The 483970-nt window shown below is 45.1% G+C and overlaps 5 protein-coding genes and 5 long non-coding RNA genes across 19 annotated transcripts; 5 read left to right on the forward strand and 5 right to left on the reverse strand.

Annotated features, from left to right (window-relative positions):
• Window positions 1-9728: 9728 nt before the first annotated feature.
• PGM5 (phosphoglucomutase 5) lies at window positions 9729-178162 on the forward strand. 2 transcript variants are annotated; one of them, XM_081213736.1, is made up of 11 exons: window positions 9729-9761; window positions 96895-97057; window positions 98710-98856; window positions 99895-100020; window positions 101467-101657; window positions 104255-104409; window positions 145533-145648; window positions 157341-157476; window positions 160738-160921; window positions 161725-161859; window positions 174234-178162. In XM_081213736.1, the coding sequence occupies exons 1-11, from the start codon at window positions 9744-9746 to the stop codon at window positions 174321-174323; spliced, it is 1461 nt and encodes a 486-aa protein (XP_081069862.1). In that variant the 5' UTR covers window positions 9729-9743; the 3' UTR covers window positions 174324-178162. The 2 variants fall into 2 exon arrangements, with proteins under 2 accessions (XP_081069862.1, XP_081069861.1); XM_081213735.1 differs by lacking the exon at window positions 9729-9761 and adding an exon at window positions 78491-78766.
• LOC308597892 lies at window positions 121815-125399 on the forward strand. Its single transcript, XR_014013259.1, has 2 exons — window positions 121815-124774; window positions 124810-125399. It is a non-coding gene; the product is annotated as an uncharacterized lncRNA (long non-coding RNA).
• On the reverse strand, window positions 174217-382923 carry LOC308597894. Its single transcript, XR_014013261.1, has 2 exons — window positions 381979-382923; window positions 174217-176266 (listed from the first exon to the last, which is right to left on the reverse strand). It is a non-coding gene; the product is annotated as an uncharacterized lncRNA (long non-coding RNA).
• On the reverse strand, window positions 180401-185127 carry TMEM252 (transmembrane protein 252). The gene is made up of 2 exons (XM_081213939.1): window positions 184018-185127; window positions 180401-181651 (listed from the first exon to the last, which is right to left on the reverse strand). The coding sequence occupies exons 1-2, from the start codon at window positions 184293-184295 to the stop codon at window positions 181381-181383; spliced, it is 549 nt and encodes a 182-aa protein (XP_081070065.1). The 5' UTR covers window positions 184296-185127; the 3' UTR covers window positions 180401-181380.
• LOC308597824 lies at window positions 213185-228400 on the reverse strand. 3 transcript variants are annotated; one of them, XR_014013155.1, is made up of 3 exons: window positions 227971-228390; window positions 227543-227675; window positions 213185-213898 (listed from the first exon to the last, which is right to left on the reverse strand). It is a non-coding gene; the product is annotated as an uncharacterized lncRNA (long non-coding RNA). The 3 variants fall into 3 exon arrangements; XR_014013156.1 differs by lacking the exon at window positions 213185-213898 and adding an exon at window positions 220329-221413 and having other exon boundaries at window positions 227971-228388; XR_014013157.1 differs by lacking the exon at window positions 213185-213898 and adding an exon at window positions 223399-224585 and having other exon boundaries at window positions 224814-227675; window positions 227971-228400.
• On the reverse strand, window positions 215671-217008 carry LOC308597889. Its single transcript, XR_014013256.1, has 2 exons — window positions 216975-217008; window positions 215671-216000 (listed from the first exon to the last, which is right to left on the reverse strand). It is a non-coding gene; the product is annotated as an uncharacterized lncRNA (long non-coding RNA).
• PIP5K1B (phosphatidylinositol-4-phosphate 5-kinase type 1 beta) lies at window positions 228502-320900 on the forward strand (the record flags this gene model as incomplete). Of its 5 annotated transcripts, none has more annotated exons than XM_081213742.1 (15): window positions 228502-228799; window positions 254212-254293; window positions 255689-255772; window positions 271930-272060; window positions 277955-278072; window positions 278658-278810; window positions 283134-283433; window positions 293773-293984; window positions 295640-295723; window positions 295826-295874; window positions 296895-296979; window positions 304441-304596; window positions 305681-305825; window positions 312006-312123; window positions 318500-320326. In XM_081213742.1, the coding sequence occupies exons 3-15, from the start codon at window positions 255689-255691 to the stop codon at window positions 318581-318583; spliced, it is 1719 nt and encodes a 572-aa protein (XP_081069868.1). In that variant the 5' UTR covers window positions 228502-228799; window positions 254212-254293. The 5 variants fall into 5 exon arrangements, with proteins under 5 accessions (XP_081069868.1, XP_081069865.1, XP_081069867.1 ...); XM_081213739.1 differs by lacking the exon at window positions 318500-320326 and adding an exon at window positions 320348-320900 and having other exon boundaries at window positions 228503-228799; XM_081213740.1 differs by lacking the exon at window positions 318500-320326 and adding an exon at window positions 320348-320900 and having other exon boundaries at window positions 228504-228799; window positions 255689-255762.
• On the forward strand, window positions 338890-347957 carry FXN (frataxin). The gene is made up of 5 exons (XM_081213949.1): window positions 338890-339175; window positions 340082-340179; window positions 341886-342006; window positions 347445-347542; window positions 347779-347957. Exons 1-5 carry the CDS (start codon window positions 339029-339031, stop codon window positions 347789-347791), a joined length of 477 nt encoding a protein of 158 aa, XP_081070075.1. The 5' UTR covers window positions 338890-339028; the 3' UTR covers window positions 347792-347957.
• TJP2 (tight junction protein 2) lies at window positions 353282-467963 on the forward strand. 3 transcript variants are annotated; one of them, XM_081213571.1, is made up of 24 exons: window positions 353282-353388; window positions 394205-394325; window positions 436882-436935; window positions 439443-439567; window positions 440981-441083; window positions 441561-442137; window positions 442874-442977; window positions 443148-443301; window positions 444064-444175; window positions 444260-444393; window positions 446672-446738; window positions 451367-451517; window positions 453746-453854; window positions 454243-454453; window positions 454990-455177; window positions 456478-456573; window positions 456674-456753; window positions 456908-457118; window positions 457832-457932; window positions 458516-458738; window positions 459116-459228; window positions 459547-459882; window positions 460514-460593; window positions 467123-467963. In XM_081213571.1, exons 3-24 carry the CDS (start codon window positions 436891-436893, stop codon window positions 467286-467288), a joined length of 3486 nt encoding a protein of 1161 aa, XP_081069697.1. In that variant the 5' UTR covers window positions 353282-353388; window positions 394205-394325; window positions 436882-436890; the 3' UTR covers window positions 467289-467963. The 3 variants fall into 3 exon arrangements, with proteins under 3 accessions (XP_081069697.1, XP_081069696.1, XP_081069695.1); XM_081213570.1 differs by lacking the exon at window positions 353282-353388 and adding an exon at window positions 389050-389069; XM_081213569.1 differs by lacking the exons at window positions 353282-353388; window positions 394205-394325 and adding an exon at window positions 409360-409446.
• On the reverse strand, window positions 421045-433144 carry LOC308597903. Its single transcript, XR_014013271.1, has 3 exons — window positions 432751-433144; window positions 431060-431279; window positions 421045-421432 (listed from the first exon to the last, which is right to left on the reverse strand). It is a non-coding gene; the product is annotated as an uncharacterized lncRNA (long non-coding RNA).
• Window positions 467964-483970: the final 16007 nt, after the last annotated feature.

Raw genomic sequence — 483970 nt, forward strand, 5'->3', positions numbered from 1 at the left:
GAGGTTAGTATGAGGCTTGGGATTGCGACCGTGGAGGGGCGAGGGAGGTATGGCGGTGGGGGCAGATGTTATAGGCGAAGGGGATCGAGATATGGATATGCTCGTACCCCTTCCAATCTGCGCCCCATCCCGAGAGACGAGGGTAGGGTGAGCAAGGATTACTCACCTCCTTCACTGGTGTTGTGCAATGCCAGGTCTATAGGCAACAAAACTGCTACCCTGCGAGATTTCTTTATCTCGCAGGGAGTTGACCTGGCTTGTGTGACGGAGACCTGGGTGCGCGAAGGGGTAACTGTTACCTTACGAGAGATGGCGCCCCCGGGTTTCTCCGTCCTCCACCAGTCACGGACTGTGGGCCGGGGGGGAGGGGTGGCAGTATTAATCCGGGAAGATTGTTCTTTCAGGGCTCTACCATCGCCATCGATCCCCGGCATTGAATGTGTTGGCCTAGTGTGGGGCTCCGAGGAGAGCTTGGCTGTCTGGCTGGTGTACCGGCCACCTAGCGCACCAGCAGCCACCCTGTCAGGCCTGCTGGAGGCGGTGGCCGGCTGGGCCTTGGAGTTCCCTAACCTATTGGTATTGGGAAACTTCAACTTCCACGCTGATGCCACTCCCTCCTCACAGGCTCTGGACCTGGTGTCTTCCATGGCGACACTAGGGCTCTCCCAGTTTGTTTCGGGCCCCACACATCAAGCAGGCCACACGCTGGATTTGATCTTTGGCGCCGGTATAGATGTGATCATGTCTCCTTCGATGAAGGTGCCATGGTCTGATCACTACGCTCTGAAAGCCAGGATTGACTTTCCACCCCCACCCTGCTTAGGTGGCGAGCCGATTTGGGCTCGCCCGCGGAGGCTGATGGACCCGGATAGATTCCGTCAAGCCTTGCGGGACCTTGCTCCCCCTGGCGACTCATTGACTGAGCTTGTTGAGGGCTGGAATACCCAGCTCCTGGCAGCCATCGATGAGATCGCACCTAAGCGCCCTCTGCGACCCCGCAGAAACCGGGCTCCCTGGTTTACCGAGGAGCTTCGGAAAATGAAGCGGGACCTCAGACGGCTAGAGCGAGTATGGCGGGGTGCCCGTGACGGAGCCTCAAGAACATCTTATAGGGTTTTTATGAAAACCTATGAGATGGCAGTGAAGGCTGCTAAGAAGTCTTACTTCTCGGCCTCCATTGCATCCGCTAGCTCTCGCCCGGCGCAATTATTTAGTATAATCCGGTCTTTAACGTCCCTTGAAGGACAGCCAAATTTAAATAACAATCTGACACACAGCTGTGAGGCATTTGCGAGCTTTTTTGCGGAGAAGGTCCTGTTGCTCCGCCATGACCTCCCTGCCAATTTGGATACAATAAAGGAACTGGAGGCCCCTCGACTGTCCTCGGGTCCAGTATTGGACCACTTTGACCGGATATCTCCAGCCGATGTGGACAGATTCCTCCAAGCTGGAAAGCCCACCACCTGTCCTCTTGACCCGTGCCCGTCATGGCTGATTAGAGCGTGTCCAGACGAGGTGCGGGGCCCCCTGGGGGATATCATCAATTTGTCCCTTGGCACCGGGATATTCCCAGGGGAACTGAAGGAGGCGGTGGTGCGTCCGCTCTTAAAGAAAACATCATTAGATCCCTCAGATCTATCCAATTATCGCCCGGTCTCGAATCTTCCATTCCTGGGTAAGGTGATTGAGAGAGCGGTTGCTGAACAGCTTGGTAGGTTTCTGGATGAAACATCTGCTCTGGACCCATTCCAGTCTGGCTTCCGCGCTGGTCATGGGACCGAGACGGCTCTGGTCGCCCTAACAGATGATCTCCGCAGGCAGCTGGATCGAGGCGGGTCGGGGCTGCTGATTCTTCTAGATCTGTCAGCAGCCTTTGACATGGTCGATCACGAACTCCTGGACCACCGCCTTGCCGACGTGGGGATCCAGGGCACAGTCCTTCAATGGCTGCGCTCGTTTCTCTCTGGTCGGGGACAGAGGGTGGCGCTTGGGGGGGAATTGTCATCGCGCCACTCCTTGGTGTGTGGAGTGCCTCAGGGTGCAATTCTCTCCCCGATGCTTTTTAACATCTTTATGCGCCCCCTCGCCCAGCTTGTCCGGAGTTTTGGGCTGGGTTGCCATCAGTATGCTGATGACACCCAACTCTATCTGTTGATGGATGGCCATCCTGACTCGGCCCCAGACACACTGACCAGATGTCTGGAAGCTGTGGCTGGATGGTTACGTGGGAGCCGGTTGAAGTTAAATCCTTCGAAGACAGAGGTCCTCTGGCTGGGGCGGGACGATATGGGATCGAGGGGGCAACTCCCATCTCTTGCAGGGGTGCAATTAGTGCCAGCACCGGCCGTTAAGAGTTTGGGTGTAATCTTCGATACCTCCCTCTCTATGGAGTCGCAGATTACAGCTATAACAAAGGCGGCATTTTTTCATCTCCGCCAAGCTAAGCAGTTGGCCCCTTATCTCTCTCGTCCTGACCTAGCCACTGTGATCCATGCGACGGTCACCTCCAGACTGGATTATTGTAACTCGCTCTACGTGGGGCTGCCCTTGAGACTGACCCAGAAACTCCAGCGGGTGCAGAATGCCGCGGCGAGACTCCTTATGGGGTCTTCGCTGCGAGAGCACATTCATCCGGTATTATACCAGCTGCACTGGCTCCCGGTGGAGTACAGGATCAGGTTTAAGGTGCTGGTTTTAACCTTTAAAGCCCTATACGGCCTAGGACCCTCGTACCTACGGGACCGCCTCTCCTGGTATGCCCCACAGAGAAACCTACGGTCTGCAAATAATAACATCCTCAAGGTCCCAGGCCTCAGAGAGGTTAGGCTGGCCTCAACTAGAGCCAGGGCCTTCTCAGCTGCAGCTCCAAACTGGTGGAATGCTCTGTCAAAAGAGACTAGGGCCCTGCGGGACCTGACATCTTTCCGCAGGGCCTGCAAGACAGAGTTGTTCCGCCAGGCCTTTGGTCAGGGCGCAGCCTGACTCCCTCCTCTGGCAACCTGCACATAATTCTGCTTAATTGGTTGCCATCAATTTGATTTAACTAATTTTTATAATGAAATATTTTTAGATTGTGTGATTATTTGACTGATTATTTGATTGTTGTTAGCCGCCCTGAGCCCGGCTTTGGCTGGGGAGGGCGGGATATAAATAAAATTTATTATTATTATTATTATTATTATTATTATTATTATTAAGAAAGAAGATTCCACCTAAACATTAGGAAGAACTTCCTGACAGTAAGAGCTGTTCGACAGTGGAATTTGCTGCCAAGGAGTGTGGTGGAGTCTCCTGCTTTGGAGGTCTTTAAGCAGAGGCTTGACAACCATATGTCAGGAGTGCTCTGATGGTGTTTCCTGCTTGGCAGGGGGTTGGACTCGTTGGCCCTTGTTGTCTCTTCCAACTCTATGATTCTATGTATTTTTTAAGGTGACCCATTCTCTAAGCCAGCATAGGCACGCGGCTTCAAAGTACAGTCTTAGATTTGGGACCGAGAAACCTCCTCTGTCTTTTCTGAATGTTAACAATTTAAATCTAATTCTTGGTCTTTTGCCTTGCCATATGAATTTAGATAACATCCTTTGCCAATTTTTAAATATTGCACTTCCTCTAATTACTGGGATATTTTGTAATAGAAATAGGAGTTTCGGTAATATACACATCTTGATAGCAGCCATTCTGCCTGACCAGGAGAGTTTAATCCTGTTCCAAATATCTAATTCCTTTTGGATTTCCTTCCAAGTATTAGTGTAATTATCAGCCATTAGGTTTATATTTTTCATCGTCAACCACACTCCTAAGTATTTTATTTTTTTTACCTCTTTAATTCCTGATTGTCGTTCCAGTTGCCTCTTTTGGTCTTCTCCCATATTCTTGACCATCATTTTAGTTTTGTTTTTGTTTAACTTGAAGCCCGCCACTTTTCCAAATTCCTCTAGAAGTACCAGAACTTTATCCATGCTCTGTATAGGGTCCTCCACTGATATTACCAGGTCGTCTGCATAAGCTTTCAGTTTAAATTCTTTTACTCCAATTCTTATTCCTCTTATCTCCGATGTGTCCCGTATCTTATTTGCAATTACTTCTAGCACCATTATAAAGAGAAGCGGTGACAAGGGACAACCTTGTCTCGTTCCCTTTGAAATTTCGAATGCATCAGATAAATTGTTATTGATAATCAACTTTGCTCTCTGGTTTGAATAAATTGCCTTGATTCCTTCGATAAAAGCCCCTTCTATTCCTGCGGCCTCCATACACTTTAAAAGAAATCTCCAAGATACATTGTCGAATGCTTTCTCTGCATCGATGAAAATTAATGCTGCAGGGATTTCGTTCTTTTTTTCCAAGTATTCGACAATGTTTATTATATGCCTAACATTGTCTTTTAGATGTCTATTAGGAAGGAATCCAGCTTGGTCCGAATGTATTGCATTTTCTAGATATCTCTTAAATCTATTTGCCATAATTTCAGCAAAAATTTTGTAATCGTTATTGAGAAGTGATATCGGTCTGTAGTTTTTAATGTATAATTTATCTGAGTCCGCCTTAGGTATCAGTGTTATGTGGGCATCTTTCCAGGAGTCTGGTATCTTCCCTCTTTGTAGAACATTATTCATCACCTCACACAACACCGGGGCCAAATATTCCTCGAGAGTTTTATAGTATTTGGCCGGTAATCCATCTGGGCCCGGTGCTTTCCCTACTTTCATTCTCTTTATTGCTTCTCGGACTTCGTCTACTGTTATGCACTTATTCAGCTGAGTTTTCTCATCCTCCGTTATGGGTGTTATTCTGCTATTTTCTAAGTACTTTCCTATTTCTATTATGTCTTCTTCTTTCTGATATAGTTTTTCAAAAAAATTTAAAAAGTTTTTCTTTATTTCATTTGGGTCCTCTACAAACCTTTCTTCTATTTTTATCTTATTTATCACATTTTGCTTTTTGCTTTTTCGTAGTTGCCAGGCCAGAAATTTCCCTGTTTTATTTGCCGATTCGAAGAATTTTTGCCTCATTGATTTGATTCTCCATTCAACTTCTTGGTTAATTAGCATTGAGTATTGTGATTGTAACAATTTGGATGTTTGTTTGGTCTGCTCATCATTTGGATTTATTATTAATTATTTCTCACAATCTCTTAGCTGGGTCGGGATTTCATCTTTCTTTTGTTCTCTTATTTTTTCCCTATAACTGTTTTGCTGGATTAAGAATCCTCTTAACACCGCCTTACTGGCGTCCCATACTATATCAATGTCCGTTTCTTTATTAAGATTTAAATCAAGGAAGTCTTTCAAGGTTTTTTTGGCTTTCTCAATTACTTCCTCATTTCCGAATAGGTATTCGTTCATTCTCCATCTGTACCTACTCTGGACTCCACACTTAATTTCCACAAACATTGAGTTGTGGTCGGACAGGGTTCTAGGATGTATTTCACATTTTTCAACTCTTGTTACTAACTCTCTTGACACCAGATCTGATCTATTCTACCCCAGCTCTAGTGCGGCTCCGAAAAGTATGTAAATTGTTTTATCAATGGGTTTCTGTGTCTCCAGATGTCTGTCAAGTCTAGGTTTTCTTCAATATTTTTGAATGTTTTTGGTAGTTTCCCTTGATTTGACTTTTTCTTTTTTGCACTTCTGTCTAACTCTGGTATTGGAACTCCATTTAAGTCCCCTAGCAGGATCAATTTATGAGGCTCTAAGTCCAATAATACTTGTTCTAATTTTTTAAAGAAATCTGCCTTGTTCGTATTTGGGGCATAAATGTTTACAACATTTATTTTTTCTCCCTGGTGATTAATCTGTATCCCTACAATTCTGCCTTCCTCATCTTTGCATATTAGTTTGGGGTCCACTTTCTCTTTTGCATATGTCACCACTCCTCTTTTAAATACAATATAAATTTCTACCATCCTTCCTTAAACGTCTTCTCCTCCTGGTTTCTGAGTCTCCCAGTTAGCATTGCCATTTCGGCATAGTCCATCATTTTCATCTACCACTCTTCTTGTTTTGGAACTTTGTCTTCCTTCCATTTCTGGGCCAGTAGTACTCTCGTTGCTGTCTTTGCAATACATGAAAAGTCTTTTCTGCTCCCTTGGAATTTCTGTACCTGAAATGCCTAACAAGAAAGCCTCTGGTTTTTAACAAATGTTATTTTAAACATCTTTTTCAACTCGTCATATATCATTTCCCAGAATGTTTTTGTTACCTTGCATGTCCACCACATATGGTAGAACGTGCTTTCTTTTTCTTTGCATTTCCAACAAATATTGGAAGCAGTTCTGTACATCTTTGCTAACTTCACTGGTGTTAAATACCATCTATATCTCATTTTCATATAGTTTTCTTTTAGCAAACAGCAAGCTGTAAATTTTAGGTCTTCCTTCCATAATTTCCCCCACGCCTCTAATTGAATGTTGTGCCCTCTATCTTGTGCCCATTTTTATCATTACTGATTTGACGTCTTCATCTTTTGTATGCCATTCTAGCAACAATTTATACATTTTAAGATAATTTTTCATCATTTTCCAATCATTTTTTCAAACCTTGAGAATTCTGTACTAAATCCTCTTTTCTTATCTACTTTGAACACATCATTTATTTGGTGATATTGTAACCAATCTGTGACTAACATGCTTTTTAATCTCAGTTGTTCTCTCTCAATAAGCAAATCTCTAAGTTACCCATTCTACTTTTGCATTCACCTTTTTAAGGGATATCGCTTCTATTGGTGAAAGCCACCATGGGGTTTTCCGTTCCAACAGGTTTTTATACTTTTCCCATACATTAAATATTGCATTTCTTATTACATGATGTAAAAAACCTTTATGTACTTTGGTCTTCTCATACCATAAGATTGTATGAGTTAAGATTAAAAAAGGATGTGTACAAAAAATGGAAAAGGGGGGAAACCACCAAAGAGGAATTCAAACAAATAGCCAGCACGTGTAGACACAAAGTCAGAAAAGCTAAAGCACAGAATGAACTCAGGCTTGCTAGAGAGGTTAAAAGCAACAAAAAAGGCTTTTATGGGTATGTTCGTAGCAAAAGGAAGAACAAAGAAACAGTGGGGTCACTCAGAGGAGAAGATGGTGAAATGCAAACAGGGGACACAGAAAAGGCTGAACTCCTCAATGCCTTATTTGCCTCAGTCTTCTCCGATAAAGAAAACAATGCCCGACCTGAAGAATTTGGAGCAAATGATTCAGCAAAGGAAACGCAGCCCAGAATAACTAAGAAGATAGTACAAGAATACTTGGCTAGTTGAGATGTATTCAAGTCTCCAGGGCCAGATGAACTGCATCCAAGAGTATTAAAAGAACTGGCAGATGTGATCTCAGAACCACTGGAAGTCATCTTTGAGAATTCCTGGAGAACAGGCGAAGTCCCGCCAGACTGGAGGAGGGCAAATGTTGTCCCTATTTTCAAAAAGGGGAAAAGAGAGGACCCAAATAATTACCGCCCAGTCAGTCTGACATCAATACCAGGGAAGATTCTGGAGCAGATCATTAAGCAGTCTGTGAGCACCTAGAAAGGAATGCTGTGATCACCAATAGTCAGCATGGATTTCTGAAAAATAAGTCATGTCAGACTAACCTGATCTCGTTTTTTGACAGAATTACAAGCCTGGTAGATGAAGGGAACACAGTGGATGTAGCCTACCTTGATTTCAGCAAGGCATTTGACAAGGTGCCCCATGATATTCTTGTAAAGAAGCTGGTAAAATGCGGTCTTGACTATGCTACCACTCAGTGGATTTGTAACTGGCTGACTGACCGAACCCAAAGGGTGCTCATCAATGGTTCCTCTTCATCCTGGAGAAGAGTGACTAGTGGGGTGCCACAGGGTTCTGTCTTGGGCCCGGTCTTATTCAACATCTTTATCAACGACTTGGATGAGGGACTCAAGAGCATCCTGATCAAATTTGCAGATGACACCAAACTGGGAGGGGTGGCTAACACCCCAGAGGACAGGATCACACTTCAAAACGACCTTGACAGATTAGAGAACTGGGCCAAAACAAACAAGATGAACTTTAACAGGGAGAAATGTAAAGTATTGCACTTGGGCAAAAAAAATGAGAGGCACAAATACAAGATGGGTGACACCTGGCTTGAAAGCAGTACATGTGAAAAGGATCTAGGAGTCTTGGTTGACCACAAACTTGACATGAGCCAACAGTGTGACGCGGCAGCTTAAAAAGCGAATGCAATTCTGGGCCTCATCAATAGGAGTATAGCATCTAGATCAAGGGAAGTAATAGTGCCACTGTATTCTGCTCTGGTCAGACCTCACCTGGAGTACTGTGTCCAGTTCTGGGCACCACAGTTCAAGAAGGACACTGACAAACTGGAACGTGTCCAGAGGAGGGCAACCAAAATGGTCAAAGGCCTGGAAATGATGCCTTATGAGGAATGGCTAAGGGAGCTGGGCATGTTTAGCCTGGAGAAGAGGAGGTTAAGGGGTGATATGATAGCCATGTTCAAATATATAAAAGGATGTCACATAGAGGAGGGAGAAAGGTTGTTTTCTGCTGCTCCAGAGAAGCGGACACGGAGCAATGGATCCAAACTACAAGAAAGAAGATTCCACCTAAACATTAGGAAGAACTTCCTGACAGTAAGAGCTTGTGGTCTCTTCCAACTCTATGATTCTATGATTCTATGAAAGTAGAACGCGCGAGTTGTGACCTCCGCAATTACTTTTAAATCTCAAAAGGTGCATTGAAAGAACAGCGAAGTGGTTTTCCACAGAAATGTTTCTCTGCGCCGCGTCCCCCAGGCGCGCTCCCGGAGCCAGAGGGCAGAGCCCGGAAAGGGAGCGGGCGGCCAGGGAAAGTCCCTCCCGCCTGTTGGTGCGAGCCAGACACCGAAACAGGTCCTCGGCCTTTTTGAAGCAGCCTCAGGCCGAAGAGGCTTTGCTCCTGCCACGTCTCCAGGCTGCAACGCGCTTACTGTTGCGTCACCATCATTATGACGTCATACACGCTGTGCACAAGAGACGAATACTGTCACCTTGAGAGACGAGGGAGGGAGGGAGCGGAGCAGAAATGATAGGGAACCAACGGGTGAGAAAATATTCCGTAATGGGGGACGCATCCTACACGTCACAAAAATTCTAGAGGGATTTCACCTCTAAAGAAGATTCCACCTAAACATTAGGAAGAACTTCCTGACAGTAAGAGCTGTTCGACAGTGGAATTTGCTGCCAAGGAGTGTGGTGGAGTCTCCTACTTTGGAGGTCTTTAAGCAGAGGCTTGACAACCATATGTCAGGAGTGCTCTGATGGTGTTTTCTGCTTGGCAGGGGGTTGGACTCGATGGCCCTTGTGGTCTCTTCCAACTCTATGATTCTATGATTCTATGAAAGTAGAACGCGCGAGTTGTGACCTCCGCAATTACTTTTAAATCTCAAAAGGTGCATTGAAAGAACAGCGAAGTGGTTTTCCACAGAAATGTTTCTCTGCGCCGCGTCCCCCAGGCGCGCTCCCGGAGCCAGAGGGCAGAGCCCGGAAAGGGAGCGGGCGGCCAGGGAAAGTCCCTCCCGCCTGTTGGTGCGAGCCAGACACCGAAACAGGTCCTCGGCCTTTTTGAAGCAGCCTCAGGCCGAAGAGGCTTTGCTCCTGCCACGTCTCCAGGCTGCAACGCGCTTACTGTTGCGTCACCATCATTATGACGTCATACACGCTGTGCACAAGAGACGAATACTGTCACCTTGAGAGACGAGGGAGGGAGGGAGCGGAGCAGAAATGATAGGGAACCAACGGGTGAGAAAATATTCCGTAATGGGGGACGCATCCTACACGTCACAAAAATTCTAGAGGGATTTCACCTCTAAAGAAGATTCCACCTAAACATTAGGAAGAACTTCCTGACAGTAAGAGCTGTTCGACAGTGGAATTTGCTGCCAAGGAGTGTGGTGGAGTCTCCTACTTTGGAGGTCTTTAAGCAGAGGCTTGACAACCATATGTCAGGAGTGCTCTGATGGTGTTTCCTGCTTGGCAGGGGGTTGGACTCGATGGCCCTTGTGGTCTCTTCCAACTCTATGATTCTATGATTCTATGATTTTGTGGGGAAGGGCAATAACGCTGAACGGGAGACGTGGGGGCGGCTGGGGGGCTCCGTCGGGGGTGCGCCTCCCGTGGCAGAGCTGCTTTCACAATGTCTGCCCCTGAGGCGAGCCCTCGTGAGAATTTGGCCGACGTCGGACGGGGCTCCTGGGCTGCTCTCGCGGGGAAGCGGCGCCCGCAGACACTCGAGGCTCTTCCGCGGCCTCCTTTCCTGTCCGGCCCCAATCCTAAGCACGCTTGCCGGGGAGTAAGCCGCCTCTGGCACAGGACGAGCGGCCCAGCCTTGGCTGCTCGGGGGTGGGGGGGTCCCTAGGGGTCGGAAACCGTGGGCTGCGCTTCTAGTGCGCTTCGGAGTCAGCCTGCCTCGGACTGGACGGCCGGGCTTTAAAGGGCAGCTTCTGATTCGGAAGCGAAAACGGGCGTGTTCTTCAAGATTGTGATGTTACTAAGACGACAATTCTCTGTTGATATTTGTATTAAACACGTACTATGCTAATATATGGAAATATATACTTTGATACTTGTATGCAATATATGTATGCTGATGGCATTGTGTTAATTTTATAGGAAAACTATATTATATTTGAATGGAATCAGACAGTTCTTTTTAAAACTTTTTTTTTTAAAAAAAATATCCCTTGAACGTGCTCAAAAGAACTCCCTGTTTATATTTACTTTCGTTTAATAAGCTTGCAGAACATAATTTCGGAACTAAAAATAAATGGCAGCATAAAAAGTATCGTTTTCACACCAGTAAGCAAGAAACACAAAGTGTGGCGAAGCTCATGTTCTACAACTTGATACAGATTGATATGGATCTGCAATCAAAGTACTTTACTTTCATCAAGTTAAATAGGCACCCAGTAGAAAACTGGGCACCATATTTGGCAGGATTTTTATATGGCGCTTGGGGGACTACCAAATTAACTTTCCTTGAAGCTGTTTCCTAAATTGTAAATAGTAATTGTAGTTCCTTTTTAATTCCTGTTAAAGAACAACTACTCTAGTACTTCGTGCTAGAATTTACTATTTGATGCTTACAGTATTTGATTTCTCTGACCCTCTAATATTCGCATGTTATCGCGGAAAATATGTTTGCACCCTTTCTCCATCTACTTCCTTTTGGAGTGCGGGCTAAATTCACCTAAAGGAATACAGAGTACGTGAGCGACCGACAGTAGTCTTGTTTGGTACTAAATGTGCATTTATATTAATGTGCTGTATTTGGTCTGCTTGGACATCTGTTGGAATACTGTTGGCAGGAGAAGTAGGAAGGATAGTAAAGAATACTTTTCTAACCCACGATTTTTATAAATTGCTGTTCTTTCCTTGTTGATTTTTTTTGGGGGGGCACTACTATAAACACAGCATGGCTGTTTCCCCAGCATTTCCCCTAATTGTCGTCTTCTTTCTGCTACACCTGAGATGTTGCCTGGTTATCCCCCCCCCCCCACGCAGATAATAATTTCCGTTTATCCGTTTATATAATCTTTTTGTGTGGTGGTGCCCATCTTGGCTTGCTCTCTAGAGAGCTGCAAAATACTTTATCGCAGTAATTCCCACTTAGCTAAGCACTGCAGACTCTCTCTTTTTCAAAAGCCAAGCCATGGATCTCCTACTTTTGAAAATGTTGATATCTCTATGATAGTTTTTGTTATGTGAATGGAGCCACGGACCCCCTGGGTGGGTTATGCGCACCCCCTGAGGTCCACAGACCACCAGTTGGGAACCACTGCTTTATTGTTTTGCTCTAAGCAGTAGTCTTTCGCTCATTTCCCCACCCTCACGTATTTTGGTAGCAAGTTTTGTGTTTGTTTGTATTTTGTATTTAAGACTGGAAAACAAATTCAGATTTTGATTTGAGATTACAAATCTTGGTACTCCTGAATACTTTCTGAACCCTGACTCGTGCAAGTATAAGTAGTTGTTTTTAAACTGCTGTACTGGGCTCTAAATAGTTTCAGGGGTCACCTCAGTCAAAGATGATTGACTGAGGCAGTCAGTCTTAGGCAGGACCTTAGGCAGCCTTCTGCCCGCGTTGCTGATCCAGCTGCACGTCCAGTTGCACATCCACTTTCAAAGTCCGTTCTAGTCCAGTGCTCTGCCGATAGGAATAGGGACACACATCTTCAACCCTGATGGTGACCAGTTTGCTCATGACAGCTGGACCTGCTTTCCGTGTTGTCTTCACATTTGGGAGGAGAGATGGCAACCTGCAGGTGTTGCACCCATGTCGCCCTTGTCGGTGAGACGTGATCCGTTGCCCCACTTGCCTATTGCTGTATATATCCTGTTTTATGTTCAGAACCTCACTAATGAAAGAAAAACCGCGTGTGCTTTGATTTCCAACTCGCGTTCCCCACCATTGCTCACTCAAGTGGCAGCCAATGGGCAGCAGGATCCCTCCCTCCCTCCCTCCCTCCCTCCCTCCCTCCCTCTTCCAGGGTAAGGAAAGTCCCCGCGGGTCTCCCTGCGCAGAGCCAGCGAGCCAGAGGCGGCTTGGCGCCGGTTTCTCCTCGGGGCCGGCTGCGCGGACTCGCGATGAGTCTCCGTGGTGAGGAGGCAGCTTTCGAGCCGCTCCGCTGCCCGGGCTCCGATGGGGAGGAAGAGCTCGCCGTCTCGACGGCCGGCCGTTGCTCCGCGGGCAGGAGGCGCCCTACTCCTACATCGCGCTGATCGCCAGGGCCATCGCGCAGAGTCCGCGGCAGAAGCTGTCTCTGAGCGGGATCTGCGCCTTCATCCGCGGCTGCTTCCCCGCCTGGCAGAGCTCCATCCGCCACAACCTGTCGCCCCACGACTGCTTCGTCCAGGTGCCCCGCGAGCCCGGCCAGCGACTGGAGCCTGCACCCGGCCGCGCAGGGCATGTTCCGCCGCAGGAGGCGCTTCAGGCGGCCCCCGCTGCCTTCCCCGGCCGCCCCCGGCGCCGGGACCCCGCTCCTCCTCCCGCCGCCGCCGCCCGGCTCCGCGCGGCCCCCGGGGGCGGAGGGGGGCCTTGGGCTCCTTCAGCATCGAGAGCATCCTGAGGGGCCCCTCGCCGAACCCGCCTGCGCTGCGCTCCTCGCGATCCCCACCCGAGGAAGGGCAGCCGCGCGCCCGGATCGCCGCTGAAGGATGCGAGCAGTGTTAGCTCGGATTGCTCAGGCGCCTCTGTTCCTGCCCAGACTCACTTTCTGGTGCTGCTCCTCCTCCAGGAGGTTTTCTGCCGACATCCCCATCTCAACTGGTCTGGGATTTAGGGAGGGTTACTCTTGGACATGAAGTGTTCACAGCGCCGAAGATCTGAAGAAAGGCAGTCTAGTACTTCCTGATGTTTTAAAATAACTCAACAAAAAGACTTTACTGTAGTATGTTTGTAGAATGGCTATGATGTGATAAACCTGTCTTTAAAGTGCCACCAGGTCACTGTTGATTACCTCTCCGGTTTATTCTGCTTTATTAGATGTTCAGTGACCACATTGTTGTACAGAGGGGCTAAAAATCACAACAAAAGCAAACATTTGGTATGAAAAGTTACAGGATTTCAACAGAAAGTTCATATATGCATTGACTGGAAATTAAGCAGCATAACTGCCTGAAAACCTTTATAGGTGCAAAAAGTTTTGAAAGCAGGGTCGTATATGACCATCCCAATAACGTGAGCACAAAGCATCATGAATTGCACAATAAGAAAGGCAACTGACGAGTCCCTAACAGTGCTAGTTTGATGTTCTGAGAAATCTACTATCATCACTTGCCTGTGCAAAATTAATCAAAAGTAGAAACAAAATTCAGAATCACCCCATATCAGTTTACCAAAGATTTTAAAATGCCAAATGGATGTTAGACATATCTAAATAGAAAGTCCAGCTAAATATTTATTACATGTGACCTCGGTTATTGGAATTTGCTGTAGTGCATTGTTGAAGTGATGTCTTGTTTGGGACTCAGATAAAATGATATGTAAAATCTCTCACTGCCTCCATTTCTTCCCCTTCTATTTGCCAGGAGGTGATGGGCCCAGTGGCCATGATCTTCGTTTTTTTGATGTTGAGCTTCAGACCATATTTTGCGCTCTCCTCTTTCACCCTCAATAAAAGGTTCTTTAATTCCTCCTCACTTTCTGCCATCAATGAAGCAGAAGTAGATGTCTTTCTGGAACTCTCTAGCTTTCTCCATAATCCAGCGCATGTTTGCAATTTGGTCTCTGGTTCCTCTGCCTCTTCTAAATCCAGCTTGCACTTCTGGGAGTTCTCGGTCCACATACTGCTTGAACCTTCCTTGTAGAATTTTAAGCATAACCTTGCTAGCTTGTGAAATGAGTGCAATTGTTGGAGCATTCTTTGGCACTGCCCTTCTTTGGGATTGGGATATAGACTGATCTTCTCCAATCCTCTGGCCACTGCTGAGTTTTCCAAACTAGCTGGCACATTGAGTGTAGCACCTTAACAGCATCATCTTTTAAAATTTTAAATAGTTCAGCTGGAATACCCTCACTTCCACTGGCCTTGTTATTTGCAGTGCTTTCTAAGGCCCATTTGACTTCACTCTCCAGGATGTCTGGCTCAAGGTCAGCAACCACACTACCTGGGGTGTACGAGCCATCCATATCTTTCTGGTATAATTCCTCTGTGTATTCTTGCCACCTCTTCTTGATGTCTTCTGCTTCTGTTAGGTCCTTACCACTTTTGTCCTTTATTATGGTAATCTTTGTACGAAATGTTCCTTTCATATCTCCTATTTTCTTGAACAGATCTCTGGTTCTTTCCATTCTGTTGTTTTCCTCTACTTCTTTGCATTGCTCGTTTAAGAAGGCCTTCTTGTCTCTCCTTGCTATTTTTTGGAAATCTGCATTCAATTTCCTGTATCTTTCACTATCTCCCTCGCATTTTGCTTGCCTTCTCTCTCCCGCTATTTGTCAGGCCTCATTGGACAGCCACTTTGCTTTCTTGCATTTCCTTTTCATTGGGATGGTTTTCGTTGCTGCCTCCTGTATAATGTTGCGAGCCTCCATCCATAGTTCTTCAGGCACTCTGTCCACCAAATCTAAAACCTGTTCCTCACTTCCACTGTGTATTCATAAGGGATTTGACTTAGATTGTATCTTACCGGCCCAGTGGTTTTTCCTACTTTCTTCAGTTTAAGCTTGAATTTTGCTATAAGAAGCTGATGATCTGAGCCACAGTCAGCTCCAGGTCTTGTTTTTGCTGACTGTATAGAGCTTCTCCATCTTTGCCTGCAGAGAATATAATCAATCTGATTCCGATGCTGCCCATCTGGTGATGTCCATATGTAGAGTCGTCTCTTGTGTTGTTGGAAAAGTGTTTTTGTGATGAGCAACTTGTTCTCTTGACAGAACTCTATTAGCCTTTGCCCTGCTTCGTTTTGATCTCCAAGGCCAAACTTGCCAGTTGTTCCTTTTATCTCTTGATTCCCTACTTTAGCATTCCAATCCCCTATAATGAGAAGAACATCCTTATTTGCCCACAGTTATTAACTGCAACAGTCAAATCCATTTTCTCATTCATCAAGTCCATCTTCTCATGCATCTGTTCCAGCAGGGCACTTGTCTTGCATAAGGCAAGCACCCATTCTTCTTTCCAACTCATCTTTAGTCAAGGTCAGAAAAGCCTGTTGCCACGGTCTTAATCTCACATCTGTTGAGCCCTCAAATGTACTGCAGCAACAATTTGACAAGCTCCCTCTAGAGGAGACAATTTCTATTTGTATCCATTTCTTTTAGGCAAGTCCAACAAAGGAAAATTACTTTCGTTTTTCAGATATTTTTCAGATATTTTGTTTCTTTAAAATGCAAAAGGCAACATTGAAATAAGCTTGTTTCTCTTCTTTAGCTATCTGTCAAAATATTCCATTGACAGTCAATGAACCTCTCCAACAATTTCTATCTCTGACACCCCGTTCCCAGGTTAGAGACGGTGGAAACTTATCCTTCTTCACTCCCTCTCCTGCTAGGGTCGAACAAAGTCCCCCCCCCCCTTTTCTCCTACTTCCAAGGGGGTTTCAGTAATTCTAAATGAAGGAAATTTAGACTTTTTTGACAGCTTTCCAGGCTTTAGCTTACAAAGTTTTTGCTTTAGTCTATATACAAAAAGCGGAAGGCAGACTTCCTGTTTTGAATCTTCCCGCTTCGTTACCAAATTAAGAAATTTCTTGATCCAATTTTCTGTTTCTACTCACGGGTACTTGTTTTAAATCCAATTGTCCATAGGAAAAAGTCAGCGCTCTCCGGCAATGGATGTGCGGCTTCACTCCGTGAAAGTAGCAGTCCGTTCGCAGCACCGCGCTTCTCTCCCCACTTCGCTCCGGAGCCCCTAAATGGGATTCCCTGCGAGTAGGGGGGCGCTCCTGGTGCCCTGCTGAACCCCACGTTCCCAGGCTTCCTCTGCCTGGGATTTCTAGCGGGTCCCCACCTTCGCCACGGCGGGAAGACCCAGTTTCCACGGAGCCCGTTCCTCTGAATGGAGGAACTCCGCCATTCACCGATGGCGCTGACCCGGAAGTCCAAATATTGAAACATTTAAGACCCATAGCCCATCACTACCCTGGAGAAGAAGACTCAGATATAAGAAGAGAAAATAAACTACCTCCAGAAGGAAAACATGGACATGAGAAACAAGCTAGCCGACCTTGAGAACTGCAGCAAATGCTACAACATCTGATTCCACAACTTCCCTGAACAAGAGGAGGAGAAAAGCCCAGCAAGCTTCATCATAAACTAGCTAAAAAAACCTGTTCCCAGACCTGGAGCTCAAAGTAGATTATGTGGAGAGGGCACACAGGGCTGTAAGACCTATGCCATAAACTAGCACCCCCAACCACAATATAGTATGCTTCAGATGCTGCAGGAAAAAAGACGAAATCTGGAACAACCTCAAGAAGCTAACCACCATTGACATGGGAACACTCCCATCATGACCCTACAAGATCTCTCCCAAGAAATCTTGAACCAAAGAAAAAAAATCTACAGCCTCATATCTCACTTCTTCGGAAAGCAAGACTCAAGTACCAATGGTACTTTAATAATCATAATACCCCACCCACCTGGCTGGGTTTCCCCAGCCACCCTGGGCAACTCCTAACATAAGACTAAAAACAGAATAAAACTTCAAACATTAAAAACTTCTCTAAACAGGACTGCCTCCAGACATCTTCTAAAAGTCAGATATTTGTTTATTTCCTTGATGGGAGGGCATTCCACAGTGCAGGCGCCACTACTGAGAGGGCCCTCTGCCTGTTTCCCTGTAACCTCACTTCTTACAATGAGGGAACCACCAGAAAGCCCTTGGCTTCTCCTTCCACCTAATCAAAAACACCAAAACAATGCAATTCATGGCCACCAACAAACCCAAAACCCTACAACTGCTAAAAGGCCTCAACCTTGACCCCCACCCAAATGGCAATCACGAACCTGACAAGAGAAGATCACAATGGAAAAATGGAAGACAGCTGGGAAAAAGTTGGAAGGAAAAAAGAACCAACCAAACATCACAACACTCCACAATGACATACACACAAGCTTTCCAAACCAAAAGAAACCTCTGACAAAGACACCAAGACCCATTGACCTCACACACTGAATGCCAAACGTGGCAACCAGACACTTACCCAAATTGACAGACTGGTAAAATTCCCCTTCCCTCTCCACCCCTACCACGCACACCCATCAACCCCCATCCCCATCCTGTCCCCACCACCACTCCAAAACTCACTCTCAATCTCTCTAAACTTCCCCCACCCCAACCATACACCTCAAACAAAAACCTTCTCACTCCCCCACTCCAGCCCACAGACCTACCCACCACAACCTTACCCCAAGTATCTCCCCCACACAGCCCAGCAACCCTACTAGACCCCAGCAACCCTACAAAGCCAACACCTACCACCACCCCATACTGAAACAATGCAGCCCCGCTTAATCATACCATAGAAGCACAACACAATACTAACCAGAACAGTACTCCCCAGCCCATCAAAATAAGTCACTAACAGGCTAAAATCAAATACATTAACAACCTAAAGGTGGTGCCAGAACGTGCCAATGGGTGCATCACTAACCCTGCACCCAAATGAACCCACAATGTTGCTACTACTATTCTCATCAGGGTTTTTTTTTTATAAACAAGAATAATGTTATACAAATAAATATATCAAGTTTTCTCATGTCATTTGTATATCACAAAAAGAGCATAATAGATGTGGAAAAATATCTACAACATATGTTTCATTATTAGTGGTATTGACAACATTGTTTAGAAACCTATTGCTGGTGCAAGACAATCCAAGTGCCACAAAGGAGCTTGACACCATCTCACTGATCTCCCCCCCACTCATTGTAAGGGATGGGGAGGGGGGACGGCCTGTTCTTAAACAAGGCCCTCCATATCAGCTGAGACACAAGACCAATCATTTGGAAGCCATATGGTCCAAACCCCAAACAAATCATTATACAACCACATGTGTGCTATTTCCTGTAATCTTTATGTACTCTTTGTGTGAGGGGGTGGGTAGTCTGACACATACACACCTCAAACTTGCAGATGTCAAATTTAGCCAGGATTAATTTAGTGAAAATTCATTTATTTATTCATGCAAAAAAGCAGAAGATAATGGAGGAGGATGCGGTTGCACCCCAAATAATACAAATGGAGAGTCCCGAGGCTCTACAGGAGTATGAGCCGTTGTCATTGAAGATTGAAGTTGGAGTGGGCCAGGGGGTGTCTGGAGTTGAGGAGGTTCCCAACGTTGGAGAGACCTTGGAATATGCTTTTAAATACTTTTTGGACTATATTGAGGATTGTGGGGAGTGGGACTGTGGGGAATGGGCGGGTTTGATGAAGGGAGATGAAGACAATTTTGGCTTGGAATCCCCCAGAGGCCTACCCCTCAATGAGAAAGGAAAGAAACTAAGAAAGAGACCAACAAAAGACAAGGAAAAGGGCAAGTATAAACAAGAAGAAGACGAACTGCAGAAGGGACATGGAAGAGACTTAAGGGCCTCGGACATAAGGATTCCAGGTTGATGGACTAGATGGAATGGACAGTAAGGACTGACACGATCCGAGACCAGGAAGAAGGGACATTGGATGAAGATTGGAAGATCTATAAAGAAAATTTCCTATTTGGGGAATTGGTTAAAAATTAATGAATATTAGGGGAAATGCTGGAATGAAACTATATCACTTTAGCAGAAATGATATCAGGAGTAATGTATATTTGATAACTAAGATTCAAGCTTTAAGGTGTTTTAGGGTAAGATAAGGTTAAATTAATTAAGGTAATGTGAATAATAGAATATGGGGAAAGATGGAAAGGATTGGTTGAGTTAATTATTAGATTAAATTAGGTTAGGATAAATTTTTTAACAAAAATTGAGAAAGATGGAAAGAATTTGCTGAAATAACTAATTACACTAGAATACAAAAAGGGAGGTGTGAGTAAGTCAATGAAACAAGCAAATGGAAGTTTTAGATATGTAATCTGGGATCTGTGTTGTTTTCTTTTTTCTTTTTATCTTTTTGTTGTATTCTTGTAATTGTTTTTGTGTTTTTTTCTTTCTTTTTTGTCTATTATAGTGTTGTTTTTTAATGTTTTTTCTTCTTATAATTCTGAAAACTACTAATAAATATTATTATTTTTTAAAAAATAAATGTTTCAATATTTGCCTCTTCTCTCTGTGCCTTTGTTCTGCTCCTGCTTCTTTTGAGTGCACTAGAGACAGCTGATTTCCCAGGAGCAGGCTGATTGGTTCAAGGACTTTTCTTGGACTGTGGTAGCTGCATCAACAAGGGTGACAAGCTGAAAGATAAACAAACAAACAAACAAAAGGACAAAAGGACAAATAAGGAAACATAAAAAAAACAAGAGTAAAGCCAAAAGGAGAGAAGGGTGGTGGAGGATTACACACACACACACACACACACACACACACGTATATCTAGAAGAGGGGTGAAGGAAAAGGGAGATGTATGTGGAGAGAGAGAGAAAATAAAAATGAAGATAAAAAAATATAAGAATAAGTCTAGGACTTTAACGATAAAAGTAAAAAAACAAAGTAGTCAAGTTAAAATTCAAGGGTAAAATTTAAAATAAAAAAATTAAAGTGGTTAAAAACAACAAAATGAAAAAGTGAAAAATGAAGTTGAAAAATGAAGAGTGTAAGATGCGATAGCATAGGAATGTTTTCTTTTATGGGTGGTGCACATCAGTTAATGGTGAGATATAATCTAAAGTAGGGTAAAAGGAACGAGATTTTAAATGTAAAAGAAAAATGGGGGAAAATGGAAAATATGTATAGGTATGTACACACACACAAAGTAAAAATAAAGGATGTATGTGTAAGGAATAAAATCAAAAAGGTAGAAAAAAATAAAGTTTATAAATAATAGAAATAATGGTGGCTGGCTTGTGGCTTTTCCCTGGCCCATAGTCCCGGCTCTTTTGGCTGAGTGGCCACCTCAGCCTTATTCTCCCTGGCCTGGTGGGTGGGTTGCAGCCAGTAACTGTACACGTGGAGACTATTTATTTACTGATTTATTTTTGTGGGCGCTTAGCTGGTTGGCACGTGCCTCTCCTTGGCCTGGGGATTCTGGCACTCCTGGTGGGTTAGGAGCTGCAGCCTCCCCAGTTCAGCTGGTGGTGTGCAGTGGGTAAAATTTAAAAAGAAAAGGGATATTTAAAAGAGGGGGGGAATAAAAGCAAAGCTTTTAAGCTTGGCCAACGATCAGGATGCTGGATCCGGAGCTCTGGTGCCTGGATCCCGAAGTGGGGGAGCTGGGGGGCAAGACCTCTCTGGTTTTGCCTCCCCCCCCCCAACGTGTGCACTGAGGCTGGTGCCGGTCAGGAGAGGTTCCCCTCCAAAGTGACTAGAATGGACAAACCTGGTGGTGGTTAAAGTGTCCTGGGAGTCCTGCAGGGCTCAAGGGCTGAGGCGATGGCCATCTCCTCAGGGGGAAGCCTATTGGGAGAGAGCGTCATTTCAGGCTTCCTCCTGGGCACCACCATCTCCCTCCCTCGCACGTGTCCTCGGGTGCCTCAACCTTGACCTCCCCCCACCTTTCTCAATTCCCCTTCCCCTCCTACACGTCTCCTTACTTTTCTTCCTTCTCCTGGGGGTTTTGTGGGCAGCCCTGCTTTGGGGGAGCCCGGGATCTACCAGATAGTGGGGGAGGCTCCCCTCAGTCTGCCATCTTAAGTGGAAGTCTGTATTTAATTGCTATAAGAGGAAGGTGCAAAACTGGGCCTTCTCAATGACGGCACCTAAGCTGGGAAACTCTCCTTCTTAGGTTTTTGCTTATGTTCCTAGCATAAAAAAATCTGCCCATCCATGCCTAATAGCCTACTGCATAGATTGCACTTTGGTGCTGATTGCTGGTTTTTACTTTAGCAGGCTGTTTTCATTCACTTCAGTCTTTATGTGTTTGATTATGTGTTTTGATAGTACTTTTTGTTGGAATTGTATGTTTTATTGCTGTTAACTATCTTGGGTGCCTCAGTGTGGATAGTCAACTGAAATAATAAATAAAACAATTAAAATAATCAACCACCTATTATGTGTATTTGTTATTTCTTTAGACCAGTGGTTTTCAACCAGTGTGCCATGGCACCCTGAGGTGCTTTGAATGATGGTCAGGGGTGCTGCGGACAACACAGCCTCTGTCCTTCTTTCCTTCTCTCCCTCCTCTGATGCCCTATCACATCTCGGCCTCCAAAGCTGTTCATTGCAGCAGCAGCCCTGACTACAACCTCCCCAGGTGCTGGGTGCCAGGAGCTGAGGCGGCCTCAGAGCAAGCAAGCAAGCGAGGGAGCCCAGCCAGCCAGTCCGCCAGCCCTTGCCGTTAGGAATGGACAGACTAGTGGGAGTCTGGGCAGGTGGGCAAGCAACTGCATTGGCCTTTCTTGTGCTTGCTGTATGCAAGGCCTGCCTGGGAGCTAAGTGCCTGGTGCTGACGGGGAGCCTTTCCCGCACACAGGCCCAGCACCAGCAGCAGCTGCTGCTGCCACTGCCGCCTCCCAAGGTGAGTAAGGTGCTGGCCTCACATTCATCTTTGGCCAGTCTCTGTTGGGCCACTAAGGCTGGGGAGATCCCCTTGGCAGGCCCCTGTGGGGCAGTGTGAGGAGGCACCTCTCTTTGGAGCAGGGGAGGGGTAGGAGACCGGGGGGGGGGCAGCAGCAGTGAGAGGCTGCCAGCTCTGCAGGCAAGGGGGACATAACTGGGCTCCTGGGCCCCACAGGGGTGCTGCAGAAAGAATGTAGTTGGTCAAGGGAGGTGTGAACTCAAAAAGGTTGAAAACCTCTGCTTTTGGGGATTTACCCCTCATCCAGCAAAGCTGCAGAGATTGCATTTTGAACTGGAATATCTGTGTAGGATGAAGGGAGAGATGCACTCACGTACTCAGGTTGTTTGAGAGATTTCCCTTTGATCCATATAAGGGGGAAATGAACATGAGAAATCACTTTAATGGAGAAGATACACACACACAAAAAGATACCTTAATGATTCAATTGGTCAATTGCTTACCATTGAATGGAATTATTATAAAAGGTCCAGCAAAAGATCATTGACGTTGCACACACTAGTCCTGGTCCTGCCTTAGTTTGATCACAGAACTCCAGATGGCACTATTCAACCACTTTCAAAAACCTGAACAGAATATGTTTTTTAAAAACTTCTTTAATAAGGTACCTCAAGGATTAGCGTGCTCTGGTTTTCTGATGGCACAAGAACAGGGTGGCCCTAGATTAGGCAGAGGGAGGTGGTCACCTCAGCTGGCCAATACTGGGGGTGGGTGGGGAAATGCTGGAGGACAGAGCTGGGTGTCCCACGCAGTCTGCTGTGCGCCCCCGAAGCAAGCTTGGCAGCTGTGTACCAGCTCCATCTGGTACGTAGGCTGAGACCCTATCTGCCCGCGGACTGCCTCGCCAGAGTGGTGCATGCTCTGGTTATCTCCCGCTTGGACTACTGCAATGCGCTCTACGTGGGGCTACCTTTGAAGGTGACCCGGAAACTACAACTAATCCAGAATGCAGCAGCCAGACTGGTGACTGGGAACGGCCGCCGAGACCATATAACACCGGTCTTGAAAGACCTACATTGGCTCCCAGTACGTTTCCGAGCACAATTCAAAGTGTTGGTGCTGACCTTTAAAGCCCTAAACGGCCTCGGTCCAGAATACCTGAAGGAGCGTCTCCACCTCCATCGTTCTACCCGGACACTGAGGTCCAGCACCGAGGGCCTTCTGGCGGTTCCCTCACTGCGAGAAGCCAAGTTACAGGGAACCAGGCAGAGGGCCTTCTCAGTAGTGGCACCCTCCCTGTGGAACGCCCTCCCACCAGATGTCAAAGAGAACAACAACTACCAGACTTTTAGAAGACATCTGAAGGCAGCCCTGTTTAGGGAAGCTTTTAATGTTTGATGTATCATAGTATTTTAATATTCTTTTGGAAGCCGCCCAGAGTGGCTGGGGAAGCCCAGCCAGATGGGCGGGGTATAAATAAAAAATTATTATTATTATTATTATTATTATTATTATTATTATTATTATTATTATTACTCTCAGATGTGGTGGAGGATGCTGTCCCTATGCCATTGTTGAAGTAAGCTTGAAATGCCATTCCAGCCAGCATGGAATCGGGAGCCAGGCTCCATCCTGTCCTTTTAACTAATGCATCAAAAAGTATTGGGCTGGCCCTGCATGAGCGACATTTAATGTTACAACTGTCTGATTCACTAGTGCAAGTGGCCAGCAAACAATATTTATAAGAGAAGATACAATGCCAAGATTGCAAGTTTGAGCCTCACCTGAATCATTTACTTTAAATTATTGTGGGCTTTGTTTGAAATGAAGTCATACTGGTTGCTGCATGCAGACAGACCAAAGTGGGCTACGCTGTCTTCAGAGAAGCAGGCCACTCCCTAGGTCATTGCTTTTTTTCATGCCATTGCTTTTGAAGATACTCCAGGCAGTGTGTGATACTCTGTAATAGGAGCTGATTTAATGCTAAGGCTGTGAGTTTAATGTTCTGGATAATTTCCTTTAAATCTCATGAGTATGGAGCAGATGAGGTGTATTTAGGAAACCTCGCCTGATTTTACTCTCTTGGTAGCTGAGGAGTTTACTATGAAAAAAGCCTCTCAATAGACGATAAAAGTTAATTAAGAGAAAAAGAGAGCTACAAAGCCAGGTGTAGTACCTGCAGGTAGTAAAGCAGGAACTTCAGTTCACCTTTACCAGATAGACATTAATTGCCATGAGGGCAAGGAAAGGCGACCACCTCAAGCAGCAGGATCCACAGGGGCAGCAAATCTGGTCTCCAAGGAGCACATTGCCTGCTGACGCCACTGTTGTTACAGTGTCAGCGATAGCTGCGGCCTGCTCCTTAGAGGCTCAACTGCCGCCTCCTCAGCAGCCCCCCCCCCATGCCACCTCTGCTTGGTGAATAGGAGGCACTGCTGGTCGTCTCCCACATTTGTTCCCAATGTAGATTCCCCCCCTCCCCTTTTCCTGAGCTCTCCACTCACTCCTTCTTCCCTGGCCGGGAGGGTCCACCATTTTGTGGTTGTGTCAGATGCGAAAATATCTTGGACCCTGTTAGGAGTTGAGGAATCCTGTGGAGTCTCTGTTATGGACCAGAGTCATCTTAGCTGGAAAGTACTGGTAAGTGTAATGTGAAGCAAGGGAGACCATACTCAGAGAGGAATATGACAGCAGATGAGCCCTGTTTAAGTTGTGTGGTAAAAGCAATAGAAAAGTCATGTTGTGATATAATCTGTTCAGATAACATCCCAGTAAACACTATTTTTTCCTGCAGAGAGAAAGTAAACTAAGAATCTAATTAAGATGGCTCTATGACCTTGTTTAAAATAAATGCCCTTCTTTGCTAAAATAATGATCCTTCTGACGAAAGAAATTGAATTTTTTAACTCTGGGTTGGAGCCTATGCTTTTGTATGCCTGAATTACTGTTACCCAAATCTCTTGCTAGGAGATTTGTGCAATTTGTAATGTTGTGTTTGTTGTGACGTGGGGTTTGTGATTTCAGCTCTCTTGACATACAGTGGTGCCCCGCAAGACGAAATTAATTCGTTCCGCAAGTTTTGTCGTCTAGCGAATTTTTCGTCTTGCGAATCACGAAATCCCATAGGAATGCATTGAAAATCAATTAATGTGTTCCTATGGTCAAAAAAAGTCCAAACAAAGCCAAATTTGGTACAACAACAGTTTATTAACTGCTCTTTAAAGTCACACATACTGTAAAGAGCAGTTCAAAAATTGAAGGGAAAATAAATTAACTTTATAAACATGACAGAAAAACATTTAAAAATCAACAAAGTGTACAGTACATTTTCTAAGACTCTGGGGGACCACTCGAAGAAGGCTCCTCTTCCACTCTTTGCTTCTTGCTCAAGAACCTGTCCATAGTCTGCTGCTTCATCCGCCTTTTCAGCAGCTCCCTGAAAGGCGACATGACCCTCGTATCATAAAAGTTCCCAACGTCATGTGCCACGTGCTTCTCAGGGTGGTGTTGCTCTGCAAAAGTCTGCACCTCCTTCCACTTCAGGCAAATGTCCCTCAGTTTTTCGGAGGACAGCCGTTCCTCAGTTGCTTCCTCCTCTTCCAGTGAGGCCTGCTCCTGCGCAGCCTCTGCCTGCAGTTCGACCAGCTCCACAGTGGTCAGCTCGTTGTCGTGCTCCTCCACCAGCTCGCAGACGTCCTCCTCCGTGACCTCCAGGCCCATGGTCCTCCCCAAGGCAACAATGTCCTGCACCACTGTTGACTCTGGTGCATCAGAGTCACTTGGTGCCACACAGTCCGGCCACAGGCTGCGCCAAGCGCAATTCAAATTTCTCTGGCTGATCCCTTTCCATGCCATGGTGACCATCTTCAAGCAGGTGACGATGTCGAAGTGGTCCTTCCAGAATTCCCGCAGGGTGATGGTGGTGCAGTCAGTCACCTCGAAGCATCGCCTGAAAAGCTCCTTGGTGTAGAGTTTTTTGAAATTGGCGATGACCTGCTGATCCATTGGCTGGAGCAGTGGCGTGGTGTTAGGCGGCAGGAACATGATGTTGATGAAGCTGAACTCCTCCAACAACAATAATAATAATAATAATAATAATTTATTATTTGTACCCCGCCCATCTGGCTGGGTTTCCCCAGCCACTCTGGGCGGCTTCCACAGAAACCAAAAAACACTAAAATATCATACATTAAAAGCTTCCCTGAATAGGGCCGCCTTAAGATGTCTTCTGAATGTCAGGTAGTTGTCCATCACCTTGACATCCGATGGGAGGGCATTCCACAGGGCGGGCGCCACCACCGAAAAGGCTCTCTGCCTGGTTCCCTGTAGCTTCGCTTCTTGCAATGAGGGAACCGCCAAAAGGCCCTCGGCGCTGGACCTCAGTGTCCGGGCAGAACGATGGGGGTGGAGACGCTCCTTCAGGTATACTGGGCCGAAGCCGTTTAGGGCTTTAAAGGTCAACACCAACACTTTGAATTGTGCTCGGAAACGTACTGGGAGCCAATGTAGGTCTTTCAAGACCGGTGTTATGTGGTCTCGGCGGCCGCCCCCAGTCACCAGTCTAGCTGCCGCATTCTGGATTAGCTGTAGTTTCCGAGTCACCTTCAAAGGTAGCCCCACGTAGAGCGCATTGCAGTAGTCCAAGCGGGAGATAACTAGAGCATGCACCACTCTGGCCAGACAGTCAGCGGGCAGGTAGGGTCTCAACCTGCGTACCAGGTGGAGTTGGTAGACAGCTGCCCTGGATACAGAATTGACCTGTGCCTCCATGGACAGCTGTGAGTCCAAAATGACTCCCAGGCTACGCACCTGGTCCTTCAGGGGCACAGTTACCCTATTCAGGACCAGGGAGTCCTCCACACCAGCCCGCCCCCTGTCCCCCAAAAACAGTACTTCTGTCTTGTCAGGATTCAACTTCAATCCATTAGCCGCCATCCATCCTCCAACCGCCTCCAGGCACTCACACAGGACCTTCACCGCCTTCACTGGTTCTGATTTGAAAGAAAGGTAGAGCTGGGTATCATCTGCATATTGATGGACACCCAGTCCAAACCCCCTGATGATCTCTCCCAGCGGCTTCATATAGATGTTAAAAAGCATGGGGGAGAGGACGGAACCCTGAGGCACCCCACAAGTGAGGGCCCAAGGGTCTGAACACTCATCCCCCACCACCACTTTCTGAACACGGCCCAGGAGAAAGGAGCGAAACCACTGTATAACAGTGCCCCCAGCTCCCAACCCCTCTAGACGGTCCAGAAGGATGTTATGGTCGATTGTATCAAAGGCCGCTGAGAGATCCAGCAGAACTAGGAAACAACTCTCACCTTTGTCCCTAGCTCGCCGGAGATCATCAACCAGTGCGACCAAGGCAGTTTCAGTCCCATGATGAGGCCTGAACCCTGATTGGAAGGGATCCAAATGGTCCGCATCCTCCAGGCGTGCCTGGAGTTGTTCAGCAACCACACGCTCAATCACCTTGCCCAAGAATGGAAGATTTGAGACTGGGCGATAGTTGGCCATACTAGCCGGGTCTAAAGATGGTTTTTTAAGAAGCGGTTTAATAACCGCCTCTTTCAGCGGATCTGGGAATGTTCCCTCACAGAGGGAAGCATTCACCACCCCGCAGAGCCCATCGCCCAGCCCTTCCCGGCTTGCTTTTATTAGCCAGGATGGGCAAGGATCAAGGAGACAGGTGGTTGGTTTCACGCGTCCAAGCAGCCTGTCCACATCCTCGGGGGTAACGGATTGAAATTGATTCCATGCAACTTGACCAGACAGGGCTCTAGCACTCTCCCGCCCCAGCCCTGCTCCCACGGTGGTGTCTAGCTCCTTCCGAATATGAGTGATTTTATCTGCAAAAAACTTTGCAAAATCGTTGCAGGAGATCTTGGGGTCTTTACAAGGCCCCGATGGTAAAGGTGGTTCCGTTAAATTGCGGACCACCTGAAAGAGTCTCCTGCTACTATTTTCTGCAGATGCAATAGAGGCGGTGAAGAAAGTCTTCTTCGCCGTCGCTATCGCCACTTGGTAGGCTCGACGTTGAGCTCTAACCTGTGTCCGGTCAGATTCGGAGTGAGTTTTCTGCCACCGACGCTCTAGCCGTCTCAGCGATTGTTTCATCGCCCTCAGCTCCGAAGAAAACCACGGGGCTGTCCGGGCTCCATGCAATCGGAGAGGGCGCTTCGGAGCCAGACAGTCGATAGCCCTGGTTAACTCCGCATTCCAGCGGGCCACCAGGGAATCAGCTGAAAGGCCATCAACATGGGATAAAGCATCCCCTACCACTCTCTGGAAACCATTTGGATCCATTAAGTGGCGGGGGCGGACCATCCGAATTGGTCCCACCTCCCTGCAGAGGGGAAGGGTCGCGGAGAAGTCCAGTTGCACCAGGAAGTGATCTGACCATGGCACTTCTTTGGTTTCATTTTTACTTAGTGTCAGATCACCCACGTCGCTAGAGGTGAATACCAGGTCTAAGGCATGTCCATGACTATGAGTTGGGCCCAACTTATTCAGGGACAGCCCCATGGAGGCCATGCTTTCCACGAAGTCCCGAGCGGCCCCTTGTAAGGTCGTGTCGGCGTGGATGTTAAAATCCCCTAGGACAACCAAACTAGGTGTCTCCAGGAGAACATCCGCCACGACCTGAAGCAGCTCGGACAGGGAATCCTTGGTGCAGCGGGGAGGTCGGTACACCAAAAGGAATCCTGTACTGCCCCTATTGCCCAAATCCAGAACATGCACTCAGAAAACTGGGTCTTCCCAGTAGGACGCCTGATGCAAACTAATGACAACAAGTCCACCTCAAGGCCTTTAGGATGGGCAGGAGCATTGTCCATCAGAAGCAAAGCCTTCAGCGGCAGGTCGTTGTCCAGCAGGTACTGCTTGACAGCAGGGCCAAAAGCAAGATTGACCCAGTCCACAAACAGCACACGTGTGACCCAAGCCTTGCTGTTGGATCGCCACATGACACTCAGCCGCTCCTTGTCGATCTTGTGTCTCTTGAAGGCCTGTGGGTTCTCTGAGTGGTACACCAGCAGGGGCTTGATCTTCAGGTCGCCGCTTGCGTTGGCACAGAAGAGCAGGGTCAGACGGTCCTTCATGGGCTTGTGGCCAGGCAACTTGGACTCCTCCTGAGTGATGAAAGTCCTTTTGGGCATCCTCTTCCAAAACAGCCCGGTCTCGTCGCAGTTGAAGACCTGCTGTGGAACGTAGCCCTCCGTCTTCACAACCTCCAGGAACTCCGCTGCAAAGTCTTCAGCCGCAGGAACATCAGAACTGGCAGCTTCTCCATGCCTGACCACGCTGTGGATGCCAGATCTTGTCTTGAACCGTTCAAACCAACCTCTGCTAGCCTTGAAGACTTCTGGCTCGGCTGAGGTTCCTGGCTGTTCCCGGATGAGCGTGCAAGGCCTTGGCCTTCTCACAAATGACGGCCTCAGACACTGTGTCCCCTGCACGCTGCTTCTCTTCTATCCAGATGAGCAGCAACTTCTCGACCTCCTCCAGAACAGCTGGGCGGTTCTTCACGATCCTGGTGACTCCCTTGGCTGCATCAGTCGCCAGGATCTTCTCCCTCATCTTCAGGATGGTCCCGATGGTTGATGGATTCCTCCCGTACTCCCTGACGATGTCCGTCACACGCATTCCGCCGTCGTGCTTCCAGATGATCTCCTTCTTCATTTCCAGCGTCACCTTCTCCTTCTTCTTCTCGCCGGCCACCGCAGCAGTCTTCTTGGGTCCCATGGCAGCACAGCTCTTACCTTCGTAAACTCAGAAAAAGAAAAAGAAATCAGTGATGTGCTTCAAATCCAAAAAATTCAAAAGCACCCAGCCACCCACCACACAGAAATTAAAACCCAGAACCAAGTCCTTGAATCCCAAGCACCCCAACCCAAAATCCAAAACCCCCCAAAAAAGTTTTAAAAGTTTAACTTATCAAATGGATGCAAGAGAAGTTCTGGAAAAGCTTCAACAATCAATCACCGAAGTCTTCAGAAACCTTAAATGGCTGCAAAATAAGTTTTGGAAAAGCTTCAAAAATCACCAATGTCTTCAAAAACCTCAACTGCTCCCACAGACACCCACCCACCCACAACACAGAAATTGCAAACCCCTCCCCAACTTCTCCCCCAGCCCCTCCCCAACTGCTGCAAACCCCTCCCCAACTGTTCCCCCACCCAGACAAAAAAAAAATTCAAAAAATAACAACATGGCCCACAAGCCCCCAGATTCCTGCAGAAACCTCCCCAACTGTTCCCCCAGCCAGCCAGCACTCAGAAATTCAAACTCAGAAAAAAAAATTTGAAAAAAACAACCTTGCCCAGTGGTCACAGAAAATCATAAAAATTCCCAAAAAAGGCCCACAAGCTCCCAGATTCCTGCAGAAACCTCCCCAACTGTTCCCCCAGCCAGCCAGCACTCAGAAATTCAAACTCAGAAAAATTTTCAAAAAAAACAACCTTGCCCAGTGGTCACAGAAAATCATAAAAATTCCAAAAAAAACCCACAAGCCCCCAGATTCCTGCAGAAACCTCCCCAACTGTTCCCCCAGCCAGCCAGCACTCAGAAATTCAAACTCAGAAAAAAAATTGAAAAAAAACAACCTTGCCCAGTGGTCACAGAAAATCATAAAAATTCCAAAAAAGGCCCACAAGCTCCCAGATTCCTGCAGAAACCTCTCCAACTGTTCCCCCAGCCAGCCAGCACTCAGAAATTCAAACTCAGAAAAATTTTCAAAAAAAAACAACCTTGCCCAGTGGTCACAGAAAATCATAAAAATTCCCAAAAAAGGCCCACAAGCTCCCAGATTCCTGCAGAAACCTCTCCAACTGTTCCCCCAGCCAGCCAGCACTCAGAAATTCAAACTCAGAAAAATTTTCAAAAAAAAACCAACCTTGCCCAGTGGTCACAGAAAATCATAAAAATTCCCAAAAAAGGCCCACAAGCTCCCAGATTATCGCAACCCCCCCCCCACAACACCAAGTCCTTGAATCCCAAACACCCCAACCCAAAATCCAAAACCCCCCAAAAAAGTTTTAAAAGTTTAACTTACCAAATGGATGCAAGAGAAGTTCTGGAAAAGTTTTGGAAAAGCTTCAAAAGTGAGCAAAGTCTGAGAAAAGGCTACCAAACCACGTGCTAACAGCTGCTCCTCGAAGTCAAGTCGCAACTGCAGCTGTTCAAGCTAAGCACCCTTGGTTTTAACGGTTTTTAGACAAAGGAAACAAAGTCGCGAGACGTTTTCGTCTTGCGAAGCAAGCCCATAGGGGAATTCGTCTTGCGAGGCAAATCGAAAACGGAAAAACCTTTCGTCTAGCGAGTTTTTTGTCTTGCGAGGCATTCGTCTTGCGAGGTACCACTGTAATATGCTGGAGACAGTTCTCTAGTAACACTTCTTTATTAAAGCAAACAAGACTGAAGACTGAGGAGGGGAAAGCTACATTTATAGGGACAGGGGACTAGCTAGAAAGGATACATTTTGGAGGGAACAATATCAGGCAATCACAGTCCTGCCTTTTGGAGGAAACCAATAAGACAGAGGATCCAAATACAGCAGCTTAAATGAACCAATAGTAGCTGTACCCTTTGAAACCAAAAGGCAGTTACTTTACCCTAATGCAAATACAGACAATAATAATACAGATATAAAATCCTTTGACTCAATACACAACACCCCTCCCCCCCTAGTGAGCACAGCAGACGTAATCTCTCAGGTACTGTGGGGTCCTACAACTTCTACTTGATCTCCTGACAACAGGTGTTGCCGGTTCTGGATTGGGTGTTACCTGTGGTAGAGGGGCTGCTATAGGGGTTTCGTCAGGAACAGATGGAGTCCCAGACATCTCAGGGTCCCCTACCTGTACCTCGTCATCATGAGGACTAGCAGTTTATTAGCTGAAGCCCCTGGTGACTGCACCTCTGGGCCATTTTCACTCTGGTCTTGCCGCTCTGCGTCGTTAGCCAGGGATGAATTATCTGATTCCTCCCTGCTGAGCGCCCAGCGCCTCAGCTGATCTATATGTCTCTTCCAAACTTGCCCATTTTCCAAGGTCACATAATAGGACACAGGTCCACTAGCCCGGGTGACCACACCAGCCACCCACCGCGAACCTCGTGAATAGTTCCTCACCCAGAACAGATCTTCAGGGGCGAGATACCTTGTTGTGTCAGTCTCAGCCTGGGGGGTTGCTCTTGAATTACGGTTTGGCATTTTATCCGGGTGAACATAATCCAGCACCGTTACCAGTCTTCTACCCAAGAGCAGCTCAGCTGGCGACTTGCCCGTCGCCGTACACGGCGTCGCATGCTGCAAAAATAACATTCGCGCGATGCGAGCTGACCAGTTACCCTCCATTAAGCGCGCAATGGATTCTTTGGCTGTTCTTACCATGCACTCAGCCTGCCCATTGGAGGATGGGTGAAAGGGCGTGGATGTGACCCCTCTTATGAAGTTATCAGCCAAGAATGCCCTGAATTCTGGGGATACAAAAGCTGCCCCATTATCTGATACAATGGTCTCAGGTAACCCGTGGGTTGCAAACAGCTGCCTCAACACCTTGATTACGGCAGCTGATGCCATGCTAGGGACCATCGCCACTTCTAACCATTTGGAATATGCATCGACGATAACCAAAAAGACCTTCCCCTGGAATGGCCCAGCAAAATCTAAGTGCAGCCGGCTCCAGGGAGATCTGGACTGCTCCCACCAGTGGACTGGTGCTCTGGCCGCTTCTGGCCGCACCTCTTGGCATGCCTTGCATGTTCGTACCCATTGTTCTATGTTCTGGTCCATTCCAGGCCACCACACATAACATCGGGCTAGCAACTTCATCCTGACCATTCCCGGGTGTCCCATGTGAAGCGTCTCAAGAACCCTGTTTCTCAGTGGTGCTGGAATGATCACCCTATCTCCCCACACCCCTTATGCATGGACAACTCATGCTGCCTTGTCGCATAAGGCCTGAATTTGTCTTCATGCGGACCACCTGCCCCCCCCCCCACCCAAGTGAGCACACGGGAGAGAACAGCATCTTTCCTCGTTTTCTCAGCTATATCAGTAGCCGTTACAGGAGCCCCCGGAAGTGTTTCCAGCATCATTATGTGCTCCGCTGGAGCGGGATCCTCATTGCTCCCGCCAGGGAGGGGCAATCGACTCAGCGCATCAGCGTGGCACAACCGTTTCCCCGGCACATGGGTCAAGGTGTACTGGAACCCGTTCAGGAATATAGACCAACGCAACATTCTGGGGGAGAGAATTTGTGGCGTTTGTTTATTCGGGTTGAACAACCCGAACAGTGGTTTGTGGTCCGTTTCAATGGAGAAATGGCGACCGTACACATAATCATGGAACCTTTTGATTCCTGCCACAATTGCAAGCGCCTCTTTGTCAATTTGAGCATAGTTGCGCTCTGTGGGCGACAACGTACGGGAATAGAAAGAGATGGGCTTTTCCCTATGACTCACCACCGCCCCCAGGCCGTATTGAGAGGCATCACATGCCAGGACCAGCGGCTTTGACTCATCATAATGAGCAAGGACGCTCCTGCTACTCAGCATTCCTCGCAAGGAGTCAAAAGCCTTCTGCTGCCCCTGCCCCCATCGCCACACATTCTTTTTCTGCAACAGTCTATGTAATGGTTCAGCTACCGAAGCTTTCTGGGGTAAGAACGAATGATAAAAGTCAATAAGTCCCAGGAATGACTGCAACTCCGTCTTGTTCTGTGGTTGTGGTGCCTCGATGATGGCCTTAATCTTAGCATCTGTGGGGTGGATGCCTGATGCATCTATTTTAAACCCCAAGAAATCCACAGCTGGCACCCCAAAACTGCATTTTTCCTTTTTCAGTTGCAACCCCACCTCCTTGAACTTGAGCAACACTGCACGGACGCGCGCAACCAGTTCCTGTGGGTCTTTTCCAGCAATCAAAACGTCATCAAAAAATGGCAAGACCCCCGGCAGACCTCTTAACAGGCGTTCCATGAGCCCTTGAAAAATCCCTGGGGCCACACAAACTCCAAATTGTAATCTGTTAACTCTGAACGCCCCTTTATGTGTGACAATAGTTTGTGCTTCCGCTGATTGTGGGGTTACTGGCAGCTGTTGGTAAGCTTGTGCCAGGTCAATTTTGGCGAACACCTTGCCCCCAGCCAGTTTAGCCAACAGATGTGATACGACTGGAATGGGGTATGAGTTTCCCCTGAGTGCCTTATTGATAGTACATTTGTAATCTGCACAGATCCTGACTTACCCATTTGCTTTAAGGGGCGTGACGATTGGAGTCTCCCACTTAGCAGAGTCCACGGGTGAGAGAACTCCCTGCTTGACCAATTTATCCAGCTCTGCTTCGATCTTGGGTTGCAGTGCAAATGGCACTCGCCTTGGTTTGAGTCGGATTGGGGCCACCCCAGGGTCCAACTCGAAGTCAACAGGGGGCCCTTTATAATAACCCAGTTTTCCATTAAAGAGACCAGCAAATTCTTTGCATAATGCCTCGCTCATCTCAGGGCAGGTTTGGATTGAATTAAGCCCTGATATACTCAGTCCCAGGGCGGGGAACCAGTCAGTGCCCAGGAGACTGGGGCGACTGCCCTTCGCAATCACCAGTTTGAGTACAGCCTGTTTGTCCCGGAACTGAACTCTCACGGCACACATTCCCATAACATGGATGCGGCCCGCTGAGTATGACTGCAAGGTTGCCGAGAAGGGCTCCAGAGGGGGCAACTTACCCCTGGGGAAGAATGTCCTTGCGGTCTGGTCCGACACGATAGTGAATCCAGATCCGGAGTCCACCTCCATGTCGCACTGCTGACCCTCAATCTTCACCTTGACGTGTGCCTTGCCTTGCGCTGGGAACTGCACGACCCTCCCGTTGATCTCCGTTACGTAGTGGCAGTCCTTTAGAAAATGGGTTGCTGTGGGTGGTCTGCGATGCTCCAGTCTAGGTGCTCCTGTCGCTCCCAATGCCGCCGATCTACAGACCCTGGCGATGTGACCTGTCTTCCCGCACGTCCGGCACATAGCATCCCGGAAACAACAACTCTTCCGCTCATGGTTTCCGCCACAACCTGGACACCTGCCTCGGTGATCTTTGTGCACTGTGCAGGCCTGACGCACTGACTCGACCCCACGGACTGGGCTCTGGCTCGGAGTAGCCTCTAGCTCGTCCATGGCATGCGCAACTTCTATCTGTGGCTTAGGGGCCTTGCGACTGGCATCAAGCTCCTCTCTTTCATAATTCTCCGTGGCGGTGGCCTTCTTCAAGGCTGAAGCAAGGGTAACCTCTTCTTTAGCCACAATGCGTCTTCTGGCTTTCTTGCTGCTCAGACCACCGATAAACCGATCCAGGAGAGTCTCTTCCAGATTTTGGAAGTTGCAGTGCTGAGCGAGCTTCCGCAGTTCAGGTAGAAATGCAGATACAGACTCCCCAGCTCGCTGCTGCCTCTTATGAAACTCCATCCGCCGGGCCATCTTGGTCTCAGTAGGCGCCAAGTGGCTTGTTAGGCAGGCGAGAATATCTTTGAGAGATGTCTCACTTAGCTTCGCTGGAGCAAGCAATGCCTTGGCCAGCTTGAAGGTCTCAGGCCCACAGTAGCTCAGGAATGTGGCCCTTCTTTTGCTGGCATTGGTGATCCCTTGAGCCACTGTGAAGAACTCGAAGCGTTCGACGTAGGCTTCTCACGTGTGGGGCTCTGATGGCTGGAAGGGCTCCAATACCCTTGGACTCTCCATTGTCCCGTGGCAGGGTCGACTTCTCAGCTGGCCAGTAAGTCTTGTTCTTAGCTGCAATCCGGACTCTGAGGCAGGGCTACGGTTAACCGCTCCTCAGCATTCCGGATCCCACCTTCGTCGCCTGTTGTTGTGACGTGGGGTTTGTGATTTCAGCTCTCTTGACATAATATGCTGGAGACAGTTCTCTAGTAACACTTCTTTATTAAAGCAAACAAGACTGAAGACTGAGGAGGGGAAATCTACATTTATAGGGACAGGGGACTAGCTAGAAAGGATACATTTTGGAGGGAACAATATCAGGCAATCACAGTCCTGCCTTTTGGAGGAAACCAATAAGACAGCGGATCCAAATACAGCAGCTTAAATGAACCAATAGTACCTGTACCCTTTGAAACCAAAAGGCAGTTATTTTACCCTAATGCAAATACAGACAATAATAATACAGATATAAAATCCTTTGACTCAATACACAACAGTGTTGTTGTTCATTTGTCAACTCCTCTTACATATGTTACAAGTGTGAGTTTCTCTGTGAAAGTGATTACCACCTTATGCTTTTAATATCCTGAAATATGTTACCTGTCCCTGCTAAAAAGCAAGCAGTGTCTGGCTTTTGTCCTGGGATGGTGTGTTTTTTTTCTTTACTGGGTATAAGTGGCACTGTTTCAACCGTAGGTGTCATGTCCAAGATGCCGAACTTGCAGGAAAGGTGGTATACAAATGCAACGACTAACTAACAGATTAAGGAGGCCTGGGATCAGATGGGGGGGGGATAAAGGGAGATTCAGTACCCTCCTTCTGCATGCACCTTGGAATATTACACACTGCTCCCTTCTTTATACAGTGGTACTGTTAAGTTGTGGGTGAACATATCAGACGACACAGCGATTCTTCAAACAGCTCTTGTTTATTCACAGGCTAGAACAGAACTGAACTGAAGGGTTCAGTCAGCCTGCTTATATAGAGCTCCACTAGAAAACAACAGTAACAATTTTCTGTAACTATCCAATCACTGAAAGTCACTTTTGATTCCTTATTTGCATATGTGGACCTGAACTATCTACAGTACCCCCCTGCTGGCCCAGGGTGAGAACTTCCGTACATAACACCCCTCCCCACCGAGATAAGGCGTTAGTTACAGTCGTAATGGTTTCCTTATATATATGCCTGCCGGAAGGAGAAAACGAGGTGCAAAGAGCCAGAAGATCATTATTGGGACTCACAATTCCTCTAAAACAAAGAATCGGCATAGAGCCAACGCCATCTTCCCTGGCTCAGAAACAGAGCGGGTTAAGGAAGCCAAGAAAACGGAGCAAATTGAACAAACAGTGAGTAACAACGTTGGGGGAACCTTACCCCCCCTTAAGGAGGATGACAATGACCCAACCCCCCTCCTCCCAGAAAAAGCTAATCCATCTGTCAGAGCTGCCTCCAGGTCCCAGCTCACAGAGGACCACGCTAGCCGGTAGTGCTGTACAAAAGTCTTTATTGAGTTACAGTTTCCATTTTAAGCCGCAGCGTGCAGCTCTACGTCTTAGAAGCTAGACCGGCGAAGCTCCGTCTGAGTCTCCGCCTCCTGTACACCAACTTAATACTCTAGCCTTACTCCACCTCTTCCGTCTTTCCCTCCTCCTCTGGGTCCCTCTACCCCCCGTGGTCTCTTCCTTCCTGGACTCTTCTGACGCCGACCCCCCGGACTCTTCTCCCTCTTTGCGGCGGGCTTTAGGACCTGGCTCCCTATCCGGACTGCTTACTGTGCTGCCTTCCTGTGCATTTGAACTTGGCGCGCGCGCGCAGCCTTCGACCTTCCTCTTGACCATTTCATCGCTCCCCGATGGAGGTGTGGCCAATCCTAACTCCTGCCTTCCCGCTTGCGGCGAGCCGCCAGCTCCCGATGCCTGCGACCCCTCCCCCCTACTGTGCTCTGGTGTGGAAGCTGGTCCCGATTTCCAACTGCTGCTCTCTGAGTCTCCTCTGGTCCCTTCTTCCTGGGGTGTCCCCCTAGGTGCCCCCCTTGCTCTGACTACTGGCGCCCCTTTCTGTGAGTCTTCCGATTCACTGGAAAGACTCTGAGATCTCGGGCTGCTGTCATCGCTCATATTTCCTTCGGATTCCTCCCCCTCGCTCTCTGTTTCCTCCCTTTCCTGTGCCTCTGCTCCTGAACCCCTGACATCCATCCCCCCCTCGAAGCCCCCCCTTCCCCCCTCCCCTCCTCCAGGCGTGGGTGTTGGGTGCTCCGTTGTTACGGGGGCAAGTGCTGGATCCAGTTCGTTTCCCGTGGCGTCCATCCAACTGGACAAGTCCGGCTCTTCCTCCCTGCACTCGTCGATGTCGATCTCCTCTGCTTCCATCTCCGTGCCGCCGTGCTCGAACCCAAGGTCCTCCCCGAACACGTCCATGTCCGTCTCTTCATCGGTCCCTCCTGGGGGCGTTGCTCGCCCGGGACCCTCCAGCCACTTCCTGCGCCACTGCTCCTCTGGTCGATCATCCCACCAATACGAGGGTTCTGAGGCAGATTCCGAGGGTGACCCCTCCGGGGAGCGTGTGCCCAGTGTCGGCTCCTCGTCCGAGTCAAACCCCCGGAACGTGCTGGCGGAAAGCGTGGGTGTGAAAAGCCAGTCGTCGAAAAACTCGGCTGGCATGGGTCTGTGTGGGAAAAGGGCATGAAACTCATCTTTGAGCAGAGGTTCTTCCAAAGCGTAGCCCGGCACCCAGCTGTTGGCACTGGCTGGGGTGCCCTCTCTAGCGAGAAGGTATTCTACTCCCTCTTCCCCCCATCTCGAGTCTAAAATCTCTGTAACCTCGTTGATGGGCTCCCCCTCTGGCGACCCCCCCCCGCGTGGTCCTTTCCCTGAGCGGGCTCGGTGCCGTCCCTGGCTCCTGAAACCTGTGAGGGGCCTTGTAGGGAGTGAGCACTGATCTATGAAATACCGGATGCATCCTGGAACCCTCCGGAAGTCTCAGCCGGAAAGCCACCGGATTGACCTGTGCCTCGACTTGGTAGGGCCCCAGCTGCTTATGTCCGAGCTTCTTTTTCGCTAAGGATCTGGCCGGCACTGCCTGGGCTGCCAACCAAACCCAGTCTCCCACCTGTATTTCTTCCCCAACCCTCCTGTGTCTGTCAGCCTGCAGTTTGTATGCGTGCTTAGCTAGCTCTAACTGCCTTCGAAGCTGATCGTGGACCTCCTGCAACTCTGACGCGAAGGCGTCCGCTGCCTGTGGCTCCCCCTCCCCCACGTTCTCTAATCCCGGGAAGGTTCTGGGATGCCTCCCATTGTTGGCGAAGAACGGCGTCACCCCCGTGGACACGTGCTTCGTGTTGTTGTAGGCGAACTCGGCGAGTGGCAGGTAGTCCACCCACGTTGCAGGCTGCTGATTTGCGTAACATCTCAGGTACTGCTGCATGATGGCATTGACCCGCTCCGCTTGTCCGTTGGTCTGCGGGTGTCTCGCCGACGCTAGGTTGATCTTGACGTTCAGGATGCCCATCAGCTTCTGCCAGAAATTCGAGATGAACTGTCGCCCCCGGTCGGACAGTATAGACCGTGGCAGACCGTGAACCTTGAACACGTGATCTATGAACAGTTTGGCGGTCTGTTCCGCTGTGGCCACCTTCGCACACGGAATGAAATGTGCCATTTTGGTTAACAAGTCTACCACCACTAGCACTGCTGTCTTGCCCCTCGAGCTGGGCAGATCCGTGACAAAGTCCAGGGCCACCCTCTCCCACGGTTCGAACGGAGTTTGCAGCGGTTCCAGCAGTCCCGCCGGCGGTTTGTGCACTGGCTTGGCCTTCTGGCAGGTGTCGCACCTCGCGACGTAATCCGCAACTTCCCCCCGTATCTTGGGCCACCAGAAGTCTCTGGCTACTAAGTCTATCGTCTTCTCTGTGCCAAAGTGCCCGGCTGTGGGTGCGTCGTGCAACTGCTGCAGTACCTTGGCGCGGAGTGCGTCTCCCGGCACGTAGAGGGCCCCTTTGCGGATGAGCAACCCGTCGCGTATCTGGAACTCGTCGCCCCTCGCCGTGCCCTTGTGCACCTCCTCCATCTTCGCTCGTGCGAAGGAGTCTTCCTGCAGCGCTCGACGTACGGCATCCAGGTCTACGGTCGCCGAAGCGCACGCCCACGCTTCTGGTGCGAAAATGTGCTTGGCCGCCGCTGGCGTCGCCTCCTTGAGGTATTGCGGCTTCCTGGACAGTGCATCCGCCATGACGTTGTCATCACCAGGTACGTACTCTATCCTGAAGTTGAAGTCCGCAAAGAACTCCGCCCAACGTATGTGCCTCTGGTTCAGGAACCTCGCCGTGTGCCAGTACTCCAGATTCTTATGGTCCGTGCGGACCTGCACTGTGTGTTTGGCTCCGATCAGGAAGTGCCTCCACGCCTTGAATGCTGCATGAATGGCAAGCAACTCCCTGTCCCAGATGGTGTAGTTCTGCTCCGACTTGCTGAGCTTCCTGGAGTAGAAAGCGCACGGTCTCCAATCCCCATTTGGGTCTCGCTGCAAGAGGACCGCCCCCACGGCTCTGTCTGAGGCGTCTGTTTCAACCCTCATTGGTTTGCCGGGATTTACATGCAGTAGCTGCTCTTCGGATGAGAAGAGACGCTTGAGTTTCTGAAAGGACTGCTCCGCCTGCTCCGTCCAGATGAATTTCTTCTTCTTGGAGCTTAGCGTGTCGGTAATGGCCGCCGTTTGCATCGCAAACCCCTTGATGAACTTGTGATAGAAGTTAGCAAAGCCGACAAACCGCTGGACCTCCTTCCGGCTGCGTGGGCTCTTCCAGTCCAACACTGCGCGAACCTTGGTGCTGTCCATGGCGAGCCCCTTGTCCGACAACTTGTAGCCCAGGAAATCCACCTCCGTCGTGTCGAACTGGCACTTCTCCAGCTTGGCGTACAGTCTGTGCTCCTGCAGCCTTTGCAGAACCTCCTTGACGTCTCTGTCGTGAACCTCCTGCGATTCTGAAAATATCAGGATGTCGTCCAGGAAGCAGACACACTTCTTGTAAAGGAGCCCCGCTAACACGTGATGCATGAAAGCCTGAAAACAGTGGGAGCAATTTTGTAATCCAAAAGGCATAACTCTGTATTCGTAGGTGCCCAGGGGCATGAACATGGCCGTCTTCCACTCGTCGCCCTCCCGTATGCGAATAAGGTTGTACGCCCCTCGCAGATCCAACTTGGTGAACACGCGTCCTTTGCGCACCGTCGCGAGGAGGTCGTCGATTTTGGGCATGGGGAACGCCGTGGGCTTGGTTTTCGAGTTCAAAATCCGATAGTCCACCACCAGCCTTTTTTGGGGCGTGTCCTTCTTCCTCACAAAGAATACGGGACTGCCCCCCACTGCCTTGGACTCCCGGATGAACCCGCGTTCCAAATTATGATCTATGAACTCCCTGAGTTCCTGTAGCTCATCTTCAGACATGGAATACAGTTTCCCCGTTGGCAGCGTCGCCCCTGGCAGGAGGTCAATCTTGCAGTCATAGGGCCTGTGGGGCGGTAGCTTGTCTGCCTCCTTCTCGCAGAAAACCTCCAAAAATTCTGCGTACTTGTGGGGCACTGCTTGCAGCGTGCCTAAGTGCAGCTGTGTGTCCTCTTCCTCCCCCTCCGGTCTGGGCATGATGCAGTGTTCTGCACAGTAAGAGGAGCCAAAAGTTAGTTGCCGCTGGTACCAAGCCAACGTTGGACTGTGCCTGTCCAGCCAACTCATGCCCAATACTACAGGCGTGTCCGACAGCTGGGTGACATTAAAGCTGATGATTTCCCTGTGATTTCCAATTTACATCACCATGGGTGGCGTTTGCTTCACCACCTGCCCCCCTAGCAATTCCCTGCCATCCACCGTGACAACCTTCAGGGGCAGCGTGGCTGGCAGTAGCGCTATATTGTGCTGTTCGATGAAATCCTGTCCTATAAAGTCCGCGTTGCTGCCAGAGTCAATGGTAATTGGCACTTCCATTGTAAGTCCATTGGGTAGCTGGAGCGATGCGGTGAGCTGCACTACTGGTTTGGGCGGGAGGGGGTCTGTGGGTTGCAAAATCTCTGGGGACTGCTTCACTGACTCGTCTGGCTGGGCCCCAGCGCCTCTGTTTCCAGCCAGACTCCGTCGTTTCCCTGCTGTGGTTCTCTATGCTGAGTTGCTTCAGTAACCGTCGCGGAAGCTGCAGTGTGCTTGTGGAGCCTCTGGGGACACTCTTTCGCCATGTGCTGAGGACTGTCACAGAGGTAGCACTTCCTGTTCCCTCTAGGAGGCTTCGCTTTGACTGCTCCCGGTGCTAGGGCTCTGGTTGCTGACTGAGCCCTGGCCCCTCCAACCTCCATAGGTTCCCCTCCTCCTCCTGGCGGAGGCGTGGATTGCGCACGCGCTGCATCCCTGGGAAAGAAGGGAGGCGCTCTGGCCGACTCACGTCCTCCACGCCCTTCGTCCCTGCTCCATGGACGCTCTTATCTCTCCACAGATTGCGCAGCCACGCTTTAGCGTCTCCATGCAAGTGGGATAGAATAAACCCCACCTTCTCTTGCTCATCTCTAAAGTCTTTGTCCAGCAGTTGCAGCGCAAACTGCACATCTGCTCGGAAGTTGGGGTACTGCTGTAAATTCCCATCGAAATGCCTCCTCTTCTCCCCAGCCCAATTCCCTCCAATTTGGGTCCCGGTTGCCCCTGCTTTGTGAGCACTTCCAACCTGATTTGGAGATCCTTGTAGGCGGCAGCCGCTTCCTCCTCCCTCTTCCTGGATGCGAGTATCTCGGCGTTTAGATTTGACACTGCATTTTGCAGGGAGGCTATCTGCTGTTCAGTATTCATCTTGTCCGCTTTCGTGAGCTCGCGAAGCACCAACCTTCACCCCTCGCTGCCTCCACTCACGCTGCGAGGCTTTTGGTGCAACTTGTTGATGAGACGGAGCTTACTGTCAGAGCTGCCTCCAGGTCCCAGCTCACAGAGGACCACGCTAGCCGGTAGTGCTGTACAAAAGTCTTTATTGAGTTACAGTTTCCATTTTAAGCCGCAGCGTGCAGCTCTACGTCTTAGAGGCTAGACCGGCGAAGCTCCGTCTGAGTCTCCGCCTCCTGTACACCAACTTAATACTCTAGCCTTACTCCACCTCTTCCGTCTTTCCCTCCTCCTCTGGGTCCCTCTACCCCCCGTGGTCTCTTCCTTCCTGGACTCTTCTGACGCCGACCCCCCGGACTCTGCTCCCTCTTTGCGGCGGGCTTTAGGACCTGGCTCCCTATCCGGACTGCTTACTGTGCCGCCTTCCTGTGCATTTGAACTTGGCGCGCGCGCGCAGCCTTCGACCTTCCTCTTGACCGTTTCCTCGCTCCCCGATGGAGGTGTGGCCAATCCTAACTCCTGCCTTCCCGCTTGCGGCGAGCCGCCAGCTCCCGATACCTGGGACCCCTCCCCCCTACTGTGCTCTGGTGTGGAAGCTGGTCCCGATTTCCAACTGCTGCTCTCTGAGTCTCCTCTGGTCCCTTCTTCCTGGGGTGTCCCCCTAGGTGCCCCCCTTGCTCTGACCACTGGCGCCCCTTTCTGTGAATCTTCCAATTCACTGGAAAGACTCGGAGATCTCGGGCCGCTGTCATCGCTCATATTTCCTTCGGATTCCTCCCCCTCGCTCTCTGTTTCCTCCCTTTCCTGTGCCTCTGCTCCTGAACCCGACACCATCCGAGAGGGCAAGAGCAGGAGCAGGAGGGATTCCTCCCACTCCCAACGCTGACCCACCCATGCCTCTAGAACAAGATATCAGAGGAGCCTGCTTTCAACCGATTCCGGATACGCACCCCTACCAAGAGATTTGCATGCTGTCTGCAGAAACTATGGTTCTGGTTCTCCAAAGACTGAATGAAATCCTCACCAAAATAGTTAACATTGAGAAACAATTGGATACTAGTTCCTCCCCTTTAAATGCCCAAGGGCTTAAAAGGATGATAAGAAATGGCTTTGTTAACAACTCACCAACTCAATCTATGGATGAAGTGAGGTCCTGTCAAGTCTTGCAAACGAACCAGATGATGCTTGAGATTCACCAATACACTCACAGGTGGATGAACCGCAGACAAATTACTATGTCCTTGTCTCAGCTCCTGACATTACCGAAATGTAGATCTAGAAAATTTCCACTTCCTGCCTACCGTGAGAAACACCACGCGCCTATTTATGACCTTTAGGTCATCAGCTCTCCCATCTCGACTCATGGAGATAAAGGATACTCTATGGTGGTTCCATTCTCTCCGCCCAGTGAGGGTATTTACGGACGAAACAAGGAGGCAATTGGTCCCTTGCATAGAGTCAAAGCTAATGCGGATAAGGGAAACCAAGCTCAACACTAGAAACACTAATTGCCCGAAGGAAGAAAAGAACTCTGTAAGCCTAGAATTACAAGACCTGAAGAAGAGGCTAATGAATATAAAGACTGAGATTTCTACCCAAAATATAAGAACAGTAGAGCCTAGAGCACAATATTTAAAGACGTCCAACAGCTCTTTATCCCATAGAAAGACATCAGTGCAACTCCCTGTTCCTGAATTAGATGAGGAATTTGGCGCCTCCGACATTTCTATGGCAACAACATCTAAAGAACTCTATGTTGCTGACAATCTGGAGATATCCAACACCAAATCTACATCTGGACCTTTGCCTAATGTTCCAAAAACTTATCAGAATGATCAACCTTCTCTGCTGTACTCCTGGCGAGACAGGATGGACAGATCTTCCGAAGCTGGCTCTTTGTTGGCCAGTGATCCACATTTTATAGCACATGCCTCATTAATACTCCCACAGCCACAGATAGAACCAACAATCCTCCAATCAACCCAGGAGGGAGAGGGGGATTGACAGTTAACGAAACACCATGGGACTGTCCTCCCCGCTTGGGGTGCGGTTGGTTGGGTTTTATCTTCTAGGGATACTTACCTTATCAAACCTCCACCTCTTCCCATACCATTTTGGCCCAGGAGTCCTGGCCCAAGGATGACTTGTTATTGAGGGGATGTTACCCCTCTATTGGGGAGGCTAGTATGGGGTCTGGGATTTCCAGGGCTAGGGAGGAATGGCGGTGGGGCTAGATATCTCTATTGGCGAAGGGTTTCGAGATGCAGTGATCCTTGAACCCCTTCCAATCTACGCCCCATCCCAAGGGATGAGGGTAGGGCGAGCAGGGATTACCCACCTCCGTCATTGGTGCTGTGCAATGCCAGGTCCATAGGCAACACAATCTTTATTTATTGCATTAGCCGTGTGGCCATAGCATAATATACATTGAGATAACAACATAAAATAGGGGTGGGGAGGTAAAGGTAGATATCGTCCTGGGCGATTACTTTAACAAACAAACAAAAAAAAAACTGTTGAGGCTGGAGGAGGACCGTTAAAGGGTCCTTCAGCTCCTCAGATATGTCCTAGTTCGATTGTCCTTGTACAATAAGGCTACTTGGGACTTCGTTCGGTTGTGCGGCGTATCAACTGCAGCTGTGGTGTTAAAGAAGACGTTGGTGCCGCTTTCCTCTTCATCACACTAAGCAGGAAGTTTGCTGTCATCTCGGTAATCCAACAATCAGAATCCTGCAGAAAGAGGGACACTATCCAAGGCTGGATTGGGAGATGAAGCTTATTCACTAGGGGGGTTAAAAACCGAGATCTTTCATCTGTCCAGTTGGGACAGAAGAGCATTACATGGTCCATAGTCTCCAGGGCTGTGTCATTACAAGAGCATGTTCTATTTGCAATGGGAACTCTGGAATAACGACCCGACAGAACTGCTGTAGGAAAACAGTTGAGACGGGCACAGGTAAAGGCCCTACGCTTAGCCTCCGAAGAAATTGTGAAGCAGTATAGAGGGATCCCTTCAGGGGGTGGAATAGCTAGGGCTAGGCCTGAACACGGTCCTCTTGCATAGGAAGCTGTGTTAGAAAAATCAAGTTGCTGTAGTTTCTTTTTAATTAGCGGTAGGGCCGCCGGGCTGATACACTCTAAGTTAAGGACAGTTTTACAGTTCAAATTGAGAAGAGAGCGGAATTTGGGGTTAATTGTAGTTTTCCAAGGAGAATTGTGAATATCTCTTAGGATCAGATTGGAAAAACCACCTCTAATTCGAGCATCCGATGTTAGTAGGTGGAAGCTGTAGGAAATGGCTCGGCTCCATGCTCGTTTAACAATTGAGGACTGGGCGAACTCGAGTCGTAGGGCTGCACCTGAGACACATCTCGGGACGCCGGAAAGAGATCTCAGAAACATATTGTCAGGGGTTCAGGGACAGAGGCACAGGTGAGGGGGGAGACGGAGAGCGATGGGGAAGAATCCCAGGACTGTGAGGAAGAGGAGGACAATGACTTGAGGTCTTCCATGAGTCTCTCAAGTGAATCGGAGGATTCCCAGAAGGGGGCGCCCCTAGTCAGGCCAAGGGGGGTCACAGGGGGGACCTGCCAGGAGCAGGGAAGCAGCAGGGAAACCCCGAGTGGGAGTGGGAGATCGGGGCCGGCTTCCCAGCAGGAACGAAGTGAAGAGAGTGGAGTTCCCAGTGTGACACACGGAGCGGAGCAGGCAGGAGACAGGGGAAGGAGATCGGGGCAGGACGTCCTGCCGGAAGAGGCGGAGAGTAGTACAGGGAGTAGTGTAAGTGTCAAGAGGAAGGTCAGGGGTAGCGAACGCGCGCCAAGTTCAAATGTGGAGGCGCGCGGAAATGGAGAAAGCCCGGAGGAGGAGCCTGGCCCCAAAGCACGAAGGAGGGGGGAACAGGCATCTGGGGAATCCACTTCAGGAGAGAGCAGGAGGGAAGGAACCCAGGGGGGCAGAAAGACCCTGCGGAAAAGGAAAGACAGGAAGAGGTGGTCTAGCACAAGCCTCTTAAGCTGGTGTAGGGGCGGGACCGATTCAGAGGGGACTTAAAACGTCTAGGCTAAGAGACGCGGGGCTGCGCGCCTCGGTTGTGGAAGCAATAATGAACTGCAATAAACATCCTTGTATATAAGAAGAACCTGGCGTTGGTCTTTTGTGAGCTGAGACCTGAGGCAGCCCTGACAGTAAGTCCCCTCCCAAAGATACGCAAAATTTTTTTTTGCAAAGCTCACGAAGTTTGGCAGCCATGAGTATGGAGCAGCAGATAGCTGAGCTACGCAACGCAGTCTCCCAGCTTACCACTGAGGTAGCGATCTCCCAGAAGAGGGGGGAAGAGGCGGAAAAGCGGTGCCAAGATCTGCAAGCCAGGTGGGATCATGCATGCCAGGTGGGGTTCCCGGGGGCCAAAGCTGCTGGAGTAGCACTGGGCAGAAGAGGAGGCAACTTGGTAGCCCACTTCGATGGGAACCTGAAGCAGTACCCCAGTTTTAGAGCAGACGTAGAATATGCGTTGCATTTGCTTCGCGACTTTAAAGATGAGGAGGAAAAAGTGGGTTTCATTGTGTCCCACTTGCATGGGGAAGCGAGGGCTTGGCTGCGCAATCTGTGGCGCGAGGATTGCCCTGCTCGAAGGGACTCTGATGAATTTATCAAATGCATGGACTACATCCAGTCTAGCGTGGATGTGGATGTGGCACGCCAGCAGATGCATGGTTTAAGGCAAGGCAAGGCTTCAGTACGTCAGTACCATGCTCGCTTTTTCGCCTTGCTGAATGTGCTGCGATGGGAGAAAGATTCTCTGACAGTCAGAGACTTGTTTTGGGAGGGGCTCTCTGGCCCTGTGAAAGACGAACTGGCAAGGGGGGACAGACCTAAAACCCTGGCAGACGTGGTGCAGCGGGCGCTTGCCATTGGAGTACGCCATGAAGAACGCCCTTGGCGCAATGAGGGGGGTAGCCAGCTTCACGCACCGTCTAGAGTGCCTCCTTTCTTTCCCAGAGATCCAGGAAGTACGCGTCCCTCCCCTCAGCTGCAGGCAGGGGAGGAGCCGATGGAACTGGGGACTGCAAAGGCTCAGTCAGCAGCCGGAGCCCCAGCGTCCGGAGCAGTCAAGACAAAGCCTCCTAGAGGGAACAGGAAGTGTTACATCTGTGACAGTGGGACGCACATGGCCAAAGAGTGTCCCCAGAGGCTCCGGCAGCACACTGCAGCCTTAGCAACAGTAACTGCAGCAGCACAACATGAACAGCAGTTTCAGGGAAACGACAATGCCTGGCTGGAAGCAGAAATGCTGGGGCACAGCCAGGCGAGTCAGTAGGGCAGTCCCCAGTGCTTTTGCAGCCTACAGACCCCCTGCCACCTAAGCCAGTGGTGCAGCTCACTGCAACTCTCCAGCTACCTAATGGACGCACCCTAGAAGTCCCCATTACAATTGACAGTGGGAGCAACGCAGACTTCGTGGGGGTGCACTTCGTCAAGCAGCATCGCATAGAGCTCCTACCAGCCACGCTGCCTTTGAACGTCGTCACGGTGGATGGCAGGAAGTTGCTGGGTGGGCAGGTGGTGCAACAGACGCCACCCATGGTGATGCAGATTGGCAATCACCGAGAAATCATCAGTTTCAACGTCACCCGCCTGTCAGACACGCCTATAGTGTTAGGCATGAGTTGGCTGGATAGGCACAGCCCGACCATGGCATGGTACCAGCGGCAGCTCACCTTCGGCTCGTCCTATTGCGCACAGCATTGCATCCAGACCGGTCAGGAGGAGGAGGGCCAAGAGGAGGGGCAGCAGCTACGTCTCAGCATGGCGCAAGCAGTACCCCTCAAGTACAAGGAGTTTTTGGAGGTTTTCTGCGAAAAGGAGGCAGACCAGTTGCCACCTCACCGGCCCTACGATTGCGCTATTGACCTCTTGCCAGGGACAACGCTGCCGCCTGTGAAGCTGTATTCCATGTCCGAGGAGGAGCTGCGGGAGCTCAGGGAGTTCATAGATCACAACCTGCAGCGGGGATTCATCCGAGAATCAAAGGCTGTAGGGGGCAGTCCTGTGTTTTTTGTGAAGAAGGACACGCCCCAAAAAAGGCTGATCGTAGACTTCAGATTCATAAACTCGAAGACAAAGCCCGCGGCCTTTCCCATGCCCAAGATTGACGACCTGCTCGCCACGGTGCGGAAAGGGAAGATCTTCACCAAGTTGGATCTCCGCGGAGCTTACAATCTCATACGCGTGCGAGAGGGTGATGAGTGGAAGACGGCCATGTTCACACCGTTGGGCACCTACGAATACAGAGTTATGCCGTTTGGTCTCCAAAATGGCTCCCACTTTTTCCAAGCTTTTATGCATCACGTGCTAGCGGGACTCCTCTACAAGAAGTGCGTATGTTTCCTCGACGACATTCTTATCTTCTCGGAATCGCCGGAGGCTCACGAGAGCGACGTTAAGGAAGTCCTGCAGCGGCTACGGGAGCACAGGCTCTACGCCAAGCTGGAGAAGTGCCAATTCGACGTGACGGAGGTGGATTTTCTGGGCTATAGGCTGTCCGACAGGGGACTAGCCATGGACAGCGCCAAGGTCCGTGCGGTGTTGGACTGGAAGAGCCCGCGAACGTGGAAGGAGGTCCAGAGGTTCGTCGGTTTCGCCAACTTTTACCGCAAGTTCATCAGGGGTTTCGCCAGGGAGACGGCAGCTATCACGGACACTCTCAGCTCCAAGAAGAAGAAGTTCACCTGGACGGACCAGGCGGAGCAGTCCTTCAGGAGACTTAAGAGTCTCTTTGCGTCCGAGGAACAGCTGTTACACGTGAATCCCGGCAGGCCCATGAGGGTGGAGACTGACGCATCTGACAGAGCAGTGGGGGCCGTCCTCTTGCAGGAAGACCCGCAGGGGTACTGGAGGCCCTGTGCTTTCTACTCCCGGAAGCTCAGCAAGTCGGAACAGAACTACACCATCTGGGACAGGGAGTTGCTGGCCATCCATGCAGCTTTCAAGGCATGGAGGCACTTTCTCATCGGAGCCAAGCACACCGTGCAGGTCTGCACGGACCACAAGAACCTAGAGCACTGGCGCACGGCGAAGCTGCAGAGCCAGAGGCACATACGCTGGGCGGAGTTCTTTGCGGATTTCGATTTCAGAATCGAGTACATCCCAGGCGACAACAATGTCATAGCAGATGCGCTCTCCAGGAAACCGCAGTATCTCGAGGAAGCGGCACCGGCGGCAGCCAAGCACATTTTTGCACCACAGGCGTGGGCGTGCGCTTCAGCCGTCGTGGACCTGGAGGCGGTGCGGCGCGCGTTGCAGGCGGATCCGTTCGCACAGTCCAAAATGGAAGAGGTGCGGAGAGGCACGGCGAAGGATGACGAGTTCCAGATACGCGACGGCCTGCTGACCCGTAAAGGTGCTCTCTACGTTCCGGGAGACGATCTCCGCGCGAAGGTTCTGCAGCAGTTGCACGACGCACCCAGCGCTGGCCACTTCGGCAAGGAAAAGACGACGGAATTAGTGGCCAGAGACTTTTGGTGGCCCCAGATGCGAGGGGAGGTCGCGGAGTACGTCGCCAGGTGTGACACATGCCAAAGGTCCAAACCAGTGCACCAGAAGCCAGCGGGACTGCTGGAACCGTTGGAGACGCCACTGCAACCGTGGGAGAGGGTGGCGCTGGACTTTGTCACTGATCTGCCCAGTTCGCGAGGCAAGACGGCGGTGCTTGTGGTTGTAGACCTGTTCACCAAGATGGCGCATTTCATTCCTTGCACGAAGGTGGCGACAGCGGAGCAGACCGCCAAACTGTTCATCGACCACGTGTTCAAGGTGCATGGCTTGCCACGGTCCATTCTGTCCGACAGGGGGTGCCAGTTTGTGTCCAGCTTTTGGCAGAAGCTCCTAGGGATTCTGCACGTCAAAATTAACCTGTCGTTGGCGAGACATCCGCAGACCAACGGCCAAGCGGAGAGGGTCAACGCGATCATGCAGCAGTACCTGAGATGTTACGCCAATCAGCGACCCGCGGCTTGGGTGGATTACCTGCCGATGGCTGAGTTTGCCTACAACAACACGAAGCACGCGTCGACGGGGGTGACGCCGTTCTTCGCTAACAATGGACGGCATCCCAGAACCTTCCCGGGGCTCGTAACGACGGGGGAGGGGGCGCCACAGGAAGCCGACCATTTCGCAGCAGAATTGCAAGACGTCCACGACGAGTTACGGAGACATTTGGAGCTAGCCAAACAGGCCTATAAGGTGCAGGCAGACAGACACAGGAGGGAGGGGGAAGACATCCAGGTGGGAGACTGGGTATGGTTAGCGGCCCAAGCAATGCCGGCCAAGTCGTTAGCTAAGAAGAAGCTAGGACACAGGCAACTAGGGCCGTACCAAGTTGAGGCCAGGATCAATCCTGTAGCGTTTCGACTGGCCCTCCCCGAAGGTTCCAGAATGCACCCGGTCTTTCATAGGTCGGTGCTCACCCCTTACAGGGCCCCACACAGATTTCAGGAGTCAGGGACGGCACCAGAACCGAGCAGAGAGTCGCCCAAGAGGGGGAGGTCACCTAGGGACGAACCAATCAACGAGGTCACAGAGATTCTGGACTCGAGATGGGGGGAAGAGGGAGTAGAATATTTTCTCGCCAGGGAGGGCGCCCCGGCCAGCGCCAACAGTTGGGTGCTGGACTACGCTTTGGACGAACCCCTCCTCAAGGACGAGTTCCATGCCCTTTTCCCACACAGGCCCATGCCAGCACAGTTTTTCGACGATTGGCTTTTTACGCCCACACTTTCCGCCAGCACGTTCCAAGGGTTCTCCTCCGCAGAGGAGACGACGCCAGAGTCGAGCCCTCCAAGGGGATCGTGTTCGGGGGTGGACACCGACACTCCTTACTGGTGGGACGACCAACCAGAAGAGGACTGGCGCACGAGGTGGCGGATGGGTCCTTGGCAAGCAGACCCCACCCAGGCAACAGGGGGAGGGGAGGACGTGAACATGTTGGGAGAGGACCATGGGTTCGAGCACACAAACAATGAACTGGAAGCAGAGGAGATCGACGTCGACGACCTGTGTCCGGCAGCGACCTCCGCAACGACGGAGCCCCCAGAACCTGCGCCCGAGCAGCGGGAGGGGGGAAGGGGGGGCTTCAAGAGGGGGATGGATGTCAGGGGTTCAGGGACAGAGGCACAGGTGAGGGGGGAGACGGAGAGCGATGGGGAAGAATCCCAGGACTGTGAGGAAGAGGACAATGACTTGAGGTCTTCCATGAGTCTCTCAAGTGAATCGGAGGATTCCCAGAAGGGGGCGCCCCTAGTCAGGCCAAGGGGGGTCACAGGGGGGACCTGCCAGGAGCAGGGAAGCAGCAGGGAAACCCCGAGTGGGAGTGGGAGATCGGGGCCAGCTTCCCAGCAGGAACGAAGTGAAGAGAGTGGAGTTCCCAGTGTGACACACGGAGCGGAGCAGGCAGGAGACAGGGGAAGGAGATCGGGGCAGGACGTCCTGCCGGAAGAGGCGGAGAGTAGTACAGGGAGTAGTGTAAGTGTCAAGAGGAAGGTCAGGGGTAGCGAACGCGCGCCAAGTTCAAATGTGGAGGCGCGCGGAAATGGAGAAAGCCCGGAGGAGGAGCCTGGCCCCAAAGCACGAAGGAGGGGGGAACAGGCATCTGGGGAATCCGCTTCAGGAGAGAGCAGGAGGGAAGGAACCCAGGGGGGCAGAAAGACCCTGCGGAAAAGGAAAGACAGGAAGAGGTGGTCTAGCACAAGCCTCTTAAGCTGGTGTAGGGGCGGGACCGATTCAGAGGGGACTTAAAACGTCTAGGCTAAGAGACGCGGGGCTGCGCGCCTCGGTTGTGGAAGCAATAATGAACTGCAATAAACATCCTTGTATATAAGAAGAACCTGGCGTTGGTCTTTTGTGAGCTGAGACCTGAGGCAGCCCTGACACATATGAAGTGGGCGATCCAAGTTACCTGATATTGCTGTAGTCCATACTTCGCATCCATATAATAATTTTGGGACAACTTTGGCATTAAATATTTGAATTGCTGCTGGAAGGTGTTTGCCGCCCTTCTGGTGGTAAAATTGGACAATGGCGTTAGAGGTCGTGGTTGCAGCAAGAAAAGCAGATTGTAGATGGGTGGTCCAGGAGAGATTATAAGTGAATATTACGCCTAGATATTTAAAGGCTTTTACCTTTTCTAAGTAGCCACCTGTGATCTTAAGCGGCTCCAATTTGAGTTTGCGGGAACGAGTGAAGTGGAGGACTTTCGATTTTTTATAATTAATATTAAGAGCTTCCGCCTTACAATAGGCGATAAATGCGTTAACTGCGTTTGCTAGATCCGCAGCTGTTCTGGATAAGATGACAGCATCATCAGCATAGAAAAGGGAAACAACGGGGTGGCCTGCTAAGTGAGGAGGGTACTTCGATGCTAGCTTCAAAGTGGAAATTGCATCGTGAAGATAGAGATTAAACAATAAAGGGGCCAAGAGACAACCTTGTCGGACGCCCTTGGCCATTGGAAATGGAGTAGTGAGGCAGCCGTTTGGACCACTTTGGACGCGAGCTGTGGTGTTTGAATAAAGGGAAATAATTAGGGAGAGGAGGTGCAAATCAATTCCCAGATGGGCAAGTTTGGACCATAATCTCTGCCTAGGAATGGAATCAAAGGCGGCCTCCAGGTCCATGAAAGCGGCAAATAGGTGGCCTTGCCTTGGAGCAGTGTATTTACTGGCAAGGTGATAGAGAGTTAGACAGTGGTCCATGGTTGACGCTGACTTTCGGAAACCAAACTGTTCCAGCGGTAAAATGTTCCTCTCCTGGACCCATGAGAGAAGTTCCTCCAATAAAACAGTGGCAAATATTTTCCCCGGGATGGATAATAAACTGATGGGGCGATAGTTCCTAGGGATGTTTGGCTGGCCGCCTTTGAAGATCAGAACTATTATAGCTTCTCTCCAGGAGTCGGGGATGTCTAGGGCGGAGGAGATAGCGGTGAATACAGGAGTCAGGTGTTCGCTCCACCAAAGAGGATCAGTCAGGAAAAGGTCTAACGGGACCATGTCTGGGCCTGGGGCCTTATTCCTTCGCAAAACCGCCACCATGCATGACTTTTTTGTCTCGCAGGGGATTGACCTGGCTTGCGTGACCGGAGACCTGGGTACAAGAAGGCAAAGTAGTCTCCCTACATGAGATAACACCCCCAGGTTTCTCTGTCCTCCATCAATCACGGACTGTGGGTCAGGGGGGAGGAGTAGCATTGTTAATCCGGGAGGATTGCTCTTTCAGAGCTCTGCCATCACCGGTGATCTCCGGCATTGAATGTGTTGGTCTCGTGTGGGGCACCAAGGAGAGCTTGGCTGTCTGGCTGGTGTACCGACCACCCAGCACACCAGCAGCCACCCTGTCAGACCTGCTGGAGGTGGTGGCAGGCTGGGCCTTGGAGTTCCCAAACTTACTGGTTTTGGGAGACTTCAACGTCCATGCCGATGCTGCTCCCTCCTCACAGGCTCTGGACCTAGTGACTTCCATGGCAACACTAGGGCTCTCCCAGTTTGTTTTGGGCCCCACCCATCAAGCAGGCCACACGCTGGATCTGATCTTTGGGGCTGGCATAGATGCGATCATGCTCCCCCCTGTGGAAGTGCCATGGTCTGATCACTACGCTCTGAAAGCCAAGATTGACTTCCCGCTCCTCCCCTGCTCGGGTGGCGAGCCTATTTGGGCTCGTCCGCAAAAACTGATGGATCCTGATAGATTCCGACAAGCCTTGCGGGACCCAGCTCCTCCTGGCGACTCATTAGGTGACCTTGTTGAGGACTGGAATAACCGGCTCTTGGCAGCCATTGATGAGATCGCGCCTAAGCGCCCTCTGCGACCCCGTCGAAACCGGGCCCCTTGGTTTACTGAGGAGCTCCGAAAAATGAAGCGGGATCTCAGACGGATAGAGCGAGTATGGCAACGGACTCGTGACGGAGCCTCAAGAACATCTTATAGAACACTTATGAAAGCCTATGAGATGGCTATGAAAGCTGCTAAGAAATCTTACTTTGCAGCTTCCATTGCATCCACTAGCTCTCGCCCGGCACAACTTTTTAGAATAATTAGGTCAATAACATCCTTAGGAGGACAACCAAATTTAAGCACAAATTCGACCCGCAGCTGTGAGGCATTCGCGAGCTTTTTTGCGGAGAAAGTCCTGTTGCTCCGCTGTGACCTCCCTGCTAATTTAGATACAGTGACTGAACTGGAGGCCCCTCGACTGACTTCAGGTCCAGTGTTGGACCATTTCGATCGGATACTTCCTACTGATGTGGATAGATTCCTCCAAGTTGGTTGGCCCACCACCTGCCTCCTTGATCTGTGCCCATCTTGGCTGATTAGGGAGTGTCCAGATGTTGCGCGGACCCCCCTGGTTGAAATTATCAATTTGTCCCTTCACATGTGGACATTCCCAGGGGAACTGAAGGAAGCAGTAGTGTGTCCACTCTTAAAGAAAACTTCATTAGATCCCTTAGACCTATCCAATTACTACCCAGTTTCAAATCTTCCATATCTGGGTAAGGTAATTGAGAGAGCGGTTGCTGAACAGCTTGGTAGGTTTCTGGAGAAAACATCGGCTTTAGATCCATTTCAGTCCGGTTTCCGTCCTGGTTTTGGGACCAAGACGGCTCTGGTTGCCCTAACAGATGATCTCCGTAGACAACTGGATCGAGGCAGGTCAGGACTGCTGATCCTTTTAGTTTTGTCAGCAGCCTTTGACATGGTCGAGCATGATCTTCTGGACCACCGCCTCGCAGATGTGGGGATACAGGGCATAGCCTGTAACTGGCTGTGCTCTTTTATCTCTGGTCGGGGACAGAGGGTGTCACTAGGGAGGGAAATGTCGTCGCGCCATTCCTTGGTGTGTGGAGTGCCGCAGGGCGCAATCCTCTCCCCGATGCTTTTTAACATCTTTATGCACCCCCTTGCCCAGATTATCCGGAGCTTTGGGCTGGGCTGTCACCAATATGCTGATGACACTCAGCTCTGTCTGCTGATGGATGGCCACACCGACTCGGCCCCGAACACACTGACTAGATGCTTGGAAGCTGTGGCTGGGAGCCAATTGAAACTAAATCCTTCGAAGACAGAGGTCCTATGGCTGGGTCAGGATGGCATGGGGATGAGGGACCATCTCCCTTCTCTTGCAGGGGCCCAATTAGTGCCATTGCCTTCCGTTAAGAGTTTGGGTGTAATCCTTGACTCCTCCCTTTCCATGGAGGCGCAAGTTACAGCAACATAGAATCATAGAATCATAGAATCATAGAGTTGGAAGAGACCACAAGGGCCATCGAGTCCAACCCCCTGCCAAGCAGGAAACACCATCAGAGCACTCCTGACATATGGTTGTCAAGCCTCTGCTTAAAGACCTCCAAAGAAGGAGACTCCACCACACTCCTTGGCAGCAAATTCCACTGTCGAACAGCTCTTACTGTCAGGAAGTTCTTCCTAATGTTTAGGTGGAATCTTCTTTCTTGCAGGTTTTTTTTTTAAAAATATTTATAATTTTATTGATTTCCAGCTCATTATACATTTTAACCATTATACAACAAATCATATCCATTTTAGACTTCCTTCAACGTCACTGACAATCATTCGTAGTTGTCCCTTTAGTACACATTTCATCTTCTTTTTCATATTGCCGATTATTCCTCCCTTCCTCATAGTCTCTACTAAACAATATTTATTAGTTCTTTACAAAGCCTCTTTGAATCCCACTAGCGTTATTTTTACACCGTAGTTATTTTCCAGATAACACACAAATTTCTCCCAGTCCTTTATAAATTTTTGATCTTTAGTATATCTAATTTTCCCTGTTAATTTGTCCAATTCAGCATATTCTGTCAACTTTGCTCTCCACTCTTCTACCGTTGGAACTTCCTCCTGCTTCCACTTCTGAGCTAACACAATTCTGGCAGCTGTCACCGCATACTGGAAAAGTCTACAGTCCTTTCTTCTGACATCCTTCCCTACAATACCTAATAAAAATGCTTCTGGTTTTTTCACGAAAGTATACTTCAACATCTTTTTCATCTCGTTATAAATCTCTTCCCAAAAGCTTTTAACTTTCTTACACTCCCACCACTGATGGAAGAATGTCCCTTCTTTATGTTTACATTTCCAGCATTTGTTGTCCACCTTATACATCTTTGCCAATTTAGTGGGTGACAGGTACCATCTGTAGAGCATTTTCATCATATTTTCCGTCAATAACGTGCAAGCCGTAAATTTTATATTCTCTTTCCACAACCTTTCCCAATCCTCTAATTGAACATTATATCCAAAGTCCCTTTCCCATTGTACCATCACCGATTTCACCTCCTCATCCTTTGTGTACCACTCCAACAGTATTTTGTACATTTTTGACAGATTTTTATATTCATTATTTATTATCTCTTTTTGGAAGATTGATTCTTTTTCTACATAATTCCTTTCCTTCAACTCTTTTTTAAACATTTCATTTATCTGAAAGTAGTGTAACCAATCATATGTTAATGCCTTAACTTGGTCATAAGGTTTTATTTTCCACTTCCCTCCTTCGTTAATAACCATTTCTCCATAGTTTCCCCACTTCCCTCTCATATTAATTGTCTTAACACACATCATTTCTAACGGGGATAACCAATGCAGGATTTTTGGTTCTAATATGTTTTTATATCTATCCCAGACCTCTATTAGTGCACCTCTAAAGATATGATTTGTAAATCCCTTGTGTACCCTCTTTTTGTCACTCCATAGGTACGCATGCCACCCGAATTTGTTGTTAAACCCTTCGAGATCTAGTAATTCCTTATTTTCCAACTTTACCCATTCTTTTAACCAGCACAAGCATGCTGCCTCGTAATAGAGTTTCATGTCTGGTAGGGCGAAGCCACCTCTTTCTTTTGTGTCTGTTAATAACTTAAATTTAATTCTAGGCTTCTTCCCTTCCCAGACATATCTTGAGATCGCCTTTTGCCACTCTTTGAAAATTTTTGTACCTTTAATTATGGGTATAGTTTGGAATAAAAATAACAACTTAGGAAGCACCATCATTTTTACCATCGATATTCTTCCCCAGAATGATAATTTCATTCTGGCCCAAGTCTCCAAATCTCTTTTTACGCCTTTCCATACAGGGATATAGTTGTATTGATATAAATCTATGTTCTTATCGGAAAGCCAGATTCCTAAATATTTAATCTTTTTTACTACCTCAATCTCCGTTCTTTGTTGTAATAGTTCAATCTTATCTCGATCCATATTTTTAACTATCATTTTGGTCTTTTTCTTATTCAATCTGAATCCTGCTATCTTTCCGAATTGTTCCATCTCGTCTAAAATCTCCTTGATACTTTCTGTAGGTTCTTCCACAGTCAGAACCACATCATCTGCGAAGGCCTTAATTTTATATTCATTTACCCCTAATGTCACCCCTTTAATTTGCTTATTTTGTCTAATTGCATTTAGTAGAACTTCCAAGACCACTATAAATAGTAATGGCGAGAGTGGACAACCCTGCCTTGTACCTTTACATATTTTTATTTCTTCCGTGATGATGTTATTTACTATCAATCTTGCTTTCTGATCTGTATAAATTGCTTCAATACCATTAAAGAATTCTTGACCCACCTCCATGACCTCCAAATTTTTCAACATAAATTCCCAAATTACATTATCGAAAGCTTTCTCCGCGTCCACGAATATTAAACTTGCTGGTTTGTCACATCTATCGGACAGATATTCGATAACATTAACTATATTTCGTATATTATTTCTTATTTGTCTGCCCGGTAGGAAGCCCTCTTGGTCTTTATGTATGATCTTTATTAGTATCTTTTTTAATCTCTTAGCTAAAATTCCTGCGAAGATCTTATAGTCTATATTTAGTAGCGAGATAGGTCTATAGTTCTTAACTTGTGTAAGATCCGAATCTTGTTTTGGTATTATTGTAATAAAAGCCTCTTTCCATGTTCCTGGAATGTACTTTTCTTTTAAGATGTTATTCATTACTTTAATCAAAGGGGCCATCAGTGTATCTCTCATTTCTTTATAATAACTAGAGGTAAACCCATCCGGCCCCGGTGCTTTCCCTCTTTTTAACTCTTTTATAGCTTCTTCTACCTCTTCCTTACATATTGGGGCGTTCAGCTGTTCTTTTTGATCTATCGGAATCTTCCTCACCATTTTTTCTTTCAAATATCTTTCTACTTTCTTCTTGTTATTCCTTTCTTTATTCCTATATAATTGCTTGTAAAAATCCACAAATGCTCTCCTGATTTCCTTCGGTTCTGTTATTTCTTCTCCGTTTACCTCAATTTTGCTAATTGTATTTTGTTCTTTTCTTTTCTTAACCTGCCAAGCAAGCCATTTTCCTGATTTATTAGCAAACTCAAAAAATTTTTGTCTTAATCTTTTAATGTTCCATTCAACCTCTTTATTTATTGACATCGCAAATTGGGTTTGGAGAATCTTTATTTCCTGCCTTATCTTCTCATTATTGGGTTTTTTAATCAACTTTTGTTCGTAATTCATAATCTGTCTTAGGATCTCTTTTGTCATTTTCTCTTTATTATTTCTTTTCCATACGTTCTGTTGGATAAAGAGGCCCCTCATCACTGCCTTACTTGCGTCCCACACCACACTCATTTTTGTCCCTTTATCCATATTATTCATGAAGAATTCACTTAGATTTTTTTTGTGATTTTTCCACGAACTTTTGGTCATCCCATAAATTATCATTCAATCTCCACCTAAAAGTTCGCTCTTCAGAACCTTTTAACTCCATTTCTATTGAGTTGTGATCTGAAATCACCTTCGCCTGTATTTCAATTTTTTGAATTCTTGGGGTTAACTCGTTCGAAACCCATATTTGATCTATTCTTGAAAACGATTGATTCGGTTCTGAATGATAGGTGAACTGCTTCTCCAATGGGTGCCTGAGCCTCCAGATGTCTACCAAATTACAATTCTTCATCATCGTAAAAAAAGTTTTAGGTAACTTCCCTTCTTTATTCTTCGTTTTCCTTAATCTGTCCATTTCTGTTGAGACCACACCGTTCATATCTTCCATTATTATAATTTTCTGGTCCATATACTCAAATAACTTCTCTTCCAGCAATCTGAAGAGTTCTGTCTTATTCCCATTTGGTGCGTAGATCCCAACAATTATCAATTTTTCCCCTTGCCAATTAATTTGAACCGCAATAATTCTCCCTTCTTCATCCTTAAATAGTTGGTGAGATTCAATTTTATTTTTGATATATAAGACAACACCTCTTTTTTTCTCTTTGTCCGAAGATATGAATTCATTCCCTAGCCTTTTGTTGATCAGAATTTTTCTATGTTTTTTTGCCACGTGCGTTTCTTGTAGGCATATGATGTCCAAATTTTTCTTTTTTAAGATGTGTTCGATTCCGTTCCATTTCTTCTTATCATTCATTCCATTAATATTCCAACTCCATATTTTTAACGTCATTCTTCTTACCACTATTTAAATTTAAATTTGCTTTATAGTCTTTCTGTCTCTTCTCCTTCTCCTTCTTCTTCCTCTTCTTCTGATTCTCTCCTGGTCTGTTCTTCTTCTCCTCCTGATTCAGAATCCTCCCTCAATCTTGATCCTCCTTCTGCTCCTTTGGCCTCTTCTTCTCCTTGTTGTAGTTCTTTGTATCTTCTTGTAAATTTTCCTATTTCCTCAGGACTTATTAATCTTCTCTTTACTCCTTTGTAGAAGAAAGAGACTCCTTCGGGGAATTCCCATCTGAAATCAATCTTATTTTTCTTAAGCAATTGCACCAGTGGTTTGTAAGCTTCTCTTCGTTTCAACAACCTTATTGGAATATCTTTGAATATGATTATGTAGTTCCCGTCAATGTGTAATCTCTTCTCTCTGTTCCTTTGCAAAATCAAATTCCTCATTTCTCTATCTCATTTCTCTATCTCATTTCTCTATTAAGAGAGCCAGTGTGGTGTAGTGGTTAAGAGCGGTAGTCATGTAATCTGGGTAACCGGGTTCGCGTCTCCGCTCCTCCACATGCAGCTGCTGGGTGACCTTGGGCCAGTCACACTTCTTTGAAGTCTCTCAGCCCCACTCACCTCACAGAGTGTTTGTTGTGGGGGAGGAAGGGAAAGGAGATTGTTAGCCGCTTTGAGACTCCTGAAGGGGAGTGAAAGGCGGGATATCAAATCCAAACTCTTCTTCTTCTTCTTCTATCTTTGAACGTTACTAAACAGTCACCCGGGAATTTCTTTAACTTATTTGTTTTAATTTTCATTCTGAATGCATTTTGTATTGTCTTTGCGACTTCTTCCTCCGACAATTCCATCCACTGCGCAATTTCCTTTGTCAATCTTTCTTTTATATTTTCGTTTTGTATTTCCGGTACATGCCTCAATCTCAAATTCACTTCTCTCTGTTTTAGTTCATTCATTGCAATAGAGTCTTTTAATTCTTCCTGTGTTTTATTTAAATCTGCAATCTCATTTTTCATCTTCTCTTCTTCCCGCTTCATCTCTTTCATTTCCTGTTTTGACTTCTTTAATCCCTCATCCACTCTCCTTGAAACCTCTTTGATCTGTCCTTTCAGTTCACTGTCTCCTCAATCTTTTTATCCATCTTCCCAATTTTGTTATCTACCTGTTCTAATTTTGTCTCTAAATTTTTCTCGCTTTGTTTTATTTCTGCAAACATCTTCAATATTTCTGTTCTAAATTCTGTTTCTTGCCTTGAAGCTCTCCTATCTGTTGGAGTCCCCCCCTCTGCTCCTTTTTTCTGTGTGTGCGACATTTTCTTAAATATCAAAGTATCAGATATTTGCACTACTTATTTGCTATACAGTTACAACCACAATTGCAGTTAATTATTATTAGAATAACCACCAAAAACAGGGGATACAGAGGATACAACCTGAAAGAAAAAGTTTACAAATCTCAGCTTCTTTGGCCCTTCACCCCCAAAGTCGTATCGTTAGTTGTTTCCTATCCCCCCCTAAAGATTAAGGGAAGTAGTAGTTTGTCGCCTCTGTCTGTGTCCTTCTGTGTTCTTTTTGCCCCTATTCGGGCTAATCCTTCCAGAGCGTTGGTTAAATAATACACTGATGATTTGCCAATCCAAAATCTGATTTATAGAATCAAATAAAGTTCAAATAAAGTTCAAATATAGTCCGGGAGGTGATATCAGAAAAAAAGTCAGCTTTGGTTTCTAATATGCTCCAAATTTAGGTTCCAAAATAACTATAATTGTCTATGTTTATTTTATTTATACCTTACATGTATGTTTTAATGCTGGACAGTTCAAAGAGTTCAGTCCATTGAGAGAAGAAGTTTCTCAGAAGCAGTTATTACTCAGTTAGTTTCGCAAAGCTTAGACAGCCTCCACCGAAAATTTCAACATTGAGATGTAGTATTTAACTCAGACCACTGGGGAGGATCAAAACCTACCGAACTTAGGAAGAGAGTTCTTAAATAATTGTGTCCACTACTCTCCTTCAACTGTTCACCTTGATTTTTAATAGTCTTTAATAGTCTTATTCAAAAAAAAGAAAAGGAAACCTCCTAAAACCTACCCCCCAAAAAAGTCCATATACTCTTGTCTTCTCAGTCTTGATGTCTTTTGGAGTCCCTTAATATGGCGTCGGAGTCGGAGATTCTTCTTAGCCCCGAGTTAATATGGCGCCAGAGCTTCCTCTTAACGTAGTGATTTAATTACAGATACAATAACAGGTAGTCCTCTCTGTATTCTGTTGTCTCAAATACAGTATCAGCTGGGGTCTCTGTTCTATCCCGAAACTCCTCTGGTCCCCCTTCTCCTCTTTCTTTGAAAAAGAAACTTAGTTCCAAAAGTTACTGGGGAGACGGAAACAGTAACCGCTAGTGGCAACTTACTTTCGCTTTAGACTCTGCATACAGCGCTGCGTCTTTCTTTTATGCTGCCAGACAACCGCTGAGCTCGGATTCTTCTCTTTTTATTCGGAAACTTCCTTGTTGTTTTAACTCACCAGGTCTTACAAGTTAGGTGTTACGAATCCGAATTTCTTTGTATCGAGAGCGGAGCTCTATTCCCTGCAGGCTCAGGGCTTCGCTAATTAGCCGCTGCAATGGCTGCCCGATTGCCCGCTGCGCGTTCCGTCGCGCTCTTCACCTCTTTTTTAGAGGCTACCTGGCGACCGGACGAACAGCTTTCTGGCACCGCCGGGAACCTAGACCTCCAGACACCCTCCAGAGGATCAGTGGGGGGGGGGTTCGCCCTAAACCCCCCTTTTTTCGGCCAAAAAAGCTAGGGCTTTCTCACCGGAAAAAACCCTCGCCTGCAACATGTCTGCGCTCCACCGGAAATCCTTCTTTCTTGTAGTTTGGATCCATTGCTCCGTGTCCGCTTCTCTGGAGCAGCAGAAAACAACCTTTCTCCCTCCTCTATGTGACATCCTTTTATATATTTGAACATGGCTATCATATCACCCCTTAACCTCCTCTTCTCCAGGCTAAACATGCCCAGCTCCCTTAGCCGTTCCTCATAAGGCATCGTTTCCAGGCCTTTGACCATTTTGGTTGCCCTCCTCTGGACACGTTCCAGTTTGTCAGTGTCCTTCTTGAATTGTGGTGCCCAGAACTGGACACAGTACTCCGGGTGAGGTCTGACCAGAGCAGAGTACAGTGGCACTATTACTTCCCTTGATCTAGATGCTATACTCCTATTGATGCAGCCCAGAATTGCATTGGCTTTTTTAGCTGCCGCGTCACACTGTTGGCTCATGTCAAGTTTATGGTCAACCAAGAACTCCTAGATCCTTTTCACATGTACTGCTCTCAAGCCAGGTGTCACCCATCTTGTATTTGTGCCTCTCATTTTTTTTGCCCAAGTGCAATACTTTACATTTCTCCCTGTTTAAATTCATCTTGTTTGTTTTGGCCCAGTTCTCTAATCTGTCAAGGTCGTTTTGAAGTGTGATCCTGTCCTCTGGGGTGTTAGCCACCCCTCCCAGTTTGGTGTCATCTGCAAATTTGATCAGGATGCCCTTGAGTCCATCATCCAAGTCGTTGATAAAGATGTTGAATAAGACCGGGCCCAAGACAGAACCCTGTGGCACCCCACTAGTCACTCTTCTCCAGGATGAAGAGGAACCATTAATGAGCACCCTTTGGGTTCGGTCAGTCAGCCAGTTACAAATCCACTGAGTGGTAGCATAGTCAAGACCGCATTTTACCAGCTTCTTTACAAGAATATCATGGGGCACCTTGTCAAATGCCTTGCTGAAATCAAGGTAGGCTACATCCACTGCGTTCCCTTCATCTACCAGGCTTGTAATTCTGTCAAAAAACGAGATCAGGTTAGTCTGACATGACTTATTTTTCAGAAATCCATGCTGACTATTGGTGATCACAGCATTCCTTTCTAGGTGCTCACAGACTGTTTGCTTAATGATCTGCTCCAGAATCTTCCCTGGTATTGATGTCAGACTGACTGGGGGGTAATTATTTGGGTCCTCTCTTTTCCCCTTTTTGAAAATAGGGACAACATTTGCCCTCCTCCAGTCTGCTGGGACTTCGCCTGTTCTCCAGGAATTCTCAAAGATGACTGCCAGTGGTTCTGAGATCACATCTGCCAGTTCTTTTAATACTCTTGGATGCAGTTCATCTGGCCCTGGAGACTTGAATACATGTAAACTAGCCAAGTATTCTTGTACTATCTCCTTAGTTATTCTGGGCTGTGTTTCCTTTGCTGGATCATTTGCTCCAAATTCTTCAGGTCGGGCATTGTTTTCTTTTTCGGAGAAGACTGAGGCAAAGAAGGCATTGAGGAGTTCAGCCCTTTCTGTGTCCCCTGTTTGCATTTCACCATCTTCTCCTCTGAGTGACCCCACTGTTTCTTTGTTCTTCCTGTTGCTACAAACATACCCATAAAAGCCTTTTTTGTTGCTTTTAACCTCTCTAGCAAGCCTGAGTTCATTCTGTGCTTTAGCTTTTCTGACTTTGTGTCTACATGTGCTGGCTATTTGTTTGAATTCCTCTTTGGTGGTTTCCCCCCTTTTCCATTTTTTGTACACATCCTTTTTAAATCTTAACTCAGGTAAAAGTTCTTTAGATAGCCACCCTGGCTTCTTTAGGCACCTTCCATGTTTCCGTCTCATTGGTATTGCCTGACGTTGTGCTTTTACTATCTCCCTCTTAACAAACTCCCAGCCATCATGAACTCCCTTTCCTTTTAGTATTACTGTCCATGGGATCTCACCCAGCACTTCCCTAAGTTTTATGAAGTCGGCTTTCTTAAAGTCAAGAAATTGAGTCCTAGTATGCTTGGCTGCTCCTTTCCGCTGTATAGTAAACTTCAGAAGAGCATGATCACTCGCGCCTAATGATCCTTCCACCCCACTAACCAGGTCATCAACATTGGTTAGGACCAGATCTAAAATGGCTGTTCCTCTTGTTGCTTCTCCCACTTTCTGGACAATGAAGTTGTCTGCAAGGCCAGTGAGGAATCTGTTTGACCTTATGCTCTTGGCTGAGTTTGACGTCTGTCAGGGGTTCAGGAGCAGAGGCAAGAGCAAGGGAGGAAACAGAGAGCGAAGGGGAGGAGGCAGAAGAAAAGATGAGTGATGATGACGACCCGAGATCTCCGAGCCTTTCCAGTGAATCAGAGGGGACTCAGAGGAGAGCAGTTGGAAATCGGGACCAGCATCACCGCCAGAGAGCAGGGAAGAGGAAGGGAGCCAGGGAGCAAGCGCTGGCAGCTCACAACAGGAGGGAGGGCATGAGTCAGGAGTGGCCACACCTCCATCGGGGAGCGAAGAAACGGTCAGACGGAAAGTGGAAGGTTGGGCGCGCGCGCCAAGTTCAAATGCACAGGAAAGTGACGCAGTAGGCAGCCCTGAAAGAGAGCCAGGTCCTAAAGCCCGGCGCAAGGAGACAGGGGGGTCCGGGGGGTCGGCGTCAGAAGAATCCAGGAAGGAAGAGACCCCGGGGGGCAGAGGGACCCAGAGGAGAACAGTCAGGCGGAAAAGGTGGAGCAGGGCTAGGATATTAAGTTGGTGCACAAGGGGCGGAGACTCAGACGGAGCTTCGCCAATCTAGCCACTAGACGTAGAGTTGCACGCAGCAGCTTGAGAATGGAAACTGTAATTCAATAAAGACTTTTACTTAATGATCGCTGGCTAGCGTGATCCTCTGTGAGCTAGGATCTTGAAGCAGCTCTGACAGTAAGCTCCGTCTCATAATTGTGGGCATCTACAGCCTCGAGGAGAGGAGAGAAGCAGGTGCCTACTAGCGAGCTCACGAACGGCAGCCGACATGACGGCTGAGCAGCAGATAGCGGAACTCAGAGAAGCAGTGTCACAACTGAATGCCGAGGCTCTCGCATCCAGGAAGAGAGAGGAGGAGGCAGCTGCTGCCTGCAGGGATCTCCAGGTCAGGTTGGACATGCTTACGAAGCAAGGGCAACTGACACCCAGACAGGAGGGAATTGGGTTGGCGAGACGAACAGGCGGTCTGGTCTCTCACTTCGATGGGAACCTGCAACAGTACCCCAACTTTAGAGCAGACGTAATGTGCGCACTGCAACTGCTGAATAAAGACTTTAGAGATGAGCAAGAGAAAGTGGGATTCATCATGTCCCATTTGCATGGGGATGCTAAAGCATGGCTGCGCAATTTGTGGAGGGATAATGATCCGGCGCTCCAAAATGCGGATGCCTTTATTAAAGTGATGGATGGATGTTTTTTATCAAGCATTGACGTGGATCTTGCTCGGCAGCAGATACATGGACTGAAGCAAGGGAGGGCCAGCGTAAGGCAGTACCATGCCCGCTTTTTCGCTTTGGTCAGTGCCCTGGAATGGGACAGAGATTTGGCCCCTGTAAGAGACCTGTTTTGGGAGGGATTGCACGGCTCTGTTAAAGATGAAATTGCGAGGGGGGAGAGACCCCGGACCACGCAGGAGATCGTTCAGAGGGCGCTGGCGGTGGGGGTGCGGCTGGAAGAACGTCCGTGGAGCAGGGACGAAGGGCGTGGAGGGCGTGAACCAGCCAGGGGCTCATCCTTCCTTCCCAGAGAAGCAGCGCGTGCGCAATCCACGCCTCCGTCTGGAGGAGGGACAGAACCTATAGAGGTTGGAAGTGCAAGGGCTCAGTCAGCAGCCAGAGCCCTAGCGCCGACAACAGTGACGGCGAAGCCTCCTAGAGGGAACAGGAAGTGTTACATCTGCGAGGAGCCAGGGCATATGGCGAAAGAGTGTCCCTGGAGGCTCCGCATTTTGGAGCCTCAGCAATGGTAACTGCAGCAACGCAGCACGGAGAACCACAGCAGGGAAACGACGCAGTCTGGCTGGAGGAAGAGGCACTGGGGCCCAGCCAGACGTGTCAGTGAAGCAGTCCCCAGAGATTTTACAGCCCGTGAACCCCCTCCCGCCCAAACCAGTAGTGAGGCTCACCGCATCGCTCCAGCTGCCCAATGGAATCACCATGGACGTGCCAATCACCATTGACTCAGGAAGCAATGCGGACTTTATAGGACAAGACTTTGTCGACCGGCACGCTATACAGTTGCTGCCGGCCACGCTGCCCCTGCAGGTTGTCACGGTGGATGGCAGGGAGCTGCTCGGGGGGCAAGTGGTGAAGCAGACGCCACCAATGGTGATGCGACTTGGGAATCACAGGGAAATCATCAGCTTCAACGTCACTCAACTATCGGACACGCCCATTGTATTGGGCATGAGTTGGCTGGACAAGCACAGCCCAACGCTGGCGTGGTACCAGAGGCAGCTGACCTTCGGCTCTTCCTTTTGTGCTGAACACTGCATCGTGCCCCGGCAGGAAGGAGAGGAAGAGGAGACACAGCTGCTGCTAGGCACGCTGCAAGCGATTCCCCACAAGTACGCAGAATTTTTGGAGGTTTTCTGTGAGAAGGAGGCAGACAGGCTACCCCCTCACAGACCATATGACTGCAAAATTGACCTGCTGCCGGGGGCGGCGCTGCCTAAAGGGAAGCTGTATTCCATGTCTGAGGACGAACTGCAAGAACTCAAGGAGTTCATAGATCATAATTTGGAGCGCGGTTTCATCCGGGAGTCCAAGGCAGCGGGGGGCAGTCCTGTATTCTTTGTTAAGAAGCGGGACACGCCCCAAAAAAGACTTGTCGTGGACTATCGCATCTTAAACAGTGTGACCAAGCCATCAGACTTCCCCATGCCCCGGATCGACGACCTCCTCGCTAAGGTACGGAAGGGCAGCGTGTTCACCAAGTTAGACCTGCGAGGGGCGTACAACCTCATTCGCATGCGGGAAGGAGATGAGTGGAAGACAGCCATGTTCACGCCACTGGGCACCTACGAATATAGAGTTATGCCTTTTGGATTGCAAAATGGCTCCCACGTTTTTCAAGCATTCATGCATCACGTGCTGGCGGGACTTCTCTACAAGACGTGCGTCTGTTTCTTAGATGACATCCTGATCTTTTCGGAATCGCAGCAGGAGCATGACAGACACGTCAAGGAAGTGCTGAGCAGGCTAAAGCAGCATAGGCTCTACGCCAAGCTGGAGAAGTGCCAATTCGACGTGACTGAGGTGGATTTTCTGGGCTACAAGTTGTCTGACAAGGGGCTCGCCATGGACAGCGCCAAGGTGCGAGCGGTGTTGGATTGGAAAAGCCCACGCAACCGGAAGGAGGTCCAACGGTTTGTCGGCTTTGCGAACTTCTATCGCAAGTTTATCAAAGGCTTCGCTATGCAGACAGCGGCCATCACGGACACGCTTAGCTCCAAGAAAAAGAGGTTCATCTGGACAGAGCAGGCGGAGCAGTCCTTTCAGGCACTCAAGCGTCTCTTCGCGTCGGAAGAGCAGCTGCTGCATGTCGATCCCAGCAGGCCGATGAGGGTCGAGACAGACGCCTCGGACAGAGCCGTGGGGGCAGTCCTGCTGCAGAAAGACCCGCAGGGGGTTTGGCGGCCGGGAGCGTTTTACTCCAGGAAGCTCAGCAAGTCCGAGCAGAACTACACCATCTGGGACAGGGAGTTGCTGGCCATTCATGCAGCGTTCAAAGCCTGGAGGCACTTCCTGATCGGCGCCAAGCACACGGTGCAGGTTTGCACGGACCACAAGAATCTGGAGCACTGGCGCACGGCACAGTTCCTGAACCAGAGGCAGATACGTTGGGCTGAGTTCTTTGCGAACTTCGACTTCCGAATAGAGTATGTCCCGGGGGACACCAACATCATGGCGGACGCTCTCTCCCGTAAGCCACAGTATCTGGAGGACGCAACGCCAGCGGCCGCCATGCACATCTTCGCACCAACAGTGTGGGCGTGCGCCGCGGCAACCGTGGACCTGGAGGCGGTGCGATGGGCGTTGCAGGATGACTCCTTCGCGCAAGCAAAGATGGCAGAGGTGCAAAGGGGCACGGCAGCGACCGACGGGTTCCAGCTGAGAGATGGATTGCTCATCCGTAAAGGGGCCATCTACGTGCCGGGAGACGAACTTCGCGCCAAGGTGCTGCAGCAGCTGCACGACGCGCCCACTGCCGGGCACTTTGGCAAGGAGAAGACGGTGGAATTAGTCGCCAGGGATTTCTGGTGGCCCGGAATGAGAGGGGAGGTCGCGGACTACGTGGCGAGGTGTGACACCTGCCAGAGGGCCAAGCCAGTGCACAGACCGCCGGCCGGACTGTTGGAACCGCTGCAAACTCCGGGCGAACCATGGGAGAGAGTGGCCCTGGACTTTGTCACGGATCTGCCCAGCTCGAGGGGCAAGACGGCAGTGCTGGTGGTGGTGGACTTGTTTTCCAAGATGGCACATTTCATTCCGTGCGCTAAGGTGGCCACGGCGGAGCAAACCGCCAAACTGTTCATAGACCACGTGTTCAAGGTTCACGGTCTGCCACGGTCTATTCTGTCCGACCGGGGGCGGCAGTTCATCTCGAATTTCTGGCAGAAGCTGATGGGCTTCCTGAACGTCAAGATCAACCTGGCATCGGCGAGACACCCGCAGACCAACGGGCAAGCGGAGCGGGTCAATGCCATCATGCAGCAGTACCTGAGATGTTATGCGAATCAACAGCCTGCGACGTGGGTGGATTACCTGCCGCTCGCCGAGTTCGCCTACAACAACACAAAGCACGTGTCCACGGGGGTCACGCCGTTCTTCGCCAACAACGGGAGGCACCCCAGAACCTTCCCGGGACTGGAAAGAATGGGGGAGGGGGAGCCGCAGACAGCAGATGCGTTCGCGTCAGAGTTGCAGGAAGTCCACGATCAGCTGCGGCGGCACCTGGAGCTGGCCAAACACGCATACAAGGTACAAGCGGACAAACACAGAAGGGTTGGCGAAGAGATCCATGTGGGAGACTGGGTCTGGTTAGCAGCCCACGCAGTGCCGGCCAGGTCGTTGGCCAAGAAGAAACTAGGGCATAAGCAACTGGGGCCCTACCAAGTCGAAGAGCAGGTCAACCCGGTAGCTTTCAGGCTGGCGCTTCCGGAGGGTTCCAGAATGCATCCGGTGTTCCACAGATCGGTGCTCACTCCCTACAAGGCACCGCACAGGTTTCAGGAACCCAGAACGGCACCGAGTCCACTCAGAGAAAGAACCGGGCACGCGGGAGTGGCACAGGAGGAGCGCATCAATGAAGTCACGGAGATTTTGGACTCCAGATGGGGGGAAGAGGGGGTAGAATACTTTCTCGCCAAGGAGGGCACCCCGGCCAGTGCGAACAGCTGGGTGCCGGGCTACGCCTTGGACGAACCTCTGCTCAAAGACGAGTTTCATGCCCTCTTCCCACATAGGCCAATGCCAGAAGACTTTTTTGACGACTGGCTTTTCACGCCCACGCTTTCTGCCAGCACGTTCCAGGGGTTCGACTCGGACGAGGACCCGATACGAGACGCCCGTTCCCCGGAGGGGTCACCCTCGGGATCTGCCTCAGAACCCTCGTATTGGTGGGACGACAGACCAGAGGAGCAGTGGCGCAGGAAGTGGCTGGAAGGTCCAGGACGAGCAACGCCGCCAGGAGGAAGTGAGGGAGAGACGGACATGGACGTTTTCGGGGACGACCCTGGTTTCGAGCACGGCGGCACAGAGATGGAAGCGGAGGTGACCGTCGTCGACGAGGGCAGGGAGGAAGAACCGGGAGACTTCAGATGGAGGCCCGCCACGGGAAGCGAACGGTATCCGACGTTCGTCCCTTTGACACAGCAGCACCCAGCTCCCGCACCGAAAGGAGGGGAGGGGGGAACGGGGGGCTTCGAGGGGGGGATGGATGTCAGGGGTTCAGGAGCAGAGGCAAGAGCAAGGGAGGAAACAGAGAGCGAAGGGGAGGAGGCAGAAGAAAAGATGAGTGATGACGACGACCCGAGATCTCCGAGCCTTTCCAGTGAATCAGAAGATTCACAGAAAGGAGCACCAGTGGCCAGGGCAAGGGGGGAGTCTAGGGGGGCACCCCAGGAAGATAGAGCCAGAGGGGACTCAGAGGAGAGCAGTTGGAAATCGGGACCAGCGTCACCGCCAGAGAGCAGGGAAGAGGAAGGGAGCCAGGGAGCAAGCGCTGGCAGCTCACAACAGGAGGGAGGGCATGAGTCAGGAGTGGCCACACCTCCATCGGGGAGCGAAGAAACGGTCAGACGGAAAGTGGAAGGTTGGGCGCGCACGCCAAGTTCAAATGCACAGGAAAGTGACGCAGTAGGCAGCCCTGAAAGAGAGCCAGGTCCTAAAGCCCGGCGCAAGGAGACAGGGGGGTCCGGGGGGTCGGCGTCAGAAGAATCCAGGAAGGAAGAGACCCCGGGGGGCAGAGGGACCCAGAGGAGAACAGTCAGGCGGAAAAGGTGGAGCAGGGCTAGGATATTAAGTTGGTGCACAAGGGGCGGAGACTCAGACGGAGCTTCGCCGATCTAGCCACTAGACGTAGAGTTGCACGCAGCAGCTTGAGAATGGAAACTGTAATTCAATAAAGACTTTTACTTAATGATCGCTGGCTAGCGTGATCCTCTGTGAGCTAGGATCTTGAAGCAGCTCTGACAATGTCCAACAAATATCCGGGTAATTGAAGTCCCCCATTACTACTATCTCCCTTCCTTTTGCATGCTTGGCCATCTGTTCCAGGAAGGCATCATCTATGTCCTCCGTTTGGCTTGGGGATCTATAGTAAACTCCCACAATGAGGTCTCTGTTATTCTTCTCTCCCTTAATTTTGACCCAAATGCTCTCACTTTGGCTTTGAGGTTCTAAATCTTGGATCTCTTCACAGGTATACACATCCCTGACATATAACGCCACTCCTCCTCCTTTCTTGTCTGGTCTGTTTCTCTGAAATAAATTGTATCCCCCCATTATTACATTCCAATCGTGGGACTTATCCCACCAGGTTTCAGTGATGCCTATTATGTCATATTTAGAGATCTCATTGTGGGAGTTTACTATAGATCCCCAAGCCAAACGGAGGACATAGATGATGCCTTCCTGGAACAGATGGCCAAGCATGCAAAAGGAAGGGAGATAGCAGTAATGGGGGACTTCAATTACCCGGATATTTGTTGGATGTCAAACTCAGCCAAGAGCATAAGGTCAAACAGATTCCTCACTGGCCTTGCAGACAACTTCATTGTCCAGAAAGTGGGAGAAGCAACAAGAGGAACAGCCATTTTAGATCTGGTCCTAACCAATGTTGATGACCTGGTTAGTGGGGTAGAAGTGGAAGGATCATTAGGCGCGAGTGATCATGCTCTTCTGAAGTTTACTATACAGCGGAAAGGAGCAGCCAAGCATACTAGGACTCAATTTCTTGACTTTAAGAAAGCCGACTTCATAAAACTTAGGGAAGTGCTGGGTGAGATCCCATGGACAGTAATACTAAAAGGAAAGGGAGTTCATGATGGCTGGGAGTTTGTTAAGAGGGAGATAGTAAAAGCACAACGTCAGGCAATACCAATGAGACGGAAACATGGAAGGTGCTTAAAGAAGCCAGGGTGGCTATCTAAAGAACTTTTAACTGAATTAAGATTAAAAAAGGATGTGTACACAAAATGGAAAAGCCAGCACATGTAGACACAAAGTCAGAAAAGCTAAAGCACAGAATGAACTCAGGCTGGCTAGAGAGGTTAAAAGCAACAAAAAAGGCTTTTATGGGTATGTCTGTAGCAAAAGGAAGAACAAAGAAACAGTGGGGTCACTCAGAGGAGAAGATGGTGAAATGCAAACAGGGGACACAGAAAGGGCTGAACTCCTCAATGCCTTCTTTGCCTCAGTCTTCTCCGATAAAGAAAACAATGCCCGACCTGAAGAATTTGGAGCAAATGATTCAGCAAAGGAAATACAGCCCAGAATAACTAAGGAGATAGTACAAGAATACTTGGCTAGTTTAAATGTATTCAAGTCTCCAGGGCCAGATGAACTGCATCCAAGAGTATTAAAAGAACTGGCAGATGTGATCTCAGAACCACTGGCAGTCATCTTTGAGAATTCCTGGAGAACAGGCGAAGTCCCGGCAGACTGGAGGAGGGCAAATGTTGTCCCTATTTTCAAAAAGGGGAAAAGAGAAGACCCAAATAATTACCGCCCAGTCAATCTGACATCAATACCAGGGAAGATTCTGGAGCAGATCATTAAGCAAACAGTCTGTGAGCACCTAGAAAGGAATGCTGTGATCACCAATAGTCAGCATGGATTTCTGAAAAATAAGTCATGTCAGACTAACCTGATCTCGTTTTTTGACAGAATTACAAGCCTGGTAGATGAAGGGAACGCAGTGGATGTAGCCTACCTTGATTTCAGCAAGGCATTTGACAAGGTGCCCCATGATATTCTTGTAAAGAAGCTGGTAAAATGTGGTCTTGACTATGCTACCACTCAGTGGATTTGTAACTGGCTGACTGACCGAACCCAAAGGGTGCTCATCAATGGTTCCTCTTCATCCTGGAGAAGAGTGACTAGTGGGGTGCCACAGGGTTCTGTCTTGGGCCCGGTCTTATTCAACATCTTTATCAACGACTTGGATGATGGACTCAAGGGCATCCTGATCAAATTTGCAGATGACACCAAACTGGGAGGGGTGGCTAACACCCCAGAGGACAGGATCACACTTCAAAACGACCTTGACAGATTAGAGAACTGGGCCAAAACAAACAAGATGAATTTTAACAGGGAGAAATGTAAAGTATTGCACTTGGGCAAAAAAAATGAGAGGCACAAATACAAGATGGGTGACACCTGGCTTGAGAGCAGTACATGTGAAAAGGATCTAGGAGTCTTGGTTGACCATAAACTTGACATGAGCCAACAGTGTGACGCGGCAGCTAAAAAAGCCAATGCAATTCTGGGCTGCATCAATAGGAGTATAGCATCTAGATCAAGGGAAGTAATAGTGCCACTGTATTCTGCTCTGGTCAGACCTCACCTGGAGTACTGTGTCCAGTTCTGGGCACCACAATTCAAGAAGGACACTGACAAACTGGAACGTGTCCAGAGGAGGGCAACCAAAATGGTCAAAGGCCTGGAAACGATGCCTTATGAGGAACGGCTAAGGGAGCTGGGCATGTTTAGCCTGGAGAAGAGGAGGTTAAGGGGTGATATGATAGCCATGTTCAAATATATAAAAGGATGTCACATAGAGGAGGGAGAAAGGTTGTTTTCTGCTGCTCCAGAGAAGCGGACACGGAGCAATGGATCCAAACTACAAGAAAGAAGATTCCACCTAAACATTAGGAAGAACTTCCTGACAGTAAGAGCTGTTTGACAGTGGAATTTGCTGCCAAGGAGTGTGGTGGAGTCTCCTTTTTTGGAGGTCTTTAAGCAGAGGCTTGACAACCATATGTCAGGAGTGCTCTGATGGTGTTTCCTGCTTGGCAGGGGGTTGGACTCGATGGCCCTTGTGGTCTCTTCCAACTCTATGATTCTATGATTCTATGATTCTATGTTAAGGTTAGCAACAACCCGCTCCTTTAAGAAAATATGGGCAGGGGGAGGGAGAAAAAGTGTAAATTTCCTTTTCTCGCACCAAAAACCTTCCTACACCCACTGGGAGTGCCAAACAGCTCAAAAAGGTACATTTTGTTATGGGTCCCCCACTTGTAAAGGTAAAGGGGACCCCTGACCATTAGGTCCAGTTGTGGCCGACTCTGGGGTTACAGCGCTCATCTCGCTCTATAGGCCGAGGGAGCCGGCGTACAGCTTCCGGATCATGTGGCCAGCATGACCAAGCTGCTTCTGGCAAACCAGAACAGTGCACGGAAATGCCGTTTACCTTCCTGCTGGAGTGGTACCTACTTATCTACTTGCACTTCGACGTGCTTTTGAACTGCTAGGTTGGCAGGAGCTGGGACTGAGCAACGGGAGCTCACCGCATCGCGGGGATTCGAACCGCCGACCTTCTGATTGGCAAGCCCTAGGCTCTGTGGTTTAACCCACAGCGCCACCTGCGTCCCTCCCCCACTTGTACAAATATAATAAAAGTTAAAGAAACTCCCAAGGGTGCTAATGTGCCATTAGCAAAAACCAAGCAGTCTGGTGGCTCCTCAAGGCCCAGTGTCAGTGGGTTACATTTCTCTCTTCACAGTAATTGCCACTTCACACTGCTGACATTTTTATGGTCTTTATTTACAAGTATTTACAGAAGTCATCACGAGCTAATCACCATTAGTCTGACTCTGTTGAATCAGATACCACCAATGACCTCTTCCTCCTTTTCCAGCACCTAAAGTGTGGGAACTTTATGACTCTCCTCTCCCTTTGCCTCTTCTCCTTGTGTCTGGTGGGAGCTGCCGTAAATCTCCCTCCTCCCTCCAATTCAGAGCTTAACTCTTGCGGTGCTTGTGAGGCTGCTGGTTCACTTCCCCCTCTTTCCTGATCCCCTGCGTTTACAGAGTCTAACATTTCCCTGCTGGGCTCTCCTATCCCCTCCTCTGCTGACACACATTCCTCTGCTGCTTCTGGTTCTAACCCAAAAGCTCTCTTCTGTTAAGTTGTGGGCGAAAATATCAGACGACACAGCGATTCTTCAACAGCTCTTGTTTATTCAGAGGCCAGAATAGAACTGAACTGAAGAGCTCAGTCAGCCTGCTTATATAGACCTCCAGAACAACGTAACTGTTGCAACTTTCTAAAACTATCCAATCACTGAACGTCACTTTTGATCCTTCATTTGCATACAAACTATCCAATCACTGAACGTCACTTTCGATCCTTCATTTGCATAACTATCTACAGTATCCCCCTGCTGGCCCAGGGTGAGAACTTCAGTACATAGCATCTTCCATGTCAGGGGATTCTAAACGTACTGATTCTGCCCTGGCACCTAGTCTATACGTTCTTGATGCATGGTCCAGGTGGACCAACCCAGTGCTCCACTTGAACTGACAAAACTCTGGAACTATTTCCTGCAAAGTATGGGGAAGGATGAATTTATCTTTGTGAGGAAGGATCTCTGTCATTAAAATGAATGTATTGCCAAGAATGCTATTTTTATTCCAATCAATACCAGTGGTCAGAGGAGCAGAACACTTTAAGCATTGGCAAAAGGACATTTCTAAATTTATCTGGCAGGGGGGAAAGCCCAGAATTAAATATAAACTACTAGACGCCTCCTTCTTGGGAGAAAAGCAAAGACAAACCTAGACAGCATCTTAAAAAGCAGAGATATCACCTTGCCAACAAAGGTCTGTATAGTAAAAGCTATGGTTTTCCCAGTAGTGATGTATGGAAGTGAGAGCTGGACCATAAAGAAGCCTGATTGCCGAAGAATTGATGTTTTTGAATTCTGGTGCTGGAGGAGACTCTTGAGAGTCCCATGGACTGCAAGAAGTTCAAACCTATCCATTCTTAAGGAAATCAGCCCTGAGTGCTTACTGGAAGGACAGATTGTGAAGTTGAGGCTCCAATACTTTGGCCACCTCATGAGAAGACTCCCTGGAAAAGACCCTGATGTTGCGAAAGATGGAGGGCACAAGGAGAAGGGGACGACAGAGGATGAGATGGTTGGACAGTGTTCTCGAAGCTACCAGCATGAGTTTGACCAAACTGCGGGAGGCAGTGGAAGACAGGAGTGCCTGGCATGCTCCGGTCCATGGGGTCATGAAGAAGAAGAAGAAGAGTTTGGATTTGATATCCCGCCTTTCACTCCCTTTAAGGAGTCTCAAAGCGGCTAACACTCTCCTTTCCCTTCCTCCCCCACAACAAACACTCTGTGAGGCAAGTGGGGCTGAGAGACTTCAAAGAAGTGTGACTGGCCCAAGGTCACCCAGCAGTTGCATGTGGAGGAGCAGAGACGCGAACATGATGATATAAGGTACTTATTAACGGATTGGCTACAATATCACCAATTAAGTGACATATTTAGGAGTGACAAAGGAGTGGGCTTTGGGAAAGAATTCTCAAGGTTTGAAAAAGAATTATTGGAGAACAATGAGAAGTTATTATCAAAAATGTATAAGCTACTGTTAGAATGGAACACTAAGGATGAAGAAGTTAAAGCTGTAATGATACACTGGGCAAAAGATGTGGTAATAATATACAATTTAGCTTATGGGAGAAGTTGTGGAAAGAGGACGTAAAATTTACGGCTTGTTGTACACTGAAAGAAAACTATATGAAAATGATGTACCGTTGGTACAGTGGTGCCTCGCAAGATGAAATTAATCCGTTCCGCGAGTCTCTTCGTCTTGCGGTTTTTTTGTCTTGCGAAGCATGGCTATTAGCGGCTATTAGCGGCTATTAACAGCTTAGCGGCTTTAAGAAAAAGGAAACAAACTCGCAAGAACTCGCAAGACGTTTCGTCTTGTGAAGCAAGCCCATAGGGAAATTCGTCTTGTGGAACGACTCAAAAAACGGAAAACTCTTTCGTCTAGCGAGTTTTTCGTCTTGCGAGGTACCACTGTATTTGACTCCAGTAAGGCTAGCAAAAATGTATAAAAACACTTCCAACATGCTGGAAGTGTAAACATAAAGAAGGTACTTTCTACCACATGTGCTGGACATGTAAAACAGTAAAAGACTTCTGGGAGATGATATATAATGAATTGAAAAAAATGTTTAAGATAACTTTTATCAAAAAACCAGAAGGCTTTTTACTAGGGTTAACAGGAGACGAAATACCAAAATATTTAAAAAGACTATTTATTTATTTATTTATTTATTTATGTATGCAACAACAGCCACAAGAATGCTACTCACCCAGAAGTGGGAGGAAGAGAAAGCCCCAACCAAAGAAGGAGTGGATAACCAAGATGATGGACTACGTCAAAATGGCAAAGATGACCGGGAAGATGATAAAAAATTAGTCAAGAGTGGGAAAAATAATAGAATATCTTAAAGACCATTGTAGATACTTGAAAACGTTAGCAGGATTGTTATAACACTTATAATGTAATATGATTTAAGGTAAAAAAGCGATAAAATGGATTAGAAAAACGTAATTAGATGTGATAGAAATAGGGGGAAATTGGAAACCAGGGGTGGGGGGAGGTCCGAGGGATTTAAGTAATCCCAGAAGTGTACAAATTAAAAATGATGTGAATGTATAAGAATATTGTTTTAAAAATGAAAATAAAATATTTTTTTAAAAAGGAACTTGACAATACATCCTTTGACCCAAGCGATATAAATAAAAGTGGCGGGCGTGTGAGTGAAGGCTTCCAAGGCGGGGCTTCTAGCCTGGAGCTCTCTTGTCGCCCTTCCCTGACAGGGCGGGATCCCCGCCAACCAACGGGCTTCACGCCGCCTCCAGTTCCCTCTCTTTCCGCCTTCTGATTGGCCGAGCTGCTGCTGCCCCTCCGGCGCCCTTGTTCCGAAGCGGCCAGTTGCTTCGCTGGGCGCCCGGCGGAGCGGCGTCTCCCGGAGCGCCTCTTTCCCGCGAGGAGGGCTGTGCCGGCGGCGCTCCGCCCGTGAGGCGCCAGGGCGCCATGGAGGGCAGCCCCATCCCGGTGCTGACGGTGCCCACGGCGCCCTTCGAGGACCAGAAGCCGACGGGGGGCGGCGGCCTGCGGAGACCCACGGCCGTCTTCGAGAGCCAGCGCAACTACCTGCCCAACTTCGTGCAGAGCGTGCTGTCCTCCGTCGACCTCCGCGACCGCCAGGGCTGCACCATGGTGGTGGGCAGCGACGGCAGGTACTTCAGCCGGACGGCCGTCGAGCTGGTGGTGCAGATGGCGGCGGCCAACGGGGTAAGGGCGGCGCAGCCTCGGCGCGGGGTCCCGAGTCAGTGGGCGGCACCGTCAGGAAAGGAAGGAAGCCTGTCCGGAGCGAGGGGCGCTTTGGGCGGGGCGCGCTGGCTTCCTGGCCGAGGTGCCCCACTCCTGCTCCCGCGTTGCTCTCCCCGCTCGCCGTCACGTACGGGGAGCGAACTCGGGGCGGCCTGCCGAGGCAGAGACTTTCTCCCCCGGGAGCGGCTGCAGGTTCCCCCAACTTGCCTACCTTCTCCGATGTCTAATGGCACCTCCCCATCTATGCCCTCGAGTCTGTTTAGGAGTAAGAGGCAGGTGGACAGACGTGGGATTGGCAAATGTGTGGAGTGCTTTTACAAAAGATTCTCAGCATTTTCGACATTTAAGAGGCACAGGAAGGTTCAGTATCCCAGGAGGAGATGTACCCTCATTTATTAATGCCCGACTTGAGATTTTGTCTCATCTCATCGTCTTTTGGAATAGCATATTTGTGTTTGAGGCAGTCAGGTCTGTCTGACCCTGTGCCTGCTTCCAGAGAACAATGTTACTGTAAGTGGAGTTACTGTAAGAAGGTGAATATAGCTCTGGTTTGTTCCACTCAGATGGTGTCTGATATGTTTAACTTAGGTTGCTGTAGTTTGGCTGCTTTTTTATGCTAGAGAGAAATATTTAAATATATATATTTAATAGCATATATATTTGCCACTGGGGATAAAAGCTGGATTTGGTGGTACACATTTTCGGAGTGGGAAACTTAAGAGAATATCATCTAAAGAGCTCTGGGCCTTCTGGTTTTTTGTTTTGTTTTGTTATGACCATGTGTTGCATGGTTTTTGTTTGGCACAAGCTAGCTCAGGAGCTTTACAATGCCTGTGCAGTTAACAAAAATAGAGCTTGATGTTGATGTGTTCCTGTGAGAGAATGTAACATTCCTACAGCTGGAGATGGCTCTAGGCACTCTGGTACTCACAAAAGCATGAAAAAGTATTAAAATTTACCCCTTTGCCTGGATGTTGTTTTGGATGGTTGATTACCTCATGTCGCTTCTATGCCAAAGTCTCCACTTTTCCAATGACTTCAGCTTTGTGAGCTGGTTGTTCACTTTCAAAAATTCCCTTTCATCTGTGCTTCTATTAGAAAGTAGCCCAGACTTTCTAACAGCACACATAACATTGACCAAACCAGACACAGACACTGGGTCCTGATGGGTGACCATCAAGAGGGGGGCAAGGAGGTGCAACCTTGCTTCTTCTACTCCATCTTTCTGCAGCTTTTGATACCATTGATCCTGGACCCAACAGATTATTTGTTTCTCTGCCCCTGCCCCTTCTGTTACATAAACTTTCCTTTTACAGATAGGTAGCCGTGTTGGTCTGCCATAGTCAAAATAAAAAAATTCCTTCCAGTAGCACCTTAAAGACCAACTAAGTTCTTGGTATGAGCTTTCGTGTTACAGTCTATTACAGTCATTAAGAGTCGTCAACAGACTCATCTCAGCTATCTGCCAATCTCCCATTCCCACCACCCTTCTGAGTAATACCCCTCCCCACCTTCTCACTATATAGAAGGATCTGGCAACTTCTGTTTCAGTGTATCTGAAGAAGTGTGCATGCACACGAAAGCTCATACCAAGAACTAACTTAGTTGGTCTTTAAGGTGCTACTGGAAGGAATTTTTATATAAACTTTCCTTGTTCTTTACAATATCAGACCTTTGATGTTTTCTTTGTCATTCAACTTCTGAGCACCAGATGCAAGTTTACCAAGGCGTCGTTGGGAACAGAATCTCTGCAGAGCCTACAAGGACCTTCATAGCTTTGCATGGTAGTAAAACTGCACTGCAAATGGATCAAATTTTGTGGTTTTCAGATCTGTAATAATACTGGATACCAGTACCTCACATTTGGAAGTTACCATCTTATTAACCTTATAGTGCCTTAACTTGACAATCATTCCATCTCTGATTTATTTCAGCATTTTTTCTAAACTATTTTGCCCATAACCAGCATATGTTTGTAACTAGAACACAGGGAAAAACTGAAAGCTCAGTGGTGAAGCACATTGCAGGTTCAGTCTCAGATAGGGCTGGGAAATGCTTCCATCTGAAATCCTGGAGAGCCTCTGCCTGTCAGTGTGTAGACCGAGGGTGGGGGATCCTTGATCCCACTGGCCTCTCCTAAGGCCCCACTCCTTCTCCTCAGCCCTCTTTTCCTCTTCTGCTGAGTTATAACCTCCAATGCGCTGAGTAGGGCAAGGGCTTAAATCTCCCCTTCCCACAATCTCTCTCCATGATCAGAGTTTGCGGCTCAATAGCAGGGAAAATGGCATGCAGCTGAGTCCCACTGCTGAGCTGATCATGGAGGAAGAAACAGAACAATCAAGACATAATGCTAAGCATGCAGTTGAGTGCGGTGCCTGGGAAAGCGGCAGTGACTGTACTCTCTTTCATTTTGTACTGTACCAGGCCCCCAGAGCAGCCATTTATGTTTTGCCATTCCCCATGGCAGCCATTTTATGACTGGTGCCCACAGTACTCTCAAAATTCAAAATATGCCTACTGATTCAAAAAGGTTGGTGTGCCCTGCTCTACAGCAGTAGAAGTAGCCTTTGTAGTCAGTCACGGCCCATTTGTTTTGGGCCAAAGAGAAACAGGAACCAGATCATTGCCCTTGCTTCTCCAGATACTTTGCTTTTTTACTGCTGCTTAGAAGCGCATCATAGGCACATTGGCCAACAACACGATTTTGCTGTTTGTATTTGCTTATTAAAAGATAACTCACCTGCACTTTTGCACTGTTGGGTGTTATATGGAATGTTGCTTATGTTGTGGGACAATTGAGAAACAGGTTTTGATGTGAATGGTAGCCATTCTCTGTGCCTTTCTGTTGTTGTTTTATGCCTTTAAAAGTTTTTTAATATACCATGTTTGTACCACAAGAACTATGTGTGTGTATGAGCAACAATTGAAAAAGCTAAGGGAAAGCTTTTGGCAATCTGTAAAAAAAAAAGAATACTTATATTTTCTCCACCCTTTTAGTACAGTTTGGCAGAATGAAGACAATACTATAATAATCTAGAGGCAAGTGGCTTGATTTCAAAAGCAGCTTCAGGGACAGAAAACAGGTCATAAAAGGATAAAAAACTACTCCAAAACAATTCACAGTATACTTTTATTTTTTAAAAAAATCATATGTAGGTTCTTCAAAAAAGACACACAGAAAAACACACAGAGATGCCTGAAAGTTTTCTGAGTTTGGGCTTGGAACTAGTTCTCAGTTTACAAACATATCCACTCCAATCCCCCCCAAGCCCCTCCTCTGCCTTTAAATTCCTCTTATCAGGCAGTACAGCTAAATGATGATGGCAGTACAACCAGTGGTAATGCCCCTCCAGCTGCAAGAAGGAAGGTAGGAAATAGGATCTCTCCCTTCCCTTTCTGGCCAACTGCTAGATCAGCCGGGGAAGGGGGCTGCTGCCATTAACTGGGAGAAGAAATGTTTCTCAAGGACCCTTGGGACTGTCTCTCCCCCGGAGCATGCCAGAAAGGAAGGAGAGGATGTAGATCTTCCTTCCTTCTTCCTTCTTTTACTGTGGATTGAGTGCCAACAGGGGAGATATGGGGGGGGGCTAGGTGAGAAAGAGAGGACAGGAAACTTCTGAACTTAAATTGGTTTGGGAAATAAAGCAAGCTTTTCCTGACTTCTGCGGAAATAACTTGGACAGCGGTCCAAGCAGTTCAGTTTGATTTGGACGGGGGGAGTTCATCTATCTCTAAAAAGAATAAAAAGTAGTTATTAGCACATTAAAAACTGGGAGAGCTCAGTTGGTAGCGCATGAGACTCTTAATTTCAGGGTCGTGGGTCCAAGTCCCATGTTGGGCAAATGATTCCTACATTGTGGGGCGTTGGCTCCATGGTCCTTGTGGCCCCTTCCAATTCTACAATTCTATGATTCTGTTAAGGCCGTGATTTAGAGGAGAATGACATAACGACAATGAAGAATTACAAGAACTTTACTATCCACATTAAACAATCGTATGAATGAGCCCTAGGTCTTTTTTTCTTGAGTGCTGAAGTCAAAGGGATCATCCTTTGATTTGTGTTTGAGCAGCACCCCAAAACAAAAAGAGGGAGGAAGGAACAGAAAGATGGCTTCTCTGCTTAACCTAACTTTGATGTTCTTCCATTTATTGATCACCTATACTTCCTCTTATCTTCCCTCCTTCTTTTCAGATAGTAAAAAAAGAAGAATCCTAAACTTTCCCAAGGAATTGTTGACCACAAACATGTTTCTTTCATCATTCTCATCATTTGTATCTTTACAGCAATCCTGTCAGGTTGTTTGGCTGAAATACTGTGAATGAGTTTGAGGCTGAGTGTATGTATGTACCGTATTTTTCGCCCTATAGGACACACTTTTCCCCCTACAAAAATGAAGGGGAAATGTGTGTGCGTCCTATGGGGTGAATGCAGGCTTTCGCTGAAGCCTGGAGAGCGAGAGGGGTCGGTGCGCACCGACCCCTCTCGCTCTCCAGGCTTCAGGAAGCTATCCGCAAGCCTTGCGAGCCCGGCAGGAGTTCCCGCCGGGCTCGCAAGGCTTGCGGGCGGCAGCCTGCAGCCCGAAGCCCGGGGCACGCTCCGGAGTGCACCCCGGGCTTCGGGCAGATATTGGGCAGCCCCACAAGCCCGGGGGACAGCGGGGAGGCGGAGCGCCGCCATCCCGCTATTCCCCGACCTGGTTTGGAGGCTGGCGGTGGGGAGAGGCAAGCTTCTCCCCACCGCCAGCCCCACAAGCTCGAGGGACAATGGGGCAAGCCGCTGCCCCACGGAGGCTAGGGAGGCTGTCCCTGAAGGTAGAAGAGGGAGACGGAGCGCTCCGTCTCCCTCTTCTAGCTTCAGGATGGCTGCGGGGGGGGGAGGAATAAATTCCCCCCCCTTGATTTCCCCCCCAAAAAACTAGGTGCGCCCTATGGGGCGAAAAATACAGTATGTAAGTTTCTTTGGTTCCGGTCTGACACCAACTACATTACACTGACTCCATCTTAATTGTGGCAAAATGATCAATCACTCCCCTCTTGGGAATAAATTCCACCTCCTGGTTTAGTCACAGTTTCTGAATATGTCAGCACTGACCATAGTTAATATTAGTGAGGATTACAACATTAAACTTTATAAAATTCAACTGGCTGCCAAACATCATAGCTTTTTCGTCTGTGACATTGCTAAAATCAGATCCTTTCAAAACTATTCCTTCTGCTAAATTTTTAATCCAAATTCTGTTTCCTACCTTGCTTATTGCAATCACGAGTGTTTCTTACTCCTTAGTTCCTTCTTTTGAATTCCTCTTTCATCATAGGCTTTTATCTTTAAAAATTTCATGGTCTTGTTCCTGCTTATCTCTTTTCTCTAATTTCTTCTCTGCTTTTGCAACTTTGCATCTTGCGTTTGAATAATCAGGAACTAACATATTTAGTTAGTTAGGAACTAACACTAAATATTTGTGATCACTTGTACATGCTCCTGTCCCAAGAGGAGAGGTTTTGTCCCTGACTTCATGCTGAATATAGTGGTACCTCGGGTTACATACGCTTCAGGTTACATACGCTTCAGGTTGCAGACTCCGCTAACCCAGAAATAGGGCTTCAGGTTAAGAACTTTGCTTCAGGATGAGAACAGAAATCGTGCTCCGGTAGCGCAGCGGCAGCGGGAGGCCTCATTAGCTAAAGTGGTGCTTCAGGTTAAGAACAGACCCCCAGAACGAATTAAGTCCTTAACCCGAGGTACCACTGTATTTGAAATGCAGTATTGTGGGATGTGAAACACAAGAGCATCCCTAGAGTGGACATAAAAGGGGATGTCTGGACCAGCCAGTTGGAACTTCCTGTTTCTCCTAGGCTGGGACAGACTTCCTCTGCATGTGGCTAGAGGTGGGTGTGACCTCACCTGCCCAGGTAACAAAATAGCAGGACTGGTCAGCCATCTCTCTCTCTCTCTCTCTCTCTCTCTCTCTCTCTCTCTCTCTGACTACATTCATTGAAGAAGCAATATCTTCTTAGCTTAAGATGCTCTCTTGGCTTCCAGCCAAGAGAGGACAAAGGAGCTGTCTCCTTATGGGATAGTTTCCAGGTGCATATTACTTTTGTAACTTAAGTCTGCCTTCTGGGATCCATTTGTGAACAGAATGTGTGAGTAAACTCTTTTTATACTTTTATAGAAGACTCTGTCGTGTCTTATCTTTTTATGAGGGACTAAAGGGGAAATTACCAACGAAACTTATTTTAGAGGCTTTAGCAAGCCTGAGCAAACGCATCCGCTGCACAAGCTTATAAAGGGGAATGTTACTCTGCTAAATTGTAGAACTTGTTAACACAAGTTGGAAATGATATAATCAAACAATATATCCTCTCCTGCATCCCTGAACATTCCCATAAGCATGAAGTTGGGGACAAATGGAAAGACTTGAACATTCAGCTTAGAGTTGGTGAGGAGCAGCAGAAACACACAAGCTTACTTGCTCTCTGTTCCTGCTTGGGGGGGGGGGTCTTTGATGCTCCAACTACCTGGAAGGCACAGGGACATCCCTCTGCCACCCCCTCTAGCTCATAGCCAGAGAGGAGAGGCAGAGTTAAACAATCCCCTTTATAATTTTATGCAGCGATCAGCTTGTCGCTGACTCGTCTGAGTTCTACTAATAAAGATGCCTTCCTGGTTAAAAATCCCTTTGAATCCCTCTTAAAGAATACTGATTCATGTTAATATAAAACTATTTTACTCTCAGATTCATTCAGGTTTACAGAGCTGTACCTGAAGGCAAGCTTAGGTTACATAACAAGCAAATAAACTATACCAGAGGGAAGTTGGTGTGAGGTGACTGCAACTGAGCAGTTAACTTTCAAAACTACCAGCAACCGTTAAACTGGTTGTCACAGCAACCAGTTAGAACATGGAGGCCGTTAGTCCTCTGTTGGAATGTTGCACTTGGCTGTAGCTTTAAATCCCACATACCTCTTCTCAAGCAGTACAGTGGTACCTCGGGTTACATATACTTCAGGTTACATACGCTTCAGGTTACAGACTCCGTTAACCCAGAAATATTACCTCAGGTTAAGAATCTTGCTTCAGGATAAGAACAGAAATCGTGCAGCAGTGGCAGCAGGAGGCCCCATTAGCTAAAGTGGTGCTTTAGGTTAAGAACAGTTTCAGGTTAAGAACAGGCCTCCGGAACGAATTAAGTTCTTAACCTGAGGTACTTTAATCAACCAACCAGAGTCCCAGCTTTGCATGTAGCTTCTGGAAAGTTTCTTTTGGCAGGGGCTTTGTCAGGATGTCAGCAGTCATCTCTTTGGTGCTGCAATAAAATAGTTCCACAAGTCCACTCTGAATCATTTCATGAATGTAGTGGTACTTCACACCAGTGTGCTTTGTTCTTGCGTGGAACTTCTCACTCAGAGGTAGCTTCATGCAACTTTGATTATCCTCTAGCAGCTTAACAGGTACCTTGCTCACCAACCCAAAGTCCTTAATGAGTTGATCCAGCCAGGCAACCTCTCTGCATGCTTCTGTAGCTGCAACATACTCTGCTTCTGTGGAAGATAATGCTACACAGTTCTGTTTATAACTACCCCATGAAACAAGTCCATCCCTGAACATAACCATATATCCACCTGCGGATTTATAAGCATTGCCGCCAGCCCAATCTGCATCAGTATACCCAATCAAACTAGAATTGCTGACAGCTGGTAACCTTAACTTAGAATATATAGTACCCTTTAGATACTGCACCACCCTTTTAACTCCTGCCCAATCATACTCAGTGGGAGCATTTACTTTTCTATTAAGTATCCCCACAGTATTGGCTATGTCAGGTAACTAAATGCAAAAGTTTACCACTCATTGACTGATACTCATTGTTGTCTGGCAACGGGTTTGAATTCTGCTGATTCTTTAAGAAGTCGGTGGCCATGGGTGTAGCAACTGTGTTTGCATCTTGCATCTGCATGCTTTCAGTGAGTTCATGGATCTTTTGCCTTTGGTTGAGAAGAAATGAGCTGTCTTTTTCTCTTTCAACTTGAATCCCGAGGTAGTACTGAACCTCTCCCAGTTCCTTGACCTCCACTTCTTTGCTAAGATATTTTACAATTTGTGCATAGTCTCTTTCATTTGCTGTAGCAATAATCAAGTCATCAATAAATGTTAAAACATATGAGAATTGTCTATTACTTGACTTACTGTACAAGCACTTGTCAGCATGGCCTTCCTTGTAACCAAGCTGTGTTAGCATTCTATGCAATTTTTGGTTCCAGGCTCGAGCAGCCTGTTTGAGTCCATAAAGTCCCTTTTGCAGCTTACACACGAAATGTGCCTGATGTGGTTTTACAAAACCTTTGGGTTGATGCATATAAATGTCTTCCAAAATCTGTCCGTGGAGAAAAGCAGTAGCAATGTCAATGTGTTTCACCTGCATTTGCTTGGAGGCTGCGATACTCAGAAGCATCCTCACGCTGCTGTATCTCACGGTAGGTGCAAAAACCTCATCATAGCCTTCACTATATTGTTGTGAAAATCCTTGTGCTACAAGACTGGCTTTGTAGCATTGCACTTCTCCTTCTGCCCCCTTCTTAACCTTGAATACCCATTTACCACTAATGGCCTTCTTGCTCAGTAAGAGTCCAAGTCTTGTTCTGATGCAGTGCATCCATATCCCTCCTGTGCGGCCTTCTTCCAGAGACTGGCTTGTGCAGCTAGCATCTCCTCTACTCTATTCCCATGTGGAAGGTTCCTGTGGAATCGGCGACCCTGCGAAGTAGGACAGTCTTATTGGTGGGACACCTTTGTTGGTTCTCAATGAGTGTCTGACCTCTGATACTACGACCGCATCAGCTTCCTCATCCCCCTCCAACATTGACATATCTCCATCTGAATCTTCCTCTTCATCTCTGGTTCTGCCAGGAATCTGGTCCTCTGTTTCTTCTAGTGTGTTGCCTTTAGGAGGGGCTATGACACTGGAAGGCAGCTCAGGACTTTGTCGGGATATAGAAGGAAAGTACACAAGTTCTTTAATCTTTTCTGAGTCCTCAGAAAAATCCAGAACACTAGTTTTAGTATCAGCTTTGCTGTGTTCATCAAAATATACTGCATGGTGCGCATTTGTCTTACCAGTTTGTAAATCCATAATTCTGTATCCCTTGCCTCCAGAGGTGTACTCCACAAGGATACCTGCTTGTGCTCTGGAGTCAAGCTTTTGTCTGTGTTTTTTGGGGACGTAGTAGTAACAGACTCTCAAACACACGTATGTGCGACAGATTGGGAACTCTCCCATGCCAAAGTTCGAAAGGTGTGCACTTTGCCCTCTTTGTTGGCAATCTGTTCTGGAGATACACTGCTGTATTCACTGCATCTGCCCACAGCTTGTGTGACAGGGATGCATCCTTTAACATGCATCTGGTCATTTCCACGATGGATCTAAACTTTCTCTCAGCTATGAAATTCTGTTGTGGTGTGTAGGCAATTGTGGTTACATGTTCAATTCCCTCCTTCGCCACAAGAGTCTGCATTTCACGTGAGCAGTACTCACCTCCATTGTCAGTCATTAGCATAGCTGGAGCTCTCTTGAACTTGTTTTTAACCATGGCTATGTATTTCTGGAACATTTCCAGTGTGTCACTCTTTTCTTTGATGAAATACACTACGCAATAATTAGAGAAATCATCAAGAAAAATCAGTATGTATCTGTCCCCGTCCCCTCCCCCCAGTAAGGGAACACTCATTTGTCCACATAAGTTACTGTAGACTATATCAAGCACTTTAGTGCTTCTCTGCTCTGTGCAACGTGGAAATGAAGGTTTTACAGCTTTCTCAGTAATACAACCTATGTATCGATGTTGGAATTGTGTTGCTAGCTGTTACCTGCAGTCCTTTTGCAAGTTTATCCTTCTGTAAGTCTAGAATAAGGGACGCGGGTGGCGCTGTGGATTAAACCACAGAGCCTAGGGCTTGCCAATCAGAAGGTCGGCGGTTCGAATCCCCACAACAGGGTGAGCTCCCGTTGCTCAGTCCCTGCTCCTGCCAACCTAGCAGTTCGAAAGCACGTCAAAGTGCAAGAAGATAAATAGGTACCGCTCTGGCGGGAAGGTAAACGGCATTTCCGTGTGCTGCTCTGGTTCGCCAGAAGCGGCTTAGTCATGCTGGCCACATGACCCGGAAGCTGTCTGCGGACAAACGCTGGCTCCCTCGGCTGATAAAGCGAGATGAGCGCCGCAACCCCAGAGTCGGTCACGACTGGACCTAATGGTCAGGGGTCCCTTTACCTTTTTAAGTCTAGAATGACGTTAGTGTCTCTGTGTCCGAGCCTTCTATGCTACAACTGCAGGTTCGCCTCATCCTTCTGGCTTGAACCTTTGCGGATCTCTCTGAAAGATCAGCCTCATATACACCATTTATTAGTTTAGCTTGAACAAACACTTTACCATTCTTTGTAACCTTGCATTTCCAAACGTTATCTGGAAACCCTTTTTGGACACACTAATCAGATTGCAGCTGAGCTGTAGAGCATACAGGACTCTTTCCACTGTAGTATGTAAAATTTGATTGTCTATATTAAATTTCAAATTCACAGAACCAGCCCCTCTCGCCTGGACAATATTTCCATCTGCAATCTCAATTTCTGATCCTACCGCATCATTTATCTCATGCAAGGTGGCACCATGATCCAGGATCCACTTACTGCTTTTATTTTTGTTTTGGGTACTCTACAGTTCTTAGCAATGTGGTCTTCCTTCTTGCAATTGAAGCAAACTACTATTTTCTGTGTGTCTTTGGGCCTTGCAAACTGCCTAGACGTGTAATTGCTGTCTTTACTCCTAACATTTCTTTCTGGAGACTCAGCTCTCCCTCTGCACCCTTCCTCAAATAAGTGGTCAGGACCCTTCTTTGTGGTCCATTATACTAACAAATGCATCAAATCTTGATCCTAGGGATGATAACAGAAATGATGTCTTCATTTCCTCATCAAATGGTTTAGGAGTAAGCTGAATCTTTTGAATAATTTCAGTAAACTGTTCATATGCTGTGTGAATTCATCTTTAGAATTCATTCTGAGTCTAATACTCACGTATTAACATTTTGTAGGAGCTCTTCATGGTGTCTCCAAACATGCGCTCTATATCACTTAAAATTTGAGATGTACTATCTTCAAAATTTATCATTGAGAGGTGTTCATCGCGAAGCCCATTCAAATGATGAATCTGGCTTTACTGTTTTTTTCTTCCCAAGCTCATATCTTGATTAAATCACCCTCATCTGTGGTTGTAGGCCAGGGTCTTTTTATAGCATCCAGGACTCCTTTTGTATCTAGGTGTGCTATTAAGCGTTGCTTACAGTTCACAAAATTATGTTCATTTAGCACAGGCAGGCCTCGGCCTAGATCACTATCAACATCTACACTAGCCATCTCAAAAACATAAAACAGATCTTCACTGCCTTAGGTAACTGTAACCTCTGAGGGAAGGGAGGGGGTTGCTTAATCCCCACTGGATAACCAGTAAGTAAAAAAATATTATGCAACTCTGGGCCCATAACCCATGGTGGGAAGGTTTACTTTAGCAGAGTTAAACAATCCCCATTATAAGTTTATGCAGCGACCAGCTTGTTACTGACTCATCTGAGTTCTACTAATAAAGATGCCTTCCTGGTTAAAAATCCCTTTGAATCCCTCTTAAAGAATGCACACACAAATCTGATTCATGTTAATATAAAACTAGTTTACTCTCAGATTCATGTAGGTTTACAGAGCTGTACCTGAAGGCAGGCTTAGGTTACATAACATGCTAATAAACTATACCAGAGGGAAGTTGGTCCTGAGGTGACTGCAACTGAGCAGTTATCTTTCAAAACTACCAGCAACCAACAAACTGGTTGTCACAGCAACCAGTTAGAACATGGAGGCCATTAGTCCTCTGTCGGAATGTTGCACTTGACTGTAGCTTTAAATCCCACAATATCTTGATATATCACAATGTCTGAAATAAGGGTGAACTATGTAGAGGTGAATGGGGTCAACTGTTACCTAGGCAGAGAGAGGTGGAGAGGAAGAAGCTGCCAAACCTCGTGTTGATTCGTGGACAGGGTGGAGTGGAGATGGAAAGCAGAAGAGAGGCGCTGGAGGGGGAACCTGCACCCCAACATCCAGATTCTCAACACAAGGCGACACAGACAAACGCATGCGCATATACACAGAAGGGTAACAGGAATTGGGAGAAGCATTGACTGGCTTCATGGATTTTCCTACCGCAGTTCTGAGGGTGCAGGAGGAGGAATGCCTCCCTGGCCAGCAGCATCCTAGTGCATTTGCTTCCCACTTGGTTGTTTCCTCTCAGCCCCTCATGATGTGGTTTGACCTGGAGCCTCGTGGTTTGAGAGGGTGGGAGTGGAAGGGGGGTGTCAAGCTGCCATCTTCAGTCCAGGTAAGGAGGAGAGGCAGCAGCAGGGGTGGGGGAGCAGCTCTGAGGTGAAGATGCACATCCGCTGAGGCTGCTGCTTCCTTCCTCCTTGGGAAATTGGGTGCCCTCCCTCAGTGCGAGGGGAAGGGATTGTGGCGCTGGGGAAGAAGGCGAGTGAGCAAAACAAAGAGATGGTGGTGCGCTGCTTGTCCTCCCCTTTTCCAAGCTTGGGTATGTGCAGTTTGGAAGAGGGAAGTCCCCTTCCCTCTGCAGATTTTAATTCCAGCAGCAGTGACTCTCCCCTTCCTGCCAAGAAAAGTCTCAGTTCAGCTGAGCCACCCCTGGGAAGCTGTCAGTCCCCAATCCTTTTGTTAAAATTTCCCTCAAATTCTATTCAGATTCACCTGACAATGTGTTGACAGGTCAAAACAGGTCATAATGTGGATTCAAAACCAGTTTTGGACGATATATTGATGTATTTCCCAGCCCTAGTGGCTGGTTGAAACTGCTGAGGATGGGGGACAGAAGGATATCATGGAGAGCCTGGGACTGGGGAACAGAGAAGGATGACAGTCCTTCTCTCCTGCCCCCGCCTGGATTCAGCTCCTGCAGTTGGAATAGCAGGACCCCCATTCCCCCTCTTTCCTCCCAGGGAAAGGAGTGCAGCACTGGGATCTGGGGGAGTGAGTGTCAGCAACCCCTAGGAGCAGAGGAAGCAGAGTCAGAATCGGAGGGCATAGCCTGTTCACCCAGGACCTTGTGATGCTCCCATTGTAGGGAACATCCTCCTCCTCCTCCTCCTCATCACTTTTAATTTGTATACCGCCTTTCTATCTTACAATACTCAAGGCAGTTTACAAGCTGAAGAAACAAAGAATGTAACCTTATAACAATCTAATGCAACACAAATATGTGATAATAAAACAGACACATCCTGCCCAAATTCAGTGCCTTGCCCCATCTTTAAAAGCATATGGGGGTGCATGCCAACCTATTGGAACAACTCAGTTGCTCCATGCAGTTCTGAACTCCTTACCCTGTTCTTGGACTTCTTAAACAGGGCAACTGCTTCTAGCCTGGCTGGCCCCACCTTTTCTGTCATCAAACCAGAACTTACTAGCTGCCGGGACTTATACCTGTTGCTGAGCCTGCCTCCCTTTTTTGCCTTCAGTAATCTCCCCCAACAAATGGTTTACATTTAAGACTTTCTTTTTTAATCCTCTTCCACTGAGTTTACACATAACCTCAGATAAATGAATAGTTCAAGGGACTCTGAAGTTATTTCTATATTAAGCAAAAATAATGGGTAAATAAAGCTTTGAAATTATAGCTTTCTTAGTTGGTTTCTGCTTAACACCAATTTTTTGTTGTTGTAAGAATGGGTTGAACAGCCACAATTCACACTATGTTTGGCAAAGACTCTCCTCCTGGAAGAGAGGGGAGTGGTTGTGGGCGGGAGCCGAGCTCCGCCTCTAGCAGGGGGCGTTGCCCCCTGCCTCCCACTCACCTGGCTGGCGCCCACGCCCATCGGCAGGCACCCAACCAGGTGTCTCCGAGGGGGCGTGTACAGCAGCCTAAATGCTGTGGTGCCAGCCCCTCCTCGGCCTCACTCTTCGTCGTCCTGTCGCGAGTCAGGATCGTCGTCTCGTCCATCTGCCCAGCAGTGACGACCACATGGATCTAACTTCGAATAGGACCTTTAGCAGAGAAGTTTTGCCTTACCTTTTCTGTTTTCTGCTGCTTTTCCCTTTACTATCGTTTTATTTATGAGGGATAGGCTTCATTTATTAGAGCTGATTTCGTTATTTGAGTGTTTGCGTTCCCCGGGGTTGCGGCTCCCATTAGTTGCTGGGCTTTACCAGCCTATCCTACCATCACCCCCCATCTCTGCCTTAGTTTTTTCGAAACTTCCCCGCAGCTTCCCACTCCCAGCTGCACCGCTGCTACACTCTGCGTTTTGAAGCAGCCCGACCTTTTGAGCGCCACTGTGTGTGCGGGCGGAGTGTGTGTGTTAATTTACCCACTCTGCGTGTCCCCTTACACATCCTACTTTCCTTATACTTAATTTGAACCTAAATTCTCGATTGGGTGTTTCTCCCTGCCTCCCCATCCGGCGTCTGTTCTAACTATTTTGGACTCCTTAACGCTCCTCCGACAAAAAATCGGACACTGTGTGTGTGTGTGTGTCTTCACCATCGCTGCGCTGCTTGGGGGAGGAATCTGGGAACTTCCTGTGTGTCTGCGGGTGTTCACGGCATAGCTGCGCTTTTTGAGGGAGAATTTGGGTGCAAATTTTTACTCTATTTATTGTTTAGCGGGTTGCCTTTACTTAATAGGGGTGTCTGAGCGATTGCAGAGGCCTCTCTTTAAAAGCTGCTTCCCCCAGCACTTCTCCTTGGTTCACCACTGTGTATATGCTGAGAGCGTATGCCTGAAAGATCGACTGTTTGACTTTAAGTCTGCTGCTGGGTGTGTTCTGAGTCTGTGTGGGGGTTCTCTGAGTGCATATTGCCCACGTGGTCAGCGTGTGTCTCTGGCAGTTTTTTCCCTTCCCCAGTTTAGCGTTCTGGCCGCGTTTGTCTCTTTAAACTGCGGTTTCTCTGCTAAGGGGCTCTCATTAAGCGGCTGATTTTAGAACTGTTTGCGCATTGGTTTGGGGGTGCCCGTGGTGTCTGCGGGATCACTACTGCCTGGTTTGGCAAGTGCAACCTACCAGGCCAAAGTGTTCTGAAGTGCACTGTACTCTGGCCTTTATTTTTAACACAGAAATCTGACGCGGTGAAAGCTGCAGGTCCCAGCGATCAGTCATCTCTTTAATCAAGCTGAAATGCCACCGTGAAAGGCAGTTGCTGTCTGTTCTCTCTCATGCCAACTGAAGAGCTAAGCATACAGTTTCAGATTCTTGCATCTTCATGGAGACTCCCAGATTTCCATTCATTGCTACCTGTATACCTCCATGTACAGTGGTACCTCGGGTTACATACGCTTCAGATTACACACTCCGCTAACCCAGAAATATTGCTTCAGGTTAAGAACTTTGCTTCAGCATAAGAACAGAAATCGGGCTCTGGCAGCGCGGCAGCAGCAGGAGGCCCCATTAGCTTCATGTTAAGAACAGTTTCAGGTTCAGAATGGACCTCCGGAACGAATTAAGTACTTAACCCAAGGTACCACTGTAGTTGAAAAGTTAATGGGGCCTAACCTGGACTCTTGGATTGCCAATCTAGCCATACAGAGTTTGGCTGTGCAGTTTTTTGTGCATACCACATGGGATAAGTTCTTTCTCATTAACTTTAGTGTTGTTATGTCATTGACCAGGATAGCTGACAGCAGATTTCTCTTAATAATGTCAGGCTCTTAGCTGAATATCTGTACTTTAGAGCGCTACATAAACTAATAAATGGCTGTACTAAGAAAGGATGTAAATTAGTGTTGCAATTTAATTTACTGGTACATTTTTGTAATGATAGTTTGATTTTAGTAGCATTTCTTCTTAAAAAAACTATTTGAGATTGGAAGACCACTCGATGACACAAAATTTCAGGCCAGTTCTAGTCTTACTGCAAAATTAGTAGCTTTGGGTGGCCCAGATAAGCACTACAATGTGGACGCAAACCTCATACATATCAACTCTTTTTGCACATCTTCCTTACTGAATCAGAGTTGCTGGCATCTGTTTGTCTCAAAAGACGATGGAATGAAGTCAAAGCACAGGAGAATCACAGTGCCTGCTGTGGCTGCAGACGCTAGTAACTTGTGACTGCTGTCCCCTGCGTTCTTTTTGCTGTATTAGCAGCACTGAAGTGACCTCCCTGGAGTGCAAGCCTGGGCAGTGTTATGGAGGTCCTGGACTGGCCAGACAACAAGACCCCTCTCTCAGCCTCACTGATAGGGTTCAAAGGAAAGCTTAGCTGCAGGAGTTGTTGGACCTGTCTTGGGGACTCGGATTTGTGTAGGGTTGACTCCTGAGCCTTTTCTGCTCCCAAAGATGTCTTGCAAGGCAGCAGGTACATATTCTTCCTCAGGGTTTACTCGCATAGCCTTTCTCATGAATAAGTATAGCTGCAAGTCAGCAGAGGTTGGAGCCTCTATTTGTCTTGTTCCTCAATCCGACAAAGCCTGTCTTCACGTGGAGGGGAAGTTCCTAACTCACCAGAGGGTTTGAGACCCAGTCGAAGTCATTACCCGCGTTGTGGCTGCTGTCATGGCATGCTTTAAACCATATTATGGTGTTATGGCTGAGTAGGGATTTGGACTCTGGCTTCCTGTTAGATATGAAAAATGGTCCATCAAGACTTTGAGTCTTCTGGATCCTTAATAAAATGACCTTGGACAAGTTGGTGAATTAGGAAAGCTTTATTATGCTTGCAAGCGGGTGACCTGGTTACACAAAGTGTCAGAGGAGGCACACAGAATCAGGAAATTATACAAGTATTTAAAGTCTCGAAGTTCATTCTCCCCCTCCCTTACAGAAAAGGCGTGGAAAGTCCCCAGCGTATCTTGTTTGTTTAATTAGCATAATAACATCCCATTTCCCTTACTAATCATTGTACAAATACGGTCACAAGCCCCCCTAGATAACTTTATTAACATATCAGCAGAACATTTTTATTGCAGACCACAAGCTACCCTGATTTCTATGCTCCTATCCACTGTTCAAGCCACTTCCTTACTTGATGAAGATAAGTGTTTAACCAACAGGCAATAGCACAGTATGTTTGTTTAACCAACAGGCATAGATTTGTGCATAGATACGTGTTCATGTTCCAACCGTGTAGCAAAATCATGTGTACTTGCAAAGTTCTTGTAAAGTTCACTTTGTGGTTAGGCATCTGTTCTTTTGAAGTAAATAAAGCATCAATAATTGCTAATGCTAAGGTAAAGAATTGCTTTTAGGTTAGAAGCATCTTATTAAAAAATGGCCAAGCTATAGTTTACTGAAATGAGTACACTCAAATAAATGTTTGAATAAGTTGAATAAAAACATCTTATTCTAAAAGCAATGAAGAGGCAACAATTATCTCTGACACTTCCCAGATCTGCTTATGCCACCCTGGCTCTTGCATCACATCATTCTAGACAATGCTAGGTTGCAATAACTCTTTTCTAGTTACCATATCTTTTAATCTTATAATTTAGGACATGATTCTCAATCTGCACATTTTCTGATTTCAATTTTGTAAAAATGTTCATACAATTATATCTACTATATAATAATATAATATATCTACAAAAGTTATAATCTGCAGAATTATCTCCTCACTGAAGTTATGTCTCACCCCAACATTATATTCTTTTAGATTCCAGGGTTTTAAAAAATACATTTTTTGTTGCAGAAATCATTTTTATGATTATGTTAATTAAGTAACATGAGAATCATTTTAATATTGCTGTTCATTAAGTCTTATGACAGAGGTCAATGACAAAGCGCATAGAAGCCCATTACGCCCCTTTTCCTGCCACTTGTTGCTCGTATTACTTTATTTTTGTTAGCTGCCCTGTGACCATTTTTGGTGAAGGGTAATACAGAAATCTTTTAATTAATAAATAATTTAAATAAAATAATTTGTATACTGAATTTATAGATGGCACTGTTTCTTCATTATGTTTGTTTGGTATCATTGAGCATCACTCAGTAACTCAACCCCATGCCAACAAAATGTGATCTTGTTCTTTTTATCTGGCTTGTCTAGATTGGAAGATTGGTTATTGGTCAGAATGGCATCTTATCCACCCCTGCTGTTTCTTGCGTTATCAGAAAGATCAAAGCAGCCGGTGGGATTATTCTGACTGCTAGTCACTGCCCTGGAGGACCTGGAGGAGAATTTGGAGTTAAGTTTAATGTTGCCAATGGAGGTATGTAATTTTAAGATTTATGTTATCAATTGTTTTTAAGAAAGCAGATTGAAAATAGACTTTTATACTTGTCTAAAAATTCAAAAATACTGTTTCTATATTTTTCTAAGATTTTAATAGATTCAGTTATTTTAGTGGGTTGTATCCTAGAGAAACCAACAGGTGCTCAGTGATCAAATGTCCTGGAGGCTTTGCCAACTTCTTGAAAAGGATCTAGGAGTCTTGGTTGACCACAAACTTGACATGAGCCAACAATGTGACGCGGCAGCTAAAAAAGCCAATGCAATTCTGGGCTGCATCAATAGGAGTATAGCATCTAGATCATGGGAAGTAATAGTGCCACTGTATTCTGCTCTGGTCAGACCTCACCTGGAGTACTGTGTCCAGTTCTGGGCACCACAGTTCAAGAAGGACACTGACAAATTGGAACGTGTCCAGAGGAGGGCAACCAAAATGGTCAAAGGCCTGGAAACGATGCCTTATGAGGAACGGCTAAGGGAGCTGGGCATGTTTAGCCTGGAGAAGAGGAGGTTAAGGGGTGATATGATAGCCATGTTCAAATATATAAAAGGATGTCACATAGAGGAGGGAGAAAGGTTGTTTTCTGCTGCTCCAGAGAAGCGGACATGGAGCAATGGATCCAAACTACAAGAAAGAAGATTCCACCTAAACATTAGGAAGAACTTCCTGACAGTAAGAGCTGTTCGACAGTGGAATTTGCTGCCAAGGAGTGTGGTGGAGTCTCTTTCTTTGGAGGTCTTTAAGCAGAGGCTTGACAACCATATGTCAGGAGTGCTCTGATGGTGTTTCCTGCTTGGCAGGGGGTTGGACTCGATGGCCCTTGTGGTCTCTTCCAACTCTATGATTCTATGATTCTTTTTAGATATTTTATACATGCCATTATTATTGTCTTTTGCACAATCTGGTGTCGTTTGAAACCTACTAGTATGAAGTCTCATTTTTATATACACGGAAGTCCTTTGGATGGTCACCCTACTTGGTCATGTAGGGTGTTGTGCAAGCCCATAGAAAATTGTATTACATTTATTTATCAAACATATACCCTTCTTTTTCTGGCAGTTCAGTTTCATGTAGTCCTGAATATGAGTGCATATTCTCATTTGCATCAATAGAAACATCCATTTCGTTCCGTAGGGCTCAAATCGATTTTGCTATGCCAGCAGATATATGCATGCGTGTCAGTTTAGTGTATGAGAGGCTTTGTGTGCATGTGGCTTTATCTCACTGAATTGGGTATTAGTTTTGGGGTCAAAGCTTCTTTGAATGCACTTGTATTTTCTTCTTTTTAGTTCCATGTAGTAGACTAGGAAAATTAACAATTATTCACCAAATTCAAAGGGCTTAATTACATTTCTTAGGAGATCAAAGGCCAGAGACTTAGGCTGTTGACCCATTAGAATTCAAGACAATGATAAAAGGAAGCATTCTGTAGGCTACAAACATCTACAATATAACTTTCATGTACTGCTGATATGTGTGACACTATTTTAAGCTTGCATTGTTTCTCAATTTAACACTATACCAAATCAGTACTCTGATCCTGAGCATATTTTACTCCAGCAGTTTTTCTGAGTGTGTTCAAACTACCTATACTGTACTGACTTTATAAATGTATGCATTTATAATTGCAGGACCAGCTCCTGATGTTGTTTCTGACAAAATCTACCAGATCAGCAAAACCCTTGAGGAATATGCCATTTGTTCGGACCTGAGAATTGACTTATCTCGGCTAGGAAGACAAGAATTTGATTTGGAGAACAAATTCAAGCCTTTCCGTGGTATTGTATTCTTTGTCATAGCTTTGGTCTCCATGTTGTCATGTAAATATAATGTCTCCCAGCTGCTCAGCTCTTACAATGAAGTTAGATTGTCCATTCCAATCTTTAGGAGGGCTTTTCCCCTATGATCATTTGAGGGTTTCAGGAAATATTTGATACACCTTATTATGCCATTTTGGAGTCAATGTTTCACAGGCTATGATTGACATCCAGCGCAGCCCTGTAACTCACTGAATTTACTTTAATTGTATTCTTATTTCATGTTAGCTTCTAGAACTTTATTTCACCGGGCATATTCATTTTCAGCTTCTACTTGCTGAGCTTTAAACTTTAGCTTTACATTCTGATTCCTTCATTACATTCTACTCAGTTTTGATTATGGTAGGTTTTTGTTTTTATTACTTTAGGTTTCTAAATCAGTTGTTTGTTTGCTTTTAAAACAACTGCTATTTTTATTTGTTGTTGCTGTTATTATTTTGTTCTATTTTAAATAGAGGGCAACATTTTTGAAAAGGGAGCATGGACATTTCTAACAGATATAAATACGATCCAGCCAGAATTAAGCACCAAATCCAATTTAATATGATGGGAAAGACATGAACATGTGCTTAACTTCACTATGGAAATCAACAGGACAGCAGTAATAAATGTTGGCTGGCTTGTGATACTTATAAATGAATGATTTTTTGCTGGAACGTGGGTGTCACTTCATCTCTAATTTCATCCTAGACAATACGACTGCCCAATTTACCCTTGCCTGTGGTCCTGTCTCTTGGGTATCCTCCTTGATTATGGCACCTTGCTTAGCCTTCACTTCGCAAATAGGATTTTTGCTTACTCCTAGAATATCTAGAATATTGACAATAGGAGGCATCTGACATCACCCCACAATAACAGGAGTATTTTTGTGGGCACTCAGCTGCTGTATTTGCTTGAGGCATTGAGGGATTAGGCCCCAAAGTTTCTGTGCCATCTATTTTCAGTTGCTGAAAGACAGCATACACTAACTAGATATTTCTTGGACCTTTATTTGCACAGTTGAAATAATAGATTCAGTGGAAGTCTACCTCAATCTTTTACGGACTGTCTTTGACTTCAGTGCCATCAGAGGGTTGCTAACAGGGCCAAATCAACTTAAGATCAGAATTGATGCCATGAATGGAGGTAAGGAGGCCCATTTTTATACATGTAAAATGCTAATATAATGAAAATAAAATGTTGTTTCAAGCATGATTCTATGAGCATGATAGCTAGGTAGTTGCTATGCAGTAATAATTTATACAGCAATCCTAAACAATGCTCACTAGAATAAACACATTAAACACATTGAGTGGTATTCAACTAATGTTTACTCTGATTAGATCTATTGAAATTAATGGGCCTAACTCATGTTCTTTCATTCCAGTGGGTCTACTCTGAGTAAAACTGAATTGAATACCACCCATTGGGACTTACTTCTGAGAAAACAAACAGGATTGCATTGTTAATGTTACAAGTACAGTGTTCAAAATGTTTCGAATATATTATCCAAGTAATCTTTACAACAGGGGTTGTCAACCTGGTCCCTCCTGCCCACTAGTGGGCGTTTCAGGATTCTAGGTGGGCAGTAGAAAGTTCTACAGCACAAACTGAATCCTCCTTCCCTCGAGCGCTGGTGGGTGGTAAGGAAATTTTTTAAGATGCATTAGTGGGAGGCAGATATAAAAAGGTTGACTACCCCTTCTTTACAACATAGCTCAGTATTCTTATCCCCGTGGTTGGGGTGAAGATGGAGACTGAGAAATCTCCTATGTCAGAGACAAGTCTGAGTGAAAGGAACTTTATGTAAAGATAGGATATTTCTTCAGATGAAAATTTAAGATTGAATTGAGTTGGCCCTGATAAAGAACAGTCATAGGAAGGGACAGGTCATATTGTATTAATAAACTCCATGGCTTTGCCCTGGGTATAAAAATGGAATGAGACAATGTCTTTTTTGTCTCGTTCCACAAAACTCTAATGTTATGGAATAAGGGCAGTTCTTAAAACAGAGAGTTTCTGGGAACCCCAGGTTCATGTGTGAAATACCACCTTCAATAACTGCAGATTCAGACACTCTGGTGATGTTTTCTTACTTACTATGCCAGCTATGGAAGGTAAATAATTGCTGGCCTGGTTATCCAGTGCCAAAGCTTTCTCATATGACTGTAATGTACAGGCACTTTTAAACACGTACTTTTCCACAAACACTCTATTAAGACTGTATCATGTGACTTTCTGCTCAATTTGCTTTGGCGTTTGTTTATCTGAATAGAGATAAATGGCTTCTTATGAAAAAGGGATTTGAATGCTATCAAAAGGGTTATTTAGTAGAATTGTTAGACAAGTTGAGCACAACTGGATTCCTGTGCTTTGTGATATTCCAGTGCTCCCTTTCAGATTGAGAATATTTCTCATTCAACAGAAAACTGTCCTCTTTTTTCTGAAGCCTCTGTCATAACTTGTAGTGAAGTTTATGATGTCCTGTTTAATATAAATTCATCCCATTTCTGTTTGGTGAAAATGGTGGGTGTTCTATCTGGACATTAATTAAAAGATGGTCCCTAAATTGGAAAACAATTCTTTTTGTAGTGATGGGTCCCTATGTTCGGAGAATCCTGTGTGATGAATTAGGAGCTCCTGCTAATTCTGCAGTTGACTGTGTTCCTTTGGAGGATTTTGGTGGCCAGTATCCTGACCCGAACCTGACATACGCTACTTCTTTGTTGGAGGCAATGAAAGGAGGAGATTATGGCTTTGGAGCTGCTTTTGATGCTGATGGAGTAGGTATTTGTGTAAGATCAGATTTGGTAGTTTAAGAGTTGTCTTTATTTGTTCAACTTTGACATTCACAGAGGGACTTTCAAATAAATGCCTATTTAAATGTGAGAGAAACTGAAGGTCTAGCTACCAGCAATGCCCTTGAAAATTCCTCTGCTGTTCATGAGCAGCTCAGTTTTTCAAAGATTACTCAGTGTTGAATCAATTCAACTTTAATTGCTTACACAAAGGTCACAAGTGAAAACTATCAACCAGCTCTCATGCTGCTGGAAATGAAAAATAATATTTCATATTGGCCTGAATATAACCTGCACGTTTCCTCCCAAATTCTGACCGTGAAAAGTTAAAGTGTGGCTTATATTCACGCCCTTACGCTACCAGCAAAGCAGCATGACTCCCCCACCCAGAAGCAGCCGAGGTATTGCCCCCCCCATGAATTTTAAAGTTGTGTCTTGTTTGCGGGTGCGGCTTATATTTGGGCCAATATGGTACATAGATGTTAAATTCAGTAAGGCTTACAGTTTTGAACATGTACTGCAACCACAAAGTCTTTTTTTTAATGGAGGAACTAAATAAATGCAAGCTTGTACAAATATTACTTTAAAAGAGAAAGATACTTTGGAGGCGAAGAGTATTTCGAAATGCTACTTTGGGGGCACACTTTCATCTCCTCTTTGAAGTGCGCAGTTCTATTCACTCTAGGTTGCATCTCCATTTCAGGGGACAGAGTAGTGAAACTGGAATGGCTTCTTCAATCCAATTATTGCTCCCACTCTCCTCATCTAGCTTCTGATCCTTTCCCTTCTGGGTTGATCTGCCTGGAAAGACTTCCTGCTTGGTGGATGGAAGATTCCCAGGGCATGATCTGATAGGCAAGAAGTGCTGGGAGTTCTCCCCTTTCACTACATGGTTCAAGCAGGTATAAAGGAAACAGTTGATAGCCCCACTCTTGAGTAGCAAGTTTGAGTAAGGGTCTAATTTCAAAATCTATCTCACAGATAAAGACCGTTTACTGTTTCCAAGCAGTGGTAGTTGCAGCCCAGCGCAGCTCCTGGGGAGCTGAGGGTGGTGGTGGTGGTGATAAAAAGACTTGCCTGTGCAGCAGGTTGACATCTCGGTTGGCCTCAGCCAGCCACAGGGGCTGACGGAATTGCCTTCAAAATTCAAACAGACCAATCCAGGCCCTGGTGGGTGGGGCAGTGCTTTGACGACAGACCTGGCAGAGCCAGGCTTTGGTCACTTACGCCACTGGGGCATAAAAGCCGGCTGCATTGCAAGCAGGCAGGGCAGTCTGGAATGGACACCCCACCTGCCCACCTTGTATGTTGTGGCTCTGCCTGGAGCTAAGAGGGCAGCACACATGTCTGGCCTTGCTGTAGAATTACTCGGTTGCCATCTTTGGGGCCAGGGAGGAATTTGCCTGCAGACAAATTGGGCCTGTCTGGAGGATTTCCCTTCCTCATAGCAACTGTCACAACATTGGTGGAAAAAGGCGTCGGTTTTGATCCTTACTCAAAAGCTAGGAGGTGGGTTGGTGCCCGACCCCCAGATTCAGGATTAAAATTCAGGGTACCCCAGTAAAGAAGTCCAGGGGTAGAGTTCTGTCTGAAAGCCCAGACGGGGCTAGTGGGCAGTAGAAGATTTCAAATCTTGACATCCATATGTCAGGAGTGCTCTGATGGTGTTTCCTGCTTGCCAGGGGGTTGGACTCGATGGCCCTTGTGGTCTCTTCCAACTCTAGGATTCTATGATTCTATGAAATGGTGACCTGGCAGGATTTGATTTGTGTCAAGGGGGGAGGCTTAACTCCAGGATTGACCCTGACAGAGTTATCAGCCAGCAGTTGTGTTGGCTGATTCAGGATACATATCCAATGCCTATGCCAAAACCAACTTACACCTGTAATCAATAATGTGGTTGCCTTTTGATCCCAAGCTGGTGTCAGCCATTTTCTGCTTCTACACTTCCAAACCCCTCCCCTCAGTGACTCCTGGCCCACTGTGCTTGGGTCTGCAAAATGTTGCTAGTGAAATATATTTCTTTCCTGATTTTCTAGTGTAGAATGGTAGTGCCCTTTTATCTTAATCAGACTCCATGTGAGCCAATAAATAGACCATGATCCCTCCAGAAAAGATTTGTTTAGGGTGAGAAAGAGACAGTATAATGTTATGAAATATAAAATTTATTATAAATCATGTTTCCCCTGATTTAAAATGTTCCCCAAATGTATTCAAACAAGTTAGAATTTCCCCTGAGTTTTGGAAACAACAACAACAACTTATTATTTATACTCTACCTATCTGGCTTCGTTTCCCCAGCCACTCTGGGCAGCTCCCAACCAAATATTAAAAACACAATACAGCCTAATCAAGCCTAATCAATAGAAATATTATTTTTTAATGGGAAGCATATACGTACATGTATCTCAGTGCTATGAGACTGGAGCCAAGGGAGAGTTATGAGCCACCCTTTTGCTGGATTGTGTGTGAGGGAATGTAGAAAGACCCCCAGCTTGAAGATGACCAATTTTACAGTTGTGGATGAACCTCTCTACTTATTTTTTCTGCCCTACCCCTAATACGCTTTCTTTCTCTTCCAGGACCGCTATATGATCCTAGGTCAAAATGGTTTTTTTGTGAATCCTTCAGACTCATTGGCCATCATTGCTGCCAATCTCTCCTGCATTCCCTATTTCCGCCAGATGCCCGTGCATGGGTTTGGTAGGAGTATGCCTACTAGCACAGCACTCGACAGGTAAGGCAATAAGATTCACTAGTGTGACTGATTCCTCAGAGACTTCAGCATCGTTCACCAGAATGCCAGTAACACCAAAAGCAGCTAATTAGTGATACAGCTTTCAGTATAGACAGCAAAATATTCAAATAGGATCCCAAACAAGGATTGATGTACCCCCTTATTAAAAACCTGAAATTGTTGGTTCATTTTAAGAAGTATTGTGATTTGGATTTTTTTATTTTATTTGGCAAATATATGTAAAAGGAAGAATATATATATTTTTTTTAAAATATGATCTGCTGTGACTGTTTTCTGCCTGTAGTTTTATGGGCAGGACAAGTTAATCTTGATCAAAACAGTTGGCCAGCATCTCTCAGGTGAACTGGGCTAAGTATCTGAAAATCGTTACAACCTTCCTTTTTGCAGCTCCTTTTACCCAGAACAAGTCTATTTGCTGAAAATTGTTTTTGATTCATATGAATCTATAGACATGTACACTAACCTCAGCAATGTAGTGGGAATGATGTACAGATCAGCTCTATTGCAATATTTCAGCTATTTACTTCTTCTGAACAGTAGTCTAATCAACAGTTCCCTCATGGTATTCAGAGGGCCTCATTTTTTAATGAAAACTCAAAGCAAAAGCCTAGGTCTTGTCCTTCTGTCCACAGAAGGTTTTTTGATATTAACAGAAGGGGAGGGGAGGCAATTTTTGCAAATTTCCTCTAGTACTCTTGCCCCTCCTAAAATATAATTGAGAGGATCGGCGAACCCTCCAGAATAGGGTTACCAGACGTCCCCGGTTCCCAGGGACAGTCCCCAGATTTGCAAATATGTCCCCAGACAAATTCCGTCCCTGGAAAGTCCCCGGATTTTATTAAATGTCCCCGGGAAACATGGCAGCAGCAGTGGCAGTCTCAGCAGCCTGGAGCCAGACTTCATTGAAAAAAATCTGGTAACCATAGGCTAACTGGAAGCAGAAGAGAAGTTTAAGTGGGGAGGGAAGGAAAAACACTGAAGGGACAAGAAGCACGCGTGAGGGGAAGGAGGTGGCTAACTGGATTCAGGAGAGGGGAATTTAAGGGGGGGGAGGAAAGGAAGGCAAAAGTTCTTTCTCCCCCAATCCAGCCCCCCTCTCCCTCCCACCTGCATGTTTTCTGGCTGCCTGCGCATCCCTGGCAGAGAGGAGGAGGAGGCGGCGGCGGCTGTCAGCTGCACTCCTAGCCACCGGAAGCTGAGGCGGGTGGGCTGGAGCCTGCGTGCAGTGCAGCTAGGAAGGAATTAGCAGGAAGGACACAATCCATTCCCCTCCACTTGCCAAAGAGCTGGGGATTTCCCTGCTCTTTGTTGCACTTGTCTGCCGCCAGTCCCCTTGCTCAGCGCGTCTGCTTACTACGAGGTGATGCTGCCATGGCCGGCGCTGAGCAACAGAAGGGGAAAGGATCATGTCTGCCTGCTAATTCCTTCCTAGCGGCGTCACCTTGCAGCAAGCAGATGCGCTGAGCAAGGGGACTAGTGGCAGACAAACGCAACAAAGAACAGGGAAATCTATTGTGTTTAGCATGTGTGCCTGGTGTGCATCTTGTTTTGTTGGCGCTCAGTTGCGGGTACATGTTGTGTGCCTGTGCTTCGCTGAAGGAAAGGGGAGAATTCTGTTCGTGCTTATTGCCCATGGTTCCACGGTGGCTTTTCAGCCGATTCCCCACACCTCACTTTCAACGCATCCTGCTATGTGAGTTTGCACCAGGGCTTCTAGAGAGGAGCAGCGCGCTGCGCTTGGCATCCCGATGCTCATGCTCATCCCTCCCCTTTATGCCCCTTTCCTCTTTGGGCCACGCCAGCCGCGCTCGGATTCTTTTGAATGCGTGTTTCTTCCACTGGATTTAATATATTGCATGGTGGGTTGTTGTTTTTTTAATCAACCAAGCTCAGTTTTAAAGCAAACTTTGATCTGTGGTGTTGCCTTTTTTCTTATTTTTTAAAATATCTTTTCTCTCCCCCCCAAAAAAAAATTTAATTCATTTTATTTATTTATTTATTTGAAAAGTAAATTTTACAATTTTTATGTAAAAAAATCTGGTAACTCTACTCCAGAACAGTGTGAAAGGTGGTGCAGGGGGAACTGGTGACAATCACCTCTTTCTTTGAGCAGAGGCCTCTGCTAGATCAAACCCTCTCCTATGAGCAGGATGACTCCTTCCATTCATGGAAGGGCACAGTTGGATGCAACCCTAGGCAAACAAAATGTTCCTATGATCAAAACTCTAGGCTTTACTTGGTTTTTATGGTAAATTGCAAATAGTGTCTATAAAGAAAAAAGTCAATTCCAGATTAATTTGGCAGAATAAACTGACACAGGGAATTTCCCAGTGTGGATTGTGACTTCTGTTACTTGGAAATCAGATCACCATCTGAAGATAAATGCATATTGATGTAGAACATGAAATAACTAGTTGACTCAGTAGGCTGTTTCTCTTAATCCGGACTGTAAAGAAAAATAAATGATAAGAATTTTAAGTGCCATTATTCTAATTCAGCAGTGATGGCTGTATTCAACTATGTTTTTCCAACTTGTTTATAAATATTCTGACTTAATTAAAACTGCACATTGATTTTGTAAATGTTGGTTTCTGAAAATGTTATGTAGCTAAGACAGATTTATTTATTTATATTTTTAATTAAGATAATACAGCAACAGTTTTCGTTAGGCTATAAAAAGAAGGGAGATCTGTGCAATGCCCTGCTTATCTACCATATTTTTCGCCCTATAGGACGCAATTTTTCCCCTCCAAAAATGAAGGGGAAATCTGTGTCCGTCCTATGGGGCGGATGCAGGCTTTCGCTGAAGCTTGGAGAGCGAGAGGGGTCGGTGCGGATAGCAGCCTGCTGCCGGGAGCGTGAGGCGCGCTGAAGCAGAGCGCCCCGCGCTACAGGCAGATATCCACAGCCTAGGGAGCCCCCCCAAAAAAACTAGGTGCGTCCTATGGGCCGGTGCGTCCTATAGGGCGAAAAATGTGGTATATCCAGATGTCAGTGCTGGTCTTTCCCGATGTATACGATGGGTTGTAAAATATTCCATTACATCTGGTGGCTGTTCTCAAATAATCTAGCTTCTCACTAGAGTAAAGCACCAGTCACAGTGACTGAACAAGCATGTGAGGAACCATCTTGCTCTGTTCATATTTGAAAGAAAAGATAAGACATTCTCCCACCTTGTCTATTTTATCCGAAGAAGCTTTGCTACAAATTCTGAAAATTTCATTCCTCACATGGAAATGTTGCTGCCAGTACTTTGGTTTAACAGGAGGGCAACCTGTAAGCACTGCAGCAGCACATTTCAACACCTCCAGTGAATATTGTCTAGTGACAAACCCCCAGTGTTTGCAGCATGCCAAAGTTAGCAAAGCATTGCAGTCCTGGTTTGAAGTACTGTAAGTATTTTCTGTTCAAGTGTTCATTGAAGTGATGTGAAAAATACTTGGTTAAGGAAAATCTCGTGTATAAACGATTTCTATATTTCACATTATCCATGAATTTGTGTATTACAAGGTGTCAAGAAAAAGGCCCTCCCCTTCATCTAATTTGAGGAGTGTTTCTTTTTTAAACATTGCCTTCCACACATACTGGAAGAGCTAAATTGTCTTTGTAGATTATGCACTGGCATGCTTACAGCTTCCTCACTTACTAAGCTTCCATTGGTGTACGTATTGTGGACATTCAGCTAGTATGCTACTTATGTTTACATTTGATGTGTTTCTCGAGGCAAGTCCAGCTCCTTTCCTTTCTGCTGCCTTTGATGCTGGATATTGGGTGACTTGATGTGTCATGTAACATTTACATGTTTAACAGGATAAGGCAACTGTACTTTTGGCAGCTTGTCTACAATCTCATTATCACAGCTTGTAATGATGAGTACATTCCTTTATGCCATGGTCACAACAGTCCATATTTCTGACATGTACAGGATTTTCTTTTCTTCTTCTTCTTCTTCTTCATAATAATAATAATAATAATAATGCATGCATGTATTTATTTATTTATTTATTTATTTATACATACATACATACATACCTACCCCGCCCATCTGGCTGGGTTTCTTTAGGATATTAGTTTTCTGCCAAGCATACTAATGACTGTACTGTTTCAGCCAAGAACTCTCCATAGATAGCAGCTGCAAATGAATAACCTGTCAAAACTGTGGGATAATATTTGGAGGTTGGAGCTGCTCTTAGATACAGGAGCTGGTGCTTCTTTGTAGATTCCTTCTTAATGTTGATTTTTGTGTTAATTCAAAGCAGCTAAAAAAATTCCTGTATAGAGTCCTTGGTGTCCCTGAATTTTCTCAGAGTTTCTTAAAGTCAAGCAGACTAAATTTTTCTTGAGCCCTTCTTTTTTTTATTGCTATAAAGGTATTTGAAGTCTGAAAAGGACTAAATTTCATCGATCCTTTCCCCAGATAAATGAAAGACTAGATAGTGCTGAGTGTGTGGGCAGTCCTGTTTTTAGTTAATATTTACAGATGGAAGTAGAATAGCAGTTAAACTTATTTCTGCTGTGGCCTTGCATACTGAGAAGTAATTTGGTACTGCCTAATGTCCAGTACAGTCATACCTCGTGTTGCGTTTGCTTCATGATATGTTTTTTCAGGTTGTGTCCCGCAGTGACCTGGAAGTACCGGAAAGGGTTACTTCTGGGTTTCGCCGCTTGCGCATGCACAGATGCGCAAAATGACGTCACATGCATTTGCAGGAGCGGCAAATTGTGATCCGCGCGTGCGCAGACACAGGTTGCGTTCTTTTCTGGTTGCGAACAGGCCTCTGGAATGGATCCCATTCGCAACCAGAGGTACCACTGCAAAGCTACTGTAATTACTAGAGATAATCATAGACATGGGTTATGGAATATAAGTTTTCACAGGAGTTAAAACTAGTAACAAAGCAACATGAATTGCAATTTTAAAACTCCTGGTTATGTGAAGTATGCTGTTTTGTGTGAAGGATGCTGTTTTCTTATGGATAACTTCTTTCTTTAAAATATCTACAGTTGCTTTTTAAATAGTCGCAGAAGAACAGAAGTGTACAGAATAATGTGAGAAGCTGCTTTGCAGACAGAAACTTCAAGGGCAGCTGTAAATAGGGAGGTCATCATGCCTGCTTCGGTGCCAGAATTGAAGGGATAGGTCTGTTGGAAGGGAACTTCATAATTTTGAGGTTATTGCTGTGAAGATCCTGACTCTTGCGTATGCCAGCCTAACTGATTTTAAGATTGTGCCCTTGAGAAGGATATTGATGGCAGTAGATCTAGGCATGATGATAGGAGTGAAGGTGCTGCCTCAGAACACCCATACAAATCCCTTTGATCTTGAAAGCATTCACTGATGAATGCTAAATTGCATACCCAGCCGCAGAGTCCCCTGCCCACAGATGGAAGTAGAATAGCAGTTAAACTTATTTCTGCTCTGGCCTTGCATACTGAGAAGTAATTTGGTAATTAAGTTATCATAATGAGGTGGAAAATGGCCACACCTTTATTGATTTCAGGTGTAGGTAAGCCTTAAGTGTAGGTGCAGCATTAGTGTTAGAACAGTTGTGGATAGGAATCTATCCATTGGCAAAATAAGGAGATGTTTTCAGACCCACCCACACAATTGGACTAAACATCTCTCTCTCTCCTCCTTTTGCACTATATGGTGACCTCCTTTTCTAGTTCATGCTTCTAGTTAATGCACAAACTCTCCCTTGCAAAATGGTTTCCAAGACCAGGAAGGGAAACTTCAGCCTTCTTGTTTTTGTACACTCTTGTGCTGATTGCCGCTGGTTTTCAACATGCATAATCAAAGAGTGATAGAGGAGAGCACACAACTCTACCTGTTGTTTAAAACAGGAGCCTTTTCTTATAAGCCACAGCTCTATGGCATAGTCAGTCTCTGGCGTCAAAATGACTAGGTCCTGAATCCCCTTGCTACTAGTTACGATGGTGGTAGAGTTGTACAGTACAGACCATCTTCGAACTTCCCTCTGTTGCTGGGGAGCAACAAGAGGAGAGAGCTGTTGCACTCATGTCCTGCCTGTGGGCTTTACATAGGCATCCGGTTGGCCACCTGATGTGGGAACAAGATGCTGGATTTGATGGGTCTTTGGTTCTTGCTGTGTTATATTCAAGCTCTTGAAAAGAACCACTGGCCCGGGGGGCGGCGGCTCATAGCTTCCAGCTTGAAGCAGCAGGTTGAGACACTTGGTCTGGCCACCTCACTGGTTGCAGTAATCCTTGTGTGACACCTGCCCAGAGGTCCCAAAGTGCTATCTCTTGCATTGCCTGGCTTTTTGACCTCACATTGTTAGCATTCTTTTATTTTTTTCCTTTCTCTTTGCTCAAGATATAGGAAGTAGCTTTATCTTGCATCTGACCAAGGGGACACTGGCTCAAGGAAGCTTATGCCACCAATATATTTATTAATGGTTTAAATATGACACAACTCTTAATATTTATGTAACACGTGTCAGGAAAATAAATAGCTCCTGCAGACATACTTTAGTCAGTCTTTTAAAAAGTCTCTGTACAGGGTGTTATCTCTGTTCTGCAGAACAGAAGGGGCCTGTCAACATTTTATTGTCTTGGAATAAGCCCACTATAGTTCATGAGCTTTCTTTACTTTGATTGAATGTAAAATATGTTGGAAACGATGGGATTTATGAGCCATAGTCACCACCTTATTGCTGTTCATGGCATTGATAGGTTAAAAATAATCTGTTTTCAGTTAAGTTGAGAAAAATGAGTATGTGGAATTCATACTCAGCTGACCCAGATGAAACAGGATGACCTTTTAAAAAAACTATTGCTGAGCAACTTATGTAGCACATCTCCCTCTTCCTTGTTTTCCACAGGAACACTGCAAAGTCAGGCACCAGAACTATTGTCAATATGCAGTGCATGCGTGTTTAGTTCCACACAATAGGAAGTAGGAACTTTGAGCCAAGAGCTTTTGTTTTTGGAAAGCTGCTGCTAAGTCACACATCTTTGTTGGAAATGCTTGAATTTTCTAGTTTTTCCCACAATAGCACACACTGTTCCTGCCTGTGTCCTTGATTTGTAGAAAACATGTGAATGATGTTTCAAAAGCTGACAACTGCTGACACATGGAAAAGTATTTTTTTGAAGGATTTTAGTAGTTAGAGCATTTCATGGGGAAAAGTTGCACACCATACTGAAAATTAGATAATACCCATGTATCCAAAGTGGAGAATCCCCATGTATGTTTCCTGAGCTCCTGAGAAGGAAGGGCAGTATATAAATGTGATAGATAATAAATACAATCATAGGACTTGCACATGGTAGTAGTGCAGATGTGATCCTCCACGTGCAAAAGTAAAGATGGCCTGTTGGTCTTGTCACAAGAAATCTTCATCATTTCTATCATGTAACATAGGAGAATGGCTGGAATCACTTGAAGGGGGAAAGTCTAAGCCTCCCAAGAACATTGTTCTAAAATTGAGCAGGTTGTGTGTGCAGAGAAGCAGTAGCTCTCTGTTTCTTGTCTGGATATTGCTATTTAAAGGACTGCGGCTGCCCAGCACAGAAGACCATCTGCTGCGAGTGTTGCAGAATTAGCCCCCTGCTTTGCAGGAATGCTTCTTCCACTGGGCCTTGGGCAGGGCCCTGGCAGACTGACTGACTGACGGCAGCCTTGGAAGTTGAGGCAGCCAGATGACCTTGGTTGGAGGACTGCTGGATTGGGTGGCTGTTATTCCCCATCTGTTTAGAATGTTTTCAACTTCTTTTAATGGTCTTAATTATTTTTAACTGTTTTTAACTGACAACTTATTTGTGGTCAAAGTCAGGTCTCTTTGTTGGATGTGCCTGAGAGGAGAGGAGTGAGAGAGAGCAGGGGGCCCCAATCACAGTGGTTCAAGGTAGGGGGAGGTATGGCATGGGGGGGGCAGGCCGAGTAAGGGGCACACAACACAGGCAGTTGGTGACTGTGCCGTGTGCCAGCCCCTCCTCCATCCTGGGGAATTGCAGTTGTCCTATCGGCCAGCCCTTGGGTCTGTGGCTCCTGTTGCTGAATGCCAGGTCCTTGGCTCATTCAGGGAGACCACTTGCGCTTCTGGACCCTTGCCCCTCTTGGCCTATAAAAACCAGCAGGGAGGGGACAGCTGGCTGGGCCAGGGAGATGGTTAATGCCTCTTTACGAGAGGGGGTGGTCCCTGCCTGCTTGAAGGAAGCAGTGGTAAAGCCACTTCTCAAGAGACCTTTCAGTGGCTTTTGATACCCTCAACCATGGTATCCAAATCAGGGGTGGGTGACACCGCTTTGCGGTGGTTGCACTCCTACTTGGATGGTCATTCCCAGAGGGTGTTGCTTGGGGAGTATTTTTCAGCCCCGTGGAAGCTTCGATGTGGGGCTCAATTCTCTCCCCTGTCCTGTTTAACATCTACATGAAACTGCTAAGTGGAGGTTTGGAGAACGTTTGTCAGCAATATGCTGATGACACACAGCTCTACTTCTCCTTTACATCCTCAGGTGAGACAGTGGAAGTGCTGGGCCATTGTCTTGTCTTGATAATGGACTGGATGAGAGCCAACAAAGTGAAGCTCATTTCAGATAAGACGAAGGCACTGTTAGTGGGTGGTTCCCTAGACCGGACAGCTGGGAGGTTGCCTGCTCTTGATGGGGTTACACTTCCTCTGAAGGAGCAGGCTCGTAGCTTGGGGTTGGCTGGTGGCCCAGCTATGCCCCTATCTGAACAGGGATAGCCTAATTACTGTCGTCCATGCCCTGGTAACCTCAAGGTTAAATTACTGCAACATTATATGTTGGGCTGCCTCTGAAGATGGTTCAGAAACTTCAGTTAGTTCAGAACTCAGCAGCGCACTGGGACAAGACCATTTGAACGTATTGCACCAATCCTGGTCCGACTGCACTGGCTGCCAATTAGTTTCTGGGCCCAATTCAAAGTGCTGGTTTTGAGGTATAAAGCCTTAAACAGCTCAGGGCCGCAATACTTCAAGGACTGCCTGTCTCCATATGAACCTACCTGGACCCTGAGATCATCCTCTGAGGCCCTTCTTCATGTGTCTCCTCCTTGAGAGGTCCAGAGGGTGGCAACACGAGAACGGGCTTTCTCTGTAGTCGCTCCCCATTTGTGGAAGGCTCTCCCCAGGGACGTTTGCCAGGCACCTTCATTATACACCTTTAGGTCCCAGGCAAAAACGTTCCTCTTTAACCAGGCCTTTGGCTGATTGACATCCAGTGCCCTTTTAATGAGCAATGTGTTGCAGAAGAGGGCATTATTGGGTTGTTCTTTTTTAATTTTTATTAGGTATTTAGTGTTTTCATATAGCAATTTTATCTTGTGAATAAATAAATAAATAAATAAATGATAAGGAGTCCAGCTATAGGTTTTGGCACTTTTAAGCCTCAAAACTATTAAGATCTGAGGGTGGAGTTTCATGTACAGCCAAAGAAGACCCACCCCATAGAATAACAGCTTCTTCTGACGCAGCTTTCTGAAAGCCTCGTCTTAGCTTAACTTTGATGCACAACACAAATGTGCATGCTCACATGGTTCTGCACTGCTGTCATGATTTGTTCTGAAGAGCTTGCAGTTCCTGTGGCATTTATACTCTTTCATGCAATGCCAAACTCTATGTAATTTCCTCTTTGCAAATCTTCTGTACGCAGGAATAGGAATTATCCCCATCAAATAAGGCATAACACACCTGCTCCCGTTTGCATAGTTTTATGGTTAATAGTGTTTTTGTAATGAAGCTCATAGAAAGCATTTAAAAATCACGTAGTTGAAAATTCTGTTGAATCAGACTCAGAAAACTCTCAGTAGATAACTCACAGGTAAAATTTTCTTCTGGAACTCATTTCTCCACAGCAGCAAAGTCTTTTCTCAACACTACCAAAATGAAAGTTTCCAAGTTATCGTTATTTACACAGGCCCATCTAACTTGGCACTGGTTTTTTTCTTAATTCCTGTAGTATGAATGTTTCTGTCTAGATATGATAAAGCACTGTACTGAAACAATTTAATCTTCATGATTTATTTATTTTTGAAAAGAGACAGGAGGAACCTATCTATGCACAGGAAAGCATAGGATTGGGCTCAAATAGTTGGCCTTTGAGTCTGGGGACATTTGGCCTGATTATCGTTCTCTAGTATTCTGCAGACTATCAGTAATTCATTCACAGCACATGGGGAGCATTTCCAAGCCAAATTTGTGTGTAATAAGCTTGCCATGGAGCTCTAAAGTAATCTGCCTGGGGTGAGGCTTTGAACATTGCCATTAAAGGAGATAAAAAGAACGAAACATACCAAAAAGGTCCAAAGGGACACAAATGTAACTGGGCATATGAGAGGAGGTGTTTCCATAGATGAGGCGTCTTTTAGGCAACAGGGACATGTCCCGTGGCCTTGTCCGGTGGGAAATGCTAGTCATAATGGAGCAGAGGAGGCAGGGCTGTCTTTAGCATATGTGACGCTGGGGTGCAAAGATCCACCCAGCGCCCCCAAATTTAGGGCAGCCTGGAGGGAGGGAAGCTTTCAGCGTGGTGGGCAGCGGGTTCCCCAGGCAGGAAAGTAGCGTGCGCGGCTGGCAGAGGTGACCCCCCTGGCGCCAGGGGAGGGGTTACAGCATGGCCCTTCGTCGGCCTAAAGCGTCCGTCTGTTGGACGAGTGGGCAAAGGAGCCACCCCTTCCCACAGGCGGGCTCTGCAGGGCAGGGAGGGGAGAGGCTGAGATGTTTTTATAGAGGAAGAGGTGGGAGAAGAGTTCCTAGGAAAAGAAACGCTCGAGGTGAGGCAGGCATTCCTTGGTTTATGAAGAGCGCCCTCTGCTACGGGGCAGCCCCCCTCCACTACTCCCATGGGGCCACCCCTAGAGGCCGCTGCAGCCCAACCTGCGTGCCAGGGCAGGGCAGGGGCGCTACGTACCCAGCAGCAGCAGGCGGTGCATCTGCTTGTATCCCCTTTTCTGCTCCTTGAGCGCCCGGTTGATGCTTCCACACTCGCCTTGCCTCCTTCTCCGCCTCCCACTCTCCCAAGGTCTCTGAAGCGCCAGCGGCTGCTGCTTCGCCGCCGAGCCTGACTTGGGCTTGCCCTGAGGTGCTGCCACAGCTGTGAGGGGTGGCAACGACTGCCGCCCCTTGTCCTTCTCCGCAGGAGCCGCCCCATTGCCTGCTCTGTTCTGCAGGAGCAGCAGCAGCCTGTCTAGCTGCTCCCACAAGGTCTGAGGGACAGTGGACCGGCCCCCTGCTGAAAAAGTTAAGAACTTAGGCGGCTTCAGCAACGGGCGCCTGGCACCCCCAGAATTTGGCGCCCGGGTGCCCCGCACCCCTTGCACACCCAGGTAAAGACAGCCCTGAGAGGAGGAAACAGGAAATTGATGTTAATTGAGATGCAGCATGTTTGGTTGATTCCCTTGGAGCCTGGCTGGTAGCTGAAGAACTGAAGAGAAAGGAAAACCTGGGTTCCTTTGAAAACCTGGGGCCCCTTCTCTTTCTTTGAGGCCTGACTGGAAACTGTGGTCCCCAAATCCCACACTCTCTGCTGAGGCCTGTTGCAATCTGCCTGTGCCATGTGTGCCATGGTCTATATGTCAACCAGTTCAGGGCAGTTCTGATTCTGACTGCCTGATAGATATGACTTTGCCTCATTACAGATTCACAGAGGAAACCCCCTGGCAATGCTTTCTACCCTTGCACAGTTGTGAATTTGAAGGAAGTGTTCATTCATGTATTAAACCCATGATGGACAGAGTCGTGGGGAGGATGCATGCAAGCACGAGGGAAAGAGTGAGATATGTGACAAGGCCCCTTGTGGTCCTATGCAGCCTGCTGTCAGGTGGGGCTTGTTCAAAGCTGCTCTCATTTGCTGGAAATGGAGGCTCTGCCACCCTCACTAAGGAAGGGAGAAAAGGACAGCTGAAAGCTCCTGGATGGCACAAACCTTCAGACATTGCTGAACAAAAACTCCTATCAGCCCCAGGCAGCTTAGCCAGCTTAGGATGTTGTGAGCCTTGTAAACAAGCAATCTCTGTTGACTACCCCTGTTTTAGGGTTTTCAAGGAAAGCATCAGCACTTCAAATTAGACATGGAAGATAATGGGCACCCAGGGAAGTTTTTTAAAAAAGACTGGTGAGATACCATCTGATAGCAGCTATCTGAAACTATCCCGTTCATTGAGTTCATTGTCTGAGGCCCTGTTCGAAGTGCCTCTGCCTTCAGTGGTTGGACTAAGGATAAAGTCTTCACTGATGTGCACTTCAGTTATAAAGTTATAAAGGGACATGCGTGGCACTGTGGTCTAAACCACTCAGCTTCTTGGGCTTGCCGATTGCAAGGTCGGCAGTTGGAATCCTCACGTCGTTGCTCTATCCCAGCTCCTGCCAGCCTAGCAGTTTGAAAGCATACCAGTGCAAGTAGATAAATAGATACCACTGCGGCCACATGACCTGGAAAAGCTGTCTGCAGACAAATGCCAGCTCCCTGGCCTGAAAGCTGAGATGAGCACTGCACCCCATAGTCGCCTTTCACTGGACTTAACCGTTCAGGGGTCCTTTACCTTTACTCCAGTTATGGAATATCCTTCTCGGAGATGCTCAGTTAGTACAAATACCCTCATTTATTTCAGGTGATGAGTTAAAATGATTTTATTTTTTCAAGAATAATTATTTTACTCTCTCAAACTTTGCACAATATGAGGGAGGCATGGCTTCCTAATGGATGGAACATTGCTTTATCTGAACGTCTGGTCAGACATATAGTCTGGGGAAAGCTAAATCGGACAGATTGGACATGGCCCGGTCTACATTTTTTTATTATATAAATAGAGAGAGTCATATAAGTACTCTTTACATGACTCCCTCCTCATTGTGGTTAGGCTATATAAACTATATAAACTCATCGCAAAATCTTGGCTGTATGTAAGTAACCGCATCTTTGTAATTTGTTCTTTATACTGGATATGTTCCGTGTATAGTTCTGTTGTTGTTTGTATGGTTATGTGTTAGTTTATGCATATGTTTATGATTAATCCAATGCCATTTATCTAGAAAAAGAGGTGCCGGAACTCACCATGAAACCTCCTTTGCTCTCTTATAATGGCAATGGTGCCCACCTGAGAGGTGCTAGAATTGAGTTCCAACAAGTTCTGAGTGAAAAAAGCCCTGGTTAAATTAATGCAATTAAAATAATAATAAAAAAACCATTTCCACAACTTCTAACAGCTGCAGGGGGACAGGAAGTGGGTGTTGACTGGGAGATAGATTGTAAGGGCTGCAGCCAGGCCACAGAGGATTCCCCTCAGAATTTGGGTGAGTGCCTGGAAACTGAGCTGTAGAGGAAGAGAGAGGAAAGACAATTATTGCTTAACTCTTTCCCCCCCCCCCATCTGAGGCCTGAGTGGGAGCCTTACCCAACAATCCTGTGCTCCCTATGAATTCTGTGGTCCTCCTACAAATTATTTTAAATCACCAAACTGCCATTTGGTGATATTGGTTTCCTTAAATTGAGATGTTCGAAAGAAATGTTCTAAACTGGTGGTTGTACTGAAGATGGTCCCTGAGAACCTTTTATTTCCTTAGTAAACAATTGTGCTAAAATCCAGAGGGGCACATGCCAAATTTCCCATACATATTGCAAAATCAAAAAGCAGTTTATTTGGGAAAGATTGAGGGCACAAGGAGAAGGGGACGACAGAGGATGAGATGGTTGGACAGTGTTCCCAAAGCTACCAACATAGAATCATAGAATCATAGAATCATAGAGTTGGAAGAGACCACAAGGGCCATCGAGTCCAACCCCCTGCCAAGCAGGAAACACCATCAGAGCACTCCTGACATATGGTTGACCAAACTGCGGGAGGCAGTGGAAGACAGGAATGCCTGGAGTGCTCTGGTCCAGGGGGGTCACAAAGAGGCGGACATGGCTAAATGACTAAACAACAACAACAAATCTATTTATTATTTGAAATAATTATCTTTTTCCATATCCTTTTCAGCTCAAGACATCTAGGTCTCGGTGTTAGATACACACACAGACACACTCTTTGTTTTGGGGTGTTTTTTTGGCGGGATGGGATTCTACTAATATGTTTAATACACAGGAACTTCCTGACCTAAAGGAGATACTATATGAAAGCTCTTTTGGCACAGGAGTAATTTCCCACAACTTTAGGGGCTCCATTGAAATAAAGTGAGTTTTATTATTCCAGGAACTAATTTAATAGAATACCATGGTTCCTCTGCCTAGCTGCTTTTATTTCATAGCCTGGAGAGAGGCGTGAGGTGGGCAGACAACCACCCCTTACCACATGATTGGGACAACCCCATGTTTTGGTATGCAGAGCTGTTGCATCCAGTTTGGTTCTTTATCTTTCTTCCGATCCAAACACTCTCACCACAGTTAATTCCGTCTCTCAGCCAACCAAGTCAACCAAGATGGTGGTGGGTGGTGATGATGATTTTATTTAGATTTATTATCCTTCTTTCTCCCTAACATTTTATATCAAGAGCGAACCAACAGGGACAAAGAGGGGGCCAACTAACTTGGTTGCCTAGAGCTTAGCTTGTCTTCCAGGTGCCACAAGAAAGCTGCAGAGAAAGTGCAGGACAGTGCACACCCCGGGAATGATCTCTTTCAGTTTCTGCCTTCTGGAAGAAGGTACAGGGTTATAAAGACTAGGACTAGCTGCCTGAGAAACAGTTTCTATTCCAATGCGATTTTGGTTTTAAACACAGTGTAAGGCAGTCTCCAAAGGAGTGTATTGTATTTAATTATGGGGTATCAGAGTTTTTAGGGAGCTAACCAGGTTGGGATAGCTGGGATAGCAGGCTTGTTGGGTTTTTAATGTCTGATGTAGATTTTTTTCAATTTCGTTGTTCTGTATAGGACAATGACAATAAAGATTATCGTATCGTATGGAAGGCACTTCTGAGTAAACCTGAATCGAATTGTGCTGCAAGTCAGGATTAATGAATGAAGTGATTTACCGTATTTTTCGCTCTATAACACGCACTCGACCATAACACGCACGTAGCTTTTAGAGGAGGAAAATCTGTAGGCATGCCACCCGTAGGCATTCCCTCCATAACACGCACAGACATTTCCCCTTACTTTTTAGGAGGAAAAAAGTGAGTGTTATGGTGCAAAAAATACGGTATATTGTGTCATCAGTGAACCTGGAATTTTACCAACAATAAGCCAATAAATCTGGAATCCAAAAATAGTCATTTGCATCAAGGGAAGGCACCAGATCAAGGATGTACTTCAGAAGACAGTGAGATGCACCAGCTGCTGCATTGTATACAGTGCTACCTCGGGTTAAGTACTTAATTTGTTCCGGAGGTCCGTACTTAACCTGAAACTGTTCTTAACCTGAAGCACCACTTTAGCTAATGGGGCCTCCTGCTGCTGCCACGCCGCCGGAGCACGATTTCTGTTCTAATCCTGAAGCAAAGTTCTTAACCTGAAGCACTATTTCTGGGTTAGCAGAGTCTGTAACCTGAAGCGTATGTAACCTGAAGTGTATGCAACCCACTTTTCCTTATGATTTTCTTCTGTTACTCCTGGTTTGCAGTCTTGTTCAAAATGTTCTTAGAAGCCCTTGGTCAGTTTGGTCCATGCTGTCAATTACTTTCTGATATCCTTTTGAGCTTAGCTGTTCTTCTTGGTCTTAGAGGTCATCCTGAATTTTTCAGTCAAAATCCAGTTTTCCATAAGACTGATGCCAAGTGGAGCTCTTTTGGAAATGTAGGCAGTGGATATGTGAACAAGGTCAAGCTGAGTTCCCACAAGTTGGCCTGTGGGGTCGCTTGCTTGCGCACACTATTCAAGACTGTTTACTCTGGAATTTCCTGTCATTTGGCAAGGGGGCTGGATTAGATTGCCTCTTTTGCTTCATTCCCGTTGTACGCTTGCTCAGCTCAGTGCTTCCAGTTATCGGTCCTGTTTGCGAAGGCCTAAGATCCCAGTCCTTTTTCAGTTCATAAATTTGAGACGATGGAAGTAACAGCTGTAACACTTGACCATTTATGGGGGATTGGCAGTTGTTTGGTTCTCCTCTGAGTGTATAAACTTTATACCTTTTAAGGGAACACAGTACATTCAGAGTGAAGATATCCAGAAGCCCAAACTTGCCACTGTTACAGTGTTAATAGGGTCAAATGAGAAGTACAGGCATGAGAATCCAGCACTTAGAACAGAGAGGGAAAATAAACCTGAAAGTTCTTATCTTAATTCAGAAATTCTAGGTATGATCAGAGGGATTGCAGAGTGAAATGCTGCTTGAACTATTGCTCACAAATTCCTGGTGGTTTAAGACACTATAGAGAGAGGATGCTTGGGGCAGAGAGAAGGAAGTGTTCATGATTGCTTCCCTTGAAGGATTCTACTAGAAGTAATAGACTTAAGACTGCAGTCCTGTGCATAGACATTGGCTATGAATCTCCATTTAATTCCAGGCTTATTCCCATAAGACATGCCTGATGTCTTTTGGTCATCCACACAGCATAGTTCTGTGCTGCTACCATAGACATTTGCGGTGACTTTATGAAGATGAAGAAAGTATGAAGAAGCTTACACACTCTTGAGTCTTCCATGTTGCATGGGCTGCGTACCACCTCCCCGCTTTATCTGACTCCCAGATAGACAGGACAACAGGACTTTGGATCTAACCAGGCCACAACTTTCTTGATTACAGATGTAAAGGTTTCGGCATAGGCATTGGGGATAACTGTTGACAACCAGCCTGCCTGCTGGATGTATACCTTTATTGGGGTCAAGAAATACTGGAGCGAAGAATGGAAGTATTGGAATAAAAAAGCTTTTCTTTTTAAGTATATTTTCATTTTAGTTTCTCTGAACTTAAAAGATGCAGCAGATTTTTATACAATATTTTAACTTCTTCTGCTTTAAGAGGAGTTAGTATTATTGTGTAGTTGTTGGTGTCAGTTTTTTAAAACACACATACCATGCAGCCTACATTGGAATTTCACATATACAGTGAAACTGTTCTTAACCTGAAGCACCACTTTAGCTAATGGGGCCTCCCGCTGCCACTGCGCCACTGGAGCATGATTTCTGTTCTCATCCTGAAGTAAAGTTCTTAACCTGAGGTACTATTTCTGGGTTAGTGGAGTCTGTAACCTGAAGTGTATGTAGCCTGAAGCGTCTGTAACCCGAGGTACCACTGTATTTGCTATTTAAATAAGAATACACATTTGAACTTCCTTCAAAGGAGAGCCAAATAATCCTATACTGCAATACTAATTTTTTTTAATAGGCACAGACTTCTTTCTGAATAAGCATGCATAAAATTGCCCTGCAAATACAGGGGGCTTCTCCTATCCTACTGGAATGTTTTACTTCTTTAAGCAGCTGAGTTTCAGTAGTGATTCATGAGAGGTGGTTGGGTGGCAGCTCCCTCCTCCTGGCATGGGTGCTGTCACTCGCTGGCACTGGCACTCCTTAGGTGTGCTCCCCTGACTTTGCCATTGCCCTCTCCCAGCAAGTGTTGGAGCTGCCAGTACAAGGAGGGCAAAGCTCCTGCTTCATGCCTCTCCTTGAGCCCGGTTGCTGCTGAGTTGAGCCCCACTATCACAAACTGCTTTTGAAATGCCACCCAGTTTCAGAAGCAGTTTGCCATGCACTGATGTGGGAGATGTTGTTCAAGGAAAATATCAATACTAAAATTTCCTTGGGCTCATATAACAAGTTTTGCTACTGTTTAATAACACCATAAGTGGACCACAAGCTTTTTTTGATGATCCCTGGAACCTCATGCAGTTGCCTCATTTCCCCATTCTATCAAAGTTCCTTACTTCCTGCTCCTTCCCCACCCCACCCCTGCTGGGGCTTTTTAAAGTAGTTTCCTCTTTTTGTGTGGTTTCAAGAGTAATTGGAAAGGCAGTATTCTATGTGAAAAAAAATCATTTGATATTGTGCGGGAGAGGAGAGAAAAATCTGGTTGTATGGATTGAAGAAATGATGTTTTTCTGCCAGCTGTCTGAGAAAAAGTTGGTAGATTTCTGGTGTGCATGTGTACATGTAGATAGCTGTACCGCATGTAAGTATAGCACACTAAAATTAGAAAGGAATTACTTTCACTTGCTTTCCAGCTGTATTCTGTTACACAAATAAAAATCCTCTGCATACTTATTTGCAGTGCTTTCCCCCCTTAAAAACTGTTTAGGGGTACAGTACTCTCAATTTCCTACTCATACTGAAATACTGGCCCTCAATGAGGCCAAACTTAGATTCACAAAATATTTAGGGGTATGTGTACCCCTGAGCCCCCCTGAAAAGGCACTGCTTATTTGAGAGTAACTTCATCAAACCCAGTGGGATTACTTCTAAGTAGATGGCATAGCACTGGGAATCCCAATCTTTAGTAGCAATGGTGAACATTTGTTTGGAGGTTCTAGCAGGGGAGCCCAGCTATCGTCTACCCTTGACCAAAGAACGGTGCTCTCCTTTTATCTGGGATGGTCGTCCTCTTCCATTGAGTGCACAGCTTCGGGAGGGGCGCACATGGAGTGATGAGGGAGGAAGGGGACACCCGCCTGGCCAGCCAGATCAGCCGAATCAACCCTGGCGATCAATGGGGTGACAGATGTCGCAGCCAGATCGCCCTCACATCCAGCAATGGTGAAAGTTGAAGCACGGTGGTCTTCATTCTGGATTAGTTGATCTGGAACACTTTTGTGTGACCATCATTGGCTCCAGCTCTACTAAATGCTGCCATGCAGCCCCAACTGCCCACCCCTATTTACATTAAATAGAAATTATTTCCAAGTTTTAGTCTTTATGCCTGCTGGCTTTTTAGGGCTACTCTGTGTATGGGCTCCTGCAGCCTAGAAATATATGTCATTATCATGCAAGCAAAGCTACAGACAGGAACTCACTGCATTTCTCTGTAACGCTGACAGTAAAGATAAGTGTTCTTGGTAGATTACACAGTACATTCCAAGCATCTTATAAGAGTGAATCAAACACTTTGTTCCATTCAGCAAGAAGAGGTTGGAACATAATCTGCTGCAAACTGTTGTGTGTGAATCTTTGTGTATATATAAGCAGTATAAACTTTTGAAGTAGCATTGAAGCAGAGGGAGAAAGCAAGTTTAATGTCCCCCTCATATAAATAATCTACTAAAACAAGTTAGTGGTTTTGTGCTTACAAAAAATGGCAATGTTTAATGTTGGAAATTTTTGTAGACATGATTTATAGGACCCTGGTGTCTTTAGAGAGTATTTATTCAGATTTGTTTCTCGTGTACCAGGAAAAGACATGTGGTAGGCGAATGCACCAGCTAGCCCAGCTTTGCAGAAAGAAACAGTATGACTTAAATCATGCTTAACTTCCTCTCACTTGGTGCAATGGAAGAGACAGTGATAGCAAGTACAATGTGGTATCATAGAATCATAGAGTTGGAAGGGACCCAACCCCCTGCAATGCAGGAATTTCAACTAAAGCATCCAGGACAGATGGCCATCCAAACTCCGCTTCAAAACCCCCAGTGAAGGGTTGAACATTCCACTACTGAACAGCGCTTGCCGTCAGAAGTTGGAATCTTATTTCTTGTAACTTGAAACCATTGATTCAGGTCCTAGGCTCCAGAGCAGAAGAAAACCAGTTTGCTTCATCTTCCATGTGACAGCCCTTCAGATATTTGAAGATGGCTATCAATTCTCCTCTCATTATTCTCTTTTCCAGATTAAACATGTCCAGTTCCTTCCGCCGTTCCTCATAAAGCTTGGTTTCCAGACCCTTAGTTGCCTCCTCTGCACACATTTCAGCTTATCAACACCCTTCTTAAATCATGGCACCCAGAACAAGACATTGTATTTCAGATGTGGTCTGACCAGGACAGAATAGAGTGGTACTATTACTTCCCATGTAATGGCTGTTTGCTAAAACACAATAAACCAAACCAAACTAAACTTCCCTTGATCTTGACACTATACTTCTGCTGATGCAGCCTAGATTAGCATTAGGTTTTTTTAAAGGTTTTTTTTATTGGGTTTTATAAACAATAACGTTACAGAAATAAGGATACCAAGTTCTCTCATGTCATTAATGAACATATCAGAGTGCTCTGTAAATGATAGTTAAAGCCTTTATATATCAACCTTTTGTGCTCTTCCACACCCGCCCAATATTCCTGACCCTTCTTTTGGATTCTTTTAGCTTCTTTTAAATTCTTATAGACTTTTATATTCACCTTCTGTTTTAATACCTTTTAGCTTTACTTTACAAAACATGTTTCAGATTTTAAATAACTGTATTGCACCCTTTTATGCTGGTCTATGACTGTAATAAAGATTTGTATTGTCTTGTTCTGCTAGTCTCAGTTCCATTTCCCTCAGGTTTTGTTGTTGGGTTGTTGTCATCTTGGGGGAGTGTTGTGGTCTCAGTGCTGTTCACCATCTCCCTGGTTGGTGCTGTCTCGATCTCCCTGATGATCCTGGTTTGAGATCTGCTTGGTGTCCTCTTGGAGTGGTGTGTGTTATAATTAGGAGTTGTGGTGGTGGTGGTTCCTGGGTGTTGTTGGGTTGCTGAGCTGAACAGGCGTTGTTGACTGGTGGATTTTACAGAGCGTCTGGATTAGGCAGCCATTTTTTCGCATCTGGACTGTGTTTTCAGGGCTTCTCTGGAGTTTCTGTGGTTCCTCAGCAGTGTTGGCAAAGCAGGGGGCAGACAAACAGACAGTCAAGTAGACCAACAGACAAACAGTTGACATCAAAGGGTTAAGGGGCAGAGATGCAAGAGACAGAGGGAGTGGGGCCAGAGGGAGGAGGGGGGTTATTGTGGATATCCCTGTGCATACACACCTACACACTCATGCGCACAATGGGGGGGGAGTGGGGTCCAGTTAAGGGTGGGAGAGGGGATTAGGGATTCGTAGTAGAGAGTCACAAATTAAGACTGGCAAGGTTGTGTTTAGGAACAGAACAAAACAAAACAAAGGCAAAAGGGAAAGCGGAAGAGGAAGAAAAAGGAGAAGGAGAGAGAGAAAAAACAAAAAAGGGAGGGTAAATTAATAATAATAATAATAATAATAATAATAATAATAATAATAATAATAATAATAAATTTTATTTATATCCCGCCCTCCCCAGCCGAAGTCGGGCTCAGGGCGGCTAACAACAATCAAATAATCAGTCAAATAATCACACAATCTAAAAATATTTCATTATAAAAATTAATTAAATCAAATTGATGGCAACCAATTCTTTTGCCAGAGGAGGGAGTCAGGCTGCGCCCTGACCAAAAGCCTGGCGGAACAACTCTGTCTTGCAGGCCCTGCGGAAAGATGTCAGGTCCCGCAGGGCCCTAGTCTCTTGTGACAGAGCATTCCACCAGTTTGGAGCCGCAGCCGAAAAGGCCCTGGCTCTAGTTGAGGCCAGCCTAACCTCTCTGAGACCTGGGACCTTGAGGATGTTATTATTTGCAGACCGTAGGTTTCTCTGTGGGGCATACCAGGAGAGGCGGTCCCGTAGGTACGAGGGTCCTAGGCCGTATAGGGCTTTAAAGGTTAAAACCAGCACCTTAAACCTGATCCTGTACTCCACCGGGAGCCAGTGCAGCTGGTATAATACCGGATGAATGTGCTCTCGCAGCGAAGACCCCATAAGGAGTCTCGCCGCGGCATTCTGCACCCGCTGGAGTTTCTGGGTCAGTCTCAAGGGCAGCCCCACGTAGAGCGAGTTACAATAATCCAGTCTGGAGGTGACCGTCGCATGGATCACAGTGGCTAGGTCAGGACGAGAGAGATAAGGGGCCAACTGCTTAGCTTGGCGGAGATGAAAAAATGCCGCCTTTGTTATAGCTGTAATCTGCGACTCCATAGAGAGGGAGGTATCGAAGATTACACCCAAACTCTTAACGGCCGGTGCTGGCACTAATTGCACCCCCGCAAGAGATGGGAGTTGCCCCCTCAATCCCATATCGCTCCGTCCCAGCCAGAGGACCTCTGTCTTCGAAGGATTTAACTTCAACCGGCTCCCACGTAACCATCCAGCCACAGCTTCCAGACATCTGGTCAGTGTGTCTGGGGCCGAGTCAGGATGGCCATCCATCAACAGATAGAGTTGGGTGTCATCAGCATACTGATGGCAACCCAGCCCAAAACTCCGGACAAGCTGGGCGAGGGGGCGCATAAAGATGTTAAAAAGCATCGGGGAGAGAATTGCACCCTGAGGCACTCCACACACCAAGGAGTGGCGCGATGACAATTCCCCCCCAAGCGCCACCCTCTGTCCCCGACCAGAGAGAAACGAGCGCAGCCATTGAAGGACTGTGCCCTGGATCCCCACGTCGGCAAGGCGGTGGTCCAGGAGTTCGTGATCGACCATGTCAAAGGCTGCTGACAGATCTAGAAGAATCAGCAGCCCCGACCCGCCTCGATCCAGCTGCCTGCGGAGATCATCTGTTAGGGCGACCAGAGTAAAATATAATTAGAGTAAAATATAAAGGCGAGAGAAAGGAGAGAGAAAGAAAGAGGGATAGAAAAAGGGAAAGAATAGTATTAGTAATGATAAAAAAAATTTGCAGTGGTGGTCCAAGTTATAGTATGAGGTAGGTGGCCACAAAGTGTGTGTGTGGGGGGGGTACTATTGAAAGTGATTGGGGAGATATATGTGCGTAGGTCTGTGATTTTTATTATTGCTATTATTATTTGTTGGGAGAAGGAGAGGAAAGAGAGGAGGGAGGGGATGGATGGGGTAGGACATTTAAGAGGAAAAAAAGAAAGAAAAGGGAAAAAGGGAAAAGAAAGGAAAAAGGAAAATAAAAATATGAAGATGTTGAGGCGGTGGTGCCTGAAAATAGTATGTGTGTGTGTGTGTAGCTATCTATCTCAAATGTTCAAAGTAAAAAGTAAAATAAAATAAAAAATATGTAGAAAACCCCTCTGAGAGGGGGGAAATTGTGTGTGTGTGTGTGTGTGTGTGTGTGTGTGTGTGTGTCCTCTTTAAAGAGAAAAAGGCAAAGAAGGGGGGAGGGAGAGAAAAAGAAAAAAGAAAAAAGGGTGAGGAATGGGAAAATAGCAATAGCAATGACAATAATAAGGAGAAAACGTTTTGTTTTAAAAGAGGATGGTGATAGTAATAGGATGGCAGGGGGGAAGGACTCCCCCAACAAACAAACAAACAAACAAACAAACAAAAAAGGACTCAGATTTTTATGTCATTCTTTTCCCCCCTATTTAATTAAAAAAATGAGAGATAAAAAAGTGAATAGTAAAAGATAAAGATAAAGAAAAGAAAAATAAAGAAAAGAAAAAAGAACAGAAAGTCAGGGGTGAAGCGGCAATCCTAGGAAGTGGCCTTGTGTTGGTTCAGGGCTCTCTTCTGGGCGCCACCATTTTAATTCTTAACAGAAAAACGTGAGGTAAAAAAATTGGGGGGAAGGAAAAAATGTGTTATTAAGAAATATTTTTAAAAATTAAGGAAAGGGAATTAAGATTAAAAATAAAAATAACAATGATGGCTATGGCGGCAGTGGCCCTCCTCAAAAAGAGAGAGAGGGAGGAGGTTTTGAATAAAACCCAAAATTCGGGGGGGGGGGCGCTGCACTCTCTCTTCTTCCAGGTGTCCTCCTTGTGCAGCCTCCCTCTGGGCCCTGGCCTGCTCTTGGCGCACCAGCCACTGGGCAGCGGGGCTCGGGTCTGGTGGTTCATTGCCAATATCAAACATACAGAAGAACTAGATCAGTTTTGAGTGAACCAGGGACATGTTCTGGAACAATGCTGTTGATGCTTGTTTATTTCACTCCAAGCCCAAGATATTCTGAATCCTGTACCATCACCTCCATAGCTGTCTACAAATCACTTAGCCAGTCATGTGGTGCCTTCCAGCCCTATGTGCCCCAAGAGTAAAATGTGTGCCAGTGAAGTAAAAAGGTAAAGGTACCCCTGCCCGTACGGGCCAGTCGTGTCCGACTCTAGGGTTGTGTGCTCATCTTGCTCAAGAGGCCGGAGGCCAGCGCTGTCCGGAGACGCTTCCGGGTCACGTGGCCAGCGTGACGAAGCTGCTCTGGCGAGCCAGCACCAGCGCAGCGCACGGAAACGCTGTTTACCTTCCCGCTACATTTATCTACTTGCACTTAGGGGTGCTTTCAAACTGCTAGGTGGGCAGGAGCTGGGACCGAAAGACGGGAGCTCACCCCGCCGCGGGGATTTGAACCGCCGACCATGCGATCAGCAAGTCCTAGGCACTGCGGTTTTACCCACAGCGCCACCCACGTTTCTGGCTCTCCTCTCCCATGTCAACATAAGTAGAAAAAGGATTTTGAGACTTACAATTCTTGGCTAACTCTTGAGAACTTCCTGAATCACAGGGTGTGTAACACTTTATGCAAAACTCAGACAATTGTGTGTAATGGGAAGAAAATTAAAAGAAAATAAACTCAACTTATTTCAATGGGAGACTTGATTAACTCTTTGCCAATGAAATCAGTGGGGAAGTTTAATAATAATAATAATAATAATAATAATAATAATAATAATAATAATAATAATAATAATTTATTTGTACCCCGCCCATCTGGCTGGATTTCCCCAGCCACTCTGGGCAACTTCCAACAAAGATGAAAAATACACTAAAATGTCACATATTAAAAACTTCCCTGAACAGGGCTGCCTTAAGATGTCTTCTGAATGTCAGGTAGTTGTTTATCGCTTTGACATCTAATGGGAGGGTGTTCCACAGGGCGGGCGCCACTACCGAGAAGGCCCTCTGCCTGGTTCCCTGTAACTTGGCCTCTCGCAGTGAGGGAACCGCCAGAAGGCCCTCGGAGCTGGACCTCAGTGTCCGGGCAGAACGATGGGGGTGGAGACGCTCCTTCAGATATACTGGACCGAGGCCGTTTAGGTCAGCACCAACACTTTGAATTGTGCTCGGAAACGTCCTGGGCTTGGACTGGATCATTCCTGGGATATATTTGGATGTTGCAATGAAAATGTGTACCGTCTTTTTCGCACCATAGGGCGCACCGAACCATAGGGCGCACCCAGTTTTTAGGGGGGGAATTCAAAAAAAAAAATCTCTCCCCCCCGCAGCCCCCCTGCCGGAGGGGTTGCGTGCAGCTATGGAACAAGCCAAGGCAGCGAGCGGGATGGATCCCACTCACTGTTTTGGCTTCCCCTTTAGCCCCGTGCAGCCTCTCCTTGGCGGAGGGGTTGCGCGCAGCTATGGATCAAGCCAAGGCAGCGAGCGGGATGGATTCCGCTCGCTGTTTTGGCTTCCCCTTTAGCCCTGTGCAGCCTCTCCTTGGCGGAGGGGTTGCACAGGGCTTTCCTGGCTTTACTGGGAGGTGGGGGGATTCCCCCACCTCCCGCAAAACCGGCAGAAGCCGAGCGCTCTTTAAAAGGGCTGCACGGCTTCTCCTGGCTTTCCTGGGAGGTGGGGGGATTCCCTCACCTCTCGCAAAAGCCCGCAGAAGCCGCGCAATCCCTTTAAAGAGATCGCGGCTTCTCCTGGCTTTTCTGGGAGGTGGGAGAAGGGACTGATGCCGCCAGTCAGTCCCTTCTCCCTCCTGTCGAAAAGCCCGCAAGAGTGCACGGAGCTTGTGTGCGGCTCTTGGGGGCTTTTCCCGCCTGCCTCCCCCCTGCATTCGTTCCATAGGACGCACACACATTTTCCCTTGCTTTTTAGGAGTCCTATGGTGCGAAAAATACGGTAACTGCTTTTTCTCGGAGCACATTTCGACTTCTTTTAAATGATCTTCCTAACTTGAGTGGATGTAGTTACAAAACCTAATCTCACCTTTAGATTCCGCCTTTGCCTGGAAATCTCTATGGAGATTTTCCCTTTACATTCAGTTTCATAAACTTTGGAATTTAACATCTAAACGGAACCAAAATAAAAGTTTGGATCATTGCCACAAGCAGTTCAGCACAGGAAGATCAAGGAGAAGCCAGTGACCATATTGGGATGATTGCCTAAGGCTTCATAATCCATGGCTTATGAAGCTGTAGATAACCACTTGGGCCAGGCACGCCTCCTCACGTCTTTCGTCCTCTCCTCCTCTTGTGTTCTGACTTCACTGCAAATATTCTAGTTTACGTTCAGCCAGAGTTCCCTGACTCCTTCTTATTTTTGTTATTATTATGCTTTATTTACCATAGTTACATCCATACATCAAAGTCTGTAAATCAAGCTCATCAAAATAAAAAATACCAATAAAGAAATATATATCTTCATATATATTTCATTGTGGGAGTTTACTATAGATCCCCAAGCCAAACGGAGGACATAGATGATGCCTTCCTGGAACAGATGGCCAAGCATGCAAAAGGAAGGGAGATAGTAGTAATGGGGGACTTCAATTACCCGGATATTTGTTGGATGTCAAACTCAGCCAAGAGCATAAGGTCAAACAGATTCCTCACTGGCCTTGCAGACAACTTCATTGTCCAGAAAGTGGGAGAAGCAACAAGAGGAACAGCCATTTTAGATCTGGTCCTAACCAATGTTGATGACCTGGTTAGTGGGGTAGAAGTGGAAGGATCATTAGGCGCGAGTGATCATGCTCTTCTGAAGTTTACTATACAGCGGAAAGGAGCAGCCAAGCATACTAGGACTCAATTTCTTGACTTTAAGAAAGCCGACTTCATAAAACTTAGGGAAGTGCTGGGTGAGATCCCATGGACAGTAATACTAAAAGGAAAGGGAGTTCATGATGGCTGGGAGTTTGTTAAGAGGGAGATAGTAAAAGCACAACTTCAGGCAATACCAATGAGACGGAAACATGGAAGGTGCCTAAAGAAGCCAGGGTGGCTATCTAAAGAACTTTTAACTGAGTTAAGATTAAAAAAGGATGTGTACAAAAAATGGAAAAGGGGGGAAACCACCAAAGAGGAATTCAAACAAATAGCCAGCACCTGTAGACACAAAGTCAGAAAAGCTAAAGCACAGAATGAACTCAGGCTGGCTAGAGAGGTTAAAAGCAACAAAAAAGGCTTTTATGGGTATGTTCGTAGCAAAAGGAAGAACAAAGAAACAGTGGGGTCACTCAGAGGAGAAGATTGTGAAATGCAAACAAGGGACACAGAAAGGGCTGAACTCCTCAATGCCTTCTTTGCCTCAGTCTTCTCCGATAAAGAAAACAATGCCCGACCTGAAGAATTTGGAGCAAATGATTCAGCAGAGGAAACACAGCCCAGAATAACTAAGGAGATAGTACAAGAATACTTGGCTAGTTTAGATGTATTCAAGTCTCCAGGGCCAGATGAACTGCATCCAAGAGTATTAAAAGAACTGGCAGATGTGATCTCATAACCACTGGCAGTCATCTTTGAGAATTCCTGGAGAACAGGCGAAGTCCCGGCAGACTGGAGGAGGGCAAATGTTGTCCCTATTTTCAAAAAGGGGAAAAGAGAGGACCCAAATAATTACCTCCCAGTCAGTCTGACATCAATACCAGGGAAGATTCTGGAGCAGATCCTTAAGCAAACAGTCTGTGAGCACCTAGAAAGGAATGCTGTGATCACCAATAGTCAGCATGGATTTCTGAAAAATAAGTCATGTCAGACTAACCTGATCTCGTTTTTTGACAGAATTACAAGCCTGGTAGATGAAGGGAATGCAGTGGATGTAGCCTACCTTGATTTCAGCAAGGCATTTGACAAGGTGCCCCATGATATTCTTGTAAAGAAGCTGGTAAAATGCGGTCTTGACTATGCTACCACTCAGTGGATTTGTAACTGGCTGACTGACCAACCCAAAGGGTTCTCATCAATGGTTCCTCTTCATCCTGGAGAAGAGTGACTAGTGGGGTGCCACAGGGTTCTGTCTTGGGCCCGGTCTTATTCAACATCTTTATCAACGACTTGGATGATGGACTCAAGGGCATCCTGATCAAATTTGCAGATGACACCAAACTGGGAGGGGTGGCTAACACCCCAGAGGACAGGATCACACTTCAAAACGACCTTGACAGATTAGAGAACTGGGCCAAAACAAACAAGATGAATTTAAACAGGGAGAAATGTAAAGTATTGCACTTGGGCAAAAAAAAATGAGAGGCACAAATACAAGATGGGTGACACCTGGCTTGAGAGCAGTACATGTGAAAAGAATCTAGGAGTCTTGGTTGGATTGAGGGGAGGGAAAAGTGATTTAAAGGAGAACATAATGTAGACAATGGAGAATTCATGAAGGTACACAAAACTATCCACATTGGAGAACAGTATGAATGAGTCGATAGAGAGGCAACGTTGACCACAACTTGACATGAGCCAACAGTGTGACGTGGCAGCTAAAAAAGCCAATGCAATTCTGGGCTTCATCAATAGGAGTATAGCATCTAGATCAAGGGAAGTAATAGTGCCACTGTATTCTGCTCTGGTCAGACCTCACCTGGAGTACTGTGTCCAGTTCTGGGCACCATAGTTCAAGAAGGACACTGACAAACTGGAACGTGTCCAGAGGAGGGCAACCAAAATGGTCAAAGGCCTGGAAACGATGCCTTATGAGGAACGGCTAAGGGAGCTGGGCATGTTTAGCCTGGAGAAGAGGAGGTTAAGGGGTGATATGATAGCCATGTTCAAATATATAAAAGGATGTCACATAGAGGAGGGAGAAAGGTTGTTTTCTGCTGCTCCAGAGAAGCGGACACGGAGCAATGGATCCAAACTACAAGAAAGAAGATTCCACCTAAACATTAGGAAGAACTTCCTGACAGTAAGAGCTGTTTGACAGTGGAATTTGCTGCCAAGGAGTGTGGTGGAGTCTCCTCCATTGGAGGTCTTTAAGCAGAGGCTTGACAACTATATGTCAGGAGTGCTCTGATGGTGTTTCCTGCTTGGCAGGGGGTTGGACTCGATGGCCCTTGTGGTCTCTTCCAACTCTAGGATTCTATGATTCTATATATTTGACTTCCCATCCTTCTCAACATCTTTTTGCTCTGACAAACCTAAATTTATCAGCAAAATCATAATAAAATATTTGTGTGTGTGTGTGTGTGTGTGTGTGTGTGTGTAAACCCATTTAACCTTTATTTACAGAGCTTATTCAAAAGCTGCTACCGAGTTCAGATTGCAACACTTACCGTATTTTTTAAGTAACTCTTTAGAGGTTTCCAGTTATCGATTAACTCCTGTTTTTGCTTATCTTTAATCTTTCCAAGAGACTATCTAGTTTAGCGTATTCTACCAATTTTAGTAACCATTTTGATCTGATGGGGATTTTGTCACTCTTCCAATGTTTTGCTATAAGTACTCTCGTGGCGTTGGTGGCATACAGAATGATTTTCCTCATCTTCCTGGCTATATCTGGTCCTTTAATACCCAATAAAAATGATTCTGTTTTTTTGGGGGGAAGGATGCATTTAACATTATTTGAAGCTGAGTACGTATGTAAGGTTTTGATCTTTTTACAAACCGACCACATATGTAGCGTGGTTCTACCTGATTCTCCGCATCTCCAACTTGTGTTAGGGACACTTTTGTACATTTTGGAGAGTTTAGAAGGGGTTAAATATCAGCAGTATAACATCATTTGAAGGTTTTCCCTTAACGTATAGCATGCCATAAAGTTCCAATTTACTTTCCATAGGTGTTCCTATTGGCTCATCTCTATGTTGTAACCAAAGTCTTGGGCCCATGTGATCATTGCAGACTTAACTTCCTCCTCCTTGACTTCCCAATCAAGGAGGAGTCGGTATGTTTTTTTGGGGGGGGGTTTAAAAGTTTTTTTATTCAAAATTAAAACAAGACATATTATCCAAAAACATATCATCCTTGTCCCCCCCCATTTTTCCTCCCTCCCCCACCCCCACACAAAACCCACCCACCCCCGACTTCCCTCAGTTCCAGTCTTTGGACTGCTGTTTCCTGCATGTTACAAAGTTGTATAGATCCTCAAACTATTTAGCTGAATATTATCAATAAACAGTTTGTGAATGTTTATTCAAAACCTGCCAAGGAGTCCAGTTCACTTTGTTGCATCTTTAGATACTTTGTAAAGGGTTTGCATTCATCTTTAAAGTCACAGTTATCCTTGTCCCGTAGCTTATACAGTGGTACCTCGCAAGACGAATGCCTCACAAGACAAAAAACTCGCTAGACGAAAGGTTTTTCCGTTTTCGATTTGCCTCGCAAGACGAAATTTCCCTATGGGCTTGCTTCGCAAGACGAAAACGTCTCGCGGCTTTGTTTCCTTTGTCTAAAAACAAAGACATGTTTTGTTTATAAAGTTAATTTATTTTCCCTTCAATTTTTGAACTGCTCTTTACAGTATGTGTGACTTTAAAGAGCAGTTAATAAACTGTTGTTGTACCAAATTTGGCTTTGTTTCGACTTTTTTTGACCATAGGAACGCATTAATTGATTTTCAATGCATTCCTATGGGATTTCGTGCTTCGCAAGACGAAAAATTCGCTAGACGACAAAAATTGCGGAACGAATTAATTTCGTCTTGCGGGGCACCACTGTGTGTCAGTTTTGCCAGTTCTGCATAGTCCATCAATTTTTCTTGCCATGATTCTTTAGTTGGGGTTTCTTCAGTCTTCCATCCTTGTGCTACCAGAACTCTCGCGGCCATTGTCACATACGTGAAGATGTTTTTCAGCTTTTTTGGCAGGTCTTTTCCTACAATCCTCAACAAAAATACCTCAGGTTTTTAAACAAATTTTAAATGGAACATTTTCTTCAATTCATTGTATATCATTTCCCATTTTTTAAAATAATAATAATAATAATAATAATAATAATAATAATAATAATAATAATAATAATAATTTATTATTTATACCCCGCCCATCTGGCTGGGCCTCCCCAGCCACTCTGGGCGGCTTCCATAAAAGCCAAAAATACAATAAAATATCACACGTGTCAGAGCTGCTTCCAGGTCCCAGCTCACAGAGGACCACGCTAGCCGGTAGTATTGTACAACAGTCTTTATTGAGTTACAGTTTCCATTTTAAGCCACAGCGTGCAGCTCTACGTCTTAGAAGCTAGACCGGCGAAGCTCCGTCTGAGTCTCCGCCTCCTGTACACCAACTTAATACTCTAGCCTTAACCCACCTCTTCCGTCTTGCCTTTCTCCTCTGGGTCCCTCTACCCCCCGTGGTCTCTTCCTTCCTGGACTCTTCTGACGCCGACCCCCCCGACTCTGCTCCCTCTTTGCGGCGGGCTTTAGGACCTGGCTCCCTATCCGGACTGCTTACTGTGCCGCCTTCCTGTGCATTTGAACTTGGCGCGCGCGCGCAGCCTTCAACCTTCCTCTTGACCGTTTCCTCGCTCCCCGATGGAGGTGTGGCCAATCCTAACTCCTGCCTTCCCGCTTGCGGCGAGCCGCCAGCTCCCGATACTTGGGACCCCTCCCCCCTACTGTGCTCTGGTGTGGAAGCTGGTCCCGATTTCCAACTGCTGCTCTCTGAGTCTCCTCTGGTCCCTTCTTCCTGGGATGTCCCCTTAGGTGCCCCCCTTGCTCTGACCACTGGCGCCCCTTTCTGTGAATCTTCCGATTCACTGGAAAGACTCGGAGATCTCGGGCCGCTGTCATCGCTCATATTTCCTTCGGATTCCTCCCCCTCGCTCTCTGTTTCCTCCCTTTCCTGTGCCTCTGCTCCTGAACCCCTGACAACACGTTAAAAACTTCCCTGAACAGGGCTGCCTTAAGATGTCTTCTGAATGTCAGGTAGTTGTTTATTGCTTTGACATCTGCTGGAAGGGCGTTCCACAGGGCAGGCGCCACTACCGAGAAGGCCCTCTGCCTGGTTCCCTGTAGCTTTGCTTCTCGCAATGAGGGAAGCGCCCGAAGGCCCTCAGAACTGGACCTCAGTGTCCGGGCAGAATGATGGGGGTGGAGACGCTCCTTCAGGTATACTGGACCGAGGCCGTTTAGGGCTTTAAAGGTTAGCACCAACACTTTGAATTGTGCTCGGAATTGTGCTCCTATTTAGCTTAAATTCTGCCACTTCCCCAAATTTCTGAATTTTTTCTATTACTTTAGGGAGTGAAGTTTTAGGTTCTTCCACTCTTATCACTAGGTCATCTACATATGCTTTTAACTTGAATTCACTTTTCCCAGTTTTTTTACACCTGTGATCTCTTTATCTGCTCTTATGTACTTCCAGGGCCAGGATAAACAATAATGGTGATAATGGGCATCCTTGTCTCATTGCTTTTTGGATCTTACAATCATCCGTTAACACCAGATTTATAATTAGTTTGGCTTTTTCTTCTGAATAGATTGCTGTTATTCCTTTTAAAAACTTAGAACCACTTCTGATTTGTTCTAACGGCTTTGTCACAAACTTCCAAGAAACATTATCAAAGGCTTTTTCAGCATCTATAAACATCATTGCCGCTTTCTTTTCATTTTTAGCCTCCAAATATTCTATTATATTCAAAATATTCCTTATATTCTCCTTCATTTGTCTTCCTGGTAAAAACCTGGCTTGATCTTGATGTATATATTCATTTAATGTTTTTTTAATCTATTAGCTAGAATATTTGCAAACAATTTGTAATCGTTATTTAACAAGGAGATACGCCTATAATTTTTAATTTGCAGCAAATCTGTGTCTTGTTTTGGAATTACTGTTATATAGGCCTGTTTCCATGTTTCTGGGATTTCGCCTGTGTTCAATATTTCATTCATAACATCTTTCAGTGGGTTCGCTAATTGTTCATTTAATTTCTTGTAATATTTTTCTGTAAAACCATCCGGGCCTGGAGACTTGCCATTTTTAGAGCTTTTTATTGCCTCAAGTAATTCTTGCATTGTTATCTGGAAATTAAGAATGTTCCTGTGCTGGTCCCGGGGGGTAGGTTACCGTTATCGTAGTCAAGGATCAGTCCTGGGTCACTAGCCTGGAAACAGTTCACAAGGAGCGAGGCGAGGTCCGAAGCAGGAAGCCGGGCGGGGACAGGAACACTGGAAGGTTAGAAGCAGGAAGCCGGGCGGGGAACAGGAACACTGGAAGGTCAGGTCCGGGTAGGAGCAGGTACTCAACGACGACGTTGCTCCTGCAACCTGGGACCGGGCTAACTGGCCTTTATCCTCTCTGAGGCCAGGGGCGGTCCCGGCCCCCAGGAGACCCGCCTCCCCTGGCCTTAAGGCGAGCACTCCTCCTGGGAGAAACCAGCTCCCTTCGCCTCTCTGCCCTGAGCCTCTGCAGTTCAGGAGAGGCTGAAGGGTTAATGGACCCAGGAGGAGACTCACCTGTAGGCACTGAGTCCTCAATCACCTCCGGAGCCAGAGTGGAATCACCTGGTGCCTGCTCCTGAGGATCCGGCACAGGTGCAGGCGCTTCAGACTCAAGGCCCTGCCCCAGTTCAGCCGGCCCTGGAGGCGGGGATTCCTGTGCAGGCTGGGATTCCTCTGGTTCATCCTCTGAATCGGAATCCCAGGCCATCACACCACCCCCCCCAGGCCCCCCCTCAATCGAGGGCCTGGACCCGGCTTGCTTGGGTACGCCGCATGGAAATCTCGGAGGCAGGCAGGCGCGTGGACGTTGGCTGCTGGTTCCCAGGAACGGTCCTCCGGTCCATACCCCTTCCAGTCTATGAGATACTGCAGCTTTCCCTTGCGGTATCGGGAGTCCAGAATGCGTTCCATCTCGTACTCAGGCTCCCCCTGAACTAAAACTGGCTGCGGTCGGGGACGGTTCGGGTGGAACTCGTCGGGTGGGGCCACTGGACTCAGCAGGGACCTGTGGAATACCGGGTGAACCTTCAGGGTTGCAGGCAACTGGAGACGGAATGCCACAGGCGAGACCTGGTCCACGATAGGAAACGGGCCGGTGAAACGGGCGTCCAGCTTCCGGGAAGGTCGAGAGGGGTGGAGGTGGTGAGTGGAGAGCCAAACCAGGTCACCGACATGGAGTTCCGGCCCCACCTGGCGGTGGCGGTCAGCCTGGGCCTTGTACCCCTCCTTGGCCCGGCGCAGTTGCTCCATCAATAGCTGTTGCTGGGACTGGAGCTCCTGAAGCCACTCCGTCACCGCAGGGACCGCGGATGCCAGCAGCACATCCAGAAACAGCCGTGGATGATACCCGTAACTGGCCTGGAATGGGGTCTGCTGGGTGGACGCATTCACCGAAATGTTGTAGGCGAACTCCACCAATGCTAGGTGGTCAACCCAGTCATCCTGCTGGTAGCTGCAGTAACACCGAAGGTACTGCTCCAGCACTGCGTTCGCCCGTTCCGTCTGGCCAGCGGTCTGTGGGTGGTAGGCTGATGAGAGACAGACCTCTGTCCCGAGGGTCTGGTGCAACGCTCGCCAGAATCGGGATGTGAACTGAAAGCCCCGGTCGGACACCACACGCTCAGGTAGGCCATGCAGGCGGAAGACATGCTGAAGGTACAGCTGAGCGGTTTCCTTAGCTGTGGGTACAGATGGGCAGGGGGCACAGTGTACCATCTTAGTGAAATGGTCGGAGAAAACTAGAAGGCAGGTACAGCCACGAGACGGGGGTAGGTCCACTACAAAGTCCAGCGAAACCGTGTGCCAAGGACGTGGTGGGACCGGCAATGGCTGAAGTAGGCCGGGGGGTCGCCCGGTAGGGCCCTTGGCCCGCCGGCAGACATCACAACCAGCCACGTAGCGAGCCACGTCAGCCTTTAGGCGGGACCACCAAAACTCCCGGCTTACCAGATGGGTGGTCCGATACCGCCCAAAGTGCCCCGCTGCTGGGGCATCATGGGTCATCCGGAGAACCTCAGCCCGCAGTGGCCCTGGCGGGATGTACAGGCGACCGTGGTGCAGCAGAAGGCCCTGATGCAAGGCCAGCCCCGGATACTGAGGGCTGGACCCTTCGGCCAGTTCCCAGAGTTGTTCCTGGGCCCAAGCGTCGACCCGCTGCTGTTCCCGCACCCGAGCCTGCAGTGGCTCAGCCTCCTGGGTGGCCAGGAATGCAGCCGGTGGTAGGATCGTGGTGGGTACTGCTTGCTGTACCGTGTCTGTGTTGTCTTCAGGTTTCCGGGACAGGGCATCCGCCTTCTAGTTTTGTGAGCTGGGGATGTAGCGGATCCGGAACTGGAACCGGGAAAAGAACAACGCCCACCGGATCTGCCTTTGGTTCAGCTTGCGGGTGGTCTGGAGGTACTCCAGGTTCTGGTGGTCGGTTCTCACCTCCACTGGGTGTCGTGCCCCCTCAAGATGGTGGCGCCAGACCTCAAAGGCCACCTTGATGGCCAGTAGTTCCCGCTCCCATACAGTATAGTTACGCTCCGCTGGAAGGAGCTGGCGGGAATAGAAGGCGCAGGGTAAAAGTGGCGCATCAGGTCCATACTGCTGAGATAAGACGGCACTGAGAGCCGTACTGGAGGCGTCGGTCTCTACCACAAAGGGTCGAGAGGGGTCAGGATGTTGCAAGATTGGCGCTCTCTGGAAACAGGCCTTCAACCCCTGAAATGCCTCCTCTGCCTCCTTGTCCCAGGAAAACGGCGTCTTGGGGCGCAGTAGCCGGGTCAATGGAGTTGTGCGATGAGCATAATCTGCAATGAAGGTCCGGTAATAGTTGGCGAACCCCAGGAAACGCTGTAGGTCCTTGCGGTTCCGAGGTGCCGCCCATTCCCGAACCACTGCCACCTTCCCAGCATCCATCTGCACCCCATCTGGAGAGTCGGTGACCAAGGAAGTCCACTGACCGCTGATGGAACTCGCACTTGCTGAGCTTCGCATACAGGCGGTGCTCCCGCAAGCGCTGCAGCACGGTCCGGACATGACCCTCGTGGCGAGCCGGGTCACGGGAGAAAACCAAAATGTCATCCAAGTACACTTGTCTAGCAAGTCCTGGAACACGTGGTTGATGTACCGTTGGAACACAGCGGGCACATTGCACAATCCGAAGGACATAACCAGGTATTCGAACTGCCCGTACCGGGTCCCGAATGCTGTCTTCCACTCATCCCCGGCTCGGATCCGAATTAAATTGTAGGCCCCATGGAGGTCAAGCTTGGTGAACACCTGCGCCCCTTGCACCCGCTCCAGCAACTCCGAAATAAGGGGCAAGGGGTACCGGTCTGGGATGGTAATTTTGTTCAGGGCCCGGTAATCATGGCAAAGGCGAAGCTCCCCACATTTCTTCTTAACGAAGAGCACTGGCGCAGCGGTGGGCGAGGTAGAAGGCCTAATGAACCCACGCTCCAGGTTCTTGCGCAGGAAGTCCTGCAAAGCTTCGCGCTCTGGCTCTGTTAGAGAGTATAAGCGACTCACCGGCAGGGGCGCTCCAAGCTGGAGGTCTATGCCGCAGTCGAAAGACCGATGCGGCGGCAGCTGGTCTGCCCCCCGTTCCTCGAACACGTCTTGGTAGTCCCTGTACTCGGCGGGGAGTGGGGATGCAGCTTCCTCAGTGGGTGCGGCGGCTAGCATCTCGGACTGAGCATGGGAACATGGGTCTGGGAAGTGCACAGTCCGTTTGACCCAGTCAATCTGAAAGTTGTGAGCCTCCAGCCAGTCCATCCCGAGCACCAGGGGGAACCGGGGCATGGAGGCAATGTCCAAAGTTCGCATCTCCCGGTGCTGCTGGAGACACAGGACCAAGGGCTGGGTCTCCTGAGTAACAGCACCTGAACGCAGGAGCCGTCCGTCAATTGCCTCCACCTGTACCGGTTCTGGCTTTTTCTGAAGTGGCACCTGATGATGGGCAGCGAAAGCAGCGTCCATATAGGAGCGGGTTGCCCCCGAATCTACCAGAGCATGGGTAAGAATCCAGGGCACACCTGGAGGGTATAGACGTACCGCAACCATAAGGTGTTGCAATTCCATCAGCGCGGGCCCATTCTGCGCTGTTTGGGACCCCCGGTAGCCAGGGCCATCAGCTACTGGGGTTGGCGGTTTCCCTGTGGCTGGCGTTTCTCAGGACAGGACCGGGCGTAGTGTCCACTTCCGCCACAGTACAGACATAGATTCCCCTCCCGACGCCGCATCTTCTCCACGGGGGAGAGGCGTGGCCGCACTGCCCCGAGCTGCATAGGCTCCTCCGATGACTCGGCTGTGGCCGTGGAGCTGCTGGTAGAAACTGGCGCCGAGAACTGGAAGTGCCGGCGGCCCCGGGCCTGACGACGGTCCTCCAGCCGATCGTCTATCTGTAGACTCCATTGAATGAGGGCGTCCAGCGAGGTGGGGTGTTCCATTGTGGCCAGCTGGTCCAGTATCTCGTCCGAAAGCCCCTTGAGAGCCCTCTTGGTCCCGAAGAGCAGAGTCATTCCAGGTCAAGTCCTGTGCCAGCAGCCGAAATTCCGTGGTGTATGCGGCCACAGTGGACTTGCCCTGTTTCAACTGCCTAATTGCCCGGTTGGCTTGACTCCCCTTCTGGGGGTTGCCGAACGCGGCCTCCAAAAGATTGCAAAACCCCATATAGTCTGTCAGCAAGGGGGAGTCTTGCCTGAGCAGCGGCAACGCCCACTTGGCCGCCTGGTCCTTTAACAAACTAATCAAAAAGTACACCTTGGTGCAGTCGTCAGGGAAGTTCTGGGCTCGCCCCTGAATATACAACTTGGCCTGGGCAAGGAAAGCTGGCCGGGGCCCCATCAAATTTATCTGGCAGGGCCACTGGGTACTTGCCAGGAGCCGGGGCGTCGGCCCCAGGAGCCGGTAGGGCGTCCAACCGCTGCTAAAGTGCCGTAACCGCATTGCTGAGCTGCTGCACGGTGTGAGTCAAGGCCTGGTTCTCCTGGGCTATTGCCAACAGCGTAGCTGCTTGGTCGGCCATGGCTTCTGGCTCTTCCCGAACGCACCCCAACAAAGAGGGAGTGCGGGTGTGGCGGGAGCAAACTGTGCTGGTCCCGGGGGGTAGGTTACCGTTATCGTAGTCAAAGATCAGTCCTGGGTCACTAGCCTGGAAACAGTTCACAAGGAGCGAGGCGAGGTCCGAAGCAGGAAGCCGGGCGGGGACAGGAACACTGGAAGGTTAGAAGCAGGAAGCCGGGCGGGGAACAGGAACACTGGAAGGTCAGGTCTGGGTCCGGGTAGGAGCAGGTACTCAACGACAACGTTGCTCCTGCAACCTGGGACCGGGCTGACTGGCCTTTATCTTCTCTGAGGCCAGGGGCGGTCCCGGCCCCCAGGAGACCCGCCTCCCCTGGCCTTAAGACCAGCACTCCTCCTGGGAGAAACCAGCTCCCTTCGCCTCTCTGCCCTGAGCCTCTGCAGTTCAGGAGAGGCTGAAGGGTTAATGGACCCAGGAGGAGACTCACCTGTAGGCACTGAGTCCTCAATCACCTCCGGAGCCAGAGTGGAATCACCTGGTGCCTGCTCCTGAGGATCCGGCACAGGTGCAGGCGCTTCAGACTCAAGGCCCTGCCCCAGTTCAGCCAGCCCTGGAGGCGGGGACTCCTGTGCAGGCTGGGATTCCTCTGGTTCAGCCTCTGAATCGGAATCCCAGGCCATCACAGTTCCTTTGTTCTTTTAAATATGTCATATTGCTACTTCTGATGTACTCTTCTATCTTAAATGTTTTTTTCTTTCCCTTGTCTATACAGCTTAGAAAAATATTTAACAAACCCTTCTCTTATTTCTTTCAGCTTGTCTGTAATTCTGCCATTTATGTTAATTTTATTTATGGAGTTCCTTTGAACACTTTTTTCAACTGCCAGGCTATCAACTTCCCCAATTTATTTGTGTGCTCAAAATATTTTTGTTTTACTCCTTTTATTTTCCAGCTAATTTCCTCGTTTATAATAATTGAATATTGGGTTTGTAATGTTTTGATTGCCTGTTTTACTGCCTCTTTATTTGTCTTATTTACCTTACCTTACCTTTCCCGCCCCGACCTGGCCACAGTGATCCATGCGACAGTCATCTCCAGGCTTGACTACTGTAACTCGCTCTACGCGGGGCTGCCCTTGAAGCTGTCCCAGAAACTCCAGCGGGTACAGAATGCTGCAGCGAGGCTCCTCACAGCGTCTCTGCCATGGGAGCATATTCATCCAGTGCTTTTCAAGCTGCACTGGCTCCCGGTGGAGTACAGGGTCAGATTTAAGGTGCTGCTTTTGACCTTTAAAGCCCTTCACGGCCTAGGACCCTCGTACCTACGGGACCGCCTCGCCTGGTATGCCCCACGGAGAGCCTCAAGGTCCATAAATAACAACACCCTAGTGGTCCCAGGCCCTAAGGAAGTTAGATTGGCTTCAACCAGAGCCAGGGCCTTTTCAGCACTGGCCCCAACTTGGTGGAACGCTCTGTCTCATGAGACCAGGGCCCTGCAGGATCTGATCTCTTTCCGCAGGGCCTGTAAGACAGAGTTGTTCCGCCTGGCCTTTGGATTGGAGCCAATTTGATTCCCTCCGCCCCCTTTTTCTTTTTTCTTTTCCTTCTCCTGCAATGAGGCTCCATTTTAATATTTTAATGTTCCATTATTTTAATGTTGTATTTTATTTTTGTTTTTAAGTTGTAATCACTCATCTTGTTTTTATTATTGCTTGTAAGCCGCTCTGAGCCCGACCTTGGCTGGGGAGGGCGGAGTATAAATAAAAAATTATTATTATTATTATTATTAGTATTATTTAGCAGCTGTTTCTCCTTTTTCATAATTTCCTCTAATATTTCTTTTTTATTTTTTCTCTCTCAGTTTCCTTTTAAATGAGTTTTGTTGTATAAAGAGTCCTTTCATTACAGCCTTGCTTGCATCCCAGACCATCTGTAACTTTGTTTGCCCTTGACTGTTTATTTCAAAATAATCCGTCAAGGTCTTTTTTGCTTTTCCGACAAATTTTTGAGTCAGTATGTTTTGGATAGGGTTTTAGTTTTAGAATTTACTAGATCTGATTCAAATCTGGAAGTCTCCGTCAAAAATCCTCTTTTTTATCACATTTGAAGGTTTCAAATAATTGATAGTATTGGAACCAGTCCGAGCCTTGATCTCTTAACTCTTCGAAATTTATTAATTTAAACTGGTTCTCTTCCTCTATTAATAATGATTTATAGACAGGCCAATTTCTGTTTGTGTTTTTTTCTTTTAACGGCAAGAGCTTCACTTGGGGAGATCATGTCACCTTTGGCTCGAGAAGGTCCTTATATTTTTCCCAAACGATGTAGAGGGAATTCCTGATGACGTGATTCAAAAAATTCTTATGAACTTTAACCTTTCCGTAGCCCAGGTATGCATGCCAGCCAAACCTGTTTTTGTGCCCCTCCAGGTCCAACAGTTCTGGATTTTTGAGTGTGCACCACTCCTTTAACCAAGTGAGACAGGCGGCTTCATAGTACATTCTTAGGTCTGGCAGAGTTCCCTGATTCGGACACAGCAGGGAATACTCACTTAATACAAGCAAGGATCTTTGTGCTAAATTCAGCATGTCACTGGAGGACTGAGGAGCACCCACAGTGCTGAACCATGGCTTCGTAAACCACAGTTGGACAGATTTGCCTGTATCCCACATAGTCACCATTTTCTGTAGCAATAGCTTTGAAGTAGGACTTGTCTTCCTAATCGTAACATATACTGTACCTCCGTGTTCAAATGTTCAGTGTTTTATCTCCTCCATATGTCTTTTTTATGTAACTTGATTTTAAATTTCTCATGTCATATTATTCCTTCATTCTGTAGCTTCAATATTTTTACATGGTGTCCTTTAGAAGTGCCAAATAGTAATCATTTGCTTTTATGTCAGTGGATTTAGCCTGCTATCTGTAGTGCAAACACAACTCTATCCCATTCAGTAGACTCTTTGGATAAAGAGTGCTCAATTCTCAATAATGCCATTCTTAACTTAGAATTTTAGTTTCTGATAATGGAAACATAAAATGGCCAAAGTAAATGGAATAATTTATAATAATAGATTTAAAGCTACACATTAGGTTCTGCAGATGAGTTTAAATACCTTTGATGTCAGTAGCTGAAAATAAAATATGTGATTCTAAAATCTGAATGTTGTGATTTTGTATGACCATTTATGGCTGCCATATAACTAGAATGTAGTTGTTGATTTGAGTATTATAAATCATGCACAAATTGTGTCAAAATTAAGTCCCACTGAGTACAATGGATATTACTTCCATGTAAGTTCACATACATCAGATTTCAACCTTAGTCTGGGATTTGCTAACAAAACTATAATCCATAATAGGGCATGGTATGTGGGAGTAGATCAAACACCTCACCTTGATAGAATAAGTTGGCATCTATGCATGCAAACCACTGGACCATCATGATGATGTGGTGTTATCTGATGTCTTTTTAGGGTGGCAAAATCAATGAAAGTCCCCGTGTATGAAACACCAGCAGGCTGGAGGTTCTTCTCAAATTTGATGGATTCTGGTCGATGCTCGCTTTGTGGAGAAGAAAGCTTTGGCACTGGTGAGACAACATATGTTCTGTGAAGCAAACTATATCAAATGCAATTCCATTATGGTTTATTGAGGATTGTACATTTTAATCTAAACCTGCATTGTGACAACCAAACCAAATGCTTCTTAGCAACCACCTGTGGTGGTCCTTTAGGGTCTCATTTAAACTTTGTAGTTTCCTGCCTGTATTGGAAAAAAATACATAGTAAATGGGCTTCTTCATCTTGGTGGCTAAAAATTGTGAAGGCTTGCATTAGTCCATAATCTGAAAAAAAATCCATTCTATTGCGTAATTGATCAGGAATCTGTCAAATACCCTTGAAAAACTCAAGCTTTTAGATATTTTTCAGAAGTACAAACTGAAAGAGATAGCCCATATAAATTCACTGATATTCTTCTCGCTAACTGTTATGGGTAACCAGCTTGCCATTCCCATCCTATAACACCAAAAATGCCTGAAATCTAACCTTGGTCTTTCAATCATTTATTTTTTAATGCTTTGTTTACCAGCATTAACATGCAATGATATATATATATATATATATATATATATATATATATATATATATATATACACGTATGAATTTAAAAGCACCCATTTCCTCCCTTATTAAGCATGCCCACACTTCAGTAAAATCAGTGTGTATGTTTTGTTGTTTGTTTCCAGAAAATATTTTTTAGTTCAGATGAGACCTGTTCATAAGGCTGCTGCATTAATAAGACTGCTGGGTTGAAGCCTTTACATATATTCTTATGATAGTATTTGGCTTTGCATTAGTCACAGTAGCAAGATGAAAGTCAAAGTCTCAAACTGATGGTATTGTAGTGTATAATATGCCTAACATGTTTTAACTATGTTTCTGCTTGGAATCCTTGGGTGATAGCCAAGTAAAGAGTCGACCCACTAAAATCTTAACTCAATTGATTTCATTGGGTTGACTCAGAGTATGACTAATGTTTAATATCACCCTGTGTCTCAGGGTTGGCCCCTGCTGATTCTGCATTCTCAGTTCTGTATTTGAGAGGATTTCCCCATATTGAATGGGCTGCTTCGTAGTCAAGCCAATAAGAAAGAAGGGCTTTCCATCTGTCTGTGTGTTTACATCTCAGGGAGTTTGGGGGACCTCCGGGGTGGCCCCATCGGCAATGGCGGACTCCCTCTGAACTGGAGGGACTAGCTCTGCGTGAAACGGGTGCTATTTTAGAAGCCGCATAGCCGTTGCCGGAGAGCGCTGCCTTTTTCCTGGGACAATTTGGCTTCTAAAATAAGCACCCGTGAGTACTTAAACTTTGAACAATCGGACTTTAAATAAGGACTTGCGAGCAGAAAGGAATTAGACTCAAAAATTTATTTTAATTTGGTACTGAAATGGGAAGGTCTAAACAGGAAGTCAGCCTTCCGTTTCTTTGTAGACAGAATAAAGCAAAGAAAACGTAAACTAGAGCTCAGAAAATCGCTTCTAAAGGATTGGATTTCATCATTTAAAATTGTTGAGGAACAAGATGAAATTGCAGAGTTTTGAAAAACTAAAAAACAAAGTGCGTGATTGGCTTCATTATTATCAGATAATGGAAGCATACAATTTGGATAAGAAAATCGGCTTCCAGGTGGAAAAATCAAAATTAGAAACAGAATTGTTAGAACCCAAAACTAAGACTTTGTCAAAGATGTATAACTTGCTGTTGAAATGGAATACTCAGGATGAAACGGTGAAATCTGCGATGATTAAATGGGCACAAGACGTTGGACATAACATAATGATGGCTGACTGGGAACAGTTATGGACCACAGGTATGAAGTTTATGGCATGCAATGCCTTAAGAGAGAATATTATGAAAATGAAATACAGGTGGTACATAACCCCAGTCAAGCTTGCAAAAATCTACCATTTGCACGATAACAAATGTTGGAAATGTAAAGAAACTGAAGGTACATTCTTTCACCTTTGGTGGACGTGCCCAAGGATTAAGGCTTTCTGGGAGATGATATATAATGAATTGAAAAAGGTATTTAAATATACCTTCTTGAAGAAACCAGAGGCCTTTCTCCTGGGCATAGTCGGCCAATCGGTGTTAAAGAAGGACAGAACTTTCTTTATGTATGCTACAACAGCAGCAAGAATACTTATTGCAAAGTATTGGAAGACACAAGACTTACCCACTCTGGAAGAATGGCAGATGAAAATGATGGACTACATGGAATTGGCGGAAATGACTGGCAGAATCTGAGACCAGGGAGAAGAGTCGGTGGAAGAAGATTGGAAGCAATTTAAAGACTATTTACAGAAATATTGCAAAATTAATGAATGTTAGAATGATGTTTGATTGAAGTTAAGTGGTTTCTAGCTGTAATGGTATAAAAGAATATGGAAAAATTGGATTTTTAATAGGTAAAAATTTAATGCTACAATATATTAAGATTAAAGATCAGGATAATAAGGAGGGAAAGGAATTGCTGAACTAATAAATTGAACTGGAATACAAAAAAGGGAGGTATGAGGAGGTCCGGGAAACAAGTAAATGAAAGATAAGTGACGAAAAGATGGAATTATTTTTAACTGTTTTTTATTTTTCATTTTTCATTGTGTAATACTGTGAAAACTTTAATAAATATTTACTAAAAATAAATAAATAAATAAAAATTTGTTGAAGCCCCCTTCGGCAGCAGGAGAAGAAGGGGGATCTTTTTTGGACTGTTTAAACCTGCAGAAGTGAGTTTAAAGTAAAGTAACTTTCCACCGTCCTGATCCTGGAGCGGGGTGTCAGGACTGACGTTTGAAGCTCATTGACCAGAGACAAATGTTTTTGACAGATAGTTAAAGGAAGAGAAACATAGTGATTCCACTGATTCCTTTCGCACTTTAAAGGAACAAATATTGACAAAATATCTCAAAAAGGATACTTTGTTGCAAGAACAAATAGAAGTTCTCCCCCTAGAGGGAGACCGTGAAACTGTAACTAATTCCAGGGAGCTTGCAGCTGTCTCAGATTACAATCGTGGGAATGGACTTGTGACCTTGTAGGACAATGTATTCAGAGGTTCTGTTGTGTGCTCTCTGTAAAACAAGTGCCCTACTGGAACAGTTAAGTGAGAAGATGGATTTGATGACTAATGCGGCCAGAATTTTTGAACAGGCAGTGGGAAACTACAGTGGTGCCTCGCAAGACGAAATTAATCCGTTCCGCGAGCCTCTTCGTCTAGCGGTTTTTTCGTCTTGCGAAGCAACCCGTTTAGCGGATTAGCGCTATTAGCGGTTTAGCGGCTATTAAAGGCTTAGCGGCTATTAAAGGCTTAGCGGCTATTAAAGGCTTAGCGGCTATTAAAGGCTTAGCGGATTAGCGCCTAAAAGGCTCTTAGCGGCTTAGAAAAAGGGGGGGAAGCAGGGGAAAAAATCGGAACACTTGCAAGACGTTTTCGTCTTGCAAAGCAAGCCCATAGGGAAAATCGTCTTGCGAAGCAGCTCAAAAACGGAAAACCCTTTCGTCTAGCGGGTTTTCCGTCTTGCGAGGCATTCGTCTTGCGGGGCACCACTGTATGTGGAGCCCACCCAGGAATTAGATCAGGAGTGTGTCCTGACAGAGCAGATGAGAGAAGAGGATGTTGCTGAATCTTGGGCGCCAGAGATGGAGGGAGCTGCGGCCTTGCAGGAACATGAACTTTTGGATTTGACAAATGAACTTGGAAAAAGCCAGATTTGGAAAGATAAAGTTTGGTTTGGTTTGGAAATGGGGGGTTGGATAGACCCCCGTATGCAGGGATGTTTGGACTTTCCGAGTCTGGCAATGAGCCGTGAGATGTTTGGAGCTGTGGGGGCTCTCAATTTTGGAGGGATTCTGAAACATGTTTTTAAATATCACATGGAGTTGAGTCTGGACTATGGAAAAGGGGCTGATTTGTTGAAAAGGGTCAAAAACATCACCAAGCTGGAGTTCCCACGAGTGAAAGGAGAATATGAAGAAGAGCTGCGGAAGGGGCATGGAAGAGATTTAAGGGCCTCGGATATAAGGTTACCAGGTTAATGCGCTAGATCGATGGGACAAAAAGGACTGACAAAACCCAGGAACAGGAGGAAAGGACGCTGGATGAAGATTGGATTGTTTTTATTTCTCTTCTTATTACCGGGATTGTTTTATAAAATTGATGAAATGTTAGAAAAATATTGGAACGAGATTACTTGGCTCTAGCAAAAATGTTTAAAGAATTAGGTAAGAATACTATGGTTGTGAGAAGTCGGTAAAAATAAGATTTAAGTTTTTAAGGTTTTTTATAAGATAAGATGAAAATAGATTAAGGTAATGTAATGACAGAATACTATGAAACATGGAAAGGATTTGCTGCGATAATTATTAACCAAGATACAAAAAAGGGAGGAGGAGGAGGTCAAAGAAAGAAGGTAATGAGAGTTGAGGATTTGAGAATGATGGATTTATTTTTGTCTGCTTGCAGTGTATTTTTGTTTTTTGAATTTGTATTGTTTGATGTGGTTTGTTTTTTCTTTGTTTTTTCTTTTTCTGCTTTGTTTTTTCTCTGTAATTCAAAAATTTTCAATAAATATCATTTAAAAAAAAAATACATCTCAGGGAGGTTGTAAGGTTTGTTCTCTCTCATCACACCAGAGAAAGTAAACCTCAACTACCACAGGAAACGTGGTAAGCACATCAAAGTGCTAGTAGATAAATACTCCGGCGGGAAGGTAAACGGCGTTTCCGTGTGCTGCTCTGGTTCGCCAGAAGCGGCTTAGTAATGCTAGCCACATGACCTGGAAGCTGTCTACAGACAAACGCTGACTCCCTCGGCCTATAGAGCGAGATGAGCGCACAACCCCAGAGTCGTCTGCGACTGGACCTAACGGTCAGGGGTCCTTTACCTTTACCACAGGAAACACAAGCTGTGTAGAAGCTTTTCTTATTGCAATAGGAGAGGACAGTTTTTGTTATTTTTAAGTAGCTGTCAATAGTTATTTAGTTAGTAAAATTTTATATTAGCACTTAATTAAAAATATATAAGTAGTTTACATATAAGTATGTGTACTGAACTGTAAACATATCCTTGCCAACAAAGGTCCGTATAGTAAAAGCTATGGTTTTCCCAGTAGTGATGTATGGAAGTGAGAGCTGGACCATTAAGAAGGCTGATCGCTGAAGAATTGAAGCTTTTGAATTATGGTGCTGGAGGAGACTCTTGAGAGTCCCATGGACTGCAAGAAGATCAAACCTATCCATTCTTAAGGAAATCAGCCCTGAGTGCTCACTGGAAGGACAGATCCTGAAACTGAGGCTCCAATACTTTGGCCACCTCATGAGAAGAGAAGACTCCCTGGAAAAGACCCTGATGTTGGGAAAGATGGAGGGCACAAGGAGAGGGGGACGATAGAGGACGAGATGGTTGGATAGTGTTCTCGATGCTACCAGCATGAGTTTGACCAAATTGCGGGAGGCAGTGGAGGACAGAAGTGCCTGGCATGCTCTGGTCCATGGGGTCACGAAGAGTCAGGCACGACTAAACAACAACAGCATGATTAAATGTCCTGTAAAGCTGTACCCAAACAACAATGTCAGCTTGTTTTCCTTAGTAATAATATGTAAACTGTAAACTTTCAGAAATGTAAAGCCTAGATTTATAATAAAAAGGAGACTTCAGCCTGGTAAATGAAAGTACCCTTTCTGCTGTAAAAGGACAACTGGGGGTTTTTTGGGTGGGGAGGATGTGCCCCTTGGCTGTGTTCTCAGGCTTGCTTTCTGGCAGCAGATCCTGGAGGTCAACCCATGCTATTGGAACTTATTCCTTTTTTGTAGCAGCAGAAGGGAGTTTGTCAGATGAATTTAGTAAGTCGTGGGCATTACGAGCAATGACTTGGGCTTTGAAAAAGAAGGTGCAGCAACAGCCATCGCTGCCCAAAGTTTCATCAGCAAACTGTTAATCACTGTTAAGAAAGCTGTGCACATGATTTATATGTTTGAGCTAATCCTCCTTGGCAGCAACAGGAATATTTTTTTACTTCATCTCCAAGCTTATGCAAACAGCAGACAGGTCCTTGTGCAGTAAATTGAATATGAAGAAGTCCTAAATAAGGAGAGAGAAATGGAGCCATGCTTCTTATAAACTAGTGATATATTTTGGATAACCCAGCAACTCATAATTGAGGATTTGCCCAGGCATGTGAGAGGAGGGATGCCGAGCCTGGGGGCCAAGAGGAAGGCATGAGAAGGAGTCTGGTTGAAAAGGGAGGTATCTATGGCAGGCTAACACAGTACTCTAGATCAGGGACACACTTAGGTATTCTCAAGAGCTACTAAATAGGGGCCAGGGCATCAGACATTGCCACACAAATTGCAATCCCCCCAAAACAGAAAGTTGCTGCCATTTTGATACTGAAGAGGCATTATTCATCTGGCAGTGGAAGGAGTCAAAGAGTTGTAAACACCTCTGAATGGCACAGAGAAAGCTGCTTCAACTGTGAAAGAAAGGGGAGGACAGGAGAATTTTGGTGAGAAATCCAGCGCTTTGCCTCTGATACATTCAACATAAGACATTGGTAAGATATACAACAGAGAAATAGAGATGATACAGGATGATGCAGAAAGTGATGAAAGACAGAACAGTAAACAGTATATGGAGAAACGTGACTCAAAGAAGTAGGAGGCCCAGGGTTCACTCTGATTGTTTAGAAATACACAATCGCTTTGAGGTCCTCTCCCCTAGCATGGAAGACGAAGAGCAGACTCCATTTGAGGATCTCTCCCTCATTACAGTCGATCAGGTATATGAAGACGAGCAGCAAAGTCAGACCTCAGGGAATGTGCAGGCGACCTTGGAACGGACAGCTCACGGAAGAACCCCGACCAAACCCAAGAGGAGGCGTGTAGTGGTGATAGGGGATTCCCTACTGAGGGGAACAGAAGCAGTGATCTGTGGGCCTGACAAGATGTCTCGGGAAGTGTGCTGTCTCCCCGGGGCTAAGATCCAAGATGTAACTGAACGACTGCAAGGAATCATAAAACCCACTGACAAATACCCCTTCCTCTTGGTTCATGTGGGAACCAATGACACTGCAAGCAATAGCCTCCAGAAGATCAAAAGAGACTACGAGGCTCTCGGCAGGAAATTGAAGCAACTAAATGCACAAATTGTCATCTCGTCTGTCCTCCCAGTTGAACGATGTGGCCCAGGGAGAGAGGGGAAAATAGTGGAAGTGAACAGCTGGCTTCGCAAATGGTGTAAACAGGAACGGTTTGGATTCTTAGATCACGGACTGCAGTTTCTTGAAGATGGACTTCTGGCAAGCGATGGGCTGCACCTCACAACGGTTGGGAGAAATGTTTTTGCCAAAAATCTCAGAAACCTCATCAGGAGGGCTTTAAACTGACTAATGGGGGGGAGGGAGACAGTGCTCCTGAAGGTAGGAGTCTATCAATTAATGAAGATGATCATCCAAATGTCATAGACCAAATGGAGCAAACAGCACGCGGACCTAGTGGTGGGAGGAAAAAATCCTTAAATAAGAGACACAGGGGAATGATTAATGGACTTCAATGTCTGTACACTAATGCGCAAAGCATGGGAAATAAACAAGATGAGCTTGAGCTCTTGGTACAGCAAACTAAATATGACATAATAGGCATCGCTGAAACCTGGTGGGATAAGTCCCACGATTGGAATGTAATAATGGGGGGATACAATTTATTTCAGAGAAACAGACCAGACAAGAAAGGAGGAGGAGTGGCGTTATATGTCAGGGATGTGTATACCTGTGAAGAGATCCAAGATTTAGAACCTCAAAGCCAAAGTGAGAGCATTTGGGTCAAAATTAAGGGAGAGAAGAATAACAGAGACCTCATTGTGGGAGTTTACTATAGATCCCCAAGCCAAACGGAGGACATAGATGATGCCTTCCTGGAACAGATGGCCAAGCATGCAAAAGGGACGGAGATAGTAGTAATGGGGGACTTCAATTACCCGGATATTTGTTGGACGTCAAACTCAGCCAAGAGCATAAGGTCAAACAGATTCCTCACTGGCCTTGCAGACAACTTCATTGTCCAGAAAGTGGGAGAAGCAACAAGAGGAACAGCCATTTTAGATCTGGTCCTAACCAATGTTGATGACCTGGTTAGTGGGGTAGATGTGGAAGGATCATTAGGCGCGAGTGATCATGCTCTTCTGAAGTTTACTATACAGCGGAAAGGAGCAGCCAAGCATACTAGGACTCAATTTCTTGACTTTAAGAAAGCCGACTTCATAAAACTTAGGGAAGTGCTGGGTGAGATGCCATGGACAGTAAGACTAAAAGGAAAGGGAGTTCATGATGGCTGGGAGTTTGTTAAGAGGGAGATAGTAAAAGCACAATGTAAGGCAATACCAATGAGACGGAAACATGGAAGGTGCCTAAAGAAGCCAGGGTGGCTATCTAAAGAACTTTTAACTGAATTAAGATTAAAAAAGGATGTGTACAAAAAATGGAAAAGGGGGGAAACCACCAAAGAGGAATTCAAACAAATAGCCAGCACGTGTAGACACAAAGTCAGAAAAGCTAAAGCACAGAATGAACTCAGGCTTGCTAGAGAGGTTAAAAGCAACAAAAAAGGCTTTTATGGGTATGTTCGTAGCAAAAGGAAGAACAAAGAAACAGTGGGGTCACTCAGAGGAGAAGATGGTGAAATGCAAACAGGGGACACAGAAAGGGCTGAACTCCTCAATGCCTTCTTTGCCTCAGTCTTCTCCGATAAAGAAAACAATGCCCGACCTGAAGAATTTGGAGCAAATGATTCAGCAAAGCAAACACAGCCCAGAATAACTAAGGAGATAGTACAAGAATATTTGGCTAGTCTAGATGTATTCAAGTCTCCAGGGCCAGATGAACTGCATCCAAGAGTATTAAAAAAACTGGCAGATGTGATCTCAGAACCACTGGCAGTCATCTTTGAGAATTCCTGGAGAACAGGCGAAGTCCCGGCAGACTGGAGGAGGGCAAATGTTGTCCCTATTTTCAAAAAGGGGAAAAGAGAGGACCCAAATAATTGCCGCCCAGTCAGTCTGACATCAATAGCAGGGAAGATTCTGGAGCAGATCATTAAGCAAACAGTCTGTGAGCACCTAGAAAGGAATGCTGTGATCACCAATAGTCAGCATGGATTTCTGAAAAATAAGTCATGTCAGACTAACCTGATCTCGTTTTTTGACAGAATTACAAGCCTGGTAGATGAAGGGAACACAGTGGATGTAGCCTACCTTGATTTCAGCAAGGCATTTGACAAGGTGCCCCATGATATTCTTGTAAAGAAGCTGGTAAAATGCGGTCTTGACTATGCTACCACTCAGTGGATTTGTAACTGGCTGACTGACCGAACCCAAAGGGTGCTCATCAATGGTTCCTCTTCATCCTGGAGAAGAGTGACTAGTGGGGTGCCACAGGGTTCTGTCTTGGGCCCGGTCTTATTCAACATCTTTATCAACGACTTGGATGATGGACTCAAGGGCATCCTGATCAAATTTGCAGATGACACCAAACTGGGAGGGGTGGCTAACACCCCAGAGGACAGGATCACACTTCAAAACGACCTTGACAGATTAGAGAACTGGGCAAAAACAAACAAGATGAATTTTAACAGGGAGAAATGTAAAGTATTGCACTTGGGCAAAAAAAATGAGAGGCACAAATACAAGATGGGTGACACCTGGCTTGAGAGCAGTACATGTGAAAAGGATCTAGGAGTCTTGGTTGACCACAAACTTGACATGAGCCAACAGTGTGACGCGGCAGCTAAAAAAGCCAATGCAATTCTGGGCTGCATCAATAGGAGTATAGCATCTAGATCAAGGGAAGTAATAGTGCCACTGTATTCTGCTCTGGTCAGACCACACCTGGAGTACTGTGTCCAGTTCTGGGCACCACAATTCAAGAAGGACACTGACAAACTGGAACGTGTCCAGAGGAGGGCAACCAAAATGGTCAAAGGCCTGGAAACGATGCCTTATGAGGAACGGCTAAGGGAGCTGGGCATGTTTAGCCTGGAGAAGAGGAGGTTAAGGGGTGATATGATAGCCATGTTCAAATATATAAAAGGATGTCACATAGAGGAGGGAGAAAGGTTGTTTTCTGCTGCTCCAGAGAAGCGGACACGGAGCAATGGATCCAAACTACAAGAAAGAAGATTCCACCTAAACATTAGGAAGAACTTCCTGACAGTAAGAGCTGTTCGACAGTGGAATTTGCTGCCAAGGAGTGTGGTGGAGTCTCCTACTTTGGAGGTCTTTAAGCAGAGGCTTGACAACCATATGTCAGGAGTGCTCTGATGGTGTTTCCTGCTTGGCAGGGGGTTGGACTCGATGGCCCTTGTGTTCTCTTCCAACTCTATGATTCTATGATTCTATGAAATTATGAGCATGAAAGCAGCAGCAGAAAGCTCAGGAATAAATGACATTGCACAGAAGTACAGAAAAAAGAATTATCAGTTCAAGAACTTAGTGTTTGCGTTCTGATTTTTCATAACAAATGCAAATTCTCTGCATTGTTCCTTCATTTCCAATTGTGTGAGATCTTTGCATATTATATGTTAATTTTTCATGCACTCTTGTGTTTTGAGGAATTTGACTACCGTGAACAGAATTTTCCTCCATCTGGGTGGATTACAAATACATCAAAGCTTTTTCTGAAACAAGACCTCTGTTACCTAACAGTAATTCTTAATTCCAGTAATTAAGAACAGTAATTCTTACCTAACAGTAACAGTAATTCTTACCTAACAGATGGGTAGCCGTGTTGGTCTGCCATAGTCAAAATAAAAAAATTCCTTCCTGTAGCACCTTAAAGACCAACTAAGTTAGTTCTTGGTATAAGCTTTCGTGTGCATGCACACTTCTTCAGATACACAGTATACAGGAAGGAATTTTTTTATCTTACCTAACAGTAATTCTTAATTCCACAGTCAGGCAATACTGTACATTTATTAGGATCAACCAAAATGTCACAAAATAGTGAGCAAGTTTTCTAGAACACAGTGATAAACATATCTATTAATTTGTAACCTCTGTTTGATGTTTCTGAATCCATCCTAAAAGGTTGTTGCCTTCTTATCAAACATCTTTGGATCAAGTTGGGTTGGTTTTTTTTAAAAAAAAAATGACCTGAACAATAGGAACACAACTGGAAAATAACAGAGGCTGTACAGATGTGCCATTTTGATTTAACTTCTTGGCCTAAGGTATTATACTTAACAATAGGTAAAGGGTAAAGGGACCCCTGACCATTAGGTCCAGTCGTGACCGACTCTGGGGTTGCGGCGCTCATCTCGCTTTACTGGCAGAGGGAGCATGACTAAGCCGCTTCTGGTGAACCAGAGCAGCACACGGAAACACTGTTTACCTTCCCGCCGGAGCGGTACCTATTTATCTACTTGCACTTTGACATGCTTTCGAACTGCTAGGTGGGCAGGAGCAGGGACCGAGCAAGGGGAGCTCACCCCATCACGGGGATTCGAACCGCGACCTTCTGATCGGCAAGTCCTAGGCTCTGTGGTTTAACCCACAGCGCCACCTGGCCCTTTTTACTTAACAATAGTATAGATCTTTTCCAGGGAACAGAGCCAAGACTCTAATCCCCCTTATAAAGTGAATTAACAGCTACTATACACCAGAACCTTTGTTTTCCATCTTCAGCATTATATTTTAACATGCAGTGTATTTTTTTGTATTTTTCTCTTAGGATCTGACCACATTCGAGAGAAGGACGGACTTTGGGCTGTCCTAATTTGGCTGTCAATCATAGCAGCTCGAAAACAGAGTGTGGAAGAGATTGTCCGAGAGCACTGGGCAAAATTTGGCCGCCACTACTACTGTAGGTAAGAATGGCTGATGTATAGAAGAGTCAGTTGCATAATGCAATGAATTTTGTGTGTGTGTTTGTAGAGAGAGAGTACAATGCCTGTAGGACCGTATACTCTTAACAAATTATAAATTATAAAAGTAATCATTCATATGTAGAGGTGATTATTGTCAAACCACAACCCACAACTTAAATCTACTACAGATATATGCAGTGCTGATTTGTGTTTTGGTAAGGAGAACGTGGGGCCATTGTAAAACTCCTGCAGGCAGTCATGGATTCGGCATGAATTCTTTTGTAGATTACAGTGGTACCCCGCAAGACGAATGCATCGCAAGACGGAAAACCCGCAAGACGAAAGGGTTTTCTGTTTTGGAGGCGCTTCGCAAGACGAATTTCCCTATGGGCTTGCATCGCAAGACGAAAGCCCATAGGGAAATGCTGGCGGTCGGGAGCAAAGACTTTCGCCCACAGCCGGCCTTCAGAAGAGGATCTCTTCTGAAGGCCAGCGGGGGGCAAAAGTCTTTGCTCCCCCCCGCCTGCCTTCCCCCCCGCCTGCCCCGGGCGATCTTAAAATGCTGGCGGGCGGGAGCGAAGCGTTCGCTGCCGACCCCCAGCATTTTAAAATCTCCCCGGGACAGCAGAGAAGCCGGAAGCATTTTAAAATCTCCCCGTGTCCCGGGGAGATTTTAAAATGCTGGGGGGCTGCCGACCCCCAGCATTTTAAAATCTCCCCGGGACAGCAGAGACTTCTCTGTCCCGGGGAGATTTTAAAATGCTGGGGGTCGGGAGCGAAGCGTTCGCTGCCGACCCCCAGCATTTTAAAACGCTGTTCCGAAGCGGGGGGCGGGAACAGCTGCCCCAGCCGCCCCACTTCGGAATGCTGTTCCGAAGCGGGGAGGGGGGGCGGGAACAGCTGCCCCAGCCGCCCCACTTCGGAACGCTGTTCCGAAGCGGGGAGGGGGGCGGGAACAGCTGCCCCAGCCGCCCCACTTCGGAACGCTGTTCCGAAGCGGGGCTGGGGGCGGGAACACCTTCTGAAGGCGGGCAGGGGGCGAAAGTCTTTGTCCCCCCTGCCTGCCTTCCCAGGGGCTTTTAAATCGCCCCGGACAGCGGAGAAGTCCTCCGCTGTCCGGGGCGATTTTAAAATGCCGCCCGCCAGCATTTTAAGATCGCCTGGACAGCGGAGAAGTCCTCCGCTGTCCCGGGGTTTTTTAAAATGCTGGGGGTGGGAAGAAAAGCCCTTGTCCCCCCCCCCCCAGCCTTCAGAAGAGGTCCGGGGACAGACTGTCCCCGGACCTGGTCTGAAGGCGGTTTCCCTAGGAACGCATTAATTGATTTTCAATGCATTCCTATGGGAAACCGTGCATCGCAAGACGAAAAACTCGCAAGACGAAGAAACTTGCGGAACGAATTAATTTCGTCTTGCGAGGCACCACTGTACAGCCAAGGCATGGAGTTTGGTTTAGAATCTTTTTTGGAAATGGATAGAGTAACAATGCCTTCAAAAAAAAGCAAGGCCAAACAAACTTTTAATGTGAATGGTATGTTTATAAAACTAGAAATTTTATTAATAAGTCATCTTGTGCCTTTGGGAAAGCAATGTTTAAGAAATGCTTCCATAATTCTAATTATAGGAGCTGTGGCAGAACAAGAGAGTTACCGTATTTTTCGCCCTATAGGACACACTTATTCCCCTCCAAAAATGAAGGGGAAATATGTGTGCGTCCTACCCCTCTCGCTCTCCAGGCTTCAGGAGAGCCCCACCGCCAGCCCCACAAGCTCGGGGGACAGCGGGGAGGCGCAGCGCGCCCAGGCTTAGCTTTGCGCAGCTCTCCGCAAGCCGTGGGAGCCCGACCTGGGCTCCCACGGCTTGCGGAGAGCTGCATGTTCTGGGGTCGGGGGAAGCTCGGGCTTCCCCCACCCCAGCCCTGCGCCTGGGGGGGGAATAAATTCCCCCCCTTTATTTCCCCCCCCAAAAAATTAGATGCGTCCTATGGGCCGGTGCGTCCTATAGGGCAAAAAATATGGTACATGCAGTCCTTAGCAAAAATTGTAGAACTCTTTAGGCACTTATTGTGTAAAGAGATTGTGGCCAGCACCAGAACCACCATCAGCTCCTGATAATATTTTGCCCTCTGAGGTCGCTTAGGTATCCCTCTAATGCACCCCCCATAACTCTAATAAGCTGAAAACTTGCTGTCCCCAGCCATACAAGGAAGTTAAAATTGTCTCCATTTCAGATATACTTTTCCAGCCAATGAGATTATGCCAGAAATTAACATGTAAAGCAAGGAATAAAGCCATTTGTCCAAACTGTACTTGGTTAATGTGGATGAAAGCATGGTGCTTTCATCCTCCCTGTGGAAATTTATGGAAAGTGTGACGGCACACTGAGTGGGTGGACCCAGCTGTGAAACTATGATGGATAAACTCAAAGCTCCGGAGCCAGAGGTCTGTCTTTAGCCTCTTGGTCAGAGGCTTGGAGGCTCTAGTGCTGGGCAGAGTTTGGGAGGTGGCAAAGAGCCTCCTTAAGGTTTGTGTGTCCAGAAGTGACCTTATGCTTTAGCAACTTTCTCTATGCATTTTCATAGATTTGTAGCACATTGGTTTCATTTTTCCTGTCAACTTATTCTCCATTAAACCTTACAAGTAGGACCTGCAACAAAATGTTGCAGTGTGTAGTTCTCCTGGTCAGGATGCCAGCCAGACACACCCTATCTGAGTCCCCTCTTTCCCCCTCCATGCAACCCCTGTTTTTCATTTCCCCCTTTCCACAGTGAGGGCTTATCCACACTTCTGTTTGCCCTGCCACTTCCCCCATGGAAACTTGTGCATTAGTGCTGAATCAAAACCAATGGCAGTGGGATTTTCTGCAGAGGGCCTTTTGTTCTGATTTAGCGCTAAATTTCCAGGGGAAAGGCAAAACTGTTTGGATCCTGCCTAGAAAGCACGGGACAAGCGGGAAACCGCTCAGATGCAGACTCCCTAGGTGCGGGGCAAGCACAAATCAGCATTTCATGCCAACTGAGCATGCTCAGTCTTCAGGTTTTGGCTCCCAGCTCCTCTCCCCTTTTTTCTTTAACAATTCAGCACTTCTACAAACCTTCCTCTTGTGCATGAATGCTGCTATTTTCTCTACAATCACACTTGAAGAGTGAGTTTGCTGTTAGTATTAAGCATTTGGTGTAGACTGACCCTTGCCATGGAGACACGGGTTTTTAATATGTTGCCATGCCACATGTTTTTGCTATTCTTTTAATTCCTTCAATTCAAGATTTGATTATGAAGCTCTGGATCCCAGGACAGCATATTTCATAATGAGAGACCTGGAGGCTTTGATCACTGACAAATCTTTCAGTAGTCAACAATTTGCTGTTGGAAGCAATGTCTACAGTGTGCAAAAAGCAACCAGCTTTGAATATGTGGATCCCGTTGATGGGACTGTGACCAAAAGACAGGTATGAAAGGCAAATAAAGTTATGGGGTATGAAGGGAAGACCGCCCCCAAATTGGATGAAGGTGCATTTCACCACAAGCAGAGCTCTTTCTCAAGAAGCTGTCTGCACCCAGTTTTCATGAATCACTTCCCCAGCTCCATGCATTATAGCACATCCTATTCAACAGTTTTCTGACTCTCAGAGGAGTATATTCAGGGGGAGAGAGTCTGCTGTAATGGGGAGGGGACAAAGAAAACAACTTCCACCAGCCCAGACAGTCTTAACTCTGGATCCAACCAAGTAATTTGTACATGTAAATAAAAATGCTATTAACTGAAGCTGTAGCTAGCACATGGATAGTTTTCAATTGCATAAGTAGCAAATTAGTGCAGTATATTCTGACTTAGTATAGAATTATGTTAAATGAGTAAATATAGGAAAGTTTAAGTATTCTTACCCCTCCCCTATAACTTAAGCTAATTAATATAAAAAGAATAGACAAATTACAATAAAGCAAAATAACTGTACAGCTGGGAATATGCATACTGAAATTTATCATTCCAGAACACTACAAAATATATGCATGTGTTTCACTCTTGTTCTTTTTTTCATTCTGCTGTGATATATTAATTTAGATAAAGCAGTTATATTCCATGTTTTGTTGAACTTATTAGAGTGGAGTTGTTCTCTTTTTCTAGTTAGCCACTGTACAAATCTTGGCAGCTATAAGATTAATGAATATTCCTTTGAAGCAGCTGTTAGTTGACAGAATGTTCTCAAAAATTCTGTTTGCACCATCTATAAACTGTATTTACTTTTAATAGGGGCTAAGGATAATTTTCTCGGATGCATCCAGACTCATCTTCAGATTAAGTGCTTCTAGTCATGTGCGAGCCACTCTCAGGATCTATGCAGAAAGCTATGAAAAGGACCCCAACAAACACGACAAAGAACCACAGGTAAGTGCAGTTGGAGATTTCTTTTCCTAAAAATTTCATGCCTTGTAGGTGAGAGGAGGCCCCGAAGGAAATCAGATGGGTTGGACTTTCCACTGTATTGCCTGTGACATCTGCATACAGTTTGCATTGGATGTGAAGAGGACCAGCGATGTGGATGAGCTGTTCCTGGTGATCAGATAGCACGACCACACCTGAAATGTGGAAGTTCTCAAATTCCATTTGTAGATGCAAATAGGAGCATTGTTGCTGCTTAAAGCATACCCATATACTGACAGTTCCATGTGGCAGGCCATTTCTGTGAAACCATTCCTTTATGCACTTGCCAAAATGAAATCCCAGTTTTGTGATTTATGTTGGCATTGTGAAAATTACCAAGATTGAGGACACTGCTTCACACAGACAACAAAGGGGCATAGGAAGTAGCCTAATAACAGGTCAGACCACAAATACCAGATTGGCTACTCTGAACATAGCTGTCAACGTTTCCCTTTTTTAAAGGGAAATTCCCTTATTCCGAATAGGATTCCTCGCACGAAAAGGGGGAAGTTGACAGCTATGACTCTGAATGGCAGTGGGTCTTTGCTGCCCAGGTGTGCTGAGGACTAGCCATGTGGCTGGCACGCTCAGGTTGCCCAAGCTCAGGTGTCCGCCTCATACCCAGCCCAGCACCTTGTCTTGCGGAGGAGCCTGCGGCACTGGTGGGCAGGCTGGCCGAGCTGCGCTGAGGCTGCAGGGGGTGGGCAGGCAAGCTGCCTCCTGGCACCTTTTGCCCTGTGCCTGGACTCACCATGGCAGCTGCATCCAGAAGTGTCAGGGAGGATTCTGAGGAGCAATGGACAGAAGAGGAAGACAGGGAGATGACGCAGGAGGCAGAACAGGGGGCGGAAGCAGTTGGGGAGAGTAGGGGCTCAGGGATGCTGGAGAGCCCTTCAACCACCCAGAGGCTCGGGAAGGAAGCTCAGGAAGGGAGGGGGCTTTCAATTCAGCACAGACAAGGAGGGAAATGAAACATAAGGATCAAAGACGTCTCAAGCGATTCCCACGCCTACTTTGTCGGCACGGGAATCGTAGGAAGCCACTCCCCGAATCTGACTCAACAGGTTCAGACGCGTAATTTTGAACTGTAGCTGTTCTTGTATATGTGTAATAAAGACTGTAAATATCACTCTGATTGTGCTGGAGTGTTCCTGCGAAAGGGAAACACCAGCTTTACAAGAAGCCCGCTTTCTATTCCTCCTCTGCTTCTCTACCACTGACCACAATGTGGATCCCTTGGGAAACTACATGGCAAGACCGCCTGGCTGGCCCGGCCCAAGGGGACTCACTGCAGCCTCCTTCTTGACAGCATCTGCCCCCATGTCCCTCCAATGGAAGAAGCTACCAGGCTGACTCATCCAATCCCCCAGCCGGGCCCTGAAATGTGGCAGAACAAAGTGGGAGAGCAGGCGCACATGCCAAGAAAACAGGCCCCACAGCGCTGGCTTACCTTTCTCTCTCGCAGTGTACAAACGCCAGGCCTGCCTGCGTAGAGGATCTGAGGAAGGTGGGAACCACACTCCGGCTCACCCCGCTAAGGGGTCGGGGGAACTTTCCCCTTGTGTTGCTTTCACTGAGGGAGAGAGGGGTTTTCTAATTATCCCCCTCTGCCTTGCTTTGGGTGCTCACTAGAAACCCTCCCAGGAGCAAGGTAAATGGTAACAGCTCTTTCCCATCCCTGCACACTTTAAGTAGTAACTCAGTGGGCTACACAGCCCACTTAACTGCAGAGTAAGTCCAAGACCTACTTCTGAGTAAATTAGGATCAGCACCATGCACTACCATATTTACTCGAGTCTAACGTGCCATCAAATCTAATGAAAACCCTAATTTTCGAAACATAATTTGGCAAGGGGGAAAAAAAGGTGCACAACCCAAGTTGGTTAGAGCAGTTTGCTGATAATGCCAAGGTCACAGGTCCAATCCTTGCAGCTGCATATTCCTGCATTGCAGGGGGTTGGGCTTCATGATTCCAACTCTACAATTTTATGAAATATGGCATATTTTCCTCCACAACTATATTCTGTTCTTGCCATATGGAAAGCCTTCATGTGGTTGCATTTTAAGTACCAGGCATCCTGCTGTTGGAATGTATTAACTGGACTTGAGAACTGCCTACACGAAGGAGGCTAATCTCTTCACATGAGCAATCAAGTGAAGAAAGGGCAAGATAGAAAGCAATATCACAGACCGCATATGGAACTTATAATGTTCAAATCATGCAGAAAAATTAACATTCCCAAATACTTGGATTTTAAGTTGAGCTTTCAAATAAAGTTTTGTGTTTATTTCCCCCCACCTTTTCTACAGTTACTTGAAGTTATACATAGCTTGATGCTTATATGGATGATGTCAGGCTTCAAGGAATCACTTTCCTTTCCTGTGGCAGTAGATAAGCAGAACAAAGGAAAAGGAGTCTTCTTACCAGTTAGAAACTATTATTAGAAACTATTATTAGAAATAATCACAGCGAGAGAACAAAAAACACATCTCCTAGTAATGGCAGTGCTCCCAATTAAGTTCACTCCCCTCTCCGTCCCTACTAATATACATCACTCCTACGTCTTGTAATCTGAGTTTGGAGCCTCTGCACTTTCTGTTCTGTCACTTTCTGAGCTCTTCGGGACTTTGGGGAAGGGGGGTGGATACTATCCAGAGACTGTGAATCTGTTAACTCTCTCTCTTCTAGTGTTTCTTCTGCTAGCTGTTCCCCATTCAGTATTTCCCAACCTCTGCCTTCTGAACTATGTCCCCCTGCAAACCACTATTCCAAATCTATATTCTCTTCCTGTTCCTGAGAAGATTCAGGATCAGGAGGAGGGGGAGGCTCCCACCATTCTTCCTCAGTGCAGCCTTCTTCAGCACGATCCCTGACAGATGATCGCTTCGCTAGACTGGTATATAAATTGTGGTTTCTGGGTCATCATTACCAGTTAAGGCCATTGCCTGTTTTAGTCTGTGGGAGCAGAAACAGAAAAGTCACATGGCATCTAAAAGTCTAACAGTTTTATTTTGTTATAAACTATAATGGGCCAAAATTCACCAAATTGGAAGCATAGTTTTTATATATGCCATGATAATAAAGATGACTAAAGATTTTTTTTTCTTAACTAAGTTAATAATAATAATAATAATAATTTATTATTTATACCCCGCCCATCTGGCTGGGCCTCCCCAGCCACTCTGGGCGGCTTCCATAAAAACCAAAAATACAGTAAAATGTCATATGTTAAAAACTTCCCTGAACAGGGCTGCCTTAAGATGTCTCCTGAATGTCAGGTAGTTGTTTATCGCTTTGACATCTGCTGGAAGGGCATTCCACAGGGCGGGCGCCACTACCGAGAAGGCCCTCTGCCTGGTTCCCTGTAGCTTTCAAAGTTCAACCAAAAGGCCTAGTGATGCAAAAAAAATTTATGCATATAATAAATGAAAAGGAGACCCACTCAAAAGAGGACAATGCCCAGCTAGTAAATGGAAAGCAAGGTGAATAGTGTGCACTACGTAGCTTTGGCTTGCTAATACAAGCATTTATGCATGTTCAATATGTGCGCAATTGTGCATAAGCACATTGCGCCAAACCTGGAAGTGACCCAAAAAGGGGCAGGGTGGAGGCGGGGGCAATACGGTGTGTGTGCAGGCATTTTCAATGGTGTTTCAAATACGTGATTTCAGTTAAATGTGCAGTGGCTTGGAAAGTAACCCCCACATAAATGGGGGTTGCCTGTAGTCAGGGTTGTTTGATTGATATTCTCTGAGTGGGAGCTAATGACTTGAAAGATCTCTTCCTGCCTAAATGCAGAACCTTACATTTGTCCCTACTGAAATTCGTTTTGTTAACTTGGGCCCAGTTCTCCAATCTGTTGAGGTTATTTTGAATTCTGATTCTGTCTTCTGCAGCAATAGCTACCCCTCCCAGTTTGGTGTCATCTGCAAATTTGATGAGCAGCCCCTCAATTTCTTCATCCAAGTCATTTATAATGTTGAACAGCAACAGTCCCAGGACAATACCCTGCAACACCCCACTTGTCACTTTTTGCCAGGATGATGAGGAACCATTAATGAGTACACTTTGGGTTTATTTAAATAAATTATCCTTTAAATCTATTTAAATAAATTATCCTTACTTATCCTTATAATCAACATGGTTGAGATCAGGTTGTACATCACTGGCTAATTGGAGCTAATTTCTTCTGCTTCTTTCCCTATTTCCTGAATAGAAACTAAGAAAGTTTGTACTGGTATGCTGTAAAAGATTTTAGGCCTACAGACAAAAACCTTTACTATTACAAACATTTGCTTTTTGCCTATACAACTTAAGTCATGAAAAATTACATCTATGTGCACTTTACACAAGTTGATGTTAATTAGCGTCTTCATTTGTGACATGTTTCCATGGTAGAAAGGAAGGAACTACAAATATGTCAAGATTTATGTGCTGATGAGAAGCTTAGCTGCTTCTCCTTTCTATTACTCTTTGCTAGCATGCAAATCTAAATTAAAATTCAACATTTTTAAAATAACTTTCTGTCAAGCCAATTTGTCTGCAGAATTACTTAGCTAATGCATCCCAGTGATTCGCCACAATAATATTACAGTTGGGAAACATGAATACCAAAGTCCAAGCAAGTTCTGTATTCCTTGTAAGGAAGAAATGTGAAGCAGCTTTGAGAGTCCTCTTGTATTTATAAACAAAATCTGCTCTGTTCTAAAGAGGAGGGAGCATTTCAGCAGAGTGCAGCCAACATCTGCAAGATCATACTTGCTTTACAGTTTTGTCAACTGGTGAGAAACTTTACAAGAATACCCTTCTCAGGCGATGAGAGGGCAGTGTAGCACCTGAAATTTGGGTTTATCCTTATCTGCAGAATAGCTATCATGATTTACACCTTTGCTCTTAATGTAGATACTAAGAAATCGATCAGATGCTTTAAAAAACTATAAAAATGCTAGTTATCATAGAATGCTGATTACTGAAAGAAACTGTGTTAAAAGAAAGCAGGTTAATTATCTGCTGCACATAGGACCTTTTCTTTCAAATTGCTGCCTCCCACACTTTCCCCTCCCTCCATCCAGATTTTATCACAAACCCTTTTTGGAATATATCTGATACGAGAAAATCTGGATTGGGGGGAGGGGAAAGTGATTTAAAGGAGAACATAATGTAGACAATGGAGAATTCATGACGGTACACAAAACTATCCACATTGGAGAACAGTATGAATGAGTCCATAGAGAGGCAAGGGAGGCGGCAGCATTAAAAAGAGAGAGGAGCCCGGAGCGTGAAGCAGGTCGAAAGTTGATTCTTTTTGCTCACTAAGCCAGTGCTTTATATAAAAACAATAAACCAACATGAAAATTTGTATTTAAGTATGTTTTCTATCACAAAATAAACATTTAAATACATATTTTATCTCAATATGCACATTGCTAAACATATTTGCATTATGGTATCCTTTTTTTTCTATTGAGAACTGCATCACAAAATTCAGAGAAGTAAAATCCAAAGGATCTTTATATTCTAATACACAGATTAGGTCAGTTTCACCCTGAAATTCAGAGAACTCTAATTTCTTAAGCATCCCCAGCGGAAGGGAGCTCTTCTTTAAGTGTCTGCTGTGAACTGGAAAATCGTCCTTTGCACCAGGACACTGGAGTCACAATGTTATTCTCTAAAATTTACAGTGCCTGGAACCTTTAGATATCAAACTGCAGTTTGTTTTCTACAAACATAAATCACCATATGTCTATGGTTTATGATATATATCACCATATAACACCACTGCGGCTTGATATCTAAAGGCTAAGTGTTCCAGACACTGTAAATTTTAGAGAATAACATTGTGACTCCTGGTGTATAACTATGGGCATGGCTATAGATTGTTAATGGACCAAAGTGGAAAATTTAAGGTTAGATTGTGTTAAGATAATTTATAGAACAAAAATTGAGAAAGATGGAAAGGATTTGCTGAAATAGTTAATTGAACTAGAATACAAAAAAGGGAGGTGTGAGGAGGTCGATGAAACAAGTAAATGAAAGGTAAAGATATGGAAATATTGGATGTGTTTTTAATTGTTTTTGCTTTTGTTTTTGCTGTACTTTCAGAAATTGCCAATTCACAATGGAGCCCTTTCCTCTTTTTCACTTGGCCACCCTAGTTGCTAGCAGACCGTATGAATGAACAGTGATGGTGGTTCAGTGCAGCTGAGGCCCATTCTCCCACATGCACCTTCTGCTCTGGCAAAAGGAGGACAGCAGAATGGAACCCAGCACCAAAAGAATTTAAGTCATCATTCTCCCAATTCACAAACTGTGGCTCCCAGCCAAATTGTTGGGCTCCCAGCCCCCGCCATCCCTAGCCTGCATTCCTAGATGATGGAAGTTGTAGTCCAGCAACACTGGAGGGTCACAGATTAGTTATCCTGATCTAGAGGGACTACATATGCAAGTAATATAACTGACTACACATAATTGCTGCTGCACCACCCTGACCTTGACTCTGCTTGGTGCAGGTTTTGCTAAAACAGTAAATTGTCATAACTTTAAACATGTTGGTAGTGCTGCTAAGTAGAATTGTTTTCAGTGTGGACACCATTTAACTCAAATGGAAATGCATCATGGGAAGAGACAGGACTAACTACTGCTTTTCACTCCAGACATACCTGAGGAGACCTGTAGTGCATTTGTGATAACTTTGCAGCCTGTAAAACACACACACAAATCTGGACATATTTCCTGTCTAACAAACCTCTGGCAACAGAGTCAATTCTTTTTCAAATGATGTATTTTCCAAAGTACTGTGAGATGAACAAGAAAACAATAGGAAATGTTCTGCCAATGTGAAACACTGAAATATTTGAGACATTTTGACCCATCTAATTAAGACTAGGGAAAGAACTCTTGTTTAAGAGGCTGGGCCAGTTAAAGGACATTTCCATGTTAATTGATGAAAGCAGGATTAACAGGAGATAGAAAGTGAAAAATGAGACAGTGAGATAGTTTTGATTTTATGGTGTCCTGTTTTATCTCTATCTTACTTAGGTTAACAACTATGCTTGTTTCTTCTTTCAAGACCTATATCCAACAGAGACTCATTCTAAGGTCTACACACTACAAGAGTTTCCAGCTCTGTTAAATGGCCCTTCTCCTGTGCCTTTAATGTAGCACCTTGCATGTAGAAATTCAAGCAGCACGTTTTCCCATAGCCCTATATCTCTATGCCACTTTACAAATTCCTATGTAATTACTCTGTTTAAATGCACAGCACCACCCCCAGTTTATGTTTTTCAAAAAATAAAAAGGTAGTCTTATCAAAAAACATGCTGTCTACATTTTGTGAACATTACGTAGAATGCCTTCAAGTCTCCTATTTGAAAGGTCTGATCTGTTAGGTTTTTCTAAATTCTAGAGCTATTGCTTTACATTAAATGTCTAGAGACCTCAGTTTCCCTAAATATTTAACTCTGCCAAGAATTTCAGAGACTATAGAACACTTTCCTGTAAATTTAAATTATGTACAAAGACTATTATGAAGCTTCTACAGAGTAGCACTCTTAACTGTATTCAGATACAGTTAATAAAGCTGAAATATACAGTCTCTGTGGCATTTGGTAGAAACAGCCAGATACTGCGTTGCATTCAGAATTCTGGATTAATTTGCTTTAATTCTAAAGTGTAGCTTCCTTACATCGCCCTTTTTCCCATTACCTCTTACTTGCTTAAGCAGCAGTTTAAAAAGAAAGACAAATTATACTAGTTTATCAATGACAGTGGGAACACTGATCCTTTCTAGCACATTATGGAATTATTAGTTTTAATGGTTTCATCAATAAAGTGTGCACAAGTTCACTTCCATCAAAAGAGGGGAAATAATCATTCTCTGAGATAAATGAAACCTGGTCAAAATGCAAAGGTAATTGTGTTATCTGTGTAGCAAGCAAATCTCAAAAATAGTTGTGAAACTCACTAAAGATAAAATTCAGTCTATGTTGGAAATAGACAGAATTAGTGTAGCTTAAATTAAAACCATGAATGGATGTGTAATGATTTCAATAGCCTTGGGTTTTGTTTTTGAATTTTCTGGCCATTGCAAGTGGAGCATGCACTGATAATTTTGTTCTCCATGGATCTAGTGAATCCCCTTTTATAGCCATCTAAGCTGTTGGCCATCACAACAACTCTGCAATCCAGTTTCATCAATTATTTATTTTTGTGTTCATTTTTATTTTAAAAAATAAACACAAATGCTCTGTCTTTCTTTACTTGTCCAAGGAGACTCCCAATATTGTTAAAAGACTAAAACATCATCATCATCATCATTATTATTACTATTATTATTATTATTATAAAAAAGCTTTGTTCAGACTGTGATGTACAGGTCTGAAGGTCCTGAGTTGCTGGAAGGTAATAAAGGATTTTAAAAATAGGAATAAAACATTAAAACTTCAGCTAACAAAACAAAAACTAAGCTGCAAAGAATAGCAAAATACAAAACAGTCTAGAAAGCAAAATCTATGAAAACAACACCAGAAATCAAAACAATGAATAAAATTGACACATCACAGTGACATAAAAGCATCTTCCCCTGCTATTAAAACTAGTTATAGGATGAAGGCGATTCTAAGAAGAAAGACTTTTCCCATCTGCCAGGATTTTGTAAGGGAGGAGGCATAAGGGAGTTACTACAGGATGAAATGTGCTCTGTAGGAATTAATGGAGTTGATTTACCAACCTAAGCGAGGCAAAGACCCACCTGCACACAACCATCATTCACACACCCATGGTCAGAGTTAGGTCCTGTGGAGTGTAACCCTATCTGACACAGAATTAATCTTTGTTCCTGTATCAATAGCTCTGACTCTAGCTTCTGCTAGATTGGATCTGACTTCTTGTTTAAAGGTTTACCAACCATATGTGGCCGATTAAGAACTGTGATATATATTGGGGGAGCAGCCAAAACGTCGAGCTTTTCTAAAGAGATCAACACACCCCACCCCCACCCCCGTTTGTTGAGCTTCTTTGGGGAAATGCTGGGGAAATATACCCCCCAAAAGAGGACATGGGGGGCAGGTTTCTCCTTGGGGGGGGTAGAACCTCAGTTAATTGAGTAGTTTCGTTGCTTTTCAATAATTTTTGTGTTACTTTGAAAATAAGTCTCTTGCTCATTTTTCAGCAAATCTGTAGTCCTAGGCTATAGTCCAGCACAAGCATCATTAACACCACTGAACTCTGTTCATGACTGTATCTCATTCTGCGCTAGATTTTGGTCGTGATTCTATATGTAAGTTTGAAAGGTCTCTTTATAATGGATTGAAAGCTACAAGTCTGGAGCCTGCTAAATAGTGGAGACTGAGCCCCTCCATGTCCCACGGTCATTTACTAGCCACAATTGAGGTATGAACAGGACCTTGGACTTGAATGCACTGTCATAATTTCATTATATGTCTTTATCAAGCCAAACCATGACTATGCTAAATTTAGTTGTGTCACACTGGGCCTGATTTGATCTTGATGTAAAGGAGAACAGAATAATAAAGTGATTAGCAGGTATCTTTGAATCTCTAGCTGAACTATTTTTAGCTGTATATTATTGTACTTTGACTTTTTCAGTATTAATTTACAAACTGTAAAATATATTCATGGTCTAAATAGATGCACCGTCCAGTAAAACCAACAGAGCATGTGTTGATAAAAGTTGTTTCCCCAGAAACACTTTGTTTGGATATGTTGCTACCTTACTAAAGATTTGGACTTTGTTTAGTCAGTTATTTAATTACCCACAATTACCGTATTGGCCCAAATATAAGCCACACTTTTTTTCCAAATTCCATCCGTGAAAAGTTAAAGTGAGGCTTATATTCGCGACCTTACAAAAATCCAGTATGTAGCCAGGAGCATGGGGCAAACAGTGCTAGGAGCGTGGCAGACCAATATGGTAATCAGGTAGTGGGTTTGGGTTTTATATTAAAAACATTTTTTACAAAAGGTTGGAAGAACTGTGGCAGTTTGTGTCATCTTTGATGAAAAGCAAGAGGGGAGAAAGAAAGGCGACCACTTCTGCAGTCCCTTCTCTCCCACACTGGAAGCAAGATGGCGTCTTCCTCAGTACTTGTGTGTGTGTATCTAAAAACAACGTATGATATTCTCTTTAGAACCGTTTTTTTTTAATATAAGCACATTTCTACAAATGTAATAAACTAGAATGTATACAATTAATAGACTAAGAGGATTTTCTTTAATAAAATGTCAGTGCTATAAAAACATACTAGCTTTCCCACAGCATTCCTTATGGTGCCTGGATAGACATCCTGAAGCCTGTAAGTTTGCTGCCTGAATGGGCTGCCCAAGGCATTCATTTGCAAGGGTTCTACTTGCAGCTGAGCACCCCAATTTTAAAGTGCTACCCGCCCTGGAATGGGGTGTCTTTACATTCCATATGCAACAATATTTACACAGCAAGCAATCTCTCCCTATGATTTCCCTCCCAAGGAGTACATAGTTAAGACGGCATTCCTGATCCTTTGGGTCCAAATGCCCACCAGATATCCACCCCTTCTTGGGATTTTATGGGGCCCCTGATATAGTTGAGAGAGCTGCATAGGCGTTTGTTAGTCCCAAGTGTTTTTAGTTCTCACATTACAAAGACCACAGTGCCTAAGGAAGCAAATACAAAGCGTTGTATTTTTTTGGAGCTCAGCGTCTATCAAGATTATGAGTATAGCATCTAGATCAAGGGAAGCAATAGTGCCACTGTATTCTGCTCTGGTCAGACCTCACCTGGAGTACTGTGTCCAGTTCTGGGCACTACAGTACAAGAAGGACACTGACAAACTGGAACGTGTCCAGATGAGGGCAACCAAAATGGTCAAAGGCCTGGAAACGATGCCTTATGAGGAACGGCTAAGGGAGCTGGGCATGTTTAGCCTGGAGAAGAGGAGGTTAAGGGGTGATATGATAGCCATGTTCAAATATATAAAAGGATGTCACATAGAGGAGGGAGAAAGGTTGTTTTCTGCTGCTCCAGAGAAGCGGACACGGAGCAATGGATCGAAACTACAAGAAAGAAGATTCCACCTAAACATTAGGAAGAACTTCCTGACAGTAAGAGCTGTTTGACAGTGGAATTTGCTGCCAAGGAGTGTGGTGGAGTCTCCTGCTTTGGAGGTTTTTAAGCAGAGGCTTGACAACCATATGTCACGAGAGCTCTGATGGTGTTTCCTGCTTGACAGGGGGTTGGACTCGATGGCCCTTGTGGTCTCTTCCAACTCTATGATTCTATGATTCTATGAAAGGATCTCTAGTAGGGAACGATAAAACTTGGTTTGAAAGGTTTCCATAAGGAGCCATAAGTCAGTGCCATATGAAATTGATACTTGAAACACTTTAGCCATGTATTTCTTTTGAAGTTCATTTCAGTTATGAGTCCTTTCATTTATGAACAAACCACCCTGAAGCAATTGCCACATAAAACACCATAAATTAAAATATAAACTTACTGTAGCACTTCCACTTTTCATGATATTCTTCACAGTTGTGTGTAGGCCGGTGTGTAAGCTGCCCGCTTCTGATTTTTGACAAAATGGAGTGTCTCTGGCCAATATTATACATAGAATCATAGAATCATAGAGTTGGAAGAGACCACAAGGGCCAAGTACGCAAGTACTGGCTAGATTGCTAGGCAAACAGTGCCCTCATGTGGTTTAAAGTAATGCATACATTAACGACAAACTCAAGAGAAGGAAATGCATTTGCTTTTCACCAACAATCCTATGCGGATATAGGATTGAATCCTAGGTAACTTGCAAGTGTGATGGAGTAAATGGACTCTTTATCTGGTAGGGGAAATTTGTAATATTTGGCATTACAAATGCACGTCTGCCCTTGTGGAGCTGTGTGTTACTGTAATTTTATGTAAACACACTTTGTATGTCCATGAACTTCCTGCTCTTTTATGCTGTAATCCAAACTGATAGGCCCATGTTGTATGCACAGCCCGGCTGGCTGACTTGGGAACTGCAAGCACTTGCTGTGCCAGCCTGCAGCTAGAGTAGCAATCAGCCCAAATCAGACCTGATGCTGTCACAGGATGGTAGGGAGGCTGGCTCTGCATCTGCAGGTCCCAGGCTAGCTCAGTCCACCCAGAGCACCCTAGTGGAACAGAAAAATCCTCCGGTGGCGAGCAACAGTGTGGGTGGAAGCCCAACTCACACACACCATTGCATTGCAATGAGGATTTGGATTGCAGTGTTAGCATATGAGCCACCACTGATTTAAAAATATATTAACAGAAAGGCTTTTTAAAAGTGTAAATTCATTATTATGTCTTCCTTTTTTTCTTTAGGCTGTACTGAGTCCTCTCATAGCAATTGCGCTGAAAATATCCCAGATTCATGAGAGGACAGGTCGTAAGGGTCCTACCGTCATCACCTGAACCAAGGAAAGATCGCTAACCCCGGGCCAAAATTGAGAGGGGAAGGGAGAAAGAAGACTTGTCAAATCATATTCATTTTTTTGCCTTATATTATTCGAAGGGTTTGAGGGAGGTGGGAGGGAGCAAAATTCAGTGCTGATCACTAAGACAGCAGTGCATTTGCTTCTGTGCTATGGCTTCAGCATCTTATTGTACACATAAATAACCAAAGAGAAAAGTTCATTTTATATTAAGACTCAGTTATTGCAAAATGCCAGTGTGGCAGAAAAATCTCGTGCTCTGCATTTGCAAAGCAGGAGCAGGCTGCACACTCTGCAATCTAGCCTTTTGAGAATCCTCAGCTTTAATTCAAAAAGAAAGTACTCATGGTAAGTATGGAAATGTTCTGTCATGCTTTGAAAAGGCTCAGAAGCAAAAGGAGTTGTTTTCCAAACACAGTTTGGGAAGGGGCAGTTCACTATTTTGAACTAGAAACAAGGCTGTCGGTCACTGCAGTGACTGGAAGACTCAGCTGCTGAGAGGTGACTTTCAGTGCCCAAGATGCACCACACAAAGCAGTGTGTCAATGAATGTGTGAAAGCAGTGCCATATATGCAGGAGCTGCACATGGGGGTGTTCTAATCCTTACATGTGTAGCCCAACCCTCTGCATGTATCCTTAGGGCTGTGTAAGTATGACAGAATTACAAGCCTGGTAGATGAAGGGAACGCAGTGGATGTAGCCTACCTTGATTTCAGCAAGGCATTTGACAAGGTGCCCCATGATATTCTTGTAAAGAAGCTGGTAAAATGTGGTCTTGACTATGCTACCACTCAGTGGATTTGTAACTGGCTGACTGACCGAACCCAAAGGGTGCTCATCAATGGTTCCTCTTCATCCTGGAGAAGAGTGATTAGTGGGGTGCCACAGGGTTCTGTCTTGGGCCCGGTCTTATTCATCATCTTTATCAACGACTTGGATGATGGACTCAAGGGCATCCTGATCAAATTTGCAGATGACACCAAACTGGGAGGGGTGGCTAACACCCCAGAGGACAGGATCACACTTCAAATCGACCTTGACAGATTAGAGAACTGGGCCAAAACAAACAAGATGAACTTTAACAGGGAGAAATGTAAAGTATTGCACTTGGGCAAAAAAAAAATGAGAGGCACAAATACAAGATGGGTGACACCTGGCTTGAGAGCAGTACATGTGAAAAGGATCTAGGAGTCTTGGTTGACCATAAACTTGACATGAGCCAACAGTGTGACGCGGCAGCTAAAAAAGCCAATGCAATTCTGGGCTGCATCAATAGGAGTATAGCATCTAGATCAAGGGAAGTAATAGTGCCACTGTATTCTGCTCTGGTCAGACCTCACCTGGAGTACTGTGTCCAGTTCTGGGCACCACAGTTCAAGAAGGACACTGACAAACTGGAACGTGTCCAGAGGAGGGCAACCAAAATGGTCAAAGGCCTGGAAACGATGCCTTATGAGGAACGGCTAAGGGAGCTGGGCATGTTTAGCCTGGAGAAGAGGAGGTTAAGGGGTGATATGATAGCCATGTTCAAATATATAAAAGGATGTCACAAAGAGGAGGGAGAAAGGTTTTCTGCTGCTCCAGAGAAGCGGACACGGAGCAATGGATCCAAACTACAAGAAAGAAGATTCCACCTAAACATTAGGAAGAACTTCCTGACAGTAAGAGCTGTTCGACAGTGGAATTTGCTGCCAAGGAGTGTGGTGGAGTCTCCTACTTTGGAGGTCTTTAAGCAGAGGCTTGACAACCATATGTCAGGAGTGCTCTGATGGTGTTTCCTGCTTGGCAGGGCGTTGGACTCGATGGCCCTTGTGCTCTATTCCAACTCTATGATTCTATGATTCTATAGTATTGCAGCTTTAAGCAGATACAATGGTACCTTTGGTTATGTACTTAATTCATTCCGGAGGTCTGTTCTTAACCTGAAACTGTTCTTAACCTGAAGACCACTTTAGCTAATGGGGCCTCCCGTTGCTGCCGCCGCCACACGATTTCTGTTCTCATCCTGAAGCAAAGTTCTTAACCCAAGGTATTATTTCTGGGTTAGCGGAGTCTGTAACCTGAAGCGTCTGTAACCTGAAGCGTATGTAACCCGAGGTACCACTGTACTTTATTTCCCTGATTTATCATGAATAACAAGCACTGTTTTATACACTATTTGAAACCTGGCATCTACTATACTCATACACAGTTTGTGCAATTGAGACTTTTGAATTTAAAATGTGAAGGAAGAAAATAGACATCCATCCAACTCTTTCATGAATGAAAGTTCCCCTTTCCCACCCAGCCCCCTTCCCAACCTCCCTTCTTTCAAAGGATATACCAACTATGTTACGGTTACTAAACAATCCTGAAGGAGGCCTCCTTCTTTAGTATTTAGCCACTGCAGCTGTCTTGGCAGAGACCCTTGTCTGTCATTAGATTTTACACATTTTGAAAAGACTGCTGGCACGCTCCCTCCCCACCCCCTTTTAAATAAATGAGCTATTATAAATTGGATTCAAAATATTCGGATACTGTCTCCCAAGATGAATTTGTGTTCCACTTCTTTGCGTTTGAGTAATTGGCAGAGTTTGACTTTACTACGCTGGAAGAGTCATGGGATCCCTTTAAAAAGCCATGCTGCACATTCAAAAGACTGTCTCTGCCTGGAGTGTTCAGTTATCACATGCTGATTTAACAGAGTTCTGGGACTAAATTGGCATTACAGTGGTACCTCTGCTTACAAACTTAATTCGTTCCGGAGGTCCATTCTTAACCTGAAACCATTCTTAGCCTGAGGTACCACTTTAGCTAATTGGGCCTCTCACCACCACCACACCGGTGGCGCACGATTTCTGTTCTCATGCTGAGGCAAAGTTCTTAACCCGAGGTACTACTTCTGGGTTAGCTGAGTCTGTAACCCAAAGTGTTTGTTACCTGAGGTACCATTGTACTCTCTGGTTATAGAAGTGCATAATAGCTGAACACTCAGAGACTTTTCCAACATACTGTTTTGAACTTGCGAAAACTAACTTTTTAAAGGGGTCATATGCCCTCAGATATTGGAAATATGGTGGGGTTAATCCTCTCAGATTAGGGGAAGAACAATTCTGGGCAGATAAGATACATTAGCGAAATGTTGAAGTCCTGGTACAACATCCTCATGTTTCATGCTTATGTGATTCCCTTAAATGCCAGCACAAAATGAAATGAAGGAAGTGATGCATAGTTCTAAGCAGGGCTTTTTCAGCAAGAACTCTCCGGAACTTAGTTCAGGCACTTCTCTAATTCACTTAGCTGTCTGAAAGCGGACCACATGCTTTATCAGAGGGTCATAGCATGACATATCATGGAACAGATGCAGCAGAGGAAAGAATGTTTGGGCACACCAAATGGTTCTTGTGGCCACGGAAGAACATGAAGGCTCCAGCCTTGGCACACGACACTGAAATGATAAGAACTCCTTTGTGACTTCTTTGAATGCTTTTCATTGCTTGTCATTTGTTGAGATGACTTTGTGATATTTTAGTAGCCTAGTAACATTAATTGCAATTGCCAAATGTTCCTTTTTAGTGCAATCTGAGTGATCTTGTGCTTTCAGAAAGGGATTTGGTTTATTCTGATATTTGTCAAAACTTACTATGACATTGAATAAAGTGAAATACCATATTTTTGCCTTGCATGAAATTGCTGATAATAAGACACAGCTTGGCCTAATGCAGCACAGGGGTTTTTAGCTGTGCCTAAGTAAATGAAGCACTGATTGTTTTCTCACTTCTAAAAGCACAGTGTTTTATTGCAGTCTTATTAAACATCTTTTTTTGTAAATCTAAAAATGTGTTATGGTTCCTGTCTATATAGTACCTGTACATCCATAGCTCATCATTCTGTAGCAAGTTGTTTATTTGCTGTGCTGTAACAATGGCCCTCTATATATCGACTCAGACACACACACCCATCTCCCAAGTGCCGCAGGAGCAGAGGGGATAGTGAGCCAGACAGGAACTTCAGAGCCATCACCATGCCTAGCTTAGTTGCTTAGGAGGAAAGTGAAGCACATGGAGACACTTGCTTGGATCAGGGCCTGGCTAAAAGACAAGAAAGGTGGAGTAGAGCCTCCAGCTCCTATATAAGCTCCCAGTCTGAGCAGCTTCACTGCTAAAGCCATAGCTTCTACTGGACCCATCAGGCCTGGGCAATGGACAACAGGTCTGCTCAATATCACATTTTAGCTGCTTCCTAGTGTGAGAATGAATTTAAATGTTCATATGGTGTAAGAGGTTTGGGGGATTTGCTCATGGATTTCTGGAGCATTGTGTTTACTAAGTTGCTTTCACTCTTAATTTACAGTGCTGTCATAAGGATAACCTGACTGCTCACTGCTATAGGAACTTATGAGATGAATCTAGGAACATGGCAAACTGCCTTCTATTGAAGCAGATTCTTGTCCTTCTAGCCCAGCATTATTACACTGAGTCTGTGTAAACACTGCTAACTTAAAGCCCCATAGTAAGTGGCAAAGGGGCACTTTAAAAAAATAGCCCTGTGCTTAAGAGCACACAGATGCAGAGCTCCTGCGCTGGCGACTTGGGGCTCATGCATCCAAACCATTTGCTGTCCCACTGAGCCAGGGACCTTTTGTATTACACCCTGCAGGCTCATCCAACTTCCTTTTCATCACGCCTTCCAGGCACGGGTTTGCTCTTATAAGCGGAACCGCTATTTGCTGCTTGTTCCAATTCAGCGGTAAAACGTAGGTTTTCCCGGGGAAAGTGGCAGGACCAAAATATACCAACACTCCAACACAGAGCTTTAAAGGCCGGACTTGTGCCTAGAAAAGCGGCACAAAAGGAAGCCTGGATGAGTCCTAGGTTTGCATTTCCATGTACATCAGGGTTTTTTTAAGGTTATTATTGCACAGTCTATCAGCTGCTAGCCATAGACTATTTTTGTCAAGTTTTTACAGTCTTACAAACCTATTTATTAATTTGTACTCCTTGAACTAGGGACCTAGTAGTTGGAACTCAAGGGAAAGCCTCCAAAGTAAGAATTCTACCTGCATTATTCTGCTTGGGAATTTTTTGAAACATTGACAAGCTATTGGTTCCCTGGACATTTTGCCTTGATGCATGTAGTTTTGGAAGAGGGTTGGAAGGGCTGGAACTCTTGCATAGTGGTAAGATGAAAGAAGATGCAGGAAGATGCAGGAATGCCTATGAAGACATTCCACTAAAGGGCTTTTTCAGAATTTCTTTATTCTGCTAAACTTCCTTTCGTCATGAAGTAGAATTATAAATAATCGTACCATATAAGGTTTCGACTTACTGAGCATGCTCAGAAGGAATGTGGTTGGTAACTGGAGGTGAAATCTAATCCTGCAATAAAATTCTAGCAGACCATGAGGAAGCTCCTTTGTCTAAAATGGTATCTAGTATGCATGCTTCCCACTGTAGTAACTTTAGAGCAATCACAGGGTTAAGTGCCTTATAAGGAAATGGTGTAAGAGGAACTGTGTACGTACAGTGTGTATCTGAAGAAGTGTGCATGCACACGAAAGCTTATACCAAGAACTAACTTAGTTGGTCTTTAAGGTGCTACAGGAAGGATTTTTTATTTTATTTTGTGTACGTACAGTGGTGCCTCGCAAGACGAAATTTATCCGTTCCGCAAGTCTCTTCGTCTAGCGGTTTTTTCGTCTTGCAAAGCAACCCTATTAGCGGATTAGCACTATTAGCGGTTTAGCGGCTATTAAAGGCTTAGCGGCTAAAAGGCTATTATCGGCTTAGAAAAAGGGGGGAGGGGGAAAATCGCAAGACTTTTTCGTTTTGCGAAGCAAGCCCATAGGGAAATTCGTCTTGCGAAGCGCATCGAAAAACGGAAAACCCTTTCGTCTAGCGGGTTTTTCGTCTTGTGAGGCATTCGTCTTGCGGGGCACCACTGTACTTTGGATAGTAAATTTAAACTTCCGTGCAGAAATAAATATTTTGGACTACTTTTTCAATCATTGTCTCGTGGTTTTTGGCTGTCCATGAGACAGAGCAAATTATTGTTTGCAACAATCAAACAAATGCCACTTTTCTTTGAAGAGTTTTCAAGTACAAAATTTATTGTAAGAAAAACAAAAATGCAATGCAATATTAAACATTATGTAAACCAGTTACCTCAGTAACAGTACATCATGGTAAAATAACAAAAGCTAACTGTGGATTATTGATCATCCTCCAAAGTTAGCAATGATTATTTTCTATTAAGTTGATGTCAAAACTCCACAGGAGATACAAAAAAAAAAGAAATGTGATTTAAAATACTGCATATGGACCTAGGGTGCATGAATGCAATTTCTCTCACAGTGCAAATGTCCATGGCCTTCATTCTCCAACTGGCCATTTAAATCCATGTGCTGTCAACTCTGTTTAGGGAGCCCCTCTGCCGCCTCCCCCATTTCTGAGAGGCAGTTGCACTGGATAAACGGGTGTAGGAAAATTGCATAATTGGAAACTGCTGGTTGACTTCTTCATACAAATGCCCTTTCCCCAAAGCAGCAGCAGAGCTTCTCTCTCTCTCTCTCTCTCTCTCTCTCTCTCTCTCTCTCTCTCTGTGTGTGTGTGTGTGAGAGAGAGAGAGAGAGAGTGTATGCCTCATTCAACAGTGCTTTGCCTGGGGGTTTCTTTTGTCATTCCTTTGAGAAGGCCCCTCCCTCTGACGGGCACTTCCTCCTGCTACTGTTGTTGATCTTTACAGGATAGGAAATGACAGCAAGGCCTGACCCTAGCATAGGCAGAATAAAGCTACAACAATGTAAACAAACATACCCAGTTATTGCAGCTAGCCAGCAATACTGGACTGGACTCAGCAACATTCTTCAAAACTTTAGCAACTTTACCCAGGCTTTCTGTCAGTTACTGCAGTTACTGTCTTCACCCCATTGCATAGAACAGTGCTTGCCTCTCTTCACTTCGACTACACTTTGCTTCCTGTGCATTAACCCCAGCCACTCTCCCAAAATAGCAGGCATGGCTTATCTCGGCCTCACGTCCTCTGGCAGGCTGTTCCCTCAGCAGCTGGCCTGTGACACGGATGTGCAGCAAGGCTCTTCACGCGTGGTCAAGTTATGTTCTGCAGCCTGCCCCACGGAGACTTCATACGAAGGCGGCCGCTGTTCCTGAGGGCTGGCTTCCTCCAGGAATTCCAGGCTGCTCTCTGTGTAAAGAGGTGGAGGTATGTTGTACATGTCCTTGACTTGCTCCTGGGGGCAGATGGGCAGTGCAAAAGTCTGCTTTTCGGGATCAGTGCTATCTTCGTATGATGGTGGGTAGAAGTCAGGCCTGCACAAAAAACAGCCGAGACAAAAAACCACACACTGCTTAAAATGGTTCTGTCTTGAAATCCTGACAGTCTCTATTCACTGTTTATAAAAAGAATAGTCTGCAACCACCTGCGGCCCATATTTGCTCACCACATTCTCTGTTCTACTCAAAATCTAGACAGGTAGGACCCCTCACCACCATTTTCAAGAACCTCAGTCAGGCACCAAAAGGATCTAAAGTAAGTGAAGAGGAGTGGGGGCTGAGGAGGAAGGAATTGGGTGGGAAGTTTTGTGTTGTAGGCCTTCAGAGCTCTGATATGTTAGCAGTTGTGGGGGGGACCACCTCCCAAACCCCTAGATTCAATAAAGGGTTAGAATCTGAGCAAACTGATAAATTCCTGAATATACCCAACTCCCTTCCTCCAGAGGCCAGCCTGGAAATGGCTCTCTGGGGCTGGATTGTTGAAGAAACAACAGTGATGATGGCTTTCAAGGGAAGATCCTTGAATCTTTGAAACCGGGATTGCCAGGGTTACAGGCAGCACAGGAATACGTGCCTTTTGCAGGCAGCTTTTGAAACCCAGGGTGACAGGTCTAATGATTTCTGGAAATAAGAAGCAGACAGTGGGGAGAACTCCATGCATGTTGGCTGGGAGAAGCTGCACTGAGAGACCAGAGAGCCAGGCTGGCCTCTGGTCTGGACTCAAGCTTGAAATGTAATGTTCTGCACCCCCTCCGTTGACGACTTTAGGCAGTAAATATGTGCCTTAATTTTAAGAAGGAAACAAAAACCCTGGTTAAGTGGCAATACACATGGAATCTCGTGAACTGCAAAGATTGGGGTGTCCAGTAATAATATATTCTTATGACAATGTGATAAAACTCGACCAAGGAATGGTGATCCTTACATTTGCTCAGTTGATATGTCCCTTTCTTCTGCCCCTCTTTGTGAACAGAAAATGCACATTCTGCCCAAGCTTATTTCTGCAGGGTGATTTATTTTGCAGTGCAGGGTGCAAGCTCTTTTGAAGTGTTCAATCTTCATGGTTATCTAGACCATGGCATGTGCCACGTCCTTTTTATAGAGCTTCTGCTTTGCCTATTGTTTATGGTCCCGTTACCACAACAGAACAGGAAGTGACATTTGTATCCATGACCCACTAACAAACTCTGCCAGGCTGGAGGCCAACTTAATTAAGTGCATCGGTCTTCACTCTAGGAATGGCAGAGACTCTTACCCAGAAATCTCAAAAGCAGCTTGAGCAGATAAAAGTGAGCAACTTTAGCTTTGTTGAACACCACTAAAACAAAGAGCTCAACTCCATGCAGTGAAGCATGTTTCTGATCTAGAGAGACTAAGCGAGCACATGCTACCCTTTCCCCAAGGAGCACAATGTGTTGCTCATAACAATCTCTAGCTAGCTAAACCACCCAGCCACAGCCATCCAGTAATTTTGGTCTGTGCAGAGAACAGGATTTGGTCTTCCTACATACCAGCACTCCTTTGCATAACAGAGCACTATATGTGGTGGCAAATATTCCAGACACTATAGCCCATGGAGTCACTTCATATTGCCATCTATATACACTTATATAGGAAGATATAGGAAGGAAAGACTTGTAGATATACAATTAATAAAATACTGCGCTAGCAGACTCAGGGTTCAAAGTAATGAGAAGGAAATGAATTTGGTGCATATGGCAGTAATAGCAGAGACAGAAGGAAAGCTGCAGAACATACTTAAGAATTCAGTTTTGCAGCCTAAAAATAAATGACAATAAAATAAAGATTTTTAAATGGCAAGTAGAAAACTACTTGTTGCAGTGTGTGTATGTGTGTGTTTTGAGTAAATGCAAAAGAATTAAGTAACCAGGAATCCAGATAACAGAGGACGGTAGATACAAGCTAAAAACTAAAAGCAGAACATACATAGCAAAATTGACATTTTTAAAGAAGAAATGCCTGATGGCAGGAGGTGTAAGCTTACCTCTCAAACACAATTTTTATATAAAAACATATGAAACATATATATGACATGTGAAAAATAGAAGAATGGAAACTAGTCTGGAAACATTTGAAATGTGACATTGGAAAAGCATGTGTAAGGTGGGTTAGATAGAAAGGGAAGCCAAAGAAGAAATATTGGTGGGTCGGGACAAGAACCAGTGCAAATGATGAAGACACAATCATGTAGGATGGGCTACATAATAAGAAACAGTGAACTACTCAATGATATAATTGAACATAACACGGAAAGAAGAAGGTCAAGGACCAGATAAGTTTAACAAAGCAAACTGAAGAGGAGTATGCCATAGGCAGTGTATTTCATGAGAAGTGGAAAGGAATCAAAGGCCAATCGTTGGAATGCAATACATGGAACATACCTGTCTATGGTACTAATCTGAGTCTCTTGAAGTCTGGGACTTCCATGCATAAGGCTGTGGAATAAGCCCTTGTGCTTACTGGCTTCATGATAAGTGCTCCAGAAAATCCCAGAGATGAGAAAAAAGAAACCCAAGGGTAATAGGAAGTAGGCAATAGGCAAACTATTGCACTTGCAAGCAGAGGCACTTGTTGAGAAGCAATAGGCTCCTAGGGAGATGAAGGCAAAGCCCAGCAAGAGCACAAGCAAGCGGAGAAATGAGAAGATGTTCTTGGACATCTTTGCAGATTGCCTCAGTTTCAAGTGTTGGGTAGGTCTGCTCCAGCGCTCCTTCAGAGTTTTATAGGCTCAGGGACCCAACTGGCCTTTGGACAAGGAAAAGAAGCAGGTAGTATTATGATACTCATTAACCATTTGCAGCTGCCGTAATATCTCAAGAGATTAATTTATAATCAAAACACTGCTCAGGAACTGACAATAAATGCTTCCTGTACTCTTCTGCTGCCAGCATAAACTCACAAACCTTTCCTGCCTAGGATGCTAATGGCCAGTGACTGGAACAGAAATGGAAGACTCCTTGGGCCAAACCAAACAATTTGTTAGTGTCCTATCTGTGCCTTAAGTGCAGGAAACTTTTAACACATATTACCAGCAAAGGGTGCGTATAATCCTGCTAGTATTCATTCCACAGTTGTAATTTGCTAGCAGTTTGGTCACATTTTAGCTAAAGGAAGACACTGAGCTCCTCTAAACAACTCTACTTATGGAGCATTCATCCTGATCTTTGTATGCAGAGCTTACACAGAGGTCATACTATACCCGGTCTTTATTGAGCATTTGTTTTGATTTGTTTTCAGGGAGGTTATACAACAATGAGCAGCTCTCTTCATTTGCTCGTTCATTCATCCCATATTTTTCAATGCATTGCCACATCACTTTCCAAAGTGTCCCAAAGTCCATTTCATTTCTAAAGTGGATTTGTTGCACAAGGGCAACCGAACATGGCCGTAGCCAGGCTTGATGTTGAAGGGGAGGGGTAGAACCGAGCTGTTAGTTAAATATTTTTATTTATTTATTTTATTTTAGGGGGCAGCTGTCCCCTGCCCCCCTCCCCGGCTATGCCTATGCAACTGAGCACTTAAATCCCCTTTGATTATACAAACCAAAATTCACAGTACAGTACTTGCTTGAAACACTCCTGCAAAATAGTGGCAGTCTGGAGGCACCCACAGCTGAATTCAAAGCCTGTAGCCTCTTGATGATTTCCCAGTAGAGCTTGCTCCTAAGGCAGTTGATAAAAATGTTGGAAGTGGGATCTTGTTCCTGTGGCCATTATTGCACACGCTACCTGGGAAGCACACAGGAAGGAATGCACAAAGGCATCAAGGCCACTGAGTGAAAAGATACCACCCAACAAACAGTCACACCATAAAACTCATTATAAATCAACCTCGTTCCAGTTCTACTTGTGCCAACTTCACTGTTGTCATTTGTGATGCAGGGTCTGCCCCTATGAACTTGACAAGGAGAATGGAATGTACCAGTTGCCCAACAACAGCAGTAAATATATTCAGGAGAGCTGAACCTTCAGTGACGCGAGTGGATGAAAGTCCTCAAATCTGTAGAGTCAGAATTGAAGCCACGGTTCCTTTGCAGCATGAACGTCAATAAAAACAAAACATGACACAGCAACTAAACAGTAATAACCTAATTTGTTAAATAGCTGCAGCTATTATATTGTTATGAGTTTGCAGGTGCCAGACTCCCCTAAATTCCTGGGTCCAGTAAGTGCTAGAATTTAATCAAGCCTCCTGAACCCCTGGATCCAGCAAATGTTAAAATATAAGCCCAGCCAGTTTCCTGATGAGGTAATTGAATCTCCCTGAGACCTTTGGGTATAGGCGGTATAATAATAATAATAATAATAATAATAATAATAATAATAATAATAATAATAATAGCCTGGGAGATGAGCCATTGGGAAGGCAAAGGAAACTCAGGAGAGGAGCTCTGGGCCAGACGGCAAATGGGTGGGGCAGTATTAAAGCCCATATGCTGCCTGCAAAACATGGAGCTCAGGTTGAGGATGGGTTGCAGGAGAAATGGAGCACTAGAAATGACCCTAGGAAGGAGGAGATGTGGAACCCTCTGGAAAACCCTTGCACAGTACAGGATTTTGAAGAGCTACTCAGTTTTGCTAGCATTCTCACACACTGCCTCAGCCCCTGCCTTGACCCAAGACTCTCCCATTACCCTTGAGGCCCAGGAGCAGAGATGGTAGTGGGAAACCCAGACCCAGCTGCCAGTAGGCTTCACCCTCAGGGGTCCACTCAAGAGAAAAGCCAGAGAGGAACCAGGCATACATTGTAACCTGACAAAGGAGGGCCAAGTTGTTGAGACATAAATCCCTTGGCCTCTTCTGTAAGGAGTGGGAGATATTGTAATAGCTTTTTCTGTGTTGGTCAGGATTACTTGGCTCTGGTTTCTAGTCTATTTCCTGCTGTTGGCTTCTCCCTCAGCTTGGCTTTGGTGCCCCGCCAGCATCAATATGCTTCCGCTGTGGGTCCTGTTTCCATGCCAGCTAGATATTGCTCCTGCTCAAGTTCCTGCTTGCTTGGTCACCAGGTTTGAGGAATAGATCAGAATAGACCAGACCCAGCCTGGTTGCTGGGATCCCACTGCAGTGTCACTCCCCCCTTGGCACTGTAAAATAAGCTCAGCTGGGGTGGAAAGTCTTGAGGGGAGGATTCTGGAAAGAATCAATGGATGTGGAAGGGCTAAGTAACCCTCTCTGAAAATGGCCATGCAGAAGCAGCTCACCAGGTGGGCAGAGCTACCATGAAAGTTTTCCAGGAGGTGTGTCACTGTTGCTTTCAGGAAGTGGGGGGTGGGTGGCAGGCAGGTCAATGTGTTGCAAATGCACTCGCAGAGCCAATCTGGGACTCCTGCCGTGTGTTTGCACTGCACTGACGTCCTTGCTGCTTTGCTCCTCTTGCTCTGGTAAGCAACAGTGACCCACCGGCCAGGAAGTTGATGTATCAACCTCCACTCCATCCGGTGAGTCCCTGCTGCATCCCTGCACTGCAATTAACTGGCAACTGTATATAGTTCTGACCTCAAGTTGCTTTGGTGTTCAACCCCCACCAGTCAGTTGGGCCTTTAATCTTCATTTTTGTAGTAATGACATTCTGCATTGCTGGGGGGGGGGGGAAAGCGCTAGACTGAAAATGACGCTTCATGGTATATCTTTGCTGTTTAGGTCAGCCTGGCCATCTCCTTCTAACATGATAGCTAAACAATAATGAAAGGTTGTTAGGGTTCTGATTGAAAAGAATCCAACTGTCTTATTTTGTATGAAATAAAAAAAGAAATTACCTTGAGATTTGTACTGGGAACTTCTTTTATCAGAAGAGCATATATTTTTTTCTAGCTTGCTGATAAGAGTGAACTCACTGAGCTTGTGACTCATTCTTATATGTAACTTGTAAATGGTCATAAAATAATGTCCCTGATTACTTTGAGAAAGTCCACACTGAAGTTTATTGAGTGGAGCAAATCGTAGTAAAACTTGTTGCACACACACTCTATATTCTATACCCTCTTCTCAGCATTGTAAGAAGGTCAACCACGCAGGCAGCACCCATATTCAGCTTCTTTGGGAATTAAGCCACTGGAGACTTTGGTGTTTTGTGATAATGTGGTTTATATACTTGTAGTATAGGCTGAGCATAAGCAGAGATACAGCTTGATTCCAACAGATTTTCCAAAGTTCATTGCTTCCCCAACAGGTTTCTAGGGCCCCCAAATGCTGTTAGCATCCAGAGACTAAACCTCTCTCTCTCTCTTTGACTTGGTGTCACAGAGAGCCTGGTTACATCACGTCCAGCCAGAGAAGAGGGGAGAAAAACATGCCCTCTTTTGCCACCATGCCCCTCCAGATGCACCTCCAGCTATTCAGTTTATGGTAACATATTGCCCCAAGCTTACATAACAAAGGGATTCCCAGCAGACTACAGTGTATTTACTTAACCAAAGACTTGAACATTTTATAAGTCATTTTCCTTGAGCAGTGATTTCAGCCTCTCATCTATAGAAATAGCTGGTATGGAAGGGACCTTGAAATCACCCAGCTCAACTCTTAAACCCATTAGTACAACACCTATTTCATGTTTATTGTGATACAGTAGGTTGTACTGTATAGTACATGGGTAGGCAAACTAAGGCCCAGGGGCCGGATCCGGCCCAATCGCCTTCTAAATCCAGCCCACGGACAGTCCGGGAATCAGCGTGTTTTTACATGAGTAGAATGTGTGCTTTTATTTAAAATGCATCTCTGGGTTATTTGTGGGGCATAGGAATTCGTTCATTTTTTTACCCAACATATAGTCCGGCCGTCCACAAGGCTGAGGGACAGTGGACCGGCCCAAAGGTTTGCTGACCCCTGGTATAGTACTTCTACAGTCACATTTACGGGCAGCAATGAAGAGCCGTACACTTAAACTCAGCCACCTTACCTACTGAAGAATGGTGCCCCTACTTATTTAAATTGCCTGTCTCTTGTAGAACAGTAGGTGCACAAAGGGAAGGATAATTATATAAGAACATAAGAAGCTGCTCATTGTATTGTCTGCACTGACTGGCAGCAGCTCTGCAGAGTTTCAGGCAAGAGGCTCTCCCCGCCCTAACTTCTGCATGCACAGCAGGTGCTCTTTCAAGGAGCTGCAGCCTTTCCCTTAGTGCTAAGGTTTGTCCCTACTAGCCCTTGGCATAGAATGCATCCTCCAAAATGTGACTCAAGGCATTGACAACCCCATTTTAAAAGGAAACATAACTTCTTGTAGTTGCAAATTCTTGTGTGGCTTCAAGACCTTGAACATCCCCAGCATTCTTGGAAATGCTGGAGCTGGCTGCTAGACCATGGCGTCCGCCTGTTAAGCAACACAATTTAGCCCAGAGTGGATTGAACTCTTCCAAATCATGCACAGCCCATCACACATTTATATATTTTAGCAGGGTAACAGATTCCTTTGTAAGTGACAACAAACTGTGGTCCTGATTCTATCAAGTTCAGGGCAAGGGCACTTCGTGCAAAGATAGCATCAGTTTCTGGCAGCATTTGCATGAGAGCCACATGCAGGGAACAAATTGTGGGGTGCAGTCCTCACCTTCCTGTACTGCTTGGATCACTCATCTTTTATCTTCTGGGATGCTGCTGCAGCTCATGTCTTAGGCTTCTGCTGGGTGCAGCACTGTTTGGAGAAAGACCTCTTCCTTCCACTCTTGGTTACAGGCCTCTGCCTCAGGGCCCTCCATTGGGAGGGTGCCCAGGTGTCCTGCTTTACAATCCTTTAAGGTAGGGGTGGGGAACCTTCAGCCAGTCTTGGCCCACAAGGCCTTTAAAAAAGAAAATCATGCCAACCTGCCAATCTTGTTGGGAACTTGTACACATAGACAAAGCTCACTGCAGGACTATTTTAAACCGCTTTCATATTTTCAAAATAAAAAAATTCCTTTCAGTAGCACCTTAGAAACCAACTAAGTTTGTTATTGGTATGAGCTTTCATGTGCATGCACACTTCTTCATATTTTCAGTGACTTACCTTAACCCTCCCCAGCCTCTCACATCATGAACATTTGCTGATAGAGACCTGCGGGTGAATGCCAGCATTGTAGAGCCCATAGCCTCTGTTGAATGATGGTATTACTCAAATAAAGATTACTGTTAAGATTATCTGCACAGCCTTTTGACCTCCTCACACAAGCCCTGTTGAAATCATTAGGGTGTTGAGTACACACTGCACTCACTGACACTTAAGAAATGTTGTTGCACTTATTGACTTCTTTTATTTGCCAGCAATAAGATCGTGCAGAAATGACACCTAAATGGACAGATCAGAGATTAGATATAAGACTGGTCTGATGATGCTTGTTTAATATTGAGCTATATCACTGTTTTGTGGGAGGTAATCAATATTGCATAGCAACCTGTTGACTTTTATGGCAGTGTGATTTTCTGGGATAAGGTATAATTCATAATAGAGTGTTAGGGGAGGGGTAGTCATGCTCCTTCTGGGGTTGTTTGTCCACCTTCGGTGCCTACCCTGCATTCAGCTCTCACCTGTGACTCCTGGAAGCTGTCAGCACACAACAGTGGTCATATCCCAGGAAATGGCTTTGATTGGCCTGTTAAACCATGTAAGGGTAGCCAATGGGTCTCAAATCCTCCATGAGTTAGAAATGTCCCCTGCTTGTGAAGACAGGCTCCAGCAGATTGAGTGGGCAAGACCAAGAGTGGGTCCAATGGTCAAGAAGGCACATGCTGTAGAGGGAAAGGAGGGGTAGATGGGGCTCATCCACCTGAGAAGGTGGCCCATCTAGGAGAAGGAAAACCCTGGTCCTAAACTACTGCTGCCTTGTGGCTATACTCATCTGTGAGAAAGACTTTGGGAGTAAACTTTTCTTTGGGAGAAAAATCTGTACCTACTGCCTTGCAGGACATCTTCAGGAGAAGAAAAGGCTAAATAAAGAGTAAATCCTAGAATCATAGAGTTGGAAGAGACCACAAGGGCCATCGAGTCCAACCCCATGCCAAGCAGGAAACACCATCAGAGCACTCCTGACATCTGGTTGTCAAGCCTCTGCTTAAAGACCTCCAAAGTAGGAGACTCCACCACACTCCTTGGCAGCAAATTCCACTGTCGAACAGCTCTTACTGTCAGGAAGTTCTTCCTAATGTTTAGGTGGAATCTTCTTTCTTGTAGTTTGGATCCATTGCTCCGTGTCCGCTTCTCTGGAGCAGCAGAAAACAACCTTTCTCCCTCCTCTATGTGACATCCTTTTATATATTTGAACATGGCTATCATATCACCCCTTAACCTCCTCTTCTCCAGGCTAAACATGCCTAGCTCCCTTAGCCGTTCCTCATAAGGCATCGTTTCCAGGCCTTTGACCATTCTGGTTGCCCTCCTCTGGACACGTTCCAGTTTGTCAGTGTCCTTCTTGAATTGTGGTGCCCAGAACTGCACGCAGTACTCCAGGTGAGGTCTGACCAGAGCAGAATACAGTGGCACTATTACTTCCCTTGATCTAGATGCTATACTCCTATTGATGCAGCCCAGAATTGCATTGGCTTTTTTAGCTGCCGCGTCACACTGTTGGCTCATGTCAAGTTTGTGGTCAACCAAGACTCCTAGATCCTTTTCACATGTACTGCTCTCAAGCCAGGTGTCCCCCATCTTGTATTTGTGCCTCTCATTTTTTTTGCCCAAGTGCAATACTTTACATTTCTCCCTGTTAAAATTCATCTTGTTTGTTTTTGTTTTTGTTTTTTCCTACACAAATCCAGAGTGAAGTCCCTAAGATGGTTGCATGGTGTCTTATACACCTCCTTTTGGCAACTCCTGCAGCTAAGCTGGTGCCTGATGTCTTGCTCTGCTTTCCTTTAGACCCCATCAGTGAGGCTGAGAGGGAGGTCTTCTTGACTGTGTAGCCCAGGCTTGCATCTCAGGGAGGTCACTTTGGTGCTGCTAATGCAGCAAAAACAATGCAGGAGGCAGCAGTTAGGAGTTACAAGTCTCTGCAGCTACAGCAGGATTCTCCAGTGGTTTGTCTTTGCCCACAGAGACACAAGCCACTGTCTTTCAGGGCAGATGGATGCCAACAAGTTTCCACCATGGAATTCAAGCGTAGCATGTCTCTCCATTATATGGCTCACAACAAGTTTGCTGAGCAAATTAGGCCATTGGTCTTGAGCTTGTGGCAAGCAAATCCAAACAGTGGTTCTCTCACTATGAACCTCCACATTTTGTTGGACTACAGCTCCATTATCCCTGATCAGGAAGCTTGTGGGAGCTGGTGGAAGTTGGAGTTCAAGAGCATCTGCAGAGCCACAGGATTCCAGTCCCTGTACTATCGATTGGACACTGAAGCCCCATCAGAAAAGAGCTGTTTAAAGACAAGACAAAACAGAGAACAATGTGTGGCTTAGAGAAACCCGTAATGAAGTAAGAGAAAAAGAGGCTGGACCAGAGCAGAAATGAGCTTCTATGTGAAGCTTATTAAAAAGTTGCCTGGCAGAGACTGGGTACCTTTAACAACCACACAACCCGATCAGCTACGCAGAGATGGCTAAATTGACATACAAATTGCGGGACAAGGACAACTCTGACTTTAAGGAAGAATGGGAGCTTTTTATAACTTATCTAAAAAGACAACAAAATGAATTGGACTCCTTGGCAGGTTTTGAATAAACATACACAAATTTATTAGTTGATTAACATGGTAAGGATAACATAATGTAAGGATAAGTATAATTTTATAACATGCAGAGAATAATATGTGCTGAGAAATCAGAGAGAGGAGCTCTCGGCGGGGGAGGGAAGGTTTGAAGGGGTGTGTGGAAAAAGGGGGGAAATAATGAATATGATATGTTTTGATAATCTGTTATGTTGAAATTTTTAATAAAAAATTTAAAAAACAACCACAACTACACAACCAGCAGCATTTCAACAGTGTAGCGTGTGGGGCTAAGATGGCAGCCATTCCAGTCCCAACACTCCCCCAACCCTAAAGCTCCTTGCATGATGCTTGTGAGCCACTTTGAGCTCTAGCCAGCAAAGGCAGGATCCAAATGCATTTAAACAACTATAGTTATTTTCTCCATCACTTGATCACACTAAAAGTTGTGCCTATTTAATTTCTGTCTGTGACGCAGCTGTTAAAGGTACAGTGTTTCTGAAGGGGAAAATTGGATAATAAGCGAATAAAAAAGGAGGTCTTGCTTCTATTGGCTTTCTAATGCAAAAGTGAAACCTATACTGGCAGGAATGCTCATTAGTGAACAACAGTCAGATATGTGAGCGGATATTATCATAAGCAGCTTTAAAAGAGCTCAAAGGCTATTTGAAGACTCATCTGTGAAAGGCCAGCAGCTGTTAGCCAATAAGTAAGGACAAGAGAAAAGGGATGGTCTGTGATGTAGCACCACCTAGTGCTTGAAATGCTGGTACTTTCCTGCACTTCATATTCCTCTGATCACACTTTTCCATTGTCCCAACCAGGTATATATGCAGCTGTTTCTTAAGGCATCTAATGAAGCAGACTGCAGTCCACTAAAACATGTGCCACAACAAATGCATTCATCTTTCAGGTGCCACAAAACTCTGCTGTTTTTACTGCAAGAGACTACTAACATTGGGAATCACTTGTGCTGAGGACATGGACTTTTCCAGACTCTGGGCCTGCTTATAGCTTGTCATCTTTATTATTTTTTATTATAATTATACTGTCTCTTCCCACCCATCTTTCTTTCTCTCTCCTTTCTTGCTTCCCTTTTCTCTTTCTCCTCTTGTAAGTCTGATGTTCCCCTTCTTTCTCTCTCAAAATGATGGCAGTGGAACCAATAGTATGACCCATCTGACAACCTAATGGTGGTGGGGGGGGTGTCACAACCTGAATACTGCCAACAACAGAAGTTTACCTTTAGTGTTCAAAAAAGTTCACTGGTGTGAAATCCAGTGGCCCTGGGGGGGGGGGTCAAATGTTGTTGATCCAGCCAAATTTGTCAAAGGAAAATTGAAGTAATAGAAGGACATCTGGTGGTTGAAAAAGAGAGCGCAAAATGTCTCATGCAATTAAAAAACAGACTGGAACTGGAAGTCAACAGCAACAATTAAGAAGAAACTCAGGCTTTGAAGAAATGGATTTGAGGGACCTTATTATTAGTTTGAAATTGGATGTTGGAGCATTGAGAAAAGAGTTGGAAGAAAAAATTAATACAATTGACGGGAAATTAGAAAAATTAGAAAACACAATGGAAAAAATGAAAAAGAAAATGAAGAAATAAAGGAAAAATTAACAGAAGTGTTAGAAGGAATGAAGGAGACAGATAAGAAAGTGCAAGAAATTCGGAATAAAAATCAACAAATGGAAGAGATGGTGAAGAAAATTAGCAAAGAACAAAGGGAACAAAGAAAAGAAATGGACAAATCGAAAACGGAGATGGAGGAACAAAAAGCAATCCAGGAAGCTACTGGGGATGCGCTAGCAATGATACAGATGCAGATTAAAGAGAAAACCTTGAGATTCAGAAATGTTCCAGAAGTGGAAAGGGAGGATATTTGGAAGAAGATGACTGAAAATTTAGCAAGGTGGCTACATTTACAGGAAAAAGACATAATAGAACGGACAGAGAAAATCTTCAGAGTGAACTCAAGAAAAGCAAAAATCATCTGCAGACTGCATCATTGTATTCACATCGAATTGGATGAAAGATAAGATCCTTCAAGCAAAGAGTAAGAACAAATTAATCATCGATGGAAAGGAAATAATCATTTTACGGGAGGTCCCACCCAGGTTGATAAAAAAGAGACAGCAATTCCAATTTCTAACAAAAGCACTAAAGGCCAAATCAATATCCTTCAGATGGGAATACCCAGTGGGGATTTCCTTCAGTTTCAAAGGAAAAAGAAGACGATTTGAGACTTTTGAGGAAGCAGATATGTTTTGGAGGAAGTATCGAGGAGAATTAGGAGGAGGGAAAAGCGAAGGAAGAAATGAGGAAGGAAGAAAGGGAGAGCTATCAGATGAGGAGGAGGAAGAAGAAAGAGCTCAGCAAAGGGTGGAAGGATAAAGAACTACGCCAGTGGTAAATAATCAGACCAATAACTATTACAAAACCTTTCTCCTTTGCCACTGCAGATAATTTTAACTCTACTAACTCTATAATTTTTTAACTAATAAAGAATGAAATTTAAATTGTTATCTTGGAATGTAAATGGTTTAAACAATAGGAAGAAGAGGCAGAAAGTTGAACGTATCTTAGAGAGGCAGAAGTGGGACCTTGTTTGTTTACAAGAAACCCACATCAATACTAAGCATAAAAGATTATTGGTAAAACCAAAGTTAGGGGAAGAATTCATCGCATCTGATGTAAGAAAAAAGAGGGGGGTTGTAATGTATGTTAAAAGCAAATATGAACCAGAATTGTTATATGAAGAGAAAGAGGGGAGGATTGTAATAGTCAAAATATCACTAGAGGGGGAGCCAATTGTAGTAGCGGGAATCTATGGATCAAATGAAAGAAAATCAGAATTCTATGTTCAAGTAAGATCATTATTAATGGAATATATAGATATGAGAATTATTGTGTTAGGGGATTTAAATGGAGTAATGGAACCAGAATTGGATAGATCGCAGAAGAGAGGGGGGCGGGGAATGAAGGGAAGCTGCCAAAAAGCTTCGTGGAAATGGTAAGGATTTTTGATTTAATGGATATATGGAGATATAAATATCCTGTCGAAAAGGAGTTCACATATTTCTCAGAACCTAAAAATTCATATAGTCGAATCGATAGTATATGGATTACTAAGGATATGACAATTAAAGCAGAGAATGCCGAAATATTACCAAAAACATTTACAGATCATAATCCACTATCATTAACTCTTAAAGGAAAAGAGGAGAAAGGGGACAAAAGGTGGAGAATGAATGTGTTCCTATTAAAAAACCAAAAAGTAATACAAGGAGCCAGAAATAAAAAAATTCCTTCCAGTAGCACCTTAAAGACCAACTAAGTTAGTTCTTGGAAGGAGCCATGGAAGGAGCCCGAAAGTTGATGAAGGAATATTTTGAAAACAACTGGAGGAAAGGGATAGATGTAAAAACAGTGTGGGATGCTGGGAAGGCAGTTGTTAGGGGATATTTCATACAACAAAACTCAATAGCATATAAGAATAAAGAAAAAAATTAAATGGAGCTTTTAGAAGAAATTAAAAGGAAGGAAAAATTGGCCTATGCAAGCAAAAATAAAGAGAGATTAAATCAAGAAATTAAATTACTGAGAGTAGAATACAATAAAATTATAGAACAGGAGGTAGAACAACAAATCAAATTTTGGAAATATAAAAATTTTGAATGGGCAAATAAACCAGGCAAGATCCTTGCCTGGCAATTAAAGAAACAAAGAAATGAAAAATTAATAAATAAGATAAAAGTAGAAGAGAGGACAATAAGGGATATGACAGAAATTAAAAAAGAATTCGAAAAATATTATAAAAAATTATATCAAAAAGAAGAAGTGCCAACAGAAGAAACAGAGGAATATATAAAGGAAAATAAATTAATAGAGATAGCAGAAGAAGACCATAAATTCTTAAATGAACCAATATCAACCGAAGAAATTAAGGAATCAATTCAAAAATTAAAAATAGGGAAATCCCCAGGTCCAGATGGCATACCAGCAGAATACTATAAAGAAATGTTAAATGAATTAATTGACCCACTAAAAGAAGTAATAGAGGAAGCGGTAGAGAAGGGGAATATTCCAGACTCTTGGACTCAAGCATATATAGCGCTCCTGCCAAAACAAGGCACGGACTTGGAATCTGTCTCAAATTATAGACCCATTTCGTTGTTGAATTCAGATTATAAAATTTATGCAGGATTATTGGCTAACAGGTTGAAAAAAACTATAGGATATAAAAATTATAGGGTATAAAAATCAGGCTGGATTTGTGGAAGGAAGACAAATAAAGGATAATATTAGAAATATAATAGACATAATGGAATATCTACAAGTAAGAAGAGATAAACAATCAGCCCTGATTTCAATCGATGCTGAGAAGGCTTTCGATAAAGTCTCATGGGAATTTATGAAAAAACTATTAAAAGAATTGTGTCTAGGCGAAAAATTCCAAAAAGGTATAAATGCAATATATAACCAACAGAAAGCAAAAATTATTATTAATGGAGAATTTGGAGAAGAAATCAATATCTTTAAAGGTACAAGACAAGGATGCCCCCTATCCCCAATGTTATTTATAATAGTATTAGAGGTTCTATTAAAGAAAATAAGGCAGGACAGCCAAATAAGAGGAATAGTAGTTGGTGAAAAAAGATACCAGTTAAGAGCCTTTGCAGATGACGTTATGATCACAACAGAAAATCCCCTACAATGCACACCTAGAATATTGGAATGTATAAATGAATATGGCAGATTAGCAGGATTCAAATTAAACTATGGGAAAACCAAAATACTAGTGAAAAATATGGAAGAAAAAGATAAAGTGAAATTACAAGAAATTACAGGATTGGAAATTAAAAAGAAAATAGGGTATCTTGGAATAAATTTAACACCAAACACTATAGATTTAAGTAAAGAGAATTATGGGAAAACATGGAATGAAATAAAAAATGATTTCCAAATATGGGGGAAATTAAATATTTCCTTACTAGGGAAAATATCGGTAATAAAGATGAACATATTACCAAGGATGATGTTTTTATTTCAAAGTATCCCAATACTAGGAGGAGATAAATGTTTTAATAATTGGAAAAGAGATTTGGCTAAATTCGTGTGGTCAGGGAAAAACCCAAGAATAAAACACAAAATAATGATAGATAAGAAGGAGAGAGGAGGATTTGGCCTCCCTGACATGGAGTTATATCATGATGTGGTGGGTCTGACCTGGCTAAAAGAATGGATCAAATTAGATGACTCGGATGTATTGGATTTAGAGGGAGTAGAGACGAGATTTGGATGGCATGCCTAATAGATGAAAAAGTCAAAGTGCATAAAGGCTTCCTAGGGCATATAGTTAGAAAGTCTATATATAAAATATGGGAGAAATATAAAAGACTCCTATGACCGAAAACTCCTTGGTGGGCATCGCCAGCAGAAATTGTCACAGTGAAAAAATTAAATATGAAAGAAAACTGGGCTACCTATAAAATGGTATTAAAGGAAGAAAATGGAGAATTGGAATTAAATGATTATACAGAAATTAAAGCTCATATTAGTGATTGGTTTCAATATATTCAAATTAAGTACAGATTAGCGAAAGACAAAAAGTTAGGATTTGAAAAAGAAATATCAAAATTCAATAAATACTTAATACAAGAAAAATCAAAAAATATATCTAAATTGTATAATTTGATCTTAGAGTGGGAAACAAAGGATGAATTGGTTAAAGCATCAATGATCAAATGGGCGCAAGATATTGGGGAAAATATTATGTTTGAACAATTGTGCAAGGAAGATATGAAATTCACTATGTGTTATATATTGAAAGAAAATTATCTCAAAATGCAACACAGATGGTGCCTTGCAAGACGAAAAACGTGCAAGACGAAAGAGTTTTCCGTTTTTTGAGTCGTTCCGCAAGACGAATTTCCCTATGGGCTTGCTTCGCAAGACGAAACGTCTTGCGAGTTCTTGCGAGTTTGTTTCCTTTTTCTTAAAGCCGCTAAGCCGTTAATAGCCGCTAAGCTGCTAAGCCGCTAATAGCCGTGCTTCGCAAGATGAAAAAACCGCAAGACGAAGAGACTCGCGGAACGGATTAATTTCGTCTTGCGAGGCACCACTGTATTTAACACCTGAAATAATAGCAAAAATGAATAAAAATTGTAGCGATGTCTGCTGGCGATGCAACACTGGAAAAGGTACTATGGTACTATATATGGTGGAATTGTTTAAACATCAAACAATTTTGGGAAACAGTATATAACGAAATGAAAAAAATGTTCAGATATTCATTTAGGAAAACACCAGAAGGTTTTTTATTGGGAATAGTACCAGGAAGCCTAAAGGAAGAAGACAAGACCTTATATTTATACGCAACAATAGCCGCAAGGCTATTGATTGCGAAAAATTGGAAAAGTGGTACTGTACCAACAAAGATAGAGTGGCTTGCCAAATTATTGGAGTACTGCAATATATCCAAAACAATGGGAGAAATTGGAAGGATCTCAAAAAAGAAGGCAGACAGGGACTGGAAGGTGTTTAAAAGATACTTGCAAAACTATATCGAAAAATCAGAACTCCTATTAGAATAAACAAGTTTCATTTCAAATATTGGAATACTAAATAAGATGGATAATAATGTCTAATAGAAAAAGAAATATGAAATTAGGTTAAAGGTGTGTGAAAGAAAGTAATAGAAGTAGAAAGAAATTGCAATTGAGTAGATTGGAAGTCTAACACAAAGGATGAGGGGTGGTGGATGGTGATGGGAATTATCTGTGGGATTGAGTGTAGGTATGTTGTAGGTATGTTGTATGTATGTAGGTATGTTGTATGAAATGTATGTTTGTATGTTTGTATGTGTATTAATGTTGAATTATTTTAACAATAAAAATTTATAAAAACAAACAAACAAATGGAGTAAGACCAAGACAGGGAACCTGACCAGTCAGATGTTGTCTGACTGCAGCTCCTGCCAACCTAGCAGTTCAACACCAGTGTAAGTTCACACCAGTTAAGTTGATAAATAGGTACTGCTGCGGTGGGAAGGTAAATGGCGTTCCGTGCGCTCTGGTTTCCGTCACGGTGTTCCATTGCACCAGAAGCGGTTTAGTCATGCTAGTCACATGAGCTGGAAAGTTGTCTGTGGACAAACGCTGGCTCCCTCAGTCTGAAAGCAGAGATAAGCGCTGCACCTCATAGTTGATTTTGACTGAACTTAACCATCCAGGGATCCTTTACCTTTACCTTAACCTTACAGCTCCTATCATCCTTGATAACTGGCTGGGACTGACAAGAACATCTAACAACATCTGGAAGGCCACAAGTTCCCCAATCCTGGATTAATGGAAATATGAAAACAAACAAGGCTGATATATCTCCATCCATTAAGGCTCTTTATCTGTTAGTACTAATGGGAAAGAAATAGGAAGAAGACAGTTCCAGTCAAACCTCTAGACTATCTGTTTCTCACGCTGTACTTTGCAAACACATTTCCCCCACTGAGTGAACAGGCCACATTCTCATGTTACAAACCAGGAAGAGAATTATCCCTAATGAGGATCAGGTGAAGGAAACTGGTTAACTAATAATGTATAGCAGTTGCCAGATGGCACTGGCCAAAGCGAAACAGCAGCATTAAAAATGCTTTGGAGAGCAGTTCTTTTTAGGAAGCCCAATATGGAATAAATCCAACACGATGTTCTACTCCATGGGGTTTGACGTTTGGAATTGTGCAATTGGTGACATACTCCAAGTTAACTGTGTGTGAGGCTCCCATTAAACCTTTGCCTTTTCTTTTGACACACACTCTTGTTTAATCAAACACGGAAGTTATAGGTGCTAGGTTTTGAGCATGCCTAGAAATAAATTAGCTAATCTAGAGGCTCCTGCTCCTAATCGAGGTTGTGGAAAGACAAAGGAGGCTTCTTTAGTATTGCTTCATACACCCTGATGAGCTTGGAAATAGGTCCGTCGTTACCTGGGGGTGCAAGGGTGCACTGGGCACCAAATTCGGGGGGGTGCCCACCACTGAAGGCGCCTAACAGCTGTTGACTTAAGTGGGGCGGCAGCTGGAGCAGCACGTGCCGCCAGGGTTGGGAGAACCCGCATGCTGCCGCACTTCCCCCAGCCAGTGCCCCCATCTCCAGGCACGGCGGGCTCAGCAAGGCTACAGCGGCAGACTCCACGCCAGCCTCTTCTGCTCACCAGCTGCGGGCTGTGGGTGGGCAGGCTGGTCTCCCACCTGTCCGAGGGACCAGCACCTTTTCTCACAGCCGGCGAGGGAATGAATGGACAGGAGGGTGCGAGGGAGGGAGGGAGGGAAGGAAGGAAGGTGTCCTCTTGGAGTGGGGCTACTATAGTCAGGGAAGGGGCACCGCCGGGGGAGACAAGGCAATACCCAAGCGTGCTCCAAACCCCTCTGGAAGGATATGGAGGGGGTAGCATATCATACCACCCGTGCCCTGTTTCCAGCTGGGGCAGCAACTTCTGCCACAGCCCTGCGGGAGCCCCAGAAACCACAGAAGGAGACCACAGAAGAGACGATATTACTTCTTTTTAAAAAAAGCAAACAAACTTTTTTAAAAAATAGCTTTTTTATCTTTCTCCCCCAAAAAAGTGTCCGCTGCTTCTTTGAAAAAAATCTAGTAACCTTACTCTAGATACCAGTTACTGGGGCACCCAATCCGGGAGAGAGTGGTTGTGGTTGTGATCATGCCCTGCTTGTCCTCTTCCCATAGGCATCAGATTGACTGCTGTGGAAACTGGCTGCTGGACCAGTTGAACCTTTGATATAATCAAGGAAGGCTTGTCATAGGCTCTTAGCATTTTTAACTTTCCTGTCATTCACAGAAAGGGTTGCAGAACTTTAAAACAGCAATAATATATTCACAGTAAATAAACAGAGCAGGTAAAAATATAAAGGTAAAGTTACCAACAACCGTGGACTAATTATCTCCAAGTGCATGGGCAAATAGATGGGTTTCAGCCAGCCATCAAAATCTCAAAAGTGTCAGCACTCAGAGTACTCCTAGGGAGAACTTTCTATAATGTGGCCCCACTACAGAGAAGGCCCTGTCCTGTCTTACCACCTGATATATTTCCCATATGGGACTTCCGGGTTAGCGCCATCAGCAATGGCGGAGTTCCTCTGACCGAGAGGAACCCACTCTGCGAAAATCGGGTCTTGCCGCCGCAGCGAAGGCGGAGACCCCTCAAAAATCCCAGGCGGAGGAAGCCTGGGAACGTGGGATTAGGCTGACACCAAGAGCGCCTCCCCTACTCGCAGGGAAACCCTTTTTCGGGGATCCGAAGCGAAGTGGGGTGAGTGGCACGGTGTTTTGAATCGACCGCTACTTTTACGGAGTGAAGCCGCACAGCCATTGCCGGAGAGCGCTGACTTTTTCCTGTGGACAATTGTACTCTAAACAAGTACCCGTGAGTAGAACGGAAAATTGGACTACGAAACATTTTAATTTGGCACCGAAGCGGGAAGGTTCTAAACAGGAAGTCCGCCTTCCGCTTTTTTAAATAGATTGAAGCAAAAATTTTGCAAGCTAAAGTCTGGAAAGTCGTATATAAAGGACCAAATTTCCTTCAGTTAAAACCACCAAAACCCCTCTTGGAAGCAGGAGAAGGGGGGGGGAATCTTAGATTGTTTAAGCCTGCAGGAGAGAGAGTAAAGAAAGATAAATTTCCACCGTCTCAAACCTGGGAACGGGGTGTCAGAGACAGAAATTTTTGGGAAGTTAATTGACTGTGAATGGAACGTCTTTTGACAGATAGTTAAAAAAAAGAAACATATTGATCCCAATGTTGCCTTTTGCATCCAAAAGAAACAAAATATTTGAAAAATGAAAGTAATTTTCTTTTGTTGGACCTGCTTTCAAAAGATGGATACAAATTGAAATTGTCTCCTCTAGAGGGAGCTTGTTAAACTGTTGCTGGAGTGGATCTGGGGAATTTCACAGCTGTGGAGATTAAGGATCGTGAGACCAGACTCTGACCTTGGATAAGAATGTGTTTAGAAGAAGTTTTGGTGCTTGCTTTTTGCAAGACAAGCACTTTGTTGGAGCAGCTGCATGAGAAGATGGATTTGATGACTGTTGCAGTCAATAATTTTGGACAAACAGTGAATACTCATATAGAAACCATTCAGGAACCAACCCAGGAATCTGTTTTGACAGGGCAAGTGCAGAAGATAATGGAGGAGGTTGTTGTTGTCAAGTAATACAAATGGAGAGACCCGAGGCCCTGCAGGAGCATAAGCTGCTGTTTTTGAAGACTGAACCTGGAGAAAGTCAGATTTGGAGAGAGGGAGCATTGTTTGGCTTGGAGCTGGGAAGTTGGTTGGATCCCCCTAGGCAGGGACGTTTTGGCTTTTGGGATTTGGTTTTGGGCCGGGGGGGAGGGTCTGGAGTTGTGGGGGCTCTTAACTTTGGAGGGACTTTGAAACATGCTTTTAAATACTTTCTGGATTACAGTGCTGACTGTGGAGAATGGGCTGACCTGTCGAGGGGGGATGGAGATATTGTTGGGTTGGAGTCTCCCCGAGACCTACTCCTCAATGAGAAAGGAAAGAAATTAAGAAAAAAAATCAACAAAAGACAAAGTAAAGTGCAGGTATAAACAAGAAGAAGATCTGCAGAAGGGACATGGAAAAGACTTAAGAGCCTCGGATATAAGGTCACCAGGTTGATGGACTAGATGGAATGGATAGAAAGGACTGACATAACCCGAGACCAGGAAGTAGAGACGTTGGATGAAGATTGGAAGAAAGTTTTTAAAAATTTATTTTGAGAATTAGTGTAAAATTAATGAGGGTTAGGAAAAACGTTGGAATGAAACTATTTGGCTTTAGTAGAAATGATATAAGGAGTTATGTACAAATAAGTATTAAGTTTTAAGTTTTAAGGCTTTTTATGGTAAGATAAGGTTAAAATAAATTAAGGTAAATTTAATGACAGAATATAGTGAAAGATGGAAAGGATTTGCTGAGTTAATTAATAGGTTAGACTGTTATACAACAAAAATTGAGAAAGATGGAAAGAATTTGCTGAAACAATTAATTAAACTAGAATACAAAAAGGGAGGTGTGAGGAGGCCAATGAAACAAGTAAATGAAAGATAATGATATGGAATATTGGATGTGTGTTTTAATGTTATTGTACTTTTTTGCTATATTGTTGTATTGTTTTTTATGTTTTTTTCTTTTTATATATTATGTCCTGTTAAATTTTTTGTTGTTTTCTTTTCTTCTTTTTTTGTAATTTTCAAACTTCTAATAAATATCATTAAAAAAAAGATATATTTCCCATATGCCGGGCTGATGATAATACGTTCTTAAGGTCTAGAGATGTACGTGTGGGAGGAGGCCAGCTAATCTGGTCCAAGGCTATAAAGGGCTTTAAAGATCAACACCAGGTCTTTGAAGGGAGCCCAGAAAGGGCCTGAATGCCAGTGCAGATAAGAATGCATCAGTGTAATATGATTGAAACATCCAATCCAATCTTGCAACCCTATTTTGAACTAACTGAAGTTTCTGAGCCATTTTGGAATCCATTTTGCAGCCCCATGTCCAATACATTTCAATAATCCAAACAGGACACTACCAGGGCCTGGAGAATTGAAGAAAGACTATATCGGTTAGTAAAGCATATCCAGAGAGCACAAACTGTTTCATGAACTTCAGGAACTTCTTGTTAAAGATTACAACATGGTTAACCTCTTAACCTAGCAATGCGTGCCTTTTTTCTAAGAAGGCAGGTCAGTCAAGGAGGAGATGCAGTGTGTTTGGCATACGGACAGGAGCTGGTGCAATACAAGGGAGACTTTACTGGGAAAGAGGAGCATGTGGTTTTTACGGAGATCCAGCTATGATCACCCAGTCTCTGGACTGCAAAGTCCACCCACAGCTCTCAGGCACTGATGAATCTCCTTTCTTGTAACTTGAAGCCTCTGAAAAGAGGAGGCTGAGAGGCAATATGATAGCTATCTTCAAATATCTTAAGGGCTGTCACAGGGAAGATGGTGCAAGCTGGTTTTCTCCTGCTCTGGAGTCTAGGACCTGAACCAGTGGTTTCAAGTTACAAGAAATAAGATTCCGACTAAAAATCAGGAAGAATTTTCTGACAGTAAGAGCTGCTCAACAGTGGAACAGTCTCCCTCGGGAGGTTGTGGACTCTCCTTCCTTGGAGGTTTTTAAGCAGAGGTTGGATGGCCTGCGTTGCAGGGGGTTAGACTAGATGACCCTTGGGGTCCTTTCCAACTCTACAATTCTATTTATTACATACAACTGAAGAGAGGTCACATGGAGAGTTAGCAACCAAGTGTCCAAGTGATTGCAATCCTTTGTCACAACCAAGTTGTCATGTGGTAAATGAAAATCAAAGTGATCAACTCTCCCTGTTTTACCATGACGGTGTTAACTTTTCTGAAGGCAATGGTAGTATTATGGCATTCTTGCAAGTGCACAAGTTTCAAAATGGGATGGGCTTGATGTTGAACCTGTGTGGAAAGCTGGAGAATTGAACCTGGAAGAAACTTGCCCTCCAGTCACAAAGTTTGAAAATCTGCTAAAAACTTTCTGATTGACCAGTGGGGAGATTCTGTGACTTTTCAGGTGTTGCCAGACACCAGCTCCCATCAGTCCAAGCCAGCACAGTAAGTGGTCGGGGGTGAGGAGAACTGTAGGGCCGCAGCTTCCTCATCCCCATGACAGACCTTTGAATGGAGTGACCATGACTGTAGGAGGCCTGAGTGACTAACCGCATCTAGAATTATAGTGTGCATAAAGCAGTAGCGGGGACCCACTGCACAATAAATGTGTACAGCAGAAATAGTCAACCTTTTTATACCTACTGCCCACTAATGCATCTTTCTTGATGGTAAAATTTCCTTACCGCCCACCAGAGCTCGATGGAAGGAGGATTCAGCTTGTGCCATAGAACCCCCTACCACCCACCTAGAATCCTGAAACGCCCACTAGTGGGCGGTAGGGACCAGGCTGACTACACCTGGTGTATAGTGTTAAGGGAAATGCACTCTGCATATGCTCAGTCATCCTTCTTGATGGTTACTCAATAGTATACACTCAAAGAGAGTCCTGATGTTTACCAGCTCAAAGTAAGCCCAGTCTCCAGCCACGGACATTAACGTTAGAGAAATTCATGCCCACTGTTGATACATGGATAGGCTGAAGATCACAAAACAAATTTCCTGGCAGATTCTATTACATTTGTACTTTCTCTGCTTTCTGAGTTGAGAAATATACTTCCTCCTTGAGCAATGTGGCAAGCAGGAGGAAGCATCTAAAGCCTGTTTCAAGCTATTGCTGAACAGATGCCCAAAACATGCCTCCTGTAGTTTTAAAAGTTTTTATGCCAAATAAAGAGCCACAGACAGGAGGAATGCCAATGTACAATATTAGCTAGAAAAGGTTTGAGGCTTCTCAGAAATGCCTGGTAAGATGTGGAGCTGGAGAGATGCTAGGGAATTTTAAAGCAGACTTCATTGCCACTTCACTTTTACTTGAGTTAGGTCCAGAGGTCAGAATGCCGTCCCTTCTTCTTTCCTGTAAAGGTTTAGCAACAGCACCATCTAATGGCAGTTGTGAGGTATGAAAATACACTGCTCTGCATTCACTCCAGACCTTTTAGGCCAGCTAACTCTGAGATGTGCAAAGGGAGAACCGCGAGTGTATCTGAGAAATAAACTCATTCCAAAGCATTGGTTAAAAGTTCTGAATGGGCCCGTGTTACACAGGCTGCAAGGTCCTGTGCGCTCATAAGGCTCCAGTAGGGATATGGGGCTTTCTTGTCTGTTGCAAAGATATAGCTATTGGGCAGGGGGGGGGGGGACTAGCTGGATTTTTTGCCCCAGGTGACGCCTCTAGAGGGGCACCACTGAGGCTCATTGCATGTGTGTCTGTGTGTGGGTATGCAAATGCATGTGGGGGTGCCAAACTGGGTCTTTGACGTGGGTGAAATAAACCATAGTTTATGGTCTTAACTCTGGAATTCCCTCTTCTGGGAGGCTCACAGAGACCCTTCCCTTTATGCTTTCTGAACTTTAGTGAAGCTGAGCTGGGCCTTCTGCTGGGATATTTTGTACTCTGCAAACTAGTAGTATAACTTTATCTGGTTCTCGATGACGTTGTGATGGCTGCTGTTTTTTATTTATTTATTGCATGCAGCTTTGGAAGCATCTGCTGAAAACAGGCCTAAACAGTTTAAAAATAAAGTGCTGACATGGTAACTTTGGGGCCATTATAGAAATATTTTGCGGATTCATATCTTGCACTGTGGATACTGCATTGACTTTTTCTTATGAGCTGCCTTGGATGAGTTGTGCTCAGAAAGGCAGCCTATAAATATTTTCACTTTAAATAACATTATGTTTCCCACCCAGGTTGTTCCATATCAAGTGATGAACTTTTTTACCTCATGTTTTTACCTCATGTTAATAGTTTGTTGAATGATCAAAACTAAGTTTAAATTTAACATTTTAATTTTTCATCTGTTTGATTTGTGTTTTAGTTCATGAAATGAAGTGCCAACAAGAATTTTTGTTATTTCTGTCATGCAACAGCAAGCTATCACTCTTCTTTGGAACACATTTTTAAAAGAAAAGCCTGACAATCTTCTCAGATACCTTTTAATTGTATAATTTTCTCAATAAATACCTGAAGTAACTGATATTATAGTTTGAAATCTTGTTTATTCTGTTATATTTTACTCCAATAAAACCCATTTATCTTAAATAGAACCCATATAAGGCAGACACAAAGGTCCGTATGGTTTTCCCAGTAGTGATGTATGGAAGTGAGAGCTGGACCATCAAGAAGGCTGATCACCGAAGAATTGATGCTTTTGAATTCTGGTGCTGGAGGAGACTCTTGAGAGTCCCGTGGACTGCAAGAAGATCAAACCGATCCATTCTGAAGGAAATCAGCCCTGAGCGCTCACTGGAAGGACAGATCGTGAAGCTGAGGCTCCAATACTTTGGCCACCTCATGAGAAGAGAAGACTCCCTGGAAAAGAGTCTGATGTTGGGAAAGATGGAGGGCACAAGGAGAAGGGGACGACAGAGGACGAGATGGTTGGATAGTGTTCTCGAAGCTACCAGCATGAGTTTGACCAATCTGCGGGAGGCAGTGGAGGACAGGAGTGCCTGGCGTGCTCTGGTCCAGGGGGTCACGAAGAGGCGGACACGACTAGACGACTAAACAACAAGGCGGACATGTATCTCTAATGAGATCCCAAGATGATATTTGCAGATAGCTCTTAGAAATATTAAATAATAAATACAATTGTTTTGGAATTTTTAAATAATTTTAATAATCACTTTTTAAAATTTTCAATTTTGTCACTTACAATTAAAATTTAAAGTATGTCCATCCTGTGAAATATCAAAGCCCATGAAGTTCTGAAGAGATTGGTGTTTTAGCTTTGACGTACAGTGGTACATCGGGTTAAGTACTAAATTCTTTCCGGAGGTCCGTTCTTAACCTGAAACTGTTCTTAATTGGGCCTCCTGCTGCCGCCGCGCCACGATTTCTGTTCTCATCCTGAAGCAAAGTTCTTAACCTGAGGTAGTATTTCTGGGTTAGCGGAGTCTGTAACCTGAAGCGTCTGTAACCCAAGGTATCACTGTATCTCAATTCTGGGCTGAGCTTTTAAGGTTTTTGTGTAGCCAGGCAAAGCCAAAATTGTCAATTTTTTGAAATTTCAAACCCTCATAACTCACAAACAGGATGAGATAAAAAATTAAAATTTTAGATTTAAACTGAGTTTTGATCATTTCATAGAATCATAGAATCATAGAATCATAGAATCATAGAATCATAGAATCATAGAGTTGGAAGAGACCACAAGGGCCATCGAGTCCAACCCCCTGCCAAGCAGGAAACACCATCAGAGCACTCCTGACATGGTTGTCAAGCCTCTGCTTAAAGACCTCCAAAGAAGGAGACTCCACCACACTCTTGGCAGCAAATTCCACTGTCGAACAGCTCTTACTGTCAGGAAGTTCTTCCTAATGTTTAGGTGGAATCTTCTTTCTTGTAGTTTGGATGCCCCCCTTCACTTGTTTTTTTCTCCTAGCTTTCATCATTCGAGAGTTGCTCAGTTCTCACACTCCTCTCATGAGAGTCAGAAGGGTGTCTGGAACGCCCAACCTAAGGATTTGTTCTCTTCTTGGTTCCATAATGGCAAACTTAAAGGTTGGAGAATATTGTTAAAGCATTTCTTTCAGCTATGTGGGCAAAGGCTTTCCCTGCTATACTCAGCAGGGAAATTCTGTGATGGTTGTTGTTGTTGTTATACCTCGCCCAGCTGGCTGGGTTTCCCCAGACACTCTGGGCGGCTTACAGCATATATAAAAACATAATAAAACATTAAACATTTAAAATCTCCCAATACAGTGCTGCCTTCAGATGTCTTCTGAAAGTTGTGTAGTTCTTTGTTACAGCTTGGTGGTCACATTTGTTCTCGTAGAGGATCACAATGCTGGAGTCATGCATGTTGTCTTGTTCTTGTTCCTAACACTGCAAGAGGAGGTGCTGAAACTCTCCAATGGTTTGACTTCACCCCCAAAGGCACCATCCTCCATTGTTTCCCGGGATAGATGGATACTGTCAACAAACTTTTAAGCTTCAGAGTCCAGGCTCTTTCTCCCTACTCCCAGGAAAGTGAGTTTGCATCCAAATGTACTCATTACTAGCACAAATAAAAGTAGTGCCTACTTGATTGCACTTCTGCATGTCTCTGTAGCACCCCAGCTTTCCTCTTACAGCCTCATATCCTGCCCATGATTGGCCCTCACTATTGTTTCATGGGGTCACGAAGGGTTGGACACAACTAAACGACTAAACAACAACAATTGTTTACCCAGAATAGGCTTTCATGCTTTCAGGCCCTTCTGGATTGGTGCCGTCCAGCCTCTGGGCTGTGCACACAGATCCCTGTTCTGAATTGGTTCACACATGTATCTACTACCAGTGGACTCATCTTTTTTCTGTCACCATTTATAACACCTTTGACCTGTTTATGGTTGTATGGTTATTCACGGTTATTCAGCACAGAGTGGTTGAGATTCCAGGTTCAATGTAGGGTTGCCATATTTTGAAGAGCAAAAAAGAGGACACCTTTGCTGACTTCTACTTTTAACTATGGATTGCTCTGACGGCTCTCATTTTACATACCCAGGGAAAAAGAAGACGTGACTTGGAAAAAGAGGACACATGGCAACCCTATCAAGGTCAGCCTGACCACGATGACAATTTATGAGGCAGATCTGTGAATAATCTTCAATTGTGCCCCCAGACCTACAAATCACAGCCAACCTGTTTAGCCTTGTACCACTTTCATACAGCTGCTTTGGAAAGCAGAACACCTCTTAATTAGAGCCATGAAATTAATTGCTCAATGTCTATGCAGGCAATTGAGCATGCCAAACCCCTATAAATTTGTAAAAGGGCATTATTATTTTTTAAGCTTTAACTGAATAAAGGCAGATACAGTATTTTTCTGCCTATAAGACACCCCCATGTATAAGATCCCCCCCCAAAAAAATTTGAGGGACTCAGTTTTAAGAAAATGAGGGGAGATGGCTCAAAGTTGGCTCAAAGCTTTCACGCAGCTGTGGGCAGGAAACACCCCCCAGATCGCTCCCCTCTGGGGAAGCCGCATTCCCGACTGGCTGGCAGCGTGCTGCTTCTCCCCCCACCCCATGCCACTATCCGTGTATTGGACAACCTGTTTTTTGAAATGATTTTTGAGTCAAAAAACCTTGTCCAATACACGGAAAAATATGGTATATTGAATTTCACGTCAGATACAGAAGGCAAATATTGGATTGGCCAGACATTGGGCTACAGGCTATGTTAATCAAGAAGGGAACAGCTAAGAAATAGTAAGGAAAGCTTTTGTTGGATCGATCCCATTGCTTCTATTTGGGAAGAGCCCACTGATACATTTCCTGGTACATTAGAGTGGTTCAGACTTTGGGGTTTGGGTTCATTTTCACTAGGGATGTCCCAGACCCCAAGATTCACCATGTTTCTGTGCATTTAAAAAAGTGCTGATTAGTTTCTGAATCACTCTTTGCACTCTGTGCTTTTATCTGTGCTTCATGTTCCAAGAAGCTCTGTTCAAAACAAATCTGTTTCCCATTTGTTGCAATATATTAAAAAATATACTATGTTGATATAAAAAGGCTTTTCCCTTTATTGACATATTGATATAAAAAGGCTGTTTTTCCCTTTGGGCCAAAGTGGATGGAATTTACAGGCTTCTCCATTGTGGATTAACTCTGCTAAATTACAGATAAATGGGTCCAGGGGGTCTTTGTGATGGAATTAAAAGGGTTTAATTCCTTCCATATTCCATATTAGGACAATACTTTATTAGGCCTACTAAAACTCAGATTTGTTTTATACTTTTGAAGGGAGGAAGCAAATGGTTTGCCTCTTGCTCTTCCTTACCTTAAAATAATTATGCAGTGTCTGAGTGTTTGTTTGCATATTTAAAAAAAAAACTTTGCAGCTTCTCACCAGCCTTTCCTTTTAGGCCTCTAATAAGGCTGTGTAGAATGCAGTCTGAAAAACGATGAGATTCATTTTTATTTTTGCAGAGTATGCAGAGCAACATTGAATTTTTAAAAAACTTAAATGAAGCTTTAAACTTTTTTGGAAGAAAGGAAAACCCTTCTGCTGCTGTGCATCAACAAAAACCAACCAAACCAAAATAAAAACCAGTGTTCTGCAGACAATATTTTGGACAGCCTCACTTCTGGAAAACCCCCTGGTCCTGGAGAAATATAGAGACAGGAATAGCAGCTATGAATGGCTGCTTCCTAGGTCATGTTGCCATCCTTGGATGTTTCCTGTGTTCCCATTTTGGCTCCATTAAACCATCTCAGCCACACACTTTTTGACTTTTATTGAGGCAGCAAATTATATGTCTTTGGACTAAATCCAAGACCTAGGAAGCAGCCATTCATAGCTGGCATGCCCACACACATAATGCTCCTTATTCCACAAAGATCTACCTGTTCCATCCAAAATAGAAAGTGAGCCTATGCCAGTCACTTCCCCTTTCTTCTTGCATAAACTTCTCTCTGTGGGAGAAAAAGTGCTTCTTGAGATTCAGAGACTTTTAATCTTGTTCTTTCCTGTTGTCTGCCTGCTAACTGGGGGGCCTTTATGGGCAGACATTGTACTTGCGTTGTGTATGTGATTTCTCATTCCAGTTTGCTGTGGAGAGATTATAATACCCTATTAGCAAGGTTTGGTCATGCTTGGAGAAGTGATGCTAATTACAAAATCTACCAATTCCCTTTGTATTGGTAAGCATCAGGAATTGCTTGGCAGTCTTCCAAAGGCTTCAGGTTCTGCAACTGTATCTGCGGCTTACTGCCGAGTGCTGCCCACAAAGCCACTTGGGTGGCAGGCCTGTGTTTCATGCAGCTCAAGGAATCCCTTAGGGCAGCAAACACATGCAGCTGCCTTATTAGCTACAGCCTTGAGAAAACTCCTCACCCCTTATGTTTAATAGGGGAAACATGCTAATATGACATCATTAGGGATGGATGGATAGATGGATTTGTCCATTTCACTTTCTCCCAGTTTCTCCTTTTTCCATTTTCCAAATTTAAATTCCATTGTCCATATTTCAACATCAGTTTGCAAATGTTCTTTAAAATTCCTCACAGAAAAATTGTCAAGGGTTTAGTGTGCATTTCTCTTAATACACACGTTTTGGTACATCATTTCACTTAATGTACACATTTTGCATGCAGGTTCCTCTCATGTTTTGTGCCATATTTTCAGCAATATATGCATTTTGCGCATACTTCCCCTAATTGCCCACATTTTGACACATTATTTGGCTGAAGAACTGTACTGAAATATTAGAACCTGCTTTTTAGGAACATAAATAATACCTTTATTGCTTAAGTACTCTGTAATTATTGCCCAAGAGACACAAGCATTAAAGTACAATCGCCTTAGCACTGTTGCCTCAGACTAAGCACTAGCATGACCAAGTATATCCCAGTGTTCTTAAGAACTCATTTCAAAGTGGCATCTCTTTATTATCACTCTGGATGCAAATTAGATTCCAAGAAATAGGCCACATTAATTACAACCGTAATAGCGATTGTAGGACAATTGCACTCCCAGGCGAGAGTTTTTTGGGTTGTTGTTTTTGGCTTCTTATTCCATTTACTACTTTTTGGTGCAGCATGACCTTGCGGTATCTTACCTTGTTATCTACCAACCACCATTCATAAATGTCATTTTTTGCTGCTTGCGAGCAAATAGCTCTGTTTAAGGAAAGAAAAACAGTTTAAGTTAACAGGCACAATTTACTGTGATCCTGCTGGACTGAAAGGCACCTGGGCAGAGTGCAGGATGGACAAAGGCCTGCAGGGCATACCTGTGAAGCCAGGAGGAAGGGGTGTGTCTGCACCATGGAGGTTGGCTTGTTTTCTCTTCAATTTTCCAACAGCACAGTGTATGAATGAGCCAAGGGATCTTTCCCCTGCATATGCTAGTCATCTTGGAGCTTCTTATACTCCATGGAGATAAACTCTGTGTAGAGTTTCATTGATATTAAAATATGCCAGGGATGGTATAAGGGTTTTTCTGGCCCAACAGCCACTCTTGGCTGGTTAAGAAGGGAAGCCTTTCTGCACATCTTGCATTTTCATATGACTAAGTTTTCTCCTCAAATATTTTATGAACGAACCTGAAAATGTGAATGTGACAAATGTATTTGCAAACATGTGTTTCATACTGCAACACTCACTGGAGAGCTAAAATTGGCTGTTGAGTGTAGACTTTATGGCAAACCTGGGTTTGCCTTGCATGTGTGGAACCCATAAGTCACTCACAAAGAACACATGTTGAGCAAGGAACTACGCAGCATAATAGATAGCACTCCATTATTTCATAAGCTTATTAGATATAACAGTATGAATGGCTACAGGATGTTCAGGTGTGAACTCATGAACTTGCAACGTAATTTTATTTCTAATCATATGTCTAAACCTGCATTGTACTTGGACAAGCCAGTAATTACATGTGATTTAATGGAGTGTGTGTTTCTTTGTTTCTCTGTATTCTACATAATCATGCAACTAAGTTTGTTTTTCTTCTGTTTTCTTGCCATTCCTGTCTAGCAGCGGTGATAGATTGGGATCTATTGTTAGATTTCTGGATGATTTGCATAGACTGACATAAGTTTCTGACTTCCAACTGCTTAACAATAGCAACAACAAATTGACTTTTCTCATGAAAATTAGGCTTCTGAAATAAAGGAAGCTAAGAGAGGCTGAATTTCTGTGCAAAAGTACTTTGATTTCATGTTCAGGTACTGAAAACAAATTTCAAGGCTCAGAATATGCTCAGAGGCACCCTGTTTTGTTTTTCTACTCTAACTGGATGTCTTCTGTGCAAGATCCTCTGGCTAGTGGATCTTGAGGTTCTACTAAAACAAAGTAGATCTAGTAAAACAAAGGCAGTTGTTTTTTCACCCCTGCTGTACAGTTTTAGAAGCCTGCTGAAGTCTTGAGAATTTCCTTGGTTCCAGATTCTAGACAAGGTTTCCAGAAGCTTGCTGGAATAGTACAGTTCCTCTCCCTGCCAAAGGAGAACAAGGTCTATGATTATCTGAAGTCTCACTTAAGTTCCCATATCATCACTTGAATCTCAAAATCACGTGAAGCAGTTCATGTCTACTGAAGTCAATGACAATTCTGTATACGTGAACTGTGTGAAGTGAAGCCCTTAATGAGAGGGCAGGATTAACCCCTCCAGCCCTCTAATTTCTTTCTTGCTTTTCTTCATGCGCTTCTTGTATCAGTGGACCTATCTTGACTGGTGTCAGCTTTTCTTCCTTGCTTATCTTTTGCTATTTTTAAAATGTCACTCACAGTGATATCAAATAAAATGTATTTAATAGGAGAAATATAATCAGGGCTTTCCCCCTACAGTTCAGGTACCTCTCAGGTGGGTACCATTGTGGGCTGGCTTCCTGATGATGACCGTGCTGCTTGTTTACCCAAACCACAGCCTCTGCACAGCCAGCGACAGCCAAGAAGCGATGCAAGTGCAGCAGCAGCAGCAGCAGCGGGGTGATGGGGGCACTCCAGCCAGGGCCGCCTTAAGCATATCCGGCACCATGGTGCAAAGCTCCCTCCGCCCCTGCCCCCCCCTTCCCAGAGTTGTCCACCTTTCTTAGGGAGGACGGCACTGCCAGCAGGACTGGAGGAGGCGGGCAGCAGCTGGGGGGTGGCTTCTCTGGCGGGGAAGAGGCAGAGGCTGGTTAGTGTGATACCTAGGTCTGCATTTCATTCACTGGAACAATAAAAATCTCCATACAAGCAAAACGACAAACAAAAACGTTCCTCTCTTGCCAGGCCTGTGGCCTTTAACTTTTGGAAGTGGGTGGGGTGTTTCTGATGAAATTCCCACCCACCCCGCCCCTGCTTTGGTTTATTTTAATTTTTATTAAATTTGAATACTGCCCTTCACCTGTTGATCTCTGGGCGGGGCAGTGGTGGGTGCTGGGTGGGTGGGTGCAAGCAGCATCAAAACAGCCCCTCCCATGACATGAGCTTGGGACGAGGCTCGGGAGGGAGGGTGATGCCTTGGCAGCGGTGATCAACCAAAATTCTTCCCAGGTCAACCAGTCAATCATGGACATGTCTGCTGTATAGTATGTATGGAATGACCTTCCCTCCATCAGCTCTCTAGCAACTTCAGTAGGTAAACCATAAGAACAACTGTTGACCCCAGTGCCTCTTGGGCAAGCAATGCCCTCAGTTATCTTTTGTCAGCAGCTAAATTCAGATCGTCTTTTCCTTGCCACTGATTGATGTGTCTGAGATTAGGGTTTTAGATTACCGGGTCTGAGGCCTTGAGTCCCAGGTACATCAACCCACTATCAATATTGCTTCTAATAATGTGGATTCTATTGTATTTGTTTTATTTTTTAAAAAACAAGACTATTACTCAGACACAATTCTCCATTGCAGACTGACATTTGCGACGAAAATTCAATGAGGCAGCAATTGTCTATTTTATATGAAAAGCCTGCAATGTGACTCTGAGGAGCAAATTTAGTCATTATGTTCAGTTACTATGTGAGCATGGCAAATGAGATCCCTCTTGAGCTAGCAATTACATTTTGACTAAGGTTATGAAACTGAAATGAAATTAAAAAGATCCACAGGGCCTAAAAGAACTTCTAATCTGCACTATTAAAAATATTACTTTGATGACTGCGTTTTTAATAATACCATTTTGGCATGAGAGCATTTGTACTAATCCTTTCTCCCTAGAAATTGAGCTTAGACTAATTAGAAAAAAAGAAGACACTAAATTTGCTACTGCAAAATATAATAACAGGGTCATACTTTGATCGTGTTTTTAATCAATGTGAGACTGGGTTTCTGGAAGGAAACCATTACACAAAAGGGATGTACAACAAGTAAGCAAAAGAATAATACCACTCATCAGGAAACAGGTTGTGATTTTTGTTGGTAAAGTTGCACTCGCATACCTAGGTATTAGATTCATGTTCTGCTACAAAGACAATGATGCTGTACAGATGGACTGGTAATGCCACATCTGGAGTAAAGTGTCCAGTTTGGGGTGCCACATTTTAAGAAGGACATTGACAAAACAGAGTGTGCTCAGAGAACTGCAACTAGGATGGTGAACGGTCAGGAATCCCAGTTCTATAAAAAATAATTGAAAGAGCTGAGTATGTTGAATAAATATTATAATATAAAAAATTAGAAATTACTTGAAAGAAACTAAGGATTAAACTAAGTTATAATTAAATAAATTAATTAAATAAACGGGATTTAGAATGTTAAGAAAAGTGAATAAGATGGACTATAATTGGAAATTGTTTTAGTTTAATAATGATATTGGAAAGCTGTTACTTTTAATTACAAGGAAACTCAGAAGGGAGGGATTTGAGGAAGTCAACCAAGATATTTAAAAGGTTGGATTTGTGAAGAATTAAGTTTGTTGTTATTGTTTATCTGTTTATTGTTCCCTTTTTTCTTCTTTCTTTTCTTCTTTTTTCTGTTTTAGTGTAACATTTTGCTTTGTGGTTTGTGTTATCATTGTGGAAAATCTAATAAAAATTATTTAAAAGAAAGAAAGAAAGAAAGAAAGAAAGAAAGAAAGAAAGAGCTGAGTATGTTTTGCATAAAGACAAGATTAAGGGGAGATATGATAGTGGTCTTCAGATGGAAAATACCTGTTCTCTGTCTGTGGTCCATTCTTGTCCTAACTGGGCCTAGTTGGGCAGATGGGAAGCGAAGGCTGTCCTGATCTGAAATTGGGAGAGGAAATGTGAAGGGGGCAGGGGGCAGAGACCGAGGGGGCAAGGTGGGTTAAAACATGGACTCTTAGCCTTCTCATAAACAGAAATGTTCTTTAAAAATTGATGGCAGAAAATATATAACATAAGATTCATTTAACACCCTGTGCGTTTTCCAAGAAATGTTAGAATTAACTTGGGCTATGACATTGATTTCAATATAAAAAGATTCCTTCCAGTAACACCTTAGAGACCAACTAAGTTTGTTATTGGTAATGAGCTTTCATGTGCATGCACACTTCTTCAGAGACACACATTGATTTCAATGGCAGATTCATGTCATACTTGCTAAAGAAACTGGGGAAACAAATGTATTACCTGGTCTGACTCCATATATCTCTGCATAGATATCAGCCTGTTTAAATTAGCCGAATTTTAGCCGAATTTTAAATTTTGTTGGGGGGACCCATATTTCAAGATCCGAAGGGGAATTCTGATCATCTTCTTGCTGCTGCGTTAATGTCCCAATCAGTCCCAATCAGTCCAAACAAAGTTCATAGTTCTATCCCATCTTATCTTGCTGTTTCCACATCACATCTTGTTCATATATTTTCTCTTTTTTCTTTATGATCTCTTCTGATAGTCTCCTTAAGCCGATAAACTCCAATAGTAATAATAGTCCTGTGTGAATTTTCCGTTCTTCCAATCCTTAAATCGAGATGGTTTCCATATATCGCCTCCTTCATAGATAACATCACTCTTTCCATCATAGTCTCGTAAAACTGTCGCTCTTAAGTCCCACTGAGGAGTTTAACCCACAATATATAAACAGCTCTATTTCTCTCTTTCTCCTCCCAGACTCAAGACCTCCGACAGAACTTCCCAATATGGCGACGGCATTTTTAACTGCATCATTCCCAAGCTCTTACACATTCCACGCTCTTCTTAAAACGTGCTTTGGTTCGAAAGTTTATCTCCACACAGCCTTAAATCCACAGCTTAAGTCCTTAAAACGACATTTCTGACTCATGAGGGAAGGGGATTCTTGTTTAATCACATAGGGAAAGAAGGAAGAGTTTTCCCCCCCTCCCCCATCAGTCATTTGCCGTACCTTGTCTTGGCGTATCTTCTCATGTTTTATTCTTATCTTGTTTTGTCAGAGATCTCTTCTGTTAGCAGTCTTTACTCCTTCTTTCTTGAAATATGTGCATTCCTTTCATCCAAATTGTTTCCTTTGAAGTTCTGCATCTAGTGGCGCGAATCAGGGACGGCGTCCAGGAGTGCCGAAATCCCACAGGAGGGCTTTGTGCCTAGTGCCCCCACCCCCACAAATTCGGGGGTGGTATAGGGCACAGCAGGCAAGGGCTATCCCCCCCACAATCCTGGGGGGGTTAAGGAGGCTAATTACCCCCATCATAGCCTCCAAATTACCTTGTGTGGGTCGGAGAGATGTTATTGTCAGCCATCTTCCAATGCGCCCCCTAGTGGCAATGTTTTATTACAGCTGTCATTACTGTTGAGTCAGTATGTGGAGGGAAAAGGCACATGAAGATGGCCAGCAAGAACCTCAGAGAGTATTTTTACAGTGGTGCCTCGCAAGACGGAATTAATTCGTTCCGCGAGTTTTTTCATCTAGCGAATTTTTCGTCTTGCGAAGCACGAAATCCAATAGGAATGCATTGAAATTCAATTAATGCGTTCCTATGGTCAAAAAAAAGTCCAAACAAAGCCAAATTTGGTACAACAAGAGTTTATTAAGTGCTCTTTAAAGTCACACATACTGTAAAGAGCATTTCAAAAATTGAAGGAACAATAAATTAAGTTTCTAAACATGACAGAAAAACATTTAAAAATCAACAAAGTGTACAGGACATTTTCTAAGACTCTGGGGGACAACTCGAAGAAGGTTCCTCTTCCACTCTTTGCTTCTTGCTGAAGAACCCCCTCCACAACTGTTCCCCCAGCCACCCACCACACAGAAATTCAAATCCAGAATTTTTTTTAAAAAAAACAGCAGAGTGGCCCAATGGTCACAGAAAATCAGAAAAATTCAGAAAAAACCACACAAGCTTCCAGATTCTTGCAAACCCCTCCTCAACTGTTCCCCCAGCCACCCACCACAAAGAAATTCAAACCCAGAATTTTTTTTTAAAAAAAACAGCAGAGTGGCCCAATGGTCACAAAAAATCATAAAAATGCAGGGGGGGAAACACACACAAGCTTCCAGATTCTTGCAAACCCCTCCCCAACACCAAGTCCTTGAATTCCAAACACCCCAACCCAAAATCCAAAACCCCCCCAAAAAAGTTTTAAAAGTTTAACTTACCAAATGGCTGCAAAAGAAGTTTTGGAAAAGCTTCAAAAATCACCAAAGTCTTCAAAAACCTCAAAAAAGGCTACCACACCGCGTGCTATGAGTTGCTCCTCGAAGTCAAGTCGCAACTGCACCTCTTCAAGCAATGCACCCTGTATTACTGTAACAGTTTTAAGAAAAAGGAAACAAACTTGCAAGACGTTTTCGTCTTGTGAAGCAAGCCCATAGGGAAATTTGTCTTGCGAAGCAGCTCAAAAAACACAAAACCCTTTCGTCTAGCGAATTTTTCATCTTGCGAGGCATTCATCTTGCGGGGCACCACTGTATCTACTTATTTAATAAGGTTTAGACATTGCTTAATTAGGGATCCAAAGTTCTTTACATACATAAATTTGTATATGATGACAAATTCACAGCAAAATGCTGATGAATATTAATGTGGACTTTTTAAAAAAATTCACAAACCAATATAGAAATGTGGAGAACTAAACTCAAGAGTGGAAAAATGAGAAACTGAGCAAAACTGAAATTGGCATGTTCAGCCACCCCTGGTTAGGAGTGCAGCCTTATTCTTTATTTTGGGGTAGTCGTTTTGGTGCAGGTAGCCAATGGTAGCTTTGTGCTAGGCGAAGGTCTTCAGGAAGGATGCTTGATTTTCAATCATTATCCCTCCCCACAAAATTTTTTACTGAGAATTGAAGAAAATTCTGGCACAGTGTGGGATGTTATAACACAGAGGGCTGTAATTTGGCATTTTATCCATTAAACACATGGTTAAATTGGCATGCCTTGTTTTTGTCATCTTTTAATTATTACTTTAAGATTTATTCAGAATGCTTTTTTTCATGAACAAGTATTGTTAATTTCATTTGTAACTAATCCTTTGTGCTTTGCAGCATTGTAATCAGCTTTTATAGGATTAGTAGGTCCTACAACAAAGTGTTGCAATGTACCTTCCTCACACCCTAAGAAGAGTATTCCTACTCTGGATTCCTGCAAGTCCACCAGCCATCCTTGCCCTTTTCCTCCTCCAGGATCAACTGTAAAAGGGATCAAATAGGCCAGTGCACTCTCCTGCCTCTCCGGTTTTCATTTTTTTGTTTCCAACTAATACCATATTGGCCCGAATATAAGCCACACTTTCCCCCAAATTCGGACTTTGAAAAGTTGAAGTGCATCTTATATTTGGAACCGAGCGTTGTGCACCCGCCTCCCGGCATGACCGCCCTGAACGGGGGACGGGGGCGGCTGCTGCTTGGTGTTCCGCTTGGCAGCTTGGGGAGGGAGTGCCGGGAGGCAGGCCGCACCCGCAAATAAGCCTTGAAATTTAAAGGTGTGCGCTTGGCAGGGGGTTGGACTCGATGGCCCTTGTGGTCTCTTCCAACTCTATGATTCTATGATTCTATTCTATGATTTGCGGGTGTGTCTTATATTCGGACCAATATGGTACTCAGTATTGCATGGTTCCTGGAAGCAACTGGGCATGTTTAATTGCCATTGGGCTGGTTTTGACGGAAGTGACCCTTTTGCTTTGTACTTCTGCATAGCTCAGGATTCAACCGAGAATGCTGATACATACACACACCCCTTTTTATTTTTAAGCTGCCCTGTTTGGGCTCTGATCTTGTCAGCACTCAACCACCTAAGTCACCATGAGGAAATTATTTGAAGCTTTTTATTTTGTCCTGACATCTGATTCAGGGGTGCTGATACTGGAAAGAGGAGCCAACACTTCCCCTTCCCCACCCTACCTGAAAGTTGTTTGTCTCACCCATCTAAGCCACTGGAACTTATTTGCCCATAAGCACTTAACTGGTCTAAGACCTTATTGGAATGAAGCTTCCTTAAGTGGCATATGGGCGTCCAGACGGCAGGCGGGTGGAGGGCTGCGGGGGCACAAATAAGTAGATGCCTCAGTCTTAAGGGAGATGGTTGGGCTTGGTGGCTTTTATGCTTCTTCCAACTCTAGAATACTTCTAGAGTTAGAAACTATTTGGAATGGTCAGGAATTTTGACTACCAATCAGAAAGGGCAAAGGCTCCAGACAGTGTCCAGATAGATCTTTTAAAATACTCTTGCAGGCCACCATTTGCAACTGGAATCTAGTTCCCCTTGCTTCCATAGGACCTGTTTGTTTTATTTTATTGCTATGGCTAGTGGCTAATGCAAATAAAGTTTCTAGGTATAGGTCCTGCTCATCTGCAGGGAGACCCAGGTACATGTCATAGCTCCATGGGAACCACATGGCCATCATTTCATCTTGTGCAAGGGCCCTTCCCATGTAATCACCATCCCAAAGGGCATCAGGAGGGAAGGGAAAAGGTGACGTTCGCTGTTCTCTTCCCCTTGCTGCCCCTTGAAGTGGTACAGGGGGTTGCAAGGGGAATGGGAGGTCAGCGGAAAATGCTGCCTCACTTCTGCACTCCAGCTGGATCCCAGTTTCTTCCACGAGCAGAAGGAGCACCTCTGTTCATGGGGGGTTAGTTAGGATCCAAGCCATTATCTGAAATTAACAAATGTGCAGGTATTCAAATCAAAGATGAAGTCTTCAAGCAGAAATAATTCACCATCCTCACCTCTTCACACACGTGCACACGCACACACCTTTCTGCTGGGGAGAGCAGCCCAAGGTCACCCAGTGGGCCTAAAAACAGGAGGCCCTAAGGTCTTGGGGCCACATTCCCTTATACTGAGCCTCTCAGGGGCTACATGCCAGAAGTGGCTGGAGCCAGAGGCAAGCTGGTAGAGCAAAAAGTGGCACGTTTACTTTGTACCTTGCAAAAGTTTGTAATTAACACAGAAAGCAGAGCTTGCGAGTTAAAGTCCAGAGATGACGAGAATCTTCTTTATATTTATTCCTAGAATAAGCAAGAGTGTTAAAAGCAGTTTTTGTTATAGTCCGCATGACATTCTTTCTGAAGAAGTCCCATCAAAGTAAGTGGCTCTGCTCCAGAGAAAGTAGGCTACTGATTGCAGCTGTAGGTTTCCTGGCTAAATTTTCAAACAGCTTTTGTAGTCTAACGGAATGACAGACATATATGTTTTCAAGGCCTTGGGCATGTGCCTCAGCATCTTAAAATAAGGCTGTTGTTTTCTAAGGACGAATGTAACAAGATACATGCGTTGATTAGAAAACAGTGTAGAGAACTGGAGAGAAAGTAGGAGTTGACCTGTAAAGTTGTATGTTTTGCTTGTGTAGCGTTATATTTACACCTTGTAAAAATGCACAGCAGGAAAGTGGTCCATTGATTTATACCAAGCAGGGGTCAAACTGGGTAAAACAAGGACATCAGCTATTAAACCTAAGCCAGAAAGAACAATTTGTATTCAGTCTTGAACCTCCAGTGACATTTATCTTTAATTGTTTTGCCTCAGCTCTGTGACAGCAAGTACAAAGTCCAATTATGATAAGAAGCACAACCCTATTGAGTAGAGCTTATTATGCCTACTAGAGTCTGATCACTATTAGTAATTACTAAACAACACACACCCTTGTGAAAGCTGTTTTTGTGCAAGCTTCATGAGCTGTCTCAAGGAGTGGATAAGGTATTTAAATCCAAACACATACTTACGTTAGTAAGAACCTGCTGTTTCATTGCTTTTAATTATAGTAATAAATTTTATTTATACCCCGCCCTCCCCGGCCAGAGCCGGGCACCAGTAAAATTACAGTAAAAGCATAATTGGGGGGGGGGACCCAATTTAAAATACAGGTTAAAATGCAATTTAAAATGCAGCCTCATTTTAAAAATAGCCCATAGATCAAAACCATAAGGGGAGGGAAACATAAGCGTCAGACTGAGTCCAAACCAAAGGCCAGGTGGAACAGCTGTGTCTTGCAGGCCCTGCGGAAAGATGTCAAGTCCCACAGGGCCCTAGTCTCTTGTGACAGAGCATTCCACCAAGTCGGGGCCACTACTGAAAAGGTCCTGGCCCTAGTTGAGACCAATCTAACCACCTTGCGACTTGGGACCTCCAAAATGTTGTCATTTGTGGACCTTAAGGTCCTCTGTGGGGCATACCAGGAGAGGCAGTCCCGTAGGTATGAGGGTCCAAGGCCGCATAGGGCTTTAAAGGTCAAAACCAGCACCTTAAACCTGACCCTGTACTCCACCGGGAGCCAGTGCAGTTGGTAAAGCACTGGATGAATGTGATCCCGCGGCAAGGACCCCAAAGGAGCCTCACTGTGGCATTCTGGAATTTCTGGGTCAGCTTCAAGGCCAGCCCTGCATAGAGCAAGTTACAATAATTAAGCCTGGAGGTGACCATCACATGGATCACTGTGGCCAGATCAGGGCGAGAAAGGTAAGGTACCAACTGCTTAATATGGCAGAGATGGAAATTTGGATATTATTATTCCAGAAAACAAGAGCAGGAATTGGCAAGTGTGGCATAAGAATGCTCTGTTTATAGTTGGTGCTACAATAAAGTCATACTTGCTGCTCCTATTTCTTAATATACCACTCCAAAGCAAGAAATCACCAAAAGCATGGTCCATAGGTAAGTTTTATTGAGTGAATGTAGAATTTCCTGGTTGATTTTCCTCAAGAATGGACACACGAGTACCATAAGAAAATATAAAACTTTTCATTTGCATATACAATTCAATGTATCATATGCTTTCATTATATATCTTTAGGTGCCTTGGGCTGATTAACATTCCATGTCCTTTTAAATTATGTTTGTGATAGGAGGGTTATTGGTTTGGTAGACAATGTAGTGTGTGCATGCCCAGCGGATGACCTCCAAACCATCCTAAATATATTCACAGAAGCTTACGAAAAGCTTGGCTTGTTGCTCAACATCCAAAAAACCAAAGTGCTGCACCAAACAAGTACAAAATAACCCCTCTGCAGTGCCACAAATCCAACTCAATGGTGTTACGCTGGAAAATGTTGATCACTTCTCCTACCTAGGCAGTTATCTTTCTACAAGGGTCAACACTGATGCCAAAATCCAGCATCACCTGAGCTCTGTGAGTGCGGCTTTCTCCCGATTGAAGCACAGAGTGTTTGAGGACATTGGTAGGGAAACCAAAATCCTTGTTTACAAAACTATTGTACTACCAACCTTACTGTATGCTTGTGAAACATGGACCACTTACAAACGCCATCTCCAACTTCTTGAAAGATTCCATCAACGGTGTCTCTGAAAAATCTTACACATCACTTGGGAAGACAGAACTGGATCCAGACAGTATACTGGATGAAGCAAATATCACCAGTGTTGAAACAATGATTCTTCAACATCAACTTCGTTGGACTGGTCATGTTGCGCGGATGCCTGATGATTGTCTTCCTAAGTAACTACTCTATTCCGAACTTAAAAATGGAAAGTGTAATGCTGGTGGTCAACGAAAGAGGTTTAAAGACTGTCTCAAGGCAAATCTAAAAAATGTAGTATAAACACCGACAACTGGGAAACACTGGCCTGCGAGTGCTCCAGTTGGAGAACAGCTTTACCAAAGGTGTCATGGACTATGAAGACAGTCAAACTCAGAACGCAAGGGAGAAACATGCTAAGAGGAAGGCATGCTTGGCAAATCCACCGTGATCAACTCCCACCTGGGAACCAATGTCCCCACTGTGGAAGGACGTGTGGATCCAGAATTGGCCTCCACGGTCACTTACAGACTCATTGTTAAAACCATGTTTATGGAAGACAATCTTACATGGCTACTATTAATAAAAAAAATAATAAAAATTTCTTCCAGTAGCACCTTAAAGACCAACTAAGTTAGTTCTTGGTATGAGCTTTCGTGTGCATGCACACTTCTCCAGTGTATCTGAAGAAGTGTGCATGCACACGAAAGCTCATACCAAGAACTAACTTAGTTGGTCTTTAAGGTGCTACTGGAAGAAATTTTTTTATTTTGACTATGGCAGACCAACACGGCTACCTACCTGTAATTAATAAAAAACAATGTGCTAAATAAATAAATAAATAAATAAATAAATAATCAGGTGCTTTTGTTCCTTCCTAACTTATAAAACTAGTTAAAGGTAAATGACAGGGAACAAAGCATTCTCAGTCCAAAAGCTTCCAGGTTTAGGCCCTATCCAATGCCCATGTTTCCATTAGTGGCAACTTTAAAGGGGCTTGGTGTTGGTGGGGCAGGTGGAGCCCAACAATGGGCAAAGCAGGCAACCAACACAAGGGAGGCTCCTTTGGCTGGAGAAGCTTGACACAATGCCTGGAGCTCCTACCTGGTTTCTCTCGTCCATCTTTCCATTCATCTCCTGTTACCTTTTGCTTGAGTGCCTGGAGATTGCTGGCTGTAATGCAGGTGCTTACTCTACCAACTATTGGAGAAGCCCCAGCAAATATCCTACCTGTACAAAGGGGCTGCTCTTTCGTGGTGGGTAGGACCATGTTGCCCATTTTTTAGGTCTCTGTCCCTCCATTTTTCCATTTCAGATCTGATACTCCTTGTGTTGCTGGTTTCACCTCAAAACTTAACCTTTGCGGTATCCAATGGAGAACTCGGAGAAGGAAGGGAATGTGGCCCAGACCTAGGTGGCTTTCTGTGCAAGGGGAGGGATGTGATTGTATGTGTTGAAGTTAACGGCAGAAAGGAGTCCATCTCTAGCATGCACTTTCTTCTGCTGCCTCTCCCCCTGCCTCTCCCAGGTTCTTGGCTGCCTCCATCCCCATCCTGGTATCTCTTTTGACACTCCACAAATATAGCATCCTCAAGGGCAAAGGTCCATCCCAAAATACCTCAACAGCTACAGTCCAAAGATCACAACCAGTGTCTCTGCTGCCCCAAACTGCAGAAGGGGCAGACTTCTGCTCCCTAGGACAAAATGCGAGGATCTGTCACTGTCTTGAACTGAAGTCGCGTCTCTTGCTTGCCTGGATGAAGCAAGCTGTTTGTGGGGCTGGAAGGCTTGTTTGTGCACGAGCAAACAAGAAATTAGCAAATTTTAATGTAACTCTTTTCAAAGAGTTTTAAACAGTAACTCCACTGATGGGTCATTTGACTATCCACTGGCCCTCCCTCCATACCAAGGCATAGCTTGTATTTGCAGTTGCCGCCACCACAGGCCTCCCTAAAGGGGAGGCGGCATGTGGCCTTAGTAGTTTAGGAGCAGATCATGGACTGCCATGTGTGTTTTTACCCATTAACTCTTTATCACTTAGTCAACTTAGCCAAAGCTTCTTGGGGAAGGGGGAAGAGTATGTTTTCTATGGTTTGTTGCACTATGCCAGAAAATTGTGCAGCTGAACTATAGGCTGGAAAACAGCTGGCATACTGCTCTGTGAAAATACAGTTCCATTCCTCACAACATCATGGGAAAGCGAAAACCACCACAGGTAGGGAAAGTATGCAAAAGTAAAGATGAAAGCAAAGGAGTACTCTTCTGCCATGAGGCCTAAAGGGGGACAAAATTAACCCAGAGCAGGATTTGGAAATTATCCACCAGTGAGCAGCAAACAGTGCCCTGCCAGGCCTGGTTTTCCTTAGTCCTCATACCTTTTCCCTACAGTCAGGGCCAAACAAGACATTATGTAAACCACCAAACTGCATCTTTTGAGTGAAAGTTTTGGTTTGGTTTGCTTGACACAAATTGCCAAGTGTGGCATGAGGAGCAGTTTGGATCAGGATTCCAGTGTGGGGGACTTTAACTCTTTGTCCCCTGCTCAGTCTATATAAAGGACCCTCTTCCTGCAATTTAGATGCGGGGTGTGTGTGTGTGTGTGTGTGTGTGTGTGTGTGTTCTGAAGCTCCCACTGAAGCAAATGGATATTATTTTTCCAATGCAAACTGCAGGTTCAAGGTCTCTAACCTGGATTGAGCCCACAGCAAGGGTGAAGAGTTAAAACCCACCTACTCAATGCTGGTGTCCTGATCCAGATGTGCCCTCCAATCCCAGTGCTGACAGTGTGTACAAACTGCACTTACCGAAGAGATAAGTCATTTGGCCCTTAGTTGGGCAGCCCTTTGCATTTGTCCAGCTCTAGTCGCTTTAATACCACTCCTATATGATGCTTCATCTTCTTGTTTCTCAGCCCCATCTTTGTGAGCCATCAAAACTGATGGTATTTTATTGCTCCTTGCAATGCTGCGGAAAATATATCTCCCCTTCTTTTTGGTGTGTAAAAGATCCACAAGCAATTGATAATTGGAATTGTCCTTCAAGATCCATGTAGATTTTGCATTTCACTGTAATGTTTCTCACATATATGCACACATTAGAAGTGGCCATAAACTCCCCTCTAGAACTAGAGAAGTGAAACTATGGAAATGGAGAGTTACATAAAAATACTTAACTAACTGAGGTTCTGCCCTCCCCCCCCCCCAAATCCTGGCTATGCCCACAAACCCAAGTGCTGCAGATAAAAATATTTCACACAGAAGAACAGCCCATTTAACAAACAAACAAACAAACTTCAGGTCTGTTTTTGTGCAATTCCCTTTAAAAGGTCTACTTCTTTCAAAAATGTCAAGCTCCCCGCCCCAATACTATTCCCTGTGGTGCACTAAGCTTACACTTCCCAGCAGGACCCTGCACATGGAGCAAAAAACTATTCCTGCCACAGATCCATATTGGGATCTGCCAGAGCAGCAATGCTTCCTGCTTTCCAGCCCAGAGTTCAATACGTATAAATATGTATAATTGTTATACACCTCCATAACTTCAGTGAGCCCAGACGTCTGTCTTCTGAAAGTGGGAGCAGGGCTTCTTGAGATGGTGTGCCCATCTTCCACGATTGCTGTAGCAGCATTTTAAGGAGTTCAGTTCATCCAGTTGGGATAATGGCTGGGAAAAGATACAAGGAGAAACGCTGGGCTAGAAGTTCACACACAACTGGCTGTTTATGCAAAAAGCACACACAGGGGCATAGGAAGGCAGGTGTGGGGGTGCGCCCCACCCCGGTGTCATCCCTGAGGGGGGGACAAAACGGCACACCGTGGGGGCCTGGCATCCGCTCTGGGGGCTGGAGCAGCCCCTAGGTCCATGATTACAGAAGACTATGCCCCCCACCTCCCTGCCTGAACCCCAGTTCAGGGGCAGAGCTCTAGGTAGAACTTGGAAAAACGCTCTGCAACCTCACCTGCCCACTCTGCTCTAAGGCAGCTTCCGACGTGCCTCTGTGGAGCCTGAGCGCCCAATGGCCGCCTGTGGAGGATGGCTCCGTCTGTCTGTCTGGACAGCCCTGCGGTGCAGTGGGTAGAGCGCCCGAGAGAGCAGGGTTCGAATCCCCGCTCGGCCGGACCGGGCAGTCCTGGCCCAAGTCGCTCCTCTGGCCTCACCTGCCGCCGCCTCGGGCCTTTTCCAGGCGCCCCAGGACGGAAGTCCGCGGAAGTCCCTGGGCGAGCGCCGAGTCCCCGCGCGGGGCTTCAGGGATGTGCGGCCTGGAAGGAAGGCGAAACCTCCGCTGAAGGGAGCCAGCTAGAAGCGGAGCCCGCCGGCCTCTGGCGGCGCGACCAGGGGGGCTGCCGAGAGAGGGGAGGGGCGCCTGAAGGAGGGAAGGGGCCGAGGGGAGGCGGAGGAAGGCGGGCGGGCGGGCGGGCGGAGGGGCCCGAGCCGCGGCGCCCCTTCGCGGGAAGAGAGCGGGGCCCGGCGGAGGAAGGGAGGAGGGCGGGCGGGCGGGCGCCGAGGAGCCCCGCTCGGGACTTGGCCGCCGGAGGAGGCGGACGCGCCTGCCCGGCTGCTGCCGCCGCCCCTTTTCGAAGAGAACGGGCGAGCGAGAGGGAGCCGCGTTGCCGGGGACCAAGCGGCGCAGAGGCGCGACGGACGAGGCAGCCGTGCAGACGCGCCGAGAGAAGGAAGGAGGGAGGCCCCGGGCCGCCGCCGCCGCAAGTCCGTCCTGCCTCCCCTGCTGCTGCTTCTCGGCCGGCCGAACTGCGTCGCCTGCGGCACGGAGCGCGAAGCGGCGGAAGGTGGGTGCGCGGGCGGAGAGACCCCCGGGCGGGTCCCGGGCTTCCCTCCTCCCGGAGCCCCTCTCCCTCGGGGGGGGTGTCTCCCCACAGAAGGGGAGCCTGGGGCGGACCCGAGAGGGCTTGGCGCCCCGAGGAGCCTCCTCGGCGAGGGGGGAGTGGCGCTGCGTTGCGGCAGATGGCAGCGGGGGCCTCGTCCTCGGCTTCGCCTTCCTGCTTTTGAATCCGGATTGAACAGGTGGAGCGAGGCGACGCGGCTTCGGCTTCTCTCGGGCTCTTCGTTGGACGAGGAGAGCGAAGCCTTGCCGCCCCTCCGGCCTCCATGGGGGGGGGGCATGGCTGGAGGGGGTGCCTGGACCTCTGGGAGATTCTTCTCAGTTTCAGAATAAGGATGTGAAGCTTGTCCCCCCCCCTCCTGCTCCCATGGGACGGTCCTGCGGGGCCCAGGCTGATTCCCAGGGGAGGGAAGTTGTGGCGACGGGGGGGGGGGGTGTCATGTCAGACACGGAAACCGGTGCCCTGACCACACTTTCCCTCGCCACACTTTGTGCTCCAGCAGACCCCCCCCCCCCCGCGGAGTCTGCAGGTGCCCCTTACAGGCCGGGAGCACAGCAGGTGGTTTGGGTTCCCTGCCAGCATCAAGGCATTTAATAAGTACTCCCCCCCCCCCTTGCTGTGGAGAAGAGCTGCAAGCTAGGCCAGGCCATGGTTTTGGTTCTCCAGGGATGCTTCAGCCTGCAAAAAGCACAAAATCCACACACCCCCAGCAGAAGACTGGCTGTTCAGTGTATTTGCTCCCACTTCCCAGTAAAATTATGTATTACTTACATGTTAACCTTTTTGAATCCCCTATGCTCTGCTCATCAGGGTAACTTGTAAACAAGTTCCACTGCTTTCAAAGGAATGTTTAGGATAGGGAACTTAGGGTGTCAGAGGATTTGAATTAATGTGCAAATGTTCTATTGTAAGTTAAAGATCACCTTCCTCTTCATGTCATTGTTTGCACATGAAATGAAGAGCAAAGCCCAGCCTATACAGTATTTCTTAAGATACTATTTTGCAGTGCTGAACTGAATTTGTTCCTCTAAATATTAAAAATAAGGTGGGGAGGGGGGAATTTGTGATTTTTCAGATAAAATAGGTACCACATTCTATCACCAACAAATTTATGATGTTCCTATGTGGTCTTTTATGGATTGGGGGCAGGGATACCATTAGTTTCAGACCATGCTTTTGTATATGAAGCAGTTATATAGATATGTTTTTAAAATGCTTAATTTGCTGCATAGTGACCTTCAAAGAAGGTTTCTGGTCGATATATGAAGTTTGGCTTGCATTATTGCTATTTGCTTAAAATAGCATTGCTTCCTGGAACCAAAAGGTGTTGCAGTGCTTCAGTGCAGGGCATGGTTTTCTATTTCAGTATATGCAAAATACACTTTTGTGTATTTTGCTTATCTTTGTTTATTCTCTCACCCTCCCAAAAGTACCATTGCATTAGGTCACCTGAAGAAAATGTCACTATCAGCTAACTCATATTGCCTATTTAAAAAACGGGTGTGGGCCCTGTTCAAGAGAACTTAATACAAATCCCCAAATATTCACAAGATATATGAGAGAACTTTTACGCGTAAAAAGTTTAAGGGTTTTACTAGTAATCCTCAAACATGTGAAGTGATTCATTCAAAATGTATATACAAGTAGCTAGGTAACATGAAGTCACCCATGACTTCTACCAGTTTGACCCTCTGCTTCTTTCCTTTCATGTAGCCCTAATACTTGCAGGCCTGGGTTGGAGTGGGAGACTTTACCAGGCACCATAAGCACCTGCCTGCACCCACTCACTTGACAACAGTCATTTATGTTTGCCTGATAGACAGAAAGTCTTCCCCTCTCCCTTTCCAAGGGTTCTTTGTATGGCCTTAGTAACTGTCTCTCAATCTTGGTTTCCCATTCAGTAATAGGACTGCCAACTGTTCAGGAGGAAGAAGAAAAGGCATGCCTGACTTGCTTTTGTGCCTGTAACATTGCAGCGTGATCTGCAGAAATGAGCAGCTGAAGCTTTTCATAATGGAGAGAATTATCACTTACCAAGGGCTGCAGATCAAGCTATATAGGCAAAGAAATAACAATAAAACCCGTATCTGTAAAATAGGAATAGTAGCAACTTGACAGGGATGTTATATATGTATGCAGTCATTTTAGTTTTTGTTGTCTATGCTCTGGTAACGTCTAGGTTAGATTACTTCAATGTGGCATATGTGGAGCTACCTTTGAAGATGGTTTGGAAACTGCAGCTGGTACAAAAATTGCCCGCCAGATTGTTGACCAGAAACAAGGCAGTCTAAACATTAATACTAATTCTGGCGTGAGTGCACTGGCTTCCAGTGAATTTCAATGCTCAATTCAAGGCGTTGGTTTTGACCTTTAAAGCCTTATGCTGCTCAAGATCCCAATACCTCCAGGACCACCACTCTCCACATGAACCATGTGGTCATCCTCCTCCTTCAGGCAGTTGCTTAGGGCGTTGACCTGAGTAAACACCACCTTAGTTGTGGCTCTTCACTTATGGAGCACTCTTCCCAGGGAGGCATACCTGGCAACCTCATTATCTACCTTTAGGGGCCAGGCAAAAACATTTCTTTTCCACCAACCTTTAATCTTCTGTGGCCTGCCTAATTGTAAATCTGAATTTGTTTTTATATTTTACTCTGTCTTAGTTTTACTTTGGTTTTAATATTTGTTCTTTCTCTGTAAGTCACTTTTGGTTACAGTGGTACCTCGGGTTACAGACGCTTCAGGTTACAGACTCCGCTAACCCAGAAATAGTACCTTGGGTTAAGAACTTTGTTTCAGGATGAGAACAGAAATCACGCGGCGGCGGTGCGGCGGCAGTGGGAGGCCCCATTAGCTAAAGGTTAAGAACAGTTTCAGGTTAAGAACGGACCTCCAGAATGAAATGAGTTCTTAACCTGAGGTACCACTGTACTTTTTTTAAAGAAAAAGAAAAAAGTGACTTATTTTAAGATTTTTGCAAAATCAAGTCATGAAAAATAGAGGACTGTTATGAGGCATTTGCATCCGTTTGCTTTTGCAATGTGAACAAAGGTTAGGGTTTGCAGGAGTTTATTTGTTTTCTTTTACTTATACTTGAGGGTGCATGAAGGGTTTTGCATCTAGTATAAGTGGGCCTCTCATAAATTGGGAATTTTGTATCCTAAAATTATTTTCCTGATATCATTGGAGGTTTCCTGAAATCACAAGCATCATCAAATATAATTGATATGCTTCTTCTATGACAAGCCAGCATGGAGTTGTAGTCCAAAATATCTGAAGAGCAGCACCTTGGCTACCACTGTTCTGTGAGCTTCAGTTTGTAACCTGTAGAGAAATGGGCACCATTATTTATTGTGTGATACAAGCCTCGCTGTGGAAAACATTCATTATCATTCCATGACTCTGTAATACCTTTTACATCTTTCAAAATTAAGAATTACCATACACTCCTGCAACCTTTTAATTGGTTCATTTAGTCAACTAAACTTTAATTGCTGGGACTGTCAACAAGGAGGAAAAATGGTGAGACTTAAGACTCCTGAAGGGAGTCCCACTGCACAGGTTATGCTGATGTTTTTGTACCATCCTGGGCCAAAGAATTAAAATGGAAGCATAAAGATTCATTTTCCTTCTAACCTGTATCTAAAACTGGGAGAGAATTCACAATTATGAATTACCGGTAATTCACATTTGACAGAATCTGCCTGGCATACATAGTATTTCCTTTGGCATTTAAAAGGTCCCCCTGATAGTTTCTTCCCTTTCAACTTACACGTGTCTGTCCCTTTATGCTGCCTTTTATCTCCCCTCTCCCACATTAGCACACACAGAGGAAACTATGGAATTGGAGGTGTGTGTCTGAAAGGCCTGAGAGCAATTCATTCCAAATCTTGCTTTGAAACTTGAAAGGCAGCTGAGTAAATCTTTAGGTATACTCTGCTACAGAGTGGATCAGTATTTTACAAGGTTAGAAGGATTTTGGTATCATCCTACAATGCAGTGTCTACCAAAACTACAGATGATTTCTAAATTGCAGAGATTCCGGTAATTGGTGATAAAAGCCCCTGTATTTGCAAATCCAATAATGAAACGTATCGGGTAAAGAAAATGTTGAGCAGCTGTAGAAAGCCTCCATGTTTCTAGATGTTTCTGGCTGAATATACAAAAGAAATGCTCTTTCTTCTATTAGATATTTTTAATGTGTCATTTCTTGCTGTAGAGGATTGACAGATGATGTTTATCAGTTTATGTATTTATTTCAAATCCTTCTCTTGGCTGAACCTTATTTATCCAAAGATAAAGTGTAGAAGTCTGGCTTCACGCAACTCTGTCGGGCCCCTGAATTATGTCAGGTCCTTTTTCTGGACCCTGCTATAATATGGGTTAATTTCCAGAGGGGTAGTTTTGTGGGTGTGTTGGTGCGTGGGTGTGGGTGTTGCAGCAAAATCGTGCCTTAAGAAACTTTCTTGTAGCATAGGCTTTCATAGACTAGAATCCTGTTTACTAAAAGCATTTTGGGTTAAGCTGATGGTAGAAACAAGTTGTGTTGGGTAGCTTCTACAGTACAAGGGTGGCAATTGTGAGCAAACTATTTTGGCACCCTGATTATGTAAACAAGTCTTGGAGCTATTTTGTGCAGTCTAATGTAATTTGGAATTTACTTTCTCATCCTATCTGCATCTTCTTAGCACGTTCCTTGCCAGTTGCTGGTTCTGAAGAATCCATTTAGATCTAGGTACTGCAATACAGCAGCATGCAGAGCGACATGTAGCTTCACTTCCTGCCTTATTCATAAATGCACTCTGCACTTTGTATACCTATTACAGTGGTACCTCAGGTTACATACGCTTCAGGTTACAGACTCCGCTAACCCAGAAATATTGCTTCAGGTTAAGAACTTTGCTTCAGGATGAGAACAGACATCGTGCTCTGGCGGCGCGGCGGCAGCAGGAGGCCCCATTAGCTAAAGTGGTGCTTCAGGTTAAGAACAGTTTCAGGTTAAGAACGGACCTCCGGAACGAATTAAGTACTTAACCCAAGGTACCACTGTACACTTGTGTTTCAGGTCAAAGTGTTTAACTGACTGTGCTCTGAAGTGATGTCAGGAAAACAGTTAATGCAAGCCATTGGGGATCACAGGTTTTTTTTTTAATTTTCCAAGACTTGCTAACACTTCTTTCATATAACAGAGTTACATATAGCACATTGCCAGGTGCCTAGTATGGCACATAACTTTCAAGAGAGGCAGGAAACCACTAAGAGAGACTAGAAACCTAAATTGGCTGCTTTGAAGAGCTGGTTGGCTTTGTTAACCTTCTAAATGCAAATAAGCCAAATTAAAAAGTAAATCTACCAGCAACACTTTGATATTCCTGATCCACAGATAAGTCACACACAAAACTTCAGTTGCATGCAGTTATTTATGTGTAGGTAAGTTCTACATCTAGTAGCCCAGTTAGAAGATAGGTTTTATACCTGCATATAGGCTAGTGATTTATTTGGTAACAATTATGTGGATTATTTTAATGAATTCTGTGTTAGAGTGATCATTGTAGGCTCCAGAACGAGTTACATGTTTATTCCATTTCTCAGCTGTTGATTTAAAAGAGCCCAAAGATTTCTTCACATTGTTCTCTCCCACCACATAATCATAATATAAGAACACCATGTGTGAAGTCTTTGGAGTTTAAATTTACCCCCATGTAAACCATGTATTTTTTACAAAGCAAGCAAACAAAGCTTCAATAAATACTGTTTCTCCAAAAACAGTTCTATGAGACAAAATTAGTCCAATTCCATTTAACCATTTTATTAAAAATAACAACCAAAAAGCAATCATGAGGATACTTGCCTGTGAAACAAGAATATCTTTTAGTGAGACAGCAGCTTATCACATAGTCAGGTGTCTAGCATGGTATAGATCCAGGGGTGTTTTTCTAGAAAAAGGTGCTGGATCTCACCATGAACTTTTTTTAGAATGGCAATGGTGCCCACCCGAGAGGAGCCAGAGCTGAGCTCTGACTGAAAAAAGCCCTGTGTGTATCTCTCCTAGTGAAACAGAAGCTACTGTCCCTAAAAATAGAAGCACTATAAAATGCAACATTTTCTTAACGAGCAATTATGTATTATGCTTAAATATCACCTTGTACCAGAAACACGCCATCCACTATGCAGATCTTCACGCAGCTGCCTACCTCTCACAATTCATTAATAATAATAAATTTTATTTATATCCCACCCTCCCCAGCCGAAGCCGGGCTCAGGGCAGCTAACAACAATAAAACAGTACAAAAGTACAACACAAACAGCACTCTAAAATCATTCATTATAAAATTAATTCAAATCAAGCCACTGGCAACCATTGGGCCAGAGCTCCGCGAAGATTGCCGAGGGAGGGAGTCAGGCTGTCAACAGCCCAAGGCCACAATACAGCTGTTTGTGTGTTTGTGTCAGCCACTCAGGTTGCACATCTAAATCTTGAATCAGCACAACATGCTTGAATCAGCAAGGTCATATGAGACCTAGCCCATCTCTCCTTTAGGACCAGCCCAGCAGACTAACAAAATGTTACTTGTAACTCACAGTTCCCAGTTTAAATATCTCTAGTGCTTCCTTAAGGACCTGCTGCTAATCCTATCATAAAACTTGAGAGGTAGACCTGTTCTTGCTTGCAGACAAACACTAAGCTGAAATGACTCTGCAGCCGCAGGAGTGATCCATGGATCAGGTCTACCTCCCAAGTTTTATGAAGAGAATTGCAAGTATCCGTGTGTATTTTCACTGTGTTATTTGATTTACGTTTCTTTTGTTTATACTTGCCCTTCCTTGTCTGCTCTTTACATAATGCAAACAGAATCAATAGAAAGAAAATTAGAGGCCAGGGATGCAATGAGTCAAAAAGTGTCAGTTAATCCACTTTCGGAGTCTTGCAGAAGATTAACCCAGAGGGTTTTGCGGTTCTTGTGGGTACGTTATGGCTACTTTAAAACATGTGAAATTGTTACATATACATTCTTATTGTTTAATAATGATTTATTGCTAATCACTTTGAGATGAGTGATTCATAAGTGGAGTAAAATAAAAATGCTATGCAAAAATAATCCGTTATTTATTAAGGGTCGTCTAGTCCAACCCCCTGCAATGCTGAAAGAATGACTTGACTTGTAACACAGTGGGCATGACACTTGCGTGTAATTTACTTACATGATTGTGACTGTAGGTGCACAGCCCCCAAATAAATGAATGAAGGGGGGAGTGGCACCTGCTGTGGAAAGAGCCTTCCTTCCTGAGCTCTGGGGAGGCCGGCAAGGAAGGTGCTGCGTGGGGAAAGGTTCCGGGTTTGGGGTGCACTCCCAGAACTGAACCCTCACATAAGTGGTTGGGCCCACTGTATATCATAGGGGCTGAACTTGGAGCTTCTACAAATTTCTGTACTTTGTTACAGCAAAAGATTTTGGTTCTCTAGGCAGGCCAGTTAAAGCTGACATAAGAACTAGATAGTTGTAGCTTAAATCTGGGTGTCATTTTGCAGTGGATAGATAGATTTTAAATATAAAAAGTTCACATTTTAATTGTAAGACTTTCTAGGTAGCATTTGAGTTGTTTGGCGTTGTTTCTGTTAGGAAGTCTTGCTGTCTATAGAGTGAACTGTACCCATGGAATGAAACAAATCTTACTACAAACAATATCTAATTGTTTAATTGAAATAGTCAGTTGACTTCACACTAGGCAGTTCTCCCTTAAATTTGTAGTGTTGATATCTTCAGTGATGCTTTACTGTAGAAGCAGCTATTGCAGAGTCCTGCAGGAGTATAAATCTTCTACTACCAGTTTTAACAAGTTTGAATTGAGAGCTTTGCTAGTGACAGTTTTCATTAGATATTAAATACATGTGGGAATTGTATGCTGTGCTCTTTATGTTGCTGTTTTATAACTTGTTTCTGACAAAGCTATAACTAGTGTTTCTAGATCATGTTTGCAGATACCAGGACAGTGAATAATGGAAGTATTTTTACTGTTTGTAGTTTCATGAGAATACTGACGCAAAAGCAAGTCACCTTGTGATTTTTTTAAAATACTGGATTTTATTAAGAATAAGAAAGTTGTTTTGGTACACTTGAACAAAATGAATGCATCTGCTAAATATTGAATAGAGTTTCCTATTTTTTCAGATCCCCTTCCTTCTCAACCTCCCAACACCATTTCTAAAACTAAAATTTTATTTCTTCCTTTCCTCTTTAAATGGCAGGCATGTCCCATGCCATCTTTGGCCATTTTCTTAGCTTTACAAAAATTAGGCATTCAGGCCCATCAGCACCAATCCTAGCAGGCAAAACTTGCCCAACTGGTTTGACCCACTCTAGCAATCTTTCTTTACAACCAGGTTTACAGGATTGTAGGGGGAGGATCCTTGGGAGATAATGCACAGCACCCTCCCCATCTCATTGCAGTTTGTTGAACCTTGGCAGAAAAAAACCTTATCTGAAAAAGCCTTGTTGCCTTGCTGATTATGTGGTGTCCTCTTGCTGTAGCCAGGGAATTGAGAACTTGAAAATGTTCTAAGTGTGTATCACTTGTTTATCATTAAGCTAAACATAGCTTGTCAGTTCATATAAATTGCTTTCAGCAATGAGGGCAGGTGCGGTGTAAAACCTTGCTGTTCTCACCTTTTGTAAGACAGAAACTAGATGGTCCCTCTGAGCATTGCTGTTCGAAAATAATCATCACAGCTAATCTTTTGCTCAAGCAAGCTCTGAAAAGATTGTTCTTTTACAAAAAAGTTTCGTTTTCAGAAACTGCTTGATCTTGCATCAAAAGTATGTGTTGAATGAGATTTGTTCTCAAGTAAGTGTATGCAGAATTGCAGCTTAAATAGAGTTACTTAGTGTTACATAGGGACGCAGGTGGCGCTGTGGTCTAAACCACAGAGCCTAGGTCTTGCCGATCAGAAGGTCGGCGGTTTGAATCCCTGCAACAGGTACACCATTGTCCGGTCCCAGCTCCCACCAACCAAGCAGTTCGAAAGCACATCAAAGTGCAAGTAGAAAAATAGGTACTGCTCCAGCAGGAAGGTAAATGGCGTTTCCGTGCGCTGCTCTGGTTCGCCAGAAGCGGCTTTGTCATGCTGGCCACAGGACCCAGAAGCTGTCTGCGGACAAACGCCGGCTCTCTCAGCCTATAGAGCGAGATGAGCGCGCAACTGCAGAGTAAAATGCGACTGGACCTAATGGTCAGGAGTACCTTTACCTTTAATGTTACATTGGTCAACTTGTGAAAGATTAATAATGACAGAGACTGTCTTATGTGACAACTGCCTAAATGCTTTATATCATGTAGAAATTAAAATTCTTCCCCAGTTTCAATCATATTTGTTAGAAATAGTGAAACAAGCAAAAGATGATTATCATTTATCAGCAAATTAGGTATACTGTACAGTGAAGTGTATGTACATGGGTTATTAGTTAATTTATGTAAGTATCTTGCATGTTTTTAAATGAGCACAAATAAATGCAAAATAGCATGAGGCACAAGTTACCTTTAAATAGACTTCAAAGGTATCATTATTTCAACAGTTTTTCTCAAAGATTACTTTAGCACTAGCTGTAAAATATCTTAGCACATGCTTCTGAAAGTAGGTTGTCAGTGAACAGATATTAGAAAACGATTGTCCCTTATTAGACTAAACTCTTTATTGAATTATTTGTTATATGTTCCATTTTACAATTATGAAGATGGTGGCTTAGTTTGCATGTAGCACTAAACCATGGTTTATTTGAATGATGGTTTATATGATTGATTGTATGAAACCCTGCCCAACAGCTCAACTATGGTTTGTTTACTGCCAACAAACCACAGTCTGAAGACATGTTTGTGGTTTACGAACCTTGATCCTTGACCTGGTTTTAACAGTGACTTGGCACCCTTCCTTAACCATGTTGTCTTCAGCCAGCTGTTGAGCATATGAACACCCTTTAGTAGTTTTTAAAAACCACCCAACTGAATGTTCTCCATGACTTTGGGAAGACAAACTGCTCTTTGTCCTATGGTGAAAGCTTTAACGAAATTTCCAGGTGCTTACTTGGTTCTCTACTGCATTTGTAGAGTGTGAGCCAGAATGGTTCAGAATCAGAATGGTTCCTGTGGGCATATTCAGATGCAGATAGGAACCATTCTGATTGCAGCCGCTGCTTGCACTCACCGCTCAGCATATTCATGACGAAGCGGTACCATTAATGCATTTCACCATCATGTGAAAAACAAACAGAAGAAATGATATCTGAGCTGCTTCATGCTGTGCTAAGTTGTACCTGATTAAATAAGGGTGAATTTTTCCATTACTAGTCTAGGCAAATTCAGAAGGATCTAACCTGGATTAATAGCATACTTCCATTTTCAGGAGCAGAAGGCTAAATATCCAAAGGTGGTGTTAGCAGATGTTGGAGGTACCACTACTGCTGGAGGGTTTGCTTATTGTGTTTAATCTACCGTATTTTTCGCCCCATAGGACGCTCCGTCCCATAGGACGCACCTAGTTTTTTGGGGGGGAAATAAAGGGGAAAATTTTTTCCTTTATTTCCCCCCCAAAAGCAGGTCGGGGAAACAGAACCAGGTCGAGGAACAGCGGGATGGCGGCGCTGCGCCTCCCTGCTGTCCCCCGAGCTTGTGGGGCTGGCCGATGTCTGCCCCGCGTGAGGGGCGCTCTGCATCAGGGCGCCCCCCCTGCGGGGCTGGCAGGCTGCTATCCGCAGCGTGGGGAGCCTTGCTGGGAACTCCTGCAAGGCTCCCCACGCTGCGGATGTCTGCCTGGCGCGAGGGGCGCTCTGCTTCAGCCGCCCCTCGCGCCGGGCAGCAGGCTGCTATCCGCAGCGTGGGGAACCTTGCTGGGAAGTCCGGCAAGGCTCCCCACGCTGCGGATGTCTGCCTGGCGAGGGGGGCGCTCTGCTTCAGGGCGCCCCGCCCGCCGGGCGGCAGGCTGCTATCCGCAGCGTGGGGAACCTTGCCGGGAAGTCCGGCAAGGCTCCCCACGCTGCGGATGTCTGCCTGGCGAGGGGGCGCTCTGCTTCAGGGCGCCCCGCCCGCCGGGCGGCAGGCTGCTATCCGCAGCGTGGGGAGCCTTGCCGGGAACTCCGGCAAGGCTCCCCACGCTGCGGATGTCTGCCTGGCGAGGGGGGCGCTCTGCTTCAGGGCGCCCCGCCCGCCGAGCGGCAGGCTGCTATCCGCAGCCTAGACATCCCTGCCGGACCTCCCGTAGGGCTGCCTAGGCTGCGGATGTGTTCCTGAAGCCTGGAGAGCGAGAGGGGTCGGTGCGCACCGACCCCTCTCGCTCTCCAAGCTTCAGCAAAAGCCTGCATTCGCCCCATAGGACGCACCCAGATTTCCCCTTCATTTTTGGAGGGGAAAAAGTGCGTCCTATAGGGCGAAAAATACGGTAAGTTACCTATCCTGCAGGATGCAAGCATGCATCCACACTACATGTTTGCATTTGTGATTTTGTAATTACCCTCACATTGAAAGAAGAGCGGGGGAGAAGGGCAGGTTTTGGTTCACTTTTTAAAGATAAGCCAGTATCCCATTTGCCCCTCAGTTTCTCCCACGGTGTGCAGATAAATAGCTGAATGGACTTGATTCCTCCATAAAAAGGGGACATACAGTGAAAATATTGCTTAAGGATTCCTACTCAGCTCATGTTTCTGGGTATGAACTTCATTAACTTTGGTCCTGCTTTTACAGCCTTGACTAAGTATATTTAATTGGAAATATGTAATGCATTCAGTGACACTCATTTTCTAGTAAGACTGCTTAAGATAGAAGGTTTGCTCTCGTGCAAGATATTATAGACCACCTTAACATATTCAAAAGATAAGCATGAATAAACAGGTTTGTTCTGGTACTATTGGAGTTTCAGAGATAACTGAAGGGAGAAGGTAGAGGTAGCAGGGCAGCAGTTGAAGAAGGAGCAAAAAGGGTTTTCTTGTGTGTGTGTGTTTCTTTGTGGCTGATTAGCGGTTCTCCCTGTGCAAAGGTCAGAGGGGGCAGGGTTTCTGTTGAGGAAGGTGATTAGCTGTGGGAGGAGCTTATCAGAGGTAGCAGGGCAGTTTGATCCATCTTTTAGATTTGGGGCGCTAGTCTCAAACGTTTGTTGGGGGAGACCTAGGTTATTTGTCCTGTCTTCACGCTTTTTATGATGGAGGACCGCTGTAGCCACCCCAACGACGTTCTCAATATGGAGGGGGAGGGAACAGCTGCAGTCGCCTGCGGTTCCTGCGCAATGTTTGCCATCTTGCCAAAGGTTGCAGGCAGCTTTACCTGCAGCAATTGCATGTTGATTGCCCTCTTAAAAGACAAAGTCCAGCAACTGGAGGAACGTGTAGCTATGCTCCAAAGAATTAGAGATCTGGAACTCTTCTTGGAAGCAACAGAGCACACTGTCTCCACCAAGGAGGAGACAGGGGACTCCCCTGAGAAGGAGGCTAGTTCATCAACACAGGAGCCAGATATATGGAGAAACGTGACTCAAAGAAGTAGGAGGCCCAGGGTTCGTTCTGATTGTTTAGAAATACACAATCGCTTTGAGGTCCTCTCCCCTAGCATGGAAGACGAAGAGCAGACTCCATCTGAGGATCTCTCCCTCATTTCAGTCGATCAGGTATATGAAGACGAGCAGCAAAGTCAGTCCTCAGGGAATGTGCAGGCGACCTTGGAACGGACAGCTCATGGAAGAACCCCGACCAAACGTAAGAGGAGGCGTGTAGTGGTGTTAGGGGATTCCCTACTGAGGGGAACAGAAGCAGTGATCTGTGGGCCTGACAACATGTCTCGGGAAGTGTGCTGTCTCCCCGGGGCTAAGATCCAAGATGTAACTGAACGACTGCAAGGAATCATAAAACCCACTGACAAATACCCCTTCCTCTTGGTTCATGTGGGAACCAATGACACTGCAAGCAATAGCCTCCAGAAGATCAAAAGAGACTACGAGGCTCTGGGCAGGAAATTGAAGCAATTAAATGCACAAATTGTCATCTCATCTGTCCTCCCAGTTGAACGACGTGGCCCAGGGAGAGAGGGAAAAATAGTGGAAGTGAACAGCTGGCTTCGCAAATGGTGTAAACAGGAACGGTTTGGATTCTTAGATCACGGACTGCAGTTTCTTGAAGATGGACTTCTGGCAAGCGATGGGCTGCACCTCACAACGGTTGGGAGAAATGTTTTTGCCAAAAATCTCAGAAACCTCATCAGGAGGGCTTTAAACTGACTAATGTGGGGGAGGGAGACAGTGCTCCTGAAGGTAGGAGTCTATCAATTGATGAAGATGATCATCCAAATGTCATAGACCAAATGGAGCAAACAGCACGCAGACCTAGTGGTGGGTGGAAAAAATCCTTAAATAAGAGACATGGGGGAATGATTAATGGACTTCAATGTCTGTACACTAATGCGCAAAGCATGGGAAATAAACAAGATGAGCTTGAGCTCTTGGTACAGCAAACTAAATATGACATAATAGGCATCACTGAAACCTGGTGGGATAAGTCCCACGATTGGAATGTAATAATGGAGGGATACAATCTATTTCGGAGAAACAGACCAGACAAGAAAGGAGGAGGAGTGGCGTTATATGTCAGGGATGTGTATACCTGTGAAGAGATCCAAGATTTAGAACCTCAAAGCCAAATTGAGAGCATTTGGGTCAAAATTAAGGAAGAGAAGAATAACAGAGACCTCATTGTGGGAGTTTACTATAGATCCCCAAGCCAAACGGAGGACATAGATGATGCCTTCCTGGAACAGATGGCCAAGCATGCAAAAGGAAGGGAGATAGTAGTAATGGGGGACTTCAATTACCCGGATATTTGTTGGATGTCAAACTCAGCCAAGAGCATAAGGTCAAACAGATTCCTCACTGGCCTTGCAGACAACTTCATTGTCCAGAAAGTGGGAGAAGCAACAAGAGGAACAGCCATTTTAGATCTGGTCCTAACCAATGTTGATGACCTGGTTAGTGGGGTAGAAGTGGAAGGATCATTAGGCGCGAGTGATCATGCTCTTCTGAAGTTTACTATACAGCGGAAAGGAGCAGCCAAGCATACTAGGACTCAATTTCTTGACTTTAAGAAAACCGACTTCATAAAACCTAGGGAAGTGCTGGGTGAGATCCCATGGACAGTAATACTAAAAGGAAAGGGAGTTCATGATGGCTGGGAGTTTGTTAAGAGGGAGATAGTAAAAGCACAACGTCAGGCAATACCAATGAGACGGAAACATGGAAGGTGCCTAAAGAAGCCAGGGTGGCTATCTAAAGAACTTTTAACTGAGTTAAGATTAAAAAAGGATGTGTACAAAAAATGGAAAATGGGGGAAACCACCAAAGAGGAATTCAAACAAATAGCCAGCACGTGTAGACACAAAGTCAGAAAAGCTAAAGCACAGAATGAACTCAGGCTTGCTAGAGAGGTTAAAAGCAACAAAAAAGGCTTTTATGGGTATGTTCGTAGCAAAAGGAAGAACAAAGAAACAGTGGGGTCACTCAGAGGAGAAGATGGTGAAATGCAAACAGGGGACACAGAAAGGGCTGAACTCCTCAATGCCTTCTTTGCCTCAGTCTTCTCCGATAAAGAAAACAATGCCCGACCTGAAGAATTTGAAGCAAATGATTCAGCAAAGGAAACACAGCCCAGAATAACTAAGGAGATAGTACAAGAATACTTGGCTAGTTTAGATGTATTCAAGTCTCCAGGGCCAGATGAACTGCATCCAAGAGTATTAAAAGAACTGGCAGATGTGATCTCAGAACCACTGGCAGTCATCTTTGAGAATTCCTGGAGAACAGGCGAAGTCCCGGCAGACTGGAGGAGGGCAAATGTTGTCCCTATTTTCAAAAAGGGGAAAAGAGAGGACCCAAATAATTATCGCCCAGTCAGTCTGACATCAATACCAGGGAAGATTCTGGAGCAGATCATTAAGCAAACAGTCTGTGAGCACCTAGAAAGGAATGCTGTGATCACCAATAGTCAGCATGGATTTCTGAAAAATAAGTCATGTCAGACTAACCTGATCTCGTTTTTTGACAGAATTACAAGCCTGGTAGATGAAGGGAACGCAGTGGATGTAGCCTACCTTGATTTCAGCAAGGCATTTGACAAGGTGCCCCATGATATTCTTGTAAAGAAGCTGGTAAAATGCGGTCTTGACTATGCTACCACTCAGTGGATTTGTAACTGGCTGACTGACCGAACCCAAAGGGTGCTCATCAATGGTTCCTCTTCATCCTGGAGAAGAGTGACTAGTGGGGTGCCACAGGGTTCTGTCTTGGGCCCGGTCTTATTCAACATCTTTATCAACGACTTGGATGATGGACTCAAGGGCATCCTGATCAAATTTGCAGATGACACTAAACTGGGAGGGGTGGCTAACACCCCAGAGGACAGGAACACACTTCAAAACGACCTTGACAGATTAGAGAACTGGGCCAAAACAAACAAGATGAATTTTAACAGGGAGAAATGTAAAGTATTGCACTTGGGCAAAAAAAATGAGAGGCACAAATACAAGATGGGTGACACCTGGCTTGAGAGCAGTACATGTGAAAAGGATCTAGGAGTCTTGGTTGACCACAAACTTGACATGAGCCAACAGTGTGACGCGGCAGCTAAAAAAGCCAATGCAATTCTGGGCTGCATCAATAGGAGTATAGCATCTAGATCAAGGGAAGTAATAGTGCCACTGTATTCTGCTCTGGTCAGACCTCACCTGGAGTACTGTGTCCAGTTCTGGGCACCACAGTTCAAGAAGGACACTGACAAACTGGAACGTGTCCAGAAGAGGGCAACCAAAATGGTCAAAGGCCTTATGAGGAACGGTTAAGGGAGCTGGGCATGTTTAGCCTGGAGAAGAGGAGGTTAAGGGGTGATATGATAGCCATGTTCAAATATATAAAAGGATGTCACATAGAGGAGGGAGAAAGGTTGTTTTCTGCTGCTCCAGAGAAGCGGACACGGAGCAATGGATCCAAACTACAAGAAAGAAGATTCCACCTAAACATTAGGAAGAACTTCCTGACAGTAAGAGCTGTTCGACAGTGGAATTTGCTGCCAAGGAGTGTGGTGGAGTCTCCTACTTTGGAGGTCTTTAAGCAGAGGCTTGACAACCAGATGTCAGGAGTGCTCTGATGGTGTTTCCTGCTTGGCAGGGGGTTGGACTCGATGGCCCTTGTGGTCTCTTCCAACTCTATGATTCTATGAGAACCCATTGTAATTCTCAGATTTACACTTTACTACTATATTCTTGTCAAGAGTCTCAAATAACATTTTCAATGAATTTTGTTGAATTCCCAGAACAGAATAGAGTTGCTTGTTCCCTAGTTTAGCTGCTTAAAAGCTACAATCAGATTTTCAGGTTGCACTGTGCCAGTCGCCTACACTAACTAAAACCCCTGTTACAAGTCAAGAACATAACTAAGCCCTTAAAATGCAGGCATGGAGTGGCAAAGATGTAGTCTCTTCTGTTTCCATGTGCTTAACAAACAGGCTAGCCTTCTCTTGAAGAGTAGAATTAGGCTAGCTGTGTGGGCAGGTCTTTCTGTGACTGCAAGGAACATGCAGGGATGGAAGGTATGCTCAGCTCTTTCTGTGCTCCATTGGGTCACTTTGCGACATCATATGAAGCAAATTTGCATGATAGCTAAAACAGCAGAGTTTTATTCTTCTGTCACAGTTTAAAAGTACTGTGTGTTCTTTGTAGTATTCTGAAACATTACGTAGATTTACTTCTGCATCTTGTGCTTTTTAGTATCTTAATAATTAACAAAATACAATGGGTGATAGTGATGTCCTGCTTGTGCAGAGAAAATCCACCTGTGCAACTGCCCCTTCAACGCCCCCTGCACCCCAGTCCTACTGAGCAGATTTTGGGGGGTGTGGGGGACTGGGGGGAAAGGAGAGAAAGTAAAGGCTCTATTGCTCAGGTGGAGGCTGCCTTGTGTGAGCAGACACTCAGTCAGGCTATACTGAATCTCGCGCATAAAGACAAACCTCCTCGGTCTGTTAGATTCTAACGAAAATCTTAAGCCATGGAAACATTTTTGCTTTTATATGTGTTGTTGTCCCTCTCACTTTTTCTTCTTTTTTCCTGTATCACTTTTTTTCTTTTAACTGAAATCACCTTAATAAAATGCAATTTTTAAAAAAGCCATGGCAACATCTGGATGGCAGTGCTGTTTCATTGTCTTTGATTTGCTGGTACTTTCTTCTGGACGGGCCTCACACTGTGATTGTTTATAGACAAGAGATGTTCTGGTGATTAGTCTATTACTTTTAATCCCATGGCTAGAGAGGGTCCTGTCTAATTAGTCTTCCTCCCACACCCTTCTACAATCACAAATCTTATTATGCCTGGCTCTTTGTAGCAAAAGAACATTCCAAAGTTGGCTGCATCTTTGAAAATATTCAAACAGCTGTACTGATCATACCCATTGTGAAGCAGACATAACAGAAATACAAACATATTTTATTCTATTAGTCAAAAGGAACTTGGCCAGAGACAGGTCAGAATTGTAGGTGACACAATAGAGGCATTGTGACCCCCCCCCCCATGTTATCCCACTGTAGTCAATGAACATGCACACTGTGAGAAACCATAGCTATACAGAATAACTGCAAGGAGCGTTCCACTTATGGAACAGGATTTCATACTTCCACTGTTCTCTCTCCCCGCCCCCCGCAAGCAAAAAGAGCTGAGGGGGTGTCTCTGAAATGCTGTTCCAGTGGCAGGAGCGGGTTGGGGGTTGCAGCTGTTTGGATCCTGCCAATTCTTCTATCTCCAGCTCTTGAATGATGAGCTAAAACTGAAAGGTTATACAAAGATTAACTATTGCTTCTTTTTTGAGGCTGGTAAGGGTGGGACTTATGTTTCTTAAAATCCCCTTAAGTGCTCAGAACGTCTGTTTGTAACAAAGGATCAGGTCTTATTCAATTTAATGTTTTCTTCTTAATTTAGATTTATGGCGAATGCACAGCAGTTCTTAGCTTATGACTGTACCTTTGTATTTCTTTTTTTTTAATTTCGTGAACACAAATTCATGTATGTGAAGAAAAAAAAGCAATATTTGTATTCAATGTTTACATTTTGCATAATCTTGTAAAGCTGTATATGTACAGAATTAATTCAATATGTATTATTCCCTTCAGTATGTTTTATTTCCATTGGGAGAGGCAACATCCTTTTCAGAGGCTTCTGTATTCAGACAAGTTCTTACTTGGATATAAGAAACACCATTCATTTATCCAAAATAAATTGGCCACAGTGTTCTCTGGAAACTGATTGCTTATCGATCCTTTCTGAGAGGTATCAGTCCTCTGCAGATACATATATATTTGTTTCTGAAAATAAATTGATTTTACCTTGTGTAATCAAAATCTAATAAGTTTATTTTAATCTGTTTATGGTAATTGTGGTTGCTAGAAGCAAATTTCCAGGGCTGCACAGGCACACAATTTTTATGCAGCAAGGTTGAAGGCACAAAATATTCTTTCCCAGACACTCCTATGTTTATATTACATTTTCCCCAGCCCAGTACAGATCAAGCTTACCAAGGAGAAATATTTTCTACCATGGGTTTGCTTAGTTACCTTTTTAAACAATAGTTTGGTGTGACGTTTCTGTCATGTATATGTGCTAAAGAGTGAGGAATATATGGAGTAGTGAAGCTTCCCCCACATTAATCAATTGTTAAATTTGTCTGCTCACACATAGATTACTGGGAATGTGATCTCTAATAATTGGGGATCATGTAGTGAGCATAAATATATTGCAAATCCAACTCAGAGTAATGGCATTGTTTCCACTGTCGCTTTGAATTGGCTTTGTGTGGCATTGTCACTGTCATATTTTGTTCTATGTTGATGATACAAAGCCAGTTCAGAGGAAAGACAAGAAAATTGCCCTTGCTTGGAATTTGAACATAGCCAGCCTTGGGTTATATAGTCTTAACAACCTAGGCACTTGCAAGCATTATGTCAGGCAGGCCATTCTTGATTCTGCACTACTCTCTGATGACCACTTCAGATACAAATTAAACAAACAAACAAACAAAGTCAGAGGTGGCTTGCACCTTCCTTTTTTTCTTTTTTTTTAAAAAAAAAATTATTGAAATTTTACAGACAATAAAAGGTTACAAGATTAAAAATAAGAAATAAAAAGAATAACAATAATAAAAGAAAAAGAGATACAAAAAAACACATAAAAAGTAAGAAAAAATTAAAAAGAAATCAATATTTTCATGTCTTATATTTCATTTACTTGTTTCCTGACCTCCTCACCCCCCCCCCTTTTTTGTATTCCAGTTCACATACCGGTAGTTAATTCAGCAAATCCTTACCCTCTATCATTTATCTTTACTCAATATCTTAACCTATTAAAACTATATATTTTAAACCATTGTCAATCCGTATTCACATATTCTTGTTAATCTTTTTGCCAAAACCGCTTATTTTGAATCCAACATCCCTTTAACATTCATTAATTTTACAGTATTTCTGCAAGTAGTCTTTAAATTTTTTCCAGTCTTCTTCTACCACCTCTTCTCCGGCTTTCACCTTCCATTGCTACTTCTGGTTATGGATCACTGAAAATAATGCTATTTTTCCTTCAGAGCTATTTTTTTAATATGCAGATACCTAGCTGAATTAATTGACTAATGAAAACTATATGATTGATATTTCTTTTACTAGGTGACAGCCCTAAAACCCAGCAAAGCCATCATTTTCAAGTTACTTTCTTTTATGTACTTTTTTAGCAACTGAAATGCACGAAGAAGGATATAAAACTTAACAAGGTGCTGAAAATGTTGTGGATCTTTTGTATATAAATTTCTTCTAGTTAGCAAATGGAATGACGTGTATGTGCTTACAGTATTTGTAGTGATGTTTGCAGCTGTCCTTGTAAAAAAAAAACCAAAGCACAAATATCTTTTGTCCTTCCCTGTTTCATTAACTTAGATTCTGACCATATAAATCATAGTATATGATACTCTTGTGATGGGACAGACCTTTCCTTCTCCTTGTGGTTGCAATGCCTGTACCCAACCCAGCCTTTTAAACAAACAGCTTGATCTGCAGAAATAAGCAGGTGTGAGTTTTCATAACATGGAGCTAATATAATCATCTGCTCATTTTTGCAGGTCAGGCTGCTGTCAGCCTGCTCTTTGCCTCATTTCATTTTAAGGAGGGGGATGTTTTAACCCCCACAAAACATGGTAAGTGGTGCATTTGCAGAAAAAGCTCACAGCTGAGTTAAGTGACCTTTACTCCTAGTGTGTGCATAGGATTGCAGCCTCCATTACTGTGTTGTTTCCAGAAGCCTGGATGCTGTGGGTTCTGGATATGACAGGACTGGTGTTACAGAGGAGAGGATAATTAATTTCCCATTTGATGTGGATTGGCTGCTCCTTTGGGACAGGGCATTTTTGTTTTGTCTTACCTTTGTTTTGTAGCAAATGATCACTTTTGTCATGTGCTTCGAAGTTCTGTTTGCTTTTTAGTCAGGCTGCTTCTTCATCTTTCCAGAGCTGCAAAAGGGCCGCTGGAGTTCTCAGGCGGCTCTGAGGCTGCCAGCTGGCCATTCCTGCCCTCAGCCATTCTTGTGAATTTCACCATGTATCTGACCTTTCAGAACTCAGTTTGTGTTAGTGATTCTGAACTTGAAGCCTGGGGATACTCAGTTTTATCTTGCTATCCTTTACACTTGTCTGTGTAGCTTTGAGAATTATCTAGAGAGATTCAGTATGTGAGCTTTAAAAGATATTTGATATTTTTAGCACATTTGCCCATCATAGAAATTGAGACTAGCAGACCATTTCCTGGGGGGGGGGGATGATTTAGCTGTACAGTGGTGCCTCGCAAGTCGAGAATAATTCGTTCTGTGAGTCTTTTCGTCTTGCAGTGTTTTTCGTCTTGCGAAGCACGGTCCGTCGCAACTGCGCCTCTTCAAGCAGCTTTAAAAAAAAAGCGCAAGATGTTTTCGTCTTGCGAAGCAAGCCCATAGGGAAATTCGTCTAGCGAAGCAACGCAAAACCGAAAAACCCTTTCGTCTAGCGAGTTTTTCGTCTTGCGGGGCACCACTGTACTATGATTTTGAGTTTGTTAATAATAAGCTATAGTTTCCATGACTTTAGTATCATTAAAATTCACTTTAATTAATTCACATTTCTGCTATGCAGTTATTGCTATTACATAGACCAGATAATGCTATAAGGAAATACTTATTGAACACTGCTATTAAAGCTGTAGCAAGCTCTTCAGGGTACACAGTTGTGCTTGAGAAAATGTGATTTGCAGATTTTATGCTGCAGAGGCATTTTACTGGTTGTAATCAGTATTACGTTTGTCATAATTATAACTGGCATTCCTTTGCAGTTGATAGTATTCTCTGTTTTTCAGGTCCTCATGAGCTGGAGTATGCAAAACCGTGTTTGTTTGTTTTGATATTTGAGGAAATATGAGTTTCACCCCTCATGTGGTGTAGATTTATAAAGGCTAAGTGGGCCCCTGCTACTTGCATGTGTGAAACCAGGAACTGTGTGCTTTCTGGTTTACTAGTAGCCTGTTATACCAGAGGGGATCTGACTACAGATGGGTGCAGCATCTGAGCAATCAAAACTATTCCTGTAACTCCTGGAATGAATAGAATGCATCCAAAACTTCATGCTGGTACAGTCTTTTCTAGTAGCGCCCTGTTTTTTTGGAGAGAGCCTAACAGGAAAGAGTTTCAATTTAGACCTATATTAGATGTCTGCCATGTTTACTGAACATGAGGCTCTTATTCTGGGCCTCCATGTTTGGGGGGAAAACACATTTTCCCCGGCATTTCTTTAATCTCAGCTAGATAGGTGGTTTGGAGGCAGAGATCAAAAACTGTGACACTCCAGGAGTTTCCCTTTTGTTAGACTCAAAGGAGGGCTGCACCAAAGTGGCAAGAATTGGTGGGTGGGTGTGCATTTTAGTTGCAGAATCTCTTCTGTAACTCTGCAGGAATGTGACACACTCACTGGGCAGCAGAAATATTTAAAGAAACTGAGTTAGTAAAAAATGCCTACCAAGCAAATGTTGAACTTGAGGAGGACTGGCAGTCTTCCAGCCCTGTCGGAGAACATACTGATACTTTCCCAAGAATAACAGCATAGTGGGATGCCTAAACGAATTTGCATAAGAACACTTCTGCATCCGGATCCTGCTAAAACTTTGTCCAGGACTACAGAAGAGATGGAAAGTTTCAGACATGCAAGTAGGGGTGGCTGAATCTATCCATTTCTCTTTCTCTCTATTTCTCACTTTACCTGTTACTTTTCATTTTAAGTTCAGTTGTCCACATTTCCATATTAGTTTGTGAATTTCTTTTCTCATGAAAATTCATCAGCATTTCAGTTCAAATTTCTCCTAGCATACACAATTCCCCTTAATATAATGCATCATGGTATGCTATTTTGACTTGTATATGCATTTGTATGCATGCATTTTTGTACACTTTACTTGGCTAGAGAACTGCATTGCAAATTTCAAAAAGTGCGAATTTTGAAAGATGGCTGTGTTTTTTCAGTATTGTTTTGGAAAGTGTGAATTAGAGAACTTCATATTTAAATGCAAACTGAGCCAAATTTCTATCCCATCTCAACATTCAAGACAGTTAAATTAACAGAACCGTGTTCTTTATATGGTTGAGCTTCTTGCATGGTCAATTGTTCTTCAAGTCAGGAGTTCACCATATGTCTCCCTAACCTTGGCAATTTTACAGGGCAATGTTCATATGGATAAAAATGTTGTTGAATAAAATTTCCAGATATATTGAGCACAACCTAGCCTCTCTTTCACATTGAGCACGAATGTTTTGCTATTATTGGAGGAAAATTTTGAAGCTGCTGATTGTATCTCAGGATAGTGGTGGATTAGTGTGGTTTTTTTGTGTGTGTTTTGGTGGGTTTTATAAACAAGACACGGGTGGCACTGTGGGTTAAACCACAGAGCCTAGGACTTGCCGATCAGAAGGTCGGCGGTTCGAATCCCTGCGATGGGGTGAGCTCCCGTTGTTCGGTCCCTGCTCCTGCCAACCTAGCAGTTTGAAAGCACGTCAAAGTAGATAAATAGGTACCGCTCCGGCGGGAAGGTAAACAGCGTTTCTGTGCACTGCTCTGGTTCGCCAGAAGCGGCTTAGTCATGCTGGCCACGTGACCTGGAAGCTGTACACTGGCTCCCTCTGCCAATAAAGCGAGATGAGCGCCCCAACCCCAGAGTCAGTCACGACTGGACCTAATGGTCAGGGGTCCCTTTACCCTTTACCTATAAATAAGAATAATGTTATATAAATAAGCATGCCAGGTTTTCTCATGTCATTTGTATATCACAAAAATAGCATAATGTGAAAAAATATCTACAACATATGTTTCATTATTAGTGATCAATGTATAAGTTCTTGGTTCATGAATTGATTCAAACAATTAGGAAGAAGAAGAAGAAGAGGAGGGGTGAGGAAGAGGGGAAGGGGGAATGGTGAGTGGGGTTGGGTGGTTATGCTTCTATTCTACTTGGGGGGAGGGTGTTGTGTCGGTTCTCTAACTATTCACTTGTTGTATTTCCTTGGCGGTGAGAGGTTGGGGGTGGCCTAGGGTGTGGTTGGTTGTCTTTCGTTGGTTGTAGTGAGATTTGTTTTTGTGAGTGTGCATTTTTGAATCAGGCTAGCCAGATTGATTCATATGCTGTCGGCGGATTCTTGTTGTTGTTGTCTTGTTGGACTGTGTATGTTAAAGGGGAACCATACCAGGGTGAAGGCGTCTTCTTCTATTTGTCAGTTTCAGTTTATTGGTTAGTTTTTCTAATAAGGCTGTTTCCCATACTATTTGATACCTTTGGTCCATGCTTCCTCCTGACAGGTCTCTCCAGTGTCTGGCTATGATGTTTCTGGCTGCTGAGAGTAGGTGGGTTATGAGCTCTTTGTGGTGTGAGTGGGCATTATAATCTTGGAAGATGTTTAGTAGGGCCAGTTCTGGGGTGACTTCTAATACTTGCTTAATTATTTTGCATATTTCTTGTATGATTGTTGTCCAAAAGAGTTGGATTTTGAGGCATTCCCATCACATGTGGAGGTATGTGCCTGTGGAGGTGCATCCTCTCCAGCATTTTGGTGAGGTTCTTGGGCATATTAGCATTATTTTCCGTGGTGTTAGGTACCACCTGTGAGTTTCAGAGTGAGTTCTTTTCTCTGATATGGATTTAAAGGGAGGTTTGGACCACATTCTGGTCTACTAGGTGGGGTTAATCTCATAGCCTACGTCGTCCTCCCATTGTTTTTTTTATTACATTGAGGGGGTTTGTGGGATTTTGGAGCAGTATTTTGTATATTGTGGATACCATCCCTTTGCTGTGTCCTTTTGTTGTTAGGAGGAGGTTTTCAAAGGTTGTCAAGGGCCTAGTTGCTGCTGATTTTACTACTGGGTCGTTTAAGAGGGCATGTAATTGGTGGTGTGTTACCCAGGGCATTTGGGTGTCCCCTAGTTTGTCTTGTATTTCTTGTGTTGATATGGGTTTCTTCTTTTTGTAGAAGTCTGCTAGGCATTATAAGCCTTTGGCTTGCCAGGTTTTTATCTGGAGATTTTGAGCTGCGTGTTGGAATAATGGGTGGTGTGCCAGGGGGATTAGTGGGGATGGGGTTGGGGACAGTTTGCCTACTTCTTCTTTCCATGCTTTAAGCATGGTCTTTGTGAACATTGTGTTATACTTTTACACATCTTCTTCATCCCTCCCACCAAAACACCTCAGTGTAACAGTTGCCCAATAGACTGGAAAGCTTACTACAATTTTGTAACATTTTGGTTAGTCCTAATAAAGGTACTTCCAATTATGGAGTCTTTCTTTCAGACCAAAAGAACTACCTTCATTTTATTTGCTACTTGTTCAGCAGCCTCCTACTTAAACATAATAAATTCAGTTATTTGCATGAATTTGAATCATTCATGGGAAGCAGAAGTAAAAGGATTGGGCCCCTAGGGAAGAGTTCTAACCCTGTTTATAATCAGGTCCATTCAGATAGGTTGCCCCTTTCCCAGTCATCTCCTTTCTCCTTTCTTCAAGACAGGCACAGTATTTTATTTTGTGGATTTACCACCTTCTGAGAATGTTTTATAATTAGGAGGTCATTGAGACTTTGACATTGTATTTAGGACAAAGGCTGCATTTGAGCATAGAAATGAGGAACTTGTGACTGGCTCACTGCAACTAGGTGTGCACATGTAAGGTATAATATAATTTATATGGTTAATTGGGCAGCATATAAACTCTGTAAATGAATAAATAAGTAACTATGTTTTGCTTTAACAGGGTCTTGGAAAAACTGACAGCATCCATGAATGGGCTGGTTGTCTCTCTAAAGTCCAGATTATTTGCAACATAGCTGGGAAAGGTAGGTTCCTTGTAATAACAGTATTAATCTAACAGAGTTTATAAGACTGCTTCTTCTGGTGTAGGTGGTATATTCAGGCATAGGCTGGAGAAAGCAAAAGAGAGACTTGTGGTGCTGCGGTCCAAGGACAGTTTTGAAGTACCCTCCTGCTTTATTTTTGTAGTGATTCAGCTCAACATTGGTCTTTCGGGTGTCAAAAATGTTGAATCAATGCTCTAAAATCAGAAGCATATATTTCCTGGTAACTTCTATAGTAAGAAGATTGTTAAGAGGAACCCTTCTGGATCAGGCAAAAGACCCATCTAGTCCAGAAACCTGTTCTCACAGTGGCCAACCAAATGTCGATGGGAAGCCCAGAAGCAGGAGCTGAGTGCAAGAGCACTCCGCCCCCCAACACACGCACTTGTGAGTCTCAGCAGCTGGTATTCAGAGGAGGCTGCCGTCTGTGGTTAAGTTCTTCTACCACCACCCTCTGTTTACATTGAGGACTAAAACTAAAGCTATGACCATAAAAGACAAGCATTACTGGTCCAGTTTGACTGTCACATGAACCCAAGGTAGGCCTCTGTGAGGGGGTCTGTCCACCTTGCAGCATGATGTAATCATCAGGTGAATGAAACTTCAAGCTACAGCTGCAACTTGAATTCCTTTTTGAACTTGGCTGTGCCAAGGAAAGGTGGGCAGGTTAATCTCAAACTGTCTGGCAGTCTTTATTAGGCCCAAGCATTGGAGGTTCCCCACCACTGCATTAAACCATTGTTTAAAACAAACAAACACTGTTATATGCTGTTCAAAAGTCCCTGTGGCGTTCCTCTCCTGCTGCTGCTGCTGTGCTGCAGATGAAGCAAGCCATTGCCATGTCATCCAAACCTGGCCTTGTGGTTTGTTTCTCTCCAAAGAACCCATGAAGGATAACCACTGATTGTTCTTGGCTTACTGCTAGTGATTTACTTAGAGTAAAATAAACTACGAGTTCAAGTTTGGATGGCATGACAAGCCAGGCTGTGGCTTGCTTCATCTGCAGCAGGGCAGCAAGCTGGAGAGGAGCTCCATAGGAACTGTTGAAAAGCAGGCACATTAATTCATAGTTCATTTTAAAATACGGTTTAATTAGATGTGTGAACCAGGACACAGCTAATGAGTGGTCTGTCAGTCCAAGGCACCTTTTATTATTATCTTTTAGGTGCCGCAATGTCCTTTGTGTTCTTTTCTGCTTTTAATGGCATTTGATCTGTCTTTTAGGCTATATACTCCCTCTCTCTTTCTGACATTTTACTGACTTCTACTCCAGTGTTGATCTGATGCTGTTCTTATTTTATGTTTACTGCTTTATTATTTGACTATTATATACAACTTGTATTCAAATCCTTAGATATATTTTTTAAAACTTTTCAGATGCAGTCTATATCTGAAAATGGAGATCCTCCTTCCGGAAAACAAAATGAAACAAAACAAAACGAGGAGAAAACGTACAAAAAGGTTTTTGTTGCATGTAACTTTTTCGGAAATATTGTACACTGGTACAGAACACTAATGTTGACACTTCTAATCCCCCCCCATGAACTACACCAAAGCAGAAGATTTATTTCAAGAGTGGGGCAGTCTCAAAGATCTTTTAGGGCTAGTTCACATGTTGTCATCTTAATATGGAGTTAAATTTACAAAAGCTTCCCTCCCAGTCGTGGCTAGCAGCCACATTTATTAATTTAGGCAGACCCTTTCTATACCACTTAAAATATAAAAATATCTCTTAAGTGATGCAAACTAAAGCAACAAATGTTACAAAAATACACAGTAAAAATGTTAATTCAAATTACTATTAAACATATACTGATACCTGTTCCTTCCACTTCTGACACACCTCCCCACTCAAAACCTCTCTGACTCCAGACTCTCACCCAGGACTCCATCAAGCTATGGCAGCTGTCAGCAAGGGCCCAAACCAACTCACAGATCACCCCTCAAAATCTCACAACAAACAGGGTCCTGGAACCTGCTGACAATTACCCTAGTCTCTCCTTCTAGTCTTGCTTTTATGCTAGACACCAGTGAAGTTGATACAGGTTGCCCACAGCTGTGTCCCATTCAGCACTCAGCCAGCTGCACTGCACACATCTCATTCCTGGATGCAGCAGCCACACAAGCTGGGGAGAAGCCGCAACCTCACCTTGGCCTTCCTACCCTTCCCCATCAAGGAGGAAGCTTGTTGCCCACTCGCCTTCCTTTTTCTTGTTAGAGAAGATCACGGAAACCGCATCCCCGATCCTTTCCTTGTCCTCTCTGATGGCTGCTGTTGCTTGTTGTTACTTATCCAAAGTGCAGGCAGTAGCAGCCAATGAGAAGGCTTAGTAATCTTGGATTACTTGATTTATTTATTTTTTTAAATGCACTGATCGACTGCAAATGCACCTTTGGAGAAGCAACTTACATAAAGTTGTTATTTTGCATCCAGCCTGAGAGCCCCTCAGTTTAGCACACTGTCCTGTAGAAATAAACAAATCTAATATTTACTCTCTGGAATGTTTAATGTGACAGAGATGAGAACTTTTAAAGCTGGAAATTAAACTTGGCCTATTCTCTTAATGACATTTAAATTTTGCAGTTTAACATAAACAGAAGACTCTGAACTTGCATTTAGAAATAGCCTAAATTTTAAGGAATTGGAAAATCTCTCAAATTGTTCTGAAAAGTCCAGGAGAGACAAAATGTGGTTTCCAGAGCCCTTTATGGCTGCTAACAACCCAGTGATGGCCACAATCATGAAATCAGCCACAACAGACTCCACCATCAGGATGTTGTGACTCAGTAAGCAGCTTACATATGGAAGATCCAGTGACAAAATTTGGATGAAGGGTTTCCTGTGCTTTTCCTATCTGCATCTTGGTGGGTCCATGGGAATGGATACATCAAAAGATTCTCAATTAGTTTTAGCTGAGTAACTCCGTATTCAGACTTGCTTCCATATTGATGGTGCAGTGATGCTTATGGGAGGTGACAGAGAGAACCAAGAGAGGCCCATAAAATCCATGGAACAAGCAGAATTTGCTGCCAGAATACAAATTTTTTTGGTTCTTCATTCTGCACTATCTCTTAATAATAATTGTACCATTTGCAGAGATTTTGTTCTATTTTGAGAGTATGTTGAACAAGGGGAAAAGTCATATGGAAAGTTTTAGTTTCTGGTTTGACATCTAGTCATAGCTATCAACCTTCCCTTTTTTTGTGGGAAATTCCCTTATTCCAGCGCCGTTTCCCGCTGCTTCCCACTGCTATCCCAGATTGTTAGATATCCCGTAGACTGTCCCCGGGACAGGTGAGGCTGCTAATCCCCTATTTTCGAGGCTGCTGATCCATTATTTTCAAATCTGAAAGCTGGCAGCTATTCATCTAATTGTCCATAAGATAAAATGTAAACATGGAAATATGCCTGAGACTTAGTGGTATTTTCCATGTGCTGTTCTGGCAATAGTAATTTTCATAACCGCAGTTCTCTTTTGGTAATTCATGCAGTTCACTTATTTGGACAAGTAATAAAATCAGACACTCTGAAAGATTACCTGTATAAACAGAAATATCTGTTCTTAGAAATGAATCACAAGATGTTTTTGTGTAATTATATGCAATGGTTTACCTTCCAGAAACTTATTTATGTAACTGGCTAACATTGATTTGAGGGAGGTTTCTTATTAGGCTCTGGGTAGTGTCGTTAAACATTATCTTTAAGGGTAATACTTATGCTACTTACATAGAAGCGTTCACATGGACCCTAGTAGGACCTCAGTAGGGCTACATTTGAATGGGACTCGGGTGGTCCTGGGGTCTAAACCACCAAGCCTCTTGGGCTAGCCAGTCATAAGATGGTGGTTTGAATTTGCGCGGCGGGGTGAGCTCCCATTGCTCTGTCCCATTTCCTGCCAACCTAGCAGTTTGAAAGCACACCAGTGCAAGTAGATAAACAGGTACTGCTATGGCAAAAAGGTAAACCGTGTTTCCGTGCGTTCTGGCTTCCATCAGAAGCGGTTTAGTCACGCTGGCCATGACCCGGAAAAGCTGTCTGTGGAAAAACATCGGCTTTCTTGTCTGGAAAGTGGAGATGAGTGCCGCACCTATCCTAAATATCTTTGAAGAAGGTTAAGAAAAGCTTGGCCTATCACTCAACATCCAAAAAACCAAAGTGCTGCACCAACAAGCACAAAACAATCCCTCCGCGGTGCCACAAATCCAACTCAATGGTGTAATGTTGGGAGATGTTGATCACTTCTCCTACTTGGGCAGTTCTCTTTCCACAAGGGCTAACATTGATGCCAAAATCTAGCATCGTCTGAGCTCTGTGAGTGCGGCTTTCTCCCGATTGAAGTGCAGAGTGTTTGAGGACCAGGACATTTGCAGGGAAACCAAAATGCTTGTTTACAAAGCTATTTTACTGTATGCTTGTGAAATGTGGACCACTTATAAACACCATTTCCAGCTCCTCAAAAGATTACATCAATGGTGTCTCTGAAAGTTTTTACACATCACTTGGAAAAGCAGGTAAACTAATGCCAGTGTACTGGATGAAGCAAAGATCACCAGTGTTGAAGCAATGATTCTTCAACATCAACTTCGTTGGACTAGTGATGTGCGGATGCTGATTATCGTCTTCCAAAGCAACTACTCTATTCCAAACTTTAAAATGGAAAGTGTACTGCTGGTGGTCAACAAAAGAGGTTCAAAGACTCTCAAGGCCAATCTAAAAAAATGTAGTATAAACACTGGGAAACACTGGCCTGCGAGTGCTCCAATTGGAGAACAGTCTTTACCAAAGGTGAACCCTCACCATGATCAACTCCCACCTGGAAACCTATGTCCCCACTTTGGAAGGATGTGTGTGGATCATGTACTGGCATTTCTAGTACTGTATTACTTCTGTGAAAAAGCAAAAATGTGCTGATGCATTTTGGAGTAGCAGAATCTGAATCCTTTCTAGAATTGGTACACATATGGAAGTTCTTCTTATCATTGTTCCAAAGGTTGCACAATAGTTACTGATTACAGATAACAACTATAAATATTAAGGCTGTATTCTGCCTGTTTCCACTTCTTTCTGTTGCATATTTTAATAGCCAATGGTTTGCAGGTTGAGCATTCAAGCAGCTGCTGACTTTGTACAGATTATATCCCAGGTGTTTATGGATTATTATATTCCTAAAGGGAAATATTTATCAATGGAGGGGCAAAAAAGTTACCGTATTTTTCGCCCCATAGGACGCTCCGTCCCATAGGACGCACCTAGTTTTTTGGGGGGGGAAATAAAGGGGAAAATTTTTTCCTTTATTTCCCCCCCAAAAGCAGGTCGGGGAAACAGAACCAGGTCGAGGAACAGCGGGATGGCGGCGCTGCGCCTCCCTGCTGTCCCCCGAGCTTGTGGGGCTGGCCGATGTCTGCCCCGCGCGAGGGGCGCTCTGCATCAGGGCGCCCCCCCCCCCGCGGGGTGGCAAGCTGCTATCCGCGGCGTGAGGAGCCTTGCCGGGAACTCCTGCAAGGCTCCCCACGCTGCAGATGTCTGCCTGGCGCGGGGGGCGCTCTGCTTCAGGGCGCCCCTCGCGCCGGGCAGCAGGCTGCTATCCGCAGCGTGGGGAGCCTTGCCGGGAGCTCCTGCAAGGCTCCCAACGCTGCGGATGTCTGCTTGGCGTGGGGGGCGCTCTGCTTCAGGGCGCCCCTCGGCCGGGCAGCAGGCTGCTATCTGCAGTGTGGGGAGCCTTGTCGGGAACTCCTGCAAGGGTCCCCACGCTGCGGATGTCTGCCGGGCGCGGGGGGCGCTCTGCTTCAGGGCGCCCCTCGGCCGGGTAGCAGGCCGCTATCTGCAGCATGGGGAGCCTTGTCGGGAACTCCTGCAAGGCTCCCCACGCTGCGGATGTCTGCCTGGCGCGGGGGGCGCTCTGCTTCAGGGCACCCCGCCCGCCGGGCGGCAGGCTGCTATCCGCAACGTGGGGAGCCTTGCCGGGACCTCCGGCAAGGCTCCCCACGCTGCGGATGTCTGCCTGGCGCGGGGGGGCGCTCTGCTTCAGGGTGCCCCGCCCGCCGAGCGGCAGGCTGCTATCCGCAGCCTAGACATCCCTGCCGGACCTCCCATAGGGCTGCCTAGGCTGCGGATGTGTTCCTGAAGCCTGGAGAGCGAGAGGGGTCGGTGCGCACTGACCCCTCTCGCTCTCCAAGCTTCAGCAAAAGCCTGCATTCGCCCCATAGGACGCACCCAGATTTCCCCTTCATTTTTGGAGGGGAAAAAGTGCGTCCTATAGGGCGAAAAATACGGTATATATTTTTCTCAAGTTGGAAAAAGGCCCTACTTAAAGGTAAATTGAGTTGACTGTTGCTTTATAATAACATATAATAACATATTAATAGAGAACAAAGAGTTCAATGTAAAAGTTCCATGACTCAGATTTGCCTTCTCCATATGACTGGAACCTTAGAGTTAGAAAGTGATTCATTCGGAGTTCAAGGACTGCAGCACCAAAACCTGCTTCCTTTTAGATTTATAGTTGTATTTTAATATAACGGCACTGGAAGATTGATTTGAGCTGCAGTCTTTTACTTTCATTTTCTTCAGTTGGCTGGTGTAGGTGTGGGAGCCTTGTGCAAGTTGAAGATACAACCATTACATTTTAAAAAGGGAAGCTGTCTTCATTCTGAAACAACAATGTGGAAAGTAATCTTAGGAGATGGTCAGAAAGAAATGGAGGTATACTTCAGGCAGCCTTGATTGTTTCGTAGAAGTGCTAACAAAGTATGAAAGAGGACTTTATGCCTCATCCATTTGTGCTTCCTGTATAAAATCCGAAAGGGGGTCCCTGCATCTCCCCCATTTTGTGATGCTTGAGCTGTAGGTCATCTGAAATGTGTGCGTTTTACTGTGCTGGTGAGAAATTCATCCTTTGGACATTACACAAGAAGTATGATCAGAATCACTGGCATGCTGTCAGTTGGATTCTCTGTGTATTATAATTATTTATTAGATTTATATATTCTTTTTTAGATTTATATGTGGATTTTCTGTGTAATGCTGAGTTGTGGTTAAACTGGTCAAAATCTGAAAATATCTGTAAGATTACGTAATGCAGTCACCCCATTTTCCACCTACAGGAGAGGGAGGCCATTGGGAAGAAAACTAGGTATGGTATTGTTGATTCATAAATCTAAAAATGCATGAAATGTTAGTGGCATGTTAAATTGTTATAAAATTGTTATTAAAAAATTACAGGTTACTAACCATTACTTAGTTTTATTTCTAAATATTTATCCTGAGGTGCTTCTTCACAAGGTTTTTTCTCAAGAATAGCCATGCTTTGTTCACTCACTTTTTGTAGAGCATCTACATAATGTAGTCACCTTGTCATTGTCATCCTGTATTTTTCCCTCCATGTGTTCATGGGAGCTGGGCATGTTTAGCCTGGAGAAGAGGAGGTTAAGGGGTGATATGATAGCCATGTTCAAATATATAAAAGGATGTCATATAGAGGAGGGAGAAAGGTTGTTTTCTGCTGCTCCAGAGAAGCGGACACGGAGCAATGGAGCCAAACTACAAGAAAGAAGATTCCACCTAAACATTAGGAAGAACTTCCTGACAGTAAGAGCTGTTCGACAGTGGAATTTGCTGCCAAGGAGTGTGGTGGAGTCTCCTACTTTGGAGGTCTTTAAGCAGAGGCTTGACAACCAGATGTCAGGAGTGCTCTGATGGTGTTTCCTGCTTGGCAGGGGGTTGGACTCGATGGCCCTTGTGGTCTATTCCAACTCTAGGATTCTATGATTCTATTCTATGATTCTATGTTCCATCTTTTCTGGGATTGCCTTAGAACATAGCGAAACCTTTCTAATTGTGGAGTGGGCTTTAATAGTAGGAGAGGATATATTAATTGCAATTTCTCCCTCTAGGCACCCACATGTGTGGGTTAAACAGAGTTTCAAAATTCCATTCTTGGCAGCTAAATTAAAAGCATAGGAATTAGACTGTAAAACCTGGCTTTGACAAGTCTAGCTGTGAAATAAGTTGGCTCCCCTTTCTTACCCCGCTTAATAAAGAATCAGCAACAACTTGTAAAATAAATTTTAAAATAAGATTTACTTACTTTATAATTATGCATTGGTTCACAGCAACAGTAACACTAAAAACTATGCAGGCAGAATACAATCGTACCTCGGCTCCTGAACAATTGAAAATCGGAAGTGAGTGTTCCAGTTTTTGAACTTTTTTTGGAAGTGTTTCCGGTGTGCCTGTGCAATCGGAAACCATTTGGCAGCTGCCCCTTGGTTTCCAAACATTTCAGAAGTCGAAAGGACTTCTGGAATGGATTCCTTTAGACTTCTGAGGTACAACTGTACTTATATTTACAGTATAACCAGCTTCAGGCATGTGCCTAAAGCTGGAGCGAATGGAGGCATGCCAGCATCCAACGCTGGTCAAAGGAAAAGAGAGAGGAAGGGGTTAGTACAATATGCTCCTTCCTCTCCAGGATAGGAGGAGAAATGACATCACACTGAGCCCTCTCTACCAATTGTATTTCTATGATCTTAGTATTTGCCATTCAGCAATCTGGCTCTGTGGACTTAGCCCCTCCTCAAGCTAACTAGCAATAATATGCATTTGTTAGGTTTGGCTGCTAATTTCCCGCACTAATAAGATGGTAGTGGGTTGCAGATACTTTTCCTTGTAAGAGTTAAGGCAAATGGTACATAGATATGTAGGTAATCTTTTTTAATCTGTTGTGCATTTTCTCATACCCCATAGGATACATTTTTTCTACTATGGTGGTTGCTTGTTCCCATCAGGCGTTAACAATTGCAATGTGCTACTGGGGTCAATAAATAGTTCTGTATTTAAGAATAAAGAGAGTATTTTCTTACATGCCAACAATGCCTCTCAATAAAGAAGACAACAATGATTGCTCATGACCACAACAACTGGTCAAACTGATCCACTCTTATTAGAATACTGTTAACCTAAAGGTAGTCTAGCATCCCTTATTCAGATAGATAGATAGATAGATAGATAGACAGACAGACAGACAGACAGACAGACAGACAGAGTAACTTTAGCATCCATCTTTTCTGAAACTTTCTGTTTTTTATAGAATTGATTCCTTTAATCTACAAACTCTTTCTGCTAGCATCTGTTTCAGTAGGGGATTGTTCAGTTCACAAAAAGGATCAGTCTGAAACAAAGTCTACTCAAAGTTACATAATTTAGTTCTTATGCAGGACATTAATCTTTTATAAAAGACCTTTTCAAGGCAGAAATGGGAAATTTGTGAATGAGCCATTCAGTTCCTTTACCAATTAAAAGTTTCATTTTAGGAATGAGCTTTTGTGCCTTGTTCTTAGCAAACTGCATGTTAGGAACTGTTATGCAACTTGAAAAATCTGATATTAATTAGTTTAAAAAACACAATGTTACCCATCGGCATGCTGCTTCTCATTTGAAAAATAAGTTGAAACTAGAGAATCGCCTGGCTAGCACGCAACATTAAGTTATAGTTTAAAATAAACTATGATTTAAGGGCATGAGTGCCTTTCTCCGCCCTCACTCCAGGCTCTGCTCGGCAGAGGAAAAGAAAAAGTCATAATCTTGCTTGTTGTGCCATGTGAGCCAAGGCCTGTGGTTTCTTTCCTCCATGCACACAATGAGTGGTAAACCAAGAAGTAACTAGTTTGGTCCCCTGTGCGACAGAATCAGGAGCAAGGAAGAGCGGAGCTGTTGTGTACATTAAACCACATTTTTAACTTAAATAAGCTGCTGTGCCTGACTCAGAATATGTTTGCTGTCAAGATTCTTGAAGCCATAGGTGTTACGAGACTTAACTGATTTGCTACTCTGAAAAGTCTTTTGTATTATATTTTGATTGGTGGAGTACGCTGTGTGAATTTTCTCTCAGAATTCTCTTTCCTGGGTTTCATTCTATAAAGCTTAAATGGAATGTATGTGAGATAGATAGATAGATAGATAGATAGATAGATAGATAGATAGATAGATAGATAGATGATAGATAGATGGTAGATAGGTAGATTCTGTCTTCTTAGCCATTATATTTTGTCTTGTAATCTTGTGTTTCTAGAATTTAAAGTAACCTGAGCTGCCAGCCATTTGTTTGGCTTGATTCTCTGCAATTTCATAGAATCATAGAATCCTAGAGTTGGAATAGACCACAAGGGCCATCGAGTCCAACGCCCTGCCAAGCAGGAAACCCCATCAGAGCACTCCTGACATATGGTTGTCAAGCCTCTGCTTAAAGACCTCCAAAGTAGGAGACTCCACCACACTCCTTGGCAGCAAATTCCACTGTCAAACAGCTCTTACTGTCAGGAAGTTCTTCCTAATGTTTAGGTGGAATCTTCTTTCTTGTAGTTTGGCTCCATTGCTCCGTGTCCGCTTCTCTGGAGCAGCAGAAAACAACCTTTCTCCCTCCTCTAAGCCTCTAGCAATTTAAATTGCTAAATGGTTGGTTCTAATTTTCTTGGTTTTAAACAGTGCTTTTCTTCTAGAAAAAAGGTGCCAGTACTGCATACCCTTAAGTACCCCCAGAAAAAAAACACTGGTTCTAAGCACAGCAGGCCCAACCAGGTATCCACTATAGTGGCTTCATAATAAAATCCGATTTGCTTTATTTCACTCTGAATACCTGTGGATGGTAAAGAACATACAAGCATCAAAATGTGCGATATTTTCTTTTAAAAAAAAGTATAACAAAAATATAAATTCAGCTACCTATCTCTTTTAAATAACTATGTGATCAGCATGAGGATATATTCCTCATTAGGTTTGTAGGAATTTTTAACATCTACATATTAGAGGCCCACCTCTTTAAGAAAAAACCCACCCCAGAAAATAACCTAAAAATATATTATCAGTCATTATCGCTGAATTCCACTTCTGTTATGTTTGAAATACAAAGAGCCAGGGAAAATTAGCTCTTCAAGGTAAGCTTCCAATATTTAGTCCTCTCCTTGATTGAACAATAGTCCACGGACGGGCTACATAAGGCACACACGGGGTTTTTCTCGAGCTTCTGCTCTCTTGGCCCATTAATTATATTGCTAATGGAGACCCAGCACCACTCCTTGAGCAGAGCCAGTAACTTCTTTCGCCAGAAGTGGTACAGCAATCTTCCCTCAACACTAACCAGCAGGCCCATTAGTTGCAACTAGGCCTTGCCAGTCAGCTCTATGGGGGTGTGCACTGATGGTTCCTCTTATTGCAGGGGAGTCAGTGTGTTGCATCCAGATGTTGTTCAGCTGTAGTTTCCATCATCCCTGGCCATTGGTTGTGCTAGTTGGCACTGATGGGATTTGAAGTCCAACAACATCTGGAGGGTAGAAGAAGAAGAAGAAGCGTTTGGATTTGATATCCCGCTTTATCACTACCCAAAGGAGTCTCAAAGCGGCTAACATTCTCCTTTCCCTTCCTCCCCCACAACAAACACTCTGTGAGGTGAGTGGGGCTGAGAGGCTTCAGAGAAGTGTGACTGGCCCAAGGTCACCCGGCAGCTGCATGTGGAGGAGCGGAGACGCGAACCCAGTTCCCCAGATTACGAGACTACCGCTCTTAACCACTACACTGGGACGAATCCTCAAGCAACTCCATGACAGTTGTACAGCGGGGCATTTTGGACAGCATAAGACCATGCTACTGGTCACACGGGAATTTTGGTGGCCAAGGGTGAGAGACGATGTAAAGGAATATGTGCGAGGATGTGGCACATGTCAGAGGGCCAAAGGGGAAAGGGCGGCACCAGCGGGGTTGCTGGAACCATTGCCCACACCTGGGAAGCCGTGGGAGGTGGTGGGCGTGGACTTTATCACTGATTTGCCCAGATGTAAGGGTAAGACAGTGGTCATGGTGGTGGTTGATCTCTTGACCAACATGTGCCATTTTGTGCCCTGTTCGCACGCCGTAACGGCGGAAGAGATAGCTAGGCTGTTCGTAGAGCACGTGTTTAGGTTACATGGGGTACCTGCAAGGGTGGTCTCGGACCGGGGGGCTCAATTTACCTCACGATTTTGGCGCAAGCTCATGGGGCTGCTCCAGGTCGAAGTGAGCTTTACAACGGCAAGGCATCCTGAGACCAACGGGCAAGCGAAGAGGGCGAATGCTGTGTTACAACAGTATTTGATGTGTTATGTAAGTCAGAAGCAGAACGATTGGGTGGACAAACTAGCCCTGGCAGAGTTTGCTTACAACAACACGGAGAATGTATCCACAGGGATGACACCGTTCTTCGCCAATCATGGGCTTCATCCAAGGGCCTTCCCCGGGAGGGGGGAGGAGTTGTGGAGTGTTCCAGCGGCCGAACAGTTTGTGGAGGAAATGGAAGCGATCCACAGACAGCTGCAGTTAAATTTGGAGAGGGCTAAGGAGTTATACAAGAAGGAGGCCGACAAACATCGGCGATCAGGGGAGGTCATCAGGGTTGGGGACAAGGTGTGGTTGTCCACGCAAGGATTGCCTTGGAAAGGGGGGCTGTAAGAAACTCAAACCCAGGAAGGTGGGGCCCTTTGAGGTTATCCAGCAAATAAATCCGGTGGTGTTTAAGCTCAGGTTGCCAGAAAGCATGAGAATCCATCTGGTGTTCCATAGGTCACTGCTGTTCCCCTACAGGGAGGGGGGAAGGAGACCGGGTAATGGGGGAGTGGAAGGCTCACCACCCGAAATGGAGGAACGGGAGCAGTGCAACAAGGTCACGGAAATACTAGACTCTCGTTGGAGAGGGGGGGAATGTGGAATATTTGGTGGCTTGGGAAGGGGCCCCGGCATCGGAGAATACCTGGGTTCCGGAAGATAGTATGTCTAACAATGAACTGGTAGAGGAGTTCCACAATTTCTTCCCGGACAAACCAAAAGGCAAGGTGAGGTCCTTACAAGAGGTATTCAAAACAACAGAAGACGAAGAGGAATTCGAAGGTTTCCCAGCATTGGATGAGGAGGAGAAGGAAGACGAAGAAGTAGACTGGGGAACACCAGGACTTGGGGGTTGGAGGAGTGTGCTCGAAGCGACAGATGAGGAAGAGGGTAGTTTTGCGGAGTTCTCCCTGACCACCTCTGAGGAAAGAGAAGAGGATGTAGTCGGGTCTCCTGAGCGGGAGGGGGCCTTTGAGGAGGGGGTGGATGTCAGGGAGAGGCAAACGGGAAAAGATGAAAGGACAGAAACCAGCAGTTATAGAGAGCCTAAAGAGATTATCAGTAGCTTCTCGTCTGAGAGTGGGTCTGACGTAGAGGGGGAGGAGCCTGGAACAAGTCATTCTGGGCACAGAGGAAGTAAGGGGAGGAGTTTTCGCAGACTTGCATGCTGGGTGCGGAAAAGGAGGAAGAAAGATTAGAGGGAGCAACTGCGCACAAGGGGAAGGACGCTAATGGAAACGCTGGAGATGTACGTTTGAACTTAAACCTCTGGTGACAGGAGAGTACAAATACAAAGCTCGTTTAGTCGCTCAAGGATATTCTCAGAGGCCTGGAAAAGATTATGACGAAACTTTTTCCCCTACTGCTAAGGGGGACAGTGTAAGGCTGATTTTAACGCTTGGAGCAAAGAGAAAACTCCTGTTAAACCATTTTGACATTCAGACTGCATATTTACATGCACCAATATCAGAAGACCTGTATCTAGCCGAACCGCCTGGTTATGAGACAGGTTCCAATAGAGTGTTGAAGTTAAACAAAGCTTTATATGGTCTCAAACAGGCTGCAAGATCTTGGAACAGATGTTTCCATGAGGCCTTAGTGTCATTTGGTTTCAAGCAGAGTACAGCTGACAATTGTGTTTATGTACGTGGTACAGGCAGTGATCAAGAGTTTTGTCTGATTTATGTAGATGATGTATTGTATGCCTGCAAAACAGATAAACAAACTAAAAGGTTTGCCAAGCAATTGTCCAGTAAGTTCAAAGTGAAGGACTTAGGCCCGGTTAGGACATATCTAGGGTTGGAAGTGTGCTGGGCCCAAGATGGCAGCTGCCTAATTAGTCAGCAGAACAAAGTTAAACAACTACTGACTACATACAGGATGCAGGATTGCAAAGGGGCAGCGGTGCCTATGGATCCAGGTTTCATAAAAACACTTCATATAGATGAGAGTCCTGAATTTGAACATCCTGATGTATATCACTCTGTAATTGGAAGTTTATTGTATATAGCACAGTGGTCCAGACCTGATATTAGCTACGCAGTAGGCATATTAAGTAGATTGGTCTCAAAACCCACACTAAATGCCTGGAAAGGGGTAAAACAAGTTCTGAGGTATCTCAAACAGACAATTGGCTATATGTTACAATTAAATTCTTCCGAGGACGAAATGTTGAGTTGCTACTGTGATAGTGACTGGGGAAATTTGCCAGATAGAAAATCTGTCACAGGACTAGTCATAATGGTCGGTGGAGCTTTAATCAGCTGGCGGTCACGCAAGCAAGACGTTGTAAGTGTGTCATCAACGGAATCAGAGTATGCTGCATTGAGTGAATTGTGCAATGAGGTGATTTATTTCAAGCATTTGTTAACAGATTTAAACGTAAATTGTGGAGAACCAGTACAAGTTTACATTGATAATCAAGCTTGTATAACATTAAGTAAAACAGAGGGTTTCAAATCGCGTTCCAAACATATCTCTGTAAAATACCAAAATGTACGTTGCTGTGTACAAGACAATGTAATCACCTGTACTTATGTGTCAAGTGAAGAAAATGTAGCAGATGTGTTAACTAAACCATTGGCAAAGGTAAAGAACAAGCGAATGTGCAAGGGTTTAGGTTTGCTGGAAAAATGATCTCCTACATAGGTGTATTTGGAGTTAATTGTTCAGCAGAATCTGTGAGGGGGTGTTCAGTTTCTGTTAATTGGTTCTCGTGGGAAACTTGCAGATTCTAGCTTCACCAATTAACTCCAGCTGGTGTCAATTTACTCTTGGCAGAAAGCCCAGGTCTGCTTGACCTAGAAACTACTCACTCTGATTGGTTAACGAGCAGCACTCAACTCTGTTATCTAGGGATTGCTAGCACAGTTTGATGTGAGGTGTGTTAGGAGTTAGAAGTGCTGTGTATGGTTATGAGAGAGAGAAAGGAAGGAAGGATTTATTTTTGCTTTTATTTGTATGCAGAAACTCTGCTGGTTTTATTTTCTCCTTTTAATAAATCCTGTAAATAGTTATTCTGAGTCTAGCTGAGTAGTCATTACTGCCGCAACTAGCTTCTTCGCTGTGCAGGAAAACTCTGCTACGTTTGGGCTAAAGCCAGTAGGGCTATGCCTGACACTCCAAAGTTCCATGATGAACTTTGTCAAATAAATCAATTGTTTGGAACTGGCTGGGAGCCCGGAGTCTTATCTATGGCCAGCTGGACAGCACTAAGCCTCTGACATGTGCAGCCCATGATGTCTGAAAGTCTTTTTCTGCATACTTTGTGGGATGCCAAGTTTCAAATATGATTTGAATCTCTTTATTTTTTTAAAAAATATGATATTTATTGCAAATTTTTTAAAATTACAAAGAAAAAAGAAAGCAGAAAAAGAAAATAGAAAAAACAAAGAAAAGACAAACCACTTCAAACAATACAAATTCAAAAAACAAAAATACACCGCAAACAAACAAAAATAAATCCATCATTCTCAAATCCTCAACTCTCATTACCTTCTTTCTTTGACCTCCTCCTCCTCCCTTTTTTTGTATCCTGGTTAATAATTATGCAGCAAATCCTTTCCATATTTCATAGTATTCTGTCATTACATTAGCTTGATCTATTTTCATCTTATCTTATAGAAAACCTTAAAAACTTAAAACTTAAATCTTATTTTTACCGACTTCTCACAACCATAGTATTCTTACCTAATTCTTTAAACATTTTTGCTAGAGCCAAGTAATTTCGTTCCAACATTTTTCTAACATTCATTAATTTTATAAAACAATCCTGATAATAAAAGGAGAAATAAAAACAATCCAATCTTCATCCAGCGTCCCTTCCTCCTGGTCCCGGGTTTTGTCAGTCCTTTTTATCCCATTGTTCTAGCGCATTAACCTGGTAACCTTATATCCGAGGCCCTTAAATCTCTTCCATGTCCCTTCCGCAGCTCTTCTTCATATTCTCCTTTCACTCGTGGGAACTCCAGCTTGGTGATGTTTTTGACCCTTTTCAACAAATCAGCCCCTTTTCCATAGTCCAGACTCAACTCCATGTGGTATTTAAGAAGATGTTTCAGAATCCCTCCAAAATTGAGAGCCCCCACAGCTCCAAACATCTCACGGCCCATTGCCAGACTCGGAAAGTCCAAACATCCCTGCATAGGGGGGTCTATCCAACCCCCCATTTCCAAACCAATCCAAACTTTATCTTTCCAAATCTGGCTTTTTCCAAGTTCATTTGTCAAATCCAAAAGCTCTTGTTCCTGCGAGGCCGCAGCTCCCTCCATCTCTGGCGCCCAAGATTCAGCAACATCCTCTTCTCTCATCTGCTCTGTCAGGACACACTCCTGATCTAATTCCTGGGTGGGCTCCACATAGTTTCCCACTGCCTGTTCAAAAATTCTGGCCGCATTAGTCATCAAATCCATCTTCTCACTTAACTGTTCCAGTAGGGCACTTGTTTTACAGAGAGCACACAACAGAGCCTCTGAATACATTGTCGTACAAGGTCACAAGTCCATTCCCACGATTGTAATCTGAGACAGCTGCAAGCTCCCTGGAATTAGTTACAGTTTCACAGTCTCCCTCCAGGGGGAGAACTTCTATTTGTTCTTGCAACAAAGTATCCTTTTTGAGATATTTTGTCAATATTTGTTCCTTTAAAGTGCGAAAGGAAACAATGGAATCACTATGTTTCTCTTCCTTTAACTATCTGTCAAAAACGTTTGTCTCTGGTCAATGAGCTTCAAAACGTCAGTCCTGACACCCCGCTCCAGGATCAGGACGGTGGATAGTTACTTTACTTTAAACTCACTTCTGCAGGTTTAAACAGTCCAAAAAAGATCCCCCTTCTTCTACTGCTGCCGAAGGGGGGTTCAACAATAAATGATGAAAGCCAATCCTTCAGAAGCGATTTTCTGAGCTCTAGTTTACGTTGTCTTTGCTTTATTCTGTCTACAAAGAAACGGAAGGCTGACTTCCTGTTTAGACCTTCCCGTTTCAGTACCAAATTAAAATAAATTTTTAAGTCCAATTCCTTTCTGCTCGCAAGTCCTTATTTAAAGTCCGATTGTTCAAAGTTTAAGTACTCACGGGTGCTTATTTTAGAAGCCAAATTGTCCCAGGAAAAAGGCAGCGCTCTCCGGCAACGGCTGTGCGGCTTCGCTCCACGGAAATAGCAGTTGACTCACAGCACCGCGCCACTTCCCCCTCTTCACTTCGGAGCCCGTTAGTGGGTTTCTTTGCGGGTTGGGGGGGCGCTAAGGGTGCCCGCCGAGTCCCATGGTCACAGGCTTCATCCGCCTGTGATTTTTAGCAGGGTCCCTGCTTCGCCGTAGCGAAAAAGACCCGTTTCACACAGAGCTAGTCCCTCCAGTTCAGAGGGAGTCCGCCATTGCTGTTGGCACCACCCCGGAAGTCTGAATCTCTTTATAATGTACATATGTGTCATGAGAACCCATTTACAGCAAGCTGATATTTTAAAATTCTTTGTTTTTCCTTGCAGACTGCATCCTCAGCTATTAAAGGTGCCATACAACTGGGAATAGGATACACAGTGGGGAACCTCACATCCAAGCCAGACAGAGATGTACTTATGCAAGACTTCTATGTAGTGGAAAGTGTGTTTCTTCCCAGGTAAGCGTGGCTAATTTTCCACCTAAAAATTGTGTGCCTAATGCTTTATTCCATTTTTATCCTGCCTTTCTTCCACATTGTTCAGGGTAGTATACATGTCCCCCTCCCTTTTTTAAAAAAAATTAAACTTTTGAAACCACCATGTGAAATAGATTTGCCTGAGATAAACCAGCTGGCCCAGGATCACTTTTTAAGCTTCGTGGTTGTGCATGGATTTGAATCCTGGTAACATTAGTCTAAGTCTAGCATCAGCAACCGTGATGCTGGTTTTTTACATATTTATCACTTCTCAAGTATGGCTTAATTTAAAAGTATCCTTAAAAGTGGGATATAATTTTTCTTTAGTACAATGGAAAGAAGATTGCTTTGTGAACAGAAGAAAGGAAGAGCATGAATCCATATAAAATGAAAGATTCATTGAAAGTAATAACATTTCTTAGAAGATTTACCTAGAAAACTATTAAGCAGTTGGTGTTTAGTAGAACATAGTATTGTACTAACCTTTTTTTAAAAAAAATACATGTGGTGGTGTGACTGCAGTTTAGCTGTTCATTTTATCTATAGTTGGAATCTGTTTTGAGGAAGAAGATTAATATGTGAGCAGTCAGGGAGACTAGAAAGTCAACAAGACTGGCTGTCAGGCTATTCAACTACTTTACAATCTAGAACTATTGCACTGGAATGCAATTAGGACAATAGAATGGTGTTTGACTTGATGAAATAATTACACAAAAGCAAAACCTGCAGATAATTTTCTACCTACTAAACTTTGCCTTATCCCTGTGCAGCTGTCTTTAGTAACCATAACAGAACATTTTATTTCATAATAGTAATATTTGGAAATACTATGCTGAGAAATACAACAGATCCCACTATACTCTGGAACAATAGTGTATTCCTTGTACATGGTAGGGAATAAAAAAGGCATATGAGTTTATGTCCAGGACTCTTTTGTACACCATTTTCTTTGTCTTTCATGTTACTTCCATTATAATAACCTCAACCATGCAGATACAGTGGTACCTTGGGTTACATACGCTTCAGGTTACAGACTCCGCTAACCCAGAAATAGTACCTTGGGTTAAGAACTTTGCTTCAGGATGAGAACAGAAATCACACGGTGGCGGTGAGGCGGCAGTGGGAGGCTCCATTAGCTAAAGTGGTGCTTCAGGTTAAGAACAGTTTCAGGTTAAGAACGGACCTCTGGAACGAATTAAGTACTTAACCCGAGGTACCACTGTACTCAATTGATAGTCCCATTTGCTCAAGTTGTCCAAGAAGTTTCTGTTATAAAGGTACCTGTATTCTCCAAGAAATGCTCTTACTATAACGTCAGGCTCGGACATCTCATTCCCTGATGGTTTGATTACAGCAACAATTGTCATTTGTTCAATATGACTAACATCAAGTGTGCAGTCCAGAATTATTGAGTAATATTTGGCTGAGTTTGCATGTGCTAAAATTTTTACTAGAAGCTGTATAAGCTCATTTTAGATATCTTTTTTCTAGGTAGTAAACCATTGTTTCATGATCTTTAACTCTGCACAAATGTTAATTCATAATAGGATCAAAAAAGACAAACTTCAAAAAACTCAATTGCTAGCACTGTACAACTTTTCAGTTCTACCACGGAATGTCAAGTTTTGCAGTGCAAAAAATTCTGAGCAAAGCAATCAAACAATCCAAGATTTGTTGTCATTATTGTTCTTCTTGCCTAATTTTCTGTTGGTAAATATCTTCAATTGTTTTTCCTTTAGATAAGTACAATTTAAGTTATCCAGGTCTGATAGCTTTTTAAACGTCAGTATTTCTCTTGGGTGAATACAGAATTGCACCAATGTTCTTCCAGTCTTTTGAACCTGTTTCTTGTACAGTTGAGGCACTTTTTTTTTTTTTTTTTTTTTTTTTTTTTGCTGAACCACTTACAGCAAAAAGCAACAACCCACATCTTTTGAGGTTGAACCATGGACGACACACTTCTTCATCATTTGCTAGTCTCCTCTTGTAGAAAATCTTCTGATTTTAGTCTTTGGGGAAATCATGGGACAATGTATAAATTATCACTGCAATATTTAGCCAAGTTAGCAGGGTAACTAATTCAAGTTAGGCACAATACCATCATCTTCTGCAGACTCTGCAGTACTCTCACTTCTTGACATCCTCGTTTTCCTCTGCGTGTTTTTCCAGAAATATCTCCAATTTGTGAAACTTCTGTCTTAGTGGTAGTAGGAGCACCACATTCTGCTCCCTTAGTGCTGGTTTCAACAGGAGTATAGACATATTCATGTTTTTCAATTGCTTTCTTTGTACAAAGGTATTTCAGGAAGACTTCCTTGCTTTGCTTACGCCTTAGCTTTTTCTGCCTTTTGTTGCCAAATTGAGCTCCAGGTGGTCATTTTTTAATCATCCATAGCTCACTAGAAAAATGAATACATTTTCTAAATAAGATTAAGATATGACTGTAAAATTTTAAATTAAGTGCATTTTCACTTTGTGTGTGTATATAACTTCCAGTCAACTCTGTGGTCTATTTCATATATACATATATAATTCTAATGTATGAATTACTTCAAAAATGATAAAATTCATCAAAATATATAATGGAATTAAAATGTTACCAAACATTTATAAGATACGACAAAGATTAATTTTTATATCATTGTGCCCCTCAAAGGTCAGTACTGTACCCCTCTGAGGTCTGCCCCAGGCAGTGGCCTCATTGGCCCTGACAGACTGTTTTAGGAAAAGGTTCGTAATTTGAGAGTTCTCCTGAATCTGCTCTTGCCACTTGATGTGCAGGTGGCCTCAGTGGCAAGAGTGCTTTCCATCAGGTCAGCCTGCTGGCGCAATTACAGCCCTACCTGGACGCTGATAATTTGGACACAGTAATCTATGTTCTCAGGTTGGATTATTGCAACGCACAGTACAAGAAGCTGCCTTTCAAAATGGGTCGGAAGCTCCAGTTAGGGCAGAGTTGCAGCTGCCTGGCTGGTGACAGGTTCAAGACAAGTAGATCACAAAACACCAATTCTGTTCCAAATACACTAGCTGCCTTAAAGCTTCTGAGCCCAATTCAGAGTGCTGGTTTTGACCTTTAAAGCTCTTTTTGGTTCAGGACCCCAATATCTTCTGGAATGCCTCTCACACTATAAACCCTAGATCTTTGAATGAGGCCCTTCTCTAGGTTCCCCCTCTTGGGAGGCTCAGGGGGCTTTTGCCATTGGGGCTCTCTGTCTGTGGAATGCACTTCTCAGTAGGTTCCAATGTGCCCCTTCGCTGACATATTTCAACATCTGGTAAAGACTTCTCCCCCACACACACCTTTTAATGTGCCTTCAAAGCTTCCTGTGGCTGATATGTGGGCTGTTGTTTTCTCTGTTTTGTTTATAAATGCATTTCTTTGCGTTTTTAAGAGTATTGTAAGACACTTGGAGATCTTTTGATAACAAGAGACTAACAAATCTGAGTGATAACATTAAGCAAACTCTGAATTCCTTCATTTACTTTCAAAAGGAAATAATAATAATAATAATAATAATAATAATAATAATAATAATAATAATTTATTTATACGCCACCCATCTGGATGAAAAGTAGGTTCAAATGAAAATGGCATGAATGTATTTTGGATATATGCAGTACACTTGTTGACTGATAGTTACCATGGCACACAAATACGACGGAGTGCTTGCTTTGCATTAGGTTTTTGCCTTGAAGCTGCATTTGGGATATTATGCAAATAGTCTCTCATCTTCTTTGCAACCTTCCCTAGAAAAAAGGATGTTGTTGCCTTGCTTGCCTTGCCGTCCAGCAATAAAATGGTTGCAGTTTTTGAATTTTGAAATAAATGATGAGGACCAGTTATTTAGTTTTTGATTGCGCAACTATTAAAGACTTCCCAAGTAGATGACAATTATTATCTGTGATAATAATAATTATTATCTGTGAGTTTCTCCTCTTCCTCCAGCCCCTCTAAATTTCATCCATAATCACAAGGGTTTGGGAAGGGTTCCTTCATGACGGTGCTGCACTTCTGCAACTCTGCCCAAGCTGTGTGAGCTCCCCCAGGATGAGAAACTGGTCTTACACATCTGCATTAGATTTGATTCTTCTAATATCTGAAGGGGGGCTGCATTTGTCCTGATTTGCTTTGTTCACTTAATTGTGATATTATAACTTGTAATAGTAGGCTATGTATAAAGGTAAAGGGACCTCTGACCGTTAGGTCCACTCACGGGTGACTCTGGGGTTGCGGTGCTCATTTTGCTTTACTGGTTTGTAAAAGAGCACCATATTTCCAAGTTAGGAAATTGATTTTTTCCATTGACTCTGAAGAAGAATTTCACACCTGAAACACACAGGGCTCTTTCTCCACTCCTGCCCAGTTCACTGTTTCCTAGCACCATTTGAGAGTCTTTTTTCTCTCGCCACTCCTCACCTGTTGGCTACTACAGCATTTGATGCAGAATTGGGCAACCTCTGTAAAAACACAGCATAGCTCCACCCCTATACTCAAAGACAAATGTGGGCTGCTTTAATGATCTATCATATTCATATCAAAAAGTGCCACAAAAAAGAAGTCTAGTTCTTTTGAGCATGAAAAAAAATACTTTGCAATTTCTTTTTCTTTTCTTTTGGTGGTGGTGTTACAAAAGTCAGTCGAGTCCAAGCCAGAACAAGAACTGAACAGCATTCTGTTAGTTTGAGGCACAGTTGCTTTCCTTTAACTATTTTCAGGACACATTCATGGAATTCAGATGTGCATGGATATCTCCATTCTACTGGGCTAGAAATCATACTCCTACAGTGGTACACAGGCACTATCTTCTGCAGTAATTTAAAGTGATTTGGCATGGCTAGGGTAAATCCACTGGGTTTCCTTCATTTACTCCTGAAGCAATACACGATCACAAAAATTAACACCTTTTGTCAGATAAGAGCCTGAGTTATCGTGGAGGATATTTTTCAACAGTGCTTAATGCTCCATTAGCAAAAAATATTGGCATGCTGTGTTAAAGCCTTAAGCCCAGGGGTGGGGAGTCTACAGAGGCTGTTTTCCCAAGACTATGCCCCCCCCCCCCGGATGTCACAGGTGACATCAAGCGGACACGGAGCAATGGAGCCAAACTACAAGAAAGAAGATTCCACCTAAACATTAGGAAGAACTTCCTGACAGTAAGAGCTGTTCGACAGTGGAAATTGCTGCCAAGGAGTGTGGTGGAGTCTCCTACTTTGGAGGTCTTTAAGCAGAGGCTTGACAACCATATGTCAGGAGTGCTCTGATGGTGTTTCCTGCTTGGCAGGGGGTTGGACTCGATGGCCCTTGTGGTCTCTTCCAACTCTATGATTCTATGATTCTATGATCAAGTGTGAGGCAGGTGAAGACATGGCTTCCAAGGAACAATTGGAGCTCCCCGTTGTTCATTTGCAAGTTGGGCCCACTAACCACGCAGATTAGCTGATCTGCACTGACAGTGAGCCCCAATGGAATTGCTGCACTAACGGCTTTCCCATGGAGCTTGCTTTGTCTCTGTGTGGGCACAGTTTGAATTCAAACAACATCTGCTAACGGACTTCAAAGGAGCTTGCAATAACTGCCAGTCCCTAGTTACCGTGACCTGTGCCCCACCTGCCAACCTACAGTGGAGAAATGGCTTAGTCTCTTTTTAGAAGAGGAGAGAGGCATATTAAGCTAAAATTGTCTGAGAATGTATTGAAACTTCATATCCTGTTTAGGATATGACACCTGTTTAGTCATATTGGCTTGCTCCTGCCTGCTTCAGCTCTGCACTGTGCTTTTGGGGCAGCTTTTTTTTTAAAGGTTCATATTTATAGTAAGATTTCTGTTCTTAACGAATTTGTGTAATACCTTTAAATTTCTCTTTTCAATTCAGTGAAGGGAGCAATTTGACCCCTGCTCATCATTATCCTGACTTCAGATTTAAGACATATGCTCCTTTAGCCTTCCGCTACTTCAGAGAACTTTTTGGTATTAAACCTGATGACTACTTGGTAAGAATTTACATCCCTCCCCCTACAAAAATAGGAGTGGTATGGAATAGCTTTCTGTTTCTATAGAATGTGCTATGAAGAATTGTAGTTCTTGACCATGCATTTAATTCTTCAGCTTATAATTGGTTGCCCTAAAACCCGATGTGTTAATTGATAGCTCAGCAACTGCTTGAGTCATTATTTCTACTGGAATATTGTAATTGAAATTGAATACTCCTGTGGATTTTGCTGATTGAATTGTAGTTTAGAGACCTCCATCTGCTAATTGCCTTGTAATTGTCTAGCAAAGTATATAAATATTTGCTTCCATATGTTGTAACCTTGAACTAGAAAAGCTCAGAGCTCCATAGTTAAAATCCCTCAAGATTTTTGCAGTCTTGCACATACATTCAGTGACAGAAAAAACAGTCCGCAGCAGGCTTTTTATGTGTAGATCAGCTGTAGCAGATAAATAAGCTGTTATGCAGAGAAAGGATTTCCTGCAGCAAGGGGACAATGCATGTTGGGCAGCTTGCATTGCCATATTAAGATCCTGTCTGTTCCATTACCCATAGTTGCATTAAATTTCTCTTTTTCTGTGTTCAGTATTCTATTTGCAGTGAACCTCTAATAGAACTATCCAATCCTGGTGCCAGTGGATCCTTGTTCTTTGTCACTAGTGATGACGAGTTCATAATCAAAACAGTTCAACACAAAGAAGCAGAGTTCCTTCAGAAGCTGTTGCCTGGCTACTACATGGTAAATAAATTCAAATTCCAGGCTCTTCCTGTTTAGTTTCTTTTTGGGAGGTTGTGTGATGGCTGTGTGTGAATTTTAACTTGGCTTTTTAATAGCTTACTTAACACTTTACCATAATCATGATAAATTTTAAGTACTGCTTTCCCCCTTTGTATTTGTGCTCCTATTTGCTACATGCATGAGAACGTCTTTAAAATTCTGAGTTAATAAATGAACACTTTTAACCATAACTGTTGGTATGGCTTGCCATGATGCTGATAAATCACCTGTGCATTTGTGGTGTTGTACTTAACTAAACTTCTTCTTTGGCAATCACTTGTAGCCAGGTACGATTGTCTTCCATAAACACGGTTTTAACAATGAGCCCGTAAGTGACTGTGGAGGCCAATTCTGGATCCACACGTCCTTCCACAGTGGGGACATTGGTTTCCGGGTGGGAGTTGATCACAGTGTGGATTTGCCAAGCGTGCCTTCCTCTTCGCATGTTTCTCCCTTATGTTCTGAGTTTGAGTGTCTTCATAGTCCATGACACCTTTGGTAAAGGCTGTTCTCCAACTGGAGCACTCGCAGGCCAGTGTTTCCCAGTTGTCGGTGTTTGTACTACATTTTTTTTAGATTTGCCTTGAGACAGTCTTTAAACCTCTTTTGTTGACCACCAGCTTTACACTTTCCATTCTAAAGTTCGGAATAGAGTAGTTGCTTTGGAAGATGATAATCAGGCATCCGCACGACATGACCAGTCCAACGAAGTTGATGTTGAAGAATCATTGCTTCAACACTGGGGATCTTTGCTTCATCCAGTACACTGATATTAGTTCACCTGTCTTCCCAAGTGATGTGTAAGGTTTTTTGGAGACACCGTTGATGGAATCTTTCGAGGAGTTGAAGATGGCGTTTATAAGTAGTCCATGTTTCACAAGCATACCTTAAGGTTGGTAGTACAATAGCTTTGTAAACAAGCATTTTGGTTTCCTTGCAAATGTCCTGGTCTTCAAACACTCTGCACTTCAATTGGGAGAAAGCTGCACTCGCAGAGCTCAGGCGATTCTGGATTTCGGCATCAGGGTTGACCCTTGTGGAAAGAGAACTGCCTAGGTAGGAGAAGTGATCAACATTTTCCAGCGTTACACCATTGAGTTGGATTTGTGGCACTGCAGAGGGGTTATTTTGTACTTGTTGGTGCAACACTTTGGTTTTTTGGATGTTGAGCAACAAGCCAAGCTTTTCATAAGCTTCTGTGAATATATTTAGGATGGTTTGGAGGTCATCCGCTGGGCATGCACACACTACATTGTCTACCAAACCAATAACCCTCCTATCACAAACATATTTAAAAGGACATAGAATGTTAATCAGCCCAAGGCACCTAAAGATATATAATGAAGGCATATGATACATTGAATTGTATATGCAGAAAGAGGAGGAGCATCAAGAAGAATGGAAGAAATTTAAGGAATATTTAGCAAAATATTATAACATAAGTGGAATTACTTTCAAGTATTAAGTTTGGTTTAGGATTAAATTATGTTGAATTGTATAAGATTATGGATTAAAAATATTATGAAAAGAAAGGAAGTTAGTAATTTGAACTGGTTAATTTTATTAGAAAGTGGATATTGAAAAATTGCTAAAATGAGATTTGATGAAAATCAGTCAGGAAGGATTTGAGGAAGTCACTCAACAATGGAATGTAATCTGGATTTTTAACTGTAAGAAGTGTTGTATGTATGTTTGTTTTTATTTTTTGTATGTTTTGTTATTTGTTATTTTGTGTGGTGTTAAATCTGGAAAATTAATTTAAAAAATTGGGGGGGGGGGAGAGTTGTTTGGAAGCAATCCCGCTTAATGGGATCTTGAAGGGCCTGAGTGTTCATTTTGTGCCATGGTTTCCTTCCTTGAAGCCTGCATTGAGGTATAATCTTGATAGCCATCATGGAGTGTATTAGTCGGTGATCTGTCCAGCAGTCGTTGGCGCTCATCATAGCTCTGGTAAGGAGCACATCATGGCGATCTTTAGCACGGACAATAACATAGTCTAAAAGGTGCTAGTGGTTTGACCGAGGATGCCTCCATGAAGTTTTAAATTTATTTTTCTGTCAAAAGAGTGTGTTGGTAATAACAAGGTTGTGTGCTGCACATATCTTCAAAAGTAAGATTCCATTCTGATTGCTGTTGCCAATTCCTTCTTTCCCAATAGTCCCAGGCCACAGATCGAAATCTTACCCAGGAGGATAATTGTATCTTCCTTAGGCATCTCTGATAGGCGTCTCTGATCCAGCTGAGAGTAAAATTTTTCTTTAATGTGTTCATCAGCACCCAGTGTTGGTGCATAAGCACTTATAATAGTAGCCTGTTAGTTTTTGGTGAGCTTTATTCGAAGGGTTGAGAGTCACTCATTAATGCCGGTATGGACTTCTGACAGGAGCTTCACAAGGTTGTTTTTGATAGCGAAGCCTACCCCATGTATTCGATGTTCTTGTTCAAATAGACCTTTCCAGAAGAATGTGTAGCCTCCTTTTTCTTCCTTCAGTTGTCCCTCGCCTGCTCTTCGAGTCTGTTGAAGCGCTGCAATATTGATGTTAAAACTTCGCAGCTCTCTTGCAGTGATGGCAGTTCTGTGTTCAGGATGCCTGTTATCTGTGTTATCCGACAAAGTCCGTATATTCCATGTTCCAAAGTTCAATTGTCTTTTACGAACGCTAGGTGGTGACCCCACTGGGCGCGGTAATCCAGTCAGGGAAAAAGGGAGGCAGACTATGTTTAGGGCACCTTTTCTAGCCCCTCCCCCTTTTCGGGGTGAGCAGAGTGGATCCTAAAAAGGGCTGCTCAGTCCTGGATACAGCTGCTGAGCTGCTCAACTGCCTTGTTCCTTGAGTCAGAATGACTGAATCTGTATCCACCGCCCATGTGCCAGTTCATGACTAGGGGCTTCCAGATTTCACGATCTTGCCCCCGTTACAATTTGCTGGTCGCCATGGGACTTTTGGGGGTATGGGTTGGGTTTTTGGAAGACGCCTGTGCGTGAATTTGTTTTATATGTGTAGATCAGTGCACGCTGATCAACACACAGTCTTTGCAGTAGGGCTCTGTTCCAATGGCATGAGTAGTCATGACGAACCGGTAGATCCTATCTGCTGCAGCCTTCACCCGCCTTCACAGCTGTTGTAACATACCGCTTGTTATCACTCGCCTGTTCTGCCGTTGAGGACTTCTTGGATCATTCTTTGTCTTGCTCCTTCCCTTTGACATTACTGCCTTGGGTGACCCTGCTGGGAGTACGAGATTCCCAACGGCTTCACTCACAAGGGTCATAGGAACATGCAAGCCCACTCACTACAACAAGGTGATGATCCAGCGAGTGAGACTTAGTAAACTATGCATTTGTATACTAGCAGAGTCACTGTTACCACCTCTTACATCTAGTCATTATTTCAGAACTTGTCTGTTTAGGCCTTCGGACTGTCCAAAATTTGAGTAATAGGCTCTACTTTTGCCAAAAAAGAAAGTGTGGGGAGAATGTCTGCTCACCTGCGACTCCATTGCCGAATGGCCTGACCATGGTGGGTTCAGGGAAGTTGCCATCTTCCGATGTGGTCGGGGGAAGGGATGGCTGGCACTGTCCCCCTGTCCCCACAAGAGGCCCTCAGGTAAGGATGTTCAGTTCCCACTCAGCCAATCGGAAGCTGGATCTTGGGGTTGCGAGCAGACCACCCTTAGCTTTTTTAAGGGGGTGGCCAGATGTTGGCTGCCCCCTTGGCTGATCGCCGTGGGAAAAGGTGGGGAGAATGTGTTCCACATGGATTTAACCAGAGTTGAGAGATCAGAAGTGGGCCACATTATCCCATGCATCTTCACCAGAATTTCCTCTCTGGAAGCATAACATATCCAGTGACATTAACCTCTATTATTAATTAGGTTTCCCTTTAAATTAGAATTTCAAAATAGCTGGAAATTCCTTGCTAAGGGCTAGTGTTCTGGTTAACGTCAGTTTATGTGGTTAATGTTCACTACGATTTATGTCAGTACCTATGTAACAGATAACCATAGTTAAGGCAGATGGGGAAATTTCAAACCAAAGCATGGAATAATTTAGATTGCTTGTCACCACTGGTCCTCAGTGTAGAGAGCCTTCCAATTTAAGAGCTTAACTTTTTTTTTAGTTTAGTTTAAAATAAAACACTTCAAGCATTATTTCATTAAAAGTATATGTCTGGTTTGTTTAGGATAGACTTGACTTCCTAGTCTATATTAAGGTGCATGCAGAAATCTTATTTTAAATGTGCTTCTGATGTTCATTGGTGCTTCTTCATTTTGTTTTTTAAGAATCTCAACCAAAATCCAAGGACACTCCTACCAAAATTTTATGGACTGTATTGTGTTCAGTCGGGAGGTATTAATATCAGGATAATTGTGATGAACAATGTTCTGCCTCGATCACTGAAAATGCATTTCAACTATGACTTGAAAGGCTCCACGTACAAAAGGAGGGCATCCAGGAAAGAGCGAGAGAAGTCCAACCCCACCTTTAAAGACTTGGATTTTCTTCAAGACATGCATGAAGGATTATATTTTGACTCGGAGACTTATAGTGCACTCATGAAAACGCTACAGAGGGATTGTCGAGTAAGTAAGAACTTTTGATACCAATAGCTGTTGTCAGACCATGACTCCACTGTTTACACAGTGTGGGGTGAATGGGCTCTTGTCCATAAAAGAGTTCTTGTCCACAATAACTGCATTTCATCTTGAAGCTGCCAGCAGACTTCCTTGTTTGTGTTAACAAAATATAGTTTTGGCTTGAAGGGCCTAAAAGGGAACCGTTGAAAGGAAGTAGGTGGAAAGATGAAACAAGAGGTAGTAAATGTGATATTCTTTGTATGATTTTGGTGTCTCATGGTTGTGTTCTTGATTGCTGTCTTTTCCTTTCTAACCACACCTAACTGTGTTTCCTTTCATTGATCTTTCCTTCTTTTTTCCAGTCTGTTAGGAACTCTCCAGGTTCCCTGTTGGGCCCTTTGTTTTTATTCTTTCCTTTACCCTTTAGGTTCTCTTAGCCTGCAGTCCTATATACACTTATTCAGGGGTATCTCAATAGGACCTATTTCTGAGAAAACATGCATAGGATGGCACTTTATTCAGTCTTTCATTATGAATCATCGTTTTGCAGTCTTGCGTGCATTTCCCATACATGATTTCAACTAGACATGCTGGGCTGCAACTCCATTCCAGCCTTTTTCTTCTGCCTGCAGCTCTCTCTGCTCCTCCCTTCTGCCTTCCTTTCTCTCTGCCTGCCCTCCTCCCTTCTGTTGGCCAGCTCACAGGTGGAGGAGGGAGGCAAGGCACTGGAGGTGCACGGGAGCCCCCCCCCCCAGCCCTTCTGCTGTGCTCAACCCTTGAACAAACCCTCCACATATGATGGGATTTGACTGTACATTGATGGTGGTCAGAAACACTTTTCTAACTTATATTCTTATTTGGTTAATCTTTCATCTTTTCATCTTGCTATTATCTCTGTGTGGTTTCTTTTCTTTTAAGGCCAAGTCTTTCAGAGATGGGATTTCTAATCCCTTCACCCTCCTTCTTTCTTTTCAAGCTAAAGATCTTGGTTTTGTGTTTGGATTCTTATGTCATTCTCAACCCCCCGGATTTAGTATTTTCTTTCTCTGACAGCTTCCCATACCTTGTTCATTATCTTCTTTTCCCCCAATTGACTTGTTGTAATGTCCTTTTAGTTGGTCTTCTCTATCCCACCTTATGGCTCTTGTTTTTGTTTTGCATTTTGCCACCTACTTAACTTTTTCGGCTCAGATGCACACCATGTTTCTCTGCTCTTGGTTTTTCTTTGCTCTCCTACCTTGCCCATTTTGCATAAAAGGTTCTGTTAACTTGCCTTTTTGTATGTATTCATGGTCTAGCTCCTGCTGATTTCTCATCTTGGCTTTCTACATGTTTTTTCCCTTATTTTTTTCCTACATTATATGCTTTTTGTCTTATTGCTGCTTATTTGTGAAAAGTATTACTGAGTTGATTATCTACCTCTTCTTAAAACATCTTTCAGGAAGCCTATGTTTAAAGGTTGTTGCTGCCTTCTTATGTTTTGTTCTGTTTTCAACTTCCTTTCTAAAGAAAGCATGTAAGCCTTTTGGGCTGTGTCTATTTTTGTGTTTTGTACACCATGTAGCTCTTAAGCCATTTCAGAAATTGCTATTACTATATGATGTGATGCATCAGCAGTATCAAACTGCAATACCAAACCCAGAGTAACATGGTTACGTTTAATGTTTTTGGAGTAGAACTGCTAATCCAGACTTAAGGTACAGTCACTGAAAGTTAAGCCTTGTAGTAACTTGTTGTTGTTTTTATTAAAAGTTTATTTTATTAACAACTTTCTATGGAGCCCTTCAGCGTCAGTTTCCAAGGGAGTATACAACCTATGATAAAACATAAAAATATACAATAAAAACTATAGAGGGTTGCATTGCATTATGTCCTTGATGCTGATGACAGGAAAAGAGAAAGCTGCCTTATGCTGGAGCAGTTTTGGGATATAATTTCTATTGGCATGCATACAGTTAGACAAGTAGTAGTTGGGCAGATTTCACCTCAGCAGTGGTACACTCATTTTAGCAGGCTCTATGAGTTGTGTATTTTCAGGATGTAGGTTTTATATATGATTCTAGATAGCAATGTGATTTTATGCAGAATTTTATACTGTTGCTTCGTGTGCTGTACCTATTTCTCTTACATGCAAATGGCCAATGGCCCAAGCAGTAACCAACAGCTGATTACTATAGAATAGGCTGCACTGGCCCACTTCTCCCAGGGCTTGGACCTGGGGCCTTGTGCATTCAAAGCTGTAGCCCTCCCACTGAGCCATGGCCCTTCCTTAGCCTCTCAAAGGTTTCTGTCAGTAAAACAGGGAGGGAGGCAGCAGGCGACTTTTGCGGATTTTTCTCTCCTGGACCCTCCACGGCATCCCTTCCCCACTCTGTGAGAGGATCCCTCTCACCTGCTGGAGCATATTGGGGGGGGGGGTGCACATGAGACTGCAGCTGGATGTGCAAAGCGACAGAAGAAGCCTCCCTCCCCACATCACTCATGCAAACCTCACTGGATCAGTGTGAGAGTTTGCATTGGATACCGCAGTTGAAAGCAGCATAAAACAAGGTACAAAAGGTTTGGGGGTTTTTAAAGCCTGGGAGATTAAAAGGTCTTTGCCTGTCACCAAAATTATGACAGTAGAGATGTCTGCCGAGCCTCCCTGTGCAGAGGGCAGGGAGGTTGCCCTGTCTCCTAGGATGCTGCTAGGGAACAAAATAAGGGAAAGACGCTTAGGCAGGTGTGGCCAACATGGGGCTCCCCAGAGGTTCCAGCCAGCATGGCCAGCGGTCAGGTCAGAGGAGAGTCGGAGTCCAGCAACATCTGGGAGACCACGCTGGCAGCTTGTTTTGTAGGGGTAATAAAAGGAGTAAATCGGAGTTTAAAAAGTGCATTGAATGAAAATGTTCTGATGTGAAAACAACAACAACATACTAATAATTTATTATTTGTACCCAGCCCATCTGACTGAGTTGCCCCAGCCACTCTGCGCAGCTGCCAGCATATATAAAAACATAGTAAAATATTAAGCCTTAAGAAGCTTCCCTATACAATGCTGCCTTTAGATGTCTCCTGGTTGAAAAGGGGTTATAAAGCAAAAATGGCATTCCTCATGGGCAGATTGCAATGTTCATTGGCGCAGCGCAACCCGATGTCAAGTCGTGTTAGTGAACATGAAGCCATCTTTTGTTTGGATTTTGAGTGTGAATTTGGAGATGATCTAATAATCAGCTGCATGCTCATGAGACATTCTTCCTAACAAAAGGCACTGTTCCTCATCTTTGGTCTCCAGAAATGAATATTCCATGAAATCAAGCTATTAGTGACCATGCAGAATATATGCTCTGGACACCCACATGCTCCTTCTACCCTTAGAGTGTCAAGAGGTTTATTGTGGCCTCAAACTATGAGGCTGTAAAAATGTATCACAGTGACAAAGTTCCCACTTGTAAGGCCCTGAACCAATGTTCTTCAAACTTGGGTCGTTGGATGTTGCTGATCTGCAACTCCCACTGTCCCTGACGTATTGGCTAAGTTGGCTGGAGAAGCTGGGAGTTATATGTTTAGTGACCCAAGGAATAATATTAGGTCCTAGTTACCCAGTATGGTACCTCTCCTTGTACCATTCTGCCTTGTGTGTTGATATCTGCTGGTGATACCCTGCTTGTTAGACCATTTTCAAATTAGGTTTGTACCTTTACAGCTCATGAAAGGGTCTCATCAGTGGCAGCTCCTCCGCTGTGAAATGTCCTCCTTCTTGAAAGCTGGCTGGTGCCAAGAATGGTTAGTCCTTGACACCAGCTAAAAACTTGCCTCTTTAGCCATCATCAGGCCGCTGATTTTTGAGTAGAGGTTATGTGGATTAATTTTATATTGCTTTAATATTTTTATTGGAATTGTTTAGTTGTATTTTATGTCTGATGTATGCTGCCCTGGGATCAATTGTTTGATGAAGGGTAGGTTGAAAATGAAATACATAATAAAATATGGTACCCCAATTACTCAAACTGGGTATGAACAGCACCTAATTCATAAATTCATAATGTCTTATAGCTTGGTATTGAAAGTGTCTTCAAAACTGTGTCAAACCTATTTGCTAACAAGGGCTTCTCCTGCACTGTAACAGTATTATATTAACCATTTGTTTGCCTGTGTTTTTGCAAAATGCTTTTTTCCCCTTTGAAAAGACAGTGATACCCATGAAAACTTTGGGCTTCCAACCTAGTCTGCCTGTTTGTAAATCTACCCCTGCAACTAAAAATGCGGTCAGATTATTAAAGTGAAGCAGCTGCTTCTACATTTCCATAGAAAAGGTTCTGTGAAAAGGCTACTGGTTCTGGGCTTGCTTCTGAATGGCTTCACAATAGTTGCCAATATTTACCTCTTGCAATGGAATTTGAAGTCATCACAGGAAGGTTTGGGATAGGCACGGCATCTTGTTCTCTTCTTGCTGGCAATCATTTGCAAAAGCCAGGATACCCTGTAAACAACAGAGACAATCTTCTGAATATTTAATATTTTGATGCTCTCCTATTGGGATTTTAACAATAGCAGAGTTAGGATGTTGGGGTCTTTTTGCTTTAGTAGATTTTAAAAGTAGACAAACTTCTAAGGCCTCAGGGAGGAGGGGTGTCGTAATGCAAATAATTATCTGAAAAAGGCTCTATGTAGTCTTGATTCCATGATAAAAATGTTTGCATCCTTTTAATAAAATGATAAGTGGAAGAATGAATATGGGAATAGGCAGTAAGAGGGAGATACTGAGAGAGGAGTGAAGAAGCAGGGAGAAAAGTGAGGGATGTCGTGCCAGGTTAATAATATTTAACTGTAAAACTTTTGTATGTGACGGTTGCCTGTTCTGAATGGAACATTCCTTAATTAAATCTAGGTTTATATTTAATGATCTGTGTTCTGGTCTGGGTGGTTTAGAAGGAAGATAATCTCACACGCCACACACACACACACACACACACACACACACACACACACCCGGTGTGATGGAGGCCTGAGAGTATATGCAAAGAGAGGATACAGATATCGTGATGCTCTCTGCAGGTGCAGAGGTGGGGGCCGGAAGTATCTAAGAGGGGCTGAGCTTAAGAACAGTCTGGGGACAGATTGCAAGCGACCCCAGAAACATGGCAAGCCTTATTTTAAGTTACACATTTTATGGTGAAATGCTTTCATTTATTATCATTGTGCATTGAATGTGTTTTATGCCTTTGTGTGTTTACATGTGAGGTTCAAGCATCCTTTATGCTTGAAAACTGTTTTGGTAAAAATGAAGTGCCAGTAGTCATATCTTGATAAAAGTGCCATGAGTGACAGCACAAAACAACTAGCATAGGCAGCAGCAAAAATGGGTGGCACGATTCCTGACCGGTGAGAAGTGTCACACACAGAAAGCACTGAACCTGTGGTTAGCACAATAAAGGCTTTCAATCACAATCCTTCTAAGCTTTGAGATGCAACTGACTCTGTGCTCAGGGATCAAGAGGAAAAATTGCATACTTTGCTGAAGCTTAAGTGTCTGCTTTTCTAATTTTTCTGGTGTGGTATAAATATCGACTATGCAGTAGTAGCCTTTTATTGGGCGCTTGGTTGCTGCAGTATAAATTCTCTGATGGTAAGAGAATGTTTAGTTTCTACAGAAGAAGAAAAAACTAATCATCCGTCAATAACAAAAAAGTTCACAGTTCTCACTGAAAATAGGACTTTTGTTAATGGGACCATGTGGGAAGGTGGTACTGTAGTGTGATAGTAACAGTTTGCAGAAGCAGCTATATCTTGATAAAAGACACAAACACAAAATATTGCAGGAAATTTCATTCATCTTAAAGATTTTACATACCTGACATGGATTTGTAGTAAATAAAATACAAATGCAAATATTAAAATGCAAATAATTCATGCATTGTAGGGGGTTGTTACTAGATGACCTGGGGGTCCCTTCCAACTCTACAGTTCTGTGATTTGAGCTGAGTTTTATTTCAGTGTTGCAATTAACTTATAGAAAGGAATCAATAGCTCTTCCTTTAATTTTTCAATAACTTTCAGAGTTGTTGACTTTCTTCTGTTTGTCAATAAAATTTAATCAACGATGCAGCATTATTATTGACACGTTATTGTTTCCCTGGAGTCAGACGGACACTGCAGGAAAAGCAAAGCAATGGAGGAGCATTGCCACATTTTTCTATCACACACACAGATTTGTCTTTACTATTCTTTGTGCAAACTGGTGCCCTCTCCTTTCCTAAAGCCTGTAATTGCCCAGTTAAAAGTGCAGAAATATTACCAGGTTACCTGTAATATTTTTCTATTAATAACATAGTTTTATTACTGTTTATAATTTTAATGTTCTACTGGATACCAGCACCTGTTCTCTTTGTACCAGTTGCAAGTATTGTCCCATACAAAGCATATACTGATGCTGATATACGGAAATACTCAATTTGTTCAAAGTGGTGTAGATTATACTAATCACTAACCTTGGGATAAAGGACCTTGAATGTTCCCTCCCTCATGCTCACAGAATGAACACTGAACCACATATCTAAACCACAATGATGGCAAGTAAACCTTGCATGTGAAAATAACTTTAGTTTGTTGGTTATCAAATAAAGCTTATATGTTGCCTTCAGGGACTTTTCCCCAGCCGGAACTCATTTCCAGCACCTCTCAGTTGGGGACCATTGTCATTATAAGAGAACAAGGGAGGTGTTCGTGGTGAATTCCGGCACCTCTTTTTCTAGAAAAATAGCACTGGTTTCCATATTTAGACAATAATAGATAAGAATAATCTCTTAATAACTTTGCATATTCATTTTTCATATTGACTGTTTCTTAATGCAGATTTATGAAATGCGTAACAGAAATGCAGTGGCCTTTAAATTTTGTACTGTTGTTGTTTAGTCGTTTAGTTGTGTGCGACTCTTTGTGACCTCCCTGGACCAGAGCACGCCAGGCACTCCTGTCTTCCACTGCCTCCCGCAGTTTGGTCAGACTCATGTTTGTGGCTTCGAGAACACTGTCCAACCATCTCGTCCTCTGTCGTCCCTTTCTCCTTGTGCCCTCAATCTTGCCCAACATCAGGGTCTTTTCCAGGGAGTCTTCTCTTCTCATGAGGTGGCCAAAGTATTGGAGCCTCAGCTTCATGATCTGTCCTTCCAGTGACCACTCAGGGCTGATTTCCTTCAGAATGGAGAGGTTTGATCTTCTTGCAGTCCATGGGACTCTCAAGAGGCTCCTCCAGCACCATAATTCAAAAGCATCAATTCTTCGGTGATCTGCCTTCTTTATGGTCCAGCTCTCACTTCCATACATCACTACTGGGAAAGCCATGGCTTTAACTATACGGACCTTTGTTGGCAAGGTGATGTCTCTGCTTTTTAAGATGCTGTCTAGTTTTGCCATCGCCTTTCTCCCAAGGAGCAGGCGTCTTTTAATTTCGTGACTGCTGTCACCATCTGCAGTGATCATGGAGCCCAAGAAAGTAAAATCTCTCACTGCCTCCATTTCTTCCCCTTCTATTTGCCAGGAGGTGATGGGCCCAGTGGCCATGATCTTCGTTTTTTTGATGTTGAGCTTCAGACCATATTTTGCGCTCTCCTCTTTCACCCTCATTAAAAGGTTCTTTAATTCCTCTTCACTTTCTGTCATCAAGGTCGTATCATCTGCATATCTGAGGTTGTTGATATTTCTTCCGGCGATCTTAATTCTGGCTTGGGATTCATCCAGCCCAGCCTTTCGCATGATGAATTCTGCATATAAGTTAAATAAGCAGGGAGACAATATACAGCCTTGCCGTACTCCTTTCCCAATTTTGAACCAATCAGTTGTTCCATATCCAGTTCTAACTGTAGCTTCTTGTCCCACATAGAGATTTCTCAGGAGACAGATGAGGTGATCAGGTACTCCCATTTCTTTAAGAACTTGACATAGTTTGCTGTGGTCGACACAGTCAAAGGCTTTTGCATAGTCAATGAAGCAGAAGTAGATGTCTTTCTGGAACTCTCTAGCTTTCTCCATAATCCAGCGCATGTTTGCAATTTGGTCTCTGGTTCCTCTGCCCCTTCTAAATCCAGCTTGCACTTCTGGGAGTTCTCGGTCCACATACTGCTTGAGCCTTCCTTGTAGAATTTTAAGCATAACCTTGCTAGCGTGTGAAATGAGTGCAATTGTGCGGTAGTTGGAGCATTCTTTGGCACTGCCCTTCTTGGGGATTGGGATATAGACTGATCTTCTCCAATCCTCTGGCCACTGCTGAGTTTTCCAAACTTGCTGGCATATTGAGTGTAGCACCTTAACAGCATCATCTTTTAAAATTTTAAATAGTTCAGCTGGAATATCATCACTTCCACTGGCCTTGTTATTAGCAGTGCTTTCTAAGGCCCATTTGACTTCATTCTCCAGGATGTCTGGCTCAAGGTCAGCAACCACACTACCTGGGGTATACGAGACATCCATTTCTTTCTGGTATAGTTCCTCTGTGTATTCTTGCCACCTCTTCTTTATGTCTTCTGCTTCTGTTGGTTCCTTTCCACTTTTGTCTTTTATTATGGTAATGTTCCTTTCATATCTCCAATTTTCTTGAACAGATCTCTGGTTTTTCCCATTCTAGTGTTTTCCTCTATTTCTTTGCATTGCTCGTTTAAGAAGGCCTTCTTGTCTCTCCTTGCTATTTTTTGGAAATCTGCATTCAATTTCCTGTATCTTTCATTATCTCCCTCGCATTTTGCTTGCCTTCTCTCCCCCGCTATTTGTAAGGCCTCATTAGACAGCCACTTTGCTTTCTTGCATTTCCTTTTCGTTGGGATGGTTTTAGTTGCTGCCTCCTGTATAATGTTGCGAGCCTCCACCCATAGTTCTTCAGGCACTCTGTCCACCAAATCTAAATCCTTAAACCTGTTCCTCACTTCCACTGTGTATTCATAAGGGATTTGACTTAGATTGTATCTTACCGGCCCAGTGGTTTTTCCTACTTCCTTCAGTTTAAGCTTGAATTTTGCTATAAGAAGCTGATGATCTGAGCCACAGTCGGCTCCAGGTCTTGTTTTTGCTGACTGTATAGAGCTTCTCCATCTTTGGCTGCAGAGAATATAATCAATCTGATTTCGATGCTGCCCATCTGATGATGTCCATGTGTAGAGTCGTCTCTTGTGTTGTTGAAAAGAGTATTTGTGATTACCAGCTTGTTCTCTAGGCAGAACTCTATTAGCCTTTGCCCTGCTTCGTTTTGAACTCCAAGGCCAAACTTGCCAGTTGTTCCTTTTATCTCTTGACTCCCTACTTTATATTCCAAAACCCTATAATGAGAAGAACATCCTTCTTTGGTGTCATTTCTATAAGGTGTCGTAAGTCTTCATAGAATTGCTCAATTTCAGTTTCTTCAGCACCAGTGGTTGGTGCATAAACTTGGATTACTGTGATGTTAAAAGGTCTGCCTTGGATTCGTATTGAGATCATTCTAACATTTTTGAGATTGCATCCCAGTATAGCTTTCGCCACTCTTTTGTTGACTATGAGGGCCACTCCATTTCTTTTACGGGTTTCTTGCCCACAGTAGTAGATATGATGGTCATCCGAACTGAATTCGCCCATTCCCGTCCATTTTAGTTCACTGATGCCCAGGATGTCAATATTTATTCTTGCCATCTCATTTTTGACCACATCCAACTTACCCAGGTTCATGGTTCTTACATTCCAGGTTCCTATGCAATATTTTTCTTTACAGCATTGGACTTTCCTTTCGCTTCCAGGCATATCCGCAACTGAGCGTCCTTTCGGCTTTGGCCCAGCCATTTCATCAGCTCTGAATTTACTTGTACTTGTCCTCCGCTCTTCCTCAGTAGCATGTTGGACGCCTTCCGACCTGAGGGGCTCATCTTCCAGCATCATAACTTTCATATTCCTGTTGTCTTTGTCCATGGAGTTTTCTTGGCACGGATACTGGAGTGGCTTGCTGGTTCCTGCTCCAGGTGGATCATGTTTGGTCAAAACTCTCCACTATGACCTGTCCATCTTGGGTGCCCTGCACGGCATAGTTCATAGCTTCTCTGAGTTATTCAAGCCCCTTCGCCACGGCAAGGCAGTGATCCATGAAGGGGAATTTTGTACTACAAAAAGTTTATTACTAGGTTCTAGTCTCTTGGTTATTTTGTTTATCTCTTCTCTGTTTTGTAAAATTCACATCATTCTGTAGCTGGTAAAGTACTGTACTTTTCTTGGATTTGATATCTGATGCCAGATTGTTTGTTGCATATCCTTAGAAAGTTTTTTTTTGTTTTTTTGTTTTACCTCGGCGAATTCAGCCTTTTGGTTTTGGCAGCATAACCAATTTCAATCTAAACATCTTTATTACTAGGTACTGGAAAGCTTTAAAATAATGGATTATAGCTTGCTGCTGGGAATCCATATATTGGACTGTGCTGCAAAAGAGAGAGAGGGTGAAACTTCTCAAATCACATCGGATTCTAAACGCCCAGGAGGACAGAGAGTTCTCTATTCTACAGCGATGGAATCAATACAGGGTCCAGGAAAATCTGGGGACTCTGTCATCACAGAGAGTACCAACACGTAAGTCCCTAAAAATCTGTTCTCTTTTTATTTTATTTTTAATAAAGTTTTTTTATTAAAGATTTTCCTTGTTTACAAAAGCACATGCATTGTCTTTTTTTCAGGTTATGTTTTCTACAGCTCAGTTACATTTGTTGTGAGACATTGGTGTTATGTGCAGAATAGGGTTAGGAAGAAGAGAGGGGTGGGATGGTAAAGCCTATGTTCTTTTGCTTAGTGTATGTGTGGGGTTTTTGTGTCATCTTCACTTGAGTAGGTTCTCTTTCTATTTGCTTGTTATGTTTCCTTGGTGGTGAGAGAGGTTGGGGTGGCCTAGGGGTGGATGGTTGCATTTGCTTGGCTGCAGTTGGATTTCTTTGTGCATGTGTGAGGGGGGCGTTGTTGGGTTAAGTTATCCATATGCTGTCGGTGGGTTTGTGGTGTTGTCTTGTTGGGCTGTGTATGTGATAAACGGGAGCCGTACCGGAGTGAAGGCATCCTCTTCTATTTCTCCCTGTGTCAGTTTCAGTCTATTGGTTAGCTTTCCTAGAAAGGCTGCTTCCCCTAAAAATCTGTTATTAAAACAAAAAAGAGTTAATGGCTATTTCTGAATCATTCCCTCATGTTCCAAATATTACATCTACAACGGGCTTTCAATTTGTGAATGATGGAAGGATAGATTTGAATCAAATATCTTTTGGAAACCCAATGTCCTCCCGCAGACCAGAAAATCCCAAAAAAAGAGATTGGTTTATCAGTTGTGTGCCCAAGAAAAGCAGAAACCCAGGAACAACCTTAAATCTCTGGTATTATTTATACTATTTGGGCACATACCAAAGGGAAATAAAGAAAAATGTTAATCATGTAAGATTACAAGTAATGTTGTAACAGAAATGTAAGTGTGTGAAGAGGGAGAAAAAGTGGCTTCAGAAATTGCAACTACTGACTTTCTCCAAAAAAAGATTTACAGATCAGCTGAGGCAGTCAGCCCCCTGGCACTTTTTCAAATGTCTGGTGACCTGGAGCAAGGTGTGCTCCCATTGCCCACCTGCTGTTGGTTGAGGTGAGCATGCCTCACTGAAGTAAAGGAACCATGGGGAACTCACTTGAAGTGAGAACTCACTGCTCCTTTGGAAGCCATGCCAGTTCTGGCCCTCTAGCTGACATGGCGTAGGTTGTTAGGTGTGGGACAGGTGAGCCTGGCTTGCTAGGAACAGGCAGGCCGGCCCAGTGGGGAGCCCTGATGGCCAAAGTTGGCCTGCACTCCTGCTATAGAGGCATAATAGAAAACCTTTACCTGCGGCAGCCATGAGATCAACATCCCTTAAGTCCTTCCCTGATAGTATCACTGTGTGGTGCTATTCACACTCATTGTTTGCACCAATTTGTGTGTAAAATGAATGAAGCTGTGCTCCAATTGTTGTTAGTTCTTAACCTGTACATCATGCTGTAGATTATACTGGAAAATTGAAGCCAAAGTACACTTGTTAAAATGAAACTAAAAAGGATAGTCTGCTTTGAACATCCATTTTGTTCACCAAATCACGTTGTCCTTTGCATGTACTGTCTTAATCGAAACACTATGGGTTCTTTTGTTTTTCATTGCTAGTATGTTTCAGTTTTAACTTTTCAAAGAAGATCTAATGTATAATGTCTCATTCTGTTGCTTCTCTTAGAATGGGTGGCATTCCGGCTAAAAGCCACAAAGGAGAAAAGCTTCTGCTATTTATGGGCATTATTGATATCCTGCAGTCTTACAGGTAACGTAGAATAACATTATTTGGATACAGATATATCTACTGGATTTAAATTGGTTGTAAGATGGAGTATATGTCATTAAGTGCTTGTGTGTGTGTTATTAGGTTAATAAAGAAGCTGGAGCATTCCTGGAAAGCACTTGTTTATGATGGGGTAAGCCATGCTTTGTATTGTTTGACTGTTTGGTTTTTGTGTTAATTACTTCTCTCTTACTATTGACAATTGCATACTGTGTGTGACATGAGGATATTTATGCTGTTGAAGTTCACTGCCATTGATGCATTTGCTTATTTATAAGTGACAAATACCGAACGACAAATATCCAAAAGTTTATAGTCTGCCTAGTGGTAAACAACAGATGGAAGGAGAGGGAGAGGCAAGGGCCAAAGGGAAAGCAACTGCAAATATTGTTTTCACTGGGGATGAAGACAAAACTGGTATTTGTAAAGGCTAGAGTGCAAAAACTTTTCTTAAATTAACAGACAAGAAATAAGCTTTCCAGTGGCAAAGACATTCAGCACAACAGCTAGCATCCTAACCCCCTGATAGTGTTGGTAATTAATCTAGCCTCCCTTTGCATGTTTTAAAGACTTCATCAGACTGGCATCCATATAAGGCTTGTTATTTGTTCAGGCAACTGTATCTGGAACATCTGTCTTCATCATGAATCGGTTAGGGAATTGATAAACACCTTAGTAAGCCTTCAAACAACATCTCAATGTTTAAACAGAGGGAGTCAGTCTTTAACTTCCCCTGAAGAAGTTGGGGGGGCTCTGTAAATATTATTATGAAATTAAATGGGCTGAAGTTGAACAGTACACGTTGGCAATGATACCTTGACAGTGAGTGACGAACACTGGATTTTTTTAGTTACATGATCTATTGAAGATTTCACAATTCTGTTAAAAATGTCTTCCACCATAAACAGTGGATGACCTCCAAGGTCACAGAAGTAGACTTGCTCTCCTTGCTGTGCAGCCCCTCCCCCAAATCTGCTGTGGCCCCCAAAGCAGATTTTGGAGGCATTCAGGGAGAGGTGGAATCTGTTCCACTGATGATGTCCATTCTGCTGAATGATGAATATTGTTGAATTTCTCCATTGTAGTCTTTTTTTAAAAATGTTTTCCCTCTGATTGTCCTAATATTAAATACCTTTATTTTTTTGTCTTGTAGGACACAGTTTCAGTACACAGGCCAAGTTTTTACGCTGATAGGTTTTTAAAGTTTATGAGTTCCAGGGTATTCAAAAAGAATCAGGGTAAGTGCCATGTCACCAGTCGTGAAGTTAGAGCCACTCTTCAGTTGTTGCTTTTGTTAGTTGCATTTATTCATTGCTTTCTACAAAAAAGTCTCAATGTGACATACTTCTCCTATGGAGACACCTTGAAAATAGCTTTTGAATGGTGACTTAGCTGGTAAGATGGCTGGCACTGTTGGTGGATGTGTCACATGATGAAGAATAGGAAGGGGAGCCCCATGTTAAATGTTGCTGGGAGACGCAGGGTGCAAGGCAGCTGTTGCCATCATGGTATGCCATCTGCTTTCCCGAAGAATTTGGCTGCTATCGAAAACAGACTGCAGGACTAGATGGAGTCCAGGGGCTGCTTTGCATGACAGACTGTGGCTTTTTACTGCTGTGCTATGCTGAGGTTAAACCAAGGGTTCCGTTAGTGTTCTATCTGAACTGGGACTTGTGGTCAAGCTCACAAACCACAAGCTGTAACTAAGACCAGCTGCAGCTTGTGGTTAGTGAGGAGAGAGCCTAACTACAAGTCCCAGTTTACACAACATGCGAAGCTCACAGTATGGCACGAAAAAGATTTTTGAGGAGCAAAATGGCTGAGAACTGCTCTCCAGGAGTCGGCGTGGTCTTCACAAGTTATAGTTTGACAAACCGTTTAATGCAAACCAGGTCTTTGTGTGATCCAGCAAGAATCTTCCCAAGTTATATGTTACATTTTTCATGCTTTAAGTTCTCTCAGAAAAATTGTTTTAGAAGTATCTATGATTCTGTGATTCTGTCTGAAGGTGGGCTGTCCACAAAACTTTGTAATGGTGTTTCTGCCTGTGACTCTTAAGTCATACCTAATGCTGGCACAACTGTTGAGAATGTTCTGGCTTATTTTCAAACATAGCAAGGTACAGTGGTGCCTTGTTTTTCAAACAGCTTAGTTCATAAACAACTTGGAATTCGAAGGCTGCAAACCCGGAAGTAAGTGTTCCGGTTTGTGAACTTTGCCTTGGAAGCCGAACATGCTCCGTTTTGAGTCCCGAGCTTCCATCTTTACTGTTGCACTGCTAATTTGCGCCCCCCATTGTAATTGTAGTGTTCTGGCGAGAGCTCTGCAGCCCAGCTGGTTTGAAGAGTGAGAGAGAGAGAGCTGCTTTGGGGGGGGGGAGAGAGAAAGGACTGGCTTGGGGGGGGAAGAGAGTTGGGCGCCTGCCCACCCTGCACCCACCCATGCACCATCAGGGGAAGCAGCCAGCGCCCACCCTGGACCCATCCCTGCCCCCTCGGGGCAAGCAGCCTACTTGAAGTTGGACATGCCTGATCTACAATACTGTTCTATTTATTTCATACTACAGTACATTGATTATTGCTTTCATTTTATGGATCAGTGGTCTTGTTAGATAGTAAAATTCATGTTAAATTGCTGTTTTTGTGGTTTTTAAAAATTTAGAATGGATTAATCCGTCTTGCATTACTTTCTATTGGAAAGCATATCTTGGTTTTCGAGCGCTTTGGTTTTGGAACGGACTTCCGGAACAGATTAAGTTTGAGAACCAGAGTACCACTGTAGTCGGGATGCTTATAACAACTTCTTCTTCTTCTTCTTCTTCTTCTTCTTCTTCTTCTTCTTCTTCTTCTTCTTCTTCTTCTTCTTCTTCTCTTCTCTCTCTCTCTCTCTCTCTCTCTCTCTCTCTCCCACCAACCTAGCAGTTCAAAAGCAGACCAGTAGATAAATAAGTACCACTTCGGTGGGAAGGTAAACAGCGTTTCCTTGTGCTCTGGCTTCTGTCGTGGTGTCCCATTGCGCCAGAAGTTGTTTAGTCCTGCTGGCCACATGACCCAGAAAGCTGTCTGTGGACAAAGGCCGGCTTCCTTGACCTGAAGCAAGATGAGTGCTGCACCCCATAGTCGCCTTTGACTGGACTTAACCGTCCAGGGGTCCTTTACCTTTACCTATAACCTATTGGAAGTTATCTGAACTTTTGTAACATGGAATGTGTCATTCAAGTATTTTGTGAGTGCCTATGCACACATTTTTAAAAAAATTTAAATAGTTCAGCTGGAATACCATCACTTCCACTGGCCTTGTGCTTTCTAAGGCCCATTTGACTTCACTCTCCAGGATGTCTGGCTCAAGGTCAGCATTCACACTACCTGGGGTGTACGAGCCATCCATATCTTTCTGGTATAGTTCCTCTGTGTATTCTTGCCACCTCTTAATGTTGCGAGCCTCCATCTATAGTTCTTCAGGCACTCTGTCCACCAAATCTAAATCCTTAAACCTGTTCCTCACTTCCACTGTGTATTCATAAGGGATTTGATTTAGATTGTATCTTACCGGCCCAGTGGTTTTTCCTACTTTCTTCAGTTTAAGCTTGAATTTTGCAATAAGAAGCAGATGATCGGAGCCACAGTCAGCTCCAGGTCTTGTTTTTGCTGACTGTATAGAGCTTCTCCATCTTTGGCTGCAGAGAATATAATCAATCTGATTTCGATGCTGCCCATCTGGTGATGTCCATATGTAGAGTCGTCTCTTGTGTTGTTGGAAAAGTGTTTTTGTGATGACCAGCTTGTTCTCTTGACAGAACTCTATTAGCCTTTGCCCTGCTTCGTTTTGATCTCCAAGGCCAAACTTGCCAGTTGTTCCTTTTATACTTGATTCCCTACTTTAGCATTCCAATCCAGTATAATGAGAAGGAAATCCTTCTTTGGTGTCACTTCTATAAGGTGTTGTAAGTCTTCATAGAATTGGTCAATTTCAGTTTCTTCAGCACCAGTAGTTGGTGCATAAACTTGGATTACTGTGATGTTAAAAGGTCTGCCTTGGATTCGTATTGAGATCATTCTAACATTTTTGAGATTGCATCCCAGGACAGCTTTCGCCACTCTTTTGTTGACTATGAGGGCAACTCCATTTCTTTTACGGGATTCTTGCCCACAGTAGTAGATATGATGGTCATCCGAACTGAATTTGCCCATTCCCGTCCATTTTAGTTCACTGATGCCCAGGATGTCAATATTTATCCTTCCCATCTCATTTTTGACCACACCCAACATACCCAGGTTCATGGTTCTTACATTCCAAGTTCCTATGCAATATTTTTCTTTACAGCATTGGACTTTCCTTTCGCTTCCAGGCATATCCGCAACTGAGCGTCCTTTCGGCTTTGGCCCAACCTCTTCATCAGCTCTGAATTTACTTGTACTTGTCCTCCGCTCTTCCTCAGTAGCATGTTGGACGCCTTCCAAACTGAGGGGCTCATCTTCCAGTGTCATAACTTTTATATGCCTGTTGTCTTTGTCCATGGAGTTTTCTTGGCAGGCATACTGGAGTGGCTTGCTGGTTCCCACTCCAAGTGGATCACGTTTGGTCAAAACTTTCCACTATAAGCTGTCCATCTTGGGTGCCCTGCATGGCATAGTTCATAGCTTCTCTGAGTTATTCAAGCCCCTCCGCCACGGCAAGGCAGTGATCCAAGGGGTTTAAAATTTCAAAATTTATTTATTTATTTATAAAATATTAAAAAATTTAAAAGTTGATGCTGTTAAGGTGCTACACTCAATATGCCAGCAAGTTTGGAAAACTCAGCAGTGGCCAGAGGATTGGAGAAGATCAGTCTACATCCCAATCCCAAAGAAGGGCAGTGCCAAAGAATGCTCAAACTACCGCACAATTGCACTCATTTCACACGCTAGCAAGGTTATGCTTAAAATTCTACAAGGAAGGCTCAAGCAGTATGTGGACCGAGAACTCCCAGAAGTGCAAGCTGGATTTAGAAGGGGCAGAGGAACCAGAGACCAAATTGCAAACATGCGCTGGATTATGAAGAAAGCTAGACAGTTCCAGAAAGACATCTACTTCTGCTTCATTGGCTATGCAAAAGCCTTTGACTGTGTCGACCACAGCAAACTGTGGCAAGTTCTTAAAGAAATGGGAGTGCCTGATCACCTCATCTGTCTCCTGAGAAATCTCTATGTGGGACAAGAAGCTACAGTTAGAACTGGATATGGAACAACTGATTGGTTCAAAATTGGGAAAGGAGTACGGCAAGGCTGTATATTGTCTCCCTGCTTATTTAACTTATATGCAGAATTCATCATGCAAAAGGCTGGGCTGGATGAATCCCAAGCCGGAATTAAGATTGCCGGAAGAAATATCAACAGCCTCAGATATGCAGATGACAAAACCTTGATGACAGAAAGTGAGGAGGAATTAAAGAACCTTTTAATGAGGGTGAAAGAGGAGAGTGCAAAATATGGTCTGAAGCTCAACATCAAAAAAACGAAGATCATGGCCACGGGCCCATCACCTCCTGACAAATAGAAGGGTAAGAAATGGAGGCAGTGAGAGATTTTACTTTCTTGGGCTCCATGATCACTGCAGATGGTGACAGCAGCCACGAAATTAAAAGACGCCTCCTTCTTGCGAGAAAAGCCATGACAAACCTAGACAGCATCTTAAAAAGCAGAGACATCACCTTGCCAACAAAGGTCCATATAGTTAAAGCTATGGTTTTCCCAGTAGTGATGTATGGAAGTGAGAGCTGGAAAATAAAGAAGGCTGATCGCCAAAGAATTGATGCTTTTAAATTATGGTCCTGGAGGAGGCTCTTGAGAGTCCCATGGACTGCAAGAAGATCAAACCTCTCCATTCTGAAGGAAATCAGCCCTGAGTGCTGTTCGACAGTGGAATTTGCTGCCAAGGAGTGTGGTGGAGTCTCCTTCTTTGGAGGTCTTTAAGCAGAGGCTTGACAACCATATGTCAGGAGTGCTCTGATGGTGTTTCCTGCTTGGCAGGGGGTTGGACTCGATGGCCCTTGGGGTCTCTTCCAACTCTATGATTCTATGATTCTATGCTCACTGGAAGGACAGATCCTGAAGTGGAGGCTCCAATACTTTGGCACTCATGAGAAGAGAAGACTCCCTGGAAAAGACCCTGATGCTGGGAAAGATTGAGGGCACAAGGAGAAGGGGACGACAGAGGACGAGATGTTTGAATAGTGTTCTCAAAGCTACCAGCATGAGTTTGACCAAACTGCGGGAGGCAGTGGAAGAAAGGAGTGTCTGGCGTGCTCTGGTCCATGGGGTCATGAAGAGTCGGACACGACTAACCGACTAAACAACAACAACAACATGCACACATTTGTGCAGAGAGCAACATGGACATGATCCTTCCCAGTGTATACATGTACAGTGGTACCTCGCAAGACGAATGCCTCGCAAGACAAAAAACTCGCTAGACGAAAGGTTTTTTCGTCCGCGATTTGCCTCGCAAGACGAATTTCCCTATGGGCTTGCTTCGCAAGACGAAAACGTCTTGCGACTTTGTTAAACCGTTTAAACCGTGCTTTGCAAGACGAAAAATTCGCTAGACGGCAAAACTTGCGGAACGAATTAATTTCGTCTTGCGAGGCACCACTGTATGGAGGAATCCCCATAATGCTCAATATCCCTTCCTTGGGTGAATGGGTGGTTGCTAGATCCAGGTGCTCTTGGAGGAAGCTGATTTTCTAGATCCATTTCAATTGGGGTTTAGCCCAGTTTTGGCACAGAAACTGCTTTGGTTGCCCTGTGTGATGACCTCCATTGGGAGAGATAGGGGAAATGTGTCCCTGTTAATTCTCTACAACCTCTTTTGTTGTCTATGCTCTGGTAACCTCAATATTTGATTGCTGCAATGTGTTATACTTAGGGCTGCCTCTGAAGACAGTTTGGAAACTTCAGCTGGTCAGAACTGGGTGGCTCGGCTGCTCACTGGAGGAAGACGGTGTGAGCATCTGACACGGATCCTGGCCACTGGCTGCCAGTTATTTTCCAGGCCCAATTCTAAGTGCTGATTTTGATTTTGACCTATAAAGCCTTAAATGATTCAGGACTGCAGTACCTCAAGGACCCAGACCCTGCAACCATCATTGAAGGCCATTCTTCATGTGCCCCCTCCACAAGAGGCCCAGAGAGCAACAACCTAAGAACAGACCTTTTCTACAGTGGCTCTCCGTTTGTGGAATGCTCTTTCCAGAGAGGCTCACCTGGCACCTTTATGGCGTATATTTAGGTTCCAGACAAAAATGTTTCTCTATAACCAGGCCTTTGGCTGATTGAACATTCCATGGCCTTTCAAATGTTGGGGGACGGTGGCGGTTATTGGTTTGTTTTTTCATTTGTTTGTGTTCTCATTTTGTATTTTTATGTTGTGAACTGCCCTGTGAACTTAAGGGGAAGGGCAGTATACAAATGTAATAAGTAATAACAATGGTCATAGACATGCAGAGGTCTCGTGATTACTCTGGTGCACTGCCTGCCACATGTGTGCCAGAGGATATAGTGGGCAGGGGGAGGGACAGGATTCCACTATTCTTTGTGAGATCCCTCTGCATGTAGGCCCTGATTCTACATGTGCAGCAGCAGCACACAACCTTGTCCTGGTTGCAATTTAAATTTAAAGCCATCTGCACCTGGTTAAGGTACAGATGGCTTTAAAAATGTATACAGTCAAGGATATTGGTATTTATTTTTAACATAAAATAAGCAGATTATAGGTTATTTCACTAAAATGTTCTTGAAGTTCTTTACAATAATTTCAGATATGCAGGGGAGGAATCTATATTTTAGGTTTGTTTTCAATTATATTTTTAGCCAAACAGACATTTCCCTTGCAATTTTATTTGCAAGAGGATTTAGGTTTATATAACCATAAAATCTTACATTGTAAAATATATTCCAGTGAAAAATAGGCAGATGCCATTTTTTGGGATGAAGAGATTACCTGGTAAAAGTATGCCTGATACTTGGCTTATTACTAGCTCCCTGCCGTGAAAAAGTTCAAGTTTTATTACTGCATTTCTGAATGTTAATATGTCTCAGATTTATACTGGCCCATATTATAGACTCTTCTAAAGACATTATGAAATATACTCAGAGTCGCAAAGTGATTTCATGCTCTTTATTCAGCTCATAGTGGTGAGGAGGAATGAATGAAAGTCCCCTCACAGTATCTGCTTTATATACACTATTTACACAATGGGCTGCACATGATTGGCTAATTCCGGAATTCTACTGTAAGCCGATCAGGTTGTGGATTCACTTCTATCTGGTGCAGGATTGGGTGGTTCCTGCCAACCAATCATACTGCTGCATTGTTCTTGGACCAATCAGACTGCTGCATTCTGAATCCTATTGTTCTAGGACTAATCAGACTGCTGCAATTTGGATCCTATTGTTCTAGGACCAATCAGACTGCTGCAGTTTGGATCCTATTCAACTCAGTACATAACACATTATTACAGTGTATTTAGAATAATGGAAATTGATTGGGCAATCTGATCAAACCACTTTTTTAACAGTCAGCAGCATTCAAGTGAGATGAACAAGAAAGGATTGTGAAAGTGTTTGTGTAACAGTGAAAAGTCCTTCTTAAAAGTTCATTGCTTAGTTTATCTGTATTTAATTAATCTGCCTTGTTTTTATCCTCTCTCTTTTTGAATGCAGCTTTAAAGTCCTCTCCCTCCAAGAAACGATGCAATTCCATTGCTGCTTTAAAAGCTACATCACAAGAATTTGTTTCTGTGGTTAGCCAAGATTGGAAAGATGAAAATCATGACTTGCTTACTGAGGGGCAGAGCTATTGTAGCCTTGATGAAGAAGGTAATGCTTCAAATGAGCTACACTGCTCTTAATAAACAGAAATATTTTCAAGATTTTTGGCACTTCTGCTTAAAAAATAAGTGAAAAAAGTGGGAGATTAAAAACCAGTGAAGAAGCTTAAAGCAATGATTAAAAAACAATGCTTAGAGAATTCTAGATTGTCTGGGCAAAGCTTGGAATCCTTTAAATCAGGAGTTGTTAGTCTCCAGCTGCCATCAGCATTGCCAGGATTCAGGACTGAAGGGAGTTGTGGTCCAGCAGCATCTATAAAGCCACCTCTGCTGCAATTAAGATGGTAACCACCCTGGAACACACCTTCCTCTTGGGAATTGCTTTTGGTCCATTGTTTATGCTGCTTATCTCAATTCTAATTGTCAAGGCATAGGACAGAGCCACAGCATACATTGAAAGCACCCCCAACACACATCTAGAGAACTTGCCTCTCCCCAAAGAATCATGGGAACTATAGTCTTCCCCTCAGAGAGCTACAATTCCAAGTTCCCTTAACAAACTAAGTTCCTGGGATTGTTTTGGGGAAGCCTGGGGTTTAAATGTGTTGTGAATGTGCTTTAAATATACAGTGTGGATCTCCTCATACAAGCCTTGGCAGATGACTGATCCACAGCCACTGGGCACTGAACATCTCTGCCACTCTTTCTGGGCCCATATCAGCATGAGGCAAAATCAACCTTTGTTTTCCTTCTCCCATTAGTTTTCTCTTCATAAACCATGGTTAATAAGCCATGGTGCACTTCTTCCTCTCTCCCCCCACCCAGCCCCCCAAAATAAAATAATAAAAGCCATGCTTTGGTGTGAAGAACCTATAGCTGAGAACATCCTGGCTTGTTAGCTGACATTGAGCTAGAGGTCCTCAGTTTGGACATAATTCTTAGTGCAAGCCAGGATATTCAAGCCCAAAGCCATATGCACTGGAGGTGAGATATGAAGAAAGAGCACATAGTCCCAAGGCTTGTGCATGCCTTTACATGTTGTCACTATAGGTGAGCAGGTAAGATTTTCCATGAAAATGTATTCATTTCATATTTGCAAGAATGATTTACAGACTTTTCCCCCCTCTGCACAGTATTAGCCTCCCGGCATCAGCCAGATTTAGTGCCAAGCACACCTTCCCTTTTTGAAGCAGCATCTTTAGCAACCACAATTTCTACTTCTTCTTTGTACGTAGATGACAATTATCAACATGATGGAACTCGGTTTTATTCTAACAGGTAATTAAAATTTGTATATATGCTAGAGATGGGTGGACTCTTTCCCCAAACCCAACTGTTCTGATTTGTACTTAATTCAGGGGGAAACAGATCAGTTACAGATCCGATCTCTGTCTTATTACAAGCGAGAGCCTTCTGAGCCTGCAGCATCCCAGCCAGTGCAGATTTATTTCTCCCCATTCAGTTGTTTCAGCGGACTTGCCAGGGATTGTAAGGTGAGGTGGGGGAGCATGTGCTGCACTGCAGTTCCTTTCATCTCTGACCATTCAGATGATTATGTTTCAGTTTAATAAGCCCAGCACATGAGAGGACTGCAGGCATGACCAAAATATGCATTGTGGCTTATGAAACCTAAATAGGATGGTACAAACTCACCCATAGATTCATCAGTGCAACCCTATAATTTAATTAGAATTAAACCCCCCTGAGTCCCCGCTAAGTGTGTCTAAGGGATTATTCACACTTACCTGTTATCTATCAATATCAGAGAGAGAACAATTATAACAATAGACAAAAATTGAAAGATGAAAAACAGACACATAGAATGAGTTAAATTAAAGTAACAAATCCAAGTAGAGGATCAACTTTTATCAGGTCTGCTTTCTAAAGCTGTGTCTCTCTGCACTTTTTTTGTGCCCTGGAGCTTTACCCACAAAAACCTGCTCTTTAAAGCCATAGTGCAACAAGCAGCAATTTGGTTTTTTCCGGACTGCTGTTTTTTCTGATTCAGCAATAAAGAACATTTTACATACTCTGTTTGGTAAAGGGAATTATAGCATACTCCATACTTTTCTGTTCTGAAATGTACTTTGCAGGTGTTCTACTGGAAGGTTTGATAACCTCAGTATTTCCTCCTGAAGTAATTGGTTTTTCAAACTATTCTTTATCTGTTCAACCCAGGGAAAGGTAATTTACATTTGTTTAAATATATGCCAACTTCCTCTTCAGTCTCTTATAAACCAGTGCCAAGCACTATTCAGGTGCTGAGTATATCTGTTTCAAGCTAAGCTATAAATGATAGCCTCTAGCTGTTTACATTAAAACTTCTGCTTATAAATGCAAGGAAGCTTCCTGGAAAGCTGCTTGTGAAGTATCTTTCATGAGGAAAAATTGTCAAAACTTGCCTTTTATATCAGCAAAATAAGCATTGTCATGCTCAGATCAGTAAGATATTCCTTTATGCCTTTAAAAATGAAGCAAAATTTACATTTTTAAAGCAAAGTGTCACTGCCAAAGATAAAATTTTGTCAAGTTGTTAAGCTTGTATAAAGCAGGACAACCAAATGAGAGAAAAAGTATCCAATCTTCATAACTGTGACTTGCTCACACAAACCCTAAGGGACGTATCCAGCTAAGTTCTGCTCAGAGTAGAGCTGTTGAAATTAATAACCTAAATTAGCCATATCCATTCCTTTCAATGGGTGTACTCAGAGTATGGCTAACTCTAGTTATAACTCTTAATATGGAGAATGGTATAGTTCTCTCCCCATCCTTAATTCAACTGAATGTGGGCATTCCTCATTACATATTTTTGGTTTTATTTTAGTGAGAGGTAGTATATAAATATTTTGAATAAATAATAAAATATACCTGATCATGCTAATAATCATAATCTCAATTCTCTGTTAATTTGGAGTGACTGCCATGTTTCTGACTATGTATCCATAATTACATAGTCTGTGGACAGGCTGCTTGGATGAGTGAAACCAACTACCTGTCTCCTTGATCCTTGCCCATCCTGGCTTATAAAAGCGAGCCAGGAAGAGCTGGGCAATGGGCTTGGCAGGGTGGTGAATGCTTCTCTCTGTGAGGGAGCCTTCCCAGACCTGCTGGAAGAGGCAGTCATTAAACCGCTTCTTAAAAAAACATCTCTAGAGCTGGCCAATATGACCAACTATCACCCAGTCTCAAATCTTCCATTCTTGGGCAAGGTGATAGAGCGAGTGGTTGCTGAACAACTCCAGGCGGACCGCTTCTGAAAGAAGCGGACCATTTGGATCCCTTCCATTCGGGATTCAGGCCTCATCATGGGACTGAAACTGCCTTGGTCGCGCTGGTCGATGATCTCCGGCGGGCTAGGGACAAAGGTGAGAGCTGTTTCCTAGTTCTGTTGGATCTCTCAGCGGTTTTGATACCATCAACCATAACATTCTTCTGGACCGTCTTGAGGGGCTAGGAGCTGGGGGCACTGTTATACAGTGGTTCCGCTCCTTCCTCCTGGGCTATGTTCAGAAAGTGGCGGGGAGGGGGATGGGTGTTCAGACCCCTGGGCTCTCACTTGTGGGGTGCATTTTACCTATCAGTTTCCCAGCAGAATTGGAGCTCCCAGGAAGCAAATTACTGTTTAAACCATTTCAAACCTATAGGACAGCTATTCCCTTGGAATAACAGCCTTGGCAAAATCAGCTGCTATCAGCATTGAGTACGGAACCTTCTTTTGGAAGTATGTGTGAGTTTCCACGTGAACTGTTCATGGGATGCATCTGATAGTAAATGTTGTGGGAGGTGAACAATGATAACTGAACTCTAATCTTATGTTACACTAGTCTCTTAAGTATTATACATTTTCCACAATGAGCAAGATGGTTTTGCCTGGTATTGTGCCATACACTTGCTCTTCATTTCAGATTCAATGGAAATCAAAAGTGTAAAATTAACCTCTATCACTATGTTTACTTTAGAAAATGAGGCCTCTCCTCAGGTGATTTGCATTCTCCCCATGTGGCTGCAATGGGAGCAGCTGTCTTTGGGGGAGACACATCCATTACTAGGCTTTGTCCGTCATATGCAAAACTCAGTAAAATAAACTAAGGCAGTGTTTCCCAACCACTGTTCTGCGGCACACTAGTGTGCCGCGAGATGTTGCCTGGTGTGCCGCGAGATGTTGCCTGGAGGGAGGCGGGCGAGTCGGGCGGCGAGAGGCGGGGCGGCGGCGATGAGGAGAGGCCGTCCAGCGCGGGGCTCTCGCTGTCTGCCTGCCTGGCTGCCTGCGAGCTCGGCGGGCAGCGCCTCTGTCCGCACCGCCCGCCTCGTGGCTCTCATTCCCTGCCCCTGCCAAAGCTCACCCAGCCAAGCCGCGCTCTCCTTCCTGCCTCGCTTTGCTGCCTCCTCCCCCCCCCACCCCCAAAGTTTGGAGGTTCCCCGGCAAGGGGGAGGGAAAAAATTGAAACTTACACTTTCGTGCGTCCCTCCCGGCGTGACGCTGCGCGCTGACGTCACGGGGCTGTAATGGTGGTGTGCCTCGAGATTTTTTTCATCAAACAAGTGTGCCTTTGCCCAAAAAAGGTTGGGAAACACTGAACTAAGGGACCACTGAAAAATGTAGCCAATAAAATAAACACATTGTTCAAGAATAATCGAGCCATATCATGGAAAGAATGTAATTGGTGTCGTTCTCATTGATGGAGTATTCTGTGACCGAATACATGAACTGTCATTTAGGAATCTCTTTTGAACACTATGCTCCAGACCACATGTCCAGAAGGATACATATAGATTTCACCTATATTGTGGCCAGGCAAATAAATGCATGTTTTCCAGATACCTTTGTTGACATAATGCAGCTTTGAAGGTAGGCACATTTGAAGGCGCTATGTATCCTTCCACTCTGACTAGTAAGTCTTCATCTGGGGGAGAGGCAGATGGCCTCACTGCCGCCCCTGCATTGCGTTGAAAGGGGCTCAGACCTGGGCTAAACCCAGCTGGGTAGGATGCATCCCTTCCCTACTCTCAGTTACCTTCAGCTGAGCAAAGGGAACTGAAGGATTTACCTAGAGTTCTAAAGATGGATTTGACCATGGTGATGATGTTATGATCAAAGTGGTGATGGTTTCAGTCTCCCAGCCCATTGGTTGTTGGCCTCTCTTATCCCATGTGCATTTTGGATATGATTGCATTTGGTTCTAGCTAGTTATTGCATCTCATATAAAATAACCTTTGTACTTTTCTTTTTTGCCAATGCACCAGGGTTTTTTTTACTGCCAGACTATTATTTGCAAAAGGTGATGAAATATGGTACACATTAAACCGGCACCACCAGTATTCTTTTGGCAATTTGCCTATGTTTGTGTTTAGCTTAGGGTTACCAGATGTCCCCATTTCCCGGGGACAGTCCCTGGATTTGCAAATAAGTCCCCAGACAAATTCCATCCCCGGAATGTCCCTGGATTTCATCTAATGTCCCCAGGAAACGCAGCAGCGGCCGTCTCTAAGCAGCCCGGAGCAGTTGGCTCTGGCTGGCTTCAGGAGCTGCTCAGAAGTCCCCATGTGATGGTGGTGCAGGGGCTCTCAGACGCAGCTTCCGGGCTGCCTCCACCTTCCCTGACCCCAGCAACTCAGCTGTGAAGGGAGGCTTCATGTTGCCTATCGGAGCAGCTTCCCAACTCCTCCTTGCGTGCAAGCAGGGATCTCTCAGGCAAGGGGAAGCCTCCCTGCCCAGCTGAAGGATCGCCGCCCCCTCCTGCTTGCACACAAGTAGGAATGGGATTGGGGCTGCTCCAATGGGAAGGAAGATCCCTGCCCCCTCCTGCTTGCACGCAAGTAGGAGTTGGGATGGGGCTGCTCCAAAAGGCAGTGTGAAGCCTCGCTTCCCAGCCGAGGGATTCCTGCCCCCTCCTATTTGCATGCAAGTAGGTATGGGATTGGGGCTGCTCCGATGGGAAGGGAGGCATCGTGCTGCCCGAGCCTCACCGCTGCTGCTGTTGGCCCTCCTCCACCTTCCATGCCTGACACACCGCGCACCACTTCCCCACCACCACCACCACGGAAGAACCAACAACTCAGGCCGCCCAGGCTCATGGAAAAAGGAGATAGAAGCCTTGGAGGAAGGGGAAACGTGGCGGTTGACCACCACCATTGCTGCAGCATCAACGTCCCGAACATGTAGTATTTATTTAATTAAAGTATCCCCGGATTCATTGGAAAAAATCTGGTAACCTTAGTTTTGCTCAACACTGGGGGGAAATACCAGTATGAGTGAAACCATGGAGACCACATTTGCAGATATATCTGCAACCATTTGTGCAGTAGGTATAAAAAGGTTGACTACCCATGATTTATAGGTTAGGATGGGTAAAACAGGAAAAACCACAACATATCAGTCACTGTGAAGTCTGAGCCATTCTATGGGTGTGTCCGGTTTTGCTTTTCCTGTTCCCCAAATAAGTAGCATAATTAATCATTTCTAAAAGTGTGTTTAAATGGATCAGACATGCAGAAGTGTTATTGTACTGTGTCAGGGTTTGGAAGAGGTGGAGTATATATTTTTATTTTCAAACATTTTTAGAAAAAATACTGGTTCCACTGGTTCCTCAGGAACTTTGAGAGTTTTGCTCTGATACTAATGAAATCAGTCCAGATTTATAAAGATGCAGTTTTTAAATAAATCTGAACCAACAAGATACCCTGGTTTACCTGACATATTTTAATACAAAGTAAGGAAATTTACAGGGACGCGGGTGGCGCTGTGGGTAAAACCTCAGTGCCTAGGACTTGCCGATCGCATGCTCGGCGGCTCGAATCCCCGCGGCAGGGTGCGCTCCCATTGCTCGGTCCCAGCGCCTGCCAACCTAGCAGTTCGAAAGCACCCCCGGGTGCAAGTAGATAAATAGGGACCGCTTACTAGCGGGAAGGTAAACGGCGTTTCCGTGTGCGGCTCTGGCTTGCCAGAGCAGCTTCGTCACGCTGGCCACCTGACTCGGAAGTGTCTGCGGACAGCGCTGGCTCCCGGCCTCTTAAGTGAGATGAGCGCACAACCCTAGAGTCTGTCAAGACTGGCCCGTACGGGCAGGGGTACCTTTACCTTTACCTTTAAGGAAATTTACACTGAGGGTTCAGGATTGTGCTGGTGGAGAACAGGAGGCAGAAAAACTCTCAGGACACTTTTGCAACTCTCCCTCAATTGCTGACTCCATGTGCCACACCTTCTTCCATCTAGAGGGACCTCTGCAGCCACTTCTGCTCATTCTTTTGCCTGAGCACTGGAGTCCAAAGGCAATATCAGTTTTGGGATGCTGAAGGTAAGATGTAGGAAGACTTTGCTGCAATGGAATAGCATGCAACTAGGATCTTACAAATGTGTATGGTTCTATACAATTATTAAAGACAATCCCATAAGTCTGACCTATTAGCACATTGTTTCATTTTGGTTTCATGATCATTGTGTGTTGCTTTTATATCCAGTAAAGGATTGCCTTCGAGTTCAACATTCACCTTAGAAGATAGTGCTATCTGCTTGACCTCAGAACAGAGCACAGTAGAAACAGAAAATGATAATGCTTCTGTGCTGGATGTATACTTAGTAAGTTGACTAATCTTTTCTTTTTCCAAATTATGTACACTTTCAAATAGCTGACTTGCTTTTGATTGACACCAGGTTGTATTCTGTAGATGTGTACTTCACATGTTTCACTCTTAGTGTACTATTCTATTTTGTGAGTAGAATGACGTATTCCCCACAAAACTGAAAAGGTGAGATTCTGATGTCCTCTGATGCAGAACTGTCGCTTGAGAGAAGAAAATATGTATGACGCAACAGCACTTAAACTATACCTATAGTTCTATTCATACTTTTGTAGCTATAATTGGAGGAACAAATCAATGTTGCTTTGCTTACCAAACATTCCTCTGTTTCAATGCACATATTGGTTGGAATAGGAAATGCCTGGGTTATTCAAAAATCTTAGTATAAGTAGGCCATTGTAGAGAACTCCCTCTCCTTTTAATAGATTGGATCAATTTACATATATTTTCCATCTTTCTGTGGGCATGCAAGAGAGGGAAAGGCAAGAGAAATATCTGTGACATTTTCAGAACAGCGCTGGAAAGTCTCATGGGTTTGATAATGTTCCATTTGACTAGATTAGTATTTGCATTCCCTATTTCTTTTAAGATTCTTAATTCTGTCCAAATTTACACATCTCGTGAAATTTACTAGTATAATCTGTTTGTATTCAAAGATGCTGAGTTTCAGGGTAGAAAACCTTTTATATATAGCATGGAGCACTCATTCACATTGGTTATAATCAGTAAAACAAAGTGGAGAAAACACATGTCTCTTTAAACAACTTCCTGCTGCATTGATCCACATATGTAATGCTAATAGTAATATCCCACATTGAGATTGTTGAAGATTAGATAAAAAGACCCTCGTTTTCTCTGTAATATTTCCCAATAATGGCTCAACTTGTTATATTTATTTAGGTTTAGCTAGGGTTGATCTGAATTAAAATTCTCCAATGTTTGCAGGAGTGAAGCTGAGCTGCCTTAATGGGATATCAAAATAACAACAACCTTCAAGGGAAATGATTATGGACGAACAGTTCGTCTTCTGTGGGTGTGCTTGTTTCAAGCGGGATATAGCAAGGTTGTTCTGCCACCTCTGAGCAGATTCAGCTTGCCATATCCTGGGATCCACAGTCATGGCCTGCATCGAACTGAGCATCCTTTCCATCCCGTTGCAAGTCAGCACTTGTTCCTGTGAGAATCCATCCTTTTGCCATTGTCCTAAAAAGAAACCCAAAGATCTAATAAGCCTGTTTGGGAATTAAAAATGATAACTATGTCCAATATAATAAACAGTGGATTCATTGAAGACCCTGTCTTTCTGGAACCGTTTGCGATTCCTGCTAGGCAATGGGCTGTCCTGCAATTTACTATTCATATTATTTTTAAAAAAAGCAACAGCCAGTAACTTATGACACATGGAAGTGGCAAAAAGTATTCTCATTGGGGCTTAGTTTTACCCAGAGTAGACTTATTTAAATGAATGAATATGGCTAACTTAGGTCCATTAATTTCAGTGAGACTACCCTACAAGAGAGGTTTGAGTGGGTACCCACTCAAACCTCTCTTGTACCTGCGATACATTGACAATATTTTTATTATCTGGACACATGGTCAACAGACCCTGGATACCTTCCACCAGACATTCAATGACTTTCACCCCACCATCAACCTAACAATGAACCAATCTATGCAAGAAATACATTTTTTGGACACTACTATAAAAATACAGGATGGGCATATAGACACCACCTTATACCGTAAACCAACTGACCGACAAGCATATCTACATGCTTCTAGCTACCATCCCAAACATACCAAACAATCCATTGTATATAGCTAGGCCCTACATTACAGCCGCATCTGTTCCAACTCTACAGAGACTCTCACCTAAAAGATCTACAGCAAACCTTTTTAGAACTAAACTATCCGCCTGATGAAGTTAAACAACAGATCAACAGAGCCAGACTGATACCCAGAGAGAACTTGCTGCAAGACAGACCCAAAAATGAAAATAACAGAACACCACTAGTAATCACAGCTCCCAAGTTAAAACAGTACAACGCATCATAAGAGATCTACAACCTCTCCTAGACAATGACAGTTCTCTTTCTCAAGCTCTGGGAGGAAGACCTTTCATTGCCTACAGACAGCCACCCAGTCTTAAACAACTCACCCACAAAAATACAACAACCAGACTTAACATGGACACCGGTACCAGAGCCTGCAATAAACCCAGTTGCCAACTTTGCTGCCACATACACCAGGACAACACCATTACTGGCCCCAACAACATCAAACATACCATCTCAGGACTATTTAATTGCTCATCTTCTAACATTGTGTATGACATCAAATGACAACGGTGCCCTTCAGCTCTCTATATTGGTCAAACAGGCCAAAGCCTACGCCAAAGGATAAATGGACATAAATCTGACATCAGGAATCACAAGACAGAGAAACCAGTAGGAGAACACTTCAATCTCCCAGGACATTCTATACAAGATTTCAAAGTATTTGTCTTATTACAAAAGAATTTCAGAAATAGACTGGAAAGAGAAGTTGCTGAATTGCAACTTATTACCAAACTTAAAACCATGGAGAGACCTGGTCTGAATAGAGACATTGGATTCTTATCTCATTATACATGATAAAGCTATTTTTAGCCATCTCACCCCTTGCTTTTTCCTGTAAGACCAATTGCAGTCGTTAACAGTTGTCAACAGGTTTACCACACCTACCAGCCAATCACCCGTTCCCACCACCCTTCTGAGTAATACCTCTCCCCACCCTCTCACTGTATATAAGTGTCTGGTGACTTCTGTTTCAGTGTATCTGAAGAAGCTTGTTGGATGTCAAACTCAGCCAAGAGCATAAGGTCAAACAGATTCCTCACTGGCCTTGCAGACAACTTCATTGTCCAGAAAGTGGGAGAAGCAACAAGAGGAACAGCCATTTTAGATCTGGTCCTAACCAGTGTTGATGACCTGGTTAGTGGGGTAGAAGTGGAAGGATCATTAGGCGCGAGTGATCATGCTCTTCTGAAGTTTACTATACAGCGGAAAGGAGCAGCCAAGCATACTAGGACTCAATTTCTTGACTTTAAGAAAGCCGATTTCACAAAACTTAGGGAAGTGCTGGGTGAGATCCCATGGACAGTAATACTAAAAGGAAAGGGAGTTCATGATGGCTGGGAGTTTGTTAAGAGGGAGATAGTAAAAGCACAACGTCAGGCAATACCAATGAGACGGAAACATGGAAGGTGCCTAAAGAAGCCAGGGTGGCTATCTAAAGAACTTTTAACTGAATTAAGATTAAAAAAGGATGTGTACAAAAAATGGAAAAGGGGGGAAACCACCAAAGAGGAATTCAAACAAATAGCCAGCACGTGTAGACACAAAGTCAGAAAAGCTAAAGCACAGAATGAACTCAGGCTTGCTAGAGAGGTTAAAAGCAACAAAAAAGGCTTTTATGGGTATATTCGTAGCAAAAGGAAGAACAAAGAAACAGTGGGGTCACTCAGAGGAGAAGATGGGACACAGAAAGGGCTGAACTCCTCAATGCCTTCTTTGCCTCAGTCTTCTCTGATAAAGAAAACAATGCCCGACCTGAAGAATTTGGAGCAAATGATTCAGCAAAGGAAACACAGCCCAGAATAACTAAGGAGATAGTACAAGAATACTTGGCTAGTTTAGATGTATTCATAGAATAGAATAGAATCATAGAGTTGGAAGAGACCACAAGGGCCATCGAGTCCAACCCCCTGCCAAGCAGGAAACACCATCAGAGCACTCCTGACATATGGTTGTCAAGCCTCTGCTTGAAGACCTCCAAAGTAGGAGACTCCACCACACTCCTTGGCAGCAAATTCCACTGTCGAACAGCTCTTACTGTCAGGAAGTTCTTCCTAATGTTTAGGTGAAATCTTCTTTCTTGTAGTTTGGATCCATTGCTCCGTGTCCGCTTCTCTGGAGCAGCAGAAAACAACCTTTCTCCCTCCTCTATGTGACATCCTTTTATATATTTGAACATGGCTATCATATCACCCCTTAACCTCCTCTTCTCCAGGCTAAACATGCCCAGCTCCCTTAGCCGTTCCTCATAAGGCATCGTTTCCAGGCCTTTGACCATTTTGGTTGCCCTCCTCTGGACACGTTCCAGTTTGTCAGTGTCCTTCTTGAAATGTGGTGCCCAGAACTGGACACAGTACTCTAGGTGAGGTCTGACCAGAGCAGAATACAGTGGCACTATTACTTCCCTTGATCTAGATGCTATACTCCTATTGATGCAGCCCAGAATTGCATTGGCTTTTTTAGCTGCCGCGTCACACTGTTGGCTCATGTCAAGTTTGTGGTCAACCAAGACTCCTAGATCCTTTTCACATGTACTGCTCTCAAGCCAGGTGTCACCCATCTTGTATTTGTGCCTCTCATTTTTTTTGCCCAAGTGCAATACTTTACATTTCTCCCTGTTAAAGTTCATCTTGTTTGTTTTTGCCCAGTTCTCTAATCTGTCAAGGTCGTTTTGAAGTGTGATCCTGTCCTCTGGCGTGTTAGCCACCCCTCCCAGTTTGGTGTCATCTGCAAATTTGATCAGGATGCCCTTGAGTCCATCATCCAAGTCGTTGATAAAGATGTTGAATAAGACCGGGCCCAAGACAGAACCCTGTGGCACCCCACTAGTCACTCTTCTCCAGGATGAAGAGGAACCATTGATGAGCACCCTTTGGGTTCGGTCAGTCAGCCAGTTACAAATCCACTGAGTGGTAGCATAGTCAAGACCGCATTTTACCAGCTTCTTTACAAGAATATCATGGGGCACCTTGTCAAATGCCTTGCTGAAATCAAGGTAGGCTACATCCACTGCGTTCCCTTCATCTACCAGGCTTGTAATTCTGTCAAAAAACGAGATCAGGTTAGTCTGACATGACTTATTTTTCAGAAATCCATGCTGACTATTGGTGATCACAGCATTCCTTTCTAGGTGCTCACAGACTGTTTGCTTCATGATCCACTCCAGAATCTTCCCTGGTATTGATGTCAGACTGACTGGGCGATAATTATTTGGGTCCTCTCTTTCCCCCTTTTTGAAAATAGGGACAACATTTGCCCTCCTCCAGTCTGCCGGGACTTCGCCTGTTCTCCAGGAATTCTCAAAGATGACTGCCAGTGGTTCTGAGATCACATCTGCCAGTTCTTTTAATACTCTTGGATGCAGTTCATCTGGCCCTGGAGACTTGAATACATCTAAACTAGCCAAGTATTCAATTGCCGCCCAGTCAGTCTGACATCAATACCAGGGAAGATTCTGGAGCAGATCATTAAGCAAACAGTCTGTGAGCACCTAGAAAGGAATGCTGTGATCACAATAGTCAGCATGGATTTCTGAAAAATAAAAGAGTGACTAGTGGGGTGCCACAGGGTTCTGTCTTGGGCCCGGTCTTATTCAACATCTTTATCAACGACTTGGATGATGGACTCAAGGGCATCCTGATCAAATTTGCAGATGACACCAAACTGGGAGGGGTGGCTAACACCCCAGAGGACAGGATCACACTTCAAAACGACCTTGACAGATTAGAGAACTGGGCCAAAACAAACAAGATGAATTTTAACAGGGAGAAATGTAAAGTATTGCACTTGGGCAAAAAAAATGAGAGGCACAAATACAAGATGGGTGACACCTGGCTTGAGAGCAGTACATGTGAAAAGGATCTAGGAGTCTTGGTTGACCACAAACTTGACATGAGCCAACAGTGTGACGCGGCAGCTAAAAAAGCCAATGCAATTCTGGGCTGCATCAATAGGAGTATAGCATCTAGATCAAGGGAAGTAATAGTGCCACTGTATTCTGCTCTGGTCAGACCTCACCTGGAGTACTGTGTCCAGTTCTGGGCACCACAGTTCAAGAAGGACACTGACAAACTGGAACGTGTCCAGAGGAGGGCAACCAAAATGGTCAAAGGCCTGGAAACGATGCCTTATGAGGAACGGTTAAGGGAGCTGGGCATGTTTAGCCTGGAGAAGAGGAGGTTAAGGGGTGATATGATAGCCATGTTCAAATATATAAAAGGATGTCACATAGAGGAGGGAGAAAGGTTGTTTTCTGCTGCTCCAGAGAAGCGGACACGGAGCAATGGATCCAAACTACAAGAAAGAAGATTCCACCTAAACATTAGGAAGAACTTCCTGACAGTAGGAGCTGTTCAACAGTGGAATTTGCTGCCAAGGAGTGTGGTGGAGTCTCCTACTTTGGAGGTCTTTAAGCAGAGGCTTGACAACCATATGTCAGGAGTGCTCTAATGGTGTTTCCTGCTTGGCAGGGGGTTGGACTCGATGGCCCTTGTGGTCTCTTCCAAATCTATGATTCTATGATTCTAACTCTGTCTTCAGCTCAGGACTGGTCCCGGACTTTTAATCATTCCAACCTATTGCATGAGTCAAGAGAATGCACACAAGGATCTTTTTGCAGTGTGAGTTGTTTATGCATGTCCCTGCGTCCTCTCTGACATTGAAAGGGACCTTAGGGTGTTCCTTTCTGACTGTACATTTTTTGTTGGAGACTCTAAAAATATTGGTGCCTAAGATTGCTCCTGCTAGCAAACTGGCCTGACTTCGGAGGTTAGTGAAGAATACATCACTAGCTTCACATTGAGCATCCCCACTGCCAACTGCGTTGTGATTAAACTCATTGATCAGTGAGGAACGGTATATTTTATGGTCCATATGCAGCTGCATGAAATTCTCTAGTCTGTGCCACAATACTTCTATTCATGTAGAATCAGTAAATAACTTTCTGTGCAGAATGCTTTGAAAATATCTTGCACATTATCTAATTATGCAGCACAGTTTGCCCCCTATGCCTTGTGCCACATTCTGAGTGCAATTTGTAGTTGTTGAGAGTCCTTAAGCATGATCAGATTTTTAACATGGTCCACAACATTTGTTTCCTTGTTAATGTGATTAGATATGTTCCATTTTTAAACTTGTTTTTCCTTGAAATAAGGAGTTCAAGTTGAACTATAAAAATTGAACATTTTTCTTTTTTAAAACATTTTTTAAAAATTGATTTAAAGCCCCATCCATGGGCGTAGCCGGGGGGGTCAAGGGGTCAGCTGCCCCCCATCAAGTAAAACAATAGAAATACTTAACTAAATGAACAATCATGTCGGTTCTACTCCCCCCAACAAAAGTCCTGCCCCCCCAAATCCTGGCTATGCCTAATTATTCTGAAGCATTTCAGTTTATGCCAATTTAGCATTTAACATGTTTATTTGGCTTAATGCAACAAAATTTATATCAAGGGCAAGGGGGAGCGGCTCTCTTGCATTGCCAGTGGCTCTCAGTGGCTCTGTATTGTTTCTTAATGGCCCTAACTTGGCCTGGTCGTTTTTTGCAAAGGCTAGCCTAGGAATTCCTCTGCAGTATTTCTCCCTTCAGATCGCAAATAATCAAAATCCTACCATTTATTAATTTCTAGGATTTAGCCCCCCATCTATAACAATATACCATATTGGCCCAAATATAAGCTGCATCCAAATAAAAGCCACACCTTTAAAATTCAAGGAGGGGAAAAGAAAAAAAGACAATATCTGAATATGAGCCGCTCCCTTAAAATTCTGCCAGCACTCACATCCATTCCGTTTTACCATATGTCTGTTTCAGCAGCAATATCGTAAAAGCCAGTTTTTGTAAGGTTGCAAATTTAAGCCACACTTTTAACTTTTCACGGTTGGAATTTGGGGGGAAAGTGAGGCTTATACAGTATTCAGGCCAATACGGTAGTAGATTGGAAGCTGAATGTAACAGTTGTCACAGAGGTATCTAATTCAGATATTCGGAAAATTTAGCTTTAAGCATCCTACAGGAAGTTGTATTGATTTCATTGGAACGCTACTTTGGGATTGGGAATGGTAAACATAAAGGATCATAGCCAGACAACACTTTTCTTCTTGAAAAAAAGTTTGCTGGTACTGAAAAGCCCCAGAAAAAAGGACTGACTGTAGCAGATAAAACTGCAAAAGGCCTTTGGGGTGTTCTGAACACATTCTGTGTTGTCCATACAATGAGACTGAGTTATGATGGTCGAAAAATATGAAATGTTGTATAGTTGGGAAACCTAACATAAGAAGGAAGAAAATAGATGTTGTATTAACCAATATTGATAGTGAAGGGGGGTGTTAACAAGTTTTGTTTGTTTGTTGGAGAAAAAAATTAATTCTTTTTATTTCTTTTGTTTAGTAATAGATCATAAAATAAGAAAAAGATGAATTTTAAGAATGAGAATATTTGAAGAGAAGCACTTTCTGCACTCCTGATTTACAAGGAAAAATTTGCTGAGCCTAGGAAACAAAAAGTCATAAGCAACAGAGCCTCTGTGAAAACAGAGGATTCTTGAAGCCTAGAAATGCTACCTTGGACTCAGCAGATGTGAAAGGAAACATTTCACACTTTGCTAGGATGTGCTGTTGCCAAACTGTGAAGAACTGCATACATTGTACTTAAGCTGCTCTTTCTTCTATTGCCAATCATCTTTTCAGGGCTTGGAAGTAATATTTTCCTATTGTCTCTCACATGATTTTTTTATTTGCATGTATTCAGTGATTATGCACAAATATGTAATCTGCTTTGCCTATTTAAAGAGTCATCATCATCACAGTGGTGAATATTATGTAAATCAATTCTGCTTTCCCCCAGAATTATAATTGCTCACCTATTAATTTCATACATGGGTTAGTGTAATATGTTTGCACATAGTTTATGGAAAGCTATCTTCTATAAATAAATTTTCACTGTTTATTAGTGAAATGAAAAAGAAGCTATTTATAACAAGGCCTTATGTTGTGTACATATATTGTCTTTGACATATCTGTGATTAGATATATTGCTTGTAAAGGACAAAATTACATAATTTATTTAGTATATTCTACTGTAAACTATAGTTTTATTGACAAAAAATAAAGTATTTTGTTCTCAAAACAAGTGTTGCGGATAATCCTGATGCTTATCTTCTTGAGCAAATCCCATAACTCTCAAGAAGTATTTTCTTGACCCCTTATGTGTGACAATAGATGATGACGAAAAAGCAAGCCGGAGCCCAAAGAGAAGCCCATTGAAAAAGACCTTGCTTCCCTCTACAGTGGTACCTTGGGTTAAGTACTTAATTCGTTCCGGAGGTCCATTCTTAACCTGAAACTGTTCTTAACCTGAAGCACCACTTTAGCTAATGAGGCCTCCTGCTGCTGCCGCGCCGCGGCTGCACGATTTCTGTTCTCATCCTGAAGCAAAGTTCTTAACCTGAAGCACTATTTCTGGGTTAGCGGAGTCTGTAACCTGAAGCGTATGTAACCCAATGATACGGAAGGAGGAAGGGGGGGGCAACCATCCTCCCCTCCATCGCTTCCTGAAGGGGCCCGAGGCGATGACCTCGACAGTGCCCAACTCTGCCTAGAACCCTCAGCCCCACATCGTTACACAAGCACCACACTATACCCCTGCCTTGCTAATAAAAGGCTCTCTTTCCTATCTCTATATGGGCGAAATAAGCCCCGATCTTTTCTATGCCTTCCTCTCGCCCTATTCCTAATGTGAGTAGACCGCATCATAATGTACCCCATTCACTATACTGAGCTCCGCTTTAGCCAATCACAGCCATGCATTCCCCTGCAGAAGCTAGCTCAGGGAGCTACTGCACGCCTCATTTCACTCCTGACAAGCTGCTGACGGCCCCCCACTGCGAGAACAATGGATCCGAAACCAGGGACCTCGTAAAACTGTCAAAATCCTGTTACAATGTATCCATTCTTGCTACAATATATTCGTTCTGTTTCCGATCTTGATCAACGGTACGGAATAGGTCGGAAAGCATAGAAACCTTTAGAAACTGATATAAAATCAACCGTAACTCCGACTTCCTTGCTCTTGGTGTCATTCAACTCAGCTCCCTTTGGACTCCATGATGTGACCCCTACCTCCATAATCCCCGAAGCGACAGGACACGTACACAGGAACTTCTTAATCCTGTCGGATCGCTTCGCCTAACCCTTCGGGCAATATTAGGTGGCAGACGATGCATATCTCTGGCCCATTGTCTTGCCACCACCGGTACTCAATAAATGTTTATCTATGTACATTTCTGGCTCTGCATATTCCCCCTCCCTCATCCGAAATGTTAATGAATGTAACCCCACCTTTCCTTAATCTATTCATGACGTGTAAAATATATTCATGATGTAATTTGCGAAACATGACCTTCCCATAATGTATTCATGATGTTTCCTGCACTGTATTCTGGGTTATGGAGGGAACTTTTAAAAGCTTATGTCACCCCATTCTCGAGGTTCAATGCCATTTTGAACCTGTTGCGCAATAAACTCGGATCTTCGTATTTTGCTCCTGTATCCGGCTGAGCTCCTTTCTCCTCCGCTAGGACCCGCGGACTCTGTCCGACGAGCTGGGTGGCTGTGCACTCACGCACCCAGATTTTACCGTAACAGTTGGCGCCCAACGTGGGGCTTGTTTTGCGGTTCTCCCGTGTTGCTGACCAGGGCCCCCGAAATCTTCAGCCGGCACCGGGCCATTTTGCTCGGGAAGATCCTTTGGACCTCCGGCCATGTTCCGGGCGGTAATCGGAAGCCCCGGAGTTCAGTCGGGGAGCAAAGAGGGATCCAGCCGGCTTACTCATCGATCCCGGGATCATCATAGAAGACGCGTGAGTATAAGGAAAAGGGAAAATCCAGTGCACTGGTGGGAAGGGGGTGGAAGTCTCCTGGCAACTGAATTCTCTGCCCTCCTCTCTATCGCTTCTTCTCGCCTGTACCTTGGTCCAAGTGGTGAGAGAGACTGTGGACTGCCGCTCAACCCGAAAGGGGGGTTCTGAGCTCTATCTCTTTCTCCTCAAACTCTCCAGCCAGCCGCACCGATTGAGAGCCCGAAAGTAAGACGGAGAGACCCGGCTTGGAAAGACAGCCGACTCTCTGCAACGGGCATCTCAGTCGAAAGCAAGGGGTTGGAGTTCCTTTTCCGAACTTCCCGAGCGCCCTTACGGAGGGGGCAGGAAGGGGTCTTGCTTTCCTATCAATCAATCCTAGCCGCACCGGTCGGGCCACGTAACATGTGTATCGTGCGTGAGTCCGCTTCCGAAAGCAAGGGGGATTTTCCATTCGAAACCTGTCCAGGGATCACCCGATCTGGCATCGCACTACGCGGGCGTCCAGTAGGGCCCCTTTTCCTGAGAGTGTGACGATAGGTAGGAGGTTGCCAGGAGGGGTTGCCCATGAGGAATTGGGCGGGACCGGCAGAGTGGAAGAAAACCCCAGGTTATAGGAAATAGAAGTAAAGAAAAATTGGAAAGGGAACATAAGGAATCAGGTAGATAGAGCTCTCAAAACCTTCTCTAAGGAAGTTGCCAAGCAGCTAGAGACCCCTCCTTACTATATACCCTTGCATTAGGCATAATACTTCCCTAGGGTATACCATACCAATCCTTACCGACCCCTCTCTTCCTTCTTTCTGTCTAGACACGCGTGAATAAAATGGGTACCCAGGCCTCTAAGCATGAACGGGCTCGCTCCGGGAGGAAGGCTTCAAGGAAGCCATCCGGATCCCAGAGGGACCCCGACTCCCCTCTCGAATTCGTCATCTCCTATTGGAAATCTATTCCCGGGCATAAATTGCTGTCGAGGCAGAAGTTAGAAGATCTCTGTAGAGACACTTGGCCCGCTGGAACTGCCTCCGCAAAACCAGAGTTACGCTGGCCAAAGGGGGGCTCTTTTAACGAAGACCGTCTACAACATCTTAGAAAATATTTGTTAGAGGAAAAGCCCCGTCAATTGGAATATCTGGCCACCTTCGAGACGGTCAAAGGGCTGCTCCAAGGCACCAAAGGAGCGACGACCTATCAGCTGCCCGTCTTAAGTCATGGAAGGTCGTCCTTGCCCCCCCATACGAGGGATACCCTGGAGAAGACTCCATGGAACAAGCGCTCATCCCCTTCTACTATAGGCAAACTATTCCACCCGCCCCAGGGGGTCACTCAGATAGCGATGAAGACACACGGGAGCCAGGGGCACGGGGGGGCACGAGCCCACGAATAACCAGGCAGTGAGCTAAGGAGATTCAGAACGCTACCTCAGAAGGCTCAAACCCCGTAGCTCTGAGTCAGCGAGCTAAAGAAATACTAGATGCCACCTTGAGAGACCCCAGTCTTCTAGAAAAACTTAAAGAGACCCCGGGGACGTCCAAACAGACGGAGTCCGCAGCCGTCCAGATGCCCTTAAGGGCCCTGCCAATCCCACCCCTGCGACCGGACGGACCTCCTCGGATGGTGTACACTCACCAACCATTCTATACGGCAGACCTGGTAACCTGGTCAAATCAAATGCCATCTTTAAGAGATGACCCGGATAAGTGTCACCGTCAGGTCAGCGCTATTTTCTCGACCCACAAGCCGACTTGGCCAGACGTTCATGTTCTCCTAAATGCCCTTTTCAACGAAGCCGAAAAGGCAGATATTTTAACCAAGGCCGGAGAAGCAATTGAACTCCCGAATTACCAGGCAGGACGCCCACAAGGCGTTGAGGCACTCACAGCCCAATGCCTACGCACCGAACCAACCTGGGACTATAATACCACAGACGGAACATGGTGCTTAGATTTGTTCAAGAAGGCAATATTGGACGGCATTAAGGCTGCTGGCCAGCGTACAGTCAACTGGACTAAAGTCCAAACTGTGTTACAAGGGGCCAATGAACACCCATCCGACTATTACACCAGGCTAGTATCAGCCATCAAGACCTGGGGAGGGATCGACCCAGATAATTCTCAACACGAGGTCATTGTGAAAGGCTTCTTCAAGGATCAAGCCTGCCCTGATATTAGAAAAGCCCTAAACCTACAAATAGAGTATGATGGAAAGAGTATTAGCGAAATCCTCTCCATCGCAAAATCCGTCTTTAACTCCCGAGACGAGAGGAAGAAAAGAGACCCCAAGCCCGAAACGGAACAGATCCTAGCCCTTAGCATGGAACCAACCTACGGCAGGGGCAGAGGTCTCAGTCGAGGAAAGGGAGTCCGGGGAGGAGGACCTCCGAACCCTCATAGACCATGGGGACCAGCTGCAGGAGGGTGTTTTTATTGCCAAGAGGAAGGACACATAAAAAGATTCTGTCCCTACCTCAATAATGTGACTCACGAAGTACACTCCAACACGACCTACGGGTACCAAAACCAACCTCCTATGCCCTACAACCCTCGAGCCGCCCCGGCCCCTTACAACCCACCGCTCCCGAATGCCCCTACTAAAACGCAAACACCCCTGCAGGGACCGAGGACACAAATGCCGGCAATAACTCCGTCCACCCACCCTTGGGCGAACGCCTCTGCTCCACCTCTACACCCCCCTAACCAACCCCCCCCAGACGACCAACAAACGTATTGACAATCAGAAGGGGGTCCCGACCAAACTCAAACCATCTGTCCAGTCCTAACGTTATCCTCCGAAGATCCATTTTGCACCATAGAGATAGATGGCCATCCTTATCAATGCCTACTGGACACCGGGGCCACATACTCCACTTTAACTGACAGTCACCTGGAACCAGGTTCAGAAACAAAAAAGGTTATGGGTCTGGATGGGATACCCCGCACTTGTCCCCTATCACGTCCAACTAAAGTTACCCTCGGACCCCTACTCGCCGAGCATACCTTCCTCTTAACCAGTAGCCCGGTAAATCTCCTCGGAAGAGACTTACTCTGTAAATTAAACGCAACAATTAAATGCTCTCAAGAAGGTATCTACCTATATATGCCTGAAGATTCCATCCCTGCATTTCAAGGGATGATGGAGGAAGTAAAGACAGATAGGCAGTTTCCCGAACTCCCTCCCGAGCTGGAGGACAATCTACCCCCTTCTCTATGGGGCACCGAGTCAACCTCAGTGGGTCTCCTCCTATCGGCTGTCCCAGTAAAAATTACTTATAGGACTGACCTACCCTTTCCGTGTACTAAACAATACCCCTTACCCAAGGAAGCCATTGAGGGGTTAACCCCGATGATAGAAGACTTTCTCGAAAAGGGGATCCTGGTTCCTTGTGCATCCCCATGCAATACACCAGTACTACCAGTAAAGAAACGGTCCGCCGAGGGAGCCCCAGTCCGATACCGCTTCGTCCAGGATTTGAGATTAGTAAATCAATTTGTGATACCCCATGTGATGGCCTGGGATTCCGATTCGGAGGATGAAACAGAGGAATCCCAGCCTGCACAGGAGTCCCCGCCTCCAGGGCCGGCTGAACTGGGGCAAGGCCTAGAGGCTGAAGAGCCTGCACCTGTGGCAGTGCAGCAGGAGCTGGCCCCAGGTGAAGTCCTCCTGGCCCCAGAGGGGCCTGATGACTCAGTGGCCACAGGTGAGCCTCCTCCAGGGCCCAGTAACCCTTCGGCCTCTCCTGATCTGCAGAGGCTTAGGGCAGAGAGGCGAAGGGAACTAGTTGCCCCCAGGAGGAGTGCTCGCCTTAAGGCCAGAGTAGGCGGGGCTCCTGGGGGTCGGGACCGCCCCTGACCTTAGAAGAGGATAAAAGCCCACTCATCCCGGCCCCAGGTTGCGGGAGCAACGTCGTTGTTGGCTTCGGACCTTCCTGTGATCCTGATCCTTGCTCGGCCTCCTGTTCCTGACTAACCGGTACTCCTGTTCCCTGCTTGGCTTCCTGTTCCTGACTATCCAGTACTCCTGTTCCCTGCTCGGCCTCCTGTTCCCGACCATCCGGTGTTCCTGTTACCTGCTCAGCCTTCTGTTCCAGCGTTCCTGTTCCCCGCCTGTCTCTCTGCATCGGACCTCGCCCCGCTTCGTGTGGACTCTGCTACACTCACGGTACCTTACCCCCGGGACCAGCACACCCCGTCACCCAGTAGTGGGCAACCCGAACTCCCTCCTAAACGCCATACCCGCAGAAACCAAGTGGTATACCGCTGCAGATCTGTGCTCTGCCTTCTTTAGTATACCATTAGATCCAGCTAGCCAATTCCTCTTCGCCTTCACATGGGGACCCAGTCAATTAACCTGGACAAGGTTGCCCCAGGGGTACGTGGAGTCACCCGCAATCTTCTCAGCAATCCTACACCAAGATTTGCAAGATATACACCTCCCAGCCGGTTCTGCCCTCCTTCTTTATGTAGATGACCTGCTCCTCTGTTCTACCAGCGAGGAAGCGTGTAAAACAGACACCAAGCACCTCCTTGCCGAACTAGCCAGGAAGGGACACAAGGTGTCACCAAAAAAGCTACAATACTGTAAGCAGGAAGTAAAGTACCTTGGGCACATCCTGGGAGTGGGCACCCGAAGCTTAGCAACAGATAGAATAGAAGCCGTTACTAAAATTCCCCTTCCCAAAACCAAGCGACAACTACGGGGATTTCTAGGAATGGCAGGCTTCTGTAGAGCCTGGATCGCAGGCTACAGCGAAATAACGAAACCGCTGTCTGCCATGACCCGCCAAGACCACCCCGACACCCTAATTTGGGAAGAAGAAGCATACAAATCTTTTGAACGATTGAAACGGGAACTAAGGTCAGCCCCTGCGCTAGGCTTACCCGACTACAGAATTCCCTTCAACTTGTTTATCCATGAACAAATGGGGGTAGCCTCAGGGGTACTGACTCAACCTTTCTGGGATAAAGAAAGACCTGTGGCATATTATAGCCTACAATTGGACAATACTGCAAAGGGGGCAGTAAGCTGCCTGCGGGCTATAGCCGCCGCAGCGACCCTCCTCGAAAAGGCTCAAGAAACAGTCTTGGGGCATGAAATCATTGTTCATGTTCCCCACTCTGTCTCCACCCTCCTAACTCTACGAGGCTGTCATCACTTTTCTAATTCCCGACTAAACAAGTATGAAGCCCTTCTGCTAACCCCGTCAAATGTCACCATAAAAAGAGTCAATTCCCTTAACCCAGCCACCCTTCTACCCCTCCCCGATGATGGGACCCCACACCACGACTGTGCCACAATAGTCCGTCAGGCCGAGAAACCCAGGGAAGACCTAGATCACCTACCCTTGGAAAACCCAGACCTTGTACTCTACACAGACGGCAGCTCCAGGGTTATAGAAGGGGAGAGGAAAACGGGATATGCCGTGGTTACGGACTTTGAAGTCTTAGAATCCAACCCGATCAACCCACAATATAGCGCCCAAGCTGCAGAACTGATAGCGCTCATACGCGCCTGCGAACTCAGTGAGGGCAAGCGGGCCACCATCTACATGGATAGTAAATATTGTTTCGGATTAGTCCACACCACTGGTCAAATCTGGCTACAAAGGGGCTTCTTAACAGCTGCAGGCTCCAAAATTTCACACGCTGCCCTAGTGGAGAGGCTACTGACCGCTATCCACATGCCCGATGCAATCGCAGTCGTTCACTGTAAAGCACATACCTGGGGCAGGGACCCAGTATCAAGAGGCAACAGACGAGCCGATAACGCGGCTCAAGCAGCCGCAGTCCACCCCCCCAAACAAGAATCAGAGTTTCAAGCCCTACAGATCCCACTTAATGTAGATCCCGCACAGATTTACAAAGAAGCCCCCGAGGAAGAAAAGACTCTCTGGCGTTCTGTGGGTGCAATCGAACAAAATGACGTTTGGGTCCTCCCTGATGGCAGACCCGTCCTTCCCAAAACATGGGTTTCAAAATTGGTGAGGGTTCTCCATCAACAAACGCATTGGGGAAAAGGGAGACTGATAGAACATGTTAAGAGATCTTGGTACGCACCAGGCTTGGCAATCGCGGCCACAACAGCATCAAAGAACTGTATTACCTGTAGTTCCTACAACCCCAAACGACAACCCAGAGCACCTCCAGGGGCCAGACTATGGGCATTCGTCCCTTTCGAAAGCCTACAGCTAGATTTTATCGATCTACCACCCTGCCAAGGCTTCAAACATGCCCTCATCATAATAGACAAACTCTCTTCCTGGGTAGAAGGATTTCCCTGTAGGAAGCCAACTGCCTCTGTAGTAGCCAGAGCCCTCCTGCAGGACATCATTCCCCGATTTGGGGTTCCCCGCCGCCTAGACAGTGACAGAGGAACCCATTTCACGGCTCAAATAGTACAATTAGTCGCAAAAGCTCTACAAATAAAATGGGATCTTCATACACCCTATCACCCACAATCTTCGGGCCAAGTAGAGCGCATGAACCAAGAAATTAAAATACAACTTGGAAAACTCTGTAGACTTACTGGACTAAAGTGGATAAATGCACTCCCATTGGTTCTCCACAATATACGAAGTGCCCCTACTGGACCCTTGAAACTGTCTCCGTACGAACTCCTATTTGGGAGGCCCCCTCCCGTCTATAATACTCTATTTCCCCTTTCGGAGCTCGAACTAGGGGAAGCAGAACTTACTAACTATGTCATTCAGCTCCAGACGCAGCTACAGCGCCTCCACCAGTACGCGGCCATCGAAGGACAGAACCTGCCCATCGACGTGCAAGCCCACTCCTTCGATCCCGGCGACTGGATCCTCATCAAAGTTTATCAAAAGGAACCCCTTCAACCCGCCTGGGAGGGCCCCTACCAAATCCTCCTGACATCGCCGACCGCTGTAAAGGTAGGGGAGAAGAATTCGTGGATCCATCACACGAGGTGTAAGTCCGTGCCACCCCCTCAAGAGACGGAAGAAAACCCCGGCGAAGACTTCACCTTTTTGACCCCTCCCACACCACCGAATTCGTACATCGACGACGACGAAGAACAGACCGGACCAGTAGGTCGGGGCCAAGGTCGGGCTCAACAGACCGGACCAGTAGATCGGGGCCAAGGTCGGGCTCAACAGACCGGACCAGTCGATCGGGGCCAAGATCGGGCTCAACAGACCGGACCAGACGTCACGACATCCAACTGGACATCCGAGATCGTCCCAGGCACCGACGCCCTCAAGCTACGTCTCAAACGATCTGACAGCTCCGTTTGACAGCTCCCTGCACCACCGCTTCATTTGACAGCTATGCTTTGACAGCTCACCTGACAGCTCCGTTTGACAGCTCCCTACACCACCGCTTCATTTGACAGCTACGCTTTGACAGCTCATCTGACAGCTCCGTTTGACACCTCCACCTACAACTTGCTCCTTACACTCACCCAGGCCAAGGGTCTTGCATGCGCCGCCCTCCTTCTTACCGCCTTATCCAGGGTCACGCCGATCTCGTCGGACCACTGCGCAGGATTGCAGACAGACTATCACTTCTTGGACTATCACGAGGTCGAGACAGGGGGAAGGTCTAACCCTGATCGAATGGGGGACTTTGATTTCTGCCTTCCTGAGTCTCGGACCCTACTGCGCCATTCCCTAGTACCCCGACTTGCCAATGACGAATACTGGGAACTTTTCATCCGAAACAAGGACTTACGCCGCATTGGGTCTGCGGCCCTCACTCTCGACCATTCTTCTTACCGCTTGACTTGCCATAATGGGACTTATCTTCTTTACGGGAATGGAGAGATCTCACAAAACCCAAACTGGACCGAAGTCGAGATAGGAGGGGCCTCTCATGCTTACACGGACTCAGACCACCCCTCTGGAAACTTGATTTTCGGGTTCCAGTGCCTCCTCTCTGTCCCAGAAACCCGGAAACCTCAACTCCAGGGACTCTGCCTACGGCGGTTCTGCTGCTTATGGAACCTAGGGGCCACCCATGAGTGGAAAGGGGCTGAATATATCGAAGGTTGGCACCATCCCATACATCCTTCACGCCCCCCCTCATGGGACCACGTCGGACCCCTGAGGTGCGGCGGTATCGCCAGGGATAGGCGACTATTAAACACCACCGACCCACTCCACCCTGTCGGCACCGCACCTCGGCGAGTCGGCACTGACTCTGCACTCCCGGGAGAGGACCTTCTTTCTTCCTGGGAACAGAACTCCTATATTAAACTTCTCAGCCAGGTGGCAAAGGAAGCGCCCTACCCAGACTGCTAGATCTGTGCTCACGCGCCCAGCCACCTCCAGCAGAGCCTTCCACTCGTCCCAGTACCAGTGACCCTGCAGCAATTCCGCTCCGGGAACGTTACCTCCTGGAACCTAACTGCACTCAACGACGCACCAATACCTCTATCTCACCGGCCCTACAAAGGGACCCCTTTGCCGCCGCTTCTCCGGAGAAGGGACATTCATTGGGACCAGCACATGTACCTACGCTCTCGAAATCCTACCAACTGGCCTAGTCACCGTCACCAACACTAGGGGTCCCCGGACTTTTCCTAACCTCACCACCGCCTGGGCCGCTGTCGTTGGACATCCCTTCGACTGGAAACCTCAACCCACGGACTCCATGCTGCTGCAGACTTTTGCTTCAGGCAGAATGGAGTCTTATCTCAGCGGCTTGTTTTGGGTATGTGGTCATCGCGCATATACCTGGGTGAGCCCCCATATGTCCGGATCCTGCTTTGTCGGGTACATCGTTCCCGGCATAAGAGTAGTGCCACATCTACCCCCTGGGAGACAGAGAAATAAAAGGGAAGGAAAACAACTGTCTGACTTATCCGATGTCGCTGCAAACGGGGAAACCGTGGGTCGGGCACTCTTTCCTGCCTACGGGGCAGGATCCAACCACGTCGACATCCTTCGGCTTACTGACATCCTCCTCAAATTCATGCAGGAGGCAACTGGGATCACGGACTCCCTGATGTCGGAACTGTCTGAGGTTAGACAGCTAAGTTTACAGACGAGAATCGCTACGGACTTTCTGCTGTCCAGCCAAGGAGGGACGTGCGCCTTAATAGGTACCGAGTGCTGCACATATGTAACCGACCAAACTTTAAACATTACTGGACATTTGAATAACATCCACGAGTTAGCAGGGAGACTAAGCGAGATACAACACGAGGGACTGTCTGACGTCGACTTGTGGGGATGGCTGCCCAAGCTGGGGTGGCTCCGACAATTGATCAAGGTCATATTGCTCACAATTCTTACTGTTGCCTTTTGCATCTCAGTGCTCTGCTGTGCCATACATTGTGTCTCTCCTTGCTGCTCTCTTCTCCGCTTCCCTGCTCAATCTGCTCCTCTTTCCTTTCGAGCCTATTCCCGCTCCCACAACGCTCCTGTCTTTCCTGAATATGTGCAAATGAGACATCTAGGAGAAGGGGAGTATGAAATCACAGGGGTATAGGATGCGGAGAAAGGATTTGCAAGTTCCTACAGAACTTTGATGCAAATCTATCTCCGAATGGGGGACTGATACGGAAGGAGGAAGGGGGGGCAACCATCCTCCCCTCCATCGCTTCCTGAAGGGGCCCGAGGCGATGACCTCGACAGTGCCCAACTCTGCCTAGAACCCTCAGCCCCACATCGTTACACAAGCACCACACTATACCCCTGCCTTGCTAATAAAAGGCTCTCTTTCCTATCTCTATACGGGCGAAATAAGCCCCGATCTTTTCTATGCCTTCCTCTCGCCCTATTCCTAATGTGAGTAGACCGCATCATAATGTACCCCATTCACTATACTGAGCTCCGCTTTAGCCAATCACAGCCATGCATTCCCCTGCAGAAGCTAGCTCAGGGAGCTACTGCACGCCTCATTTCACTCCTGACAAGCTGCTGACGGCCCCCCACTGCGAGAACAATGGATCCGAAACCAGGGACCTCGTAAAACTGTCAAAATCCTGTTACAATGTATCCATTCTTGCTACAATATATTCGTTCTGTTTCCGATCTTGATCAACGGTACGGAATAGGTCGGAAAGCATAGAAACCTTTAGAAACTGATATAAAATCAACCGTAACTCTGACTTCCTTGCTCTTGGTGTCATTCAACTCAGCTCCCTTTGGACTCCATGATGTGATCCCTACCTCCATAATCCCCGAAGCGACAGGACACGTACACAGGAACTTCTTAATCCTGTCGGATCGCTTCGCCTAACCCTTCCTCCGGGCAATATTAGGTGGCAGACGATGCATATCTCTGGCCCATTGTCTTGCCACCACCGGTACTCAATAAATGTTTATCTATGTACATTTCTGGCTCTGCATATTCCCCCTCCCTCATCCGAAATGTTAATGAATGTAACCCCACCTTTCCTTAATCTATTCATGACGTGTAAAATATATTCATGATGTAATTTGCGAAACATGACCTTCCCATAATGTATTCATGACTGTCAGAGCTGCTTCCAGATCCTAGCTCACAGAGGATCACGCTAGCCAGCGGTCACTTTATAAAAGTCTTTATTGAGTTACAGTTTCCATTCTCAAGCTGCTGCGCGCAACTCTACGTCTTAAGGGTTAGACCGGTGAAGCTCCGTCTGAGTCTCCGCCCCCTGTGCACCAGCTTACTAACCTAGCTTTACTCCACCTTTTCCGCCTGACCGTTCTTCTCTGGATCCCTCTGCCCCCCGTGGTCTCTTCCTTCCGGGACTCTTCTGACGCGGACCCCCCGGACCCCCCTGTCTCCTTGCGCCGGGCTTTAGGACCTGGCTCCCTTTCCGGGCTGCTTACTGCGCCACCTTCCTGTGCATTTGAACTTGGCGCGCGCGCCCAACCTTCCACTTTCCTCCTGACCGTTTCTTCACTCTCCGATGGAGGTGTGGCCACTCCTGACTCGTGCCCTCCCTCCTGTTGCGAGCTGCCAGCGCTTGATACCTGGCGCCCTTCTTCTCCCCTGCTCTCTGTTGGTGACGCTGGTCCCGATTTCCAACTGCTCCCCTCTGAGCCCCCTCTGGACCCTTCTTCCTGGGGTGTCCCCCTAGGCTCCCCCCTTGCTCTGGCCACTGGTGCTCCTTTCTGTGAATCTTCTGATTCACTGGAAAGACTCGGAGATCTCGGGTCGTCGTCATCACTCATCTTTTCTTCTGCCTCCTCCCCCTCGCTCTCTGTTTCCTCCCTTGCCCTCGCCTCTGCTCCTGAACCCCTGACAATGACGTTTCCTGCACTGTATTCTGGGTTATGGAGGGAACTTTTAAAAGCTTATGTCACCCCATTCTTGAGGTTCAATGCCATTTTGAACCTGTTGCGCAATAAACTCGGATCTTCGTATTTTGCTCCTGTATCCGGCTGAGCTCCTTTCTCCTCCGCTAGGACCCGCGGACTCTGTCCGACGAGCTGGGTGGCTGTGCACTCACGCACCCAGATTTTACCGTAACACCAAGGTACCACTGTATTTTCAATTTTTGAGGGAAAAGAAAAGAAAAAGGATCTTTTTTGTATTTTTAAGGGAGTGTTTTTTGTAGTTGTTGTTTGTGTTTTTTTGTTTTTGGTTTTTTTTAAAGGGAAGGAAGAAGAAGGGGAAAACATTTTCTATTTTAATTTTAATTTTTTATTGGTTTTTTGTTTTTAAAAGAATTTTCTTTCTTCTTTTTGAAAATAATAATATTCTTATATTACTATTTTCATCTCCACCTATTTTTAATACATAAATTCCCCCCTTCCCCCTCATATATTCTAAACTTATTTAAAAAACAACAACACAAAACAACCCCCCTTTCCCCCCCTAAGTCTTCAGTCCCTCTACTAAATTTCTATTACCTTTTTTTAAGTACATCCATATATTACTTAAATCACACTCTCCACTCCCCCCCCAAAAAGGGGGGGCCTTTTTTGTTGTAGTTGTCCTCTTTTCTTCCAACTTCTTTTATTTCATCTCTATTTTACTTCCTCAGCATATAAATACTCTCCTTAAATCCCTTCCCTCAGCTCCTTTTTGCTTATTTTTCCTCATATTTTCCCCTACTTTTTACTCTCCACCCCCATTTTTGTTTTCTATCACTTTTGTTTTGTTTTGTTTTTTAAAATCAACCCCCCCCCCTTTTTACCCATTGTCAGTTTGCTTTGAGGGGGGAGCCCTTTCTCCCCCCACCCCCTCTTTTAAAACAAGACCTCTTTCCCCATACCACCACCAGCCCCACAGTTCCCTCTCCCCCTCCCTTTTTTCTCTTTTCTTCTTCCCACCCTCCTCTTCCTTCTCTTTCTCTTTCCCCCTCCCTTTCTCCATCCCCCTCCCCCGCTCTCTTTAAAGTAAATTTACTATCTCTCCTTCTCTCTCTTTCCTCCTCTCTTTCTGTCTCTCTCTCTCCCCCTTTTATTTTACTCCAATTTCCCCCTCCTCCCACCCCTCTCCTCCCCCGTTTTGTTCTTTCTCTTCTTCCTCTCCTTCCTCCCTCTCCCCCCACCCTTTACATATAGCCTGTCTGTCTGGTTCTCTTTCTGAACGCATCCCCAACCCCACCCACCCTCCACCTTAACTGGACCCCAGTACCCCTTTTGTGTATATACAACCCCTCCTAAACACACATTTCCCCTGGCCCCACTCCTCTGATCTCGCACATCTCTGCCGGCTAGCCCCCTCCCTCTATGTGAACTGTCTGTCTGATGGTCTATCCGCTTCTCTGCTTACCTGACCCCCCCCCCCGCTTTGGCGACACTGCTGAGGTGACTATGGAAACCCCAGAGAAGCTCTTAAAACAAAGTCTAGAAGTAACACAAATGGCCACCTAATTTTGAACGCTCTGTAAAAGCCACCAGTCAACAACGCCTGATCAGCTCAGCAACCCAACAACACCCAGGAACCACCACTGCTACAACTTCTAACTGCAACACGCCCTACTCCAAGAGGACGCCAAATAGACCTCAAACCAAAACCAATCGGGAGATTGAGATGGCACCAAACAGGGAGATGGCAAACAGTGCTGGCCCATCCCCAAAACCTGGACCCACTCCAAAATAGTCTCCATCCCAAAACCACTAAAAGACAGCCTCAAAGTAGAATCATACCGCCCAATCTCATTAATAAACCAAGACTACAAGATATTCACATCAATCTTGGCCAACCGCCTAAAAATCTTCCTACACAAGTTAATAGCCTCAGACCAGACTGGCTTTGTCCCTGGCCGCAATATAACAGACCCCATCAGGAAACTACTGAACCTGATCGAACACAGCAAGGCAACTAAACTCCCATTGACAATTATGTTCCTAGACATCCTCAAAGCCTTTGATTGCTTAGAGTGGAAATACATATTAGCAGTACTAATTAACATGAAATTTGGCCCCAACTTCCTACAAATCCTCAAACAAATATACTCCCAAGCCTCAGCAAAATGCAGAACTAACAATATGGATTCTAATACTATAGCTATCCAAAGAGGCACGAAACAAGGATGCCCACTGTCTCCCTTCTTATTTATTCTGGCTCTGGAACCCTTAGCAATCCGAATTTGAGCAGCCACAGACATCAAAGGAGTGGAAATAAAAGGCAGAACCTATAAATTAGTGCTCTTTGCAGACAACCTAATGGTCACAACACCAGACCCCATAAGCACAGCAACCTCCCTAATCAGAAAACTCAACACATTTGCAATGGTGTCGGGCCTACAGGTAAATTTTACAAAGTCAGAAGCTATGTGCTTCAACACCCCTCCTCACACCCAAAAAGAACTCACAAAGGTCACCAAAATAAAACCGTGCCACACCAAGTTCAGATACCTAGGGGTACAAATAACCAGAAACCTCAATAAATTGTACCTCCATAACTACAAGCCCCTGTGGCGACAAATTAACAAAGACCTAAAAAGATGGAACAACATGAATTTCACTCTCTCAAACAAAATAGCCATGATCAAAATGATCATCCTCCCAAAACTAACCTACCTATTCCAAACCCTCCCAGTCTGGATTCCCCCAACCCAACTCCGCAGTTGGCAGAGAAAACTACACTCTTTTATCTTCTCACATAAAAAACCAAGAATAAGCCCCAAATACCTGCACCTCCCCACCTCAGAAGAAGGATGGGGAATCCCCAACATAGAAGCATATTACATTGCCAACCAAATACGCCATATAATCCCATATATACTAGAAGATGAGACAAAACAATGGGTACACCTAGAGAGGGACACAATTGAAAATACCTGCACCACAGCATACCCACTCCTCCCAAACAAACTAAAGAAAATTCCCACAACACTTAACAGATACACACAGACCATGCTCAAAGCATGGAAAACAGAAATAGGCAAACTATCCCCAACCCCATCCCCACTAATCCCCCTGGCGTACCACCCATTATTCCACCATGCAGCACAAAACCTCAAGATAAAAACCTGGCGAACCAAAGGCTTATATCGCCTAATAGACTTCTATAAAAATAACAAACCTTTGTCAACACAAGAAATACAAGACAAACTAGAAGACACCAAAATGCCCTGGTTAACACAACACCAACTAACTACATGCCCTCTTAAACAACCCAACATTTTAGTGTATTTTTGGCCCAGAGTGGCTGGGGAAACCCAGCCAGATGGGCGGCGTTATTTTATTTATATATATATATATAAATAAATAAATAATTATAACATCAACAACAACTAGACCCCTGACAACCTTCGAAAACCTCCTCCTAACAACAAAGGGAAACTGTAAAGGGATGGTATCCGCAATATACAAAATACTACTCCAAAATCCCACAAACCCCCTAGACGCAATCAAAAAACAATGGGAGAATGACATAGGCTATGAGATTATCCCCACTCAATGGACCAGAATGTGGTCTAAACCCCCCTTTAAATCCATATCAACGAAAAGAAAAGAACTCACTCTGAAACTCACCTACAGGTGGTACCTAACACCAAGGAAACTAGCGCTAATACGCCCAGGAACCTCACCAAAATGCTGGAGAGGGTGCACCTCCACAGGCACATACCTCCACATGTGGTGGGAGTGCCCCAAAATCCAACTATCTGGACAACAGCCATACAAGAAATATGTAAAATAACTAAGCAAGTATTAGACTTCACCCCAGAATTGGCCCTACTGAACATATTCCAATACAACAATGCCCATTTACACCACAAAGCACTCATAACCCACCTACTTTCAGCAGCCAGAAACACCATAGCCAGACACTGGAGAGACCTGTCAGGAGTCAGCATGGACTAATAGCATAGGAAACAGCCCGACTAGAAAAATTAACCAATAAACTGAAACTGACACGGGGACAAACAGAAGACGCCTTTACCCCCGTATGGCTCCCCTTTATCACATCCACAGCCCAAGAAGACAATGACAATAATCCGCCAACAGCATACCAATCAATATGGCTAACCTGATCCAAAACACCCACCCCCAAAACAAAGACCCCCCACAGCCAACCACAAATGAATAACCACATCCTGGGCCAACCCCAACCTCTCCCACCACCAAAGGAACACAAGTGAACAGCACAAGCAACGCTGACACCAAACCCCACATACATTAAGCAAAATAGAAACATCCCCCCCGACCCCCCCATCTCCCCCCCCAATGTCTGAACAAATGAAACTGATTTGTAAAAATGTTAGACGGAAAAAATACGAGAGACATTACACATACTTCTGTAAAACAAGAAAATCTTTAATAATAATAAAAAGACAATAGATGATGACTACATTGGAACCAGCTGCCCACAGACATGGAGAGGAGGGTAGGAAGCATAGCTTGGGAAACAAAACCTTAACGCCTGCAGGTTGTAATTTGCATCTAATATATTAATGTTGTTTTGATTAGAAAATGGTCTCAAAGAAACTAGGAAGAGAGCGAATGGCCTCCAAGGGGTTGCTTTTGCCCCACCGCCCCCAGTTTCTTTCTTCCAGTAAGTTTTGGCTGTCACTATTCGCCACACGCCGAACTACAGAAACAGCGATAAAGGAGCAAGAAGCCTTCAGGGAGTCCTTCTGTTTCCGTGGCGGACCTTTCTCTCCCCCCGCGCGGCCCCGGGAGGCTCTTCTGGTCCCGATTCACGGGCCCAGGATCGGGGGGGGGGGGCGGCCAGGATTCCGGGCCATTTCTGGAGAGAGCGGGCGCTGAGGGCGAGAGGAAGGGGCAGCGCCGCCGCCAGGGGGCAGCAAAGCCAAGCCGCGCCCCAGCCCGAGTCTCCTGCGCGCCGCCTGAGGATCTCATGTGGCGGCTCTTCTCCCGGGCGGCGGCCCGGGGCCGGCGAGGAGGCGCCGGCGGGCGCTGGAAGGGGCAGGAGGAGGCGGCGGCGGCGGCGGCGCCTCTTTTCCGGAGAAGCGGCTGCGGCCTCGCGCTCCTCCTGGGCCGGCCGGTGAGTGCTGGGCCTGGGAGGGAAGGCCGGGGAGCGGCGAGCCCGGCCCGCGGAGCTTCTCCCTCGCCCCCAGAAGGGCCGCCCTGCCCGGGTCGCGCAGCCCAGGAGCCCGCCGCCCGGCCTCCCTCTCGGCCTCGGTCTCTCGTGGCGGGAGGAGCCGCCTGGGCCGCTCCCGGCGGGGCTCGCGAGGCCTCCTGGGCCCGGCGGCCTCGGCCCCTCCCGCCTTGGGCCCAGAAACGCCGCCGGGACCTCCGCTGGCAGGTTGGGGGGAGCCGGGAAAGGACAGGTCGGGCGCTGCGGCCGAGATGGGAGGGAGGGAAGGGGGCAGGAAAGGTGGGTCTCCGGAGCTCGTCCTTCGCTGAGGGAGACTCACTAAGCTAGCAGGCAAAAGAGTCAAGCCGTGCGAAGGGAGAGGGGCCTTGGTTTGCGCGGCGCCTCTTCTGCCCTGCTCACTGGATCTAGATCTCGCTAAACAAAGGGGCGAATACATGGACAAAGCTGGAAAGGAACTCTGGTAGAAAACCAGCCAGGCTGAAAGAAGTAGGGAGAAGGAATGTGCTTGCTTCTGGAACAGCATGGCCTAAGGACTTGAAATACAAATGGTCAGAGGACTTGGCATATATATATATATATGTGTGTGTGTGTGTGTATGTATATGTATATATGTTTACTTATAATAATAAGTAATTATTATGTATTATTAAAGCATTTATAATCCAGCTTTCATCCGACGTTCCCATGGCAGAAATATACACAATCCTAACCACAAAATAAAACAGCGTAAAACAAAATGTAGCAGAATCCCCTCAGGGAGGACACAACCCTGAAAGTTGTGCTGCTTGCACTTAGCCTTCTGCTGAAGAACATGATTTTCCACAAAAGTACTTAGAACTTATTTCTTCACAGGATGTGCAGCCGCATTGTTTATATGGCGTTCTCATGGTCAAAGCCAAGAGTGCTCAACTGCAATGCGTAAGAAGTGCAGGAACTCGAATTGACAAAAGGTAAGTTGTATATAGAACTGGCAACTCTGGGAACTTCCCAAACAGAGATCAATATTGAGGACAGAAACAGTCACCTCAGAAGAACGAAACCATCAAAACCAAAGCCATGTGCATGGGATCTGCGTTGGGGTGTTAGTTGGTAAAGCTGAATCATTTTAAGTGAATAATAGTGTCATTACATATGCAACAAATTTATCTTAAAATGCCACAGCATCCAGCACTTTCACACGTGACCAGACCTTTGTTTTCTTCTTTTGTAGCCGTTCCTAGGAATGCCTTGTTTACTCTCAGTATGGTGGAGACAGGCTTGTTTAATTAATTCATGTAGCATGAGAATGGAAGAGCTGCAAGCTTTCAGTTCCTCCAGATAACCTTTACTAGAACAGTCGCATCAGCCCACTTCTTAACTTTAGTCAATAAAACATGTAAACACCAAGAGGGAGAAATATCAGTAGCCACTAGCTGTGTAAAGAGAGTAAGCACTCACTGATTAAGAGGTGAAGAGGATCCATTTCCAAGTTCTCCAACACTCATTGTGTTGCCAACTTATGGGAGGTTCTTGCATTTGGAAAATGCCACTCCCTATTTCCTACATCCCAAGCATTCCTGATGTGGGAATAGGCAGGTTGTGGTTGTCTTCCACATGATCTTGCTTGTTCACATGTTACCAGAGCAGACTGGGATGGAGCCACAATTTAGACAAAACCACGAGACATGCATATTGTGGAAAGTGGGCTTAGGCCTCAAACGGGTGTCCAGGTAGCCTAACTGCACATCTTTAGGGTGCAAACCACTGGAAAACTACACAAGCTTTACTAAAATGAATGGAAACGTCCATTAGTACTTTTGCTATGAAAATATCGTAAGAATAAAGAGGGGAAGGGTTCTTTCAAATTAAGCCAGATGTCATCTAGGGCTGGGCAATATCTGATTTTCAACATCATGATAGATCACCAGCTAATCATCATGATATACTGCTATATCTTGATGTCTGAAATAAGGAAGGATGGCTGGGCTATGGAGGGAGGGATGCTTTTTGCTGCGTGATCTCTGTGATGTCTGCCTCCTGGCATTGTTCTGCCATTGGCTGAGATGAGCCGCGGGGAAGCAACCGGAGAGGAAAAGCAGGGAGTGGGACTCCATGGTGTAGGGGCAGCACCAAGGCTGGCACTGGAGGGAACGGGGAGGGGAAATGGAGCCCAAAGGCTAGCCAGCCAGAGGGAGCCAGCTATGACGGAACCAGTGTCCAAATGGCAGTGAAGCCTGCTGTCAAGTTTGGTAACAAATTCTCAAGAGAGGGCCAAACATATAGAAAAGAAACAAAAACGGACAAGACAGACAAATCAATGTCTAAATGTATGCAGATGTAATCAATTAATTGACTAACAGTGCAAACCTAACTATTCAAAAGTAAGTCATAATAAATTCAGTGGGGTCAGAATTGTAGCCTAAAGTTCCTTAATCAGAGGACTGTCTAATGAAGTGTGTGGTGAATTAAGGTTCAGCCGAATAAAATTTATGGGCTATACATACCTAATTTGTCTTTTTTATTGCAACTTCAGAAATGGTTCCTACACTAGTATGTGTCGGTAACAAACATCCTCAAGTTACTGTGTTCTTTTTGGGGATTTCTTGTTTTGCACTGATAATATTTTGATTTAATGGTATAAAATTTGAGTAACTCTTTCTTTACCTGACTTTTACAGCTCAATAGATGAAACTATGTATGAAAAACTTGCTGAAGAAACCCTGGAGTCATTAACAGATTTCTTTGAGGAGCTGGCAGACAAGCCCTTTACTCCTCAAGATTATGATGTCTCATTTTCGGTATAGTATTTTATTTTATACTATAGTATTTTATTTTATGAAGAAAGTAGGAAAAACCACTGGGCCGGTAAGATACAATCTAGATCAAATCCCTTATGAATACACAGTGGAAGTGAGGAACAGGTTTAAGGATTTAGATTTGGTGGACAGAGTGCCTGAAGAACTATGGATGGAGGCGCACAACATTATACAGGAGGCAGCAACGAAAACCATCCCCATGAAAAGGAAATGCAAGAAAGCAAAGTGGCTGTCCAACGAGGCCTTACAAATAGCGGGGGAGAGAAGGCAAGCAAAATGCGAGGGAGATAGTGAAAGAAACAGGAAATTGAATGTCGAATTCCAAAAAATAGCAAGGAGAGACAAGAAGGCCTTCTTAAACGAGCAATGCAAAGAAGTAGAGGAAAACAACAGAATGGGAAGAACCAGAGATCTCTTCAATAAAATTGGAGATATGAAAGGAACATTTCGTACTAAGATTACCATAATAAAGGACAAAAGTGGTAAGGACCTAACAGAAGCAGAAGACATCAAGAAGAGGTGGCAAGAATACACCGAGGAATTATACCAGAAAGATATGGATGGCTCGTACACCCCAGGTAGTGTGGTTGCTGACCTTGAGCCAGACATCCTGGAGAGTGAAGTCAAATGGGCCTTAGAAAGCACTGCAAATAACAAGGCCAGTGGAAGTGATGGTATTCCAGCTGAACTATTTAAAATTTTAAAAGATGATGTTAAGGTGCTACATTCAATATGCCAGCAAGTTTGGAAAACTCAGCAGTGGCCAGAGGATTGGAGAAGATCAGTGTACATCCCAATCCCAAAGAAGGGCAGTGCCAAAGAATGCTCCAACTACCGCACAATTGCACTCATTTCACACGCTAGCAAGGTTATGCTCAGAATTCTACAAGGCAGGCTCAAGCAGTATGTGGACCAAGAACTCCCAGAAGTGCAAGCTGGATTTAGAAGAGGCAGAGGAATCAGAGACCAAATTGCAAACATGCGCTGGATTATGGAGAAAGATAGAGAGTTCCAGAAAGACATCTACTTCTGCTTCATTGGCTATGCAAAAGCCTTTGACTGTGTCGACCACAGCAAACTATGGCAAGTTCTTAAAGAAATGGGAGTGCCTGATCACCTCATCTGTCTCCTGAGAAATCTCTATGTGGGACAAGAAGCTACAGTTAGAACTGGATCTGGAACAACTGATTGGTTCAAAATTGGGAAAGGAGTATGGCAAGGCTGTATATTGTCTCCCTGCTTACTTAATTTATATGCAGAATTCATCATGCAAAAGGCTGGGCTGGATGAATCCCAAGCCGGAATTAAGATTGCCAGAAGAAATATCAACAACCTCAGATATGCAGATGACACAACCTTGATGGCAGAAAGTGAGGAGGAATTAAAGAACCTTTTAATGAGGGTGAAAGAGGAGAGCGCAAAATCTGAAGCTCAACATCAAAAAAATGAAGATCATGGCAACTGGTACCATCACCTCCTGGCAAATAGAAGGGGAAGAAATGGAGGTAGTGAGAGATTTTACTTTCTGGGGCTCCATGATCACTGCAGATGGTGACAGCAGCCACGAAATTAAAAGACGCCTGCTTCTTGGGAGAAAAGCCATGACAAACCTAGACAGCATCTTAAAAAGCAGAGACATCACCTTGCCAACTAAGGTCCGTATAGTTAAAGCTATGGTTTTCCCAGTAGTGATGAGAGCTGGACCATCAAGAAGGCTGATCACCGAAGAATTGATGCTTTGAATTATGGTGCTGGAGGAGACTCTTGAGAGTCCCATGGACTGCAAGAAGATCAAACCGATCCATTCTTAAGGAAATCAGCCCTGAGTGCTCACTGGAAGGACAGATCGTGAAGCTGAGGCTCCAATACTTTGGCCACCTCATGAGAAGAGAAGACTCCCTGGAAAAGACCCTGATGTTGGGAAAGATTGAGGGCACAAGGAGAAGGGGACGACAGAGGACGAGATGGTGGGACAGTGTTCTCGAAGCTACCAGCATGAGTTTGACCAAACTGCGGGAGGCAGTGGAAGACAGGAGTGCCTGGCGTGCTCTGGTCCAGGGGGTCACGAAGAGGCGGACACGACAAAACGTCTAAACAACAACAATTTTATTTTATTTATTTTTACAGGTGTTTTTGCTATAGTCTCAACTTCACTTTAGACAGTACCATAAATAATTTCTGGGTATAAGAAAGCTTCTCTGTATGAGACTCCTGCATATTCCTGCACTATGGGGGCGGGGCGGGTTGGACTGGATGATCTAAGAGTCCCTTCCAGTTCTATACTTCTATGATTCTAAGCATTTCTTTCCCGGCTGTTTAAGAAACTGTTCTCATAAGGAGCTAGTGGAATGGTAGGACCACAAGGTGGCACAACTGGAAAATAGCTGAAACCACAGTTTCAGCTTGCTTGTGATAGAGATAAAAGCATATCTAAAAATTAATTCTATCCTAAGGAATCCGTAATAGCAATATTTCCAGTAGCATTTAGGAATCCATGTGTGACTGTTCTCTCACCTGTCCTGGGAGCTTACCTTGATTTATTTAACATTCATTAGTACAGTAAATAGGACACAGGTGGCCAGGGACGTGGACTTATAAAAAATATTGGGGGGGGGGGCCGGGAAAGCTCATGAATAATAAATAAGCTCATGAATATGCAAATAAAGTGGCGCCGCCTCCTCGTGAGCGAATAGGGGAGAGCGTGCTGCGCCTATTAATCAGCTCCGGAGCGGAAATTGGGTGGAGCTTTTGCTCGGGAGGGAGGGCAGGAGGCATGGATGCAGCCCGACCCTGTGCATTTTGGGCTAGGGGAGGGCGGCGGTGGCGCTCTGCTGGAGGGGCGCCGGAGATTATTGGGGGGGCAGAGCCCCCCCAAACGAATTTTTGAGGGGGCTCGGGCCCCCTCAAGCCCCATGGAGTCGGCGCCTATGCAGGTGGCACTGTGATCTAAACCACAGAGCCTAGGGCTTGCCGATCGGAAGGTCAGCAGTTCGAATCCCCATGACAGGTGAGTTCCCATTGCTCAGTCCCAGCTCCTGCCCACCTAGCAGTTCGAAAGCACGTCAAAGTGCAAGTAGATAAATAGATACTGCTCCAGCAGTAAGGTAAACGGCATTTCCATGCGTGTGTTGCTCTGGTTTCGCCACAAGCAGCTTAGTCATGCTGGTCACATGACCCGAAAAAACTGTCTGCGGACAAACGCCGCCTCCTTCGGCCAGTAAAGCAAGATGAGCACCGCAACCCCAGAATTGTTCGTGACTGGACTTAACTGTGAAGGCTCCTTTACCTTTACCTTTTAGTACAGCAAATACTTTTTCTCATGTGTGTGATATATAACGAAAAACTACAATGAGCATTTGGTTAATTATCTCTAAAAACTTCATGGTTATAGTGTTTCTATAAACGTGGCACAGACAAACGCCATATGCTATGAAATGATGTCAAATGCTTGTTTGTGTGGTTTGCACATTTTTAAAATTAGAAGTTATGTGTTGATGGGTTAGGTCTATTTACAGTACAACATATGGTATCTAGCATGATACTGGTAATACAGTAACAGCTGTTTGGGAATGTATTATATGATATAGCTGTCAGGAAAAGCATGCTGGAATGCTGCTTTTGCTATGAAATAACATAAAATCTAGAAAGCTTTCAGTTGACATTGAAGTAGTTTACCATTTTGTTTATTTTATAAAGACATTTCCAAGCTACTGTTTGGCCCTAAAAAGGATGTCAGTAACAGCTCAAGGTAAAATCAATTTAAGGACAGTAAAACCCAGAACAAGATAAAACAGTCAAAGCGTAGTCGACAAGGGAGACCGTGCTCAGTCATACTAAACACTTGGTGTAATCTAAACAAAGTCTGAGCTTAAAAGGAAGGCAGGCAGCCAAGCCAAATTTAACCATGTAAGATTGTGTAAGGATAATAAGTGTGGGGATTTAATATCTGAATTACTCTTAATTATTATCTCAGGAGCCTTTCTTTTTTAGAGTGGTGCAGGTTCAGTCAAGAACTGTGGAAGCAGGGCCCATGCTTTTCAAAACTTAATTGCATTGCACATTTGGGGACACATTCTTGAGGCAACCTCCTAGGACTCAGTTCACCAGCTGCAGTCCTGTCTGCTGCCCCTTCCTCTTCTTAGCTGGAGTTGAGGCCTTCCTGCTTCAGAGCTCATGCCTGTCAACACCTGACACAGGAAAGGAAAGGACAACAGACAGGGCAGAGAGTAAAGTCCAAAAGGCCATGTACCTAACAGGCTTAGACCATTTGCTGTGAATTTCCAAATTTCTAAAATGTTAACACTTGGAACTAAGAAAATGAACCATGAAAACATTGCAGTTGGTCTCCCAAATAACATGGTGAAAAACACAAAGGAATGCCAATCGAATGCTCCTGGGAGCTTAATGAATAGAAAATCCCTTAGACAATGCTGTGCAATATAGACATGCAGCCTGAAAGAAATCCCTGCCTTTCTGAATAAGAACATTCCAGAGATAAAATTTGGTGATAGGACACTTCATCAAAAGTATAAAGCTGTGGGTTTGCACACTCATTGGAAATCCCCTACAGCTGGGCTGGGGCCCAAGGGCCACTCTTCAGGTTTCTCTCTGTGGCCCTTGGGACTTTTCCCAGGCCACCCCACCCTCCCTGCTCAGCCACCCTGCCTTTTCCCAAGCCACAGCCTTGAGTGTTTTGGCCTGGCTCATGTGTCCTAATGTCTCTTGGCTGCCAGGATGGAGGGTGGGGTGTATAGAAACGAGCCTGGTGTACAAAGGCTGAACTACCTTCCTTTCTTTGCCAGTCTTTGGCCCACTTCCCATAGGAATAAGATCCCTGAAAGAGGGTCCCAATGGGGAAACTGCCATCTGAAAAAGGTGCCATATTCCTGCGCTTCTGTTTTTGTTTTGTTTTTAAGTCATTAAAATTCACCTAGACACAGTTTTCCACCTGAATTACTTGTTTCAGTCCATTACCTTGTGGACTGGATTCCTAAACAGAAACTGGAAACAAATAATGTGAATCAAGTTGGTTTCTAGAGAAAAACCAGGCAATCCATTTGCAGTATCGTTTGGTCATCCTATGGAACGTTATGTTATTCATACTCATATACCGGTATATAGAGAGGGGAGGAGATATAGATACCCCCCCCCAATCCTTATTCTTGAGAGTATGGCTTTACCACACAGAAAGATGTAGAAATGCAAAATTCAGTTTGGATGAGAAGTAATAATAGTTTATTTGCACTTATTTGAAAAAATAGGTTATTTAATAATTTTTGCTCTCATGTTTTAGTTGTGAAATCCTAATCAATTATTACTTGCCAGACCCTGAGATTTCTGCTTATATAAATATATTGCAAGTTCTTACAGATAGCTTGTTTTGTTTTGTTTTCTCTCCCCGCTTCCAATTTATTCTGTAGACTGGAGTATTAACAGTTAAATTGGGTGGAAGCATGGGAACATATGTGATCAACAAACAGACACCGAACAAACAGATATGGCTGTCCTCTCCAAGCAGGTAAGCAAATGTCTGTTTGTTAGAATGTTCTGGAAATTTTACAGTTGAACTAAAAGATCTCCTACCTCAGCTTTATTAGTTGCATGCACTTTGGAGACTCAGAATGGCTTGTACGGATTTCCCAGGCAGTCAATATCAGGTGCTAGTCAGGTTGACAACTGCTTTGGTGATACAGTATGTGATTATTTTCCCCCACAGCCCCTGGAACTATTTGTATGACTTTCTCTATTTTGCAGTGCTAGTCATTGAACTTAGGCTTTTGGTCAGTGAGTGACACCCTCTGATGCACCATCCATTGGGAGCACTGATCCTGCACTGCGTCTCTGGAATGCTGAGCTGACAGATACCATATTGTTGTGCAGTGAAGAGCAGACAATGTTTTAAACAAATAAATAAAATATTAAAACATACCTAAGCCAGTGTTAGGATGTGGAAAATTAGAGTATTTACTTTCTAGTATGTTACAGAAAACGACAACACAATTTTCTGACTGCTGTTTAATTAAGTGAGGCTAATTCAGGTGGGCCATCGTGAGGATTGGACCATCAGGAATGAATGAAACCTAAAGCAAGTGTCCCGTTTTAGCACAGAGCTCCTGTGGTGGCTGTGGGGTGTCAGGAGAAGCAGGGAAGGCACCAAGGCTTTTTGGAGCAGCAGAATAGCTAACTCTCCTGCGGTCAGGAGCTGTCAGGGGGCTGAATTTTTTCATCTCTAGCTGGTGCCACAGTCAGGACTGCCCCAGAACTTTAGCGGCATGTATGTTAAAGTTTTGAAGCCAACTCCAACCTTTTAGAAATAGATTGATTTTTTTTTGCCCTAATTCACCTCATGCCAACCAGTTGGCTTTCAATCACACCATAGATCATATTGTGTGATAACTTAATGCAAATAGCTGTGGGAGTTCCAAGTACCCATTTCCAGCATGCACACCCTTCCTTCTGTCATATTTGGTTGATATTTAAATGTTGTTGTTAATTGATTTTATATACTGCCCTATACCAGGAGGTCTCAGGGCAGTTCACACAACAAAATCATAATACAAAACCACAATATATATAATCAAAATAAAAACAACAACCCAATAGCACCCCCCCCCCCCAAAAAAGGGCATAGGATGTCATGTTCTCAGTCACGTTCTTGTTTGTTCTTTCACAGTGGCCCGAAGCGTTATGACTGGACTGGAAAAAACTGGGTTTATTCTCATGATGGAATCTCTCTTCATGAACTACTTGCAATGGAATTTTCTGTTGCATTAGAAACCAAATTAGACTTATCAGCTCTAGCACATGCTGGAAGAAAACATTCTTGATAATATCTATCGCAAAGAATTCAAAGACTTTGAACTTTGACACATAGTCTTCCCCTTTTTTGTAAATGTGTTAATCCAATTTTAAATTCTGCAGGATGTCTGTAAACTCACTTTTACTCTGCAACAATGTGAAAACAATTCCCACCCCGCTGCCGCCTGGTTTCTTAATGTGTTCAGGTATTTTCCATCCTCGTTTGGATTGCAGACACAGTCATTGCTGCCCAGCCTTTTAGCTAGAATTAAGGAGGGCATTTGGATGTCCTATTGAAGACAACTATTGTACTAAGCTCTCTCTTGGCTGCATTCAGGTCTTTTTCTAAACTGCATTATTCTCCATAACTAAAGATTTAAACCACATTGATAATGCTGAAAACCATTTCTGCAAAATGGTAGTATACTTGTAGGATTGCGATATTTATATTAGGCTTGCCAGCCCAGTGGAATACCTGTAAGAGTAGAATACCTGTTCTTTTTTCTTTTCTTTTCTTTTTTGTCAATAATTTTTAGTAGTTTTCAATTACAAAACTCCAAAGCAAATCTCATGATATGCATCTCAAATCGTAATCACAATCAAATAACAAATTATATAATTTGGATGGCCTCCCACTTGCTGGATTACAGGTTCAGTAATTCTTCCCCCCCCCCCCCTGCTTCCAAAGTCTTATTTATTCCAGTTGTATTCCAATCTTAATCATAGTCCCTTGTTCAACAGCTGCAGTTTGTGACTTCCATTCGTATTAACATTCAGTAATTTATTAATCCACAAGTGAATATCTATATCCCTTCGTCCTGCGTGCAATAATTATTTGTTCATTTTTTTTCTTCCCAAAAAGTTCTGTGTTGATCCAGTCATTCTCTCAATTATGATTACAATATATGTGCTTCAGCCTGGGGAAAGAGTTAACTGGAACCCCGCTAGAGCTCTAATGGGTCTCCAATTTCCCTTTCTTTGTCCATACAGATAAAGATGGCGCCCTGCCAAAGTGCATCTTGATGCATCTCCAAAATCCAATTTCTCTTACATTCCAAGATAACAACCTTCTCTTCTTCTCACCAAATACTGTATTGGCCTGAATATAAGCCTCACTTTCCCCCCAAATTCCGACCGTAAAAAGTAAAAGTGTGGCTTATATTCGCAACCTTACAGTATGCAGCCAGGAGTGTGGGGCAAACAGCGTCAGGAGCGCAGGAAAGCAGTGCCTATCCGCACTGACCCCTCTTGCTCTCCTGGCTTCAGCGAAAGCAACGCGAAGCCTCCGGAGCGCAGCGGGGCAGCTTGGATTTTCAGAAGACATTTGGCAGCTCTGGCTAATAACAACTCTCAGTCTGAAAATGGAACTATGCTTCTGACTATTTTTACAGATTATGAACTATGCCAATTCTGCTGTTCTCTAGAATGGTCTCTCCAAGCATGCAAAAATAAAACAAGAGGGAAGAAAAAGGAAGAACCAATGAGAATAGTTTTTAAAAATAAACTTTTGATGGACAGGTCTGGCCTTTAATCACTGAATTATTTTCTTGGAGCACTCCAACCACAGAAATTTGGAGGGGTTATAAACTATTTTTCACATGAATCTGTTCTCTTCCCCTGTGCAAGTCAATGGAGATCTCCATTCTACCTCCCAAAATGCTGAAGCTCACATCCCCAAGTGACTCTTGGAATAAGAGGGCCCTTAGCACAGGGTGTGTGTTGTGTGGGTGACATTTAGCCAATCTTTTCTGGGGCTCAGTGGTATTTTCCCCACCACCCTCTTTCTCCTTTGCAAGGCTTGTGGAGACCTCTCCCAGGAGATGAGGCTGTATCACCTAAACTACATTGGTGAAAGAAGCCTCCCCCCCCCCGCCCAACGCTTGGGTTGAAAAGGTAATAGCTAGAGAGTGATATTTTCCTCACCACATTGTTTCCTGGGGATCCATGCTCTTCCCCCCTCCCCCCCAACCATTCCTATTGTATCCCTTACACTGGCAAAGCCCTCCCCTGTGGGAGATACTGCAGTTATGAGTCTGACATTTGGTACACTTCATCCCCTCAGAAGGAGGGCTATGCCGGCAAATAGCATCCAATTCTGACAAAATGGGAAGTTAAAAGACTTGTCATTTGTATAACAAGCAAACTTTAAAGCTGCCCTGCACAAAAAATCTGGGTGTATCTGCCTTCAACCATTTGATATGCTAAATTTATGAGGGAAGTGGCTATGATTGCAAATTTCATTCACTTCTGTAACAAGAAAAAAGTTAAAGCCATTTTTAGATTCCCCATTATAGTGAAATGGATAAAAATGACCTTAATTTTTAATAGCTCTAATTTTTGTCCCAAATAACAAGTAGAAATGCCTGTCCCTGTTGTGTGGAAGAGCATTTATGTTGAGATAAGAAAGGTGCCCACAATCTGCACTTTCCAGAAGCAATCAAAAGCATTTTTGTTACAACAACTAGAAAAATTGGTCTCTACTAGGACTTTAGTCTTGTTTAACATACATTTGGTGTTTTCATGTTTTTAACTTTTTAACTGTAAATCGCCTTGAGACTGATCATTAATAAGCAGTAGTAAGCTTACCAAAACTACAGCTATGAGTCAAATCTTGTGGCCACAAGACTATCACTGGACTATCACTGGTTGTCAGTGATTCAAGCTGGAACTCTGACTTGCACCATCCAGGTCTTATATTCACTACAGTGGTACTTCGGGTTGCATACGCTTCAGGTTACAGACTCCGCTAACCCAGAAATATTACCTCGGGTTAAGAACTTTGCTTCAGGATGAGAACAGAAATTGTGCTCCTGCGGCGCGGCAGCAGGAGGCCCCATTAGCTAAAGTGGTGCTTCAGGTTAAGAACGGACCTCCAGAACGAATTAAGTTCTTAACCCGAGGTACCACTGTAGTTGTTTTGTTGCTTCAAACAGAACTCTCTGCTCTCAAATTGGAAAATGTTCTAATTGTGACTAATGCATATATGTAATAGGTAACCTCAGTAGAGGTTATTGTGCCAAACCTTGAGCAAACACAATAAGAGGAGGTCTCAAGGAAATTACGCTCTCGCTGAGCCAGGGAGAGGAAGAGGGAAAAAAATCGTAAGGCAGAAACATTAAACTATTTGGCCAATGTTAACAGAAAAAGTTCTGTGGCAGTCAGTGCCACCTCGGTTGCACAATGTTATTCAGGCATTTGGAATGAACATCAAGAAGAAATGTCAGGATAGTATTCAAGAGCCCATAGGTACACACACGCTCTGGGTGAGATCCGTACTCTGGGAAAATGGAGGACAGGGATTGTGCGTAGGGAGTTAGTTTATGATCAGTGTGTGCGGAAACTCCTCCCACCCTTCAGCTGTGCCTTAGGGCTCCTATATAGTTTCTAAGCTCAGACTCTTTGGAGGCTTCCATGTCTTGAATAAATAACTACACATAATGACTTGTTCCAAATTTATTCTGCCCCATTGATCTTGTTTAGCAGCTCAGCTATACAGCTCCAAATAAATCGTTTTGTGTTTTAAGTGTGATATGCAATGTGACACTAGATGATGATGGTGAGCCTTATGGAAAATTCAATGTATTTTAAAAGCATTTTCAAAATGATTTTTATGTGTGGGGATTCCACCTAGCAGTGCTTTTTTCTGGGGGGGGGGACACAGGGGTACACATACCCCTAAATGTTTTGTGAATCTAAGTTTGCCCTCATTGAGGGGCAGTATTTCAATATGAGTAGGAAAATAAGAGTACCCCTTTTAAGGAGGAAAAAAAAGGCACTGCCATCTAGGTTCCCTTCCCAGGGTGTAGTTTTGTGTTTGCTTCGATTCCCACTGCGTGGAACGGTTATGTGCAGAGTGAGCCAGCCACTTCCAGAAGCAGAGACCATGAGTATGTCGAATTATGCAAGGACACCGGAATAGCGCTGTCGGACCAGGCCAGCCCCCTCTTCTCGCAGGAGCCCGCCGTGGAAACTCCGCCGACAGCAGCTGGAATTGGGAAGCCGACGGACTCCCGCTGCGGCGGAGCTTCGCCCTCGTGACTACGAGTCACTTGGTCTGGTCCTCCGTGAATCGATCCAATCCACGTTGGTTTTAAAAAGAGGATGGGACTGTCTCTCGTGGGAGGGAGTTCCGCGGTTTAACTGCGCCGCATGAAGCAGTCCTGAGTCTTCCGCCATTCCGCTTCCTCGGAGGTCCAGCCCCGTTTCCCAGGCTCAGCGCCCAGAAGCGCGGGGCCCCTTCGAGCCGAGGGTCCGTTTCCACGCGGGGAGGACGGGGCGCGACGCTTCTGCTGCTGGCGCCCACGCGAGGGGAGCCTCGGGGGCCGTCGAACTCGACGCTTCCAGCTGCCAAGTCTCTCCGCTGAACTCCCAGCCCGCCGGCCCGGCCCCACGGCCGCGTTCTCTGAGGCGGGGCGCGGCGCTCACCTGCGCGCCCGCCTCCCCGGGGCATCCCGCCCCCTCGAAACAGGAAATCGCCGGAGTCGGAGCCGCGAGGAGCAGAGCGAAGGGCGCGCCTGGCCGAGTCGGGGTCCGGGCGGGGGCGAGGTCTCGGCGTCGCTGCTCCAGGTACGTCGGGGGGGGGGCTGCGCTCGGCCTCCCTCCGCTCCGGGCAGCGGGGCGCAGCTTCCCACGGGGACAACTTCGTGGACGGGCAGCGGGAGGGCTCCCCTTGGAGGGGCTGGCGCGGGAACCCAGGCGGCGCCTTCCTGCCCCCTTTCCCTCCGGACTGCGGGACTCGAGCCGGTTCGTCCGGTTTCCTGGCTGGCGGCGGCTTCCCGGCAGCAGGGGGCGCCCGCTCCTCTTTCCGCCCTCTCCCAGCTCGCGGGGTTGGGGCTGGAGGCCGAGGAGTGCCCAGGACTTCCCGGGCCCGGGCCGAGCCCTTGGCGCCGCAGGTTGGGCGGGCGGGGCGCTTCCAAGGGGCTTGCAGGAATTCGAATTGAAAGCTGATACTGTACATTAACATTGTTTTCTTTTGCAACTTATACGCTTATTACTTCTTGAAAGACCTTCGGTTTTTCAGGTGATGCGCTTCTCCTATTTTCAGATATCATTGATTAATTTTGCGAAACTTAAGTTTGTTTGGGGCTGAAACATGTTTCTGTTGGAGTCAAAAGGATATTTTTTCAAGCCATTTTGAGCGGGGAAGTTCAGGGCCGGGAGCAAGGGAGTCCCCCTTCATCCGCACCACAATTGTCTTGGGTAGAAGGCTTCTTTGGAGCGCAATGACAACGGAGGAGGGGGGATTCCAAGGTGGTGTGCTCTGTTCTATACATCCTGTGTCATGCTGGTTTGTTTTATTTATTTTTTATTTAACAGACTCTATATACACTTAGTCAGCAAAGAGCTCTAAGTAATGTACAACATGAGAAAGCTTTTTAAAAAGATACTGTACTGAAAAAATCAAACATTGAAAAGATGTTGACATAACATTCATCAACATATAAATAACATCAGCAGTTTTAAAACAAATTACATAATAAAATTATATGTCTGTGTGGGCTTGCCTTAAACAAAGTGTTCAGCAGTCACCAACACACTGAAGGAGTCTGCATTAATGTTAGCATTGCACTCTGCAGAACTGATTTCTTGCAGGTGCAGGTCAGACATTATGTTAGAAGAGACCTCAAAGGTCGTCTGGTCCAGCTTCTATCTGTTGCCTGAAATCCACTTGGGCAATTCCAGCCAAAGACAGGTGTAGCTGTTCAGTCAAAACACCTTATAATTGGTACCCATTAGCTCAGGTCCATTCATCCGGAACAACTGAGAACACAATTGTGTGAATGTGTGTCTTCTTTCTTTCCTTTATATTTTGCTAAAAGCAGCTGTGGGAGCGTATGTGTCTGGTGAGACTTATTGCTGCAGCATGGCCGGGGGGGGGGGGCAACTCTTTCCCCCAACGCTGGTTCCTCAGTGCATTTCCTCTCCACAGCCCAGCGCCACCCAGAGCAAACACACAGGCAAATAAAGGGAGGCGGTTTAGATTGGGGACATGGCATAAGGGCAGATCCCAAATAGATCCCTCCTTTCAACCGCTTTTAGCAGCAGCAAGAAGAACAACAACTCTAAAAGGCATGCATTCATGCATGTCCAGTCAGTGTCACGTCTTGTTCAGGCCTGAAGCTGTTCTGTAGTTCTGAGCAATCTCTCTCAGATTGTTGCAAAGCCCTGAACTCACTAGGCCAGGGATGAGGAACTTTTTTCAGTCTGAGGGTTTGGGCAACTTTCTGGGAGCAGAGTAGTAAACCTGTCCTCGTCCAGGCAAGCAGGAGACATTATCGGGATGCAAGGACTTTCTCCAGCCAGGGCAGTGGAAGGGGGAGAAACACTTGGAAGGGGTCTGGAGTAGGGCCGCAGAGTGGATTGGCGAGGCAGCAGAAGTGGCCTGGGGAAAGTCCCTCTGAGTGCAGAGAGAGAGAGGTTTGGAGAACTGCATTTGGGCCTCACGACAGCGCTCCCCCCCCCCGACCAAGTACAGTCATGTGTTATTCAGTTTGTGTTCTCCATCTTCTAAAATATTGCTAGTCCACTGAAATATACTCAGAGTCGCAAAGTGATTTCATGCTCTTTATTCAGCTCATAGTGGTGAGGAGGAATGAATGAAAGCCCCCTCACAGTATCTGCTTTATATACATTATTTACACAATGGGCTGCACATGATTGGCTAATTCCGGAATTCTACTGTAAGCCAATCAGGTTGTGGATTCACTTCTATCTGGAGCAGGATTGGGTGGTTCCTGCCAACCAATCATACTGCTGCATTGTTCTAGGACCAATCAGACTGCTGCATTCTGAATCCTATTGTTCTAGGACCAATCAGACTGCTGCAGTTTGGATCCTATTCCACTCAGTACATAACACCCCTCCCCTCTAAGTTCCAGTCCTGCCCGGGAGGTCGCATTCATAGTCCTCGAGGTATGCCGGCGGCCTACGTGTGCGTTGCGGCCTGGGGTGTTCCCTGGTCCGGGCTCCAGGTTCTGGCTCGTGTTCCAAGGATGCTGGCTGTGATGGGGCTGTTTGGTCTGGTGCAACCGGCTCACTCAGTCGTGGTTCTGGTTCCGGTGTCCTTTCGGCCTTGTGGGTCCTCTCTGATTCTGCTCTCCTGCTGATTCTGCCTCTCCTGCTGGCTCCTCCTGCTCTATGGGCCTCACTGCCCCTCTCTTCCCTTGGGACTCCTCTGACCTGTCCTCCTCCTGGTTTTCTCCTGGGAATCGTCACCGTATCTGGTTGCAGTGGCGGCGCCAGCATTGCCCCCCCACCCCGTTAGCACCTCTTACGACACGGGGCCAGTGACCCTGGTGACTGTGGCGGGTACCCATGCTGGGCCTGCCCCAAAATTCTTTGCGTACACTGAGTCCTGGGCCACGAAGGTCAGGGGGTTCCTGCCTTCCCCCACCACTACCTCATCCTGAGCTCTATCGGGGTGAAGGCGGTCCAATCTGATTGCAAGGCGCCGACCCATTAGTAGTTCAGCGGGGCTCCGGCCAGTCGTTGAGCTGGGGTTGCTGTGCTGTGCTAGAAGGAATGTGGCAAGGCGGTACTCCCAGTCCCCTTGCGTCATGCTGCGAAGGGTGTCCTTGGTGGTCCGCACCATGCGTTCTGCTTGGCCATTGGTGGCAGGGTGGAACGGCACCGAACGGATGTGGCGGATGGCGTTCTGCGCTGTGAAGGTTTGGAATTCCCCTGATGTAAATGCAGTCCCGTTGTCTGAGACGAGAGTGTCAGGGAGCCCGTGGGTTGCAGACAGCCTGCGTAGTACCCGGATGGCTGCGGACGTGGAAGTGGACGGTACCAGTGCGACTTCCAGCCATTTTGTGTAGGAGTCCACCACTATGAAGAACGTTTTCCCCTGAAAGGCGCCAGCGAAGTCCACATGCAGGCGTGACCATGGTGCTCGGGCGGACTCCCAGGACTGGACTGGGGCCCTTGGGGGATCTGGGCGGGATTCTTGGCAGGCCTGGCAGTGTTTGACCCAGGCCTCTATCTCTCCATCAATCCCTGGCCACCACACATAACTCCTGGCAAGGGCCTTCATTCTTACTACCCCTGGATGTGTCTCGTGTAGGGCTGTGAGGACCCTTTTGTGGAGGGGCTGGGGAACAACGACTCTGCTTCCCCATAACAGGCACCCCTTGTGGGCTGACAGTTCATGTTTGCGGGTTGTGTAGCCGGCGAATTCTGGCCCGGGGCTCCTGCTGGGCCATCCCCTCCACACCCAGTCCAGGACCCGGGAGATGACCCTATCTTTCTTGGAATGGTGTGCAACTTCTTGTGCCTGAATGGGGCGGTCGGGAAGCAGCTCCAGGCTCATAACCTCTTGTGCAGGTGCTGGGTCAGGGCCTGTTTCCGGTAGTGGTAGCCTGCTGAGGGCGTCCGCATGGCCCATCGCCTTCCCAGGTCGGTGAATCAGTGCATACTGGTAGCTGGCAAGGAAAATTGACCACCTGAGGACGCGAGGAGACAGCACTTGGGGGGTCTGCTTTTCAGGGGCAAACAAGCCAAGCAACGGCTTGTGGTCAGTCACCACGGTGAAGGGCCGCCCGTACAAGAAATCATGGAATTGTTTTACTCCCTTCACGATTGCCAGACCCTCCTTGTCGATTTGCGAGTAGTTCCGCTCGGTTGCGCTGAGTGTCTGGGAAAAGTACGCCACCGGTACCTCTCTTCCATCCGGGAGTTGGTGCCCCAGGACAGCGCCAATGCCATAGGGTGAGGCGTCGCATGCTAGTACCACCGGCAGCCTCTCGTCGAAGTGTGCCAAGACCGAGTTTGAGACAAGCAAGTCCTTGACTGCCTGGAATGCGGCCTCCTGGTGCTGGCCCCACACCCAAGGCGCCCGCTTGTCCAGGAGTCTGTGTAGGGGCTCTGCTACTGCCGCCTTGTGGGGGAGGAAGGAATGGTAAAAGTTCAATAGTCCCAAGAAGGCCTGAAGTTCAGTCTTGCTCTTGGGCGCTGGGGCATCACAAATGGCCCGTACCTTGTCCCCAGTCGGGTGGACCCCTTCTGCGTCCACCATAAATCCCAGAAAGTCCACCTGAGGCACTCCTAGTAGACATTTTTCCCGCTTCACCTTGAGACCCGCCGTCTGGAAACGGTGCAGAACGGTGTGGAGGCGGTCCTCAAACTCCTCTGGTGTGGGCCCGGCAATCAACACATCATCAAAGAAGGGGGTGACGCCAGGAATCCCTTTAAGGAGAGAGTCCATTAGATTCTGGAATATGCCTGGTGCCACGCTGACACCGAATTGCAGCCGCTTTACCCTGAACGCTCCTCTGTGCGTCACAATCGTATGTGCCTCTGCTGTGGCCTCATCTACTGGCAGCTGTTGATATGCTTGGGCCAAGTCCAGCTTACCAAAAATTTTCGACCCAGCCAGGGTGGCAAGGACATGGCTGACCACTGGCACTGGGTATGCGTGGGCCGTGAGGGCCTTGTTTATGGTACATTTGTAGTCTGCACAGATGCGGACCGAACCATTAGGCTTGACGGGTGTGACGATTGGGGTTTCCCAGGGGGCATTAGGCACCGGCTCCAGCACTCCTTGCTCCACGAGTCGGTCCAATTCCTCGTCTAGACGGGGTTTCAAGGCGAACGGGACCCGGCGGGCCTTGAGCCTGACCGGTCGTACTGTGGGGTCAAGCTGTAGCGCAATGGGGGGGCCCGTATACTGTCCCAATTTCCCATCGAAAACCCCTGGAAATTCCTTGCATATGGCGTCCACGTCCACTTGTAAGCTAGTGTGGTTCACCCCGGTGACAGCTAGCCCCAGTGGTCCAAACCATGCCAATCCCAGTAAGCTAATGTAGGGGCCCTTGACCACAAGCAAGTCCAGTTGCCGCGTCCGCCCTTGGTATTGCACCCTGAAGGTCCCCACCCCCATTGTGGGGACCTTACATTTCTGGAAGTCCCGTAGGGTGAATGGGGCCGGCCTGAGTTTGGGACCCCCAGTAGGACACAGTTTCCTTAAGGTCCTTGCCGAGATTATGGATAGAGTTGAACCCGTGTCAAGCTCCATGCGGCATGGGGCCCCCTCTATCTGTACCTCTACATAAATTTTCTCTACGTTGGGGTGGGGCAACTGGTATACCTGGCAGTCCGTGAGCTCCGTCGAGTTGCCTTGGTGCGTTGGGCCCCGGGACCTGGGGCTCTTGGATTGGTCATCTGATGCCTGGTGTCGGGTGGGCCGAGCCTGACACACCCGGGCGATGTGTCCCGATTTTCTGCACTGCCTGCACTCTGCGTTGCGGAAACGGCAGGTCCTCCTCTCGTGACTCTCCCCGCAGCTTGCGCAGTTCCCTCCTTCTCGTCGAGGCAGCTGTGGTCTGTTCGCTGTTTGAGTGCGCTGCTGTACTCGGTGCACCTCCTCCCTGTCGGATCCTGAGTCGTCGGTGAGGTCTTCATGGTGGACCCTCGGTTGGGATGGCAGGCTCGGCCGTGCCTCTTGCGTCGACCTCTCGGCAGCTTCCGTTGCCAGGGCCTCCTCCAGAGCGACCTGGAACATTAGGTCCTTCTTAGCGTAGAGGCGTCGTTGCAGCTTCTCATCCTTCAGGCCACCGACGAAGCGGTCACGGAGCATGTTCTCCAGCTCTGAGAAGTTGCAGAACCGGGCGGCTTGGCGGAGAGAGGTCACAAACCCAGTTATGGTTTCCCCAGGGGCTTGCCGCTTTGCGTAGAAGGCATTTCGATGAGCCACCACTGAGGGCTGCGGCGAAAAGTGCCCCTTCAGCTGTTCCATTATTGTTTTGTATGGAACAGTAGCGACGTCTTCAGGCGCAAGGAGAGCCCGGGCAATTTCAAACGTCTCCTCTCCGCAGACGCTGAAGAATATCGCCCTCTTCTTGGCGTCTTCTTCGTCGGTGACCCCTTTGGCTTCTAGGAGGAAGGTGAAACGGGAGGTGTACGCTTCCCAGTCTCCAGATGCTGGGTTGAATGGTGAGAAGCTGCTGTCGGTTGCCATTCTGAGTTCCTTGTGTCCCGGAGCTGAAGCCTGGATACACGGTGCGAGGCAGTGGTGCGGCAGGTGGCGGTGCTGCGGTGCTGTGTGTGGCAGTCAGCTCAGCGGGATCCCACCTTCATCGCCAGTGAAATATACTCAGAGTCACAAAGTGATTTCATGCTCTTTATTCAGCTCATAGTGGTGAGGAGGAATGAATGAAAGTCCCCTCACAGTATCTGCTTTATATACATTATTTACACAATGGGCTGCACATGATTATATACATTATTTACACAATGGGCTGCACAATCCGGAATTCTACTGTAAGCCAATCAGGTTGTGGATTCACTTCTATCTGGAGCAGGATTGGGTGGTTCCTGCCAACCAATCATACTGCTGCATTGTTCTTGGACCAATCAGACTGCTGCATTCTGAATCCTATTGTTCTAGGACCAATCAGACTGCTGCATTTTGGATCCTATTGTTCTAGGACCAATCAGACTGCTGCAGTTTGGATCCTATTCCACTCACTACATAACATCCACCTTAGAGGATGGATAGGATGGCAACTAGGAGGCTCTGTGCCCTTGGGAAATGCCCACTTGAGCACCCAGATGATTGCTTTCTGGGTTCCATCTGGGCTGCGTCCTGAGCGAGGGCTCAAGGTGCCCTTGCTAGTTAGGCAACTGCCTTGTCAACATGCGTAGTTCCATATGATCCCCACATAAAAACTGCTTGTGGTCAGCAGAGTTTCTGCTAGCAGAATGCTTTAAGGAGGAGGCTGTACGTGTGCCTTTTTCAGTGAGTAGGGGAGAGACGATGAACCATGCAACAGATCATTAAAAACCCAGAAATTCCTGTCTGTATTAGAATAAAATCTTAAGTTCTTCCTAACAGGTCTGTCCAGTTTTTTAAACACTGGGGAAATAGTGCAGGGTTGGTTCCTGCCTTATTTATTAATGATGGGGCCACAGCAGAAACTCAGAAACAATAGACAAGCCAATGTTCAAGGCCTTTTTTCTTTTTCTTTTTTCCTTACCTGCCAAGATCTTTAATTTTGTTCTGACAGGAAGCCTCAATATTAGACCAGGCAGTGCAAATGTCCTGGGTCTGACATTTCTATCTTGCTTGTGGGTAATTGAATGCGGCCTTTGCATTTAATCCCCAGAGCATTGAACTTTGAGCTTTTTAATGGTAGCCTGAATAAGTAAATGCGCAAAAGAATCCTGATAGAGGAGTCTGGAAAAGTTTTATTTTTTCTCAACTTTAATTTGGGGTTGGATGGAGGGAGTAAAAAACTCAGTGCTGCCAAGTCAGCTGTTAAGTACTTCATAAAATGGAATGATTACATATTTTACCATGTACAAGATAGCTCTCTCACTTTGGTTTTTTTGTTTTTGTTTTGTTCAGCTAACATAATTTTCTACCATGTGTGTTTTTCTTAACTTTTAATCATTGTGATTTGAAGTCTCACCTTGCAGTACTTCCATAATAATTCTTTTTTTAAAAATAATATTTATTACTTTTAAACCTTACAAAAAGAAGAAAGGCAAAAAAAGAAGAAAAAACATACAGTACAATATATAAACAATACACAACACAACATTAACACATTAAACAAAACAAAAGCAAAAACAATTCAAAAAACACACATCATACCATCTCAATATCCTCTCTTTCATTCCCTTGTTTCATCAACCTCCTCTCACCTCCCTTTTTGTATTCCATTTCTATTAATTATTTCAGCAAATCCTTTCCATCTTTCTCTATTTTCTGTCATATGGTTATCTTAACATATTTTAACCTTATTTTCCATTAAAACTATAATACTTATTTATGCTTAATTCCTTAAAACATTTCTACTAAAGCCATATAATTTCCTTCCAACATTTTTCTAACACTCATTTATTTTACATTATTTCCATATATAAATTTTAAACTTTTTCCAATATTCTTCCACCGTCTCTTCTCCCTGGTCTCGGATTCTGCCAGTCCTTTCCGTCAATTCCATATAGTCCATCAACCTGGTGATTTTCTGTCCAAGGCTCTTAACTCTTTTCCAAGTCCCTTCTGCGAGTCTTCTTCATGTTTATACATGCACTTTACTTTGTCTTATCCTGATCTTCTTCTTATTTTCCTTCCTTTGATGCTGAAAGGTAAATCTCGGGGAAATTCCCACTTGACAATGTTTTTATTCCTTCTCAACAAATCAGCCAAATCTCCATAGTTAAAAGTAAAATTCACAAGATATTTCCAGTCGCATTTCAAAGTTCCTCCAAATCTGGCAGTCTCCACAACTCCAGTCTCCTCCTGACCCAAGTCCAGGTCCCAAAGGTCAATAAATCCCTGCATGAAGGGATCTATCCAACTTCCCTTCTCCAGTCCAAGAGGGGCTTCAATCCTCACAGTCTGGCTTTCTCTAAATTCAGTCGTAACAGGCATCCACTTATAGTCATCAAATTGCATCTGTGAGGCTGGGGCTCTAACAACTTTCTCCCCCGCCTTCTCCTCAATTTGCCATGTCAAAGTAGATCCCTGTATCGATTCCTGAGTAGTTTCTGTATTAATATTCACTTTTTCTCCCAAGTTGGTCACTTTTTGTTCCAAGTTATCAATTTTTATAATCATCACATCCGTCTTCCTATGGAGCTGTTCCAGTGAGTCATTAATCTTACATAATGCAACCACTAAGGCTTTTTCTGTCAACATTCTTAGCGGTCCAAGGTCAATCCCAGATTCTCTCACGGTCTTGTCTTACAGCTGGAAATTTCCCCAGCTCCGCTCATGTAACAATTTCAAAGGCTTCCTCTAGGGGGAAACAATTTCTATTTGTATCAATCCTTTTAAGCACAGTTCCAACAATAAAACTAGTTTCAATTTTCAATTACATTTACTCCTTTTTAAACGCAGAAGGAGACAATGGAAACAATGTATTTCTCTTATTTAACTTACTGTCAACAAACGATCTATTCATAGTCAATGAGCATATCCAAAACTTCAGTCTTACTAGCAGCCCGTTTCCAGGTTCAGAGCGGTGGTAATTTGACTTTCTTCACTCTCTCCTGCAGGCTTACGAGGTCTAAAAATTCCCCCCTCTCCTCCTGCTTCCAAGGGGGGTTTGATGATTTTAGCCGATGGAAGTTTAATCCTTTATGAAAAGCTTTCCAAGACTTTAGCTTGCAGCCTTTTTTGCTTCAGTCTATTTACAAAAGGGGAAGGCAGACTTCATGTTTGAAACCTCCCCGTTTCGGTACCAAATTAAGACGTTTAAAAATCCAATTTTCCGTTCTACTCACGGGTAGTTGTTTTAAAATCAAATTGTCCACAGGAAAAAGTCAGCGCTCTCCGGCAACAGCAATGCGGCTTCACTCCGTGAAAGAAGCAGTCAATTCGAAGCACCGCGCCACTCACCCCACGTCGCTCTGGATCCCCGAAACCGGGTTTCCCCATGAGTAGGGGAGGCGCAAAAGGTGCCAGCCGAATCCCATGTTCACAGGCTTCTCCCGCCTGTGATTTTTTTGTGGGTCCCCGCCTTCGCCATGGCGGCCAGACCTTAATTTCCACAAAGCGAATTCCTCCCGATCAGAGGAATTCAGCCATTACTGGAGGCGCTAGCCCGGAAGTCCCATAATAATTCTTTTTAAAGGACTTTAAATCTTGGATTTGCTATTGGAATTTTAATACAAGCATTTGGATAGAACTAAAAAATGGCTTAATTTGTTTCCAGAATGGCAAAAATCCAAATTACCTGGGAGTAAGCTCCACACCTGGGAAAGGAGTACGACAAGGCTGTATATTGTCTCCCTGCTTATTTAACTTATATGCAGAATTCATCATGCGAAAGGCTGGACTGGATGAATCCCAAACCGGAATTAAGATTGCTGGAAGAAATATCAACAACCTCAGATATGCAGATGACACAACCTTGATGGCAGAAAGTGAGGAGGAATCAAAGAACCTTTTAATGAGGGTGAAAGAGGAGAGCGCAAAATATGGTCTGAAGCTCAACATCAAAAAACTGAAGATCATGGCCACTGGTCCCATCACCTCCTGGCAAATAGAAGGGGAAGAAATGGAGGCAGTGAGAGATTTTACTTTCTGGGGCTCCATGATCACTGCAGATGGTGACAGCAGCCATGAAATTAAAAGACGCCTGCTTCTTGGGAGAAAAGCCATGACAAACCTAGACAGCATCTTAAAAAGCAGAGACATCACCTTGCCAACAAAGGTCAGTATAGTTAAAGCTATGGTTTTCCCAGTAGTGATGAATGGAAGTGAGACCTGGACCATCAAGAAGCCTGATTGCCGAAGAATTGATGCTTTTGAATTATGGTGCTGGAGGAGACTCTTGAGAGTCCCATGGACTGCAAGAAGATCAAATCTCTCCATTCTGAAGGAAATCAGCCCTGAGTGCTCACTGGAAAGACAGATCGTGAAGCTGAGGCTCCAATACTTTGGCCACCTCATGAGAAGAGAAGACTCTCTGGAAAAGACCCTGATGTTGGGAAAGATGGAGGGCACAAGGAGAAGGGGACAACAGAGGACGAGATGGTGGGACAGTGTTCTCGAAGCTACCAGCATGAGTTTGACCAAACTGTGGGAGGCAGTGGAAGACAGGAGTGCCTGGTGTGCTGTGGTCCATGGGGTCATGAACAGTCGGACACAACTAAAAGACTAAACAACAACAGACTTCTGGGTTGGTGCCTCCGGCAATGGTGGAATTCCTCTGATCGGGAGGAATTTGCCCCTGGGAATTTGGGTCTGTACCGCCACGGCGAAGGCGGAGACCCATAAAAATCACAGGCGGGAGAAGCCTGTGAACATGGGATTCGACGGGCACCTTTAGCGCCTCCCCTACTCGCGGGGAAGCCCGGTTTCGGGGATCCGGAGCGACGTGGGGTGAGCGGCGCGGTGCTTCGAATCGTCTGCTTCTTCCATGGAGCGAAGCCGCATAGCTGTTGCCGGAGAGCACTGACTTTTTCCTGTGGACAATTTGACTCTAAAGTAATTTCCCGTGAGTAGAGCTGAAGTGGGGGAATTAGATTTTTTAACGTTTAATTTGGCATCGAAACGGGGAGGTTCAATACAGGAAGTCCGCCTCCCCTTTTGTAAATAAACTAAAGCAATGAGCCTGCAAGCTGAAGTCTTGGAAAGCCTTTTGTAAAAAGGCTAAATCTCCATCGGCAAAGAATTTAACCCCCCTTTGGAGACAGGAGAAGAGGGGGGAAGTGGTGGACTGAATATGCCTGTAGGAGAGAGTCAAGAGAGTTAAAATACCGCCGCTCAGACCCTGGAAACGGGCTGCTAGTAGGATCGATGTCTTTTGGAATCGTCATTGACAGCGTTTAGAACGTTCATTGACAGGTAGCTAAACAAGAGAATACATTGTTTCTACTGTCTCCGGCTTTTTTTTTTTTTAAAAAAAGGAGTAAAAGTAACTGAAAACTGAAACTAACTTTGGATTATTGGAACATTGTTTAAAAGAGGACAGTACTGACTAATACAAATAGAAACTGTTTTCCCCTAGTGGAAGCTTTTGAAATTGGTTGCTCTACAGGAGCTGGGCTAGGGGAATTTCCAGCTGCAAGATAAAGAATTGTGAGGCTCTGGGATTGACCTTGAATCTCTTAAGTGTTATGGCAAATGGAAAGGAAAAAACAGACGGAATGTCGACAGAAGAGGCCTTAGAGGTCATATTAGTGAAAATAAACAATTCGCTGGAACAGCTTCACAAGAAAACAGACGTGATAAATGTGAAAGTGGATGCTGCAAATATTAAAATAGACTTAATTGCAGAAAGTTTAAATAATCTGGGACAAAAGGTGAATACCAATACAGAAACCATCCAGAAATTGATACAGGAATCTACTCTGATACGGCAAACTGCGGATGAAGTCAAGGAGAAAACCCTTGCTGCTGAATGTAAAGCAATACAACTGGAGAGAGAGAGAGTCCCATCCATACAAGGACAACTTGATGAACATAAGCTGACATTTGTTATGATTGAACTTAAAGAGAAACAGGTGAATTTGAGGATCAGAGCCCTACCTGAGGAAAAGGAAAGCTTGACAGTTTCAGGAGGAGACAGGACTAACATCGGTTGAGAAAGAGAGGTATTTGGGGGTTAGTATGACCGCCAGAAATGTGAATTTATTCAAGGATAACAGTGAAGGACGTTGGATTGAAGAGAAGGGGGATTTGGAAATATGGACAAATCTGAAGTTGTTATTGTTGGGCCGAGTTGCTGTGGTGGGGATGAGGGTTGCTGTGATGTCGGGGATGTTGCTTTTGTTTCAAACATTGCAAGCTTTGGATGGAATGGATTGTTTCAGGAGGTGGCAGAGGGACGTCTCTAGATTTGTTTGGCAGGGCAGGAAGCCTCGAGTAAAATTTAAGATATTGACGGATGCTAAAGAAGGAGGTGGACTTGCCCTGCCAGACCCCTAAACTTTGTTGTGAACCATCTGCTTTTTGCTGGCTGAGAGAATGGTTGCTTCTTGAAAGCACTGAAGTGTCGGATAATGGCAGATGAAGTTGATGGACTATATGGAATTGGCAGAAATGACTGGCAAGATCCGAGACCAGGGAGAAGAGTCGGGGGAAGAAGACTGGAAAAAGTTTAAAGACTATTTATAGAAATATTGTAAAATTAATTGTCAGGGATTTAGGAGCAGAGGCAAGGCCAAGGGAGGAAACAGAGAGCGAAGGGGAGGAGGCAGAAGAAAAGATGAGTGATGACGACGACCCGAGATCTCCTAGTCTTTCCAGTGAATCAGAGGATTCACAGAAAGGAGCACCAGTGGCCAGGGCAAGGGGGGAGTCTAGGGGGGCACCCCAGGAAGATAGAGCCAGAGGGGACTCAGGGGAGAGCAGTTGGAAATCGGGACCAGCGTCACCGCCAGGGAGCAGGGAAGAAGAAGGGAGCCAGGGGGCAAGCGCTGGCAGCTCACCACAGGAGGGAGGGCATGAGTCAGGAGTGGCCACACCTCCATCGGGGAGCGAAGAAACGGTTAAGAGGAAAGTGGAAGGTTGGGCGCGCGCGCCAAGTTCAAATGCAGAGGAAGGCGGCGCAGTAAGCAGCCCGGAAAGGGAACCAGGTCCTAAAGCCCGGCGCAAGGAGGCAGGAGGGTCCGGGTCAGCGTCAGAAGAATCCAGGAAGGAAGAAACCCCGGGGGGTAGAGGGACCCAGAGGAGGACAGTCAGGCGGAAAAGGTGGAGCAGGGCTAGGATATTAAGTTGGTGCACAAGGGGCGGAGACTCAGACGGAGCTTCGCCGATCTAGCTACTAGACGTAGAGTTGCGCGCAGCAGCGTGAGAATGGAAACTGCAATTCAATAAAGACTTTTACTTAATGATCGCTGGCTAGCGTGATCCTCTGTGAGCTAGGATCTTCAAGCAGCTCTGACAGTAAGCTCCGTCTCTCTCAATTGTGGGCATCTACAACCTCGAGGAGGGGAGAGAAGCAGGTGCCCACTAGCGAGCTCACGAACGGCAGACGACATGACGGCTGAGCAGCAGATAGAGGAACTCAGAAAAGCAGTGGCACAACTGAATGCCGAGGCTCTCGCATCCAGGAAGAGAGAGGAGGAGGCAGCTGCCGCCTGCAGGGATCTCCAGGTCAGGTTAGATGTGCTGACAAAGCAGACACCCCGGCAGGAGGGAATTGGGTTGGCGAGACGCACAGGCGGGCTGGTCTCTCACTTCGATGGGAACCTGCAACAGTATCCCAACTTTAGAGCAGACGTACTGTGCGCACTGCAACTGCTGCATAAAGACTTTAGAGATGAGCAAGAGAGAGTGGGATTCATCATGTCTCATTTGCATGGGGATGCTAAAGCATGGCTACGCAATTTATGGAGAGATAAGGATCCGGCGCTCCAGAATGCAGATGCCTTTATTAAAGCGATGGATGGGTGTTTTTTATCAAGCATTGACGTGGATCTTGCCCGGAAGGAGGTGCATGGGCTAAGACAAGGGAGGGCCAGCGTCCGGCAGTACCATGCCCGCTTTTTCGCCTTGGTCAGTGCCCTGGAATGGGACAGAGATTCGGCCCCTGTAAGAGACCTCTTTTGGGAGGGGTTGCACAGCTCGATTAAAGATGAGATCGCGAGGGGGGAGAGACCTCGAACCACCCAGGAGGTCGTTCAGAGGGCACTGGCAGTGGGGGTGAGGCTGGAAGAACGCCCGTGGAGCAGGGACGAAGGGCGTGGAGGGCGCGAACCAGCCAGGGGCCCCTCCTTCCTTCCCAGAGAAGCAGCGCGGGCGCAATCCACGCCTCCGCCAGGAGGAGGAGCCGAACCTATGGAGGTTGGAGGTGCAAGGGCTCAGTCAGCAACCAGAGCCCTAGCACCGGCAGCAGTGAAAGCGAAGCCTCCTAGAGGGAACTGGAAGTGTTACGTCTGTGAGGAGCCAGGGCATATGGCGAAAGAGTGTCCCCAGAGGCTCCACAAGCTCACTGCAGCCTCGGCAATGGTGACTGCAGCAACGCAGCAAGGAGGAACACAGCAGGGAAACGAAGCAGTCTGGCTGGAGGAAGAGGCCCTGGGGCCCAGCCAGACGTGTTAGTGCCGCAGTCCCCAGAGATTTTACAGCCCGTGAACCCCCTCCCGCCCAAACCAGTGGTGAGGCTCACCGCATCTCTCCAGCTGCCCAATGGAATCACCATGGACGTGCCCATCACAGTGGACTCGGGCAGCAACGCGGACTTTATAGGGCAGGACTTTGTCGACAAGCACGCTATACAGTTGCTGCCGGCCACACTGCCCCTGCAGGTTGTCACGGTGGATGGCAGGGAGTTGCTAGGGGGGCAAGTGGTGAAGCAGACGCCGCCAATGGCGATGCGACTTGGGAATCACAAAGAAATCATCAGCTTCAATGTCACTCAACTATCGGATACGCCCATTGTATTGGGAATGAGTTGGCTGGACAAGCACAGCCCAACGCTGGCTTGGTACCAGAGGCAGCTGGTCTTCGGCTCTTCCTTTTGTGCTGAACACTGCATCGTGCACCGGCAGGAAGGAGAGGAAGAGGAGTCACAGCTGCTGCTAGGCACGCTGCAAGCGATTCCCCACAAGTACGCAGAATTTTTGGAAGTTTTCTGCGAGAAGGAGGCGGACAGGCTACCCCCTCACAGACCATATGACTGCAAAATTGACCTGCTGCCGGGGGCGGCGCTGCCTAAAGGGAAACTGTATTCCATGTCGGAGGACGAGCTGCAGGAACTCAAAGAGTTCATCGATCATAATTTGGAGCGCGGTTTCATCCGAGAGTCCAAGGCAGCGGGGGGCAGTCCTGTATTCTTTGTTAAAAAGCGAGACACGCCCCAGAAAAGACTGGTCGTGGACTATCGCATTTTAAACAGTGTGACCAAGCCGTCGGACTTCCCCATGCCCCGAATCGACGACCTCCTGGCGAAGGTGCGGAAGGGAAAAGTGTTCACCAAGTTAGACCTGCGAGGGGTGTACAACCTCATTCGCATGCGGGAGGGAGATGAGTGGAAGACGGCCATGTTCACGCCACTGGGTACCTACGAATACAGAGTTATGCCTTTTGGACTGCAAAATGGCTCCCACGTTTTTCAAGCTTTCATGCATCACGTGTTGGCGGGACTTCTCTACAAGACGTGCGTCTGTTTCTTAGATGACATCCTGATCTTTTCGGAATCGCAGCAGGAGCATGACAGGCACATCAAGGAAGTGCTGACCAGACTAAAGCAACATAGGCTCTACGCCAAGCTGGAGAAGTGCCAATTCGACGTGACGGAGGTGGATTTTCTGGGCTACAAGTTGTCTGACAAGGGGCTCGCCATGGACAGCGCCAAGGTTCGAGCGGTATTGGACTGGAAGAGCCCACGCAACCGGAAAGAGGTCCAAAGGTTTGTCGGCTTTGCGAACTTCTATCGCAAGTTTATCAAGGGCTTCGCTATGCAGACAGCGGCCATCACAGACACGCTTAGCTCCAAGAAAAAGAAGTTCGTTTGGACGGAGGAGGCGGAGCAGTCCTTTCAGGCACTCAAGCGTCTCTTCGCGTCGGAAGAGCAGCTGCTTCACGTCAACCCCAGCAGGCCGATGAGGGTGGAGACAGACGCCTCGGACAGAGCCGTGGGGGCGGTCCTGCTGCAAAAGGACCAGCAGGGGGTGTGGCGACCGGGAGCGTTTTACTCCAGGAAGCTCAGCAAGTCCGAGCAGAACTACACCATCTGGGACAGGGAGTTGCTGGCCATTCATGCAGCGTTCAAAGCGTGGCGGCACTTCCTGATCGGCGCCAAGCACACGGTGCAGGTTTGCACGGACCACAAGAATCTGGAGCACTGGCGCACGGCACAGTTCCTAAACCAGAGGCAGATACGCTGGGCTGAGTTTTTTGCGAACTTCGACTTCCGCATAGAGTATGTCCCGGGGGACACTAACATCATGGCGGACGCCCTCTCCCGTAAGCCACAGTATCTGGAGGACGCAACGCCAGCGGCAGCCATGCACATCTTCGCACCAACAGTATGGGCGTGCGCCGCGGCCACCGTGGACCTGGAGGCGGTGCGACGAGCGTTGCAGGATGACTCCTTCGCGCAAGCAAAGATGGCAGAGGTGCAAAGGGGCAAGGCTGTGGCCGACGGTTTCCAGCTACGAGATGGATTGCTCATCCGTAAAGGGGCCATCTACGTGCCGGGAGACGACCTTCGCGCCAAGGTGCTGCAGCAGCTGCACGACGCGCCCACGGCCGGGCACTTTGGCAAGGAGAAGACGGTGGAATTAGTAGCCAGGGATTTCTGGTGGCCTGGAATGAGAGGGGAGGTCGCAGACTACGTGGCGAGGTGTGACACCTGCCAGAGGGCCAAACCAGTGCACAGACCGCCGGCCGGACTGTTGGAACCGCTGCAAACTCCGGTCGAACCTTGGGAAAGGGTGGCTCTGGACTTTGTCACAGATCTGCCCAGCTCGAGGGGCAAGACGGCAGTGCTGGTGGTGGTGGACCTGTTTTCCAAGATGGCCCATTTCATTCCGTGTGCTAAGGTGGCCACGGCGGAGCAAACCGCCAAACTGTTCATAGACCACGTGTTCAAGGTTCACGGTCTGCCACGGTCCATTCTGTCCGACCGCGGGCGGCAGTTCATCTCGAATTTCTGGCAGAAGCTGATGGGCTTCCTGAACGTCAAGATCAACCTGGCGTCGGCGAGACACCCGCAGACCAACGGGCAAGCGGAGCGGGTCAATGCCATCATGCAGCAGTACCTGAGATGCTATGCGAATCAACAGCCTGCGACGTGGGTGGATTACCTGCCGCTTGCCGAGTTCGCCTACAACAACACGAAGCACGTGTCCACGGGGGTCACGCCGTTCTTCGCCAACAACGGGAGGCACCCCAGAACCTTCCCGGGACTGGAAAGAATGGGGGAGGGGGAGCCGCAGACGGCAGATGCGTTCGCGTCGGAGCTGCAGGAAGTCCACGATCAGCTGAGGCGCCACCTGGAGCTGGCCAAACACGCATACAAGGTACAAGCGGACAGACACAGAAGGGTTGGCGAAGAGCTCCACGTGGGAGACTGGGTCTGGTTAGCAGCCCACGCAGTGCCAGCCAGGTCGTTGGCCAAGAAGAAACTAGGGCATAAACAACTGGGGCCCTACCAAGTCGAAGAGCAGGTCAACCCGGTAGCTTTCAGACTGGCACTTCCGGAGGGTTCCAGAATGCATCCGGTGTTCCACAGATCGGTGCTCACTCCTTACAAGGCACCGCACAGGTTCCAGGAACCCGGAACGGCGCCGAGTCCGGTCAGAGACAGAACAGGGCACGCGGGAGTGGCACAGAAGGAGCGCATCAACGAAGTCACGGAGATTTTGGACTCCAGATGGGGGGAAGAGGGGGTAGAATACTTTCTCGCCAAGGAGGGCACCCCGGCCAGTGCGAACAGCTGGGTGCCGGGCTACGCCTTGGACGAACCTCTACTCAAAGACGAGTTTCATGCCCTCTTCCCACATAGACCTATGCCAGCAGACTTTTTCGACGACTGGCTTTTCACGCCCACGCTTTCGGCCAGCACTTTCCGGGGGTTCGACTCGGAAGAGGACCCGACACAAGACGTCCGTTCCCTGGAGGGGTCACCCTCGGGATCTGCATCAGAACCCTCGTATTGGTGGGACGATAGACCAGAGGAGCAGTTCCGCAGAAGGTGGCTGGAAGGCCCAGGACGAGCAACGCCGCCAGGAGGAAGTGAGGGAGAAACGGACATGGACGTTTTCGGGGACGACCCTGGTTTCGAGCACGGCGGCACAGAGATGGAAGCGGAGGTGACCGTCGTCGAAGAGAGCAGGGAGGAAGACCCGCGAGACTTCAGATGGAGGCCCGCCACGGGAAGCGAACGATATCCGACGTTCGTCCCTTTGCAACAGCAGCACCCAGCTCCAGCACCGGAAGGAGGGGAGGGGGGAATGGGGGGCTTCGAGGGGGGGATGGATGTCAGGGATTTAGGAGCAGAGGCAAGGCCAAGGGAGGAAACAGAGAGCGAAGGGGAGGAGGCAGAAGAAAAGATGAGTGATGACGACGACCCGAGATCTCCTAGTCTTTCCAGTGAATCAGAGGATTCACAGAAAGGAGCACCAGTGGCCAGGGCAAGGGGGGAGTCTAGGGGGGCACCCCAGGAAGATAGAGCCAGAGGGGACTCAGGGGAGAGCAGTTGGAAATCGGGACCAGCGTCACCGCCAGGGAGCAGGGAAGAAGAAGGGAGCCAGGGGGCAAGCGCTGGCAGCTCACCACAGGAGGGAGGGCATGAGTCAGGAGTGGCCACACCTCCATCGGGGAGCGAAGAAACGGTTAAGAGGAAAGTGGAAGGTTGGGCGTGCGCGCCAAGTTCAAATGCAGAGGAAGGCGGCGCAGTAAGCAGCCCGGAAAGGGAACCAGGTCCTAAAGCCCGGCGCAAGGAGGCAGGAGGGTCCGGGTCAGCGTCAGAAGAATCCAGGAAGGAAGAAACCCCGGGGGGTAGAGGGACCCAGAGGAGGACAGTCAGGCCGAAAAGGTGGAGCAGGGCTAGGATATTAAGTTGGTGCACAAGGGGCGGAGACTCAGACGGAGCTTCGCCGATCTAGCTACTAGACGTAGAGTTGCGCGCAGCAGCGTGAGAATGGAAACTGCAATTCAATAAAGACTTTTACTTAATGATCGCTGGCTAGCGTGATCCTCTGTGAGCTAGGATCTTCAAGCAGCTCTGACATTAATGAATGTTAGAAGAATGTTGGAATGAAGTTATATGGCTTTAGTAGAAATGTTATAAGGAATTAAGTATAAATAGATTAATAGAAAATTAAAGGAAAAAATAAGGCAAGAATGTGTTAAGATAATTATAGGATAGAAAACAGAGGAAGATGGAAAGGAATTGCTGAAACAATTAATAGAAGTGGAATACAATAAGGGAGGTGTGAGGAGGTCGTTGGAAATAAGCGAATGAAAGATAAGATATTGAAAATGTTTGAGGTGTTTTTAAATTGTTTTTGTTTGTTTTTGTTTTGTTTTGTATGTAGTGTTTTTGTATTGTACAGTGGTGCCTCGCAAGAAATTAATTTGTTCCGCAAGTTTTTTCTTCTTGCGAGTTTTTCGTCTTGCGAAGCACAGTTTCCCATAGGAATGCATTGAAAATCAATGCGTTCCTATGGAGACCGTCCGGGGACAGAGGGGAAGCGCCGCGGGCCTTCCCCTCTGTCCCCATACCTGTTTTAAAGCAAGGGAAGGGGCAGCGGGGAGAATCGCTTCTCCCCGTTGCCGCCCCTTAGTTCAAAAGGGGTCCGGGGACAGAGGGGAAGGCGCGCGTGCGCCTTCCCCTCTGTCCCCGGAGATTGCGGGGCTGGCAACGGGGAGAAGCGATCTTCTCCCCGCCGCCCCTTTCTTCAAAAGAAGTCTGGGGTGCGGGGGCAAGCTTGGTTTTGCGAAGCAAGCCCATAGGGAAATTCGTCTTGCGAAGCAACTCGAAAACGAAAAAACCTTTTGTCTTGCGAGTTTTTCGTCTCGCGACACGTTCGTCTTGCGGGGCACCACTGTATTTGTATTGTTCTTTTTTTCTTTTTTGTTTGTTTGTAGTGTTGTGTTGAAACTGTTTGAAAAGTAATAAATATCATTTAAAAAAAAGACTAAACAACAACAAAGCCCCATATAACACAAAGGGAGTATGGTACAGAGTTGACTGTACAGAAGAGAGAGTTTCACATGATTTGTCTCCAGTATGATTCAGCACTTCATCTGTGGTGCAATTACATTAGGAATATGTTGCACAATTCTAGTTACCCCATCTCAAATAGGACCTTGTGAACTAGGAAAAGTATAGATATGGACAACCAAAATGATCAAGAGGTTGCCATACTTTCCCTACAAGAAAATGGTAAAGCAGATGTTCTAAGACTTTCTACCTCAGAAAGCACATGAGATGGCTGAAAATCATAGAGGCCATCACAAAATGGTGGTGCAGGGGAAGCGGAAGCCATAAAATGGAGGCAGGTGGAGGTGCATAAGCCCTTGGGAATTACTGGTTTCATTTTCTACTGATATGTAATCTTCATGCTAGTACAGACATTGATTCTGGAGGTATTGGGAGCCAGCCTTTCCATTTTAGGCAGAATTGGCTGATCCAGATGCTCACCAAGTGGAGAATGCTTTTGTTGTCTATTTTCCCCTTCCCACCCCCGCATGCCTCTCAAAGTGTTTTGCCCATCTCCTGTGATTTCTTCTCCTATTCTCCTTTCCCGCTTGTCTCCTCCCCCCCGAAAAAAAATCACACACACCCCTCTGCCCATTTCCAGTTTATTTGTTATTCTGTTACCCTTTTCTCTTGTCTTCTGATTTCCTTCAACCCTGAAATTCTCTGTCTTCCAGACATCATCTATTCAGCACTTGGCTTAGATTTTTGTGAAAGACTGTTCACTGATTTCTCTTCAGGCACTGAGACTTTCATCTTGCCTGGTTCAAAAGCATAAACATTTGTTGTCATTAATGTGCTAGTTTAAAGCGATTTCTCAAACACTACTAGAGGTAACAGTGCAACAGAGTATTTCCCCCTCTTTCTGTGCTTGCTTCCTGTGAAGTTTGCCAAATGGACCAAACAATTTGAACTGGCTTCTCCTTTGTTTTCACTTGTTTTTTCCTGTAAATGTTCAGATATCTTAGTTCTGTCTTAGTAATTCATCTAAAATGATGCCATATGACAGATCAGAACGTTTTAGAAGGGAAAAACAAGCAGAAATGTAGTGAGAACATGGGAGAATCTAGTTCACTTAAACCAAGTGAAAATGACAAGGCAATACTTCCCAAAAAGAATCCATCCCATAAACACAGAGTTCCACATGTTTTCCTGGTTTGTTAATTAACATTGAACCTCCGTTTCCATGTTTGTACAAAACAGGGAACTTGGGCTTGAAACAAGCTAAGATCTCCACTTTCGAAAGCCTGGAATGATGGTTGGAAATGAGCCGTTATGTCTGAATTGTGGTTAATGTTAACAATGGTTCATCTGAACAAGCCGGGATCATGAAGTCTCAGGACATGGTCTGAGGGCAAGGGATGCAGCCACCTGGTTGAAGCTAAGCAGGTCTGAGTCTGGTTAGTGCCTGGCAGAAGTGCCATCTTCGGAAAAACAGGCGCCCTGGTGCCCCATGCACAATGTCTCAGACATCCTTGCTCCATGCCCGGCCTGAACGGGGGGGGGGGACTGAACCCCTAACAAAAAAGATTGACGGGGCCCAAAGAGCCTTGACCCCCGGGAGCCAGCACCTATGGTGCCTGGATAGGCGACTGTCTGGGACCCTGTGTAATGCTGCCTTGAGTTCCATGATGGGGAAAATTGGACAGAAGTGTTTTAGTTACAGGCAGCAACCATTTTGCACAGGGGTTCCATTCCCGGACCTCGCATGCTTTGGCAGAGTGCGTATAATTGTACCGCACCCTGTTACACCCCACCCGCCTTCTTGAGGGTCCAAAAGGAACCGTGTGTTGGTGATTGAATGTCGATTGGATGCCCCGAAAATGGTTGCTGTCAGGAGCCCAGGCCGTCTTGATAGCACAGCACACAGGTTGTAATTAGCTTGAAGATTTATCGCAAAACAAACAGTCTCGGACGCTCTATTGGAGCTTCCATACCTTACGTGTCAGTAGACCCTTCTGAGGAGTGCTTCCTGGTTCTGCAGAATATCCTGAATCTATGACCCTTATGTTTCTGGGTTTGTTTCCTAATACCTTTCCCAGATGTCTACTCCTTGGGCTCAGGGGAGTGCTTCTTGAGTGAGCGGACATCTCTCCTTCCCGCTCTCTGCGGGAAGGGGAAGGGGGACTGCTCCCGGCTGTCTGATTGCTTCTTAACTTGTGCTGTGCTTCTCTACTTGGGGCAGATGTGTTCGTGACAGTTGCTGCCTGTATTTGATTCGGAAACCATGGATTACATTTTACTTTACTAAAACTAAGCCATAGTTTGGTTTTGGACATAATAGCAATTGAAACAAATGCTTCTGCTGTTGAAGCCACACGAAAGAGAAGAAGGGAGTGGGGGGGGGGAGGGAAAGCATATATATATCAGACTGAGGCTCATTCACAAAACTAAGATTTGATATCACGTGCAAATGTAATTCTAGAATGAGAACGTTTGGTAAGGAGGATAAACTCAACAATTGTGGCTTGATATCTACCCTGCTTGTATGTGCAATTATTTCAGTTGCATGTAGCTGAAATGTACAGATCCTCTGTTTGTGATATATTTCCACTATCCTTTCATGCTGAACCATCTTCTAACTGTCTCCAATAGTAAAATGTGGAGTCTTCTGGGAAATTATTATATGCAACAAGCAAAGGGCAGGAGGGACCAAGGGGCAGAGGTGCCAGAGGTGCCCGTAGGACAAGGAGTAAATTTAGTAAAATAAATGGGATTACATGGTAGTTCATGGGATTATATTTGCGTAAACCATAGTTGATGAAACTCAGCTGAACAAGCAGTTTCAGATACAGAGAGGGTTGCAAAATAAATGCAATTTAGAATCACATTCTTGTTGTTTGGAGATAAAATTCTTTTTACATTTTTCTCCTACTCAAGAGTCTCTTCCATTTTCAATCCATAGCAACATCTTCATAAAGTACATGGGGTTTTAAAAGCACAATTTCTACTTGAAAAAATTACATCCAGTTGTTCCTCTTTCTTTTTGTATTATGAAATGGTGATATATTATAATAAATTGGGGGCTTTATATCTTCCCATGAATATAATTTAATAAACTTGTGAAAATGTTTCCATGTAAAACGCATTTACATAGCAGTGAGGGCTGGTTCATGTGGGGCTGGAGGATTTGTGTTTTGTAGGTCCTCAGCTTCTGTGTCTCGAATAGAATTTTCAGCCTGGACTGGGGATCATACAAGCATAGTTGCATGTTCCGTTATGTGACCTGTGTGCTACACACAGATGCACAGGTCACATAGGCAGGACCATGCTGTAATACAAGGCTCCCCACAAATCACATGGAGCTCTGCTGTCAATTTACCGCAATCCAATGTGCCACAAAATAAGATTTAGAAATACCGTATTTTGCGCCCCATAGGACGCTCTGGCCCATAGGACGCACCTAGTTTTTTTTGGGGGGGGGAAATAAAGAGAAAAAAAAATATTTCCCCCCCGGGGGGGGGGAACCAGGTCTGGGAACAGTGGGAAGGCACGCTCTGCCTCCCCGCTGTCCCCCGAGCTTGTGGGGCTGGCGATGGGGAGAAGTGCGCTGATCCCGGGACTGCAGGCAGCTCTGCGCCGCCATCCGGAGTGGGGCGGGACTTCGCCCCTGGCTCCCGGTGGCCGCACAGAGCTGCGCTGATCCCGGGAGTGCAGGCAGCTCTGCGCCGCCATCCGGAGCGGGGCGGGAATTCGCCCCCGGCTCCCGGTGGCCGCGCAGAGCTGCGCTGGTCCCAGGACTGCAGGCAGATCTGCGCGGCCACCGGGAGCGGGGCGGAGCTTCGCCCCCGGCTCCCGGTGGCTGCGCAGAGCTGCGCTGATCCCGGGACGGCAGGCAGCTCTGCGCCACCATCCGGAGCGGGGCGGGACTTCGCGCCCCGCTCCGGATGGCGGCGCAGAGCTGCGCTGGTCCCAGGACTGCAGGCAGCTCTGCGTGGCCATCCGGAGCGGGGCGGGACTTTGTGCCCGGCTCCCGGTGGCCGCGCAGAGCTGCGCTGATCCTGGGACTGCAGGCAGCTCTGCGCAACCCTCGGAGCCGGTCTCCCGAGGGTTGCGCAGAGCTTCCTGAAGCCTGGAGAGCTAGAGGGGTCGGTGCGCACCGACCCCTCTCGCTCTCCAGGCTTCAGCGAAAGCCTGCATTCGCCCCATAGGACGCACACACATTTCCCCTTCATTTTTGGAGGGGAAAAAGTGCGTCCTATAGGGCGAAAAATACGGTACATTCAGAGCCAATAACTAAAAACATATGATCTCACCCAGAGACTATGCACATTAACTAACAACCACTTACCATGCATAGTTATAGATTATTATTAAGGATTTAAACATCTATAAAAAAGGTACATATTTCTAGTTTGTTTAGCCTTATAAGAGAGCCAAGATTAGTTCCAAGAACAGTGACTGAATCATTGGCAGAGTCAGGGGCCGGGCCAAAGTAAAGCCAAAGAAACGTTATTTTGACAGGGAGTTGGGGACCAAGGCAGTATGGAGACTGTTGTAATCTATTTAGTTGTATGTTTTTGACTAACAAAATAAACTGGAGAACAGTTCTATAGGGTGATAGCCGATTAAGTTGTACTCAGAACACACCACAGAAATTTAGTGGTGGCGTCCAGTTATGTCTGCCCATTTCTGCAAATGAACTTTGCACTTGTGAAACAGGACCAGATACCACAGTTCCGCTCTGGAGGGTCCCCCAGTTTTTCCCCCAGTGGAAAACAGTCTATTTGGAAAGAAAATGTTGTAAATACCTTTTCTATGATGTTTTTGTGGTTTGTATTTTTGTAAGATTTTAGGCAACATTCCTTTTAATTCTGTTTAAAGTCTGGGAGCAATCCGATCAGATGGCTCAAATTGGCATTTGTAAAGACTTTGCAAATAAGCTAAGGGAAAAATTTAAATGAGAGCACCTTGTTTTATCTTTTGTTAGCAGGTGGTGCAGATTTATTCCATGTTGATTTGGATCATAATGTGAGGGGACAAAGATAGATAAATAAACAGATTCTTAAAGCTGATGAGGGCTGTGGTGTTAGGTATGTAGGTATTTATATACATTTAAACCCCTTTAAATAGTTACGACTTTTCAAAGGGAAGAGGGACTGATCATTGAAGGGATATGACTCTGCTTTAAATGGGGCCTAAAATGTGGGGGACTAGAATGTTAGAGCAGTAATGTGGCAACTTGTCACCCTCCAAATATTGTCGGACTGCAACTCCCATCATTCCTGACCATTGTCCATGCTGCCTGGGACTGATGAGACCAGAGGTTGCCCATCTCTGTGTTAGAGCTTCAGACTTAGAGTGAGGAGATCTGGTTCAAATCTCAGCTTGGCTATGCAGCTCACAGAGTGATTTTAGGCGCAGCCAGTCATGCACTCTCAGCCCAACATGCCTCACAGGCTTGTTCTGAGGCTAAAACAGAAGAGGAAAGAACCACATAGGCCACCCCGAGTTCCTTTACATTTTGTTTATTTTGTAAGAACAAGTGAAATCACTTTCCGTTGCTTCTCAGTCCTGTCAGTAAGGAAGGAGACTCCAATTGTGCAAAAGTATCTTTACTACATTTTTGGGTACCACCCCCCCCCCCGAATTTCTTGCAATATTTTGCATAGGTACTTAAAAGTTGTGTTTGTGGCCTGCACTTTCAAAGCTGTTCTTCCCACTCGACATGTCTGCACGCATTAGTTATGCCCTAATTAAATCATGCTGATAAATATCTAGCATGGCCGTGTGACTTTACTGTGTTTCAGTGGCTTTGCCCTGAACCTGAGAACCTTCACAATTTGCTTTGTCTGAGCAGTGTTGGTCATTTTTTACAACAACACACTTGCAAGTGCCAGTACACAATGGTTGGTGGTGCACAGGGTCTTTTTCTTTGTCTCTTGGTACTAGAAGCAAAGGCTAGGTGATTACCTGGCATCCTAAGCCAATCACGGTGATTAGGAGAGACTAATGAGGAGCCGAAGAGGAGAGGGAGCTCCAAAACAAACATTCATGTTTGAGCTTCATCCTGAACCTTTCTAACTTCAACGTCTCTGTTCTCCTTCTGCCCTCTGACTTCTTTCCTTTTACTTGGCCTCAAAGCGCCATGACTGTGCTAAGGAGGGACTGGGCCACTGCTGCCTCCCAATCCCTGCTGGCTCCTGCTGGCCTGGTCAGAAGGTGGGGAAGGATTCTTTCTAGTTTCTTTCTATGTCAGCCTGGAGGGCCCTGAACTTGTGAGATCCACAGGTTATTGGATCCAGTGGATCTAAAGTTACTGCCATATCCTTTGCAGGGCTTTCCTCTGACATCCTCCGGTGGTAGTTTTCTGTGGCACCACCAGCAATGCTGCTTTCTGGCAGTAGAGGCTGGTGCAGAGAAGCCGTCCCTGTACCAGCCTAACATTGGCTGGGGAGAAGGTAGGATTAAACTATTCTGTTGATGGGAAATAATTCTAGAGAGTGAGCTTGTTTCTGCCTAGTGCTAAGCCAAACCATGGTTTAGTGCAAATGCTTGTGTGCACCATGCAGACTCCCAGGGTGGGGGCAGTGGCTCAAGTCCTGCTGTACAACTGTAAGCTAAGTCATGGTTTGGCTTAATTTGTCACCTGGACCTGTGCTTATGGTTTGTATTGCTCCGGACAAGCCGTAAGCTGTCATCAAGGTATGTTCTTGATTTACAGCTCATGATTTGTCTGGAGGGGACAAACAATGACCACAGTGTGCATGACAAGCCAAACCATGGCTAAGATCATAGCAGCATAGCAGCAAGACCACAAAAGGAGCATAGTGGCCGCATTCTCTTCGGTTGCTGATACTGCTGTTTGAGACTTTGAAACTAAACTATAATCAACCCAGTTAAAGGTAGGTAGCCGTGTTGGTCTGCTGTAGTCGAAACAAAATAAAAAAAATCCTTCCAGTAGCACCTTAGAGACCATCTAAGTTAGTTATTGGTATGAGCTTTCGTCTGCATGCAAACTTCTTCAGATACACTGTACACTGAAACAGAATTCACCAGAGCCTTATATACAGTAAGAGGGTGGGGAGGGGTATTAATCAGAAGGGTGGTGGGAATGGGTGATTGGCTGAACTTGCTGCAAGACAGACCCAAAAAAGAAAATAACAGAACACCACTAGTAATCACAGCTCCCAAGTTAAAACAGTACAACGCATCATAAGAGATCTACAACCTCTCCTAGACAATGACAGTTCTCTTTCTCAAGCTCTGGGAGGAAGACCTTTCATTGCCTACAGACAGCCACCCAGTCTTAAACAACTCACCCACAAAAATACAACAACCAGACTTAACATGGACACCGGTACCAGAGCCTGCAATAAACCCAGTTGCCAACTTTGCTGCCACATACACCAGGACAACACCATTACTGGCCCCAACAACATCAAACATACCATCTCAGGACTATTTAATTGCTCATCTTCTAACATTGTGTATGACATCAAATGACAACGGTGCCCTTCAGCTCTCTATATTGGTCAAACAGGCCAAAGCCTACGCCAAAGGATAAATGGACATAAATCTGACATCAGGAATCACAAGACAGAGAAACCAGTAGGAGAACACTTCAATCTCCCAGGACATTCTATACAAGATCTCAAAGTATTTGTCTTATTACAAAAGAATTTCAGAAATAGACTGGAAAGAGAAGTTGCTGAATTGCAACTTATTACCAAACTTAAAACCATGGAGAGACCTGGTCTGAATAGAGACATTGGATTCTTATCTCATTATACATGATAAAGCTATTTTTAGCCATCTCACCCCTTGCTTTTTCCTGTAAGACCAATTGCAGTCGTTAACAGTTGTCAACAGGTTTACCACACCTACCAGCCAATCATCACCCTTCTGAGTAATACCTCTCCCCACCCTCTCACTGTATATAAGGGTCTGGTGACTTCTGTTTCAGTGTATCTGAAGAAGTGTGCATGCACACGAAAGCTCATACCAATCACAAACTTAGTTGGTCTCTAAGGTGCTACTGGAAGGAATTTTTTAATACAATGGTACCTCGGGTTAAGTACTTAATTTGTTCCAGAGGTTTGTTCTTAACCTGAAACTGTTCTTAACCTGAAGCACCACTTTAGCTAATGGGGCCTCCTGCTGCCGCTGCACGATTTCTGTTCTCATCCTGAAGCAAAGTTCTTAACCTGAAACACTATTTCTGGGTTAGTGGAGTCTGTAACCTGAAGCGTATGTAACCTAAAGCGTATGTAACCCGAGGTACCACTGTAATCAGCCCTGCAGCAAATAAAATCCCCATGTGGTTAGCTCACAGAACATTCTGGTAGCCTGCCTCTGTCTGTGCTTGTTGTCTGTGACACACTCTTCCTGAAAGTGGAGATGAGGAGGTTACCCATTGTTTTTTCCCACATTTCCTAACTGGAGACAACACTCTGTACAGTCTTCTCCATTTATCAGATGCAGTAGAAAGGAATGCAATTTTTTAGTACCTCCTAAATCTGTGTATTTTGCTTTAATAAATGTGAGTCCCACGTGCCACTTCCTTCCCCACCCTGTCAATTGCAACTAGGTCCTTAAGATGCTGTCGTTTTGGATCATAAAAATTGGGGACATCAGGTTTTTTATTTGGGAATACTGAAGGCAACATAAAGTTTAGCAAGCCGATCTTCAGCAGCCTTTCACTTGATTTGAGAGACAAGTCACCTGCTACTCCATTAGTACTTGGAAGATTATAAGCCTTGGAGATTTAGCTGAGGATTAGTAAATTGGAGAGTGTACATTATCAGGCTAGGCTTAGAACCATGATTGTCTCTTGATTCATTTTCATTAGTGCTTTATTCAAATATCGCTGGAATTATGTAACGATGACGTTTCAGGAGAATCTGTCAGGAATTCTTTTCTTGATTTTTAAAGACACTTTTACCAAAAGTTATTTTTATAACTCTGGCTTGCAGCGTGTGAAATCCATTTTGAAAAACAGGGATGTAGTTCAGTCAGATCACTGGAGCAAGATGCTTATAAAGGCTGTAGCCGAACACAGCTTGTCACTTCATTTGGTGGCGCATTGAAGGAGGCAGGATGAAGTATAAGAAATACATAACCATTCTTGAAGCTGCAGTTGGGATCACTCCCCTTAACAAGAGAGAACTGCTCCCTGTGGTCCGACATGCAAACCTTTGGCAGCATCCAGGGTAAGTTGCTTATTGGGAAAATGAGTAACAGTAAAAAGCAAATATTTACTCTCTAGCTGTGTGCAAGAAAGCTGCAGGCATTGTCTGCAAATGGGAGAAGTGATTAATTTAGGAAGTTGCAGAAGCTGAAGTAGTTCTCTGAGGGGCATGTACATGATGCCCTTGGCTAACATAGGGGTTGCTGCGATAAATTGAAAGCATTGTCAGGAATGGCATTTTAAGCTGCTGTCTAAATTTTTGAGACAAGAACTTAGTAGATAAGACAATGCAGACTTAGAGCATTAGCACATCAAGTAGGAACGTAATGGATATTCCCTGAGCACATTTCCCACTTCTCATTTTCAAAAATACACTTCTTAACATTGTATTGGAAACCTAACAGATTTTTGTGCTGTTGAATAATAGAAAGTCAAGATTCTTAGCATTCCTTTTTCCACCTCCCTTTTCCAAAAAACCTCTTTAACTAAATACTCTTACTGAATGGGATAATGCAAGGCAGTGGTTCTTAACCTTTTGGGGGTCATAGAACTCTTTGAGAATCTGTTGAAAGCTATGGACCCCCTCCCCAGAAAAATTCAGACAGACACATACACACAAATTTTTGCATACAATTTTATTGCATAGGGTTTTTTTCTCCCTTGCTGCGAGTTCATGGACCCCAGCAATGCTATCCTTTAAAAAAAGAGAGAGAGGTGCCAGAACTCACCATGAACACCTTCCTCATTCTCTTAGAATGGCAACCTGCCTGAGATGTTCTGGAACTGAGTTCTGGCGAGTTCCTTCTGAAAAAAAAGCCCAGGTTAAGTACCCTGATGTCAGGCAAGCTTCAAAAAAGATTTTCAGTTCATTTTCCCTTCACAGCACAAACAACAGATTCTAGATATTTAATCTTTATCGTTGTGATTAATAACCAGCACATAAAACACATGCATGCAACTCATAAAACAGGAGCCCACTTTTTCCTAATCTCTGCTCTCAGGGATTTCAAAAGGACATATACACAAAGGTACACTTCATAGGTTTTTGCCTTTGTCAGTTTAGGAGTCCTGCACTGGTGATGAGCTGGTAGTGCACCAGTGTCAACTGGCTACCAGAAAGAATATTGATCACGTCCCTAGAAGGCTTTGGAAAAATTCTTCTTTCAGCATAGCTGCCTGACAATAAGAGTAGCCAAATGGCGAATTTACTTAGCTTTCATTTTCAAGAAATGTTGCTCTTTAGTGTTTTCTCTAGAGAGTACCTGAGAATATGTTTTGTCACTTAGGAAGCCTTTCTATTATAGCCAAATCAAGCTTATGTGCCACTTCAGCATGCATATTTCATGACGCTGATGAATCTGGAGAAGAAATTAAGTTTTGCTGCAAAACAAGGAGCACAACTGACATGCAAGCAACATGTGTTACGCTGGATTGTAAAGATGCCCACGCCTCTGTGCAATGCAGGCCTGTGCATGTGTGCATGAGCATGGCTGGTTTTTGTTCTTGCAGGTAGTAGCGTCTCATGCCTCAGGGAAGGCTGCTTCAGAAGGACCTCAGTTTTGGAGGAACTTGTTGCAAGGGGCTCCCTCCAGAATGGGAAGTTGAAAAGCCCCTATATGTATATGGAACATTCTGCATGTCAATCTGGATTCTGATCACCATTACTGTTAAGTGTCTAATGTGTTCAGTACTCTTCAACTGAAATTCCAAACCAAACCAAAACCACCTCCCAGGCTATGGTCCTATTTTATGGCTCAGATTTTAGCTGCGGGTTTACTGTAAAAACTCTTTCAGCTGAAATACATAACTAGGAAATGTTACCTTGTTCAGCTGCAGCTCAAGACGCACTATGGCTTAACTTGCAGCCTGGCTGTTGCTGTGATGGTAGCATGTATAAGAGAGTCTGTGGAAAACAAATCCAAGTGAGTCCGCAGGGCCCATCACACTAGTTCTGCAATGTGCACTACATTGAATTTGATGTTTGATTCGTCCACAAATAGATGAGCCAGGTTTTAGTTCTCCCTTTATAATCATACTTTCTCCTGATATTTTAGGAACTACATTATTTTCCAGAGTAGTGTTGATTTTTTAAAAAATTAAACATTAGTTTCCAGTTTAACAGAGCTGCTTGCTTTAATTCCTATATTGAAATGCCTTATAGACTCTGTTGAGCTAAGTGTTGCCTAACTGTGGGCTGTGGAAGAGGAAGAGTCTCCACCCATGATATTGTTTTTTTAGCCACACACCCAAAATGTAAACATGCCATCTGAGAAACGTCATTGGTGTAAAGAATGGTAGCGATCCTTCCATCTTTTGTGAAATGTGAATGATAACTACACAGAAACTACTGTGTTTCTGAGACACACACACACCCCCCCTTGTTCAGGACACGACTCATCGTATGAGGTTATTTGCAGATACTGTGCAGTAATCTTGTTTCCTAAGAGCCCTGAAGTAACATGCTGAGAACTAGTAGCATGACCAACAGCCAAACTGCTGCACTGCATGTAGCCATTTCATTAAGGAAGGAGTGTATTCCATGCTAAATTGAAAGTAAAATTCTGTGCTCAAGCAGTCCAAGCAAAAATAAATAGATAAATATTATTTTGCAGACTTCTGTCATTTTTATTCTGGTTTTGCTAGTTATGTAGAAGCTTGAGGAGCTAATTTGTCTTACTTCTGAGTAGTCTTTTATCTGTTTATTACTTTTTTACTTTATTTGTTTATTTCATTTCCAGCCCACCTTTTTTTCTCCAAGGAATTCAAGGTGCTGTACATTGTTTCCCCATTTCTTATTTAATCCCCCTAACAACCCTGTGAGGTCGGTTAGGCTGAGAGGCAGTGACTGGCCCAAGGTCAGCTGATGTTCTTCGTGGCTAAGTGAGGGTTTTAACCCTGGCCTCCCAGGTTCTAGTCCGACACTCTAACCACTACACTGCCACTCTGTTACTGTTAATTGCACTGTTTTTGTGTTTTAATATCAATAACATTTTTACAGGGAGCAAGAGAGCCAGTGTGCTGCAGTGGACAGAGTGTTGGCTTGCAAATGCAATCCTAAACCCACTTACCTTGATCTAAGCCCCATTATACTGAATGGGACTCACTTCTGAGTAGGCACATATAGATAGCATTACTGTATGCTGTAACTGTCTGTTTAATTTAAGTAAACGTTTGCATTAACATTGTCTTTGATAATAGTCACAGGTGCTTTGAAAACAAGGCATGTCCAATTCCCAAGAGACTGTGATCTACTCCCAGTATAAAAATACTGGCAGTGATCTACCCACTGTCATTGGAGGGAGAAGGAGGGTGTGTGAGATGGGTGGATTGCCCAGAGTTGTTGAGCTTTTTGGGGGTTGTTAAGCTTCCCCCCTCCAATAACATTTTGTACATGATAAGGATCCTGTGATCTACCAGGGTCAGCCAGGGATCTACTGGTGGATCACGGTCTACTGGTTGGACATCCCTGGTACACCATTGATACACAGTTGTGTCCTAGTTGAAGCCTGCCCATCATTGAAATGGAATGTCTTTGCTTAGGGCAAAGGTTTTCAACCTTTCTGGATCCACAGCTCCCTTGACCAACTGCATTCTTTCTGCGGCACCCCTGGGGGGCTCAGGAGCCCAGTTGGGTCACCCCTTGCCTGCAGAGTGGCCAGCCTCTCACCCCTCTTTGAACCCCCTCCCTTGTGGAGCCTGCTCTCCTTTGAGAGTCCTCTGGGCAGCCACAGCTGCCACCCCTGGTCTCTGAGCTACTCCTCCCCAGCCACAAAGAGAGGTGCCTCCGCACACTGCCCCCTGGGGCCTAGGAAGCACCCCCAGACAGCCCCAGAGGCACCATTTGTCTGGGGCAAGGGTCAGCAAACTTTTTCAGCAGGGGACCGGTCCACTGTCCCTCAGACAGTGAACTAAGGTCAGCAAACTAAGGTCCGGGGGCCGGACTATATTTTGAAAAAAATATATGAACAAATTCCTATGCCCCACAAATAACCCAGAGATGCATTTTAAATAAAAGGGCACATTCTACTCATGTAAAAACACGCTGATTCCCAGCCCATCCGCGGGCTGGATTTAGAAGGTGATTGGGTCGGATCCGGCCCCCGGACCGTAGTTTGCCTAACGATGGTCTGGGGAGCTTGTAGCCAGGAACGGTGCAACAAACAGCTGTGCAATCCTCTGGGAGACAGAGATGTTGGAGGGCATCAGAGGACAGAGGGAAGGAAAGAGGGACAGAGGCCAAGGTTGCCCACGGCACCCCTGACCACCATTCAAGGCACCCCAGGGGCCACGGCACACGGGTTGAAAACCACTGTAAAAAACACAAGCTTGGTCTTGCTGCTACAGAAGGCAAAATTAGGTTAAATAATATTTGTCTCGTGCAATTCTGAGCATGTAGAATCTAGGTTTGGTTTCTGATCTCACTTTATCTAAAACAAGTTTTAGCAGTTTCTCTTCTGCAGCCTGTTTCAAGAGTGTGCACATAACGATTACAGATGAATTCAAGGTGCAGAAAGTGGGAGAACTGGGCTTGCATGTTTGTCTGTTTTCTCTTTCTGGCTTTCCAGTGATGTTCCACTTTCTACCCTCTTTCCTGCTACTATCTCTGTGTCTTTTAACAGCTCAATAGCAAGTTATAGAGGCTTAGTCAGAAATTCAACAGGTGCAGCTTCCCCCATGCTGAGATGTTGTGATGGAAAATTGGTGCCTGTTGAATTTCTGATGGGCATGTTTACAGGTACAGAAACTCTGTTTATTCTCATTTCAGAATAAAGCATGCGAAGAATAAGAAAATTAGAATTTATATTAACTAGTTAGAATTCATTATGGATAGAACTTGGTTCTCTTTTGGGAGATTGCTTCACAGCATGGCTGGTGTTAAAGAGGAATCATTTCTAAAAAAGTAAATAGATAAAAGAACATTGAAAGGTTTCCCCTCTAATTTCATTGTCTTTTAATTTCTGGCAATCTTCTGAAGCAGAAGGGAGAGTTGAACAACCATTTTAGAAATGTCTGATTACTCAGGGTTTCCCCTAGGAATAAAGGTGGAAGGCTTATTGTTAGCAAGGTGCTTGGATGGCGGGTGTCAGGGAACTGCCATCGGAGGAAGCAGGAACCAGCAGGGGGAGAGGTGGGTCTCTGGTGGAAGGGCTCATGGAGGCTGGCAGAGACTCAGCAGCTGAAGCAGGAACCAGCAGGGGGAGAGGTGGGTCTCTGAGGGAAGGCGAGCAGGAGGGAGGAAACAGGGACACGTCCAGCGAGAACAGTGGGGAGGTATCTGAAGCTCCCATAGGGAGACCCACTCCTCGCCGGAAACTGTCACGCCACGAGTCCAGAAGACGTGTTTCCGTTAAGGAGCTTTTATGCTGGAAACGATTCCGAAAGCAACCACTGTCGGAATCTGCAAGTGACTAGAGCAGCCATGTCTGAGGGGCTCCGTCACAGACAGAGGTTTGTGGACTTGCACAAACTCTGAGGGACTACGATTTTACGCACAAGCAGCTCATCATCCCATCACAGCGGGTGTGGCAAGGAAGGGTCTGGGTGCATCAGCCTGTCTTTCAGCTGGCTTTGAGTGGTCCTTGGAATGACGCCGTGTGCCAGGATGGGCCATGAAAACAAAGCTCCATCGCCTTGGAATTAATTATGGGTTGGCATGAAATGACATCTGTCTGGGGGCAGCACCTGCTGGACTTGGGGACTAGGTGATTGAGGGGAATAGGTTAGTGAGTTTGGAGTTGCCTGTGAGATCATTAAATGTGACCTACTTGCACGAAGGAGAGGTGACTCTGTCCCTGAAGAGAGTGCCTGCCAAGGCCCCAGAATGTGCCAGGCAGAGTGGCAGAGCTGGTTCTGAAATGAAGCTCATTTCTGGAACCTGTTTTCCGTGCCAGAGTTTGTGGCAGAACAAAGTAATAGTCACTCTTCTGACTGCATACGAGGTGCCGTTAGAGGCATAATGCCTGTTTTCTCGTCTTCATCTTCCCTGCGTTCAGGCTCTGTTGACTTCCAAGGCAAGTTCATGAGAGGGCAAGCATTTTATTTATTATTAAATTCGTAAACTGACCTTCATCTGAAGATCACAGGGTGGGGTTCACAACATAAAAAGACAAAATGAGAAGACATCTTGGTTCATGTGCAAGTAGAGTCAAGTCCCCTTCCTTCAGTGGCCAATGCAGGTAGTTCTTTCAGCAGGTAGTTCTTTCAGCGCTTGTTTAAGTTTGAGTTTTAAGTCTGTTTCTGCTCTTTAAGTACCGTATTTTTGCTCTATAAGGCTCACTTTTTCCCTCCTAAAAATTAAGGGGAAATGTGTGTGCGTCTTATGGAGCGAATGCAGGCTGCGCAGCTATCCCAGAAGCCAGAACAGCAAGAGCGATTGCTTCTTTCACTGCGCAGCGATCCCTCTTGCTGTTCTGGCTTCTGGGATTCAGAATATTATTTTCTTGTTTTCCTCCTCCAAAAACTAGGTGCGTCTTGTGGTCTGGTGCGTCTTATAGAGTGAAAAATACGGTACCTAAGACTGAATCAGGCTGAATCAGGCCAATAGTCCAGCATCCTGTTCTTACAGTAGCCAGCCAGATGAGAAGCCAGCAAGCCGGACGGAGCCCAAGAGCCCTCTCCCCCCTGTGGCTTCCAGCAACTGCCATGGAGGGCAGGGCAGAGCCATCATGGCAAACAGCCACAGACCGCCTTAGCCAGCCCTCTTCTATCGCCATCCAAGTTGGTCTCCTGCGGAAGCAAAGTCCATAGTTAGAATCATAGAATCATAGAGTTGGAAGAGACCTCAAGGGCCATCGAGTCCAACCCCCTGCCAAGCAGGAAACACCATCAGAGCACTCCTGACATGTGGTTGTCAAGCCTCTGCTTAAAGACCTCCAAAGTAGGAGACTCCACCACACTCCTTGGCAGCAAATTCCACTGTCGAACAGCTCTTACTGTCAGGAAGTTCTTCCTAATGTTTAGGTGGAATCTTCTTTCTTGTAGTTTGGATCCATTGCTCTGTGTCCGCTTCTCTGGAGCAGCAGAAAACAACCTTTCTCCCTCCTCTATGTGACATCCTTTTATATATTTGAACATGGCTATCATATCACCCCTTAACCTCCTCTTCTCCAGGCTAAACATGCCCAGCTCCCTTAGCCGTTCCTCATAAGGCATCGTTTCCAGGCCTTTGACCATTTTGGTTGCCCTCCTCTGGACACGTTCCAGTTTGTCAGTGTCCTTCTTGAATTGTGGTGCCCAGAACTGGACACAGTACTCCAGGTGAGGTCTGACCAGAGCAGAATACAGTGGCACTATTACTTCCCTTGATCTAGATGCTATACTCCTATTGATGCAGCCCAGAATTGCATTGGCTTTTTTAGCTGCCGCGTCACACTGTTGGCTCATGTCAAGTTTGTGGTCAACCAAGACTCCTAGATCCTTTTCACATGTACTGCTCTCAAGCCAGGTGTCACCCATCTTGTATTTGTGCCTCTCATTTTTTTTGCCCAAGTGCAATACTTTACATTTCTCCCTGTTAAAATTCATCTTGTTTGTTTTTGCCCAGTTCTCTAATCTGTCAAGGTTGTTTTCAAGTGTGATCCTGTCCTCTGGGGTGTTAGCCACCCCTCCCATTTTGGTGTCATCTGCAAATTTGATCAGGATGCCCTTGAGTCCATCATCCAAGTCGTTGATAAAGATGTTGAATAAGACCGGGCCCAAGACAGAACCCTGTGGCACCCCACTAGTCACTCTTCTCCAGGATGAAGAGGAACCATTGATGAGCACCCTTTGGGTTTGGTCAGTCAGCCAGTTACAAATCCACTGAGTGGTAGCATAGTCAAGACCGCATTTTACCAGCTCCTTTACAAGGATATCATGGGGCACCTTGTCAAATGCCTTGCTGAAATCAAGGTAGACTACATCCACTGCGTTCCCTTCATCTACCAGGCTTGTAATTCTGTCAAAAAACGAGATCAGGTTAGTCTGACATGACTTATTTTTCAGAAATCCATGCTGACTATTGGTGATCACAGCATTCCTTTCTAGGTGCTCACAGACTGTTTGCTTCATGATCCGCTCCAGAATCTTCCCTGGTATTGATGTCAGACTGACTGGGCGATAATTATTTGGGTCCTCTCTTTCCCCCTTTTTGAAAATAGGGACAACATTTGCCCTCCTCCAGTCTGCCGGGACTTTGCCTGTTCTCCAGGAATTCTCAAAGATGACTGCCAGTGGTTCTGAGATCACATCTGCCAGTTCTTTTAATACTCTTGGATGCAGTTCATCTGGCCCTGGAGACTTGAATACATCTAAACTAGCCAAGTATTCTTGTACTATCTCCTTAGTTATTCTGGGCTGTGTTTTCTTTGCTGAATCATTTGCTCCAAATTCTTCAGGTCGGGCATTGTTTTCTTTATCGGAGAAGACTGAGGCAAAGAAGGCATTGAGGAGTTCAGCCCTTTCTGTGTCCCCTGTTTGCATTTCACCATCTTCTCCTCTGAATGACCCCACTGTTTCTTTGTTCTTCCTTTTGCTACGAACATACCCATAAAAGCCTTTTTTGTTGCTTTTAACCTCTCTAGCAAGCCTGAGTTCATTCTGTGCTTTAGCTTTTCTGACTTTGTGTCTACACATGCTGGCTATTTGTTTGAATTCCTCTTTGGTGGTTTCCCCCCTTTTCCATTTTTTGTACACATCCTTTTTTAATCTTAACTCAGTTAAAAGTTCTTTAGATAGCCACCCTGGCTTCTTTAAGCACCTTCCATGTTTCCGTCTCATTGGTATTGCCTGACGTTGTGCTTTTACTATCTCCCTCTTAACAAACTCCCAGCCATCATGAACTCCCTTTCCTTTTAGTATTACTGTCCATGGGATCTCACCCAGCACTTCCCTAAGTTTTATGAAGTCGGCTTTCTTAAAGTCAAGAAATTGAGTCCTAGTATGCTTGGCTGCTCCTTTCCGCTGTATAGTAAACTTCAGAAGAGCATGATCACTCGCGCCTAATGATCCTTCCACTTCTACCCCACTAACCAGGTCATCAACATTGGTTAGCACCAGATCTAAAATGGCTGTTCCTCTTGTTGCTTCTCCCACTTTCTGGACAATGAAGTTGTCTGCAAGGCCAGTGAGGAATCTGTTTGACCTTATGCTCTTGGCTGAGTTTGACATCCAACAAATATCCGGGTAATTGAAGTCCCCCATTACTACTATCTCCCTTCCTTTTGCATGCTTGGCCATCTGTTCCAGGAAGGCATCATCTGTGTCCTCCGTTTGGCTTGGGGATCTATAGTAAACTCCCACAATGAGATCTCTGTTATTCTTCTCTCCCTTAATTTTGACCCAAATGCTCTCACTTTGGCTTTGAGGTTCTAAATCTTGGATCTCTTCACAGGTATACACATCCCTGACATATAACGCCACTCCTCCTCCTTTCTTGTCTGGTATGTTTCTCTGAAATAGATTGTATCCCCCCATTATTACATTCCAATCGTGGGACTTATCCCACCAGGTTTCAGTGATGCCTATTATGTCATATTTAGTTTGCTGTACCAAGAGCTCAAGCTCATCTTGTTTATTTCCCATGCTTTGTGCATTAGTGTACAGACATTGAAGTCCATTAATCATTCCCCCATGTCTCTTATTTAAGGATTTTTTCCTCCCACCACTAGGTCTGCGTGCTGTTTGCTCCATTTGGTCTATGACATTTGGATTATCATCTTCATCAATTGATAAGACACCTACCTTCAGGAGCACTGTCTCCCTCCCCCACATTAGTCAGTTTAAAGCCCTCCTGATGAGGTTTCTGAGATTTTTGGCAAAAACATTTCTCCCAACCGTTGTGAGGTGCAGCCCATCGCTTGCCAGAAGTCCATCTTCAAGAAACTGCAGTCCGTGATCTAAGAATCCAAACCGTTCCTGTTTACACCATTTGCGAAGCCAGCTGTTCACTTCCACTATTTTCCCTCTCTCCCTGGGCCACGTCGTTCAACTGGGAGGACAGATGAGATGACAATTTGCGCATTTAGTTGCTTCAATTTCCTGCCCAGAGCCTCGTAGTCTCTTTTGATCTTCTGGAGGCTATTGCTTGCAGTGTCATTGGTTCCCACATGAACCAAGAGGAAGGGGTATTCGTCAGTGGGTTTTATGATTCCTTGCAGTCGTTCAGTTACATCTTGGATCTTAGCCCCGGGGAGACAGCACACTTCCCGAGACATGTTGTCAGGCCCACAGATCACTGCTTCTGTTCCCCTCAGTAGGGAATCCCCTATCACCACTACACGCCTCCTCTTAGGTTTGGTCGGGGTTCTTCCGTGAGCTGTCCGTTCCAAGGTCGCCTGCACATTCCCTGAGGACTGACTTTGCTGCTCGTCTTCATATACCTGATCGACTGTAATGAGGGAGAGATCCTCAGATGGAGTCTGCTCTTCGTCTTCCATGCTAGGGGAGAGGACCTCAAAGCGATTGTGTATTTCTAAACAATCAGAGCGAACCCTGGGCCTCCTACTTCTTTGAGTCACGTTTCTCCATATATCTGGCTCCTGTGTTGGTGAACTAGCCTCCTTCTCAGGGGAGTCCCCTGTCTCCTCCTTGGTGGAGACAGTGTGCTCTGTTGCTTCCAAGAAGAGCTCCAGCTCTCTAATTCTTTGGAGCGTAGCTACACGTTCCTCCAGTTGCTGGACTTTGAACCATGCACCCCGCAGTTGAACCATGCACCCCGCAGGAAGAAGGACTTTATTTTATCTGCCCTGAATCTCCCAACATGCAGCTCCAGTGGGTGCCCACAAGTTACGAGAGATGGAGGAAAACTTTTCTCTATCAACTCTTTCCATGCCATTGATAATTTTATAAACTTCCGTCATGTCACCTCTTACATTTCTCTAAACTAAAAACCTTTCCTCATAGGGGAGCCGCTCCATTCCTTTGATCCTTTCATTTGCCGGTTTCTGAATTGTATAGTGATTGTGTAGTGCTAAGTACAGTGAAAGAACTTGTTCAGACTCCATCAAAACTAGTAATGCCTGCTCTGTCAGTTGCCATGCAGAACTATTGCCTTGCATGTGCCACATGCAGTTTAAAAGTTACTGCCAATTGTTAAGTTTTTAGTGTTTCAGGTTTAATGTTACTTGCACTAGACTTACCCTTTCCTTTCCTTTCCTTTTCAACTCAGGGAACAGACAACAATCCCACCTTCCCCGTGTGACTGGGACTGGAACCAGAGCTGTAACTCCAGCCCAAGACATCCTGCAGGAAAGAGACTGAGAGGACTGAAGCGAGGCCTTCCTCACCAGGTACTTGTGCTAACAGATCTGTAAATCTAAAATGCTTGAGACGTTGCGACTAACCTTTGACCATGTATTTTAAAAATTATGTTAGTGACATTTTTGCCACAGAAAGACAGAAAATAAAAGTGGCAAGGTACAAGGGAACAGTACAGTGGTACCTCAGTTTTCGAATGTAATCCATTCTGGAAGACTGTTTGACTTCCAAAACGTTCAAAAACCAAGGCGCAAATGGCAGTCTGCAAATTCAATAGAGAAAATGGGGGGACGGACCTCAGTGCGTTCGAAAATGGAAGCATTTACTTCTGGGTTTTCTGTGTTCAGAAACTGAAATGTTCGACTTCCGAGACATTTGGAAACTGAGATACCACTGTACAAAAGGTACTGTAGTTAAGCTATTGCAAAGATATTGCATTGTGTAGAGAAAAGTTACTTACAGATCTCCTCGCGCTGCATTGATCCATTGAATGCAACTCTTCCCCACTGACAGCTGATTTGATGGAGGTCAGAGCAAGGGTCTATCTTTGTTTACATATAAGATGAAGGGCCACCATATTACCGTATTTTTCGCCCTATAAGACGCACTTTTCCCCCTCCAAAAATGAAGGGGAAATCTGGGTGCATCCTATGGGGCGAATGCAGGCTTTCGCTGAAGCCTGGAGAGCGAGAGGGGTCCGTGCGTACCGACCCCTCTCGCTCTCCAGGCTTCAGGAAGCTATCCCAAGTCTTGCAAGCCCGGCGGGATGTCCCGCGGGCTCGCAAGGCTTGCGGGCAGCAGCCTGCACCCAAAAGCTGGGGACAGCGGGGAGGCGCAGAGCCGCCACCCCGCTATTCCCCGACCTGATTTGGAGGCTGGCGGGGGGAGAAGCAAGCCTGCTTCTCCCCCCCCCCCGCCAGCCCCACAAGCTCGGGGGATAGGGGGATGGCGAAGCACCGCCATCCCGCTATTCCCCGACCTGATCTGGAGGCTGGGGGTGGGAGAAGCAAGCCTGCTTCTCTCCCCCACCATCCCCACAACCTCCAGATCAGGTCGGGGAATAGCGGGATGGCGGCGCTCCGCCATCCTGCTATTCCCCGACCTGATCTGGAGGCTGGGGGTGGGAGAAGCAAGCCAGCTTCTCCCCCCCCCACCAGCCCCACAACCTCCAGATCAGGTCGGGGAATAGCGGGATGGCGGCGCTCCGCCATCCCGCTATTCCCCGACCTGATCTGGAGGCTGGGGGTGGGAGAAGCAAGCCAGCTTCTCCCCCCCACCAGCCCCACAACCTCCAGATCAGGTCGGGGAATAGCGGGATGGCAGCGCTCCGCCATCCCGCTATTCCCCGACCTGATCTGGAGGCTGGGGGTGGGAGAAGCAAGCCTGCTTCTCCCCCCCCCAGCCCCACAACCTCCAGATCAGGTCGGGGAATAGCGGGATGGCAGCGCTCCGCCATCCCCCTATTCCCTGACCTGATCTGGAGGCTGGCGGGTGGAGAAGCAAGCCTGCTTCTCCCCCCCGCCAGCCCCACAAGCTCGGGGGATAGGGGGATGGCGGAGTGCCGCCATCCCGCTATTCCCTGACCTGATCTGGAGGCTGGCGGGGGGAGAAGCAAGCCTGCTTCTCCCCCCGCCAGCCCCACAAGCTCGGGGGATAGCGGGCCAAGCTGTCCCTGAAGGCAGAAGAGGGAGACGGAGCACTCCATCTCCCTCTTCTAGCTTGGGATGGTTGCGCAAAGCCTCTGCTGGGCAGCGCAGTGCGCTGCCCCACAGAGGCTTGGGAGGCTGTCCCTGAAGGCAGAAGAGGGAGACGAAGTGCTCCGTCTCCCTCTTCTAGCTTGGGGATGGCTGCGCAAACCTGGGGGGAAATCAAATTTTTTCCTTTGATTTCCCCCCTCAAAAAATAGGTGCGTCCTATGGGCCGGTGCGTCCTATAGGGCGAAAAATACGGTATGTCATTGGGGGGTAGTGTCTCTAACCATCAACCGTGATACACCAATCGCCCTGATAACACCATATTCGGTCTAACTACCCTTGAATGTTGAACTCTGTGGCCTCCCAGTGGTATTTCTAAACTCTGACAATTCTCTATTAATTATTTGAAAGTCATTAGAAGGTTGAATCAATAATAAAGCTGATGCCAGATTAGGTGGAATAGTTTGACATGTAATAACCGATATTTTTGCGAATACTGCAGCCCAGATATCTTTCACAAAATGACATTTCCACCAAAGATGGAAGAAATCTCCTTTCCTTCCACAGCTTTGCCAGCAATCCTGTGAGATCCTTGGCCCCTAACAATTTATTATTCCATGTATATTTCCCATCTAGTTGCAAGTTTGCTCTAGAGCAGGGGTGGGGAATCTTTGGCCCTCCAAATGTTGCCAAACTAGAGCTCCCATCAGCCCTAGTCAGCATGGCCAATGGTCAAGACTGATGGGAGATGTAGTTCAACAACATCTAGACAGTCAAAGATTGTCCCACTCCTGCTCTAAAGAGCTCACATAAGCATTTGTTGTTTAGTCGTTTAGTCGTGTCCGACTCTTCGTGACCCCATGGACCAGAGCACGCCAGGCACTTCTGTCCTCCACTGCCTCCCGCAGTTTGATCAAACTCATGCTGGTAGCTTCAAGAACACCATCCAACCATCTCATTCTCTGTCGTCCCCTTCTCCTTGTGCCCTCCATCTTTCCCAACATCAGGGTCTTTTCCAGGGAGTCTTCTCTTCTCATGAGGTGGCCAAAGTATTGGAGCCTCAGCTTCACGATCTGTCCTTCCAGTGAGCGCTCAGGGCTGATTTCCTTCAGAATGGAGAGGTTTGATCTTCTTGCAGTCCATGGGACTCTCAAGAGTCTCCTCCAGCACCATAATTCAAAAGCATCAATTCTTCGGCGATCAACCTTCTTTATGGTCCAGCTCTCACTTCCATACATCACTACTGGGAAAACCATGGCTTTTACTATACGGACCTTTGTTGGCAAGGTGATGTCTCTGCTTTTTAAGATGTTGTCTAGGTTTGCCATCGCCTTTCTCCCAAGGAGCAGGCGTCTTTTAATTTCGTGACTGCTGTCACCATCTGCACTGATCATGGAGCCCAAGAAGGTAAAATCTCTCACTGCCTCCATTTCTTCCCCTTCTATTTGCCAGGAGGTGATGGGCCCAGGGGCCATGATCTTTGTTTTTTTGATGTTGAGCTTCAGACCATATTTTGCGCTCTCCTCTTTCACCCTCATTAAAAGGTTCTTTAATTCCTCTTCACTTTCTGCCATCAAGGTTGTGTCATCTGCATATCTGAGGTTGTTGATATTTCTTCCGGCAATCTTAATTCCGGCTTGGAATTCATCCAGCCCAGCCTTTCGCATGATGAATTCTGCATATAAGTTAAATAAGCAGGGAGACAATATACAGCCTTGCCGTACTCCTTTTCCAATTTTGAACCAATCAGTTGTTCCATATCCAGTTCTAACTGTAGCTTCTTGTCCCACATAGAGATTTCTCAGGAGACAGATGAGGTGATCAGGCACTCCCATTTCTTTAAGAACTTGCCATAGTTTGCTGTGGTCAACACAGTCAAAGGCTTTTGCATAGTCAATGAAGCAGAAGTAGATATCTTTCTGGAACTCTCTAGCTTTCTCCATAATCCAGCGCATGTTTGCAATTTGGTCTCTGGTTCCTCTGCCTCTTCTAAATCCAGCTTGCACTTCTGGGAGTTCTCGGTCCACATACTGCTTGAGCCTTCCTTGTAGAATTTTAAGCATAACCTTGCTAGCGTGTGAAATGAGTGCAATTGTGCGGTAGTTGGAGCATTCTTTGGCACTGCCTTTCTTTGGGATTGGGATGTAGACTGATCTTCTCCAATCCTCTGGCCACTGCTGAGTTTTCCAAACTTGCTGGCATATTGAGTGTAGCACCTTAACAGCATCATCTTTTAAAATTTTAAACAGTTCAGCTGGAATACCATCACTTCCACTGGCCTTGTTATTTGCAGTGCTTTCTAAGGCCCATTTGACTTCACTCTCCAGGATGTCTGGCTCAAGGTCAGCAACCACACTACCTGGGGTGTACGAGACATCCATATCTTTCTGGTATAATTCCTCTGTGTATTCTTGCCACCTCTTCTTGATGTCTTCTGCTTCAGTTAGGTCTTTACCACTTTTGTCCTTTATTATGGTAATCTTTGTACGAAATGTTCCTTTCATATTTCCGATTTTCTTGAACAGATCTCTGGTTCTTCCCATTCTGTTGCTTTCCTCTATTTCTTTGCATTGCTCGTTTAAGAAGGCCTTCTTGTCTCTCCTTGCTATTCTTTGGAAATCTGCATTCAATTTCTTGTATCTTTCATTATCTCCCTCGCATTTTGCTTGCCTTCTCTCCCCCGCTATTTGTAAGGCCTCGTTGGACAGCCACTTTGCTTTCTTGCATTTCCTTTCTTGCATTTCCTTTCGTTCTTTTCGTTCCTTTCGTTCACATAAGCATTACCCCTGGTCTTTAAAATTTTTGCACGGGTGAATTTAGGGCTATGCAAGCAGACACAGGGTGCTGAGCCAAGGGGCACCATCTCAAAACCTGGTAGGTGAGGTGCTGGGCTTTGGAAAGGAGGTGTGAGGCTCCTCCTGCCTCCTTCCCAAAGCCGAGTTAGTTCTTTCCCAGTTTGGGGGAGGAGGTAAGAGGGCTCTAGGATCTCGCCTCGCGCCTCCTTCCCCAAAATGGACACCTCCTTAGCTGCCTTTGGGAAAGCATCACAAGGGCTGGGCTGCCACATTTTGTCCTCACACAGGCCAAAATCTCTGTTTGATGACCTTGCCCAATGCATTGCAGAGTGGCCTTTCTCAGTTTCATGAAAGCAGGATGGACCATGCTGAGGTGGGTCTCCTTGGGTGCAACATATTCCCCAGTATTGGGGCCATTGCGCTCAAAAAGTTGCATTTTGTTCTTCAAAAAATGTATTTATAGTAATTGAGAAAATCTGAAGTGAGGCTTTCTCTGAGGTTCTCTGCTTAAGGGGCATGTGGTCTCTTGCAGACGCTGCCTGAGATATGCCAGATTGGTTTACGTGCAAAAGTAGTATATATGGCAGTTTGTTGGCATTCAGCAGGTTTTGGGGGGTTGTGTGCCTGCTCCAGTCACCTGCAGTGTCATAGCTGCTCACTGGTTCTGCTTCTCTTCTTTCATTCTTCCAGTACTAAGAGGCCCCAGGTTGTTTGTTCAACACTGCATAAGGAGCTGATCTTCTTGAAACGAAAAAGGGCTTGTAGGTCTTCTGTATTTGGGGTGGGGGGCTCACCCCAGGTGAAAGACAAACTGCTAGCCTGTAACTGTCAGTGGATCAGTTCCACTCCTTTCTAGAGATGTATGATGCCTGGCCTGAACTCCTGTGGTAGATTTCCAGCCCCATGTCCAGATTATAGAATCATAGAATCATAGAGTTGGAAGAGACCACAAGGGCCATCAAGTCCAACCCCATGCCAAGCAGGAAACACCATCAGAGCACTCCTGACATATGGTTGTCAAGCCTCTGCTTAAAGACCTCCAAAGAAGGAGACTCCACCACAATCCTTGGCAGCAAATTCCACTGCCGAACAGCTCTTACTGTCAGGAAGTTCTTCCTAATGTTTAGGTGGAATCTTCTTTCTTGTAGTTTGGATCCATTGCTCCGTGTCCGCTTCTCTGGAGCAGCAGAAAACAACCTTTCTCCCTCCTCTATGTGACATCCTTTTATATATTTGAACATGGCTATCATATCACCCCTTAACCTCCTCTTCTCCAGGCTAAACATGCCCAGCTCCCTTAGCCGTTCCTCATAAGGCATCGTTTCCAGGCCTTTGACCATTTTGGTTGCCCTCCTCTGGACATGTTCCAGTTTGTCAGTGTCCTTCTTGAATTGTGGTGCCCAGAACTGGACATAGTACTCCAGGTGAGGTCTGACCAGAGCAGAATACAGTGGCACTATTACTTCCCTTGATCTAGATGCTATACTCCTATTGATGCAGCCCAGAATTGCATTGGAGAATTGCATTGATTATGGAGGAGACAGAGGCTTGGAGACTGAAATAAGCAGAAACTAATAAGTGGGGGCGGCAGGGGGGATTAACACAAAACAATCTGGGAGATAGAGGCATGCAGGCTGCAATTCTATGTACACACCTGAGAATTAAACCCCTTTGAACTCAGTAGGATTTCTTCAGAGTAGATAGGCATATGAATGCATTTAAGTCTAAGGAGTCAGTCGGGCACAGAAAATGGAAGGATTGGGGAAAGAAGGCAACAGCTGGATGTATTTGAGAAACACAGGCCAAGGTATGAAAAGTGCAAGATTTAAGTTGGTTGTAGGTCTGGGACACACATGATGTTTGACATGGAGGCGATGCCACCCCCCGCATCCCATTTTCCATGGTGACTGAAGCTCTCCGTGTACTGTTTAGAAGCTTTTGCCATGTGTATTGGGGCCATCTTGTTGCAGGCCTCTTCCACACACCTCCTGCACCAGTCACTGGGAATCTGGAGGGTCCAGGGCACACTGTGAGCCCTTCCTGTGGGGTGGAGAATTGGTGGGTACAGAGAGGCCACCATGGCAAATGGTGTGTGTGGTCCTGCATCTTCCCCTCGATACACATTTCTTTGTTACCAGCAGGGTTTTGCTCATAGACAAGGTCATGTGCTGATGCTTATACTGCTTTGCAAACATCTGTGAGAACAGGACTTTTTCTGTTCTGAAAAGTGTCTGCTTATTTTGCTTGTGACCTAAATAAACCCCCTGATTACTGTGAAAGAAGAGATTTGAATGTCATTGGAGTTTGACTCCAAATGACAGGATGGCAAGCGGAGCTTATAAAAGCCAAAGAACATAATTTCACTTAAATGAAGCTAGTGCTGAATAGCCTTGAAGAAGAAACACAGCAAACTAGCTGTGCAGATCAAGCAAAACAAAAACAACAAACCATTGAGATAGAATTTGGTTCTTACAGTGCATTTGGTTTGAACTGAAGTGTGTCACTCTCCAGATTATAGATGTAATGCTGATTTGCTGTAAAGCAGGCTTTACAAACGGGAAGCCAGAATTGGGGAAATGTGTTGCTCCTCCCTTCTCTTGTAAGCCTTAACCATGGCTTAGCATTACATCTCCAGTGATATGTACCATGGCTAAGGTCAGCAACAGGCCCTCTAAAGAAAGGTTTAAAACTTGATTTCAACTCTGCTTAATATTGGAACCCTGGAATTAGTATCAGAGGCTATTCAGATGCAACACCAAACCATGGTTTGAAACAATGAGCTCCTGCCTACCCTTCGTCTGAGCAAAGGAGCTTGTGGAAGTGGCACTGGGGAGCCTGCTGCCTTCCAGGTGTTGTTGGGCCAACATGACCAGTGATCAGGGGTGAGGGGAGTTGTAGTCCAACAACATCTGGAGGGCCACAGGTTCCCTGGTCTCAGGTGTGCTTCAGATTATTTGGCATTTACAAATGAATGTGTTTAGGGGCACCTCTCCCTAGATGCAGCCCAAGCCTTGCACCATGCAGGAGATCCCTGGGAAGAGGTCCTGGAGGGAAATGCACAGCAGTCTTCTGTTGAATGTAAAATTAGAGGAGCTTTTCCGTTATGGACCTACTTAGGGCCAGACATTCATACTAAATGTCAGTGTTCTTCTGTTTGCTTATAAAGCATTAGCCCATAAAAATCTTATAAATTTCTACAAGTTAAAATTTAAAATAAACTGAAAGAAAAGGGAAATGGGGAGGAGTCCTAAGGCAATGATAAGAAGGCATTACAAGGCCTCTATAATGATTGACTTAAAGTTGTGGAATGCTCTTCTCAGTAAGGTGCAGAAATCGATCTACCATATTGACCCAAATATAAGCCGCACTTTCCCCCCAAATTCTGACTGTGAAAGGTTAAAGTGAGGCTTATATCCGGAACTGAGCGCTGTGCGCCTGCCTCCCGGCACTACTGCCCTGAACGGGGGATGGGGGCAGCTGGCACCAGCTTGGGGAAGTAGTGCCGGGAGGCGGGAGTGCCAGGAAGTGGGCGCGCAGCGCTCGGTTCCGAATATAAGCCTCACTTTAACTTTTCACAGTCGGAATTTGGGGGGGGGGAGTTTGTCTTATATTCAGGCCAGAGGTTTTTGGACTACAACTTCCGTCAGCTGTGGCTGTGCTGGCTGAAGCAGATGGGCATCATACTCCAAAACATTTGGAGGGCACCAGGTTGAGGAAGGCTTGATCTACAGCTTTTCTTTTAGAAAGGGCTGCTGCAAGGCTTTTGATCTGGTTGGCTAGGTGAGTGGCAGATTGTCTGTCATGCAATTCCGTGGGTGCTGTGGTCTTTTCGTTGTGCTTGCTGAGTATGACTGTTATTTTATTTTGTAATCTGCCTTGAAGAATTGTAGATTGGGCTGTTACTCGTGCATTGTTTCGGGTTTTTTATTTTCAAAGAGCCAAAATTGTGTGTGCTTTCTGTCTTGGATGGAGGCAACACTGACACTACAGCATAGAATCATAGAGTTGGAAGAGACCACGAGGGCCATCGAGTCCAACCCCCTGCCAAGCAGGAAACACCATCAGAGCACTCCTGACATATGGCTGTCAAGCCTCTGCTTAAAGACCTCCAAAGCAGGAGACTCCACCACACTCCTTGGCAGCAAATTCCACTGTCGAACAGCTCTTACTGTCAGGAAGTTCTTCCTAATGTTTAGGTGGAATCTTCTTTCTTGTAGTTTGGATCCATTGCTCCGTGTCCGCTTCTCTGGAGCAGCAGAAAACAACCTTTCTCCCTCCTCTATGTGACATCCTTTTATATATTTGAACATGGCTATCATATCACCCCTTAACCTCCTCTTCTCCTCTTCTGAAGAAAGATCTCTTTAGGTTTATGTTGGTGGTTGTGAGACCCGTAGTTACTCAGCATTGGAAAAAGGAAGGTCTTGCCATTGCAAATTGGTATGCCAAGCTATGGAGTAGTTAACATACTGAGTTAGAGTAAATGAAAAACCTGGAAGATTCGGAATATTTTGTCTGTGTTAAGTAAAATTTTATATCTCATGTGAGTCATACTTATCAATGAGGGATTATTCCATTACAATTCAAACAATTATGGAATGAGTTGGTAACTGTATCGGTATGAATTTTAGTACAAACTAGATTTTTTTTCTAGCATTCTTCAGGATGTTTTGTTCTTCTTTGAGTATGTAGTCCTCTCAGCTCTTGAGAGAACTCTGTAATATTACTGTTGTGCTTTAACTTAGTTCTTTAAAATAAAATAAAAAATTTTGTCCCACCCAAATGATTTTTCACAATTGTAATTTCAAAACATTAAACTCTTCCTCTGTTGCCTAGCCTAGAACATTCTGAACTACATTAATCTTCAAGTGCACAAGAATTTGCAGTTAATCATTTTCAAAGACTTGAGTAATTTCATCAACAGGATGTGCATCTCTTCCTTGAAATAAGATGCATCATAGCAAATGTATACTGCTGCCTAGTTTTGAAATAGAGAATCAAATTTTCTTAGATGTGAAGCAGGTACTGGGTAATTTTTTAATTTTAATCTGCATTGTAATAAAGCCTTAGTTGATGTTTTAAAATGTCACCCTTAATGGTTACTGTATTAGTTGAACACATATATATTGACTTCTTAATTATCACTATAATAATTAAATACATATTTGACAGCTTAACGTGAGTTAATTGTGGGTCTGGTACATCCCTCTCTTGCAAGGGATTGCAAGACTCAGAGGGAATAATATTGCTAATGTTTGAAAAACTTCTCATTATTTCAGAATAAAGCTTTGCTCTTTGCTCTCTCCTCCCCCCCCCGCAGCTCCCCATTCCTTTTTGTATCTTGCTGTTCCAAAATAAGAAACTTTCCACTGGATCTCTCCTCTTGCTCCCTGTTCTGCTTGTCAATATGCCAACCTGGACATGGGTGGAAGGAGAGGCCTGGCCCACAGAACATAGTTCTGCCTGAACCTAGAGCTCCGTACAGGACAGGTATCCTGGTTCCAAGCTATACAGGGCTTTGCACACCAAAACCAGCACTTTGAACCTAGCCTGGTAGCTAATTGGCAGCCCATGCAATTCTTTCAGCAGTAGCATAATACAGTGGTGATATTCTGCCCCAGTGAGCCGTTAAGCTGCCATGTTTTGAACTAGCTGAAGTGTCTAGGTCAGCCTCAAGAGTAGTCCCACAGAGGGGACATTGCAGCTTGTGGACAAGCTAACCTGATCCAGAATCGGCCATAGCTGTCTCACTCACTGAAGCTGGTAAAAGACACACATAGCCACTGAGGTCACCTGGGCCTCTGGTAATGGAGAACACCCCCAGACGATGAACCTTCTCCTTTGGTGGGGGTAGGACTGCATTCAAAGCAGGCAACTGACCAATGATGAGAGGTTGTCTTGATGTCAGATGGGAGCAGTCCCCAGCAGGTCTTCTTATCAGTTAGGCATACCTGCAGAAGGCAGGTCTGGTCAATTCTATTTTTGAACCCACTACCAAGGATTGTAAGGACGCGGGTGGCTCTGTGGGTTAAACCACAGAGCCTAGGACTTGCTGATCAGAAGGTCGGTGGTTTGAATCCCCGCGACGGGGTGAGCTCCCCTTGCTCGGTCCCTGCTCCTGCCAACCTAGCAGTTCGAAAGCACGTCAAAGTGCAAGTAGATAAATAGGTACCGCTCTGGCGGGAAGGTAAACGGCGTTTCCGTGTCTGCTCTGGTTCGCCAGAAGCGGCTTAGTCATGCTGGCCACATGACCCAGAAGCTGTATGCCGGCTCCCTCGGCCAGTAAAGCGAGATGAGCGCCACAACCCCAGAGTTGGTCACGACTGGACCTAATGGTCAGGGGTCCCTTTACCTTTACCTTACCAAGGATTTTAAGGCTGTACCATCTGCAGGGGATAGGTCTGGGCAAATGGTATTCTTCATCATACTTGCAAATTGTTACTTCCTCCCAACTGGTAATCACTGTTTGCAGTTTTAACATATCCAACCTGGCATGAGGCTTCCACAGGTGGATTAACTGAACCTTTACCTATAACTTAGAAGCAGTAGTTTACATTTGATTTATATTTACTGTGATTTTGAAATGGAAATAAGGCATGTAGAGTTGTGGCAAGACTGGATGGGTTGACACTCTTTCTTCCAGTGTTGCTCACTGTAAGCACAGATTTAGCCACAATAATAACTATTCATTATCAACTAGTATTAGGTTCTGTTTTGTTTACGCATTTGGCCTCACAGGTTTATACCAAGGGAATCCAGTCTTTTGGGCCATGGGGGACATTCAGAAATCAAAGGATGGTTTTCAGCTATGTTTACTCAGAGGAAAGCCACTGAAATTACCGTATTTTTCGCCCTATAGGACGCACTTTTCCCCCTCTAAAAATGAAGGGGAAATCTGTGTGCGTCCTATGGGGCAAATACAGGCTTTCGCTGAAGCTTGGAGAGTGAGAGGGGTCGGTGTGCACTGACCCCTCTCGCTCTCCAGGCTTCAGGAAGCTATCAGCAAGCCTGGGGAGCCCGCGGGAGTTTCCGCAGGGCTCCCCAGGCTGCTGATAGCAGCCTGCCACCCGGCACACGGGGCACCCTGAAGCAGAGCGCCCCTCGTGCCGGGCAGACATCGGCCAGCCCCACAAGCTCGGGGGACTAGGTGCGTCCTATGGGACGAAAAATACGGTAATGGACCTAATTTAATCATGTTCATTTTCAGTGGGCCTACTCTGAATAAAACTTAAGCTGTTGTAAGGTAAAGGAACCCCTGACCATTAGGTCCAGTCGTGACCGACTCTGGGGTTGTGGTGCTCATTTCGCTTTATTGGCCGAGGGAGCTTCCGGGTCATGTGGCCAGCATGACTAAGCTGCTTCTGGCGAACCAGAGCAGCGCACTGAAACGCTGTTCTGTTGTGGGCACCACAAAATATCAATTTCATAGAAGATACTCGGAGACACCATTGAGGTGGGGAAAAATGGATACTGGGTACAACTTTCCTACAATCCATAGCTGTAATAGAAAAATATAATGAAACAAAGTTGTTCATCATAAAAATTAACATAATAGTATGCACTTTCAGGGGAAAACTTATAATATCCAATATTATGTTAAAAGGGTAAAGGGACCCCTGACTGTTAGGTCCAGTCGCGGACAACTCTGGGGTTGCAGCGCTCATCTCACTTTAATGGCTGAGGGAACCTGTGTACAGCTTCTGGGTCATGTGGCCAGCATGACTAAGCTGCTTCTGGCAAACCAGAACAGTGCACGGAAACGCCGTTTACCTTCCTGCCGGAGCAGTACCTATTTATCTACTCGCACTTTGACATGCTTTTGAACTGCTAGGTTGGCAGGAGCAGGGACCGAGCAACGGGAGCTCACCCCGTTGTGGGGATTCGAACAGCCGACCTTCTGATCGGCAAGTCCTAGGCTCTGTGGTTTAACCCACAGCGCCACTCGCATTCCAGCGAATATTATGCTAGAAATATATATATAAAATAAAAAAAATAGTCCAGTAGCACCTTAGAGACCAACTAAGTTTGTTCTTGGTATGAGCTTTCGTGTGCATGCAAACTTATTCAGATACGATATTATGTTAATACATGTAAAATGTACATGTGCCAAGGGTAACGCAGATTTCACGAAACTTTTAAGTGCTATGAAATTAAAACCGTTTGCGATAGAGGGGAAAAAATTAAGGGGGTTTCTTTCAACCACAAGAGAAGGGTGTACACCAAGTTTCATCAAAATCTGAGATGGTGGGTGATGAAACCCTTGTTTTTTGCGTTGATTTGATGTGGAATGACCCCAGGGAGAGCAGGAAAGAAGGACTATGGCATAAGAGGATGGGTTGACAAGTAATGAAAAAGACTTATTTTGAGTTATCTCTCCTAAGAAACCTCATTAGCTAAGAAGCCATACTATCTCCGAGTTTGATTTCTTCATTGTCTTTCTTAGGAAAGATGACTCCAGATAATATCCCTAACTCCTCTACTACTTGCCAGCCCTTCCTCTTATCCTTTAGTCCTCCCTTTCCTGAGCTTAGGCCTTTGGGAAAGAGCGCAGCGGCATAGTAGGGATAAGCCGGAAACCAGAAGCACCCAGGGGCGCCGACTTATAAAAAATATTGGGGGGGCCCATACCGGGGTCCTGGGGGAGGGAGAACGCGAGAAGCAGCGCGAGCCTCTGAGAGAACGCGAGACCCCGCGCAGCTGCTCCTCCTGCCTCAAGGCAGCGGGTTGGCCGGGTAGGCGTCGGTTCCTTGCTTGAGCAGGACCCCCGTGCCTGCCCGCCTCCTTCCAGGTAGACCGGGTAGGAACCTGGCCCTTTGTATAGAAGCGACAGGCGGGCGGCAGGCAGGCAGCATGGCCGTCCCCTGCCTGCCTGCCTGCCTGCCTGCTTCCAGGTAGACCGGGTAAGAACCTGTACCTTTGTATAGGAGCGCCAGGCGGCCACAGGAAGGCAGCAGGCCAGGGTGCGTGGACGTCCCATGCCTGCCTGCCTGCCTGCCTGCCTGCCTTTTTCCAGGTAGACCGGGTAAGATCCTGGACCTTGGTATAGAAGGCAGGCTTGCAGGCAGGCAGGCGGCTGCTGCTGCTGTTCGGTCGGCGGCTCCTTTGCTTTGCTTGCTGCCGCCCAGGCCCCGGGAGCCACAGAGCCAGCGCCGCCTGAGGAGGAATATCCAGCCCATTCAGAGACGCTGCTGCTGCTGCTGCTGCTGCTGCTTCTCTCTCTCTCTCTCTCTCTCTCTCTCTCTCTCTCTTGTTGTTGTTCCGTTCGGATTCCCCCTCCCACCCGGCGGCTCCTCTGGCGCGTCCTGGCAGCAGCGGCGGCAGCGGCGGCGGCAGCAGCTCCTCCTGCAAAACACTTTCCCCTCTCCCTCGGTGTGCGTGCGCGCGGCGAGCGAATGCACCTCCTGCCTCTCTCTCCCTCTCTCTCTCCCCCGCCGTGCAATCTCCTCGGGACTCTCCAGTCCTTTTGATGTCGCCGCAGCGCTGGCCCGCCAGACTTTACACGAAGGTTCGCGCACTAATAATTTTCTTAAATTATTGGGGGGGGCTCCGCCCCCCCAATCCAATTTTTGAGGGGGCTCAGGCCCCCTCAGGCCCCATGGAGTCGGCGGCGCCTATGGAAGCACCTTTGCCTCCGAGGCTGAGAGGCAACAGCACTGCGATCTGTGGCTGCAGCCACAGGAAGAGGACGAGGCAAAGGCTTCCTCGGTGCTGACTCAGCAGTGAAATGGGACCAGGACCCTGGAGAATGCAGGATGGGATCTTGACCTTGCAACACAATAAAATTACTGCATTTCCTGTTAAGTGTAACTAAAGCAACTATTGTCTCCAATTCTGGGAATAGAAATTGTGTGCCCCATGCCAGGTGAGCCTGCCCATCTTCTACAATTGGCCACTGAGCTTTGTGGGATAAGGCCTTTTTAGTATGTAGCGGGGCTGAACTTGTATGTGTGGGTGAACTTTATATTAAGTGCATATTTGTGTGTGTATTGTGTGTGTGTTTTCACACACTTCCTTCTTGATAATTGGCTTCTAATACTGATTTCCTGTTCTGAAAGTAACTTGACATTGGTTTTAGGAGGGAAATATGTAGGGCATGCATTGGATAGGTGCTAAAATACCACTTTGTTGTCTTAGTTACTGCACTGCAATTGTTCAGTGTATATGCATTGCTCTGGCCAGTGTATATCTATTGCATAAAGGGAGACAAAACAAATGTACAGTAGTTACAATGACCATTGTTTTGCTTCTTCAGGGTGAGGGCTCGCGAAACAAGATATCTGAAAGACTTTCTGGTGGGTTTCGATGGTGTCAAGTCTGTTTTAACGAGGAAAAGCAACGCGGCGCGTGCGGGCCGCCGACCTGGCTTCCTAAGCCCGCTTGGCTTGCCGCCTTTTCTCCTTTCCAGGCGTTCCGCAGGCGCGCGCTGCCGGGCCCTCTTCCCTTCTTCCCCGCCCGGCGGGGCCTTCCTTCTCGGCTCCCGGGGAGGCGCCGGAGGCTGAGCCGCGTCGGGGGCGGGGCGCGGGCGGAGTCCGGCGGGGAAGTCGCGTCGCTTCCGAGGGGGGCCCGCCAGTCCCGGGCGAAGCGTCGCGGAGATGCCGGTGAGAGGAGGCGGCGGCGGGGGCTCTCTGCTGCGCGCGGCCGCCCTGCTCTCGCCGTGGCTTCGGGTGAGTGGGCGGAGGCGCCCCGGGCGGGCGGGGGGGGGGCGGGCGGCGCTCGCCTTCCGGGCGGAGGAAGCCCTTCCCGGGAGCTGCCTTCGCAACTCGCTTTGTGGACCTTTCTTCGCCTTGGCGGCCTTTGGCCCCCTGCCGACAGTTTTATTTCTCCATCCTCCTCTTTGCCAGCGGAGAGGAACAGGTCATGAGCCTGAGGAAGGGAGCTCGAATGTCCCAATCAGTTTGTTAAACTTTAATATGCTCCAAGACTCTCTGTTTACGTTTTTCATATACTCTGAAAATCCAGTGTTAAAATCTGAGATGTGTGTCCTCTTTGCTGCATTGTTTTGATTTTATGTACTTTCTTTTTTAAGCATCAGTTTTATGTATAACTTTCGTCTTTGTTTGGTTTGAGAATGGTGGGGTTTTATGGACTAACTTAAAAGGCATACTTCCACAAAAGAATAAGATCCTTTGTATCTTCCTTTATGCTGTTTTTATTCCTTTCACTTATATTAATTTAACATGACTGTAGATTATGTTCACCTTGATCATTAGCTGGCTGTACCTAGGAGTTTCACTGAGAAAAATGCTTTATATTAATACCCAGATATCCTAATAACATAAAGTGAGATAACAATTACTGGGATTGCATAACATGAGTAATGAAGGCTGAGATGCAGTGACAAGCCTGCGGCCGTCCATCAAGCCCCATGATTCATATTCAGGTTTAACACATACTCCGCTTGAGATTTCCGTGTGTATGAGTTTATGGAGATGACTCCACAAAGAGAATCATTGGGAAAACTTGCAAAGAAAACTACGTATTTCTCAATTGCTGGGGGTGTGGCGACTTCATAAATACATGTTGAAAAATCTCCCTAGAAAGTGCAGTCTGGGTTTGAAGTCATTGTAGGGATCATATAAGCTTAAATTTAGAAGGAACTATGAGGGTCATTATGGGACGCGGGTGGCGCTGTGGGTTAAACCACAGAGCCTAGGACCTGCCGATCAGAAGGTTGGCGGTTCGAATCCCTGCGTGACCCGGAAGCTGTATGCCGGCTCCCTCGGCCAATAAAGCGAGAGGAGCGCCGCAACCCCAGAGTCGGTCATGACTGGGCTTAATGGTCAGGGGTCCCTTTACCTTTACCTTATGAGGGTCATTAATCCAATGTGGGAATCTTTTGTCCAACATGGGATTTGAACTCACGACCATGAGATTAAGAGTCTTCTGTTCTACTGACTGAGCTGTCCCAGCCAAAATGCTGAAAGACAAGGAGTCCTACTGATACTTTTACGTTAAAGGCTGCAGGTTGATTTAAGCTAGGAATTGAATAAGAAATTAAATTAATTTGTTAAATCTGCTGGCCAGGATGGACCTGCTACTGCTGGTCATAATGTCTGTGGTATAAAGCAGCTTAACTTTCTTCCTTTAGCCATTCTATCTTTATCACTTTTGTGTCTAACCTTTGTCATAATTTCTGTAGTATAAAGCTTGGATGTTTTATTTAACATATTAAAAATACTTAGTTTAAATTTTGAGCATAAAATTGGCATGTTGTTCAACAAGATAATATAGTAAAAATATGATATGCAGCCCAACTGTATGAGGCAGCGAAACCAATTGTACACAATAGTGCCAAATGATTATTTTTGTTTTCAGCTACTTTTTGTATTATTTGTTTCCTTTGACATGAGCTACAGATGGCCAAAAAATAGCTATAAAAACCTGTATTGAACTTTTGACAGTACAGCTGTTGTTTGTTTTGCTTGGTTGTCTTAAAATTACGGTAGAGGCCCTTTGAGAGTCCTGCTTGCTAATTCCTTCTAGCTATGCATATCTATTATTCATTTTTAGTTTAAATAATGTAGTTTACTTAATCTGAACTGGTTGCCTTTGTATAGACCCAATAAAATGTTGATCATTGGAGCTTGTGGAATTATGCAAACATTTTAGATTTTAACATGATTGTGTCAAATGAAACATCATTTTGGGTCATCTGCTGCTGATCAGTGATAAACAGGACTTGACCTGCCCTCCTCTCAAATGTCTTTATTTTCTCTTTCTCTGTTCTCTTTTCGAATGTTGGCAAAAGGCTTATCTTCCTGGCTTATGCGAAAGTATTCAGCATCCAAGATTGTTCTGTCAAAATACAGGATTGGGCCCAGCTAAGTAACTTCCATGGGTGAACTAGTTTCATTATGGAGCAGCATGGGGACTTGCCATCTAGAATAACTTTGTCAGAGAAGCATAATGTGCATTTGTTTTGCTGTGATGGTTGTGTATGTACTAGGAAAAAGTGGCTTAGGGCATGTCCACAACATCTGTTTTTCATGTTGTAAGTGGTTGGTGCAGCCTGTTCATCAGCCTGAGTCTTAGAGTCATAGAATTGTAGACTTGGAAGGGACTTCAAGGGTCATCTAGTCCAGCCCCCTGCAATGCGGGAATCTCAGCTAAAGCATTGATGACAGATGGCTGCCCCACCTTGGCTTAAAAACCTCCAAGGAAGGAGAATTCACCACCTCCTGACTGTTCCACTGTCAAACAGCTCTTACTGTCAGAAAGTTCTTCCTGATGTTTAGTTGGAATCTTCTTTCTTGTCTTGTCCCTACTTATTCTGGATTTCTTCACACAAGGTAGTGTTCCGTTAACAAAATGCTGTATTTTGAAATACAGTGGTACTTCTGGTTGCGAACGGGATCCGTTCCAGAGGCCCATTCGCAACATGAAAAGCGCGCAACCTGAAGCTCCGTATCTGCGCAGGTGCGCGGCACAATTTGGCACTTGTGCGCATGCGGCGAATGCATGCGCATGTGGACTTCTGGGTCGCCATGGGACCCAACCTGAAAAACCGTAACATGAGGTATGACTGTATCCTAGAATGTCTTCATTGCAGCTACATCTCCACTATAAGATTCCCCCCCCCCCCCGTATTCCTTGAGTTTGAGTCAGATGGGTGGGCTATAAATATAATAATAATAATAATAATAATAATAATAATAATAATAATACCTATCCAGTAATTCCTGGTGACAAGCACCATATTTCTTATGAAATGAAGGCGCTGGTGCACTGGTACTGGAATTCTGACCTTGGATAATCTTGGTTATTTTCCTGCCCTAGCTGTTATCGTCTGTTAGCTAGACGGAGGTTGAGATCTGTAGCAGAGCAATGGATTGTCCTGGGACAAGCAGCTCTGCAAGCGAGTTAGAAACCTAAAGCTTAGAGAGGGTTTAGGAACTTCTCAGGAGAGGTTTATTGTACCAGCAGAATTTGGACCCCCTCCAAATGTGAAATACCACTACACCTTTTCCCACTACAGCCTAAAAACGGAAAAGAGCAAGCCTTGGTTTTGGCAAAACTCCCAAGACTTTTAAGTAAGGTCATTTACTTCACCTCTGAGCTACCTTTGACATTGGCAGTGGTGTCAGTTTTATGTAAAAGTTTGAATTGGGGGGGGGGAATTCCTATGCAAAACCAAGTAATTTGCAGTGGGAAATGTTCAGTTGGTGTCAGAAAATTTTCTGATGCCCTTGGAAGTGATGTTAGCATGTTTATTTTACTTGCAGTTAGTAAACAAAGCTAAAAACTTTGAAACTGGCAGCTTGCCTAATACTAATTTGCAGTTGCCACCTATTCTTATGAAACCCCTTTTTACTTTGTGTGCAGAAAATAATGCAGCGGAAAATACTCCATTTTGGAAAAGCTTCTACCCCCTTACACTGTGTCCTTGGGAGTTGGGTCACTTTTAGGCTAGTGAGCAAGACCTCAGGTACATCTGCCATACAAACTGGGACTTTCTTGCTAATTTCTCATGGTCAGGAACCACATCTTGACTCATAGATGGTTACTGGAAGATATTGTCTTTGTAGGTTGAATTGGGTTCTTAAGCTGCTGGAACAAACCCAGATTTTGGCTACTTTATGAGACGACCAGGATATCTAGTTCATCAGCTTGGTGTGAGTACCTACCATGGTGGGGGGGAAGAAGAAGAAGAGGAAGAGGAAGAGGAAGAGGAAGAGGAAGAAGAAGAAGAAGAAGAAGAAGAAGAAGAAGAAGAAGAAGAAGAATGTACTGCTTCAAGCTGATTTATTTCCTGGTATCAACAAACACCAGGACTCACAGGCCCCAGAGAGGCTTATGGCTTATCCTTAAATATGTTTGCCTCTTTCTTTTTTCTTCCTCCTCACTCTGAAGCAGCGAGCAGAGAGAGGTGCCTTAAACCCCACAATTCTTATAATCCCCATAATTCCTGTGGACATGTATACTTTGGGCTCAGCAGAATTTTGGGGTACTAGAGATAGTGGCTGCTTCTCTCCTGAACTCCACCCCAAGACCTGCCGTCTTGGCCTTCAAGCTTGAGCGGTGGAGCTGAGCACCGCACTCAGCAGATAAGGACTAAACAAAGTAGCATGAGCCATCGCTATAATTTCCCCCGACAGGGAGGAAGGACTGCCAGAGTGTGGCGCCAGTCTTGCAGGTAGATACAGCAGAAGCAATATTAGGCCAAACTGCTGTGTCTGTGTGTTTGACGCAGTGCCATATCTTTTAAAACTCCCTCAAAAAGTATTTATTGATTTACACTGAAAAGACTGGCAATGGTTCTGCTCCCAAGCTTGTCATTAACTTTTGATGAGATTTGTTTATACTTTTTGCTAAAACAAAAAGAAAAATCCACATGTAAAATTCAACTTCAGTAGAAAATCATAATCTTCTTTAGCGTTACAAAGGCAAATGTATGAAGAACTGCCTCCTTGCCTACCCTCCTGTTTTTATTCTCCTTTATGTCGTCCAAAATAAAGGAAAATCTGTTCTTTATGCCTGCCAGCCGCCCTCTTTGATTGCACAAACAAGGCAGGCTACCCATTGCATCAACTGCTGAACTGAACCCTTTCAGTCACAAGATTGTCTGGAAAAAAATATTTAATGTGACATGTCAGAAGAGAGGTGGAAAAGATATGAATTTGGCAGCAGAAGTGAACTTTGAAGCACCCTCCTCTCTTACATGCTTCACTAGGAAAAATGGTTAATAATAATAATAATAATAATAATAATAATAATAATAATAAAATTTTATTTATATCCTGCCCTCCCCAGCTGAAGCTGGGCTCAGAGCGGCTAACAACAATAAAATAATACAACATTCTAAAATCATTTCATTATAAATAAGTTCAAATCAGATTAATGGCAACCATTGGGCTAGAGTTCTGTGAAGATTCCGAGTCTTCTCATTGTTTTCGTCCTCTTCACACTAAAAAGAAAGAAAAAAAGCATTTGGCAGAGGGCAGCCCTTGAAATCTTAGCTTTCAGCCTGTTGAAACAAATGCCTGGTTGTAGTTAAATTTCCCATTCCTCAGTCCTTGTTTTCCTAAGGGTGTGAGTGTGGAAATGTTGCACTTCTATTGTCTTTTGGTTCCCTCTGAACAGCTAGTATGTTGTTAGCTAAACTGAAGTCATAACTGAGAAGCAATTTCTGATGCTTTTTCTTGTTATGAAAAATGGGGATGGGTATCTTCTAATGAGATTGTGTACAATGCAATTTCTGAAGGATTAGAATCTGAAAGGTGGTTTTTTTGCTCCATCCTGAGGTGTTTGAACCAATATCAACAAAAGGTGAAAATATAATGTGTTCCCTGTAAGAAAAACCCTGGGGCCTAATTTGAATGGTAGAATGTTTGGGGCCTGGTGGGCGGGGCTTGAGTGTTTTGCTCCAGAATCAGCCCCTCCCTTCAGGGTGGTTCCATTCAGAGGGACCAAGAAGTAGGGGGTGATCTACGATCCAGTGTAAAACTGGCAGTGATCTACCACCCAGGGGTGGGTGCAGGGAGGGCGTGCGTGCTGACGGGGTAGGCATGGGTGCGCGCAGGCAAGAGGAACTCAGGATTGACTGGTAGATCACGATCAACGCCTTGAACATGTCTGTTGTATTTAGTTTCTCTCATTCTGTTATTTTGTTACAGTTTATTTGTCTCAGTTTATTATTAAAGCTTAGTTTACATTTACGTGAGCCACTTATTTTTCTGAGAGAAAAAGAAACTCTGCTGAGGAAAGGTGTAGGAAAGGTGTAAACTTGGGTGAGTGAAGGGATATTCCCAGTTTGCCAGGAGGATTGGTTTGGTTAATTATCCCCCATCCTCTACAACATTTTCATCCTACAAAAACACTTAAAGCTTACTATAGAGAAGTGAAGAGTTCAGGTATTGCATTTGTATAAAGAGGCAGGGAAACCTGTAAGACACTTCTCTGCCCAGAAATGTTGGCGTTTGCACCCAGGAACTGTGCACCCATTTTATCCAGCGTACAGCCAGTGACCTCCCTTGGGTTCCTGAATGGCAGGAGGCTGCCCATGCAAGACAGAACTTGCAAAGAGAATATTGAAATGAGTTGCCCCGGGAGGAGCATCTGACGCCAGCACAGGCGGCTTTTAGAGAAGTAGGGCAAGGTCTGAGAGATTCATATGGACAACTTGTTTTCCTGGGTTATCATCACAAGAAGGCCATGGAAGAGATAAGTTTTTCTGGGAAAGAAATCAGTTAAATGGGGCCTTGTAGCTGATCAATTGATGCTTTGTTCCCTAGCTAATGACATCTAGCAGTTCCACTAAAAAGCCTTTTTGCAAATGTATCAAGAAAGTTATTCCTATGTCAGTGGGCATCACTCTCTCCATTCAGATCCTGAATTTTCTTGCCCAGACCTAACAATTGCAGCACAAACAGTTTACAATGGATTATACAGTAGAACAAAGACTCCAGTGTCTGGAAAAATCCTCAGAATTAAGCAGAGGTTTCTTGTGGTAATTGTCCTAATTCAATTCTCAGTTAAATGGCTGAATATAGTTTAAGCCTTTATTTCAGTTTTAATTGGTGGTGTCAGAGAGTATGCATACAAGTCAGGCTCACACTGCTAAGTCTCTTAGTAGGTTTAACGTATGAGTTCAGGTTGAAATTATTTCCTTTATTTATTTTAGCAATATATCACATATATTTCTAACATCTAGTACCTTAAAATATATTTGTCTTTGAAGAGAATTCCTATTGTGTATTAATCTATTTTATCATCCAGGGAGATACAGATACAGTGAAAAGTAGTATGTGAATAAGTGGTGAACAATTGTTTTATTAGAACTAGGACAAAGGATATATCAGTGAGAGTAGTCATTTAAATGGATGGGCTTGAGAATCAAATAGAAACTTAAGGTAAAGGGACCCCTGACCATTAGGTCCAGTCGTGACCGACTCTGGGGTTGCGGCACTCATCTCGCTTTATTGGCCGAGGGAGCCGGCGTACAGTATGACTAACCCGCTTCTGGTGAACCAGAGCAGCGCACGAAAACGCTGTTTACCTTCCCGCTGAAGCAGTACCTATTTATCTACTTGCACTTTGACGTGCTTTTGAACTGCTAGGTTGGCAGGAGCAGGGACCGAGCAACGGGAGCTCACCCCGTCGCGGGGATTTGAACCGCCGACCTTCTGATCGGCAAGCCCTAGGCTCTGTGGTTTAACCCACAGCGCCACCCGCATCCCTTTGTTGCGCTATAGAATCATAGAATTGTAAACTTGGAAGGGACTCCAAGGGTCATCTGGTCCAACCCTCTGCAATCTAAATATCACAACTAAAGCATCCATGACAGATGACCATCCCACCTCTGCTTCAGCCCTCACTGCTGATGAGACGCCAGCCCCAATCTGCTTTGCAAGGCTGGGATAATCTCAGTCTCACAGAGCGGCTCAGGACGTGAGAAGAACGCAACAGCCAGATGCAACAGACCTCCAGTTATAGGGCAGTATAATAATAATAATAATAATAATAATAATAATAATAATAATAATGGCCACATGCCCTTCGATCCCAGCGTCACCCTCGCTTTGCTGGTGATATGAGTACAAGTGACAGCAGAAATATAGCCAAAAAAGCAAACCACAATCCCCAGTTGAAATAAGCCAAGAATAATGATTTGTTGAAGCTGCTCATCAGAGGAGGGAGCAAAGCACGTGCAGCTTCTCCCTCCCCATGCCCACCTGCCCCACATGGTCAGTTCTTGGTCTGACCCTTAGGTGGAAAAATATTCCCCAACCCTGCATTAACCATGGCCTGCTGTAATGTGTGAATGCATCCTACACAACACAAATATTCACTTAATATTGGGGGGGGGGCTGTGAGAGGACCACAATATTCTTTTGATTGTAATTTTTAAAAAACTGATTTTAATGTTGTATTTTGAGTTGTTGTGACCTGCTCTTGGGCAGGTAATAAATCAAATTATCATTATTAGTGCTGAGGGAGTGGCCAGGTGCATTGGAAGAGATGAGCAAATTCCATGGAGAAGTTGTTAGCTTGTTATATGGTGTACCCTGCTCCTTAAGTGAGTACAGTGGTACCTCGGGTTACATATGCTTCAGGTTACATACGCTAACCCAGAAATAGTGTTTCAGGTTAAGAACTTTGCTTCAGGATAAGAACAGGAATCATGCTCTGGCGGTGTGGCAGCAGCAGGAGGCCCCATTAGCTCAAGTGGTGCTTCAGGTTAAGAACAGTTTCAGGTTAAGAACGGACCTCCGGAACAAATTAAGTACTTAACCTGAGGTACCACTGTATATAATTGCAACAGAACTTGAGGTGGGCTGCTAAGAGCAGAGAAATGGCTTTTGTTTTCTGACACTTACTTTGAAAAGTATAAATCTGTGGTTTTATAAGTTTAGTTGTTCCTGGCTCAAATTTTAAATAATTAGTTATATCCTGTTGGAGAAGTTTGAATGTATTGTCACTGGTGTTCTTTGTGGTTGCAAGAAATAATGTGCATGCAAAAGTCAGTAACTAACAAGTTTGGGTGCTGTTTTTAAAGTCCCTCCTCTAATGTTAGATGTTGAAGCTTTTCACTGAAACAAAGCTTGGGCAATGGCAATAGCTTTCCCTTCATGGTTCCAGATCAATTTGATGAGCTTTTTGAAGGAGCCCTGCCGCCTCATGTGCCACAGTGCTGACTGCATCTAATAATAGGGCGACAAAGTGTGAGCCTGTAAAGTAGGGGCAGCCAACTGGGTGCCCTCCAGGTGCCGTTGGACTACAACTCCCTTGCCCATTGGCCATGCTGACTCGGCCTGATGTTATTTGTAGTCCAGCAGCACCTGCAGGGATCCCTGTTGGTTATGCTGTAAAGCTGTGTTTCCCAAACTTTGAATAAACATGTACTCCTTCTGAAAGTTTATTCTTACTGGCATTCCCCTTCTTAGAGGAAGATAATTGGGGAGTAGTTTTAATAATACTATTTTAGCTATTTATTTATCTAACAAAATAATATTATTTTGTTTTATGCAGCTAAAAAAGCTATGATGAATTATAATTAAAATTTCTGCCGTGTACCCTTTGAACCCCATTCATGTCCTGCTGAGGGTACATGTACCACACTTTGGGAAACACTCCTGTAAAGGATCGAGCCTTATGCCTCTGCTTTCAAGTGGCAGAACTAGCCAGCTTCTCTTGAGCACCAGGACTTCCCAGTTGCAGGGGTGGCATCATGGTGAGGGTTGTGAGAGAGGACCAGTAGTTCTGAGCCAAGGAGCATCCAAGACTGTAGGTGCACTTAGAGATGCTTCGCTTTGAAGTAGCAGGTTGTCTTGAGCTGCAAGTAAATGGGTCTCTTCTAATATTTTCAGAGAGCTCTATTGGCAGCCTTGTCTAGGTGTTGGTCCCAGGAATGATGGTGTTAGGATTAGCCTCTCTGAAACATTTTCCTGTACAAGCCCCATCAAATGAGGAGTAAAGTAAAAGGTAAAGGGACCCCTGACCATTAGGTTCAGTCATGACCGACTCTGGGGTTGCGGCACTCATCTCGCTTTATTGGCCGAGGGAGCCGGCGTACAGCATGTGGCCAGCATGACTAAGCCGCTTCTGGTGAACCAGAGCAATGCACGGAAACGCTGTTTACCTTCCTGCCGGAGCGGTACCTATTTATCTACTTGCACTTTGACGTGCTTTTCAACTGCTAGGTTGGCAGGAGCAGGGACCGAGCAAGGGGAGCTCACCCCGTCGCGGGGATTCGAACCACCGACCTTCTGATCGGCAAGTCCTAGGCTCTGTGGTTTAACCCACAGCACCACCCGTGTCCCTCAAATGAGGAGTAGTAGTAGTAGTTACAAAATAGTCTTCTGTCCCATGTTTTTAGACCCTGCTTAGTCATGCTTTATTTATGTAATAATGAAAGAATTGGAGAAATCTACCTTGTCCATCTTAAGTATCTGCTGTGGGCAGTGATACTACTGTACAAATGGTCAGTGGCGTAGCGTGGGTTGTCAGCACCCGGGGCAAGGCAAGTAATTTGCGCCCCCTAACCCGTGGATTTTAGCAGGGGGCAGAGAGCTGCGAGTGCGAGATGTTGCGCCCGGTGCGGCCGGCCCCCCCCTGCACGCTACGCCACTGCAAACGGTGGCTTTACACAGACACGCACATATTTTAAAGAGAATCCCCAGAGAACTTACAAGAACATTCTAAATTTGATACTTAGCTGCAGAAATCCTAGGAAATGTATACAAACTAGTGGCTTTTAGAAGTTTGCCTGTTGTATTAAGACTTAAGTGAATCTGGTAAAAATAATTTGAATGGGAAAAGGTTTTTTGCTTTCCAATTATCAGTGTGTGCTCCTTTCTTTCATCTGTACAGTCAAATAGCTGCTCAATACCACCATCTAGTGGAAAATTAGTTTATAGGTCATTTGCTGTTTTAACACCCATCACTTCTGTAGCAGCTGCGACCAATCAATTTAATTTATACTGGCCATTTGCATTACTCCAAATTCACAGTAACTGCCGATATGACCATTAGTGAGTGATTCAGCACCAAATTAAAGGGTTTATCTATTTTTGTGTCATAAACTAACAGTTCTGTTTCCTTGCCTTTCAGTGTGTTTCTGTAAATTCAGAAGCTGCTTAAATTAAGGAGCCATTCAGATCCCATTACCAGAAACAGTGAGTTATGAAGCTGCAACTTGAGGGCAGAAGGAAAATGAGCCATCGTTAAAAAGCAGCAGCAAACAATATGCATAAAGCTTCTTCACTTGATCCAGAAAAAATGGGTGGAGGGAAATAAAGGAAAATATTAAGCAGGAGGGAGGTAACTGGATATTGAATAGTCAATATTCCCTTGCAGCACCTGAGAGATGGATCAGGTCAAAGTGCTCAAAAGCTTGTCATTGGTTTGGGTAACTTGGTTTATCTTACTTACTCTAGCTCAGATGTATGTGCCCAAAGGCAGAGATGTTCTTTTGAAGTCTAGCGTTAGGAGCTGAATGCTGGCCTTCCACAGTGTAAGGACGGGTCCTGCTCCTCGGCTTGTCTTTCCACTTGTTCTGTCTCAGCTGCACTTCGGCCACTTCCCATATGCAGCTTCAACAAGGAGTGAGTTGCAGATGTCAAAGACCTTACAGCTGAAGCAGCACAAAGATTTCATATCACCTCAAAAGTAGAGACTTGCTCCTGAGTAAACATCCATAGGATTGTGGTGCAAGTGATGTGCAGGCATGTGAACCAGCCCATAGTTTTTTCATTTTCATTCATTACATACATCTCAAATTTTTAACATTTGCTATATATTCCTCCCTCCCTCCCCTCCAAGACTTCCCCCGACTTGCGTTTCTGGTTTGTTTCTATTTTCATCTGCTTTGCTGTCTCTCAACAGAAAAAGTTATCAATAACATAACATCAAGCCTTAAAAAAATAAAAATAAAAATAAATACATCATCTTATTTTACTATCTTCCAAACATTTTCTGATGCTGATAATGTGAATGTTTATTTAAATCCTGCCATCAAGTCTGTTGCCTTTCTTTGTTTCTGAAAGTATAATATGAAAGGTTCCCACTCTTTTTCAAAGTCTCTGTTGTCTTTTTCTCTTAGTCTTTCTGTCATTTTTGCCGGTTCTGCATAGTTCCTCAACTTCTCTTGCCATTGTCCTTTAGTTGGTATATCTCCAGTCTTCCAGTTTTGTGAAATCAACATTCTTGCTGCTGTAGTGGCATACATAAATAAAGTCCTCATTTCTTTTGGTATGTCTTGACCTAAAATACCTAATAAAAAGGCTTCTAGTTTTTTTACAAAGGTTATTTTTAACATTTTCTTCAATTCATTGTATATCATTTCCCAGTAGGATTTTACCTTCTTACAATCCCACCACATATGATAGAATGTACCTTCTGTTTCACATCTCCAACACTTTCTTTTCATTTTTATGCATTTTTGCCAATTTAACCAGTGATAAATACGACCTGTACATCATTTTCATATAGTTCTCTCTCAATAATATTCAATCTGTAAATTTCAAATTTACTTTCCACAGTTTTATCCATTCCTGAAATTGTATATTATGTCCTACATCTTGCGCCCATTTAATCATTACTGATTTTACTTCTTCATCTTTGGTCTCCCATTCCAAAAGGATGTTATATGCGTTTTTTAATAATTTTGTGTTTTCTTCTATCACTTCCTTTTGGAAATTGGAAGCCGAATATGAGAAGCCTTTTTTGTTATCCTCCTTAAATATCTCCTGTAATTGTCTATGATGTAACCAACTTTGAAGATGTTCTTTCATTTCATTGTATTCTTTCAGTTTTAACTTTCCCTCTTGCTCCACCAACAGTTCTCTATATGTTGGCCACTCTCCTTTCCCCCCAATATTTTAATTGATAGTGCTTCAATAGGTGATAGCCACCATGGTGTTTTGGGTTCTAATAAAACTTTATATTTCTCCCATGCTTTAAACAGTGATCTTCTAATTAAATTATTATGAAATCCTTTATGTACTTTTGCTTTTCCATACCATAGAATCATAGAATCATAGAATCATAGAGTTGGAAGAGACCACAAGGGCCATCGAGTCCAACCCCCTGCCAAGCAGGAAACACCATCAGAGCACTCCTGACATATGGTTGTCAAGCCTCTGCTTAAAGACCTCCAAAGTAGGAGACTCCACCACACTCCTTGGCAGCAAATTCCACTGTCGAACAGCTCTTACTGTCAGGAAGTTCTTCCTAATGTTTAGGTGGAATCTTCTTTCTTGTAGTTTGGATCCATTGCTCCGTGTCCGCTTCTCTGGAGCAGCAGAAAACAACCTTTCTCCCTCCTCTATGTGACATCCTTTTATATATTTGAATATGGCTATCATATCACCCCTTAACCTCCTCTTCTCCAGGCTAAACATACCAAAGATAGGCATGCCATCCAAATCTATTATCATGTCCTTCCAAGTCTGTTATTTCCTCCCTGTCTAACTTGATCCAATCTCGGATCCATATTAGGGATGCAGCTTCATAATACAATTTTAAATCTGGAAGTGAGAATCTGCCTCTTTCTTTCACATCTGTTAAAATTTTGTTTTTTATCCTTGGTTTTTCCCCATTCCAGACAAATCTTGATATTTCTCTCTGCCATTCTTTGAAGCATGCACTCCTTGTTATTACTGGAAGAGTTTGGAAGAGAAATAACATCCTTGGAATAACATTCATTCTTATAGTTGCAATTCTTCCCATTTAAGAGAGATTCATCCTATTCCATGTTTCCAAATTTCTTTTAATTTCCTGCCAATTTTTTTCATAGTTATCTTTAAAAATATTTATATTTTTTGATGTTATCCAAATTCCTAAATATTTTACTTTTTTATATGCCTCTATCCCTACCATCTCTGTTATTTCTTTCTTTTTCGATTCTTTAATATTTTTAGTAACAATTTCGTCTTATTTTTATCTAATTTAAATCCTGCCACTTGACCAAATTCTTGTATTATATTCATTACTTTTGGAAGAGAATTCTTTGGATCCTCTACCGTTATTACCAAATCATCTGCAAATGCTTTTAATTTATGTTCATTCTTTTTAATTTTAATACCTACTACTTCCCTATCTTGTCTTATCTTTCTTGTCAAGACTTCCTGAACCAGAACAAACAACAATGGTGACAAGGGACATCCTTGTCTCGTTCCTTTTTGTATACTACATTTATCTGTTATTACCTGGTTTACGATTATTTTTGCATTTTGGTCGGAGTAAACAGCTTGCATTCCCCTATTGAAATTTTCTCCAAATCCCATCTCCTCCATCACCTTCTTCATAAAACTCCAAGAACATTATCAAATGCTTTCTCCGCATTTATAAACATTAATGCTGCTTATTTCTCATTTCCAGATACTCTATAATATTCAGTACATTTCTAATACTATCTTTAATTTGTCTACCTGAAAGGAATCCAGCTTGGTCATGATGTATAAATTCTTTTTTTAAAAAAAAATCATTCTATTTGCCATGACAAATACAAATAGTTTATAATCGTTATTTAATAATGAAATCGGCCTATAGTTTTTAACTAATGTCACATCCGAATCCTGTTTTGGTATCAAAGTTATATAGGCCTCTTTCCATGTTTCTGGAACTTCCCCTGTTTTCAGAATCTCATTCATTGTAACTTTCAGGGGATTCAAAAGCTGTTCACTCATTTTTTTATAATATTTTGCTGTTATTCCATCTGGCCCTGGGGATTTCCCTACTTTTGTTTGATTTATTGCCTCAATTACTTCTTGAGCTTATTGTCACACTTCCTAAGCAAAGTTTGTGAAAATGCATTTTGTCTTAAATTAGGGCTGTGGACACATTACTGTTTACTCTGCTCCAGTGTTTCCCCACCCCCATTTGTTTGAATCCATGTACATAGGACATGGGTAGGCAAACTAAGGCCTGGGGGCCGGATCCGGTCCAATCGTCTTCTAAAGCCTGCCTGTGGACGGTCTGGGAATCAGCGTGTTTTTACATGAGTAGAATATGTCCTTTTATTTAAAATGCATCTTTGGGTTATTTGTGGGGCATAGGAATTTGTTCATTTCCCCCCTCAAAATATAGTCCAGCCCACCACATGGTCTGAGGGACGGTGGACCGGCCCCCTGCTGAAAAAGGTTGCTGACCCCTAACATAGGATATTACCTACACCCCACAGGTATCTTTTGTGTTTTGATGCAGTTTCCCCCAATCCAGCTTCACCCCATTTGAGAACTGTAGGATGACTCCTTGGGCCATGAGATGCGTAATTGACACAGTTGCCAATTGGGGGTGGTCCTACATGTCTAACTTTGGGGTGGGGGAGGCGGTATCCCAGAGCAGCATCTCCCTTCCCACCTGCCAACTTGTCCTGATCCCGTTGATTCAAAACTAAGGCTGCAATCCTACCTAACAATGTCTGTTCAAGAAGTAGTTACAGGTAGGTAGCTGTGTTGGTCTGCCGTAGTCGAAACAAAATAAAAAAATTCCTTCCATTAGCACCTTAGAGACCAACTAAGTTTGTCATTGGAATGAGCTATCGTGTGCATGCACACTTCTTCAGATCAGAAGTACCGTATTTTTCGCTCTATAACACGCACCTGACCATAACACGCACATCATTTTTAGAGGAGGAAAACAAGGGAAAAAACATTCTTAATGAAACAGTGGATATATCATTTTTGTGCTTCATGCTGTGGCCACAGACATGTGATCTGATGGTGAATTTGGGGTGACCCAATGCAAAAATCCTGAGGATCCATGTGAATCCATGCTTTGTAACCACGTTTTTGCACCATTGCAGCCCCAGGCAACAGTGGGTGCGTGATTTTTTTGGTGCAGGCTGTAGCCATGGACATGCTATGTGATCTGATGGTGAATTTGGGGTGACCCAATGCAAAGATCCTGAGGATCCATATGGATCTATGCTTTGTAACCACGTTTTAAGTGGGGAGCGAAGGAAAAACAAAGAAGGGACATGAGAGGGGTGTGCAGAGAAGCAGCTGGCTAAGAATGCAGGAGAGGGATTTAACGGGAGGGAGGAAAGAAAGGCAAAAGATTCTCTCCACCCAAGCCAGCCTTCTCTCGCTCTCTCTCTCTCTCTCCCTCCCCCTCTCCCTCCCTCCTGCCCCCCCTCTCTCCCTCCCCCTCTCTCTCTCCCTCTCCCCCAGCAGCACTGGAGCACAGGGAGGAATTAGAACAGTGTTTCCCAACCGGTGTTCCGCGGCACACTAGTGTGCCGTGAGACGTCGGCTGGTGTGCCGTGGGAGGGAGGCGGGCGAGTCGGGCGGTGAGAGGCGGCGGCGGCGAGGATCCGCGTCGAGCCGGGGGCGGCTCCGCGGTGGTGGTGCCGAGCGACGGGGCAGCGCGTGCAAAAGGGAGGAGCGCGAGACAGCGGAGGAGGAGGAGGCCGGCATGTCCGGGCAGCAGCAGCAACAACAGCAGCAGCAACTCCCGCCGCCGCCCTCTCCTCCGCCCGCTATCGCCGCCACCACCACAACAGCCGCCGCCGCCTCAGCTGCCGCCCTCCCTCAGTCCCTCGCTCTGCTGCCTCCTCCCCCCCCCCACCCCCAAAGCTTGGAGGTTCCCCGGCAAGGGGGAGGGGAAAAAATTAAAAACTTTCACTTTCGTGCGTCCCTCCCGGCGTGACGCTGCGCGCTGACGTCACGGGGCTGTAATGGTGGTGTGCCGCGAGATTTTTTTCATTAAACAGGTGTGCCGTTGCCCAAAAAAGGTTGGGAAACACTGAATTAGAAGGAACGACACTCTGCTTTCCCCTCTGCTTGCCTGGAGGGGAGGGGCTTTCCCTGCTCTTTGTTCCGTTTCAGCAAACACAGCAACGAAACAGAGGAGGGTGGGCAGTAAGACCCTGAGGCAGAATGCAGGAAAGCAGCCGCTTCCTCTTTTCAGGTTTCCCTTCTCTGTGACTGCGCGATTTGATTTTTGCCTGATTTTTCGGCTCCAGGGACCACACATTCGCTCAATAACACGCACAAACATTTCCCCTTCCTTTTTAGGAGAAAAAATCTGCGTGTTATAGAAGGGAAAATATGGTAATTCCCTGGTAAGCGGGTTAGGATTGCAGTCAAAGGCTTCTTCATTTCAATAGGCCTTACTTCGAAGTTTTGCTGCCTTAAAACAAGAGGTGAAGAGTAGGAGAGATCCATTCTCATCTCTGTCCATCAGCATCTGCAAACAACAAAAGGGGGGGATCTGTCTCACTCTCCTTGATTATTTAAAGTGTGAACTAGCTGCAGGCCTCTGGAGGATAAAGTGAGCAGAGACTGCTGCAGAGAATTAAAGAGAGTCTAGCTAATTCAGAGCCCAGAAGGCACAAGCGGCCCCCTCTCCCACCACCAACTATTGCTAGCTTTTAAAATGGAGATGGGGAGAAGCTGTGTAAGTGTCTTTGTGTCAAAGGAGGAGCTAGAAATCCTAAGAAGGACATAACCAGGAAAGGGATGCTTTCATCTTGACTATTTCTCTCTTACTGGGAGTAAATCCCAGTGCATCTGGAAGATGTATAGAATTGTGGCTGCAGATGACAGCTGCAGGGAGATGATTTCCATGGGACAGAGGGATGAAAGCTTCACCCGTAGGAGTTGAGGGTGGGTGGAGGGGTTGGGGAGGATGGGAAAACCATGGACAGACAGCGGGTGGCTGGGCGATATCTGGCTTTCAGCATCACAATATATCACCAGCTAAATATCGTGATATCTTAAAGGTAAAGGTACCCCTGCCCGTACGGGCCAGTCGTGTCCGACTCTAGGGTTGTGCGCTCATCTCACTTAAGAGGCCGGGAGCCAGCGCTGTCCAAAGACACTTCCGGGTCACGTGGCCAGCATGACAAAGCTGCTCTGGCGAGCCAGAGCCGCACACGGAAACACCGTTTACCTTCCTGTTATAAAGCGGTACCTATTTATCTACTTGCACTTAGGGGTGCTTTCGAACTGCTAGGTGGGCAGGAGCTGGGACCGAAAGATGGGAGCTCACCCCGCCGCAGGGATTCGAACCACCGACCATACAATCAGCAAGTCCTAGGCACTGAGGTTTTACCCACAGCGCCACCCGCGTCCCTCTTATATCTTAGTCTTATATCTTAGTATATCACAATATCTATCTGCGGTATTGGTGCGCCTTGCCAGGCCTCCACACAGCAGAAGAGGTGCCGGCCATACCTCCCCGCAACAGTGGAGCCTGCGCTGTGCTTTCGGGCAGCAGCTAGGGGCTTTGACAGGGCTCCTTGCAGTGGTGGAGGGCCTTAAAATGTAAGGAAGTAGTAGATTTAATAAAAATAAAACTTCCATACATTATATTTAATACATTTTCAACTAATTTATGAGTAGTTTAAGTGATTTAGTCAGGTTGCATCTGCTTCCCCACTCAGAAGTCTAAGTGGAATCCCTACATGCAGAAGCCCCACTGAGTTCAACTAAACTTACCGTATTTTTCCCCACCATAGGGCGCACCTGACCATAGGGCGCGCCTAGTTTTCAGAGGGGGAAATCAAGGGAAAAAATATGATCCCCCCCCCAACTCTGCGAGCAGCGGATTCCCTCACCTCTCGCAAAAGCCCGTAGAAGCCACACTCTCTTTAAAAGGGCTTCGCGGCTTCTCCTGGCTTTTCTGGGAGGTGGGGGGATTCCCTCACCTCCCGCAGAAGCCGCGCTCTTTAAAGGGTGCCCGGCTCCTGTGGGCTTTTCTACGAGGTGGGAGAGGGGACTGATGCAGCCAGTCAGTCCCTTCTCCCTCCTGTGGAAAAGCCCGCAAGAGTGCACGGAGGTTGTGTGCGGCTCTTGGGGGCTTTTCCTGCCTGCCTCCCCCCTGCATTCGCTCCATAGGACGCACACACATTTTCCCTTGCTTTTTAGGAGGGAAAAAGTGCGTCCTATGGTGCGAAAAATACGGTACTTCTACTTTCTTGGGAGTAAGCCCCATGGAATTCAGGAGGGCTTGCTTGTGAGTAGACACACATTTGCTTTCACTGCTTACTGAAAACACCCTCCTCCTCATTCTCACACAGTACCCAACCTCCCATTTCGGCATAAGGCAGCAGCCAAATCTTCTCCCCTCCATTTCCCACCCGCCAAGCCCTCATCTCACCAGTCTCTTCCTTTTTATCAAAGGGAAGGAGGGAGGGCAAGCAAGCAAAATGATAGTCTCCTTTAAATTTTAAAAAAACCTTTCCTTTTTAATATGGAGAAAAGTCATTTAGGGGGAACTAACAACATAAACACCACCAGAAAACAAAAACAAAAACTCTTCCATCTCTTTTTTCCACTGGTGAGGGAAGAAAGAAGAGCTTTCCAGTTCTCTCTTTACTTGCCACTGGATCTTTGATGGGGGTGGGGTCCCTCCTGGATTGTTAGCAGGCGCTGCATAATTAGCTGAGCTCTAAGTGGAAAGATACTGGTAAAGCTGAAAGAGTTTCCTGGTTTGTGTGAGGGCTTATAATTGAGGAGGGAGAGAGCAAACAAAGCTGGAATTATTTGCAAAGCATCTGCAAAGTACTGGTCAGCTGAGCTACCTCCTGGGAAGCTGTTAAGTCTCCACCTTTGGTTCACCAGTATATTTCCTTGTTTAGCAGCCTTAGAGTGGCCTAGTGGTTAGTGTGTCAGACTAGGACCTGGAGACCAGGGTTCAAATCCCCACTCGGCCATGAAGCTCACTGGGTGACCTTGTAGTCAGTCACCATCTCTCAGCCTAGCCTACCACATGAGGCTGTTGCAGGGAGCTCTTTGGAGAAAAAGCTGGGATATAAATGTAGTAAATAAAATCAATATAAATAAATGCATCAAAGCATAATGCTAGGTACAACACTGTGCAAATTCAACAAAACACAGCCTGGGGGGGTACACCTTGCTGCATCCAGGAATGTGTACATACTCTCATACTTCTAGCCTGGGGCTTGAGGGGGTTGGAAAGTGGAAACTGTGTGTGTACCAAGACAACGTAAATTTTACATTAAGAATAAATTCTGAAAGCTTGGAATATAAGGGTGACTTCAGGACCCATTCTGACTCAGATGCTTAGGCTGCAAGTGCATGAAATGCAACTTGCCCTCGGTGTAACAGAGTGTTGCTATAAGCCTGTCTTTATGAATAAACAAATGCACAAGTAAACTGGACTAACCTCTTTCTCCTCCCCACCTTGAGTTGCTTGCAGTTGTCTTGTATGAGAGATTTGGTTGTTTCATCATTACAATCAAGCTCTTGCATTGCCTCAGTCTGCTCTCGGGAACAGTTAACTATTCCAAACAGTTGTCTCATATGAGCAGTGGCACATCAAATGAGGCCACTTGTGTCAGTGGCTCACCTGCGTGATGAAGCTCTGGAAGGAACTTGCCAAAGTTCGGGGATTCTGAACACCTTTCATTCAGACACTTTTTCCTTTTTCCTGAGTGGCCTCATTTGCTCTTCTCCTCAGGCATGTGTCACAAAATACAAAAAGTCACAGAGCAAGAGACAGCCTGCCAAGTGGTATATTATCTGAAGTAGTTTCTATACCATTCGGCAGGCTGTCTCTCGCTCTGTGACCTTTTTTGTGAGAAATGCAGATTTCTCCTCTTCATGCAACCTAGTGCGGTAAGCAAGGCAGCATTCTTCCACTTCCTGCTTTGAAAGCCAGGAGGTGGCATCATTGAGCTATAGGTTTGCACAGCAGCTGTGGGAGCCTCTTGTGGAGAGAGGAAGATACTGGAGGTGTTTGCATCCCCTCTGCCTCACCTCTGATGGGAGCAGGTCAGAAGAGGAAGCCTGGGATGGACTGAGCAGCAAGACACGTGGGAGCTGAGACTGTTTACAGTACAGAGTTGTCCTTTTCTCATTTCTTTCCCCCAGTAGCTTTACCGCTGTGATTGCAGAAGCCAGTCAAATGGCATATGCCCCAATACGCAAAGTCTGTGTCCTAAATGCTGCTTACAGATCAGGCAAACACTTCTCCTGTAACTGCGAATTCCTCACGTTTCTGCATATTCTTTGGGAATGGGGAGGAGACTCTATGTTGATGCTTGCCTAGTGGTGACACCAGCAAGTTACTTAAATAGGAATTAAATTGAGGTACTGGGTCATTTTCTGTTTTAAGATAGGGACATTTGTTTTGGGAGTAGATGTGTTGCCATTTGTACATCTGTGGGTTTTAATATGTCATTGTGTGAAATGAAGGCAGGATTGGCTGAGCATGTAGGGCACAATTGTATTAGAATTACATAACAATGTTTGAGTGGTGGAAACTGATGAAAAGACGGGGATGTTAGAGTCCCTTAACAGATTATAGTGTGCCACAATGAAGACAGCTCAAGCTCTGCAACGAATGTGGCTACATGCTGTGAAAAAGTTGAGGATTTTAAAATGGCATGTGAGTTAATTTTTGAAAAATATATACCATTAGTATTTCCTATTGTCTCATCCATACTAAGATTTTGTGTTTTAAAACGAGGAAGAAGACATGATTCTTGACTGTCTTCAACATTGTTGTACTTTATTTTAGTCTCAAATAGTTTAGCATTAAATGGCTCCCTGATTTCCATGCCTTCCGAGTGTCTGGGGGAAGCTTGCTGGCTTGCTGTGTCATTCAAGTCTCGCTAGGATCTCATCATCACATTAGTCTTCTAATTAGAATGAATTAGCATGAAATCTGTAAAATTGTGCTTGAGAAGATTGTTTATTAAATAATTCTTTTAATGTAAGCTTAATAGAATGTGCTAAGTGAGCTACTGGTAATATCATCACCTGTTTAATTGTGTGACAGTGCAATCAATTAATGTATTCATATTACATTTCTTGCCATTTCCTAAAATAATACACTCATTACTCCTCAGGAATAGGTGACACTTACCTTAACCTGTCTCTTGATGCATTTGCAACACTAGTGCAACGTGTACCAGGTTCACTGGCGCCTGATGTAGTTGGAGTTTCGTGCTTGCTCTGACAGAATTTAATCCCCTCTCTGGTACAGTCTGAAGTCTTCAGATGGTGACTTGCAACATCTGTGGTCTTACCCAGCCCCCACACTCATTTTGCTCCTTCCATTAATCTGTCAGCATTGGTTAGTATCTCTGCAACAACAAACAGCTGTAAATTTTATAATGTTAAAGAGATTATGAGTTAGAGATTTAGGACAGAGCAGATGGCTTTTGTGCCTTGTGAACTCCCAAGGTGAACTTCCAGTACTTTATATCCTACAGAATGTGACCTTAAGAGCTGCTTCCTCTTAGCTTGATTATACCCGCATGCAAAAGCCAAGCATACACTTTGTAACAATTTGAGGCATGCCATTCCAAGGAACATTTGACTTTCCGGTTTTCTTCTGAGGCACAGATACAGTGGTACCTCAGGTTAAGTACTTAATTCATTCCGGAGGTCCGTTCTTAACCTGAAACTGTTCTTAACCTGAAGCACCACTTTAGTTAATGGGGCCTCCCGCTGCCGCCGCGCCGCCGGAGCACGATTTCTGTTCTTATCCTGAAGCAAAGTTCTTAACCTGAAGCGCTATTTCTAGGTTAGCGGAGTCTGTAACCTGGAGCGTATGTAACCTGAGGTACCACTGTAGTTCAAACTAATATTCAAATAATTTGTAGTTTTATTCACAAGTAAAAAATAAAAGTATTTCAACATTGTATTCATCAATCTGCACTTCTTAAATTCTGCAAGTAGCTGAACATGAGGAGAAATTTGTTCATTTCATTTCCAGTACAATAAAACATTTTTCTTACTGAAAATATCCTATTAGTATATATGTAGCTGCCGCGACTGGACTTAATTGTCAGGGGTCCCTTTACCTTTAGCTGCCATATAGCAGTAGTAATTATAGTAATTAAAAAGATCTCTGAAATGTTTTTAGTAGCTCTGTGTGTGAGAGAGAATATATTGAACTTGTAATTTATGTAGGGGTTTTTTTATCTCGAGGCATGACTTTTTTATTGCATCAATCAATCTGCTGAGGATCTGAACTCTGATCAGATTGAAATGATGATGATGATGATGATGATTTTATTTGTATCACTCCCATCTTTATTATTTGAACCATGCCCCAGGCACTTTGGGCAGTTTCTAACAGATATAAAAACCTAATAAAACATCAGACATTAAAAACCTCCCAATTCAGGGCTGCCTTCAGATGTCTTAAAAGTTGTAGTTCTCTCCGTAACACCTAACGAGAGGGCATGCCACAGCATGTTTTACATTTTCTATATGCACTGTAAGCTGCCCAGAGTGGCTGAGGAAGCCAAGCTAAATGGGCAGGGTATAAATAATAAATAAATTATTATTACAGTCGTACCTTGGGTTACAAACACTTTGGATTACAGACTCCGCTAACCCAGAAGTTGTACCTTGGGTTAGGAACTTTACCTCAGGATGAGAACAGAAATTGCGCGGTGGTGGCAGCAGGAGGCCCCATTAGCTAAAGTGGTACCTCAGGTTAAGAGTGGTTTCAGGTTAAGAACGGACCTCTGGAATGAATTAAGTTCGTAACCCAAGGTACCACTGTATTACAATTATTATTATTATTATTACTACTACTACTACTATTACTACTGCTGCCAAAAAGGAACTGCCATAATGCCCTCAGAGCTGGATCTCAATGTCTGGGTTGGAGAATGGGGGTGGAGACCCTCCTTCAGGTCTCCTGGGCCAAGGCCATTTGAGGCTTTCAAGGTCAGCACCAGCACTTTGAATTGTGCTCAGAAACATACCAGGAGTCAGTGTAGAGCCTTTAGGAGCAGTGCTGTATGGTTCTGACAGCTGCTCCCAGTCACTAGTCTAGCTGCCGCACTCTGAATTAGTTGTTGTTTCTGAGGCACCTTCAAAGGTCGCTCCACGTGGAGCGCATGGCAGTAGTCCAAGTGAGCAGCATCTTGGCTCTTAGAAATCATCCGATTGACTGCCCTGTGGTTCACCAGGCGCCATAGATGGTGGTCCTGTTGTAATAATAATAATAATAATAATAATAATAATAATAATAATAATAATAATAATAATAATAATTTTTTATTTATACCCCGCCCTCCCCAGCCAAGGCCGGGCTCAGAGCGGCTTACAAGCAATAATAAAAACAAGATGAGTGATTACAACTTAAAAACAAAAATAAAATACAACATTAAAATAATGGAACATTAAAATATTAAAATGGAGCCTCATTGCAGGAGAAGGAAAAGAAAAAAGAAAAAGGGGGCGGAGGGAATCAAATTGGCTCCAATCCAAAGGCCAGGCGGAACAACTCTGTCTTACAGGCCCTGCGGAAAGAGATCAGATCCTGCAGGGCCCTGGTCTCATGAGACAGAGCGTTCCACCAAGTTGGGGCCAGTGCTGAAAAGGCCCTGGCTCTGGTTGAAGCCAATCTAACTTCCTTAGGGCCTGGGACCACTAGGTTGTTGTTATTTATGGACCTTGAGGCTCTCCGTGGGGCATACCAGGCGAGGCGGTCCCGTAGGTACGAGGGTCCTAGGCCGTGAAGGGCTTTAAAGGTCAAAAGCAGCACCTTAAATCTGACCCTGTACTCCACCGGGAGCCAGTGCAGCTTGAAAAGCACTGGATGAATATGCTCCCATGGCAGAGACCCTGTGAGGAGCCTCGCTGCAGCATTCTGTACCCGCTGGAGTTTCTGGGACAGCTTCAAGGGCAGCCCCGCGTAGAGCGAGTTACAGTAGTCAAGCCTGGAGATGACTGTCGCATGGATCACTGTGGCCAGGTCGGGGCGGGAAAGGTAAGGGACCAACTGCTTGATGCGGCGAAGGTGGAAAAATGTCGCCTTGGCTGTTGCTGTGACTTGCGCCTCCATGGAAAGGGAGGCGTCAAGGATTACACCCAAACTCTTAACGGAAGGCAATGGCACTAATTGGGCCCCCGCAAGAGAAGGGAGTTGGTCCCTCATCCCCATGCTATCCCGACCTAGCCATAGGACCTCTGTCTTCGAAGGATTTAGTTTCAATCGGCTCCCACGAAACCATCCAGCCACAGCTTCCAAGCATCTGGTCAGTGTGTAAGGGGCCGAGTTGGTGTGGCCATCCATCAGTAGATAGAGCTGAGTGTCATCAGCATATTGATGACAGCCCAGCCCAAAGCTCCGGATAATCTGGGCAAGAGGGCGCATAAAGATGTTAAAAAGCATTGGGGAGAGAATTGCGCCCTGCGGCACTCCACACACCAAGGAGTGGCGTGACGACATTTCCCTCCCTAGTGCCACCCTCTGTCCCCGACCAGAGATAAAAGAGCACAACCAGTTACGGGCTATGCCCTGTATCCCCACGTCTGCAAGGCGATGGTCCAGAAGATCATGATCGACCATGTCAAAGGCTGCTGACAAATCTAAAAGGATCAGCAGTCCTGACCCGCCTCGATCCAGTTGTCTACGAATATCATCTGTTAGGGCAACCAGAGCCGTCTCCGTCCCAAAACCAGGACGGAAACCGGACTGAAATGGATCTAATGCCGATGTTTCCTCCAGAAACCTACCAAGCTGTTCAGCAACCGCTCTCTCAATTACCTTACCCAGGTATGGAAGATTTGAAACTGGGCGGTAATTGGATAGGTCTAAGGGATCTAATGAAGTTTTCTTTAAGAGTGGACGCACCACTGCTTCCTTCAGTTCCCCTGGGAATGTCCCCGTGTCAAGGGACAAATTGATAATTTCAACCAGGGGGGTCCGCGCAACATCTGGACACTCCCTAATCAGCCAAGACGGGCACGGATCAAGGAGGCAGGTGGTGGGCCTACCAACTTGGAGGAATCTATCCACATCAGTAGGGAGTATCCGATCGAAATGGTCCAACACTGGACCTGAAGTCAGTCGAGGGGCCTCCAGTTCAGTCACTGTGTCTAAATTGGCAGGGAGGTCACGGCGGAGCAACAGGACTTTCTCCGCAAAAAAGCTCGCGAATGCCTCACAGCTGTGGGTCGAATTTGTGCTTAAATTTGGTTGTCCTCCTAAGGACGTTATTGACCTAATTATTCTAAAAAGTTGTGCCGGGCGAGAGCTAGCACATCAAGAGACTATCATGGCAGCATTCGGTTATGCTGCACGTAGTAAGGATGAGAGCACTATCTGTAAGGGAGGGGATGCGGGGTTACATGTCTTATCTCCTTCAGTCTTCCCACATTGAGAAGGGTGGTCTGAAGGAGAATCGTGAGATGGCTTAGCAGAATGTTTTACCATCATCCCTGCAGTCGGAAACCCTGATTGTGTGTGGAGGACTATAAGTGTGTTCGGTCAAATGCACTTGCGATTCCCTTTCAGACCTTCACATATCACATTAAGCTATAGTTTGTTTTAAACTTTGGTTTAATTTGGAGAGAAACAAACCCTGAACCTGGGTTGGGATGACATGAAATAAGCTGGACTCTGGTGTGTGTTGTCCACAGCGTGGCTGCAGCAGGATTGGGGGAGCACCTAGAGAACTTTTGAACAGCATGCCCTCTAGCTCACATTAAACCATAGCTAGTTTAAAACTGATTTAATGCGCTATGCAGACCAGGCTGATGCAGAAGGTCAGGAGTGGAGGGGGCAGGGTGCCAGCACATGCAGCCCTATTGTCCCTCTGGTGAAGTTAGTAGAGTAAGTGCATGAAGAGGGCTAGAGCTTCAAACAAGCAGGAGTTTCATTTAGAGTAAGGGGCTTACACTAGAGTTTTGTGCATGCACCTGCAAAGCAGCTGGCTTTAGGCATCAGGTCTTCTAAATGCTTGAAAATGTAATTTACAATATTTGGTGTATGCATATAATCCAGACCTTCTCTCCTATACATGCTGTCTTATGTGCATGGAGCTGTCTCCAAAAGCATTTGGAAACCAGCACTGGTACGGAACGCGGTGGCCAGGTTTTGAGGGGGGCTTAAGATTAATTTTTGGGTACAATTCAATGTGGTAGTTACTAATTGCATTTTAAAGCCCTGTATGGTTAGGGCTTAGACATCTTAAAGATCACCTCCTACATGAGCTTTTTAGTCATTGAGTGAGACCTTGCATTATTGACCTGCCTTCACTGCAGACAGGACGGGGGTGACTTGGGCAGGACCTTTTCAGGGACAGTCATTGGATGTGTCAGATCTGGCCATCTCATTTATTACTCAGTCAGTCAACAAGTTTATTGTTCTAGCCAAAAGCCATGAAAATTTCATGTCAATAATATTAATAAAATATTTTTATTTTATTACATTGCATATATTGTTTATTTATTAAACTTCTGTCCCTCCCTTCTTCCCAGAGTGGCAATGGTGATCTATCTATTTTGATAGCAGTTTATTCAAGGTCTCTGGTCTCTTAGGGTTTTCCATCATGATCAATTTAATCCAAGTGATCTACATTCAGGCATGTGCTCCCCTGCTAGTGAGATTTGGTCCTTTGTCAGGCAGCAAGTGCCACAGGCACAAAGATATAAAGATCTGGGTGTGAGCTATTTCTCTCAAGTGTGGTTTCCTTTTTGTGCATATAGATAAAAAACACGGAAAAGGCTTCTCCAACTAAAATTTTGTTCTTCAAGCGTGTTTATTTTTTTATTCAGATTCTGGCTAATTAATGTCCATTTTTAAAAGCACTGCAGTGTGATAACTGCAAAACATTACTGCTGTTTGATACTGACTTTGGAAAGGGTCTGTTCTTAATTTTGTGAGGACTGTCTTCTGTTGTGATGTTCTATTGATTATTGCTTTTCATTGTCCAACAGGCCCCAGGCATGGAAGAGCTGATATGGGAACAGTATACAGTGACCTTACAAAGGGTGAGAGGTTATTTCTGGTCCTTTTTTTTTCTAATAGTCCTTTCCCCCCTTTTTGCATGTGCCATTGTGTTAGTAAATCTGACATAACCTGTTAACTTTATTGATCAGTTTTCCTTGTGAAACATTTTAAAAATTGTTAATTAGAACTCTTAAACTATGCTAAATAGTTTTGTTCCACCCATACATTTTTATTTTTGTGCCAGCAGTGTATTTAAATTCACAGCAATACATTTCTGCATAACTATTAAAATATTTAAAATTCCAGAGCTCACATCAACATCACATTCAGAAGGGCTGAACAATGTCTGGTTTTCAACATCCCGATATATCACCAGCTAATCACCATGATATACTAATATATAACAATGTCTAAAATAAGGTCGTAACCATGTAATGTTACCAGGGTAATGTCTTTCGGGGTCTAAAACTGATACATTTTTACTTACCTTTAACATATTGTTACAGCTGTATATAGTACAGAGGAACAAGGGTCGCAGGAATCATGAGAGAAGCGATGACTGGCTTCACGGTTTTCCCCACATCACAATTTCTTACATAGCACATGTGCACATCATGATTCGTGATGTATCACACCATGTCGAAAATTACGAAACTTTTACCAGGATGTGGACGTCCAATCAGTTTTGGTTAATGTATTGATACATTGCCCATCCCTAGGTCCCAGGTGGTGGTGGTGGTATTAAATGTCAACCATATTTTTTATTTTAAATTTACCTCCATTAATTCCCATAATTACTCCATATTGAATAATAATAAATCCTTACATCCTTGACAAGTCTCTCTACTCTACATTGGGCCAATGTTCCATGATTTTTCTTTTCATTATACAGTGCTACCTCAGGTTAAGTACTTCATTCATTCCGGAGGTCCGTACTTAACCTGAAACTGTTCTTAACCTGAAGCACCACTTTAGCTAATGGGGCCTCCTGCTGCCGCCATGCCGCCGGAGCACAATTTCTGTTCTCATCCTGAAGCAAAGTTCTTAACCCGAAACACTATTTCTGGGTTAGCGGAGTCTGTAACCTGAAGCGTATGTAACCTGAAGCATATGTAACCCGAGGTACCACTGTATAGCCACTGGTTCATGTCCATTTCCACTTCTTCAGTTTCATTTCCTGTTGCGTTTACGATCTCCTCTAGGACCTTACATTTTCTTTTTCTTTTTTCCAGAGACAGCACCATAATTTTAATAGCATCCTTCTGTGAATTTGCTCCAGATTGTATGCAAAATACTTTCTCTCTGCTAGAGCTAAAGAAAGGCCAGGACTGAAGTTTTCCCCAAGCTTTTTTTTTTTTTGCTTTCAACTCCATCAGCACCATATCAAAATAATTCTCCATATCACCATTTGTGATTTTATCTTCTCCTTCTCCAAATTCTTGTATGGAAGTCATTTCCATTTCAGCAGCAGCAACTGCTTCCTTCAATTTAATTATTTCTTGATCTAGTCCTGCCAACATTTTATCCATTTGTTCTGAAGCCTCTGAATATTCCCCATTTCCATTTTCTACTTCAGATCCCTCTGGCTCATTTTCTTGCTCAAACATTGATCCAATCATTTTTTATTGTTCAGCCATCAACTGTTGAACAATACCAACCATCACTGGGAGATCCAACAATACCTTTGTCATGCTGGATGCTTTTGATGTTTTGCATATTAGTAGCCCCTCAATCTACTTTAAAATTTCCCCTTTAAAACTGCAGCTGCAACTGTGTCTCAAAGCACCTTCCTCATGACGGCTGCTTAACTTTCAGTTTTTCCAGTTCTTTAGTGACAGGAAGCAGAAAAAGGATTAAAGATTTTTCACATATTGATTCCTATCATCCATTTTAATCCTTCTTGTCCACCATAAATCAGGCCTTTCACTTTGCTTTAGACACTCTAACAATTAGTTTCCTTTCTATTTTCTCAACAACAGGAGGTGGTACTTACAGATTTTCGCATTGTAGATTTTCCCCAGCAGATGGGGGTGTGTGTGTCTCGTTACAGTTTCCTTGTCCCAGAGATGTTTTGAAAAGGAAATGTGTGATTCTTTACCTTACTTACTGTTTGTTTAAAAAGGTGATTACGTGGTGTTTGGGTATGATGGCATTACTCCTCAGCTTGCCAGTTTGTTCTGACTCCCATCCAAGCTGCGAGGCTCAGGCAGCAGAAAAGCAGCTTGGACCCAAGCATTTTGAGGTTAACTCCCAGGTCACCCTTATCTCCAGAGTGATTTAATGGCCAGACTACCTGTCTATTATCAATCACCACATAATTATCTTCTGTCAGTGGCAACTAACAGAAAGACAGCCCAATCACCATTCCTCTCTCCCAGAGGTCCCTGAGCAATTTTCAAGAGGTCAAGTCGGCGGTGGTGGGAGTTTGGGAATCACTGGTCTAACTATGCCTCTATTTTGGTGTTCTAACAATTTCAAATTCTATTGTGGCTCTATTTTTTGTTTTGTTTTTTAAAAAGAGCATTTTTCCTCCCTCTTTTCCCTTTAGGACTCAAAGCGAGGGTTTGGGATTGCAGTTTCTGGTGGCAGAGACAACCCTCATTTTGAAAATGGCGAAACATCCATAGTTGTGTCAGATGTCCTTGCAGGTGGCCCAGCAGATGGATTACTTCAGTAAGTAAACATGCTTGTAGCAGTAGCGTCTGTCTCTCTTTGCTCTGATAATTTGTTTGCAAAACACAAATATAGCGTATTTTTCACTCCATAAGACACACCTGACCAAAAGACGCACGTAGTTTTTAGAGGGGGAATGCAAGAAAAAAAATTCTTTAAAGGGAGCTCCCTCTAGCTGTTCTGGCTTCTGGCTTAGCCGCGCAGCCTGCATTCGCTCCATAAGACGCACACACATTTCTCCTTACTTTTTAGGAGGGGGAAAGTGCGTCCTATAGAGCAAAAAATACGGTAATTGGGAAGGCATAGATTTCACAAAATTTGTGTAATTATTTGATCCTGCCATTTTTATCTATGAGGCTGTATCCAGCCTAGATAGCTTTACTTTTAGGCAGCCTTGCATAGTGGCTAGCACACTAGACCCTGACCAAAATCCCTGCTCAGCTGTGGGATGCATCCAGGTAAGAGCATCTCAGGGGCAGGGGAATGCCGTACGGGAGCTGCATGTTTGTTATGCAGGCAGCAAGGTTCATGCTGGACCCGTGGCCCCCAGCTGCTTCCCTAGGGTGTGCTAATGAAAATGTCGCTCTCCGCCCCGTAGTGGTGAAGACTGAACAAGGAGCCTGGGCATTAGGACTGGGAGGATGTTGACAGGCCTCATGTGTTCCATTTCTTTGCTTGTGTTTTGGTCATTGGAAATTGATGTCTATGGGCTTAGGCTCTGGGAATATGTTGTGAGGACAATTAAATGTAAAACAACAAAGGGAGAAAATCTTCAACTTTCCAGCAATGTTGACTTACAATTATAATGAGACATTGCTTATGTTATTAAGCAAATATCATTTGTCTTATACTGAATTTAATGGAACATAATGTTACTGTAGAGATAAACGAGCTCAGTTCAGTAGTACTATGGCTCCAGTGCCTGAACACAAAGGGATCTCCATGGGGCATTGCAGAGCCCCGTCTTCTCCCCTTATGTGCTCAGGAACTAAGAATGGCAGCATAGGAAAAGGGCTGGGGGGCCTGTTCATGGCTTCCGTGTCCCCATTTCTCGACTGAGCTAAGTAGAGGGGCTGGATGGGGGCAGAGGAGGCAAACGCAGGCAACCAGTTCCCCATAATGGATTGAGGTGGGGGAGCATGTGGAGATCTCTGCCCCTGCAGTAGGGCTGGACTGACCCCAGTCCCCACTCAACCAGAAAGCTCCCTGGGTGACCTGGGGCCAGTCGCTCACGCTCAGCCTAAGCTACCTCACAGGGTTGTTGTGGGGAATAAATGAGGAGGGGGAGAATAACGGAAGTCACTTTGAGTTCCATGGAGAAAAAGGAGGGATATGAAGGCAATAAATAAACAAACTCCACCCTTTTTATCAATGTTAGTATTTTCTTATTGACAACATGCTTCTGTTTTGCAGAGAGAACGATAGAGTGGTTATGGTTAATAATACACCCATGGAAAATGTGGCCCATTCTTTTGCTGTGCAGCAGTTAAGGAAAAGTGGGAAAGTGGCTACCATTGTAAGTTAACAAGTATTTGCAGAAATATTTGCATTCTATCATTAAGGAGAAGTTAATGCCACTCTGCACTTAAAATAAGTATTAATACGTCTCAAGTATAAAGACCTGATCTTTGGTAGACAAAAACTGTAACATTTTAAATGGAAAGGGAGGGAAGGGAGGAGATTTTTCAGGCCTGCTGTAGAGATGCTGATGTCTTGTAAAAAGCATTTACCTGCGAAGCTGATTTCCATGTTTAAAGGTGCTCAGTGAGTGCACAGGCTTTTTTCTGCACCAGTGACCTGCTGTTTAGGTGGGCATTCTGCTGGCATCTTAACTGTGGAGCAGCTGCATGGAATGCCAGCTTGGCTGAAGTGCTCTGCTACATTGCGTCTAAGTTGGGTTTTATAAACATAGTGATAAATTTTTGGCAGCTGAATGTAAAATGATTGTGGCTTTTACAAGGAAATACAAAATTGTTCTCATTTTTGCAAACAGATAGTTAAAAGACCTCGCCAAGTGCAGCTCCCAGCTGTGAGAAGAAGCCCCTCTCTGGACTATGACTACCGGGCCTTTGAAGTTATGGATAGTCGTGCCGAGTTTGATGGCAGAAGCACTCGAAGTGGCTACAGTGAAAGGAGTTGGTATAGTGGGAATGGGGGCCGGAGCCAGAGCTGGGGAGACCACCTGGACCAGGGCTACAGGACTGGCCGTGACCGGGGGCGCCAGCACAGCAGGGAGCGCAGCTACAGTCGCGATCAAAATCGTGGCCGGAGCATGGACAGAGAGAGGAGCTTCGACCACGAATACCAAAGACCCCGAAGCAGAGGCAGGAGCGTGGATAGAGAGGATGAATATGACCGGCGCTATGGTGGCGGTCGGAGTGTGCCCCGAGACTACGACTGGAGAAGCCGCCTTGAAGCCCCTCGTGAGAGGGAAGCCAAGAGCGGGAGCAGAGACCGGCTTAATTCCCGCAGCCCTTCCCCTGAATTGCACCCTCAGTATGACTATGGAGCACATCAGGACCCCAGTGGGCCAGTTAATGTTCTCCTCACAAAAGGCAGATCAAATGAAGGCAAGTGCCCAGCATCTTTTGGTGGGAGGTTGAAAGGAATGCCTCCCCCTTGCTTTTACCTCCTCTCCCCTTGGCCGTTTAACCCATTGATTGCAAACCTCTGTTTGCTTGGCACCTCACAGCTTTTATTTTTTCCTTATTGTTTTCTGAAATTTACACAAGCACAAAGAATTAAACGAGACAAATATTTTAGGATACCTTACAAATATATTGTGGACAAAGTGCCATGTAAACGTCCTAGAGGAACGTATGGTACACACTCCACGGTGTCAAAACTACTGAGAAGGACCCAAAGATGCCTTAAATTTAAATGTATACCTTGGTTTACAGAATATAGGGCAAGCAATTTGATCCACTTCTTTTTCTCAACATTAGGAGGCCACAAGCTAGCATGGAACTCGGTCAGACCAGGAACCCATGAAGCTGAACTTGCCTGCCAGCCCTGTGTGGTACCTTGCCCTGGCACTTGATACTTCCTTATTTTTGCATCCCAGGCAGTCAGCCAGTTTAGTAGCTATATGTAAAATCTTGGTGACCCTCCCTACCTGACCAGTAGAGTCTATTTGGCCTGATGTGCCACAGCTGCATTGCTCAGGTCCCCCTTTGTCCTCCAATCCACTGAGAAAGACAAAATACCATTGATGGCTCCCTCCACATGCATATATTGGAAACCAGTGGCATGTAGCATGCTTCATGTGTCAAGCTGCAAAACTGTCTCTTACTGTTCCACTTGCAGAATATGGCCTTCGACTTGGAAGTCAGATTTTCATCAAAGAAATGACCAGCACGGGGCTGGCAACCAAGGATGGCAATTTGCACGAAGGGGACATCATTCTCAAAGTACGTTTTTGTATTAAGGGCCCTTAATTTCTTATGGTTTTGGGGAGATGGACACTTTGCAAGTTTTCCTGTCCATTTGCAATTAGTGAATGGAGATTCAGCTCTGAACTGATCTATCAGAACCGTTTGTGCTGAAAGTGTAAGTAAATATGTTTGTCTCACACATCCAGATCAATGGTACAGTGACAGAGAATATGTCTTTATTTGATGCCAGAAAATTGATTGAGAAATCAAGAGGAAAACTCCAGTTGGTTGTCCTAAGGGACAGAAAACAAACCCTAATCAACATCCCTTCCATGCATGACAGCGAGTCAGAAATAGAAGGTGAGAGCTTAGAAGCGGAGTGAAAGTCACTTTCCTATTTAAGTATTTATTTGCAGTATGTGACAATAAATAAAAATATACCCTCACAGAAATGTACTCAATTAGACACAAAACAAAAGTTGCTAAGTGTAAAAGCTTGTGTGTTTTTTGTGGTACAGATTTTGAGACTTGGAAATCTGTACCAGTAACTGGTCTGAAGTGTGACCAAATTTCTTGAGTCAAGGCAAAGCATGTGGGTGAGTTCCTGTGCCCCAAGCCAAGGCCAATATGAGCTAAGAATATGCCACAGAATGTGTTTTTCATACCAGGTTTCTTCACTTCCATTGCATTCATTGGTCATACTGTTCTGTTGTATCCATAGGCTGGCTTGGAAGGAGACTACCTCTGAGCATGTGCAGGCTGCCCACTAAAGGCCACTTCTTACATGGCATTTTTCCTGGGAAGGAAAAACTGTATTCAGTGCCAGATATGAAGTGATCATGAGGTCATGGATCTGGTGGCTAGAAGGCCACTTTGCATGTAACTTTCCCAGCTTCCTAATGATGGTTTATGTAACTGGGCATGAGCGTTGGTCCTGCAGATTCCTTTCATGCTCCCATCTACCTCTTGTGGGCTGCCTTAAGTTCACAGGTCCTGCTTTAACCAAGCCAAAGCTCGCTCTTCTTTGTGAAGGGGGAGGAGCACTCCAGTATGTCAATAAAACCAACAAGGATGTTCAAATGTTTATTGTGCAGCTAAATTTATGCTCTCCTCTCTCAACAGATATTTCTGAAATAGAGTCAAACAGGTCTTGCTCCCCTCAGGAAGCTAGGAGGCTGCACCATTCAGATTTAGATTCTCATTCTTCCAATGAAAAGCTAAAGGAAAAACAGAGGTAGGAAGGATGTGGTGTCACTTACATCTGTTACGGTTACTAGATCCTCAACTTTTCTATTAACTTTGTGGATTTTGTTTTAAGTGCAAAAGAAGATCCAGCCAGCAGACTATCCAAAATGGGAGCAACGCCTACGCCTTTTAGATCAACCGGTGATCTCACTGCTGCTTTAATCCCAGAAACAAATAGTGAACCCAAGTACCAAGATGATCCTCCAGGTCAGTTTCACTCTCTCTTGACTTTGAAATGCTTTAATTTCAATAGGAGGAGCAGCCTTGTTTCATTCATAGAAATATAAAACCTGATCAGTTGTTAACGCAGATGATTTTTAGGAAGTACATTTCATTTCTGCTGCTCCAGGCTTTCCCTTCTAATAATCTACTCTGGTGCATTAAGAATCCTTCCCCTAAGCTACTTTTATAGACAGGAGAGAGGACCGCTTGTCTTTTTCAGCACACCAACTGCATACCAAATTATATTTCAGTTTGTCTGTTAGCAATTGTTGTTTTAAAACAGAAAATAAGCTGAGACATTGGAGGCAGCCCAATAAAACTGTATGCGTTTCACACGTTTTTTGTTTTTTACTGGTAAACTTCGTGTAAACGTAAAAGAGGGGCACTACAGCAAACTGAGCTTGTGAAATAAATGCAAATGTAAAAAAAATATTTTCCTTCCTCTGTTATAATAGAATTAATATTGGCAGAATGTATTAAACATAGAGACATTTAAAGCCTTGTACCAGAAAAGGCTGGTTGGCCTTTGAGATCTGATTTGTGATATTCAGGTAAACCAACTTAAAAGAGAATCCTAGTTGAGGGGATTACATAGTTGGAAAATAATTGTTTAGCCATGTGATAGGAATTTTATGGTCTTAGATATATAGTAATGTTCATAACTGCACATACATAGATCAGCACAGGAAAGCCAACCTGGAACCATTTTGATTCCTAAACTGACCAAATTCTTTCTCTGCAAGGTTAAAAATGGGAAAGCCTCCCCATTGTCTCTTCCTTCACAAATCCTGTCTTAATCTGTGTTTGAATAAGGTGTGAGCCTGTGACCTGGCCCAGGAAATAAGTATTTTACCACTACAAAAGAATGATCAAGTAACCTGCCAGACAGGAGATAAACTGTGACAGGAGAAAAACAACATTTAAATTTCTGTGATGTAGGTGGGATGTATCTGAGGGGTGGTCTTAGGTTACACCCCTTCTGTGATGTATGCATAATGTTTCTGGGGGTGGTCTTGATCTAGAGAATGGGAATTTCAAAAGTCTTTATAAGGTCTTGCAGGCCATTGTTCTGGGTCCTCCTCCTCTCCTGCGTGTGAGGGGAGTACCCTGTTGCAACAGATCAATAAAGATCAAGCTTACTAGCGGCTTTGCTTCTCGATATTCTCTGGTTGGCCTCTGTTATTTTCTCCTACCAATAGGGCAGTGTTTCCCAACCGGTGTTCCGCGGCACACTAGTGTGCCGTGAGAAGTTGGCTGGTGTGCCGTGGGAGGGAAGCGGGCGAGTCGGGCGGTGAGAGGCGGCGGCGGCGAGGATCCGCGTTGAGCCGGGGGTGGCTCCGCGGTGGTGGTGCCGAGGTTTCTCTCTCCATTCTCCCCTCACACACACACACAGAAAATAACACAGGATCAGCTGACAGGACCCAGCCAATGGGGCGGCGGCGGGGCAGCACGTGCAAAAGGGAGGAGCGCGAGACAGCGGACGAGGAGGAGGCCGGCATGTCCGGGCAGCAGCAACAACAACAGCAGCAGCAACTCCCAGCGACGCCTCCTCAAGCCCCGGGCAACCCTACTCCCTCACCGGCCTCGGCCGCCCTCCTGCTCCACCCGCCGCCGCCTCCCCCGCCGCCGCCGGCCACCTCGGCCCCGCCGCCGCCCCCTCCTCCGCCCGCTATCGCCGCCACCACCACAACAGCCGCCGCCGCCTCAGCTGCCGCCGTCCCTCAGTCCCTCGCTTTGCTGCCTCCTCCCCCCCCCACCCCCAAAGCTTGGAGGTTCCCCGGCAAGGGGGAGGGAAAAAAATTGAAAACTTTCACTTTCGTGCGTCCCTCCCGGCGTGACGCTGCGCGCTGACGTCACGGGGCTGTAATGGTGGTGTGCCGCGAGATTTTTTTCCTCAAACAAGTGTGCCTTTGCCCAAAAAAGGTTGGGAAACACTGAACCTATGTAAGGACTCTATATGGGCTCTTGGATACCCCATAAGGGAAAAGGGCATATTTTTATTTACAACAGCCATATTTAGTATCACCTTGGAATTTATAGTTCAGCTGTCTCTTGGTATTGAATACTTTTGGTCTGACTGCCTATAGATTACAATCTTAAACAGACTAATAGGAAGAAAGTGAAAGTTATTTCTAAATAAAAAGATTTAGATACCCTGATCGTTCTTCTTTTTACTCATTTCTGTCTTTTGTGTTATTTAGAAACAAAATGGAAGCTAGTTCTATGATTCTGTGTGCATCATGTTGTTTTTTAATACATACAGTTGTTCAGCCCAAGCCAGCCCCAAGAACGTTCCTTCAGCCAAGTCCTGAAGACCTAGCAATATATGGGTATGTGTTTTATATTTCACCTATTACTTTCATACCTCAAATATGTATTGTAGCATTCACGCGCCCTCTCCACCTCTCCAAGCCGTCCTCCAAATCCGGCAGGACCGGCAGGAAGAGAGACCGGCACATGAAAGCTTTTTCAGAACACAAAAAACAGAACAGTAGTTTGCTACCACCACTTCCTTATCTCAGAACAGCCCCCAAAAAGTAACCTAAGGAAGGTGATTGTTGTTGTTGTTGTTTAGTCGTTTAGTCGTGTCCGACTCTTCGTGACCCCATGGACCAGAACACGCCAGGCACCCCTGTCCTCCACTACCTCCCGCAGTTTGGTCAAACCCATGCTGGTAACCTCGAAAACACTATCCAACCATCTTGTCCTCTGTCGCCCCCTTCTCCTTGTGCCCTCCATCTTTCCCAGCATCAGTGTCTTCTCCAGGGAGTCTTTTCTTCTCATGAGGTGGCCAAAGTACTGGAGCCTCAGCTTCACGATCTGTCCTTCCAGTGAGCACTCAGGGCTGATTTCCTTAAGAATGGATGCGTTTGATCTTCTTGCAGTCCATGGGACTCTCAAGAGTCTTCTCCAGCACCATAATTCAAAAGCATCAATTCTTCGGCGATCAGCCTTCTTTATGGTCCAGCTCTCACTTCCATACATCACTACTGGGAAAACCATGGCTTTAACTATACGGACCTTTGTTGGCAAGGTGACATCTCTACTTCTCAAGATGCTGTCTAGGCCTGTCATTGCCCTTCTCCCAAGAAGCAGGCGTCTTTTAATTTCGTGGCTGCTGTCACCATCTGCAGTGATCATGGAGCCCAAGAAAGTAAAATCTCTCACTACCTCCATTTCTTCCCCTTCTATTTGCCAGGAGGTGATGGGACCAGTGGCCATGATCTTCGTTTTTTTGATGTTGAGCTTCAGACCATATTTTGCGCTCTCCTCTTTCACCCTCATTAAAAGGTTCTTTAATTCCTCCTCACTTTCTGCCATCAAGGTTGTGTCATCTGCATATCTGAGGTTGTTGATATTTCTTCCGGCAATCTTAATTCCAGCTTGGGATGCATCCAGCCCAGCCTTTCGCATTATGTATTCTGCATATAAATTAAATAAGCAGGGAGACAAAATACAGCCTTGTCGTACTCCTTTCCCAATTTTGAACCAATCAGTTGTTCCATATCCAGTTCTAACTGTAGCTTCTTGTCCCACATAGAGATTTCTCAGGAGACAGATGAGGTGATCAGGCACTCCCATTTCTTTAAGAACTTGCCATAGTTTGCTGTGGTCGACACAGTCAAAGGCTTTTGCATAGTCAATGAAGCAGAAGTAGATGTCTTTCTGGAACTCTCTAGCTTTCTCCATAATCCAGCGCATGTTTGCAATTTGGTCTCTGGTTCCTCTGCCTCTTCTAAATCCAGCTTGCACTTCTGGGAGTTCTCGATCCACATACTGCTTGAGCCTTCCTTGTAGAATTTTAAGCATAACCTTGCTAGCGTGTGAAATGAGTGCAATTGTGCGGTAGTTGGAGCATTCTTTGGCACTGCCCTTCTTTGGGATTGGGATGTAGACTGATCTTCTCCAATCTTCTGGCCACTGCTGAGTTTTCCAAATTTGCTGGCATATTGAGTGTAGCACCTTAACAGCATCATCTTTTAAAATTTTAAATAGTTCAGCTGGAATACCATCACTTCCACTGGCCTTGTTATTTGCAGTGCTTTCTAAGGCCCATTTGACTTCACTTTCCAGGATGTCTGGCTCAAGGTCAGCAGCCACACTACCTGGGGTGTACGAGACATCCATATCTTCCTGGTATAATTCCTCTGTGTATTCTTGCCACCTCTTCTTGATGTCTTCTGCTTCTGTTAGGTCCTTACCACTTTTGTCCTTTATTATGGTAATCTTTGTACGAAATGTTCCTTTCATATCTCCAATTTTCTTGAACAGATCTCTGGTTCTTCCCATTCTGTTGTTTTCCTCTATTTGTTTGCATTGCTCGTTTAAGAAGGCCTTCTTGTCTCTCCTTGCTATTCTTTGGAAATCTGCATTCAATTTCCTGTATCTTTCACTATCTCCCTCGCATTTTGCTTGCCTTCTCTCCTCCGCTATTTGTAAGGCCTCGTTGGACAGCCACTTTGCTTTCTTGCATTTCCTTTTCATTGGGATGGTTTTCGTTGCTGCCTCCTGTACAATGTTACGAGCCTCCATCCATAGTTCTTCAGGCACTCTGTCTACCAAATCTAAATCCTTAAACCTGTTCCTCACTTCCACTGTGTATTCATAAGGGATTTGACTTAGATTGTATCTTACCGGCCCAGTGGTTTTTCCTACTTTCTTCAGTTTAAGCTTGAATTTTGCTATAAGAAGCTGATGATCTGAGCCACAGTCAGCTCCAGGTCTTGTTTTTGCTGACTGTATAGAGCTTCTCCATCTTTGGCTGCAGAGAATATAATCAATCTGATTTCGATGCTGCCCATCTGGTGATGTCCATGTGTAGAGTCGTCTCTTGTGTTGTTGGAAAAGCGTGTTTGTGATGACCAGCTTGTTCTCTTGACAGAACTCTATTAGCCTTTGCCCTGCTTCGTTTTGATTTCCAAGGCCAAACTTGCCAGTTGTTCCTTTTATCTCTTGCCTCCCTACTTTAGCATTCCAATCCCCTATAATGAGAAGAACATCCTTCTTTGGTGTCACTTCTATAAGGTGTTGTAAGTCTTCATAGAATTGGTCAATTTCAGTTTCTTCAGCACCAGTGGTTGGTGCATACACTTGGATTACTGTGATGTTAAAAGGTCTGCCTTGGATTCGTATCGAGATCATTCTATCATTTTTGAGATTGCATCCCAGTACAGCTTTCGCCACTCTTTTGTTGACTATGAGGGCCACTCCATTTCTTTTACAGGTTTCTTGCCCACAGTAGTAGATGTGATGGTCATCCGAACTGAATTCACCCATTCCCGTCCATTTTAGTTCACTGATGCCCAGGATGTCAATATTTATTCTTGCCATCTCATTTTTGACCACCTCCAACTTACCCAGGTTCATGAGGAAGGTGATTACTCTTCAGCTTTACCAGGCTGCCCCCCTCTGTGTACCATGAGGCAGACAGAAATCCAACAGGCTCTGGTAGGCAACTAAGTGGTCAGGTACTGGTTCAGCTTCCCCGGCAGAAAGGGACAAAAGACAAAAGCAACCCTTTTCCCAGAATTTATTAAAAAGAAAGATTATTCAGAACATAAAAGTTGGCACATCTCTTACAAATCCCAAACAAAAAATAAAAACTTTATTTAGTATCACTAACTACAGAACATACTCACAACGAGAACGAAATTACAAAACAGAGTAGTTCAAAGAAGTTCTCAGCTGACTCTGCACCTCCGGCATCAGGGCAGGCCCTTTGCATGACGATGGTCTCACATGGCAAGGTGTGCTAGGGCAAGATGGGCTGCGAAAAGGTCTGCATTTTGCAAGTTAGTTTCCTAAGGTTTTATCCCTCTGGAACCCAGGGGGATTCAAAACTTAATCCAATCAGGTCTTTAGATTAATTAGCAATTTGCCAATGGTTACATGGAGGAACAATAGCTCAGGCTTGTTAGGAGACAGCTGAATCCTGTTTATCAAAAGACCTTGAAGATTAAAGCATTCCCAGACACAGACCAGATTCTTCGAGTTGTAAATTAGCCAGATAACACCCAGGTGTCAAGAACAACAAATCAACTAGAAACTCCCTTTCCTACAGAGGAAGGAGACACCCAATTTACACTTCTGAAGACAAGAATTCGGCAATTAAAGAACCAGATACACTTTCCCAGGATTCTACAGCATTTGGCTCTCCCATAATGCTCTTCTTTTCATGAGCCAAAGTTTTAACTTGCTAAGATTTCCCAACATCATTACATATATGCATCGAAATTAGGTGTAATCATACTTTAGCCAAAGCCACAATTTGTGAAATTAACTTCCAAAGAGGGTTGCAAACTGTGGTTTGGTACCAACCCTATGGTAGTTGAAATTGCAGGAGTAGCTGTAATATTAATCATAATTATCTCTTAGTGGGAGATACATAAAAACGGAATTTGCACACCTGAGTTGGAAGGGAGGCTCTGAGGCACTTCTAGTCTCCTAACCATGTTAAGAAATGCAGCAGCGGCACTGCAGTAGACGGTCAGTTCTTGGCATCTGCTTCTGATCAGATCTGTAGATACAGGTCACTGCAGCCTGGGATCACATGTGTCTGCTCACAATGTCCAGTCCCACCAAGTGCTCACACCTGTGAATACACAATTGTGTAAAACGAGGCTAGGATGCAACGGACTGTGTTCACAGGGAGCCAGAGTTGTTCCCATTATTGTGGCTGCCTTTTTTCCCATTGGTGACCACAGAGTTGACTACCAGCTCATGGTGTGCACTGTTTTATGTCAACCTTCCCCCTACCACTATGTTTCAGTATACAGCACATGAAATAAGTGTGGTGGAAATCCCTGTACTTTTGTAATCCCATGGCTGCTTTAAATGTGTAAGCTTGCGATGCTGATGTCTTCACATGGGGACTACGTTGCCTCAGCTTTCATGTGCTTACACATGAAATGCTCTTACACGACTTAAATCATCTCTAAAACTCCTTTTCTTTCTCAAGTCCTGGTACAAAGATGGTGAAGTTCAAGAAAGGTGACAGCGTGGGCATCAGGCTGGCAGGTGGGAATGATGTAGGAATATTTGTTGCTGGAATTCAAGAAGGTACCTCTGCAGAGCAGGAAGGCCTACAAGAGGGAGACCAGATTCTTAAGGTATACATGGTTCTGCATAGCGCTGTTTTCTTGCACGGTTCAGTGGAGAAATTGCTGTATTTCAATATAAGTAGCTATGAAAGTTCTTTTAAAATAATATTTTAGTAAATGTGTTTGTTTCAAAACCTTGGATGGGATTCCTAATTTAAAAACAGTTGCTGAAGCAACTTGTTACGTTAAAACCTCTGGCAGCATCTGGACAACCCAGCTGAGGCAATTGTTACCTAGTTATCATTCTATTGTGTTTTCCACCAATCTTTGTGAAGGCTTACAGTACAGAATAGTACAGTGGTGCCTCGCAAGACGAAATTAATCCGTTCTGTGAGTCTCTTCGTCTAGCGGTTTTTTCGTCTTGCGAAGCAACCCTAGTAGCGGCTTAGCGCTATTAGCGGCTTAGAAAAAGGGGGGGAGCGGAAAAAAATCGGAACACTCGCAAGACGTTTTCGTCTTGCAAAGCAAGCCCATAGGGAAAATCGTCTTGCGAAGCAGCTCAAAAACAGAAAACCCTTTCGTCTAGCGGGTTTTCCGTCTTGCGAGGCATTCGTCTTGCGGGGCACCACTGTACTACAGTGGTACCTTGGGTTAAGAACTTAATTTGTTCCGGAGGTCCATTCTTAACCTAAAACTGTTCTTAGCCTGAAGTACCAGTTTAGCTAATGGGGCCTCCTGCTGCCGCCGCCGTGTGATTTCTGTTCTCATCCTGAAGCAAAGTTCTTAACCCGAGGTACTATTTCTGGATTAGCAGAGTCTGTAACCTGAAGCGTCTGTAACCTGAAGTGTCTGTAACCCGAGGTACCACTGTATTCCTTCTGATCTGAACTGATTGATTTCTGAACTCACGTTCCTCCCAGCAGCCTCCTGGGCATCCCTTGTTTTAAAAGAACTTTAAGCCTTCTTCAGGCATTCTAAAGCAGGGGTCAGCAACCTTTTAAAGTAGAGGGCCAGATCACTGTCCCTCAAACCTTGCCGCAGGCCAGAGCGCGCACGCGCATGCACATGCACACTCTCTCGTTACTACAGGATCCAAAGATTCCATCAAAAAACAATAATAAAGTTCCAAAGGTCTCAGTTCCATGCCACAGCATATCTGTTCCGTTCTGAGACACCCTCCCAGGGTTCTGGGGTGTGCGAAGCTTTGTTTCCCCATTTTTAACTCTGCTACCGAACGTGTCTCCCCCTCCAAGACGAAAAAGCGGAGAACATGTGTCCTGCAGCGAGCAGTTCCTTCTGCAGAAGGACATGTGTTCGCCTCTCTCCCGTCTTGGAGGGGGAGACGCATTCGGTAGCGGAGTTAAAAACGGGTGAAACAAGGCTTCATACACCCCAGAACCCTGGGAGGGTGTCTCACAACAGAACTACTCGTGGCGGTGGCAGAAGGAGCAGCGAGCCAGGGGAGAGCCAGAGAGGGGCTGCCTTAAATCACGCTGGCACAAACAAAGCCCAGGCCCCTTCCTCTCGGCTCTAGAGGGAGGGAGGGAGGGAGGGAGGGAGGGAGGGAGGGAGGGAGGCAGGAGGAAAGGAAGCTGCAACCAATGAGAAGGAAACAATGCTGCTGGCACCAATCAAAGGCTAGCCCCCTCCTTCCGCAGGGCGGGGGAGAAGCCAGGAGGAGGGAGGGAGGAGGCGCCGCCATCAGGGAGAGAGAGAGAAAAATGGCGCAGCCCAAACGATATGAATCAGAACCATGCAGCGATTTCTGGACCGTCCGTGGGCCGGAACCAGCCCACGGGCCTTAGGTTGCCAACCTCTGTTCTAAAGCACGCAGCTGCTGACCATGGTTAAGTATCCCATGAAATCCTTCTCAAAGAAGACCCATTGCAATAAATGAACCTGTTAGCCATGTCCATTGATTCATTGGGTCTACTCTGGATACAATCCAATGGTTTTAGCCTCATCCAATGCAGTATTCACTTAGCTCTTGTAACAGGCAAACTGTTCTGAAACAAATAAGGGTGTCTGATCACCCCGAATTACACACCTAAAACATTATTTTTAGGAGAAGTATAGTGGTTAAAAGTTGGTTGTACTTGCTAGTAGAAAAATGGTTGGTTCCGAGTCAGTTCAGAGAGGGAGATTGACATGTTCCTGCCCTCAGTGAATATAACCCAGAAATGTGTAAAGTTGGCTAAAATTAATATTTTGCACAAAGGCAAAACCAGCTTCTTCCTCTTTGGTGGTCTGTATCAAAGGAATCTTCTCTTAAAATCTGTTTGGTGGTTTTGTATCAGGTAAACACTCAAGATTTCAGAGGTATTATTCGAGAGGATGCTGTTCTGTACCTGTTGGAAATTCCGAAAGGAGATATTGTGACAATTCTGGCCCAGAGCAAATACGATGGTAGGTACCTGGCATGTAATTTTTGTTTATGTACTTCCTGCTTTTATCTATAGCTCAAGCTGTGTCTCAGTGTAGCAGGTGAACAGCAAATATAGCAGTAGTCAGCTGCAGCATTTTGCTCTGATTTTACTGCATCTTATTGGAGAAAGTGGGTTAGTAGAAATAATTAAAGCTTCTCATTTCCATGCAGATTTTAAGTCAAAATGATGTGTATTAATAGCTCTTCAGTCATTTGCACACAGCAGATTCTTATGGAAAATATTTGCAAATCTACAATGTCTGGTAGTTTCTTTGTGCTGACTGCAGCAGTCTTCTAAGAGAGTCCCCAAAGCCGTGCTATAGACCTACTGAGAAAAATAATTGAACTAGATGTGGTCTTTCTCACTAGTTTACAGAGATATAATGGCCTGTGGCAGAGGAGATTCTTTCTTCATAAGGACACATTTTGAATGTGAAAAGGAAATGCCACAAAGCTTAGCCTTCACCAGAGGGGAGGTCTTCCGAGTGGTCGATACACTGTACGATGGAAAACTGGGTCACTGGCTGGCTGTGCGGATTGAGAGCGAGTTGGAGAAGGGCCTGATTCCAAACAAAAGCAGGTATCTTAATAACCTGTAGATCATGATGTTAATTGATGTTACTCTCTCTTGTAGTTTATTCCATCTCTGTCTAGTGTTATCAATAACAAATGGAGCATGTAAATAAGCACATGCAGAACTCAATTCTTATTTACAAGGGTCACTTGGGATCCTCTTCCCCAGTGGTGTCCTTGGGTTACACCCCTTTATTTGGTCTCATATAAATAAATGGTTGTGTTTTACTCTTATGTAGAAGAGGAAAGCGACACATTTAGAGGCAAAGACCTACGGTACTTCATGCATCTAACATGTAAAGGGGCTTTTGCGTCATACTGCTGTCCCTGCTCCTGATGTCAGGAGGTATTAGGGGAAGCAGCCAAAGACTTGGATATGTTACCTATACATACATGTACATACATAGGAATATAGTGAAGGGGGCCGTCCTGTACTATTTTATAGCATCAGTTGTGTCTATGATATGCTTTTCTGCCTGCAGAAATGCACACAAGTTGACTTGCTGACTTTTACAAATGGACTAAATGCTGTTTCTTTTTCAGGGCTGAGCAGATGGCCAGTGTTCAAAATGCTCAGAGAGATGGCTCCAGTGACAGAGCAGACTTCTGGCGGATGCGTGGCCAACGGTCTGGAATGAAAAAGAATCTAAAGAAGAGCCGTGAAGATTTGACAGCAATTGCATCTGTTAGCACAAAATTTCCAGCCTATGAGCGAGTCATGCTCCGGGAGGGTGAGTGAGTGACAGCATATAAAAACTGACAGCTCATTTCCTCATTTGTAAAAGACAGCTACAGCGATTTTTTCTGGCAGCTTAAACAAATCAAGCCAATTGGCTTTATCTCTAGGCTAACTGCAAGTGGTAAAGTCTGTCTCTGGTCACAACCATGTTGTGGCCTGTCCAAAACTTCACATTAAATTTGTTTAGATGAGGGGTTCCCCCCCCCTTCAGTAACCAGTTCCTCTGCATGCCCCTCCTGTGAATATTGTGGGCTGCCAAATAATGGAATAGTCCACAATACAAAATATGGAAACACAACTATACTAACGCACAGTGTGTTCATAATGTTTTGAGAAGTTAAAAAAGACATGTAAGCATTTCAGACATTACAATTGAGCTTCTGTTGTGCTGCTGTTATAACTGTAATGTGTGAGTCAGTTTTCAAAGTCAGGCTGGCTCATTTGGAGATACACTTAGTAAATACTCAGGGCAAGGCACTCTCTCCTTCAGTGCTGCTATGCACCCCCTTTTCTTGAACTGTGTTGTGAAAATGTATGCTTAATTTTTTTCTCTAAGTGTAGCTTATCTGCTGTCATGCTAGTATTGCATTGGCTAGAATACAGTCCATTCTCATAGATAAGTATAGATTATTGTATATGTTAGGATAATAAATAGGTATTTTTTTAAAAAAAGACTTTGAATATTCTTTGTTGGAACAAAATAGTGATGATGCCCTTCAAATCTGAATAACACTTTTCAAGAGACCTCTTTTCAATATCTCTTGTGGAAAGCTTAGCAAGGAGTGTGCCAACTTTATTCTGGTTAAATGTGAGTAAGCATCTCAGCATGACACACCTGCGACTGCACAAAAGTGTTAAGGGACATGTTATTTTAAAATAACATTTAAAAGACATGTAGGGATTGTTTCAACAAAAGCAAACACACTGAAGCAATAGCTGCTAAGATGTAGAGTTAATAATTATTTTGGACTGCGTTAGAACAGAACATTTGCTGTACTGACTCGTGTGAGAGATGTTTCACAGAGCCATATTGTGTGAAGGGTATCTGCAAGTAATTGTCTCTTAAGTGTGTCAGCTGCTGTTTGTTGGCCTCTGCCAATTTCCAGTGAAAGTATGTCTGAATTGTGAGGAACTTTTCCCTTTCTGAGGACAAAATGTCCTCACGTATTTTACAGATGATTATGATGATTGGATGATTTTGGGGATATTCATTTCTGTATTTTAGAGGGAACAGTTTTTTGTTTTGGTCATTATAAAATAGAAACTAGTCATATGCAGCTTTCTATTTTCAGCTGGTTTTAGGCGCCCTGTGGTGATCTTTGGTCCCATTGCAGACGTAGCAATGGAGAAACTTTGCAATGACTTGCCTGAGATGTATCATGCTGCCAGTAAGTCTTTCAGTGCTCCTCTCTTAACACAATCCTTCAGCATTTAGTGATCCACGGAAACATTATTAAGGACATGACGACAGCTGTATTATTCTTGCAGAAACCGAGCCTAAAGATGCAGGCTCAGAAAAGTCCACCGGCGTTGTGCGTTTGAATACTGTGAGGCAAATCATTGAGCAGGTACACCTATTCACTCCACCCCCCCACCCCCGGGCCGTTTCTCTTAGCTTTTTATCACGTTGGGAAGCCAAGTAGGAGATACTGGGGATGGGGATGCTGTTATTTTGCTGTCCTTTTTGTACCTGTAACCTTCCTATTGCTGCACTTTTAACAGGATAAACATGCTCTATTGGATGTGACCCCAAAAGCCGTGGATCTGTTAAACTACACCCAGTGGTTCCCAATTGTAGTTTTTTTCAACCCAGATAGCAAGCAGGGTGTGAAAGTCATGAGGCAAAGGCTAATTCCCACCTCCAACAAGAGCGCACGGAAGTTGTATGACCAAGCAAATAAGCTGAAGAGGACCTGCTCTTATCTTTTCACAGGTAGGTGGAAATAGGTTGCTTGCTTCTTTGTTTGGTTTTCTCTGAAAGCATCTCTAGGTGCAGAGTGAATTTCACATGACAGCCCTTCTCACTGCACAGAGCAAGTCTTATTTCAGTGGAGGTTGAGTAGGAATTATGTATTGGATGGTGTGTGACCCATGCTTTTTAAATATGCTGGTCACTTAGTCCCATGCATGAAATATCTTTCTTGCTTTTTTCCTGTACTTCCTTTCATCACGGAATAATGGAAGGGACCCCCTGCAATGCAAGGATCTCAGCTAAAGCATCCATACAATAAGGTTTTTAGTTTACCTTCTCAACTTGCCCACCACATTAAATACATAACTGGTAGAATCTGTTGCTCCATCTTTCCAGTAGATAGCAGAATATACAATCATGTTTCCAAAATATTTTAAAGATGCTATAAAAAAACAGTTCCTTCTGAAATCAGGATAAGAAGCAATGGTTTGAAGTGATAGGAAAATAAAAAATAGTCTTGGCATTCTCATCAGTTAAAAGCAACAGCAGCAAAGCTTATTAATGATTTCTTCGGGAGTCTGGAATAACTATATAATCAGTGGCGAACATTAACACTAGGGAGTGTTATATGGAGTGTTTCCATTGTTTTGAAAATGACTGAAGTAATATAGTGTCATGTATGAGACTAATGCTTTGAAAATATAACCATTTTTTATTTAAAAAAATATCTGCAGCTACTATTGATCTAAATTCAGCCAATGATGGTTGGTATGGCAGCCTAAAAGATACTATTCAGCAACAACAAGGCGAAGCCGTGTGGGTCTCCGAAGGAAAGGTAGGTGGTCATAAGAATGTGGCAGCCCTTTTGGGTAAGGCCAGCATCTTGCTCTCACCGTGGCCAATCAGATGCCCCTCGGAAGCTCATAAGCAGGACCTGCGCACCAGAGCAGGCCTCCCCTGCTGCACCTCCCAGCAACAGGAACTCAGAAGGAGACTGCAACCAAGATTGCAGGCAGAGTACAGGCATCCCCCCCCCCACTTCTTCACAATTGACTCTTCTGCACGATGTTTTATCGTGTTTTTAATATTCTGTTGGGAGCCGTCCAGAGTGGCTGGGGAAACCCAGCCAGATGGGCAGGGTATAAATAATAAAATTATTATTGTTGTTGTTGTTATTGTTATTATTATTAACTGGGGGGAAATGGCAAAAAACTTTGCCAGTGAGAATTGCAACCTAATGAAAACTTCCAGTATCTCATGTTGCTATTAGTAATGAAAATGGAGTGTTATCATTGCTTTTAATGGTACATGGTAGTCCCATCTATTGAAGCTACTTTATACTGTGTCTTACTGTGTTACATAAGGTGAGCCCTGATGTGACAAGGAGAGCGTAACCTCTTCACAAAATCCCTTTACAGCTGGAAGGAATGGATGACGACCTGGAAGACCGTATGTCATACTTAACAGCGATGGGCGCTGACTATCTGAGCTGTGACAGCCGACTGGTCAGTGACATGGAAGACACCGATGGAGAAGGCGGGGCTTACACAGACAACGAACTTGATGAGCCAATCAACGAGCCCAGAGTTTCCTCCATTAGTCGGTCCTCCGAGCCCGTGCAGCAGCAGCAGCAGGAGGAGGTGAGAGATCCAGAAGAAGACTGCTGTTTTTCTCTCAGAGCATTAGGTGGTAAAACATTGACAACACATGCTCACTGAAGTGATGTGGGTGGGAAATTCAGTGGCATTTTGAGTTGTTGGTGTCTATTGTGTGCACTCCTATGTAGAAAGGAAGAGGTTTTATTGCTCTAACAAAGGGGGGGGGGGATTCCCTGCTTCAAATTACCTTGTGGTAAAATGGCTTTACTGTACAAGAGCAGTGCTGCTGGTGAATTATATTTAAAGGAAGAAAAAACGGAAAACAAAACACTTCCCCAGCAGTTGCAGACTGTAACTATGCCTCCCACAAGTCAAGAACTGTGTGACTGTATGCATAATGAGCTACTATTACTTGTCCATAGAGTTTAAGGAAATCCAGCCCAGAACCAAGAACTCAAATGAGAAGAGCTGGTAGCAGGGAAGTTCTGAGAGATCCCAGCCCACCTCCAGCATTCAAGCCTGAACCCCCAAAGGTAATTGGAGAGGAAGAGAACAACTAACTGGGGGCGAGTGTTGCATTTGCTAATAAGGGTTACTTATTAAGAGCGTTTTCCTCAGAAGGCCTCTCAACATTCCCTGCTTGATTCACAGCTCCACATTTTCATCTTAGCTAAACTTTTTCCCATTGTGGTGCCTCAACTACCTGTTTTTCCTTAGCTCAAAATATCAGTAACCAGTTTAGGCTTTACAAACTATATTAACCAGTTTCTCATGGCTGATCATTTCCAGACCAAAACTGCTACTTCTATGTAAATACTAATGCTGTACTGGCTGTTGCCTTCTGCTTTTAGGGTAAACTGCAAAACAGAGAAGATCCCTATGATATCCCTAAGAATTACGAAGCCAGAACAGGCAGCCCTAATGCTTCTAGCGGTGAAACTTATGGAGTACCAATGAAAGTGGCCCCTCCCCCAATAGCCATAAAACCTACTTTTGGGCGCCCCATATTGAAATCATCTCAGCCACCTGTCCCATCAACGGAGGTGGAGGAGAAATCGGAGGAGGGGATAGAAGAACCAGGGAACACACCAAAATCTGTGCTGGGGAAAGTTAAAATATTTGAGAAAATGGACCACAAAGCAAGACTTCAACGAATGCAAGAACTACAAGAAGCACAAAATGCCAGGGTATGAAGTGAACCACAAACCAATTTTTTGCATTTGTGTCTGTTTTAGAAATTATTGCCACTCAAACTATTGAAACATCATAAAAACAGTGGATTAGATCTAGAGATCCTGTGAGCAGAGGATTGTACCCAATGCTAGTACATCACAGAGTAGACCTGTTGAAATTAATAGAAATGGCTATCCTCATTCATTTACTCTGAGAAGAAGTTAGTTGGCTACAAGCCACAGTTCCATTTGCAGAAAGAGTAGTAGAGGTGATTTTGGCTGATTCCCCTTGACTATCTGCTATGGGGTTGAAGGACTCTCCAGAAGAGTGTGGAGCTGGAGATTGCAGAGAAGGATGAACTGGAGCAAACGGCCTCTCTAGAGCACAGCCACTTGTGGGAAGGCTAGGCTGATTCGTTGGTAAAGAGAGAAATATTTTAATCTTTCCCAATAACAAGTAGGTTTTTAGGTACTAGTAGCAGTGTACTAATAGCTTTATTCTCTGCTGCTTTGTATGCTTTTTGCATACTGTGACTATCTGTAAATTGAGGAAATGGAACTTGTTATCATGTCACAGTTACACTGGGTTTAGTCACCCATTAAGGGGAACTTCAAAATGTTTTGATCATACACTCTCCTTTTACAGGTGGAAATAGCTCAGAGACACCCAGACATTTATGCTGTCCCAATCAAGACACCAAAACCAGACTGGACCCAGGCTGCCAGGTAAAATGTTGCATGTTCAGGTGTATGTTCAATATATCTCAAGCCTGTTCTTCATCATTACTAATCCCAAAGTGGATTACAATAAAATAATGGAATTATTTATGAATGTTACTGGATTTGTGTCTTTGGGTTAGGGATTCAGTTATGATAGAGGTCTACAAGCTGGCAAAATTTACTTGCTGCCCAAAATAATAACTGATATACATCTACAAGTAACTAAGTTTATTACCTCCTTTTCAGACTGCTCAATGCCAGAATTGCTCCTCTTTCCTATTGCTCATTGTGGTTCTGAATGGAATCCTGTCTGCATCTATCACTAGCCACTTCCCTTACTTTAAAAACTGCCCGCAGCCCTTCCTCCATCTTAACTTGTTTCTTCTTATATTCTTGGCTGTGACCTCCTGCCCTTAGCAACCAAAGATCTTCTGCTTCCTTAACTGGCTCCACCATTCCCCTTTGCTGGCCCTAGACATGGAAGTACTCCCCCCGTGTTCATGGTGTCGCCACCACCCCTTTCTCTCCATCCTTCCTCAAAACTCTTTTTTTTCTTCAATTTTTTTATTGATTTTCCACAAAATTTATAAACACACAAATAAACAAACATAAATCCTAACCTTATTAAAATTAATCTCATTAACATTGTTAAGCAATTTCCACGTATCCCCTTGGTTGAATTTCAGTGTATATCATTTTAACGGTTTTCCAAAACCAATATTCTTAAAAAATTAACTTAATCACTTAACATCTTTCTTTCTTTCTTTCTTTCCAATTTAGCATTAAACAAATTATTTCATCACATTACATATTTCACTCCTAAGCCTATCTGGTATTTGCAAGCATTTCCAATTAAGTTAACTTAACATATTTAACTAAATAGTCTTTAAAATTCGACCATTCTTCCTGATACTCCTCCTCTTTCTGATTGCGAACTCTTCCAGTCAGGTCAGCCAGCTCCGAAAAGTCCATCCATCATCTTCATCTGCCAATCTTCCACTGTTGGTACTTCTTGTGCTTTCCAGTTCTTAGCTAATAAAATTCGAGCAGCAGTTGTGGCATACAAAAATAATTTAACATCTTTCTTGGGCAAGTCCAAACTTGTTATTCCAAGAAGAAAGGCCTCTGGTTTCTTAGTAAATGTATATTTCAACATTTTTTTCAATTCATTATAAATCTTCTCTCAGAAGTCTTTCACCTTGGGGCAGGTCCACCACATATGATAAAATGTACCCTCTTTTTCTTTACATTTCCAACAAAAATTATCACTGTTATGGTAAATCTTCGCTAGTTTTACCGGAGTCAAATACCATCTGTACATCATTTTCATTGTATTTTCCTTTAACATGCAGTGAACCTGACCCCTTTCTGCCACAATTTCCCCCAGTCCTCAAACATTAGATTATGTCCCACATCTCTTGCCCAATCTATCATCACTGATTTGACTTGTTCATCCTTTGTATGCCACTCCAACAATAAATTATATATTTTAGACAAATTTTTAACTTTAGAATCCAACAACTCCAATTCCAACTTAGATTTTTCCAAAGCAAAACCATTTTTCTTGTCTACTTTGTACAATTCATTAATCTGGTGGTAATGTAACCAATTTATCTTAACTTTTACTTGATCAAATGGTTTTAGTTTATAACCTTCTTTATCCTCCAATAACAAATCTGAGTATCTCAACCACTTGATGTCCATATTTAACTTTTTCTGGGCCTTTGCCTCCATTGGTGAAAGCCATCTGGGTGTCTTCCTTTCTAAGAGATCTTTATATTTTATCCATACATTATATAGAGATTTCCTAATTACATGATTTTTAAATGCATTATGGGCCCTTACTTTATCATACCATAAATATGCATGCCATCCAAATACATTGTCAAATCCCTCTAAGTCTAAAACATCAGTATCTTCCAATTGTATCCATTCTTTAATCCAGCAGAGAGCTGCTGCTTCAAAGTAAATTTTTAGATCTGGCAGGGAGAATCCCCCTCTTTCCTTAGAGTCTGTAAGTAGTTTGTATTTAATTCTGGGTTTCCCCCGCCTGATAAATCTAGATAAAGCTTTCTGCCATTCTTTAAAACATTTCACATTGTCAATAATTGGGAGGGCTTGAAACAGAAAAAACATCTTTGGCAATACATTCATCTTAACCACTGAAATCCAGCCCATTAATGACAATTTTAAATTTGACCATATCTCTAAATCTCTATTAACTTCATTCCATAGTTTCTCATAGTTATCTTTATATAAATTCAGATTTTTCCCACACAGATTCACACCCAGATACTTAACTTTTTTCACAAAATCTAGGCCCGTCTTTTCTTGTAGTAGTTTTCTTTCCTCATTGTCCAGATTTTTCTCTAACACTTTGGTTTTGCTCTTATTTAACTTGAATCCTGCTACCTGCCCATATTATTGTATCAACTCCAGTGCTTTTACTGCACTGGAGTCTGGATCTTGTAATGTCAGTACTAGATCGTCAGCAAAGGCTTTTAATTTATATTGTTTGGATCCTACTGTAATACCTTTGATTTGTTCATCTTTTCTAATCATACTTAGCAAGACCTCTAGGACTGAAATAAACAGCAGAGGGGAAAGTGGGCACCCTTGCCTGGTTCCCTTCTCAATTCTAATTTCCTCCGAGACCACATTATTTACAATAATTTTAGCTTTTTGTTCTTGATAGATCGCTTTAATACCATTTAAAAAATCTTGACCAACCCCCATACTCTCAAAATTATATAGCATAAATCTGCAAGATACATTGTCAAAGGCCTTCTTTGAGTCAATAAACATTAACATTGCTTTACAACTCTGTCTTGCTTCTAATTTTCCCAAAATATCCGCAGCATTCCTAATATTGTCTTTCATATGTCTTCCAGGCAGAAATCCTGCCTGGTTCTTGTGGATATATTTCGATAAAACCTTCTTTAGCTTGTTAGCCAATATATTTGCAAAAATTTTATAATCCACATTGAGTAGGGAGATTGGTTTTTAACATTTGATCTATCTTGACCCTGTTTAGGAATCAGAGTAATATACGCTTCCTTCCAGGTTTCAGGTGCTTTGCCCCCTCACAGAATTAAATTGGTTACTTCTACCAGTGGTTGAATAAGCCAATCTTTCAATGTCTTATAGTATTTCGCTGATAGACCATCAGGTCCTGGTGTCTTGCCAAGTTGCATTGAATTTATTGCCTGTTCAACTTCCTGTCTTGTAATTAAACCTTTTAGTAGGATCTTTTTATCATCCGAAATCTGCTGCAAACCATTAAGCTTGATAAATTGCTCAATTTTTGCCAAATCTTTGTTTTTTATACAGCTGTTTGTAGTATTTGTAAAAACATTTTCTTATGTCTTGCAGGATTCTCTACAGATTTTCCTTCTGTTACTATGTTTGTGATAGTACTTTGCTTTTGTCTCTTGTTTAACTTCCAGGCTAATAATTTCCCACATTTATTTGCAGATTCAAAATTTCTTTGTCTCATTCTTATCTTCCATTCTATTTCTTGATTTACTAACTGAATATTGAATCTGTAAAGCCTTAATTTCTTTTTGTATCTGCAGATTCTTTGGGTTTCCTCTAAGCATCTTCTCTTTATCTTTCAATTGCTCCATAATTTTATCTTTTCTCTCATTCTGTGACTTTCTCCTGATGGAATTTTGCTGTATCCGAAATCCTCTCATCACTGCTTTGCTGGCATCCCAAATAACCCATTTCCGTTCCCAGATCCATATTAAGTTCAAAATAATCTTTTAGGGTTTTTTGGGCTTTATTCACAATTGAAGTACTTCTCAACAAATCATCATTCATTCTCCATCTGAAGGAACCCTCTACAAACATTTTCAAGTCCATAAAAACTGCATTATGATCGGAGCAAGTTTTAGGGCAAATTTCCATTTTTAATACTTTAGAAACCAAGTCTCTGGATAGGTAGTCGATTCTCAAAAATGATTGGTTTGCATCTGAGAAAAAAGTGAAGTCTTTTTCAGTTGGATTTCTAACTCTCCATATGTCTGACAAATCAAACTTGTCAGTTATATAAAAAAAAGTCTTAGGTAATCTGCCAGTATTCAAATTCTTTTGTCTCTGAGTCCTGTCCATCAAAGTAGATGCAACTGCATTCAAGTCTCCCATTAAAATTAATTTATAATCCAGGTGTTCCAAAAGACTTGTTTCCAAGTTCTTAAAGAATTCTGCTTTGTCATCATTAGGTGCGTAGATTCCTAGTAACAAATATTTTTCGCCTTGTGCTATAATTTCCACTGCTATGTATCTTCCCTCCTCATCTTTAAAAATCAATTTTGGATTCCATTTTTCCTTTATATAAAAAACCACTCCTCTTTTTTTTCACTTTGTCCGAGGAAATGAATTCTTGTCCAAGTCTTTTATTTATTAAATTTTTTCTATGTAATCTCGTGCTATGGGTTTCCTATAAACAAATTGCATCCAAATTCTGTTTTTCCAATACATGAAAAACCTGTCTCCTTTTCTGAAGTGAATTTAAACCATTGATGTTCCAATAATAGATTCTCAAAGCCATAATTAAAAACAGGCTGAGAAAATTCTTAAATGTTTTTTGACATTTAAAATCAGTTCTGAAGAAAGAAGACACTTTCCCCCCAGTTTAGAATGTTTCAGGGCAGCCACAGGATACAAAGTAACAAAGTCAGTAGGAATGGAGATTAAATGTTTCCTCTTCCATTGAGATTAAATGTTTCTTCCCGGAAGGTCTGCTGCAAAATGAAGGAGCCCAATTGTTGTTTAACACAGTCTTGCAGGGATTGTAGGCTTTAAAATCTCCCCCCCCTCTTCCCCCTACTTCAAAGCGCTGGGGCTCTTTTAGCTGAAAGAGCTCCTGACTTTCATTACCGGGCGACCAACCGGAAGATCAAAACTCTCTTTTTTTTAATATATATTTTATTCAGGATTTTCTTGTTTTACAGAAGTGTAGTGCCTCGTATTTTTTTCCCATGTAACATTTTTACAAATCCGTTTCATTTGTTGAGGCATTAGGGGGAGAAGAAAAGAAAAAAGAGAGGGGGGTGGAGAGAGGGAGGATGGATAGGGGTGGGGTCGGGTGGCGTGTTTCTATTATGTTTAATGTATGTAGAGTTTGGTGTCAGCGTTGCTTGTGTTCACTTGTGTTCCTTTGGTGGTGAGAGAGGTTGGGGTTGGCCTAGGGTGTGATTGTTTGCTTGTGATTGGCTGTGGTGATCTTTGTTTTCGTGTGTGGGTGAGGTGTGTGGGTGTTTTGGATCAGGTTAGCCATATTGATTTGTATGCTGTTGGTGGATTATTGTCACTGTCCTGTTGGGCAAATCAAAACTCTTTTGATTAATGTTGACTTTGGCCAGTAGCAGAGCTTGAGGTAGAGCAGAGCCACAGAGCCTCCCTCTCAAGACAGGGGTCACTGCTGCTCACCTGAACAGTGGTGGTGGTGGAAGGTGGAGGCCATTTCACACGGATGCACTGACGGGAACCATGCAGTGGTGAGGCTTCTCCTACTCATTCAGTTGTGTGGTCTTAACCCAGTCCCGGTCTCATGTAGGGAAGCCACAGCAAAGCTGGAATAAAAAGGGTGGCTTATCAGCTCTACCACAGCTGTGTAACACTGTAAAATGTCATGCACACGGAAGGACTAAATAAATAACACAACACAACAGTATGTTACCTTAACTAATTTTAGTACTGATAACTCCAGAGGAAAAGATTCTGATAGTATGACAGAGAAAGAAGAGGACGGCTGGACTGACTGTTGTTCACAGTAACTGAAATGTACAAGTTGACATATGCACAACAGCAGTCCTTTGCACACTGCTCTGGAAGCTTTGTTCAACACAGTGGGTCATTATTTCTGCGTAGGCATCCATAGGATTGGGCTGTATATTTGCAGAGACCTAAAGGAGTGGGAGTGTATAAAATGCTAAGAATTGTTTCTTAGTTAACACTGATTTAATGTTTGCAACCCGAAAGCTATTCCCTGTGCAAGTAGTAATGGCTTCAAGCTGTTGTCCAGGGCAACTGCCTGGATTCACGTTTGCCCCGTGGCAGCAGTCCTGGGCAAGGCTGCCTGCTCCATTAGGCAGGACGGAGCAGTTCAGCTCAAGGAGTAGATTTAGGAGTCCTGTGAAATGGCAGTGAATGGTCAACCACTTATGAGCAAATGGACTGCTGATACAAAACAAATAATGTAAACAGTTGGCCTATTTTTGTCACAATGGGATGTTGGATTGACTCTTAATTTTCCTCCTCATGTGCCAAAAGGTAAATGGGGCCATGGCAGGCACCTGCTGGTCAGGTTCCAATTTTTGCAGTAGGGAACTTTTAAACAGAACTGTTATTTGTGCAAAACACAACCATGTGGAAGAGCACCATGCCAGCATTTTATATGGTGGGGATAAAGCTTGAAACAGCCTTGGAAGTAGTCATAAGACTGCTTTTAAACTGGTTATAGAGCTGCTTGAGACGCTCTCTTTCTGAGCACCAGCTGTATCTAAATTCACACAATGTGCTTTGATGTTAGTTCCAGACCTCCAGAGCCGCAGAAAGCAGCAGGTAGGCCTTACCTAGATAAGCAAGGAAGTTACGGCAGCGATGCAGAAGAGGAGGACTATCGACGACAGCTAGCAGACAATTCTAAACGTGGATACTATGGACAAGCAGCTCGATACAGGGATACGGAATTATAGATTTCTTGGCTACCAGAACCATTGTATTGGGACACACCTGCATGGCCAAACTGAAGCCCTGGTAACTTTCAAAAAGTATATGTATATTTGGAGCTACTGATAAACTCAAGATGTATCTGCACACTGGAATGGCCAATATAAGTATTGGAGGGAGTGAATCACTGTTGCCTGAACACTGTGGCCTATTTTATAAAAGGACCAAAAAAATATTTTTAATACTTGCATTAATTCCTGGCATTTATGTCTTTTTAACTCACTCTCTTCTTTATTTACATTGCCTTTTTAACTATTGTTTTAATTATTGTGACATGATGGAAGCATGATGAAAAACACAGTTTTAATGCAAGAAAAACAAAAAAGTGCCTTTCTAACAAAAACTGTCCTGAGCTGATCTCTGACATCTGATGCTTCTGCAAAGCCATCATGTTTCTGTTGCCTAACTTTTGTACGTTTCATGGCTAACATTTTCCCTTTGGATGTTATTTTTCTACTTTAAATAGATCAGCATAAAAATTTTCATAAGCAATTGCTGTACATACGAAAGGTAACTTTGTTGGGTGCCTGCCACAAGGCAAGGATGCCCCAAAACTGAGAAAATTACATAGAAAATAAATCAGATGATCTGTGTCTTAAACCATTTTGTGAGTCATGAAATAAAGGGATATATTCTACAAACAGTTGCCTTTTTCTTTTCAAATTTAAAATTAAATATTTTAATAATGCCTTGAATATTGAGTTGTTGATTAATATCAGATGTTTGAATGGAATGAAGTCATTATTGAAGATATTCCTTATTTTGTTTTGGTCTACAAAGCTTACTTTTTCATTATTTGGAGGTCTTGCAGAAGAATGTTAGGAAATTAAAAGTTGGCCTCTTCAAGTGGTGCAGTCCACAAGCAAGGGAAATATGAAGAGATCACAGTGGTGGTGTAATACCCATTTTTGTGCCAATCCCATCCATGCTATTATGGACAGTGTATTTCCTCTTGAACCTGTGTGCATCCTCCACAGTTCGGAAATGCTTTTCAGACAGAGAGTCAACTCTGCACCTGGTCAAGAGTGTGTTTTGGGGGGAGTATCTGTGCCTTTTGAAGAACTGTTGCAGCTGGGATGCTGTGAGGAGGCAGGCAGGAGTTGGGGAATCTTCAGCCCTCTTGAGTGCAGGCAATCTGTGCTACTCTGCAGGGCTCTGTAAGGGAAAGCCATAGATCTGGCCTGTCAGCCATCTTGTTTTTTAAAGGATGCAAGTGAGATCTGCAAGAAAACGTTGCACTATATCTACTCCCTAAGGGAAGTGCTTGTGTTCATAACTGAAAAACTGGCAAAAGAGTTCAGGCTTCTGGTGAGGTGGGAAAGGGATAACAAAAAGCCTCCCCCCCCAGACTGCTGGGGGGGCATCTGGCTGAGGCATAGGACTCCTGGGCAGCCAGTGCAGGCTGATCAGACTAGCTGGGGGAGGGGAGGTGACTGTCCCCCATTGTCATAGGTAGATGACTCCTTGGTGAAATTTGGGTTGGCTGCAGAGACACAGCAGAGGAGGAGAAATTTTGGAGAAAATATTAAAAACAGGAGGTGCGAAGCCTTTGCCAGCAGGAGAGGGAGGAGAAATATCTGAGGATAAAGAGGGAAAATGAGGAAGAAAAGGAGCAAGACTCATAATTAGATATAATAAAAAAATTAATAAATTAGAGTGGTGAACTTAAAAATATTAACATGGAATGTAAATGGGCTGAACAACAAAGTAAAAAGAAACAAGATAGAACGTGTTACAGAAACAATTTAGATATTAATTTGCTTACAATAAGTCTTGCTTACAGGAGTCTTGATAAAAGAATTGGATTGACTTTATAAATTTAGATAAAACAAATAAGAGGGGTGGTATTATACATAAAACCCAAATTTGACCCGAAACAATTATTTGAGGATGAGAAGGGAATAATGATTGCAGTACAGATAACAGCACAAGGTGAGAAAATAGTAATAGTTGGAATATATGCACCAAATGAGAAAAAGTTGGAATTTTACAAAACGTTAGAAGACAAAATATTTGAATATATGGATCAGAAGATAATAATCAGACACAAGTGGGGTAGTATCCCTAGAGATGGACAGGACAATTTAAAAAATGACTCAAGAAAGGGAGACTACCTACAACTTTTCAAAATGGTAGAAAACTTTAATCTGATTGACATGGAGATTTGAACACCTATGTTCTCAGAACCACATCTGTCTAGCAGAAGATTTGACTTGGTATGGATCTCTAGAGAACTATATACAGTGGTACCTTGGGTTACATACGCTTCAGGTTAACCCAGAAATAGTACTTCTGGGTAAGAACTTTGCTTCAGGATGAGAACAGAAATCTTGCTCCGGCGGTGCGGCAGCAGCAGGAGGCCCCATTAGCTAAAGTGGTGCTTCAGGTTAAGAACAGTTTCAGGTTAAGAACGGACCTCCGGAACAAATTAAGTACTTAACCCAAGGTATCACTGAGATACGGTGGAGGCGGAAGCACTGCCCGATTGGGACCCAGTCACTTGCCCTGAAGTTGAAACTCTCATAGATCGATTTAAAGCAGGCAAGGCCCCTGGTGATGACCTTATATCCATTGATGCCATCAAAGCAAATAAAGATTGGTGGATCCCACTTTTAGCAGCACTTTACACGCATATAAACAAAACAGCAAATTTCCTCCCTGAAAGAGAGGGGAGGGGTTGTGGTTCGAGGACCCGACCCCCGTGTGGTGAAATAAAGACACAAGGACACGTGATATATGGTTAATGGGCAAGAAAAGGCCACAACTTTATTGGTTACAGCAATGGAAAAGGTATTGGCTTAGGCATTGGACGATGGGTTATTCAACCAGTAGGTGGAGCCTGTCGATGCTGATCCGACTCTAGGCTCACCCCTGTTGTCACCGAGGGTCGTGCCAAGGCCTCCCGCCAAGCAGGCATCGGACGGATACACGACCCCCAGATTCCTTTAACGGAATACCCCTAAAAAATTGAAGGCATAGGCGATGGCCACACCTAGCACTTCGACACACCACAACACATTATTCCAATGCCTAACCTACCCACCAATACCGCAAAAAGTTGTGACGATTGCTACGAGGTAGGCGAAAAAACCAAATAGCCTAGTGCCAAGTGGAAAAACTCCTACCAGGCCCCCCAGGCAACCGGGACGACCAACCTAAGGTCCATAGCAAGGCCAAAAAACCTAAGCCCTGACTAAAAGGGAGTGGAGGGTGGGTGACTTCCCGAAGAGGCGACGACGGACAATGAGGCCGGGGAAAGGCTGTCGCTGCAGCAAAAGCCGCTGAACACGCCCCCTCAGTGGCACCTGGTTGGGTGGCCCACTGAGGGGGCGTGAGCGCCAGCCAGGTGAGCTGGAGGCAGGGGGCAACGCCCCCTGCTAGGCGGGGCTCAGGCTCCCGACCACAACCCCTCCCCTCTCTTTCAGGGAGGAGAGTCTTTGTGGTTCGAGGACCCGACCCCCGTGTGGTGAAATAAAGACACAAGGACACGTGATATATGGTTAATGGGCAAGAAAAGGCCACAACTTTATTGGTTACAGCAATGGAAAAGGTATTGGCTTAGGCATTGGACGATGGGTTATTCAACCAGTAGGTGGAGCCTGTCGATGCTGATCCGACTCTAGGCTCACCCCTGTTGTCACCGAGGGTCGTGCCAAGGCCTCCCGCCAAGCAGGCATCGGACGGATACACGACCCCCAGATTCCTTTAACGGAATACCCCTAAAAAATTGAAGGCATAGGCGATGGCCACACCTAGCACTTCGACACACCACAACACATTATTCCAATGCCTAACCGCCACCCGAGCCAAAGGCTCGCCGCCAATACCCTCACTGCTGCAACCAATCCCAGATGCTTTTGCTGACACTAGCTAGCCAAATGTCGCTCCCCAAGTCCGATAAGTGGACACCATCATTCCAGTAAAGTGCTTGGTCGCAAATACGAATACGATCATGCCGGATGACACGGCCAGACATAAAGCGCACCCAACGGGCTACCGCCCGATTTACGAGTTTCCTGGTTCTTTCAATGGCCAAACAATTTTGCGCTCCGCGCCACTCGAGTCTTTTCAGGAAGGAGGACCAGAACACCGTCGTTCTGGGGCACAAGGCTGCCAAAGTATTCAAGTCTCTTTTAATGCTCCCCAATAAGTCCACACTCTTTCTGCTGGTTAGGTCATTCTCTCCCAACTGTATCACGATGGCGTCGGGAGGGCCAAAATTGGCTACTCTCTCCCGTAGCAAGGGCATCAGCTCCTCCCATCGCATGCCTCTTCTCGCAAACCAGGAAACTCGGACGTCATTTGGGAGGCCAAGGTTAGGTGCCAGGCCGCAATTAGCTGCACGTACGCGGGCCCAATGAACAATACTGTGGCCGCAGATCCACACATTTCTTCTGAGCGACGCTAGGAGTAAAAACAGAAAAGACGGCAGGTGAGTGGGGCCTAGCGACTGGAGGCGCACTAGCGAATGTAAGACTTATAGGCATTTGATCTCCACCGGCCCATTTCTTTGATCCTATCCGCCGGTAGCCCTAAGTGCGCAGCCGTGGTTGCGGCACCAATCCTAAAGGAGTGTGCAGCGTACTCCTGGGCAGATAGCCCACAGGCCTCAATCGCCTTGCGCAACACCCTGGTGAATTGGTATCTCGACATGGGCGACCCATCCTCGTGAATCAAAAATGGACCCGGGCCAGGTGGCCTAAGGTCGAGATACCGCCTAGTGTCCTTTACCGGACATGGGCCCTGCTGTGTTGACGCTGAGAGTTTGACCAGGACACCCTTGCCAGCCTGATCGGTCTTTGACTGTCGTATGAGCACTGACACAGAAGAGCTAGACAGCTGCACATCCTCGCACTGGAGTCCGCGGTTTGAACCCCGTGCCCTAACTTCAAACACGACCTCCCCAACTCTTAGTGCGCCGAAAAAGGCGATAGAATATGCCGCAGAAAAAAGGCGTGCTTCGAACCTGGACCAGCAGATCAACTTGAGTTTTTTGCGAATTTGGAACAACAATCCGTAGGAAATCGGCTTACGGCCTTCGTCCCTGGGAGGCTGTAACCTGCTCCAACCCTCGATAGCCCTACGTATCATGAAGTCGCTACACGGGTCATGAGCAAATGTGGCTTTCGAAAAGAAACTGACAGCTGCTACATGAATCTTTAAAGTTTTTGGGGCACGTCCCAAGTCGTCGAGGTGCGAAAGATACTGTAAAACATCGTCTGTGGTGGGAGGCACATTATATGAGAGCCCGGAAAACCTAAACCTGAAACCCATGAAATCACTCCAGGCCTTCTTGTATGACCTGAGCGTGGAAGGTGCTACGGACGCTAATACTCCCTGTATCACTTTGCGTCTCCAACGTTCCACAGGTACTCCGGAAAGGGTTCGGGCAACTGCTGTGCTCCAGGTGCAAGCGACCGGAAGCGAGGAATCTGGAATCGAGACAAGGCATCGGCTATATCATTATTGGCTCCAGGTACGAATTTGGCTGAAAATATTATATTGTACTCAAGGCAGCGGAGGACGAAGGCCCGCAAAAGGGAGGAGACCCTCTCAGACCGAGATGACTGCCTGGCCAGAATGTTCACCACCGCCAGGTTGTCGGTCCTGAAGCACACACGGTGGTCCCGGAACTCCTCCGTCCAAATGTGAATGGCCACCACTATAGGAAAGAACTCAAGAAAGGTGAGATCCCGTGTGATGGCCTGGCCTAACCAAGCCGTCGGCCAACGCTGAGCACACCAACGCCCCTTGAAGTACAGGCCGAAGCCAATGGATCCGGCCGCGTCCGATTGTACCTGGAAGTCTGAGGACAGATTTAAAACGTCCTGCCATAGAGATACCCCATTGTAATTTTCTAAGAAGGCCAACCACACCTCGAGATCTAACTTGACAGACCTTGGGAGGCGAACTCTATGGAGCGGATGTTTGAGACCGACTGACAATCTAATAAGGCGGGCACAGAAGGGGCGTCCGGGGGACACCACTCTGCACGCGAAATTAAAGTGACCTAATAACGACTGAATCTGCCTAAGGGTAATCTTTTTAAGCCTAAGAGTGTCTTGGATTAATTCCCTAAGGGCTACGATCTTTTCAGCAGGAAGGCGTGACGACTGAGCCACAGTATCTAATTCAATGCCTAGGTAAGTGAGACGCGTGGCGGGTCCCTCCGTTTTCTCGGCAGCAAGCGGAACCCCGAGGTCCTGTGCCAGGGCTGCAAAGGCCTTAAGTAAGGATGCGCATTCCCCAGTGTCGGGGCGACCCACGAAAAGAAAATCATCCAGGTAATGCGTGACACCGGAGGCATTTGTCCTGAAGCGAAGGGCCCAGTCTAAGAACGTGCTGAAGGCCTCAAAGGCGGAACAGGCCACTGCGCAGCCCATAGGCATGGCCCTGTCAACGTAATACTTTCCTTGAAATTTGAAACCCAGCAACCTAAAGTCGCTAGGGTGGACTGGGAGAAGGCGGAAGGCCGATTCGATATCGCACTTAGCCAACAGCGCCCCGCGTCCAAAACTACGGATTAACTTAACTGCCTGGTCAAAGGAAGCGTACTTGACTGTGCATAGCTCAGGTGGGATAGCGTCATTAACTGAACCGCCTTTCGGGTAAGAGAGGTTGTGAATGAGTCTAAATTCCCCGGGGGTTTTCTTGGGCACAATACCTAGTGGAGATATGTGCAGATTTGGAATTGGAGGGCTGTCAAACGGGCCTGCCACCCTGCCTGCGCCAACCTCCTTAGCTATCTTACGTTCGGCGACTTCCGGCCTTTCCCTAACTGATTTTTGGTTTGGTGAATCTTTCGCAATCAAAGAACCTGCAATAGGAATTCGGAACCCGCTGGAAAACCCTTCTCGCAGATAGGATGCAGCATTTTTATCTGGGTAAGAGGCCAAAAGGTTACATAGGGGGGCGAGCTTGATAGGGGAGAAAGCCAATTCCAGATTCACCTCATCTCCTGTTCCCAGCTGCGGGGGCTCCCCTGGGACTGGGATGATGGAACCCCCGGCCACCCCGAAAGGGCTGCTTCCCTCCCTTAAAGCAGGATGTAGCGGGGTGAGCCCCACCGCATCTCTCACATTCATGGGGGTATCTACAAGATGGCCTCTGGCATAACCCTTTATTGAACTCCCAGCATACGCGACGCCTGTACTCCTTTCTCTGCTCGTTCCTGGCCGACCGATATGGGTCAACTGGTTTTTTCTCCACATATGGGCCAACCGCTACTGACCAGATGCCGCTCTCAATCTGATCCCAGCGTGCCAACGGGATCCTGGAGGCTTTTCTCCGAAATTTCTTGTCGTAACTTATGGCTGCAGCCTCACCAGCCAGGGCGCAGGCCGTGCGGATATGTGAAAGATAAGCGACAAGGTGAACGGCCCTCTTGGGGTAGGCAGCAACAATAGTCCCCATAAAGGCCTGGAAACCATCGAGCCAATTTTCGAATGTCCTAGGCACGGAAGGATACCTGCTCCTTTTCTTACCATGGGAAGGCCTCTTTTCCCCCCTACCCAACTCCTCAGCCGGGGGCACTAGCTTAAACATGTCTACAAACTCTCCATTTAAGATTTTTTTTTTTTTATGGTTAATGGGCCGCGACTGGGACCTGGTCCGAACCGGACCAGGGGTGGAATTAACGGCCGCCCCGGCTCCCTGAGCGGTGGACGTACCAGGTAATTCGTCCCACCGGGCAGATCTTGAACCCCCAGGAATCACCTGGGTCTCGGGGATAACATCGGGCGAAGCGGGGGGGCTAGGGCTCGCATCGGGGTAGCGTTGTTCATATTCATCAATAAATGATCTAAATGCGTTAAGAAAGTGGGAAACGGGCTTTGGTTTACTGCCCTTCCCCTGCTGTCCCCTGGATGTGCTCCCCTCCGCGTTGCGTGCGGCTTCGGACGCGTGTTTTCTCTTAGGAGCCATGAATCCGCCCTATGCACTAATACCGCAAGGGTGCTTGATAACGTGCTAGTGTGTGTGTGTGTGTGTGTGTGTGTGTGTGTGTAAATTTATGTAAATATATGTATATATATATGACTAATACTTCCCTAATGTATGTATGTATGTTTCTGTTTCTATCTATTCTTCTTCTTTTTTTTATTTTAATATATATATATAATATTACTAATTATCTATTCTAATATATTTATTATTATTATTATTATTATTATTATTATTATTTTTAATTATTTAAATTTTTTTAATTATTAATTTATTTATGCAATTATTATTATTATTATTAATGTATTTCAGGAGTCGGTTGGGTTAGTAACCAATGCAAAACCTGTATGAATTTGAAATCAATTTGCTACTCTTACTACCCACGCTTACAGAATATTATGATCAATTGTCAAACACAGTACAGTGTATTTGGCCTGCAGCTGCAAGGAAGAAGCCCCCTCTCTATGGGTGTTAACCCAAGGTAAGGGGGAAATAAACACGAACTAAAACTACTATGGAAAGAAAACAGAAAGCTAGCTGCGCCCACTGCTCAGGCTTCTCCCCCTATGAAAGAGGAAACTGCCAGCTGTTTAGTTGCTAGGTGACCAGACAACAATCACAATTCCCCTGCTGCCCAAACAAAAGATGTTCAGATAGTGCAGCAGGGTAAACAGGAAACTGCAGGCTATTTGGTTGCTGGGCAACCTGATAACAATCACAATCCCCCCAGCGGCCCAAACAAAAGGTATTCAAGGAGTGCAGCAGAGTTAAAAGACTCCTTCCCCCAGGAGAAACCGCCCCTATTCAAAGTCAGAACGCTGCCGATGGTAACACAATAGAACAATAGCTGAGCTGCCAGGACTAGCTGGAAGGAACTTACTACCTCTTGCAGATGCAAATGCTGACAACAATGCCTAAAGTACCGATCGTTGGCTGCCCAGCTTCAAACAGCGTTACTATAGCAACCCTAAAACCAACAATAGTATTACCAAGAATCCCAAACCACTGGCAAGTAGACACAAAAGAGGGAGGGGGTTAAGCAGGAGCAAACTGTAATAGGAAAATCGCAATCACTGAAACCAGAAGGGGGCAAGGAAGCACTGAAGGCCAAGCCTCTGGACCCTTAAACTTAACAAGATTTTAAATGCAGCTGGAGGCCTTATATTATTGCAAGCAGCAGCGTTGGCTATCAAGTTGTCCAGAGAACACAGAGCCAGCCAATGGTGGGTTGATAGTTCACAAAGAGGGCCCCCGCCGGTATTCAGTCGGCCAGTACGCACCCTAGACAGTGCCCCCCCATAGAACACGTGAGCCTAGCGCACAATGGGCCACGCGGCGCACAGACGGAAGGAAAAAGAACCTCAACCATGCACGGTAGGAAGAAGACAGGGGGGGACCACCCAAAGAGCGAGCAAACAGAACGGCCGCTGCAACACGACAGGGAGACAAATACCCCAGGACAGAGGCAGCAGCGATGGTTTCAAAGCGCTACTACGAGGCGCAGAGGAACCGCGGGGAAAGCCCCACCGCTCGCTCCCACGGCGGGTAACAAACTTCCAGCAAAGCCAGCCAAGATAAACCTAAAGCGCACGTCAGCTGCCGGGCGGCCCGAGGCGGCTCAGCGGCAGCAGAAATGTTCGGCTAATCACGAGCGCGCGTCAGCTGTTGGGCGGCCCAAGGCGGCAGCAGAAATGTTGGGCTAATCGCGGGGGATTCAAGCCTCTACTTCGACTATTAGAAGCCCAAAGCAGCCTGGCGACCGCCCGGAAACGGGTAAAATATAGAGGCAAAATTTAAAGCTTATATCAGCTGTTGGGCGGCCTCAACCCCGCCCGGCGGCCTCCGCGAGTAAGGGGAAGCCCGGGGCTTGGGTGGAATGCGCGCGCCAGCTGTTATGCGGCCGGAAGCGGAACGGGCGGCTGCAGAAGGTCGCGCCACGTGGGCTGTTGCCAGGACGCGCGGCAATCAAGGTATGCCTCCGAATAAGCTTGCACGCCAAAGAAATGCAGGGAAATTATGCAGGAACTGCTGCAAAGGCTAGGGGAAAACAGCCTGAAGAGCACGGGGCTTCAAGTAACGCGCGCGTCAGCTGTTTGTCGGCCGAATCGGCGGCTGCCGATGGCAGCGACCAGGTGGGCTGTAGCCCGGACGCGCGGCGATCACAATGCGCTTTAAAATACCCCAGCCAAGAAAAGAAAAGGAACACTGAGAAGCCTAGGGGAAAAATAGGGGAACCGTTGCACCCGAAAAATGACCCAGAATACTTCCCTGGCTTCAGGTACGGAGGCCTCCTATCTAGCTGACTTCCCGAAGAGGCGACGACGGACAATGAGGCCGGGGAAAGGCTGTCGCTGCAGCAAAAGCCGCTGAACACGCCCCCTCAGTGGCACCTGGTTGGGTGGCCCACTGAGGGGGCGTGAGCGCCAGCCAGGTGAGCTGGAGGCAGGGGGCAACGCCCCCTGCTAGGCGGGGCTCAGGCTCCCGACCACAACCCCTCCCCTCTCTTTCAGGGAGGAGAGTCTTTGTGGTTCGAGGACCCGACCCCCGTGTGGTGAAATAAAGACACAAGGACACGTGATATATGGTTAATGGGCAAGAAAAGGCCACAACTTTATTGGTTACAGCAATGGAAAAGGTATTGGCTTAGGCATTGGACGATGGGTTATTCAACCAGTAGGTGGAGCCTGTCGATGCTGATCCGACTCTAGGCTCACCCCTGTTGTCACCGAGGGTCGTGCCAAGGCCTCCCGCCAAGCAGGCATCGGACGGATACACGACCCCCAGATTCCTTTAACGGAATACCCCTAAAAAATTGAAGGCATAGGCGATGGCCACACCTAGCACTTCGACACACCACAACACATTATTCCAATGCCTAACCTACCCACCAATACCGCAAAAAGTTGTGACGATTGCTACGAGGTAGGCGAAAAAACCAAATAGCCTAGTGCCAAGTGGAAAAACTCCTACCAGGCCCCCCAGGCAACCGGGACGACCAACCTAAGGTCCATAGCAAGGCCAAAAAACCTAAGCCCTGACTAAAAGGGAGTGGAGGGTGGGTGACTTCCCGAAGAGGCGACGACGGACAATGAGGCCGGGGAAAGGCTGTCGCTGCAGCAAAAGCCGCTGAACACGCCCCCTCAGTGGCACCTGGTTGGGTGGCCCACTGAGGGGGCGTGAGCGCCAGCCAGGTGAGCTGGAGGCAGGGGGCAACGCCCCCTGCTAGGCGGGGCTCAGGCTCCCGACCACAACCCCTCCCCTCTCTTTCAGGGAGGAGAGTCTTAAACAAAACAGCAAATTTCCGTCAAGCTGGAGCTCGGCGTTGATTGTATTAATACATAAGAAAGGCCCACGTACAGAGCCGAGCAACTTTAGGCCAATCAGCTTGCTAAATGTCATTGGGAAGATTTACTCGGGGTACCTGCTAAACAAACTATCGAAATGGATGGAGGACGACAATATCATTGCCGATGAACAGGCAGGTTTTCGCCTTGGAAGATCTACTACAGACCAAATATTAATATCATCTGGCGGAAAAGTAGAATCATAGAGTTGGAAGAGACCACAAGGGCCATCAAATCCAACCCCCTGCCAAGCAGGAAACACCATCAGAGCACTCCTGACATATGGTTGTCAAGCCTCTGCTTAAAGACCTCCAAAGTAGGAGACTCCACCACACTCCTTGGCAGCAAATTCCACTGTCAAACAGCTCTTACTGTCAGGAAGTTCTTCCTAATGTTTAGGTGGAATCTTCTTTCTTGTAGTTTGGATCCATTGCTCCGTGTCCGCTTCTCTGGAGCAGCAGAAAACAACCTTTCTCCCTCCTCTATGTGACATCCTTTTATATATTTGAACATGGCTATCATATCACCCCTTAACCTCCTCTTCTCCAGGCTAAACGTGCCCAGCTCCCTTAGCCGTCTTGCTTCGCAAGACGACAGCCCATAGGGAAATATCCGGGACAGCGGGGGAGCACAGCGCGTCTTCCCCACTGTCCTCGGACCTCCTCCGAAGCCGGGCGGTGGGGCGGGAACGCCTCCTCCCGCCGCCGCCGGGCTTTGGAACGGTGCTCCGAAGCCAGGCGGGGGGGAGGGAACATCCGCCCCCGCCGCCCGGCTTTGGAACGGTGCTCCGAAGCCGGGCGGGGGGGAGGGAACACCCGCCCCCGCCGCCCGGCTTTGGAACGGTGCTCCGAAGCCGGGCGGGGGGGGAGGGAACACCCGCCCCCGCCGCCCGGCTTTGGAACGGTGCTCCGAAGCCGGGCGGGGGGGAGGGAACACCCGCCCCCGCCGCCCGGCTTCGGAACGGTGCTCCGAAGCCAGGCGGGGGGGGAGGGAACACCTTCTGAAGGCGGGCGGGGGGCAAAAGTCTTTGCTCCCCCGGGGGGAGCAAAGACTTTCGCCCCCCACCCGCCTTCAGAAGAGGTCCAGGACCTCTTCTGAAGGCTGGCGGGGGGCAAAAGTCTTTGTCCCCCCTGCCTGCCTTCCCAGGGGCTTTTAAATCGCCCCGGACAGCGGAGAAGTCCTCCGCTGTCCCGGGGCGATTTTAAAATGCCGCCCGCCAGCATTTTAAGATTGCCCGGACAGCGGAGAAGTCCTCCGCTGTCCCGGGGTTTTTTAAAATGCTGGGGGTGGGAAGAAAAGCCCTTGTCCCCCCCCCAGCCTTCAGAAGAGGTCCGGGGACAGACTGTCCCCGGACCTGGTCTGAAGGCGGTTTCCCTAGGAACGCATTAATTGATTTTCAATGCATTCCTATGGGAAACCGTGCATCGCAAGACGAAAAACTCGCAAGATGAAGAGACTTGCGGAACGAATTAATTTCGTCTTGCGAGGCACCACTGTACCAAAATATTTTACAAGAAGCAGAAAAAGCCCTGAGGGATTACATTGAGTTAAATTTAAATCAAGGAACAGATAGAAAGACGGTCTGGGATGCCAGTAAAGCAGTAATGAGAGGTTTCTTCATACAACAATAAGCCTATCAGAAAAAAGATTGGGGGGGGGTACTGAAAGAATTGATTAAAAATGTTGGTTTTAAAAACCTGGAAAGGAGTCAATAAAACAAACAATGATAGTAAACCAGGAAATAGAGTGGAAAATAAAAAGGATGAAGCAGAAAAAATTTGAATATGCCAACAGGCCAGGTAAATTATTGGCATGGCAGTTAAGGAAAAAACAGGGCATAAATTAAATATAGAAGGGAAAGTGACAGGCAATCCGAAAGACATGAGGCAATTTGTAAGATACCATACAGAACTGTATACCGAGCTGATAACACTGGTCAACAACAAATTTGTTGTCTGCATTTTTTCAGCTGATTTAGGATGAATGTGATGCGCTGAATCCAAAAATCACATTGGTTTTGCTCAATCAGGTCAAGCTTTTGAGCTATGGCCACATGTCTTTTTTATGTTTTTGTTCACATGTACGCTTGTGTGGAGCATTTTAGAAGAAGTTGGTGGGGGTAAAATGCCTTGTCAAATAATTGTTTTGATTGGAAATGATTATTTTAATGACAAGAAGTATTCAGGTCCGATAGTTCTGGGTGATTATGTCGAAAAGGGATCAGTTTGAAGTCATAAAACCTTGAAATCTTCCATAAATTGGTCCAGCAAAGCATAAAGTTGGGGGATCAAAACTAAGTTAATGGGGCAGCCGCCCCACGAAGTATCCTGATCTTCAATCAGCACGTCGTCCTGTAGCTCATTGTGATGAAATTTCAGTGCCTATCTTCGGAGAACTTCCTGACATTAGTGACAAAGATGCCTCCAGTGTTGAAGGACATAAAGAAGAAGTGGTTCTTGAAGATGATGCTCCACATCCATTTTCCCAAAAGGAGTTGAATGATCTAGTTTGCAACCTCAGCTTCTCAAAGGACTCTGCCGAACTGTTGGCATCCAGAGTGAAGGAAAAAAACCTCCTCTCTGACAGTGCTCGCATCAGCTTCTTGCGCAACAGGCATCAAGAGTACCTCCGTTTTTTCTCGGAAGAGAAGGACTTGGTGTACTGTGCAGATATTGTGCAGCTTCTGCTCAAGCTTAGAGTGCCACAGTACGAACCCAAAGATTGGAGACTGTTCATTGACAGCAGCAAGCGATCACTGAAATGTGTTCCGCTACACAACAGCAACCAGTTTGCCTCTATACCCCTGGCTCACTCGAGTACACTGAAGGAGAACTATGAAGCGGTGAAGTATGTGCTGGAGAAAATTGGTTATGATCAGCATAAGTGGTTTATTTGTGTTGGCCTGAAGATGGTAAACTTTTTGTTGGGACAACAGTCTGGCTTCACCAAGTACCCATGTTTTCTGTGCATGTGGGATAGTAGGGACCGTGCTCAGCATTACACGAAGGACTGGCCTGTGCGGGAGGAATTGGTGCCTTGCAAAGAAAGGAACGTCCTCAACGACCCTCTGGTGGACAGAGACAGAATACTCTTCCCACCGCTGCACATCAAGCTCGGCTTAATCAAGCAGTTCACCAAGGCTCTGGACAAGGATGGTGACTGCTTCACTTACTTGTGCCAGGCTTTTCCAGGATTGACCATGGAGAAGTTGAAAGCTGGCATCTTTGACGGTCCTCAGATCCGTCAGCTCATCAGAGATCCAGAGTTTGTTCTGGTAGTGAAGAACTTTCTTGGCAACAATAAGGCCAGAAACTACGCAGAACTTGTCAACAACATGCTGACTGCTTTCAGAAACCTGGGCTGCAACATGAGCGTCAAGATGCACTACCTATTTTCACATATGGACCGGTTTCCTGAGAACCTGGGTTCAATGAGTGACGAGCAGGGGGAGAGATTCCATCAGGACATGAAAGAGATGGAGACCAGGTATCAGGGGGGCTGGGACGCAGTCATGATGGCTTACTACTGTTGGACTCTGAAGAGAGACCTCCTTGCTGCTGAGCATTCCAGGAGTTCCAAGAAACAGAAGTTCAAGCCCTGAAGTTTGAAAAATGGTGAAGCAACATGCAATTTACGTGTACTTACCTTTATCAATGCCCACCATTCAGTTTACAGAAAACCTGACCTGATGGAGAGAAACAGATGCCATTTCCTGATTCAGCAGTGCAAAAATACCCTAAATCAGTTGTAGAAATCTAGACAACATTCAAAAAGTAAAAAATTGTTGCCCAGTGTAATGAAAATAAGGAGAAAATTGAAGATTATTTAAAACAAAATAAACTACCAAAAATTCCAAAAGAAAAAAAATATTTAAATGTGCCAATAACGGCACTGGAGGTGCATGATGCAATTAAGCAAGCTAAAGTAGGTAAAAGCCAGGGCCAGATGATTTATCAGCAAAGTATTATAAGAAATTACAAGATTATCCGGTACAACTGCTTAAAGATGTAATGTATGAGATTTTAAATATTGGAAAAATACCAGAGCCTTTGAAAGAGGCCTATATTACATTGATTCCGAAGCAGGAAGCGGATGTACTTTCAATTAAAAATTATAGGCTGATTTCTCTACAATGATTATAAATTATTTGCCAGTATACTTGCAAATCATATGAAAGGCGTGTTAAAGGACATAATTCATTAAGATCAGGCTGGGTTTTTACCAGGCCATCAGATGAAGGACAATATAAGAAATATAATGATATCACAGAGTATCTGGAGGTTAGGAATGAAAAACAAGCGGCACTGATGTTGTTTCATGGTTATTTATGAAAAAAAAATAGAAATTATGAACTTTGGGGAGGCATTTGGCAGAGGAATTGAGGCAATTTATTCAGACCAACAGGCCATGCTGATTGTGAATACTGTGATAACTGAAAAATGTAAACTAACAAAGGGGACAAGACAATGGTGTCCTCTGTCACTGTTATTGTTTATTCTACTTTTAGAGACACTGGTGAGAAATATAAGATAGGATGAGGAAATTAAAGGAATAATGGTAGGAAGTAAAGCATATAAAATCAAAGCTTTTGCAGAGGACCTTGTGATTACTGTGGAAGACTCGAGAAACAGCATACCAAGGGTCTTGGAGAGGATCCAGGAATTGGGTCAGGTAGCGGGATTCAAGTTATACAAAAATAAAACAAAGGTCTTGGTGAAAAATGTGACAGAGCAATATAAAAAGGATTTACAACGAGCTACAGATGGGGGGGGATCAAATATTTAGGTGTATGGTTGACAGCTAAGAATATAAATATTTCTAAAGATAATTACACAACCATTTGGAAAGAAGAATTTAGAGATTTGGGGAAGGATGAACTTATTGCTATGGGGAAGAATATCAATAAGAAAAATGATTGCATTGCCAAGAATCTGATTTTTATTTCAATCGATAACCGTGATCAGTGGGGTAGGACACTTCAAAGAATGGAAAAAAAATATTTCTAGATTTATCTGGCAGGGGAGTAAACCAAGAATAAAATATAAATTATTAACAGATGCTAAAGAGAGAGCTGGCTTCTCCTTGCCAGACTTAAAACTATATTATGAGGTGTCTGTCTCGGGTTGCTCCAGGAATGAATAACATTGGAAAATGTAGATATATTAGATTTGGAAGGACACGATAACAGATTTGGTTGGCATGCATACTTATGATACGAAAACGCAAAAGTACATAAAGGCTTTCAGAATTGTCTAGTAAGAAAATAAAATTTTATGGTAAGGGAAAAATATAAAAATTTACTAGAATAGAAAACACCGTGGCAGCTTTCCCCACTAGAAGCGATATCTTTGAAAAAACTAAAT

Source organism: Podarcis bocagei (assembly GCF_964188305.1).
Source record: "Podarcis bocagei genome assembly, chromosome: 11".
In the NCBI taxonomy this organism is placed as follows: domain Eukaryota; kingdom Metazoa; phylum Chordata; class Lepidosauria; order Squamata; family Lacertidae; genus Podarcis; species Podarcis bocagei.

Bases quoted from the DNA above. Each gene is read 5' to 3' on its own strand.
- TMEM252 (XM_081213939.1), bottom strand. From the start codon at position 184,295: ATGTCCAAGAACATCTTCTCATTTCTCCGCTTGCTTGTGCTCTTGCTG. The intron at 181,652-184,017 runs GTATGTTCCATG...TTTTTTGTGCAG, and splicing joins CAGATTAGTACCATAGACAG to GCCTGACTTCTACCCACCAT.
- FXN (XM_081213949.1), top strand. From the start codon at position 339,029: ATGTGGCGGCTCTTCTCCCGGGCGGCGGCCCGGGGCCGGCGAGGAGGC. The intron at 339,176-340,081 runs GTGAGTGCTGGG...ATTTCTTCACAG, and splicing joins CGCTCCTCCTGGGCCGGCCG to GATGTGCAGCCGCATTGTTT. The intron at 342,007-347,444 runs GTATAGTATTTT...TTTATTCTGTAG, and splicing joins ATTATGATGTCTCATTTTCG to ACTGGAGTATTAACAGTTAA.
- TJP2 (XM_081213569.1), top strand. From the start codon at position 409,375: ATGCCGGTGAGAGGAGGCGGCGGCGGGGGCTCTCTGCTGCGCGCGGCC. The intron at 453,855-454,242 runs GTAGGTACCTGG...CTTTCTCACTAG, and splicing joins GGCCCAGAGCAAATACGATG to TTTACAGAGATATAATGGCC. The intron at 458,739-459,115 runs TGAGAGATCCAG...TTACTTGTCCAT, and splicing joins GCAGCAGCAGCAGGAGGAGG to AGAGTTTAAGGAAATCCAGC.
- PGM5 (XM_081213735.1), top strand. From the start codon at position 78,506: ATGGAGGGCAGCCCCATCCCGGTGCTGACGGTGCCCACGGCGCCCTTC. The intron at 98,857-99,894 runs GTATTGTATTCT...TTATTTGCACAG, and splicing joins CAAATTCAAGCCTTTCCGTG to TTGAAATAATAGATTCAGTG. The intron at 160,922-161,724 runs GTATGAAAGGCA...TACTTTTAATAG, and splicing joins GGACTGTGACCAAAAGACAG to GGGCTAAGGATAATTTTCTC.